Source organism: Rhynchophorus ferrugineus, unplaced genomic scaffold, assembly GCF_030347505.1.
Source record: "Rhynchophorus ferrugineus isolate W39M unplaced genomic scaffold, kcgeb_rfMv2 rfM11, whole genome shotgun sequence".
In the NCBI taxonomy this organism is placed as follows: Eukaryota; Metazoa; Arthropoda; class Insecta; order Coleoptera; family Curculionidae; genus Rhynchophorus; species Rhynchophorus ferrugineus.
This window is the reverse complement of record NW_027472590.1, coordinates 12,735,597-13,312,312: the sequence shown is the minus strand read 5'-3', so window position 1 is coordinate 13,312,312 and position 576,716 is coordinate 12,735,597. Positions and strand designations below refer to the sequence as shown.

General features: G+C 31.1%; 5 protein-coding genes, 3 long non-coding RNA genes and 1 other non-coding gene across 20 annotated transcripts; 4 read left to right on the top strand and 5 right to left on the bottom strand.

Annotated features, from left to right (window-relative positions):
• Positions 1–26,542: 26,542 nt before the first annotated feature.
• Ubr1 (Ubr1 ubiquitin ligase) lies at positions 26,543–34,699 on the top strand. Of its 4 annotated transcripts, none has more exons than XM_076417534.1 (5): positions 26,543–26,751; positions 27,110–27,619; positions 27,673–28,699; positions 28,906–30,324; positions 31,567–34,699. In XM_076417534.1, the coding sequence occupies exons 2-5, from the start codon at positions 27,113–27,115 to the stop codon at positions 33,840–33,842; spliced, it is 5,229 nt and encodes a 1,742-aa protein (XP_076273649.1). In that variant the 5' UTR covers positions 26,543–26,751; positions 27,110–27,112; the 3' UTR covers positions 33,843–34,699. The 4 variants fall into 4 exon arrangements, with proteins under 4 accessions (XP_076273649.1, XP_076273648.1, XP_076273646.1 ...); XM_076417533.1 differs by having other exon boundaries at positions 31,558–34,699; XM_076417531.1 differs by lacking the exon at positions 26,543–26,751 and adding an exon at positions 26,752–26,940 and having other exon boundaries at positions 31,558–34,699.
• A 1,448-nt stretch (positions 34,700–36,147) lies between these two features.
• LOC143204752 (RNA-binding protein 28) lies at positions 36,148–38,391 on the bottom strand. The gene is made up of 4 exons (XM_076417535.1): positions 38,270–38,391; positions 37,437–38,176; positions 37,049–37,226; positions 36,148–36,978 (listed from the first exon to the last, which is right to left on the bottom strand). The coding sequence occupies exons 1-4, from the start codon at positions 38,283–38,285 to the stop codon at positions 36,164–36,166; spliced, it is 1,749 nt and encodes a 582-aa protein (XP_076273650.1). The 5' UTR covers positions 38,286–38,391; the 3' UTR covers positions 36,148–36,163.
• Positions 38,392–40,698: 2,307 nt separating this feature from the next.
• On the bottom strand, positions 40,699–44,516 carry LOC143204428 (uncharacterized). Of its 3 annotated transcripts, XR_013007607.1 has the most exons (9): positions 44,392–44,516; positions 43,587–44,260; positions 43,312–43,527; positions 43,002–43,250; positions 42,573–42,847; positions 42,456–42,484; positions 41,833–42,206; positions 41,153–41,779; positions 40,699–41,093 (listed from the first exon to the last, which is right to left on the bottom strand). It is a non-coding gene; the product is annotated as an uncharacterized LOC143204428 (long non-coding RNA). The 3 variants fall into 3 exon arrangements; XR_013007606.1 differs by having other exon boundaries at positions 42,456–42,847; XR_013007605.1 differs by lacking the exons at positions 42,456–42,484; positions 42,573–42,847; positions 43,002–43,250; ... (1 more) ...; positions 43,587–44,260; positions 44,392–44,516 and adding an exon at positions 42,262–42,422.
• Positions 44,517–46,119: 1,603 nt separating this feature from the next.
• Positions 46,120–52,042, bottom strand: LOC143204429 (uncharacterized). Of its 3 annotated transcripts, none has more exons than XR_013007611.1 (16): positions 51,912–52,042; positions 51,105–51,778; positions 50,830–51,045; positions 50,520–50,768; positions 49,817–50,350; positions 49,400–49,761; positions 48,957–49,346; positions 48,727–48,832; positions 48,494–48,670; positions 48,261–48,437; positions 48,027–48,204; positions 47,794–47,970; positions 47,559–47,735; positions 47,358–47,502; positions 46,660–47,304; positions 46,120–46,600 (listed from the first exon to the last, which is right to left on the bottom strand). It is a non-coding gene; the product is annotated as an uncharacterized LOC143204429 (long non-coding RNA). The 3 variants fall into 3 exon arrangements; XR_013007610.1 differs by having other exon boundaries at positions 48,727–49,346; positions 49,817–49,942; positions 50,002–50,350; XR_013007608.1 differs by having other exon boundaries at positions 48,727–49,346.
• Positions 52,043–58,093: 6,051 nt separating this feature from the next.
• Positions 58,094–104,385, bottom strand: ZnT77C (Zinc transporter 77C). 2 transcript variants are annotated; one of them, XM_076417529.1, is made up of 8 exons: positions 104,146–104,385; positions 64,592–64,799; positions 60,375–60,672; positions 59,706–59,936; positions 59,372–59,497; positions 59,074–59,252; positions 58,828–59,019; positions 58,094–58,770 (listed from the first exon to the last, which is right to left on the bottom strand). In XM_076417529.1, the coding sequence occupies exons 2-8, from the start codon at positions 64,778–64,780 to the stop codon at positions 58,426–58,428; spliced, it is 1,560 nt and encodes a 519-aa protein (XP_076273644.1). In that variant the 5' UTR covers positions 64,781–64,799; positions 104,146–104,385; the 3' UTR covers positions 58,094–58,425. The 2 variants fall into 2 exon arrangements, with proteins under 2 accessions (XP_076273644.1, XP_076273645.1); XM_076417530.1 differs by lacking the exon at positions 104,146–104,385 and adding an exon at positions 78,419–78,561.
• Positions 97,376–98,517, top strand: LOC143204750 (uncharacterized). Its single transcript, XR_013007668.1, has 3 exons — positions 97,376–97,513; positions 97,570–97,678; positions 98,386–98,517. It is a non-coding gene; the product is annotated as an uncharacterized LOC143204750 (long non-coding RNA).
• Positions 104,386–132,248: 27,863 nt separating the features above from the next.
• Positions 132,249–207,120, top strand: v (Tryptophan 2,3-dioxygenase vermilion). Of its 3 annotated transcripts, none has more exons than XM_076417525.1 (9): positions 132,249–132,635; positions 135,843–136,000; positions 146,225–146,355; positions 158,281–158,472; positions 165,072–165,239; positions 196,102–196,246; positions 200,960–201,064; positions 206,666–206,759; positions 206,823–207,120. In XM_076417525.1, the coding sequence occupies exons 1-9, from the start codon at positions 132,613–132,615 to the stop codon at positions 206,983–206,985; spliced, it is 1,179 nt and encodes a 392-aa protein (XP_076273640.1). In that variant the 5' UTR covers positions 132,249–132,612; the 3' UTR covers positions 206,986–207,120. The 3 variants fall into 3 exon arrangements, with proteins under 3 accessions (XP_076273640.1, XP_076273642.1, XP_076273641.1); XM_076417526.1 differs by lacking the exon at positions 132,249–132,635 and adding an exon at positions 134,184–134,252; XM_076417527.1 differs by lacking the exon at positions 165,072–165,239.
• A 29,746-nt stretch (positions 207,121–236,866) lies between these two features.
• On the top strand, positions 236,867–508,599 carry LOC143204746 (cholecystokinin receptor). 2 transcript variants are annotated; one of them, XM_076417523.1, is made up of 6 exons: positions 236,867–236,997; positions 317,457–317,738; positions 338,146–338,311; positions 463,449–463,646; positions 484,428–484,601; positions 507,981–508,599. In XM_076417523.1, the coding sequence occupies exons 2-6, from the start codon at positions 317,547–317,549 to the stop codon at positions 508,523–508,525; spliced, it is 1,275 nt and encodes a 424-aa protein (XP_076273638.1). In that variant the 5' UTR covers positions 236,867–236,997; positions 317,457–317,546; the 3' UTR covers positions 508,526–508,599. The 2 variants fall into 2 exon arrangements, with proteins under 2 accessions (XP_076273638.1, XP_076273639.1); XM_076417524.1 differs by lacking the exons at positions 236,867–236,997; positions 317,457–317,738 and adding an exon at positions 318,075–318,173.
• Positions 384,559–384,674, bottom strand: TRNAL-CAA (transfer RNA leucine (anticodon CAA)). The gene is made up of 2 exons: positions 384,637–384,674; positions 384,559–384,603 (listed from the first exon to the last, which is right to left on the bottom strand). It is a non-coding gene; the product is annotated as a tRNA-Leu (tRNA).
• Positions 508,600–576,716: the final 68,117 nt, after the last annotated feature.

The window sequence follows — 576,716 nt, the reverse complement described above, 5'->3', positions numbered from 1 at the left end:
CAATAACAAAATCGATTCACTCAAAATGCTATAATTCAAAAACTAATGATTCGACAGCTCTCAAATTTACACACGCATCTTTTGACGGTTAGTGCTAACTAAAAACTTTATGCATTTAATTCTAGTAGCGCCATCTATGTCTCAAGTCGTGGACTTTTCAATTGACCTGTTATTTTGGAATTTTTCCCTCAGAAGTTGATATCCAATTTATCCAAAAAGATTGGAGCAACAATCTGAATTTCCTAACAATGTGGGGACATATCAAAATCCTTTTTCCTGTTGAAAAACTAGTCTAGTATGCTGTTTGAACACTTATTTTCATTTGTGTTGGTTTCATTCATAATTTACAAATGTTTTATTACATTCTGTATCCCAAAGCCCTCTAATCAAAATAAAAGTCCGTGTTTTTTTCGGAGCTGTTCGTTGCGTCTTCCGCCCACAAAGTCAATCAGGAGTTTATTCACCTTTCATTCGACAGACAAATCCAAGACATCATAATTAGCATACAGTTTTAGATCTGTTCCTCAACTGTACACCCAGTATCACATCTGAAACAAATGTCTTCATATCTAATGTGATATCGGAGAGAAACATTACATAACAGAATTTACATTAACCAAGATCTCCAAGACAGATTTTAAACCGTAACAGTGTTCAAGTCTCGGAGCCTATAGCAGAATCTAAGCATTCAAAAGAAATGAATATTGATTTTGGTGGAAATATCTACTCTTTTCCACTTGCACCATCTTAGATAAGCAAAAACTCCTGCAGCCCTTGTAATTCAGCTTGTTACTTCAATATTCGGTTCCAATATCCTCCTGCATTATTGATCTTGCATTATTCTACTCGAGGTCCGAAGTTGGTTCTAGAGGTCATCTTTAACCATATCTAAAATTCATTCAAGGATACACTGATAACACAGATACAATATATGTGTTCTTACCGTGGCGTGGTCCGTTAAGTCGATTTATTTAGGCTAAAAACAATGACGCTAAAAGCTGACCTTGAAACCGATGCCGTCCGATAAATGAATGTACCTTCCTTTAGCGATAAACACGGTAACTCGGTAATGAATTTCTTCTTGATAGTTTATTTATACAAATTGATGGCATCCCATAAATACATTCCATTCATTCCATTCTATCCTCGGCAATGCCGAAGCCGAAATGGATCAACTCAAAAAGTATGATCAATAATAAAAAAGAACATTTGCCACTACCCGGCAGGAAAATAAGATAATAGCAGTAACTATTAAACCAAGCATATACAGGGTTGTAATAGCTTCAGTCCATTGTCCCCTAACTTACAATCAAAAAAAGAACCATTATTCGAATGTCCTAAATAGCCTGAAAGAAATATTTATAAGATGGATATGTAGAATGACAACTAAAGGCAATGAACTTCAAAAAGCAGCGGCTGAGCTAATATATAGTTATATATCAAATGGAAATCCAACTTATTGTTTCCATAGGTTCCAGAAAAAAGTGTTGCGAGTCATCGTCGATGCCCCATATTACGTGTCTAACAAACTGATTCAACGCGATATCCCCATAGAATCCGTAACGAGTGTGATTCGAAGTCCTAGTACGAAGTACTCTGAAAGACTATTAGTGCATCCTAATGTACTCGCCAAAGTGCGTAGGCACAAACGCAAACTACCATACGAACTGTTTAATAGACACATAAAGTGAATTTTAATAATTTATAAAATAAGTTAGAATAGTCATTAGAATAAGTTAAAATAGACTTTAAAATAAGTTGGAATAGTATCTAGAATAAGATTTAGATTTTCAATTATACAGCAGATCACTTACTGAAGTGATCTTCTACATGTTAGGATGGTTATATTATATAACAGAAATCAAACAATAATACTTATTGCCCACGGGCAGATTGTTGACGTTCCAAGAGATTAATTTAAAAAAAACTTATTTGTTGACTGGTCGAGAGAAAACCCCAGGCCTGTTAGATATCTTCATAGTTAGAAACATACCATCCAACTATATGGAAATCGAAGAAATTGTGGATATAATTTCAGATCACATAACCATAATTCTGACACTCAGTGAAAATCTAATAGCTGTCAGATCGGCGAACAAAACCCAACATTATCAAACAAGAGAATAGTCTAGGAAGGATTAGCTGAAGAATTGAACAATCGAGTTCAAATAAATGTACTCAGACAACCGAACATAAAATTTTGAAGCAGAAAAATTCCAATAAGTTGGTAGATACAACAAGCTGTTCGGAATAATATTTCAGAAATTAAGGGTACAATTAAAGGAATTAATTATCCAAAAGAAATCAAGGAAACGGTAGCTGAACCAAAGAAGATGGCAACAAATTAGTAGGCCTGAAAATATAAATATTTTTAACAGTATAACAGAAGCTGAAAATGGAAATACTGGAAGCTTAAAGAACCAACCCAAACCAAACCAAAGTGATATTGAGTATAATTTACAGGAAAACGTTTGGAAAATCATCAAGTGAAATAAAAACCTACATATCTCACTGTGATCAGTAATAACTAATCTAAAAGTACTTGAAAAATGCCCGTTCAAAAGTATAAAACTGATTATAGAGAGAAAAAGCTATATACTTAGATGTAGCATAAGCCCTTGATAAGCTACAGTATGACGGCCTTGTTCATAAGCTACAGAAAATATTATCGAAGTAACACACTGAACTATTAAAATATTATATTACAGCCAGAATGTTTAAAGTCAAACAAAAGCAAACCTACTCTACAATAAAAAGCTACAGCAACTGTACCACAAGAAAGTGTATTGGGGCTAATTCTTTACGTACACTATACACATAAAGTAATAAAGAGACAACTCAATAGGGGACTCTGGAGAATAGTTTTACTTTGCCCAGCATCCAGATCTCAACTTACAACAACAAAACACGCTGTAATGATTATAAATTTCTTTGATGGTTAATCCAGTCAGTTTGGGATTTTTAACATTATCAACCATTTTTTAAAGACAGCTAAAGACTTTTTCGAAGTAAATCCTATATTTCTTTATTATTTGTGCATCCGGGTACACTTTTTAGATCGAGAATTCACTTTACTTGTTATACTACCGTCTTATAAATACTAATAAACTAATAACTTAATATCTAAACGTTGTAAAAACCTAAATGCCCTAAACGTTATAAAATACTTAGATTATATACACTGAATTAGAATTGGATCCCGTCGCGGCTCATAGCATAACAATTAAAACATGTAATAAGTTAAAAGTAGCACATCTAATTCCATCAACATTTCCTATAAAGTTAAATCTCTATTTCTCTATAACTATACATGTGATAGTACTGCGATTCTTGCTGTCGGAGACAGCAGTCTAGAAGCCATAAAATGACAACATACAATATATCAAAACATTGAAGCTTGTATAGGGTAGTGTAATGTAGCGAGGTGTATTTAAAAATAGCAGTGTTAATGCAATATTACATATTGACTAAGATAGGGCCGATGGGTCCTCCTAGATATATACCTAGATTTAAGTTATTGTAAAGATAAATTGTAGATTAGTCGGCAACAACTAATAACGATGTAATAAATAAATTTTAAAATATATATTCTAAGGCTCAACGAAGTTCTCAACTAATTAGAATTTTATTTTTAGTGAAATTCGAAAATTCAATCAAAATGGAACAACTTATTATAAGCCCAATACTTACAAAAAAAAGTACTAACAAAGTTGCAAAGTAAAAGCAATTAAGAAACTAAATTAATATCTATTCATAATTTTTAAAGAAATAATGTAAAGCAAAAAGCAAATAGAATTACATCTGTTCCTTAACCGTCTTCGTAGAGTTAAAAAAAAAGATAAAATAAACAATTATAAAACCAACAGCGTTCCTCGACATATTTCAAAATTAAAAAGTCATCGCTCAGATATCTCAATGTTCTTTTCTTTATTTTAATAAATGTTTCAGATTTCGCGAAAGAGAAAAAATCACAAGATATGAAACGGCGCAGCCCTTCCTTATCTGCATGAATAAAACATGCCCAAAAAACACAACGGCAACGGCAACATAAATAATCTGAAGTGTATCTTATGAAAACAGACAAAAAATAAATTAAAAGTAATGTCTCAACATAAATTTTGAAATTAAGCGGAATTCGTAAAAAGATTAAAATATAATTATTACAATAATGTTAACAATTAAAGAGAAGAAAAAGGTCTATTTTTTATGTCCATTATCCATTTAAAAAATCACACTTCACTAAATAATCTATCTATTATAAACACAATCTATGAAATTAAAGTTTCTCTCGTAATAAAGAAAAAGGATTAGTTTAAAAGCGATATGTTACTAAAACTTTAAAAACTTATACCCAGTATTTTCAATATAAGATCAGAAATGTATCAGATATATAACATTAATTAAAATAATAAATGTCCGATTCCGATTCAAAATTGCCTGATAGCATTTTGCGGTACAGCATTGCCAGATTTTGATTTTAAAAATTACGTGTCCGTGACTGATTAAAGTACTACAGAAACGACGAATAATCTACCGTGTAAGAGTTGGAATTAGTTGGCAGTGCATCGGCCAGATACTAAGATTTTTTTTCATTTATTTATTTATAGTTGAAAAAAACATATAGTGACAAAACGCAAACAGCTTGGGCTTAAACTAAACCAAATGTATTGGCTGATAGGGTGTAAATATAAATTATCATTAGATAACAAGGTTTTGCTGTATAAGTCAATAGTTAGGCCCATTTGGACCTATGGTATTGAACTGTTGGGTACAACTAACAAATGTAATATAGCAATCCGTCACAGGTTCCAGAATAAAGTGTTGCGAGTCATCGTGGATGTCCCATATTACGTTTACGGGACTTTTAAAACAAAATAACGTTGATTGTCCGTTATTCCACTGCATCATTCATCAAGAAGCCTTATGTGGAAAATCTTTGGGACAAATGAATACTATGAAAGTTGTTAGGATAACCAATTTGATCAGAAGTGGAAACAGGGTATTGACACCTGAAAAATTTACAGACTTTTTAAATGAAATTGATGTAACTTATGGAGATTTATTATGTTCAGAAATCAGATGGTTAAGAGCTGGACAGAAGAAGAAGTACCTTTATTTCTAAAAAATAAAATAGCATCTAACACTTCCAAACTACAAAATAAAATGCAAGATCCTCAGTTCGTGGCTGATCTTACATTCTTAGCTGATATGACGCAACACTTAACACTGATATGAACGAATTAAATTTAAAGTTGTAAGGCAAAAAACATAATATAGCCAAGTTGTACGATCATGTAAATGGATTAAGAAGCAAACTGAAATTGTTCAAAATGTCTCTAGAACAAAATTATTTTCTTTTTTGCCAAGTTGTAAAGATTTGGAGATGGAAAATGTATGGAATTTGAGCAGCGATTCGCAGATTTAAAAAAACAGATTAAAATAAATAAGGTGATATAGCTCTCTTCACTCATCCATTAACGATCGCAGTTGCATGTATGGAGATTGATTATCAACTAGAACTGTGTGATCTGCAATCCGACCCCTTTTATAAGGGCAGAACAGAATGGGGAATTGAATTTTTAAAGCTCCTTGTTGGACGTTTCCCAAAACTGACGAATATTGGCCTAAAAATGGGTTATACGGATAGGCAGTACCTATCTTTGTGAGAGTGCATATTCAACAATGAAATTAATAAAATCGAAATACATATACATCACTTAAGCATGCACTGCGTCTAGCTATTACCAATATTGACGTTGTTTTTAACAGGATGGTAAAAGATACATTAATGAAAAGGTAATACAATAATAAAATAATGATATTATACCTGCATTTTGTTTTTGCAAATATTTTGCGGCCTCCCAATGAATGTAGTCATTTTTATTAGCCCTATATTCTCTCTAGTTCGGACAGCCCTGCTTTACATTTTCATTCAAACCTTTTTTAAAAAGATAAACAACGATACCATGAATGTCTGTGTTTTAGAAAGAAATATCGGTAAAATATAATCAAACAAAACTCGCCTTTTCATTAATTACACCAGATACTTATAACGAAACTGATACTTGAGAAAATGCGCGTATATTTTATTGTCGCTAAAAAGGTAGGACCATCGAGTGATCAAAAATTCCCATTCCAATTGGAAACCTTACTTGATATTTTAGTTTAACAATGTCGACGATTCGAAACGATGACAATTGCATAACGTCCGCCTGAAAACCGAACCCAAAACATTGAACCGGTTAGTGATTAATTTCCTGCTGAAATCAATTGTTATAAATCCATTGAGGACGAAAGCCAGTCGACAGGAACTGCGATAAAAATCCAACGGGTTAAACGAATCTCGTTGATCTATTTTCTCCGAACCAGTTTCGGCACACAAAACTCCCCCCCCTCCCCCCATACAAGAATAACAGGACACGATTTTATCCGCAGGCATGTTTTAGTAAATCCGATACGTATCATTAGACTTCAATAAATCGTTGAAACAATTCAGGTGAGCACTGCGACTTTAAAATCATAATACATTTTTCTTTTGTCAGGTCCTCAAGAATTTTGGAGGTAATATAACAACTAAATAACGCATCACCCGATTAATTCTGAAAAAGGTGGATTTATTTTCCAAGAAAATATAATTTTAATAAACTCTCAAGAGTTAATCCTAACGATTGTCCTCCTACTTTTTGATACTTTACTGCCAATATAGTTTCAGCTATTACCATATCTACCTCCAGCTTACTAGTAATACTCTAATATAGATATATTATAATATATCGAAGATTAGAAAATGGGCACGTTGTGTTTTATAAAGAAAAATATTAAGAACACTAGAACAATTATTGTTTATTCGAGGGAATGGTGTTTTAAAACAACTTTTAATGACATAATTCGCAAAGCCGATACGATAAATAAGCAGATAGGGCCTAGCCAAACATCGATCCAGTCTCTCCACCCGACGAGCCGTAACCGTGTCGCGTGGACCGCTACGCCATGGTAAATAGAAGGTAATTTCGATTTAGCACACAAGTATTTTCATTTATCTATATTCTCCTCTTATCGCCCTATAAGCGTGTTACTTGTGATCTCTAAACTTTTTGAAAAATCATACATTAAGAGACTCAAAATAATCGCAGAAGAGAGATATATTATTCCAGATCATCAATTTGGTTTCCGTAACAAACACGAAACAACAAAAACTTAAACGATAAAAAATATTGCTGCGCTGTATTTCTCGATATATCCCAAACCTTCGACAAGGTATGGCACATTGCACTGCATGTTAAATTGAAAAAGCTTTTGCCCCATACGCACCTACAACTGGTGAAATATTACCTCATATACAGACATTTTATTGTCAAATAGGGTGACGAATACACTGACTTACACCCAATATATTCCGGTGTGTACTAGTTTACACTAGTACACTAGCATTGCAACATATTCTGACGATACAGCGGTTTTACCATCCCACGAAGATCCAATAAACCACATCAGCCACAATAAACCTCCAACTTCATCTTAACAAAGTCGAATTGTAGTTGAAAACATGGCGTATCAAAGAAAATGAGGCAAAATCTAAACATGTGACATTCACCCTTTGTAGAAGACCATCTCAGTCAAATTGAATAATCATGAACTTCCACAAGCAGACAACGTTAAATATGTGGGAATGTATTTTGATCGACGTTTGACATGGAAAAAACATATAGTGATAAAACGCAAATAGCTTGGGCTTAAACTAAACCAAATGTATTGACTGACACATTGAGTGATAGGGCATAAATCTAAATTATCATTAGATAACAAGGTTCTGTTGTATAAGTCAATTCTTAGGCCCATTCGGACCTATGGTATTGAACTGTGGGGTATAACTAGCAAATCTAACATAGTTCCAGAGGTTCCAGAATAAAGTGTTGCGAGTCATCGTCGATGCCCCATATTAGATCTCCAACAAACTGATTCAAGGCAATATCCCCTTAGAACCCATAACGAGTGTGATTCTAAATATTAGTCTGAAGTATTCTGAAAGACTCTTAGTGCATCCTAATGCACTCGCCAAACAGTTAAATGTGCGCGATGTCAGTATAGTGCATAGGTTCAAACGCAAACTACCATACGAACTGATTAATAGACACATAGAGTGAGATTTAATAATCTCTAGAATAAGTTAGAATGGTCTTTAGAATAAGTTGGAATAGACTTTAAAATAAGTTAGAATAGTATCTAGAATAAGATTTAGATTATAAGTTGTAGATCAGATCACTTCTGAAACGATCTTCTACATGTCAGGATAATAACGAAAATCATATAATAATATTTGTTACTCAAGGGCAGTTTATTGAAGTTCTATAAGATCTTCTATAAGTTCTATATATTAATAGACTTAGCGAAAATGTTGCCTCCCTTTGTTAAGAAAACGAGGGCATCTGGAGACATTAAAGTTGACCACGGTTAAACATTATATGGGGGAAGAATTTTTACAAATACAGTAATTCAAATAAATATATTCCAACAAAACGACAATAAACCCAAATCAAGCAACCTTTAATAGCTGTCAGATCAGTGACACAAAATATATCAGGAAACCAAGCGGGTAACCGTGATGGCTAAGATTTTACCTGGCCGACAACAACGTACTAGGATCGAATCTCGCGGGAGATAAAGATTTTCTTAAAATTTAAGAAGTAAGACAGAGGATAATATTAGGATAGATTAAAACATTATTATACAAAATTATTTAATTTTAAATTGTGATCTGCGTTACTTTCGGTCATTCGGTTCGGTTCCCGTACTGTTGATATTATTAATGGCAAATTTGGATAGAAAACGATTAAGAATAGTATAGTATAATAATAGTAGATCGCTTAACTTTTTTGCAGAGAAAACGAATTAATGTAACCGTTTTATCGGAAGGTATAATTCTAAAGGTTGCTAAGATTTTTCTGTAAATTTTAGTGGTGTTGACTTCTGAATATTTTCAGTTTTCTTGCAATAAATGCATTTTTTCACAAAGCGCTAACCAAATATTGGACGTAATAAGTACGCAAATTTGTGCATTAAGAGTTTTAATGAATGTTGTAAAGAATATCAATAATTATAAAATAGTTTCATACATTATTAATTGGGACACATGGGACATAAGATAATGTAGAAAGCAATCGATAAAAGAAAGCCATAGCAGACAAACTGACTGAAATAAATAAGCAAAAACAATGCAATTTTATTTAAAGGTTTTGGTAAAGACATTATTCGTTTAATTAGCCTGGTGTATTTATTGTTACATGTATTTTAGGTGGGAAATATTGATAAAAGATAAGGACTATATGAATACATAAATGAAGTAATGAAAATATGCAGAATTTAAAATGAAACTAACTACGTAATTTGCATAGATGCAACACATAGGATAAATTTAAAAAAAGTATTTAATGATTAATGTAGTAAGATATGTGACATTTTATTCTTTGGATCTTGTATTAATTATTTTGATTATTTACTTCATAGATCTAAGTTTTGAACAATCAATAGTTAATTTAATGATTCTAAATACATTCCTTTAATATACATTTCTAAATTAATTAATAAGTGAAAAATAAATTAACTAATTATGTTAGTAACTGTTTTAAAATACATGTTAATAAAACCAATTTAGTAAAGATAATATTAAGCACATAATCCAGAATAAAGTGTTGCGAGTCATCGTCGATGCTCCATATTAGATTTCCAACAAACTGATTCAGGGCAATATCCCCTTAGAACCCATAACGAGTATATTCCTTTAATATACATTTCTAAATTAATTAATAAGTGAAAAATAAATTAACTAATTATGTTAGTAACTGTTTTAAAATGCATGTTAATAAAACCATTTTGGTAAAGATAATATTAAGCACTTAATAATAAGTACTTAATATTAAGTAATTAAACAAAGAACTTATTAAGTAGATAACTTTGATATTTAAACTATTCAATTTATCGTTTTAAAACTATTTTATTTAATTCTTTATCAGGAATGAAATAAATTTATGGTATTTATTTTAAAAAACCACCTTATGATAAAGACATTTCAAGATTATTGATTAATATATAGTACCAATAAAAAACACAAAATTAAATTACTTTTTGATAACAAAACAATGGTAATTTTTTTATCGAAAAATATATGATACGTTAAAAGATTATTCGTTAGTATTAGTCAGAGGGTATTAAAAAATAAAATATGTTTAACAAAAATATTACTTCAAAAAGTAAATAGGGAACCCACTAAAAGTCAGTTGGTTAGATGGTCAGTCAGAGTTGCGAGTAGTCAGCAAATTATAAATACTTTATATGATAAAGATTCCCCATTTATAGATCGTAGGATAGATAGTTGGGTTTAACTTGAGTGGGACCTGCGGGAAGACGAAAACATGCTTTGGTCCATTAAAAAGGACTTCCTTGCCCCTGCTATCTCTTTGGGGTGAGAGCTTTGCAAGGAGCAAATGAGACATGGCAAACTGTTTTATTTCCTCAAAGAAATCGGTCTTTATTATAAAATGAAGTTTCAACCTGTATATAGCTTCATTTTAAGATGACTTTTATCTATACACAAATTTATTATATACTTGATTATCGATTTATTTATCTCTAATTTGGTACCCCCTAAAGAATTTTAAATATTTGAAGTGTTTAAACCAATAATATGAATCAAAAGGGATATTTAAGTCAAATTCGACAAACAATTTACGGTTGAGGAAAGAAAATAAGGAAACGTATGGTCTAAACATATTTTAACGAATGGAAAGTGAACGAACCCACATCCACTTGTTTGGTTCACAGATTTGCTGAAGAATATTCGAAGTCCTATAGCACCAACAATATCATACCGGTTGAAAAATAAACATATACATTACCGGTTCTTTGAGATTGAGCGATAATGAAAGCCTAATTTGTCACAAATTAATCTCTGAATTACATTTGCGTATTTGATCATTACCTTATATCTTGCTTATAGCTATGTATATCCTAAAAAATAAAATGTAAAGATGTAAAAATAATGAAAAACCCCATTAATACATAGAATAAAATATATCTTACAAATTCTAGATAATGTGTGATATACTTATCAATAGCATATTGTATTTATATAACATATTGTATTCATACGGCATATTGTATAGTTAGTCGCGTATTTTGAATGGTAAACTCTCCTAGAAAAACTTCTCGTAGACTCAGAAAACCCACGCTTTCCCTTAGGTTTTTATTTCTGTCCATTGAGAATACTCCAACTTACTGAGGAATGTGAAAGAAGAGCATCAAGTAACCGCTAAATGTAACTGTAACCGCCTAATCGGCACCAACCCGGTCAGAACCGAAGTCGTGATGTGAAAACGAAGTTCGTAGTGAGACAACTAGTCAATGGTGAAACCATCAGTCTTCCGTCAGGTTTCTTCGAAGTATTCTTGCCTTGCCACGGTAATATTGGTATTCGTAAGTAGACCATACATTTTTCACCAATCTGTACCATTATATCTACATGTAAGTTAGATTATTTCATTAGTGTGCATTAATAGGCTAGATGATTTTTTTTGAAAATGTACTATGATAGTTCAATGTGCTTACTTTACTCGGAAAAAAAGTTATTTCTGCAAAAAATATGGATTTGGAAGAAAAACGACGTTTGAAATAATGCAAGTTTAAATGTGCGCATTTTGTGTTATCTTTAAATATTCTGATGAGTATCGATGGTGTGAGTGCCCCTAATGTATCATATATCGATAAAAATTATAAACACGTTATGACCAAAGGCAGAAAAATGTCAGGGAAATGCGATTAAATCTTGCAAGGCGTAAACCAGCTGATATAGTTTGAACATCGATATATTATTTATAGCAAGACCATTCCAATGTAAGCATTTACTATTTTACTAATGTAATTAACTTAAAATCGAGATAAATAACACATTGATAACATTCGAGATTATTATATAAACAATATTTCTGCAAAATTCAAATACTAACAAGATAAAAGAAAATAGGCTTCTGACTAAAATCAGTGAACATTCACTACTCTTCACTACTAAAAGACCACATATACTCAAAATAAGGTAATTTGATATAATATCGGATATAACTTTTTGTTTCACAGAGCTGCTGCAGGTACAGGTGCAGGTTTTTGTGCCGTAGGTACTATCAGTTATATAGATAAAATGAACATTTTGTTAACCCTACCTATATACATTTACATTTGTATTTTCAAATAATCATCATTACATTTTTCAATAGGTTTGCCGTCGATACAATTTTGGTTGTCTTAGCAAATAGAGGGAAGTTGATTTCAATAATAATATTATCACAATTCTCAACTGGCAATTCTGCTATTATTGGATATTATTTAGAATTGTTACTTGCAGTTATAAATTTTATTACCAATTCTTATAGTGATTTTACTATTAATATTTTTACTTAATATTCTTCAATATTAACTCACATTTCACGGTATTTTTTTCTGAAATACACACTCACTTCATTTATATAAAGGTTCTACTATACTTTTTAATATTATTATTATGGTAACAAAGTACAGTCACTATCGACGAAATGATTCTAGACAAATATAGCTCATTTACTTCAATTTTTTTTATAACATCTTTATTAGATACGCTTAGTACAATCTTAATTTACAATTAATTTATTACTACTTTTTCTACGTACTTGGATTAATTAACAAGCAAGACGAGTGCGAGAAAATACATCGGTATGTATTCCTCAATTATAAAATTATAATTATCTATTAATTATAAACTTATAGCTATAGTTTACACTAAATGTATACTCTTTATATAAGTTCGTATGGTTTTGTTCGTTTCAATCTCCTAACATCCTGAGCGCTGTCCAGCAGTTATATTGCTTCCACGTTAGTATGATTTAGTAATCTTTTTTCGTGTTTCAAGGCGAAATCCTGGACAACTTCGCAAATCAATTTGATTTCCAGATCATCGTGCAATTCTTCATTGGATACATAGCGATAGGCATTGGAAATCAATCGAAGAACCTTATTTTAACAGCGCTGTATGACTAATTGATTTGAATTTTTAGTGCAACCCCATATTTGCACCCCATAGGTCCAAATTGGCTTTATAATTGTATTATAGATCAACCTCTTTGATTTTAGATCAAGTTGAGAGTATCTTCCGATTAACCAGTATAGTTGTTTTATTTTGGTTCTAATGTGTTTTGCTTTTTGTCTAACGTGATGCTTCCAATTTATTCTACCGTCAAGATGGATTCCAAGGTATTTTGCTGATTCTGCTTGAGGAATCGGGCATCCATTGAGTGATATAATTAAGTTTTTATTATTTCGCCTTAATGCAAAATTAACGTGGACAGACTTGGAATTTGCCTCAATAAAACCAAAAAAATAAAAGGAGACGACTAGTGACGTCAGTGTTACGTAGCCCTTCTTATTAGTGTTTGGTTTAACAAGGTGAATTCTGAAATGCTGTGTTTTTGTTTCTGCTAAAATCTTAGTAATCTTGCCCTTAATTTTAAGATACAGCCTGTAGCCAAATTATTAGGGCCAATATTGAGACTATGACTATTTAAGTGTGTAGAAATGTTCGTCTGGTCGGTCGGTCGGTCGAAATCTGTAGCTGTCAATGCGATTGTTTGTCCGAACACTCACTACCATTTTTGGAAGGAATTTGTATGAGAACTAAAAACACTGGTTGAAGAAATACTTGTTTATTTCGATTTAAATTGATACATGTGGTCGACGGGAGAATGGACAGGATATTAGGTTAGGTAAAGGAAGTACGGTAGCGCTGTGGAAGTGGTACTGTTACAAGGGGGTAGAGAAAAGAAAAGAGAGCGAGACGTCGTCGTGGTGGTCTTTTATAGCCGGGAACCGCATGGTACCAATCCACCGGCGTTTCCAACCTTTGAACTTGGTGTAGGTGAATGCGTGGTGACCTAAAGGGTCGTAGCGGTCACTACAAGTATTTAGTTTAACTGGATTTTTGTAACAAATGATTAGTTGGACTTCTCTTATATATTTCTTACTTGTATCTGTAATCTATTGGGATCATAAAAACTACAAAAAATATACAAAACAGTTTAATAATCTTCGTCATAGTAATTTTTATATTACTAAAAATTAATAAAAATAATTTTAATATATAGTGACGCCACACTTTGCTGCATTAAGCGCTTCTATGCGTCGGGACATGCTGTCAATACATGTTTTCGCATCTTACTGGAATTAGGAGTTGTGATGCCACTCTCTGATGAGTGTTTCAATTAACTGCTTCTTGGTGATCAATCACTTCTTTTGCAATCGCCCGTTTTATGAGTTCCCAATTCTGGTGAATTGGCTGTCCAAAGCAAAATAGTATATTTTACACCAAATATGCAGTAGCACTTCTGGCTTAGTGACACGGTATCGAATGATGCCTAAAATTGTAGTTATCATCGTCAGAGAACCATTCATTGATCTGCGATAGTAACTGGGTTTCTAGTACTCGCTTGTATTGGTCTTGTTTCAGTGTTCCTTCAACAATATATAGGTGGCCCATGCCTTTGGCTGAGACCACACCATGACACTAACCATGTGTTTAACTCTCTCAACAAGGTAATCAGCATGAAGTTGTTCACCACGGCGTCGCTGTACAAAAGAACTTTTGTCAATCAAAATTTGAAAGGTTGATTCGCCGGAAAAGAACCTGTCAATTAATAAAAAATCGTTATTGACCAACTATATTATCCAAAAAATTTATACTTACTCGACTCCAGTCTGCAACACTCATATCTCGATGTTAAGCGTGGTTTTTTGGAGGTCCGCCGTCCTATTAGACTCTCTTCAAACAACCGTCCCCGCATTGTCCTCTCCGAAATCTTTACACCCTCGTTGTACGAAGCGTGGTGATTCTTTTTCTATCACATTTGCCAACAGGATTTGCCTGAAGAGGCTTTTTTTTAATTCAATTGACAACAAACTTTAAATTATGACAATAATTGCTATCTCTCTCTGGGGATGTGTGGAGTGCAGTAACTACGTTTGTATCCCTTTATATTTTCTTGGAGACGTTTCCAAAGCTTTACCCATCCTAAAAATTTGAAAATGTGAGGTAATTCTTCGATAAATCATATCAAAATTATTATTGTACGGAGCATTACTTATCGATTGATTGTTTTAGGCACAAAAGTCGGTTGAAAGTTATGAAATTATAATGTCTAGGCAATACAACAATAATACTACAAAGCGCCATTTTTAACGGACAATGATTGAATGAGAAGAAACGTCACACAATTGGCAAATGACGCTCATATACTGTGTTACCACTTCACAAAAACAATAATAGTAATCCCAATACCCATTTATGATAAAATAACCCTTTAAAAATAACGTCATTTATTCAAATAAATATAATAAACTATAAATTACATAAAAACGAGTACTGTCCACCTACTGTAAAGATATTTTTAATAATCTGTTAATTGCACATTATTATAAATCAATATTTTTGCGATTCTTTATAACAGTTAAGCCTATTTAAGTTGATTGATTAGTAAATACTCTTAACTAAATTAGTAATTTCGGATTAATGTGAGCAAAAAAAAAACTCTTGTATTTTTCAATACAATGTGTGTTTCTCTCAAATGTTAAGTTGATACTTATAATTTTTAATTAAACTGGAAACATTAAACGAGCTATAAAGAGAGTAGTTGTCCTCCCTACTAATAAAAATGTCTTGCAAACGCTCGGTGGCTTTCTCATTATATTATCGAAAACAAAAAGCGGAGAATGTCACAAACATTCGTCTTTGTACGTCTTATTAAAATTACTCAACAACTGAGCTTGATTAAACAACAGTAACGGTAACAGTTCATTCAGCAGAATGTATTTAAACAGATCTAAACTATTTAGCAACATTCAGTTTCCCCTCTTCATTCACTCGGCTGCTCTCACGCTATTTTACACTCCCCTTCTTCTGGAGGCATCTCTTTAACATCCGCCTTGCAACATATAAATTATAGATTCTCTAACGAAATATTACTTTGTAAGCATTCCGAAACGTTAATATTAATTTGGAAACATATTCGATATAGATAATTATTAACAAGAACAGTTTATTACTACGCTATTAGGTTAGTGTATGTATTCTGATAATTTATTCACTTCAAAAAGATAAATATTGCTATAAATTGTTAATTTGTAATTCAAAAAATTTCCATTATTTTCTGCAATTTTATAATAATAGTAGATAAAGTTTAGCATAACGGTTTAAAGCATAAAATTCAAATGCTAATGTATAACTGACCGATACTTCAGACTCAATCAAGACGATGCCTATTCTGACTTATCGAAAATACAAGCAAGTGTACCACAGAGAAATGTACTGGAACCAGCCCTTTATCCTTTATCTTTATCGTATATTCCCATAATTCCATGAAAATGTTGTAAAACAGGTAACACTGCACTCCTAGCCATTGAAAATAACAACACTGAATGAACCGAAAAGTTACAAAAAGCTGTTGCCGAAATACAATGCTGGACAGAAAAATGGCGCATCAAAATTAATCAAAATAAATCAATGCATATTGATTGCACCAACAAAAGAATCAAACACAAACCAGTATATATAAATCAGCAAGTAGTCTCGTATGGAAATACATGTTACGAAAATCTGTGAAGATTTCAAGCTGAAGTACTAAAAATGTACTGGTTATTGAGTAATATATGTATAGATGTGCGAAATGTGCAGGAGAACAAGCGACGAATGATTGCATGCGCAAAACACGTGACGATAAAGTAATGCGTCAACTGTAACGGTGACCATCCTGCAAATTATAGGGAATGCCTAGACCATAAAGCGCTGCAACAAAAAATTTATCCAGCAATGAGGGAAAAAAGAAACTTACAGCCACTAAGACAACCCATACCATTTAACTCGCCTAAAGCACCAATACAAAATCCTCATATATCATACGCACACGCCGTAATCAACAGTCAGACCCAACCTAACATGCAGACAACGCCAATCACCACTGAACCTGTAAGTACTATTAGTAGATTAGAGGAAATTAGGGTAAAGTTATGGAGCAAATGAGTACAATGATGAATTTATTCACCGTCGTCGTTACCAAGTCAGCCTAATGACTAATAGCCATTACAGCAAATACAATATAGCCGTAATGCTAATGGACTCCAGCAATCATGATGATATTCGAAACACATTTCACTGATAGGAATTATTGACGGATTCCGAAACACAAGCTGTATCACACAAAACAAAAACCCAGATGATAAATCACATGGAGGAACATCTATAATTATCCGTAAAAACATAAAACACTGTGAAAGAGAGAAATTCAGCAAGGAATATTTACAAGCCAACAGTGTAACTATTGAAGAAGTGCATGGACCACCAACAATGAGTGCTATCTAGTGCCCACCTAAACACAACAATAAAGCAGAACGATACCACGGGTTCTTTAACACGCTGGGTAATAGATTCATTGCCGGAGGAGACTACAGTGCAAAACATGTTATGCGGGGTTCTAAACTAATAACACCAAAAGGCAGAGAATCGGTCAAAGCAATGAAGAACTTACAGCTTATATCTACTGGTGAGCCAACATATTGGCCGTCGGATAGAAATACAATGCTCGATACCATAGACTTTTGTGTTACATAAAATATTGATACCAAAACGTGCAAGGCTGAATCATGCTTGGATCTGTCATCTGATCACTCACCAGTTATTATAACTCAAGTATTCTCAACAAAACAAAACCACCTTTTTTGCATAATACCAAAACTAACTGGCCATTATTTAGAGAGAAATTAGATATATATATATATATATATATATATATATATATATATATATATATATATATATATATATATATATATATATATATATATATATATATAGTCCACAGTCAGATTGTTGACGTTCTAAGGGATGAATAAAAATATATATACCCTTAGTATCATTTTATCTGTGTTATCATATCATCTGTTTTTCTATAGGGTTCTGGACTGTTGTTATTCATCTGTGTAAAAGCGCCTACCGGCATTTATATTCATATTTTATATTTATTTTATTTTACTTCATATTTTTATATAGTCCCGTTTAGTCTATTTGACATTTTGTTTGTGAGGGTGCTTGATTTCATGTTTGTCTGCAATGGCAATTAGTGATTATCGTGTATATTTCTAGAATTATTCTTACAAATTTAATAATTATATCGTTTTGTTCTAATATAGGTATATATAGAATGTCTTCTCTTACTTAATTAATGCTTTATGCATTTTCTAAATCAACAAATATTAGACATATCAATTTTGACGCATTGAACTTAACCCAAATACTTTGTAAGTCTTTGATGAATCTTTATAACAACTATTCTGAATATTTAACACGAATATGTTTATTATGGGAAACACGCCCGAAAAAATGTTGATATCATTTCACGGGAAACACTTTATTTATAGATACTGTAACTGCCAATTATTGGGTTCATCCGGTTTGAATCCAATTTTTGATAGAATTAATTAAAGCTAAATACCAGTTGCCTACGGCAATGCTTTTAAAACGTTTTTTCGTGCATTTAATTGAGTCATTTATTAAAACGTTCGCACATATCATATTACACACAATTGTCAGTAAATTTTCCATACATACCGAATATTATGCAATAGAGTTTTTGCAAATGTTAGTCAATGGCGAAAAGTATTTTTGTCTCTTTGGTCTACTCTCGCCATTTTCAACCGAATTAAACGTACTAGTTTAACTCATATGAGGATACCTATGTCATGCTCCTCTTTATCTCCCGCATTCGCTGAAATGAAACAATATCGATTAATTTATATTCATCATATTTATTTCGACAATTCTCCAATATATAGATTTTAAATGTAGTAGTTTCAAAGTAAAAACCATCTTATCTGTGTCAACTGTACAACTAACTGGCCACTATTTAGAAGAAAGGTAAACCGAATCATATTTTTAAACTTATCATTAAAAACAGATTGATATAGAAATAGCAGCAAAAAAAACAAAAAATATACAGGAGACAGCATGGCACGCGACTCAACAGTGAAACATCTACAAAACCTATATATAATAATGTACAATCCAGGAGAAAACAGGCGAAAAAGAAAACTGAAAAACAACTGGCAACAACCAAGGACTTCAGAAAATCAAAGAACATTCAAAAAGTAATAACAGAGCTAAAAGAATTGATTCAAAATGGAGAAAACCAATATATTCAGGAATATTTGGAAAATCTGACGCCAATTACGGCTACAGATTATTCATTATGGAAAGCAACAAGAAAGCTTAAAAGACCACAACAGCATAATCCACCTATTAGAAAATTACAATGAATGGGATAGAAGCAATCAAAGCAACAAGCTACCTAAATTTGCAATTTCAAATAAAAAAATTACAGTTAGAGAAGTTAAACAAACAATAATGACTTAAACAAACAATAATGAGAAAGCTCACAGCTATGATTTATAAAACAGAAGAATTTTACGAGAACTATCAGAGAAGGATATAAACTGATTAATAGTTATGATTAACGCAACACTACGTATAAAATATTTCCTAGCATTTGGAGAGTAGCAAAAATATAAATGATTCTCAAACCAAGAAAAACAGCAGAAGATGTCACCTCTTACCGGCCTATAAGTTTACTACCGTAATCTTAACATTTTTTAAGAAATTATATATAAAGAGGCTCAATAATATAATAGAAAAAAAGAAAGATTATTCCAGAACATCACTTTCGGTTTCGTAATAAACACGGGACTATAGAATAAGTTCATAGACAAACATTGTAAACAAAATAAATATGGATTTAAATGTTAAAAAATACAATATCTTTCGGCTACATTCCTGGACTTTTCATAAAGCATGATACACAGGATTGTAGGTTAGATTAAAGAAACCCTCTCATCCACATCTTGTTACTTTTATGAATTTAACTATAATAAATTTATAATTGTTTTTACTGTAAAAATAACAATTTTTATTTTAAAACTTTAACTGTAGTACTTTATTACTTTTTATAGTTACTATTACTATAAAAGCATATATGTTCTTAATAAAATAAATAATATATATAACTCTTTTATAATATAGTTATTATAATATTTTTATATATTTTTCTAATATCATTTCCTTAATATTTTCATGTTAAATTTCGACTTAGGAGCACCAAATATAATGTTATCATGCATGAAAACAAGCAGGAGAATTTTTCTCTACCTACTCTAATGTTACACCAGAAGTTAATCAACTGCAACTAATTATGATGGGAGATTAGATCGTTCATCAATTGAGTAAAGGGAAATGAAATAGGAGAAATCATAACCGATTTGGGTGTGAGTGTGTGAAGTAATGGATCCGCTAGAGTACCAGAGGTATAAAAGCAAAAACGACCGACTGACTGAAATTTATTGCGTTCATCAGGTCATACGTATGGCCGGTATAATCCAGAAAGCCTTTAAACGTCTTTGTAAACCTAACCAAAGGTTATATTAGGTCTATCTAATCTAGATCTTATAGTCTTAGTAAGATGTTCTCACTGAGGAAAGTTCTTGGAGGATAGATGGAGGCAACGAAAGATTCCTGTCTTTATAGTCCGAAAAAAGATGAAGTTCCACAAGATTCCCCGTTGGCTCTGCGCTTATTTAATATTTTTATGGTAGATATTCCAAAAAGAGAATACCTTGAAGCTGCTTTTTTTCGCGGATTCGATATTCAGGAGAGGCTAGGTTGAAAAGAAGGCTCGGTTAATCCAGGTTCCCTTACAAAAAGATTATGGTACAGCCACTCTCCTGCATCCTATAAAAGCTTGTTGTGCAAGATGGTCATTCGATTCGAAACCAGGGTGCTGGATTACTGACTAACCAATAAAAAACAATTTGCTGAAATGTACGTCATCAGGAAAACTCTCTGTATTGCAACATGGAACGTATGAACGGAACATCATGTTGCACACAAGGAGATAATCGCTTTAGAATTGGCAAATTGTAAAATTGCAGTCGCTGCTCTCTTACTATTAAATTAAGAACTGTTGAATTACCTGGCGTAATTCAGTAAATAATTTTCGGAACGCTGGTTCAAGTCGATAAATTATCAAAAAGTATTTCTTGAAGATGTCAGTGATTCACGAAGCTGACATCAAATAGTTCCTGGGTATCTTTCTTTAAATAAAAATAAGCTGTTTCTTAATTACTTATGTTATACTTATGTTTACAGTTACAATACAATGCAGACATTATAAAATACCCGAACTTCGATCATACGGATCAATCTTATTTTACAAACTTGACTTATCGTGAATATTTTCGTGAATGCTTGCGTAACTTTTTTTTCTTATTACAAGATAACCAGCTAGAATCAAATGGCCCAGGTGGAACACTTGGAGTAGTTCAAGTTGTCTCTCAGAGACCTACCTGTACCACACCTGTGCTCCGTAGAGGCAGACCGGACGTACTAGCATTTTATACAGAGTCGCTTTCTGGGGGATTGGGAGTTTACTTTTTCTACAGAGGAGTGGAAAGAGTAGACTATACACGCCATTGCCTTTACAGATAGCGTGCTAAATTTGAACTGACCACTGGAACCTGCGGTCGAACTGGAGACCGTGGTATGATATTTTTCTGGGGATAAAGACTTTATCGATTTGGAGGCAATAGGCGCGGAACTCTTCCTTGCGGTGGAACAGAATAGCCTGAGTTTTGCTCGGGTTTATCTTCAACCGCCAGAATTTGTACTACGCAATTACCTGGTTCAGTTGGACTCGAAGTCTGTCGCGAATAGCGTCGGGACTGTAAGCGGTTGTGAAAAAAGCATCAGGCATCAAGTATCATCTGCATAAAATGCATGTAAATGTTGAACAGGGCAGGGGCTAATAAAGCACCTTGCGGAACTCCTGCGGAAATCTGTTTTCAAGAGGAAACTGCGTCACCGATCCTCACTTGAAAGGACCTACCGTCCAAGTATGAATCTATCAGGGAGATTAGATCATTAGGTAAACCAAGCTGTTTAGCTTTGAATATTAGATCGTGATATCATACTTGATCGAAAGCTTTAGAAACATCTAAAAAGATGGCTCCAGTTTTTCGACCCTTTCTTAATGCCTGGTTGATTGTTGGTGCGACGCGAACAGCTTGATGAAGGCTTGAATGTTTGGCACGGAAACCGAATTGTTCGTTCGGGATTATGTGGTGTGCGTCCGTGTTGTTTAAAGTTGTTTAACGCGTGTAATATCGCCTTTTCGGAAAGTTTGGAAAGTGAACTAATCAGGCTGATGGGCCTGTAGTCAGATGGATTTGCGAACCTCTTGGTATGCCCTATTTAAGGTGGTGAGTATGCCAACACCTACTCTGAAACTATACGGTATCTGACAATCACCTTTTCTTGGAACCAATAGTCCACTTATAAGGCTTTTTTCCTTTTCCAAGTAAACCAGAGACCAGGCAGTGGTAATAAAATGTCCTGCCAGAGAGACACAAAATACCGTCATAAAGTTATAAAAAGGTGGATGTTATAAAGACGGTATTTTGAGAAATAAATATAAGAATTTTATAAACATACTTAACAATGTTTCTAATTTATCTCTCAGACATCCTGAACACCAACCACCGATGAAGTGTACAGCTTGTTTTATTCGGGTGGTCACCAGCGATCAGCAGGTGTCGACTTCATGGTCGCTAGAAGAACGGCTTCTTGTGTAATTGATATTCAGTCTAAATCAGATAAGGTGAGAACATATACTGTATCTTTGTACGCGCCTACTGAATTATGCAGAAGTCTTTAATTCTATTTCTGCAACTGATCCATCTATTCTGGCTAAAGATTTTAACGCACATATAGGCCCTGCCAGAGCTGGGCCTATATATGTGCCTGCAGAGATTGATTGGAAGGTATTGTATTATATGTTTGATTAACTCCCGGTTTCAATCGACGCTCAACTCTATAAGGGAGATAGGAAGACCTCGTTATGGAGTTGACCATTTATCTCCACCGCGCAACTGTGTAGCTGCGACTCCAACTTGCAAAGTGTAAAAAGTCGCATGCAATCAACCGTGACTAGAGCTATTTGCGAAATCCAAAACATAAGAAACATAAACTATACAGTGTGCCACTAAAGTATGTCCACCAGCTCGTTATAAAAACACAACCATATCTACAATATGTACAGAAAGTACAAGATCGAAAAAAGCAAAACTAATCGATCTCGAGAAATACCGAAAATAGGACACATTACTCCTCAATCATCTCCGGTTTTTGGCGCATGCACCTCTCCTGCATAAAATGTCATAGAAAAGAATAAACCATATTGTCATGATATTGTCTTCCTTTTCTAATGGTGGTACATTATTTTCCAGTCGAACGGTAGAGTCAATAATAATTAAATTGTGTTATTCTTGGTGGTTTAACATACATTGATTTTAAAATATGGAAGAACGGGTTATATTTTAAAAATTATAAAATCCAAACAGCATCACTTTCGAACAGGTATCAACATATCCCAAAATTTAATGATAACAAGAGACAACAGAGAAGAAAATTATTCTTGTTGTGTTGGAAGTAGTCAAGTCATTAATGAGGTTTATCCATCAAGAATAGTAGCAAAAATTGTAGTAACTGGTAATAATTAGACATTTATTTTAAACATAATATATTTTAGTAATGAATTAAATTTTATTTTATAAGATATAGCTAGAATTTGTTGAGAGGGGAAGTCGAACAATGTGAAACTTAGAGAATCAGAGAAGAAGAAATTAGACAGCATTTTGCTGAGATATAAGGACAATGTAGAGTGATACTATGAAATAATTAAATTTGCTAACAAAGATAGAACTGGATCAAATAATCAAATTATAAAACTATCAACGACACCCTAATGATCTAATGACAAGGAAAATACAATGCATTATTATATAAGAGTATCAGTAAATAAATTATTGTTTTGTAAAAATAATGATATATTCACTGAGATTTCCTTCAGCTTAAAAGTACGATAATCCATTCATTTTAGGTTAGTAAATGTACAATAGGTTAATCGAAAGCCCGAGGTAGTTAATTCATTAATGGGATTTGTGGATCAAGAATAGTAACGATCACATTTGGTTTATATAGTAACGATCATAGTTGATCACATTTGAAGATTTTTAGGAGAATTTCTCTGCTTTCACATATAGTGGTAGCTTTTTCATTTGGTTTTAACTATATTGGCCGGGTTTGATCTAAACGATTTTAGTCTTTTTTATTGTAATTTTTATTTATATGGTTCTTGGGGATATTGTTAATTGTTCAAATATGTAAATTAATTTAAATACGGTGTTTTTATACAAATAGAAAGGCAAATAAAAAATAATTTTTATTATTTCATTTTATTCAATAATTTTTTAAAATAAAATATGTTATTTAAAAAATGTTTCATCATTAAATCAATTATTTAACAATTCTTTATATATTTATTTATAAAAAATAATGATATGCAATATGATGTTCTTATAAAGATAGAATTTCTAAACATATATTAATTATATTTTTATTATTTAGTTTTATTCAATACTTTTTTAAATAAAATATGTTACTTCAAAATTTTACCATTTTTATTTACCTCATGAACCTATTTACCTGCTGCAAAATGGCATAAGAAAATAAAATTTCTTGTGAATCGCTGTTCGACGGTCCTTTTCTAAAAAGCAATGTTTATTGCTAAAATAATATGTACCGCTTTAGCTTTTTAAGTAACGTATGGCCGGTAACATCATAAACAAAGTTATGATAAGAAAGAAAATACCAATAATATTTAAATCCAATGTCTATCGTTCAATATATCATCGTTCGTCAGTAGTATCGTCGTATCAGTCTATCGTTAAATCCAATGTCCATCGTTTGAAGATTACACTATATAAAAATAAATATTTTTTCTTTAGTTTAAAGAAGGAATCTGTGTTGAGTACAATAATGAAATGTTACTAGTTTCTAGGGACTTTTGAGTTATGTAGGTGTTAAATGTATATAAGTGTCAGTCAAGAGAAAGACCGCGTTCTTGTGGTTGTTGTTGTACATAGATAATTCATTAGTTCGTTTATATAAAGCCTTCAATTGTTTAGATAGGTGTATTAAATAAAAACCTAAAACTAATAAATCCTAAAATCTCAACATACTAAAAATATGTCATGAACCTCCTATGTTTATACACTTTAATATTCTATTTATAGATTCCTGAAGATATTTTAATTATTTTCAATTCTAAAATTATCAGATGATATATTCAACTGAAAGAGGTAAGGTGGTATGTATAAATATATGGAAATTTTACTATCAGGTAGACGTAATAAAACTACTATATACTAACTTATATAATAATAAGTATGAATTCGTATTTACTGCATGTTTACATGCAAGGTCAAATATCTGTTAAATGTGTTGTGGACACAACAGCTAAGTAGTATAAAAAAATAAATACTACTAATGATTTGGATGGAAGAGTTCATAGTCCTTATAAGAAGATATACTAGTATCTTTTAAAGCTATAAACTAAAAAATAAACTTGCTAACCAGCACATTTAAAACATATCTTGGAAAAAATTAAGGAGTAACACCTTGAAACCGCAGTGATATGATAACTTCTATCTAAAGAATTACATCGATAAGTGACTTTTCTAAAAATTACCATAATTTAATGGGTTTTACTTTATATCTTAGGTAGAAAGTGTGGTAGTATTTTTGACTAAATGGCTTTATATGTAAAAAACCCAATTAATGAGTACTGTGCGGTTAAAGAATGATTATTTTCTCATCTAGATATATTTTAAAATGTCTGCATTGTTTTATGAATTAAATACAATTAGTAGTAACATGGCATTATTTAATTTTTTAAAATCTTTTTTCAATTAATATTTCTAGTATCATCACAATTTTTATACCTGCCCAACCAACAATATACTGAAAAATTATGTTCCAACAAGCTTTAGTAAACTTAAATCATATTGTTAATAATTATTATATATGACATTATTTTTAAAAATATTTTCCCTCACAAGTTGTCAAACAGTTTTTATTCAAAGAATAATATTCAGTGACATCTAACGAGCAACTATTAAGGCCAGCTCTTTAGCCGAACACTTACAGTTTTCTATCTGCTTTTATTCATATTTCTTAGCCTACGAAATTGATAAGCTTATATGATTTCATAATATTATTCTCATTAACACTTCATTTAATATAAGTAATACGATTAATCTTAACTATGGAAAAAAAGTATAAAGAATTACTTAAGATCCTAAGATTTACTTTTAATTTTAATTACTTAAGGATCCTATCCTATATCACTAAAGATATTTTTGCCTATAGTACTAAATAAAAGATGTCACCACTTGATACTGTTTAAATTTTATTTATTTAAAAAGGTTTAAGAGTTGTTATTATGTTAATAAATATATTTCAATAATAAAATAACAATAGGAAATAATTTCTTAATCAACTATAAAATTTTCAGGAAATTTAATTTATAAATTGACATTTGGAGAATGACATTTCTGATTTCTACGTCTTTAAGGAAAATATCAGACAATCATCTTTTACAATATTGTAGGAGCACTTCATCTTTCGACAGTTCAGAATCGGATTATAGAGAGTTATATCTTGAAAACAGTTTAAATTAGAGAAAAAATAGTGTACTAACCAATTTTGGCAAATGATCAAGTACATACGTAGGAAGTAAAAAATCAGTAAGTTAATTTCATTTTCATTGTGTTTAGAAAGTGTTTTTACGTCAGACGGTAAAAAGATCAAGAGTATTTATATTTTTTTAATATTTTATATTGTTATAATATCACTTAATAATGAACTATAATCAAAAAAGAATACCCCTGTTACCTTTAAATCTAATTACACAACTTGAAAATAAACTAAGACAGGTAATATTAAAAATAATATTGTCATATATTTTCAAATGTCATCATTCTTTTAATTTTTGAATTCTACGTATTATTTAGTTTTATTAATACACTCTTATTTTTTTATTTTATCTTTTGCTGATATTTATGGCCACTGAAGTAGGTTTATTGAACTGTGTTATTTATTTAGAAAATGGAGGAATCAGCTGATGTGGAAATGCCCCAGGACTTTCCCACAGCAACAGCTATAGCATCTAAATGGATTGAAGAATTTGAAAAGTCAAAGGATATATCAAATGTTTTAAATCTACATTGGAATGAGTGGGTTCCAAAAATCTTCAATCCCCCACTTAATGAGAATAGCCTTCATTGGTTATACAGTGAGGATCAAGCTCGTGAAGTTCTTTTTTTACCATTAGAATATTTTATTTGCAAGGGTGACTCAGAAGAGGCACTGAGCCAACTTATCCATGCTAACAAGCATTCATCAGTCTGTGGAAGGTTTTTCAAACATGCTGAACCAACATATTCTTGTAGAGAGTGTGGTATGGACAAAACATGTGTTCTATGTGTAGATTGTTTTAAAAATTCCCCTCACCGATTTCATAAATACCGCATGGGAATGTCTGGAGGTGGAGGTTGTTGTGATTGTGGAGACTTAGAAGCATGGAAAAAGGATCCATTTTGCAGTCTTCATCAGGTATTAAATATATATTAATGTAAATGATTGACAATAACAAAACGCATTTTCAGGTAAAAGAAGAAGGTGACACTGAAACCTTACCACAGGATTTAATTGATAGAACATTTACAATATTCAATACAATATTGTGGTATGGATTTGATATATTGACTAATGAACAATCAAGTAGTGTAAATAATGAACTTTTTGACTTAGATATGTATTGCACTATTCTATATAATGATGAAGTTCATACCTTTGAGCAAGTGATTAGCACTTTAACAAGAGTACTGAAATGCCATCAAAGAACATCTACTGAATATGTAACTAATATAGATAGAGAAGGAAGGGCTGTTGTAAAGTGTTCTTCTTTTCAAACTTGCTTAGAGACACAATTGGAAATTGAGAAACATACTTCACGCCATGGCACCCGACCACTTAAGGTATTGGTTAATCATGCCTATGTGATTACACATCAGATCTTCGCAATGAAACTCCTGGCATGGCTTGAAAAGTTTTTGAGCAATGGAAAAGGTTTCAGAGCAGTGTTCAGTAATTGTATGGTGAGAATCCCAGAACTTGCCATCACACCACACCGGCGGTGTCTATTAACTGAAGTTATGCTACATGATGCCTCTTTGTGGAAAAGCGCCCGGACGCAATGGCACAAATTACTTATAGCCGGGATGCTTCTTGAATATGAGAACAAGAAAACTTTAGCCAAAGTTTTTACGAAGAACTATTGCCAGATAATGAAGGATTTCATTAGGGATGATCATGACCATTCTTATTCAATTTCATCATTATCTGTGCAGCTTTATACTGTACCAACGTTGGCTCATCATCTTATAGCCACTGATGATGTTCTTTTTATTTTGTTAAATACAGTACTGTCGGAATATCGCCAGAAATGTAACGAGCAAGGAAAACTGGCATTTGAAAGACATGATACATTTCAGGTTTTCAAAAGAACGCTCGTTATGCATTTTGATTTGAAGTATTTATTAAGCTTTATACCGGAAACATGGACGGATGATCTCAGGAGACATTTCTTACATGGGCTGACGGTCATGCTAGATCTCCTGGTTATGATGCAAGGCAAGTATATAGATAATCATTTCAATTACAAATTTTAGGACTTATATAATATTCATTCATTTATTCTTAGAGTACTAATCTTCGATATGTTTTTCCCAACAATATTTCCACTAAGCAATATTTATTCAATTATTTAAGATAAGAAATACAAAAATAATTGACAACTAACATGGCAAAATATTTACAACACATGAATTACTTTTCAGGGATGGATTCAGTAACACGGCAAGTCGGGCAGCACATGGAGTTTGAACCTGAGTGGGAATCCGGATTTAATCTACATATTAAATTAGCAGCTTCAATTTCCCATATTATACAGTGGTGCGCTACAGATAAAATCGTCCTTGTAAAAGCGTACAGGTATATACTTGAAGCTTTAGAAAGTAATCCATGTTATGATAAAAATGCCGCTCTGGAGACTAGGGAGCTAGTCGACCATAGTACAGCCTGCCTGCGCTATGATGTATCATTGAAACCAGTATCCATACATCTACCCTTAACCAGGCTGCTCTCCGCGTTGCATTTGCATTTGGAGAAATACGGATTGCATTTCGATTGTCCTAGTTTCCAAGTACCAAAACCAACCCCAGTTCAAATAATCGAACCAGTTCTCAGGACCCAAGTTATGATCGCGCAGGTGCACGCGGGCATGTGGAGGAGAAACGGCTACGCCTTACTGAATACGCTTTACTTTTACCATAACGTCAAATGTAGAACAGAAATGCTGGATCGCGATATAAACCTACTTCAAATTGGAGCGTCCCTGATTGAGAGCAATGAATTTCTGATTCACGTCTTGAATAAATTTAATTTAATAAATTGGGCATTGGCGGATTTCGAGATCAACACCCTGAAGTCTCCCGAAGAAGACAGCATGAGGCAAACGATCAATTTAGTCGAGGAGTTTTTGCATCTTCTGATCATTATCATCGGCGAGAGGCACATGCCCGGCGTTAGTCATGTGACGAACAAAGACCGTGTCAAGAAGGATATTTTACACGCGCTCTGCATTAAACACTTTCCACATTCGGAACTGGTGAAGACCGTGTCGGATGATTTAGAAACCGACAGCGATATAGTAGACGACGTGATTGATGAGATAGCTAAATTTAATGAACCCTTAAAGTCCAGCAATTCCAAAGGCACCTACGAGCTTCAACCGCAATACTACGATGAGTTTAACGTGTTCTTTTATCATTATACGCGAGAAGAAATGTCTAAAGCCGAAGTACAGCAACGAAAGAGGCGGAAAGACAACGGAGAATTAGAATGTTGCCCGCCCCCTCAACTCCCTAAGTTATGCGAGTCGTTCAGTTTGCTAGTAAACCTTTTACAGTGTGACGTTATGTTGCATATCATCAACACCGTATTCGAAAGGTGTTTGAACTTGCGCGCGAGGAGTTTCTCTGAGAATCAACTCCACAGGGCACTGCATCTTGTTGGTTATGGCTTGCAGGAGGAGCAGTTAGGACACTATCCATTTTTCAAATTTGTTGAGAACGCCACAAAGTTCGGGATCTTTGAATCTATGGAAAAGTTACTGAAATGCCCACGCGTAGATGCACACAAAGGTCTCCTTCAATGGGCTTTGAAAAAATACCATCAATTGACCAATAAAGATACAGGTAAGCGTTTATTACACCTTTTTTCCTTTTAAAAAAGCATTAAGAAAAATTGCTACAATATATATTGATGAAATTATTTGTTCTACAATTTTTTTCCCATCTTTCTGACAGTATAGCGATACAGTTTCGAAAGAATCATTGAGCCGTGTTAAACAAGTGAAAAACAGCAGAACTTCTTGTTCGAATTGCGCCAGTAAATATCCTCCACAACTCCTGCGTGGCGACCGTTGTCATGGTAAAGAGTGACTTTACGGTGGTTACTCGCTATTCTCAGTCATTTTTGCAACAATACATTGTTCTGTTGACGTCGGTGGATATGTGCAGTAACAGTTTCATTAGGTGTGGACAGTTCGTAACACACATTCCGCTCGATGCCGATATGAACGAGCTCACTTGGACCAACCCATGACTTTGTGCGCTTGAGATTATTTTATTCTTTTAATAGCAAGGAATGAATCCGCGATTTCCGGTCAATTGATGTTGTAGCGATTTTCCACGCCGTTCTTTCTCACTGATATCAAAATCACCGCAAGTTGCTAAAAGTGTTTGATGGTCTTCAGCAGCAGTTTTCTCCAAATTAAAAATCAAGTGTTAAAATACAATTTTAAGCGATCCATGATTGAGATCTGTATTCACCGAATAATTAAACAATACAAAATATAAAACTGATTGTTTGAACATAATAGAAAACACAATTCACCTTTATTATGCATATTAAATTCATAAGCCCGAAATGTAGTTCTGCCATAACGCAGCTCGATCGATTAATGATTAACACTATCAATATTTTGGTGTTGTTCTTTAGTTTCTACCTTTATTTTTGTAATAGTTTACATTTTTTCCATGATGCTTAAACTGTACATATAATAGTAGTATCTGATGGTGGTGAAAATCCTGATATAAAACCATATTTGTAGTTATATTTTCTTTTATTGTTAAATGTTTAATTAAGATAAAATACGTGTTCCGTGAAAATGTGAATTCAACGTGGCTTGTTAACTCAGATAAGCGAGCATTAACTGGTGGGTGTGTTTTAATATGGCGGATTTTTAAGTTTTGTATTTTATCTAAAATAAATATAACTCCAGTTGTAATTTAAAAATACGTGATTTCTTCCTATCTCTAGATAGAATATAGATAAGAGATAGAATATCTATCCTATATAATTAATATAAATCAGTTGCAGCATATAGAATTATAACTTATTTTAAAACTAAATATTGTATTTTTAAGTTTCTTTAGATATCCATAAGGATGCCGGTTGCAGCACAGATGACGTCAGTGAAAAACAAAGACGAGCCAAGCTGGCAGCCGAACGACGAGCCAAGATATTAGCCCAGATGGCTGCCCAACAGCGAAATTTTATCAAGGAAAACGCAGACCTTTTCGAAAACACCAGTATGGAGTTGCCGAAAAATATCGAAATTTGTGACATGGAAGTGACTGAGTTGCAAACTGTCGCGCTTGGACCAAACCAATCGGCAAACATGTCCGTTGAACAAACTTATACTTGCATACTGTGTCAGGAGAAGGAACGAATTTCCACGACTGGTACTACAATGGTTATGGCAGCTTTTGTTCAACAGGCAACAGTCTTGTGCAAAACCAAATGTACCAGAATCGAACAGAATAACCCATTATTCCTACAATCGAACAGAGGTCCGGCCCCATACACAAGTACGTGTGGACATGTTATGCATCGAGATTGTTGGAGAAAATTTTTTGACAATGTAATGATAAGAGAGCATCGTAGACCATATAGACTTCGTCACCCGGCTAGCTTTGATGTTGACAAACAGGAGTTTTTATGTCCCTTGTGTGAATGTTTGAGCAACACAGTGTTGCCATTAGTCCCGCCGTTAAATAAACTACAACCTAACATGGCCAAGAACAATTTATCATTTTCAGATTTCCTATTGAACATTCAAAGGATAATCTCAAAGAAAAACAAGGTTTGTCACGGAATATTCAAATGCAATTTGGAGGGATGCGAAAACATCCATTGTCAAGCGTGCGTGAGCGCAACAAACGGAACAAGTATCGAGCAAGACACTATGGAAGAATGTGAAATGAATTGTGTTTTACAGTCGCATCAGATTTTTTATACCACACCTGCCAGCAAAAAGGATGACGATATATCGGAGGAATTTAAAGAGTTGTTTGTCGATAATAGGATCAAAATATCCCCAATACTTAAAGAAATGTTACGAATTTTTGCACAAGTGACTTACACAAGAGGTCTTAATGTAACCCCACATCCATCTGATAAAAGATTGACTCTCATGGCATGGAAATCACTATCATATACTATCGAATCCATCGAAGTGGTTACGAGTTATCAAAGGAAACCTTTGCTAGGATCGTTAACAAGTAGACAAAGAGATTGCTTAGAAAATTTCATAAAAGTAATTGCGATATTGGGAAGTACATGGAGAAAAAATATGATCATAAAAAGCCATGCTTTAAATCTACTTAGTATATTGTTTGACCATCCAAATGATGGTCCATCAGTTCTTGAGTTTGACAGCTTCAGTTTCTTAGTATCATTAACATATTCACTACCGACGTTACTAGTGGAATCCTCTGCACCGATTCCAACAGGAGGTGTACTGGAGTGGCACACGTTTAAGTTAATGTTTGTCGTTAACACTATCAAGATTTTGCTCGATTTGTGCCCATGCGACATGACTTCGCCAGATGGTGTGAGGCATAAGGTAATAGATTCGTTACTGGTATCCACCGGAAAATGGCGACAGAATATTTGCGTTAATAAAGTGTGGGATTTCATAAAAGAACGTTCAAGACCCTTTTTAAGATGCTGTGTATTGTTCTATCATTATTTAACAGATGTGCCAGCACCAAGTTCTCTGTTGGAAGTGGATGGCGACTCGTTTGAAAATATGTGTGCTTATTTAAATCTTTCCACTACTCCGGAACTGATATATAACGACCAATTTGTACAGAAACTCATTTCAAAATGGACACACCACGAAGAAGTTCTGAAATATATGGAACAGGGTCCATCAGGCGAACTATCAGTGATTCCGCAATTGCAAAAGCTTCCGTCCGATTACAGCGATTTGATTAACTCGGTTTCGACATTTTGTTGTCCCAACAGTAACGAAGAGTGCCGGAACCCCACCATGTGCTTAGTCTGTGGAGCTATATTGTGTTCCCAAAGCTACTGCTGCCAGGCGGAATACAACAAAATATCGGTTGGCGCTTGTAATTATCACGCCAGCATATGTGGCGCTGGAGTTGGCGTATTTTTACGTATTAGGGATTGCGAGCTGTTACTATTAGCCACACCTCAACGAGGCTGTACATTATCACCGCCATATCTAGACGAACACGGTGAGACCGATCAAGGTTTAAGACGAGGCAATCCTCTGAAATTAAACGAAGAAAAGTACAAGAAGCTTCACATGATGTGGCTAAATCATAGTATTCACGAAGAAATCGCCAGACAAATAGAGACAAGCAACCATGTCGTCGCCACACCATGGAATATGTACTAATCAGAACATTAAAGCTCTCTTGAAATGTCTGGATTTTTATTTTTAGAATATCTGGAAGCTTTGAGAAACTTACACAAAACATTTTAACAAGAAAAGTACTGTAAACATACTTACTTGCTTTAAAGAAACATCTTTATTTGAAAATGACGAATCTCCCCGATTAATGATTAAAATTCTTTGTAACATAATTATCTTTAAACAGTGTAAATTTAATTAAGAAAATTATTATAATTTATAAGAGAAGCCTTGGGAAATTGAATATAGAATTGACTGAAAATTCATATGTTTCATACTAATTATTAAATTGTTAAAAGCTTTATTACTGATAAATAATAATAGATATAGAAGAACAAATAGTTATCTAGTATCCTGTTAATTATTTTTGTAACCATTTCCCAACCTTAAAGGACCTAACATTTAAGGGAGTAAAAAACTAATTCTTGTGTATTGACTCGTTAAAAGGAATATTTTTATTTGGTATATGTATGTTTGTATAAATAGTTTATGTATATGAATTATATTCTCCACTGTGAACATAATTTATCTAGGAGATTAACTTGTTAATCACACATGCACAATTTTTAAAGGTTGTTTCTCATCTTAAATATTTAATTTATGATAGAATACTCTTATTTTCGGTATAATTAATGTTCAAAAAAACATTAAGTATACTTTTAGTACTTTCCTTGTTGGTTGTGTGATTTTTTAAATACCACTGCGATACTCCGTATCAGTTACATGTACATGATCTTTTGTGTGTAATTTATATATCAAAATATATATTCTACCGTAGTTGTTACATTGAGAGATATAGAAATCCCCTTGTATATATTAATAAAACAGTTTTTGTTCGAAAATTTGTTTAATTTATGTATTTATCAACTCGCCTATGTTAATTCAAAAAAAGTATCAAAATGAGTGTTACGTGTACAATAAGCGAAAAAGTCGGAATGATGGATTTTATTTCAAATTGCTATATCGAAATAATAAGTTTTTTATATAACAATTTCAAAATTTCTCATCATCAAAAAAGATCACACCAAAAAAGAATATTAAAAAGTTGTATAAAATTTTAAGGTGTATATTTTTTATTTACTATTTGTAGAAAGAAATACTGTAGTGTATACATATAAGAAAAAGTATTAGTACTAGTTGTTCGAATACGCAATTTTTGAGATTCAACAAATGACCGAACTAAAAATATAAAAATAATATGCTTTGTGGTCTAAAAATATACACAAAAATTTATCCTTTTAAAGATATAAATATTCTCGCCACGATTAAGTTTAATTATTCAACAATTTTGATTTAGTATAGTAAACAGGGGTATCAACAAACAGCTGTAAAGTTTGGATGCGAGAAGGTCAACTACTCTATCTATCACATATCAATATCATCATATTATAGAGTAGGGCCTACGTCCAATAAATTCAGCTTCTCAGTGCGATACCACCTTCCGTATTGCTTTACACTACGCTGTATGGTACGAAGACCTGAAATACGCCTATATAAAAAATGTTATGCCTCAAGATTCAAAGAAAGAGACCAGAAACCTTGTGGCTGTAGGAATTATACCAACTGTTAATCAAAATCAAGAACAAGCTGAAAAATAAAGATCATGCAAGTTGGCAAATATCAAGGAAAGTGGACACGAGTTGAGAAAGCGGACCAAACACATTTTTAATTCCCATGGTTTGAAATAATTTACTATGATGAAATCAAGCGTACCTTTGAAGAAAAAGAAGAAAGACAAAATAAGGGGAAACTGAGATATACAGTTAGAGTTACCAACCTCTTGTGAAAAAGTACGTTTTAAATTCTTAAAATAGCATATGGGAGAACAAATATTTTTTTATAATGTATGCTCTTAATCTCTTAAATACATACTTTTTACACAAGTTAATATTTTTTGTTTTTGAGAAATTTCAGAACTAGTCATATAGAAAAATTTAGAATGTAGTAAATAAAATATTCTTTTTTATTAGATTTATGATTTGCTATTTCTGATTCATTATCGAAAATATTAATTTAGTGAAAACTAAACAAACATTAATTAGCCATATGAATATTTTGTCTTACGCCAAATACAAATTGATTTTACAAAAATTATTTTAACATTTTATTTTTATGTAGAGTATTTATAAAAATAGAAAATGTTATTAAATATGTCTAGGCAGGAAGACAACAATTCAAAAATTGAAGTAATAATGGTGGTTCAATACTATTTTCGAGAAAAATCAACCAAAAAATATACAACAGCACATGGAATATCTGAACAAATAGTCTAATAAAAAATAAAACACTATTTTAGTTTCGTTTATTTATTCATACCATTTTGATTTCTTAGCTACATCAGATGTTAACATTTTCTTATAATCATTAACTAATTTAGAAAAGTTATCATCCTTAGATTTGTTATTCATCTTTTGTTTTGGTTGTCTGATGAAATCTTTCTTCCTCTCAGCCAAACTCTTCTTGGTCATTTTTTGTTTCCTTTTTTCCTTCTTGATATTTTCATAATGCAACTTGGCCTGTACTCCCAACTTATACCTACTCCTCATTTTTTGGATGGTACCCTCTTTGGCGGTTACGCCAGAAAAAGGTTTAACATCGCATTCCACTTCCGTGCCTGTTGTATTTGTATTTTCCTTCGCCAAATTAGGATCATAATCTTTTGAATTTGGATTTTTGAATTTTGACTTTTGTTGCCTCTTGATTTTAGCATTAAGTGCTGTCTTATTTTCTATGCTAAATGTTACTATTGGTCGTTTATGAGGTGTAAAAATATTGGGATTATTATTTAAAGATCTTAGAGCCGCTAGTGCATGCTCATGAGTGGTGAAAGTCACAAAGCCATATTGCTTCGATTCACCTACACCTTTTGCATCTAAATTTCTCATATTACGCATTATCCTTGCTTCTTTAATAACACAACCTTTACCTCCATGCTTCTGCAACAAGATTTTAAGTTTCCTATCATCCCAAGTTGCTGGCAAATTATAAACTACTAATCGATTTTTGGACACAAATGTATTCAATTTTTTTAACATTTGTGTTTTATATTGTTCAATTTGTAACCTTTTTGCCATATCACTCTGAGATAATCCTTGTGCTGCTTTTGTTCCAGCCAAAATAACTACAATACAAATATTTCAAATAAATTATGCTGATGAAACTTAAAACTAATAGAAAAATTGTATAATTACCTCCTTCTTTAACCAAATACAAATTCCTAGAATCCTTTGGTTTAGATTTATTTTCCTTCTCAGAATGCAGTTTATTTTTCAAATCATTTTGATCTATTGCTGGATGACAATCTAATATATTGCCTAATAATGTTAATTCTGTTCCTGCACTTAAGGCTTTTTCAGCATCTTCTTTATTCTAGAAAAACATATGTAAATTTATTATAAAAAAGACTACTCACTGTACTCTAGAGTTGGGAAATATATACTGATGTATTTATCCCCTACTCATTATATTTGTGTATTAATGAAATAGCATCCAAACAGTAATAAATTAATTTGTAAATTAAGATTGTACTAAACATATGTAATATAACAAGCAATTAAAAAGAAATTATACTCTACTTACCACAAATTTTACAAAAGCTGTTCCTTTAGAATGTTCCGTCATTTTATCAATGCAAATTAAAGCATAATAAACTGAGCCATATTGTAAAAAGCATTTTTTTAAATCATCACCTGTAGCATCATAAGGCACATTCTTAACAAAAATTGTCTTTCCCTCTGACACATCTCTTGACATAAAAGGTTTTTTTTCAACTATGCTTGAGGTATCACAATCTTCATTATTATCAGAATCAACTTCTGAATCTTCACCATTTCCACTATTTTGCACATCTGGTTTTTCATCAGTAATTTCAGGTTTTTCTTCTAAATCCTCATCCTTAATTGATATTATACTTGTATCAATAGATTCTTGTTTTACCTCTACCTCTTCTTTTACAGTATTGCTCTTTTGTTTTTCCTTATTGTAGACATTCTTAGGTTTTGCAAAATCAACCTCTAAGTTTCTTCCTAGGAAAGGTTGTTTGTTTGTATGGTGTTGAGCCATTCTAGCAGACTGCACCAACGCAAACTGAATAAAAGCACAACCAACCAGCTTACCATCTGGTTTTTTCAATAATTCTACATTAGATATTTGTCCATATTCCTCAAAATATTTACGGACACTTTCTTCTGTTGCCTTAAAAGATAAATTTTTTACAACAAGACGTGCACGTTTCTCTTTTAGTATTGCTTTGCTTTTCGCCCTATCTAGAAAAGGTTTGTTTTTAGTTTTCTTTACTTTGTCCATTGTATTTTGACTATCTAAAATAACATGATTATGGTTATGATTAAGTCAATTGTTGAAAGGGTTTATGTTAATGACTGATTTTTGTAATAATTGATAATACCACATACCTTTTTGAGTTTTCATAGTTTCTCTACATACGTACACTGTATATTTAAAAACAACTTACACTTGCACGTTTTTGATTTTTTGACAGATATGCTAGCGCCTTCTATCGATGGTTTTATAAAATAAATTAAGATTCCTATCGAGATTCTAGAATCAACTTCCTTGGGATTTAAAATTTAAAACCAAGTTTTTTTAACTTTCATTATTTTCTCTTTATTTCTACGATTATAGTTAGTGTTATATTTATAATTTATCATTTAATATCGCTAGTATAAAATAATATCTCAAATATTAATAGGAAGTCTCCTACGGCAGATGTCGCTAGAACCAAACTAGAGATGGGCATAATCGATGGCTATCGATAGAAGTTTTTAATTTTTTTAAAATTAATTAAAAATTAAAAATTACAACAATATTCAGAAATCAGAATTTTAATTATTTAGCCATAACAACTTTGTTTTTATAGTGTTTTATTGAAATTAATTTATAATTTTATATATACAAATTAGAACACAAAAGGTGGGAGAGGAGATTTAAATTCAACTTATAAACCATTTAAATTTTCTATCTAAACATTTCGAAATAAATTTGTACTTTTTCATTCCCATAAGGAGAAACGTATTCTATGTATGATTAGGTACCCCTAGTAATTACCTTATCGGAATACCTGAATGTAACTAATGTTCTTAAAAAGTAATTTTATTTACTCTTTATATTACCTAAACATGCAGTTAGATATGAATCACTTTACGAAATTGAATGTCAAGTGTCCAATGTCTACTAATTTATTAGCTCTATTTTATCATGGGAATATATAATATTATTGGCCTAAAGCACAGCTACTAAGAACCATTGGAATTTTTGGGAAGTACCTTACCGAAGTTGAATCTGGCTGTGACGAGGGAAGTTGAATGGTTTTTTGTGTACGAAGTATGTTTTAGAGAGAAAGATTGGGAAGGAATACATTTATTCATGATATAGAGTTATTTATTTAGTACTACCCTGTACTATAGAAATATGGAACTCTTTGGAAAGGAAAATTTATCGACTGGATCTACTACTAACATATATTCTGAATTATAATTTTCGTTAATAAACCTACTGACTGACGAGTGATCAATCCGTCTCTATACATTCTGCTTTTCACGGCTTTGTTACTGGGAGACTAAAATGTTTGTTCCCTGCCAGAATTTACTTCTTAGCCTATGAACCACAACAATTAGAAACAATCACAAACATCAAGCACATCATTGTTCTGACCGTATGCGAACCCGCGAGTATCACAGTAAGGAGATAATGATAAGAAAATGAAGTAGACATAGCAAGAATGAGGAAAAAATCTCCAGTGGCATGGTAAGGAATATAGAAGGGAGTGAGGTATTAACGATATTATGTTTAAGGTATTTATAGTAGAGGAACTTTGATTGTGGTACTACAGAAGAAAATTATAGCTTCTTACAAATATCTAAATAGTAAAAAAATATTGATTCAGCAACAGGATAATAAAAATGATGTATGTGTTAATCTTGCAGTCGATACGATTCGGATATCATAAGGCAGTTCTCTTTTTGAACTCAATCATTTATCCAGTATCGAATTAATTATTAATAAAAAAACAGCTCGGCGAATTTTGCAGTTGCTCTAAGCATTCTTTAGTTTAGCTAAGTGGAGTTCGGGCAAAAGTATCGCAGGTGAAGCTTGTGCTGAAGGCGCACAAGGATCCCTAGTCATAAAATGTTGCAAATAAGAAACACCCATTCCAGAGTGCCGGATTCCTGACACACCTTTCAGGATATAAGGCGACCAAAGACGGATGGAAGTTGCTGTGAGCTAGCATAGTCTACTGGCATTTGGACAGAAGCTTGCGGTTAGAAACTGTGCAATTTAGAAGATTATTTTTCCTTCTGCGAACATTTAAATATTTTTTGGACGCTTTTCAAAAAAGGCTTATCTGTACCGCAATAGAATGGAATTCGAAAAACGTATTATTTAACTTATATATAGCCAAAAAAAATAAAAGGCTTTGTTTAAAACCTACTATTTTACCATTGTTATTATTAAAATAAATCTATTAGATATCCTGTTTGACATGACATTTTTAACGGATGGTTAAGGAGAACTGGAATTATGCCCTTTAAAGGTAAAACTATATATTTTATCAACATATTTATAGAAATCTGTAACGAAGTACAACATTACAGGATTCTCTATCAAAATATCTTTATATTTGTTGCAGAAAACTGTAATATATAAAATACGTTACAAAAAAACTGTTATAAGAGCAGGATAAACATTGTAAAAATTATTTATAAAAAATTAGACAAGATATATTTATTATTACAAGGCAATCTGTACTATTCTTAAAACATTATTCTATACATTTAAAAAACGTAACCAATGCATCTCACAACTGCATATTATTTATTTGTTTATTTACTGCGGTAACTTCTAATAACAAATTCATCTCATATTATTACTAATTAATTTTCTTTGATATATTTGACATTAAGTGTCTTTCAACATATAATTTAATAGAGGATGCTATCTTTCATGATTTTGCGAAGAGTCAAAAATGCAGTTATGACTATAAAAACTGTGAGATAGTAAAAATAATTAAATATTAAAAGGAATCTTTTACAACTAGATTGATATTAACATAAAGAGAATGAAGGTTTGAACAATAATAATAAGTGGTTCCAATTTATAGGTCATTTTAATTTTACATGTGAATGTTTTAAAATAAATTCGAACAACTTATCATTATTCTGCTTCACACCAGAACTGCTTTGAAGGCTTCTGACGAGTTCTATGAAGATATCTCCTAACCTAATAAATAAGTAGAAGTTAAAATATATAATAGCCGTATGTTTTCGCTATGGACTTACTTTGTCAAAAATAAAAGGAACCACGAATTCCAATGTCTTCAGTGCCTTTGGGTTTCAAGACAGAGAGACAGTAAAATAGCAAGACAGAACAATACATCCATAATATTATTGCACAGATGCTGGAACGAGTGAAGACATTGTTATTGTAATACAAACTTGCCATATGTCAGAAACTGCGTTAGAAGATGACCCTAATATAAACGGAATAAAATGATATGAGAGCATTGTCATAACTGATCAACAATCTATAATTTCCCTTCACCCAAAATTAAACAACAGAGAGAGTGAATATAGTAGACGAAAAACAAATGATGACTAATAAATCGCAAGAAAGGTGAGAATTGAATGTTATTGGTAGTTGCACATAAAATAAATCTATTGCCTTAAAATAATTTATTGTTGCAATTGCGGATTGAAATAAGAGTTTGGGCAACAAAGTATATATAATAGCCAAATCGTATTTACTGTAAAATGGGCAGATGCAAGATGTGAATAGATGAAAATGATGGAAACAAGTTACTTGCGCCATAAAAGAAAATTCAGCAAAGAAACACACGAAAGAAATACAAGCCCATCAGTGGTTCCAACGTTGTCTCCCATGCTCCAGCTGTAAATTCCATATTATTTCTGAAATAATGAAAATAAAAAAATATTACTGTCAAACTGAATCAAGTATTTACCTTGTAAAATAGCTTCAAATTATGAGTACTATAAATCGAACAGTGGTTCTTCCAATAACCAGTTTCTATATGTTGCAACATGGGCAGGTGCTTATGTATCAGATGAAAACAAGTTTCTTGCATGAGAGAAAGAGAAAGAGAGAGAGCTAATTATCTTACCATTAGGTAAAAGGAAAAAAATATACTTGGAGTTATGGATATACAAAGAAAGAGAGAGACGACTTCACTGAAGTCTTAAATAAAAAAATAGGGGAACGAAAATTTAGCACACTTGCATCAATCTCCAACTAGATGTAACCTTCACTAAATAAATGTTGTTGGTGGTTGGTTCCAAAGTTCTCCCCTGTGCTGTTACAGTTGAAGCCATATTATTTCTGAAAGATAATAAACATAAATAAAAATTATTATCAAACCGCATCAAGTATTTACCCGGTAGAAATAAATAAAATCAGTAGAAAATGGACTCCACCACCATCACTAATTGGATATTGCTTCATAACAATATTGTAGCTTTTGCTAATACCTAATTGACATAAAAATGCGAAAACAACTAATAAAAATCATTACTAATAAAATACATAGACCTGAACTTAAAATATAAATATTTTATATACATTTTTTACCATATTCTTCAGTTCCATTGTTAAAACATCTGAAAATAGTTGAAAACTAATGATATACAATACACACTACGACTCTAAGATTCGTTAATTAAACTACTGATCAACTATTTATATTACTTAGCCTGAAGACACTCAAAGATAACAATTTTTAGTTTGGAATAAGATTGCATCCTATTATTGTCTTTGAGTTTAACACTTTCCATACGATTTGCCTATTGCTAAAAAAATATCAACAATCAGGATAATATATTATAAACAAAATAAGTAATTATTGTATTTCTCTTACCCGTATTTTTATTCTTCTGTAATCACCAACTTCATTCACATTCAGTCACTTTATTAAATATTCGAAGAAATCGCGTTCAGAATCATTTAATTTACCGCTCACTTACCTGAAACAAAAAATACAAATTATATATATTAATATTATATAACATTGTAAAAAAATCAAATTCAAGAGACAACATGCAGAAACATTTTCAATATTTATTGTATCATATAAATTATATCCTGTAAATAGTATTTTACTTATGTAAGAATAAATACCTGGAGGCATCTGGAAGGAAGTTATATCCTGCTGTGGTCCCCAATATGTTCGTTCCAAACCAGTACCATTTGCGGACTTCTTCAAACACGATTCCAAGAAACAAATGTCCCATAGAAGGCGCTCGAAAATGTCAGCAACGAGGCAGTTTACGCTGGACATAGCAGATGACAATCATTGCTATTAATTCACCGTCAATTGTTATAGTACTGGCCTGGAACCGCGACGCGGCTGGATTTGTACTGCAACATCTGTATCAAATTAAAGTACGTTACAAATCAATAGAAAAATATATACAAAAATGTAATTTACCTGAGGTCCCATATCCTGTCGCCTCATTTGCTTCAGTCCTACCCCAACATAAACGTAACGCGCACATCGGGTGCTCAAGTTTTCTTGGAAATGTCGGACGATTTCTAAATATTAATTTACAACGCGGTATTGGGCTCGGCGGAACCCTAATTTGCCCGGGGGTTGGACCACACTCCACTGACACATTATACACTCACGCTGCGTACGCGAAATGTCCTGAAACAAAGGAGAACAATATTTAAACGTTATTATATGAGACATATGAGAAAACTCACCTCACTTCTCTGAAGAAGGTACTGGGATATGCTGGCTCCGGATAAGAAGCTTCAACGATGACCCATACCCAAACAATGACCAGCTCGAAGCCGATTTGGTGATGGAAACACATTCCACCATCAAATTAACCCCAAGTCGACTAATGTCAGGGCCGAATCGACGCTAAAACTATTAAATTTGAATTGGTGTAATATCTGAACGATCAAGAAGAGAACAAACAAAAACAATGGAGGAGTTTACCGCGCCGACCGTCATGACGCTGGGCACGTAATGCACAATCCGGATGGTCACCACGGGCCTCCCGACATCCTGGGCAAAAATCTTCAACGAATTGCTCGCGTGACTAGTCCTGATGAACGCCGAGTCCCACATTATCACCGGAAAAGGAGGAACGAAGATCTATCGGACCACCACCAATGACAACCCATACTAGCCCACTCATCATCTATCGGTCGAACTCACGGGTCTCCAGCTGTAGCAGACCCGCAAGGCGATCAACTAGAAGTTGCCGAAGCAACGGGCAATATCATACAACGTATCAAAGTCTGTAATGGCCTGCTACCAAGGGAATGATAATGTGCACCAAGACTAGGACGATCCAGGCTGGTCAGCCACATTAGCGCGCCCAGGTCAAGCGCGCAGAACACGTGATGCTATTTCATTTATCCGATACCTGAAATTAGAAAAAAATGAGATATTTTCAGAATTATTCCGACGCACGTCAATTTCGCGTTGATTCGGTTACGTGTATGTCAATTCATAAAAAAATATTCAATTAATGATCATGAAATAAAATCCACTTACCGACTATGGAGCACAGCAAATTACTTTAAAAAAATGTTCGAATTCGGTGAAAATTATTGCATGTTTAATTAAAAAAATAATCGGAATAGTTGCATGGAGCGACGGCGTCGAGCCACAACGAAAGGCACCGCTCGTACAACTATAAGGAACGTGGATGAAGTACGATTCAAATTTGCATATCGAAGTGCCCCGTTGCCAACGATCCGGAAAGATGGTCATTATTAAATTTATAATGATCAAATAAAATTTTCCATTTAAACTTGAGATATTTCCAATTGAACTTATGACAAACTAATAGTTAGTAGTATTTATGTATTAATTTTCGTTTAATATAAATTTATATTAAATTTGTATAAAATAAATTAATAATGTATAATGACAAATATAAAATCTATAACGGCAACATAGTGCGCAAATCGTAGGGTTGGGAAAAAACCATGGCATACTGATATTTCTCACAAGTCATAAATATTTATTTTTTTAATATATAACACTTCCTTAATATACTCATTTTTAACTATAATATTTTGAACAATTTTGAATTTTTATTCAGGGACGTGCAAATAAACAAATAAATAAATAGTAATTTTTTAAAAATCAAATTCCTTCCATTATAGTTGAAATTTTCTTGAAATATTTAAAAATTATATATTATTTAAATAAACGACGAGACCAGACTTTCCTTTTGAGCGATTTCGGGATTTTCAGAGGATTTATTTAAATTACTTTTATATAATTACTATTTATATTATTTTTGAATTCTTCGTTAAATTCCTTTTTATTTATATATTGCCTAATTGTATTTATTGGAGTTTTCTTATCCTTTGTTTCTTTTGTAAATATGCTCCATTAAATTTTAGAGCTGTGAATAAGGTAAATCTTATTATTTTAATATTATTATTATTATTATTATGGTCTTACTTATATGTATTAAATTATTTTATTATTTTCACGGACTTCCGAGGTTTTCTTTCGATATTTTTAAATTTGTTTAATTCCTATAACCGTAGGATACTACAGTTAGTTTTTTATATACTTAATACTGGTAGCATCATATACACTTTTTCCATCACTTTTACAAATGTGAAAATTTGTATATATTGTCTTCGATGGAAATTATATTGTAAATAACAACGTAATTTATGTTATTTTATTGAATAGAGGGGGAGAGGGTTATATCAATGTATAATGAACTTCAGTATTTCCAATTTCTCGAAGAAGGCCTATCTGTGCTACCATAAAATCGAATTCGAAAAATTCATTATTATTCTTATATCGGCTTAAAACCCAAAAAGCTTTTTTAAAACCTACTATTTTAACACATTCAAATAAATATATTAGAAACCCTGTTTAATATTTTTAACCAAATGTTGTTGATCTGAAAGTTGGGGTTTGTACCCTCTCAGTTCAACACCATGTATTTTATTGATATATATGTACAGAAATCTACACCTTACAGTATTTAATAAAGGTCTATTTTACAAGATTTTTTACCATAGGATACCTACTTGTTGCAGATATCTGCAATATTAGGAACGGCTTTTACAGAAACCTGTAATATGCTTCTGTGACCACCAACACATTACAGAAACCTGTAACAATTCTCAATATATTATGGGTATACCTTATAAAAAAAGGAATTATACAAAGTTACATTTATTATTACAGGATTAATTTTTAATTTATAAAAAAATATCATTTTATTTTGTTACATGCTACTTAATTATTACTATTATTACATTACATCCTATATATATATATATATATATATATATATATACGCACATAAATATTAATAATAACAAAATACAAGAAATTATCTATACAATTAAGAATTACAGAGTGTTCTTAAAGAAATTGTTATACATTTGAACCTGAGATAACCATTTGATTCACAACTACGCTTATGCACTGATGTTAATTTTTATAGTTTCTTAAAAAAAAGTTAAAAATGCAGTTATAACTATAAAAAAATATAAGATGGTAAAAATAAGAGTTACCTAATAGATTAAACTTATACAACTAGATACGTAATTAATTTGATTATAAACATAATAGAGTTTGTAATAATAACAAGTGGTTCCAATTTAAATATAATTAAAATTTTACATGTAAATATTTAAAATAAATTGGAACGACTTATCATTATTCTATCACACCACAACTGCTTTGAAGACCTCTAGCGAGTGCTATGAAGATATCTCCCAATCTAATAAATAAGCAGATGTTAAATTATATAATAGCTGAATCTATTCATTATAAACTTACTTTGTCAAAAATAAAAGGAACCACAGACTCCAACGCTCTTGGTATTTCTGGATTTATCAGTTCTTTTTTGTCACATGATAGGGATGTATAACACAGGTACTTTACATCATATGGATATAAAATAACACATCCCTAGTATTAATGGAGAGATGTTGGGATAAGTGAAGACAATATTGCTTGATTCATCCATCAATATTTTATGCAATAACAACTTGCCAAATGTCGAAGAATTTAGAGGTTGGTGTCATACCTGACTATGGTCAATAGTCTATATATTATTGGTCACCCAAAATGAAACAATTGACAGAGTGAGAAGAGTAAAGAAAAAACAGAAGATGACAAATTAATGACAAGAAAGGTGAGAGCTGAGTGCTATCGGTAGTTATATTAATTCAAAATGAATTAATTGCCTTAAATTAATTCATTGTTGAAATTTTGCTCAGTACTTGAACATAGTATATTATCGTTTGAACATCCAAATCGTATTTAATGCAATATGGGCAGATACAAGATGCAAATAGATGAATATGATGGAAACAAATTTCTTGCGTTATAAAATAAAATTTAACAAAGAAATACAAGCTCATCAGTGGTTCCAAAACTATCTCCCATGCAGCCTACCAGGCAGTAAGTTCCATATTATCTCTGAAATAATAAAAAGAAATAAATATTATTATCAAGCTATATCAACTATTTACCTTAGTTAAATAAGAGAATAGAGAAAAAGAAATCTAGCAAGGGTGCGTCAATCTCCAAATAGATGTAGCCTTCACTAAAGAAACGTAAGTCTGTCAATAGTTTCAAAGGTCTCCCTGTCCCGATCCTATCAAGGTCACATTATTCCTGAAACAATAATAAAAATAATTAAAGATTATTGTCAAGCTATATCAAGTATTTACCTTGGAGAAATTGCTTCAAGTTGGTTATTGTTGGGTCTTAAATAAGAGAATAGAGAAAAAGAAATCTTGCAAGGGTGCGTCAATCTCCAAATAGATGTAGCCTTCACTAAAGAAACCTAAGCCTGTCAAAAGTTTCAAAGGTTTCCCTGTCCCGATCCTATCAAGGTCACATTATTCCTGAAACAATAATAAAAATAATTAAAGATTATTTTGTTAAACTATATCAAGTATTTACCTTGGAGAAATTGCTTCAACTTGGTTATTGTTGGGTCTTAAATAAGAGAATAGAGAAAAAGAAATCTAGCAAGGGTGCGTCAATCTCCAACTAGATGTAGCCTTCACTAAAGAAACCTAAGCCTGTCAAAAGTTTCAAAGGTCTCCCTGTCCCGATCCTATCAAGGTCACATTATTCCTGAAACAATAATAAAAATAATTAAAGATTATTGTCAAACTATATCAAGTATTTACCTTGGAGAAATTGCTTCAAGTTGGTTATTGTTGGGTCTTAAATAAGAGAATAGAGAAAAACGAAATCTTGCAAGGGTGCGTCAATCTCCAACTAGATGTAGCCTTCACTAAAGAAACCTAAGCCTGTCAAAAGTTTCAAAGGTCTCCCTGTCCCGATCCTATCAAGGTCACATTATTCCTGAAACAATAATAAAAATAATTAAAGATTATTGTCAAACTATATCAAGTATTTACCTTGGAGAAATTGCTTCAAGTTGGTTATTGTTGGGTCTTAAATAAGAGAATAGAGAAAAAGAAATCTTGCAAGGGTGCGTCAATCTCCAACTAGATGTAGCCTTCACTAAAGAAACCTAAGCCTGTCAAAAGTTTCAAAGGTCTCCCTGTCCCGATCCTATCAAGGTCACATTATTCCTGAAACAATAATAAAAATAATTAAAGATTATTGTCAAACTATATCAAGTATTTACCTTGGCGAAATTGCTTCAAGTTGGTTATTGTTGGGTCTTAAATAAGAGAATAGAGAAAAAGAAATCTTGCAAGGGTGCGTCAATCTCCAACTAGATGTAGCCTTCACTAAAGAAACCTAAGCCTGTCAAAAGTTTCAAAGGTCTCCCTGTCCCGATCCTATCAAGGTCACATTATTCCTGAAACAATAATAAAAATAATTAAAGATTATTGTCAAACTATATCAAGTATTTACCTTGGAGAAATTGCTTCAAGTTGGTTATTGCTGGGTCTTAAATAAGAGAATAGAGAAAAGGAAATCTTGCAAAGGTGCGTCAATCTCTAACTAGATGTAGCCTTCACTAAAGAAACGTAAGCCTATCAATAGTTTCACAATTCTCTCTGTCCTGATCCTCTCAATGCCATATTATTTCGGAAATAATAAAAACCAATAAAGATTATTATCAAACTATATCAAGAATTTACCTTGTAGAAATAGCTTCAAATTAGGAGAAAAGGGACCCCAGCAGTACCATCAATCGAATGGTGCTTCATCAAATAGCCAGATTGTGTATATTGCAACATGGGCAGACGTTTATACATCTAATTTAAGCAAGTTACTTGCATGAGAGAAAGAGAAAGACAGGGAGAGAGAGATATTGGTAAGCGGAAAAATGTTATTATACTTGGAGATATGCATATACATAGAAAGATAAAAGGCTCCACTGAGTAGATCTTAAATAAGAAAATAAAGAAAAGGAAATCTAGCAAAGGCGCGTCAATCTCCAACAAGATGTAGTCTTCACTAAAAAAATGAAAGCCTATCAATAGTTTCAAAGTTCTCTCCGTCCTGATCTTATCAATGCCATATTATTTCTGAAATAATAAAAATAAATAAATATTATTGTCAAATTACATCAAGTATTTACCTTGGAGAAAAGGGACTCCACCAGTACCATCAATTGAATGGTGCCTCACCAAATAACTAGATAGTGTATATGGCAACATGGGCAGATGTTGTATTTATGTATGTATATATTTATATATATAGAGAGAGAGATAATGGCAAAGGAAAAAGTTGGATAAAAAAGCCATTATACTTGAAAATACGCATATACACAGATAGATAGATGCCTTCATTGAGGAGGTATTAAATAAAAAATCAGAGGAAAGAAAATTTAGCACAGGTGCGTTAATCTCCAAATACATGTAGCCTTCACTAAATAAATGTATAGCTGCTGGTGGTTCCAAAATTCTCCCCTGTGTTGCTACAGCAAAAGCCATATTATTTCTGAAAGATAATAAACATAAATAAAAATTATTATCAAACCACATCAAGTATTTACCGGGTAGAAATAATTTAAAAACAGTAAAACATGGACTCCATCACAATCATTAATTGGAGATTGCTTCATAACAATATTGTAGCTTTTGCAATACCTAATTGACATAAAAATGTGAAAAAATCACTACTAACAAAATATACATAACTAAAGTAAAAATTATATAAATGTCGTATATCAATTTTTACCATATTTTTCAGTTCCATTGTTAAAACGTCTGAGTTCTAGCATTAATTAAACTATTGGCCAACTTTTTATATTACCTAATTTGAAAACGCTCAAACAATAATTTTTAGTTATGATTAAGAATGCCTCTTATTTTTGTCTTTGATTTTGCCATTTTCCATACAATTTACCTATTGCTAAAAAATATCAACACTTTAAGTAATATATTATTAATAAAATAGAGTAATCATAGTATCTCCCTTACCTGCATTCTTATTTTTCTGTATTCACCAACTCCATTCACATTCACTCACGTTATTAAATTATTCGAAGAATTCCCGTTCAAATCCAATTAATTTACCGCTCACTTACCTGAAACAAGAAAAGACAAATTATAAGTAATGATTAAAGCATTAATATTGTATAAAATAGTGAAATAAATTCAAATTCAAGAAACAATATGCAGAAATATTTTCAATATTTATTCTATCGGATAAATTATATCCTGTAAATAGTATTTTACTTATGTAAGAATACATACCTGGAGGCATCTGGAAGGAAGTTATATCCTGCTGTGGTCCCCAATATGTTCGTTCCAAACCAGTACCATTTGCGGACTTCTTCAAACACGATTCCAAGAAACAAATGTCCCATAGAAGGCGCTCGAAAATGTCAGCAATGAGACAGTTTACGCTGGACATAGCAGATGACAATCATTGCTATTAATTCACCGTCAATTGTTTTAGTACTGGCCTGGAACCGCGACGCGGCTGGATTTGTACTGCAACATCTGTATCAAATTAAAGTACGTTACAAATCAATAGAAAAATATATACAAAAATGTAATTTACCTGATGTCCCATATCCTGTCGCCTCATTTGCTTCAGTCCTACCCCAACATAAACGTAACGCGCACATCGGGTGCTCAAGTTTTCTTGGAAATGTCGGACGATTTCTAAGAATTAATTAACAACGCGGTATTGGGCTCGGCGGAACCCTAATTTGCCCGGGGGTTGGACCACACTCCACTGACACATTATACACTCACGCTGCGTACGCGAAGTGTCCTGAAACAAAGGAGAACAATATTTAAACGTTATTATATGAGACATATGAGAAAACTCACCTCACTTCTCTGAAGAAGGTACTGGGATATGCTGGCTCCGGATAAGAAGCTTCAACGTTGACCCAGACCCAAACAATGACCCGCTCGAAGCCGATTTGGTGATGGAAACACATTCCACCATCAAATTAACCCCAAGTCGACCATTGTCAGGACCGAATCGACGCTAAAACTGTTTAGTTTTAATTGGTGTAATATCTTAACGATCAAGAAGAGAACAAACAAAAACAATGGAGGAGTTTACCGCGCCGACCGTCATGACGCTGGGCACGTAATGCACAATCCGGATGGTCACCACGGGCCTCCCGACATCCTGGGCAAAAATCTTCAACGAATTGCTCGCGTGACTAGTCCTGATGAACGCCGAGTCCCACATTATCACCGGAAAAGGAGGAACGAAGATCTATCGGACCACCACCAATGACAACCCATACTAGCCCACTCATCATCTATCGGTCGAACTCACGGGTCTCCAGCTGTAGCAGACCCGCAAGGCGATCAACTAGAAGTTGCCGAAGCAACGGGCAATATCATACAACGTATCAAAGTCTGCAATGGCCTGCTACCAAGGGAATGATAATGTGCACCAAGACTAGGACGATCCAGGCTGGTCAGCCACATTAGCGCGCCCAGGTCAAGCGCGCAGAACACGTGATACTATTTGATTTATCCGATACCTGAAAATAGAAAAAAAAATGAGATAGTTTCGGAATTATTCCGACGCATGTCAATTTGGCGTTGATTCAGTTACGGGAATGTTAATTGCATAAAAAATATTCAGTTAATAATCATGAAATAAAATCCACTTACCCGTTATGGAGCACAGCAAATCACTTAATATAAAAATGTTCGAAGTCGGTGAAAATTACTGCATTTTTAATTAAAAAAAGTAATCGAAATAGTTGTACGGAGCGACGGCGTCGAGCCACAACGAAGTGCACCGCTTGTACAACTATAAGGAACGCGGATGAAGTACGATCCAAATTTGCACATCGAAGTGCCCCGTTGCCAACGATCCGGGAAGATGGTAATTATTAAATTTATAATGATCATTTAAATTTTTCTATTTAATTTGAGATATTTCCAATTAAACTAATGTCAAACTTATAGTTAATAGTGTTTATGTATTAATTTTAGTTTAATATAAATTTATATTGAATTTGTTTAAAATAAATTAATAATGTATATTGACAAACATAAAATGTATAACGGCAACATAGTGCGCAAATCGTATGGTTGGGAAAAAAACCATGGCATACTAATATTTCTCACAAGCCATAAATATTTTTTTTTATCGACACTTCCTTAATGTACTCATTTTTAACTTTAATATTTTGAACAATTTTGAATTTTTACTCAGGGGCGTGCAAATAATTTTATTCTGTATATAAATAAATAAATAAATAGTAAATTATTTTTAAACAAATTATTTGCGCTATAGTTTGAATTTTCTTGAAATATTTAAGAATTATGTATTATTTAATGTATGTAATGAACAATTTCTATTGTATATATTATATAACATCTTGTATATCTATTTTTTTCCATTTAACAAGACTTATTTAATAAAATATATAAGACTTTCTTTTTGAGCGATTTGAAAATTTTCAGGGGATTTATTTCAATTACTTATTATTTATGTTATTTTTTGTATTCTTGGCCAAATTCTTTTTTAATGGAATATTGCCTAATTGCATTTATTGTTGTTTTCTTATCCTTTGTTTGTTTTGAAAATATGCACGGTAAACATTCGGAGCTGTCAATAAGGCAAAGCTTATTATTTTATTATTATGGGCATGGTCTTACTTCTTCGTATTCTTCCCTATGTATTAAATTATTTGATTATTCCAGGTTTCTATTAGATTTTTTAAATTTGTTTATTTCATATAACAGTATGAGATTATAATTAGTTTTTTACATACTTAATACTGGTAGTATCATGTATTATATGCTTACTTTTTCCATCACTGTCAGAATTCACAAATGTGAGGATTTGTATATATATTCTTTGATGGAAATTAGATTTTAAATTACAACGTAATTTGTGTTATCCTATTAGTGGGAGGTAGGGTTTTATTAATGTTATAATGAATTCCAATATTTCCAATTTGTTTTCCGAAGAAGTCCTATTTATGCTACCATAAAATCGAATTCGATAAATTAATTATTATTCGTATGTAGGCTTAAAACCCAAAAAGCTTTGTTTAAAACCTACTATTTTATTAATAGATATGTACAGAAATCTATAGCTTACATTAGTCCATAGATAATATAGGTCAATATTACAAAATTATTATACCACAAGATACTTAAATGTATTACAGATATCTATAATATGAAAGGTATGTTACAGAAACCTGTAATATGTTTCTGTGGCCAACAACATTTTACAGAAACCTGTAATAGTTCTAGATTAATTATGGGTATACCTCATAAATGTTAGAAGGATTTATTAAGAAAGAAATTATACAAAGTTACATTTATTATTAGAGGATTAATTTTTAATTTATAAAAAATATCATTTTATTTTCTTACATGCTAAATAATTATTACTATTATTACATTACATGCTATATACATTACATACAAAAAAATATATATATATATATATATATATATATATATATATATATATATATATACACACATTAATATTAATCATAACAAAATACAGGAAAATATTTATACAATTAACAATTACGTAGTGTTCTTAATGAAATTAGTTATACATTTAGACATGAAATAAACAATGTAATTCACAACTGCACTTATGCACTGGTGTTAATTTTTATAATATTATAACAAGAAGTTAAAATTGCAGTTATAATTATAAAAAAATATAAAATGTTAAAAATAAGAGTTACGTAATAGATTAAACTTATACAACTGGATACGTAATTAATTTAATTATAAACATAAACGAGTGTGTAACAATAAGTGGTTCCAATTTATAGATCATTGAAATTTTACATGTGAATGTGTTAAAATAAGTTCGCACAACTTATTTTTATTCTATCACACCAGAACTCCTTTGAAGACTTCTGATGAGTGCTCTGAAGATATCTCCCAACCTAATAAATAAGTAGATGTTAAAATATGTAATAGCGGAATCTATTAATTATGTACTTACTTTGTCAAAAATAAAACAAACCACAGATTCCAATGCTTTTGGTGTCTTTGGATTTATCACTTCTCTTTTATCACATGATGATATAAAATAACACATCCCTAGTATTAATGGAGAGATGTTGGGATAAGTGAAGACAATATTGCTTGATTCATCCATCAATATTTTATGCAATAACAACTTGCCAAATGTCGAAGAATTTAGAGGTTGGTGTCATACCTGACTATGGTCAATAGTCTATATATTATTGGTCGCCCTAAATGAAACAATTGACAGAGTGAATAGAGTAAAGAAAACACAGAAGATGACAAATAAATGGCAAGAAAGGTGAGAGTTGAGTGCTATCGGTAGTTATATTAATACAAAATGAATTAATTGACTAAAATTGATTCATTGTTGAAATTACGGATTGAAATAAGGTTTGGCAGTACTTGAACATGGTATATATAATGGTCAAATTGTATTTAATGCAATATAGGCAGATACAAGATGCAAATAGATGAATATGATGAAAAAAATTTTCTTGCACCATAAAATAAAATTTAACATAGAAACACATGAAAGAAATACAAGCCCATCAGTGATTCCAAAACTATCTACCCTGCAACAGTTGTAAATTCCATATTATCTCTGAAATAATAAAAATAAATAAAGATTATTTTCAAACTACATTAAGTATTTACCTTGTAGAAATAGCTTCAAATTAAGAGAAAAGGGACTTCACCAGTGCCATGAATCGAATGGTGCTTCATCAAATAGCCAGATTGTGTATAATGCAACATAGGCAGATGCTTATATATCCAATGAAAACAAGTTATTGGCACAGGAGAAACAGAAAGAGATAGAGAGAGATAATGGTAAACGGAAAATATTATTACATTTGGAGATGTAATTGACTTCATGCAGGAGGTCATAAATAAGAAAATAGAGAGAAGGAAATCTAGCATAGGTTTCTCACTCTTCAACTTTGTAGATGTAGCCTTTACTAAAAAATGCCAACCTATCAATAGTTCTAAAATCTTCCCCTGTACTGCCCCTATCAATGCCATATAATTTCTGAAATAATAAGAATAAATAGATTATTGTCAAACTACTTCAAGTATTTACCTTGTAGAAATAGCTTCAAATTAGAAGAAAAGGGACTCCACCAGTAATATCAATTGAAGTTGTGATTCATCAAATAGCCAGATTGTATATATGGCAACATGGGCAGATCCTTATATATTATGTTAAAGCAGGTTTCTTGCATGAGAACGAATTGCTCGCGTGACTAGTCCTGATGAACGCCGAGTCCCACATTATCACCGGAAAAGGAGGAACGAAGATCTATCGGACCACCACCAATGACAACCCATACTAGCCCACTCTCTATCGGTCGAACTCGAGGGTCTCCAGCTGTAGCAGACCCGCAAGGTGATCAACTAGATGTTGCCGAAGCAACGGGCAATATCATACAACGTACCAAAGTCTGCAATGGCCTGCTACCAAGGGAATGATAATGTGCACCAAGACTAGGACGATCCAGGCTGGTCAGCCACATTAGCGCACCCAGGTCAAGCGCGCAGAACACGTAATGTAACTTGTTTAATCTGATACATGAAAATAAAATAATATGATGAGATATTTTTCTGGATTAATTATTCCTGCGTATGTCACTTTCCGGTTGGCTCAGTGATGGACGCAAGTTAAGGGTCAATTAGATTTAAAGAATATGAAATAATATTAACTTACCAATCGAGGAGCACAGAAAGTCATTATAGAATAAAAAAGAACGAATTCAGTTAAAACTACTGCATTTTTCGAAAAGAAAAATAGTTGTTTGGAGCGACGGCGTCGAGCCACAACGAAGGGCACCGCTCGTACAACTATAAAGTAACAAAAATCAAGCATGATCCTAATTAGACATCAAAGTGCACTGTTGTCAACAATTCCGGACAGATGATCATTACTAAAATCAATAAAATCAAATACATTTTTGCATCAATATTTCAGATATATGCAATCGCGCTAAGATTAAACCAAAATCTGGTGGTGTAAGCATATTCAATTTTGTTTAATATAAATCTAGATTTAATTTATTGAAAACAATTTAATTACAGACAATGACAAATACAAAATGCATAACGGCAACATAATGCGCTAATCATGGGGTTGAAAAAAATTCATGGCACACTGCTTTTCCTTACAAGTAACAAATATGCATTTTTTATAGTGCCGTTTTAAAGAAACTACAACATTTTGGACAGTTTTTAATTTTATTCAGAGGCGTGCAAAAATTTTTATTAAAATTTTTTTGACAAATTAAAAATTAAATATATAATAAGTGATTTTAAATCAAATTGCTAATGTTATGCTTTGAACTAAAAATGAATACAAGCCAAAATTAATATTTAATTGAATAATAGTCATACATACAAATATTAATATGATTGCAGTGAGGTTAAGGGTGTATCGATGCTTAGTTAAAGCTAATGTGAATAAGAAGACATTTTTAATATATAATATCAAAATATGAATATCAATAGTTAAATAAAACATAGATTCTTCAGAAAAAATCATTTTAAACACAAACTGTCTCTGATTCATTGTTGATTATTAATTTTATGACATAATTTGCCATCATAACGAACATTCCAACTTCTAAGACATCATCAATGTTCTTCAGCATTGTAATTATTAGGTGATGGTCCTCCTATAAGTGAAATTTATTTATGAAACAGTATTACTTTCAATATTGTGGTATAGCTTTGTAGTAAATATAAGAACACATCTTTACAATCACAACAAATATTAAAATTGCATAAATATTTTCCTTTAACTATAAGCTCAGTTCTATTAATTTGTGAGTTCACTGTTTTATTCTGCATAAATGCAGTTTCACAATATCTTTAAGAGCTAAAAATGACGCTAATATAATAAAAACTGTAGCTGTTGTGTAAAACACCTAAAAAGATTAAGATTTTGGTTTCTATTGAATTTATCCAACCATTATTTTTGGCCTTTTATCTGAATTAGTGTGTTACTTGTTATAAAGATCATTTATTGCTTGAATTTTAATTCTCTTATTTTATTTCTAAAATATATAAGCTATTAATCAAAACACTAAGCACAGATTGTGTACTGAACAATCTTACATTTATTTAAACGGACAAATAATTATTTCAATATTTTAGTGCAATCGTTAATAAACTGAAGATACTTATTAGTTTTCTTAACACTTATTTTTAGGTTATGCGGAGAATCACCCAGTTCTGCAAGAGCTTCGAAATAATTTAAGAGTTTAATTTATTGAATCTACACAGTCCTATCCATACATATATATAGACCCATTTATATATACATGTGTAATATTAATAATTGCCCATTACTCTTAATTTAAATTTTTATTTATAATATGTATCATTGTACCCTAATACTCCGTACTAGAAACTATCGATTATATCCAACACCAAATTACTCAGTTACTCTGGGTAGTAAGTACATTTTAGATATTGCAGTTCTTTATCAATTAAACCAATATACATATACTATCTTTTAGTATAATTTATAATTGGTTTTGTACGGATGATTTTGTTTAAAATATGATTGAGTCCTATCCACTTTCGATAACAATTCATTAGGTTTCAGATAAGAAAATCCCTTGTATTTCAGTTAGAGCAGAAAATGATTATTTATGAGAAGAGCCTGGCGCATGCACCTTTTTTTTTTTAAATATTCTCTTTAAAATTTTAACACATTTATAATTAATTTGATCGTAATCATAATATCGTGATAATTACTTTTAATATAATTTTTGTGATCCTTTAACATTATTATATGCGTCAGGTAAATCCCTCCTGTCATATAATTAAATGAAACTAAAATAATCGTTTTGGTTGTTTATTAAAATTAGTTCTTTACAATGATTATTATTATAATATTTACATCACAAATCGTTAGAAACTGACTGACATTGTCAATTATATCTTCAAGGTAAGTTTTAACATATAACAAGTCAGACATTAAATGACTAGATACATGATAATTCTTTTGTCAGTGATATAAAAAATAGTAACTATTATTTTATTTTATTGATTTAGTCAATAAAATGTGATACTCATCTTATAAACATCACTTCATAAAATATATTTGACTATTGAGAAGATGATACAAACAAATCTAGCACAGCCACGTATTTTTCATCAAGTCACATATATTTTATTGTTTTTCTAGTTGAACATCTGATGTGTCCTCAGAGTCTTTCTTTGTACTATCAGCTATGTCTTCTTTGGTTTCTGTACATTCACTGTCTTGAATTACTTCAGTGGATATAGTCGTACTAGTTTTGGAACCTTCTTCAGGTTTCTCTTTATTGATATCTTTCCTAATTGTGTCTATTGCAATTTGTTTATTCACTGTTCCTGTTGTATTTAAACTTGGGGTACTGGTGGAACTGTGAAGAGAGTGAAGCTCTTCATCAATAATTTTCACAGACTTCAGTGTTGCTGTTGAATTCTCTTTATATATAATCTTTTCACCAGATTGTTTAAATTTATTGATTTCCTATAAATAGTATAGATATTTTATATAAAATTACAGTTAGTTTTATATGTTAGTTACTTGATAAATTGGACAGCAATGATTTAGCTTGCAGTCTTCACCTTGGCAAGCTACTAAACACACTGGTGGTAGTTTAGAGCTCAAATTTTCCATACTATCACTGGGTCTATAGAATTCTGGTTGTATTGTCAGTTGTGTAACTCCATTCTCAATAAAGAACTCTTTGATTTCTTCCAATATGTTTCTATATACCTAAAACACATGTTAAATATGACTAAAAAAATTTAGTTTAAAGATTCTAGTTACCTTTGGATTTTCAAATATAATATGTACTGTAGATATAACTTTGGACGCGGTCAATTGCCAAATATGGAAGTCATGTATATTAATTATATCTGGGAAGTGATTTACCAGTTGTTTGCCCATTGTATCAATGTCAATGGTATCAGGCATTGTTTGAAGTAAGATTAGGCAACTTTCTTTAACTGAAATTAAAAATTTTTAAGGCCACTGAATAATATGTATTTTATTTGATAAGAATTAATATTTTCCTAGTGAAGTCAATAGGTATTATATTTATTTAAATAAACAGGTAACTACTTACTGTAAGGATAACTCAACGTCATTATACAGGTAGCTGATATTAGAGATATTATGGGATCTACATATTTTGCTGTCTGTGGATCAGTGAACATTACTATCAGTGAACATATCATAACCAAGACACAACCTAAAATATATGTTATTAATTATAATATCTTTTGAGTGTGTGTCACTAGTTTCATTCATAATTTACGTAATTTTAGTACTAAATTTTTGTTAAAGTTATAATATTAATTAACGGCCATACAACTGTCAAGACAAATATTGAAATCCTAGGCTGTTTTTGACTATTGTATTTTAATATAACGAAAATAGTTTAATAGATAATATAGTACCAATTATGTCCCTGGTAGTTTCCCATAATCCTTGTCGTTTCTTCGGCGGCGAAGAAAATATATTTCTTGTTCTTGATAATCTTCGGCCTCCCTTTCGGACAGAATCATTTACCACTATTTTATTCAAGACAACATCGCCACTTTCAGTAACATAGAGGAAACTTCCTTGGTGGAATGTGTAACCGCCAATAAGAAGAAAACATACTCCATTGAGTAAAAGTCCTGTAGCTCCTGAAATATGAATTAGGTCAGTAATTAATCATAGGCAATTGATAGATGGCGCTGAACGATGATTTTATTCTTAATTAAATATATAATTTCAGTAATATATTAAAAAAGTAAAATCATAAATAGAATAGAATGGGAGTATTTATTTTTTATCGTCATTTTAAAGGATTTATTAATAATGTTTAATGTAATAACTGATTATTAGAAAAGCAAATAAAGGTTTGTTTGCACATATTTAATCAAATATACCTGACGTAAAGAGAAATGTTGGATACCCATATTTAAATAAAACATGTTAACTAATGTAAATTAATAGGTTTATAACTAGTTTGTGTTAGTATACGAGGGTTGCATTTTATATTTCGGGATTGTGCTGAACAAGTTTTGGCATCTGGTATTTGACTTTTCTATTATGAAGTTTGACATTTTCTGGCTACTTACCTATACATAAAACAGACCATGGATGGTGCATCTCGTCTTGATGGTCGATATGGGCCAATGTTTGCAAGGCTTCCACATAAATCGAGAACGAGAACGAAGCCAAGAAGACGCAGCATATGAGCATCGTTATAACGTCGATTCTAGTCCAGCCAAAGGTATTCCTCAGTTTGCTCTCTTGTTTGTTTCGGAGTTGCGAGGTTTTCTTGTCTTGCTTAGTTGCAACGGTCATTTTTTTAAGGTTTGTTTTAGGTTCTTCAGTCTTGTTTTCGTCTTTTGGTGTGTCGATCTGGTTACCGTGCTACAAATAACATATTCGATGAGTTAGTTTAGTATTTATCATTTTAGTCGAACTAACTTTTATCTACATCAAAATAATTCGATGAGATTTGAGGAAGATTTGTTGTAATATTTTCGAGAGAATTTTAGTGTGAATTAAGTCAAAGCAGTGTATCGATTGTGATTTGCCATTAAGAACAACGGTTTGTTAACTCTAATCATTGGTAATAGCTTGTTTAATGGCGAAATTGTTGAAGATAAAGTTAAAATTGGTTCTTGTTGTGGTAAACAGATATTATCAAAGGATTACGTGACTTATTGTGAGAATGAGACATCCTTGGGCGTCAATGAGACTAATTTTTTAAATACCTTGTTATTTTAAATATTTTGGAAACGTTTAACTGAATCACGTCAATAGTTATTCGAACCTTAGACATATGTTTTAATTTGTGTTTGTATATCCGTCTTAGGCAATCCATTATTTCAGAGAATGTGAAGTGTATGACGCAAAAAATATTCTTGATTCTACGCCTGATATTAAAAGGACTATATGAATATTTATATCAAAACGGAAGCCGACAAGCTCTTTATTAGGTGATGATATCATCTGTAGTATAATATATATGATAGAGGACATACTTTGGTACTTTGATGACTTATGAATCGTGAGCTAATGCGTATAAAGTGACCCGTAGATATATGTTTTCAAATTCGTACTAAATAAACTTATTTGTGCTGGTTGTATATGTAGAAACGAGAAAAATTGGTGTTCTGATTAGAGATTTTCTATAATCTCTTTATTTCTTACTTGTTATTTCTGTTATGTCTCTCTGTTTCTTAATTGTTGAATAAAATGAGACGTACTCATGTATGTCATTTTGTTAACCATTTTCATTATCCGGCAATATGGCAGACAATTTTATAAAAATTGATAATTACGACTGTGCTTTATACCGCCCGACTGATCTGGACTGTAAGATAGATATTGAGATTCCTTGAGAAAGATGAAGAAATATAATCCCTGTTGAACACTGGCGGAGTGCCAGCAGCGCCAACTAGAACCCGATAACTAATAGCTGGCAACCCCGAGACGTTTATCTGGGATGTTGCTGAAGGGTATTTCCAATCATTCAGTACTCGACCATCGTTTGGTTTTGACGTGTGACCATCGACTGCCCAAGACTCGTCTCCAGGTAACACCGCTGCCATCCGTTTTATCTTTTTTGTATTTTCCACATTTTTATATTACTTCAATAAATAACGGTCACATAATGTAAATACCACTGTTTCATTTCGTTTTACCTCCATTCACCGAGCCATCTAATTTACCCTAAAATACTAAATGATAAACTGCTATATTATGTAGAGAAACATCAAAGCAATCGGATTTAAAACAGTTAGGTTAGGTTTTTTGACGCTTGTTTACGTGTATACTTCGCATTCTCACCAGCAGATATCGCTGACCAAAATACGGGTTTAATACTTCACAGATTTTTCATCTGGTGATAAATTGAAAATTCTGCCTACAGTTAATTAGGCTTTTCTTAAAAAATACGCAATATTAATCACACATTAGCATACATTTATCGTGTTTATATTTTTCCGATTTCGCATTTTGGACCTGTGATGTAAACAAGTATTCTTGTCTGCTACACATCATGAATATTCATTAGCGAAGAAAGAGTCGGCTATAGTGCGTATTGAATGACGACGTTATCAGGTATATATTTATTACGCTATATGTGACACTTCTTATGACCTTGGCCCTGAAATTTCCCTATAAGAAATAGTCGAATGGACCTGTGACCTATAATCGTTTGAAACTGATGACTCGTTAGTAATTGTTGCCTTGATTTTTGTACTAGAACTTCTTGTGAATTAATTTGATGATACAGAAGTATAATGTTATATTATATAATCTAGAAATGACGTTATATAGGAATTAAATACCATCTTATATTAATGATACTGTTTCAAAAGGACCTGAAGACCTACTTTTTTATGTTGCCGCTTTAGATGAGGCTTACATAATGCGGTTTCACCTCATCCATAAATTATAATATTTATGTGAAATGTTTGACATTGATTCATTATCCGTTTAAAAGACAATTTAAATATAAATTAAATATTGTATTCGTATATGTCGAATATTGAATGACGAACGAAATTGTTTGTATAAAGAATATGACATTTTTCAATTCGAAATATCAAGAACAAGGATCGTTAATTTTGAAGGATTTTTTGTCTATTACGAAAATCATTAATAATTGGTGTTGATCATGATGATAATCATTGATTACTAGGCAGCAGTTCTTTATCAACAGTTAACTGGTTTTATGATAAACTAATTTACTTAGGCTAACGTTAAGAATACTAAATAAGTTTAATAAGCTAAATAAATTTGTGTGGTTTGATTCGCTTCAATTTTCTGATTTCCTGAGTGTTGTCTTGCTGTGATTTAGCAACATTATTTCAAGCTTTTTATTTCATGCTTTAAGGCGAAATCTTGAATTGCTTCGTATATCCTTTTGATTTCGAGTTCATCGTGTAGCTCTTCGTTGGTTATGTAGCGATGAGCATTGTTAATTAAACGTAGAAACTCTGTTTGCTAACTGACTGAAAGTGTGTCGCATTACAGTCTCAAAATCACTGAGCAATTTCATCATTTCGACGATGGTTGACTCGTAAAGGCCGGATTTTTTGTTGCTGGAATTGCTATGTCTTCAGATGTTTTATTTTCAATGGCAACTGGCTTCGCAGAGTTTTGTGCTTTATTGAGTTGTCTTAATCGCTGTAATGCTGTAATTTTATTTGGGTGAAGTTATTGTTTTTTTTTGGTATACTACACACCCTTTGTATTAGCAAGGTGCCCTCTTTAATTGCATAATACACATCTTGCATCGCTATTCCAGCTTTCTGTATTGACTTGAGTGATGTTTACAAGAACACTTCACGGCTATCGTTCCCTACCGCAGACATCTTTAGTATGCCCAAGCTGTTGGCAGTTTGCGAATTGGGAAATACTGTTATTTTTCTTCGCGATACTAGGCAATAAGCAGGAAATCGGCAAATTGAAGTGAACCAAATCACACGAAATATTTAACAGGTTAATAGAAAAGTCCCCGGCCTACCATAGTAAAACATATTTTTTTGGCACAATTAGTTTTTTTATTCAACATAATTTTGGATACCATTTTGGTAGTACGATTTCTCCTTTGCTTCAAAATAGGCCTCAGTTTCGGCGATCCCCTCTTCATTCCACAAAAATTTCTTCCCAGTGAGCATTCTTTTGAGATCTGGGAACAGGAAATGGTCAGATTTGGAGAATACGGTGAATGAGGAAGCAATTCGAAGCCCAATTCATGGATTTTTGCTATCATTTTCATTGACTTGTGACACGGTGTATTGTCTTGGTGAAGCAGCACTTTCTTTTTCTTGAAATGCTGCCGTTTTTCGGCGATTTCGTCCTTCAAACGGTCCAATAACGCTGTGTAATAGTCGCTGTTGATGGTCCTTCCTTTTTCAAGATAGGCAATGAAAATTATTTCATGCGCATTCCAAAATACAGACGCCATAAACTTGCCAGCCGACTGTTGCGTTTTCCCACGCTTTGGATCGGGTTCATCGTGTGCAGACCACTCGGATGACTGTCGACTAGACTTCGGAGTGAAATGATGGAGCCATGTTTCATCCATTGTCATATATCGACGCAAAAACTCGGGTTTATTACGTTTGATCATCTTCAAATACTGCTCCATCTTTGTGTGAGGCCAGGAACTTTTCAATTTACCTGTTATATAAATCTTAAAGAAATTATGTCGATTCAAACATGAAATTAGTTGTGCGTAAATCAAAATTCGAATCAATAAATAGACGTTTGCTAATGAAGGTATCTTCATGACAAATAGCATGTCTAGTCATCGTTTAATCGTCGAACTTACCTTGATTGTTATAATACATCCTGATAGCGCTAGTATATTACAGAGCATGTGGTAAGAATCCATCAGCAATGTCAGTGCGTGCGTGAGGTGACTGACTATTAATTCGGTTATGAAAAATAATATTGTCAATGTCAGCACCACGTACAGTTGCATCGGTTGAAACTTTTGGACCCATTCCTTCACCGGCATTTTCACTTTCTTTGAATATCTGCGAACAAAAATTATGTTAATATAACTCATTATCGATGGAATTGATTTGTTTCTTTTGATAAAATTATCGTTATAGTTGTTTATTAATTTTGTCGTTTAAAAAATATTGTTGCTTGTTGGAAAAACTGTTTCAAGTGTTTGAGGTCTATTTGAGTTCGTGTTTGACAAGCATCAGAACATCATCAAACATCTTCCCTGGCCAGTACAATAGCTAGAGCTCAACAGAATTCAACCATTATGGAGAGTTTTAGAGCAGAGGGTAAGGAGTAGATTGCCATCTCCCACATCGTTGAATCAATTGGCGGATGTTTTGGTACAAAAATGGGAGAACATTTCATTGGAAACTATTCTGACACTCTGCGTACTTATTTCGCGATGAATTGCAGCTATTTATAAAGTATGATGGCTTAACACCTTACTAACAAATACACATTATGTGTATGTCAAATTATTTTGTCTATTCACTGTATACTTGTTATTGCTGCCTTCTATCTTTTATCAATTGACTTCAAAAAAGGACTTCTATGTTCGATTGTATATTTTTTTATGAATGATCACCGATTTCTTCATCAATTGTGGACCGATTTTCAAAATTATTTCAAGACAACGGCTAGGAGTTAAAGGATATTTCTTTAAATATTATGAAGATGTACGGACAACTATACTTTGAAGTTATTTTGGTAAGGCGATGATGAAAGCAGTGACCGCACCGCTATAACTTTCAAGAATTTTTGAAGGGTTTTTAGTAGTGGTCTGCTTACCAAAGCCGTTCAGTGCAAAAGTCGTTCAGTTCGCTTTTCAAGCAGTACAAAATAAACAAAAATAATAATATAATTTAATATAATTGTTAGGGCACCGACTTCAAAGTCATCAATTGGTAGTAGTTAAAATAATATTGCAAATAGATTAATAGGTTTAGGTATGTATTAAACTAAATTGTGTGTAACAGGTCAATTGAAAAGTCCCTGGCCTACCGTAGTAAAACACATCTTTTTGGCAAAATTAGTTTTTTATTCAACATAATTTCTTTCAAGGGTGATACACTGATTATAGCGACCCTCCAACTTTTCGATACCATTTTTGTAGTACGATTTGTCCTTTGCTTCAAAATAGGCCTCAGTTTCGGCGGTCACCTCTTCATTCGATGAACATTTCTTCCTAGCGAGCATTCTTTTGAGATCTGAGAACAGGAAAGAGTCGAGGGGGGCCAGATCTGGGGAATACGGTGGATGAGGAAACAATTCGAAGCCCAATTCATGGATTTTTGCCATCGTTTTAAGTGACATGTGACACGGTGCATTGTCTTAGTGAAGCACCACTTCTTTTTCTTCAAATACGGCCGTTTTTCGGTGATTTCCCCTTTCACTCGGTCCAAAAACACTATGTAATAGTCGCTGTACTAGCTTTTTTCAATGTAGTCAATGAAAATGATTCCATGTGCATCCCAAGCCGACCGTTTTTCCACGCTTTGGAGCGGGCTTATCGTGTGCAGTCCTTTCGGGTGACTGTCGATTGGACTTCAGAGTGAAATGATGGAGCCATGTTTCTCCATTGTCACATATCGACGCAAAAACTCGGGTTTATTACGCTTGATCATCTTCTGCTCACTGCTCCGAATCATCAACACGTCGTTGTTTTTGGTCAAAAGTGAGCCCGCGCGGCATCCACTTTGCACAGAGCTTTCTCATACCCAAATATTCGTGAATAATATGATGTACACGTTCAGCTGATATCTTTAGAGAGTGTGGATTTTTTAAATGTTTTCTTCGGTAACAAGTTCTTTTGGGCGTCCACTGCGTTCGTCGTCTTCGGTGCTCATTTCACCATGTCTAAACTTAGCATACCAATCCTTGTTGATTAAGTTTCCTGTGGCAGTATCCGGAAACTCAGCATCAAGCCAAGTTTTTGCTTAAACTGTATTTTTTCCATTCAAATAGCAATATTTTATCAACACGAGAAATTCCTTCTTGTCGATTTTTTTCACAATAACTAAAGTTGCTTCACTCAAAATTCTAAATTCACAAACTCATGATCCGACAGCTGTCAAATTTATACACGAATCTTTTGAGGGTTAGGCCTGATTAAAATTGTGTCAGGCCGGGGACTTTCACTTCACTTGTTATATAGTAGAATATAAAATATTATAATTGTAATAGATATGTTAAAAAAGCTTTTGGTTTAGTTTTATTTAGTTAAAACAATTATTATATACATGTTTTATTTTAAAATGTTTTTTTTTTGTGGTTGTATTATATTTCTTTGATTATTTTTGACTTTTTAGTCCCTTATTTATTTTTTGAAGTCGGTTCCAATTTATTTCAAAATATTTTATTCTGCATCGTTTGACTAGAGTGACAGAAACATACTTTTTTGAACTCCAAATATATCCAATTATGAATAAACAATATACGAACTTCGTTTGATTCAAAGAAGAATGCTGCTGTTGATGATTGTTGATGCTGGTGAACGCTGGAAAATGGACAAATATTTATTGATAGAACAAGTGTGTATATTTAATTCGATGGTTTATACGTGATAATTCTCGATACAGTATACAAAGATCTCCCTGAACAGGTTTCCTGAAGATATTTGAAGTCGAGGAATATGGTATGTACCATATTCAGTAGGCATTACCAATTACTCTTATAAAAGTAAATAGACTGTCCAAAAAGCCAATCCTGTCCTGATAAATTTAGGAAGAAGTGGTGATTAGCAATGGAGAATAAGTTGAAACCTAATGATGTGCACATATTTTCACTAAAAAACAATTCAAAAATAATTTGCCGTCTCTTCTAAAAGTAAAAAGAAAATATTTCATTGAAAACTCACTTATTTTTACTATTTACAAATTATTTTTTAATTTCTATTCTATTAATAAACGAAACATTTCTTAATTCAAATAATAATTTTTAACCGTTACAATCAATTCGCAATATATGACGAAAAATATACTAAGTGATTACAATTATTACACATATTTGTTTAAATAATAAGCGCTTTGTGTTTATTTTTGTGTGGTCAATTTTGCTAGTTGAAAGTGGTGACGTCGAATTAGCCAATTATGTGTTTCCTCGTTTACTTCAAGTAAATTTGCCATATTTTCTTTAAAAGGACCTTTACTCTTTCCATGTATAGGGAGTCCCAAAATTGCTCAAGATATCAATTAAATAGAAAGCGAAAACAATCTATCAATCCTGTCTTGTTTTAATTACATAGAAAACGGTTAAAAACCTTCATGGTTTTTTCTTTTGTCGAAAACTTTAACAAATTTAGACCGACCATTAAAAAGGTTTATGATCAGACAACACATTAATACTCGCACAAAAATGCTATTATAAAGAACTCGCTTGACTAATACTATCTGGACAATAACAGTTCACAAAGCTTAACAGTTCAATTGAAAAGTCCCCGGCCTACCATAGTAAAACACATTTTTTGGCAAAATTAGTTTTTTTTTCATTCCACATAATTCCCTTCAAGGGTGTTACACTGATTATAGCGAACCTCCAACTTTTCGATACCATTTTTGTAGTACGATTTGTCCTTTTCTTCAAAATAGGCCTCAGTTTCGGCGATTCGACGAACATTTCTTCCCAGCGAGCATTATTTTGAGATCTGAGAACAGGAAATAGTCGCTGGGGACCACATCTGGAGAATACGGAGCCACATCTGGATAAGGAAACAATTCGAAGCCCAATTCATGGATTTTTGCCATCGTTTTCACTGACGTGTGACACGGTGCATTGTTTTAATGAAGCAGCACTTTCTTTTTCTTCAAATGTGTCTGCTTGTCGGCGATTATAACGCTATGTAATAGTCGCTGTTGATGGTCCTTCCTTTTTCAAGGTAGTCAATGAAAATTATTCCATGCGCATCCCAAAATACAGACGCCATAACCTTGCTAGTAGACTGTTGCGGTTTTCCACGCTTTGGAGCGGGTCCATCGTATACAGATCACTCGGATGACTGTCGATTAGACTTCAGAGTGAAATGATGGGGCCATGTTTTATACTATTATTTATTATTGTCCCACTTTGCACAGAGCTTTCTCATACCGAAGTATTCGTGAATGATACGAGGTACACGTTCAGTTGATATCTTTATCATTCAAAATAATCTGTTCTTGCTTGTTGTCCGGTTTTTCGCACTGTCCTTTTTTCGGCTATTTTCTATCTAATTGTGGATGATGTGAAGTTAGCTTTTTAATATGCTACAACTTTTTATAGTTATTACTGCTGTTTCTGTATCTGTTTCAGCTTTGAGAGGCAAATTTAGTGATATTAAACTCTCCAGTTTTTCTCTAAACAATTTCCAGTTAGTTTTCGTATTATGTAGAGAAGGCGGTTTAGTTTTGTCGATAATATTTCAATTAACTTTTAAGATTACTGGCGAGTGATAAGATAAATAGATGTATCGGAGCATAATTGATGATTGGAAGAATGTGCTATACTCTGATGGATCATGATTTACATTGTATCCTACAAACGTCTCAGTTTATGTATGAAAAACCCTAAATAAGCCTACGATCTGGACTGCCTGCTTCCTACAGATAAGCCCCGTAATGATTTGGGCGGCAATACCGTTATGAGGAATTTTAGAGCATACAATAAAGAAAAGTTTTCCATCGCATAATTTCCTAATTACATAATAACATTCTATGGTCTATCCAAAGTTAATGGGAACATACGTTATCAATATGTTTAATATATTGCCTGCCGCAATTTGTAAATTCGTTTTAGAATCAGACAATATTTTCTTTCTCCTTTTATTATTTATTTTTAGTTAAAAAGAGACACAATGTTGTATGATAAGTTCGAACGCGTAAACGAACTAGTTTGCCAAAGGCCTCCCGTTGTCAAACATATTCAAAATTCTTCAAAACAGGTTATAAACCGGCAAAAGTTGTCTTAATGCATTGCTTGTTTTAATAAATTTCAAATAGTGCTGCTTATTATTACTCTGATTAAAAATGCAGATTGTTTCTGTAATCAGTTACCTCGAACAGGAACTAGATAATCGAGGCCCCTTCTTGTCATAAAATTAGCTACAGAGTTAAGCATTTTTACTGTTGAATATTAATTTGCTGCGGTTTTTATTGAAAATATTTTTAGCAGCCTGTTGCACCTACACTGATACTAATAGTATGGACACGGTCACTGAAATATCACAAAAAGTGAAAAATATAAATTTGAATTCACCGAAAAAAAAACCGTTCTCATACGAAGCGGGTGACGAATCAGCTTGATGTTAGCACTACCAGAGATCAAATATATGAAATATATAAAAATAGTGAGGAATTTTTTCAATATAAATATAATTTAATACAACTAATTCAGGGGAAACTGTTAGTCTGAAATGTATCGAAGATGTTTAATCGGACTTCCAGAAATTTTTTCCAGGTTTTCAGGTTTTTAAAAAACACAATTTTTAAAAGCATATAATAAAATAAAAAAAACTTATTACTTCAATTTGTGTACTGAGATGACACATGGATATTTTAGAATGGGGCCAATATACCCAATGGTCACTCATAGCAAGATGATAATAAAAATAGTGTTATGGCAACAAAAGTTGATGGAAAAAATTAAACAGGTTTTATTAAACAGAAAAAAGGTTTTATTAGTCGTCGTTTTCATGGTGGAAACAGAAAAGGTTAATAACGCCTCCTGTCAGGATGACCTTTAGCAGATACAGTGAACATGGAATGGTGAACAAACATTCAATTGATGGGAAATGAACAGCTTAGTTATTAACTTCAGTGAAACCTTTTGAATATGGGATTATGATTCAATGCTGATTGTTTCGACGACAGGGTGATGAGAGTGTGGAAACAACTAAAGGAGTGTATGTAATTAATATACCATAATTGTAGGAAATCGTATTCTAAAGTGTGAAAGATTTACGTCGATTAGTTATGTGTCTGATAGTTCAGAATATATATGATTGTTTGGTAAATATGTCGGAGGAGAGAAAAATATTAGGAAGAATTCAGTGATTAATTTGATCAAGAATTGTGTACACAGATAATAGCAAAAGAAATAAAAAAATGCAGTGATATCAAAACGACTTAACAAGGAAACACACCATCGAAGAAAACAAGAACCAAACGTAAAAAGGTAAATATTCTCTCTAATGAAAGCGAAATACACTACTACACTGCTAGCTATACAATTGTTAATTACGTGGATTAGGCCTCCTGGGGAATACTAATACATTAAAAAACGAGCCTGGAACTCTAACTCATGAGTGGTGTGGAAAAGAGTTCAAAATAACTATAATAAACGGATTCTAACCTATAAGTTATTGTGGTTGTATAATTTACTGTAGCTTAAATTATTCGATAATATATGCATTAGATGTACTATAATATTAAGTCAATTTCGCGAATTGTAGGTTTAATGTCCATGCCCATTATAATCTGGTATATAAGAAATCAGAGAGCATTTCATACTTTGCTAGCTTAATACATATTAAAATAATAAAAAAATCGCAGGTCTGTCACAATGAGTTGCGTAATCAATTGTATTGAATCACATGATGTAATGGTTCCATTGTTAACGTTTTAGCAGCACCTTATCAAACATTTCAAGCTGATTTAATTTAGGCTTTTTGCCTTAACTTGGTTTAATACCTGTGATGTATAATGTATAATAATATATAACATGCAGTGTTACATAATATAGGATGGACCAAAAGTTTTAATGTCTCATAAAGGATTTTGAAAAATATTATCTTAACTAAATGGATTCCAGTTTTCCATAAGTTAATTTTTTTAATATAGCATCAGTTAAGTCTAAGCCTTGCTGATTTTTATAACCCCCTAACACGAAGAGGACACTTTCCTTGTTGAATGACTGATTGGTACACTCAGTATAAATATATAAACTGAATATTTATACCGATTTTTATTGATGTTATTTAATTTATTGTTAAATTATATAAACATTATGATAATGTTGCTGTATTATACAAATATTTTTGGACCTAAAAAACGATTTTCTACAGAAGATTTTGAATAAATGGTTCTAAATAATGATTTGGCTATTGTTTTATTTAATATAAGTTTATTTTCTATTAAGAGTATGGAAAAACGCACGTACTGTAAAGTAATGTTGAGCGATTTTTGTTGGATGTTCAGCCCAGCTTATAAATCGGTAAAAGAAGAATTTCTTTTCATGGACACTATATATTTAAATGTACTATCATACAAATAGCTTCTTGTTGGGGAATGACTAAAAACCTGCTAAAGAAAACAATGTTTGTACAGATCCTGATGATCACAAACTTGTGTTATGTTGTATGAATATATTTTATATTTTCGGATAGCGTTGCAGAATGATTTTGCACTTATCGTTTAGTAAGCCGTAACTCTAACTATATTTTTGATATCTATTGTTGATCATTGTCCCTATTCGCAAAAACAATAAAATCATCATCTTCTTTACTATCACTGTTACTCTCAGGCATTATTTCATGTTTTTTTTTATAATTTTCCTCTAAGGCATGAATTTTTAGATTTTTGGTAACCAACGTATTTGGCAGCAATATGGCAATATGGCTCCATTTACTTCAGGTGACAATTTAATAGACTTATCAAATCTTCATCATAAACTTTATTTTAGTTGTGATACAACAGCAGTAATATGCCTTATATTACAATCCTGTAGCCGATCTAATCTGGTTCTTACAGACGTTAAAGTAGGCAGAAGTTACCATGAGAAGTTATAGCCACAATTGTTGCCCTGAATGTAATCTAAAGCTATAGCAACTATAGTTTCAACAGTTCAATTAATTCCGCAAGTATTCTAGTTCTATTGCCCAGGCTCAACTTGATTTTCTTTTAATAAGCCGCATTATAGAATTGTAAAGAAAGTTTCATTTTGTGGGTCAAATTTATTTTCAAGTCATAATATTCACTATTTATGGTATTTTCGTTCTCAAGCTGGTCGATGAATATTATACCACGCGTATCCCAAAATACTGAGGCCATAACTTTTCCAGTCGCTGGTTGTATATTCGGGCGCTTTGAACGAGGCTGACCGGTTGCTGCCCTCTCAGATGACGATCGTTTTGATTCCGGAGTGAAGTGATGGATCCAAGTTTCATCCGTTGTTACATATCAATGCCAGAATTCTGGTTCATTACCTTTAAAGATAACCAAGCATTTTGTTTTTGATTAAGAGTGAGTTAATGCGACACCCACCTTGAACATACTTATCTCGTAGTAAAATACTCATGCAATATAAAACCAACACGTTTTTTTTTATTTCTTTACGATGTTAGATAACTCATACAACATCACTTTTCGATCTTTCAGAGCGATTTTGTGGATTTTCTTGATGTTTTCTGGTGTTATCACCTCATTTGGACGTCCACTGTATTCCGAATCATCGGTGTCTCTATGATTAGGTTTGAAGTCAGCAAACCAATGTTTTATTATTGTTTCTGATAGAGCGGAGTCCTTAAAATACTTTTCAAGATCAAGTTTTTGATCCGGTATTTTAAAATTAACAAAAGTAGTGTCACTCTTAACACAATAACTCAAAAAGTTATGAGTAGAATATGATGAAATTTTAACAGCTTTCATTTGAAGGTTAATATTAACTGAAAAAGCGGTGAAAATTAACACCATATCTGCTTAACGTTTGGCTATATTGGATTGTCAATGCTTTAAAATTGATTCCCATCGCTATGTATTGGCTATAGAGAGCCTAGCACAGCCAGTTTCTGATTATAAAAAGTCATTTAAAATCCATTACGAATTAACATTTTACCATTTATGGTATTTATCGATTATTTAATACATTTTATTTAATCAAACTAAAACTCATTGGAATTACGAAATAAAATTGGGAGCTAGATTAGAAAATTAATGTCTTCCAAAAAGTAATTGTTCGGTCAATTGTTCAATTGGCAAATATCCGGCCGTATTCTTTTGTAAACCCAATCTGTTGATAGGTATAACAAACAACAATTTGCTTATCCGTCATTATGCACTCGTTGGCCGGTTTAATCTACTCTTTGTTCGGCCTGGTTAAACATGACGAATTATCAAGATTCAGATAATAAAAGTAAAATGATTTTTTTTACTACACAATAATTTGAATCATTTTAATAAAAATGTTATTACTAAATTAAGTATTAATTTATATGTGGCTTGTTCATTAGACCGGAAATTATAAAGTTATCTTTTATTATTATTCATACGTTTTTCGAATCGAATGGATTTTTGTCATTCTTGAATGATTTCTATTCATATTCAAACTTTTTCTCAATTAAATTTTGGATGTTTTTGTAATGTAGATGTAGTTTTTGTAGATGTAATTTATTTAATTACTTTAACAACTTATTTAGAAAATATAGGCCTATGGATTATTTTTAAATGTTCCTTTTATTTTATTTGAAACTTTGTTGTGAAAAATCGGTTAAATATAAAATAGGTTCTATCTTCGGCTATATATATATATATATATATATATATATATATATATATATATATATATACATATATATATATATATATATATATATATATATATATATATATATACATATATATATATATATATATATATATATATATATATATATATATATATACATATATATATATATATATATATATATATATATATATATATACATATATATATATATATATATATATATATATATATATATATATATATATATATATATATATTAATGTATTTTCGCGGTTTTTCTCCGTGAATTATAGACCGAGAGAAACGCATTGGAGTGAGCCAAAACATATAATAACTAAACGGAACAAAGCTGAAAAATATTTATTAGGTGAATTAGTATAAATCTACAATACAAGTCTTGCCATATGATTAAAATTGATAGAAAACTCAATAAAAAAGTTTAACTGAAAATACTGTTCCTCCTGGAGATAGTTTAATTAACCGAAGGTATGATTTAAAACAAGAAAATGATTCTAAACATTCGTCAAGGTTATGTCAGGTTTTCCTAGCAAGAAATTTGGCATATAATGAATTGGTCATCCCAATAGCCAGATCTTTTTCCTGTCCTATTAGTTTCGGATGAACTTGATAGAAAAGTGAATAATTGATATCCATCGACCAGAGATCAGTTGTGGCAGTACCTACAGAGTGAGTGGAAGGTACTGGATTCCGAATACTTAAAGTTAGCGTTAGTTACTAAAAAGTAGTAAACGCAATTAAAAATAAGGGTGGTAATTTTGACGAGGTTAAAATTTAACTAAAAATGTATTCAATTTTTTTAATTTTACTAAATATATTTAACTGACTTTAACTTAATGTTGAATAAAAGTCTAAGGTTTGGTTTAGATTGGATTACACTACAATATAATATCTTATCTCTCTCATTGTGTTTTTAAAATACTTTGTTGTTTCCAATCTTTTTAACGGTAGTTTATCCATTATGATCTTGAGAGGTATTATGTTTCATTCATCTTCTATTGAACTGTTATAATTTGTTAAAATATTTTAACGATATAATTTATGCAGCTACAGTTTGTTAAGCATAAGAACAAAATACTACGTTATTTGGGACCGAATTACCTTCACAGTCAATACGATAAGGAGAATTTTATCAATTTCATTTTCGGCTGGTGCATCGTCTGTAATAACTTCTTTAGAAAATGCAGGATATCTCCACTCATCTGGTGGTTCTCCTAAAGACTGAGAAGGGAAATACTGGAAATTAAAAACAAATTCATACATGACTATCTGAGAAATTTAACAGATGATAAGGAAGCCGGTTATTCAGTCTGGAAAGACCTAACGAAATATCTAAAGCGCCCATGTCTACACAGTGCACTTATAAGAGACCTATGTGGGAATTGGGCACGTGACAATCACCAAAAAGCAGAAGCATTTGTTGAATATCTAGAAACTTTCCAGAAACTTTCTGGAAACCAAATCAAAGGAAACTAATATTGAATATAATTTGCAGGACATAAGAAAGGGAATTATAAAACTCACCAACTTGATCAATACAGCATTTAGATTAATACCAATCCCAGGCATTTGGAAGATGGCGGAAATTACAATGATCCCAACACCTGGAGAGCCATCAAACGAAATAAAAGCCTATAGACCTCTATCACTGCTGCCAGTAATACCTAAAGTTTTTGAAAAACTCCTGTTGAAAACAATATAACCGATCATAGAGAGAAAAAAAACCTAATACCAACACACCAGTTTGGGTTTATTCAAGCATTCACCAATTGACCAGGTCCACATAATAACAGATGTTATTGAAGAAGCTTACGAAAGCAAAAAATTATACTCTTCATCAGTCTTTGATAAGGGTTGGCATGAAGGCCTTGTTCATAAACTACAGAAAATGTCGGACACAACAGCAAAAAAGGTACACGAAAATTACATTAGGAAAGTGACAATATAAATAATTGGATACAAGCTTAGAAAATAAAAATTAACGGAAGTATATCTATGCATGTGCATTTCATCTACAATCAAACCGTACAAGCACCAATAACATTAAATAATACTATCATTCTATATAGCAACAGTGCTAAATATCTTGGAATTAATCTTGATGCAAACCTTCGCTGGAAGGAACATCTAAAGAAGAAAAGATGAGAACTGGAATTGAATTATAGAAAAATATATTAGCGAATTGGAACAAAATCACAATTATCAGTACATAATAAATTGCTATTATATAAGCAAATACTGAAATCTATAAATGCAAATTGGAGGTCATTCCTTTTAGATCAAGGGCAATAGTCTGATTTAATTTTCGATCTTTATAGCGCGATGATGCATTCAAAGCACTCATAATTTGAATTCTATTTTTGACTCATCCTTTTACGATGTCTATGACACTGATTTCATTGTCAAGTAACTAACTAACGGAAAGAAAACTAAAAAAATATGGACACTGGTTGTGAAAAGTTCTTGTTTCATCCTACTAAATTATTATTATTTATCATAATAAATGATTCATTAAATTAAGCGATAAAGTACCTGAATGTAGACCCGGCAGAAAATATTAAGTAGACATAAAGTACTGATATATCGCTAATAAAACAACAACAAACAATGAACTTATAAGTATTTAAAAGTTTTTCAAGATTAATCAATTTATAAGAATACTATAGCTGATATTAATTTATGAACAGAAGATAACCAATCTACTGATAATAAGGAGGAAGATGTGGATAGTGAGGCCGTTTCCATTGAACTTAGAAATAGAGTGACAAGATTTAGACTGGCCTGGAAAAAATGTCAAAGTTAAAGTATTTTTAACAAAAAAATTGAACCGACTTCAAAAAATAAATAAGGAACTCAGTAAAAATTAAACTTAGATTTTTATCACAAGAAAATAACATTTTAAAATGAAATATGTACATAATAATCGTTAATCGTAATAACTAAATAAAAAAATAACTAAAAGGAGGTAGGTAACGCCTAAATTGTGTGTATATAGTAGAACATAAAATACGTGTTTGATTAGTTCGATCGCGCACGCGACTAAGCCTGTCAAAGTTGTCCGGTTGTCAGATGTATGCAAAATTCTTGAAAGCAGTAGTGATAAGAGGTTATAACACTAACCTATAAACTATTGTGGTTATATAATTGACTGTAGTTTTTAGATGTACTATAACGTTAAAACAAATCATATTTGGTAACATTTTTGTTTCATTATTTTCAAAGGCCAAGGACAAAATAAACCAAAACCCAAAGTTGATGTGGCAACATTGCGACGTTTTGACGTTATGAATTTGGGATGACGTATGTACAAAATAACTTTGAATAAACTATATATAGCAATTCTACATAGCAATGAAGAGAAACTAAAATTGCAGATTATTTTTGTTCTAACTGACAAATAATTATCGCTGTTGAAATACAAATATTTGCTTAGTTTTTTTTATAAATATATTAAATTATTTCTTTTTACAAAAGTAAGTATTATTGAAATCGCTTAAATAGCGACCGTTAATGTAAACATTTCGGTAACGTATGTCTCTTTTATTTGAAAATTTTATTCTAAGCAACAAGATATTATTTATTTATTTATAACGCACCTACAACAAGAGCGCGTAATTGGCCAGAAAATTTAAAATGAAAAAAAATCCAAACAAAAGAACATTTATTCAGTAGATGGCCATCAAAATTTAAAACCTGGAACTAAATAATTATATAATGTTAATTTAACTCCGTATTTAAATTATACCTTATTATGTACATAATAAATTGTTGATCAATAAGTTGTTTTTTTTAAATAATTTTTCCACAATTAGCCTTAGATATTTTCCAGGTCACTAAATCTATGTCTTACGTACGGTTTTGATGTCGAAAGAACTTAATGACACAAATAAAAGTAATTTTTGTTTCCACAGCCACTCAGTTTTATAATTCCATTATCTACTTTCTCCACTATGTAATATAATCGGTTTTTTAAATAATATTAACTTCTTTCATTTGTTTTTGGTTGTTAAACCGAAACATTCTTAATAATTCGTTGTGAAATACTTCTTATTAAAAGAAAACTATATAGTATGAGTAAAAATATTGAAATTTGAAATTACAATAAATCTACTCTAAATAAACTATATCTTACATTAAATAGATTTCTACTTACTAGTTTTACACAATTTTACTGTCGACGTCCAGTTAGTCACTAAAATACGTCTATATTCCGACCAAATCACGAATTTGATAACCTGAATAAACAGTTTGTATCTGAGGTTTTCGACTTTGTTATTGAAGCCCCTTTCTTATAAGCTGTGATTGTAATAAGATTAGGAAAAGAACTGAATGTAGTGCTGAGTGAAATACTATAAATATTTTAATTGTCTTACTTGATAAAGCCTTTATAGCGATAGTTGCATTCTCATTAGTCGACTGTTTGAACCTGAATAATGGCAGATAATGTCTAAACAGTAGTAAAATAACTTAATTTGTATTCGTTATTTGCATTATAGAACAATTATATTTTAAGTTTATTTGATTTTAGTTCTAAAGATATATTTTCATGATAATAATATGAAATTAAGTGGAAAATAATTATTTGTTTGTCAGTTATACTTATATTTGAATGGTTACAGTGATTGAAATGAAAAATGGAAATGTTTACAATAATATAAAGTTAGAGAAAAAATAATTTAATTTTCGTCATATTTTTAACCGACTTCAAAAAAGGAAGAGGTTCTTTCTATATTAAGCTGTATATATTTTTATAATATAATTTTGTGACATATACAAAAAATTCAATTACTAACAAAACAAATCTAAATTAATATAATATTTTGGGTTCGGCAGCGATTGAAAAGTAGTCAGTTCGTAATAGTTACAATAATATTGTAAATAGATAAATAGATCTATTAGATAGATTTAGTAGTATATATATATAGTATAATATAAAATAAGTGTATTAGATAGATTAAATAAGGTTTATTACTTTTTAGTTAGTTATTACAACGATTATTATGTACATATTTTTTTTAAAGGGTTTTTATTGTGTTAAAATCTAGGTTTGATTATTTTAAAATTTTTAGTGAGTTCCTTATTTACTTTTTGAAGTCTGTTAAATTTTTTTGTTAAAAATATTTTATGCTTTTTCCCTCTGAAAAAATGTAACGTGCACTAGTTTGAAATGCTGTGGCGTTTATAATGAGGAGTGTTTAAATGAATAAAAGCATCAATATTGGTTTGCTTGTTTTCCTTTTTTGTTTTTGATAAAGATGAACCTGGCTGGTCAATAATTGAAAAGGTCGATGAAATTCTTTAAAATAGTACATGGCTATGGAACTAAATATCAATTATACAATAGAACATTTATATAAAACTAGATATGAATGTTTTAAGTCATTTAACTGTGAAAAATTTAATGGGCCAAGTTTTCATTTGTCAATGTTTACGAGTGATTAAATATGACAATAATATGCGAAATATGTTGTGATAGAAGTTCAAAGAAACTTCCCTAATTAGTTTCGGAATATGTAAACGATCTAACTCTTGGTTTAGAAGGTTGGTGAACATAACTTAGTTCAGTTTTTTGACAAGTAAGCGTCCTTTTGATGATATTATAGTTCTGTTAGAAAAATGTATGAAAAAAGGTGATGACACTGATTAAGGTTTTCTCTAAAATCTAAATACTGTTACCAGTGTAACCATTAACATTTTGTTGAACATCATAGGCGAACAATTTTCAACAACCATTTAGCTGTCCTCTGTTTTATATAACTGTCTTCATTAATATAACACTGTGTTTTCATTGTAGGATTTTCCACCTTCTTAAACGTTCAGATTAGTCTTGCTAGAGGAATGGTAACATTTAAGAAAGTTATGAAAATTTAATTTTAATCCTCTATCACCATTTGCTTCACTATAACATCATCACCAAGGATCAGCATCTCTTCTGTTTACGACTGAGTTGCAATCTTGTCCAAATTTTTTATACCATCTAAAAATTAATGACTAATGTTGCTCAGGTCCTCCTCGAAAAGCATTAAGTTCTAATCGATTTCTGGTTTCATGTTTTAATTTTCTATTTGTGGGAGGGTGAGCTTTCAGTTCTAAAGGAACAAGACAAAATAATAAGCAGTAGATTAAGGTAAGCCATAGAAGACAAATTAAAGATGAGGTATCTGTAATGGTGAGATTCGAGAATATTAGGTAAAATGATAGATTAAAATAAATAAACTCTTTTAAAGATTGGGTAGTGAAATAAATAAGTAACGAACGATCCAATTTTAGTTAGAAATATAGGTAAAACATATTATTCTTTTATCAAATAGGCCTGGATATTCATTAAATTTATTGTTTCTCAATATATATTTTAAGTGAAAAATATGTATAAAAATAAAATATATATTAATACCCTAATGAACCAATGAAAATAAGTAGATAAACTGAATCTAATTAAATAATTTGCCTAAATCTAGCACATATGACAAATTGAAGATATTATGCAAATATGCAATAATATAATAATTTATTCTTTGAACCTTTTAACATTTTTTTTTTCAGTTATCTACTTTATGGAGCTTTTGAATAGTTCATTTAATGACTATAAATATATTACTCTAATATAATTTCTATATTGAAAAGAGTGCAGTGCCTAATTGTATTTGTTATTGTTTAATATACAATTATGTACTACATCTTTTAGTATTCCATGTTTATGATTATAACATAAAAGTAAATAAAAATCTCTGAAGTTGTTGCAGTTCTGAAAATAATTTTACTCATGATACTTTAATAATACTTTGTAGATTATTAAAACTTAACGGAAATTATATTTAATTAAATGTCATTTAAAAAAGGTTAGTGAGTGTGAGTTTTTGAGATAATTTGCTTGTATTTTAATATAAAGACATATACTACTATAATTAATATTAATTATCAAACATATTTCTGATATGATATTGAAAATACAATCAAAATTATCAAGTTTTTGTGATATTGACATGAAATTTTTAAGTTATTGTTTATTCTGTTGTGAGAGAAACATAATTAACTTTATAAATTGAGGTCGAATTTCGATCACTAGTAGTTAGTGGATCTATATATTCTGTATATGTATTATGTATTCCGCTGTAAAATCCTTATTGATGTAATAAATAATACGGTATATATTTGTTCGCACAATAACAAGAAAGCGATGATGTTTAATTTTTTAAGGTTGATAAGACTATGTTGTGTATACGTTTTTCTGTTATCTAACCACCTCTACTATTTGGGATACATTCTACATACATAAGAACAATACGATTTCGTTCTTATCTTCTATATTTGAAATAATTTGGAAGCAAATATTTGAGGATTATTTACAGAGCACATAGGAAAACACGACAATTGTACGCCTATGTTTATTATATGTCGTGATTGTTAATACATTTTCGCATGTTTTGCCTATTGCAATTACGGAAACTCATAATTTAGATAAAAATCAGTACCGAAAAGCTGACAAAATAATGGCTGAAATTAATGTAATTACGCATCAAGTATTGATATAAAATCCTATGTCCTATTATTATACAATAGATGTAATGGGAGAAATTATTAATAAAATATTTTAAAATATTTAGATTGTTTTTTAGAGTATTGTAAAAAATATATTCAATTTTTTTTCCATAAATATTTTTAGATTTCTGTAGATTTTTAAAAATAAATGTTATATACGAGGAAGGTCCGATAAGTACTTAGCCTCACCACCCCACTATTGCAAGAAAAATTTAATGTCGTGCAGTAAATTCTGGAGGACGGCTACACCATGAATGGCCAAAAAAAGATTGAACAAGATGGGTTGTATGGAACAAAAGAAATCGACTTTATTTCCTAGACAACGAACGATTTCTTCATAGAGGGCAATCACGAAGTTCCGTGATACCAACAGCAAGTATCAAGTAGGATTTTGGGAGAGAAGTAAATACTTTCTCTTAGTAATAAATGGAGAAATGTATAGGAATCTGATTACTATTATCTGACAAATATAAGATTAATATATAATACAGATATATTTAAGTAAATGTCAGTAAACAAAGTTGAGTCATGATTTGAAGTTGTTCACTGGATATTTAATTACTTAAATTTAATAAAATTATTAAAGAGTATGTAATCAACTTTTGTCATTGCGTATTAAAGAAACAGGAAAATACACCTGTATACATCTCGATGGTAAATTAACTTGGAAACATTGTGAAACATCATCTATTTTATCCAAAACGAAAAAGATTTGTTTATCAGTCAATTATAAAGCCATTTCTATGGGCTGCTTCTTATATTCGTTAATTATATCATTTTATGGAACAGAATAAATATAGAAACTACTATATATAGCTAATTACTAGAAGATTTCAGTAAAAAATAGATATGAGTTATTTTTTGCTTAGTAATTTACTTTTCCTGAGACCAGACATTAGAATTACGTATGTCCAAATGTTTTGTAACAAAAACTGATATAACCGGGCAAGTTTCACTGAATTATTTAAGTAGATTTGTCACGGTTTTATCTAACCTATTTAGTTTATTCATTTTAATGCATTAGATACAGATAAATACAGTTGTCTTGATTTAAGTTATTTATTTAGTTACAATATTAAAAACATTTGTTCTGTGAAACATTTGAAGATTTAATATTTAAGATAATTATTTGACCTTAATTAATTTATAGATGCTGTTGTTGTTATTTAGTAACAGTTTGTTGAACACAGCTGATATTAAGCTAAAGCATCTGTATCTGCGTGTAATTATCATCACTAATTTTATAAAGAATAAACGCCGGTCAATATATTGAAAATTTATAGTAATATATTAATAATGATGAGGGAAAAGGTTATCCACATTTTTCAAATTTTGCGCGATTGAAAGGACGCTTATTTTACATAGAAGATGATATAAGGATTAAACACATTAAACTTTTTTACATTAAAAACATTAAGAACATTGAACTTTTTTAAAGGACCTTTAGTCCCAGCAACATTCAATCCTAGTACGTTATTATCGACGAAATAAACTCGCAGTTAGCACGCACGGCTACACGCTGGGTAGAAATTATGAATTCTCATTCAATATTTTCTTGGGTATTCATTTCCTTCTTCTTTATTTTTTCTTCTACAAATATTCTCTTATGGCTAACCTTGGACTTTAATTCTTATTTGGTCTTGAATATTTATTTTTAATGAGTTGATATAACAATAAGGGGTAATAATCAAGAATATGAATAATGTGGTTATTTCCCTATAAAGTTTTGCGTTTTTTTTTTTTAAGTTATTGGCTTAACGAACAACGATTAGTTTAATAATACTTGGTGCAAAACGTTAATGAATGGTGAAATTTTATTACTTGGAATAACCTTCTTTGTTGCTGTATACATGTGTTATACAGCGCTAGTGTCATTCAGAAGACCATCCAAGGAAATCTGGCGGAGGAGGATATAACGATACTCACAAATAATTTTATTAAAGCTACAAACTGTCCAGAAGGGACAATAACCATGTAGATATTTTCTGTCCTCTCTGTAGGAGCGTGATTTTTAAAAGCTTTCATTGAAAGTATTTTTGCATAATATAAGTATACAAAAATGAACATAATATACACCAAAAAAAATGTTGCAAACCATAAAATGTTAACTCAAAAAATTGGATCCTTTGTCGTGTTTTTAAGAATGTTCAAACTCTATTTCCAAATAGTGATATCGGAGTTATCACTTTGACTTTATTGACGAATAAATAGGGATAGGATAAAATTCGAAATGTCCCAAGGTCGTTAAATATTTAATAATTCAGGCAAATTTTCTTTATTGAATTTGGCGATACATTCGTAATACAAAGAAACCTATTTTTAGACCTGTTACCTGAAAAAATATATGTAAATTTGAGGGTCTAAATTCGATTATCGGCTGGTATTGTTGATACCATCGAGTGATATAAAGTTTCATTCATTTATAATAACTTATGTTTATTAATTGTGACTACAAAATCGAATGATCTGTGTGTTTATATCATATTTGAAAACAAAAAACCACAGAAATATTTTGTTGTTATTAAGTTGACATTATCGAACTAATGTAATGGTAAAACATAAATATTTGTGCAATACAAATTTAATAACATATATATTTTATTATCTTCCGAAATTTTGAATATTTGTAATGTTAAGGTAAGGGGGTCGATCGCCGAGGAAACTATCGATATTACGGTATATTGATATTTTAAAAAATATCAATATATCGATTTGGATATTATCGGCTAAAATATCGATATTTTTTCGGCATTCCTATATTAAGGTACTGATAGCTTTATAGTGGATTTAGAAAATATATTGTTTACTTGACAAATAAAAAGTGGATACTTTAAATCAAACCGAAGAACAATTTGCTTTTGTTTTAAGTGTCAAGTTTGAAGTGTAAAGAAGGTTTCTGTATTCAACCGCAAACATTTGTAAATTTTAAATCTAAATTCTTACCAACTAGGGTTTAGCTTTAGCTATCGACTAACGAGTGACTAACTCAGATATCTTCCCAGAAGACATCCGGTCTTACCCAGCCTGGTTACTGGCGTGCTAGGTGTTGTTACCAACTTACAATTGGTTTATTTGTTGTATTGGTCCTCACTTTATTTCTATACTAATGTTTTTTACGTATTAACATTGCTGTTTTTTTTGTCAAATACGATTCACTGTACTACTAGATCAAATCATTTGATCATTTTGAGGCTGTGTCCTGCTGACTGGGTTCGACTGGTATCGACTGTTTCAGTCGTGTAGATTTAGTTACTATTTTTGGTTCTATTAGTTTCATTCGACTAATTTTTAACATTCTAGTTCCGTCGTCCTAGCCGCGATCTTAACTTAATAACGGCATTTGAAAAGGTTAAACCAGACGATATATATCAGCCGGTATGTTTAGAGTAAAACGAGATGGAGCCTTATATTATATTCCTATTATATATTCATGTGTTCCTTTTATTCTACAATAAAAGGAGGTAAAGCTAGTATACCATCCTTTACTTACTTACACATGCTATCTTCCACAAATGGAACATACCACCATGGCTACATTTTTTGATGATACTTATAATATTTGCTATTTTAGATAACACTAAATAAGTAACTACATTACAAGAGGCGAGTAACAATATAAATAACTGAATCAAATCTTGAATCTTGAATAAAAGTTAAAATAAAAAAGTGCATACACCACGGTAACAAAAAATTACACTGTCATCTCATATAGCAACAATGCCAAGTACCTTCGAATGAATTGATCTCGTTCATTTCATTGGAAAAAGCATATTAAAAAGAAAAAAAACCTATAAAATACATGGAGTCCAGTTGTGAGAATGTTCGTTGTGTGAAACAGTCGATAGTCGCAAAACAGTCGAAACAGTCGATAGTCAAAAAACTAGCGACTGAAAATAGTAATTACTATTTTCAGTAAAATGGACGGTTTGACTGTTTCTTTCAATTCGTGGTGTCAGACGAAGATGTATGAATCCTTTCCTGTATAGATTGTGAGAGAGGAAAGGACGGAGATAATTGCTTGGAGCGGTTAATTATACAAGTGTTTATGTTTTCCAGCGATTGTATAATCCAGACGGAGATGTACATATTCCTTTACGTACTAACTTTAAAAAAGAAAAAAAATCACTGAATATTATTAACATACAATTAATAATTTAATTTTAAGGAATTACTTTTATATTTGAATGTTCTGTGGATCTGTAAAAAGGAATGGAATTTTTCTATGGAATGGAGTAATACCCTACAAATATTTTATCGTATTTTAATATGTGATTCTATTTCTCAAAAATATAACCATAAATAGTATATGAAAATTAAGATCATAGAAAAAAAATCCATGGTATAATTAAAAGAGTTTTTTTTAAATAAAATATATGCTTTAGTATTGAACGGAAATATTTTTTAACAAAAATCGAGAGTGTTCAAGCGAGAGTCAAATCAAAATGTCAACTAAAAATATATTACCTATTATTACCATAAAAACAGTCGAAATTATTGTAACATTTATATTCTATAATTTATCATTCAAAATTTTAATCATTTTACTCTATATATATATATATATATATATATATATATATATATATATATATATATATATATATATATATATATATATATATATATATATATATATATATATATATGGATATATATATATATATATGGATACATTTTTGTCAAGATCGCGGTCAAGAACAGTCGATAGTAAAAGGTAGTCAATTACTAAATAGTCGATAGTCGTTTTCAGTCAATAGTTCCCAACGCTTGCGAACAGTAATATGTATAAATTATAGGATAACCTACTAATAATAATATACTAAAATTTGTTGATCTTATCATATGTGCATCAAGCTTTATGGCTATGAATAGTTTGGCCCTCCAGGTCATCCAAAAGTAACAATTGGGATATGACGGAGCAGCATCACTATGAATATAATAGTGTTTTTTGGGTGACAGGAGGTTTCTTCAGAATAGCTCACCATTACGATATGGAAAATAAGAATTCTATATATAGAAATATAAGTTAGATTAATTAATAGTTGTTTGCACTAATACTGTTGGTACGGTACTGTTGCTTGTGGTTGATAAAAAACTAATATTAAATATGGTTTATTTAATATAATTTAATATGCACTACAATATTATAATAATTCTACAAGGTACTTTGATAGAAATTAAATTCTAATAACAAAAAAGTAATAATTTCTAATAAAAACAACGGATTTCATTATACTTATGGATATATACATAGATAACGAAATGGATTAGGGAGATTATATTAGATTGAGTGTATCTGTTTGAATATGTTGTGTGTGTGTTAACATTAGGCTAATCGATCTTCCTTCAGATTTCAATAAAATAAAAGTTAGCTTATTTTTTTTTGCTTCATGGCCATCGATGATTTTTTGATTATACGCTATTGTTACGCTATTGTTTATAAGATTGCGTAAAATCTTGCAGTAGGGCTAGTAAAAAATAAATAATAGGAGTGATGATGGTAACATTTAAGTAAAATATATTTGGTTTCATGTAAGTTGATTACTAAAATACAGCGAATTAATTTTAAGGAATTTACTAAAGTTTTAGAAACATATGGTCTATTCAAAGTTTTTTTTGTACATACATGATCAAGATGTTTAATGTATTGCCTGCCCCAATTTGTAAATTCGTTTCGCGTTCAGACAATATTTTCCTTCTCATTTTATTCTAGTTAAAAAGAGACACAATGCTGTCTGATAAACTCGAACATCTAACGGAACCGGCATGTCAAACTTGTCCGGTTGTCAAACGTATGTAAAATTCTTGAAGACAATAGTAATAAAAGGTTTTAACTCTAACCTATAAACTATTGGGGTTGTATAATTAATTGTAGTTTTTAGATATTATATAATGTTATATTAAATTATATTTGATACAATTTTTGTTCAATTATTTTATTAGATTAGAATTTTGTTATATGTCAAAGCCAAACTGAACTAAAACCCGGAGTTGATGTGGCAACAATGCGACGTTTTGACATTACAAATTTAGATGACGTAAGTACAAAAAAACTTTGAATAGACTATACATACTATTTTCGAACGATTCGATGTCCATTTAAATACTAATAACGGAAAGTTATACTATTTCTGGTTAGTTCAGAGAAAATTGATGCTAAACGTCATTGAGTGCATAATTTTGATCGAGTATGTGGATTTGGAAGCCCAAAATGAATGAAATCCCATCACTTGAAATTCCTGTCGATTGTACTAAAGGTGGGAAAAACGCCTTAAGCTTTACCAGTTGGATGGATTCTAATAGTTAATTGCCTTGCTCAAGTCTTACTCCACGTTGTGTGGAGAATTTATTACAAAGACTGTCTTCATGCCCTTTAGCTAATAAAAGGAATTTTAATAATTTAGAATCAGTAATAAAGGAGAATAATGTGGTATATACCGCTGAAGTAATAAGCCGAATGAGCTAAGCTAGAAGAGCTTTTGTTTCTCTAAGACGGTGTGTGTGGAAGAAAGAAAATATTATAAACACGATAAAAATCCATATCTTTCGAACGCTTATCTTGCCAATCCTTTTGTATGGCTCAAAAACTTGGACACTATTAGAGTTTGTTATCTGATATGAGGTCTGAGCAACAACTTCAGAAATGCAGATTATAATAGTTTAGACATGCCTATCAAATGAAAAGCGAACGAAATCGACATATCGGGTGGAAGACGTAGCGACACAACATGTGACGAGACTTAGTGAGGAATGTTTGAAATCCTGCGGCAGCAAATACGTGTCGGTTGGGAAGATTTTTTTATTTGAAGCCTTATTGTGAAGAATCGATACGGTGTATTTTATTCAAAATATTGTCCTTCGATAGTCGTTACTTTTCTGCAGCTTTCAGCTAATCTACGGATTTTATCTATAAACAACGATGTATGTTTTAAGTATATGTACGAGACGACCCAATTTTTTGGTGTCTTTTATAAGAAGTGAAGTGAATAAGCAGCAATCAGAAGGAATAAGGTCTGAAGAACACCGTGAGTGAGGTAGTACTTTCTATTTTAATGTTTCCATCGACTTTACAACATGTGGTTGAGCGTTTTCATGCTGAAGAAATAACATTTTATATATATTTGCTCGTATTTCGGTCGTTTTTCGCGCAGTGTGCGGTTCAAAAGCACCAACTGTAGTCGGTAGTGATCCCCAGTGATGATTTAATCGAGTAATTTGTTCGTATCCTCGTCTTCTTTAGGGAATCTTGAGTGCTCTCTATTTTTGGTACCAAAGCCACTAAAATTAATCATTTAAAATGTCCAAAGCTCTAATTCACATGTTGATGAATCACAATCGATGAAATATTGTTGCCATAAGTTTTATACAGCATTCGAAAACCTCTAGATGCCCTTTTCTTCAAATTGAAATAAGATAGTAAAAGTTCCCATAAATAAGTTACTTGGTACAAATTCTGACATATTTAAGGCAAGGAAAAATGTTTAGCTCGCACTTCACGACGAAATAAGATACACTGAAAGGTGATGCCTGTCTTCAACGAAGTTGGTTAAAAATGTACCCGATTCGATAGTGGAAACAGTCGATAGTCGCAAAACAGTCGAAACAGTCGATAGTCAAATAACTAGCAACTGAAAAGAGTAATTACTATTTTCAGTCAAATGCTCAACTGCTCAGTTCGACTGTTTATATCAATTCGTGATGTCAGACGAATATGTATGAATCTTTTATATCCAAGATAATTGCTTGGGGCAGTTAATTTCATATGTGGTTATATTTTTCAACAGTAGTATAAGCGAAACGGAGATTTACACATTCCTTCACGTATTAACTTTAAAAAAGAAAAGGAAAAAAACAATTACTGAATACTATAATAATAATACATAACATGCAATTTATAATTTAATCTTCAACGAAGTAGAATTACTTTTATATTTGAATGTTCTGTGGACCTGTAAAAAGGCATGGAATTTCTCTATGGAATCGAATACCCTACAAATGTTTTATTGTACTTTAAAGTGTTAATTGATATTTTTAAATAATAGAATATAATAAATATAAACAATAGAATTTAAACAAAACCTAAAAACTATAAATGTACAATAACCATAAGTACTTTATAATATATATATATATATATATATATATATATTTATATATATATATATATATATATATATATATATATAATAAAAATGGAGTAATCCAAATATTACCTATAATTGTCATAAAAACAATCAAAAGTATTTTACTATTTATCAATCCCAATAATATTTTTATCCTACTACATTAACAATCTTGAAAAAGATTGTAACAATATGCTGTAATATTAATATATAATATATTGTTATTTACAAGCAAACTAACAAAAAAACATAAAACTACATATATTACATATAAATCTATGTAAGCATAAATTGGGTACATTTTTGTCAAGGTCACGGCTAGAACGACAGAGCCAGAACGTTAAAAATCAGTCGGATGAAACAAGTAGAACCAAAAATAGTAACTAAAAATACGACTGAAGCAGTCAGTGGTAAAAAGTAGTCTATTACTAAATAGTCGATAGTCAATTTCAGTCGATAGTTCCCAACACCACTTTATACCATCTGTTGTATATTCTTTAAAATGGACCTATTAAATCATTGTAAGTAAATTTTTTTTTTATTATATATATAATATAATATTATATAAGAGGATATTGGGAGAATACTATTAAATACTGATTCAGTCAAAAATATTTAACCATTGAGTAAATTGTTTTAAAAAGTATTTATAAATTTTTTTTATTGTTATGAACATTAATAACAATAAATCCTTCTAAATCCGATAGAGGAATAACACTATTAGGTAGAGAGCATTTCTGATACCAATTAAAAATATAATAACTAGCTTAAGATGGTAAGAATTACATGCAATATTTTCTCTTTTCGTTGACCTACTTCGATATAATTATTAAACACTTTCAAATGTTTCGGCAAGCATTTGTTTTCGAGGGGTTTTGATAATAATTCGATAATTTTTCTTCTAATAAAAAAATTATTAATACAGATCACATCACGTCAACGATTGAATATAAACAGCCAATAATAGGTCACTTAATTTAAAAACTAGTTCCTTATTAGATTAATTTGATTTATCAATTAACATTCACCGATGGTGCCGACGATAATTTCCACTCAGGTAAAACCACACAAAAGGCAGCAGATAAACAGGAGGAAATATTTTTGGCAGTCGTGCAATGTTTCTCAAAATATCTAGATTCGTGGGAGACAATATTTTTATCTGGCGTTACGATATCAGTATCTATACGAGTGAGCCAGCGTCAGATACTCGAGCTATTTTTGTAACCTTGATGTCAGTCTGTTGATTATCAGTAATTAAAGTGATACTGAGGCGGTGTTTTTATATGTTTTTAAGGTCAGACAGTAACGCTGATAAAAGGTATCGACGTAAACTTGACTGTTTAATGATTTTTTTCGATAGCACCATCTCTCTGATGCCGTGATATAAAAATATCGTTACCCGGCTAAAAATACGCGACAGACGTTCGATTTTAAATTGTTTTGATTGTTTTGTTTAATTGTTTTTGTTTTCTATAATTCCTGATTATTATTTTATAAGATGTGAAGTATGTTAGATTTTATTTAAATTTCTATTCAAGATGATAACATAGTTATTATCTCATATATAATACTTAAAAACAATATGGTTGTACTAGTTAGAGTAGGTTAAACAGAACCACAAAATCTACCGCTAGGTATTTTAGTGCCATATTGCTTTTCTTTCCGCAGACTTGTAGAAAGTGTAAAGCGGTATTTTAGACTAGAAATAAAAAAACTGTTTTTATTTTCATATTTTCAAAGCTATACCCTTTAACCATATGTCCTTAAGAGGATTGTCCAAAATCTAAATTATTTTGAGAGATGTAGTTGTTTTAGTGACTCGGCATCTAAACCGCGACATTTTTTTATAAATATTTAAAATCTCCTTTTTACCAACAAGGGGGTTACGAGGGTTACGTTCTTCTATCGTATAAGTAAGTATAATAAAAAATTGAATTTTTACTATTTTGAAAAATCTGAAAATATTATAAATTGGTAGAAAATGTCGTTCTTTTCAACAGTCGTGTTTGGAAATAATTCCTGAGTGAATATTGATCAATGATTAACTATTACTATAGCAAAGTTTCTTTTTTTCTAAAGTGACTTTTTATAAAATAAATAAAGATGTACATAAAATAATTCATTTTCTCTGTTGTTACGAAGAAATAGTGCAGAATTATATCATCAAGTCGTTGATATTGTTAAACAAAGTTGTTTGAAGGAAGGAAGATTGTCTTTTATATTAAAACATATGGAAAAGTTAAGCAGATGCTAATGTGCTTCTAGATTCCAGAGGGAAGAGATTGCTTGGTATTTTATTTAACTATTCGATTATTTTTGTATTTTCAATTATGGAAACTTGTGTGAACGGCATGAGATCGGTCTAGAACGGTCGGTAAATTGGTTCCTGTTCTTTTAGCCGGGAATACTAGCCAAGTGTGTGTGCCAACCAATATTTAAACCATTCTTTCCATAAATTTAGTATCTTTTTTGATTTTTTTTCAGTTTTAAAGTGATTGTAAAAGATAATGAACTGACAACTTCAAATGAAATTTTTGTTTTCTTCTTATGCAGATTTAACTCTCTGGCAGATAGCGTATTGAATAACCCAATTAATATATTATCATTAAATAATGAATATTAGAAACCTAACTGATAATATGAAACTTTTATACGGTTTGATAGTATGCTGAAGTAAGAACTACGAATTTTATTTCATAATTCTTCGTTTGACATTAATCACATGCTAGTAAAAGTCCCATTGTACACATCGAAAGCGCTATTGTTGCGCGCGTTTTCTATGACTACTGAAAATTAGTTCAACTAACAAAGGGTATAACATAACCATCATTATTGTTCCTATTAATTTCTACTGCAACATAACGAAACTATTAAATAATACTTGAAAATGGTTTAAGAATTCGAATTTAATGTTGTAATCTAACACTGCTGCACTCTCGCTAATGAATTTGTGTCACGACTCTATTTAACACCTACTATAAACTATTAATTGACAGAGTTTGTAAATGACTAATTAATTATAATCTAACTGGGACACGTTACACATATTTATTAAATAAATTGATATATTTAATGTGAAAATTGGTAAACATTGTGATAAAAAGTTTTTTCCATATTAGGAGAATATCACTGGGCATTCATCCTTTATATTCGAAATTTCAAACATATAAAACTTATCTTTCAATTATCAATAATCAATTGATTTTAGTTATACAATTTTTTTATGATTATTTATTGTTTTTTGAAATCTACTATTGACTTATTGAATGAAATACGGATGCACTACTATTCATATGAATCAAAAAATGTCCTGAATCACCAGCTGCCAAGCATCGAACGAACTGAGGAGATTATTAACATAAGATTGAGGTAATTAAAAATTTTCTTTAATTTTTTTAATTTAAATATTTAGTAATATTTAACCAGTGGAGCCATACAGCTAAAGTTATTAAGTTTTGAAACTGGATATTCCAAATCCTTTTCATCAAATTTTGTTCTATAAATTTCGTAAAGGGAAAAATACAATGAGCGCTCATTGAAAATTGCCTGGTTCTTATGGCGATAATTGCTTAAGTGAACGCTAGCGTCAGAATTCGGTTTCCATCAGGATATTTTGATCATTGGGTTAGTCATTGAAAGGGTAGATCAAATTCTTAAAATGTAGAAATAAATGACGTACAAATCGACCTTAAAACAGTATTGAAGCATTTCTCTAAGGCCAGATATCAAAAGAAGCTTGAATCATAGGTTCCTTTTTGAGTTTCCAATGACGTGTAAGTTTTTGAAGTAAAAATGATATACTATTGCAACGAATAATGATGGGAGGATGAAAAGTGAATAAGTACGACAAGGATATACAAATATCGGGTCCAAATGTCTGGGAAAACTCCACAAACGGTTACAAAACAACACGACGCTAAAGAAGGAGATGCATACTATATGGTGGTTTGGCGAATTGGTTCATCATGAACTTTCTGTACATGTTTAGACTTTCGTTTTTTATTGTCATCAACCAAATGGATTGAAGTTATTATTGAATGTATTAAAAAGGTTTGTCAAAAAGATTTAGCAAATAGTGAGATATATTAGCTGGGAGATGGAGGTAGCATGGATATTACCACATCTGATTACCATTTCCTCAGTTCTCTTAATTGAATACTGTATATATTATAAAATACTTGTGAAGATCATTTGGTTTTAGTTCCTGTTCATCCTAAGAAACATAACAAATTTTGTTTGGGAGACATTATTTATGTTACTGCAACATAATGAAAACTGAAAAAAAATTTTTTTGGTTCGATCGTAGTTGTATACTGTAGTTTTACTTATATTGGTTGTTGAGTTGTTGCAATATTTTCTTTTATCATTCTTTACATTGTTCGGTCGCTCCTATATAACAGATATTCTAGTTACAGCACAGTGGTTTTAAGATTAATAGTGAGAGTTGGGATCAGGGAAAGGAAAAAAGGTTTATTTGTTTTATTAAAGCCAAACCAAATATAAGAGAGAGTTTGTTTGAACGATGAGTTTGTAATTATTCAAAATATTTTAACCCGCATAAAAATAAAGTATAGAATACATAGAAATATTTGTTAAATTTATTTGGTACATACACGGGATAGACAAAATAATATAAACACAAGTTCTGCCCGGTTCCTATAGTCAAGTATGAAGGAGGTTTCTTTATAGTTTGGGTTAACACATCAAAATTAGTGCTCTCCTCCTCTCGTTCTTACTATCATTAGCATATTATTGCCAGATACTGCCATATTCCAAGATGATAATGCCGGCATTCTAGGTAAATTGATTTTTTGCCATCTCCTCTGGCCAGCACAATCGCCATAACAAGTCAATTGAAAAGTCCTCGGCCTGACACATAGATGACGCTACTAGAATTAAATCCATATAATTTTTAGTTAGTCCTTACCCTCAAAAGATGTGTGTATAATTTTGACAGCTGATAATTAGTCTGTGAATCATAGCATTTTGAGTGAAACAACTTTTGCAATAGTAAAAAATGGATAAAAAGGAATCTCGCGTGTTGATAAAATATTGTTTTTCGAAGGGAAAAAATACAGTTGAAGCAAAAACTTATGTTGATGCCGATTTTCCGGACACTGCCCCAGGAAAATCAACCATCAACGATTGGTATGCTATGTTTAGATGTGGTGAAATGAGCACCGAGGACGATGAACGCAGTGGTCGCCCAAAAGAAGTTGTTACCGACGAAAACATTTAAAAAATCTACAAAATGATTTTGATGATTTTTATGGCGTCTGTATTTTGGGATGCACATGGAATAATTTTCATTGACTACCTTGAAAAAGGAAGGACCATCAACAGCGACTATTACATAGCGTTATTGGACCGTTTGAATTGACGAAATCGCCGAAAAACAGCCGCATTTGAAGAAAAAGAAAGTGCTGTTTTACCAAGACAATGCAACGTGTCACAAGTCAGTGAAAGCGATGGCAAAAATTGATGAATCGGGTTTCGAATTGTTTCCTCATCCACCATATTCTCCAGATCTGGCTCCCAGCGAGTATTTCCTGTTGTCAGATCTCAAAAGAATATTCGTTGTGAGGAAATATTCGTGGAATGAAGAGGTGATCGCCGAAACTGAGGCCTATTTTGAAGCAGAGGACAAATCGTACTACAAAAATGGTATCGAAAAGTTGGAGGGTCGCTATAATCAGTGTGAACAAAAAAACTAATTTTGACAAAAAAAGTGTTTTACTATGTTAGGCCGGCACTTTTTAATTGACCTGTTAGTTATTGATTTCAGACAATTGTTCATGATGAACAACAGTGTATCACCCTTGAAGGGAGTTATGTTGAATAAAAAAAAATAATTTTGGCAAAAAAATGTCTTTTACTATGATAAACCGGGGACTTTTCAATTGACCTGTTACTTCAACATAATTGAACCGTTAAATGGAGTTTTAGAACAGAGACTGATGAGTAGATTTCCATCACCAACATAATTAAAGCAGGTGTAAATTATCTTGCAGGTGTAAATTTCTTATGTAGTGATTGAGATTTTTAATTAGTTTGTGAATGAATATGTCAAATTTTCTCCAAAATCATTCTTCCAATCCATTCAATTTTTTTTAAATTTCAAGCATGAAAGTATAACGGTCAAAAAAAGGAAAATGAAATATTAAAAAATAAAACTACGCTCTTCCAACCTTTATCTGATTTATTAAAACAAAATCAGATATAAGATAAAGTTCGCGTGATCATTGAATTTATAGTTATTCAAAATACTTGCCATCAAGCACTTTTGAAACTGAAAAAAGGATAATCTATAATAAAAAACATATTTGCGATATTTATTTAATAAAACGTATTTAGAAATACATACTTCTTTCGCTTAAAGTTCCTGAAACTATTTTCACAGCACTGTATATAATGTAAACAATCTACAATGTATAACATTGTAATCTCATCGTCTGTAATTATGTATAATATGAATAACACACGAGTAATACACAATAGATAAAACACTCGTTTTGGCAGCCAGAAGTATTTCTTAAAATATCTAGATTCGCATGAGAACATATTTTTATCTGACTCTTGAATTTTAGTATCTATACGTTACGCAGTTCAGCCGTAAAATGTTTTAAGTTATTTCTGTAACGGACCTTGATATCAGATACTTAACACATTATTAATATTTTCGAAAGATATTACGTAGCAACAAAAAATATACTATAATTATTTAAAAAAATTCAAAATACTTAGTTCTGAATAACTTTAAGTGATATTGGTGGGGTTAGAATGGAATGTGATTGTCTAGTGATCGATATTTTTCACAGGTCTTAAAAGATAGTTAATATAGCTTAGATATAAAATCTATATATAGTTTATCCAAAGTTTTTTGTACATTTGTCGTCAAGATCTTTAATGTATTGCTTGCCGCAATTTGTAAATTCGGTTTAGAACTCCCGTTTCTAAATTTATTCTAGTTAAAAAGAGACAAAATGCTGTCTGATAAGCTCGAACGTGTAACCGAACATAGAAAAAATTAGAAATTTCACGGTATAGGCGACCTTGGGGAAATGTTTTGTTTAGTTCAATCAACTGTAGCGCTGCGATCGCAAATTGTGATTGGCTAGTTTAAATTCCTGGTGCAGTCACTAACATGAAATGTGATTGGTCGATCAAATTGTGTGAAGTCAGCATTTTCTATGGGCGTCCATTTTTATGTTTGTTGTTTGTAGGTTATGGTTTTTGTTTAGATCACGAAATTTTCGTTTTACGTTGTGCATATTTTCTGTTTTACATTAATTATTATGGAGTAATAATATAAAAATTAATGACAATGCGTCAGTGTAGTAAAAGATGTAGTGTACCGGGGTAAAATTCTACTACGGAAATTAGACATCGTTTCCCAAAGAATGATCTCGCTCCTTTCCAAAAATGGGTTAATCAAGTAAATAGTAGTAAGTTACCTGGATAAACCAAAATGCAAACATATCAACGTCATGGTGTTTGTTATGGACATTTTGGTGAAAAATTTAGAATTATCCTTCCTTCACGAACAGGTATTTGGGTAAATGCATATCCATCATTGGTTTTATCAGGTACATATAAAATTATCTATCTACTACATGTCTGTTTATATATTGTTTGTTTACAGAAATTCAAAAACTTATGAAGAAGTTAGTAGTAATAAAATTCAATTAATCTACCAAGTTGTTCGTATGCTGTCAGTGTGATGTCTCTACATAAAGAAATCTTACAAGAAGGTAACAATTAATATAACTAGATAATTAGTAGTAATAAATACAACTTTTAATTGTAAAATATCCCTAAAATATTTGCAATACTTTAACTTTTTAGAACAATCAGTGTTCAATCATTTTATAGTAGAGGAATTATATATTTAAATTTGATTGCCTTGTTAAGAAAATATTTGTTATGGTGCCATCAATTAAAAATTTAATTGCTGCTTTTAGGGGATTTATTACCTTAAAGAAATCTATTTTGTCTAAATTTACAAATAACTACATTTGTTTAACAAATCTTAACCAAGATTGCTTAAAGATTTTTGTTGGATCTATTAGAGGTCATGGAGGTAGAAACATCATCCTTCCCCTAGTATGTTCGAGAAATTTTTAAAAGGGCTCATCATTTCAATTTTTTCACATCATTCTCCCGGAGAAAATTGTGAAGAAGATGAACATGTTAGATAACTTATATTCTTTTTTGACGGGAGATCTAGTACCACTTGAGGTTGTTGAATCACCAGTTGAGTCTATATTTTCAGTTCCAGAGAATTTTGCTCTGAGGAAAACAAGAGTCTAATATTGTATTTTAGTCTTATTTCAGGCTATTCAACAAAACTTCTGAAGAAGAGACAATATGCAATATTTGTCTATATTCTATATTAAGTAGTTCCACAGATTAAATACTCTAAAATCTAAATATTTTTAAAAAACACATAAATTTTTAGTGTTTCGACTGTCCAATCCATGATGATTTTCAAGACCAAATTTTAAGTTATTCTGAGGTGTGATTGTATTTTTGGTTTAATGAAGTTAATGCAATATCAACAGGGAAGGATTTAAAGTTTACCTTCAATATATCAAGATAAGTTAGAACTCTAATAGATCCCATAAAATTGATGGCACTAAACATATATGGGAAGGCGTTATTGAAGAATTATAGATATTTTAATTTAATTTTTTTGCTTTTTGTTTATATATATTTATATTATTTACACTTATGTATATTTGTATAGGATTTTATTTTAATAAATTAATTTTAAAATTTAAATTAGATTTTTATTTAAATACTATTGGCCAATAAATGTGACGTCACAAAATAATCAGGGAAATGGCAGACCAATCAAAGCAAAGTATTTTCCTTACAGGTTTCTACATAACTATTTTTCAGCGACGCCAATGATTGGACTAAGCGAAACTTTGCCCCACTACTTACCATTGCAGTTGCACACCCCTGTAACCGAACTATCCGGTCGTAGTCGTCCGGTTGCCAAACGTATGCAAAATTCTTTAAAATAATAGTGGCAAGAGGTTATAAACTGGCAAACGTTATTTTAATGCTTTGCTGGTTTTGATAAATTTCAAATCACTGCTTATTATTACTCTGATTGAAAATACCGAAGCTGGACAGAACAGATTGCGTCTCGGATCAGGTACTTTGAACAGGAACGAGATAATGTCCCCTCTTATCAGTAAACTTCATTAGAGAGGTAAGCATTTTTACTATTAAATATTAATTAACTGCGGGTTTTATTGAAAATATTTTTTAGCGTGTTGCAGCTGCACTGAATATTGATATGGACACGGTCACTGAAATCTCTCAAAAAATTAAAAATATAATCTTGAATTAAAAAAAAACTGTCCTCATGCGAAGCGGTAACAAATCAAGATCAGCTTGATGTTATTTTTACGAGAGATTAAATATACGATATGTATAAAAACAGTGAGTAGTTTTCCAATACAAACATAATTTAACACAATTATTTCAAAGGAAACTGTCTGAAAAGTATCGAAGAGGTCATATGGAACTTCTGGATATTGCTTTTAAAAGAATAAAATGTTTAAAAGCATATACTAAAATGAAGGAAGACTTATTGTTTCATTTTATGAATTTAGATGATATTTAGAGGATATTTCAGAATGGGACTAATATACACAACGGTCACTTATGGCAAGATGATAATAAAAATAGTGTTATGATAACAAAAGTTGATTGGAAATTAACAGCTTATTTGTGCATTTGCATGAAACTTTCTTAATATGATACGATTCATTGCTGTCGATTTCTTATATGGTGTGATGAGAGTAGAAACAAGTAAAGGTGAGTATATAATTAATATATGATAACTGTAGGAAATCCTATTGTAGAATGTAAGATATTTATGTGTTCAGATATGTGTGTAAAATTGTTCAGAATATACATGAGCATTTGGTTAACATGTGTCAGCGGAAAAATAGCGTGAAAAACTGTTTTGCAGATATAACAAATGCATTAAAGAGAATGCAGTGATTAAATCTAGTTTTATCAAGAAATATGTATACAGGTATTAACGGAAGAAACGAAGGAGAAATACAGTGATATCAAAATGTCTTTTCAAGGAAACACTCTACCGAAGGACACAAGAACTAAACGTAAAAGGTAAATATGCTCTTTAATGATAGTATAATAATTACTTGATTAGACATTGGTTAATTAGTTAGCTTAGGCCCTCCAGAGGATACAACTACATAAAAAACGCGCCTAGAACTTTAACTCATAGGTGGTTAAATCATGGAAAAGAATTTATTTTAAATATAATCAAACGTAACTCTAACCTACAAACTATTATTAACTGTGTGCTTAATTGTAGTTTTAAGTCCTTCGCTAATATATGCATTAGATATAATTTTAAAATAAACTATATTTGATAACTGTATTTTTGTTTAATTATTTAATTTAGTTTAGAATCTTGTTGTATGCGACGTTTTGACGTCAGAAATTTAGATGACGTATGTACAAAATAACTTTGGATAGACTGTAGTTTTGTTTTTTAAGCGCTTGCATATATTTTGGTCAGAAATATCTATTGGTGATAATGCGAAGTATAAATGTAAACAATTATTAAACAACCTAACCTAACTGTTAAATTCGATGGTTTTGATTTTCTTACGACTTATTTATTTTATAGACACTAGAGAGAGATAAAAATATCATTATTTTTTTGTTTTATTTGAAGAACAATTGTAGAAACTTATGGTCATAATGCTCCATCAAATCCCAACAATCGATCTTACTTGCAACAATTTAAAATTGGCGATATTGAAGTTAATGACAATGAACGGTCTGAAGTACCAAAAATGCTCGAAGAGAATGCATTGAAAGGCTTATTTGACGAAAACCCAAATTCTCAAACAAACTTCAGACAGCGTATCAGTTGATGAATGAATTGTTTTCAGTCCATTCTATGCGACGAGAAGTCCTAAAACGAGTGAATTGGCTGAAAATTGTATTTCGAGATGGCAAAACAGAACTTGATGGAAAATATTTTGGTTAATTTGTATGGCTATGATAAGTGAAGTAGTGAAGCGAGTTTTTCTTCCTTGAAACAATCTATAGCGATTAATATTACACACCGTTACATCAGGATCTTTTTAATTCAACAACAACTACTTCATCATAATTTCAACCGGATCTTTTTATTATATAACTACTGTATAATTTAAAAAACACTAAGACAAAAACCAAGAAGTCTCTGAACTCTTTCAATGAAAATAAACATCTGCGAAACAGCAACGTTTCTCACAGAAGTAAATAATATTTACGATATTTAATGATATAGAAATATTGAACTTTTAAAAATAGTTGAAGGCCAGAGGATGCATTTTTGAATGTAATTAGTTTGTTTTTGGTTTTTGTTCGGACTATATACGACAATTAATTTATCATTACGAATGATGCTTTAACTAACTTGATTTCATGAGTTTCACATTTCTTTCGGATGGCTTGTAGCTGATCAATTATTTAGGCCCGTGATTACGATTTATTGATTTAGTTAAATATTAATTATTTAATATCATTACGTGCCTATTTTGCAATAGCTGTTTATTTATTTTGTTATTATATTAAAAGTATCTGTTCTGTACTAAATTAATTTAATATATAATAAATTAATTATAGATATTGAATTATGATTTGCTATTATATTAAAGTGTTTATTTTTCAACCAGTACCTAAGCTTTTAACTAGGTCGTTCAATTAGTTTGTGGAAATTATTTATTATTATTCAAGTAACTAGTATATTGTCATACTTTCATAACAATTGTTATATTTTGTGGGAATTGATTATTTTACGATTAATTTTAAAGATCAGTTTTCCATAGAAGTGTCTTGTATGTGTGATTGTTAGTTTTTATTACACAAACGTGTTCAAACGACTAATATATATGTTTGGAAAAACATAATTTCGGTTTTACCCATAAAAGGACTTAAAATTATATATCGCTTCACATACTTCATTCAATGAAGCTAGCAGGTCAATTGAAAAGTTCCCTGCCTACCATAGTAAAACATATTTTTTGGCAAAATTAGTTTTTTTTATTCAACATAATTCCGTTCAAGGGTGATACACTGATTATATCGACTCTCAAATATTCATTTGAGATCTGAGAAGAGGAAATAGTCGCTGGGGATCTGGAAAATACGGTAGATGAGGAAGCAATTCGAAGCACAATTTAAGGATTTTTGCCATCGTTTTTACTGACTTATGACGCGGTGCATTGTCTTGGTGAAGCAGCACTTTCTTTTTCTTCAAATTCGGCGATTTCGTCCTTCAAACGGTCCAATAACGCTATGTAATAGTAGCTGCTGACGGTCCTTCCTTTTTCAAGGTAGTCGATGAAAATTCTTGCATGCGCATTCCAAAATACAGATGCCATAAACTTGCTAGCTGACTGTTGCGCTTTCCCACGCTTTGGAGCGGGTTCATCGTGTGCAGTCCACTCAGATGACTGTCGATTGGACTTCGGAGTGAAATGATGGAGCCATGTTTCAGCCATTGTCACATATCGGTGCAAAAACTCGGGTTTAATACGCTTGAACATCTTCAAACACTGCTCCGAATCATTAACTCGTCGTTGTTTTTAGTCAAAAGTGAGCTCGCGCGGCACTCACTTTGCATATAGGTTTCTCATACCCAAATATTCGTGAATGATATGATATACACATTCAGTTGATATTTTTAGAGTGTTTGCTATTTCATTCAATGGCAATTTACAATCATTCAAAATCATTTTGTGGATATTTTAAATATTGTCGTTGGTAACAACCTCTTTTGGGGCGACCATCGCGTTCATCGTCTACGGTGCTCATTTCACCACGTCTAAACTTATGCTAAGTCCCTTATACCAATACCAATATTTAATAGTTGATTTTCCTGTGACAGTGTCCGGAAACTCGGCATCAAGCCAAGTTTTTGCTTCTATTGCTGCATTTTTTCCCTTCAAAAAGCGATATTTAATCAACACGCGAAATTACTTTTTATCAATTTATTTCACAATAACAAAAGTTGCTTTACTCAGAATGCTATAATTCACAAACTAATTAATGCGAATAATGCATAAAAAATATACCTTAGAGTTCTGGTAGTTTAAGACACGTCGAAAATTATTAGAATAAAACACAAACTAATGTAATAGAATATCTATTATATATCGATTTTTAAAACATATTCGAAACAATACTTGCTCGTATAATTGATTATCGATGATAATTATTATCAAAATTTCACGACTGATTGAAATTATTTATATTATTACCTTCTGTATTATATGTTACTATTTAATATGACATTATTAAAAAAAATATTTCTGCTATTTACTATTATATATATGTAATATATGTATTTAATCTAATAAATAGAGTATGATAAATGATAATAAATGATAAATAAGTGATAATAAATATAATCATGAAAATGAATGTTGAATGAAATGAAATCAAGAAGATGCCTATTCTTCGGGGAAATATATTGCGACTAGCCCAAAATCTTCTGTGTACATTGGGGACCTGCTTACATTCAATGAAATTGTTGCAATCCTAGTTATAGGAGATAACAATACTGAATAAATCGAAAAGCTACAAACAGATATTGCCTAAATACAATGTTCGGCAGTATAATAAAGAAAACTGGAGTATCAAAATTAATCAAAATAAATCAGTGGATATTGATTTCACCAACAAAAAAAATCAAAAACAAGCCAGTATATATGGTATAAACCAACAAGTAGCTTTGTTGTCAAAATCTTAAACTTTAGCAACAGGTCTTGAAACCAATGGAGACTTATGGCGTTCTTCTTGTGGGGATGTACCAGCGAAAGCAATATAAATGTTATATAAAGATTCCAAAATATGGTGCTGCGAGATATTGTTTTTAAGGACCTGAAAGTGGTAACTGTCGACAATGTTATTAAGGATGCTCCATGAGCACATCACTGTTGAGGTTCTCCAGCTCCTAGATAATGATGGCTTAGTCAGAAGATTAAAGAGAGTAAAGCTCAGTGCACATAAGTCCAAAGTATCTATCGTAGAATAAGAACTTCGTAATTTTAAAGCAGTGGTAAATTAGGATAAAACAAATAGTTTATTAGTGTTAATTTACTAAATATATAACTTTATTAATCGATATAGTATTGGGAAAAATTGTAATAATTGAAAACAAAACATGACTTACCAAAAAAATATAGAAAAGCTACCTCGCACTAGTCGCAAGCAAGTTTCGATTAAATATCCAAAAAAAAATCGTAAGAAAAATGTCCTCAATCAAAAATTCAGCATGATATAAAATGAACACAAACGTCCCGATCACATGTATTTATTTTGATGCCTGTCGTCAGTTCACGTCGAGCACATTTTGTTTGATCCGCTAACTAATTCGGCATACCCACTCCAAACCAGTGTTATTTCGGTACTGAATAGTCGGAATTGATATCGCAGGAGCAGGAGCGCGCCGTCGCTTCGGTCCACCCGCTTCGATTTTGTTTTTTCGTTACACATTTTTGGTTGAGTTGTAGAAGAATGTGGGATCCGCGGAACTATTGTTTTGATGAGAGTAAATGAAAATATTTTTTTAACTAAATCCCTCTTAGTTATATAACAGGTCAATTGAAAAGTCCCCGGCCTGACACATAGATGGCGCTACTAGAATTAAATCCATATGTTTTTAGTTAGCCCTAACTCTCATAAAGATGCGTGTATAAATTTGACAGCTATCGGATCATTAGTTTGTGAATTATAGCATTTTGAGTGAAGAAATTTTTGTTATTGTGAAAAAAAATGGACAACAAGGAATTTCGCGTGTTGATAAAATATTGCTTTTTGAAGGGAAAAAATACAGTTGAAGCAAAAACTTGGCTTGATCCCGAGTTTCCAAACACTGCCCCACGAAAATCAACCATCAAGGATTGGTATGCATTTTTCCCACGCTTTGGAGCGTGGAAAACCAAACAGTCGGCTGGCAAGGTTATGACGTCTGCATTTTGGGATGCGCATGGAATAATTTTCAATGACTATGTTACCTTGAAGGACGAAATCATTTGAAGTGCTGCTTCAAGAACACAATGCACCGTGACACAATTCAGTGAGAACGATGGCAAAAATCCATGAATTGGGCTTCGAATTGCTTCCTCATCCACCTTATTCTCCAGATCTTGCCCCCAGCGACTATTTCCTGCTCTCAGATCTCAAAAGAATGCTCGCTGGGAAGAAATTTTCGTTGAATGACGAGGCGATCGCCGAAACTGAGGCCTATTTTGAAGCAAAGGACAAATCGTACCACAAAAAATGGCATCGAAAAGTTGGAAGATCGCTATAATCAGTGTATCTCCCTTGAAGGGAATTATGTTGAATAAAAAAACTAATTTTGCCAAAAGAAAATGTGTTTTACTCTGGTAGGCTGGGGAGTTTTAAACTGATCTGTTATTTGTCGTTTTTTTAAACAGTTTAATAAGTTAGTGGAGTGCCATATTTCTCATTATTTAAGGGGTTATTCCAGTGCAAAAATTTGAAAAAATCAATTATTTTTTATATTTTCACAGCTTAACCTATTAGAATATGCCATCAGCAGAATTTTTAGAAATTCCAGAAATTATTTTCGGAGATATCTACCTGTAATCATATTCCCTTATTAAACTTTTCATATTCTAAATCGGAGATGGTGCTGAGAACGTCATTTCTCTGCATTTCGCTGGTTAAAATCAGGAAAACTTATTACTTCAATTTGTGTATTTTGATGAGATATGGATAATTCAGAACGGGACCGATATACCCAATGGTCTCTCCTGGCAAGTTGATAATAATAATAAGACAACAAAAGGTTAATATTGGAGTAACAATTCATTAGGTTTCATTAGTCATAACATTTATTAATAACTCATTGTAGATATGCTGGAAATAGCACTAGTTAATAACACTTTTGGTTTGGATGAACTCAATCAAGCACACCGAAGAAGATTTTAAAAATGATGGAATTGTGAAAAAATGTTTGATTGGAAATTACCAGCTTAGTTATTCACTAGAATGAAACTTTCTGAATATGGGATTATGAATCAATACTGACAATTTTCAAGACAGAGCGATGACAGTGGAAACAACTAAAATGTATATATGATTAATAGACGATAACTGTAGAAAATTATATTGTAGGGTCCGAAGCTTAATGTGCACATATATATTTCCAATTGTTCAGAATTATACATGAGTATTAGAATAGAATGTATGAGGAGAGAATGAATATTAACTGTTTTGAAAATATGGTAAATTCATTAGGAACAATTCAGTGATTAATTGTATCAAGAATGGTGTACACAGTTAGTAACAGAAGAAACAGATAATACAGCGATATCAAAATGACTTGACAAGGAAACACGCTATAGAAAAAAAAACAAGAACTCAATATAAAAAGGTGAACATGCTCTCTAATGAAAGTAAAATACATTAGTTGGATATACAATTGTTAATTAGATGTATTAGGCCTCCAGGGGATATTATTACATTAAAAAAAGTTCCTAGAACTCTATTAGAACTTTTTCGATAATATATGCATTAGATCTACTAAAATGTTAAAATAAACTATATTTTATAAACTATTTTTGTTTCATTATTTCATTTAATTAACTATTAATAATACCTTTTCTTGTAACTGCACGAAGAATCTATGTAGTCAGGATACGTATTCTTAGTCACGTTTTAGTTATTCTAAATTCACCGACTATCCATATTTAACGGAAGAGACTAGGTCTAGGTCAGATATTACGGGAGGACATATTGTCTGCTTGGTCTACTACTCGTACTAACCTTATTAATTATTCCTAAATGCCACCCTACATTTACGTTTAACTGTGCTTGACATTGATATTACATATGTTACAATTAGTTTCGTTATCACTCCGTAAAACATATTAATTAAATTTGTAAATATATATCTAGTGATTTTCTTCAATGCACACCAAAAGTTCACTAGTAATAAAGAGTAGTGGAAACTTTAATATGTTAGACCTACCAGTACTTTGTTCATATCATTAACAAACAGAAACATTGTATAAATTCGAAACTACATAAATTTACCTTGCCAATTATTATCACATCCACTGTATAATCCAGACAATTATCCTTGTGATTATTGATTAGCCTTGTATTTGATCTACTTTTTGGAGAATATAAGCTAATATCGAAACTAAATTTGATCTTTCAGTAAAAGGTTTGATCAAATCTTCCTCACTGAAAAGTTTTATAATAGTATTTTCAGGGGTGATTTTTACTAAATGGGACTTAGTTGAAACAAAATTATGATCTTTGTATTAATTTAAAAAAATTATAGTCAATATTCTTTCAATGTGGCTTCACTATCCAATAAATATCAGGTGAATATATCAAAAAAAAGTAAAACAAATGAAAGTAATATATTAAATTTTAAAAAGTATAAACGTTAGCTTATTAGATTCAAACAATATAAAAAATCAGAATCTCTCTATCCCATTCAATCTTAAATATCCTTGTCCTCGATGCATATAAAACATATATAACCGAATTATTGTAATAATCCTGGTACGTTTCACAATTTTTCAACTATTTTACACAATTTTATCTGAACTATCTTATAATTCTTTTGTTTGACATGATAGCATGCACGTTTACATTACGTTTTTCATATTCATAATTCAAAAAAAAAATTTAAATATAATTTAAACAAAGAAGATAAAGATATTGTTTGTATCAACTTAATATATTAGTTATAGTTATTAGTCTAAAAATTACTACCGAGAAAATTATTATGGTTTTCAGGTTTTTAGAATAAATGAAGAAAAAACAAAGTATTTTTTATTTATAGCCCACAATACAGTAGTGACTTCAAACACTCGCATTATTTTTAACAAACATAATCCTTTATTTTATATTAGTGTACTTAAATAGTATATATCTTCAATATTCATAAACCGATAGTACAACTGTGCAAGAATATACTCAAAAAATTCTTAAAGTAAATTCCTAACCGTAATTATAAGTGTCTTAGTGAGCGTCCTCCGGTCTAATGGGTGGAGCGCGTGTAGTGGTACGTGGTAATCTCGGAAGGATTCTTTATTTATTTTGGCAATAGCGATTTTGAATATAAATTTTTTTTTTTTTTTTTTTTTTTTTGTTCTGGCCTAAAAACCAGGCGGTGGAATGCATGACGCATACCTGGTCGCGGAGACTTGCCCTGGAGTGACAAGTTGGACCGGGTTATGTGGGACTGCCTCTGGGCTTACCAATACACTAAACCGAAACCGCCTCACAGTTGACCCCTGTGGATCACTACTGCTACTGCATTAAATTTGGGGATATGGCACCCGCTGATCGGGCAGCCGTTATTGGGCACGAGAGCCCGGCGATTCTATTGATTCGCGAACCTGAGCTAACACACAACTGGGTACTGTTGTATGGGGGCAAAAGTTATGACTGTAGCGACGGATGAGGTCGTTTCAGCCTGGAAAAGGGGGAGAGCTTAGCGGTGACGCGGTGCTAAGCTCCCAGCATGTCGACCAGCTCGCGAACAAGCGCGTTTTCAGAAGAACTTGAGCTGAGTTGTTGTTTGTGGAATGATTGAGATATGAAGTGCTTGATTTCTGGAGTGTCAGTTTCCCTATGAATTTGATTATTTCTGACAAACCATGGAGCGTTTAATATTCTCCTGAGGAGCTTATTTTGGAAAACTTGAAGCCGTTTGACCTGGTTGGGTGTAACAAACTTGAAGTAGACATTAGATCCGTAGAGGAGTACGGACCGAATTAACATCTTGTAAAATAAGCATTTGATGGAGATGGGAAGCCTGCTAGAAGGGCAGATCAGAGGAGATAGCAGGTTTGCTATCCCCGAACCTTTTTGGATTGCTTTCTGGATTTGGGAATGCCAACCGAACCGCCGGTCGAAGTGAAGACCTAGGTACGTGACGTTATCCAGCCATGGAATTATTGCGGTGTCGATCTTAAGTTGCGAGACGCGCAGTGCGTAACGCTTCTTGTGGAAAATGATGGCCTGGGTTTTCAGGGGGTTGATTTGCAACCTCCAGAATTTGAACCACTTGACCGCATGATCGAGCTGCTTCTGTAAACGCTCATGAATTGTAACTTCGAACCTGGCGGCCGTGAAGAAAGCAGTGTCGTCAGCGTAAAAGGCGACGTCAATATGCTCTTTTCTCGGCATATCTGAAATAAAGAGATTAAATAAGGCTGGGGCCAGCGGGGAACCTTGAGGTACGCCAGCATCGATTTGTTTACGACTGGAAAGTGACGCCCTGATCTTGACCTGGAAAGATCTGTCCGAGAGATAGGACTTGATGAGAGCGGTTAGGTCTTCTGGGAGGCCTAACCGCACGCACTTTGCGAACAATCCGTCGTGCCAGACCTTGTCGAAGGCTTTGGTTAGGTCCAGAAGAACTGCTCCAAGCTTTTTACGTTGGTCAAGAGCATGATGGATGTGTGCAGCCAGACGGGAAGCTTGATGGACGGATGAGTGGTGAGCGCGAAAGCCGAATTGTTCATCTGGAATGATGTTGTTTTCCTTTGTGAAAGAGTTGAGAGCGTAGAGTATTGCCCTCTCGGCAAGCTTCGAAATGGCGCTGAGAAGGCTGATAGGCCTGTAATCAGATGGAGATGATTTTGCTCCTTTCTTGGGTATAACCGCTATATGTGCGTGTTTCCAAGACGCCGGGAAGTGTTGCAGTCTCATGATGGAGTTAATAATGTTTGCCAGTTCTGCGAGTTGCTTATGCGGGAGCTTTTTTAACTGGGTAATCGATATTCCATCGAAACCTGGAGATTTTTTGGTTTGAAGTTTGCCGATCATAGTCTGTAGAGACTTTGGAGATACAAAATGGTTGAGAAGAAAGGCGGGGGTTACTGGTCTTTTGACGGAGTTGGATTCGTTGATGACAGTGTCAATGTCTTTAGTTTTAGTGTTCTGTGCGGGTGGGAGGCATTTCATTTGAGCTTCGTAGGTCTCTGCAAGGAGCTCGACTTTTTCTTGGTCAGTGACTGCAAAATTTCCTGTAACCGCTGACTTCAGGGGAGGGATGACATTGTGCGTCTTCCCCACGAGGCATTTGGAGACACGCCAGAAGGAAGGGGGGCCATCCAGCCTTTGGTCCGCGAGAAATGAGTTCCATTTCATTGCTCGCCAAGTCGAGACGGCCGCCCTTACCCTCTTGCATGCTCTGTTCGCCTCCCTTTTGTCTGCAGCATCAAGGGTGAATCGGGCTAATCTGCATAAACCGTTTTTGATGCGAATTTCACGTTTAAGAGAAGCGGGAAGATTGTTTTTCCACGGCTGGGGTTGTGATGAAATTTTGACTGTGGAAGATTCGTGAGCAGACTGAATATCACGAGTTAGCTTGAGTACGGCTTCCTCGAGGTGTTCTGGTGTGTTAATTTTCGGAATTGGATCGGATTTCAGGAGAAGAGATTGGTAGTTTTTCCAGTCGGTTTTTTTCCTGAATCTTGTTAGTGGGACTTGAGTGGTGGCGCAGTTTCCGAGTTTGAGAAGGATCGGACGATGATCAGAGTCTAGTTCGTCAAGGACTCGAACTTCGGAATCGCGATTTACGTCTTGAAGAATAAAGAAATCTAGGATTCTTGCTGCGCCTTGAGAGACTGTACTAGGGTGATGGGTGGGTTCATCTGGCAAGGCAAGACCGTAGCCCAGATCTGCACTTAGAGCTACGATGGCGTTACCTGCGGGATTCGCTCTGGAACACCCCCAGGTGGGGTGGTGGGCGTTGAAGTCGCCACCTATTATTTTCGGAAATTTTCCTTCGACGAGTGATCGGTATTCGGCATAGTTGAATGCAGAAGATTTCCTGTACAGGGATGTAATCACGAAGGGACGTTCTTGGATATCGATTTTAATGGAGGTTGTTTCGAAGTTGTTTACTGATAACGATGGAAGGAGCTCGTGTTTGACTCCTTTTCTGACGAGAATGGCGGTTCCACCGCCTCGACCCGGAGTTCTATCGTTTCTGTAGACAAAAAAGTGTTCGAAAGAGAGACGATGCGAAGGTTTCAGGAAAGTTTCCTGGATGAGCACGATGTCGACGTCATAGAATGTTATGACGTCCTCCAATTCCGCTTGCTTTCCGCGTAAGCTATTTGCATTCCATGTCATCAGTATAAGAGATTTCGGAACAGCCATTTCGAAGAGTTAAAGGCTGCTGAAAGTTATAGAGACAGGTAAGTGTTGCCGCTTAGGCGGCGACATTTGGAAAAAGACGAGCAAGTTGGTGAGCCAGGGCGATCACTTGTAGGAAAGCCTGCGGGTCAGTAAACGCCTGCATTGTGGAGTTAAGGTCCGGTGTATTGGTTGGAGCAGGAGTTTGAGTTGGAGCAGGCTGGGTAGCGCTGGCTAATTTTTGGGCTAGCTTTCTGCCACCTTGGTTACTCCATGCAGAACCTTGTGGAGGTCTGGTTTCGGTCGGAATTTTTGGTTTTCTTGGAGCAGGACGGCAGGTGCAACCGCTGAAGTTTGCGGTATGAGTTTCACCGCAGTTGCTGCACTTTGGAGGTGCTTCTGGGATTTTGGTACAGGATCTAGTGTCGTGATGCCCGGCACATTTGACGCACCGTGGAGGGGCTCGGCAATATGAGCTGGAGTGCCCGAAAAGCTGGCAGTTGAAGCACTGCACTGGCTGGCCGTTTCCTCTCTGGACCTCGACCTTCACTGTGATGACGCCGAGTTTGGTCATATATATGATCTGTCGCTCTTCGCGAGGGACAACTACCTGAACAATTGGTAGTTCTATCCCGGATTTTAATTTCCATCTTTGCACAAATTTGGGATGGAAGCCTTGATCAAAGAGAAGTTCACGTACTTCGTCAATGCAGAGTGATTCTGGGATGTTTTTTATTATTACCCGGAATGCTCTCTCCTCCGGATGACAGAAGGAATGGTAAGGGTAATTCCTTTCCTCGAGCAGGGTAGTAAGTTTACGGTAATTGTCGCTTGTGGCGACGAATAAGAAAATGCCGTCCTTTTTATTTCGGGTTATAATGTCTATTGATTGTGCCTTAGTAATTCTAATGAGCTCCATGAACCTCTTCTTATCACGGAGCACTATAGGCGGAATTTTTTCCTTTGGGGGACTTTGAGAAACAGTCGCCGAAACGATTGGCACTGTTTTTGCTGTGGAGGTTAAGACTTGTTTAGTGACCTGGCTACTTACCTGCGTAGGCTGGTCTTGGGTTGGTCTTGTGGTAACTTGTTTCGGTACTGGCTGTGGGGCCGTCTTGGTGGTCGGCTTGTTTTGCACTGGTCTGGTGGCAAATTTTGTAATCGAAGGCTGTACGTTAGCCTTGGCTTTCGATTGGGTAGATTTAGTGGCTGGCTTGGCTACCGGATTGGGTTGTGATTTGGGAGCCTGTTTTCCCTTGTTGCCGGCCTTCGGCAGCTGGCTTTCCTGAGGTGGAGTGACGGGCCCTCTTTTCCTTTTTCCCACCAAGGTGAAACCGTCTTCTGAGTCTTCAGTTTGGTCTAAGTGTTGTGTCGGTTTAGCTGGTGTCTGGGACTGAATTTCTATGACAGCGGGAATCTTTACTTCCATGGCATCTCTTTGATGCTTCATGAATTGTGTTATCGTAGCTGTGAGAGTTTTTATTTCTTCCTTGAGCTCTTCGGAAGCCTTTTCGCTCTTTTCCAGCTTTTCCGTCTGTTTGTTCAGGGCGTCTGTTTGGGCTTTTGCGAACGTTTTAAGGTCAGCTATCTGCTTTCGCAGGTCTTCGTTCTGTTTTCTCAATTCCGTTATAAGCACTTCTCGGCTGTCTTCTGAAGATGGTCCATTTGAATTTGAAACACTGGGATTATGTTCAGGAGGCGACGTCGGCTCTGACGTACATGACGCCATTGCCTTGTCTGTAAAAACGCCTTTTCGGCGCTTACAGACGCTTTTTTTTTTTTACGTAGGCACTGGTGAAACGTGATAACGGGTCGACCGTCTTAGGGAAAGTTTCGGGTAATTCTCGGAAGCGCAGGTAGGTTCGGCGGACCGGACACGACCGTTCTCTTCGAGAGCTAGCACGGAACTTTTTGAATATAAATGTATAAGAAGATAATTATTAAAGACCCAGCAAAGATATTCACATTTTAAAATCAATTTTAACTTAACTTTCATAGCGTGGGTATCATTTATATAACGTATTCCTTCGTAACCGAAAGACGGGCATGGGAGTTTAAACCGTAGTTAAAGACTAGACCTTGTAAAAGATCATTTTTCGGAAATCGCTATATAAATCGGCAGTCAAATAACGGTAGTCAAAATGAAGAAGGAAAAGAAAAAGTGAAGGAAAGAGAAGAAAAGAAAGAAGAAAAAGAAAAGAAATAAAGAAAGAAGAAGAAAGTGAAAATAAAGATTATATATATATATATATATATATATATATATATATATATATATATATATAATCAAATATATGTTGATGGATATTTAGGCAGTCATAATCAAAATGTAAATGAAAGCTTCAATTCAACAGTTTGGAGATTGCATCAGTTTGCTTATTTAATAAAGGAACTTCCAGTATTTTAACCAATCTAAGCTAGCTTAATATTACAGTTGGTAGCAGAAGCTCACAGCTTGAAAAGAACAGCAGCAAGTCGAAAGTGACAGATACAATGTGGTGCAAAAATCCTGCTACAACTTTGATTTTGCTCAAAGAAAAAATAAAGTAAGTAAGTTTGGTTTTCGTAAAAACGTTATATGGTATTTATAGCTTTTTTTCGTTATGATTGAAATATTATATTAGCTATATGGTGATTGCGATTCACTATGCATCTTTCGGCCCTTTTTAAGGCATTTTTCATGGAAGGATGCAAGATCTGAGGCTGAATTTCTTCAACTTCGTGAATATTGTCTTTAAGATGTTGAGTCGTTTGGGGCTAACTTTTCATTTTAAAAAACCCTATAATAAAGGCAAATAGTCATAAATAGCCACTTCACGAAATTTGTTCTCGTGGAAAAAACATCATTCAATAATTGAATTGTTGAACGAGCTGTGTGTGCTGTGGCCCCACCTTGCTGAAACCACATGTCCTCTAGTTCTTTCTCTTCCATTTCAGGCACAAGAAAATTTTGAATCATGTTTTGGTGGAGTTCAGCAGTAACAGTAACCGCAACACTTTGGTCATTTTCAAAAAATAGAGACTAATTATGTTTCCAGCATGAATACCACACCATACAGTTGTTTTTAGTCACCAGGCTATGATTTAATAACAGGAGAATTATTGAAAAACTACCAAGAAAGGGAATTATAAAACTTACCAACTTGATCAATACAGCATTTAGATTAAAACATGTCCCAGACATTTTGCATATATGTATGCTGTATGCCCAGCTATATTTTTATATGCAGCACAAGCTTTTTTTCGATAAGGTTAAAAATGAAGGCCTTATTCATAAACTACAGAAAATATTACCAAAACAACAAACCGAACTATTAAAATCATACATTACAACCAGAATGTTTACAGTCAAACAAGAAGAAGCTTACTCTACAATAAAATAATCTGAATCAGGTGTACCACAAGGACGTGTACTGGGACCAATGCTTTAACTGCTCTACACTTGTGATTTACCACAAACGGAAAATATTACGATGGCTACATTTGCTAATGATAAAGCGATTATAGCTGTCGGCGACAATAGTGAAGAAGCCTCACGAAAATTACAATAGGCAAGTGACAATATAAATAATTGGACACAAGCTTGGAAAATAAGAATTAATGAAAGTAAATCTGTATATGTGCAGTTCACCTATAAACAGACCGTACAAGCACCCATAACATTAAATAATACTATCATTCCATATAGCAACAACGCTAAATATCTCGAAATAAATCTCGATGCAAAACTTCCCTGGAAGGAACATATAAAGAAGAAAAGAAAAGAATTGGAATTGAAATATCGGAAAATGTACTGGCTAATTGGAAGAAAATCACAATTATGAGTACATAATAAATTGCTATTATATAGGCAAATATTGAAACCTATATGGACATACGGAGTTCAATTATGGGGATGTTCTGCAAGGAGTAACATAAATAAAATACAAATTTTTCAGAACAAAGTCCTGAGAGGTATTGTGGGTGCACCCAAATACTATAGGACTGATTATCTACATCGAGACCTTCAGATACCCACAGTCAGTCAAGAAATCAAGAGAATTGCAATATTACAACTATTGGATACCACCAGAACAGAACACAGTTTCAAAAGAATCAAACCATCTGATCTTGTGTAGTGTTGTGTAGTGAGGTGCATATATTAAAAAATTCAGCAGTAATATGTATAAACATTATTTCACCAGAGACTGAGTTGGGGCCGATGGTTCCTCCTAGTTATATACCTAGAATTAAGTTATCATAAAGACAAATTGTAGCTTAGACGGAAACGAGTACTAACAATATATTAATTAAATAATAAAAAAAGTTGTTTTTAATGGATATATGATGTTTCATGAATTATTTGAGTGTTCTGTGATTCCCAAAACCGACTGTTCTGTTTATTGCCGTGGCCACTGAGAAGAAAGTGAGCTTCATCGCTCATTATCAATCTAGATGAAAAATCTTCAATATCACCAAATTGTACTCAACCCGTTGATCAGGATCTCTCGGTAGTAATTTTTGGACTAATTTAATTTTCTACGGGCACATTTTCAAATCAGTTTTCAAAATTCGTCTTAAACTACGTGCAGAAATGTGTAACTGGGAACCAAGTTTCCGAATTATTATTTCTGGAAACTCTGCAACATTATCGCGTATCACAGCTACATTTTCAGCGTTACGGGATGTCCGTTGTCTTCTAGAACGAGGTCTGCCTGCTGTCGTACCGTATTGTCGAAAATTCGCACGTAAACGATACATTTTGGTTTTTTGAGGCCCTGGACGATTAGGATATTTATGAATATCCGCTAAGTAGCAATAATGGAACGATTATTTTCAATAAATATTGTCACTATTTCTGCACATTCTTGTGGGTTATAATCGTATCCATAAAAAAATTTGGACGCCTACACAACACAATGGTTAAAGCGAGACTGAGGTAAACATCACATAACCAAGATGCCACGCAATCAAAATGGTAGCGGAACTTTTGCTCCATCTGTTGTAAAGCTGATGAAGGACTGCAATATGATGCTGGGGTAGTTGAGTAATTAGTAAGTTGTTTAAATTAATTAATTACTGCTTTAAACTTACCAATACAAAAATATGTTTTTGTAATTTGTGTAGTTACATTCTGGCTTTAGTATTTTTAACCAATCGTTATGCAATCTTCTTTATAATTTCTATCTGAACTATAAAGTGAGATGAAATTTCGTTTTTACCATTTTTTTATTGCACGTAAATGTAAAAGAATGGTAAAAATATTACTTGATTTTCATATTCGGAAAAAAATCGTTTTTTCACTTTAACGTTAGTTCACATAAAAGAGACATTAAAAAAATAATTTTTTTCAAAAGCTGCAGCCTATATCTTCATTGTGTGATTAAAAAACGTTTGAAAATTTGGTTATAAACTCTTGAATACATGTACAATGTGTTTTCAAAATATAAATTAAATAAAATTATTTTTAAATGGCCAAAAAATAATTAAATTTAAAATGACCCGAAATACGTCGTCCTACATCTACTTCCCCCCTTAGCTTTTTAAACGATCATTAGAGCTAACGAGATTATATTGATGGTGTGGGATAAAGGAATATACTGTAATATACCAGAACTAAATGATGATGAGGTTGTAGGTCGTGAAGATGTAGAATTTTGTTTCAAATGTGGAAATTTTACTTATTTAATCAGTGAAATGACAATTTTGATTAAGTGTTGTTTTAATGTAAATAAAACTGTAACATTAAACATAAAACATACAATTTTTAAACTACAACTATAGAGTGCTGTAAAACCTTTATGGTTAATTATAATTCAAGGGAGCTAGATCAGATTATTAATTTAATAAATGCATGGGCGCTTTTCAGAGCAACGATGAAATGATTAATGTGTGATATACTGTTAAGGTTAATAGTGTTTCGAAAGGTGGTGTTGTCTGCATAAGAAGTACGAAGGTAACATTTTGCCAATGTTGTACGTGAATTAGTCAGTTATTATGAAATTATTTATGTTTTGTCCTTTTTGATAACTCAAACATTTCACTACGTTTTCAAATATATGTCTAAACAAGAATATAAATAAAAAGCGAAAATTAGTAGAATTAACGGTCCCAGCGTTTTTGTTGTTAGAACTTCCCTATTTAGAACTGCGTTTGTGTCTATTTCTAATTAACGCCCATACATTTTTAAAATTCCTTGTTCTCTGTATAGCCTCGAAATTGAATGAGTTATTTATTTGTTTGAATTATTACTTTTCATGAAATTCGGTGTGTCAATTAGTTTTGATCAACTTGAAAACTAAATAGGATAATTTTATTAAGGCTTTACCTATTCCTGTGTGTTATTCTGCTGAATACTTTAACAAAACATTATTTTCTGAGCTGTGAGGATGTCGATTATCAGCAAACAATATTATTCGAAGTTGAGTTAGAACAAAAATATCGCTTAGGATCTGTGAAAAATTATATCGTTGCAAACATTCTATTTTAATTCATATTGTGTAAATTCTTGTTCACAAAGGAATATTTATTTGGAATTTCCTATAGAAACAAGATTTAATAAGGTGTTTTACTAAAACAATAAATTATATTATGGAAAAAAAAACATACATAAAAAGTATTGGTAGGTAATTAAATTAGTACAATTAAAACGTAAATATTAATTTATATTTTTATGTTTATAAACTTTAATTTAATGAGTGACAAAATGGTGAAGGACCTTTTTGTAATAGGAGATAAATATTTATTTATTATTTATAATACAAATAACATATAATTCAAATTATAAATAATTTGGTTCTCACTATATTCAAAAGTTATATAGGCGGACGATTAAAGTTACAATAACATAAACAATTGTTATGGTTATTTCTTGAATAAAAGCTGGCTGTATTTTTTTTGGAGATTGAAATATTATTAGTTTACTAATTATAGGCTTTATAATGCCCTTTAATAATAAACCAAATTACAAAATCAATTCAAATCAATCAATCAATCAACACACAAATTTATGCTGCCCTTATGCTGCACATTTATAATATTAGTGTTACAATGTATGCATTTGTAGGACATTTTTATCGTATGACCATTATTTGCATATAGTTGACAGGATCATGAAGTTCTTAGGTTTTTTGAATTATTTTTTGTTTCTGATATGTTTCATTCTAAAATATATTGAATTTAGGTTTGCAATTTATAGCCTGTTTCTGTCGAAATGGTGAGTGTATTTTTATTGACACTTTATATTACTGGTTGCCTAATTGAAGTTCTATTATTCTTATGAATGGGCCCCGGTAATTTACCGATTGTTATCAGTTATTATTATATTAACAGTAGGTTATAACTTATGATAATAGGTTAACGTATTAATTCTTCAAGACTTCTTTACGAAAATGATTTGGTTATTGGACTTTCAATTTATATGTTTGATAATAAAATGATGAATACTTTTTTAACTTTGATTTAACATTATTGGTTGATTAAGTTCCAAGAATATTTAATATTTTTACCCCTCAGAATCATTATTTTTATATAGTTGATAAGAAGACGCTAAAAGAACTTCTGAAATTATATGAAACTAACTGAAATTATATTAAAATAATGAATATTAACAAGCTTAAATGATAAAATAAATAACTATTTTTTATTGCCAAAGTGATTTTGGGTTGAATTTCAATGTTATAATTATTATATTATTTAAAATACTTTTGTTGCAACTCTCAAGTTTTTAAATATAATGGGCGTCTATATTTTACTTATATCTTGTTTCTTGGCTATAGTAAGAGAGGCTTTTTTTAACACCTAATATTACGGGTTGACTAACTTAAGTGATATGATAGATGGGTTAAAAATATTAGTTTTTTGCACTAGATAATTATCTTTTGTGTATATATGACAAAATGGCGAAGAGATGTTTATTTATTATAAATGAAGTTTTTGGCTTTTTGGTCACGGCTATGGGTATGATGTACTAGCTAACCGTACAGCTTCAGTTGCGATGTCTTGCCCGAACTCTGCTTAATTGCCCCAAGTAACCCTTTGAATAACTCCGGAATTATTGACAATTCAACGTCAACCTCTCTTCTTTTCTACAATTAACTTGATTCCGGTTAACTGAATGAATTTAAAAGAGAACAGTCTTGTGGTCTTTTCGGAATCCTACTGCTTGTGTTTGTAATGCAATATGAAAGCGTATTAAGCATAAGAAACTTTCATTATTTGACTTAAAAAACTGAGCTATTTTAAGGTAAGAAGAGGCGACTTGTTGAACGGCGAGGTTCGAGCGAGTATAAGGGTTTTTATCTATTATAAAGCAGACAAACCAGTCTCACTGGTTCACCATTCAGATGGTTTTAAAACAGATTTGTCATGGCTGTATTAGATAACATTTACATATGGAGCAAGAATGATGAATGAAGAGAATAGATGTTGTGAAGGGATGATAAATTAAGTGATTCAGGACGCTTAACTTTTGGGGTGGGTGGCGATATGACGTAACATGATGGTATCTGTTTGTCTGCCTGATTTACTAATTGACTATGTGAACTCTTTAGTTTGCAACCAAACTAAATTAAATTAGAGAAAGAGTGACGAACTTGGCAGATAATAAGCAATCCATTAGTAACAAGGTTCGGTAAGGCCTTATTAGTTGATTTTTATATTAACCATTCTCTATTGTTTTCCTACAACTGTTGCTAAGCATCTCAAACTGTAGGTTGGACAAAAATACAATCAGTAAAATTAAATACTACTTATACTACTAAATGCGGGCACTTTGTTGAGCATATGAAACGAATGTAGTCGATAAAAATATTGTATTACGTTATCGAACCCCTGCGTCAGATTAACTAAATATATTATCAAGGATAGTCTTCGTCACTAGATGGAATAAACGCAACATGGCATTGAGTAGAAATACTGTTCAGATACGCATAAAAGATTGAATGAATGAAGAAAAACATTGCCACATAGGTTACTGCGCGTTATTATGGCTTCATTTAAATTACTACGTATTCTGTATGACCCAGAATCATTGGAAAAATTATAATATTTACATTCATAAAATATTTACATGACATAATCGATTTTAATCAATAGTGGATTTTATTGTTGCCTAAATACTATTTATTAAAATCATTCAATAAGGAGAGAGAAAACAATCGTTCAATTTAGATGTCGTCACCGGTTTATTTTTGAACTTTGAATATTTTTAATAAGTTTTACATTGAATTGGTTATCCACGAATGTAAACTAACATGTAATGAGACTTGTAAGGTTTGCAAAATGGATTTACTAGAAATCTTATTTAGTATTATCGAAAATAACTAGCGATTTTTCGAATCTACTGTACAGACAATGCAGCTGTTGTGATACTATCTAATATACACGATACTCTTATAATGTAAATGTATCATCACCAGACAACAAACTGATTTTTTAGAATTATACACCGCCATATGAACCGCACCATCGTAGACCATCTTCCTTAAGAAACCAAAAAGGATATAAGTGGTCGTTATTCTGTTTGGACGCAGCCTCAGGTTTATCTTTAATGATATTCTGTATTTTACTGTTTAGTTTTGCTTATTTCCTAGTCATACACCACGAATTGCGATGCTTGGGAAAATGATCCACGAACTAGGAGTGTCCTTCAAAGTGTTCAAAGCTTCAACGTTAGTTGGTTCTAGTTAACTGAATCAATAAATTGATGAAGGGCGTGATTCATTTGATGTAGTGATTCAGGTGTGATTACAAGTACAAAAATTGAGTACACAAAAGAGTCAGATGTCAGAAGCCTTGAGTTTGCCCATTTAATTGGGTAACAGTTTAACAAAATTATTAAAGCATATTATTTATGTAATTATAAGTTTTATTTGTTCATATATTTTGATATTTTTTACACCCAAATACACGTACCATTCAATGTATTCATAAATCATTCCGAATATCTATGGTACTTATAATTCCATCTGGTAGTTTGATATTTAAGACCTGATGGTTGTAGCCATAATGACACGTAGATTGTGACTGATATTATATTGATCATGATTAATTAACGAATAAGAATTTTTGTTATAGAGGATGGGTTTGATCTTGGTTTCTATTTAATAACACTATTGATACTGTATTATTATTTTTATAGGTAATTATTACAAGTATTATTAGTTCTTAATTACAAAAAACTGCCGGCTTAGTTGGCGCTGTGGTAAAGGCGACAGGACGGTCAACCTACTGTTACAATAGTCGCGGGTTTGAATCCTGCTGGGACATGGTCGTAAATTTATGTTCGTGACTGTTTAATATTTGTGATTGTCCTAGACAAGAGCGTAATGTTCGATAAGGAAAATGATCCCAGTCACGCCAGTAACCAGACTGGGTAACACCGGATGTCTTCTGGTATGATTACTAAGTTGGTCACTCGCTAGTCGGTAGGCTTAGTGCCGAGGACTGTGATTCGGAGCCTACGTTAAATCCAAAAATACGATGGAGCACAATCAGGTGATTATCAAGATAATGATAATCAAAGAAATCTGTGAACGTTACCTTGATTTTCAACTTGCTATGGTATAGTTTATTCGTTTTGGACTCACCTATAGAATGATTATCATTTAATTGGACGGTATAGTTCGGTCTATTTGTATAAGTATCATATTTCGTAGTTATACTCTTGATGAACATTATGCTCTTTACCCAAAATTTGGAGTGCTTTTAACATCAAATAATTGGAAAAAAGCTTAAGGTTTAAGATGCTTAAGATTTTTTTAGTCAGTTGAATCTAGTTTAATAGGACGAGGACGATTATACACCGAATCTTATTTTTTGCTTACTGGTCTTAAAGAACCTAACAAAAGAAATCTGATTTGGAAATGCTTGAGCGATTTACTTTGCATTAAAAGTCTTAGTATTTTTGACCACAGCAGTATAATTTATCAGCAGTATATTTATGATATTATAATAAATTAAAGACCTTATAATATCTAGCTTAGTTCATTACCCTATTCACCTTTAACAATTTATAAAGTTTAATATTATCGTCTAAACATTTTGAAATAGAGATAGTAGTGTTAATATCATGCATTTTGTGTACTAGCAATTTGTTTCCTTATATTAACATTACTGATTACCGTGATATATGGCGACATTAGCGGATGTAATTGATGGCTGATTTTAATAATTTTTAGTTGGACTTTAATGATGGAAAATATACAAGATATTAAATAATATTACAACTAGCCACTCGGTCCTTCCATGATTAATCATAAATATGTTAGGTTAGCAGTCAAAAAAGAATTAACAGCTGCAGTATATATCAATATTTTCTTTCGACTACAAATATTTTTCTAAGAAATATTTTATGAACTGGAAAAATAGTCAATTTTGTTATGCGCTCTATTTAGCACTGTTACTTTGCTAAATTGTTTTTTTTTTGGCATTTGTTGTTGGCAATTTCTAACTAAATTCTGCCTTTTATAGATCTGTCACGTTATTAAAACTTTCTCCCATTCGTGCAATATTAAGATCTGATGGTTTAAGTATGACACATACGATTTACAAAGCCGAGCTAATAATTTTACGACATACTCACAAAATATAAAGAATATAGATGTTCGATGGGTCCATGTGAAACAAATTTTTATTTTTTTAGCGGTAGGCGACTATAAGTATAAAAGCAAAATTAATTACAAATTTAACATAATTATTGCTGAAGTAAACGAATTTACGTTTATACGATTGAAGAAATACTGAGTTTTTGGATCATTTTGGTAATCAAGTATCCTGCCCATAGACTAAAACTTAAAGTACTTAAAGCTTCCAAATGGGGAAGACATTATAGCAATTGCGTATAATTGATTTTTTTTCCATCTATGTTAGTGAAATAAATCTGTAAAATCAACAAGTGAGTACAAACAGATTTTTTAAGGGGACAATTGAAATCGAATTTATTCAAGTTTAGTATGATAGATGTAACCTAACAGATTTTTGGACGTATTTCTATTTATTAGTGAATGAAGCAATATCTTGATTCGACTCGAAACCAAAATAATGTACAAGTCCAACATAAGAAAATAGCTTAGTAATATATTATACTTGCAAATACTTAAATAATACAACGTGGGGCAAAACTCCCGTTACCATTTTGATTGCCTATAACTTTGCTCAAAGAAAATATAAGTAAGTTTGGTTTTAATAAAAAGCTTATTTGGCTTTTACATATTTTTTTCGTCATGATTGAAAATTATATAGACTAAATGGTGACTGCGATTCGCTATGCAGCTTTCGGCTTTTTTTAAGGCATTTTTATGCAACATTTGAGACTGAATTTCTTCAATTTCGTGACGAATATTGTCTTTAAGATGTTGAGTTCTTTGGCGCTTATTCATATAAACTTTTGATTTTAAAAACCCCATAAGAGAAAGTCTGGTATTGTTAAATCCGGAGATCTGTCTGGCGATGCCAAATAGCCACTTCGCGAAATTAATATTCGTGGAAAAACGTCATTCAATAATTGAATTATGTGTGTGCTGTGGCCTCATCTTGCTGAAACCACATGTACTCTAGTCCTTGGTCTTTCATTTCAGGCACAAGAAAATTTCGAATCATGTCTTGGTACCCTTCTGCAATAACAGTAACTGCAATACCTTGGTCATTTTCAAAAAATAGGGACCAGTTATGTTTCCGGCATGAATACCACACCAAATAGTTATTTTTAGTGGTTGCAATGATGTTTCATGAATTAATTGAGAATTCTGTGTTTCACAAAACCGAGTGTTCTGTTTATTGACGCGGCCACTGAGAAGAAAATGAATGGCAATAATGGAACGGTTATTTTCAATAAATATTGTCACTATTTCTGCTCGTTCTTGTGTGGTATATTTATCCATAATAAAATTTGGTCGTCTACACAACACAATGGTTAAAGCGAAACTGAACCAAACGTCACATAACCAAGATGGCATACAATCAAAATGGTAGCTGAACTTGTGCCTATACAGTAAAATTTTGGTGGATTTCAATTTTGCATTATCATAAATACAAGTCCTATATATATATATATATATATATATATATATATATATATATATATATATATATATATATATATATATATATAATATATTTGGTTTAAGGGGACTTGTATTTATGATAACGCAAAATTGTTATGTAAGATTTGATTGTTTTTGTATTATGTATTTGATTGTATTTAGGAAATCTTTAATTGAAATCTTAGTAGTGCTTAAGATGTATTGTGTTATTTTTAAGCCCGCAATGTAACAATTGGAAGTCATTACTAGAATTGTAACATTTATTTTAGTATGAAATTTATTTATTACGGAGAAGCAAAATTTCATTCATGTTCAATGAAAGAGCATTTATTTACATTCCGTTATACTTAATGTTACTAAAAATAGAAATTTTTTTGTACTTTTTGAAAACGTAATGAAAACTATTTCATATTTGTTGTTATTTTTTATTTTTGATGTATTTTCTAAATGTTTACCTACAATTACTTAAATAAAATATATTTTATTAATTTCATTGTGTTTCTATATTGATTATTGTTATACTTTAAATGTTCCAAATAATGTAATCTTTTTCACTATACATATCTAAACGCCGATTATACATTTTTCTCACTCTCATATACGCTCATTTCGTTCATAAAGTCATATAAAGTAAGTTCTCTTATGACAATACCATTTATTTCGATAATATATGCTTATTCATGAGTTTTATTGAGTGTAAGGAACTGTATTATTTACATTATTTTCGCTGATCGTCAAAAGACTTTGAGTTATTTCGAAATAATACAATAAGTTGGCATGATACTCTTCTTTAATCACTTTAGACGATTGCAAAATGCTGTAGCCATGACTCTCTGTACCGATAATTTCGTCTTAATATTCGCTGGCGTAGTTATTCCTGGGGAATTCGATGGATAGACTGTTACTTAGTAGTTATTTGGTGCATTGATTTGTATTCATGTTTCGTCAACTCTGCGTAATGAATATTTTAAAAAGATTTTGTTAGATTATCTAAACGTTTATATTATGCAGTACTCTATGAATTATGAATTATTTTCTACATTATAACCTCATTTGAACAATTTAGGCAATTTTTAATAAAAAAACACCTATAGTCACTTCAAAATAGCAGTGACACGGGAGAACTGTCAAAACGACGCAATGTTGCCGCATCAACTCTGAGTTTTAGTGCATTTTGGCTGTGACATACAGTAACATTTTAATATAAATAAAATAATTGAACAAATATTTGATTAAATATAATTCATTTTAACATCATAGTACATCAAATGCATTTATTATCGAAGAACTTAAAACTACAATTAATTTTATAGCCGCAATAATTTGTAGGTTAGAGTTGTTTTATTATATATACATTGAGCTTTTTTCCGTACTACTATCGGTAAGGTTCTAGGCACGATCTTTTATGTAGTGATATCCCCCGAAGGCCTAATCCACATAATTAACAATAGTATATCTGAGTAATGTATTTCACTTTCATTAGATAGCATATTTATGTTTTACGGTTAGTTCATGTTTCTTTCGATGCAAAGTATCCTTGTTTAGGGTAAATGATGTGGCTCAGTGAATGGGGGTAAAACGAAATGAAACAGTGGTGTTTACATTATGTGACCGTTATTTATTGGCTATATAAAAAATGTGAAAAATACAATTAGATAAAACGGATGGCAGCGGTGTTACCTGGAGGCGAGGCTTGGGCAGTCGATGGTGGCACGTCTAAACCAAACGATGGTTGAGTACTCAATGAATCGAAATACCCTTCAATCACATCCCAGATAAACGTCTCGGGGTTGCCGCCAGCTATTCGTTATCGGGTTCTAGTTGGCGCTGCTGGCACCCCGCCCGTGTTCAACATCTGGGATTATATTTCTGGGTACCTTGTAGACCGTTATTCCACGATGTAAAATTCGATATGCCTAAAGGTCGCACAATACTCCCCTGCCAGAATTTTACATACAATTACTCCAAGCAACAAAAATACAAAAATGTATGAAAAAATATCAGATACAAAAAAAAATTATATACCAAACAAAATGTGCTGCATGAAAAGGGCTTTGAAAGATATGGTAAATCGAAACGGTTGTAGTTGGTACGGTTGCGATCTGATACCGATGCTTCATCGTGGCTTTAGCACTTGAATGTGGTCCATCGACGACGTTGAGAACAAGCTACTTTTGGGACAGGGCTCCCGTAATCGACGCTGTGGGAGGATCGATTGTTCGACGACGTGGTAGCTTATTTTCTTCGACGACGAGACGTTAGCAATTCTGGTACCTCGGCGAAGACATGACGAGTCTACGGTGACTGCAATCGGTACCTAGCTTCTGGAGCTGCTCTGTGACTAATCCGTAGTCACATACGTTACGGTAATTCAGAAAAAAACAAATAACGACGGTATCTGACCGAAGCTGCCCAAAGCCTTTCAAATCAAAATGTCTGCCATTATGACGGAGACGGCGAGCGAAGGAAGACATTATGATTTAAACATAGCGCCGAAAGAAATTTTTAGCCGAGACGCTGATGATTAACTAATGATGTAAAAATATCTATGAGTTCAAAAGATTGTGAAAGAAAATTTTTACAAAAAATTTAAAAAAATGAATTGGAAATAATGAAATGAATAGGAATACTTCGCTACACTTGTAAAGTCATAATGATATTACTATATTTCTCTTTAGTTTGTCCTATTACTATCTGTATACATCTTTCTAGATAAAACTACATTTAATCACTGCATTCTCTTTAATCCATTTGCCATATCTGCAAAACAGTTAGTCTTATTTCTCTCCTCATACATGTTAACCAAATGTTCATGTATATTCTAAACAACAACACACATGCTCATAAAGCTTTCATACTCTATAATACAATTCCCTACAACTAAAGTATATTAATTGTATACTGACATTTAGTGATATCCGTTTTCATCACTCTGTGTTGGTATTGGTCAGCATTAAAGCATAAACCAACATTCATTAAGTTTTATTCAATCACTCTCACTTTCAGAAACACTAATCAAGTTAATAACTAGGTTTTTTATTTCCAGTCTATCAAAAACTTGCTCAAGATTCTACCTTTTGTCAATTTCTTCTTCAGTGTGTTTGATCCAACTCACACAAACCGAAGATGCTAAAATAAATCCATAAATCCAGACAGTTCTGGTTTGAATATCCTCCTGGACCTGAATATATATTGTAATAATTCTTAACAATACCCCGTATCAACTCAATTGGATCAAAAATGCAGTGATAGGGAGGAAGACGTAATACCCTGTGGTCATAACATTCAGTAATCTGATCTACTATATATCTTTTCTCAGAATTAGTTCTAAAAAAAGTAAATTACATAAAATGCAATTAAATATTTCATTTATATTTGCCAAGTAACAGCATGAAGAATTATATGTCTGCAATGAATAAATGTAATGACTAACAAAACCTAATAGATAGTTATTCTAACATTTACCTTTTCCATCAGCTTTCGATGTCTTTAAAATATTTATTATCATCTTGCCATGAGCAACCCAATGTACAATTCTGAAATATTGATGTCTCATTTAAATATATAAATTCATATATTTCTTCCTGGATTTTGTTATATGTTTTTACAAATTGTATTTTTTTTAAACCAATCTCTGGTAGTTCCATTAAACCCCTTCGTGGGTTGTCTTTACACCACTTAAATCCTAGATCATCCAACAGTGTATGAACGGATGTTCTACATCTCTCAAATAGCTGTATATCTTTTGGATTTTTATAGATGCTTTTCAGTAATTGTAATAAATTATGTTTCGATTGAAAAAACTATTTACTGTTTTATACATTTCGTATATTTGATCTCTGAAACACCAAGCTGATCTTGATTCGTCATCTGTTTCGCGTAAACACGGTTTCTTTTTGGCGGATTTAATGTTATATTGTTTTTTTATTTTTTGAGATATGTTAGTGACTGTGTTCGAACTAATATACAGTGCAGCTGCAAGGCAGAAAAAATATTTTCAACCGCGGCGATGTCAAATTTATTAAAACAAAGGGTTAAAACAACGTTTGCCGGTTTATAACCCTTAATTTTAATATTTTGATGAATTTTCAGACGTTTGGAAAACGAACAACTTTTGCAGGCTTATTCCCTTACATGTTCGAACTTCTCTAACAGCATTCTATCTTTTTTTTAAATAGAATAAAATGACAAGGATAATATTGTCTGACTGTAAAACAAATTTACAACTTTAGACAAGCATATATCGATACTCGTATTACTGCTATTTTGAACTGACTATATATAAACTTTTTTAACTTTAGCTTTCTAATATCTTACTTTTGGTTTGGTGTGCAATATTTGAATAATTTTAAAAATCTGTAAAAATTGAAATACACAATAGAATCACAAAAGTTGCTTTATTTGCAGTTACCCTTCATAAGTACATCTTCACTATAAAGTAAAAAGTAAGTCTGTGTAGGGTAATATTACCTAGAAATAGCAAAAAAACTAGCAGCATTTTATTCAAAAAATTAAAATATACCATGTAATCTTTAGTAAACACACTTAATTCATAATGTATCTTTATACTTTCATGTTAATCAGGAATCCCTCAATAAACACAATAGCAAATTGACTTTATATATGAATACATTCTTCATTTTGTTTACGTGACTACTTTGATAAAGGTTTTAAATTTATTTCATATTTTGCCCACCACAAAAATAACTATTGTGGTAACATACGCAGACGACACAGCAATCTTAGCATCCCATGAAGATCCAGTCACAGCATCAATAAACCTACAAACCCACCTGGAGCAAATACAATTATGATTGAAGACATGGCGCATTAAAGCCTGCGTAGAAGAACATGTCCACCAGTGAATATCAATCGTCGTCAACTTGTCCAAGTAGAGCATGTTAAATATCTTGGTATGCACTTAGATCGACGCCTAACCTGGAAGAAGCACATACTCTCTAAACGAAAACAACTTGGACTTTAATTATATCAAATGTATTGGCTCATCGGGCGCAAATCCAAGTTATCAGTAGATAACAAGGTATTGCTGTATGAGTCTAGGCCCAAGCCTATTTGGTCATATGGAATCCAACTATGGAGTACCGCTAGCAAATCTAATATATCCATCATTCAACGGTTTCAAAATAAAGTGTTGTGTGCCATTGTTGATGCTTGATGTTGATGTTGATGAAATATAGTACATATTTCAAATAAAGTGATACAACGCGATATTGCTCTTGAACCTATAACGAGTCTAACTCAACGTGTTTGTGTGAAGTACCTTGAAAGAGTGTCAGTGCATCCCAACATACTCGCTAACCAGCTAAATATGCGACGTGATAGTGAAGTGCGTAGACTAAAACGTTCAACACCACCTGATCTGATTAGAGGACATATACATGCCTATATATACATAGACTTTAGAATAAGCCTTAGAATAAGACTAATTAACTAAGATAATTTTTTATGCAGGAGATCGCTTAATGAAGTGATTTTTTACATGGGCAGATTGTGGAATCACAAAGAGTAAAAAAAAAGAAAAAATCTTACTTTAATTTCCACTGTGTATAATTTGTGTTTGTATCCGTAACAGTTGTGTTGTAAGATTTTGAATTAGCTCTAACTGTGAATATTACAATGTGGTTCTTTACTCCTGCAATGGGCTGCTTTATCTTGGAAATGCAATAGAAATGTTATAGCTTATTTGCCGCTTCTGTGTAAAACAATGTAATCATTATAAGATGATGAAATGGCTGATTCATATATGTCATTCATTATTATAGTCATTGAATGTAATTGTATATAAACCTTGTATTCGGATATATTTTAGCTTTTACTCACAGATTTTCATTACATTTAAACTGAATATAGCTTAGAGCAACCCTAATGATGGTCTGTAGGATCTATGAATTAATGCAAACAACATTTATGTAACTTCTAATATAAATTTATGAAGAAGCCCATTTTAAGAGATTTGAGCTTTTAAATTGTACTTTTTAATTTATAGATATTTAATTTGAATAAAAGAAGAAACTCCAAACATATGTCTGTGGTCAAAAGTCCACTAAAATCATCACTTTTGGCAAATTAGGGTTGTTGATCGTGGCATACTCCTGTTCCATGGCTAGCTTTTATTTATGGGAACTTAAGAACTAAAGAACTGATATAAACTACGAAAAGCTCTAGAGATGCAGCAAAAATGATGATTATGTATTTAGATCTGGGTAGATAAATAAATATATTTTTATACCGGCTTGGTGGGCGCAGTGGTAACGGCGACAGGATAGTTCTCCTACTGTTGTGAGAGTTATGGGTTCGAATGCTGCTACGGAATGGTTGTAGATTTATGTTTGTGATTAGCCAAAAGGTAATGGTGCAAAATCCGACAAAGGTAATGATTTCAGTCACACCAGTATCCAGGCTGGGTAAGGCCAAATGCCTTCTGGGATGATTTCTAAGTTGGTCACACGTTAAGCAGTCCAGTCAGTTGGCGAAGGAAAGATTAAAACATAACAAAAAACACATTTTTATAAATCCCTTAATACTATTTCGTTGTTTTGTAATTCTTGTTATCATCTCCATTTTATTTTTGCTAAGTTATTTTTAAATTCGAATATGAAAGAGATACATATATTATTTATCTACTATTCTTATTTTTAATACATACATATGGTTAAGTATGAGCGACATAGAAGGTTAATATACATTATATCCAAATATAAATTCTTTTTTCGAAACAGTACAATCATTTTTGTTTTGCATTGAATATTACTAAATCCAGTTAGACAGCAATACACAAGTTATGTGCAACATCTGCTTTTGTTTTTTTTTAAATTAGATATCTTGTTTTCCAAATATTTGATTGAAATAACAACATTATATTATGACGTAGTTCAATATTCATTGATATGTTAAATGCTATCAACTATGAAATTTAGTGTTTATAATATATTACAAACAAATAGATCTAAAATCCATTTGTTGTTAATATACAGGGTCCAACTTAAAAAAAATTATATAAAGAGGTATAATAAATATTTCTTAGGTGTTTATTTGGTAATTATATATACAGATTATAAAATGCAATAAATACATATCTAAGGATTTGCCAACAAGACTACATGAAAATATATTGAACAACACTCATTTTGAACAGAACTTTATCATGCCCAAATATTCGTGAATGATACACGTACATGTACACGTTCAGTTGATATCTTTGATCTAGTGTCTGCTATTTCATTCAATTTCAAATTACGGCCATTCAAAATCATTTTGTGGATTTTTAAAATATTTTCGTCGGTAACAACCTCTTTTAGGCGTCCACTGCATCCATCGTCTTCGGTGCTCATTTTTCTACGTCTAAACTTAGCATACCAATCCTTGATGGTTGATTTTCCTGGAGCAGTGTCCTGAATCAAGTGGCATCAAGCCAAGGTTTTGCTTCAAATGTATTTTTCCCTTCAAAAGGCAATGTTTTATCAACGCGTGTAATTCCTTTTTATCCATGTTTTCACAATAACAAAAGTTGCTTCACACAAGATGCTATAATTCACAAACTAATCATCCGACAGCTGTCAAATTTATACACGTATCTTGTGAGGGTTAGGGCTAGCTAAAAAACATATGGATTTAATTCTAGTAGCGCCATCTTTTTAGCGGGACTTTTTAATTGACCTGTCAAGATATGATAGTCGGTATAGTCACTGTGATACCAACTGTAACAAGGGCACGACTAGTGGCAATATATAAAAAAGTGGAGCAAAAGTCCCGTTACCATTTTTATTTGAAACCAATTGTCGGGCAAAAGTCCCGCTACGATATTTAAAGTGCGCCATCTTGGTTATGTGTAGACCTCCAAATTTTGGTTATGAAAAATTTACGACACAAGGATGAACAGAAATAGTGACAATATTTATTGAAAATAATCGTTCCATTATTGCCACTCAGCGGAAATTGCCTCCATGGTAGTGGTAACTTTTGCCCCACCCTATATTAATAAATAAATTAAGAAAATGTACAGCGAGTTCATTCTACGCATTACAGCTAAACTAATAATAATATATTAATAAATACGTAATAAAATTTATAGAATTTCCTATAGACATTATTACTTTACAATGCCACAGTGTAAAATCGCATTAAAATATTGTTATATATGTGTTTATGTGGTCAATTTGCTGTATGATTGATAAAATCCAGTTTGCAATTTGTCCGTTTATTGTGAAATCTGTTTATTTATATAAAGCGGTGAATTTAATATTTGTGTAACGATACTAACGTTTTACACAGTGCTTAAGCCGGTCTGTTATTTCATTCACGACCTCTATTTACTGAACGTAAATCGATACGAACACGTATATAGGAACTATTTCCTTGCGGATTATGTGCTATTGATAATCTGGCTGAAAACTGAGTCAATGTTCTTTCCTTTCTGTTTTATGTCATTATCAGGTAACGGCGTTTTACAATAGTTGGCAATGGCTTGTCCAGTTAGATCGAAGTAAGTTTTATTTAATGTATTAGTCTCTATTTTATGAGTTGTTTATAAATAATATTGATGTATCAAAGTATTACTAAGGTATTTCAATATTATTTTTAGTATTTCGTCTACGAATATTTAACAGAGTTTTTTTTCTTTCTTATCATTCAATATTGCTGTTATACTTTCCTGTATTACATCATTCCATTCATCTTTCTTGTTAAATTGTTACACACTTTAAATACACACACTCTTTGATTATTTGTAATATAAAAACAACAGATACTTTAACAATGGTTCGTACATAATTTGTGAAACATTATAAATATTGTTTTGGAGATATCCTTATATATTATATGTTTTCCTTAAATTGTTCGTTCACCAAATCCTTTTTTATCTTTCTGTTATTCAATACTATTATTTTACTTTCCATTACATTTTAGTTTGTCTACCATTGTATTACATCATTCTATACTATATATTTTACATTCTATACTTTCGGTTCTTACATCATCATTCAGGATCCAGTCTTTCTTGATAAAATTTTAGGCACTTTAAAGATACATAATTATTTGCTTTAAATGTAGAAACCATTTAAACCTAATCATATTTTAATAAGGATTTCTAAATGTAAAAATTTGCTTGCCTTCTTACCATTCAATATTGCTGTTATACTTTTCTGTATTACATCATTCCATTAAGGTTCCAATCTGCCTTGTTAAATTGTTAGACACTTTAAAGATACATACTCTTGTTTTTGAAGATACCAAAAATAACAGATACTTCAACAATTGTTTGTATATAATTTGTCAAACAATCAATGTTGTCAGTGTTGTTTTAGAGATAGCCTTATTTATTATTTTTTTTCCTTAAATAGTTCGTTCACCAAGTCCTATTTTATCTTTCTGTTATTCAATGCTATTATTTTACTTTCCATTCTATTTTAGTTTGTCTACCATTGTATTACATCATTCTATACTATATATTTTACATTCTATACTTTCGGTTCTTACATCATCATTCAGGATCCAGTCTCTCTTGATACATTTTTAGGCACTTTAAAGATACATAATAATTTGTTTTAATTGTAGAAACCATTTAAACCTAATCATATTTTAATAAGGATTTCTAAATGTAAAAATTTGTTTGCCTTCATACCATTCAATATTGCTGTTATACTTTTCTGTATTACATCATTCCATTAAGGTTCCAATCTGCCTTGTTAAATTGTTAGACACTTTAAAGATACATACTCGTTGGTTTTTGAAGATATTAAAAACAACAGATACTTCAACAATGGTTTGTATATATTTTTTATACATCATAGATACATACTTATTTGTTTTAAGTGTAGAAATAATTTAAACCTAATCATATTTTAATAAGGATTTCTAAATGTGAAACTTGTCATTGTTGTTTTTACTATTTTCTTATTTTTTATAAAATATTTGCATTTATTTATTTTATATCTTTTAACTATTTCTAGGTCTAAATGCTTATTCGTATTATACAATTCTATATTTATTTATTCCTATAGTTTATAGGTTTGCTTAATTTTTATTTATTGTTATTTAAGGATAAAGCATTCTTGTTTTGTAGACTTTAATTCATATTTGTAGCTTGTCCAGTTAGATCGAAGTAAATTTTATTTATCGTAGATTTTTTTACCGTCCCTATTTTATGTTTTATTTATAAATAATATTGATTTATCAAAATATTGCTAAGTTATTTAAATATTATTTTTAATATTTCGTTTAAAAAATTTTATCAGAGTTTTCTTTTTTCCTTTTTACAATTCGATGTTGGTGTTATACTTTACTGTATTACATCATTTCATTCAGTTTCCAATCTTTCTTCTTAAATTGTTAGACACTTTTAGATACATACTTAAAGATACATAATTTTTTTTCCTTAAATGCTGTAGTACATCATTCTATACTATATATTCTATATTGTATACTTTCTATCCTTACATGGATACTTTGTTTTAGACGTAATAAAAATTCATATTTCAACAAGGATTTCTACATGTTTGTAAAAAATCACTGTTCTTGATATTTCGTTACTGTTTATAAACTATTAGCGTTGTTCTATTTAATATCTTTTAACTATTACTATGGTTTACAAGTTTGTTTAATTTTTACTTATTGCATTATTTAGTGATAAAAAATATTTTGTAGATTTTTAGTCACATATGTGACATTTTTTTCATCTTCCATGAAGATCATCTTCCATCTTTCAAGAAGATTTCTTTCCATGTAATGTGAATAAACTGAGTTTTTATTGCCCTTTGGCGAGCTATATGGTTTACAAAATTTTAGTTCATGTTTGAAATTATTTTGTTATTTGCTCTTCTTTCTGGTAGTATTTTCCATTGACTATATTCAAGCCAATATATAAGAATTATTTCATTAGAATAAAGAAATAATGAGTCAGGGCCCTTTCATTTTTGTTTTATATCATTATAAGTTAATGATTACATACTGTATTAAGTTCTTTTTACTAAATAATTTATTGTTTTTGTGTAATATTATAATATACTACTGCATTAATGCATTTTTTTGTGGAATCTTAAGGTTAAACTATTATTTTTATTTACTTTTATTCAATATTCTATTTTTTTTATTAGACTCTATGACTATTTTAATATCTGCTCCCATTTATCCAATATTTATTTGGATTAATTTTTTAAAAGTAATTAATTAATTAATCAATTAATATTTTGGAAGTAATTTTCGAAATTTATAATAATTTTTTTGCGATTTCCTTCTATTTTTCCATATTCTGTACATCTACGTTAGTTTAATTTTTATTTGTTAAACTTCCTCAGGTCTCGACTCCATAATCCTGTTGAAGATTCTTTTGTAAATATTTTTATATGTCCTTTGCCTTCGTGAGCATTTTTTACTATCCCGCATATATTAGGAAGTCTTTCTGTTGAGTATAATATTTCATGCCTAATGATATCTTAATTCATTTATATGAAAATTCATTTATAATATCCAGAAATTTTGAAATAATTTAATATATGCAACAATATATTTCAATGTAAAATATAAACATTCAATATAAAATATATTTATATATATATATATATATATATATATATATATATATATTTATATATATATATATATATATATATATATATATATATATATATATATATATATATATATATATATATATATATATATATATGAAAAATATGATGAAAAATCTTTTCAGTTTTGGTCCACAAGATGGAGAACAGTTGGGCGAGGAAGCCGGAATGCTTTATGGTGAATATTTGATGCTGGACAAGATTTTAAGCTCCCAGAGACTGTTAAGTGAGCAGGACAAAAGAAAAGTGCACGATGAACACTTATTTATTATCACACATCAAGGTATGTACCTAAAACAACGACATAGCGATCTAGTAAACCTTAAACAAGGTAATTCGTACTTGTTTATGTTTCTTCGATTAAATATTTTTATTGTAAATATAAAACATACTAATTTTATTCATATTTGTTGAATCGATGCTGATTCTTGTCGACACTGGTTTTGTTTAATACCCAATGTAGTTGTGGTGATTAGTTTTATTTTAAATTGAAAGCGAAAGCAAATAGATAAAAGGTGCGACGCGACAAAACTGTAGAACACTTCTCTTCTGCATGAGTCTCTTCGGCAAATTTTCATATAGGTTTTTAACACAACAATCTTGATCTAATCTTTTCCACTTTTCTTGGATAGCATTTGAAAAATACGTACTAGCGTACCCCAGCTTTGAAATTGGAATATTGTGTTCTCAAATGTAGTTTTTAAAGAGTTTTGCAGTATGAATAGCAGTATTGTCTTGCTAAAAAGTACAATTCTGACCGCTAATTTGTCTTTCATATTTATAACTTATGTAATTGTTGGTATTAATCTTTCCAGACATTAAATGTATATCTGCGCATCAAAGCTCATTGCAGTCCAACACATAAAAGTCCTGTCTGCGATTTAAAATCATCTGATCTTTTCTTAAATAATTATATAGTACTATTATATCAGTAATAGTATTATTACTGGTAAAGTATTATTATTATAATTTAGGAATAATTATCAGTATCAAATCTTCAACAAAATTAGCGACTATATCATGTTCTGGCCTAGAAAAATTATTATTATATGTTAGGTAAGGCAAATCCTGCTTTCATTTTATTTAATTCGTGGTAGGAATTTGAAATATAATTCATAATTCCTCGAATTGTTGGAGTGATATCTTGTTTTATATATAATTAAGCCCTCTATGTTACATTTTATTACAAGTCTGCGTTATATCAAGAAAGATGACATAATATACTTTTCCTTCATCACATAATTCATTATTGTACTTAGGTCTATAGTCCAGTGACTGGCTTCAGTTTTTAAATTAGATATCTATTGTTATAATTGTAAGTTGAAAACAAGCTTTAATTGAAATAATAGGTTTTACTGTTGTTTTACACAAATGCAACTTTGGAATTTTTTTATTTTACTTAAATTCTGGTGCCTTCTTTGACAGAAAAAATATTTCAATTGTTATTTCTATTCAGAGACAATAATAGAATGTTGATAATTTTTTAAAAACAAAATAATATGTTATATACTAAAATAAATAATATGAAATAAAAAAAAATAAAAAAAATTGTTGAGAAATGTGTAAAATTCTTTTATGAACTTATTAAATTATTATATTTTTCTTCAAAATAACTCATTTTTAAATAAAGAAAGATTACGGGTTCCGTGCACGTTATTTTTTCCCTGCAAACTTCTAATACAATCTATCGGAAATGTAGTATCAGGACATGTTAGAAATAAAAAGCAGATCCTGAAAACACACGTCGGATATCTCTGGCAATCTTCTAAAAGACGGAAACACTACTCGCAGAACTTTCATTTTATCCAGGTGGTCGTATTAGTAATGAAACTGTTCGGTTCATTCCGCCGTAGATTTATTTCGATTATTTCTTTTCCGTTCACTGACTCGTGAGACGTAGAAAGACCGGAAAGGAGACAGATTAATTGATGCATTAGGTGTTTTACTGTCTTATTTCTATACATTTTATATAATTTTTATATCGGACCTATAAATTAATTTTACAACATGGATTTTCAACAGTTGCTGTTACTAAAAAGCCTATGAAAGTCAAAAGTATGCTCAGCTATATTTTTAGATGTAGCACAAGCCTTCGATAAGGTTTGGCATGAAGGTCTTGTTCATAAACTACAGAAAATGCTACCAAAACAACACACCGAGCTATTAAAATCATACATTACAACCAGAATGTCTAAAGTCAAACAAGAAGAAGCTTACTCTACAATAAAAGAAGCTAAAGCAGGTGTACCACAAGGAAGTGTACTGGCACCAATGCTTTATGTACTACACTTGTGATATATCACAATTGGAGAATATTACGATGGCTACATTTGCTGATGATACTGCGATTATAGCTGTCGGAGACAATAGTGAAGATGCTTCACGAAAATTACAACAGGCAAGTGACAATATAAATAATTGGACACAAGCTTGGAAAATAAGAATTAATAAAAGTAAATCTGTACATGTACATGCAGGTCACCTATAAACAGGCCGTACAACCAATAATATAAATAACACTATCATTCTAAATAGCAACAACGCTAAATATCTCGTAATGAATCTCGAACTTCGCTGGAAAGAACATATAAAGAAGAAAAGAAAAGTGTACTGGCTAATTGGAAGAAAATCAGAATTATCAGTACATAATAAATTGCAATTATATAAGCACATACTAAAACTTATATGGACATACGGGGTTCAATTATGGGGATGTTCTGCTAAGAGTAACATAAATCAAATACAAATTTTTCAGAACAAAATCCTGAGAGATATTGTGGGAGCACCCAAATACTATAGGACTGATTACCTACATCGAGACCTTCAGATACCCATAGTCAGTCAAGAAATGAAGAGAATTGCAAGGGGGTATGAGGAAAGACTCCATTCTCATACGAAAATTGAAATATTGCAACTATTGCATACCACTAGAACAGGACACAGACTCAAAAGAATCAAACCATCTGATCTTGTTGAGTGTTGTGTAGTGAGGTGCATATATTAAAAAATTCAGCAGTGGCATGTATAAACATTATTTCACCAGAGACTGAGTTAGGGCCGATGGGTCCTCCTAGTTATATACCTAGATTTAAATTATAAAGACAAATTGTAGGTTAGGCGGAAACGACTAGTAACAATATATTAATTTAAAAAAAATTATATTGCATTGGGCAGTATGTTGTGAATAATGTGAATTAGTCCTTTAAAATTAGTTTGTTTTACTATTGTTGTTTGGCATATGTGATTGGTATACAAACAAGAAAGTCTAGAGATATCTTCACATACAAATGAATTAAAATATGTTATTGATACCGTTAAATAATAATTAGATAATATAACATAATAACTATAATAGAATAGTAAAATGATATGAGGAATTCTTCCTTAAATGCTACTATATATACATTTGGGTTTTTTCTGTCTGATTTCTATCTGTATGAACTTGAAGGCACATATTCGTCGGTTTTAAAAGAGTCTGCAGATAAGCACATATTACAATTTTCAGTTTTCGATACAATACGACAAATTATTTCTCAATATGCATATATTATGTTTTTTCAATTCAATTATCTATGTAAGTTTTAACGAAATACTTGTTACATTTGAGTCCAAAGTAATCTAGTCTGAAATGCAAAGAACAAATTATTCAGAAGTCTGATCTGTGCCGAAGCTGAGTGTAGGAGCTCGTAAAAGCTTCCCTTAAATTTACCATCATTTACTTTTTTAATTCAAGAGTTAATTAAGATAGGGGTTATCATAGTAATGCACAGCTTTTATAAGTAGATACACAATTTTTTAATTTAAAGATTTTTATAGATATTAAGATCGATTTAATTACCTTCGATATATTACGATAGGCGAACTGACTTAATAATCCAAATAGCTGACGAGCGCTTAGTCCTTTAGTTTTTCCCTTCAACGTCTCGGAGTAAAATTTGAGTGCATATATGAAGCGAAATCTTTCTAAAGTTCAATTATTGGAAGTTACAAACTACTACTTCGTGGAACTCCAGATGGAGACGTGTAAGAAACTTTCGGGGAAAATTACTTGCTGAAGTTGTGTTGGGTAAGCGTAGTAAAGTGATCGATAACACGTAGAAAATGTTGAAAAATGAAGTGTTTTAGCTTCGGTGAAGAATAATTTTTAATTTAATTTATTATTATTCTAATTGTATTTATTAAAACAATTATGAATTAATTCGTATATATCCGAGGATACAACTTTTTTCAATACTTGTTGCTATATGTTATGTTTTGTTATTATTGCTGCTGAGGTGCAGAACAAACTTCTTTATACTTTGGTTGCTATCTATATTTAGAGCCTAATAAAGAAAATAAAGTAATATGTTAATGAAAATGGCTTTTCTAGCTCTACTTGAGCCAGTCTTCGTAATATTTTTCCACTTCGAGTCAAATTGCGCGAGAGCCAACACCAACATCTTTTTTGAAGCTAAATGTTCATACAAAATTGATACTGGTCATACTGGTCATTGTAATGCCCTCAATATTAATGACTCAAAATCACAGTAAGTCACATGGCAATATCGACTCGCGATCAAATTCAATATTTTCTGGCAGGTGATTATTGTATCGCAATTGTTCTTGAATAATTTCTCGCTTCTTGGCAATGGATGGCTGTAGTTGTATTAAAGTTAAAGATTACATATGATCGATGTGTGGATATATATGTCAAGGGTTATACGGAAGTGTTTGGAAATGAAATAATAGCGAGGAAAGAGAGAGAAGCCTTGTCGTACTGGTTTTTTTGTAACTGGAACCCCCTGGTACCAATTCTCTAGCATTGCCAACTTTAGAATCCAGCGTGGGTATATTTACGGTGGCCTGTTGTAGCGGTTAGAGAAGTCACATAGAGAAGTAAGACTTCTCACTCAATAAGAACCTCACGTATTTGTAAAAGAAGAAGGTAAAAACTTGCAATGCACTAAGCTATAGCTTCTATTGATGAATATCTTATATATTAGTCTTATATAGTCTATTCAAGGCTTTTTTAGTAATGCGTCATAGCCAATTGTGACTTCCAAACATTGCAATGTTGCCGCATCAACACTTAGTTTTAGTTCAGTTTGGCTTTGAGATACAAGAAAATTCTAATCTAAATAAAATAATTGAACAAAATTGAACAATAATTTAGTTTAACATTGTAGTACATCTAATACATATATTATAGAAGGCATTAAAACTACAATTAAGAAAACAGGTAAAATAGCTTGTAGGTTAGATTTGTTTTCTTGACATTGAACTGTTTTCCACATCATCCATGAGGTAGAGTTTCTAATGGCGTTTTTTATGGTATCCCCCTGGAGGCCTAATCCACCTAATTAACAATTGTATATCTGAGAAGCGTATATTACATTCATTCGAGACCATATTTACCTTTTTACGTTTAGTTCGATGGTGCTTTTATTTGGCAAGTCATCTTGGTATCACTGTATATTTTATTTCTTCTGCTACTACTGGATTCTGTCTAATGCATTTGCCATATCTACAAAACAGTTAGTATTCATTATCTCCTCATACGTTCTAACCTAATGCTTATGTTTAATTTTCAACAAATATAATTATATCTGTGCACACAAATCTATCACGCCCGATAATACCATTTTCTACAGTTATATTCAATTAATTATGCGCATACCTTTAGTTGATTCCACTTTCATCGCTCTGTCTCAGGAATTTCCAGCATTGCACAGTATTATCACATATCCTGATGAGTTTCCTTCAGCCACTTTCACTTTCCGACTCACTGTCTAATTCTATCACTAAACCGTTAATTTCTAATATGCCTAACAGATTGCTGTCATGCCAAGAGTGCCACAATGGACCATTTTAAATTATTTATATTTCATCAAGATACACAAATTCAAATAGTATATGTATACTTTCCAGACAGACAATTTTCCCTAAAATAATTTTATTAAATTATGTTTATATCGATAAAATAGTTTGTGTACTTACTATTCTAATACATTTCGTATAGTTGGTTTCGAATAGGGCCAATATCGAGATGGTTTTCTTGGGTGAATCTAACGTATTATTCTTCATTTTGTAAGCGATGTTATGCATAGTACCCACACTAATATTTAGCGCTGTAGCAACCCGCTAAAATATTTTCAATAAAATTGCATGGACTTATATTATTTAATTTTATCAATAATTACCTCCCTAATGGAAATTTTAGGTAAAAGGGCCTCCATTATCTCGTTCCTTTTCGAAATAACCTATTAAGCCGCAATCAATTTGTGGCCCCGAATATCTATTGTTTTCGGTATTTTCAAACAAAGTGATATGATATACGGAGCGATGTAAAATTTATCAAAATAATCAAACCGCTAAAATAACGTTTGTTGACAACCGGCCGCCGTCCGTTTGTCAAACGTATGCAAAATTCTTTAAAGCAATAGTGTTTAGAGGTTTTAACTCTTACTTATAAATTATTGTGTCTATATAATTAACTGTAGCTTTCAGATATACTATAATGTTAAAATAAATTATATTTCATAACGTTTTTGTTCAATTAATTTATTTAGATTAGAATTTTGTTCTATGTCAAAGCCAAACTGAACTAAAACTCAGAGCTGATGCCGCAACATTGCGAGGTTTTGATGTCACAGATTTAAACGACCTATGTACAAAATAATTTTAAACAGACTATATATGTTGGATGACTATATATGGGGTGAACGGTCGAAAGAATTTATTACAACAGTAGCGACCCGCCCCGGCTTCGCACGGGTGCAATGCTGATACTAAATTAAATACACTACAGAAAAAATATGAACGTTGTATATAAAAACATAGCGGCCCGCTCCGACTTTGCACGGGCATAAAATATATATGCCTATGTCACTCAATGAAAACATGATTAAAATCGATCCAGTATTTTTGGTTCATTCATTACTGCCCTTGGCCTGCACGCATTAAATTTGGAGTAAAACAATTCCTCTTCCCCTATACTTACTATGAAGATTTCCTGCTATCTTTGGAATATCTAAATTCATACAATTTTTATTACATTACACATTTTTAAACGCAAATTTTAAATTTGTAATATCTCCGAAAATATTTGTTTAATTTACATGCTGTAAGGAACCATATTGATCTATATTAATTGCACACTGTATTTAAGGTACTTAATTCGATAAGGATTAATGCCGTATTGCTTAAAATAGCTTCGTAAATAAGCCATTTTCTCACGTAAAAAGTAAACAATAAAAATGGTTAATGTGGGTTATCCCTAAAAGATAAACATATACCATCGCGGACTTTTTTGTAGACCTTTTTATGGTGTACAATACTGTAGTACATTAATTTGATCTAACTCGTAGGGTTAGGCAGCGTTTTTGCTAATTGCTAAATAAGCCTAAAAAAATAGGTTAATTTACGACATCACGTTAGAAACCTCTAAAATTAGCAATGTTGCCTTAGTATATTATGCATGTATTATACATATAAACCTTCCTCTTGAATCACTCTATCTATTGAAAAAAACCGCATCAAAATCCGTTGCGTAGTTTTAAAGATTTAAGCGCACATAAGGATATAGGGACAGAAAAGGCGACTTTGTTTTATACTATGTAGTGATAATCAATTCATAGTTGCCGCAACCACCTTCAGCCTGCAGATACTTGAAATTTTGAAAGAATCATATTCGACGGTTCATGGTCACAAAGAAACGATGTTTTAAAAACCTAGTCAGTATATTAACTGAATATGAATATTTACAAGTCGAAGAAACACTCTCTAACTCTAGTTTACTGAAATATGGATGCAGTTCTGGGCCACTAAAAAGAAATATTCCTAGTCCTGATTATTTGAATTTGGGAACTTCGAATTTGGAGGTCCTTAAGTTACGGAAACACCTCTTAAGCTACTTATTTAGTCTTCTTAGCTATTTAGTAGACCTTAGTTTACAAGAGTTTAAGCAAAAGTTTGTTGCTTAAAGTGTTCGGCCAAAAAAAGGCATCTTCTTGATCTTCTTGCTATGTTGCTCAGCGGGAATTATTGGAAATTCAGAATTCAATTCAAATTCAGGAAAGTTTATCAAAGGTGAGCTAGAAGACTAACAATACTCACAAAAAATACATTCTCATAATACTCCAAAGCTAGCTGTGATCACGGTAAACCCTTTTTAGGGTAAACGATGTGGCTCGGTGAATGGAGGTAAAACGAAATGAAACACTGGTGTTTACATTATGTGACCGTTATTTATTGGCTATATAAAAAAATGTGAAAAATACAAATGATAAAAAGTGGTCCATTGACGACGTTGAGAACCAGCTATTTTTCGGACAGGGCTCCCGTAATCGACGCTGTGGGAGGATCGATTGTTCGACGACGTGGTAGCTTATTTTCTTCGACGAGACGTTGGCAATTCTGGTACCTCGGCGAAGACATGACGAGTCTACGGTGACTGCAATCGGTACCTAGCTTCTGGAGCTGCTCTGTGACTAGTAGTCACATACGTTACAATAATTCAGATAGACAAATAACGACGGTATCCGACCGAAGTCGCCCAAAGCCTTTCAAATCAAAATATCTGCCATTATGACGGAGACGGCGAGCGAAGGAAGACATTATGATTTAAACATAGCGCCGAAAGAAATGTTTAGCCGAGACGCTGATGATTAAACAGTGATGTAAAAATATCTCTGAGTTCAAAAGATTGTGAAAGAAAATTTTGATAAAAAATTAATTGGAAATAATGAAATGAATAGGAATAAAATGAAAAGGAATATTGAAGGTAAAATCGAAAACGAATCGAATTAAAAATATTTAAAATTTTGAAACAGAAAATATAACGGCCACTTAAAATACACCATGTTCCACGTTCCTTCCATTCACGAGTCCAAACCCAATTTTGCGAAAGATCACGTCGGGGTTACCACTTTAGGGTAAATGATGTGGCTCGGTGAATGGAGGTTAAACGAAATGAAACAGTGGTGTTTACATTATGTGACCGTTATTTATTGGCTATATAAAAAACTGTGAAAAATACAAATGATAAAAAGGATGGCAGCGGTGTTACCTGGAGACGAGGCTTGGGCAGCCGATGGTAGCACGTCTAAACCAAACGAGGGTTGAGCACTGAATCCGAAATACCCTTCAATCACATCCCAGATAAACGTCTCGGGGTTGCCGCCAGCTATTCGTTGTCGGGTTCTAGTTGGCGCTGCTGGCACCCTGCCCGTGTTCAACATCTGGGATTATATTTCTGGGTATTTTGTAGACCGTTATTCCATGATGTAAAATTCGACATGCCTCAAGGTCGCTACACCTTTTTTCTTCAAGATGAGGCATAATGATGTAGGCTGCTGATTTTCTACTATAATCATAAGGCGAAGGTTCATTTCGATGTAGTGTTTGATTTAAGAGGCGGCAAGTGGTCATGTTTTAAGGTTAGAAAAGAAACAGTATCTGTCACCACCTTCTTATTCTCGAAATAAAATTATTTAAATAAATTAAAAGGGTTTTTCCATCAGAAACCAGTCAGAAATTATTCAAAACCCTAACAGATTGCACTTTAAAATATATGAGAAATATCAAATGATTTTCTACTCTGAAATCGTTATTTCGGTATTAATCCTAAGACGAAAGTTCTTTTGTTTAATTATAACAAAATCGGGGAACAAAACAGGGAATTAGTGCTTTAAATTAAATACAGAATTCAAAGTAGGACTTTAATATACTTTGAAGAGGCCCACCAAGTAAAGAGAATTAATTCCAGCAAAGAACCAGTAACCCTTTTATAATGTGAAGCAATTAAAAGTGAATATTAATATCAAAAATAGATGTAACAAGAGCGAGCTTCATTTTATTGAGTATTAATACAAGATACAGTATAAATAAAAATTATTAAGTATTGATATTAACAGGTATATAACTTTGGTTTCGTCTTTATTTTTTTGAAATTTCTTGTTTGAAGTTTCTAATATTCTTATAGAGCTATATGGATAATATATGGCTTAATATACATCTCATCTTATACATGGACAGTGTAAGATTTAAATAATATTTATAAAAATGACATGCAATTCCAGCATAGAGTAATAGAGAGACACTGCTATAGATTTGCAGAGAAATTTCGAAAGTACTTTGATAGCTAGTCGACATTTTATCGTGAAATAAACTTGAAATTTAAAAAAATTCTCAAACAGTTTTATTAAATAAAATTCAGTAAATGCATAAAAAGTATATGTGGAAATAATATATAATTTAATAAGTAATATAGCAAACAATATATGGTAACCGTAGAAAGATTTTAAAATGAACAAGAATAAGTTAATTTACATCAATGGTACCATAATGGTCTGGTGATATTATTTGATGAAACTCGATGCTTAGTTAGTGACGTGATGATATTACGCTTATAGTGGATGACGCTTCATTATCTGATGTCTAAAATATATTTATTTTCTCTACAATGTGTTATAATGTTTTATCACCTTAAAGAAAAATATAAAATGATGATTCCTTACTTCTGTTTTAGCCTATGAATTGTGGTTTAAACAAATCATCTTCGAATTGGATTCAGTGCGAGACATATTTAGTGAAACATTGGAAGAGTCCCAAACACTGGAAATACTGAAGAGGCTGAACAGGATTGTACTTATTTTGAAGGTACTTCTCAATAATTTATATAAATAAATCAAAGCATGCTACTTGATTTGCAATGTCATCTAATATAATTAAGAGGCGATTAGAATATTTTTATTTAAGGTTAATATTTAATATATATATATATATATATATATATATAATATAGAGAACTGACCACCATTCGCAAGAACTAACATATATTGATTAATATATTATTATATGATTAGAATATACGCAGTCGCCTAATATATAAGTAATTTAGTATTTATAAACAATTCTGTGTTTATAAATTATATTTGGAAGTTTATTTTTCTTTTATATGCTTTGATGGTCCACGTATTTGCCAACACGGTGAATATTACCGCATCAAATTAGACTTAGTTTATTTTGCTTTTGATATATAACAAAATGTTAATGTAAATAAAATAATAAAAACAAAAATAATTTTATCAAGTGTAATTTGATTTAACATTATTGTACATGTCATGCATATATTATCGAAGGACTTAAGCTACAGTTAATTATACAGCCACAATAGTTTGTAGTATATGGCTATTGTATAGAGAGTTTTTTTAATGTACTGGTATCCCCTGGAGGTCCAATTCACCTTACTTTCATCACAAAGAGCATATTTACCTTGTTTCTCTTTATTGCTGTGTTTTTATATTAGCTTATCTTGTCAAGTCATTTTGATAGCACTGCATTCCTCCTAATTCATTGGGTCATAAGCTCAAATCTCGAAAGATTCATTCGGCCACTATCACTTATCACATTATCTGACTCACTATTTAATTCAATAACTAAATCGATAATTTTCAATCTAGCTTTTGTTCCCAATTCCACTATTTGTTAATTTCTTCTTCTGTGTGTTTGGTGGAGTTCATCCAGACCAAATGTGTTATTTCAGACAATGCTTCTTTCCAAAAGACCTCTACCTGAATATCCATTGTAGTAATATATAGGTACTCTGCCATATCCTATATCAATTCGATTGGATTAAATATGTAGTTATAAGGAAGAAGGGGTAGCACTCCATGCTCATGTTGTTCAGGCATTTGATCTATAGCGTATCTTTTTCAGGCCCATTTCTAAAAAAGTTAAAAGAATTAAGGTTTGTGTTTGGAAGCTTATTTTTCTTTTACATGCTTTATATGGTCCACTCTTTGTGATCTTTGTGCTATGACATGGCGAATCATCAATAATAATAAGTTATAGTTCCTCAACAATTGATTTTCAAACCAGGGCAAACAAATGTTCAGTTTCATTTCTCCATGGTCTCGCTCTTGGAAAACACTAACTCATTTCCAGGTCTAGAAGCATTTCTCTTTCAAGAATGATATATTTGAAATGAATTATTTAAAAATCTTGGTACTGTCAAATCCTAACCAAATGATATTTTAACCTTGCTTTTCTTTCATCAACTTTTGCTGTCTTTAGACTTTTTTAATTAGTTGTGTCTTTGTTATTATGCCCTTTGTTTCATCTTGAAATATACATATTTTATATTGATAACACATTTAAATAACAAATCTTGATGGTCCACTCTTTGTGATCTTTTCGACCAATGTGCTATAACATGGCGAATTATCAATAATAATAAGTTATAGTTCCTCAATAATTGATTTTCAAACCAGGGCAAAAATATGTTCAGCTTTATTTCTCCATGGTCTCGCTCTTGGAAAACACTAACTAATTTCCAGGACTAGAAGCATTTCTCTTTCAAGAATGATATATTTGAAATGAATTATTTAAAAATCTTGGTACTGTCAAATCCTAACCAAATGATATTTTAACCTTGCTTTTCTTTCATCAACTTTTGCTGTCTTTAGACTTTTTTAATTAGTTGTGTCTTTGTTATTATGCCCTTTGATTCATCTTGAAATATCCATATTTCATATAGATAACACATTTAAATAACAAATCTTTTATTAGTGCTCTTCGTGGTTTATAATCCAGATTCTTTAAAGAGTTGTATATGTTATATTTCTAAGTTTCCTATACTAAACTCCCAGACTAACAGTTTTCTTCGAAATATTTGTATTAAATTAAGTTTATATTGAGAAAACTACTGTTTTATTACGACTAGAGCTAACATCAAGGTGATTACCCTTTATTGTTTGAGTGATTTTAGCTACAGTGTACATATTAGAATTCAGTGCACCTGTAAAAAACTAAAAATGGTTTCAATAAAAACCATAATACCTTAATATATAAAAGTATCGATATTTTCCTATCTAACTTAGTTTAATGAAATAAAGGGGTTACCATTATCTCGTTCCGGCTTCAATTAACTGACTAAAGACTCCAGTTTATAACCTCTAATTTTATTAATGATGTTTTGAAGAATTTTGTTGTGCGCTAAATTCGACATCATCTATTATTATTTTATCGGGCGGTTTATATTTAATTTAAATAATCTTAAACGTGAAGAGTTAAATACAGGGATTCTTTGGCGTCGGTAAATACTCTCCGGATATTTCTAGGATGAAATTTTCCGTCTAGTAAGCTTCCACTTGCACGGATTGTCACGCTTTCATAAACGTAGTTGGAATAAATTGTCCCGAAACTTCAACAGTTTAGACTTCTCTCTTTTGTCTTTCGTCTTCGCGGAACAAACAGATGTTTACGCGAAGTTTTACCAATAAATTGTATGCAAGCAATGCCGTCTTTCGCGCTCGCAATCCGTGAAAATGTATTCCATCGAAAAATATTTAAAGGCAGATAAAACCGGTGGCATAATATATTGACGTAACAATGAAATGCAACCGGGATTTGATTAGATTGCGGTCGTTTTTTTTTAACTGAAGGCAACTGTGTGAACTATAACGTGAAATTGTTAGCCTAGTGATCTCGAAAGATTAAACGTAAATAACTTTTGGCTCAAAATTCCGATGGGTGTTCGCAGAGAGAATGTTTATTGTACAATATTGCTAGCCCGGCACGATCCTCTAGCACTTAGGTTACCCCTATAATAACAAGGGATGGTTTCTAAATAAGACGTTGTTTGTCCGTAAATTAGTATCTGCTGGCGTAAGATTTATTGGCATCTATTATCTGATGACTAATTTATTCTTAAATTCTTAATAAATACTTAATTTCATATATTTTGGGCGATAACGTTCATAATAATTCATAAAATACGTAAAAGAAAATAGTTTTTTTCAAAATAAACTTAATTTAATACAAATATTTCGAAGAAAACTGTTAGGCTGCGAGTTTAGTATAGGAAATTTAGAAATATACAGCTCTTTGAAGAATATACATCTCTTCATACTCTGTTAGAAAATACGGGGTCTAAACGGTATATATATATATATATATATATATATATATATATATATATATATATATATATATATATATATATATATATAGATACGGTATACAGATAACTGCCGAAAAGCGCTAATGAAATATTTGTTATTTAAATGTGTTATCTATATGAAATATGGAATTTTAAAAATGAAACAAAGAGCTTAATAACAAAGAGACATCTAATAAAAAGTCTAAAGACCGTTAAAGTTGATGAAAGAACAAAAACGTTAAAATATCACTTGGTTCGGTTTTGTTAGATACAAGGTTTTTAAATAATTCTTTTCAAATACACCATTCTTGAAACAGGAATGCTTTTAGTCCTGGAAATGAGATAGTGTTTTCCAAGGGCGACCACCGTGGATAAATGAATCTGAACATATTTTTGCCCTGGTCTGAAAATCAATTGTTGAAACTATAACTTATTATTATTGATAACTCGCCATGTCATAGCACATTGCTCGAAAACATCACAAAGAGTGGACCATCAAAGAATATAAAAGAAAAATAAACTTCCAAACATAATTTATAAACACTGAATTGTTTATAAATACTAAATTACTTATATATTAGGCCACTGCGTATATTCTAATCATATAATAATATATTAATCATTAATATATGTTAGTTCTTGCTAATGGTGGTCAGTTTTCTTCATATATATATATATATATATATATATATATATAGTGTTAATTTACACTTATAATTTAAGGATTGCTTTGTGTGGCCTTAACAGAGAAGACATTGAGAATGCCATTTCGCTGCCTTTAAGTGGTTAATTTAAGATTCCATGAGAGACATCTGTATAGAAAATAATATGTTTGGTCGGTATTTATTAGTTGAGGTTAAAAAATAATAAATCGAGGGAAACTCTCAAATATCACAGGCAGTTACACGGTTTTCACTTATTTGTTTATCTAAAATAATCAGTTGAAGTGATATGACGGAAGGCGTTCAGTGCAGAAGCGGTTCAGTTTTCTTTTTAAACACTAACCATATCGTAAGAGAAGCCGTAGAAATATTGTAGGCAACTGCTTCTATGGTGTGGTGGATAGAGCGTTCAGCTCACACGCGGAGGTCGCAGGTTCGAATCCAAATTAATACCTACCTAAACCTATTTATCTATTTACAATACTATTTCAACTACTGCCAAGTGATCACTTTGAAGTCAGTACGAGCAACAAATTAGATTTGTTTTGATTCATGAAGATGTTGATTTTTTGAAGTCGGTTCAATTTTCTTATTAAAGATATTGTATCTTTCACTGTTTTCTATATTGTTTCTTCCATTTACTAATTTTATAGCTGTTATGTTTAGCTTCACTTTATAATTTGTATGTTTTTATTTATTAATGATTAGTGTTTTCTATCTCTGCTTCCATTGCTATAGGTATTATGAGAATTTTCTGGTGCTGATTTCTCTCCCTAATCCTGGTCTTGGAGTTAGGTGCTTCTACAGATATTCTTTCGGTGTAGATATCCTAGTTTTCTAGTTTCCGTTCTAAGAGTTTCCTTTAGAGAGTATATATTTTCAACTATTTTTGCTTATACTTCTTTTACCCATATCTTTTTATATAAACTCTTCTTTTATCCTTTTCTTTATTATATTCGTGTTTTCTTATTATTTATATTATAGGATGTGCGTAGATTTTCCACCACTAATTTGTGTTACTGGGCTGAAATAGGAGACGAAATTTTAAAACATATTAATATTTTCAATTATATATCAATAGAATTAAAATAGGTTAATGAGACATACAGGAAATATAAAATATATTGAAATATACAAGATAGATGTTTGTAAAACATAACAGGAATCTTAAACTACATATTAGAACCCATATTAAATAATCTCCGACGTTAGATGTGGCGTATAAAAAATGGTTGTTGTGTGCGGCAGAGTGGAATTAACTCCTTTCAATTCAGGGTGAAAGTACAATGGACGTGATGCTTGAAGCAACCATTCTTCCGCCAGACCGAATGTTTTTTGACTTTTCGCGTATGGTTTTATCTGAAAAACACGCGACTGGGAATACAATTACGTCGAGAACATTGAATCGATTCTCCTTGAACAGGGCTTGTTGCTTTCGTACTTTTCAACGTTGTAATAGGATCCGGACATTTTAATATTATCCTCGCGGGCTTATTTTGCGTACATCGAACTCATACTGTTTAATAAAATTGTCTTGGTAAACAATATACATGTTTTTTTATTCACATAACTGTGATTTTATTATTAAACCATTAATATAGGCAGTGAGTCTAGTTGCGGATGACCTCTGTATGGAATATAATACAGACTTATAAGTATGTGTGAGTTTTCAATGGCAATAACCATAGATCGAGCCAAAAAATAAAATAAACTTTAATTGTAACGAAAAATATTAAGACGAAAAAATGTTGGTATGAATTCATTGATTTCAAAAAGTCGTTGTGACAAGATAATTTTAGTTTCTTTCATCATATGAGAATGCATCTTATTACAGAGCATCGGTTTTTCGTGATTTCTTTCCTTAAAAGATCAACTTATCAATATGTAAGTCTTGATTGACCTGATTTAGTTCTGATTAACTTTTTTTTCTAAAATTAAAAATACCGTTTGAGTCATCATCGCATGAGTTAAAAGTATTTTCATTATGGGGTAAGGGCTGAAATAAAATTGAAAATATAAATAACGTCGTTCAACTACTAGTTGTTCAGACCTCTGCCAAACTCTTTTAATAGTTGGTTAAAACCTACACTGTTTAATATATAGCGATAGGATTATAGTTTTTGCAGGAAAATGGCAAGGGCTTATCAAAAAAAGATCAAAACGTCATATATATTAATGATTGAGATACATTAATTTTTAGATACAGGAAAATAATCAAAATTACTTGTCCCCTTATGCACATTGTGGTGGAAAAGATACGACATTATGAAGACAATATATACATAATAGCATCAAATAGAAATAAATTAGTTTAAGACGATTTATTTCTTCAACTTTATCTGTTATATTGGTATTAACTAATAATGGTCCAAAATACTGTTAAAATATTATCATGGTCAATCATTGGGTATTTTCATAACGTTTTAATTTCAAAGTTCCATTTAAAGTTAACAATCATATAAGATAGCAGATATACATAACAAACATTATAACAAATCAAATGAACATAATAATTTAAATATAAATATATTGATATTTGCTTTATTTTATTAAACAATTTAGTTCTTAAGACTAATGATCAATTTTTTTCTGTTTTAGAATAGTAACAAATTACCAAAATAACTACAAAATATTTTCTAACATAATTTTTTTCAATTTGAAGCCTTAATAACATTAGGTACATTTATAATTCTTGGGGCTTTGGGAATTGGGAATTGCCATTGGGAATAAATAAGACGAGTATGGATGGGATAAATAACAGATCAATTTAAAAGTCCCCGGCCTGACACATAGATGACGCTACTAGAATGAAATCCATATGCCTTTTTAGTTAGCCTTAACCTTTAAAAGATGCGTGTATAAATTTGACAGCTGTCGGATCATTAGTTTGTGAATTATAGCATTTTGAGTGAAGCAACTTTTGTTATTTTGAAAAAAATGGATAAAAATGTATCTCGCGTTTTGATTAAATATTGCTTTTTGAAGGGAAAAAATACAGTTGAAGCAAAAACTTGGCTTGATACCGAGTTCCCGGATACTCGCCCAGGAAAATCAACCATCAAGGATAGGTATGTTAAGTTTAGACGTGATGAAATGAGCACTGATGACGGTGAACGCATTGGACGCCCAAAAGAGGTTGTTGCCGACGAACACATTAAAAAAATTCACAAAATAATTTTAAATGACCGTAAATTAAAACTGAATGAAATAGCAGATACTATAAAGATATCAGCTAATCAACGTGTACATCATATCATTCACGAATATTTGGGTATGAGAAAACCCTGTGTAAAGTGGGTGCCGCGCGAGCTCAGTTTTGATCAAAAGCAACGATGAGTTGATGATTCGGAGCAGTGTTTGGAAAATGATTAAGCGTAATAAACCGAGTTTTTGCGACGATATGTGACAATGGATGAAACATGGCTCCATCATTTTCACTCCGAAGTCCAATCGACAGTCATCTGAGTGGACTGCATACGATGAACCCACTCCAAAGCGTGGAAAAATGCAGCAGTCGGCTGGCAAGGTTATGGCGTCTGTATTTTGGGATGCGCATGGTATAATCTTTATTGATTACCTTGAAAAAGGAAGGACCATCAACAGCGACTATTATATGACATTATTGGATCATTTGAAGGACGAAATCGCCGAAAAACGGCCGCATTTGAAGAAAAAGAAAGTGCTGCTTCACCAAGACAATGCACCGTGTCAAAAATCCATGAGTTGGGCTACTAATTGCTTCCTCATCCACCGTATTTTTCAGATCTGGCTCCGAGCAAGTATTTCCAGTTCTTTCCAGGCAGATTTCAAAAGAATGCTCGCTGGGAAGAAATTTTCGAAGAATTTTTCGAAAAAAAAAAGAATGAAGAGGTGATCGCCGAAATTGAAGCCTATTTTGAAGCAAAAGACAAATTGTTCTACAAAACTGGTATCGAGAAGTTTAAGCCTAGTTATAATCAGTGTATCACCCTTGAAGGGAATTATGTTGAATTAAAACAAATTTTGCCAAAAAAATGTCTTTTACTATGGTAGGTCGGGGACTTTTCAATTGACCTGTTACATTAGTATGTGTTTTTTAACTTAAACTGAAATTAGACTGCTTGAACTAAAATTAAGAGTAACATTTATTCACTGCACATGTGTGATTTTGTTCGCTTGAATCTTTTGATTTATTGTGTATTGTTCAGTAGCAATTCAACGTTGCTGTGATTTAGTTACCTTATTTCATGTTTCAAGGCAAAATCTTGGATAACTTCGTAAATAAATTTGATTTCGAGGCCATCGTGCAGTTCTTCGTTGCTTACGAAAACTTTATATTTCCACCTTATAAGTCCAAATAGCCTTTATATTTGACTGAATATGGTATTAGGCCAAGTTGGGAGTATCTTCCGACTAACCGGTATAGTTTATTATTATCCACTCTGATCTGCTCTGCTTTTTATGCAACGTGATATTTATAGTTTAATCTATTGTCGAAATGGATGCCGAGCTATTTAGCAGATTAAGAATTAGGTATCCCTCAAGTGATTAGGTAATTAGGTTTTTGTCATTCTGCTATAACACAGAACTGACACGGATATATTTCCAGTTATTAAGCTGTGTTTTTCACTTTCCAGTAGAGTTTATAGATTTTCTTAACTGCTACCTGTACTTTTTCCATAGCTTTGGTTTTTGGTTTGGTTTTTTAATAATGCCACTCGTATGAAAGTCGGAATTGAAATGGTGCTGTCAATATACTTTTCACCATGTTGTTAATATGTGAAATAATATTTCCAATACATCTAAGAAAAAAGTAATTAATTGGTAGATTTATTAGACGGCAACACAAATAAGGAAAAAGCTTTCCCTCCATGGACTTTCCGATTCGGATGCACAAAAGAGTATGTCGAAATGTGACAGATACTTCACTAAAATCGATACAAACATATAAACATAATAGGTCTATTTTTGTTTTGCGTTTTAAAATACTTCTGACAAAAATACCGCCGTATAAATAAAATTGAAAACGTATGGGATCGATTGAAAACATTTTATATTGCAACAAGTGATGTGTGAAAATAAGAGCACCGTTTCGATCAAACCGATTGACTGAAGTCAATGGTCTATGCGTTTATATTTGTATCCGCAATATAAGCAAAATGTTTTTAAAAATACGTTTTTTTCTCTGAAAAAATTATTAATATAAGCAATATCGCCTGGAACAAATTTTAAATATACTAGTAAATAAATCCATTATTTAATATTACTTTGATTATTCTCGATATATCTCTAAGTAAAAGAAACCACAAGAAAAAAAAGTCCAACAAAATAATGTTATATAGTACTATAAATAAAAACAGCCAAAGAAAACATCTGAAGAAATGATTACTAACACTATATTATTAAAAAACTTGTAGGTGGCATAGCATTTGCAGTCAATACGGATGGTAGTGAAAATGCTGTTATATTAATTTATATATATATATATATATATATATATATATATATATATATATATATATATATATATATTTAAAGTCTCCTTTTACAAACTAGAGGTTTATCTTAAACCTACCGACTGGCGAGTGTCCAACTGAGAAATCATACCAGAAGACATCCGGTCCTACCTAGCCTGGTTACTGGCTTGACTGGGATTTTTTTTTGTCGGATTTTGCACTCTTGCCTAGGATAATCACGAATATTAAACAATCATTTACGTAAATACGAATACGCCCCAGCAATAGGTGGCCCGTCCTGTCTCCATTACCACTACGTCAACTAAGTCGGCTACAATATGTTGTTATATATAATCATACTACAAACAAAACATAAAATTATATATATTAGGCATAAATATATATGTAAGCCTAAATTCGCCACATTACTTTCAAGGGCGCGGCCAGAATGCTAAAGCCAGAAGGTTAAAAATCAGTCGAATGAAACTATTAGGACCGAAAATAATCGTTGATAATAAAAACTAGTAAAATCAGTCGGATCAAAAATAGCAAAGATTTACTACGTAATGTTTTGTTTTTTTGTTATTGTTTGTATTTTTCAAATAAATAATAAAATTATGGGCGACCACTACATTTTCAGTTATTGTTAATGATGTACTAGTTGTGGAAATAAATACATATCAATTATTAACAATTAAAATTTCAGACCAGAATTTTCTATGGAGTTCAAAAATGTGGTGATTGCTTGGACGACTATCCTAGTTAGGATTCCACAATAAGTTGTTTCTATAGAAAAAAACGTTGACGTCAGTGTGCAATTCAGTCAGTTTCCAATTTAACATACCATCGAGATTAATTCCAAGGTGCTTAGCTGATTCTGCTTTAGATATCGGGCATCCGTCAAGTATAATTAGGTTTTTGTTATTTCGTCGGAACGCAAAATTGACATGAACGGATTTGGAGCTGTATTTTCCAGTCTCTATTAGTTTTGTAGGTCTTGTTCTTGTAATGTGGGTGTATGCCCATTAAATCTTACAATTATTTCCCTTTGATTTTTGCTATTGCTGATATCAAAATTACCAATTTTAAATAGTTGAAACCAAAGCTGACAATTGGGATATGGAATGGAGCAGTATCACCATAATTTTGTAATATTATTTGATGTGCTTCGGTAGCAGATTTCTTCAAACACCAAATCTAATAATGTTGTAATTTAAACCTATATACACTGCGCCTATAAACCACGTTGTTTTTTCTGCATTTTTCTGATAAATATTAAAATTATTGCTGATTTTTCGAAAAATAAATCATTCACCACCATATAAAATATTAAATCTTAAACTAGTTTTGTTTAGGAATACCAAAATCTCTTTCTTTCATTTTCTTTTGAAAAGACCTTTTTGCTTTTGTCAACAACCGGTAACAAGAAATTTACTGAATCCGAAAATGTGTTAAAGGTTAAAGTCAACAGCAGATGTTATATGTCCTCCTTTTTAAGTGTGTTTTTTCGATTATTTTCACCTGAACGAATATTCGGACAGTTTTAAATATCAATTTTATTATAAAACATTTGTGGATTTAGTGAATTTTTAAGCCATTTAGAGAAAAATTATAAAATGATTTTAGTTATGAAATGTGTGGCGTGTAATTCATGTTCTTAATTGAACGTACAATATGTATAGTTTTAGATATTGGGAAATGTTGCTTCTTTTTAAAAGAAAATTCTGTTAGACGGATATATTATCCTAATAATATCCTAGAATTTCTCGATATAACTAGTTTTTTTAAACAATTGGTATTTCCAATAGTGCGATGGTAGCAATGCGTGAAACATCATTAGACCGAAGTTAATTTGTTATTATTGCTTATTTAAGTGCCATTAAAATAATTTGGTTTGGTTTGGTTATATGTGTTTAATAACTGTTAATAATTAAATAGTAAAAAGTAGTTTTTTTGATTATTATATGTGTGTTTGGGGTGTTGGCCATCGAAAAAAATATCAATATTTCTATATATTGTTATTTAAAAAATATTGATATATAGTTGTCGATACTTTTATATATAAAAAAAATATAAAAAAATCGATATGTTTTTGCAACATGTATAAAAATATCGATATTTTACAAACAATATATATGGATATTGTGGGTGGACAGTAACTGGTGATAGACCTATTTCGAGGCAAAAGATAAATCGTTCTACTAAAGTGGTATTAAGATGTTAGAGCGACCCTGGAGTTATTGGGTAGCTCTTGATTGAGTATAGGTTGATGAATACAGCCAGTTTTGAACAAAAAGAACGCGTTTTCTTTGTTAAGCCCGGGACTCTTCAGTCTATGTGCTATATTTCAGTTTATTATATGTTTTTTTTCATATAATAAACTAAATTCACATCATAGGCAAATAGTAATAGTGGATGAAACTCAAAGATAACGAAGACCGTATAACAAAGGATCGCAGACAAACAACATAAAAATTTTCGCGTTTCGTTCATAGTAACTGAATAACATAGACGACAAAATGGACAATGTTTAATTATGTTTCAGGTACTCGTCGATCAAGTAATGATTTTAGAAACCATGACCCCATTGGACTTCATGGATTTCCGAAACTACCTGAAGCCAGCTTCAGGTTTTCAAAGTCTGCAGTTCAGGCTACTCGAGAACAAATTGGGAGTTAAAGCTGAAAACAGAGTGAAATATAATAGGAATTACACCAGGGTTTTTGGTAATGATCAGGTACGTTTCTCATGTTTTATTATTACTGAAAAGGTTTTGTTTTAAATAATATCACCGTTGCCTCTGTATTTCGGGATATACAAAGAAATTAAATTGTTTATTTATACAGGAATTATTGTTTGTTATATATAATTTTAATGAAGCATTTTATTTATTTGGTTAAGGCACTAGAACCAGCGTATATATTTTTAAATATTTTTCGTGGCCTTAATGATGAGTTTTTATCACATTTTAGGGATATTATATTTTAGGTATATTATGCCCCTTAGTATGTGTCATATAATGCTCGCTTGATTATAGTTTATTGAATAAAATAAGTTCTTCCTACATCTGTGTTCTGCCTGATCGGTGTTTAGATCTTTTCATTATGTAACATATTGTTGATCTTCGCTTGTATATATTTTAGTCGTTGCTGAAATTATATTCTTGTTCCATATATAACTTTTGTCATTTTTGTTATGCTTCTGCTCACTCTTCTTGCTTGAGCTGAAGTTTCTCCGTATTTCTGAAGTATCTCTCTTAAATTCGTCTATAAATTATTTAGAAAACTATCGGTCTATATCACTTATAGAGCTATTTGTGGACAGAAGGCTGACATCACAATATTGTTAAATCAATCTTTTTGAAAACATTAGTATAGCTTCAGTGTAAAAGAGTTAACTTGCATGAAGTTATAGTGGAAGAAAATCTTTATTTTAAAATGAAACTATATTGTCTTGATAAGTTGGACTGGCTGCATAAGGTATATAAATCAGTATTGGGGCATTTACATATCACATAACTAGTATTAATCGTCTTACCATTTTATAAATCTGTAAAGAAGTTACTTGATCTGTGTGTGAACCACGTTAAGTTTTGTGCCAACACAAAGTAGTTCGGGACAACAGGATTGCCGCGTGAAGCATATGGGAATAATGTTTCATTTACAAAAACGTAAGAATTTTAAAACTGGCGATTTTAACACAGTGACAAAGTGTAAGATGTAAACTCTAGGCTTTAAACTAAGAGCTCTGTTTCCACAATTTTGGGATTGACTTCTTCAACCTGATTATATTCGGATAAATGTTGAAAAAGTGATGGAAACTTTATAACGAAACTATCTCATCTGTTGAATTTGTCAGATATTTCTATTGCTACGAGGAAGCCATATTTTGGGTTTATTCTTCGATCTCAAAGTAACATGTTAAGATATTGTCTGTAAGATTAGGAAAAATCGTAACTAATAATCGATATTGCCTTCCATAAAATACACACATTGTACCAATGTCTCTGTGAACCTTCAATATTAGTAGTCAACAACAAGAAACTAAGAAAACTTACCTATATTATTCTAATAACTTATAAACTTTGTAATAAATTATAAAGCTTAACATATTCCCTAACAAACGTTTTTCTTGGATAAATCGATGATATTCGAAGTGAGGTTGTGATAATCCGAAAGATATTATAAAAATCATAAATGGAACCGAATAATTCTTGGTAATTCGTTGGTGTACAGAAGAATGGATTCGGCGCGAAAATAACGGTTTTCGTCATTATCGATTTTAAGTCAGTTTTCGATTGCATTAATTACCCAGCGCTACGGACGGTTCTCGTAGCGGCTGAAGATAATTCAACTTCTTTGAGCTTCTTATTTTAATAAACAGCAAATTAATCCGGAGCGATTTATTAGCCTCATTCGAGATTGAACTCGGTTGACAGTAACATTCTCATCTATTTTTAATAACGTACTAGTTGTAGAAATAAATATTTATCAATTATTATGAGTTAAAATTGCTTTAAATATATATTTAAGCTCAAGTAGAAAGAGCGTCTTAAAAACTAGCAGAACTTTCTGTGATGCGCAAAAAATGTGCTGATTGCTTGGACGAGAATCGTAATTAAGGCTCTACAATAAATTGCTTTTATACAAATAAATATTGATGTCAGTGTGAATCTACAGTGAGCCAAATCAAATGATCTAAACTTGCCAAAATATAATTCTTCGCAGCACTGTTAACGCCCCATAGAATATTGGAAATGAGTAAATCCACAAAGATCTAAGGCATTTGAGCTGCTACTGTAACAGGTCAATTGAAAAGTCTCCTGTCTGACACAGAGATACTAGAATTAAATCCATATGTTTTTTAGTTAGCCCTAACCCTCAAACTTTATTAATAATGGTTTTTAATTATACGAATTTTGGTGGGCTAGTGATAGGTGAATACTACTGGGCGCATAATTGTTCTTTAGTTCTTCTTTATCCTATGTTTTCACTACCGATAACATCCTTTTTGAACGGACTAGGTGGCAGTGTCAAGTTTAACACATCAAGCAAAATGTTTGTAGAAAAAAAAATGGAAAAAAACTGATGTTATAATTCATAGCATTGTATTTTATTCCATAGTATATGTATGTAGTTTATATAAGAGTTTAAGATTACAAAATAATCAACATAGACAAGAGCTATATACAATTTTTTTTATTCGACTATTTTACTTAGATTTTGGGGAAAACATATAATTAGAATTTATTATGGTTCATTGAATATTACCTCACAGAATACCGAAGCTTCGTATCGTTTGCACAATTACATTTGCAACGGCGGAGGAAAAAATCAGCGTATTGAATGCTATATGAACAAGAAGAAAGCATTCCTTGTTTGCACAGACATAAGACATTGTAATGCCATATTCTATGATACCTTAACTGGTTTAAAAGTTTTCACAGCACTCATCTGACACCAGACAAGGATTTTATCCAAGAAAGCAAGAAAGAAAATAAAGGGAATCCATAAATTGCTCGAACGGTGGAGGGGAAGATGATAGCTTCTGTGAATAAATTGGTTTTTCATTAACTTCTTATTATTAATTTATATATATTTTATATTTATATATATATTATAGAATTAATTGTAATTCTTACAATTAATCTTTTCAACCAGAGTTTTCGTTTGATTATTTTTTTTGCGCGTTCTATATTTTTTTAAAACTTGTGTTAAAAGAATTCATAGGGGGATATTCAGCAGAGAAAACAAAACGGTTTTTTAACTATTTGATTTTTTTTCATAGCGTTGCTTCATTTAGATTTTTATTACAATTGATGTCGATGCTTTTTCTACGCTTAAGTCTTGTAGGTGTTCGAAATACGAGAGCTTATCTACTACATCTACCTCTGGATTGTAGTAGGTTGAAATGCGTTTAATTTTTTATTATTTAGCGAGTCGTTTTCGCTTTTGTCTTTATTAAAGACGAAATTGCATTTCCAGCGTCTTGATAGTAAAATTAGTAATATATTGTACACAGAAAAAAACCTTATGCCAAATTGATTATGTAAAATATGTTATACATTCATAATATTATTATTTATATCTAAAACGATACTAATTATTATAAATATCACCAGTGAGAAATTGTGACTATTCATTCTATCTCATTTTGTTTCTTTTATTTTCCTATATTAAAATATTTTTTTATTTTGGTAATTTTTGATGCATTCTATTTTTTTATACTTCAGCTTGACAATTATTTCGATTTCAGTCATTTTTTTGTGCCTTGGACATATCGTGACAGATCCCTAGGCTTCTTCACTCTCTTTTGTTTTATTTTCTTATTATCTATGTATATGTTATAAAATGTGTTTTAAAACTGTTTTATTCGAAGAAAGAAGGACTGATTTATTGAATGACGATACAAAACGAGACTGAAGCTTTTTATATTAGAATTATTATTTGAAACAGTCTGCTATTAGAAACTTGGGTGATTGCTATTAAAAAACAGACCAAATCCATCTCACTTATTCACCATTTATTCTGTTTGGGTAGATTATAGTTATAAAATTGTTTTTGAGTATCGCCTGTACCTTTGTTCACCGGACTACCTTTGGAGATCTTCAAAATTGAACTGTATCTACCTAAATTTCTATGATGTCCCTCTGTGGAATGGTTTTCCAAGTTTTGGTGACTCCAGATACCAATAGTCTATGGTTAAGAAAGTGACCTACTGCAATTAACTTTGGTGGCTGTTTACCCTGAACTGAAAGTTTTTGGCCAAATTCCAGTAGACTATCTTAACAACGTCAACTTCAGTGCTCCTTTGGTAGCCTTACACTTTGAACTGTGATACATGTGCCGGTAATCCATGGACTAGGAGTGTTTCTCAAAACTTGAATGTTTCTTACTTGGAATAGTTTACGGGTTTTCGGCACGTTTTTCCACCTTCTGTGAACTTATTGCTTCAACTGTGATAATATTACCCGAAGGCCATTTAACTACATCAAAGAATGGTTCCAGTAACAGCGGAACGATTGGCAATCCAACAACACCCTGTCTTTTTTCCTTGATAATTAACTTGATTTCGGTTAATCGAATGCATTCAAAAGAGCAACAGCCTTGTGATCTCCCCAGACTTCTACCAAATGAGCCAGTTATATAATGAGAAAGGGTTTCGAACACAAACACTATTAATTTACTTAAACAAAAAACTGAGAAAGAAGAGGCGACTTGATGAGCGCCTTTCAAACTCTGTTGTCGTTTTCAACTTGTACCCACATATTTTGTATTCCATTTCCTTTGTGTTTACCCTAGTTTCTTTCTGTCTCTATTCTAGCTTAAATAGAATATATCTTTTCTAGGACATTTTGCATTATGGACCGATTTTCAAAATTATTTTTTATTCGAAAGAGTGCATTTCCGAGGTGGTTACATTGGTATTAAATCATGATCTGTTAGGGGGAAGGAGGAAATCGAGGGAAACGCTCAGATTTCAAAGGCAGGTACAAAGTTTTCACATGTTTTTTATCCAAAATAATCATAAATCAATCATTGTTGAGCCGATTTTACGAAAAATTGGAAGCAATTTTGTGTGAAAACCATTCAGTTTATTTTTAAGCACTAACTTTATGATATGAAGCGTCGCAGAAACATAGTACGCAAGTGTTTGTATGGTGTAACCATTACAACCCCCAATCAGAGGTGGCGGCTTCGATTCTCAACGAAGCCAGCAACCTTTTTTTGTTCTAGTTTGGTTGTAAAATTTCTCAGATCACCTAGACTAGACAGTGGACCCTGTGTCCTGAACCGTTCCTTATTTTTAATCATCGTTTCTTCAATGCTATTTTTCCTCATACGGACTGCATTTTTAATTGGGCTCTCCATCGTAATACTTAATAAAATAGCTGCGTAATTTATTGAATAAATAAAATAATTTAACAAAAAAATTGGATCGACTTCAAAAAATAAATAAAGGAACTCACTAAAAATTAAAAAATAATCAAACTTTTTAACACAAAAAAGAAACGTTTTATAATAAAATATTTACATAATAATCGTTGTAGTAACTAAATAAAATTAAACAAAAACTTATTTAACCTATCAATAGTTCTGTAGGAATGTTCGTCGGGTCGGTCAATCGGTCGAAATGTGTGACTGCCGCTGCGATTATTTGTCAGAACACTCACTACTATTTTTGGAAGGAATTTGCACGGGAACTAAAAACACTGGTTGAATCAAAGTTGTTTATTTTAACGTGCGATTGATACATGTGGTCGATGGGAGGATTGACAGGATATTAGGTTAAGGTGAAGGAAGTACGGTAGCGCTGTGGAAGTGGTACTGTTACAGGGGGAAGGTGATAAGAAAAGAGAGCGAGACGTCGTCGTGATGGCCTTCTATACTCCAGAACTGCATGGTACCAATCCACCGGCGTTGCCAACCTTTGTAGTTGTTCATTGTGAATTGGTGGTGGCCTAAAGGGTCGTGGCGGTCGCCACAGTTCATTCAAAAGAACAGTGAACCCACGTCATCAATATCTGCCTGTCGCAAATTGTAAATTCTTTTAGAACCAGACAATATTTTCTTTTTATTTTATTCTATTTAAAAAGAGATAGAATGCTGTTTGATAAGTTTGAACATGTAAACGAATGTGCCTCTAAAAGTCGTGCGTTTGTCAAACGCCTGCAAAATTCTTCAAATAACGATAATTATGGTTTATAAACCGGCAAACTTTTTAATTCTTTCTTTCAGTAAATTTAAAATCTCCGCGGCTTTTATTCTACATATTTTTGAGCGTGTTGCAGCTACACTGAATTTTCGGACAAGGCCACTAAAATATGTTAAAAAATAAAAAAGAATATAACCTTAAATTCACCAAAAAGGAACCGCCTTTATGCGAAACGGGTGATGAATCAAGATCAGCTTGGTAGCTGCATTAGAGAAAAAAAAGTTGTTTTATATTCTGTATATTTGTTGAGAAAATAGACTGAGAGAATATTTTTATATGTTAAGCATACTTGAAATATAAATTAGTCATTTTTGGGATTTTTAAAGTAAACAAGTGTTCAAAGTCATAATAATACAGTTTATAAGGTTGCACAATAAGAGAAAAATATGACCGTGACGATACAGTTATAATTCGTATTACATTCCCATGTTAGAGTACTGTGAATTGTTTCGAACAGGCTTATTTTAATATATTTAACTATAACATTATTTTATAATATAGTCACTAATACCAATTAATAATGAATACAGTTTCGCGCTTCGCACAATTACTTATAACGAAACTTAGAACGTTGATTAAAAAATTAATAGATATTTTCCCATAATAAATCTTCGTTTACAGGAAGCTTTAAAGCAGATCGAGTTATCTGAAGTCGAGCCGTCCTTGGCCTTATTAGTGGAAAGATGGCTGGAACGGACGCCCGGATTGGAAGTGGAAGGTTTTAACTTTTGGGGAAAGTATCAGAAAGCGGTTAATTTGCTGTTAGACGAACAAAGACAAATAGCTATGGTAAGTAGAGCTTCTGCATGAGTGCATTTCAAGTCGTTGCGTCATAAAAAAAATAAAATGAGGACTCCGCGATAATTTATCAAGTAATTTAGGTCAAAAAGTTGAAATAAATAGACGTAATCTCGAAAATTAATAAGGGTTGTCTTTTATTTTATGGGGTTTGAAATCGAAAGTAATCACTTTTCTTAGAATTAGTTTTATTGCTTTGGGCGTGCTTTTGATTGAAATGCATTGAAAATACAGTGTATCCACGTCCTCTAAATTTGTGTTGTCAAAACGATATAAACACTGAGATTTAGTTCAGTTTGGCATTGACATACAACAAAATTCTAATCTAAATAAAATAACTAAACAAAAATAGTGTTATCAAATGTACTTTATTTTACCATTATAGTAAATCTAATATATATATATATATATATATATATATATATATATATATATATATATATATATATATATATACATTATTAAAGGACTTAAAGGCTACAATTAAGTACAAGCTATAATAGTTTGTAGTTTAGAGTTGTGTTTGCTTATATTTACATTGAACTCCTTCTCATATCACCTATGTGCTAGAGTTTTATGCGCGTTGGTATTTGTATTCCCTGGATGCTTAATCCACCTAATTACCAACCGTATATCCAAGTAATGTATTTTACTTCTATCAGAGAGCATAGTTAGCTTTTACGTCTAATTCTTGTATCCTTCGATACAGTGTTTCTTTGGAAAGACAGTTATATTCTGGAAAGTGTATATTCTGAACAATTACACACATATCTATGCACATACATTTTTTACACTCTACAATATCATTTTCTATAGTTATCATATGTTAATTATATACTCATCTTTACTTGTTTCCACTCTCATAAACCTATCTTAGAATTTGGCAGCATTGAATCATATCATATTCAGAAAGTTGAATAACTAAGTTGTTAATTTTCAATCTATATAACATTTGTTAACAATTCCATCATATGTCAATTTCTACCTCAATCTGTCTTATCGAGTTCATCCCAACCAGGTGTTATTAACCATTCCTGTTTATAGCATGAAGTATAATATATCTGCAATGAATTATTAATAAATTTTTTGACTAATTAGACCTAATCAATTGTTATTCCAACATTTATCTTTGTCCAACAGCGTTTGTTGTCATAACACTATTTTTGTTATCATTTTGTCATGAGCGACCATTGGATTTATTGGTCCCATTCTGAAATATCCATGCCTCATGTAAATACATAAATTAAAAGAATAAGTCCTCCATCATTTTCATGTGTGCTTTTATAAATTTTATTCTCTTAAGATCAATATCCGGAATTTCTATTTGACCTCCTCGAAACTTTTCAGACTAACAGTTTCCCTTGAAATAACTGTATTAAATTTGGTTTGTATTGAAAAACTACTCACAGTTTTTATGATCACTATTGTTTTGAAGAATTTTGCATACTTTTGACAAGCGTGCAACTTTGTGTCTCATTTTACATGGAATAAAATGAGAAGGAAAATATTGTCTGATTTTGTAACGAATTTACAAATTGTGGCAGGCAATATATTAAACATTTTGACGATGACGTATGTACAAGAAAACTTTGGATGGACTAGAGATGTTTTCCGTAACAGTCGCTGTCTAGATGTCTAAAAAGTGTTTATGTATTTGGTTTTGTGGTTAAGAAGTTAGTATTGGATTAAAATTAATTTATATGAGCTAATTTTGCATTGTGGTATAGAATAATCTATTTTTGACCTTCCTATAAATATGCAAAAATAAAATATATTTTGTTCCATATGTATATTATAAATAGTGTATTGTTTTGTTTTAAAATTACATGGAAAATATGAAAACATCAAGGTCTTTCCTTTGTTATTTCAACTTGTATATAACATATTATTTGATTTAATTCTTATATAAAGTTTATTTCTTATCACGTGTACATTTATATAAGGTATATATCTATAATATTGTAGCCCATATATATTAATAAATAAATTTCTAGTTTGTTATTTGCTGTAAGCAATTAGTTCTAGTTATTTGTGTGTTTGGTTGGTTATTTTTGTTATGTTATATGGCCATAGCTACAAATACGTGGAAATAGTGTTTTTGGTATTATTTAAAGGAATTTGAAGGTTAAAGGAATTAATTGGTATTTTTTTTATGTAATTCTGTTATTCAATTGTTCTATTTGTAGAACGAATTTTATTATGAGAGCGTAAATAAAAAAAAACATATTTTTAAAGGATATTTGTTTCTTTCAGTTACAAAAATATATACACAATAAAAACAAACATCATATAAAGTACTTGAAAACTACAATAAATCGATTAAACTAAAAGTAAACAAGAAAACTTCGATTGAGAAAATAGTCGGGCGACGGTTCTGAAACAGATAAAACAGTACCTGGGCAACCAATTTTCGAGAATAAGAGTAAGATGTAAAGAACGTTTAATCGGCCGTATAATTATTAAAGGAATTATCGTCCAGGTTGATTAACAACGGTGATGATATTGATAATTAAGGCCAATTGACTGGTAATTGAATTTGTACGTCGGTCTGTTGACTTTTCAATGCCGATAGTGATATCAATACCTAAACGTGTCATTAGGGAATAATGATGAAAGAAAATAGTGATATCTGATAGCAATGATAAACTGTGCTTGGAAGAAGTATGACATGGGCACACTGTACGAAGGGAACACGCACGTACCAGTTTATAACACTAACAATAATGACGTGCAATGTGATCAAGGCATAACGTGCGAGATCTACTGTCACTAAGGCTTGTAGTAACCTTTAAAATAAAAAAATTAAAAATGAACAGTATTGTTACTAGTGCACTTACTTCCTTTACTTGTGCGCTCCAGCTATGCTGGATGTGCAATGCGTACAAGGGAGAAGGCTAAAAGTCACACGCTTGATACGCTGCTATCAAGAGTCAGCAGAAACCACTTTGGTGGCGTTGAAGTATGCTTCAAATTATCAATAAATCATAACTACACATCAGAAACTTTGGCCACTTTGGCATTAGCTTCCGGTTTATATATATAGCTACAATTTATATTTACAGTTGCAACCATAAAACTATTATCTTTGATTTATTGTGATTATGAGTCATAATAATTAAATAAATAAATAGCGGAGAATATTCAGAATAAATAGATAACTGAATAGATAAATGAATATATGACTGAGTAGATAAATGAAGAAATAACTGAATAGGTAAATGAATAGATAACTGAATAGATAAAGAAATAGAAAACTGAATAGATAAATTAATAGAAATAGAGGAATTAAAAAAATAGATTAAAAAATGATAAAAATGATTAAGCACAAGCATCTCAATGATAATTGATAGCAATCTCTAATAATTATTTAATTTTATTATTCAATTATTATTCGTAGTAGGTTTTTGTGATTATGAATTCACTAAATACAAATGTTGGAATCGCAACTGATGTTGATGCTTGACTATGTTAACCCAAACTCTGATAAGCTCGTGGTTATTGTAATATATTTATTTCTCATTCACTTTCTTTTCTGTCGCTGATGCCAATAAGTCAAATAGTTTTCTTAATATTTATCAAGATTTTTGTGCCCTTGGCTACCCTTGATGAGTAAATTCCTAATAATTTATATCAGTTCGAAGTATATAACAAGAACATTTATGGAGCAGTAGCCCCAATTCTTCAATATTATACTGTGATTACTATCTGAATTTTTCCTTAGAACGTACGTCATATTAAAATAGTGAAGTTAAATTTTTAGTAAACCCTGATCTTGATGGCATATAAAGTAAATGTGTTTTCTTTGAAATTTATAATAATCTCATAATTGACATACTTAAAGAACTAACGAATTATATAATTGTAAATAAAATTGAATTATTATACAGGATAATGTAATAACATGTACTAATGAATGTAGGTAATATTTGATAATGTCTTTTAAAAGGAACTTTATGCTGGCTTTTTTTTAATGTGCGTGATTTAAATATGTGTTTCAGGAACATTGAGCTTTAACATTTTCTTTAATAAAAATAAGTATGGTTGAGTTATAATTGGTTTAATAGAATTGAAATAGATATAATGTGATTTAAAAATTATACTACTATGTGTGTTTATATATATTTAAATTAATATATTTTAAATTATCAAATTATTATATATTTTAAAGTATTAATACTAGTTTAGAAGGAACGTATTATTGGAAAAAGCTTGAAATTAGACCCAAGATGGTCATCATGAGATTATGGACCCATGAGATCATCGTCATCATCATCATTAATCCATGGCATAATTTCGAAAATTCTTCATAAAATGTAGCCATGTTTAGCGATCAACTGCAACTGGTTTGATCACTTCTATGAGTTTTTTTAGGATCACTCTCTATGATCGTGATTCATGCCTTATTCGAAGCTGTTCGACAGATATGTCCTAATAATTGTAATCTACGTCTCCGAATTTATTTATTGTTATTGTCTTCATTGTTAACGAGATTTCGGAGAGAAACTTGTATGTATTTTTCTCAAAAGCCCTCAAGATAACAGATGTCAGACTGTAACAGTGTCCAAGGCTCGTGGTTATATAGCAAGATTGGCGAAATAATCTTTCGAAAGGGACGGATTTTGGTTTTGATTGTAATATCCCTTTCTTCTACACGCACCATCTGAGAGAAGCAAACGTTCCTGCAGCTTGACCCTTTCGGATTAGTACTTCAGCAGCAGATGCCACTTCCTTCGTCTAATAATGGCGATGTAGAAATAACATAAAAGAGAAAAAGAAAAAAATTAATTTAAATGATTTATTCAAGTTATGACAATATTAATGTTTGAATACACAGACTGAGTAGTTATTACTTTGATTTAAGGGAAAATTAATTTCATTTGATCAATGTCAATTTGCTGCTTTTATGATACAACCATAATTCCGTCGCTTCTCATAATCTCAGACCTCAAGACTGGAAACTCATCAAAGTGATTTTATGTATATCTTCACGATGTGGATAAAATCTGATACTTACGATTACAAACTTTAAGTTCTTCAAACATTTTTTAATTATCAAAACCTTATAATGTATTCAAATTATATTAAATTTCAACATGTGTAACAAGGTTAATCCGACTTCGTCAACGTTAATCCATTCAGGGAAATGGACGTGTGAATATTAACACAAATATTAAGAATTTTTATTTGCATATATATCGCTCGTTACTGTATATCTGAAAATATATAACCCCGGGGTCTTGCAACCCGAATATTTTGGGTTATTTCGCCAGTTGTAAAATACGATAAGCCTCACAAACACCTACGTATATCCCTTCTCGCCTGATATAAATTTATGGTATTAATATATCTAAACTCTGTAGAAACTACTAATTATCCATATAATATTCATTGACTGTAATTAATTTAATATGTACTAATAGAAATATAGATAAACCAACATAAATTATTTTAAACTAATAACTTTCGCACATAAGAAAAACAGTCCAGTCGACTGAATATGTGTAATACGGCGTCTTTTTTGAACAATATTTTTTGATACACATAAAATCATTTGAAATTTTTTTCTATGCTAATTAATTCTGGTAGGTTATAATAGAAAATAAAGCATTTTAAAAATTAAACAAAAAACAATATTAAAACTGTTCCCTTAGACCGACCATTAATTTAATACTAATATACGCAGGGAATGGACAAAATAATATGAAAAAGTGATATATACACAATATTTATTCAATAATAAGGTTTTTATCCTCCATTTTCTTTTAAAATAGCTGAAATTCTTCGCGGAATATATTTATATAGTATCTGAATAGTTTCCAGTGAAAGGTTGTTCCATTCTTAAGACATCCGCTAATTGCTTCAGTGATGTTGGATATGGAAGTCTGCTCCTCACTGACTCCTGTGTTGAAACTTGTCGTGACGGTTAAATTCTGGTGAGGTCTGGCGATTATGCTAATCAGGAAAGATGTTTGATGGCATTCATTGGCATGGCATTGATGAGTATGCATATATAACCGCATTATCATCTTGGATTGGTAGTGTTTAACAGGAATATACCACTAAATGTTGTTTTAAATAGATTAATAAGCATTATTATAGCTTTTTAAAGAAATTGTTGTAACATTTTTTTACTAATCGAATCCCTTAGCTCTTGGATTGAGATTTATTCTTTCGTTTTGCTTAGTTCATTTGAGGTAACTGATGCGATAGTTCTGAATTTTACGTCAGCATTGATTAATTTTGACGCAATTCGTATACCTTTGTATGCTGGAAGTATGTACTTCTAGATGTTCAGCAAAGAGTTCTGCTTTTTGTTTATTGTTCATATAATGCTTATGGTTTACTTTAGCTTCTTACAGCTGTATAATGGATTCTTAATTTTTTTGCTTGCTGTCCATATTATTATATTCAACCCTAAGTGGTGTTAGCCCTTGCAAATGGAAGTGCGTTGATTCTTTTTTAGGTTTTGGATTTCTGGTATAAGTCTTTAAGTTTTATTGCTACGTTCGTTTGGTTCTCCATTTTTATTGTGGTCTTTTTATTACCTTGGTATTTTTTGTAATAATATGTTTCTAGTGATTTATAGATTAGTAAATGAAAATAATTCCGGGGAATATGCCTTTTCTATTTCTCTAAACTTGAGAAATACTTTTCTTGCAATAAAATAAAGTAAATTAGGTATTTTATCAGACTCTCTGTCCTTCCTGGAAGTGCTTAAGAATGGTTATTTTCTTGTAAGGTTATATTTAGGTGGACAGTAAGTTGGTTTATTGTTTAATTTTTATTACATTGACTCTGTCGCCCCAAGACCAGCTGACATAAATGCAATTAGATATGTCCAATTTTTTGGGTTTTCAAAAAGTTTGATTACACACAGAATATATCATCGGGAAGTCAATAAAGAAAAATACCTAGTACTAATATCTAATCTCTACAGAAAACTTAAAATTTTTCATTTAACATCCTTTAACATGTAGATCATTGTATCAAGATGACCATATTTATTAAAATAAAGTAGTTATTTGTGGTAAGTAAATCATATTATTTTCCAAAATGAGAAATAGTCCTGTTTACCTTGGAAATTCGGGCATCTTGTTTCGAAAGCTTTGAAAAACATATGGGAAATAATCTGGAATTTTTATAAATAACCTAAAAAACCTAAAAAAACATAACATAATAGAAATAATTAAAAAATTCGCATTTTTACTAATATATATCGATGATCAGGACACAGGCAGCACCTGATAATAAGTCCTGGTATTTTTCAAAATGAGAAGATTTCTTTCATTATTTCGGAACGCATTTTGTATAATACTTGATTATAATACAATATTTATGTTATTAATGGTTTAGATAAATAAATTACCATTCGAGCATCTTGTTCCGACCAATTGGAAAAAATATATTGGGAAATGTAAATCCTACCCATCAAGCTTCGCTTTCCCCTTCTCCCTCCCTCCGCCTGGCATCATCTTATCTCGCCATTCGAAACAATTTCAGCCGAAACGCAGATATTCAATTTTAATATGACAAGATTTGGATTTCAGACATGAAATTTTGTTACAGATTACGCTATGAATAAATTTCCATAAATTCTCGTAATGTATTGTTAGCCAAATCTAAATAATGTATTACATTAATACAAAGTATACAAATGAACTCCTCAGTATCTGCTCTCGCGGTTTTATAATAGCGCTTTGAATTAAAATCCTTGCGTCGTATGCCCAATATAAAGGTCGGGGTACGAAACTCGTAGGAGGTCCTCGCGAATTGCTTAATTCTAATTAAATGTTGTTATCGAGGTTTAAGAATGATTTCTTATCAGTCAAGAAACAAGAGAAATTTAGCACTGCCCATCGTTATCGCAATTAATATTATATTCTTCTTCGAATAACAGAAAAACCCTAACTATATTCATCCTCTTGGATAATAGTTTAGGATGTCAGAGAGATAAATAAGTAAAATTGTTAAATATGCTTATAAAATTCTTATATTTGTTTCCCATAATACCGTTTTTATAATATCTGCTTTTGTATAGCTTGATGATAGTATTTTGGATCTCTCTGGCAGATTGTCGGTCAGTTTTTTACACTTTATTGCCGCTGCCTGGCCCCTAGCTTATATGGAAAACGAAAAACACTTATAAGTGGTTATGAGTTTGCAGAAAAGTTAATTCGTATATACAGTTACTTTCAGGTTGTGATATACACGCTACCTTAAATAGACCGAACCAAGAGGTTGGCAACACAGCTTTCTTCACCAGTTCTCGTTCTGTAGATACCGCTCAGAGAAAACATCAAATTCAATTAAATCCTATGGACCGATGGTAAAATTTCCGGAGATTGCAAATCAACCCCCGAAAAATTCTAGCCATAATCTTTCACAATCAGAGAGACATCCGCGCCTACCAGATGAGAGAGGAAAGTCTCAATGCCGTGGAGACGAAAAGCTACAAATCTCGGCCTCATCTTTGACCGTAAATTCCTATGGTCAACACAGATAAATAAAGTAATCTGCAAAGGCTGTGGTGTCGCCACCGTGCTTAATCCTCTTATCTGCAGGAAAAGTAAATTGTCTCCGATGATTTGCCTCCGATTGTCTCCGAAAGTATTGCTTTACAAGTTGCTTATCAGATCCGCCATGTTTGTTGTATGGATCTAACACTTGGTATCGGTTTGTCGAGCCGAAACTAGTGGAAAAGCTTCAGCTAGTGCAAAATAAACTACTCAGTCAAACTCTGAACACGCCATGATGTGTCAGAAAACCCAAATATGACTACTTTCAGTCAAATGCACCTTTCGACAAGTTTGTTCAAATCGTGATGTCAGACAAAGATGTACGAACCCTTGCCTGTATAAATTGTAAGTGAGGAAAGGACGGAGATAATTGCTTGCAGCATATAATTTTATGTGTTTATATTTTCTAATTAGTAAATTAAGACGAGCGAGACGGAGATGTACAGATTACTTCACATACTAACTTTAAAAAAGTATAGGAAAAAATTAATTATTGAATACTATTAACATGCAATGAATAACTTCATTTTAAACGAAGTAGAATTACTTATATATTTGAATGTTCTGTGGATCTGTAAAAAGGAATGGAATTTTTTTATGGAATAGAATAATACCCCACAAATGTTTTACCGTATTTTTATATGTTAATTGCTATTTTCAAGTAATATACTATAATAAATATATACAATACAATAGAACTGAAACAATACCTAAAAACTAATGATGTACAATAACCATAAATACTAAAAAAATTTAAGCATATACCTAATCATAAAAAAACTAATTCATGACATAATTAAAAATGATCGCACAAAAACCACTAGAGCTTTTTTAAACAAAGTAAATGCTTTGTTTATTATTGAACGGAAACATTTTTTAACAAAAATCGAGAGAGTAATCGAAATATTACTTATTATTGCCATAGAAACAGTTAAAATTATTTTACTAATTATTATTGACAATTTTAATCTTTTTACATAAACAATCTTGAAAAATATCGTTCTTAAATGCTGCTATATTAATATACGATATATTGTTATTTATATATATATATATATATATATATATATATATATATATATATATATATATATATATATGTATATATATGTATATAACATATAAATAGGGCATATAAGCATAAGAATGAAACTAGTGGAACCAAAAACAGTAGCTAAAAGTACACGACTGAAACAGTCGATAATAAATAGTAACAAAATCAGTCGGACCGAAAATAGCGACTGAAAACAGTCGACTGAAACGGTTACTGGTAAAAAGTAGTCAATCACTAAACAATCGATAGTCGATTTCAGTCGATAATTCCCAAGACTACTTATTATGATTACCATTCGTTCTAGTCGGTGGAAAAAATATTTCATCGCAACTAATACATCATTTAGTAATATTTTTTTATTAATTACATCTTACATTGGATATGCTTAGTACAATTTTTATTAATGTATTACTACTGTTATGTTGTACTTGAATTAATGTACAAACAAGGCCAGTACGATTTAATACCACCATGTATTTACCAAATTAAAAAAAGAACTAAACTACTTAAGCTATTGAGTAATGTCACTTACTATTTAATTCAATTTTTCAAGAATATGGTTTAATAGAATTCGTCAAAAAACATATTTTAAAAAAGAGAAAAAATAAAATATACTCCATTTAATAAAGAATATATTCAAATGCGGATGTTTATAATACAGAACCCGTAACATTTTCCCAGCCGGCTTGGTGGCGCAGTGGTAAAGGCGATGAGACAGTCCTCCTACTGTTGCGACAGCCGCGGGTTCGAATCCTTAGGGCATGGTCGTAAATTTATGTTTGTTATTGTTTAATATTTGCGATTGTCCCTAGGTAAGAGTATAAAAATCCGACAAGGAAAATTATCCCAGTCACGCCAGTAACCAAGCTGGGTAAGACCGGATATCTTCTGGGATAATTTCTAAAGTCGGTCACTCGCCAGTCGGTAGGAGGACCGTGGTTCGGAGCCCACGTTTAAACTTTAGGCCCAGTCCAGATAAATCCATAGTTGGTAAAAGGAGGCTTTAAAATATATTAAAAAATATATATTTTCCCCCAGTTCCTGGTTAAACATACCGTTATGAATGAACGTATTTTATGTTCTCAACTGAAAAATATTTTTGGAACTCCAAACTTTTTTTTTAGTTAACTTAAAATGTATTTAAATCCGTTTCACATTAAAGTTCAGTTCCTTCAATTAATTTTATGGAAAATTCAACTGTAGATAATTAATTAGGCATCTGGTACTTGAATATTTCAGATTCATCGGCCTACTCCGTTGGAATAATAATTAATTTAATAATTAATAGCAGGTAGACCCGAAGCATTTTCCTTTTTTATTTGGAAGGTGATCGAACTTCCTTAGCTTTCAGAAACTTTTCGTTGGTAATGTAAAAATGCGTTAAACCCAGTTCTACTGATTTTTCATTCTTTATCGTTGCTTTTTATATTTAGGGATTATGTTCTTTTTGTATGGCGTGGAAACAAAAGTTAATAAAAATATGCATCGATAAATTCGTATGGATTTTGGATTATATCGAACTTGTTTTTGCTTTTAAATCGGTTTTATTAAGTTAAGAAGGTGTTCCATTTTCGTTTTTTTTTAAATCTCATTTTTCATTTTTTTTCGTGAATATTAAAATAAATGCAAAACTGTTGTTATTTTCGGGAGAACTGAATTAAATTGTGTTATTTTTGGTATTCTGTTTTTAAAAATATCACAAGATTCATATAAATATATGTACTGAAAAGCATGTGGCTGAATTGTGTTATATATTTGATCAAAGTGATGAATACATCGAAAGTTCCTTAGTCAACTTCATTCTATGTACATTTTGACTTTCTTAGCGATTGGAATTGTTTTATGACTAAATTATACAGTATCGGTTAGGAGTTGCAATTAATTCGTAGCATTTTGCAAGTTCGTATATAATCCAGTAGATAACATATCATGTCAGTCACTTGAGGAATTACATTATTGAAATTTTTCACGTTAAAGAACAGAAATAGGATTATCCTGAGGATCGACATCATGCATTTAATTTTTTATTGTTCTCTATATATAATTTTGGGCCGGATGAGTCCCGGGCCTAACACATAGATGTAACTAGTTTTATTGCATCCACCTCTTTTTCAGTACAAACTCTCAAAAGAAAGCTGTTAAAATATTATTATATTCTACTCATATGTTTGTCAGTTATTGTGCTAAGAATGATACTACTTATGTGATTTCAATGACTTGAAATTCGCTCCATCAGAAACAATACTTAGACGGTGGTTTGCTGATTTCAAACCTAGTTTTAGAGAAAAAGGAGGTAATAACACCAGAAAACATCAAACAATTTCATAAAATCGGTTTGAATGATCGAAATATTAAATTGAATGAGCTAACATCGTAAAGATATCAAAGGAACATATTGGTTTTTAGAGCATTTAACGATGAGAAAGCTGTCTTCAAATTGGGTGCCGCGTTTGCTCACTGCTGACCATAAACAAGAACATGTTGATGATTCCGAGCAGTGTTTGGCCATGTTTAGCGTAACAATACGGAATTTTTGCATCGATATGTGACGATGGATGAAACATAAATCCATCACTTCACTCCGGAAACAAAACGATTGTTATCTGAGTGGACAGCACCTGCTGACAGGCCTATTTTGAGGAAAAAGATAAATTATTCTACAAAAGTAGTATTGAAATGTTAGAGCGACACTGGAATGATTATGTGGCTTTTGATGTAGATCAGTTGTGTTGATGAATAAAGTCAATTTTGAACAAAAAAAACGCGTTTTATTTGTTACGGCCGTGACTTTTCAGCCCATGTGTTATATTTATCGTCATAATGAACCATCGTTTACACTATTTCCTCCAAATGGTATATGGAGAACCTCAAAGGGAACGTATCATCTGGAATGCCGTGGAAGGATAATTTCCACAATGATATGGGCGGAAATATCGCGGTGTTTAGCTGAAGTTAGCATTAAAAGCATTTAATGATGATAATGCCCCCATACATACAGTCAAAAAAGAATTTGTCTTGAGTTTAGTGAGCTTGAGTTAAGGAATATCAGAGTATCATCAATCATCTTTCTCGGTTAGCACAATCGCCAGCCCACATCATATTCAACATTGGTTTCTATTTCTGAAGCAATGGACGGATATTTTGGTACAAAATTGGGGGATTATTCAGATATTCTACAACTCTATTCCTCGAAGAGATGCAGCTGTTTTACACGCTAATGGGGACTCAATACCTTATTAATAAATAAATATTTTATATATCTCAGAAATTTTCATATTGTTTTGTCTTTTCCCTGTATTTATCATATAAAACGTTATTATGGATATCAAAAAACAAATATTTGTATAAATGAAATATATATATATATATATATATATATATATATATATATATCTTTGAAGTTACAGATGATGTTGAGCTTTGCATGATTATAAAGCATACAATATTGTAAACGATACTTTGCAAATGTATTTTAATTTTGATCATTTAGTCACACATTTAGTGCGCGTGATTTATTTACGCGATTTATTTGGTTTTGTTATTAACAATACCAAAGAAAACACGATCTAATTAGTTAGCTACTTCACGTGTTAGCCATACTGATGAAGATATAGTTGGTTCCGTAATCGTATATCATTAAATTGGCCTGCTACGTCATCGAGTGAAAACAAAGAAATGTATTCCATTAACCGTTTTTTCTTGTCATCTTTAGTAAAGTGTGTTTTCTAAGATTATTTTCTTTTTAGAATAACAACAAAATTTACTTAAAGATTTTTTGTTAAAAAATCCCCGTGGAATAATTTGGTTGAATCTTTAACATAATGGATCTTTTAAGTACAGTTTCAGTACTTTTGATATTTACGTCTGATGATTATTGGGAAAGCGAATGTTCTCCTTTATTTTAAACGAAATAAATTAATATTAGTTGCATGAATTTAAGAAACATATATTGAGGTACAATGTAAAATATCTTCTTTAGCAGTTCTAGGTTTTCTCTATGTGTTATGAAATATATTTTTGGTTACCTCAATATTGTTATATATAATTTCATATTTTTGTTTTGAATATGATTGTTTGTTTTACTAGTCTTTTGAAGTTACAGCTGATGTTGAGCTTTGCATAATTATAAAGCATACAAAATTGTGAACGATACTTTGCAAATGTATTTTACATTTAATCATTTAGTCACACATTTAGTGCGCGCGAATTATTTACGCGATTTATTTGGTTTTTTTATTAACAATACCAAAGAAAACACGATCTAATAACTTAGCTCGTCGATATCAATGAAATGTGTGACGAGCTACTTCACGTGTTAGCCATACTGATGATCAAAGAGAGACAAAAAATTATTTCTTACCTCCAGATTCATTACGCTCAATATTTTATAGGATTGGAAATTATTCTAACCAGTTTTTTGCTAACATTCAAAAATATAATAGTTGTTTCCAGGATACATTATTCCCCAACATCTCCGGATTTGGCGTATGCGCACATAAATTATATGAAACTATATTGTCTTCTTTTTCTAACGTTGGTTCATTATTTTCGAGTCGTTCGGTACGGTCGATCAGATCAAAACAACAATAAAATTTAGAATATTTAGATTTTGTGTTACATTAATAATTCTATACTAATAATAATTAAATTGTTGTGTTATTCTTGGTGCTCTAATATACATTGGTTTTAAAATATGAAAGAACAAGGATAAGTGCAGAATGTAAGGTTAAATTTTTAAAAGTTATAAAATCCATACAGCATCGATTTTATTTATAGTGGGAATTTCAGCTACCAAATTAATAACACATCATTTTCAACGATCTGGAATAGGTATCAACATATGCCAAAATTAATGCTAATTAATTAATGATAACAAGAACAGAGAAGAAAATGATTCTTGTTGTGTTGGAAGTAGTCAAGTCATTAATGAGGTTTGTCCATTAATAATAGTGGTAAAAACTGTAGTAACTGGTAATAATTAGACATTTATTTTAATTTTGTTTTATAGCTTAGATGTAGCTAGAATTTGTTGAGAGTAAAAGTCGAAGAATGTGAATTCAGAGAATTAGAGAATAAATTAGACAGCATTTTGCTATGATATAGTATAGTGTACCGTGATACTTTGAAATAATTAAATTTGCTAACAAAAGTAGACCTGGATCAAATAACCAAAATATAAAATTATCACTCTAGTGATCTAGTTACAGGGAAAATACAATGCATTATTATATAAGGGTATAGGTAAATAAATTATTGTTTTGTGAATATAATGATGTGTTGAATGAATATAATGAGTACGACCGTCCATTCGTTTTAGACTAATAAATGTACAATACGTTAATCGAAAGCTCGAGGTAGTCAATGCATTAATAGGATCAAGAAGAGTAGCGATAATATATGGAGATTTTTAGCAAATTTTACTGCTTTTATATGTGGTGGGGACTTTTTCGTTTCATTTTAACTATATTGGTTGTGTTTGATTAAACGACTTTATTTTTTTTATGGTAATGTTGATGTATATGGTTCTTGGAGTTCTTGTTGATTGTTCAAACATGTAAATTTATTTAAATATGGTGTTTTTATAAAAATAGAAAGGCATATAGAAATTATTTTTATTATTTCATTTTATTCAATAATTTTTTAAATAACATGTGTTATTCCAAAAAATGTCCAATGTTTATTTCGCTCCTATATAGTTTCAACATTTAATCAATTATTTATCATATTTGTGTATTTTTATTTATAAAAAATAATGATAATTGTAATATGTTTTTATAAAAATAGAATAGTTGGACATATATTAATTATATTTTTATTATTTCGTTTTATTCAATACTTTTTTAAATAAAATGTGTTATTTTCAAAATTTTACCATTTTTATTTATTTGCTGAACCTATTTACCTGCTTAACATATTCGACATTAAATCTAATAATCACCATAAAAATAAGTAAATAAAGCTGTATATACGTATGCGCCGAACACGGATTATTCTCTGCGCCAAATTCGGAGATGCTGGGGAATAATGTGTCTTGTTGTTTCCAAATGCCATCGTTTGGCATCACGCATATTGCACACTATTGACTCAATTTCATGACCACTTTCAAGCTATTTTTTCATAAAAGTTTTTCGGTAACATAAAGCAACAAAGTTTATATCATAAATCAGCCTACAACATCTCAAACAATTACATTTAGTACTGTTACCGCTACCAACAGAAATACATAGGCGTTGCGTAAATTATTTTCTCTGAAATAGAGGTTTCTTCATGACAATAAAGATTTAGTCAAAAAGTTAAAAATATAATTGGATCGGATGTCATCCGATAGCCATAATATCATCATTATACTTGATAAAACACCCATGGATGAACACCCGAGGATATTTAATTCATTGACAATAGACGAAGTGGCTATAGGCTAGATGACTGTAATAAAGAAGCAGATTCAATTCATTTATAATAATAATATACTATAGAGAGATTATTAAAATACCTTTATCACAAAATAAAAAATGGGATTACTAAGATATTAGCAACAATAAAGACAAAATTTGAAAACCCACCATCTAAGTCAAAAACGTATCAGAAGCGAAGATTCGAAACATTGACTCCCACTTACCTTTTCCTGGCCATCATTTTTCCAATTCAACATTTGAACTTTTAAGCACGATTCGATTTTATTTGGATTATTTAGCTTATATTTCAAAGTTAAAAAATTGGTTTTGTGCAACCAATTTGTCAAGGCAAATAACATAAATTTGCCCACAATTGATTCGTCGATAATTACTACTGACTGTGACATTAACTGAAATAATAATTTTAATTAGAATACTAGAAAATTTGTAGAATTAAATTGAGTGAGTATTCCAGACATAATAATCATGAAATGTGGTATAATATTGAAGAACATAAGTAAAAATACTATCAGTATAACACTTGGCAAGAAAATTAATAAATGCATAAATAACTCTAAACAGTACGAAATCGGCGCAATCGTCACTTCGGAATGTTGAAAATAGTATTCCTGAAATCGATTGGCAATATTCGGCAATATTTGCTAAAGCAAATCAAGATTATTTTGATGGCAAAGCTCAAACAAGACACTCTATCATAAAATCAAATAAAACAAAAGTTACATAAATATTGCTTTTTGAATGGAAAATATACAATTGAAGCAAAAACTTGGCTTGATGCCGAGTATCCGGATGTTGTCCCAGGAAAATCAACCATCAAGGATTGGTATGCTAAGTTTAGAGTGGTGAAATGAGCACGGAAGACGGTAAACGCAGTGGATGCCTAAAAGAGGTTGTTACCGACGAAATTATTTAAAAAATTCACAAAATGATTTTGAATGACGGTAAATTGAAATTGAATGAAATAGCAGATACTCTAAAGATATCAACTGAACGTGTACATCATATCATTCACGAATATTTGGGTATGAAAATGCTCTGTTCACCAAGACAGTGCACCGTACCACAAGTCAGTGAAAACGATCGCAAAAATCCATGAATTGGGCTTCGAATTGTTTCCTCATCCACTGTATTCTCCAAATTTGCCCCCCAGCGACTATTTCCTGTTCTCAGATCTCAAAAGAATGCTCGTTGGGAAGACATTTTCGTCGAATGAAGAGGTGATCGCCGAAACTGAGGCCTATTTTGAGCAAAGGACTATTCGTACTACGACAATGGTATCGAAAAGTTGGGGTGTCGCTATAATCAGTGTATCATCCTTGAAGGAAATTATGTTGCATAAAAATAATTAATTTTGCCAAAAAATGTGTTTTATTATGGTAGGCCAGAGACATTTGAATTGACCTGTTACACTTAACGCTTGATTTGACTGGAAAAATCTTACATAATTTACGTTTTACTCAATTATTAAAAAATTACGACAATTTTAAACAGCTTTGCACAATTATTAATACCATGGACGAAATATCGATTTAATTTCTTTGATATCTTTAGCTTGGAACTAAAACGTACCCGCCGTTCTTAGTTGATTAAATGACAGTGGGTAAAGTTAATCAAAGTTACCCCCGTTCGAAAATACTTTTCTTCTTGCAAAAAGGCCAAAATTAAATTTGTTAACAAATATTTGAAAGAGCCCATTTTCTCGGAGAAGTCAAACTTCGTCGTATCATTTCGTGGACGTGAACTAGACGACATGATCCAGTTTTAGGTTTTAATTATAACACTATATTTGTAGCCCTAGATTTTGGTTTACACTCCCATTTGTTTAAAATGTGTAATTATGTAAACTTTCACAGAAAATTTAAGTGACATTTTTTTAAATAGTTTATATATTAAGTGTTTTCGCCTATTTAGTGAGAAAAACTTAGCCGAATAACAGGTGCGACAAAACTCCCGCTACCATTTTGATTCCTCGCCATCCTGTTTATGTAACGTTTAGCTCAGTTTCGCTTTAACCATTGTGTTGTGTAGACGTCCACATTTTATTATGGATAAATATACGCTACAAGAACGAGCAGAAATAGTGACAATGTTTATTGAAAATAATCGATTCATTATTGCCACTCAGCGGAAATGGCGTCAAAAATATCTTAATCGCCCAGTGCCTTACAAAACCACAATTTATCGTTTACATGTGAATTTTCGAAAATACCGTACGACAGGAGACAGGTCTCGTTCTAGAAGGTAATGGGCATCTAGTAACGTGGAAAATGCGGCTCTGGTGCCCGATATCTTTGAAAAGTGTCCAGAAAAATCAATTCGGAGACGTAGTTCCCAGTTACACATTTCTGCACACAGTTTAAGGCGAATTTTGAAAACTGATTTGAAAATGTTCCCGTACAAAATTCAATTGGTCCAAAAATTACTACCGAGGGATTTTTATCAACGAGTTGAGTACAGCAATGCAATCCCAAGGCTGTCTGGTGTTCAATAAACAGAACAGTAGATTTTGGGAACACAAAGTCCTCAATTAATTCATGAAACAACATTACATATCTTAAAGACAATATTCGTCATGAAACTGAAGCAATTCAGCCTCAGATGTTGCACGATGTTATGAAAAATTCCTTAAAAGGAGTCGAAAGTTGCATAACGAATCGCGGTCTCCATTTAGCCGATATAATTTTTCAATAATAACGGAAAAAAAAATGTAAAGGCCAAATAAACTTAACAAAAACCAAGCCTGATTTTTGCCTCCACTTTGTATATGGTAATCAGGATGTTTTGCACGATTATCTATAACTTTTTTAACTATGCCGTATCAAAATAACAATGCTGAACGAATCATTTTCGTACTTCTTCAGCGTTTCGATACCATGTGCTGTGCTTCAAGACTCTTGAAATGTGTTTGACCTTATACCTTGTTGATCGATATACAAGGTGTACCGGAAAGTTGTTACCGTTTTTTTTTGGAAAATCTACATAATATTCAAGAAAATGTTATTGGTCATTTGATTCTATACATCTTGCCCATCTTTCAGGCAATATTAGGATGCCATCCCAAAAAAAACTATTTGTCCTTTGAGCAAAACCATTCATCGAGCCATTTTAGAACTTCTTTGAAATTGGCGAAGTGCTCGCTCTGTAGGCGCGTGTCCCATTCATGCGTAAAGTTGATAATCGGATGGGATACGATCTAGGGAGTATGGCGGATGTGGTAATATATCTCATTCAAGTACTTTTAACTCTTATTTGGCTAGTTATTTTATGAGATGGTGCGTTATCGTGCTATAAAATCATTTGACCGTGTCTTCTGGCCCCATTCTGGGCGTTATTCGAACTGTGAATGGTTCAAATTGATTATTTGTTGTCGATGGCGATCACTGTTAACTGTTTCACCAGGTTTCGACAGTTCGTAATACATCATGCCTCTCTGGTCCTAACAAACATTGTCTTGTGACCGAAACGATTTGGCCTTGGAGTCGATCGGCCCGCTTCGTTAGGTGATAACCATGGTTATGTCTGAGGGAATAAGCGTTCTTCTGGTAAGCTCTGCGTAAGCTCATAAGTTATGTTTTGTAACTTGTGTTGACAATTTTGATTTATTTTTTTAAACCATATTTTTAATCACTTCGCGGCGGAGATATATTAGGCCCATGAAATTAAAATGCAATATGTGCCACAATAATAGAACATTTCCTTAAGTGCTGTGAACTCATTTAAAGAATATCCAAGGCTTATTATGGAAAGTTACCATTATTTGTTCTTATATGTTCTACTTTAAATTATCTACTATCGTTCAAAAGTCAACTGTATATGAATAAATGTAGTATTTAACTGTTAAATTATATGCACAATTTAATAATTGGAAGTGTTGGGAAATATTTGGAAAATTACATGTTCGTTTAGAAAACGTATTGCAAAAATCTGAAAAAACATCATATTTATGTATGTTAGAGATTTTATTGAAATATATTTACATCAAGTTCGTGCAGCATATTTACATAAAGATATCGTATTTTTACAAAAATTTCACACCTCTACCTTCAGAATGGTAGTTATTAGATCATTAAGGTGTTATCGATGGTTAATATTATATGTTCGATTCAGGTCACTTATTATTAAAAAATTTTATTTTTTCAAGATATCGTTCCCTCCTATTCTTGCATTTTGTAAGAATATTTTCTAATTTTTTCTTTTATTCTAATTTAACTTTCTTCAGCCTTTCCTCGACAAATTGTAGCATCACTATAAGAGAAAAATTACATAGTTACTTAAATATATTGAGTTTAAAGTAAATGTCTAATTTTTTTCAGTTACTGCAACTTTTGTTACTATTTTTGGTGGACAACCCCCATTAATGAATTGACTTCTGAACTGACATCTAGCTCTTGGCTGACGTATTGTATATTTAGTTGTTATATTATTTATCTCATACCTTTTGCAATGGTTTTATTTGAACAAGAAAATAATTTTCTTCTATGTTTTTTGTTATTGTTTTCAAATTGGCAGCTATTTCGGGGTGAAATTTTTACATATGTTGACTTCCATATGTCCTTGAAGATGTTTTGTTACAAATTTGGCAGTTAGTAATCCCACTATAAGCAAAATAGATGCTGTTTGGACATTTTAACTTTTAAAAACTTAACCTTATATTTCGTACTTACTTTTGTCTCATATTTACGTTCCATACTTTAAAATCAATATATGTTAAAACACCAATAATAACACATTTTAATTACTATTGTTATAGACTTACTCAATATATTAAAAAACAAATATTGTTTTCACTCGATTAACACTATATTTTAAAATGTTCGATTAGGAGTACTGTAAGTAGGAAAAGAGAGAGCAAAATAGCCAATTGTGCGCACGCACTAATCCCAAAATTACCTTCTGGATATCGTATTCTAATCACAAAGTCCACAGAAAACTCATTGTCTTTGCCTGGAAAGCAATAAAATCGTGATGTTGAAACAGTTTGAGATGACATTTTCAGTCAATTGATGTGGTTGTCTTATTCCAAGATGACCAGCGAGAACTGGCCTATTGCTGATGTCGCTTCGGGTTCGGAATAGAGTGCTTTGCGGATGACAGATACCTTGAGTTACAACTGGGATTATCGTAGTTGGTTTATTACCGATGTTTGTGGATGGCTAAGGATTTAATCAAGGTGTTGTCGTGTTCTAATGCGCATATGGAGAACCATACACTGAGCATGTTCGTGAAATTCTTCACAAGCGGGATGCATGATTCGAGGTGAGTGTTGGCGTTCCTCATAAACCATGGGGCAGTGAGTAACATGCGGACTTTTTTGGATTGGAACACTTGGAGTAGTTCAAGTTATCTCTCAGAAACATACTTGTACCACACCTGTTCTCCGATGAGGCAGACTGGACGGACTAGCATCTTATACAGAGTCGCTTTCTGGGGGATTGGGGGTTTACCTTTTCTGCAGAGGATCATGTGGTAGCTATATCCTCTCATTTTTAACCGTCTTCAAGAAAGCAGGAGGGTTCTACGTCAATTGTGGGTCGGTTTCCAAATTCTTCTTTTATTCGAAAGAGTGCACTTCCGAGGTGGTCTCATTGAAACCAAATCAGGATCTGTTGAGGGAACGGGGGAATCGAGGGAAGGAACTCAAATTTCATAGGCACGTACAATGTTTTAACATATTTTTTATCTATAATAATCAGTTATTTGTGTATAATGTTATTGCTGAGCTGATGTGACGGAAAGTTGGAAGTCGTTCAGTGTAAAAGCCATTCAGTTTGCTTTTTAAGTACAAACTATAGCACATGGTGTGATCTGATCTGTTTGAAGTCGGTGCCGAGCCCAAATAATACAAAAAAAAACAATATAATTTTTTGACACATACAAAAAATTAAATTAGGAAAAAAACAAATCTAAATTAATATGATGGATCTGACTTCGAAATGATGAGTTGGTAATAGTTAAAATAATATCGTAAATAGATAAATAGGTTTAGGTTGGTATTAAGCTAAATTGTCTGGATATATATTAGAATATAAAATAAGTGTAGTAGATAGGTTAAATAAGGTTTTTGTTTATTTTTCTTCAGTTATTACAGCGACTATTATGTACATATTTTATTTTAAAATGTTTTTTTTTGTATTAAAAATCTAAGTTTTTAATTTTTAGTGAGTTCCTTTTTTTGTAGTCACTTCGATTTTTTTTGTCAAGAATTTTTTAATATATTTCTTATCGCATATAAACGTGTGCAAAAAGTTGATTTACTAACTACTAAGCTGTTTGAGGTTTTTTGAAAGATTATACTGGTTTTTTAATATGTCTTGCAATCTTGTCCTCCAGGCCGTTCTTTGTCATTATCATAATTGTCAGAATGTAATTGGTGGGCTTCGGAAGTGTATTTCATTAAATAAAACATCATAAATAATGCAAAAAAGTTATTTTGAGCTTTCCATTACTAGCATCTGCACACACTGAATAACTACATGAAAATCTGTTACTTTAAGCAACCAAATATTAAAACCATCAAATTTAACAGACCGATTAGCCTGTAAGCAACCATTTACGTTTATATTTCGCATTTTCATATAATACCATATAATAACATATAATAATAGGTTTATTTTATTTTCAGTTTGATAGGGAACATGAACATCATATCATATTTTCATTATAGAAATATATCAGTGAGAGTTCTAGTGGAAAAGTTGGAGTTCAATCCTTTTGCAACTTTTTATATCAAACTTTTTAAGGCCACCCCTTCTTTGACCGAGTTGGAAGTTTGATGTTGGCCAAAGTATTAAAATAAATGGTTCTGTTTTAACGAAAAATAATGATCGCTTTTTAACAGATATAAACGCGCCAGGTCATGTCAAAGGAATAAAATTATGGTAGTTTTGTCATTGAATTTTATGCAGATTATATGCAATTTATTGTTTGTTTGATAAGAAACTGTTTTTCACGATACGTGAAATACTGCTATTATTAAAATAGTTATTATTCTGATCAAAAAAATATTAAGACGTGACGATTATTGTTCGTTAGGAATAAACTACGAAAGTTAGCCCAAACTGTCAGGTACTCAGAGTTATTCATTTGATTGAGAATAAATAAAACTTCGAGAGAACCAATATTAGGTGCTTGCATATATTCTGATCATTTTCCGTTTTAAAATGTTTTTATTTAATAAAATTGGTACAATATACTTAAATACAAATATTTTCCATTATTTTCTACTACTTTTTCTCAGTTTTCAGAACAATGTTTGTTTGGCATCATTATCCATTGATTTTCGTACTCCTTCAGCATTTCCGAAACTGTGTGCCAGCGAATGAAGTTGCTATATATATATATATACTAACTCGCTATAACTCGAGAACGGTTGGACCGATTTGGATAATTTTGGTCTTGAATTATTTGTGGAAATTCAGCAAAGGTTTGAAAAGTGAATACATATGAAAATGCTCGAAATTAATTAAAAACAACAATTTTGTTTCTTCTTGGATATCGAGAATAGTATCCGACAATATACGTGCGCGAGAACTTTCTTAACTTCGGTGATCCTTTGTGATAGTGACATTTCAAATAATGTGCTCTTTTTTTGTTGATTTTTTGTGATATTGTACTTACAATTAATTACAATTTACGATGCCGAGAATATGACCTAACTTAGTCAATTAAATGTGCGAAGAGCTACCTCACGTGCTAACCGCACTGATGACCTAGAGAGAGGACAGATCAAAAAAATAATCGTATTGCTATGTCAGAATTGCGTTTTTTAGAGAGTGACAATGAAGTAGATAGGCTTCGAATGCAACGAGTTCGTGCACATCAAACACAACAATCGCGAGCACGACATAATGACATTGAGGGATTCCGCAGACACAGTGCTCCTGCGATCCTGGAACGAGCTGCATTCCACTCTGCGGGAATAGATAAGTGTGTCGACAAATCGGTAACAATTGGGGAAATGACAATAATTTGTAAATATTGCAAGGCGTTAAAATATGGTGATGAATCTACTGGATTATGTTGTGCTGGAGGCAAAGTAAAATTGCCACAATTGGTCCCACCACCAGATCCTTTATTCTCTTTAGTTTCTGGGATTCGTAATGAGTCAAAGCACTTCTTGGCCAACATTCAGAAATATAACAGCTGTTTCCAGATGACATCATTGGGCGCTACATATATTATACAGGACAATTTCATGCCCACTATCACACAGTTGACCCAAAATTGCATGCAGTAGTTATCAAATACATGATATATGGACCTTGCGGAGTTTTCAACTACAATTCACTCTGTCTGGTTGACGGCAAGTGTTCCAAGCGATACCCAAGGGACCTGTTTGCTGAAACCATAACGGGAAATGATGGATACCCATTGTATCGTGGGTGATCATTTGTGGACAATGGGCGATCGCTAGTTGTGAAGGTAAGAGGACAAAATATTGATGTAGACAATCGTTGGATCCTCCCATACTCGCTAATATTATCCAAAGCTTTTGAGACTCACATTAATGTGGAATATTGTAACTCTGTGAAGTCGATAAAGTACATACGTAAATACATGTTACAAAGGTAGCGATATCTTTTGGTTTCCTTCGAATCAGTCGAGACCATTATGAACTACGACGACGTAGTCAATATCCCACGGAGTTTTTAAATTCACTGGAATTGCCTGGATTACCACCCCACAATTTGAAGTTAAAGGTAGGATCAGTTGCCATCATGCTGCGTAACATTAATTAACCTCTACTGTGCAGTTGGACAAGACTGGCTGTGAAAATGATGATGAGGCAAAAGCGTCATTAAGGCAACAATCATAAAGGAAAATAATCATAAAAAAAATTCATACCGAGCGTTTTTTGTATTAATTAAGGATTATTAGGTCTTTTATTTAATATATTCTAGGTTACTATTCAGGCTCAGTTTTGAGAATCTTCATAGTAAGGCTTCATGAATACAATTCCGTTAATGGACATGTCTTCATGTTAATTTATTATTTACTGTTACATGTTCCGTTTCCTATTCTATTACTTTTTAGTTATACATTTCTAGAACTCTCCCTATTGCTAGTAATTTTTTTAAACAATTAATAATAATAATAGTGTTGGTCAGGCAATGTAGCATTAGTTAGGCAATAAATTAGAATCAGGAATAATATTATGTTCAGCATCTGATGAATAGAGCGTGTAAGTTTATTTACTCCACCTACTTTTTATGACTTAAACAATCTTTTCATTCATGATTTAAAATGGAATTATTACGTTTCTGTTTGTATATCGACCATTACTTACTTCTATCATAATGTTGTTCAAAGTATCCTAAACGGGACGGTGTTCAAGTCCTGATATTCTCTTATAGTTGGAAACCACATGTAGATGAGATAATGATGGTGTTCATATTATATACATCAAAGATTTAAATCACTAGTACGAAGAAACTTTTTTACATTGTCAGACAAAGAACAAAGCATTTTATATAGATTTTGGAGAACAAGAGTGGCTTAGGGCAATTATAGTGAGATATGGTTTCAACCCATTTAAAAGGTTTCACTCGATTTCATTTCTTTTTAAACACAAATCATTTTTTCAGGAAATTAAATTATTTCCTGAAAAACCACTCGCAAAGATGGTATAGATATTGCTAATTGAAAGGGGAGTCTTTTCCTAGATTACACGAGTAATATCGTCTAGACAGAAAGTAATTTAATTTTATGAAGTCGCATTTGTAACAACTGAACAAAACATAAAAACTCTGTTATGAGGCTAAGTTGGCGGCAGGTGGATTAAAACGTTTCAAACAATTAACATTTTAATTTTCATAACCGAACCTTTTTGGCCATATTATTATTTGCGGGACGATACGATAAATTGAACTCGAGTAAATCGAGAGAAAGGGGTCAGTATATCGGTGTTTGGCTTCCAGATACATATAACGACAAATTTTGATACCTTGTGTTTTATATTGCGGGATGATTTTAAATTAGGCTTTTACGTTACAATATGTTTCAATGTTCTAGCGTAAATTATATATTTAGCGTGAACTGTATTTCAGGATTATCAATAATGTTTATTAATACCTTTTCGACTTCAGTCCTAACCTTAATTGATATGCACACGTTTTTAATGTGTTTTAAACAGATTTATTTTACAGATTTTGAATATATATCTAAACGGAGTGGTCCTTCAGGTCGATAAAATTTCGATAAAAATGGTACAACGTGGGGCAAAAGTCTCGCTATCATTTTGATTGCCTCTAACTTTGCTCAAAGGTTTGGTTTTCATAAAAAAAATTATTTGGTATGTACATTTTTTTTTTCGTTATGATTATGAGAAATTATATCGGCTAAATGGTGACAGCGATTTACTATGTATGCTGTGGCCCAATTTTGCTGAAACGACATGTCGTCTAGTCCTTGCTCTTCCAATTCAGGCACAAGAATCATTTCGAATCATGTATTGGTATAGTTCAGCAGTAACAGTAAAAGCAATACATTGGTTATTTTCAAAAAATAGGTACCAATGATGTTTCCACCATGAATACCACACCATACGGTTATTTTTAGTGAACCCAATGATGTATCATGAATTTGTTGAGGATTCTGTATTCCCCAAAACCGACTGTCCTGTTTATTGACGTAGCCACTGAGAAGAAAATGGGCTTCATCGCTCATTATCAATTTAGACGAAAAATCTTCAATTTCCCCGGACAGTGCAATAGCAATTTTGGACTAATTGAATTTTGTATGGGAAGATTTCCAAATCAGTTTTCAAAATTCACCTTAAACTGCTTGGGCGCCCAAAAGATGTTGTTACCGACGAAAACATTTAAAAAATCAACAAAATGGTTTTGAATGACCGTAAATTGAAATTGAATGAAATAACAGACACTCTAAAAATTATCAACTGAATGTGTACATCATATCATTCGCGAATATTTGGGTATGAGAAAAGTCTGTGAAAAGTAGGTGCCGCGCGAACTCACTTTTAACCAATAATAATGACGAGTTGATGATTCGGAGTCGGCTGGTAAGGTTATTTCATTACGATTTTTCATAATTTGATATTTTTGAAGGATAAGACGACATTTGTTGATATAGACATTGAAGATTCGAGATCTTTGGCGATATAGTTTGTAGAGTAATGACCTGAGAATTATTAAATTTCTTTATTAATTACATCTTTCATTCGATATGTTTGGTATAATATTAACTCATAACTTAATTTATTACTACTGTTCTGTTGTACTTGCATTAATATACAAGCAAGGCGAGTACGGGATTAATACATGTATTTCTCAAATTAAAATAAAACTAAACTACCTAAGTTGAAGTTAAGAATACACTTACACACTAAACTACTTCGTGTGTTTTGGTTCGCCTCAATCTTTTGATTCCTTGCGTATTGTCCGGTAGCTGTTTTGCTTCCACTTTGCTGTGATTTAGCAACCTTGTTTCATGGCGAAATCTTTGATCACTTCGTGTATCCATTTGGTTCCAAGATCATGATGCTGCTTTTCGTTGGTTACGTAACGATAAGCATTGGTAATTAATCGTAGGAATTTAGGAGAATACCTTCCACCTAACCAATACAGTTGGTTGACTTTGGGTCTAATTTGGTCTGCTTTTTGTCTCACATGATGTTTCCAGTTTAATCTACCATCGAGACCTGAGAATTAATGAAAACAAGAATGAGCTTAAACATATTGAGATATCATACATATTTATCTGGTGTTATTTTCTACTATTGTCATTGCATATCATTTGTATCGTCATATATCATTGATACAGAGTTTATGAATTTTATCCATATTTTCTCATTTTACCATCTATTACTTATTTTATATAGTATACTACGCCTAATACATCTATTCATTAAAAGATTATTATTATTATTGACCTAGTTTTTGCATCCCTAGACGTTGAAAAAACAACAAAAGAAAATAGGTATGGAATGAAATAAAACACGATGATAATTATAACCACGAGAAACAAAAGTTATTTGAATAAAAACGTTTAATATTTGTTATTTGCTACCAAGTATTTTTCTTATAAATATAAAGATGTATGAATGGGTGAATGTGGATATTATATTATAGGTAATTGATTGTTGTAGTCATAAGTTGAACATGAAAATTGATTATCAACGCCCTATGCCTTTAGGAGGCATTTCAGTCTAGAGATTTGTAAAAGTGATTTATAAATAAATTTCGATTTTAACTATTAAAATGTTTTTTTGAATAAATAGCGTCCGAATTATTCAGCTGTAATTTTGTGGAAAAAAATTACTATTTTACGTTGCGGATTTGATACGATACAAATGTATATACAGGATATATTTGAATAAAAATCCAAATTAGAAAAAGCACGTTATAATACTTAACTCTGTACTCAACCGTCGATATATGGGCGTAAGAATAAACTCCAAAACTTATAAAAACGCGAAGATACGTTACACGACAACATCTCCGGTTTTGGCGCAAGCGGATATTGGCTCCAATTAATTTTAAAACATAGAATAATCCGAATTTTGCGCTTGCGTATTTACAGCTCTATATACAGACTTTTTTTTATGGTGATTATTAGATTTAATGTCGACTATATTTAGCAGCAAAATAAAAATGGTAAAATTCTGGAAATAACACATTTTATTTAAAAGGGTATTGAATAAAACGAAATAATAAAAATTATTTCTATATGCCTTTCTCTTTTTATAAAAACATCATATTTAAATAAATTTATATATTTGAACAGTTAATAAGAACTCCAAGAACCATAAAAATAGACATATAAATAGGCTCAAATAATAAAAAACAATATAACCTTAAATTTGCCAAAGAGAAACTGTGTTTATGCGAAATTGGTGACGAATCAAGATCAGCTTGGTGTTTCAGAGATCAAATATACGAAACGTATAAAAGAGTAAGTAGTTTTTTCAATCGAAACTTAATTTAATACAATTATTTCATAGAAAATTATTAGTCTGGAAAGTATCCATAAAAATCCAAAAGATACAGAGCTATTTGATGCTTGTAGAATATCCTCTCATACATTGTCACAGTGTATACAAAGTTTCAGATAATATAAGATTTAAGTGGTGTAAAGATAATCCGCGAAGGGGTTCAACAACAAAGGCTGCAATTAAGGAATTTCTTAATGTACATAAAATAAGTTTCGAGGATGTTAAAGAATGAAATATTTCAAATTGGTACATATAAATGAAATATTTAATTGCATTTTATGTAATTAACTTTCTTAGAAATAAGCCTAAGAAAAGATACATAGCAGATCAAATTATTGAATGTTATGGCCATAGAGTATTACGTCTTCCTCCCTATCACTGCTTTTTTGATCCAATTGAGTTGATAAGGTGTATTGCAAAGAATTATTACAATAGATATTCAGGTCGAGGAGGATATTCAAACTAGAACTGTCTGGATTTATGGAAAGAGGCACTGTCGAAAATAACACCTTCGGTTTGTAGGAGCTTGATTAGACACATTGAAGAAGAAATTGACAAATGGTAGAATCTTGAGCAATTTTTTGGTACATTGGAAATAAACAGCTTAGTTATTCACTTGATTAGTGTTTCTGAAAGTGAGAGGGACTGAATAAAACTTTATGAATGTTGGTTTATGATTCAATGCTGATGATTACCAAGACAGGGTGAAGAAAGAGGAAACTACTAAAGGTCAGTATAAAATTATTATACTTTAGTTGTAGGGAATTGTATTATAGAGTGTGAAAGCTTTATGAACATGTTTGTTATTGTTCGGAATATACATGAACGTTTGGTTAACATGTATGAGGAGATAAATAATACTAACTGTTTTGCAGATATGGCAAGTGCATTAAGGATAATGCAGTGATTAAATGTAGTTTTATCAAGAAAGATGTTTACAAGTAGTATCTTTACAAGGAAATATTGCATCGAAAGAAACAATAACTAAGCGTAAAACGTAAATATGCTCTCTAATGAAAATAAAATACATTACTCAGATATACAGTTGTTAATTATGTGAATTAGGCCTTCGGGGGATATTTGATGTACTATAATTTTAAAATAAATTATATTTAATAAAATATTTGTTCAACTCTTTTATTTATATTAAAATATTGTTATACGTCAGAGCCAAAATGTACTAAAACTGCTGCGATATTGCGACATTTTGACAGTTCTCCCGTGTCACTGCTATTTTGAATTGACTATAGATATTTTTGTTGTCTTGATCTGATCGACCGTACCGATCGACTCGAAAAGAATGGACCGGCATTCGTAAAGGGAGAAAATATAGTTTATTCTTTTATATGGTTTACTCTATACAGGATAGTGCGCATGCACCAAATTCGGAGATGTTGTGAAGTAATGTATAATAAAAACGCGGCCCACCGCATTCCGTGTCAGGGCCTCCCACTTCATAAACACGGAGCGGAAACCAAATACCGCCAAATACCGAATAATAACGAGTTTGAACACGTCTCACACCTCGGACGAACTCTGACCATCTCGAATACAACCACCTCGAGAAAAGTAGTTCAGAAATGCTTTTATATTTTCGTTTTTAGATGCGCGTCAATAAAACAGCTACCCGAATATAATTTAAAATTCTTCAAACTTTCAAGCTAAAATACCACCTTAAATCATTAAAACTAATCTATATATCTTATTGATTAGCCAAATAAGAACATCGCTTATTTCCAACAAATAGGAAGGAAGGAACAATGACTTTTTTTATATAAAACAGTATATATGTAGCTATAGATTTCTTTGTCAGATCGTCAAATTGTTTACGTTTTTCTTTGAAAATACAGAACAATTTAGATTCTCTTATCCCAGCAGAAATATCGCTATGTCACTCCATCTCATTACTTTTTAGGCCGAACCAATCGAAAATGTAAAGGAATATCGTTTGAGTGATTTAGAAAAACGAAGAGAAGTGTACGAATCAATATTTAGACCCGAAATACACGACGCTTTGTTAAATAGAGGGGAACGACGATTTTCTCACAAGGCTTTGCAAGGTAAGACAGCATATACTGATGTATTAAGCTCTTAACGATTTATTGGGAATTTTTTTATGTTTTACTTTTATGCCCTGACAGGTCGGAGGAAACCTTAAAGTTACTACCCTGTAAGGAAATATATTGAAGATTTTTTTTAGATTGCATTTATTTTTCTATGTCCGTATTTTAAATCATATAATTAGATTAAATCTTTGAATGTTTGCATGTTTGCATGTTATTAAACAAATGTTAATTTGATGGTTTTGATTATCGTTGAGAACTATCGACTGAAAATGGTCGCAAAACAGTCCACTAGTAGGTAGTAAAAAATTAGCGACTGTTTTTTTATTTGTGATAACAGACGGAGATTCCTTCCCATATTAAATTTTGGAGAGGAAAAGACGGATTTTATTGATTCATTGTGCTGTTAATTTTAAATAGTTTTAAATTGGCTAGTGGCACTATGAAAAACAAGGTGTAGAATAAAGATTCCAAATATATTTAATCGCAGTTTAATATTCGGAAAGTAACAATGATATATTATTAGTAAAAATAATTGGTTTATTTCTATTTCATTCAAATATGCGCTTACTAATTCTTGTATCAACCTTGCTGTAAGTCAAGCGGAGATTTTACATATTTATTTTCGAACTTTCTTTGGGAAATAAAAGGAAAGAGATTTTTTTGCCTTAAAAATAACAATTTCATTTTGAATGACATAAAAAATTATTTTTATATTTTATATATTTGACTTGATTGTAAAGAGGAATGGATTGATCACTAAATATCTGTGTCGTATCTCTCAGTCAATCTTTCTCGACCATTTAGCCATTGCACATTTTCAATGCAAAAATAATTTCATTTATTGTTAATAACGAACATTTTATTATTAGGAATATTATTATTCATTGAAAATTCAATGACACAAGTTTTAACTCAACCCAACGTAGATCTAAATTTAATTTCTCAACTGGAAGTTCCCACTGAAATTGATAACCTCAAACCTAAAAAGGCACCTGGTATAGATGACATTTCACCTGGATTATTGAAAGAACTACCACGAAAAGCAATCATCATGTTGACATATATATTTAATGCCTGTTTAAGGCTGAACCATGTCCCGGAATGCTTTTAAGTTGCACAAATAATTATCCTCAAAAAACCTGACAAACCTGCAGAACAAGTTGACTCTTACAGGCCTATTTCGCTACTACCTGCAATATCAAAGCTATTTGAGAAACTGATATTTAAACGTGTTAAACATTTGATAACAATACCAGATTTCCGGTTTGGTTTCCGAAATCACCATTCAACAATCGATCAAATGCACAGAGCAACTGCGGCTATTGAAAGAGCGTTTGAAGAAAAGAAATACTGCTCTGCAATATTCTAGGATGTCTCGCACATCGGGTTTGGCATTTGCGATTAATCTGTAAGATGAGCAAATTGTTACCGCGTAACTATTGTCAATTGCTGGAGTCATATTTATTCGGAAGAAAATTTAGAGTATCGCACGAAATGGCGTTCTCGAAATTTAAAAATATCTCGGCTGGAGTTCCACAGGGTAGCGCCTTAGGACCTCTCCTGTATCTGCTCTACACTGCTCACATTCCAACAACAAAAGAAACACTTCTTGGAACCTTTGCTGACGACACAATTATTATAGCAAAAGATATATCTCTGCCTAGGGCAATAGAAAAAGTGTAAGTGGCAGTTAACAAAATCTACAAATGGACGAAAGATGGGAAAATTCAACTTAATAGCTCCAAATCTGTCCACATTAATTTTGCATTAAGGCGATATAATAAAAACTTAATTATATCACTCAATGGATGCCCGATTCCTCAAGCAGAATCAGCTAAATACCTTGGAATCCATCCTTACGGTAGATTAAATTAGAAGCATCACGTTAGACAAAAAGCAAAACACATTAGAACCAAAATAAAACAACTATACTGGTTAGTCGGAAGATACTCTCTAAAATCAAAGAGGTTGATCTATAATACAATTATAAAGCCAATTTGGACCTATGGGGTGCAAATATGGGGTTGCACTAAAAATTCAAATCAATTAGTCATACAACGCTGTCAAAACAAGGTTCTTCGATTGATTACCAATGCCTATCGCTATGTAACCAATGAAGAACTGCACGAAGACCTGGAAATCAAATGGATTTGCGAAGTTATCCAAGATTTCGCCTTGAAACACGAAAGAAGATTACTAAATCATATTAATGTGGAAGCAATACAATTGCTGGACAGCGCGCAGGATGTCAGGAGATTGAAACGAACAAAACCATACGAACTTATATAAAGTATATACATTTAGTGTAAACTATAGCTATAACTTAATAATTAATAAATAATTATAATTTTATAATTGAGGAATACATACTGATGTATTTTCTCGCACTCGTCTTGCTTGTTAATTAATCCAAGTACATAGGAAAAGTAGTAATAAATTAATTGTAAATTAAGATTGTACTAAGCGTATCTAATAAAGATGTTATAAAAAAATCAATTTTTAACATTAAAGAGGCTTGAACAAAGATCTCGAAAATTATGAAATCGAAAAATTCAATCAAAAAAAGACCCAATAGTTGCCAAGATAACATAAATGCAGGCATTTTCTTTCTATTTATCAATAGAAAAGTTATCCTTTTTACCTGTATACATGATGCGTTGGAAACTATCGACTGAAAATAGTAATTACTTTTATATTTGAGTGTTATGTGGATCTGTAAAAAGGTATGGAATTTTTCTATGGAATGGAATATTACCCCACAAATGTTTTATCGAAAAAAATAACTGCTAGAGCTTCTTTAAATAATGTAAATGCTTTATTCATTATTGAACGGAAATATTTTTTAACGAAAATCGAGAGAGTAATCGAAATATGACCTATTATTGCCATAAAAACAGTCAAAAGTATTTTACTATTTATCATTCACAATTTTAATCCTTTTATCCTATTACATTAACAATATTGAAAAATATCGTCCCAAAATGCTGCTATATTATATAGTAATATATATATATATATACAATATATAGTATATATACAATATATATATATACAATATACATATACAAATCTATATATATATACAATATATATATAATATATATATACGATGCTATATTATATACAATATATAGTAATTTACAAGCAAATTATCAAAAAATCATAAGTCTATATATATTACATATAAGTCTATGTAAGCATAAATTGGGTACATTTTTGTCAAAGTCGCGGATAGGACGACAGAGCCAGAACGCTAAAAATCAGTCGTATGAAACTAGTAGAACCAAAAATAGTAACTAAAAGTACAGGAGTGAAACAGTCGATACTAAATATTAACAAAATCAGTCGGACCGAAAATAGCAACTGAAACAGTCACTGGTAAAAAGTAGTATATTACTAAACAGTCGATAGTCGATTTCAGGCGATAGTTCCCAACACTACATAAAATTATATATATTAGATATAAATATATGTAAGTCTAAATTAGTCACATTATATTTAAGGTCGCGGTTAGGACGGCAAAGCTAGAACATTGAAGATCACTGAAACAGTCGATAGTAAAAAGTAGTCAATTACTAAACAGTACTAAAGGGTAGTAAAACGTTTGATTTGACCATTCATAATATATAGTTCTCAGCGCTAGTTTTGACTGCAGATATCGATAAAACGACAGATGTTTGTCGACCTCAATTTATCAGCCATAATGAGTAACACACTTGGCACACTCACCAAATATTGCCCCTTTTCAGTACGACTTCTTCAGATGAAGCATAGTTTGTTTGACGTACCTCTTTGAAAACTTGAAGAAGGCGATAATAGATCGATGATTGGATTCAGTTTATCGCTGCCAAACCAATATCGTTCTTTCAACACAGTATGACCATGCAGTTGGAAGATGTTAGAAAATGACGGAAAATATTTTCATTAATATAGATTGTGCTAATTTTTGTCAATGAATGAATTTAACAAAAATTATCGGAATACATGGAAGCACCTAATTTTAGTGAAACAATTATTAGAGAAGTAATAGTTCAATGGTCATATTTTGATGTTCTTTTTTATATTTGCAAATTCTGTCGGTTCTATTTTAAATTAGAAAACAAATGAGGATCGTTAATGCTATGACAGTAATATTCTTGTTGCCTGTTTTAAATTGCTTTCCATTTATTTCCCTTTAGCATTATAAAACATTTGAAGCTTCAATTATTAGAACTAGAAGTCAGCTGTAAATAAACTGAGTTAAAAACTGAAGTTATATTGTGAATGTGATTCAATAAATTAAAATAGCAAATAGCAATTGGAGAAAAATTTATTGAACAATTGTTACTAGTCTATGTTATTATAGTCTTTTAGCCTTTTGAACTAGATAAATCTAAAGTAATTGAAACATCATACTTGATTCAATATTCAACCAGTTCAAAAATCTATGGTCAAGATTAGTGAGTAAATTAACAAGTAATAGTGTACCGTAATACACTAGTAAGTGTCAGGGTATAAAATAATAAACTAACTAGTATAAAAAATAAATAAGTGTACGAGTGTTTACCGGAATAATATTTACCAGAATTAGTTTCGTTTGACTTTTTATTTCTTTACTGAACCAATACATATTTAATTCTTCTTACCGTTTCAATAATTTTATAAGTTTTATAAAACTTTACTCTACACTGTATATAATTTTGAACTCAATTATTTCTCTTATCTTAGGAGCAATTCTGATAACATTTTATAGAGATGAGCCAAGATTCAGCCAACCGCATCAAATCCTAAACTTACTAATGGATGTGGATTCCCTCATAACGAAGTGGCGCTGTAAGTATAAACATAATTTCTTCACACTACCTTAGAGCTTTAATTTAAGCCAAACGGCTCGAACATTTTCTAAACGGTTAATGGTTATTAGCGTTATATTTTTCTTTTTTTTTTGTTGAAATCATTCTCCTTCGACAATTGTATTTGTGAGGATAATGAGGTTATTTTTAAAATTAAATATATCTCAAGGTCTGCGAGAAAGGCAAGGGAATCGTTAAAAATTAGGATATTAAGTTAAACCAGTTTCCGTGTCTTAATTTGTAAAGTTCAGCTTTACCAATTAAATTTTTAGCGAAAAATTTATTTTATAAAAGAGTCTTCTACAGAGAGTATAAATACATCGAAATATTTAGCTATTTTTATGTATATATTATATTTATATATCATTATGTAATGTCATAACTTCGTCTTTGTAAAATATCTGAGTTTTTTTTTAAATACTGAACCAAGTGCTTTTCAAGTCTTGTTTGAAGCCAGTTTAATTTTGATCCAAATGAGTCAATTCTGATCTTGACTGAGCGTTTATTGATTTAATCAGTCGAAATATTCCTTTAGGAAGTAAAAACAACATATGACAAAAATGATCTAGAATCTCCATATTCTAAGATCAACAGCTATACCTAGTAAAAAAATGAATGCTACCTTCATCAATAAATTGTTAGATTGTTTTCCTTCAAATGTGCTAAAAAACCATATTATGCCATATTCTTATTATTATTTTATTATATTCGATTAATTACACATGATGTATCATATTTAAAAAACAGAGAACCTGAAACACTGGCTATTTATAAGGTTTCAATTAGACATTTACAGATACACACAGTTATGATACAGTTTGTTAATCAATTTAAAGCTTTCTGATAAATTATATTTTTTGTTTTGCTTTGTGGTGCGTAAATAAAAAAAGATGACGGTTTTCCAACGCGCCAACAGGCGACGTATAATTGTCCATGCGCGAAACAGGGAAACTCCAAGTTGATTCCGCAAACTTCCAACGACTGGCCTTGAGATTTATTTATGGTCATCACAAAGGCCAGACGTACTTGAAATTGTAAGCGTTTAAAATCGAATGGTGAATCCGTTGTAATCATCGATATATGCGACATCAAGACATCCTCTTCTTTGTATTTTCCCTTTATGATTTCCCCCACAGCGAGTCTTGTCGAGGTTGATTAATGTTACGCAGCATGATGACAACTGATTCTACATTTAACTTCAAATTGTTAGGTGGTAATCCAGGAAATTCCAGTGAATTTAAAAACTCCATGGGATAGTTGATTACGTCGTCCTGGTTCATAACGGTGTCGACTGACTTGAATGAAACCAACTGTCGCGGAAGAAAATTCTGAATGGTCGCATGGATCCTAAATGAAAATATACGCCAAATTGCTTCGTTGCTACTTACATCTGGTACTGTGATATTTCGTCATTTGCATTGGTTAAAAGCGAAGACGGTCATACCGCTATCTTTGTTAACATATTTACATATATACTTTATCGGCTTCACTGAGTTATTTTGACCAATATTTCACATTAATGTGAGTCTCAAAAGTTTTGGATAATATTGGCGAGTATGGCACGATCCAACGATTGTTTATATCAACATTTTGTCCTCTTACCTTCACAACTATCGATTGCTCATTGTCCGCAACTGATCGCCGACGATACAATGGGTATCCATCATTTCCCGCTATGGTTTCAGCAATCAGGTCTCTTGGATATCGCTTGGAGCACTTAACGTCAACCATACAGGGTGAATTGTAGTTGATGACTCCGCAAGGTACATGTATCATGTGTTTGGCAACTACCGCATGCAATTTTGGGTCAACTGTGGGAAAGTGGGCATGAAATTGTCCTGTATAATATGTGTAGCCAAATGATGTCATCTGGAAACAGCTGTTATATTTCTGAATGTTGGCCAAGAAGTGCTTAGAATCATTTCCAATCCCAGATACCAAAGAACGTAAAGGATCTGGTGGTGGGACCAATTGTGGCAATTTTACTTTGCCTCCAGCACAACATAATCCAGTAGATTCACCACTGTATTTTAACGCCTTGCAATATTTAAAAATTATTTTCATTTTCCCAATTGTTACCGATTTGTCGACACAATAATCTTTTTCTGCATCATAGTGGAATGCATCTCGTTCCAGTATCATAGGAGAACTGTGTCTGCGGAATCGCTCAATGCCATTGTGTCGTGCTCGCGATTGTTGTGTTTGATGTGCATGAACTCGTTGAATTCTAAGCATATCTATTTCATTGTTACTCACTAAAGAACGCATTTCTGATATAGCAATACTACTATTTTCTTGATCTGTCGTTCTCTGGTCATCAGTGCGGTTAGTACGTGACGTAGCTCTTCGCACATTTGGTTGACTGCGACGACCTAAGTCAAGTCGTCTTCTCCTCGGCATCGCAAGTTGTAATTAATCAAAGTGAGAAAAGTTCTCGCGCACTTAGCAGTAAAGTATCACTATCACAAAAATCAACAACAAATAAAGAGCACATCATTTGAAATTTTCTTTTTTTCTCTAGGTCTTAGGCATATTCGTTATCCTTTTCTATCATAGTATTCTTCAATGTTTCTTCTTTCCTCTTTACTGTTCTAGTATGTCTATCGCCATTTGTTATATAATTCCATCTTTTTTTTCGTAGTGATTCCCTGTTATTCACCTCTTGCTTTCCTTTCCTAAATACTTAAAGTTTTTTTTTATTATTTTTCTCTCGTTTGTTCTTGTATATTTTCTTTTTGTCTTGATTTTACTAGTTTCATCTTATCTATTGCAATATATTGTTTTCTCAGTTGAGATGTTATATTATCAATTTTTTGCCAATGCCTAACAGTTCTTTCATTATCTCTCAACATACCAAACTAAAAATTTTGGAAAAATCAGGAGTTGTGTGTCGAATAGACCATGACATTGGTAATCAAGTATATAATACCTCTGTTGAGCATAAAACCAACAGTAAACTCCTTTATTGATACCACAGTGCTTCGAAAATGATTAAACATCAAATTATCAAATAATAAAATTACGATATGATTCCATTTCGATTGTTGGTTAACTGAATTTGTAAAAGAATAAGAGTAAATAAATAAAAATAAGTCTTATGTTATATTTTCTTTGGTTTTCAAAAGCAATTAATTAAACAAACAGGATCGATCTCCAATGAGCATTGAATAAAGAGAAATTTAGATAATATAGGGTAGAATACTGGAAGAAGTCAATTATGATCAAAATCACGAAAAATGAACGGAAATAAAATTAATTCTAAGTCATCATGTTTTTATTTATTAATTTACCAATAATGCTGTCCAAAAGGCCTACAGGGTTTATGAGTTCTGTTAAAAAGATTCGTTGAAGAGTTAAATAAGTTTTTGGTACATACAATATATATAACATATATTATGCCAAGATATCACATTAAAGTATTTTATTGATTGAATGAATCATATTTTATAAAAATTAATACGTATATTTTAGTAATAAAAAATTATAATAAAAAAATAAAAAAGCGTTTGTTACATACGTTTGCAACCTTTCGTAAACAATTGATTTATGGTTAATATTCAACGAGTTTTGATCTATTATTTGTCGATCAAGGACATCAGATGCATTGTTTGTAAACGTGAGCTACATATCTGAAACGAAAGCAGCACACGACCGACATTTTAAGAGGAATAGCGTCTGAAATATTCAGATAAAGAATCGTAAAACACTCAGATTCAAGGCTATTCACTCTTCAATTACGGTAAATATAACGAATAACTGCTTATATCTTACTAATGGAGAGATGAGTTGCAAAATTGCTTTGATCGATTCAAAAAAAAAGAGTAAAAATTCTTTAAAGAATTCTAAATAGTTTTCCATTAAAACGGAGTTGTATTTGGTAAGTTGTTATTAGTTAAACATTTTTAATATATCGTTAGAAATATATAGGTATGCTTTATACTAAAAATTTAAAATTTGCCATTTCGGTGTAATTACAAATTGCAGATTTAACCGGCCTACCATAGTAAAACACATTTTTTTTGGCAAAATTATTATTTTTTATTTAACATAATTACCTTCAAGGGCGATACACTAATTATAGCGACCCTCCAACTTTTCGATACCATTTTTATAGTACTATTTCTCTTTTGCTTCGAAATAAGTCTCAGTTTCGGCGAACACCTCCTCATTCGACGAAAATTTCTCCCCAGCGAGCTTTCTTTTGAGATCTGAGAACAGGAAATGATCGCTGGGGGCAAGATATGGAGAATACGGTGGATGAGGAAGCAATTCGAAGCCCAATTTATAGATTCACCTTCTTTTTCTTCAAATGCGGCCGTTTTTCGACGATTTCGTCCTTCAAACGGTCCAATAACGCTATGTAATAGTCGCTGTTGATGGCCCTTCCTTTTTCAAGGTAGTCAATGATTACGCATGCGCATCCCAAAATACAGACGCCATAACCTTGCCAGATTTTGAGCGGGTTCATCCTGTGCAGTCCACTTGGATGGCTGTCCATTGGACTTCGGAACGTCAATTCGTCGTTGTTTTTGGTCAAAAGTGAGCTCGCGCGGCACCCACTTTGCACAGAGCTTTCTCATACTCAAATATTCGTGAATGATATCATGTACACGTATCTGATATACATTCAATTTCAATCTACGGTCATTCAAAATCATTTGTGAATTTTTAAAATGTTTTCGTCGGTAACAACCTCTGGGCATTCACTGCGTTCACCGTCTTCGGTGCTCATTTCACCACTTAGCATACCAATCCTTGATAGTTGATTTTTCTGGGGCAGTGTCCGGAAACTCGGCATCAAGCCAAGTTTTTGATTCAACTGTATTTTTTGCTTTTCAAAAAGTAATAAGTTATCAACACGCAAAATTTTTTTTATCCATTTCTTTTCACAATAACAAATGTTGCTTCACTCAAAATGCTATAATTTACAAAGTGATGATTCGACAGCTGTTAAATTTATACACGCATCTTGCGAGTGTTAGGGCTAACTAAAGAACATATGGATTTAATTCTAGTAGCGCCATCTATGTGTCAGACCGGAGACTTTTCAAATGACCTGTTATGAAAAGTTAATATACTACATAATAGATGAATATTAAACAGATCCATAATAGGCAGTAATGCAGATTTTGATCCACTATCAACTCCACTAAGAACTACAGAATTAAGTATTTTTTAGGCTGAAGAACAACCCTATATTATTTTCAATACTCAGGTGGCCTCTAAATTGTTAGTTTACACTGTAATCGATTAGTATATGGTTAACTCTAAGCCTCCCACCACATCTTAAGTAGACAGGAGGAGGTTTTAAAATATGTTCATGAGTCAGCTTACAATGTTCCGATACTTGCAATATGTATTAAGCAACGACAATTTTGTTCTTGTGATCTTTTGCATGTTCACATTATGGCAAATATATTTTCATAACTACCCTGAGAATATTCTCTCCGATTAAAATTCAATTTAATTGAGTTAATTTTTGTTATATATTATATATAAAAATAAGAGAAAGTCGCATTAAGAGAAAATATGCTTTATTTTTGCTACTTATTTCTACTACATAATATAATTTACATTTCAGATAATCACGTTCTAATGGTACAAAGGATGATCGGTTCGTCGCAGTTGGGAACGGGGGGGTCATCAGGTTACCAATATCTGAGGTCCACGTTAAGGTAGTAGCGCCATTGATTTTTATTCGAAAATTGAATTTGAAACGTTCGTTTTTATCGTTTCAGCGACCGTTATAAGGTTTTTGTTGATCTATTTAATCTTTCTACGTTTCTCATTCCACGATCTTATATACCGCCACTAACAACATCGATGAGATCCCAATTGTGCCTGTGGAAAAATGGAATAACCGAGGTGTACGATGGAAATCGGAAAGACGGGTTGGATTAAGTAAATGGGTACGAAGAAGACATCGTATGAACAGTTTTAGACAAAAAATGTTAAATGTTTTGTTTCGTTTGTTTAATTATATGTTACACGAATTGTAATACAGTTTTAATATATTATATACTGTTAGAGAAGTAATATTTATTATTTTTGTTTATATTTTAAAATGGTCATCACTTGACACTATATTACTATTTATTATTTTTTACTGTTTTTCTATAATTGAAACAATTCCCTTATTCTATTCAACTACTTACTTTACTCTGATTTATTTATAGGAAGTTTCTGCCCCACAATTCTGATTTTTTCCATAGCTATACTTTGGACTGATGTTATATCATGAGGTTGATAGTGTTCCAGCTGTGATACTGTGTTTATATTTAACGTAATAGTGTGATGAGAAAGGCGTCTAGGCATAGGGGTTTGGTTTACTTAAAATAGGTTTAAGCAGCAGTATAGTTTTATGTTCATCGTTCAGTAGTCGCCAATTATTTCCGTAAAATAAAATAGTTTTTGAAGTACAGTAAATGTTTTTGTTTTTTTTTAACTTTTAACATCATAATTGGCGCAGTAGGTAGAATTTCAGGAAAATTTTAACTCTGTTCTATTTTAATCCATTCAGTTAGTTGGAATCAAATTAGTTAGTTCATCAACAAAAAGGATATTGGATTGGCACTCATTCTGCAGTTATTCTCAGCATTTCTTGGTGTAGTTAAGTGGAGTTCGGGCAATGGTATTCCATCTGAAGCTGTAAGATTACGAATGGTGCATTGAAGGTATTCTAAAATCGTTAGTCATAAACTACCCGAATTAAGAAATATTTAAGTTTTGAAAAACATTCCTAGTCAATGGACACCCGGCACAAGCATCACAGTTCGGTGTGTAAGGTCACCAAAGGAGAACTGGAGTTTCTGTGAACTAACACTGCCTACTGGAAATCCAGCTATTGGACTCTGGAGTATACTGGAATCCAAAGCCTGATTGTAGTAGCTGAGTCCTCAGCTCTAGTAGATCTCAATTGGAATTTAGAACCATCTAAAACCTGGGAAACAATTCCATAGGGTGGACCATGGAAATGTGGATTTAAACACTACTATTTAAAAAACCATCAAAGATAAAATAGAAGTTCTCCAAGCAGAATAATAGTCACGTATATCTTTGGTCATTTCTATAGGAGAACGTTTACTGATAGGACACTTGGTACGAATACCGTGTCCATTTATGTTTGACTAAATGATGCGATAAGTAACATCTAGAACTTAGGGGCCCGATTAAAGCTTGAAATTGAGATTAAAATACTTTTTTCTATAAAATAAAATAGCTCTTCAAGTAAAAAAGTGTCTGTTATATAACCCTTCGGACAAAATAACTATGATACATATATTGTTAAAAATTTCTCGCTGTAAATTTGTGTATTAGATTTTGCATGAACTTTGGTAGTGTAAAACATCCAGCGCTTTATTTTCGTTTTTTTTTAAACTCTCTACTACTTACCTGCCACTTAAAAATTACCATTTCCAAATCACCAAACTTATTCATGACACGATCTTATGGATTGATTATGTTAATTATTTTAATTATGCTTGAAGAGTTGTTTATTCAATGCATATAGTCTACTAAATAAAACAGTGTAGCTACGTCATCAAAATTTATCATGCCAGAACATGGCATTTGTCGTCGCATCAACTTGGCTTTATTTATTATTACTTTATTTTGGATTTCACATGTAACAATATTTAAATGTAAATAATATCCAAGGACTCAAACTAGAGTTAATTATGCAACCACAATAGTTTATAGGTTAGAATTGCTTTGTTTATATTTCTTACAACTCTATTTCACACAACTCTTCCATGAAGTAGAATTTTTATGTAGTGGTATCCTCTGTAGGCCCAATCCACATAGTTAACGATTGTATATATCTCTATTCATAGAGAGAATATTTATCTTTTGACGTTTAGTTCTTATTTCTTTCGTTGTAGTGCTTTCCTGTCAATTTTGATATAACTCTATATCTCCTTAGTTTCTTATGTATTTTCAAAATTTAATTTATGTTTAGGGAAGGAATTTTTTAATTACATCCTTTGACAATTGACTTTTTACGTAAGGTATGGTGCATTGTACAACAATAACTGATGATTCCTCCAAGTTATTTAACAGCAGATTTTCAGAGAACTAGAGTAAAAACATTTTAAGGATCATTTCTCCAGGAATAAAACCATTCCTGTTTCCAGCATGAAGTACAATACCTGCAATGAATCAAACATTATTATAACATTTACCATTTTCCATTAGCTTTTGCTGACTTTAAGCTCTTTTAATTAGCGTCCTGCCAAGAGTGACCCAATGCTCTATATTGAAATATTTATGTCTTGTAGATACAAGAGCAATGCCTAGAAAGTATGTAGGTTGTATGTTTCCTGAAAGAAGGGATGATTTGCATCCATCAAAGAGCTGCATATTTTTCTATGGATACTTCCCACACTAACTGTTTTTTTTTTTAAGAAATAATTGTATTAAATTATGCATACATCGATAAGTAAATTCACTGTTTTTATACATTTCGTAAATTTGGTCTTGAACAGATTTAATATCGGGGAGATCTTGATTCATATGTCACCCCTTTCATATGTAGATAGTTCCTTTTCAATGAATCTAACAGTACATGGTTCTTCATTTTGTTTGTGTATTTTATATAGTTCAGCTGCAATAAGCTAAAATATTTGTATATATTTATATATTAAAATTTCTAATAAAACCGCAGCAACTTAATATTTAATAGTACCAATACTTACCTCTCTAAGGAATTTTACAGCCTAGAGTTCCCATTATCTCGTTACCGTTCTACGTAACTAATTATCAAATCGGTATTTTCAATCAGAGTAATCACAAATATTAAGCAGATATTTGTATTTCAACAAGCGATGCACCAAAACGCGATTATCAATTTATAACCTTTGATTATTATCAATAATGGTAGTATCAGGATACACTAAAAATCATCGTGGTTCGGTAGATTGAATATACTGCGCCGGCACAGTCGTCCACACTGTTGGACATATTTGAATATTCTCAGTATTTCTTGGGACGTCGTGAGTCGCTTTGCATCTTATTTATAACCAATCTTCTGATATCGATATAGTATTAGTCTTTAAGGCGTATAACATACTCCGTATAATTTTTTAAAATAAAAGGTAATGATCGTAAGTTTTATGTTAACTTATATATACAATACATATATAAATATATAGTAAAAATTATTTAAAAAAGGATAGAAGATGACATATTAAATTATGAAAATTTTTCGAGGAGGTAAAAAGAAAAATACAGCACAATATTAAAATTTTAATTATTAATTAAATTATATAAAACAATGAATTTTATTTATGCAATAAACCATTTACTAAAGTACCATATATTTGGATATACAATACTATAAATATATTATATATAAATAAAATGTTATAACAAATTCATTGTAGATACGTTCCTTTATACTTCTCACACTAATTACTAAATAATTACAATACAATAAAAGTTGCAATAGAACGTATGTGTCAAATAAATGTAAGGTTCATATATTTCATAGCTTACCCTAAAAAATAACACCATAATTAATGAAATCAAGGACTCAAGTACCTAAAAACTCAATGATGTTAATATTTTGTATTTTGTTTTAGTATATATATATATATATATATATATATATATATATATATATATATATATATATATATATATATATATATATATATTCTTAGGTCTGTTTTTCTCTTCTTTGATACTTTAGCAGATTACTCTTCTTTATCAACAAATCGTTCAGCTGTAGCAAGTACAACCCTTTCCTAAAAGCTACCTTTTAAAAGCTACCTATATGTAGACTCCAATTAATTTTTTGACCGTAACTCTTCTTGCCTTATTGTAAGCTACCTTCAAAATTGATAAATGTACCCTAAATTCATTCCTAAGATAGTAGTTACATCGATAGTTTTATGGAAAGTACTACCTTGATGATAACTCCTTATACAGTGGTATATAAGCTTCTTGACTTCTTGAAACTAATATTTAATTATTTAAGCAATAATATTTTTTCCTTTATCGTCGTGTGGCTTTCAACTTTCAAAACCTTACACAGTTTTAAAATATAGATTGGATTTTTTAACATCTATATTATGGATTCGACAAAGATGCTGCCGAAATTCAGTATGTATGTATGTACTACATTAAGTTGAGGACACAGAGAAGGCAGATCAGCCTTGTTGTCATCGGCTTTAGTTGTGCAGCAAGCTCCTGGTGAAATCTGTTTCTTTCTCTTGCTACTAAGTATGTCTTATTACAAACATGATATATTAATTTATTTTCACTGCAACATTTAAGTCATTTAATTAAGTTATCCTATTTGTAACAAGTGATACTAAACCTACCTGTGATTCTACATATTTGTAATCCTGTTAGCACGCTGAAATGTTAAACTAAAAGGCCTTCATTTTAAGTAAAAAGGAACGTCAAAATATAACTTTATGAAAAGCCATATTAAACGCTTTAATAGTGAAACTAATAAATGTCCAACATTATATCAGAACAATGACATTTATCGCCATTTCTTTTGAATGCTTATCTTGTAGTACCTGGTAGTTTTACCAAATTTAAAGGCAAGAATATATCGTACTAAGTAGTAAAAAACATATCTATTCTATTATAATTTTTTGTTTCAAAATAAAATATAAACGTTAATTTCAGAAAATCTTTTTAAATAAATGATTTTTCTAAAATAAACTACATCCATAAAGCAAATAGTCTAACGGTAAATTTGGCAACATCGACTTTTCAGCAATTTGACTCGCGGTGGGAATATTTCGCAGACCAATATATGAATAGTTCCAAAAGTTGCCGAATCTCTCGACCACGATGATTTTTATAGTATAGTTATTTTATCAGTTACATGTTCGGACGCATCATATATCATTGTTTAATTTTTTAACTAAAATGAAATGAGAATGACAATGCTGTTTATGATATATTCGACATGAGTTTATTGTTATTTTGAATAGACTATATATTGTTATCTAGTGTTTTTTAAAAATATACGAGCTCATTTTGCCGCCAAGCAAATATACCATTAAAATAATCAATATTCAAATGTTATCCTGCTTGCACTATTGAGAATAAGAAATTATTTTCGTTAGAAAACTAATATTGATGTTGACTGAGTTGCCCTTTAATTAATCAACGAATTCTATTATTAACTGACTTGAAATGATTAGACGAACAAAGGGACACGTGGCGTTAAAAGCTTCAGTATTTCGGCTAAAATAAACTTTTCTGTTATTTTATATGTTTTATATTCGCAATTACATTTCTACAGCTTCTAATTTCGATGGTGAAAAAAAGTTTTGCGACGATGTTTAATATCTGGACTTTCCAGTACAATATATAAATTAACTTTTTGTTGGAAATATACATTGAGACATAATATGAAATTAGAACATGTTTCATTGTCATTATTATGAAATATTACTTGGTTCAAGGTTATATGCTGTATTTAGCTGTATTCATTGTGGAAGCCATATTGGACAAGACGAGTTTTTTCAATATTATGGTCGAAATTTAAAGCTGTTTACAATACAATAAATTTTCAATCTTTGAAAGAAACTTAAGACGTTTAAGATACCAAAAAATACGAATAACTGAAATGAATTTCGAAAGTGCATTTTTTAAAATTTTTACTTCATTCTAGTGCCATGTAGAGTATCAGGTGTTATAATTAAAATGGCATTTGATATTTTGACTTCAGGTAAATAGGTTGGACCATTTCAGCAGCGGAGCAACAATTTTTATGTGTGTTTATTGTTCCAAAAGTCCCCAAAATGCATTAAAAACAGCCTTAGAATGCAAAATAGTTAGGACTTGTGTTTTAATACAACTAAAAAAAACATAAATAATGACCAAATGTGAATATTCTCTTTATAAGTTCAAACTTATTAACATGATTAAAAAAAAGAAAATAATGTTTTCTTTATTTTAGTTTAAAAAAATTAAACTACTTAGTTATGTATAGATATGTAGAATGTCGGACATATGTTTAAAATATATAATTTATATGATTTTATAAGTTTAATATATATGATTAATCTTTAAAAATTTTCATAAATCAATAAAATAGACAATGAGTGTCATCAAAATTTATAATGCTGCGTTGCCGCATCAAAATGAGTGTTTATTTTGACTCTAGTTAGATCTAACAAATATCTCCGGATTTGGCACATGCGTACTATCCTGTATAGAAAGCTATTAAAAAGAATAAACTATATTGCCTTCCTTTTCTAATGGCGGAATATTTTTTTCGAGTTGACCAGTACAGTCGATATCAAGTCAAAACAACAAACAATTCTATAATATATAGATTTTGTGTTATATTAATAATTCTATTGTAATTATAATTAAATTGTTGTGTTATTCTTGGTACAACATACCTTGATTTTAAAATATGGAAGAACAAGAATAAGTGCAGAATGTAAGGTTGAATTTTCAAATTTTATAAAATACAAACAGTCAACATCAATTTTATTTATAGTCGGAATATTAGCTGCCAAATTTATAACACATCATTTTCAACGACAACGAATAGGTATCAATATATGTCAAAATTTAATGATAATAAGAACAGGGAAGAAAATGATTCTTGTTGTGTTAGTAGTAGTCAAGTAATTAATGAGGTTTGTTCATCAGGAATAGTGGCAAAAATTGAAGTAACTGGTAATAATTAGACATATATTTTAAACAAAATATATTTTAGTAATGATATAATTGTTGAGAGAGAAAGTGGAAGAATGTGAAATTCAGAGCATCAGAGAAGAAGAAATTAGACAGTATTTTGCTAAGATATAAGAACATTGTACAGTGATTCTATGAAGTAATTAAATTTGCTAACAAAAGTAGACCTTGGTCAAATAAACAAAATATAGAACTACCAAAAACCTAAACTAAACTAATCCTAAACTAGTAACGACACCCTGATGATCTAATGACAAGGAAAGTACAATGGATTATTACATAAGAGTATAGGTAAATAAATTATTGTTTTATAAAAATAATGCTTAAAAGTACGGCCATACATTCGTCTTAGTCTAGTGAATGTACAATATCTTAATCGAAAGCTCGAGGTAGTCAATTCATTAATGGGGTTTGTGGATTAAGAATGGTAGCAAAAATTGGAGTAGCGATCATGGTTAATCATATTTTTTATATATAGTGGTGGCTTTTTCGTTTGGTTTTAACTATATTGGCTGGATTTGATCTAAGCACCAATGACGTCTATTAGCAGTTTTATTGGACGGTCTAACATATATATAGTTGTAATTTATAACTAGTTGTAATATGTGTGCTATGTGTTTTTAAATAAAAAATATGTATTTATTGAGTCTAATAATTTTTTTTATTACTCTTCGTGAGTCCACAATCTGCCCTATTGGCAATAAGTATTTCTTCTGTTTATATTATATATACATGGCATGTAGAAAATCACTTCATTAAGCAATCTTCTGTATAAAATATTATATTAATTAATTAGTCTTATTCTAATGCTTATTCTAAACTCTACATATGTCCAGTAATCAGATCAGGTGGTGTTAAACGTTTTAGTCTACGCACTTCACTATCACGTCGCATATTTAGCTGATTAGCGAGTACATTGGGATGCACTGACACTCTTTCGAAGTACTTCACACAAACACGTTGGATTACACTCGTTATAGGTTCTAGAGGAATATCGCGTTGTATCACTTTATTTGAAATATAGTACGGAGCATCAACAATGGCACGCAACACCTTATTTTGGAACCGTTGAATGATGGATATATTAGATTTGCTAGCGGTACCCCATAGTTGAATTCCATATGTCCAAATGGGCTTGAGTATAGACTCATACAGCAATACCTTGTTATCTAATGATAACTTGGATTTGCGCCCAATGAGCCAATACATTTGATATAATTTTAGTCCTAGTTGTTTCCGTTTAGAGAGTATGTGCTTCTTCCAGGTTAGGCGTCGATCTAAATGCATACCAAGATATTTAACATGCTCTGCTTGGGGAGTTGACGATGATTGATATTTACTGGTGGACATGTTCTTCTACGCAAGGTAAACGTTATATGCGTGGATTTTGATTCATTGGCTTTAATGCGCCATGTCTTCAACCATAATTGTATTTGCTCCAGGTGGGTTTGTAGGTTTATTGATGCTGTGACTGGAGAGTCTAATAATAATTAAATATATAAGTATATATCTTATTAATTAGTTTTATTTCAACAATGCTTCACAGACTCTCTCTACTTGCATGTAAAAGCTTGGAACCTTCGGACATACTTATTTTTATGTATATGTTATCGGTTTGTAAATGTAAGATTACTATTAATAAGTCAATTTATATTGATTTAGATAATTCTTGGTGTGTTTAACACGAATATTTATCGATAAACTTACTCAACTTTCCGGGACCGAAGTTTGTTGGGTATTCAGGATTTTTTTACATATAAACTAAAATCACTATTGGTTTACATATTTTAAATTAAGCCACCCAGATACAGAGCGTTATCTTATATATTTTCACTCAAACATTATGAATTTTGACAATACTTTTTTCATATATAAAATGATGAACAAAAGCACTTTTGATAAATTATGAATTATTGTTGTTTACAATTTTACGATATAAGATGCACTGAAATGGATTTAGCTACCCTGTAGGGGCAAACATTTTTCGGGAAGGAACATGATGCTATATTATCTACATTATTTTTTCTAATAGCCTATGAATTAATTCTAATGCCTAATGCACAAAACCAGATTACCTAATTTATGTTTTCGTGGTATAAATTGAAATATATAAGTAGAGTTAAAATATTCCGAACTTTTGTTATTATCTCCGAGTAGCTGCATGTTACCTGAACTTTCTCTTCCATTTAGTCTGCTTTTGATAAACAGTAATTTATTTTTCAAAGTTTATCATAGTCTAATTAAATGTTCCTAACTGATACAGATAACTTCCCTTTTCAGGTGCAACGTAATAGAGTTTCTTTTCGTTTACGCTTCATTGTGTAATACATTTTTAATTTGTTATTAAAATTATACGCTTCTGTGGGCGTGGAGTCGGCCAACGCTTAACCTGGATTCATGTCAAAAGTTGTAGGGCCTGAGGGTACTGTTTATATCGAATGTTTAACTTGAGCTGATTTCTAAACCTGTATGCTTCTAGTATCAATATTTCATTGTTTTGCTTTAACAAATTCATACATATTCATAACACTTTTCCTAATAACACATGAGCTGAAAAGTCCCGAATGTAACAAAGAAAACGCGTTTTTTTTGTTCAAAATTGGCTTTATACATGAACGTAATTTCTATCAAGAACCGCACAATCATTCTAGCTCCGCTATAACATTTCACTACCACTTTTGTAGAACGATTTATGTTTTGCCTCAATATAGAACTTTTACCAATTGCTGTTCACTCAGATGACGATTGTTTTGATTCCGGAGTGAAGTGATGGATTCATGTTTCATCCATTGCCACACATCAATGAAAAATTCTGGTTTGTTACGTTTAAACACGGCCGAACACTGCTCAGAATCATCAACACGTTCTTTACAGAGCTTTCTCATAGACTCATGCACTCATGCGATATAAAGAGAACACGTTCTTTTGACATCTTTACAATGCTCACTTTTTGGACATTCAAATGCTTTTCATTGATTTTTTTTATGTTTTCTTGTGGTACCATCTCATTTGGAAGTTCACTGCGTTCTGCATCATCAGCGTCTCTACGGCCACGTTTGTATTCAGCAAACAAACGTTTTATTGTTGTTTGTGATGCAGAGGAGTCCTTATAATACTTTTCAAGCCATTGCTTCGGTTCAACGATATGTTTTCCCATCAAGAAGCAAAGCAAAATTAAAACACCAAATTGTTGTTGATCCATTGCTTTGAAAATAATAAAAGTAGTATCACTCTTAGCACAATAACTCACAAACTTATGAGTAGAATATCAAGAAATGTTAACATCTTTATTTTGAAGGTTCGTGCTAACCGTAAAAGTAGTGAGTACAATAAAGCTAGCTCCCACTATGTGTTAGACGCGGGACATTTTAGCCCAAGTGTTAAATGACTTAAAGTCGCATATATCTAGTGACACTTGATGAAGAAATATTATAGCTCTTTTGAGAAATTAGAGTAAATAGATCATTTCAAAATATAAAGGTAGCGTTATTTGTATACTCATTCAAAACATGTTGATTATGAAAATGGAGATTCCACGCCAGTTTTCGCTCCAGAAATTTCGATAGAAAAGATGGACTGGGCGATCAATCGTTAGAAAAATCGATGGAATTCTTAAAAATATTGGGCTTGGTAGATGGTTTTTCTGATCATATTTCCTTTTGAAGAGGAATTTATTGATAATTGGTATATTGTGTATTATATTAATCAAAAACTTTTCTTCCATCAGTTTCGCATCTTTTGGCAACATGGCAATACCGTGTCGAAAGAATTATTTTATTTGTATGAGTTGGAATGAAACATGTTTTTGGGGTCATAATACATTGAATGGACTACAGTGTCGTCTGCGTAGGTTGAAGTCATTGTGTTTTCACCAGTTGGAAAACAATGGTCTGCAGCGTGGATCAGGAACCACACCGGTCCGCGTACGCTGTCCTATGGGGTTCCCGAGTGTATTTTGCGCAAAGTACAATATTTATGATTTCACCTAACTGTGAAGCTTCTTTGACTGAGGTAGGATAAGATTATGTAGTAATAGAGAAGTGCGTTTTTTAGTCTAAGTGCTTGTCTATTATGTCATACTGAAGTGCAAGGAAGCAGCAGAGGAGTATAGTCCATTTTCCTGCAGTACCAGTTACTGGTAGGAGGCTTGTAGGTCTATACGAGGTTCTGTCCTACGGTGGTTTGCCTGGTTTGGGTTCCATTACGGTATGAGAAAATTTTATAATTCTGACAAAGCTCATGATTTCCTTATGTGGTAGATTTTTCAAGATAGTTGCGCCAATAAGATCGTAGCCCGATGCTTTTTCTTCCTTGATATCTCTCAGAAACTCTTTAGGTTCATACTCTTTAAAGCTACGTTTGCAGAGCTGATTTAAGGTAGACTTTTGTTTTGATTTTGTGTTTCTAGTCAGACTCTGGTAATCGCCGAAATACATGACTTACATACTCAGCAAAGGTACTTGCTTTGTCCTTATTTGATCTTGTCCGTTCTTCTATGTTGTCTCTAATAGTAGTTATTTCTGGAGGTGGTTGTTTGTTAACATTTCTATGGAGCTCTCTATGAAAATAAGGCTTTATCTATTGGGTCCTTTTTGTCCTTGATATTTTTAGGATATACAGTTTTTGTCGGGGGATGTTTTAAATTGTAGGTCTATACGAGGTTCTGCCTACGGTAGTTTACCTGGTTTAGGTACCATTACGGTATGAGAAAACTTTATAATTTTGACAAAGCTCATGATTTCCTTGTGTGGTAGAATTTTCATTGTTTCTGTTATTTGTAGTTGCCTTCCTCTTGGCCCAATATGTATGTTTAGAGTTCTAGCAGCCACCATAATTTTGTAGCACAAATTTTGCAGTAGCAAACGCTAATTTTAAAAATGGCAAATTATTTAGACTTGCTGTTTAATTGTATAACGCAAGGTGGTTTTAAATTTAGTGACGTAATAATACACAACATGTCAAGCAGGTACCAACATCGACCCTCCCTTATTGAAAAACTTATTACAGTCTGATCAAAATTATTTTGGAATCAAGATAAATTCTCCGTTTTTAAATGAAATTAAAGAGTCTCTTTATTTGAAATATTCTTTATCCTCAGATCAATGGACGACAGCTTAGATTGAATATTTTAATCAATGTCTCCCTTTGCCACACCTTAACATCGCGTAAAAAGTTGGGAAAATAATTTTCGGGACCTTCTTTTTCGGGGATGGTCTTGTTTCAAATAGCCTCATATAATATTTAGTCGAGCCAACAATATAACTTTATAATAAGGTTGTTCAACCTCGACATATTAAGTCAACTTTGAAACTACGGCCGTCAAATATATTTTTTTCGTTCTCGGCACATTTTTTAAAGGTAAATTGCCTCAGCGAAATCAAATATAGCGGTAATAGACAGAAGCAATTTAGAGAAATGAAAGACAATTTTACTTTACGGAATGGAAAAAAGTCTTTTATTACGAATTTCCGGTGGGATTTCGTAAATATTGAGCATGTGATCCGTGTTTTATTTAAAAATCCTGCCTACGTAATAACAGCCATTGCAATTTTAATCGTACTTAAACTAAAATTGTGTGTTATTAAAGCAGTAAAAGTGTTTTTACTATTGTAATTTACTTACTACTGTTTTAGTATAAAAGTATTTTTTAAGGGAAATAGAAAAAAGGAATAATTTGTATTATAATGGAAATGTAATTAAGCTATGGTATGTATAATTCTTTATCTGTGTGCATGTAATAAAATTAATTTTGTGTGGTTGGATCGATTTTAGCGAAATTTTTTGAGTATATTACATGCATTAAAACAGCCAAGTCACGTCCTCTAAACTGATGAAAACTCTGAGTTTTAGCCCATTGTGACTCTGACATAACAAAATTCTAATCTATATAAAATAAAGAAACAAATTTTTTATCAAACGTACTTTATTGTAATGTTATAATATAATTGATATATTATCGAAGGATTTAAAACTACAATTAATTATAGAGTTATCATAGTTTGTAGGTTTGGATTGTGTTTTAATTATATTAAATTGAATTATTTTCCCCAACATCTAAGAGACAAAGTTCTAGGTGCGTTTTTTTATATAATGATATCATCAGAAGTTCTAGTAAACCTATTTAACAATTGTATATTTAGTTCTTTTTGCCTTTAGTATAGTGTTCGCTTGATGAATAATTTTGATATCACTTTATTTATCCTTAACTTGTTCGGTTACTACCAGTATACATATTTCTTCATAAAACTATATTTAATCACTGCATTCTTCCTAATGCATTTTCCATATATGGAAAACAGTTAAGATTCTTTCACTCCTCACATATTTTAACCAAATGTTCATGTATATATATGAAGAATTACACACATATCTATGCACTTAAATCTTTCATATACGATTTTCTAGAGTTATGGTATATTAATTATAATCATCCTCAATTCTTTTCACTATCATCACCCTGTCTTAGGAATTGGCAACATTGAATAACTAATATCTAACATTTGTTCAAGATTTCGCCATTTGTGAATTTCTGACTGATAAATTTCATCCAAACTGAAGGTGTTATTAACATTCCTCTTTCCATAATGAACAACAACATATCGGCGCTGAATTATTCATACATGTTATGATTAATAAAACCAAATCAATTATTATTAAAATTTTGACCTTTTTCTATCAACTTTTGTTGTATTAATACTATTTTTGTTGTGGCTGTGACTGACTCTTCCTTCATTTTATTGAATGCTTTTAAAATTTGTTTTAAAATAAATGTATGGAAGCTCCATTAGACCTCTTCATGGGTTATCTTTTCACTAATTAAATCCTGTATTACTCCTCAATACTGAAACACACAACGACTGAAATAATTGTATTAAATTATGTTTTAAGCTGATGAATTAATTAAGCTGATCTTGAATCGTCATCCACTTCATATGAGGTATATTTTAACGACCGTGCCCATAGTAATATTCAGCACAGCTGTAACACGCTAAAATATCCTCAATAACAACTTCAGCAACTTAATATTAAACAGCAAAAATACACACAAAGCTTATATCCCTAACTATTTTACTCGCAATCCATTATTTCGTTCCTGTTCGAAGTACACAGAGTAACTGATTAAAGACGCAATCTGTTCTGTCTAACTTCGGCATTTTCAACCAGAGTAATAATAAGCAGCGATTTTAAATTAGTCAAAACAAGCAAAGCATTGAAACGTCTGCAGTTTATAACCTGTAGTTATTATTACTGTTATTTTGAAGAATTATGCAGACGTTTGAAAACCGATCGACTTTTGTAAGCTGATTCGGTTACATGCCCGACCTTTTCAGAAAGAAAATATTGTCTGATATACATAAAACATCTTGATGACGTGTGTTCGCTGTTAGTTTGAATAAAATAATTGAATAATAGTATAATTTTAAAATATTTATGTGCATCCAGAGTGGCTTATAATGAAAATTAGGCCAGGTGGGTGATTGTGATTAAATTCCAGAAATGTTTCTAAATATTTTTGATTTCAACTAGCGTTCAACTATCAGAGTGGGATTTTATGGTAACCGCCGCAATAAAAGTGCTTGCTATAAGTATGATAGATTTTGTCTACAATAAAATCAATCTTGTTCCTTTTTATATTTATTCTATTTCTATATTACATTATATAACTCAATCGCCAGATCTTAACACAATTAAAGGATTTTATGGGGAATTTTAGAGGAGATAGTGAGGAGCAGATTGTCATCTTCAATATCACTAAAGAAATTGGCTGATGTTCTGATACACTAGATTGGGAGAACATTTAGTTGAAAACTGTTCAGGCACTCTACGAATCTATTTAGGGGAAATTGCAGTTGTTTTAGCAACTTATCAATAAATATGTATTGTATATGTTATGAATTAATAGATAGTTTAGCTAATTAAAATGCGCTTTTTATAATTCAATTACGTCTTACTAAAATTACACATTCTATGTTTATGTTATGCCATTTATAGTACAATTTGTTATACGATAGACAACGCGGAGCAAAAGTTCCGCTACCAATTTGATTCCTATAAATTTGTGCAAATAAAAGGTAAGTAAGTTTGGTTTTAATAGATAATTTCGGCTCTTTTTAAGGCATTTTTCATGACATCCTGCAACATCTGAATTTCTTCAATTTCGTGACGAACATTGGCTTTAAAATGTTGAATCGTTTAGGGCTTATTCACATCAAAAGAACTCTGGAGCTGTTGAATCCGGAGATCTGGCTGGTCTTCGTGGAAAAACGTCATTCAACAATTGAATTGTTGAACAAGCTCTGTGTGCTGTGGCCTCATCTTGCTGAAACCACATGTCCTCTAGTCCTTGTTCTTCCGTTTCAGGCGGAAGAAAATTTCGAATCATATCATGGTACCATTCAGCAGTAACAGTAACTGCAACACCTTGGCGATATTCAAAAAAATAGGGATCAATGATGCTTGTAGAATGAACCCCACACCATAGAGTTGTGATCCCCAAAACCGACTGTTCTGTTTACTGATGTGGCCACTGAGAAGAAAGGCTTCATCGCTCATTATCAATTTAGACAAGAAATCTTAAATTTTACCAGACAGTCTTAGGATTGCATTACTGTACTCAACTCGTTAATCAGGATCTCGCGGTAGCAGTTTCAGGACTAATTAAATTTTGTACGAGAACATTTTGAAATCAGTTTTCGTGTCCGAATTGATGTTTCTGGAGACTCTGCAACACCATCGCGCACCAGAGCTTCATTTTCAGCGTTACGAGACTTCCGTTGTCTTCCAGAACGAGACCTGTCTGGTGTCAGTCATACTTTACTGTCAAAAATTCGCATGAAAACGATAAAATTTTATTGCGATTAAGTTTTGTGAGGCACGATTAGTATAATTTTGACGCAATTTCCGCTGAGTGGTAATAGTGGAACGATTATTTTCTATAAATATTGTCACTATTTCTGTTCGCTCTTGTGACGTATATTTATCCATAATAAAATTAGGACGTCTACACTACACAATGGTTAAAGCGATACTGAGGTAAACCTCATATAACCAAGATGGTGCGCTATAAGAATGATAGCAGGACTTGTGCCCTACCTGTTATTGTTATTTCTGTATTCAAATAATATATCTTACATCTATACTGTTTTAAAATACTTCAGGTATTTCCTTCAGACATCCTCTACCATTCGTTATTCTTCTCAAGTATTTGTAATATCAGAAAATATATTCCTATACAAATATGACCACTTTCAATCCCACCTTTGCTACAATCTTCGAGCAACTTCTATTTAATTTCTTTATTCTATTATATTTTTAATCTAATTCATATTTAATATTATTTGACATAAATATCCCATTGTACCATCGCAATCTATATTAAGTGTATGGTGTAAGTGTTAAGTGTATTAATGGTATTCTTCAGAAATCAGCTAAGGAAGTGTTAGAGTCCGTTTTCGGGGGTATAAAGGGATGAAAAAATATTATCTAAGCAAACAAATTGAAAATTTCGCACTTTTTCATCTAGTTTAGGTTCTTCAATATAAATGTATGTGGCAGGCCTTGGTGGTCTTACCTATCTTTATTTGGATAGAAGTTGTATAGAAATATAAGATAATTTTTAGAAATATAAATGGTTTTTTTTCAATCCTCGCTTAATTTCCTGGAATTATTGAACAACCCAATGATAATAGGAAAATATATCATTCCAAAAAGGGAGGCAAAGTAAAGCCCCAGTAGGACTATAAGGGTAAACAATAATAAATCATAGTATAAGAAAGGCAGGATCAATTGTTTCCTTTATGTAAATTTTGAACAGATTTTATCAAAACAGTGCCCCAACCTGTAAGCCATTTGACCGATATTGTTGATATTGTTTTAGTGTGGACAAGATTTATAGTTTTTATCGGAATTTCGATATTTTATCTATACGCTACAATAATATCACCCAAAAATATGTCGTTTTCATAATTAAATCCATTATATTTTATAATGAAACGAAGTTGACGTTGTAATTAAAAATTAATTTTATAAAATGCCGGTCTTATTAACTCAATAAATTTACAGGGAGTATAAAATTTTAATAATATCGAAACACAAAATTTAATCGAATGTACCCAAGAATTAAAAACAAATGAAAAATTGTTAAGCCAATTTGAGTAAGGTGAAGAATGGTAATTTTATTCCATGGGGCCGGCCAGAAGTGTAACGTTTCAAATAATAAATGTTGTTTGTCTTAATTTCGAAATATGTGACCTCGAATTTAGATTTTTTTTGCTATTTTTGTTAGTATTTTGTTGATTTGTGTTAAGGAATTTGTGTTAATATGACAAAAATGATTGTTGGGCAAAAATAACTTCGCATTTTCTTAAGAGATGGCGAATAATTAACATTGTTTGGCATTTCGATACCGAGTGCCAACGAGCCAATCTGAGCAAGTGGACAGTAAGGGCTATGTCTGGTGAGTGATGGTGAACTACCATACATTAAAGTTCAGCATAACCGGTACTATTTTGCGCTTTGAGTGTGTTCGAATATTTCCGTGCTCTTGCTAGGCCCTGCCAACTTTGGATGACGTGTTATTGTGTTATCGACATGATGTCCATTGTTTCCGAGACTAATAGCTATGAAGCAGTTTTTAGGTTAATTTTGTGTTTACGTTATTCTAAAATTAGTTTATAAAATTATTTGTTACTTAAAAGGAATTAGGAGCAGACAATACATAGTTAAGTACGTATGTGAGGTGAGAATTATTAGTAAAATATTATAATTAAATCATCCCAATTTTGTAGATAGCTATGGAACGAAGGTTGTTTTTATGTCAAATAACATTTAAAATTGTTTGAAAGCTATAGTAAAGGTAAGAATGAAAAATGGTCATGTTCGTATACGTTTACAGGATACAGCGAATTTCAACTTATGCTATTATTTTATTTATATCCAAAATAGGAGCGATCTTACGCCATCACAGTTTAAGACATCAAAACGGTGTAATGTTGCCGCGTTTAATGTTGAAATTTTATGTATTTTAGATTAATTTAACTTCGATATATAACTACATTCTAATCTAAATAAAATAATGAAACGAAAATATATTATATTTTTATAATAAAATATATATTATATAGTAATATTATATAATATTTATTATATTATATAATATATAATATATATATAATATAAAATATATTATATAATAAAATATATTTTTTTAACATTGTAGTACATCTAAGTCATACATTATCAAAGGACTTAAACAATAGTTAGTTAAACCGCCACAATAGTTTATATATTAGATTTTTTATCACCTATTTTATCTCCTGAAGGATTAGTCAAGCTAATTAATAATTGTACATCTAAGTAATATATTTTATTTTCATTAAAGAACATATTTACCTTTTTATATTTACTTTTTTGGTAACTCCGTTGCTCTGTTTTCTTGTCAAACCATTCTGCTATCATTATAATTCTCCCCAGTTTCTTCTGTTACTAACAGTGTATTTTATAGAATCAGATTTAGTCACCGCATTCTCACTAGTAAATTTACCATATCTGAAAAACAGTTAGTATTCATTTTATCCTCGTAAATTTTATCCAAATGCTCTAAATAATTAGACACATGTCTATGCATATAACTACTTCACACTCTGCAATAAGATTTTCTATTAATGATATTCATAATATTAATTATAAATCCACCTTTTGTTGCTTCCACCCTCATCACCCTATCTTGGCATTGTCATTGTTGTCATCATACTCTCACATCTAGAAAGTTTCATTCACTCACTGTCACATTCTGAGTCACTATTCAACTCAATAATTCTGCTGCTAATTTCCAATCTAACACTAGTTCACATTTCCACTAATTGTCAATTTTATTTTCTGGGTGTCTGACGGAGTTCATCTAAACCGAAGGGCGCTGTTGTGGAAATTCCTTTCTACATATCCAACCAGTTCTTGCCTGTATCCTTCTCAACTAGCACATTTACGTAGTAATTCTTTGTCATTTTCCATAACAATTCGGTTTTAATGATTATGCAGTGATAGGGAGGAAGATATTACACTTTGTAGCGATATTATTCAGCCATCTAATCTACTGTGTTTCATTTAAGGCCTATTTTTAAAAATCTAAATTACTTAAAATATAATTAAACGTTTCATTTGAAGTGATAATTTGAAATACTTCACTCTCTAACATGGTATTTTCAAATCGTATTATATGTTTTGCAAGCTATTCCATAATTACAGTCTTTGCAGACCACTTGTTGGGATTTATCTGTTGGATTCTTGTTTCTAGCGTGAATAACAATATATCTGCAATTAATTATTGAAAAATATTTTGATGATGACAAAACCTAATCAAATGCTATTCTTACTTAAACAATTTTCCATCAACGTTTGTTATCTATACACTTTTTTTATTTATTAATCGTCTTGTCAAGGGTTATTTACATAATGCTCAATTTCGAAAATCCTGTATTTCTGTACACAAATTGATATAACACCCTTCATTCCTTTAATTGTATTCTTAAAAGCAATGTAAAAGCAAGTTGCATTGGACCTAACAGTTTCGTTAAACTATGTTTCCTAACGGTGTTCAATGTGATGAGTTATATCCATCAAAAAGCTGAATATCACTTCGTTTTTTTTTGGATACTCTAAAATAATTATATTAAATTGTGTTTATATTTAAAAAACTACTCCGTTTTTATAACGTTTCATAAATTTAATCTTGTATAGAAGTAACCTTAAGGTATGTGTATACTTACTTTTTGGTGAATATACCAGTTTTATTTTCGATCTTTTTTACATTTTAAAGCGAAATCCAGGTAGCAGAGCAAAGGATCGTACACTATTGTTCTCTGAATCCAGAAACATCGTCAAAAGTTTTATGATAATTTGAGTCTGAAGATAATTAACACAGAAGTGTTCTCGTCTTACTCACCTTAGAATCGATTTGGTGCGTTTTCTAGGACACTGTTTCGGTACTTCTTTCATCTCGGCGGATTATTACGTTTTATTTTTCATTTGTTATTACGGGATTTACAAGTTCATTCCGACCGAAATTAATTCTACAATTTCATTGCGCTTGGTTTAAATGAAACGTCTGAATATTGTTAAGCGCCGACAAAAAATATAATACTAAGTTGAGAGGGTTAAACCTAATGTCTCGTAGTAGTATTTTCTATCGTTAATTAGTAAGTCTGGGATGGTTTTTATTAGATTATTTTAATTAAATCCCGATAGAATGCTCGTTCTGTTATTCAGCGTGCATTACGTCGACCTTAGCTTTTAAGCTGCAGATTAATATCGTAAATTGTTTTAGAAAAGACATCTAAAGGAATTAAATAAGAGAAATAATACATATATAGCATTATCTCATATATTCAGGTTTATATTTTTCAGCAAGGTAATGCTGCTGTTCTTATTATGATACACGTAAAGACAATTTATCAGAAGATAGTGTTCAAGATGTTCTTTGGTTTAAGTGTTATTGAAAATTGTTGAAATAAGTTAGCACGTGCTTTGTGTTCAAATGGTAAACCAGTTAACAATGCTGAAAATCTAAAAAAGTGTATCCAAGGTGAATGGAAAAAAAATAGCTCAAGATCATATCAAAAATCTATATGAAGTAGCATGAAGAGACAGACTGAAGTTATATAAGATTGTCCCAATTTCTTAACAGAAAATCGTTCTACAAAAAAAAACAACAATAAAAATGTATTACTCTTAATGAAAATTAAATTTACTGAAAAAAAATATGGTTTAGTATGAACATTAATAGATAAAATTTTTATTTTTAGGTATACATCAATGTATGTTTTTAGCATTTTCGATAAATATTGTTTAGATTCAAATGTCTAATATTTTAGAGAATACAACCACTGGACTAACAACGCAAGGATCATCACAAAAAAAGGTATCATAGATCAACGGACGCTGAAAAGAATGATATTGATACATATACCTAATCTGTTTGGCTCCATTATGTATCGTTATAAAGCATTAGAAGTCTGACATATTTACTACAACAATAATGTTTCAGACTGGAGTCTAATAGTAACTAGGCGTCGTTGCTACGTTAAAGTTACATCGTTAAAATCACTTATTGTCTAAAGTTCGTCGGTATAACATATAATCCAATATGTTACTTTGCTCTAACCGAAGGTCTGTCTGATAATGCACTACTCAATGTCACATTTATGTATATTTCACGTAAAACTAATTATTTACTCTAATTAAAAGTTAAGTTACTAATTATTTTTCCTTTAGTTTTACCGATTACAGGAGACTGTAAAAATATTTCTAAGAACTATTTAGGTGTTATAATTTTGGTAAATAAGTCATATGAGTATATATAGTAAAATAAAAGAGAATAACTTGATACTTGCAAAAAAAATCACAAATTATTAACAGTTATTTTCTTTAATCTAATATATATTGACTAGCATAACTTTTATTATTTAACCGGCTTTAAAAACGGAGAAGGTTCTATGTTCGGCCGTATATTTTATTTTATTAACGTATATTGATCGATTTCTCGGTCAATTACGGATCGATTTTCAAAATACTTTATATTATTCGAAGGAGCGCGCTTCCGAGGTGATCCCATTGACACCAAGTCAGGATCTGTTGTGGGGAAGGGGGGTAAATCGAGAGACAGCCTCAAATTTCAAAGGTACGTACAATGTTTTCACCTATTTTTTATCTAAAATAATCAGATATTTGGGTATAATGTTATTGCTGAACTGATGGACTAAAAATCGCAATTAGTTCAGTGTAAAAGCCATTCAGTTTGCTTGTTAATGACTAACCATATCATACGAAAATTCGTAGAAACACTGCGGGCAACTGTTTCTATGGTGTAATGATTAGAATGTTTAACTAACACGCGGAGATCGCGGGTTCGATTCCCAACAGGGCTGCAGCTTTTTTTGTTCTAGTTTGATTGGAACGTTTGTCAAATCACCTATATTATTATCAATCATTGTTTCTTTATTCCTACTTTTCTGTACTTTACTTGGTCTATCCACTAATACTTAATAAAATAACTACGCAATTTATTGAGTAAATATATTACACTAAAAATAGAAAAATTAAATATTTTAATATACAAATTAGATTTGTTTGGTTAGCAGTTTAATTTTGTGCATATATCACAACTTTAAACTTCAATCAATCGGTAATAGCTAAAATAATATTGTAAATAGCTAAATAGTATATAGTAGAATAAATGAGTATATAGTAGAATATAATATACGTGTAGTAGATAGGCTAAATAAAGTTTTTGTTTAGTTATTACAACAATTATTATGTTCATATTTTATTAACTTTGATTATTTTTTACTATTTAGTGAGTTCCTTATTTATTTTTTGCAGTTCGTTCAATTCTTTATACATCTTCGTTGGTAGGAATAATCTGAAAGGCCTCTCTGAAGGGTCCAACAGTTCTCTAAGAACATTGGGCTTAATTTTCTATAGTATCTTTCATCCATTTAGTTATTGTCCTGATTAAATAATTTAACTTCACTCACATTTCCTAAATTTTCCGAAAGGTAGTCAAGGTGAGAATGAAAAAAAAAATATTTAGTAAAGCTTGAAATCTTTTTAGTATTATTTGCTTATATTTTGATTTGTCTTTCTGTCATTGTATCTTTTATAGTTGATCTTTATGATTGCCTAATAAGTGCTCTGTCACCACCTTAAAAGCAATTTACCCCTCTTTTTAGATTGATATATATTTGTTATGCATTTGCAGGTTACCCAAAAGCCGTCTATTATCTGGTAGAACCAGAACATCTTTCTTCATCTTCCCTTTTTGTGCCGTAAATGCATAGAACTTGTTTAAAATACAACAGTCCAATGAGTTTAAACAATGGGTCTAAATTAAGGCATTTACCTCCTTTTGGACTGGGAGCATGACTCATGATTGGCATCCTTCCAGGTTTCCAACACCTCTAATTCCTACCCAATCTTCTTAATTTTTTCCAAACTTTCCACCGTTTGCCTATCGATATAAACAACCCAATATTTACAGATAGCTCCAAATTTACAAATAGTGTTGCTCTCTAATTATTCTTTATTCTCTTCCCTCTCTGGGCTTCAAAGTCGCCTTGCCTCTCATCCCTAGATCACTCTACCACATAGGTCTCATTTCCACCATTAACATATGTATTCACACTGTTACTGATCAAACCTTACTGGCAACAAGCTCAAAAACAAAAAAACAACAATAAAAATGTATTACTTTTAATGAAAATTAAATTTATTGAAAAAAATATGGTTTAGTCTGAACATTAATAGATAAGATTTTAATTTTTCGGTATACATCAATTACGGTATACAATCAATTCAACAAGCTCCTTCGGATTAAGCCAGAGTTCCTTACTAACCTACCAACAACGTCACTCCTTTAAGGTCAATCGACTGAGACTTGGTCATTGGTGATTAACTTTCAATAATCTAATGAATACAAATAATCTACTTTGCTGTGAGTTTTGTTCACGTTCGCTGACTACTAATCTACTCTTACTATAGACAATACGAGCATATACATACACTTTTAAGACACCTATTGATCTACAGTGCTTATTACCAAATTTAGGTTAGAGTTCGCTGTGTTGATTCCAGTACCGAGTCTCACATACTTCATCCTGACTATTTACGCTGCAGTCTCTAGGACATTAAATTGATTGTGGGACTTAGGATGTGAAAGTAGTTTACCCCAAGAATCCCATTTATCGCATCTATTCCATTTATATTTGTTAGGTTTTTATATTGAAACCTAGTGTTGTATTTTCGTTATATTTTATGTCTTCTTATTTTTTTCAGCCATTAAGTTTATTTTATTGTGCTAATTTATTTTATGTTTTATAACTTATACACATTATTACTCTCTAAATAACACAAGTGACAAATATTGACGAGGTGACAAATATTTAATGAATAAATGCATAAATACGTTAAGCTTTCCATTAAACATTCAGTATTAGTACTATATACCAATAAACCAATTCGCCTTCTTGAGCAAGGTGCCAAGTAAAGTATTTCTTGCGATATCTAAACTAGAGGAAGACACACCTGCAAGAACTAAGTTCTAGCTATTGAACTTTGACTTTAAGTCCTAGAACTTTCCGACGTACTGAAGTCCGAGAAAGTCCTCGAATTTTTTTCATGTAAGTTTCGTCTTCAGTTTATTAAATACATAAAAATCATCTGAAAATCCTTTCTTGCTGTCACTCTGTGTTATTGCCTCTAGAGTCACTGTACACGTTAAAAAACAGATTATTTATACGTATAGTCTTTATAAGTTCTATTAAGAGGGACATAGGGACAGCAAGCAAGAAACTATCACTGAGCCTATATTTTCTAGTTTTCCGGGTAAGAGATAATTGACCCCATTTATCTCAAGTGAAAACCTATTGAAAAGCACCCCGGGAAATTGCAGATGTTTACACGGCCCCTCTTGAATTAGAAAAAGCTTCAAACAATATTTTAAACGTCGTTTTTGGGTTCATGTTAACAAGCTTGTTTATAATCTTGTACCTATAAATGCAACAAATTTTGTGGTTTAAAACTTTTAGAATCATTTAATAAGCTGATTTATTTTTCATTAAGATATTTTATAAATATTTGTCTTTAAAGTTATTGACTACAAACTCAAATTAGACAAATTAGACAAATTAGACATATTAGAATTATCTTACTTTAAACACAAATATAGATTGTCTTTTTAATTAAACATTGTTATTTAAAACAAATTAAAATTATCTTATCATGCCTGCTATAGCATTTTGCATTCTAACATATTAATTGTTATATGTAATTTAAATAATGTATTAATAATTGTATAGGACTGACGAATTTGATTAAGTTTGCAGATTAAATATTATAATATTTTTATTTATAGCTATCTACATTTATTTTAGGCCGTTTTGTGGCCAATTATTGTGGATCACTATATAACCAAATAATTAAACAAATATACCATATAATTAATAGGTACAGAGTAGATAGGTCTTCAAATAGGTACTAAGTTCAATAATATTGGCAATATTTTTTGGTCTCTATCCTTTTTGGATTTTAAAGGTATCAGAGTATCAAATATTATGATAATTAAAATTAAAAGTTGAAAATTAATAGATATATACATATATCCTGAAATTTATGGAATTATATAGAACATTACAAGTGTATAGGCTATCAAAAACTACTTACATTATGCCAAAACCATTTTTATTGTGGCACTATAAATGATGTTTATTTGTCTACTTATTTACCGTTACTACATTTTTTGGATACTTTCTAAACTAACAGTTATCTCTTAAATAATTATATTAAGTTGTGTTTGTTAAGTTTAAACATGATAAACATATCTCCCCTGGTATGTTCCTAACAGATTCTGTTAATGGATAAGTAATTTTAAATAAATAGAAATCCAAAAAGTTATCAAAATTATTTATTTAAAAATAACTAGCAAAGCATATAGCATATAATTCATAGGTACAGAGTAGATAGGACTTCAAATAGGTACTAAGTAGAAAAATATTGGCAATATTTTTTGGTCTCTATCCTTTTTGGATTGGAAATATCGAAATCATTTTGAAGGTATCAAAGCATCAAATATTATGATAATTAAAATTAAAAGTTGAAAATTAATAGATATATACATATATCCTGAAATTTATGGAATTATATAGAACATTACAAGGGCATAGACTATCAAAAACTACTTACATTATGTCAAAACTGTTTTTATTGTGGCACTATAAATTATGTTTATTTGTCTACTTATTTATCGTTACTACGTTTTTTTTGGATACTTTCTAAACTAACAGTTATCTCTCAAATAATAATATTAAGTTTTGTTTATATTTAAAAGAACTACTAACCGTTTTTATAACGCTTCATAAATTTAATCTTGTTTAGAAGTAACATTAAGGTATGTGTATACTTTCTTTTTGGTGAATATACCAGCTTTATTTTCGATTTTTTTCCTTTTAAATTTAAATCCAGGTAACAGATGCAAAGGATCGTACACCATTGTTCTCTGAATCCAGAAATTAACACAAAAGTGTTCTCGTCTTACTCACCTTAGAATGGATTTGGTGCGCTCTCTAGGATATTTTTTCGGTACTTCTTTCATCTCAGCGGATTATTACGTTTTATTTTTCATTTGTTGTTACGGGATTTACAAGTTCATAATTCATTCCGACCGAAATTAATTCTACAATTTCATTGTGCTTGGTCTAAATGAAACGTCTGAATATTTGGTCTGAATATTGGCGCCGACAAAAAATATAATGCTAAGTTGAGAGGGTTAATCCTAATGTCTCGAAGTAGTATTTTCTATCGTTAGTTATCGAATTACATAGAACATTACAAGCGTATAGACTATTAAAAACTACTTACATTATGTAAAAACTATTTTTATTGAAGCACTATATATTATGTTTATTTGTCTACTTATTTACCCAATAAAAGAAACTAATAAACGAACCAGAATAACATTACAATAAAAGTTAAAATACATTGTTTTCCCAAAATGGATTTAGGACCACTGAATGGTTTTAATTCTATATATCATTCTATATTGTCTATACATCATATTAAAACTATGAAAGATACTCGAAGAAGTTATTAAGAAGATATATAATGGTTAGTTAAACATATATGTCTACGTTATTTTTTTGTATTAATTATTGTTATCTGTTTTTGATATTAATTTTTTTTGATATTTTTTTTGATATTTGAAGTTATTAGTTAACCAAATTGTTTTTTGCGCTTCTCTATTCAAGGTGGAATTTTGATCAAGAAAAAAAACCTTTCCTTTTCATATTTTTGTATGTCTGTCTGTTTTTTTTAACTGATGAAATATAAGGTAGATACTCCATATAAAATCCAAGTCCGCTAAAAAGTTTGAATGTTGGATTACGAAATTGATGGTTAGGAAACGGTAAATGACGTCATTGTTTTGTAGCGCTTCTGATAGGTGTTTGACTTGAATATGTGAATCCTAGTTGTAATTTAAAAAAAAAACTGTATACTTAATAACCTGTCTATTGTATAATATTATTATAAATCAATAATTTTGTGATTCTTTTTTAGAGCCAACTAGCCTATCGTAAGGGATTATTATAAGATTATAATAAATATAAAAATATAGATATCATAAAAATGGTATAATGGAAAATAAATATTAGAATATTATAAACATATTTGACCATTTTGGTAACGTATTTTTCAGGCATCCTGAATAGGAGCCTCAATACCTTATTAATAAATAAATATTGTGAATATGTATCATGTATTCATCTTGGTTTCTCCATCCTCTGTATATTTAATAATTATTTTGGCCATACGACACGCTGTTAGAAAGATATGTTAGTTTGTTCGTCTCCAATATTTGTGAGGTCTGAAATATTTCTTTAACACACTCGTAGAACAAACCATTAAAATATTACGTCGATATATCTTTTATAAATACTTGACCTTGATTGTTCCATTCACAACAAACATTATTTACATCTCAGTTCCCCTTTTTGCCATTTCTCTTAAGCCTCTGCGGTTTTCACTCTAGCCTGTAATTCTGCTTGTTCAAACTTTGAGAAATTGGGAGTAATTTAAAACATTCCGCTATGGAACGGAAAATTGCCTTTAATCCCTATTGTAAGTTTGCATTAAGATATCAACTCTTTAAAGTCGGCAGGATAATATTAAGATATCATTAATGCAGTTTTGTGGCTGTTATTATAAAAGTATCTATAGAGTCTGTGGATTCATTTCGAGTTATTTTTAGAAAATTCAAGGCACTGTTGCGAAATATATAAATTACTAGTGTTTAATGAATTTTCGTTATTCTGAAGATATTTTAAATCATGTAGGAGAATCAACACTTATCATCAAAGTTCACCATAAAAAACATAATTTATTTTTTTCTTATTTCCATCCATCTTATTTATGGTCATTTAATTTTTTTGCTTAAATTCACTTAATTGGATATTATTTTATCTTAAACATGATAAACATATCTCCCCTGGTATGTTCCTAACAGATTCTGTTAAGGTATAAGTAATTTTAAATAAATAGAAGTCCAATAAGTTATCAAGATTATTTATTTAAAAAAACCAGCAAAGATAACTCTTTGTAAATAAACAAATAATTGTTACTATTCCTGGCAATATTAATATTAACTATTGATGCACAAGTTAACGTATATATTTAATGCAATATTCGGTTAGTGCTTTATTAAGAAATTCATTTATTAAACAAACCTAAAATTAATTAAAAGATAGTTCTACTAAAATTTACAGAAAGATCTTTAAAATTACATTTTATGTCTCTAGAGACATGTCTATTACTATCACTTTTCAATTACTATTACATTACTATATTTAACACACTCACTTTTAGTCTTTGGATTCAAAATTGCCTGCCAGCATTTTGTGGATCAATGTTGCCAGATTTTGATTGTAAAAATTAAGGGTCCGTTATTGATTTACGTACGATAGAAATGACGAATCTACCGTATAAAAGTTGGAGCTCACAGCCCGTCGACTAAAGACTAAAATATTTATTTATATATTTTGTGTCACCGATTTGACGGCTATTCATGGGTACTTGGTTTGGGCTTATTTATTCATCTCATTGGCCGCCTAAAAGTAAAGATAGATCATGCATACTTATATTTGATGCTCTGAAGTTGTTACAATTCTGAAAATAGTATTACTTGTGGTACTTTGTTATACGAGGGTAACTATTTATACTTTGGAAATTGGCAACACTGCGGTCATGTGAGTCCATCTGACGGTTCCATCGTAAAGTTTGAAATTTTTTACGATATGCGTACTCAGAAAATTTTGTCGCAATGACGCCATTTGTTTATTTTGTATTTAGTTGAAAGTTTCGTCTCGGTAAAAAATGGAATTGAATCGTGAACATTTTCGTGCGATGATTTTTTACGATTTTCGAGGTGGATTATCACGACAAGAGTGCATTAATCAACTTAATTTGACTTTTGGCGATGAAACTCCATCAAAAACAACCGTTTATCGCTGGTTTAGTAAATTCTATCGTGTTTGTAGTTCGTTGTCCGATGAGTTTCGTGAAGGTCGTGCAAAATCGGCTGTTGTGCCAGAAAACAAGCAAGATCATCATGTCACCTATTATAAGATTGAGGCATCCTTTAGGATTAGTTCCACTAGCATATATGCGATTTTACATGAACACTTAGCTGTCCGAAAGTTATGTTCGCGTTGGATCCCACACAATTTAACAATCGCTCAAAAAATCTCTTGTTGATTGTTGTAAAGAAATGCTTAATAAATTCAATTACGGTGCTTCGAAAGGCGTTTGTAAAATCGTGACAGGTGGCGAATCATGGATATATTCGTATGAGCCTGAAAGTAAGCAGTAGTCGACTGTATGGGTGTTCCAAGATGAACCAAATCCAACAAAAGTTGTTTGCGCACCTCGTGACCCTCGTAATGTTCAGTGAAGTATTAATTTACACTTATTAATGCTTTGCTCATCGTTATTGTAAGTTAATGGAAATTAAATTTAATTAAACTCAATTTCAGAAAATTAGTGTTAGTTTGCATATATTTTAATATGTTTCAATACCTTTATTTTCTTACCTTTTATTTCATTACATTTATTTCATACCTTTATTTTATAAATTAATCTTATGTATCAAATATATAAATATATATATATATATATATATATATATATATATATATATATATATATATATATATACATATATACATATATATATATATATATATATATATATATATATATGTATATATGTATATATATATATATATATATATATATATATATATATATATATATATATATATATATATATATGTGAGGCCCTTATACCCCACTCCAAGTAGACGGGCGTAGAAAAGGTTCAAGTGAGATGCGTGGACGATCCCTCGGAGTGAAATTCGCTGGAAACGTTCAGTGTGAAATCGCACTTCCTCCGCTCCGAAAGCGGTGGACTATCCCATCATCGAAATCCGTATTTTCGCGACGATATTCAGGAACTTTGGGAAACTTTTCGGCGTCGAGGTTACGTGCGATTTTATCCATTGATAAATTACTAAAACTATTATCCATTTTTTTTTAATTATCGGGTTTTGTTAATGATATAAGTGTTGTTGAAAAGTTCTTGCGGTTATGATGAAGCTGGAATTTTAACAGAGGTTTTTTAGGGATACAACAATAGAGCAAGTATGTCGAATATACTTTTTGTTCATAATTTTTTGTTTTAAATGAATATATCCTAAGAAAACTTAAAATTTTCATAGTATTAGAAGCTATAGTAATACTGCTGAGTATTAAAATTCAAATATGTTAATCAATGTGAGTAATAATATATCAAATTATTTTTATTATTACATATATATATATATATATATATATATATATAAATATATATATAATGCTTAAAGAACTAATATATTTTAATATAGTATTTAAACAATATACACAATAGTATGAACAAGTACTTCATAAATTTGAACAATTAAGTTTGCTTTAGAATCCGTAAAAATATAAATCAATGGCATGTTGAATTAAAAGCTATTCTGAAAAAATGCACCCATATTCATTGTGCCATATAGTATTTTTTAATTATTTAAGGTACATTTATTTCAATTGATTAGTTCGAGTAAAATATTATCACTATATTTTTCGAAAAAAAAAACTATTATCTCTTAAACACAAACTATTTTAGGATAGTGGTCAAAAGTTTTTTAATCAAAACTTTTCTATCCCTTGTTGATATGGGGCAATTCAAGTAATTTAAACCTGCCTTTTTGTCATTCCGGAAAACTACTTGAACTGAATATTTTGACACGAATTTTCCATGTGATTTGAAACATTTCAGAATAAATAAAAAACATATATTTTTTAACTAATTAACTGTTTTTTTAATAGTTTTTATAATAATTCGAAGCTCTTATTATATTTTCAATTAATAATTTTACTACGATAGGAAATTGTACTTTGTAAAACCCAATATTGATCAATACGGAGGAAAAGGTGTTGATTGGTAGCGTTCATATTATCGAGTTTGTCAAGTAGTAATAACTATATAATTTTTTTACTAAAATCATATTTTTACTAAAAAAGGGGCAGTACTATTAATTTAGGCTCAATGTTGCAATTGGTGTAAAATTAAGTGTTTTTTGACTATACTAATCAACTGTTTTATTCCTTAAAGATCTCTAAGCAGCACTAAAGTTCGACCTAAATGCTTTGAATTCATTGTAGAAAAATAGCTGCAGCTCTGGCAGGCAGGACTGCAGAATTAAAGTTCTTGCTGTTCTACAGTTAGACTATAATCCATATTACTTCAAGACTTGATAGTTGATAAATGTATATTGGTTATTATATTTGCCAATACAAACACTACTATTTAGTATACGCTTATTGACAGTTTTCTTAAGTTAGAGAAGACAACTAACTGAACAAATAAAATATCCAAATAAACAAATAAAAATTACTTTAGAATGATATAAAATATATGATCTAAAGTAAAACTTACAGTGGAATTAAGGCTATTCTTAATAGATCCTTGTATATTTTATGTTATACTGTACTCTTAAGTAGTTTAGTGTATATTTGTACATAATTCTACCACATACTCAATAAAACAATTTTTCTACAAATACCACACTGTCCTCTTGAATACAGGATATTTCGTGATATTGATCAAAAGTTTTTTAATCGTAACTTTTCTATACCTAATTCATATGGGGACATTCATGCAATTCGAAATCATATTTTTGCTGCTGTGCTAAACCATTTCGGTCTGTATGTTGGTATACAATTTGTCATACTACTTGAAACTTTTTTGAATAGAAAACGAACAATAAAGAAAATCAAAATCCGTAGAAGTCAGTCAAATCATTTAGATATGTTTTTTTGTTTGTGTCGGAACTCAATATATTTTCACTTAATAAATTGTTCCTTATGTACTTTACAGCTACTTCTTTCAGATAACTTTTAAAACCCACAGTAATAATTAATCTGAAGAAAATTGTGATTATTGGAGATGTAACTGAAACATTTTGCTTAGAATGCTCAATATATTTTCACTTAATAACTTATTCCTAAGTTACCACATTACAATTATTTCTTTCAGATAAATCTGAAAAATCACAGTAATAATTAATCTGAAGGAAAGTGTATTTATTGGAAGCGTAACTGAAACATTTTGCTTAGAAAGCTCAATATATTTTTACTTAATTAGTTATTCCTAAGTTACCACTTCACAATTATTTCTTTCAGATAAATCTGAAAAATCACAGTAATAATTAATCTGAAGGAAAGTGTATTTATTGGAAACGTAACTGAAACATTTTGCTTAGAAAGCTCAATATATTTTCACTTAATAACTTATAAGTTACTACTTTACAGTTATATCTTTCAGATAGCTCTAAAAATCACAGAAATAATTAACTGATAAAAATTGTTTTTATTAGAAGCATAACGGAAACATTTTGCATAATTTGCAAACATAAAAATATATGTCAATTTCTTAGAGACAATATTAAGACTTTGTTAACATTAACAAGATCAGTGTAAACTATTTTATATTATTAGTTAAATAACTGACTAACTATTACTTTTTCGAAAATCTACACTTCTGTTTTGAATATAAAGAATTACAGATTTCTTGTTAATATTTTATCCCGAAAACCTTTGTATCCTTTTGTCATATGGGGAAATATATAGTCTATTAATTTCGTATTTTTAACAATAAATACATTTAATGTCAAATTTCTCATTAAGTTTATCAGAATACAGTATATAGATATACAATATATATGAGATGATGTAAATATTTACGAAATACTTACAAATTATTGAAGCCATAAAACAAACTGACTGAAGAAACTGGAGTATATATATATATATATATATATATATATATATATATATATATATATATATATATATATATATATATATATATAGTTATATATGTTAGTCGTTTTTGACTTCAAATTTAAGTTTCTTATTGAATTAAAATACAAATTTGTTAGTACATCATGACAAACGATTATTGTTATTGATTATTTTTGTTATGTGCTATCTAGAAAAATGGTAAAATTATATCAATCATCAACTCTACAATAGCTAAGAAAGATTAGCTATATTTTAGCAATACAGTTTTTTAAAAAGCGTAAAATTCTAAAATACAAATTCACCTCCTTCAGCACTGATATTTTAAAATGTTTAATATTAAATTCGTTAGGCAATAAATAATTTCTATATTCGTCAGTAGCTTGGTCAGAATAAAATAATATTAAATTAATTCAACTATCTCCCTGTGGAAAACCTCAAAAATATCATATAATGGATAAAACCTAAAAAACCTAGATCGCATAACTCATTCCAGTCTACACTACTTTTTTTTCACGCCTGCCAACTAATCTGAATAAAATATTAAAGGTTATCCGTGTTTGGTAGCATTTTAAGTTTTTTGTAGCTAGTTTTTTCGCACTCATAGAAGATAATCTATTTTACGATTGCTTGTTTTATATTTATTGGTTTATTTTTTTTAAAAGATATTTTCACAGCCAAAAAAGGAAATTTAATCTCAAATAAGTATTCTAGCTGATATTTTCTATATAATTTCAGCTTAATTATTATAAGGCGTTAAAAATAAGAAAATTATATATATATATATATATATATATATATATATATATATGCTTCAAGAAAGAATTATTTTAATATAATATCTAAACAATTTACAGTATTATGAACAAGTACTTCATAAATTTGAACAATTAAGATTGCTTTAGAATCCGTAAAAATATATATCAAAGGCATATTGAATTAAAAGCTATTCTGAATAAATGCTCCCATATTCATTCTGCTAGACATATATATATATATATATATATATATATATATATATATATATATATATATATATATATATATATATATATATATATATATTTATATATATAGCATTAGGAAAAGGAAAGTAATACTTTTCTAATAATTTTTATTTGCAAATATTACATAACACTATCACGTAAATATTATAACACTATTTGTTCTGAAGAATTAGTCGTTTTCTTTAGTAATAAAATATTTTAGTATTTTAGTTTATATTTATTTTATGTGTTATTATCCTTAGAGACAATTTTCCGTATATATACAAATACTATTTATATAATACACAAACTATTTTACATCATTAGTTACATTTTTCTTATCAAATTTATTTGTAGATCATTATTAATACCACTTTTTTGAATAATTAACTTTCTCTTTTGGATATAAAATATTTTAGGATTATTGTTGAAGCTTCTGTCATTAAAAGGTTTTGAACGAAATTTTTTTTACGTATTTTGCAAAATTATTAATATTTCTTTTTATAAAAAAAATTATTTTGATACCAAAGTATTTGTGTTGTATTTGACATAAACAAAATAAATTGAATTTATCTTGAACTATAGGAGATAGATACAGATATATTATGTGTTAATATGAATGACATATATAAAATATTTATTTAATATAATTATAACATCAAAAAATAAATAAGGAACTCATTATACCAACACATCCAAATTTCATCGATGATGGAAAAGGAAATCTACTGTACATGCCTGGAAACTGAGGTATGGTCATCCTACCGACCGGTGAAGGTGTTTGTAGATATTCTGATGATCTTCAAATGTAATATTGTATGGAATATGATACAAAAACATAGATTTTTATTTTACACCAGTTCAGTTTAATTTTTAGACTTCTGTTATGACTTATTGAATTATGCAAGTATAGATTTTTTAAATATTAATATGTTAACATAGAGTAAACTTTCTAAATAAAATTATAATAGAGACTTGAAATTTATATCTACTAATTTCTTCAAAAAATGAAGAGGCATTAACGAATGACATTTATTACAAACATAGATATTTTTAGCGTTTCAATAGATCATTTTGCATCCAAAGTTTTGATTGAATTGAACACAATTACAGTTCTAATGTTTGTGTTAATGTTTTTAATGTAATGCAGATAACTTCATGTTAATAATTTATATCACTAATTAAATAGACCCCTCAAGGCACTTAAATATAAAGTGATCCACAATCAAATATTAATGTGTTTGCAAAAACACCATTAAAAGTTTTTGATGGGGGACTTTAAATACTTAAAATTCTGAAACGATTTTAGACAGGTAAGTTAATTCATTAGAAATGGTGTTCAATAAGCTTATTTTACAATAAAATTTATTCGTAAAAATTATTATGTCATTTAGTGTCAAATTAAAACAACTATTTGATGAAATTCAGTTTATATGAAATAATATTTAGTATCAGATATAAAAGTGATAGAATTCTGCAAGATGTTTGTGTGACATTTAAAAAGCATATCCTATATTTTTTTCGATCTGTAAATCAGTGTTCTTGAAAAGTCATTTAAAATTTCTTCATGAATATTCATACTTTCTAAATATTATTGAAAAATAATTTAATTTTGCTAGTGTCATGCTAAATTATAAGCAAATAAACAATTGACAAATAAATACGGAAATTTGATTATGTTTATCTGAAAGATATAACATATGTATATATATATATATATATATATATATATATATATATATATATATATATATATATATATTTATATATTATACGCCGCGAATCATCTACTCGTCGGTGTTTTTGGTCAAAAGTGAGCTCGCGCGGCACCCACTTTGCACAGAGCTTTCTCATACAAATATTTGTGAATGATGTGATGTACACGTTCAGTTGATATCTTTAGAGTGTCTGCTATGTCATTCAGTTTAAATTTAGGGTCAGCCAAAATTATTTTGTGGATTTTCTTTATGATTTCGTCGGTAACAACCAGTTTTGGGCGTCCACTGCGTTCACCGTCTTCGGTGCTCATTTCACCACGTTTAAACTCACCAATCCTTTATGGTTGATTCTCCTGGGACAGTGTCCAGAAACTCGTCATCAAGCTAAGTTTTGCTTCAACTGTACTTTTTCCCTTCAAAAATCAATAATTTATCAACATGCGAAATTCTTTTTTATGCGTTTTTTTTTTCACAATAACAAAAGTAGCTTCCCTCAAAATGCTTTAATTCACGAACTAATGATCTGAAAGCTGTCAAATTTACACACGCATCTTTTGAGGGATAGTGCTAACTAAAATGATATGGATTTAATTCTAATAGCGCCGTCTATATGTCAGGCCGGGGACATTTCAATTCACCTGTTATATAGAGATTAAAGGTCATGTAATATTATAAGTGTAAATGCAGAATCGCTTAATTACTTAGTTAACATTTATTGAATTTTGTAAAAAAAATGATTGATTGATTCTTTAAAATATCTGAACATTTTTTTATCATCGTTATGTTTACTATTTCGTTTTACTATTATGTGACGGAGATATAGATAACAATCTTAATCATTTATATTTCACCTTTATATTCAAATACACACAGTTTTTACTAAATTATAATATCAATGTTTCATAGAAATTCTGTTCAGGAGTTGCACATTTATAGAAAAATATATTGTGCTTTTTTGTTTAGAAACTTTTAATATTTCGTAACTCTGAAAGTTTTCTCGTTTCAACATCGTCATTTAATTGCTCACCAAAAGACAAAGAGTTGACAATGGCGTATTTTAACGATGGCGATAAAATTGGACCTAAAATGAAAATACCAACTGCAAAAAGTCTTGGGTTAGTCCAGAAGAATCATATACATTGACACTGAATAGGAATATCCATTGCTATAAAATCTTGCTGTGCATATAGTTGGATCTGCAACATCTAGTGTAGTTCCTTTTTTCTCACTACTGTTTAACATTTACTGGTCCTAATTTTCTATCTTTTTATCAAAAGATCTGAATCTGACTAATAATAGTGTATCGTTCTGAAAGGCACTTGATTTATTTAAAATAGGTGTATATGACATGTCAAATGTTAAAAGTCGAGGGTAAACTCATTCCTATCGACCCAGTTATATTTACAAATTCGAAAAATTTTAGCATTGATGAGTTTCTGCAACCTTTTCCAATTCAACGCTTCTCCAATTTACTTTCTCAGTCATGATCTCTCTAAGTTGGAACTGCTTTAATTGGCTATAACAATTGATGCTGCGCTTGGAGTAGAAAATATCAGACCTATGGGCAACATAAATTATAAGAGATGATTAAATAGTTTATCTAATCTATAAATCCATTGCAAGTATCTTAGGATTCTCTCAACTATGTCAGCTGTTGTTTATCTAGGAGCCTATTCGTCTTTACTTTATTCGGAAGTCTTTACGGGGAAGAAGCAATCCATGATTTTATTATGATATAGTTTTCTAAGTGGGAAAATGATTAAGTCTAAATATTCATAAATATCGAACGGAATATGCTTTGATAGGTATTTTTCAAGTTTACAATATTCTTGTACTGTTTCTATAGATATATTTTCTATATATTAATATATCATCTACAAATTTTCTCCAATAAAAGCTTTTTTAAGCGAAAAACATTATTAGATCATAGTTATCTAATTCTAAATTTTGGAGCCCCTTTTTACTCAGTAGTGTTTAATATTTATTGGTCCTAATGCTTAATATTGGTAATTTAAAGACCATAATGTAATCCGTCATTCCTCTTAAACAAAACAATTGTTTTGATATCTCGATTTTATATAAATATCTAATGCTAAAAATATTGCTGTAAAACACAAAACAAGAGGTAAAAGCTTCAAAAACTAATTTAATGGACCACAACACAAAGGGACATTATTATGAAAATAAACCCAATGCAAATTAATTTCGGTTTTTATTACGTTTTTATTTATCTGTTTCCTTTCTCCCATTAACGCTAATGTACACAAAATACGACCGAAGTTCATTTAATTAAAGTTCACTTGAACTTTTTCTAATTTGCATCAAAACAATTTATAGAAATTTAAGTTAAAGTTTCAGGGAGCTTTACCATTAAGACTAAATCGCTTAAACAATCAAAGAGAAATTAAATAATTTAGAATTAAATACATTTTGAGAATTATAATATCATTAGCAACTGTATATTTCATATGCCCCCTTTGGAATACCATAGAATCTTTTGTTAGTTTCAGAAAATAGATTTAAATTTAATACATCTATTTTTTCAGTAGCAAAAAAAGCAAATGAAATAAATATTTTTATATTATATATTATATATTATATATTATATATTATATATTATATATTATATATTATATATTATATATTATATATTATATATTATATATTATATATTATATATTATATATTATATATTATATATTATATATTATATATTATATATTATATATTATATATTATATATTATATATTATATATTATATATTATATATTATATATTATATATTATATATTATATATTATATATTATATATTATATATTATATATTATATATTATATATTATATATTATATATTATATATTACATATTATATATTATATATTATATATAAGTTCGGATAGTGGTAAAGAACTATTTCTATTGTTAGAAGCTTGCATGTATTTTGATCAGGGAATTTTGTTCGTGAAAATGAGTCACCTAGCATGCCTAACTGTCAAATTCGATGATTTTAACACTGCTCTACAAGATAACAGTTTTATATTTAATGTTGTTGGATTGTTTAAGACTAATCATGGTCGCTAATAAGCGATATCTATCATTTCTTTAAGTTTGCTGTTTAATTTGAAGATATTTGCTACCGAAGCCCATCAAACACTTCTTTTAACTTCTTGTGATTCCGCTGTGTCCTATTTCAATTGTCAGTTTTGGTTTCAACGATTTAAACGTAATAATTTTGTTGTCAGCTACAAATAATGACCTGGAGGACGAGAAAAGTTAGAAGACAATGAATTGCAAGACTTATTGTTGTAAGAGTTGTTAAGGACATTATGTTGAGATGCAGAACAAGTGTGAAAATTAATGGACGATTGGACAGAAGCCAAACCGACATCGTTTTTTCTATATGAAATTGTGATTTTACCAGGAAGATGGAGAAAGTTCTAGAATATAATGGAACATATTTTGAAGAATGATTATTGTAGCAATTTTTTCAGCAAATGATTTTTAATATTAAAAAATGGTCAGAATAGGTCAGACAAGCTAATGTATATTAATTTCTTCACTTAAATTGCTTTCATATCTTCTGCTATTTCTTCTCCTCACAGTTTCTTTTTTTTTTATGAAAATACAACCAACAATTACATTTGAATCTGGGAAGAAAACGCGTAATCATCTGAAAGAAGTATGATTTAATTAAAATAGATAAATATAACATGTTATATGTTAAAAGTGGAAGATAAATTCATCACTATCGACATAATTTCTAATTCGAGAAAATATAGCTTTGATGAGTTTCTGCACATTTTTCCAGTTCAAGGTATCTCCTCTCATATTTTCCCTAATTTGCATTGATTTTTGGTCATAACAATTACTGCTCCGCCTAGAGCGAGAACTGCTAGGACCTAGGACTAAGAATTTTAAGATACTCTGATCTATGTTGCGCTATTTAACTCTCTACTGTTCATCTAAGATCTTATTCGTCTTTATTCAAAAGGGAAGATGAGCTCGTGGACTATCGACGGCGCCAGCAGTATAGTATGTGAAAGGGTTTGGAAAACACAAACTATTAACTACTAATTTACATTAAAAAACTATTTAGTTTAACGGAAAGAAGAGACGACTAATATAACGGTGATACAAAGAGTGATGCCGAGGGTTAAAGCAACAGTATAGACATCATACCGATATCTATTCTTAGATGTCTCACACGGACCTCCATTCAAAACACATGGAAAATCCTCAGATCACAGCGCCGTCTATAGCCAGTACAATACTAGTCATATGATGTAATATACATCCATTACTGCAACCATTTATTTTAACTTTATTTCGTGTTTCAAGGCGAAATCTTGTATAATATTTTGTATCTATTTGATTTCGTGGTCATCGTGCAGCTCTTTGTTGGTTACGTAGCGATAAGCATCGGTAATTAATCGTACAACTTTATTATGGGTATCTTAGATTATTAGTTGGTTTGATATGTTAGTGTAACCCCATATTTGCGATAAGGATTTGTAATTAATCGTTGAACATTATTTTGGGTACGTTGGATTGCTAGTTGCTTAGATTTCTTAGTGTAACCCCATATTTGCAACCCATAGGGCCAAATTGGCTTTATGATTTACTTATAAACCATCCTTGATTTTGATTTGAAGTTGAGGGTATCTTCCCTCTAACAAGTATAGTTCCTTGACTTTGAATCTATCTTCTCTGCTCTTTATCTAATATGATGTTTCCAGTGAAGCCTACGATATAATTACGTTTTTGTCATTTCTTTTTTTGATTTCAATCTATTAAGCTGTATTTTCCAGTCTCTAGTCCATCTGTAGATCTAGTTGTACTTTTTCTACAGCGTTAGACATAGATACATCTTTTGCTATAATAACTGTGTCGTCGACAAATGTTCTAAGCTCTTTTTTATTGTTGGAATATCAGTAATATAAAGCAGAATAGGAGTGGCCCCAAGAAATTACTGTATGGAACTCCAGCGGAAATAGGTTTAAGTGTTATGACTGTCCCTCTCACGATAATATCAAGAGCATCAAAAATGTTATTATGTTGTCATACATTATTTTAATGATTGCTATTGTTTTAATGATCATTTGTTGTATTAAAATTAAACCCATATTAAAGATTAAACAAAAATTTAAACAGGAGTTAAATAAAGCAAAGTTTTCCAGTAAGTAATGTAGCTGTAGAAAAGGACAGGCAATTATTTAGATACTTATACATTCAGATAGCTAACAAGCTTAACAATCGAATAAATTCTGGGATAATTATCTGCGTTGACGTTAGAAATTTAATTTTGAATCTTATAAAGGTTCGTTCGACTCTTTGCAAGCAACATTTTATAATTATTTTAATAAATATACACTTTATTTGAATTAGAGTTTATTTATGTTTTTATTTAAAATAGCAGTGACACGGGAAACATCGCAATGTTGCCGCAGCTACTCTGAGTTTTAGTACATTTAGGATCTGACATAAAAATTTTAATTGATAATTAAAATTGAACAAATATTCTATTAAATATCATTTATTTTAACATTATAGTACATCAAATGCATTTATTACCGAAGAACTTAAAACAACAATTAATTTTACAGCCACAATAATTTATAGGTTAGAGTTGTCTTATTATATATAAATTGAGATTTTTTCCACACTAGCATCGGTAGGGTTCTAGGCGCGTTTTTCTATGTAGTGCTAGCCTTGTTTGTATATCTGTGTAATGTATTATACTTTTATTAGAGGGCATATTTATGTTTTACGCTTAGTTCTTGTTTCTTTCGATGCAATGTATCCTTGTAAAGTCATTACGATATTACTATATTTCTCTCTAGTTTGTCCTGTTACTATCTGTATACATATTTCTTGATAAAACTACATCTAATCACTACATTATCCTTAATTCATTTGCCATATCTGCAAAACAGTTAGTGTTATTTCTCTACTCATACATGTTAACCAAATATTCATATATATTCTGAACAATAACACAGGTGCTCAAAAAGCTCTTTAATTAAAATATATTAATAGTACACTGACCTTTAGTAGTTTTCTCTTTCATCACCCTGTCTTGGTAATAATCAGCATTGAATCATAAACCAACATTCATAAAGTTTTATTCAATCACAGTCATTTTCAGAAATACTAGTCAAGTTAATAAAAAAGCTTCTACCACTTCAGCAATCTGATCTACTATGTATCTTTTCTCAGGATTAATTCTAAAAAAGTAAATTACATAAAATGCAATTAAATATTTCATTTGTATTTATCGAGTAATAATTTTAAATAGTTCATTCACTAACATGATGTCCTCGAAACTTATTTTATGTACTTTAAGCGAATCCCTAATTGCAGCCTTAGTTGATGAACTTGTTAGGATTTTCTCCATCAGTGTAATATATATATATATATATATATATATATATATATATATATATATATATATATATATATATATATAAGGTAGATAACATTGTACCTAACAATAACTGATGGTTCCTCCAAGTGCTTTAAAAGCTGATTTTCAAACTACTGCAAAGACAGGTTATGGTTCATGGTAGTCATCCTTGGACTTAGAGAAACATTAATTCTGCACCACGAATAAAACCCGTCCTATTTTCAACATGAAGAACTATATGTCTTCAATGAATAAATGTTATAACTAACAAAACCTAATCGATAGTTATTCCAACGTTTACCTTATTCCATGAACCTTAGTTGTCTTTATACTATATTTACTATCATCTTGCCATGAGCTACCCAATGTAATATTCTGAAATATTGATAGCTCTTTTAAATATGTAAATTGATATAATTGTTCCTTGATTTTCTTATAAGTTTTTAAAAATTGTATTGTTTTAAAAGCAATCTCTGGAAGTTCCATTAAACCCCTTCGTGGGTTATATTCACACCACTTAAATCCTATATTATCGAACAATGTATGAACGGATGTTCTACATCTCTCAATTATCTTTTGGGTCTTTGCGCATACTTTCCAAACTATCAATTTTCTCTGGAATAATTGTATTAAATTATGTTTCGATTGAAAAAACTACTTACTGTTTTATACATTTCGTATATTTGATCTCTGAAATACCAAGATTGATCTCGATTCGTCACCTGTTTCGTATAAACACGGTTTCTTTTTGGCGAATTTAAGGTTATATTTTTTTTACTTTTTTCGATATTTTAGTGACGGTATCCGTACTAATATATAGTGCAGATGCAAGGCGCAAAAAGTATTTTCAATAAAAACCGCGGCGATTTCAAAGCTGTTAAAACAAAGCGTTAAAACAACGTTTAATTTTTATAATATTTTGAAGAATTTTCAGAAGTTTGGCAAACGGATAACTTTTGCAGGCTCATTCCCTTACATGTTCGAACTTCTCTAACACCATTCTATCTCTTTTTAAATAGAATAAAATGACAAGGGTAATATTGTCTGACTGTAAAATGGATTTACAGCTTTAGACAGGCATATATTGACACTCCCGTCAAGTTATTTTGAATTGACTATATATGAGTATGTTAGTTTTATGACATTTAAATGTCTTCATTCGAATAATTCGACATTGTCTGGACTGCAGTTACTTTTTATATAAAATGTTTGACTAGGACTCAGAAGAGCTGTATTTTAAACTTCAATTCAATATTTTCTCTCCTCTTCCAATACAACATATCAGAAAGTATCCCTGCAGCTTCAGTACTTATTCCAACTGGATCCGTTTGAAATTTAAAATAACATGCCAATCGTCAGTTTCTAATAATTTGATATTGTCTTCTTCAATTGTGTGATACACAATCTATCATTAGGAGTGCTAGAAGCCTCAACATATCCATCTGTGGAAATACTCTTTGATAATGACTATATCCAGATCGGTCAAGACATTTATAGCATCATATTGAAGCATTATATACATATATATTTGTGTTTTTTTATTTTGTAAGTTCTGTTTGAGTTAAATTGTTTTGACTTTAAAATATCTTTATGGGGGATGGGTCCTAGGTTGCCAATGCAAATTTGTCAAATTTTAGTGATTGAAAATGTACTGATGCCCCAAAAATTCCCCTCACATTTCTTTTAAGAAATAAAACAAGATTCAACCGTTTAAATAATGTTTATTTTTAATCTTTTTATTTATATTTTATTCTGTATTTTTCGTGAAAGCAGTTTTCTTGGTGGTTTAAAATTGGCAGTGCCGCTGAATTTCTCAATTATTTCTCCATTGGCCATTAAAGACACACAATTATTTGTATTCAGTCGATTGCTGTTCACTTCATTTTCAGGAACACTAAATTTTCAATCGACCGATGCCTTCACCAACGGAAGCATCCGCAGAAAAGATACTACAAATTTTACTATTTAATTTAGTGTTTATAATAATAAAAAGTATTTGCAAGCATTCTCCCAGACCGTCTTTAAAGAGAAATATTTTGCCCTAATAGCACTCGCCAGCCATATCATCAAGTACAAGCTTTCCATTCCTTATCTAATTTCTGCGCTTTCAGAGATCGAATTTCACAGTTTAAGTACTGAAAATCGCTTCAGCATTGTCACTAGTGATTTTAGTTGTAGGTTTTGAGTTTCTGAATGAATTTAAACGGATTTAAAAGAATATAAAAAATCGCTTAAATCAAATCACTTGATAATCTAATCTTGGGTCTGAGTCATTAATGTAATATAAAGTTTTTTGCATATTCTATGGAAATCTCCTATGTCAGCATGATGTATAGCATAGTATAGCATATTATTTAATTTTATTCAATGTATTTTCGTCTAATGTTTAAATTTTTAAAAGTATTGAAGATACCAGGCAACCGTCTCAAATATTATCTATCAGTGGCTTCAGTTTAGAAAGAAGAGATCTTTCTGATTGCAACGTGGTATTAAAACTAATAAGCGGCGAAACTATATAAGATACGAATTCTAAATATACTACAGTGAAATGCTTCTTCATTGTAATCAGTATTTAGTCGGTACACTTGGACGGATATGGAGCTATTTCTGTCAAATAGGTGTAAAACTTAAGGAATTCTTGAAACCCATATTTTTAGTTTATTGGCTGTGTTTTAGTGAACTGAGATTCAAGAGAGAACAGTTTTCGATATTTCGTGTCATGTGACAGGTAACGAATTTTTTAATTAGTTACTTCTTACATTAGACATGCTTAGTACAATCTTAACTTATAAATTAATTTATTACTACTGTTCTGTTGTACTGAATGAAAGTTACACAATTAAGGCGAGTACGGGATTATTACATCTGTCTGTATATCCCAAATTAAAATAAAATTAAACAACTTAAGCTAAATTTAAAGACACACTTATATACTAAACAAGTTCATGTGGTTTGATTCGCTTTAATCTTTTGATATCCTGTGTCTTGTCCAGTAGCTCTATTACGTCCAGATTGCTGTAATTTATCAATCCTATTTCATGTTTTAATACGGAATCTTGGGTCACTTTGTATATCCATTTGATTGAGGTCATCGTACTACTCTTCGTTAGTTACGTAGCGATACGCACTGGATTACTAATTGGTTTTTGTCTTAGTGCAACCCCATATATGCACCCCGTAGGTCTTAAGCGGCTTTATGATTGACTGACAAACCAATCTCTTTGATTTTAGGTCAAGTTGAGAGTATCTTTCCACTAACCAGTGCAATTGCATGACTTTAAGTCCAATATGCTCTGCTTCTTGCCTAATATAATATTTCCGGTTTAACCTACCATCGAGATATATTCCGATATATTTAGTTAAGTAACCAAGTGACAGGTAGTGGCATAAAAAATAGCAATTATATTTTATAGAATTTGAATATGGTATTCACGTTTCGAGAGTATTAAAATATGGAAAGTCGTTCGATATCTATATGTAATCTAAACAATGTTTTGAAATAATTATGTAGGTATTAGGAGTACTTATAGAAGAATTTCGATCCAGATTTTAATTTTCACCACATAATGCCAATCCCCAATAAATCTTTCACCAATATGTGATTCCCTGCAGATTGACTTGCAGATTGTTTGTGACACATTTCAATAGAGTTAGCTTTTGTCAAAGATAGTAAAATGCACATGCACACACGTAAAGGAGTTCGCGAAATGATTTAATATTAATAATTGCAATCTAAAACATTGCATTTCTGTCTAAATATGTGTATAATTGGTTAATTTGGAATTAAATTCCACCAATTTTCTATCCCATTTGCGAGTTCTGAATTAGAGAAACGCATTTCGCTCGAATACGAACATTTACGTATATTTGAACTATTACGTTTATTGGGGCAGCAACATGGAATTCCATAAATATTTTTGAAACATTTCAATTACTGAATCACATAATATATAAGTAACATTAAATATCATGTATATAATGTATATTGGGTAGCTATATAGGGGATAAGAATTGTATAACCAACATTTATTGTTATATATAGATATATATTTTTTTAACCTAATTTCGAGTTGGTAATTTATATGTTGAGGATAAAGAGTGCTTGTCATTAAATTAGCTATGGGATTCAGTACTATCAAACAACTTCTAATATTGCTATAGATATACACTATGTCATGTAACAGGGCCTGAAAAGTCCCGGGCGTAACAAATAAAACGTCGTTTCATTTTCGTAAGCATCGTCGACGTAATTTCCATCAAGAACCACACATTCCACTTTGTAGTTACCAATCGAAGTCCACTCAAATGAAGATACTTTCGATTCCAGAGTGAAGTGAGGGATCCCTGTCTCATCCATTGCCACATATCATCGCGAAAAATCCGGTTTGTTGCATTTAAACATGGCCAAACACTATCCAGAATCAGAATCAGACTTTGAACAGGGCGTTCTCATAGTCAAATGCTCATGTAATGTAAAACCAAAACATTCTTTGGATATCGTTATAAAATATTTTTTATAGGATTTTAGTATATACAGGATTTTTGTAAATTTTCTAGCCAACCAATGTTTAATTGTTGTTTCTGACGGAGTGGAGTCCTTATGACACTTTTCAATCCCTTGCTTCACTAACATTATTTTTTCTTGTCAAGATGCATTGTAAAATTAAAATAAGGTATTGATTTTGATCCATTGTTTTGAAAATGACAAAAGTAGTATCACTATTAGCACAATAACTGTCTTACTTTTGAGTAGAATATCATTTCTCATCTCTGAATATCATCATCATAGAAATTTTAACCGCTTTCTTTTGAAGTTTACTACTAATTGAAAATGCGGTGAATGCTATAAACCTAGCGCCATCTATGAGTTAGACCCGAGACTTTTCAGGCTACATGTTATCTATCAATTCTATGATATATTATTTCTTTAGTACTTTTGCACCTAGGTACTCTACACTTTTCACTATCAGGATATGTTGTAATCACCTTTTATATTAATTATTTAGTAATAATTAATGTAACAGAGACAATATGCACAACATAAAACAATTTCCTTTTATTTCATGGCGTTCACAAGGGCTTTAAATACTTAAAACAACAAACTTCAAAAATCATTGCGCTAGTTCAATTTGACCGAAGCAATCACATGTTTATGTGTTAGCGGTAATTTCAACTAGTCAGTCACAGGTTGCAATCAGGTTGGTTTGGTAGCTGTATAAAAATACATATAAATACTTACTAAAACTTTTTCAATTAAAATGAGTATTCAGTAGTATCACAGCATTAACCCACCCTTGCAGAAAAAGATATATTGATGACTGCATTTTAATTCAAATACAGTTCTCTTATAATAAATAGTGATTGGTTATAGTTGTAAAGAAAACATGTAACCTATCTTTAGTTCATAAAAAAATGCGAGTTAAAAATAGAACACCAATATATTTCATTTTATCTAGGTTTAATCTTAATAGGTTAATATTTGCCTTATGATATCCTACATTCCATTAGGATGTTTTGAAATTACTTAAATAATTGAATTTTCCGTATATAATTTTGTGGTGATTTAATACTATCCTCTGTGGTTCTGTTTAAATCTCTTACTATTATGAAACCGAAAATATTGTTGCTAATTGACGCTGGTATAATATAGGCAAATAATATTGGTACCTAGAGGTATAATTGAATAAACACTATTTATTCGGATATGATAATATTGTTTGCTTAGAATGCATACAATTTAATTATATCCGACTATTCCATCTTTCGTTATTTTCCTAGAGATGACAAAATGAACTAAACCTACCTACCATAGAAATACTAAAATACCACCCTAAATCACATATTTATATAATTGAAAACTCCGAGCATTATTGAAATTTTCGAAAGGAAATTTCTAAATCTAGCAAACATAAGTAGGATAAATAATAAACTACCGTTATAGAATATTTAATATTGTAATAACATTCATAGCATAACAGGGATTTCTGTTGGCTAGAAACAGAACAGTTTTACTGCAATTTCTAATTTTTTTTTGTAGTTTTTTTATCGAATAACTTAATCACTACTCTTGTCTTGGAAAATTGCTGATGTTTATTATATTAATACGTGCATTATGATAATATTTTTAATTTATTGAAAAAAATCGATGCTATATATAATTCAATATGTGTTTTATAATAATTTTTAATTATTCGATTAATAACATTTCGAAACCGTATGTCAATCCAGATAAGCTACATCGATCTGAAAAAGTGGAACTCTTTGTTGATTACGTTCAAAACTCTTGTAACATGTGGCCAAATATTATCACACAAGAAAATGGTTTTTCAATATACTTTTTTGCGCCATTACGCCATTCAATTTGTTCGCCACTTTTAAGGAAAAAAATCGACAATTAGATGATCTATCATTACCAATAGTTTTTGGAAGTTTTTAATGGCTTTCGGCAGCAGATGCGTTCAAGCCGACTTGGTTGGCATGGCTCCTGAGGGAGTTGTGGGTTCGAATCCCACTGGGGCACGTTCGTAAATGTATGTTTGATATTGTTTAACATTTGTGATTGTTCTTAGGCGAGAGTGCAAAATCTGACAAGAAAATTAATGTCATCAGTAGGCTTAATGGACCATGGTTCAGAGCCCACGTTAAACAGTACGTCCAGTTCAAATAAACTCTAGTTGGTAAAAAGGAGGCTCTAAAATATACTAACCTATTTTTGAAAATAATAAAAAGGTAGTGAATGTCATCAAAAATATGTATTGAGCGTTTTCTGATAAGCACCTGTATATACTGATTCACTTTGAAAATAGATAATTGCAGTAATTAATTACCTTCAAAACAACGGTTTCCTTATGAATTATGTAAAATTATTTTATATTTTATATATTTGACTTGACTGTAGAGAGGAAAGAAGTAATAACATATTTGTATAGTATTTTCTAAATCAATATTTATCAAATATTTAACCATCGCACCATTTTTAAATACAATAATAATTTTATTTGTCGTTAATAAAAAACATATTTAATTATTAGGAATATGATTATTCGTTGAAATTTGAATTAAAGAAGATTTAACATTTTAAAGGACTGAACAAATATCGAGAGATTTAGAAAATCGAAAAAGTCAACCTAAAAAAGACCGAATAGTCACCAAGATAACATAAATGCGCCAAATATTATTTTGTTGTTTCGCAATTTAAATGTAGTTCTTTTTAAGTTAATTCTATAAGAAAAATGTTGAATAATAGAGTTCCAAAAAGCTGATAGTGTGCAATATATTGTTATTTACAATCATACTACAATCAAAACATAAAACCAAATATGTTACATTATAAACCTATGTAAGCATAAATTCGGCATGTTAAAAATCAGTCGAATGAAACTGGTGGGTTCGAAAATAGTAACTGAAAGTACGCCACTGAAACAAGCGATAGCAAAAGGAGTTAATTACTACTGGTCGATAGTCGTTTTCAGTCGATTGTTCGCTATGCTAATAAATATATTATTTTTTAATGCGCTTATAATTTAGAAAGTTATCAATATAATGTTCTTGGTGGTCTCATTTAGAGATGCTGAAAATTTCGCCCATATTTTTTTGTTCAATATGTCGATATTCTTTCAATGGAGTATCGATTTTTGTAAATGAGAGTATTGGGCTTTTAGTTGTAAAGTAATATATCGATGTTAAAAACGAGTATCGAACTTTTGTTTTGGGATTTCTCCGCGGTGGTCATCAAGTGAATTTTGCTTGGTTTAACATCGACATTTTTTGCGCCTATATATCGATATTTTCCTAAAATATCTAAATCGATATATCGATATTTTTTAAAATATCCATATATTGAAATACTTAGGCAATATTTAGTTTCCTTTGGCATAAGTACTTCAATTTGTTGATTCTTATAGGGATACAATTCCATATCGAAGTACAAAAAATGTATTTACGTGCATAATTCCTAGATTATTGTGTTAGTGAGCATTTATATTTATTGTATAATGTTCCTTTTCTTTATATTATTACATGAAAAGATCCTCTGATTGATTATGAGTTTTATTGGGACCATTTTTACATCCATTGATGGGACAAGGTTCTTGGAATATATAATAATCTCTCAGATTGGGGTTGTATGCCTTCCACATTAAGACACATCAAGGCAATTGCATAAATCATTCGCATTTTGCTAGTCGAAGATGTGGTTAAGTAGTTTAAATATCTCCTGGTTCACTTCACTGAGTATAGTTAGTTAAAAAGGTATTTATGGAAAAATAATTTAAGTGCTATGACCTCTCATTGTATCAAAATTTAAATGAAATTTAATCATGAGTCATTGTTAGTCACAGCGTTTAGAAGAGGATGATAGTAATGCCAGTTTGTGAATTATTGATGTGACTAAATCGATACAAAAGTGCAGTAATAGCACCTCTATTCATAAGATGGTCTATATAATATAGCTTTTTCGTATCTTAATATAGCTTCCATTTATAGCAATTCGTAGAACATTCATATGAGATAATTTTCCATGTAATTCATTGATAATACCCCCAGCCTCTTTCCACTATAACGCTTAGAAATTAGCATTGTTTCGTCGATACATCTTTTTTCTTAGTAGTCGACGTTTGACTTTCACAGAGTAAAGACCAGTTCGGAGAGACGGTCAGTGAAACGATACAAAAGTGCAACATTTGTGTCACAAATGCGGCGTTAAAGAAAAATCTAACAATAACATTTTAACAAACACCTATAAAAAACCGTACAAGCAACAATAACATTAAATAATACTATCATTCCCTATAGTAACAATGCTAAATATCTCGGAATGAATCTAGATGCAAAACTTCGCTGGAAGGAACATATAAAGAAGAAAAGAACGGAACTGGAATTGAAATATAGGAAAATGTACTGACTAATTGGAAGAAAATCGCAATTAAAAGTACATGATAAATTGCTATTACATAAGCAAATACTGAAACCTATATGGACATACGGAGTTCAATTATGGGGATGTTCTGCAAGGAGTAACATAATTAAAAAACAAATTTTTTAGAACAATGTCCTGAGAGGTATTGTGAGCACACCCAAATACTATAAGACTAATTACCTACATCGAGACCTTCAGATACCCACAGTCAGTCAAGAAATCAAGAGAATTGCAAGGAGCATGAGGAAAGACTCCATTCTCATTAGAATATTGAAATATTATAGCTTTTGGATATCACCAGAATAAGACACAGACTCAAAAGAATCAAACCATCTCATCATGTGTAGTGTTGTGTAGTGAGGTGCATATCATCAAAAATATAGCAGTGACATATATAAACATTATTCCACCAGATACTGAGATAGGGCCGACGGGTCCTCCTAGTTATATACCTAGATTTAAGTTATCATAAAGGCGGAAACGCCTAATAACAATATAATAATTAAATAATTTTAAAAAAATCCTTTTTAAATAATAAATATTTTAATAAAATATATATTTAATAATATGATTGGTTCTTATATATTCTTTCCTTATATCTGGTAGACGTGCATTTAGTTTTATACCGTCATTCTTATTATTCCAATTTTAGTTTCACGTAAGTCAGGAATGAGAAAATACGCATAGCTGGGAAACATAGTACGCTCAACTTTACACTAAGATTTGTGATTCGATAAGACGACGTTGATTGATGACAAATATAATTGAATTTTCAGTCCGTGTTTCGGTTCATATGTATAGCAAGACTTAATTAAATAGTGGCATGTAAAGTGCTATAATTTCAGCTGTAGCTCGGTTTTAAAACACATTTTTTCTAAACAATCCATTAATACTAAGAATATTCTTATGCAGATAATAAAACTTGTTGTTTCGTAATGAGTTTAAGCAGCAGTAATTTATTATGTAGTTAGAGCCAATGAAGGTTTGTGTGGTCTAGCGTTGTGCTGTTTGAGTACAAGGCTTGCTCTATTGATTAATTCTAATTATGTTTTAATCGTTTGTCTCAGTAATATTAGGTTCGTCCATCGATCGATGGACGAACCTGTAATATTAGTGGTTTGGTCAGATTTGAGAAGCTTATGATGAACCATTTCTTTCTAAAATCATTTAACTTAAACATTCTAGGCGTCTACCAAGGATATTGAACTGCTTGTGAAATTTTTCAGGGCTTCAAGGCCTTAACTATTCGTTTCAAGAATGACTCGATTTGTATTCGTTTCAACAACATTGAAACTAATTCATTTTCACTTTATACAAGTATTCACTTTCTTTTGGTACCCGATTTTATATAAATGGCTTAAAACTATTTTATGATGGTTATGTTTAGTGCCATAACGATGTCGCGAAATAAAATATGTTGGTCGACCTTGATATTTTAATTAATTTAATTAAGTTCTTTAACGATTAGTCGATTAGGATGAGGTTAATATGTAACTGGGATACTTTAGAAACAAAAACGAGCCAGCTTATAACGCCATTCACTTATCATCAAAAACATTATACGGGCTGAGCTGCATTACATCTTTGTTAGAGGTAAAAAAAAACAGAATATCAAGAAGATTACTTTCTGGGATCTATATCTGTCAATGACAGTACCTTAACCTTTGACTGAGTAAACCAATGACACAACCTTCATATTTTGAATATAGTGTGGATTGTTACCATTCGCGTAAGTCGCTATAGTATGACACATAAAACAGCAAAATTGCTTGCAATCTAAAATTATATATTCATTTGGGTACCTAGCAGTTTGTCCTGATGTTGTGTTTCAAGACTAGGAAAATGTAAGATGTAAATAAAGTGATATCGAGAGAAATTAAATTCAACAAGGTGAAATAAACATGGAAAAATAAATCAAATTGTATTAATAGAATCGGAATATTATCAATATTCACAACTATAAGATATTTTAATAAGAAGAATTGATGGCATATTTTCTCTGGTAGGAATTGGTAAAATATAAACAATTGATACATTTTGTTCATCGAGGACAGAGAAAATATAATTAATCTTGCTATAAGTGGGAGATAAATTACTAGTTTATTAAATAAATATGTTTACGGCCATATTTTAAATAGTCTGTCTCCTGACCTTGCATTATACTTAAGTCGTCGGCCGTATCATTATTCATTAACAATCATTTTCTTATACTCCTGCATGGGCAAACTCTTTTGTTAATCTCTTGAGGTCCTGTGTTGTTTGACCTTCGTAGAATAAAGGATTCCAGGTAGGTTGATCAGCGATGTTATTTCGTGAAAGATTCGAAGTCTAAAAATAGACACCAAGTAAATTTGATAGTTTTGGCATTTCTTTAGGAAAACAACGGTTTATTATTTGGTTTTATAGAGTTATTGGTGTATACTGACGATAATTATAGAACGCTCAGAATAGCATTTTCGACATTCATTATATTTGTTGTTTGATTTCAAGAAATCTGCTGCCTAAGAACATCAAACACTTTTAGAAATCCATTATTATGCTGTCTCGTTATATCTTCATTGTCCATTTTGATTTCTAGGATTTAAGTATGACGATTTTGATGTCAACTACCAAGAACTGTTTGGAGTAATGAATGCTCGAAGATATTGAATTCCAATTTCAAACAGCTTCGCAGTTCAGTCAACTATTTCTAGACATTCACATGCGACGAGAAATATGCTAAACGAGGGAGAATGGAAACCACACGAATTTTGGCCTCACTGCTTGCCAGGCAAAAAAACAAGAGCTCTCTTTGGCATATTGCGATAGGTAATGAAATGCGGGTCTACTAAGATAATAAATGAGAGTTATCCATATCGACACAGAAGCAAAATATTCATGACTGTGAAGTTATTTCTCTGTTTATGGGGGATCAGCAAGGTATATTGTATTAGGAGCTACTAATAGTAGTACTAGCTACTGCCGTATGAAACTATCTATACAGAAGCCTATTGAAGTCAATTGGGCAAATTAAACCACATATTGTTAAAAAGAACAGCAGAGACCAGCAACAGAAAATATTTTTATTAATAGATGTTGTATCAATTGTCCCCAGAATTGTACCATCTTAAAATGCAAACATGATCATAATACATGCAAATGCCTAATATATTGTGAATGAATAGTTCCTGTTATAACCTATAGATGGTAATTGATTACTTTAAATATAATTAAAAGGAATGCATATATTGTTAAATTCTGGCTGTGAGTTTACATTTAAATGTAAACTAGTTAGTTAGTTAGTGAGCAAGCATTTAAAAGGTGACAAATTATTTAAAAACAATAACACTGGATATTCAAGAACTGAATCGCTTAAAATTGTTCTAAAATACCTACTCCATATTCACATAATCCATGTTTTTAATGAGAATTTTACTCTAGCTTTTTATATTTTAAGAAAATCTCAATTGGAATCTTAATTTGAACTTAACTAAAGCTGTTAGTGTTTGTTTGAAAATAGTGGTGGATGCTAGTAGTGGGTTAACGGTAATTGGTTATCGAATACTATAAAGCAGATCCTTTGTATTCCAATCCTAGACGTCATAATACTAATTGAGAATCCTTCGGGCTCGATTTTAGATTTCTATTGTAGGTATACTGCAATTATAATTGAATTTACGTTAATTTACTTAATAATCGGATCAATATCTATTGTTTTCTTGGTATCAAAAGAAAACAAGAAAATTTAAAAAGCATCAAGGATACGAAAAGATACATCGAACGAAATTTTCCTTATCATTTCAAAGTTCCCAATTTTATTCAAGAAATCGCTTTATGTAGAACGTGTTTCTTAAAAAGCCTTTTGTGGTACCTGTCTTTTCTGTAGATAATATTACTGGAAGTTATTTCTTCCCTGGCCGCATTACAAATTATGTAAAGATAAATTAGAATTTTTTCCAATACTTCTTATTCACTGTTCCTTATTTTATTCCTTTATTCAGGACCTATGTAAATGTTTAAAATAAAAAAATGGTTTATTAAATATCTATTAAAATAATTATAAATTCGTTTTGGTTGTATTTTATTATGTAATCTTATGCGACCAGCTTTCAATACAATGATTTTATTGAATCTTGTAATAAATATTTTATTTTAAAATTTTAATAGGATCAAGAGAATTATTCAATATTAAAAGTCTTAAAGCAACCTCTAATCTTCTCTATATACTATAGTAATTCATCCAACTTCTTTTTCTATTCTATGTTATTTCTATATATATATATATATATATATATATATATATATATATATATATATATATATATATATATATTATTTATTTTTCGAAAGCCTGGAGACTTGTATAGCTCATATTTTGACTAAGTAGCTTGTTTTTCTTGTGACGCTGATGACCAACTGGCCTTCCACCTCTTTGGGGTTCATCCGGCTAATGGATTGCGATCTCTCGCTATTTTCGTCTCCGCGTTGCCTTCCATTCTGAAGGTGTATTTGTTTCCATCTTAACACGTTTGCTATGTTGAATTTTTGACTAATATCTCTGTTCCTTCTTAGGCCTCTTAATATACTTCCCTTAATTATTCTTAAACAAGTCATATCGTTGGAGCTTGGCTTCCTTTTTGTTTCGACTGTATCAGTTAATGCTTCAGCTGTGTATGTCGCGACTGACACTATGCAGGCTTCTGATATTCTTACTTTGGTTGTTGTTAACATGTATTTATTTATCCTTAAAACATTGGGTTTGGAGAGAATAACCAACATAAAGAATTAGACACGCGCATTAAGAATTAATCTAGCTGACTCATTGATTTTGTTTCTCATGTTATTTTTGAGATATCCCATAAGGTCATATTGTTGTTCCTAGGTAAATAGAAAATAACCATGCATTTTGTTTTAAAGATTGATATTTCAATATTGACACTTTCAGTCTCTTTCTCTTTTTCTATCTTTTTGGTATTATTATTTTTTTATGTATCTGATTGTATAGCGTAGCAAGTTGCTAGCTTGCTCCCCGACACTTTAGAAATTAATTGATGATGTTGCACAGTCCTGGGGATTGTTTTATTTACCTATCGCTTTACAGCTCTGAACATTTGCCAGTTCCCTGATACGATTGTTCGCAATGTTCCCTTTTTATTTCTCTTATTCCGTTAGTTACTAATTGTGCTGTTATTTTTTGTTTACATGTATTTAATGTAGTTTATTGAGGTCTTAAAGGCTTCGAACTCTAGGCGAGGTTTCTTTTTATCCTGGGCTAAGAATATTATATCTGTTTTAAACCAACAATTTATGTATCTGTAACGCGCATTGGAATTGATTGTTACCAGTGCCTCCACAGCAGCTCTGATATGTTGTTCTATAGGATATCCCATAAGCTATCTAATGTGCCACCTAAAGAGATTGAATAGTTTTATGTTTTTTGGACAAGCTCTCGCTTATAGAGATCAAGTGTTCTCTCTATTCTTAATCATTGTTTATCGAACTTTGTTACTGACTCCCTTTTAGCTAGTGCAAATTAAGTTGTTATTATTTATTAAGTTAAGCTTGAGTTGCGTTTTCATTTAATAACCCTTGCGCATCCTCAACTTTTTTAGATCCACCGGAACGTTCTTTATTTTACACATCGAAATTACCATTTTCAAACCACGCCTCACATGTCTGGTAATTATATGATTATTAAATAATAAGAGTCAATGATGATTAAAATACTCAAGTGAATCCAAACTCGGAATCCTATCTCGAGTGTAATTGTATGAATTTTCTCTATGCCACAATTTTCTGTACTATTTTACTTAGTATTCAGTTATAGTATTATTTGTGATATGATTTTTATTTCCTCTGGCACATGCTACCCGTCATTTCTACATATCGCCAAAGGTTCTAGGTCCGGTTTAAGGGGTCAAGTCGAATAATAGTGGGACGTTAATATAATTTGCTTAATAAACATATCGAAATATATTTAAACGCAAGTAGTGAAAACCTGCTTCAACTATACGATAAAAAATTACAGTCGATCAGATTTATTTATACAAAAAGAAACCCATAGTCCGAACTTTTAGCGCTAAAACATGTGTAAAATATTCAGGAAATGTCTACTTCGAAATTATTCCCATTTGGTACGTCCTTAAACTTGCTCAATTCAACAGAAATTAGAAGACGTGCTTCTAATCTCATTTGGCTTAATCGCTATAGTTTACAAAAGAAACTATTTGGATGCGGGTGGTAATATCTCATCATACGTAAGACCATTGTATTCGTAGTTTAATTATCCTTTTTTATTTGTTCGAAAATGACTCGACCGGCTTGCTGGTAATTGTAAGAGACATACATATAACAGGTCTAATGTTTAATGACTAAAATTAAACTAATTTAGTCACGAATACATTGCATGTTATTAAGAAATATTGAATTATTTTAAACAAGTAATGTTTAGATAAATATATTGTTATTAATAACACAATTTGTCTTAGTTCTATAATATTAAATAAAAGGGCATTTTTTAAATATCATAATTTAAATATAGTTTGTATTAAGATAAATATGTATTTTTTATGTTTTCATATTTGGAGGTAAACAAAAATGTCTTCTCCTAATTTAGAATCACTTAATTTAGAGGAAAGTGATTTTAAATACAAAAATCCTTACCATTTCTATCCATGACGTTAAACAACATTTTTCATTAAACTAAGTTTTATATGTTACGTAAAGATGAAAGAACCATATTTTCTTGTGGAATAAGAGGTTCATGGTTAATGTTTGATATACCATAAAGAAATCGGTATTTTTGACCAATATTTAACACTATTATGGTTTTTGGTGTCAGGTAGTGAAAACGACAATATTTCGTGAAACTTCGCTATAGTCAAAACAATGTAGTCCAAACAACCTTTAAATCATCACATACATCTAAAATTGGTATGTACGCATAATTGGTCACGAGGACTTAATTCATTAAGAATATCCGCTGTTTACCCCAATATGCTATTTACAATGAAAATGACAACATTGTCATTGACTGTTTCTAGAAATTGTTTGATGTGTTTTATTCTACGTATTATTTCGAAGCCACAAATCCATCATCATAACTTAAAATCACCATTTATTTAAACGGATTTCATTCTGAACAATCTTGTTTACACAATGCAAACACAGCCATCTGATGTGATGTTATTCTTTCAAAATTAATTCACAAAACTGCCGTAATAACATTTTCCTCGAAATATGGATACTAAAATATAACGTTAATAATATCGAAATCGACACAAACACTCGGTATAACGGAATTACTCGGTTAATATACGTAACAAAAATCAAACGACGTCGATAACAAGGCAAGCGAGGGAATTGTTAGGCGCTTTCATGTTAAAAAAAGTCCGTTCGGACTGAAATAACAAATGATTGATCTAATAATCGTAATAGTTGTGTTGTTCTTGTCAAAAATCTGACAGTGTACGGACTGGGAACGGACCAAAGAGAAAAATAGGTTTTATCTTCGCAACATATGGGTATAAATTGTTAGTTGGACCAGAATTGAAAAAAATACAGTCTACCAACTTGGTATTAACTTTAGTGGTAAAATATATGGTAGAAAGTTTAATTCTACCTTCTTCCATGAACTATTGTTGTCCTTTTATTGCTGTCTTGTAATGGGTGGCCCAATGTCCCGTATTCGAATTTCTTTGTTACATCTATGTACACAATTAAATAAGAAATGTTTAAAGGAAATTTTGATGGCAAAGCAACATCTTATCTTAATTAGTAGTATTAAATGTTGATGAATTGAATACTCCTTTGCCAATAACGGTGCAATATACTTTATCGTTAGGCTTTACATTATAAAACTAAACAAATCTTTATGTCGAGAAGATAGCAAAACGCTCAGGGAATATTTCCCTAGTTTTGGCCACAGACAATGTTAAAACTACCAAAACTAAACAAAGTGAAAAAATAGTATAAGTGAGTATAATAACTATAAAATTGAATTATGAAAACTATAATTTTTGGTATTTTTTTTACAGGGTTACTAACTCTTACATTTTCCTATCGTACTGGTAACATTCGAATTTAGAGGCGGAAAAATAGAGCCTCTATGGAAGAGTGTTTCATAACTGACCACGTGTTCTGTTCTATGAGAACTGTTCAGTCAAACCATGTGATATGAATTGATATAGTTGTTATTCCGAAAGTGCTATATATGGTGAATATGGCTACTGAAGCACCAATTCTAATATAGAACCCAAACGTATCAATTATAATCTCAGGTAATCATTAGGATTATTTAGGGGCTCGTAGAATTTTTTCAAGATTAACAGCAAAATGCCCGATAGATCCACATGCAATTTCTGAAAACCGCATTGCCGATACGCCGGAATTTATGGATCGAAATTTATCGATCGAAATTTTAAAATAACTATCAGAAAAGGGTATAAAACCATTAACATTTATATTTAACGCTATGCTACGAATTAATTACTTCCCTAGTGTCTGGAAAGTAGCTTAAATATTAATGATTCTTAAACCAGGAAAAATACCAGAAGATGTGACCTCCTACCGGCCTATAAGTTTTTTTACCGATAATCTCGAAAGTTTTGAGAAATTATACATAAATAAGCTAAACTATATAATAGAAAAAGGCGATAAACATACTGAATTCAATCCCATATATTCAGGAGTTCCATAAGGTAGTGTACTGGGTCCAGTACTGTATCTTCTGTATACGGCCGATCTGCCCACTACAAAAATAACTACTCTGGCAACATACGCAGACGACACAGCAATCTTAGTATCCCATGAAGATCGAGTCACATCATCAATAAACCTACAATCCCACCTGGAGCAAATACAATTATGGTTCAAGACATGGCGCATTAAAGCCAATAAAACAAAATCCACCCATGTAATGTTTACCCTGTGTAGAAGAACATGTCCGCCAGTGAATATCAATCATCGTCAACTCCCCTAGCAGAGCATGTTAAATATATTAGTATGCATCTAGATCCACTCCTAACCTGGAAGAAGCACATACTCTCTAAACGAAAACAACTTGGACTTCAAATTATATCAAATGTATTGGCCCATATGGCGCAAATCCATGTCATTATCATTAGATAACAAGGTATTGCTGTTTCCCTGTTTTAATATACAAACAAGTATTACTTACTTAATTATTCCAAATTTATGGTCGTAACATAAAAGTAAAGAGAGATCACGTCTACCTAACATATATTTGATGCTCTGAAGTTGTTACAGTTCTAAAAATAATCTAATTTATAATACTTTGTTATAATGTTCAGTGTTGTACTAATTTGAGCTTATGATTTCTTTGTTCATTATTCAAGCATAATGGATATTAGATTTAGTTAAATGCCTTTTAAAAAAGGTTAGTGAGTTTATTTGTGATATGCTTGTTTTAATATGTTTTAATATACATACATTTATTATTTTAATTAATTATAGTTAATAGATAGTAATATTATTGATAATATTATTAATTATGTTGATTCACTGTTTTATATTTTGCAAACAAGTTTTATTGAAATCGTTTTTAAATTATTCCCTTTACTCTGTTATGATTAACATTATTAACTTAATATATTGTCGTCGAATTTTAACTACAGGGCGATAATTAATTTAAAAATTTGGCGTAATTTTAAATACCAAATGTCATCAATTTTGGGAGTTTAGTTATCAGACCAACTCCAATATTTCATACGTTAAACACGCAAGACACGGAATAAGTTTACTTTTGTTGCGAACCCTTATTTGGGTTCCATATTTTTACTCAGAATTAGTCGTCAATTTCTGTTTATAATTTCTATATTTTTTTGATATTATTGTCTTAACACTGTACCAAACTGATCGAAATAAATGACTTGGATTATCAAAATGAAGTAGACTTGTTTTCCGTAATTCTAAAAAAATGTAATATAAAGTTTCTTCATTAATTAGTGTTAAATTGTATAACAATTTTTTTATTATCATCTAAATACATAAGAACGAAAGGTCCTCATTACAGCCAAGGTCTTTAAGTATCAAGAATAAACTTTAAAACAACGTTCAAACTCGAGTTTTTCTTACCTCATCTCTCGCCATTGTTATCGGGGGCTTCGAGACGTCAAAACTTCAAGTAAATGACCTGAAAAAGGGGGTGAATGAAACCAAACCGTTTCATTCCTGATTTTTGATATCAAGTATTTCTAGCTTTCCATTCAATAAAAGAGATAACGACCAGCTTGATTGTGAAAGTAAATCGATTGAAACCAGGTTTTATTATACTGTGTGATGTTATTTTACGTATCAATTTATTTTATTTAATTTGCAAGAGAATGTCGGACGATAATTCCTTGGTCTTATGTGTTAAAAAATGTGTTGCTTTCAATTTGATACTATTTTTCCAACTCTTTCATATAATTGTTCAAAGTATGTGAAGTGCTAGTTTAATTGTTTTGTTTATTAAAAAATTTAAAAATCTACAACGTAATAATATATTTTGACTGAATAAACGGTGTATACCACTTTAACATGTTTTACATTATAATAAATGTATGTAGTAAATAATTATCTAGTAAAGAATGTGGAAGTGTATGTAAAAAGAAGGGACGACTGGTTGATCGACGATACAAAGTGAATCTGTGTAATTTTTACTTGTTTTTTTAAAATTATTTACCGATGGTTCTGAGAAATAGCTTTCATACAAATATTATAAAAAAGAACATGTTGTCAAAATTGTTCGATTAATTTCTTGGTGTAGTTAAGTGAAGTTTATGCAAAGGTATCAAAGTTCAAGCCGTAAAGACATCGAAGGTGGATTGAAGGTGTTCAATGATCTCTAGCTTTAAACTATTCCAATCAAGAAACATTTTAGTTTATCGATTTCTGTCATCCTGAAGAAAGAAATGACTGAAATTGTTGTGGACTAACGTAATTTAATGGAATTTGTATAGAATCTTTCAATTCAGAGACTGGCTTGAGAAACCAAGGCGGATTGCAGTAACTTGCCTTCATCAAACTTGGAAAACGACCAGCTTGATCGTGAAAGTAAATCGATTGGAACCAGGTTTTATTATACTGTGTGATGTTATTTTAAGTATCAATTTATTTTATTTAATTTGCAAGAGAACGTCGGATGATAATTCCTTGGTCTTATGTGTTAAAAAATGTGTTGCTTCCAATTTGATACTATTCTTCCAACTCTTTCATTAATTTTTCAAAATATGTGAAGTGCTAGTTCAATTGTTTCGTTTATTAAAAAATTTAAAAATCTACAACACAATAATATATTTTGACTGAATAAACGGTTTATACCACTTTAACATCTTTTACATTATAATAAATGTATGTAGTAAATAATATATGTAGTAAAGAATGTGGACGTGTATGTAAAAAGAAGGAGCGACTGGTTGATTGACGATACAAAGTGAATCTGTGTAATTTTTACTTGTTTTTTTAAAATTATTTACCGATGGTTCTGAAAAATAGCTTTCATACAAATATTATAAAAAAGAACAAGTTTTCAAAATTGTTCGATTAATTTCTTGGTGTAGTTAAGTGAAGTTTATGCAAAGGTATCAAAGTTCAAGCCGTAAAGACATCGAAGGTGGATTGAAGGTGTTTAGTGATCTCTAGCTTTAAACTATTCCAATCAAGAAACATTTTTGTTTATCGATTTCTGTCATCCTGAAGAAAGAAATGACTGAAATTATTGTGGACTAACGTAATTTACTGGAATTTGAATAGAACCTTTCAATTCAGAGACTGGCTTGAGAAACCAAGGCGGATTGCAGTAACTTGCCTTCATCAAACTTGGAAAACGACCTCCTTGATTGTGAAATTCAATCGATTGGAACCAGGTTTTATTATACGGGGTGATGTTATTTTACGTATCAATTTATTTTATTTTATTTGCAAGAGAACGTCGGATGATAATTCCTTGGTCTTATGTGTTAAAAAATGTGTTGCTTTCAATTTGATACTATTTTTCCAACTCTTTCATATAATTTTTTAAAATATGTGAAGTGCTAGTTCAATTGTTTCATTTATTAAAAAATTTAAGAATCAACAACACGATAATATATTTTGACTGAATAAACAGTTTATACCACTTTAACATCTTTTACGTTATAATAAATGTATGTAGTAAATAATATATGTAGTAAAGAATGTGGAAGTGTATGTAAAAAGAAGAGGCGACTGGTTGATCGGCGATACAAAATGAATCTGAGGGCTCTTATCTATTAGAAAACAGACCTCTTTGTCTAACCTGTTTACCATTTATGTAGTTTTTGGTGGCCGAATAGTTTTTTTCGGTCAGGTATTTTTCAGGCTTTAAAATGTAAAATCATTACTATTGTCGTATGTGGTGGATACGAAAGCATTTGTAACTTAATTACTAAAATTCTGCTAGTGGAATGATACGCCATAAATGTCAGAAACCTTCAAATGCCATATATTAAAATAGAAGGACACCATCGATTAGCATTTAAAAACAATATGAATATAGGCTTTTTGAAAAATCCGAATAAAGATATTTTCTCAAACCCAATATATTTTGTTTAATAGCTATGTAAGTTATAGGGTTTACAAATGTTTCGGAATTATGTTTTTATTTTTTTTTATTTCAGTAACAAGTATTTTAGCATTGTGTTTACAAAAATATTATTTTTAAAAATGTGCCATACAGTTTTCGTATCCAAAGAAAAATAAACACATGGCTTTCCAGGTTTTATTGAATTATTTAAATGCTTACCTTATAACAACATTCTTCAGTTTATATAAAAGAAAATTGGTATTGATTGTGTTTGGGATATTGATTGAAGTCTCCGTTCATCCACCCATCCCATCCTATTTTATTATTAGGAATGCCTTACATTTTACGGTCATATTAATTAAAGGGAAATAAGCACACAAGTATTTAAGATATCATTTTAATTGAAATCAGAAACATTCTCGGTATTTTCAACGTTTATTTTTATTTAGTATTAGGTTATATTATAATAATATACATAGATTTAGTCAGTTATTAGCTATTGTACTTACTTGGGATTCCATTTAGAACCGCCCTTGAGGCTACGTGTATATCCGGCAGCCCTTCTGTTAACCGATACTATGCAAATAATGATTATTAGATCACCAAGAATATTTTATTAGTATTTTTCAGAATTGATCAACATGTATTATTTTATATGAAGCTTTGTTAGAACAAAAAAGAAGTATTGAAAATGAAATTTAAAAAAATTGAACTATGGTTTATACGTAATCTTAATTTGTGACTTCAGGACATCGCAATGTTGCCATATCAACTCGTGAGTTTTAATTTGGTTTGGCTTTGACATACAGCAAAATTCTAATCTAAATAAAATAATTTAGCAGAAATATTATTATCAAATATAATTTATTTTAACATTGCAGTAAGTTGGTGAAAGAGAAGCGTGTGGAAACTCTTTGTACTTCTGATATTCTATTTTGATTTGGTATACAAGACATACCGAATAATAGAAACACTATGTAATATAATATATCTGGTTGTATGTTGACAACACTCCTTGTGTGCAAAAATTTCAACGCGTATGTATTGCTCAATTTACTCACTAAGAATTTTAGGTTATGTTTCAGTGAATTATGGGCTTAGTTTGTGAATACGAATACAATCTGAAATGCTTCCTTCCTACGTTATGATGTCTTATTCCCACTCACCTCACTAGACGTGTTACTGCCGAATATCTCCATATACTCAATGATGAAGTTCTTACTATGATAAGCATATTGCTGCCAAAGATTGCCCATATTCCAAGATGACAATGCACCCATATACACAGCACAGGAGGTTCAGTCTTTCAGTCTCTGTATGAGGAGTTTCAGAATATCATTAAAGATCTGCCCCAGCACAATCGACAGTTCTCAACATATTTCAACTGTCTTGTAGAGTTTTGTAGAGATCGAGGAGTAATTTCCATCTTAACATTATTTGATGCATTTGGCGGAGGTTTTGAGACAATAATGGAGCAACGTTCTTCATTAAATACATTGTGTTAAAGCTCCACAGATTTCAACATATTTTAACTGTCTTGTAGAGTTTTGTACCAGAGATTGAGGAGTAATTTCCATCTTAATATTATTTGGTACAATTGGCAGATGTTGAGGCAAGAATGGAGCAACGTTCTCTCGGAAATTATTCATAAACTCTACGAACATTTTACGTAAAATATTGCAGTTCTGTTAAAAAAATTGTGGCTCCACAACTTATTAATGCATAAATATTGAGAAAATGCTAGATGTTTATATAATTATATTTGTATTTAATATATTTCTTTATTAAATACATACTGCAACAGTTAACAATTAATTGTTAAAAAATGACAATAAACAAATATAAAAATCTCCAACATCCTAATGTTAGACACCTATATTTGTATATAATTTAAAATTTCTTGTCACGTGACGAGAATGTTTTAACGATAATAGATATCAACCCACAGCAAATTTGCCGCAATATCAAATAACCACGAGTTGCTAATTAAACGACATGTATAGTTGTGAGAAGCTGTTAGATTATACGGATATGGAATTTAATTTACATGTTATTCAAGCGGTTATATAAATGATCCTTTTTGGGAAAACCTACACTTACAGTTTAGCCAACTAACAGTGCATATCTTAGCATAAAATGGTAATTACTTAGGTAATATTCATATATTTTGTTGAGCTATCATAACAAATTATAATATTATAAAAACACGCCTACGTCATCTCATTGCAGCAAAATAGGGAAAGTTAATTATTTTACCACATGAATGAAATTATCTTTGGAAAAATTAATTTGAATTTATCATTTCAACAATATTATCATGATTTTTTCTGTAGGCATTTTCACAAAGCGTTTTGCGGCATATGATGATTGATTAAAATATATTTTGAGTGTTCTGCAATTCTTACAGTGAGGGTTTGTCCTTGTTCAAATGCTGTGTTTAAAAAGAGAAATTGATGCTCAATATTGATCATTTTGTGTTATTATATCATTATTATGTAACTTTATATTCTCAACATTATCTGTATCAGCTCTATACTGCTGATATCTCAACAACAAAAGAAACAGTACTTTATAGAAACATATACAGTTAACAGGGTAAAATATATAAATCTGCTTAAGGCTGTAGAAAAGTACAAGTAGCAGTCAACAAGGTCTGCAAATGGAATCTACAACAGTCTCTAGGATTGAAAAATAAAGCTTAAAAGCAACTGTGCCTGTCAGTGTAAGATACTATCTACGAGCTAATATCAAAGATATTGGTTTATCAATCAATCGTAAAGTCAATTTGAACCTATGAAGTATAAATATGGGGTTGCACTGCAACATGAAACCAACTAGAAAATCAAAGCACCCAAAATAAAGCTCTACGAGTAATTATAAATGCTTGTCACTACGTAACCAACGAAGAGCTGGAAGGACAACAAACACGTTCTTTCCTTTGGATGTTTCTCTAGAAGAGTTAAATTACTGAAGCATAAAGCCGTAGGGATATAGTGTATTGTAGAATTAAATCTTTCAAATTCTTAGTAATATTTTGTCGTTGTTATTCTGCAGTTACCACTTATTTCTGCAAATAAATTATATTCTAAATGAAACGAACATTTATTATAATTTAAATAATTCTAACAGCTAAATTATTCAACAGTTGAAGTATTCTATTGTTTATATTTTATATTTTGAATATTATCCAATTATGATTACAAATGAACAAAAACAAAAACATATATAGGACAAAACATAGATATAACAAAATCGTAATTTTATTTAAAAAGCTCGCCCATTCCACAGAAAGCTCAGCATAATTGAATTATACATAATTTATGAACTCAATATTTTCTTTGCTGTGTTCTCTCTGGTCATTAGAAACAGATGTGACCAATTGAGAATCTGGATGGTAGCAAGGAATCTGAATTGAAAGAATGTCTCCACTTGAAGTTAATAATGTTGAACGGTATTTATTCCAATTTTTCTTATCGATATATAATAAACTGTAATATTTATGACCAATTTTGGTATTATAATTTTCATTTATTGGTAATCCTCTTTTAACATGCTGTTTCTATAATATACTAGTTCGAGATTCTAGGTTATGGTTTATCTAGTTAAGGCTTATGATTTATATGCATCTAGGCTTTATCAACATTTAAATGGGTCCCAGTTATCTCTGTTTGTTGTACTGTACATATCTGATTGTCAACTTTATGTCTCAATCAGAGAATATGCGATTTATATCAGAAATGTTGGATGGTATGTAAATGTGTGCTATTTAAATGGTTTTTGAAAACTATGTACGCTGATTAGATCACTGATAGTGTTGAACGATATTGTTATGGATTATCGATTAGAATATTTAAAATTTTGTTGCAGACATCTGTATTTGTAATATGCATAGCACATAACTGAAATATTATTTTGTCTAGAGTGTATAGCAAAGGATAATATTAACCATATTATTATTTACGAGCGTACCAAGGCGTTATTAAAAACAATATACTTTAGTGAATTTAGTTTTCTCTTAAACGTAAAGGGTTAAAACTATCGGCTTGGACCTCAGCTGCACTCAAGTACATTTGTTCCTGCCCTTGCTTACAATAATGTCGTACATGCTCTCTAAAATGGTGCTCCAATGTGGATAATATGTGGTGAAATTTTATTGTTTCTAGAGTAATTCTGTTCTATCTGAACAAAGTACTCTAGCTGGTCTGCCTATAAAAGAGGAGATTTGATTTCTCCGACAAGGTCTTCCTGAGGACTGATTTTGGTCGCTTGTCTTTTTTTATTCATTGTAGGACTAACTCTTGTTGAACACGTTTATCTTATCTAAAAGACACTTTAATAATTTATACGAATGTGTATGAGATAAAGGACTCTGTCCTTTCTTAAGGATTGTTGTTGTGGTCATAAAAAACGTGCGACAATTCCGATAGAACTGGTAATTTTGTTTATTATTGTTATAAACATAGTCTTAAAAATAATAAATTATATATACATGTCAACTAAAACTGGGTATTTCGAAATTTTCAAACGATGAAATTGATTATATTGACGATACAAAAATAGACTCATTTATTAAATAATCCGTAAAGACGACATATTAACTAAAATCTTTATCCCCGAGAAATGTTTCTTTCTCTCCTGCAAAATTCGAAAGTTTCTAATTTAAATTTATTCACATCTTGAAGATAAACTTGAAACAAGAAGAGTTATCAGCTAAACTTTCTAAGAACAGCTCGCCGTTTGATTCTAATATACTTAATACTTGTATTAATTTAAACTTTCACATAAGGACTAATAAGTACTTTCCGAGTATAATCGCATTTTCGAGATTATATATATTCTTGATCAATCTAATTATTAAATTTCATGTCTTAAGTTAGGTTTAACAATTTTTTAAAGTAATATATCAGATGCCTTACGATGTAAATTGGAGTGTTGTAGTAACGAATCGTTTTTTTTAAATCATTTGGAATTTTTATATTTCGTGACAGTCGTATATATATATATATATATATATATATATATATATATATATATATATACTGATATACCTTGTAATTATAAAATAAATATAATTGAAAAACCTAAGATTTGGAGCCTCCTGGTTTGTTCCCAACCTACAAAATGCAATGAAGTGTTCAATACTCCTAATTGCAAATAATATCATTAAATATCATAAATAATATGTTCTTTAACCATGATAATAGTTTTTATTTTTAATTCTCTATAAGATAAATTGGATTTTCCAGAATAATATCTGAAATATTTGATAAACATGTAGCTTAGTTTAATCACAAACATGTGTTGATTTTATCTTAATAAAAAATACGTCAAAATACAATGTAAAGCATTTGTTAAAGAATGGTTTTTTGAATGATTGCATGTCAAATCCTTTGTAGCGTTTTGTTTGTGTCATTCCTATATTTTATTAAAGTCTGGCGAAATAAATAAAAAAAATACATGTAACAATATAGTTATCTATTCGAATTCTTGAAATACGTCAACAGTGACAATAACATGTAATATTTTGCGTTTAATATTACATTTTTAAGGATTTTACATTATTGGCATGGAACATTTCGATATTTATCTAACTGTAATTATAATTAAATATAACATATTATACTGTAAAGCTTAATGTTTGTACTATTGTGTGTTTATTATTATATTATTATTTAGACCTATCTTTTTGGTACATATTGTTCATCTTACAATAAAATATATTTGAAGACTCAATATATTGTCGTGATATGTTCATGGCTCTTTACTACTTTGGTAGTTTCTTCTTTTTAGTACGTACTAGTACGTAAAGCACCCAGTAGCAGTTGAAAAATCATTGGTACGTATACTATAAGTCCAAACAGGCTTAGAAATTAATGTAATAATCAACAGTTTGTTGAGAGTTGCTTTTTTATTAGATATTTAGCCTTTTATTTTTAAAATATTACCAGCCGACTTGATAATTTACTCTAACTAGTTTTTTACTCTAACATGTTAAATTGGCTGGACAGATTTAGTTTCGCTTAGTTTGATTATGCAGTATTTTGCCTTAATATGTTTCAACTGCTAATGTTGTAGCGTTGTCCGTGATTATAGCTAAAATACAATTTTTAAAATTCTAATTTTTTTGAAAGTTTCGCTGTGATAAGGAGATAATAATACGTCAAACTTAAATATATCAAATTGGACATTTATTTTTAGGATCAAGAAGGAAAAAAATTGAAGCGAATAAAAAATTTAGTACTATAGTATATAAAAATAATGGGTGACGAAGCTATAACTTAAAAAAAACGGCTTTTGAGGCCGTAAAAACAGAAAAAAACAGCAGCTTGGAAACACAGAAATACTTTTTTAAATTACGTTTTATACTTCTTAATGTTGATACTAAATCATCGCACAATTTGAGAACATTTTGTTCTTATTCGAAAGTCGTTTATTAATCTTATAAAGCAATAAACATTCTTAATACAACTAACGGTATGCTTGAGTACAATATTTAGTTATTGATTGTATATTACAACTTAATTAAACAATAAAAAAACTAAATATTTACTGGTCAGTAGTAACTCATAAATTTGAAGTCATAATATTGTTAATTATAAATGAGGAAAACATGACATATTTTTTATTTACATTGGTTCAGTAATACTAATAGTAGTATTGGTATAATTAAATTTTACTCTATTCAGATGTATGAATATTTTTGGTTACAAATTTTGGGAGATTAAAAATGAATTTTATAAAATATTGGATGCTTGGATATATTTTAATTGGCGAAAGTTCGAAGTATTAATGTAACTAGAGATATAGGTATTAAACAACCTAAACTAGGTGTAAAATTAAATGGTTTCGACATTCTCCCACAATAAATAGTCTGTAGTATCGTATGATTGAGTTATTTAGTAGACACTACTCATGGAAGGCTTAGAATGAAATACTCTTTTCGATTAATTTGCTATATAATTTCGATATCTGCTATGGAAGCCCGTTAGAGTCTTTTAGAAACCGATGGTTTTGCTGCTTTATCACATTCCAATTGATTTCAGCGTTTTAAAACTGGTGATATTTATGTCGGTGATAAAAAACTGTCTGAATGACAAAAATGTTGGAAGACAATGAGATGTGTGGACGATATGGAAGATGTATTGGACGAAACACCAACTCAAAAGCTCAACGAGTTTTGAACTTAATGCCTTAATGTTTTCAGGTATTTCCATAAAATGAGAAAGGAGAAAGGAGATCTACTACAAAAGTTGACCGAAAATGTAATTTCGAAACTTTCCAACATTGCGAACTCATTGGTTGGTGTTTAAAGTTGGCCTACTAGAAAAATATCAAGCGCCAAAGAGCAGGAGAAATACGTAAATCGATACCAAAGCGGAATCATGATTGTGAGACAGTGAGATTAGCAAGAGGTAGTGTATTATGAGCTACTAAAATCGAATGAATGTGTCACTGTAGGTTACATATTGCAAGGCTTGTAGAGCCTACAAAGTTGCATTTGGAATGGTTGTTCTTCATCTATTATACTCACCAGACATGATGTCTTTTCATTACTTGTTAATCAGATCGACATAGCATGGCTTGTCTGGTAAAGCTTTCGAAATGATGAACAAGTACCAAAATAGATCGATAATTGGATCACTGGCAAACCAATATCGTTCTTGCTATGGTATGATCATTTTTTCATAAATATGTGAATATAGAACTATGCGATAACAAGAATAAAACGAATGAAAAAAAAAATGATTAATTTTTTGATAGAGCGGGTTTTTGTTCGAAGCCCACATAAAACAGTAGACCTAGTCCGAACAAATCTTAGTGATAACAAAACGGATTAAAACATACAAAGATCCACGATAATAGTTTAAAAAATAACAATTAATAGAACAGCACCATATCAGTATATGTAATATATTTAAATTTTTGTAAGTACGTGTTACTTTGAATTAAAATCTTACAGAGCTATAATTATTTAATATGCACAGTATTTTAGGTTCTTTTTAAGGATATGGATTTATCTACATAACTAGATAGAAAATTTATTGCAAGAATTAAACTAGACGTTACCCGATCTACGAAAAACGCAGAATATTTCTTAATGGTTTGGAATCCATAAAATCCATCTCCTTTGAAAATTCCGAAAACTGATTTGAAATGCAGTTTTGTGTATTTGGAATTTTATTATATATATCCGAACCAATCTCCGTAAAAACTTTTATCGTAATGGCATTATCTTTAAATTTTAAAGATGAATAAAAATTGCGGATCTTTATATTGTTAATTGCTCTAATAACTTGGTAATTGATTTAATTAATTTGCGACATATTCAGTAAATCATTTAAATATATTTTGCGTTCACAATGGTTAAGTTGTTACTATATTGACAGCACAAAATGGAAAGAAAAGAAGATTGTTAAACCAAACCTGGCCAATAGGTGCTGGTCATGATAATATAAATACATTTCATACGTTTCAAACAAAGTCCTAAGAGGTGTCACAAATGCACCCAAAGGCTATAGGATTGATTAACCACCGATAACTTTAAACACAGGCTATTACTCAGGAGATGAGAAGCATCTGAATCTAAAACTGAAATATTGTAACTCTTGGATAACACTCGAGCATGACAAAGGCTTAAAAGAATTAAACTATTTGATTTTGTAGAGCAATGAAGTGTATTTAACTGAAAATAAACAGCAGTGTTAAACAATTCATGAAAATTATCACTAGAAAGGTAAAATAGGGACTGGTTGTTCATAGATATATACTTTGCTTTCAACTTATCCTAAAAACAAATTGTAAGTTAAGCAGTAACGGCTAGTAACAAAACATTGACAAAATTTCTATGTTTATGTTGTAAAAGAAAATATATACATAGTTATTTTCCTATACTCAGTCAGCAGCAAACTACCAGCTAATGCTGATAATACTATCAGGCGAATGAGAAAATGGCTTTAAAATTACATGAAGGAAAATTAATTTATGTTACCTTAAACTGCTAGCTTTTTTTTGACTGAAGAAGCGTTTTCACTTGGATTACTTTTGGATTTTGGTGGTAACATACTTTTTCTTGTCTCAACGTTTGGATTAAACTCGAATATTTGGGGACATAATCACTCTGACTGGCGACTAATTTTCTTTATTTACATATCTTGTACTTCCATAAGATACATTAAAAATCATCGTGGCCTGGCAGATTTAATATACTGCCCAAGCGCATGCATCCCCACTGTTAGAAATATTTTAATATTCTCAGTGTTGCTTGGGACGTTGTGAGTGATTATTTGTCTTAATTATAACCAAACTTATAAAAAACGTGATATCGGCATAGTATTAGTATTAAATACATAAAATATCTTCTTGTTCCCTGAAAAATTCTTTAGCCAGTATATTTTTTTCATTATCGTCTTGTGCCTTCCAACTTCCAAAGCCTTACAAATTCTTAAAATAAAGATTAGATTGTTTAACATCTGTATTATGGACCTGACAAAGATGCTGCCGAAGTTCAGTATGTATGGATACTAAAATCATTAAGTTGAGGAGACAGAAAAGGATCCTCAACTTATTGATGATAATACCGATCTTTTTGTCATCGGCTTTTGTTGTGCAGCAAACTTATGGTGAAATGCATATGTTTGTTTCTTTCTCTTGCTACAAAGTATGTCTTATTACAAACTTGACATATTAATTTACTTATACTACAAAATTTAAGTCATCTAATTAATTTATCCTATTTGTAACAACTGAAACTAAACTTACCTTTGACTCTCCATATTTGTAATACTATTAAAATGTTAAAATCTCAAAGTGAAAGGCCTTCTATTAAGTAAAGAGAATATCAAAATATAAGTTTATGTACTTTCTATGTACGTTAATCAAATTATTAAGCAAAACTTGCCAAATATATCAAAATTTAATCGCATTAACGTAATGCTTAAATGTGTTTTCATTCCAATTGATTACTTCCCAATCATTAATTTATTTAATTTTATCAGATCAGTTTTAAGATATCAATGGAAATCTGTGTAGATATTGTAGTTCAGAAAGAGGTTTGGTAAAATCGCTGGTATCAAAACGAAAACTAAAATCCTGTCTCGTTTCCATAATCGTTTTCCATAACCGCTGATGCATATAGCAAAGAGTAATGTTGATTTATCTTTATCAACGTATATTTGGATATCTTCGGTGCGAAAAACCGTCAGTTTTGCGTGTTAGGTGAACTGCAAATTTAGTTTAAACAGAAAGGCATAATCGAGCTGCCTTTTACTATATGAAATGAAATAATGTTAAAAATTTATATGTGAATAAAAAATGACATAGAGATAAAGGTACGTATGCGATATTAACATCAGTTTTCTCGTTATTTTTAGCTTATGTGGTTGAAGAAAAAGTAATTTTTTCGGTTTCTCTTAATGAGTTTCGTTTCTCAATAATGTCAAACGTTCTACAGTGACGCAATATCGATCTCATCAGAATAATGTCAAAATATTTTCCGCCAAAACGACATGTGTTTCACGGTTTTGTTTTGTTTTTGAAACATTAATTACATATTGCATTAGATAGCTTAGTATAGTCTTAATTTATAAATTAATTTATTATTACTCTTGTCTTGTATTTCCATCAGTACTTAGGCAAGACAACGACTGTATTAATAGAATATTACGTATTTCCAAATAAAATAAAAATAAACTATTTTTTACTAAGTTCGTGTGTTTTTTACATTTTAGTTAGTTCCTTATTTATTTTTTTGAAGTCGGTGCTATTTTTTCTTTAAAATATTTTATTATTCTCTTTTCAGTGTTAGATATTTACTCAATAAATTACGCAGTTAGTTTATTTAACATTACAATGGGTAGATCAAGTAGAGGCGTAGCCCGCATGAGGAAAAACTGGAATAAAAAACGATTGAAAATAAGGAATGCTTCAAGCCCCGGTGTCCCCTACCTAGTCTAAGTATTTTGAAAAATGCTCTAATTAAACTAGAACAATAAAAAGTTGTTTCCCCCGTTGGGAAGCGAATCCGCGACCTTCACATATGAATTGAACGTTCTACCCATTACACCATAGACGCAGTTGCCTGTGAAATTTCTAGGTATTTTCACACGATATGGTTAGCATTTTAAAAGAAAACTGCATGGTTTTACACTGAACTACTTCCATTTTTCTGCCATATCATATCAGCACTAACTACCCGGTTGTTTTAGATTTAAAAAAATATGCGAAAACTTTGTAGACGTCTTTGAAATTTGAGGCTTTCCGTTGATTATATCCTGACTTGGTTCTAATGTGACCACCTCGAAAGTGCACCCTTTCAAATAAAAGAAGAATTTTGAAAATCGGTTCATAATTGGGAGAGAAATCGGGGAATATACATTAAAAAAATATATACAACCAAATCACCTTCTTTTTTTAAGTCGCTCAAAGAATGAACCTGAACCCAAAAAAGTCACCGGAAATGTTTTAAAACAAAATATGTACATAATAATCGTTGTAATAACTAAATAAAAATAAACGAATATATTATTTCACCTATCTACTACACGTATTTTATATTTTACTATATACACACAACTAAGCTTAATACCAACCCAAATATGTTTATCTATTTACAATATTATTTTAACTGCTACCAACTGATTGAACTTTGAAGTCGGTGCTTAAACTTTTAGAGAAAATATTACCCAAAAGATTAAGTCCAATAATAAAATAAAGCAAACTAATTTCGAAGTACCAGTGATGATTCCAACTAAAACACTCAACAATCAACCAGTTCCATACTACTAGTATCCTAAGGTTTTCATCAACAAACAAAAACTACTAAGTATGCGGATCGGGACATGATGATTAATAAGGAAATCATGCATAGGTAAATAAACGCAACAATATTTAATCAGACCATTGTTACCTAAAAGGCATGATGATGCATATGAAATAGTCAATTACAGTAACCGCGTTATTTCCATGTATATTTTCTATTGGTCTTTACGCATAAACAAACAAGAGAAGAGGTTGCTCCGAATTTTGTAATTAATTTTAAAAAATACTCGGTATGAATGAACTTTTATTATTATTTTCGATTATTTACTCAAGATGTTTCACAGTTAAAAAAACAGAGTTTTCCTGAAATAGTGGCTATTTATAAGGTCTCAATTACATATTTACAGCCACACACAGTTATGATACAGTTTATTAATCAATTAAAGTTTTCTAATAAACTATATCTTTTGTTTTGTGGTGAGTAAATAAACAAAGCTGACGGTTTTCCGACGCGCTAACACGCGACCTATAATTGTTCATGCGCGAAACTTGGAAACTCCAAGTTGATTCCGTAAAGTTCCAACGGCTGGCCTTGAGATTTATTTATGGTCATCGCAAAGGCCAGACTTACTGGAAATTGTAAACGTTTAAAATCGAATGGTAAATCCGTTGGAATCATCGATATATGCGGGATCAAGACATACTCTCCTTTGTATTTTCCCTTTATGATTGTTGCCTCAATGATGTTATTCATCACCTTTTTCACAGCCAGTCTTGTTTCATTGCATAGTCGAGATTGATTAATGTTACGTAGCATGATGACAACTCATCCTACTTCAAATTAGCTTCAAATTGTGAGGTGGTAATCCAGGCATTACCAGTGAATTTAAAAACTTCATGGGATATTTGACTACGTCATTCTGGTTCAAAACAGTGTCGACTGATTTGAAGGAAACCAACTGTCCCGGAAGAACATTCTGAATGGTTGCATTGAGATCCTCGACATTTTTATTTTTCGCCACCAATATTGCTCGTTCACCCAGCCAATTATGGTTATTGAACTGTTGCGCTATATCTGGGAAAACACACTGAATAAGCTCCTCTTTTGAGTTTGTGATGTAACAGAAATTTGTAGGTAATGTGATGAATCCGGTCGAGGTGTCCACTGCGAATTAATTATTTCCAATGTCTAACAACTGCTTCGCAAACTCATTTGCAGTTTCAACTTGCTGCAAAAATACTCGCATGTTAGTTGTTAGTTGGAGTGTCGATGATTCTAGGCATGCGTTTAGTTTATCAACAGCAGTTGTTCGGGGAATAATTGGAAGAGTCGAAATGAACACAAGGCTACATGACGTAGCTAGAATTATAAAGATATGGTTGATTTCATGAAAAAAATATATTAATTAACGTTTTAATGAGTTTCTCGTCAATTCTTCTCCCCTAATCTGATTATTAGTAATAATTATTTATTAACTGTTGACAAAAGAGGACTACTGGCAAAAAGATCTAATTATTCAAGCATTATTTATGCTTGGAAAATGCTGTATTAATAAAATCGGGAATTTTTTCGTTATAAATATTAGGCCTATAAATTAGTTTTAAAGTGTTCTTTAATGTAATTTATTCAAAATGTTATCCATGAATAGGCACTGGTTTTTATTCTAATAGATTTCTGGCAATTTGCGGATACTATATTGACAAAATACTATATTATATATATATATATATATATATATATATATATATATATATATAATACATATATATATATATATATATATATATATATATATATATATATATAATACATATAGATATATATATATATATATATATATATATATATATATATATATATATATATATATATATATATATATATATATATATATGTATTAATAACGTCAAAAATAATATTTTTCTTCGTTTAAATTTTGTACTTTGTGTTAATATTATTTTGTTTTACTGTGTTAGTAAACTTTATTTATTAGCATATTACTATTAGTATATTTTAATATGATTATAGAGTATACAAATAGATCAGGGGAGTTTTGGAACTTTTGGTAACTATTATGCTTTATTTAGAGTATTAATCAAAATAGACTAAAAAAGTTAGTAATGGGAATGTTAGGTGAATTGTATATATGAAATGTATATCATATATGCCTGGCCGTTTTTTTTTGTTTAAAAAGTCATTTGTTTAGAAAAATGTGTACAATATATATTATTTAAAACATTTATCATTATTTTCTACAATTTTTCTGTTCTTTGAGACGGCCAAGCTATCTTGAATGAATGAACAATTAGTGAAAAGATTGAATTTTCACCGCCAGTCATAATACGTCATGGAGAATTATGCATTTTTCATTAATTAACGACCAGACAAGTCTCCCGGGTTTCTTAAGGTCGCAGTTCACATATTTTATTTATATAAATGTTTTACAATATCGGTAAAGTACAATAATTGTAGATCATAATAGTATACAGTGTATATAGGACAAATGTATAAATAAAAATTACTAGTAAGTTTAGGTAGACAAACATAGAGCACAATTATATATATAAAACGAGTGAGTGTATATATATATTGTGTATTTCCTGCATTCGGTTAAAATAACAGTTCAATTGAAAAGTCTCCGGCCTACCATAGTACAACACATTTTTTGGCAATTCTTTTCCTTCCAATTCCCTTCAAGGGTGATACACTGACTATAGTGACCCTCCAAATTTTCGATACCATTTTTATAGTACGATTTGTCCTTTGCTTCAAAAGAGCCACATACTCCTCCTTCCTTCCTAGATCGTTGATTTTCTTGGGAGAGTGTCCGGCAACTCGACATCCAGCCAAGTTTTTGCTTCAACTGTATTTTTCCCTTCAAAAAGCAATATTTTATCAATACGCGAAATTTTTATCAATTTTTTCACAATAACAAAAGTTGTTTCACTCAAAATGCTATAATTCACAAGCTAATGACACTACACGCATCTTTCGAAGGTTAGGGCTAACTAAAAGAAATATGGATTTAATTCTAGTAGCGCCATCTATATGTCCGGCCGGGAACTTTTCAATTGACCTATTATGTTTAACTGTGTTACACTCCGTGTAGATCATAGAAGGTTCAAAAAAGGCTTGATATATTCTATAATGATCTATTTTTAGTACCACTTTTCTTTGGTATATGTATGGTCTCAAGTAGTGAGTTCTTTTGATCATGTTAGTTTATTTTCACGCAACACTACAACAACATGTAATATCCAACGTATCAGGCCGAACCTTCTGTACAGTTCCAAAGCATGAGCATTTAGGTGTTTATACCAAAATAAAGTATTTACTATAATGATTCATGTATCGTACGGCCCCCTACGGCCGTATGATATTATAGGCACCTACACGAACGATATCTGTGTTTTAGTTATATAATTTTGCTAATAACGACCTCGGCTAGAAAGTGCATATTTAACATGTGGAGTACTTCACGATTTGGTGTGTCATCCTTGTGTCATTCATCCATAGCCCCTATGCTATCTCGTAGTAAATATCTTCATGTGTACTAGTGGCATTTTCAGTCATTTCTATCGGGTGCAAATGAAACAGCTAATTCATCAAGCTATCTAAATTGAGTTTTTTTGTCTTGGAATTTATTATCTCAAAGTTCTTTCTTGATATTGAATTCTTAGTTCGTAGAAGCCAAAATTGACAACTTATCCTATCTTCTATCTTTTAATGAACAAGAAATATGTATAGAAATTAAATTATTTTAAGTAATATATTATATCACACTAGAAGTAATTCTAAAATTACAATTTAGAATTTATATTTGCAAGAGCGTTACGTGTAAAGAGATTTTGGACATCTAAGGGTGAATAAGCAGATTACGTGTGAGAGGGATGTCTTTTAGCTAAACTGCCGACAGGTTTAACACGAGGACATCCAATATATTCTCGCATTATCGTCTAAAACCCTGATTTACTGTAAAGAGATACATGCGTCGATACGTCGAATTTGTGGCTACGGTCTAGAAAACATTTTTCTCTAAGCGTTGATTAAAGCATTTTCCTTTAACATACAGAGTGTTTTATATGATATAGGTAATATATTAAATTTAAATATTAACCAATATATAGTCGGATCAGTGAAACACTGAGCTCACGTCATCTAAATTTATGTTATCAAAACGTCGCAATGTTTGCCACCTTAATTTGAATTTTAGTTAATTTTGACTTTGATATATAACAAAATTATAATATACATAAAATAATCAAACAAAAATAATGTTATCACATACAATTTTTTAACAATACTTTACATCTAATTCATATATTTTAGAAGTGCTTAAACAACGGTTAGTTATACAAATACATTAGTGGGTTAGAGTTACTTTATTACGTTAACATTAAATTTCTTTCACCGATTCAATATTAAAAACTTTCCTTTCTGCTGCTCTAACTTCTCTAAAGTATTTCATTGCTTTTGCTTTTATCTTATTTTTATTTCTCTTTAATATCTGATTAGACTTTTCTGGCTTATCAGTCGTTCTTGTTACATCATCTGCAATATAGCGTATCGGTATTTTTGTTTTCTACACTGTATGCAATATCGGCATTGGTATTATCCCGTTAATTTCTCGTATTACTTTTACAATTTTATTATCTACATCTCTTTATACCAATATAAGTATAGTATAGTATTTATTTTCTTACTGTGTTAAATGCCTTTTCAATCAGTTAGAATGAATGCTAGGTATATCTCTCTATTTAGGCATTGAACTTGAACTGCTCCATATTCATCTTATTCTTTTAGCTATTACTGATTTTAGACGGTTTTCTACAATTTTCTCATATACTTTCATGACTCCGGATAACAGAGTAATCCCTGTATAATTATTACTCCAAAAATTTCGATATTAAAATTATGTCTCGCTCTAGTCCTCCAATCGTTGAAAAAATCTATTAAAATCATTACATTTTCGAGGCAGGTCGACTAATTTCATCTGACCACATCACTATGAACCTAAGAATTAACCGTAAAACAGTGCTGAGTTATTGAGATAAGAATGGACAGAAAAATAAACTCGATATTTGAGTTAACATGAATCAAGAATTAGTTATTTTACTTATATAAATATATAAACTTATTGACCACGTGATAGAGCTAATTTTGAAACGAAAATTTATGTATGATAAAAAAAATCTTGATCAGAGCTAGATAAAAGTCCCACAAGTGGTTGAAGATGATGCTGAATTCTTTTGTGTGAAGATCTATTGCAATTGAAGAGGATTAATAATTATAGTTCAAGATTTTTCACAAGAAAGGGCTCTATCTTTCATCATGATAGCGCTAGATCTGAAATATCTTAAAATGGCGAATAGAAGTCTTTAGAATGTCTACAAAAAACATCCTTAATAGGATTAATAGGCTGGCACCAAAAATGGTTTATGATATCGCAGATGTTCTACAATGGCTGAATCATAGAATAAAGAAATTTAGAAGTGAAAGTTATATGGAAAAATCGGGTCCCACGTTTAAGCTTTTCGGAATCCCCGTTAGGCGGCCAAATGTAAATGAAAAATGCATCTGTATGTGTGTTTCTCTCTCGTTCGGCTTCGGTATTAATAATTCTAACCTAAGTAGTTAACGGCCATTTTTAGGTGATATAATTTGTGTTGTTTATTTACAAGTTTTTCGGTATGTGTTTTTATATATATTTAACAATTCTTTAGATTATTCAGTGTGTTTTAATTTATTAGTTTAATAAAAAGAAAACCTTTAGGGATCTCTTATGATCTTCTATGCAGGTCCAGGAAAGTTTGTAATCATATAAAGATGAAGACTATAGCCAAAATATGGAAAGCCATGGGTGAAACAAGATGTAATTCCTACTTGTAATTTAAATAGTAAGTATTTTGTTAAATAGTAATGACTTATTGCATTTAAATAATTAAGCAATATTTATTGAGATTCTTTGCCTTTACTACAAGACAAGTAAAATATTCCCCCAATGACAATATTACAATTACATAAGTTTTTTGAGGCTGATAGTTATATAGGAGATTTTTCTACCCCAACAAGACCCAGAAGAAAGTATATGATAAGAAACTTATGTTTATTATTAGAGAATGGAAGTTCTAATTTGAAATTTATATGTTCATTTACAGACAACTCAGTCTGTCCCATCAGCTTTGTTTCAAGTTGGATGAAAAAATAATGGCTGTATCCTTATTGAAATGCAATGGCAGATGATATAAATTGTTATCGAAGATATTCTGCTTGCCTTTTAGAAGAACATTAATGCAGATACTGAATAAGGTTCCTTTTTGCTGCTGGAGTAGTAACTTCTAATTTTGGTCGTTAGTTCAGAGACTAGACTGTAAAGACCGAACTGCAGTTGTCCTATTTGATGAAATGTACCTCAATTTCGGTAGGTTGTCAATTTAGTTGATTTAAAAAAATAAAACAACAGAACCATTAATAGTTATATTATCTTATTTTAATGTTTGTTTTAAATATTAGAGACAAGATAATACCAGTGGATTACGTGTTTTGGGTAGTGGAGATATCTCTGGGATTACATCAATGTCTTTATGGTCAAGGTGAATTAATGTAATTGTAATATATCAATAAAATATATATAAATATATTTATTTTTTTATTTTCCCAGTAAAATTAAGAGAATTTTTATATAATTCCCGCTAAAATTTTTTACTATACATTTTTGAACATCCCTCTCAAAGTTTTAAAATTTCCGCTAAACATTTTTAAATTTCCCGCCGTAACTAACTGTCACACGGCGCATGCGTAAGCGTCCTCATACGGGGATTCCGATCGTAACTTAAAACCAATTTTAACATAAGAGATGCGTTTCTAAGTTTCTTTATTTTATGGGCTGAATAACGATTTTAACAGAAAAAGGACAGACGTAATTGATCAATATATTTTTGATCAGTAGATGAAAGAAAACTGATATTACTTCTTGCTCAACGCAGCATAATTTCATGAAGTATTTAACAATAACAATAAACTAGGTTTTTCAAATTTAATTTTCCTGGTTAATAATTTATAATACCATTCTATTTAATGTCTGTATATACGACATACGACAACATTATAATACTATACTATAATTTGAGTTTAGTTTGTTGAATATCAAAATAAAGAGACTAAATAATGAATACAAATGATAATACAGAAGTTCAGAGGGTAAATATTTAATGGGAAACTTGGACATACAAACAATTAGCGAAATTGTTGTTGTTGGTGGAATTGTTGAAAGCAGAGTACATGTTTTGTTATTAATTGTACCAATTACAATTGAAGTTCCTTTAAATATTGTTACTCTGCTGCAAATTATATATAATACAAGTATTATTTTGTTGGCATGCAATGCTGTCATTTTATGGCAATAGCTATTTCAATTTTGTTTTCTGAAACTGTACTCTGCCTATTTAAATATTATTGTAATTAAATATTGTTTGTTAAATGTGTTTGATAAATATGTCGAAAATGGTCTGGACGCGACTTTGAAACAGTTCTGGAATCTTATTTGTTGAAAATTCATTAAAAACCTGTTCTATATTGCTTTAATGTCCTGGATTAAATTATGACGATATTTTCGAAGTGAATTTCACACTTTTTGAGGAATATGTAAAAGTCGAATGGACCTAAATCAGGAAGAGGACAGTTTCAAAATAATATTTAAATTATTTTTGAACATTTTGCTTAGAAGCTATGCCGTTTGAGAAGACATTATTTATTGTGATTATAATAACACATTTGGAGAACCGTCCTGCGACCTTGACCACTGCGCCAACCAAGTCGTCTTACAGTAAACTTTAGGTTTATTGAATGAAACCGATACTAGTGTGTTAATTAAATAGATTAAAATTGACAGAAAAAAATCAACAGCTTACTTTCTTTGTTGGATTCTTTCGATGGTTAGTTTGAAATATCAGTTATAATGTAACTAAAAATATAACTCACTATATTAATTGGTTTAACGCAAACTTATTTCTTTCTACCTCGTTTTTTATGAAAATCGATACATCAAGCGTTTTGAAATTTGGAACGGATAAAGCTTATAAAGAGGAAGAAATTATAGTCATCTATTTTTTATGTAATACGTCTAGAAATAAATAAATTCCGATAAAATGAAATGCTCTTAAACCAAGCAGCGAGGAATAGCTGGCAGATGAGTGAAACAAAATAAATATTAAACTATTTTATTTGAAACTGAACAGTGTTGTTTACGATTTTGTATTATTCTTGGTTATTTCGATATTGGTGGAACTGTTAAGGAGTTATGGTAAATTTGAATTAAAAATCCATTAAGAATAATTAATTTGATTGATTAGTCATATAAACAATTTAACATTTTTTGTAGGGACAACAAAATGTCTCCGTTTTATAAGAAGGTTACTGATTAACAATATTCGAGGATAACAAGAAATGTCTGCCCCCTTTGTTTATAACGTATTTAGATTTTCGCAAACGAAGCAAAAGTTTTTTTTTCATATTCATAATGTAAATGTTTATCAATCTACTTGGAATTTTAAAAATTGCAATCGGTTTCATTTAATTTAAAAATTGAAAAATTGGTCTTGCTGAATAACTAATGGTAATTAATATCATTCTGGAGGCATGTAATAACATTTTATAAAAGGTAGTTGTAAATTCTATTAAGGTTTTCCTGTAAATTTTGTTGCTGTTAATTCTTGACCCATTTCAATTTTGATTCGTAAATGTATTTCGTAACAAAGCCCCGACAAACTATTGCAGGTAATAAATACAGTAATTTGTGCATGAATAGTTTTAATGAATGTTGTAAAGAATATCAACAATTATAAAATAGCCCAATTGAATTGAGTTCGCATTCTTAGTTTCTAGATGAGACATGAGGTAATGCAGAATATTATTTATTATTATAAAAATAATTAGATTATATAAAATTACTAGCGACCCGCCCCGGCTTCGCACGGGTGCAATGCTGATACTAAATTAAATACACTACAGAAAAAATATGAACGTTGTATATAAAAATATAGCGGCCCGCTCCGACTTTGCACGGGCATAAAATATATATGCCTATGTCACTCAATGAAAACATGATTAAAATCGATCCAGTATTTTTGCACGCATTAAATTTGGAGTAAAACAATTCCTCTTCCCCTATACTTACTATGAAGATTTCCTGCTATCTTTGGAATATCTAAATTCATACAATTTTTATTACATTACACATTTTCAAACGCAAATTTTAAATTTGTAATATCTCCGAAAATATTTGTTTAATTTACGTGCTGTAAGGAACCATATTGATCTATATTAATTGCACACTGTATTTAAGGTACTTAATTCGATAAGGATTAATGCCGTATTGCTTAAAATAGCTTCGTAAATAAGCCATTTTCTCACGTAAAAAGTAAACAATAAAAATGGTTAATGTGGGTTATCCCTAAAAGATAAACATATACCATCGCGGACTTTTTTGTAGACCTTTTTATGGTGTACAATACTGTAGTACATTAATTTGATCTAACTCGTAAGGTTAGGCAGCGTTTTTGCTAATTGCTAAATAAGCCTAAAAAATAGGTTAATTTACGACATCACGTTAGAAACCTCTAAAATTAGCAATGTTGCCTTAGTATATTATGCATGTATTATACATATAAACCTTCCTCTTGAATCACTCTATCTATTGAAAAAAACCGCATCAAAATCTGTTGCGTAGTTTTAAAGATTAAAGCGCACATAGGGATATAGGGACAGAAAAGGCGACTTTGTTTTATACTATGTAGTGATATATATATATATATATATATATATATATATATATATATATATATATATATATATATATATATATATATATATATATATATAAAGAACAGTCCAATGTATGTCTATGTTTTCGTTATTTTGTCATAATATTAATGTTATATGTCATATATATTTATGTTCTTGTATTAAAAATATTGTGAAAAGGATTTTTAGCAACATAACAAAATTTTAAAATTATTCCTTTTATTATGACAGAAACAGCATTAAATAGCACTGGTATATTTAGAAGTTAAGTAAATATAACATAATATAGAAATCAAAAATTCTATCTGTTTCACAGCCAAGTCAGTTTTCTTGTTACACTTTTCTATATAAAAGTGCTTTATTATCACATATATATAGTAATCTCATATTACGGTTGCTACGTCCTTTTGATATAGCCTCATCGTTCAACGTGACGTATACTATGTCAAATAAATGTAAGACCTATTGGCGAAAATGGATTCAATAGATGAAAAAAAAAACCGTCCCCAGCTGGATATAAAACCTTTGAACATAATTTCAAAAGACCTCCGGCTTTTTTATTATAGTTTTATTCGGACGTTACAAGTGTTTTTGCAGGTTTCCTTTGGTTTCCTTGCTCTAAACTTTATTGCTTAATACAGTGTGATATTATTTTCGTTTATTATTAAGAATATTTGCAATTATTTCATTGCTTGTTTAACAGGTCACTTGAAAAGTATCCGGCCTAACACATAGATGGCGCTACTAGAATTAAATCCATATGTTTTTTAGCCCTAAGCCTCAAAAGATACATGTATAAATTTGGCAGCTGTCGAATCATTAGTTTGTGAATTATAGCATTTTGAGTGAAGCAACGTTTGCTGTTGTTAAAAAATGGATAGAATTTCGCGTGTTGACAAAATATTGCTTTTTGACACTGCTCCAGGAAAATCAACCATCAAAAATTGGTATGCTACGTTTAGGCGTGGCGAAATGAGCATCGAAGACGGTGAACGCAGTGAACGCCCAAAAGAGATTGTTACCGACGAAAACATTAAAAAAATCCATAAAACTATTTTGAAAGATCGTAAATTGAAACTGAATGAAATGGCAGACACTCTAAAGATATCAACTGAACGTATACATCATACCATTCACGAATTTTTGGGTATGAGAAAGCTGTGTGCAAAGTGGGTACCGCGCGAGCTCACTTTCGTATTTTGAACAAGAACAACGACGAGTTGATGATTCGAAGCAGTGTTTGGAGATGATCAGGCGTAATAAACCCAAGTTTTTGCATTGATATGTGACAATGGATGAAATATGGCTCCATTATTTCACTCCGAAGTCCAATCGACAATCATCCGAGTGGACTGCACATGATGAACTCGCTCCAAAGCGTGGGAAAACGCAACAGTCGGCTGGCAAGATTGTGGCGTCTGTATTTTGGGATGCGCATGGAATAATTTTCATTGGCTACCTTGAAAGCGGAACGACCATCAACAGCGACTGTTACATAGCGTTATTGGACCGCTGGAAGGATGAAATCGCAGAAAAACGCCCGCATTTGAAGAAAAAGAAAGTGCTTCTTCACCAAGACAATGCACCGTGTCACAAATCAGTGAAAACGACGGCAAAATGCATGAGTTGGGCTTCGAATTTCTTCCTCATTTACCGAATTCTTCAGATCTGGCTCCCATCGAATATTTCCTGTTCTCACAACTCAAAAGAATGCTCGCTGGGAAGAAATTTTCGTCGAATGAAGAGGTGATCGCCGAAACCGAGGCCTATTTTGAGGCAAAAGACAAATCGTACTACAAAAATGGTATCTAAAAGTTGGAGGGTCGCTATAATAAGTGTATCACCCTTGAATTATGTTGAATTAAAAAACTAATTTTGCCAAAAAAAAAATGTTTTACTATGGTAGGCAGGGGACTTTTCAACTGACCTGTTACATATAATATGGTCATTTTTGTTTTCACTTAAAAATACATTTATTGCGAAAAATTGGTGCAAAATCAATAAAAACTCGTTTTTCGCATCTAATAATATGTTACTCCATTAAATAGCGGACTTCAAAAAGCTATTCTACACCACAGCTATTCAAGAGGACTCTCGTGAACCCTTTAAACCTTTATTTGATTGATCTTCATAAACACCTTCTCAACAATTTTTGAGTTTATTAGCTTGATATCTAAATATATATAAACTTAATGAAATTTTTGAAAGTCAATACTTATTATTAATAAAAATAATGTTAAAATACAGGATGATCGGACATATTTTTTTTTACTTTAAATAACATCAACAAAAGGGCTCGTTCCAAATATGGTAAAACCGATTACGTACAGGGATGAAACAATAACGTACAGGTATTAGGTTTATCCCGCTACGCCCATTCAAATTTAATTAAAACATCAAATAAAAAGAATTGTAAAGCATTTTACAGGGCCTAACACAATTTGTTGCTTATTAAATCATGTTTAGCTTTGACGTAACAAGATTAAATAATATTTCAAGTTTACGAATGTTAAATATTTCAGTATTTAACGTTGAAATATTTTTTGGTTAGGATCAAGGGATGAACGTTGTTTTTTACTAGCGAGTGAATGAAGTTTTGTGAGTAAATAAGAACAAAACAAACAATAAATTAAAAAGAACTTTTATTAGCGAAAACAATTTCATAAAACCGTGACTGATGTTTTGTACTCTCATTTTACTTGCGTTCCCATCGATAAACAGGGTTAGCAATACGAATTTAGCAAATCCCCCAAAAACTAGAGTCAAATTTTCCAAATTGTGTAGTAAAATTTGTTGATGCCGCAGAAATTTCCTTGAAAATTATTTCAAGAAGTAGTCTCAACTCTTTATGTTAATAATCTTCAAATATCATACGATGCTTCCATTAGCTGAGTGCAACTGTTAAATTGTCACCGCCTTTCTAATGCCTTTCCATGGCTTCAAGTATTCTTCATGTAATAGTTTACAATTCAGATTCCTATGGTTTGAAAATTAATAAACGATAGACCAAAGTGATGATAAAATATTTGTTGACCGTAAGGACAACAGTAGCGAGATTTCAAGAAAATTATTTAGAATTTGTTGGTTAAAAAGTAAAACAGGTTAGTAGAAGCAAATAAGAGCTCGAGGGAATTAAAATATCCACAATTCGGTCAAATCCAGATGCCAGAAAGCTAGTTAATTTATTCATTTGTGTGCTTTAACAAATCAATTTATCCTTAATTTGTGTTTTTACGGAATAGTTATTCTAAAGTCTACTAACTATTATAGGATTCTAGAATTTGCTGATGGGAATTTGCCATAAACGTTTTTTTTAGTGTAAATCTTTTTGATCACGATTCATCAATAACTTGTATATTTGTGAATTTTATAAAAGCAGTCCCACCATTATTATTTAATTATTACATTGTTACTAGTCGTTTCCGTCTAATCTATAATTTGTCTTTATGATAACTTAAATCTAGGTATATAACTCTAGAAGGACAAATCGGCCCTAACTCAGTCTTTGACAAAATAATGTTTATGCACGTATATTACCAATACTATACGCGAGAAGTATCTTGTCACATATTATTTTCATATCAACTTTACAAGAATTTTGATGCCTCAACCAAAGATATCATCAATATACTTATTTGTGTAGCTACGTGAATCTTGGAGAGAAATATTCTCTATAATTTTAAAGCTATATTATGTTTAAGATACAATAAAACGCTTACTTAATTGTGTTCACTGTTCAACACATTTTAAGTTTAATCCGTCCATATAGGATTTTGATCCAATCCCTTAGAGATTACTCTCCTGAAATTTCATACTTCAACTGATGACATATCTTATATATAAAATTCTCATGTCACAATGTTCTCCTCCGAAACGGTTTGACCTATTCTTATGAAATTTTTTATGTATATTCAGTAGATCTGAGGTACGGCTTCTATCTATTGTTCAAACCCCTATGTGATAAGGGGTGTCTACCCCAACATTTTTAAAATTTTTTGGATAATTTTTTTAAATTTATTTATTATGTAGCATTAAAAATGCATACAACTCTAAATTTTCACTTTTCTATCACCCACTCGTGCTTTTTTATACTCATTAAACTCACGCGATTAGTCATTAAAAAAGTAATGAAAAAAGTTATCGAAGCCATCATTTTAAAAGTCAAGTTTCGAGGTGAAAATATATTAATACCACGAATACCTATTATATCCATTCTTTAATTTAAGCGTATTCAATTTCCGATTAGATTGGCATTTGCAATGACTATTAATAAGTCCCAGTGCCAAACAATGTCTGTTTGTGGTTTAGATTTGAGCACACCATGTTTTTCACATGGTCATTTATACGTTGCATGCTCTCGAGTATCTAAACCATCAAGTTTATTTGTATTAGCCAAAGACGGGCTAAAAAAAAAATATTGTTCACGCTGTAGCATTAAGAGATTAATATTATGTAATGAATTAATATATAAGTAATTATTACTTAAAATAAATTATAATAAATTTAAAAAATTAATGTTTGGTATTTTATTATTTTTATATTCCTTCATTGTTCACAGCGCTCCATGCTTTTTTCACTCATATAGCACATCCTTACACACTTCCAATGAGTTAGTTTTTTTTCTACACTAGAAATTCTCTAGAAATGATTTACAAGGCAAAACAACGTTTGCCGGGTCAGCTAGAATTGATGTACTCAGAGGTAACTCTGTATAAACCTATTTTCAAATACGTGTAATAACATCTAATGAATTAAAAAATATCCCAAATGGCCGGATTTACTTATTTTTAGATTATTCTGTTTTTATTCACATTGGTGCTTAAATTTTGGTATTATTTTAAACAAAATCTCGAAACGGAATAGTAAGGCACAACTCCGCCATACTTTGTCGAAATGGTAAGCTCTTTAGCTTTCTAATCCGCTTTTGTAGCCACTTCCTCTCCGAGAGAACCTCATTATCGTTTATAGTTTATAGTTTTGTTCCATATAAAAAGATTTATGAAACTATAATAAAAGAAATATTTCATTTTTCCTCTGAGAGATTTTATTTATTAATAAAATGGAGTAATTAAACTAAAATTGCATTGTGCTTTCGGTTTAGAGAACATTCACAATTTTTGAATGAGGCTAAAAACACATTTTGTCGTAAAAATTGAACTAAAACTATATATAACTACTGCTACGTTCATAATTCTTTAGTCATCTAGTAGTTGTCGGAGGCAATAGTGAAGAAGACAATATAAATAATTGGACACAAGCTTGAAAAATAAGAATTAATGAAAGTAAATCTGTACATGTGCAGTTCACCTACAAACAGACCGTACAATCACTAATAACATTAAATAATTCTATCAGTCCATTAACAACAACGCTAAATATCTCATAATGAATCTTGATGCAAAACTTCGCTGGAAGGAACATATAAGGAAGAAAAGAAAATAATTAGTATGGAAATATAGGAAAATATACAGGCTATTATATAGACAAATACTGAAACCTATATGGATATATGGAGCTTAATTATGAGGATGTTCGGCAAAGAGTAACGTAAATAAAATAAAAAATTTTCAGAACAAAGTCCTGAGAGGTATTGTGGGCGCATCCAAATACTATAGGACCGATTTCCTACATAGAGACCTACAGATACCCACGGTCAGTCAAGAAATCAAAAGAATTGCAAGGGAGAATGAGAAAAAACTCCATTTTCAAGAGAATATTGAAATATTGCAGCATTTGGATACCACCAGAATAGAACACAGACTCAAAAGAATCAAACCATCTGATCTTGTGTAGTGTTATATAGTGTGGTGCACAAAATAAAAAATACAGCAGTGACATGTATAAACATTATTTTACCAAATACTGAGTTAGGGCCGATTTGTCCTCCTAGTTATATACCTAGGTTTCAGATATCATAAAGACAAATTGTAGATTAGACGAAAACGACTAGTAATAATTAAATAATAATAAAAAATAATTATTTTAGTGAAATTTTAGCTTGACCACTCTAAAATATATTACCTGTATAATGACTTCGTATTTTCTGTACATTGTTGGAACATTTCCAAATTAGTCGTACATTGATACCACTCTATATCCACAATTTCAATCGTAATGTTATTATTGGTCGAAAAAGATCTTTTTAAAGTATTATAATATATATATTTACTAGTATTATAACTTTAAAATACCAATTTTTTGATCTCATTGATATCATAGGTTGTATTTGGTGAATGTACGAATAAACTATCATTTTCCCGGCCCGCAATTCCCCTTTATTTTGATGATATTTTTCCATGTTGTTTTAATTAGTCCCGATTATTTTTATGCCACATAGAGACCCTCATTTAAACAAACCGGAAACTGGACAAACGCGTTCCCATAAATAGAAGATCAAGTTAAAGCCGAAATAGCATTCCCGTTATTAATTTAAAATTCAATCATTTAGTATCAATTTACTTAATTATTATTACTTACTTAAGTATTTTAAAAAATAAATAATTTGCTGGGCGTCCAACATATAAAGTTACTTAAATAACGAGTATATTTGATGGTATTTTGATTCTGAACTGTAATCGCAGAAATATAAATTAGCTGTAACAGTCTATTTCCGCTTTTATCAAATTGTGGCATATTTCCGTTAGGATATTCATCGAGTTTCTCGAAATTGAAATTTCATGTAACATCATTACATCAGTATTTACATGCAAAATGGATTGAAACTAGACTATTCAAAGTTTTTTAGTAATGCATCGTGGATATTTGTGACGTGGAAACATCACGATGTTGCCGCATCAATTCTGAGTTTTAGTTAAGTTTGGCTTTGAAATACAAGAAAATTCTAATACAAATAAAATAACTGAACAAAAGTGTTTTCAAATATAATTTATTTTAACATTATAGTACAACTAATATATATATTATCGAGGGACATAAAACTGCAATTAAGAACACAGGCCTAATAGTCTGTACATTTGTTTTGTTTACATTGAAATCATTTCAATGTTGTCTTTTTCTCTGTTTCTAGTCGCGTTTTTTTATGTAGTGTTATTCCTCTAGAGGCCTAATACATCTAATCAACAATTGTATATCTGAGAAACGTATTTTATTTTCATTGGGGAGCATATTTACGTTTTACGTTTAGTTCTTGTTTCTTTGATAGTATATTTCCTTGGCAAGTCATCTTGGTATCACCATATTTTTATATCTTCTGCTACTACCTGTGTTCACCATTCTTGATAATATTAATCACTGAATTCTGTCTAATGCCTTTACCATATCTACAAATCAGTTAGTATTCATTCTCTCCTCATACGTTCTAACCTAAAGCTTATGTTTAATTTTGAACAATTACAATCATATATGTTCACACAAACCTCTCACTCCCTACAATACCATTTTCTACAGTTATATTCAATTATTTATTTGCATACCTTGTTTCCACTCTCTGTCTCAGGAATTTCCAGCATTGCACAGCATTATCACATATCCTGAAAGTTTCCTTCAGTTACTTTCACTTTAGGGCTCACTGTCCAATTCAATCACTAAACTGTTAATTTTTAATATGTCCAAAACACGAATTCACAAGGAATCCACCATTTATCAATTACTTCCTTTGTATGTCTTATCGAGTTCATCCAAGCCGAAATTGTTATGGTTAACAATGCTTCCTTCCACATATCCAAACAGTTTTTGATGAAATATCTTTCTCAACCAGCAATATATCTGCAATTAGCTATTAATAAATATAATTACCAACTAACCCCAATTGAATGCTATTGTAGCTTTTACATTTTATCATCAATTATTATTGTCTTTATGCTTTTTTTGTTACTGTCTTGCCAAGAGTGCTACAATGTCATTATTTTATGACTTTAATTGAATTGTTTTTAAGATAATGTTTGGAATTTGCATTAAACCTCTCTGAAGTTTACCTTTACACCATTTAAACCCTATACCCTGTCAGAGTGTATGAAAGGATGTCTTGCATCCGTCAAAAAGCTGCATTTTCCTAATTATTTTATGTATACTTTTTAGAGAGACAATGTTTTCTAAAAGAATTTTATTAAATTATGTTTATATCGATAAAATAGTTTGTGTACTTTCTGTTCTTATACATTTCGTATATTTGGTCTCGAATAGAGCCAATATCAAGATGGTTAAGATTCTTCACCCACTTTGTTTGTAGACGGGTTTTCTTCGGTGAATCTAACGTATTATTCTTCATTTTATACAATAATATTTTTACATAGTAATATATAGCACGGCAGCAAATCGCTAAAAAAACATTTTCAATAAAATTGTAGGGACTTATATTATTTAATATCATCAATAAATATCTCTCTAACGGAATTTACCGGCAAAAGGGGACCTCCGTTATCTCGTTCCTTTTCGAAATAACCTGTTAGAGCAGCACTCAATTAACCCCGAATATATATTGTTTTCAGTATTTTCAAACAAAATAATATGATATATTACGCAGAGGCTTAAATTTTTTCAAAATAAAGGGCTAAAATAATGTTTGGTGGTTTGTAACCTGTAATAATTATAACCAAATGCCAAATGTCATATGTGAAAGCCAAATTGAATTAAAACTCAGAGTTGATACAGCATCATTGTAATGTTTCGAAGTCACAAATATCCACGACGCATTACTAAATAAGTTTTGAATAGACTATACAAATGTAAGATACCATAATACTATATATGAATAGAATTAATATACGAATAATAAATGTCCCTATGATTATTTCCCTAATTCATGGGGTAATATTAATATTATTAAGATAATTATATAAAATAACTGTAGAATTACTGAGAATCTCTACAAAATAAAAAGAGAAAATATTGGAATTCTTAATAGTCTATTGATTTCATTAATATAATACTCTATATTATGTTTTTTACCAATTAGGGTTTATCTTGATTTGACTTACCACCAAAATGTATGCACGAATGCCTGCTTTTTGGTATTAAGTTTGAGGATTGATGAGAAATTAACTTAGAGATTATTCTAGAAAAATTTTGGTCTGATACGTGCGCATTGACACTTGCATTAAAATTTGACATAGAGTCGGCTGGTTGGGAGCAGTGGCAAGGGCGATGGAATGGCTCTCCTGTTGCGGTAGTCGCAGATCTGAGTTTTTCTGGAACATGTTCTTAAATGTAGGTTTGTGATTTAATTGATTTAACATTTGTGAATGTCTATAGGCAAAAGCGTAAAATCTGACGAGGACAATAATCCTAGTCGCGGCAGTAACCAGGCTGGGTAAGCCCGAATGTCTTCTGGAATGACGTTCGAATGTTCGGAGCCTACGCTAAACAATACATTCATTTCAGATAAACCCAAGTTGGTAAAAAGGAAACTCTAATTTTAACTAATATTTAAGAATTGACACATAATTAAAGTCAACATAACAACATTATTGTTATTTTATGTAATTAAAAAATTAAACATAATTTATTCAGGTTAGATTTATTTTTAGAAGGGAAAAGTGTATCATACAGCTCCGAATTATGAGTTCAAACCGAACAAATTAAAACATGTATACCGGCGCTCATAGGCTGCCCCTGCGGAAGAAGAGTTATACCACATAGCAGAAATAACCGGGAATAGCTCCCTGAAGTAATTTAATTAGCCTTAATTAAGCCATTATTGAGGGTAGGAATTATATTTAGCGTTATTAAACTTAAATAACTCAATTTACAACTTGCTAATAAAATAATAGCTGGATTACTATAATTATTTATGTAGCCAATTAAGTCCCACACGGATTTTTTTAATTTTTAATTCGCAAGTTATTATCGCGAGAATATTTGCTGTAAAGTAGCATTGGCGTGGGTTTAACTTCAATTTTATGATCTTCTTCGAGAGACATCCGGTGAAAAGTGATTTTTCAATTATATATATTACAAACATTTTTAATGTAAAAGTAATTTAAATTAAATTTGAGCGTTTTATCTTCAAATTCGTACATTATCAGTTATAAATATTTCACTCTGTTCTAGTACCGCTTCTTCAGATTTGTTTAATCCATGGTAACGTTTGAAATATCCGCAACAGAAGAAAGTAACATAGTTGACTTTCCTAGCACTCCGTTTCAAATGGATTTGCCACATGAGAAATTTACTGTTAAACAAGTAAAACAAACAATACATAAAGAAATCAGTTCTAAAAAAGCTCCTGGTTTTGACCTAATAACTGGAAGAATATTAAAAGAACTGTCAAGAAGGTGCATCAAATTAATAACATTCATATTTAATGCCATGCTAAGACTTAATTATTTTCCTAGCACTTGGAAATTGGCTCAAATCATTATGATTCTTAAACCTCGGAAAAAATCAGAAAACGTCTCCTCTTATCGTCGTATAAGCCTGTTACCTGTGATCTTTAAACTATCCGAAAAATTATGCATTAAGAGACTTAAAATAATCGCAGAGGAAAGAAATATTATTCCAGACCATCAATTTGGCTTCCGTAATAAACACGGAGCAATACAATAAATACATAGATTAGTTAACCAAATCAATAAAAACGTGAACGATAAAAAATATTGGTCCGCATAATTTCTCGATATTTCTCAGGCATTCGCCAAGATGTGGCACAGTAGACTTGGGTGTTGTGATGTTAAATTGAAAAAGCTTTTGCCTCATATGCACTTTCAACTGCTGAAATCGTACCTAACAGACAGACATTTTATTGTCAAACAGGTTAACGAATATACTATCCTGCAGTCAATATATTCGGGTATTCCGCAGGGTCAGTGTTCTTGGCCCATTATTATATCTTATGTATACAGCTGACCTACCGACCTCAAGAAACACTACTATTGCAAAATATGCTGACGATACAGCGATTTAATCATCACCCGAGGAACGAATATCAGCAACAAGAAACCCCTAACTTCATCTTAACAAAGTCGAATTGTGGTTGGAAACGTTGCGTATCAAAGCAAATTAGACAAAATCTACACATGTCACTACTTTTGTAGAAGAACATGTCCCTCAATAAAATGAATAATCATGAACTTCTGCAAGCAGATAACATTGAATATATGGGAATGCAATTCGATGGACGTTTGACATGGAAAAACATATAGTTACAAAATGCAAGGAGCTTGAACTTAAATTAAACCAAATGTATTGACTGATAGGGTGTAAATCTAAATTATATTTAGATAATAAGGTTTTGCTGTATAGGTCAATACTTAAGACAATTTGGACCTATGGTATTGAACTGTGGGATTCTACTAGCAAAGAGATTACTCCAGATGTTCCAGGGCAAAGTGTTGCGAGTCATCGTCAATGTCTCATATTACGTGTCCAAAAAAATTGATTCAACATGATATACCCATATTACCCATAATGAGGGTGATTCGGAGTGTTAGTGCGAAGTATTCTGAAAGACTATTAGTGTATCCCAATGCACTCGCCGAACAGTTAAATGTGCGCGATGATAGTGAAATGCGTGGGATCAAACGCAAACTGCTTTACGAACTGATTAATAGACACATAGAGTGAGATTTAATAATCTCTAGAATAAGCTAGAATAGTTTTTAGAATAAGTATATACTTATACTTTAAAATAAGTTAGAATAATATATAGAATAAGATTTAGATTATAAGTAGTACAGTAGATCACTTACTGAAGTGAACTACTATATTTCAAGATAGTTATATTATATAACTTAAATCATATAATCATATACCCATGGGCAGATTGTTGACGTTCTAGGAGCTTAATAAAAAAATGGTAACGTTTCACTGAGCAGCCCTTTCGCTCTCACCGTTATATATTAGTTAGACTATAATATTGTCCATATAGAAGAAGTTATGGGGGAGGTTCACATGAAATTACAATAAAAATGATTCAGTAGAACATAAAAAATTATGTCAATCGTCTCGAAGATTATAGTTTCGAAAGAAACGCTTTTAAGGTTTTTCTGTTTCTGTTTTTAGGCACCACATCACAAAAATAACTATATCTATGAAAATAATTTAAATTTTGGAACATTTTCTTAGGACATTGCTTAAAGGGCTTTTGATCTTCAATTGTTCTATTTTCTATAAATTAGTCAGTTTAGCGAAAATTTTGCCTCCTTTCTTGAGGGAAACAGGAAAACCTGGAAACCTAATACTTGGCACCGTTAAAGATTATATTGAGTAATAAGTTTTAGACTTCAAATTTTTGTGTAATATGCGCTACAAATAAAAAAATTCCAATAAAACATAATATGCCTAAATCCCGTAACAAGGAATAGCCGTCATTTCGGCAACACAAAATATATAAACAAGTGTTTTAAACTTTTCAACGATTCTACTTTAAATTATTCGTCGTATTTATTGTACGTAAGTCAACGACGGGCGCTTAGTATTTAAAATCAAAATCTGGCAACGTTGTATCGCAAAAGACTAGCTGGCAATTTTGAATCGGACGACCAATCCCTAAATTTTAGAAAGGAAACGATATAAAAACGGAAAGTGAGTGGGTTTAAGACACTATTAAACGAGGTTATTTAATTTGTTATTTAAGATGTTGTGTTATTTTGGGTTATTCGCGTATTACTAGAACTATTAAAGAATAACGTAAAATTTAGATAAAATACTATTAAGAAATGTATGATCACTTAAAAATGTATTTTAAATATTTTGTAGGGAGAACAGATTAATATATCCGCTTTATTGAAGAGAAAAACCCGGCATATGCGAATATTTAGTCTGAACATCACAGGTCAATTGAAAAGTCCCCAGCCTGACACATAGATGGCGCTTCTAGAGTTCAAACCATACGTTTTTTAGTCAACCTTCATCCCCAAGAGATACGTATATAAATTTTGACAGCTGCCGGATCATTAGTTTGTGAATTATAACATTTTGAGTGAAGCAACTTTTGTTATTGCGAAAAAAATTGATAAAAAGGAATTTCGCGTGTTGATGAAATATTGCTTTTTGAAGGAAAAAAAATTCCGGACACTGCTTCAGGAAAGTCAACCATCAAGGAATGGTATGCTAAGTTTAGACATGGTGAAATAAGTACCCAAGACGGTGAACGCAGTGGGCGCCCAAAAGAGGTTGTTACCGACCAAAATATTTAAAACGTTCCAAAAATGGTTTTAAATGACCGTAAATTGAAATTTAATTAAATAGCAGAAGCTCTAAAAATATCAACTGAACGTGTACATCATATCTTCACGAATATTTGGATATGAGAAAGCTCTGTGTAAAGTGGGTGCCGCGCAAGCCCACATTTGACCAAAAACAACAACGAATTGATGATTCGGAGCAGTATTTGAAGATGATCAACAGCCACTATTACATAGAGTTATTCGATCGCATGAAGGACGAAATCGACGAAAAACGGCCGTATTTGGAGAAAAAGAAAGTGCTGCTTTACCCAGACAATGCACACAACAGTGTCACAAGTCAATGAAAACGATGGCAAAAATCTATGAATTGGGCTTCGAATTGCTTCCTTATCCACCGTATCAAAAGAAAGCTCGCTGGAAAGAACTATTCGTCGAATGAGGTGATGAGTCGATGAGGTGAGAGGTGATCGCCGAAACTGAGGCCTATTTTAAAGCAAAGGACAAATCGTACTACAAAAATGGTATCGAAAAGTTGGAAGGTCGCTATAATCAGTGTATCACCCTTGAAGGGATTTATGTTGAATAAAAAAAACTAATTTTGCCAAAAAAATATGTTTTACTATGGTAGGTCGGAGACTTTTCAATTGATCTCTTTTAATATAAGAAATTGGGTAAAGAAATCGTTCTTTTAATTAGCCCGGTATATTTATTGTCTGAGAATTATATTATATATTTTAGATGAGAAATATGAATAAATGATAAAGACTGTTTAAATATATAAATTAAATACAAAAAATACAGTTAAAATAGAAATAAATACATAATTTGCATATACGGAACACAAGACGAACAGAAGAAATTATTAATTATTAACCATAAATTTGTAAAAATTTTAAAGAATTTATAAGTATTAAGATTTTTAACTAAACTTAAACTTAAATATAATCAATTATTATATTTATTTAATTTATAGAACTAAGTTAATTTAGGTGTTTCTTAATTAGACATTTTTAAGCATCAAAGACTCTTTATTGTTTGTAAATTAGATTTAGATTGTCAGTATTTCTGCCCTTCGTGTTTTAAGTTTTGATTTATACATCGAAAAGTTATGTTAGTGCTAAGAAGCGTGGTAAGAAAGAAGTAACATGTACAAAATTAATTCTTCATCTAACATAATGTGTATATTCATTAAATTGGTAATAACGCTCATAAAGTCTTAAGAAAATTGTTTAATATATAATCACCAGACCAATAAATATTTAGAGCTGAGCATATAAACCATATATAATATTATATATATAATATGTTTTATTTCTTTGTTTTTCACTCTATGATATTAATCTTAGTTTCTGTACCCATAAAAGTATTTTAACTATTATATGTTATCTGACATTTTAACTTTTAAATAAGAAGTTTTTTATTTATTTCCGTATATATCTCACAAATATTTAGTTTTTGATACCTGCATTTTTATACTTGTATACGTAAGATAATATGTATGTATGACATAAGATGATTTTCGTCTGGATCTGCTCTAGAACTAGACTAAAGAAACTCTAGTTCAGATATGGACTGAAAAGTCACTCTAAAGTCCCTCAGCATTAAGTTACAACTCTTCTAATTATTTAAATAAAGAACGATTTTCTTTAATTGAATAAATATTTAATCAAAATAAATTGTACGTAAAACAACAATAAAACAAACATTATATCCAGCAAAATAGGTTTTTTTTCAGGTTTCGTCTGCAACTAAACATTTTTTCTAAAATTAGTTTGTCTTTTTGACAATGAAACACATTTTCTCTAATAGCAGGAGTAAAGCAACAAATGGAATGGCAAATGGAATTATCAAATCTTTTCGGAAAATAAAATATCCGTAAAAACATTTCCAGTATTTTAGCATGAAAAGCCCCATAAAATAGATAAGCAATTGTACTGTTAGAGCTGACCTAGCAAATGGTGCGATTAAAGATAATGTTGTATTAGCAGCGCGGTAAAGATTACTAACAGAAACTGCAAGTGGCTATCTAAAGTGTTTTTCGTAGAAGGTGTTATTAAAATTAATATAATTTTTGCAAAATGATAATAGCAAGAAAGAGCACTTTTTTAATAGTTGTTTTTGAGAAAGTTTACCATTAATCTTTATTATTATTAGTGGTATTTTATCAGTGACCTAATTGAATTGCAGATATTGCTGTGAAAAAATTCGAATGTTCGGACTATATTAGGTGGTTCCCACCTAGCAATGTTTTTTCTGCCTTGGAACAGTATTTCAGAACTTGTTGAGGGCTTTTAGCGAAGTTCAATTGTATTAGGGACTCTAACAACATTATCTATTGTCTAATTATAACGCAGAATTATTAAATAATGCACAAATAAGACATGCGCCCATATAGACCGTGCAGTGTAACCAAAACAACTAAGACATTTTTAAATTCAGTTTTTTTTGCAGACATAACTTTTATTCCGGCTAAATTTAACAAGTAGAAATACCATAAAGTGGTTTTTTAAAAATATTCGTCTAGCTTATTATGGAAAGTGACAGTGTTAATAAATACGTACAAACTACTAGGAAACGATACCCAGTATGTGCATTGAGTGCGCATGTGTAGCATTGCTGATATTGATTAATTTAGTAATTTGCACTGGTTAGCATAAGTCTTCCTCCATTAGGTAGTAATATTAGTGGTGTGATTAGACTCTTTATGTAAATGCAAGGTTTGCAATATGTCATATTGAATTTGTTTGTTTGGCCCTAAAGTGTGTTAGTTCTAGGTCCTTGCATGTACTTTTATCAGCGATATCTATTGACAATTGTTAAATTCATGGATTAATGATTGATAAAACAATTTATCCCACTGTTAAATTTGATAGTTTTGGCATTTACCGTTGCCATAAAATAACAATTTTTTTACATTTAGTATTATTGAGATATTAAATATATACAGACCCTAATTATGGGACCGAGCTTCCCACGTTATACCTCAATTGTTAATTTTAATTTCAACAAAACGAAAATAACGATTTTTATATTAAAGAGAAAATGACAGTCTGGAGCAACATAAATGCTCGAAGATACTGAAGAGTAAGGGCCTATTAGACGTAGACCGAGCTCAAGCTCTCAGAGAAACTTCAGACTGTTTAACCGTTGATACATTAACAGTTTCTAGAGGCTTACACGCAACAGGAAAGGTTCGAAAGGACACTACAGTATCATTTCTAACCAGTCAACAATAAAATAATGAGAGTTTTCGGTGACGCATTTTGATCGAGGATTAAAATAGCATCTACTGAGGAAATATCAATAAAAAAAATCATGTCCCAGTCCTTGAAAGCCATCTACATCGACACAAATGGGGAATATTTATTCATATTAAGTCTTGCCGTGTATGTTTCATCAGCACTACTGATTGTTGTTGCTGCATATGCCTATTAGCGTCAGCAGAACAAATTGAAGGACGTATTGTTACAGAAAGAGCTACCATAGCGAGTAGGATAAGTTGGCCAATTCGGCTACATGTTGCTCTGAAGAATACACTGTTGTAAATCAATCAGTATCAATGTACTGTGTACAGTGTATTCATTAGTATTATCAAGTATCAGGTATTCATTGCTGTTAAATTAACATCCTCTTTGAGCATAGTACTGCTAGAAAAATTAATAAACTATTAATTTTGCTGTACCAATTTCTCTCAAACATATTAGAATAATGCAAGGAACTAAACATTTTTAATAAAAAACTAGAACCGACTTGAAATCATTAAAGGTAAAAAAAATACTCAAACTTACATTTTTAATACAAAAAAAAATTAAAATAAAATATTTACAGATTAATCGTTGTAATAACTAAATTAAAATAAACGAAACTTTAACCTATCTACTACACGAATTTTATATTCTACAATATATACACAATTTAGCTTAATACCAACCTAAACCTATTTGTCTATTTACAATATTATTTTAACTACTACCAACTAATCACTTTGAAGTCGGCCACGAGCAACAAATTAGACAAATTTCTATTTTTCGTGATTTATATTTGTTTATGCGTCACATAATTATTATATTATTATTTTTGTGTTATCTGGACTCGGCACCGTCTTCAAACCGACAGCTACCGCTACGTAGTCTAGGTGATCGGACAAATAAACCAATCAAACTAGAACAAAAAAAGCATCTGCCTTATTGGGAATTGAATCAACAATCTACGCGTGTGAGCTCAACGTTCTAACTATTACAGCGTAGAAACAGTTGCCTACAACGTTTCTACGACGTTTCATATGACATGGTTATTGCTTAAAAGGCAAACTGACTGATTTTTACTAGCACTAACATTATACAGCAATATCAGATTATTTTAGTTAAAAAACGTGAGATTTTCCCTTGGGTTCCCTCCTGACTCCATCAGATCCTTATTTGATTCTAAGGGAACCACCTTGGAAGTGTACTCTTATTAATATATATTTTAAAGTTTCCTTTTACCAATTATGGGTCTATCTGGACTGCGCTTAAAATTTAACGTCGGTTCCGAACCACTATCCTAAGCATTAAGCCTACCGACTGGCGAGTGACCAACTTTAGAAATCATACCAGAAGACATCCGGTCTTACCTTGCCTGGTTACTAGCGTGACTGGGATCATTTTCCTTGTCGGATTTTACACTCTTGCCTAGAACAATCACAAATTTTAAACAAACACAAACATAAATTTACGACCATGCCTCAGCAGGATTCGAACCCGCGGTTATCGCAACAGTAGGAGGACCGTCCTATCGCCTTTACTACTCTGCCACCAGGTTGGTCCATCATTGACGGATTAATCAGCGAACATACATAAAATATATATACAGCCGAACACAGAACCTCCTCCTTTTTTTAAGCCGGTTAAAAATAGTGAGTGCTGGTCAATTGACATTTTAAATATTTAAATCATCTTATATATCATTCTATGTTTTCTTTATTATGTTTTCAGTCCATTAGAATCTACATTAAAAGCAGATATATAAGTCTTATATGAATTGTAGGGCTGTATTATATTTTTCACTATTTAAATAGAAATACTAAAATTTAAAGACATATGCTGCTTGACAGGTTTTCTCGAGGTTCGAACTCTTTTAACTAAAAACTTTGACAACAATGGTTTCTTTAAATATTTTTTTTAGTTAACCTTTATTTTTATATTATCGTTAAGCTATCAGCATAAATTATGGATATAGGTTTGTAGGTATCCCTAAAAACCTACTTTAATCCTTAACATTTTTATGCACATTTTTTATCACTACAGATGGTGTAAAATATTATAGAGCAAAAAATATATATGTTTCAAGTTTGCCACTAATTTTACTGAAAGTTTTTATTATTTTTCCAATATTATCGGATCATTTTACAACAATTCTATTATACGTGACTGTATAGACAACATTCTTTGCGTTATTGATAAATTAACATTAAAAAATATTATAATTTCGTTCAGATACTTTCAATCGACTTTTGTGCGGCAGATTGTTTTTTGTTTTAAGGATCGGCCAGACGTTAAAAAAGCGGTGGATCCGTGATAATTCAAATAAGCTTATGATTGTATGGAAAACCTAGCACAAACTGATCTCGAACTTATTTAGAAAACATTAAGCGATACATATATTTTTTAACTCAAATCCTGGGAAAGAATCTCCTGAGAATATATGTGAGAGAAATGATATGGCCTTTTTAATGCCCTAAACTACATTATTTGGTTTTATTCTAGTCAAAGTAAGCGTTTTTCTTATGAGAAAAATGGTTTGGTAACATTTAAAGCTCTGTTTATGTCTTTATATATATATATATATATATATATATATATATATATATATATATATATATATATATATATATATATTTATATATATATATATATATATACTTTCTAATACGTGAGATATCCAATAATAGCAGGTTATTTTCTGGTATTCCTGACGTAAATTGTGAAGGAAAGGTATTATGGAATGTTTTTGGATATTAAAGGATTTTTTATTTAAATTTTGTATTATTTTGTGTGTAGCTATCGACTATTTGTCTCACTCTATTAGACAGTCAATGAAGAGACAGGTGCCTCTTGAGACTATCTATCAAAATCTATTGAGACCGGCGATGTGGTAGTGCAAAGGTGCAATGAGTGGTGAATACAACGAAAGAACGTTGCCAACGTTATCTTGTTTCAAGATCATTAAATCGTGTTTCTTCTTGTATTAATTAAGAATTTTTTACTGTATTAATAATAACCATTTCTAGATCAAAGCTCATTATTTTTAGCGAGCTCTGCTCTAGTTTCCAGGCGGAACTGGATGATTCTCGCCAACATCTTTGAATATCTTCTTGTTTTAATATAATTAAGTCATAAAAAGCCTTGAAATAGAGGTAGGCTGTATAGTTACAGACGCAGAAGTTTTTTTTACTTTAGATGATAATTAGTTTCGTTATAACCTCAGCACAAAATTATATTGACTGATAAACTCACTATTAATATTATATTAACGAATGAATCTTTTAAATTATATTCTACTTAAACAATAAGAAGAAGATAGAGAAAGTTAATGCCAATGAGTTTATTTTAGATTTAAAATTAGTGCCATTTAGCTGTGGTTCGATTTTAAGAACTAAATTGTTGTAGGAATTACAATTAAATATTTTGTAATCATTGGCATCAGAACTGATTTTTCGAAATGATCGTTTACCGAATATAAATTATTTTGATATTAGTGAACTGTTAGGAATATGTTAAAATGAGCTAACATCACTATGACAGTCAATACTCATAGAAACGAAGGGTTATAATTACTATGAGAATTTATAAAGTAAATGAATAAATTCGACTTTTTTAAATACAAAATCAAGGACTCTTATAAAATTTTTCATATAAATCCTGTATACCATACATTCCTTGAGAATATATCTAAAGGGAAAATATATATACATTTCGCCATAATTGGATAATAATTCAAAATTTATATTGTTCAATATTACTTCGATATGAATGCTAATTTATGGCTATATTTGAATTAATTAAATTACTTCGAGCAAAATTAGGTAAGCTTTCTTGACATTAGAACAAGTTAAGCAATATTTAAAGTATTGTTTTTTTTTAAATTATTGATTACTAGAACATAATCAATATATCATTTTTCAAAACTATTTTTAATATTACCAACACATGTTAGGTTTTCTTATACTTCCACATAACCTTGTTCAACATTTGGGCGCTTAATTTAATTAAAAATTATTATTTTTAATTATTATTATTTCTACAACTAGGTTCATTTCTGATATTTTCACTTCTCTACATTATGCAATAGCAACCAGTAACAGTCGAAGACGTAATGACATATATTCATCTTATATTTCTTAACTTATTTCATCACATAAATAAAATTTGGTTTTGTGGCCAAGACTGAATATAATGAAAATATTCGATGTTGGAGGTGATAAATAGAAGAAAATTTGGACAAGATTATTTTTACTATCAATTTTTTTTAGACAGAGGTTTTTAGACATCAGGTCTTGAAGGAAATATGGGAGGAATACGGAAAATATAAGGAATATGTGGATAAGATCAGGGAGGAATATGAGGAGGGAGTCTCCTTCCAGGAGGAGACTGTGCAGATAAAATGAGGCAAATTAAGAATGTAATTGATTATATAGATGAAGAGAAAAGCAGACGCACTGTAATAATTCATGGATTAGTTGTGAAGCTGGAGATTGAGGTCCAATTGAAAATGATATGTAGATAAGTATCTACTACATACTGTGTTACCAGTGTAACACAGTATAAAATAGTGTAACCAGTTAAACCTTCGTTGGTAAAAAGGAGACTTTGTAATTAAAAAAAAATAGTAAATATTAATCGGCTTAGCGAAAATATTGTCCCTCTTCTCGAGGAAAACTGTGGCACCTGGAGACGTCAAATTTAGCACGGACAAAGCTTATACGGAGAAAGAATTTTTATATACCAAATATATTTATGAATATGATGTTATATGGAAAAGATTGCCAAAACAAGTTTTAGTAATATTAACTCATAATGTTTAACTAATTCTCATTAGTCTATTAGGAAGGAAACTTAATTAGCTTTAAAAATTGACTAGTCTGATTCCAATGAATATTGGAGTTTTATTGAAGGCTACTTATTTAATTTTCTTAGGACTTGTTATATGAAAAAACAGACAGGCTATACAGTATACTTTTTGTTCTATTTGTTTTTGAAATTCTGTTACAGATTGAGTTACCTTTCTATATCTGTTTGAATGGGTCAATATTCCAACAATATATTTGATCAAAGCTACTAATATTACAGAGGAACCGAACTTATATCGAGGAAGGGTATAAAAAAATTATACTAGATATTTCATTGAAAGATTGGCAGTATTTGACCTGTACCTCGTAATATACTTTCTTCCGTTTCCTTTTATAAAACATACATATTTTATATAACACAATTTCGGTATATAAATATCAGCTCCGCGAGTAAAATAAAAAAGTTTTATGGCGTATAAACCGTCCAATATACCAGCAGAAATAAGTCAAGCCGATTTAGGTAATATAATAAATATTTTGGTAATGAGACCTATAATAAGTCGTGGTAAATAATAAAAATATGTTTTTTTTTGAATAATACGTTTTTGTTTTCTTATTGGTTATTTTAAGTTTTATTACTTTACGTGCGCCCTAAAAGTTATTTTTCCATTTTCTGTTGGTTAGTTCTCCTTAGATGTTTTGACACTGCGACAGCGTGAATTTAGGTTGGGAGGATAGTGCAACTCTTTTTTTCTGTGTTAATTCTATGTCCTCTGAGAATTATTCTAACCTTACCTGTGGTGTCTTCTATGTATGACATACCAGCTTTCCCTAATGGCTTTTCGCTCGGCCTGTTTTTCTTTTCGGGCGTGGTCCTTGAGCAATTTTTATTTGTTTCGTTTGGTAATAATTTTGAAGTAGTGATTCCTCTAGTTTTTATTTTACTGTCAATTTATTTTGTGATACTGATAACCATCTCCAAAGTTTACATAAACAGGTTCCCTATAACAGCGGATAACGATAAACACATTGGTGCTCCTTCCGCTAGTTTATGGCAATTATCTTTTAATGTGCAATATGAAACATGAAATAAGTATTTTCTAGGTAGATAATCTCCACAACTACACAAGATTTCACTCATTGATTCTCTTGAATCTATGTCCTAATTCAGTGTTATCCAAGAGTAGTGGCACCTCTGTGATTACATGGTACTAGAGTCTTTACTTGTGTCTTGCTGCGAGTCTATTAATTTCCTCTATGACAGTTGAAATCCGAAACATCTCGGTGTAAGTAACTATTCCTATACTATCCAGGTGCATCCACATTACTTCTCAGGACTATATTCCGAAATTGTTTTATTATCAAGTTAGCTTCTTTAATGTGTCTGATCGTGCTCATTCAAACTGAAGGTATTATAATCGACATTGCTTCTTTCTATATATCCAGACAGTTCTGATTTGAATATACTTCTCGACCTGAAAGTATATTGTAATAATTCTTTGCAATACCGCATGTCAACTTAAATAAATTAAATAAGCAGTGGTAGGGAGAAAGATGTAATACTTTATGGCCACAATTTTCAGCAAACTGATATACCATATATCTTGTCTTAGGCTTATTTCTAAAAAAGGAAAATACATTAAATGCAAATATTTGATTTATATTTACCAGGTAACAATTTGAAATAGTTAATTCTTTGACAGGGTTTACTCAAAACTTATTTTACTTCTTAATTGCAGTCTTTGTTGATGACTTGTTGAGGCCTCACAATAATAACTGACGATTGCTCCAAGTTCTTTAATAGCAGATTTCCAAACAACTACTAAAACAAGTAGATTAGTCACCCTTGGACTTTTGTGAGGAATACACTATTCCTGCACCAGGAATAAAAGCATTCATGTTTCCAGCATGAGGAACTATATGTCGTCAATGAATTATTAATAAATATTATGACTAACAAAACCTAATCGATAGTTATTCCAACGAATACCTTTTGCCATCAACTTTTGTTGTCTTTACACTGTATTTATTACCATCTTGTCAAGAGTGATCTAATGTACCGTTCTGAAATATCCATATCTCATCTAAATATACCAATTGATATAAGAATTCTTCCTTCATTTTGTTAAATGATTTTATAATTTATAATCTTTTAAAAGCAATGTCTGGAAGTTCTATTAATCCAACCGTCTTGGGTTATCTTGACATCACTAAATCCTATATTACCCAACACTGTATGAAGGGATGTTCTACATCCTTCAAATAGCTGCATACCTTTTGGCTTTTTATGGGTACTTTCCAGATACAGTTAACATCAAGATCTTGATTCGTCACCCGTTTCGCATTAGCACGGTTTCTTTTTGGTTAATTTAGGGTTATATTTTTTGAGATATTTTAGTAACTGTATTAATATTCAGTGCAGCTGTAATGCACTAATTATATTTTCTATAAAAACCGCGGCAATTAATACTTAACAACAAAAATGCTTACCTTTCTAACACAGTGTACTAACAAGAAGGGGCCTGCATTATCTCGTTTCTGTTTGAAATAATTGATTACGGAGGCAATTAGTTTTTTACTCCGATTATGTAACGTCTTCAGCATTTTAAACCAGAGTAATAATAAGCGGCGTTGAGTTTAGGTTATAACCCGTAATTACAATATTTTGAAGTATTTTGCACACGTTTGACAAACTAGCGAATTTTCAGGCTCATTCGGTTACATGCTCGAACTTGTCAAACAGCATTCTATCTCTTTTTAAATAGTGTAAAATGAGAATGATTATATTGTCTGACTGTAAAACGAATTTACAAGTTTCGATAGACATATATTGATGACGTGCGTCACTACTGTTTTGACTAGACTATATATTAATAATAATAAATAATATCGATAATTAGACTATTCTGATTTTTATATATTTATATATAGTAAAATCATACATCTAATAACATATGCAGGAATCTGTATAAAAATATAAGATACCAATATACATTATATATTTTAAAGAAAAATGAGATTTATTTTACACGTAAGTGTATTTTTAAATTCAAAACTCAATATTCAACTATCTAATAGTATCTATTCAACTATCTATAGCACGAAAATACCGCGAAAATCGAAAGAAAACATAAAATGATTTTACTCTTATATATATCACAATATAAAATTGAGATATCAAGGCGTCGAAGTTTCCGAAGTCCATCCGAAAGATTTTATAATATATCTTAGTTTAATATAAGAACTAAAATGATTCAGTTTTCTTTATTTCTGTAATTTATACTGAGCTAAGTTATCAAAAAATATCTGGTTGTTTTCTTTATCAATATGTAGTGTATATATATATGATATACGATGATATATGTTTGAGGGTGTGTTATTTAAATCGTCATATACTAGACAGCGCAATAAGTTCGTGGAGAATCATCAGTTTTTTATTAACGGAGCCAAAACTACGGTTTGTTTTAACATTTTATATTTCACAATATTGAAGAAATAAGCATGTGAATAAAACAACTAGAAGAGAACGTAGAGAAACTATCTGCATAAAAAGTTAACTGGGAGCTACGAGTGAACAAAAATAATTTAGAGTAAGAGTAAAACGAATGATACAAGGGCCAAAAGAAATGTATTCTGTAAATAGAATTTTATGATATTGTGGAGAATGGATGGAGAATAACTTGGATTATAGAAAATGCATATAATTATAGACATTAAATTTTGAAAAAGGAAAGTTTATAACTAAATAAGAAAAAATAATGGAAAGATGTACATAATGTGTTTAGAAATTTCTTTGTCTTTAGGGAGCAACACACCACAAACATGTATATATCAACAAGAAAAGAAAGGAAGAGTGTAAAGGAGGTAAACATTTTGTATGTGAGAGAGAACACTGAAGAACGAAGTGCAAGGTAAGACAGCGAAAATGGCGAAAAGATGGATCAGAAGGCAATGTTATTAGGGAAAAATTAAAATACAGTATAAAAAGGATAACAAATCCCAAAATATTACTGTAATAATCATAGAGGTATTATTCTATTGTGCACAGCCAGGATGATATACAAACAAATTATAGAAAACTCTCTAATACACTATTATGATCCAAGCATTTCACTGATTTGGGAAATGCGAAATAGGATGCTTTGTCTGGGTTAATGATATATGATAATATAATCTATTGGAAACGGTGTTAAACAGTTGGTTATGATTTTGCAACAACGATTTCCAATCGTCGTCATCCATGAAATAGATTTGTATCAGGCATTGAAAATAAAGATGGAAGAATAACGTTATTACTATCCTCATAATGAACAATTTTTGTTGCTAAACATAATGTGATTTGCAAGCTTTTAATATTACAAATAATATATCAATATAATGTAATGTATATTTTAATTACATGCTATACCTTGGTTTCACTATTATATTGAAAATCTGTGAAATATATATTAGACGTTTAGAGTTTTATTTAAAAAATAATGTATATATATCACGTGAAACTTATATATATTTACAGATATTTTTTCTCTCGTTACAGGAATGCAACTTCAACGAACGAAAATGGACGATCATTACGGAAAATTGCCAATTAATTGCAAATAGCTACGACTGAACCACAACAACGAACATGTCGGCAAACTTCGACCTCCAGTTTCTAAATGCCAGTTGGTCATCTGATCTAGTAAATTGGACAACGACAGCCGTTCCACCGAGGAACAAAATGCTCCCCTGGTACGAGACTGGAAAATTTCAAATACCATTTTACGGAATAATCTTCCTGTTAGCTGTAATCGGGAATACGCTGATAATATTAACGTTGGTAAGTTATTTATTTGTCAAATATATTAATTTGGAATATTAACTGAATACTTGGTTATGATAGTTTTTGAACTCAATATCGGAATATTTCGAGAAACATAATCTATAATAAATATGGGACACACTCTTTGCCCTATGTACCGGCAATATTGGGATCACCTTTCGGGCTGGGGACGTTAGTAAAACAAAAAAATCCTGAAGCAACGCACTGTATCATATATCGCCAAACATTATCTTCTGAAACCCTTTCTTGATGCATTAATCATACATTACAAATAGCCATAAAAGTTGTAAACATGATCAAATATAGCGTCTTAAATACACGTCTTTTGCATACATGCTCCCCTGGTACGAGACTGGAAAATTTCAAATACCATTTTACGGAATAATCTTCCTGTTAGCTGTAATTGGGAATACGCTGATAATATTAACGTTGGTAAGTTATTTATTTGTCAAATATATTAATTTGGAATATTAACTGAATACTTGGTTATGATAGTTTTTGAACTCAATATCGGAATATTTCGAGAAACATAATCTATAATAAATATGGGACACACTCTTTGCCCTATGTACCGGCAATATTGGGATCACCTTTCGGGTATGGGGACGTTAGTAAAACAAAAAAATCCTGAAGCAACGCACTGTATCATATATCGCCAAACATTATCTTCTGAAACCCTTTCTTGATGCATTAATCATACATTACAAATAGCCATAAAAGTTGTAAACATGATCAAATATAGCGTCTTAAATAAACCCCCTTTGCATACCTTGGTATGAGACTGGAAAATTTCAAATGTCATTTTACGGACTAATCCTCTATTTTAACTCCTGTTAACTGTAATCGGGAATATTCTGTTAGTATTAACGTTGGTGAGTTATTTTTTGTCAAACATGTTAATTTAAGGTATCAATTATAAGTTTAAGGAAAACGATTGTTATTTTTCTGTTGGACATATCATTTTCGTATTATCTACAATACCCTTATTTGTTTTATTATTTTCGCTCTGCTTTCTGATTGTATAAACTGGTCGTCACTTTGGGCAGCAGTGAAAACTGACGGAGCTGATCAAAATACACGATTTTCTTTAATTAAAATACAATCTCGCATGTATTTAAGATACGAAATACAAACTATATTTAAATCGTGTATTTAAAGTATATAATATAAAATACTGTCTCTTAACTGCTATTATTTAAAATAGGAAATAGGTATTACAAAATACATTCAGATGTTAGGTTATATAAGGAGAATAGAACCAATTCACCCTTGCCTATTAAGAGTAAAAAATGATTTTCCCCTTAGCGAACACTAGATTTTTAAATGTACAGTACTGTATCAGTGAAACAGTCTTCTTGTTGGGATACGTGCTAAAGGAAACACTCTTTCTATATATTCTGATGATCACAAATTTGTATTGTTTTATTGCATGACATCTTTTTGTTCGAAAATATTTTGAATCCATAAGTATTAGGAATAAACAACTATAAAATATATCAGAGTCAGGCATTTCAAATACAAATTACATTTATAAGAAACAATTATTTTATAAAAAGGAAATACGTTCCTGCGTTTCAGTTGAGTTATAAGTAATTCAAATACCTTACTGCCCAACCTTGGAATGTTGCCTCAAAAATTTATTAAACCTTGCCTTATTCTCCAAGGAAATGCCATTTCTCCATTGTTTCTCAACATACCAGTGAATACGGTTATGCGAAAACTTGTAGAAAGAGATATATTGTTCAATATTATGGTATACATTTTTTGGCCAATCTGATGTTAGCTGATTATAGTATTGTATTTACTGATATCGATTCACTTCTTCGATCTAAGATGCTACTAGATGGCATTTCAGACACATATAATTAGTGGCGGTTTCTCAATAAGTGTACATGTGCACGTGCACTACCAAATGTAATGCCTCCTCTTGAAAAGAAGACTAATTCTGTCCTGTTATTATTTTAATAATTCTTATAATTTAAGGAACGATTCAACAGACTTGAATTTAATACACAAAAACTTTGACGGTAAACGGATTTATTATTCTGACGGTAAACGGATAGCTTAATTATTTCATAAACAAAACTCCATACAGATCAGAGTATTAGATCTGATAGGTCACTCCTCCCCTGCCCGCATTCCAAGTTCACCGCGTCAGTAAAAGGTTTATGCTAGCCCGTGTGCATATGAGATCAGTGCACTTATAGCTTGAGAAAGTAATAATATGTGTCAAAACGGGAATTTCGATAAAATGACGGCCGTTTTTTTTACCTAACGTTGTGCACCCCCAAAGAATTGAACCACGCGCCGCCGCTGTACATGATTGAGAATTAATGAAGAAAAAACCAAACCATTGACCACTGATAGATCACCTGTTTTCATTCGGATCGTTTTAGTCGAATATTTCTTTCATTCATTTATTCATATGCATATATATATATATATATATATATATATATATATATATATATATATATATATATATATATATATATATAGTATTATATAAATAAACATTATTTATGTTTATATTGGTACGAAATTGCTTTATTGTTCAATATACTTTTAATTACATTAGTATTTTATAATTAGATATTAGGTACCATAAACTTATTAAAATATAATAAATTAATTATGGTAATAACACTACATGTCCAGACAAATCTCCATATTCCATAATTTCAAATTAATATTGGAATGTATCGAACTAATACACTAATGAGTAATAATCTAGGCTAATGTTAATTAGATTATTAATGGATTCCCTGTTTGTTTATAATATTTGAAAAGGTCTGAAATTGATAGAATGCAACACCAACATTAAATATATATGGCATGAAATGTAGTAGGCTCAGAGTTTTCTATTTTAACTAAAATTGTAATAATTTTAGTATTTTAGAAATATTTAAAGGATCTATGAAGTAAATTAATGGAATCAATTAATATAACTAATAAAACTGTAATAAAATAAAATGCAGGAATAATTATAGAGGCGAACGTTGCAAAAAGGAAGAAATTAGTCGATATAGAGATTTCAGATTGAGAAACAATTTAACATATTAATATTCTTTTAAAACCACCAGACGAAGATATTAATTTTTAATTAATTTATAATAACCGAATTCAAGATATTCGTTATAATTACTACAGGCCAAAAACCGGCAAAAATTGTTTTAGCCCTCCATTGATTATTATATATATATATATATATATATATATATATATATATATATATATATATATATATATATATGTATATATATATATATATATATATATATATATATATATATATATATATATATATATAATATGGTAAAATCGGACTTCAAGAATGTTTAGTTTTCAAAGCTAAATAACTATTGACTGTACTGTATAAACTAATGACTCTATCTTTATACCCAGAATGTTCACTGCCCTATTACCTTTCAAGCATTCTTAAAACAAACGAACCAAGAACAGTACGGCATCATTGAATAAATATATAACTTTAAAGCCATCTATTACCAAAAATGGAATTCTGCTTCCCACCAACCTTACATGTAATATTTAATGTTGTTTACTGAAATCAACGTCAAATCGAAATTACTTATTTACATTTATTCAATTTCCACATTAGCTTAACACTACAACATACCTCACTAATCTTGGTTTACGGTTCCCATAATCCCTTTCAAACAGAACCTCAGTAACAATGTGTAATCTGACGATTTTATTTACCTCGGAGGGAATCATTCAACCCTTCAAGCGTAGCGATACGGGAAGAGCCCCATACGTCAAGAGCATGCCTGTTATTTAAGCATATTTAATTTATATAAAAGGACCTTTTAAGTAGACGCGGTTTCAGCAAACATATAAACATCAGATTCAATATACCAAGGTCACGAAATCACAAATATTAGGCTTTTCTTAATATTAACGCGTATTAATTTTTTATTCATGTTTTATTTAGTTATACAGTGAGCCAAAAACAAATCAGAGATAAATTAAAATTTAATATATACATATATTTTAACCTTTTCGAAACCCAACGGGGTATTTTAGGGACTTCAGGTACGGTTTCTTTTTAATAACTTTCTAAATGTTTTTGTTGTTCTCTTTTCCTTCCAAATAATCCTAGAAAATAAATATGTAAGCCCATTTTATAACAAATAATTGAATTTAGTAGGAATTTGTGACAAAAAACCAAATTTATTTATCTGTGGTACTTTGGTTTCCCGACACGGCCTGCGGCATATCGAAATCCTACGCGTACAACGCATATCCCATCGTGAGACATGGAAAAGATTCATATGTTCGTTCTTTTAGTTAGAAGATGACCATTTTGGATTTTTATGGAAATTATTGATATGGCTTCACTCAATGTCTATAAAATTTTTCCCAATGAGAAATGAAAGGACCGAAATAGACGAAGAAGTTTTTTACAAGACTTGGCGCCAGAACTTGCACTACTTTGTACTACCAAACGTTTTAAACAGCATATAATAAACTACTACTAAAGTCTCTAAACTCTCAAACTCTAATATAAATCTTACACGGTCTTCTTTAACTCTCTGAAATTCTCCCGCTTAGTTAATAATTGACATCTGCGGACCAACACATCCACGTCTACGGTCTGCAAATTGGTTGGGAACCACTGATCGGGAGAAATTAAAACCATCGAATTATTTAGTTGTTTATATTGATACTTTTATGTAATTTCATCACTAGATAAACACCGTGGTAAAAATAAATGCAATCATCTAATATTTATTATACTTTTTCTCAATTTTTGTAAACTTACAATAAATATTTTCATTTTGACATTCTACGCCCTACCATAGTAAAATAATTTTTTTTGGCAAAATTAGTTTTTTTTATTCCACATAATTCCCTTCAAGAATTAAACACTGATTATAGCCACCCTCAAACTTTTCAATACCAGTTTTGTAGTACTATTTAGCCTTTGCTTCTAAATAGGCCTCAGTTTCGGCGAACACCTCTTCATTCGACGAAAATTTCTTCCCAGCGAGGATTCTTTTGAGATATAAGAACAGGAAGTAGTCGTTGGGGACCAAATTTGGAGAATACGGTGGTTGAGGAAGTTATTCGAAGCCCAATTTATGGATTTTTACCATCGGTTTCACTGACTTGTGACTCGGTGCATTGTCTTAGTGAAGCAGCACTTTCTTTTTCTTCAAACGGTCCAATAACGCTATGTAATAGTCGCTGTTGATGGTCCTTCCTTATTCAAGGTAGTCAATGAAAATTATTGCATGCGCTTCCCAAAATTCAGACGCCTTAACCTTGTCAGCCGACTGTTGGTTTTTTCCACGCTTTGGAGCGGGTTCATCGTGTGCAGTCTACTCGAATGACTGTCGATTGGACTTCGAAGTGAAATAATGGAGCCATGTTTCATCCATTGTCACATATCGACGCCAAAACTCGGGTTTATTACGCTTGATCATCTTCAAACACTGCTCTCAATCATAAACTCGTCGTTTTTGGTCAAAAGTGAGACCCACTTTGCTCAAAGCTTTCTCATACCCAAATATTCGTGAATGATGAGAATGAAACGTGAATATATTTAGAGTGTCTGCTATTTCATTCAATTGCAATATACGGTCTTTCAAAATTATTTTTTGAATTTTTTAAATGTTTTCGTCGGTAACAACCGCTTTTGGACGTCCACTGCGTTTGCCGTCTTCGGTGCTCATTTCACCGCCTCTAAACTTGATGGTTGATGGCAGTGTCCAGAAATTCGACATCATGCTAAGTTTTTGCTTTAATCCAATTTTTTCTATTCAGAAATTCCTTCACTCAAAATGCTTTAATTCACAAACTAATGATCCGACAGCTGTCAAATTTATACACGCATCTTTTGAGTGTTGTGTTTAACTAAAATACATATGTATTTAATACTAGTAGCGCTATCTATGTGTTAGACTGGGGACTTTCCAATTGACCTGTTTTCGTATTGCTTGCAGGCATACTTTGCATAAGTATGTGTATAAAGTATGAATTGTTAGTGAAATTGTATAATCAATCATTTTTATTCATCGGATTCTAGCTGTCGATGATTTGTAACCTGTTGATTTCGAAAAGTCTGGGAAGATGAATCTCTAAACATTAACAGCCGAAATAAGAATATCACCATTGGATAGGTATTTCCCTCTCTAGCCGTTATAAAAAGTAGGTGCTTCATACAATTTTCTGTACGAGCAATACCAGAGAAAACCAGGAGGGACAGCACACAACAACAGAATAACATCAAGTACAGACTCTTATTACCATAAGCAGACTCTCCGTTTCAATCAGTCAAGTGAAATAACGCAAACAATATAATTGTAAGGGTAGTTTCCTGTCATTTCAGTAAGCAATATCAAGCTCAGAGTGATAGATTCTTAGTTGGTATCTCGTCTGAAGTTATATTTATAAATATCATTCATTCCTCTGTACATCAATTTGCGCAAATAAGGGAGAAATAATCTCCGGAAAGGAAATTGTCATGTACCTACAATTAATTTATTTTCTAAGAATCTAAAGATACCAAAGTTCAGTCCCAACTTTCAATTTTTCTAATGCTCACTAGTCAAAATCCTACACAAACGTAACAATATTCTGGTGGGTTTAAGATTGTGTGTAGCCTCAAGAAAAGTTTTAATAACCTTTATCGCAAGACAATTTTCCTGCAATAACGTTATCGTTTTCTTCCGAAGTAAGTTTCGGAAAAGTCTACCAGAAGCAGTTTACTAATCTTATAGCTTCTTTTATTCAATCTCGAACTCGAGCGTCGATTCGTTTTTTTTATCGTTTCGAAAAGAACAGCGCTCTTAAAACTACATAATCATCGGTTTAGAGCCGGCGCAGATACAGAGTTTTATGAACTTCTTGTAGTAGCTGCTTGACCTGAAATAATGTAATAATGCAAAGAAGGAAACGTGCTTTCATTTTATTAAATTTATTATCTATTAATAATTTATTATGGAAATCTACGGCAGCGCCACCTACCGGGTCCATTAGTAAATTTAAACAATTCTGGAAGCCACACGAACATACATATAAAATTTCATCGAAGTTAGACATAACAATGTTATTTTTCCACGCTTTGGAGCGGGTTCATCGTGCGCAGTCTACTACTATATACTACTATCTCATATATATATATATATATATATATATATATATATATATATATATATATATATATATATATATATATATATATATATATATATATATATATATATATATATATATATATATATATATATGAGATATTACACTAATTTTATGGGAATTAAGTTCAGTTTAGCTGTTAGGGACAGCGCGTTTTATTTTTAAATAGTAGTTATAAGAAATATTTACATTATAACCCATGTATCATGAGAAGTTATTTTCGGAACAGCTTCAGATGATTTATACTTTTATACTTTTATGTTATAATCATAAACATGGAATATTAAATAAAGTGATTTATATTTGTATATTAATTAAAACAACAACGAACAAAATTAGGCAGTTTATATTTTCCAATAGAGTAATTATATTAAAGTAATGTATTTATAATCATTAAATGAACTATTGACTTTTCAAAATTTACGTCTCTAAAGTAAATAATTAAAATAATTGGTAGCAGGCTGTAAGAATAATTTATCATATAGTTACTTATTTTATTGTATTAAGCGTTACACATCTTTAGTTTTTCTAAATTTCATATATTGAATGATATCTCCCATCTAAAGAAATTTTGTAATTGGTTTCACATTATCTATATGTTTTCATTACTTCATTTATTGTATTAATACAGTTTTTACATAAAATATCTACATATTTTTCACCTAAAATATATATTGAAGAACAATAAATTTGATAAAAAGGTAGACATTATTTGATGTAATAATAATTACTTTACCCACATTTTCAAATAATATTGCATAGCTCTATAAATATTTATTCCGCTATTCGACCTTTAAAGGAGTAGTTATCATATATTTTCCTGCCAGTAAGCTTGTTTAATTCAACCTATTATATTATGTAATATTCTGCTTCTATTAATAATTGTCTGCTATGGCTTTCGTTAATCTACCGCTTTCTACTTTGCTTTGTGTCCTACATGAGAACAAACACTGGCCAACAAATGAGAAACATTCATTTTAACTCTTAATGGACAAATAAATGTATTTATTAGCTGCAATACTTAGTTACCACTTTGTAACAAATTGCATTTGATAATGGAACCTGAGATGGATTAGAAGTCTGTAAACATTTTAAAGTTACCTCTAATACAATGATATACTTGTACCATATTTGTCTCCAGAACCTTATCAATTAGTACCAGTTATCGAGCAAGAACAATATTTCTTAGTTGTTATGTATTCACCAGATATAATATTAATTGAAATTGTTAAAACTGAAATGATTATGAATCGGAAAAAGTTGCTTGCGAAAATGTAATTACTTTGTAAACAGAAGACAGGCGTATTATGGAATTTCGTTCATCTATATTTGGATGAAATTTTCTACGTACAAAAGTCTCTACGTACAAAATCAAATGTAACTTTATATAATCACTAGCGACCCGCCCCGGCTTCGCACGGGTGCAATGCTGATACTAAATCAAATACACTACAGAAAAAATATGAACGTTGTATATAAAAACATAGCGGCCCGCTCCGACTTTGTACTGGCATAAAATATATATGCCTATGTTACTCAATGAAAACATGATTAAAATCGATCCAGTATTTTGGTTCATTCATTACTGCCCTTGGCCTGCACGCATTAAATTTGGAGTAAAACAATTCCTCTTCCCCTATACTTACTATGAAGATTTCCTGCTATCTTTGGAATATCTAAATTCATACAATGTTTATTACATTACACATTTTTAAACGCAAATTTTAAATTTGTAATATCTCCGAAAATATTTGTTTAATTTACATGCTGTAAGGAACCATATTGATCTATATTAATTGCACACTGTATTTAAGGTACTTAATTCGATAAGGATTAATGCCGTATTGCTTAAAATAGTTTCGTAAATAAGCCATTTTCTTAGGTAAAAAGTAAACAATAAAAATGGTTAATGTGGGTTATCCCTAAAAGATAAACATATACCATCGCGGACTTTTTTGTAGACCTTTTTATGATGTACAATACTGTAGTACATTAATTTGATCTAACTCGTAGGGTTAGGCAGCGTTTTTACTAATTGCTAAATAAGCCTAAAAAAATAGGTTAATTTACGACATCCCATTAGAAATCTCTAAAATTAGCAATGTTGCCTTAGTATATTATGCATGTATTATACATATAAACCTTCCTCTTGAATCACTCTATCTACTGAAAAAAACCGCATCAAAATCCGTTGCGTTGTTTTAAAGATTTAAGCGCACATAGGGATATAGGGACAGAAAAGGCGACTTTGTTTTATACTATGTAGTGATACTTTCCTTAAACAAGCAGTCCTCGTTAAATCATAACTAGCATAACTCTATAATAGTCCCTACAACACGGGAATAACCGCAAGTAATACAAAACTTTAAACAAAACTGCCTCAAGTTAAGTAAAATAATTTAATAATATCCTAACTCTTTCATAAAGGTGGTCGATCAGGTCCACAAAATATTAAAAATTTAGAAGAGTATCTTAAATGGGCGTATTCGAAACAGTGTTTTAGTTTGTTCATTTGCGGCTAGGTGGCTCGAGGTTTAAATTTATACAAAACAAGCTTAAAAAACTTGAGAAAATATCGTATTTTTTTGTCCCAGGTTGTAGTACTGTTTCAAATCTTGCCGTTTCAAATTCAAGTGATCCTGCTCTGATGTCAGAAATAGCTTTTAGCAATAAATAATGAAAAAATGATGAGAATCTCTTGTGAGGCCTCAAATAAGAGCAAAAGGGTTTGTAATGTAAATTTTTCATAGGCTACAAACGGAAATGTGGAAGAGTATCGTTTAACAGGGATACGATTTGTAGTTGTTATTTAAATTGTAAGTCTTCTGTAATGTTAATTATATGTAACTGATTTGAAAAATATAATATGGCTCTATTTTAGCTGCGGCATAGAAAAATTAAAACATTGATCGAAATATGTCAGGAAATGTTGTTGTTATACCCTGCAGTATGATGCAATTTGACAAAATCAGGGACTTTTTTACTTTGTTGGTAAATGATGTCTCGACTGTTCTATTCCCATATTATGCACAAAACTTAACTGTATTGAGCATTCTCACGCGGTGTGATCAGAAGAATAATAGTTACGTGTTGTTTGTTTCGGGTGGAAGAGAAAAGTGGACAGAATATCAAAAGGCAAAAATGAAACATTTTTTATTGCAACATTTAAATATAACACAGCTTATCTGGATGACGTACAATTATATACTTACAATAAATATTTCCCTAAAAAAATGATTTAAAAAGAGATTATACAAAATAAATAATCTTCAACATATATATTGTACTGTACTCTATATTTGGCCGGGTTATATTTAAGATAATAGAAAACATTCCATATTCAATAGTTTGTGTTAAATTAGTTATATTACGATTTAATGTATTGGTAGTATAATACTTTGTCATTAAATATAGAAAATTCTAAAAATCCTCATTCGAAATAATATTCGCAATGAAAATTTTACATATATTTAAATAAAATGTATTTTGAAACTGTTATTGCATTTTTATTTTTACTATTTTTATTACTATTATAATTAACAATATATTTATAATTTCCCGCTACACATATGTCACTCCCGCCCTCTAGTGGCAAATGAACGCTAAACTTTTTGACAGATTTTTCAGATCCTTACAATCTTTTGTGACCAGGTCCAATGAAATATTTATTTGTATATTATGTGTCACTGCTCTGACGGCTATTCTTGGTTGATTAATTGGGGGGTATTATGTTTTATTGGAACCTACTTATTTGTACAGCATTTTTAAAAAATAAAAGAAAAAGTTCCCATATACCTTTAGCCGAGCCTAAGCCTCACAAAGGCAGGCAACATTTGTGCTAAGTCAATTAGTACGGTATATAGAGAGAGCTCTATCTGATTTATTACTGTTCAAAATACTCTAGATATATAATCTATTTTTAATTGTAGAGATATACTGTTAATAAAAATCTGTACTGAAACATATGACTGAACACTGCTGACACGTGTTTATTACGTATGCAGATGTAATTCATTACACCTTGATGAGATTAAGTCGATTAAGAAAAGTAAATAATGAAAATCCCTTCGACCCATTTAAGGGATAACGAGCATCAGTAATATAGCTTGTAATTAAAAATTAAGTGATTCTACTCCAGCTGACCTACTTTCTATTGTTTTGAAACTTCTTTGTTTTTATTCTCTATCGCTCAATGTCAGGACACCCAATAAATCGATTTGAATATAGAGAATCATTAATTAGACTTCGCACTTTTCTTTCGTATTTATTATGAAAACATATTTGTGTTAAACACTGAGTACGATTTAAGCAGATTCACATGTATGTTTTTTATGTATTTCCTACTGTTTAACGTGGGCTCTGACCCACGGTCCTCGGTTTTCAGGTTATCGACTGGCCAGTGATCAACTCAGAGATCATCTCAGAAGACATCTGGTCTTAGCCAGCCTGGTTATGCCCCAGCGGTATTCAAACCCGAGACTATTGCAAAAGTAGGAGGACCATTCTCTCGCCTTCACCACTAATTGTCCCTGTCTAAACACCGTAACAGTAACTCTTTTATTTTTATTTATACATAAAACAGTACTAATACAATCATCTAAAACTATTAATTAACAATAATATTTGATTCAATCAAATCTATAATAAATCAACGGTTTTCTGACATATCGTTTCCTTGAAAGAAGGTGTTCCAATTTTTATCATTCACTAAAGGTGTACCGTTGTCATGATGGAGGACCACAGTGTCTTATTTTTTATCCCCTGCTTGAACTGGGTTACTTTTTCATATTTATGGTTGATAGTTTGGCCATGTTGGAGCAGATCATGATGAAAAATTCCTTTTCAATAACACCAAAAACTTAGCAACAGAGGTCAATCAGGTTTATCCATTCACTTATGTAATTCCTGCGGGTTGCAATAACGAGCTCTTTCACCCATTATTGTTTTATATAATTCACATTACATTGTGTCTAATCTTTCGTTCAAAGTATGTTCTATTTCACTTGATTTCAGCAGCCATTTTAAAAAGAAACTCAGTTTATCTTTTATATCGATATTTCAACCTCAATTACAGAGTCCGTATAATCAAGGGATAGAAGGACACTACATTTAAATTTAGAATATTAGATCGGATTCAGATTGTACAGCTTCTCTTTTTTAGTAATGTAAATTTATACATGTTGGTATGTATTTTGTAAAGTAAGAAAAATATATTAATTAACTGATATAATGAAGCTATATTTCCTTCTATGTAGTATTGCATAAACGATAAAATAGAAAGAAACAACAGAGAAACTGACAAAAACAAACTCGTAGAGAGATTGGCTGACTATCCATCAGTTGATCAAATATCTGTAAAACTACTGTAAAATTTGAAAACTGGCTTCGAAAGACGAGCCTACCCAATAGATATGACGAATAATGATATGATTCTGTTTGGTCTACACAACGTTTTCTTACACAACAATATATATAATACATATATATATATATATATATATATATATATATATATATATATATATATATATATATATATAATACATGGTTAGTTAACATTTATTCTGTATATATATCAGAATATCTTCTCCTTAAGTCCCAATTCTGTTTATAGGTTATTGATTTTAAACAGCATGGGTTCTTCGAATAAATATAACTACATATATACATTTAAAGCTTTTCCTTGTAAAAAAGACTGATAACTGGATTATATTATATAAAGTAAATAGTCTATCTTTTTTGTATTATAAGTTATATAATAATAATAAGTTATATCATAAAACTAATAAATAACGGTATATTTTATCAAGCTTAATAGAATTCCTAGAACGTAGGTATCTAAACCACAACATTAAGGTTAAATATCAAGGAATGGCTAATTATCTCGCTGCTATAGTAAATTGGTTCGATATCTTTGAGATAGTTATGATAAAATATGTAACAGGTTTGAGGATAGAGACTGAAGTTGGTAACACGATTATTAGGTTTCTCCGGCTGATCAATTAAGATTTTCCTGAAGTAATATAATCGATATAATATGTGGTAGTATACGATGTGGGACAACAAAATAAATATTTCAATTATTACCACATTACCATATATTCAATAAGATAAACAATATCTCTTTCAATTTTTGTACTAAGCCATATCTTTACAGCCCTATGATAGTTTAAATTACATTTCCTTATTAAACATTCTTAAGAAAATAACTTAAAAATAGCCATATAACCTTAGATTTACTCTTAGCTTTGTCTATTTCCATTTGTTTTATAATTTCCAATAGTTTATTTCACAATGATACAATATTGTCTACCTCTTATTTCTTGGTTTTTTTTCATATGTTTCTTTTTAGATCATAATCTACATATCTCCTTGTACAATAAAATAGAATAGTAAAACTATATATATTATGAATAATAAAATAAGGAACTGTTTAAAATGTAACATGTAAAACTGTATGTCTGTAAGTGGGATTTAATAATTTTTTTAAATTCAATAAATAAATTTCTTCCTGGCAATTTACGAATTCCATATTGAATTAACTTGAAGAATTTATCTTTTGACTAATCCACGAAACAATAAATTTTTTGCTATCATCATAAAAATTGAATTGCTACTCAGACAGGTCACGACTGATATGTCGCAACTTTTAATGTTTTCAACTATACCACCGATTTTGGAGCATGTGGTCGAACGTTGTCATGCTGAAAATTAACACTGTTGGGCCTTTGCTCGTATTCTGGCCATTTTTTGCCCAGTGTTCGGCTCAGACGCATCGATTGTAGTCGATAGCATCCACAATGTTGACTCCAACGGCTAGTGCCTTTATATTCTCATCATTAATTGTTTTGCCTGTACTGAGAGCTTCTTGCCTACAGTATCAAAATCACTACGTTTAAAGCCAGAATACCAATATTCACATATTGTAATCGACGACCTAAACGTAAAAAGTAAACACTTCCGCTAATACGATTTACTCGGTACAACTTCAGATGTTTTCAACGACACTAAAAGCAAATATTGATCGTGATTCGACGAAATGGTACCTACTGAAAAGTTAAGCCTGTCAATGAGGCTTCAACATGAAGTTCGTTAAAAATGTACCTAATTGGTGATTTAGTTCACAGAGCATTATATAAAATATAAAGTATAAAATATAGGTACATCACAGTGGGATGGAATATTTATATCCAATTGATGACTGTGAGACAATGGCCAAGTCCCAGTCGATTGACCACAACAGCGTGATTTATGAGAATACTCTAAATATACAGTACATATAGCATATATTGGTCTTATATTATAATTAAACAGAAATACAAACGTGCTAAGTTAATTTTCCAGTGCTAATTGTATGTTATGTTAATATATTACGTAATTATAATAATTATTTAACACTAAAAATACAATAGATATTTTCAGTATTAGGGAACCCACCTGCCATTTATTAAAACATTTTAACAAAAAAAATTAACCTACTTCAAAAAATATATAAGGAACACACTGAAAGGTAAAATATAATCAAATTTGGATTAATAAAAGAATTATAATGTAAATATTTTATTTTAAAACGTTTTTTTTTTCGGGGTTTACAACCTAGCCTAAGAGTTTTGAGAAATATTTTAATCAAACTATAACAACAAAACCTTGTTGCATATGCCGGGCTAAACGCTTTAACCATTACAGTGTAAAAGCTTTTGCCTACGGTGCTTCGACGCCATCTCATACTATATGGTTAGTGCTTAAAAAGCAAACAATGGCATTTGCATTGAACAACTTCGGTTAGCTCAGAAGTAACATTTATACGCAAATACCTGATTATTTCAGATAAAAATATGCGAAAAATATGTGCGTGCCTTTGATATTTGAAAGTTTCCTTCGATTTCCCCCCTTTCCCCTATCATATCTTGACTTTGTTCCAATGAGAACACCTTTCGAACTGCCCTCTTTCGAACAAAAAAAAATTTGAAAATCGGTCCATAATTGGCGGACAAATCGACATACATTAAAAAAGATATATAGTATATTCAAAGCTTTTTTAGTAATGCGTCTTGGATATTTGTGACGTCGAAACATTACAATGTTGCCGCATCAACTATGACTTTTAATACAGTGCGGTTTTGACATACAATAAAATTCTAATCAAAATAAAATTATTGAACAAAAATGTTATCAAATATAATTTATTTTAACATTATAGTAAATCTAATACATATATTATCGAATTATTAAAACTAAAATTAAGAACACAGGTATTATAGTTTGTAGGTTGGATTTGTTTTGTTTACTTTGAAGTCTATTCCACATCACCCATGAGGTAGAGTTTCTAGACGTGTTTTTTTATGTAGTGTTATCCTCCTGAATGCCTAATCTACCTAATCAAGAATTGTACATCTGAGAAACGTATTTTACTTTCATTCGAGAAATCCTTTTTATGTCTAGTTCTTGTTTCCTTCAATGGTGTGTTTACTTGGGAAGCCATCTTGGTATCATTGTATTTTTATTTGTTCTGCTACTACCTGTGTACACCATTCTTGATAAAATTAATTACTGAATTCTGTCTCATGCATTTACCATATATAAAAAAGTTAGTATTCATTCTTTCCTCATAGGTTCTACCCTAATGCTTATATTTAATTTTAAACAATTACAATCATATCTATACACACAAATCTTTCACGCCCTACAATACCATTTTTTACAGTTAATCATGTACATAACTTTATTTGTTTCCAGTCTCATCACTCTATCTCAAGAATTTCCAGCATTGCACAGCATGATCACATACCCAGTTTTCTTCTGTCATTTTCACTTAAAACATGTTCACGATTCCACCATTTATCAATTACTTTCTTTGTATATCTTATCGAGTTCATTCAAACCGAAGGTGTTATGATTGTCAACGCTTCCTTCCACATTTCCAAACAGTTTTTGACGGAATATCCTGACTGATGGAATCTATGACCAGCAATATATCTGCAATTAACTACTAATAAATTTAATGACCAACAAAACACAATTGAATGCTATTGTAATGTTTACCTATATCCATCAATTTTTATTGTCTTTACACTTTTTTGTTACTGTCTTGCGAAGAATGCCAAAGTGAACCATTTTGAAATATACAAGTTTCTTATATTATTCATACCTTTAATTGAATTTTTTTAAGTTTAAAGCCAAATTGAATTAAAACTCGGTGTTGATGCGGCAACATTGTAATGTTTCGACGTCACAAATATCCAAGACGCATTACTAAAAAAGCTTTGAATATACTATATACAGTCGAACTTGGAACCTCCCGCTTTTTGAAGTCGGTTAAAAATAAAGCAATATATAGACAAAATAAACGTTGGCGCCTATATTGTACTAAAGGTTTATGACCGGATTAACCAACTTAGCAAACAGGTGAGGGATGTTGTTTACAATATGGAATTTCGTGTCAATTTAATTATATCATACCGTATTACCGAACAACTACAAATTAATTTATACTGTCTGAAAGTCAAGGGAATAGCATGTAACCTAGTACGCAATTGAAATATAAGGAGTCTGCAAATTTTAATAATATTAAATCTACTTTAGAAATAAATTGCTTTGTACTTCTAGGAATAATTTATCTATATTGTCATTTTGTTAATAAAAATTTTTTTTCAGGTGATTGAAAAATTATTTTTATGATTTTTATTAAATATTACTTACCAGAGATTTATAAATGCCTAAATACTACATAAAAAAAAGTGAACAAATGATGTGGCAATATAATGACAGCAACTTTTATCAACTCCTTTTATCAACAAGGGTTTATCTGGACTGAACTTACAGTTTAACGAGGGCTCCGAACCACGGTTCTCGGCATTAAGTCTACCAATTGGCGAGTAGTCAACTTAAAAATCATCTCAGAAGACATCCGGTCTTACCCAGCCTGGTTATTGGCGTGACTGGGATCATTTTTCTTGTCGCATTTTACACCCTTGCGTAGGACAATTACAAATATTAAACAATCACAAACATAAATTTACGACTATGCCCCAGCAGGATTTCAATCCGAGACTAAAGCAACTATAGGTGGACCGCCCTGTCGCCTTTACCACTGCGCCAACGATGCTGGCTCTTAATATTTAATAGTATCAGTATTAACCTCTCTGACGCGTTTTACCGACAAAAGGTGGTCCCCATTATGTCATTCCTGTTCAAAGTAACTGATTAGCGATGCTAGAGATGATAGATTTTCAGATGCACATTCTGTCTCTTTTCGACTGGGATAGTGCTAAATAGTAACTAGTAAAATGAAAACGAATTTTACGTTTTTACACAAGGACAAAGGACGTATTATAGGCTAAGGACAGATTCATTCAGGGTTAAGCTTTGGATAAATGTAATATGAACATATCCTTAAAATCATCACGTAACAACATAATATCGCCAATAAAAGGAGGATTGATTGAACAAATGTTTTTCTGGTCAAAACGCATAGGAGATGAACAAAAATCGATTATTGGTATTATAAGATTATTGTAGAAACAGTTACAAAATATTTTCAAAATCTAATTAGAAACACATAGTGTTGAGGGTTATTGGAAGTCAATGGTCTATTATTAATGGCTGTAATCGGGATAAAATACTGCTTAAAACCTTTATTGTTAACAGCTTATAGGATTGAAGCTATAAGACGATCAGAAGTAACTATTGAAAGAGAGCTGGACCGACCTTCTGATATCTAACACTGCCTGATTTCGGTTTGCTATAATTATATTGATTTGTTAGACCTAATGATTTTCAGATATTTTACAGATAATAGTTGTATATTACTGGTAGATTCTTGCGTAGCTTTATTAGTGAATTAGATGAAAATATTAGTATTTATAATGTCTGTACCAGTATTTAATAAAAGCAAGTTTGAATGTGAGAAGTCCTATAAATTTTGAAATATAATTGAGATAAAGTACCTAATTTTTTAATGCATCTTACATTAGATACGCAATGTATAATCTTAATTTACAAATTAGTTTATTACTATTGATCTATTATACTTGTTTAAATACTCAAGAAAAAAGAATGCAGGGCAAAAAAACAACCGTTTATATCTCCCAAATTAAAACTGAATTTAGATTACTTAAACTAAAGTTAGTTCACACTTAGACACCATAACATACAAGTTCGCGTAAATTGGTTAGCTTCAAATATCTGGTTTTTGACTGGCTTTGGTGCATGTTTGAACTTCATAGGTCCAGATAGGTTTTATTATAAATCTTAAATCAAGTCGGGAATATACTTCGACTAACCAGTACAGCTTCGACTCTGAACCTGATCTGCTGTGCCTTTTATTGAACATGATGTTACCTAAAAATGATATACAATATTTTCAAAGGATTGAAAGTGTTTTATTACCAGAGAACCATTAATTACTACTTGAGAAATACTTGTAGTTATTGTACATAGATATAATTATGTATATAATGTATATAAATATATAAACAATAAATATAAATATAAAATGGTAACTCACATATTTCAACATATACGTTGCTTCAAATATGATGGAGGCAAACGCTGCAGATGGCTCTAATGTATGTTTTAGATTAGATTTATTTATTAAAGGCCCATCAGCCTCAACGACTAAGACTCTATTTCGGACCTATGCGCTATATACATTTTAATATTACAGATCAGACAATATTAAGAACAAAATTAAAAGAGCCTATAGTTAATTTAACATAAGTATGACAATAATGTGGAGTGAACTCATTGTAGAACAAATAGTTCATCAGTTGTTTAAGGTTCTTCAATTGTAGAAGTTGTTTCATGGATCGCTTCATGCCAGAGACTCGTATTTAGTGAGCGCGCATTTGGTATTCAACTAGGATGTATTTGATCTACATTTATCACAAATGGGCGGTCTTTCTACTTTGAGTAGAAATTCGTGGGTCAGCCGACAGTGGCCTATTCTGAGTATGGAAAAGATTCCCAATTTACGCTTACTAAAGTTAGAAAAGTTGATAATTTGGTAAAACTCCTCTTTTACCTCGCACAATTTGTTATTGGTCATTAAGTCCCAATTTAGTTGATCCAGTTTTTTATAAAGTGTGGTATGATATGTATTCACATCCCTTCTCCAGTACAGATAGTCTTCCAAAAGTGATCCTTCCCTTTTCCCTGAAAGATGGTCGGCTCTTTCATTATCTTCGATTCCCATGTGGGATGGTACCCACATGTAGGTAATATTCTCGTCGCTGTTACGAGAGACAGTGTTTATTTCTTGAATGTGCATTGTGAGTGGATGATGAGCCTGTACCGATTTTAAGCTCTTAAAAGAGCTCATAGAGTCAGTGATGATTACCGCCGAGATCAGATTTGGACTCTCTTGAACGCTTTTAAGAGCCTTATATATAGTCAGCTATTCTGCAGTAAAAACACACGTCAAAGCGCGTAATTTGTAATATTCTTCCTTCAATGTTGATTTATATGCAGCACCTATATATTCATCGTTTTTCGGATCCGTAGGTATTTTTCATAGATCAATTGTTTGAAAAAGAAGAGTGCGCTATAAGAGTTAAGAACATTCTTAGGGAGAAATCTCATTGAAATATCAATGGCAATAGCTGCGTTCTTCCCGGGAGGTATATATTTTGGTTAATAGGGCAGAAACTCGGTATGGTAAAATTTATAAGGGTATAATATATTGAGTAATTAGACAACTATATACCCAGGTATGCTTGAGAACGAAATGATTTGGCAAGAACATAAAGAGATATTACCAATTGAAGGCTAAACAGATAAATAAAAATATTGGTGAAGAGGAAAATGAAAAAAAAACGGAAAATTATCGGAAAGGGAAACGATAACGATAAAGTTACTAATAGAATATTTTAAGTAACACATTTTTTATTAAATTGATTTATATTTTAATAAAGGCAAATTTAAAATAACAATTCATTAACCCTAAATAATATACGTACACGGTAAAAGTATAAGTTAATTTTTGATTTATCTGTATGTGGTGTTTGCAGCTGGGCTTCAGTGCTTTAAAAGTTACGAACAGTAACACGAAACAAATAAAAGTTCGTTAAAAACTTCAAGAGCTCGACGAATACGAGAACGTTACCCCGTAATTGTACGTTTTTTAGGTCGTAATTTTCAAAATTGTCTAAGTTGTTTACTTAGAAACTTCTCCCGGCCATCGATTAAATAATTTGTTTTATTATACGTCGGTACGATGACCTGTATCGGTTCGTTTTACTTGTTTCAGGCGCAAAATCGTCGCATGCGAACCGTAACCAATTTATTTCTGCTCAATTTGGCCGTATCTGATCTTCTGTTGGGCGTTTTTTGTATGCCGTTCACGCTCATTGGAGCTCTTTTGCGAGACTTTGTATTTGGAGAGGCAATGTGCAAGCTGATACCGTTCCTGCAGGGTAAGTAATAAAATAGTTGATTTTATTTCTCTTTAATTTAATATATACCGTCTATAGAGTGTGATCCGTATTTTAAACAAGTTCTATTTACTATTTCACAATTTTTATATCTTTAATGCCAGATTATAAATATCAGCGCGTGTGTGTTTTTGTTCTGCATCAAAATAGTTACAGCAGCCATATTTAACTTAATAAAAATAATAATAAAATTAATATATCATTGAATATATCTCTAAGTATTTTGTTTTATTTATATAAAAGTATTCATATGTATAAAATATTTTCTATATACAGCAAACAAATCTATCCAATCTGATAGCTGATAACTTATTTTCTAATTGTCGTTGTTTATATCTTACATCTTGTAACACAATATAATATATTGTATTAATAATAAGTACTAACAATGTCTTCAAGATATATTGAAACATTCAAAATTTTTATTTATGGCCATCGTAAAGGCCAGACGTACTGGAAATTGTAAATGTTTAAAATCGAATGGTAAATCCGTTGGAATCATCGGTATACGCGGGATCAAGACATCCTCTCCTTTGTATTTTCCCTTTATGATTGTTGCCTCAATGACGCTGTTGCCTCATCATCTTTTTCACAGCCAGTCTTATCCCATTGCACAGTCAAGGTTGATTAATGTTACGCAGCATGATGCCCAGTAATCCTACTTTTAACTTCAGATTGTGAGGTTATAATCCAGCCAATTCCAGTGAATTTAAAAACTCCGTGGGATAGTTGACTACGTCGTCATGGTTCATGAAGGTGTCGACTGATTTGAAGGAAACCAACTGTCACGGAAGAAAATTCTGAATATTCGAATTGAGATCCTTGACTTCTTTATTTTTCGCCGCCAATATTGCTCGTTCACCCAGCCAATTGTGGTTATTGAACTGTTGGGCTATATATGGGAAAACACACTAAATAAGCTCCTCTTTTGAGTTTGTGATGTGACAGAAATTTGTGGGTAATGTGATGAATTCGCTCTAGGTGTCCACTGCGACTATATTTCTATGTCTAACAACTGTTTCGCAAACACATTTGCAGTTTTGCATCAACAGCTGTTGATGAACTAAACGCATTTTCAAACAATTGATCTATGAAACATGCCTACGGATCTATAAACGATGAATATACAGGTGCTGAATATACATCAACATTGAAGGAAGAATTTTACAAATTACCCGCTTTGACGAGTTTTTTTATTGCATGTTAGTTGTTTATTGGAGTGTCTTTACGTACCGCTACAAATTCGATGATTTTAGGCATGCGTTTACTTCATCAACAGCTGTTGGTCGGGGAATAACTGGAAGACGAAAATCACCTGACAGCAGAACCATGACGCCATCAAAAATATTTTGGTTATCACGAAGATCTTTCAACGTTCTGTCCAGTACCTCCAGTGACCTTCTCTGGGCCATTGTGCATTCATCTCAAACAATCAATTTGCATACCCGTAGAATCTTGGCCATTGCGCTATTTTTGGCGATGTTGTAAATTGGTGTTTCGTTGATTTGCATGTTTAATGGCCATTTCAATGCAGAATATGCAATTCGCCCGCCCTCTAGCAGAGTCGTAGCTATTCCAGATGAAGCCAATGCTAGAATTACATCTCGCCATCTGATCCTCGCCAAAAGCAATAATATTAAGAACGTTTTTCCGGTTGCCCCGGGAGCATCAAGGAAATAAATTCTAGTAGTTAACAACTGTAGTTAGCTAAAATTAAGTTTATTTTTTACCTCCTATAAATAAATATATAAAAATTCTATTAGTTATTCATTTTAACCTATTATATCTATTTAATTTATGAAAGCCGTGAGATAGAAAAAACAAAATTGTTGTTTTTATTTAATTTCGAACATTTTTATATTTATTCACCTTTTAAACCTTCCCTGAACTTCCACAAATAATTCGAGATTCATTTATATATATATATATATATATATATATATATATATATATATATAGGTATAACAAAATAAATATACAGAATAAAAGCGAATGTTGTCATTGTAGATAATATAAAATCTAAATCTGGTACCAATGGACGTCCTTAAGAAGGAAATTTAAGCCCAAGCCTGTTTATTTTATTAAAAGAGGAAATAATATAGAAAAGTTAAATAGACGAAACAGGACAAGGGTTTAAACTACACAAATATGAATATAGACTAAAACAGATATGTCGGTAGGGGATCTTAAAAATTATGTAATAATAATAACTGATCGTCCAGAAAATCTATAGAAAATCTCAAAAAGAAGGAATATAGCAATGAGAGGATATAGAATGATAATGAATAAGACAAAACAAATGTCATGATGATGGGAGAGCCAAAACAGAACAAGTAAATGCTTTTAAGTATCTGGGCATAGAAAATGAAACTAATTCAAGAAATTTAAAAAAATAGAAGGATTGAGAAAGAAGAGAGAATAAACTATAAAAGTAACGCACATATAAGTAGTACAAAATGTATTTTCTTGATTTTAGACGATTTCTATATAAGTATATGTAAAATATGTATGGTAAATCTGTAGGCATATCACGTGAAAATATTTCAAGACCTAAAATTGGGGTAAAAATTAAATATTGAGGACACATTTACACCATTTACTAGTCACTAGTCTTAATTAATTACAATAACCTTACTCATTTTCTTAATAATTAGGATTATTTATATTGATATATATAGATTATTTGTTATCCTGTGAAGAACAGTGGCTTGTTCTTTTATTTCTGAATGAATAGGATCTTACTCTTTCATGTAACAATATTTAAATATTTACGTTTTCTGATTCAAGAATTCTTTATAAGGTAGTACATTTATATACCATGTTATTTAACCAGGATTTTCGTTGAAAAAAAAAGCTGATTCCTCGTACAATCATTAGAGGTCGTTCTATTCAACAGTTATTTCATCCAAATCCTGAATTTCTACGACTGGATGCTGTATGTATATTGATCAACGAAAATCTTTTATAATGTTAGTTATACATCTAATATTTAAGAGTACATATTTCCATAATAGCTTTATTTAATTAAAATTTCCTGAATTTTTCCAGGAATCTAATTAATTATTTCTGTTTTTAGTTGAAAAACTGTATTAACTTCCGTTTAAGATTGGTTTGTAATAGGCAAATAATTATATATTTCAATTGTTTTGCAGTCCAGCTATTAGTTTGTACGACTAACCCACCTTTCAAGTATTTTTCTGAATTTCTCATTGTAAAAACTGATGTAATCAAGTCAACTTGAGCAGTCTAGAGTTCTTACAAAACCTTTTTCGGTTAATCGACTATTCGATAAGCAAATCAATCCAAAACTTTTTCAACAAACTATTATATCCGTAGGTTTAAGTGTCTGTCATGTAGACTGTATATTTTCTTGAACTCTAGATAAAACTAGACCTTCTCTTTTTCTGCTAAACGACCTACTATCGAGTGTATTATTAGGAAAAAATCCGTTATTTTATCAATGACATGAAAACACCTACACATTTCTGCACTGATTTTAATTAGAATCTTTAATAGTCACGGTTCAACTACCATTATCAGTTTCCCATCATAGAGGCCCATAAAATAAAATTTCTTTTGTTTTTTTTTGGTAGTTGATCGGTCGACGGTCGTGTCTAATATCTTTTAGCACTTTGCGATCGATGACCTAACAGCTTCGAGGATAAACGCGTCGAAAATGAATATTATAGACCAATATTTTTTCCATGTGAGATAATGGGTTATAAATAACCACCGTGATTGAAGCGAAATTTATTGGAAGTATAGTTTTTGTGAAAATTACTTTTGTTTCTTAAATATATTGAATGCAGAAAATGTTGTAACCTACCGTTGAAAGGTTTCTATTTGAGGTTAAGGATCATACTAAGAAAATTCTAATTTCTATTTGACACCAGATATTGACAGTGATTTCCTCTTAAACCTTGGTTTGTTTTAAGTTATATGTCTTTATAGATAACACAAACGCTATAAGCGCAATATAATACAAAATATTATAAATCTGTCATGTATAGAGTTCTAGCCAAGTTTTCCAGGTCGCTTAAGGGTGATGCGCCAAGCAGGAGAATTTACTATAAAATATTTTATTTAAGTACTAGTTACTATTTGTAAAAAGCACTTCAAAGATACGTAAAAATTATTATCTAATATGATAACTGATAAGTTATTTCCTGATTGTATATTGTATTAAGTATTATGATACGAAACAATATAAAGTAACATTAAAAAACATCTTCAAAATAATTTTAAGAATACAATTTAATATTTTAATAGAAGTAAAATTTTTAACATTTTTTCTTTTTTAACTATTTCTTATTTTTATATAATTGAACATTGTTCGTATAATCTGTAAACATATAACATTTATCATGTTTACCCTTGAATTTTTGTAAATTTATTTTATTCCCCAGAGCAAGCCATACCTAGCTATCAAATATTATTATTTATTTATGACATTGCTTTGCTCAGGCTATTGTACGTAACTAGTCGCTTAAAAAAATAGCTCCATTTGCTAAAATAATTCTGATCTCATCAATAATCATTAAATTTGGTTCTATACATACTTTTGACAATATGTAACTCAGTCAGAGATCTTCCTCCAGAGTCTAGAGAACTTCACACACTAACGAATTAATCTTGGGTCCTGACAGTGCAGGAATATTTGGTTCCTAGGTTTTTGAAGACACATATTTTTTGGTTGCATAAGAATTTGTGGAGAAATATATATTGAAATTTTCAATTTTCAGACCTATCAATTTACTCTGTCTAATAGGTGCTTTAATCAACTTTTTGGAATTTTTAGGGACTGGCTAATGATAATAAATATTACAATTTAAAATTTAAAACGAAACTCAGTTACATTATTATTACCATATTACGATCTCTCTAATAACTTCGACGTAAGTAATATACAAATTTAAAATTAATTCCAATTATTTTTAGTAGATACCATTCCAGAGAGTATTTATATTTCTATCTACATGTCTGTCTGGAAGATATAACTTCATAGCTGGAAATCTCTTTGCCTCAATCGATAAATAAAAGACCTAATAAAATAATATTATATTCGGTCTCAATTTTGACATACATGTCAACTGCAAACTGAAAAATTCGTCGGCACATCAAAATATGATTTACTTCACCTTTACGGATCAAGAGTCAATATGATAAATTTATTATGATAAATCAAATATGATAAATTTTATTTGTTACTTAGATGAAATACATTTAAAAATATTATTTAATCTTGTTCAATCTATTTACCTGTTATTTGATTTACCATTTTTATATTAAAATGGTATCCATCTTCCCCCTGCCAGAAGATCAAAGGATATTGTAACGCATCATCAAGTCCTGTATGTTTCAGATACATGTCTTAAATCATTACTCTCACGATAAAGCACAATATCTCTAGATTGTGAACTTTCTCCCACAACGACAACAGTCGCTTCGTCAATGGGGGTGAATTAAACCTCCTTGTGTGTTCACCGGCAGGTGCTCGATCAGCTCGAATGACAATATTATGGCTGTCAGATGGCATCCGATCCAATGCTATTTTGAGCTTTCTATTTACAGTTTACTAAATTGTTGTTCTGATGAAGAAGCATTCGTAATTCTTGGACAACGGTTCTCTTCACTGTTAGATTATGAGCACAACGCTTATCAACATCCGCATCTGAATCGTCCATATAATAAATTTGTAAAAACTGATGATCTGCATCTGGTAGTGGTAACAGATAAATTTGTCCTTGTATCTGTAATTTTTAAAAATTTGTCCAATAATTATTTGTGATATATACTTTAATACAAACTTGAATATTATAAAAAATGTTTGTAATGTTGTGTATGTAATTTGTATGTACATCAATAAGTGACAAAGATATGAAGATACATAGTAAATAAGATAAAATGCTATAGTATACCTTGAAAGTGAGCATGAAATTATCCTGTATACTATGTGTAGCGCCAAATGATGTCATCTGGAAACAGCTGTTATATTTCTGAATGTTGGCCAAGAAGTGCTTAGAATCATTTCCAATCCCGGAAACTAAAGAACGTAAAGGATCTGGTGGTGGGAGCAAATGTGGCAATTTTACTTTGCCTCCATCACAACATACTCCTACAACATAATCATAATAAAGTATTTTAACGCCTTGCAATGTTTACAAATTATTGTCATTTCCCCAATTGTTACCGATTTGTCGGCACAATAATCTATTGCCGCATCATAGTGGAATGCAGTTCGTTCCAGGATCACAAGAGCAGTGTGTCTGAGGAATCGCTCAATTTCATTATGTCGTGCCTGCTGTTGTTGTGTTTCATGTGTACGAACTCGTTGCATTCTAAGCCTATCTACTTCATTGTCAATCTTTAAATAACTCAATTCCGAAATAGCAATACGACTATTTTCTTCATCTGTCTCTCTCTGGTCATCAGTGCGGTTAGCACGTGAGGTAGCTTCACACATTTGATTAACTGCGACGACCTAAGACGAGTCTTCTCCGCGGCATCGTAAATTGTAACTAATCAAAGTGAGAAAAGTTCTCGCGCACTTAGCAATAAAGTGTCACTATCACAAAAAGTCAACAAAAGAAAGAACGCATAATTTGAAATGCCACTATCACAAAGGATCGCCGAAGCTAAAAAAGTTCTTGCGCACGTAGCGGTAATCGTCACTCAAAAAGGTAGAAGGATGCACTCTTTGTCCGAGGTATCGATCGACATAGAAGATGGATCGACATATTAGTTGGTTTTCAAATATCAAATATTATGGTAGCGGTTAAAAATTAAATTTCTGTCCAAAAGACATATTAGTTGGTTGTCAAATGTCAAATATTATGGTTGCGTTCAGAAATTTAATATGTGACAAAACTTAAGATTTATCACTCTATATAAAAATAATATGATTTATAGCTAACAACTGTAGTTAACCAAAAATTATAACCAACAAAATTATGTTTATTTTTACCTCCTGAGAATAAAGATATAAAAATTTATTTTAAACTATGCTTTCTATTTGATTTCGAGCATTTTCATATTTATTTTCACCCTTTAAACCTTCCCTGCACACCCACAAATAATTCAAGACCAAAATTATCCAAATCCGTCCAGCTGTTCTCGAGTTTTAGTGAGACTAACGAACAACGATTGATTTATATATATATATATATATATATATTTATATCTATTGTATTACTATAATATGTAATTATAGCATTACATCAAGCAGATGTCAAAATACTTCGGCATCCATATCGATGGTAAATGATATTTGCAATACTACGTTAAACAAAAAGCAGTATCAGACTTACATTCAAAAACTTTGCTATATGAAGAATTATTCTACTAATAAATACCATTACTTAATTAATTACCAACAGATAACCACAAAACGACTTTTATTTTAATTTGATTTAGGAAGTTATCGTGTTAAAAATTTCGTCTTAAAACATGGAAAACCGCTACCGCTAGCAATATGGACGCAATATAGTGATTTAACAACGTTGGGGAAATTAGAAATCTGAGGTGAATCAAACAACACAAATATATAGAGTGTATAGTTGGTGCAAGGATTATTTTTAACTTTAGCCTAATAAGTCTAAGCTAATATTAATTTAATAAATACTAGCGACCCGCCCCGCCTTCGCGCGGGTGCAATGCTGATACTAAATTAAATACACTACAGAAAAAATATGAACGTTGTATATAAAAACATAGCGGCCCGCTCCGACTTTGCACGGGCATAAAATATATATGCCTATGTCACTCAATGAAAACATGATTAAAATCGATCCAGTATTTTTGGTTCATTCATTACTGCCCTTGGCCTGCACGCATTAAATTTGGAGTAAAACAATTCCTCTTCCCCTATACTTACTATGAAGATTTCCTGCTATTTTTGGAATATCTAAATTCATACAATTTTTATTACATTACATATTTTTAAACGCAAATTTTAAATTTGTAATATCTCCGAAAATATTTGTTTAATTTACATGCTGTAAGGAACCATATTGATCTATATTAATTGCACACTGTATTTAAGGTACTTAATTCGATAATGATTAATGCCGTATTGCTTAAAATAGCTTGGTAAATAAGCCATTTTCTCACGTGGGTTATCCCTAAAAGATAAACATATACCATCGCGGACTTTTTTGTAGACCTTTTTATGGTGTACAATACTGTAGTACATTAATTTGATCTAACTCGTAGGGTTAGGCAGCGTTTTTGCTAATTGCTAAATAAGCCTAAAAAAATAGGTTAATTTATGACATCACGTTAGAAACCTCTAAAATTAGCAATGTTGCCTTAGTATATTATGCATGTATTATACATATGAACCTTCCTCTTGAATCACTCTATCTATTGAAAAAAACCGCATCAAAATCCGTTGCGTAGTTTTAAAGATTTAAGCGTTCATAGGGATATAGGGACAGAAAAGGCGACTTTGTTTTATACTATGTAGTGATATATGGATGCTTTTATTCTATACTTTTCTTGCTTGTGTATTGGTGTAAGTAGAACAGAACAATAGTAATACATTAATTTCTAAATGAAGATTGTAGTAACCTATCTACTAGTCATATATAAAAAACGTTATTGAATCTTTAGTGGGTTCCAAGAAGTTGAACTTGATGATATCTTGAATCAAAATTATCACAACTCTACGGGATATGTCGCATATTTTAATTGGGCTTTTTAACCAGGGCAAATATATCACCCTAATAAGTCTAAACTAATATTAATTTAATGAATATATATGGATGATTTTATTCTATATTATTCTTGCTTGTGAATTGGTGTAAGTAGAACAGAACAATAGTAATACATTAATTTCTCAATGAAGATTGTACTAATCTATCTCCTAATCATATATAAAAACATTATTGAATCTTTACTGGGTTCCAAGAAGATTAATTTGATGATATCTCCAATAAAAATTATCACAACTCTACAGGATATGTCGCATATTTTAATTGGGATTTTTAACCAGGGCAAATATATCACCTTGTATTACAGTGAAACAAACATCAATTAAAAAAATGAGTATTAATTAAAATTTAAATCGGCTTTCAAGTTCGGATAAACCGGGCGGTTTATACGTGAGATGCTTTTTTTCCTTGGCAAAAAAGATGAAACGGGTAAAATTATTAATTTAAGATTAACGATAAACGATCTGGAAGACAGAAAAAAATAAGTCTGTCGGTAAACATATTTATCAGGATCTGTATAAAGTAATTTGGACACGACAAAATACGGCGAAAAACAAATTCAAGGCGTATAATCTGAATAATTTTTTAAACGAAAATTCAGGACCAAATCAGAAATATTATATCGAGAGTTTTTAATAGCCTGAAGCAGTCTCAATAAATAGTTGTAGTTAAATGCTGAAAATTAAAGTGAAATAAAACGTTAAATGACACCACTTGTCTGAAACTCTGGAAGGGACGACTTGCGAAAAACTAAATTGACTTCTACACTCTAAATAGTTCATCAATATGTCTTTTCACTAGGCAGATCTACAGTTGACTCTGTAACCGAATTGAAAACTGTCATTACCGTAGACTTCTTTAAAGGAAAGCTCACGATCATAACTTTGGTTGGCCCTTTGACATTGTCTAGAGACCACTAGTTATGACACAGCAACATTTTAGAGACATCGGGGGCAATTTATTGTTCTATATTTCCAATTTCTTACACGATCGAATATTTCGTTTACGAATATGGGATTATCTGGACTGGATTTAACGTGGGCTACGAACCAGTGTGTGTCCTCGGCATTAAGCCACCGACTGTCGACTGACCAACTTAGAAATCATCTCAGAAGACATCCGAGTCTTACCCAGCCTGATTATTGACGTGACTGGGATCATTTTCCTTGTCGGATTTTGTAATTCTTGCCTGGGACAATTACAAATATTAAACAATCACAAACATAAATTTACGAGTATGCCACAACGGGATACGAACCGGCGGCCATCGCAACAGTAGCAGCAACGTCCCGTTGCCTTTACCTCTGCGCCACCAAGCCGGCTCTTAAATTTGTTAATATTCTCCTGCTATATTTTCAACATTACGGTATACAAACATAGTCTTTGCAAGAATTCAAAAATATGATCCCTCTCTGTGGCTTTTTAAAACTGACTCTAGCTTGTTATATTATATATTAGTTACATTGTAAAAATCGCACATTATTTTAATTTACATTAAGATCATGAATTAATTTCCTCTTTTCTTTACGCGTAAACTTAACTTTGAAACCGAAATATTTCTTCGGTCTCTTGTGGCTTTCAAAAAATTGAACGCAATGTTTCAAAAAGCCGGTAAAAAGTTCATATGAGTTACATAACTTTTGCAAAATATTTTACATGCTTTCCCTCAGACATAGCATAAAATCATAGGAAACAATTTGAATCTGATCTGTCTCTATACAACGTGTGTCAAAAGTACCCCTACAATTTTGATTGCTTATAAATTTGCTCATAGAAAAGTTAAGTAAATTTGGGTTTTATAAGAAGCTTATTTGGTTTTTACGTTTTTTATTAACTATGATTTTTTCGCTACTTTGAGAAATTAGTATTCGTGGAAAAACGTCAATCAGTAATTGAATTGCTGAAAGAGCTCTATGTGCTATGGCCACCTCTTGCTGAAACTACATGTCCTCTACTCCTTGCTTTTCCATTTCAGGTACAAGAATATTTCGAATCATGTCTTGGTACTGTTCAACAGTAACAGTAACTGCGAAACCTTGGATATTTTTAAAACAATAGGGAGCAATAATGTTTACAGCAAGGATATTTAACCATACATTTGTTTTTAGTAGATTGAATGGTGTTTCATGAATTAATTGAGGATTCTGTGGTCCCCAAGACTGACTGCTGTGCTTATTGACGTGGCCACTGAGGAAAAATGGGCTTCATCGCGCATTATCAATTTAGACAAAAAATCTTTAATTTCACCAGACAGCCTTAGGATTGCATTACTGCACTCAACTCGTTGATCAGGATCTTTCGGTAGAAATTGTTGGACTAATTGAATTTTGTACGGGAACATTTTCAAGTCAATTTTCAAAATTCGCCTTAAACAGCCTGCGGAAATATTTATCTGGGAACCACCTCTCCAAATTGATGTTTCTGGAGACTATGCAACATTCTCGCGTACCAGAACCACATTTTCAGCGTTACGAGACGTCCGTTGTCTTCCAGAGCAAAACCTGTCTGCTATCGTACCGTACTGTCAAAACTTTACATGTCAACGATAAATTCTGATTCTGTGAGCTACTGGACGGTAAGGATATTTTTGGCGCAATTTCCTTTGAGTGGCAATAATCAATAAATATTATCACAATTTCTGCTGGTCCTTCTGGCGCATATTTATCCAAAATAAAGTTTGGACGTCTACAGAAAATATCTAAATGGTAGCGGGACTTTTGCCACACCTGTTATTAAATAAATCTTCTGAAAAATTAAGTTACCCATTGAAGAACATAATTGACAAAAAATAAAAATGTCAACACAGTGAGTGATACATTCCAAATACATTTCGCAGAGTATATGTATGTATACGTACCTAATATAAATGCAAATAGATACATACACAGTCGGTTAATACTGGAATACGGAGTTTATAACAATATATTGTCTACTCTTTAAACGAATGCTCTATAGAGATTTATAATGCTTCGCGAACCAACTGCGACCAAATGCTCTGTGTAATGTCACAGAGCACAATTGGCCTTCATTCTTGATAAACGATTCTCTTCAAGTTTAATTTTCTATGAAACCTAATGCGGAATTATTCCATTTTCGGGGATTTTCATGTTAATTTCTTCTCGAATTTATTCCCTCCGGTATATTACTGCTTTTGATGTCAGATTTTTCGAATTTTCATAAATAATTTTTAGGTCATATATAATGCAATGTAATAAAAGGAGGATAAAAACTATATTAAATTGTCACCCTAACCTTTTGATCTAAGTATGCAGTAACAATAATTTTTTTTTTCGATAATCTAAATTTTTCTGATATAGGAACATAATTAATCAGTATTTTTTCGGCAACATAGAAGGCTGAATTTCTCCAATTTCGTGACGAATATTGTCTTTAGGATGTTGAATAGTTTGGGGCTTATTCACATAAACTTTTAATTTTAAAAGCCCATAAGAAAAGTCTGGTGCTGTTAAGTCCGGAAATCTCGCTGGCCATGCTAAATCGCCACTTCGCGAAATTGGTTTTCGTGGAAAAACGTCATTTAGTAATTTTTGAAAGAGCTGTACGTTGTGTGGCCCCATCTCACTGAAACCACATGTCCTATAGTCCTTGCTCTTCCATTTCAGGCACAAGAAAATTTCAAACTATGCCTAGGGACCGTTCACCAGTAATAGTGACAGTGACGGTCGCGGGACCAATGATGTTTCCAGCATGAATACCACACCATACAGTTGTTTTTAATCGAAGCAAGTATGTTTCGTGAATTAATTGAGGATTCTGTGTTCTCCAAAATCAACTGGTCTGTTTATTGATGTGGCCACTGAGAAAAAAATTCTATATTCTACTCAATACATTGATCAGAATCTCTCGGTAGCAATTCTTGGAGAAATCGAATTTTGTTTGGGAACATTTTCAAATCAATTTCCAAAATTCGCCTTAAACTACGCGCAGAAATGTGTAATTGGGAACCACATCTCTGAATTGATGTTTCGCATTTTCAGCGTTACGAGACGTCCGTTGTCTTCCAGAACGAGGCCTGCTGACGTACCGTACTGTCGAAAATTCGCATGCAATAAATTGTGGTTTTGTGAGGCACTGGACGGTTAGGATATTTTTGACGCGACTTCCGCTGCGTGGCAAAAATAGAACGATTATTTTCAATAAATATTGTCACGATTTTTGTTCGTTCTTGTGGCGTGTATTTATCCATAATAACATTCAGACGTTTATATAATATAATGGATAAAGCGAAAATTAGCTAAACGTCACATAACTAAAATGGCGCTCAATTAAAATGGTAGCGAGTCTTTTGCCCCACCTGTTTGTTATACGATAGGAATTAAAAATATGTTTTTGCGTTTATTACAATTACGAAATTGCATTCAGAGCAATGTCGCAATGATAGAATAGATGGTTTATTGTTATCTTTTTTATTTATTTTTTTCGGTTAGTTTGTTGTTAACAGGGTCTCAGATACCAGACGGACTTTGCGGTTAAAGAACCCTTGGGTTTTGCGGCAACCCAAGTTATTCACCAAATCTCGGTCAGGTTATGAGTTATGAACACCTTAAAATAAGTGGTACTTATAATTAGGAATGCTTTGTAAGAATTTTTGCGGATTTTACAAGATACTACCGAACATTCTCATGTTCGCTAATATTTGGTATTCATCGAAAAAACATCTTGACATAACTGTATCGGATTAGAGTTATATAATTTTTTATTATTATTAGATTATTATCTGGTATTGTTATTTAAATTAATTCGTTTTGTTCTTTCAATTTGGCAATTAATGGGAAGGAGTCTTCTTTTGAGTAAAAAATTGCTAAGAAATGGTATTTACTACAATCAAAATTGTTAGAACAAATTGTTAGAATTGAATAGAACAAAATTTGTGATACTGAAAAACAATTTCTAATACTTGAACATTTTCTCGTTAATAGGTGGTTAATATTGTTATATATCAATAATAAAAATGTTTTTTTTTGTTGAAAGTATGAGACTGGTTTGTGAAATGAATGCGTACATAGCGAAATACTGGGGAGATAATATTAATAAAATGTGAGATATAATATGACTCAAATATTATTCTTTTGGAGTGAATTTAATGCGACGAAGTGTTGTTTATTGATAACGTGAGTTATTCAGAACATTCGTCGATGTAATGTAAGAGTTTTCTAGAGCAATATGACCATCTCCAGACCTTCTTCCTATTGAATTAATATGGAATGAAAATTATAGGAAAGTACAGAGTCCATACCCATCAAGCTCGGTACAGTTGTGACAATATTTGCAAAGTTAATGGAAAATACTAAATTCTCAGTAATGAAATAAGATTGTTAATAATTAAATAGGCTTGGTTGGCGTAGTGGTTAAGTCGACAAGACGGTCCTTTTACTGTTCTGATAGTCGCGGGATCGAATCCTGCTGGGGCATTGTTGTAAATTTATGTTTGTGATTGTATAATATTTATGACTCTCCTAGGCAAGAGTGCAAAACCCGACAAGGAAAATGATTCCAATCATGTTAGTAAGCCCGCTGCGTGAGACCGGATGTCTTCTGGGATGGTTTCTAATTTCTAGTTCCTTCTAATACGTTCTTGATCACTCGCCAGTTGGTAGGCCTAAAGCCGAAGACCGTTGTTCGGAGCCCACGTTAAACCGTAGGTCTAGTCCAGATAAACCCCTAGTTGGTAAAAGGAGACTTCGAAAAATATATATATATATATATATATATATATATGGAGAAAAATAAATTAAATAAGCTAATAAAAAATCGAGTAACCTTTGTTAGCGAGTAATTAGAATTTAGGTGACCATTTTGACGACGCCAAAATTTAACGAAAAATGTATCGATAGTTTTCTGACTGGTCATCAAGTTATTTATTTTTTCTCAAAATAAAACATGTGATAGATATATAGTTTCAAAATGTATTATATTTCAACTATTTACGAATCAAGCGTCTTCGCAGTATAGCAGAGCCATGGATACCCAAAGTCTTATCATACAAATCGGGTATATGACATTGAATTATCCTAAAAATCCCGTTAATATTAAATGAGAATTCGTATTATTCCGTGTACAGAAAATATCTCTTCTATTGTGATACCCATATCAAAAGTTATTAAAGTTGAATATAATAGAATTGTTTCGTTGAACTACATACTAGACAGCAGCGGTTCGTTTTGAAGCCACCTTTCATACAATAGAGTTGGTTATAATATATTACTACTACTTCAACTCTAGCCCAGAGAAACAGTATCGTATGTTTTTTTACATTAGATATAAAACATTTTTAAAATATTATTTTTATTTAAGGTACAATATGATTTTTATTGGTATTATGTAAAATTTATGGAATAAAAAGAACAAAGCATTCGTCCTTATATATTAGGTCTTCTACAGGTCTTATATATTATATCTTTTTATTTAGATACCGTTCAATAAAAAAGTTGGGTAGATATTTAATTAGATTCATGCTCACGAATTTTTATTTTTCGTTTTAAAAAATCATTATATTTGTCATATAATCTTATTTAAATACTTTGTCACGACACCATAGAGTCGTCCATGGCTCTAATCTGGCTAAATTTATCGATGGCCAGATTTTGCATTGCTCTGAAGGGTCTAATTTGAGTATAGCTCATTGGCGACTTCACAAAACAATACGAGAAATGTCTAGTGGGGCCAAATCATAGTATCCATCAGGGGCATTGCCAATTGATTAATCCTATATGGATAGGAATGATTTTATATATGGCAATATATATTAAAAGTTTAGAAGAGGTTACCAAAGCAATATAGCTCACGCAGGTAGAACAAATAGAAGTAAACTTTTTGAAAGATCTTTTTTTTTAGTATAATTTTTCTAGAAAATTCGATATTTTTTTTTATTATTTAATTAATACATTGTTACTAGTCGTTTACGTCTAACCTACAACTTGTCTTTATGCTAACCTAAATCTAGGTATATATAACTAGGAGGACCCATCGGCCCTAATTCAGTCTCTGGTGAAATAATGTTTATACATGTCACTGCTGAATTTTTTAATATATATGCACAATACACAAGATCAGATGGTTTGATTCTTTTGAGTCTGTGTCTTGTTCTGGTGATATCCAAAAGTTGCAATATTTGACTGTGGGTATCTGAAGGTCTCGATGTAGGTAATCGGTCCTATAGTATTTGTGTGCACCCACAATACCTCTCAGGACTTTGTTCTGAAAAGTTTGTATTTTATTTATGTTACTCTTTGCAGAACATCCCCACAAGTGAACTCCGTATGTCCAGATAGGTTTCAATATGTTCTTATTTAATAGCAATTTATTATGTACTGATAATTGTGATTTTCCTCCAATTAGCCAGTACATTTTCCTATATTTCAATTCCAGTTCTTTTCTTTTCTTCTTTATATGTTTGTTAATTGGACACATGCTTGGAAAATAAGAATTAATGAAAGTAAATCTGTATATTTGCAGTTCACCTATAAACAGACTGTACAAGCACCAATAACATTAAATAACATTATGATTCCAAATAGCAATAAGTACTAATACAAGTCTAAATATCTCGGAATGAATCTCGATGCAAAACATATAAAGATGTATTTTTTCTAAAAATACAGCGCTAGCGATTAAAAGTCAGCCTCCTGTATAACAATTCTCGGTCACATGTTTCAAGAGTAGTGAAAGATATACTGTTGTAGACCGAATACAAAGTTCTGCTACACCAGCATATTCGCCATACATAGCTCTTCTTATCATATGTTCAGATCAATATAGTATGGCTTGGCTATCACACGGTCTCAAAATGCTGAAGAAGTGAGAAAGAAGGGAAAATTGCTAAACCAATCGACTTATAGGGAATGATAGAAATTATTTCGATTGATGTATGTTGTTCCAATTTTTTATCAATAAATATCTCCTTAAAGTGAAAAAATATTCACTGAAATTGTCCATCTTTACTTGAAGAACTGGTGTTTGGTGGATTTGAGTTCATGGAACGAAATGTAATCATTGTCTCGTATAATATATTTTAAAAAAATTGTCCTTTTATTTGGCCCTTTTATTCAAATTAACTTACATTTAATAACTAGTTGAATCTATTTTGGGGCAATACTATTGTAGGGAAATCTAAAATTATTATTCAAAATAGTCCATTCAAAACAGTAGTGACACGTGTGATAATATGTGTCTATCTAAAGTTGTAAATTCGTTTCACAATCAGACAATATTATCCATCTCATTTTTTCATCATCTATTTAAAAAGGATAGAATGCTGTTAGAGAAATTCGATCATGTAACCGAAAGAGCCTGCTAAAGTTGTCCGTTTGTCAAACGGAAAAATAATTACGGGTTATAAACCGACAAATGTTGTTTTAATGCCTTCTTTTAATTAACTGCAAATCTCTTGGGTTTCTATTGAAAATTTTTTTTTGCGCGTTGCAGCTGCACTGAATGTTAATGAGGGCACGGCTACTAAGATATCTCAAAACATAAAAAAACTATATAACTTTAAATTCACCAAAAAGAAACCGTGTTTATGCGAATCAGCTGACGAAGATCAATCTTGGTGTTTCAGGTATCAAATATACGAAACGTATAAAAGAGTAAGTAGTTTTTTCAATCGAAACATAATTTAATACAATTATTTCAGAGAAAATTGTTAGTCTGGAAAGTATCCATAAAAAGCCAAAACAGATACAGTTTTTTGAGGGATGTAGAACATCTCTTCATATACTGTTGGATAACATAGGATTTAAGTGGTGCAAAGATAATCCACGAAAAAGTTTAATTGAGATTGATTTCAAAAGAATACAATTTTTAAAGTTATATAACAAAATCAAGTAACAATTATATCAATTTATAAATATATAAATTGAGACATAAATATTTCAGAATGGTTCAATGGGTCGCTCATGACAAGATGAGAATAAATGTAGTGTACGACAACAAAATAGAAAGGTAAACGTTGGAATAACTATCGATTAGGTTTTGTTAGTTATAACATTTATTAATAAATCAATACAGACATATAGCTCTTCATGCTAGAAACAGGAATTATTTTATTCCTGGTGAAAAATCTCCTCTAAGTCCAAGGGTGACTACCATGAAGAAATGAGCCATAATTTGTTTTTGCAGTAGTTTGAAAATCAGCTTTTAGAGAACTTGGAGGAACCATCAGTTATTGTTATATACAATGCACAATATTTGCCATATATACAGTACACTGGTGGGGAAAATCCCAAATGTATCAACAAAGGCTGCAATTTAGGAACGATTTAAAGTATATAAAATAAGTTGCGAGGAAATCATGTTAAAGAATGAACTATTTCAAGTTGTTACTCGGTAAATATATATCTAATATTTAATTGCATTTTATGTAATTTAATTTTTTAGAAATCAGCCTTAGAAGAGATACATGCTACATCAGATTACTGAACATTATGCCCACAGAGTATTATATCTTTCTCTCTATCACTGCATATTTAATCCAATCGAGTTCATATGGGGTATTGCAATAAACATTCAGGTCGAGAAGGATATTCAAACCAGATCTGTCTGGATTTATGGAAAGAGGCAAAGAAAGTAACACCTTCGGTTTGTGTGAGCTCGATCAGAACACATTGAAAAAGAAATTGATATATGGTAGAATCTTGACCAAGTTTTTGATATATTGGTAATAAACAGCTTAGTTATTAACTTGATTAGTGTTTCTGAAAGTGACAGTGACTGAAAAAACTTAATGAATGTTGATTTATGACTCAATGCTGTCAATTATCAAGACGGGATGAGGAAAGAGGAAACAATTAAAGATCAGTATACAATTAATATATTATAATTATAGGAAATTGTATTATAGAGTGTGAAAGCTTAATAACTTTATAATATATTTTGAGAATATACATGAAAATTTTGTTAACATATATGAGGAGAGAAATAATACTATCTGTTTTCCAGATATGACAAATGCATTAATGAGAACAGGACAAATAAAGAGGAATATAGTAATATCATTACGAGTTTACAAGGATACATTGCATTGAAAAAACAAGAACTAAGCGTGAAACATTAATATGCTCTCTAATGAAAGTAAAATACATTACTCACATATACAATTGTTAATTATGTGAATTAGGCTTTCGGTGGTTACCACTACATAAAAAAACGCGCCTAAAACCCTACCTATACTAATGTAGAGAAAAGGTCAATGTATATATATTAAAACAACTCAAACCTATAAATTATTATTGCTGTGTAATTAATTGTAGTTTTAAATTCTTCGATAATAGATATACTATAATGTTAAAATAAACTGTAATACATAACGTTTTTGCTTGATTATTTTATTTATATTAAAATTTTGTTAGAGAGCCAACATGTAATAAAACTCAGAGTTGCTCCGGCAATATTGCGACGTTTTGACAGGTCTCCAATGTCATTACTGTTTTGAATAGACTATAGTATTTTCGTATAAAAATCGGTCGAACTTTGATCAGTTTAATTAGACCAGAAGAATTGACAAATACTCTATTTGGAAGAGATTTTTGAGGCATAATGTTTAATTAGATATAAAATAATTAACTTTAAACAAATTATAACAAATCTATATATATATATATATATATATATATATATATATATATATATATATAAGATTTTTATTGGTTCGTATTTTCATATATCCAAAGTTGAAATATATCACAAAAATACCCAATATCATGTAATACCTTAAAATTAATTCACATTCGTTTAAGGGAAAACTAAAATTGAAAAATCACTATTACTGTCATTATGAATGAGGATAAACACCAAAAAGCAAATATGTAGTTAAAAAACACGATGTTTTTGGCAACTATATAATTAGATTCGTTAATAAGCCTCCGTACTCAAAATTTCACGACACATCATAATGGGTCGATGTACGTTTTGTCTTATTATCACGTTTTCAGGTATTCAAATTTCGCTGTGTAAATATGCTTTTGTTAACATAAGTTGAATATGGACCCTTTCCAACTTATAACAAACTTGTTTGCCACAATTATTTTGGCATAATTTTCTTTTGTATAATACAAGTATTATTAATGTTTTTTGTAATGGGCTATATGTTAACTTATAACACAAACACTAGTATAATTTTAGGGAGAAACAGATTTTTTTAGTACTGACGTAATAACTTTATGACAAATTTGTTTGATGTGATGAGAAGACCTATAACTAAATAAATGGAATATACAGTTTATATTTGTTATGAAGATATCTGTTAAAACAGGAATATTAATTGATCATTTAAGAAAGATTTGTTGACTGTACGTGTATGTTTCTACGTTCGCTAAAGCCTTATTTCTGAAATTGTTCTAAAATTAACCACCATAGTGTAAAAACAACTATTGTACTATAACAAGAGAACGTACCTTGCTTTCCTAACAATGCTTAAGAGTTTTGAAAATATGTTTCAGTATTTAGAAAGCTATTTTAAAGATCGATAAATATCCGAATATTTTAAAAACGTTGTTGTGCTCTATTTTATAAACGCACATTAACTATGTTAAAATCCGAGTGAATAAAACATACCTGAAATCAAGCTTGTAAAAGTTATCAGTAGTCCCCGAGATTTATTAGTTAATAGCGGTTTACAAAGTACCCTGTAGGTATGGACAAGTGTGTATATGGTAAAATATGAGGATAATAAAAGATAAAAGAAGATACACAGTCCAGCTAGTTTCGGGAATCTTGAATTGGTCATATCTATAAAGTTCAGTTCAATATAGCTTAGGTTTTAATCACTTCATAAGGTTGCTTTACTTTGAGAGAAAACTTCCAGAGAGTTTTAAGATCTATATACTAATTAGATTCGTTAATAAGCCTCCTTACTCAAAATTTCACGACACATCATAATGGGTCGATGTACGTTTGTCTTATTGTCATGCTTTCAGGTATTCAAATTTCGCTGTGTAAATATGCTTTTGTTAACATGATTTGAATATGGACCCTTTCCAACTTATAACAAACTTGTTTGCCACAATTATTTTGGCATAATTTTCTTTTGTATGATACACGCATTATTAATGGTTTTTTGTAGTGGGCTATATGTTAATTTATAACATAAACGTTAGTATAATTTTAGGTACTAACATATTATTTTTGTACTGACGTAATAATTTTATGACAACTTTGTTTGATGTGGAACCGAGAACATAAACATGAATAACAAAATCTTTTTGATGTACCTGAATGGGTTATTATAATATATCATTCTCTGTCTTTTCGTCATTAATATTTATTCGTAATATCTGTGAGCACACATTTTTTAGTGAATTAGAGAAATTGAGGGACATTGGCTGGGAATATCTAGCGTATATCCCAGTCGTCGCCACACTACCATGTCTTCAGGTAAATATAGTATTGCTGATGTATTTGAAACTAGCTTCTGAAACAGGTTTCAAAAGAACAATGAATTTATATTAAAATAGAAGGAATTTAAATGAAATCTAAAGTTAATACAAAACTAAATTATTATTATAGATAAATACATTGGAATTGATGTGGTTAAGTCAAGTTATAGATAATGATATGATAAAATGGTTGAATATTTGTGAAAATTCTCAGGAAATCTTAAGTATCTAGTTTTACTCAATAGATTGTTCCTTTAGACTACCATATGTTCCTACCGATATATCATGGACTGAGTTAATAGCATTTCACTTATATGAAGCCAAATTCAAGATTCGTTCTTTTTGTCAGACAATATTCTGAATGTATCACTAAATTTAAAAAAAATAAAACTTATTTACATGCTATATACATAAAACCATGAAATCGTTTCTCTTATTCTTCGTAGAACTGCATTAATAAAGTCATAACCATTTTATATTATTTATACCTTCAAAAATGTATTCAACATTTTATGTAATACTTTTTAAACGATTCTAACATATGAGCATTTATTAATTTAATAAAAATTTACTAATTTACACGTAATGTTTATCTATATAACCTTCCTTCGATCATTTTAATTAATAATAAATAGGTTTTTATACTATACGTTAATTAAAATACACATCTGATGGTAGGACTGTTTATGAACAGGTTCGTGAGTATTAGATATATTTATCTAATAAATAAGCGGTTGATCTGATTGACGCATAACGTGTATATTTATAATTTGCAAGGCAAATTTATTGTATACATGAAGTGATTTACTTTTGTTTGAACGCCTTGAACACGGCATCAGTTTAAAAGGTTATTTACCTTTTGCTCCTTTAGACAGCTTCAAAAATCAGGAGAGATTTAGGCTGAATATTCAAACAATTTTTACAGACAGTGTTTTGTTTACAATATGAGTTACAAGTTACTATTATTGAACACAGAACAATATAATTAACATTACAAAATAAGCAGTTTTTTTATTGTGTCGCTAACACAACAGTATACTCATCTCAGCTCAAATGGTAAGACTATGTTAAAAAGAACGATCATTTTGCATGAGTGTAAAACACTATGGTATGAATTATTACTCCGCGAGAATTTTCTATTATTATGAGCTTCTTAAATGCCCATATAGATTAACAATGTGCAACAATGGGGTTGCTTAAAAAAATCCAATACCCGTATGTAAGGATGCCGAAAATATATCGATATAATGATGTATCGATATTTTCTGAAACAAATATCGATACTTTTGTCGGATATATCGATATATTTTATTAATATATATAATTTATTTAGTCAATATTTTTCGATATTGGTGTGGAGGTAAAGTATCGATATATCGAAATATCGATATTTTTTTCGGTGGCTAACACCCCTACCCGTATGATCCAAACTGATCAAAAGAAAGTTCTTCACAGCATTTTTAATGCTGTGGTATATTAGAAATGAGGACATCCATAAAGACCTAAGAGTACTGATAACTAGCGCAGAAATGAAACAGTTTACGGAAAAAATAAGCGAGATTACATGAATATAGAAACGTCTAATAAAGAAACGTCTGAAAGCCAATAGTGTACTCACCTGGAGGTAAAACAGTTAAAAACACTTTGAACAAATCTTGTTAAATGATGAAAACTCTGTCTGTAATCTTGCAGGACTGGCTCCTGGAACTGGACTTTAAAAACAATGTTAACGAAAATTCACCACAGAGCTAATAACTAGTTGCAACATATATGTCATGTACTTTTTAAATAAAACCAAAGTTTGCATCATTTTCTGACGCATTTATAAAAAGCACAAAATCTTAGAATTTTCCAACAAAGTATTATATAGTTTAAATATTAAAGGTAATTTAATTATTACTTCTCTTTTCTCTACAACATCTCTTCTCCTAGCTCCGACTATGATGAACGTGCAATGTACCCAAGAAGCCGACAAAAACCTCCTCGAGTGGGGATTATGTATGCTTGCAATTAACAATAATTAATAACTGTATATCATTATTGATATTCATCTTGCTTCGTACATTGTTACTACAGCTGAGTTATAATTTTTCTTTTATAGTTACAACCATAAAAATATTATCTTGAATTCAAAATAACGTAGGAATTATAGGAAAGATAAAAGTTAATATTAAAACAGAAGAAAATAACATAGATAAATATAAAGTATAATATAATAAATAGAATGAGAATAAAGAGTATAACCTGGAATATTCAGTGATCTAAATGTATCATTGGATGAAACTGTTGTTAAACTGGACCAAACATAGTAAAATCTGTAGAATAAAAAGAAAGTAGTGACTCTGAGCATCGCGTCTTCACAAGTGAATTCTTATGAAGCTTTAACGTCCTTTGGACATATTGAGATATATCATCGTAATAACGGTAAGAAAAAATGTATTAACATTGCTGCTATTCGTGGTTACTGTGTCTATGGCTGGATATCAGCAAAGACGGTAAATCCCACAAAAGAGAAACTCCACCTAGTTCACTTCGCATTGTCATTTAAACATTTTGACTAAATATAAATGCCTCAAAATAAAAAAGGTCTAAAGTATCGAATTACTAGATGGCATTTTAAGTACCGTAAATATTCAAAACGGTCTATAACTTTCTGGGTGTTAGGTGTCTTTGTGTTTTAAGAAAAAAATATTTAAAAAAAAACTGGAAACAAATCGTTATTACAGTAACTAGATTAGAATTAGGATATGTTGCAAAATTAAACTTATTCGTGAGATTTATCTCTACTTGACTCTTTTTCTAACGTCTTAAAAACGTATGGTTAAACGTAAGATAATAAGTAAATTTTTAGAACGAATAATCATCAACAACTACTTAATAAATGTGACACGAAACATTTCAAATAAGCTGAACATGAATCGTGTTTCAAACCGAAATATACGAAACTTTTCATATTACAACCGACACGGCGATATATTAAATAAATTTCACATCCACGCATTCCCAATACGCGGGAATCAAGCAAAAAAAATATTTCGGGATATAAAATCACGTTTTATCGCCTAGTTATTGATTTATAGAGATAACACAAGGCGCACAGGCATTTATTAAATTTAACGATACGTGTTGGGTTTTGGGTGTGAAGAAAAACTTTTCGAGATACTACAAACACCGAAGAGTTAGAGTATATTAATTTATACAACAATCGTTTGAAAGAGAATAAAAATTACTTCCTTGCCAGCTGATGCCGATTATTATATCCTTTCAGTTTTCCGGCGAAATTTTCGAGCCCGAGAAGTAACACGACCGTAAATTTAATAATTGGCCGCAAGCTTTGTGTTATCTCTACAGATCAATAACTAAGCGATAGGACGTGATTTTATATCCTGACATATTTTTGCCTGGCTCTCACATATTCGGAATTTCTGCTAAAATTTATTTAATATATCGCTGTATAGGAACGAATATGAAAAGTTTGATGTTTGACTTGTTCCATCAATAAGATTTTTTCCATTAATCCACAAAATTGTTCAGATATTGGCGAAATTAATATTATAATCACTAAAGGGAGTTTAAAATTGTTTCTGTAATTGGTAATATGTGGTATTTTTAACTTAAACTACTAACTTAAATTATATACTTACTTATATTTATACATAATAATTTATATACTCTGCTTTGCACTATCTCCCCATACTTTTTATTGCCTAGGAGTTGGTAACCTCAATATTTTGCATTTTGAGTAACCTTTGTCTATAGTGGCTCGCAAATTTAACAATACTTTGTACACTATGAGACTTGACAATATACTACTAAATAATATGCATTTGACGGTCCTGATGGATGTCTATGTCTCGGAAGAATCAAGATGTAATAACAATTTTCTTTAGTGAATTACTCTGGAAACCCTGAAACACTTGGATATTGCTCCTGCTAGCACAATTCCGTAGTAAAATGCCATTAGACCAGGGGTTTGACGATTTGCTTATTATTTGCTTGTGGGACAGTTCGTTGGAATTATTTCCATGTAGCCAATACGTCTTCTTCAGTTTGAAGTAAAGTTTAGCTTGTTTTATTTTTGACATGAACTTCCAGCAGACTCCAGCGTTTAATGTCCGCTTAAGTTCCCAGATAATTAGCTGAGTCTGCAAAAGGATCTGAGTACCTGTTATTCTAATAGGCAATTACTGTTGCTTTTTGTTGGTAAAATTTATTTATGTATACTATATGCGCCAAATGTTGTCCAAATGTTAATGTTATCAATTTATAGCATTAACTTTTGGTTAAGAGTTTCTTAGCTGCCTTGTAATGGTACTTTCCTACGGTAATAACCATTTCCTATAACCATTCCCGTTTCCAGTATGAAGAACAATATATCTGCAATGATTTATTAAAAAACATATTATGATTAACAAAACCTAATCAAGAAATAATGAAGATACATAAAGAAAATAGAAAACCCATAGAAGAAATATTGCTTAATATTATTATGAGCTTCAATTCCTGCACACATTTTCGGGGGTTATCTTTACACTATCTAAATCTTATGTTTTCTAACAGCGTATGATGTGATGACTTACATCCCTCAAAGAGCTGCATAAGTTTCCTATGGATACCCTATAATAGATATTTTTATACATTTCATAAAATTAATCTCCGATAAAATTAACATGAAGGTATGTAGTCGCTCTCTGTGAATCAAACATTATATTGTTTATCTTTTTTTGCCATATGTTAACACTATTATTCAGTGTAGATTTACCAGGCATAAACCAAGACCTTTTTCGTGTTGATAATTGCATTATTTTCATATAAAATATCCTTTGGCGAAGTAGGTCTGCCGAAAACATCTGTTTAGATGGTTCAGTCCAGTTTTATGTGGTAGTGTATACAAGAATTAGAGAAAATCAACAATCAAGTGCTAATTTTTTAAACAAAATTATCCGAACTTAACCATTTTGATCTTGGGAGCTTCGTTAATCGCTAACATTACTTTAATTGTTGTTTAGAGAATACACCTAATTTAGTGGATGGTGTTAGGAAGGATAATAATTTGACGAATATAGTAAGCAGGTACAGTAAAAAAGAAGAAAAAACCAGTCAAAAGTGGGAATGTTGGGCAGAAGTAATAAAAGACTGTTGGATAAAGTTTGATGTCTCTTGAGTGTTCTCATGATTTTGGTATTAAATACATGGATATAAATAAATTTCAAATAAAAGATTGATCTGGTAAGTTAAAAAAAAACTGGTAATACGCTTCTTTTATAATAAGGATTTATTTAATTCCCTAAAGTCATTATTATTCCGCCTGGTTTTACTGTTTATTCTTTTACTTGTCTTACTTATGAACACCGAAGGGATAGCAATATTTGGCGACCTAGAAGTAAGAAATATTGAAGAACACATTGTGGTATAGAATGATATGACAATTCAATATATTAAGGAAGGATCCGATCACATAAAAGATATGCATTGACTTACCTGTATAACCAATGTACGAGCTAATAAATTTTTATACTGTCCGTCTATAGGAGACAAAATAAGTCATACTACGCCATTTTAAAAGATTATTCTTCATCACTTAAAGATACCTTGAAAACTTTCTATATTTTTTGCCGCATATATTACTTAGCTGCAAACTTTATACCAAAGTTTCTCTTTTGTTCTTTTCTGTTAAATATGAAAGATAGGCGACGCAAGATAAAAAGTGTCATATTTTCGAGGCAGCTATAATGTATCGATTTAGCAAATTCAGTTTTGTGGAAATGTCTAGAGATTTAGTTAGTTTTGCTGATAGGACAAATAGGATACCACTGCTTATAGGAATTGTATTTGATCCTTGTTTGGGATTGTTGGAAATATTCTTAGTGTTTAACATAGTTGATGTGTCTCGATTTATTTATTATTTTGATATTACTCTATAGAATAAATGTATGTTAATACTGTCTTTATAAGCAACGATATTGATAATAAACGTCGGGGTCAAAGATATTGGATTCTCGGTCAATTATAAAAATTATACTTATGGTAATTCAAGTACAGTAGGACTGTAGCTATATATTAGTTTATAGATCAAGATCATATTTGACACCGTTGATCTAAGGAGTAATAAAAAATATGTTAGATGTTTTGATTGATACTGGATATCATTATCTACTATTGACATTTTGTGGAAAAAAACAAAAATATGACAAATCGGCAGTGATAGTCAATAAACGAAATCATACTTTTGGTTTCAGAATTATTTGGCAATATTATCTGGGATTATAAATAGTACTAGTGATCACGCAGGTGCTGTTAAACTCTCCTATTGATACATAATCACACAAAATTGGGAATCAAACAAAACACATATATTTTAGGTTGGTGCTTTGTGTGTTTTCATAGGAAAGTTAAGATTAATTGAAATTAATCGGAACATTTTTTCTCTGTCTTAACACAGCAACACATAATTACAACTGAGATATTTTCCACCGTATCACTTAGTGTTCAGGAAATGGTAATATCAGTTATATTTTCTGTTTGACACTGACTAACGACAAAAAATTATGCACATTTAGAAGTTTGTATGCTGTGTTGACGTGGTTTTGGAGTTTATTTATTAGTTTTGACGGGGAATTATTTCGATGGACGTCACAAATACGTTTATACCAAAGCGCATTCACAATATGCCTCAGCGCTTTATATTGACATTTTTTAATCTCTTGGGTATTGTGGGGGTCTTGGTCACTGAAAAAATATCGATATTTCGATATATCGATATTTAAAAAAATATCGATATATCGTATCGTTAAAAATGGATAAAAAGGAATTTTGTATGTTGATAAAATATTGCTTTTTGAAGGGAAAAAGTACAGTTGAAGCAAAAACTTGACTTGATGTCGAGTTTCTGGGATACTGCCCCGGAAAAATCAACCATCAAGGATTGGTATGCTGAGTTCAGACGTGGTGAAATGAGCACCGAATACGGAGAACGCAGTGGAGGCCCAAAAGTGGTTGTTACCGACAAAAACATAAAAAAGTCAACAATATGATTTTGAATGTCCGTAAATTGAAATTAAATGTATCGCAGACACTCTAAAGATATCAACTGAACGTGTACATCATATCATTCACGAAAATGTGGGTATGAGCAAACTTTGTGCAAATGGGGTGCTGCGCGAGCTCACTTTTGACCAAAAACAATGACAAGTTGATGATTCGGAGCAGTGTTTGAAGATGATTAAGCATAAAAAATCCAAGTTTTTGTCGATACGTGACAATGGATGAAACACAGCTACATCCATTCCGAGTGGACTGCACTAGATGAACCCGCTCCAAAGCGTGGGAAAATGCTACAGTCGGCTGCCAAGTTTATGGCGTCTCTATTGTGGAATGCCCATGGAATAATTTTTATAGACTACCTTGAAAAAGGAAGCACCATCAACAGCGACTATTACATGACTTTATTGGACCGTTACAAAGACGAAATCGCCACCTTTGAAGTAAAAGAAAGTGCTGTTTCACCAAGACAATACGCCTTGTCAAAAATCCATGAATTGGGCTTCGAATTGCTTCCTTATCAACCATATTTTCCAGATCTGACTATTTCCTGTTCCTAGATCTCAAAAGAGTGCTCACTGGGAAGAAATTTTCGTCGAATGAAGAGGTGATCCCCGAAACTGAGGCCTATTTCGAAGCAAGGGACATATCGCACTACAGAAATGGTATCGAGAAGTTGGAGGGTCGTTATAATCAGTGTATCTATCATCTTTCAAGGAAAATGTGTTGAATAAAAAACTAATTTTGCAAAAAAAATGTGTTTTATTATGGTAGGCCGGAGACTTTTCAATTCACCTGTTAAGTTGGTTAATGCAGCTAAACCCTTTTACGAGATATTCGAAGAGAAATACGGAAATACCTGCAAATAATAAATACACAAAAGGTAGAAATTGGAGCTAATGGAATATTATTAAATATTAAAACGGAAACATAAAGGGAGTAGAGTATTACGAAAATTGCATGATTGTAATATAAGGGGGATTAATTAAAAGTGTCTTTGCCTTTGGTAATTCTTCGTATTTCAATTTCGGGGGAATTAATATTAATTCTTCGGATATTTGAAAGTTACTGAGTGGGGAGAGTCGTTGACTTCTCCAGTGTAACTTACAGTCGATACAACATCGATGAAAAGGTATTGCATGTATTTTTATCGGTGATATTTATAGAGGAAAATACAATGCAATCAACTAATAAATACCTACACATTATATTTAAGGGATTCATTCCCTCTGTTGTTTGATTTGGAGAAATCTGCTGTTGAATTTGGTTTCAAGGTCTTAAAAGTAGTCATTTAGATGTCACTAGCGTCGGTACGTGAACCCCCGCTATCAGAAACACTCGACAACGAGCCGATGGAAATCCTCTTTGTTGAACACATATATTCTCTTTACTCGGTACCTTTTTTGGTTGTCTTTCACCAGACATTCAATAAAATGCATTGTTATGTTTTGTATCAGGCCATAATTCTTTTCCCATGTCATAAATATTAGGAACATCAGTTAAAGGTCTAATAAATTAAACCGGTAACTATAGAACCGAAAGAATTCTACAATTAACGTAAACTTAATTTTACACGAGTGTTCCAACTATTAATAATTAAAAATGCATCGCAACAGCTACCATACGAAGTGACTTAAAATGAAGAAGAAGCGTTTTCTGTAGCGTGTAGCAGCTGCAGTTTAATGGTAGATCTACTATGGAAATATCAAGTAAAAAAGTAGCGGGTTAGTCTAGGAGAGCCGTTTACGTGGACACAAAAGCCGAACATTCATGGTCATAAAATCTTGTTGTGCGTACGGTGGGATACGTAGTGGATAACTGCTGTTATATACCTAACGATGTCAGTTGAAGAATTGGAGCAATTTTTGCTGCAAAAAGGCTAGAAATAACGCGTAACAAACACATAGTTAGTGGGCAATTCTTTTCTCAATCAATGTCATTTTAAAGCGAATAAACGATCTCAGATCAGCTTCTATCCACTTTACGAGCAAAAGACAAACAGCGCCGTAGCTGTGAACTTAAACGGCACTCCTGTACCAATTAGTACAGCGCCTAATATTTAAGCATGACATTGGATGTCAAGTTGAAATAGAAGGAAATGCTAATGAGAATTTAGAGCAAAGTACTAAGATTAATGTGAGGACTGTGGGTTTATACCGTGGATAATAAATATAAGACCAATTTTAAAATGGCAGTGAATTTTTAAGAAATATTATAATTAAAAAATATGTACCCTAAGTTAAATCATAATATACAATATTTGTTTTGAAAAATGTATTAATAAAGGTAGCAAACCGTGTACAATGACTTGACCTCAACCATTAATTTCTATGTTTCACGGAGTTAATAATTCAAAATGACTTATGTGCTTTCAATAATTAATACATCCGTCAGGTATAATTATGGTTGTTAGAGTAAATTATCTTGAGGAATGCAATTTCATATTCAGCGCTAAATAAATAATACGTAATGTAGAAAATTTATGAAAATCATACCATTTAGAATGTATTATAAATATGTATTATTTTTTCTTTTATTTTTTTAGGTTCGAACACTTTTTCCATAATTATTTTGATAATGACTTTATGTCGGTCTTTACAGTCCTTAAGTAATGAGAGAAAAACTATGATATACAAAGTCATCATTAAACCAATCCGGATATATGGTATTCAAGTGTGGAGTACATCAAACAATAACAACATCAAAATTTTAGAAGCATTGAGGAGCAATATACCCCAAAACGTGATAAACAAATACCCAGACAGTATACGAAACATAGAGGAAGAAATAAGTCGTCATGGCATAAGATACCAGAGAAGATTAGAGATAGAGATATATATAGATAGAGAGGAAGCTACGTCCAACAGTGGAAGCTGTTCCATAATTATAAATAAGGCGAAACTGACAAGAAATTGAACAATACAGTGATTTATTGTAATAGTACAGATTGTGATTTATGTTGGTAGCATAGCCTTCTTGTTCAGTTCGTATTGCCATCTAGCTATCCTCAAATTCATTTTAATATGTTTTTTTTCAATATAAAGTAAACAAAAGCTATAAATAAAACTAGACTATTCGCTATTTAAAATTGGAGACAGAAATGCAATGTTATATATAAAATAATAATCTTGATTATGGTAGACAAAAATCTGGGCACCAACTAATATGTCAGCATCACATAAACACATGTGCTGAATCAGCTATACTACTCTATAGTATGAGTTATGGAATGTATGAGGTTTAAACCAACAAAAAGTTTCTTTTATATCAAAGGTTATTTTATTTCACTGAAAGAAGTAACAGCCTTTTGATCGGCCATATTAAACGACACTGAGGGTTTAAATCTATTTTAATATGAACAAAACCTCTGTATTACATCTCACATCTTCATACTATTCAGCCTTAATATGAACACATGCTTTAGTTTCTAATGTAGTTTTACTGAGCTATCATAGACGCAAGAGAAATAATTTATGTGTTAAAGTTTGTTATTAAATTAAATTAGATTTATAACTGATAACTTATTTAATAGAGAGAGTCAAGGGCTTTGTCAGTCTTGAGTAAAACCCCTTAATTAAATGTATTTTATAAATGAGAGATATAATTAGACCCGTTTTACCAACAATGAAGAATGAAGATTTTCATAAAAATATAAAAGGGTCAATCGAACCAAAAACATGAAGAAGGGAAACGTATGTCACTATTTTAAAAAAACAAAACAAACCACTAATTCTATGAGACAAAGAAATATTTGTATTTACCTTACCTTATTTACTGTTTAACTATATTTATTAATTATTTTGTAAATATTTAATGTTCTGTATTTCCTAGTATTTTAATATATATATAATATTTTTATTTACCTTACCTTATTTACTGTTTAATTATATGTATTAATTATTTTGTTAATATTTAATGTTCTGTGTATTAATGTATTTCCTAGTATTTTAATATACATATTTAATATTTGATATACATACTTGAAATGATGTAACTAATATGATATAATTTTCGATTCTATTTATTTTATCATATTCTGTGAAAATTGCCTTTTTAATTACATTATAACACATTGCTATTTTTCTATAAAGTATCCTACTGGCCAAATAAGGTTATTTTATGTTTAGCCAAGAGTTACTTTATCCAGTTTTTCGGTCATACAATAATCATTAATCTCTTGACATATTTTCTAATAATACACTATGTTAAGCTTATTTGAGAGCTATACATAATATAATTTTATGCACTTAGTGTTCTGGTCTTTAGTTATTCCTGTCTTGGTCCTATCTATAGTTCTTCCAATAAAACTGCCAATGCATGATGACGTCGAATATATTGCCAAATCTATTTAATAGAAATGTAAAATTTGTTTTAAACACGATGCGCGTTGGCCTTCTCATTTTACTCCAGTTAAAAACAGACAGAATTCTGTCTGATGGGTTGGAATATGTAACCGAATCGATCTATAAAATTCAATTTGTGTAGGTATTGGCTGTTGTCAAATATCTACAAAATTCTTCGAAATGTTTGTCATTATAATTATAGATTATAAACCGGCAAACGTCAACTGTAGCTCGGCAGTTTTCAGTCGATAGTCCCCAACGCTATTAAACACTTACCAACAACCCGAAATACATTTTAGTAATAAAAGCATGTAGTAACGTGTTCATAAACTATTAATGATTTCTTGTTAAATTACCCGGAAATATATAGGCGCCAAGTTTCATGTAATTCTCGATACAGAAAAAAATTGTCTTGGAGCAATATATCACCTTCTGCGAACAGCACGTATATAAATTCTTGTCCTTTATTTCGGAGACAACTTTATTAGCCGATGCCGTGTAATTGAACTTAAAGGGCATATACTTACAATATAGATAGATTTATTAGGTTTATCGATTTTCCATTGGTCTCTCTGTATTTGTCTATAATATTATATATTTTTTATAAATTAATTTAAATTATTTTAATGTAATAATTCTATGTACACCCAACATTCAAATTTATTCTACATTGATTTAAATAGTACTGATTGGTGGTGTTATCCTTTTAAATAATGAGCATAGTTTCGTATATTTGCTTCTTCAGGCGAATAATTAAATATATATAACAGGTCAATTGTAAAGTCCCCGGCCTACCATAGTAAAACATATTTTTTGCCAAATTTAGATTTTTTATTCAACATAATTCCCTTCAAGGGTGATACACTGATTATAGCGACCCTCCAACTTTTCGATACATTTTTGAAGTACGATTTCTCCTTTGCTTCAAAATAGCCCTCAGTTTCGGCGATCATCTCTTCGTTCGACGAAAATGTTTTCCTAGCCAGCATTCTTTTAAGATCTGAGAATAGGAAATAGTCGCTGGGGTCCAGATCTGGAGAATACGGAGAATGAGCAGGATGCAGTGATTAAAGGTAGTTTTATCAAGAAAGATTTATACAGCTAGTAACAGGACAAACTAAAGAGAAATGTAGTAATATCATAATGACTTTACAAGAATACATTGCATCGAAAGAAACAAGAACTAAGCGTAAAACAATAGGCTCTCTAATGAAAGTAAAATTAAGATTACTTAGTTATAAAATTGTTAATTAAGTGGATTAGGCCTTCGGGGGATACCACTACATACAAAAACGCGTCTAGAACCCTACCGTTACTAATATGGAAAAAAGCCCAATGTATATATAATAAAACAACTCTAACCTATAAATTACTGAGGCTGTAAAATTTCTAGTTTTGAGATCTTAAAATAAAATATATTTAATAGAATATTAGTTCAACTATCTTATTTATGTTAAAATTTTGTTGTATGTCAGGGCTTAAATGTACTAAAACTCAAAGTAGTTGCGGCAACATTGCGACGTTTCCCGTATCCCTGCTATTTTGAATAGACTATAGATGTTTTTTTTTACATAAAATACAGTGTCATACAGAATTTTCATTAAATTGTAAATTGCGTAATTTATATCCTAAAGTTTCGTATAGCAATAAAATATATTTTACCAGATATTAATTTAATATTAATGGTTTTGCGCATATGTTTCTGGGTACATTTGAATATTATTTTATATTACATTTTACGATTTTTAAGTTAAGTATATGTCATTATGGGACCTGGCTTTCATTTGCTTTATTTAATAATTGATTTATTTAAATATATTTAATCCGGATATTGAATATGTATAAAAACATGCTGTTAAGTTAAATAATTGTTTTAATGAAAATATAAATATAAAAACTTATAGGTTTTCAGGTGTTTTATCAACAAATGGTGGTCAAGTGACCACGTACGGAAGAAATTTTCTCATAAGTTGAAAAGCTTCTTATGAGAAAAAATTTTACTTTTCGTATTATCTCCAAAAATTGCAATAAGTGTTTCTCGTTGTCTTTTATTTGTTTATAAATATGACGTGTATTATTGTATCATAAAATGTGATGAAATTACAATCTTCAGACTAGCCAATGTTTTATATTATTAATCTTACTACCAAAGCAAAATGGCTCTCTTGAGAAATTATCAAATTTCACACCTCTGGTATTTTAGATGAAATAATTTATCTACATAAAACTTTCGTTCTAGTAGGTCTTCTACTAATCTATATAATAATACAGTAAAATGATTTATATCAAATAATTTACACAGCAATGTTATTTTAACTTGTTATATGTAGATGATGTAATGTCGATAAATATTAAATATTACTTCCATATATTAAGCTGGTATGAGAGCAGTTGAATGATTGAAAGTATAAAGCTTTATCTGTATAATTCATTTAGGTCCTTAACTAACAGAAATCGATGCAATATGTCTAAGGAATTAATTACAAAAATATCAAAAACTGCATTTGATATATTGTAACACACTCTAGAACAGCAGTTTTAGGGATAATGCTTTTGATTTCTACAAAATAATATTAACAGCTGATATCTACAGAATAATCAATTATTAATAAGGCTTTTGAGCAGCTATTTAGTTTGAAACCTGTTGGAATTCTTTGTGGAATATATTCTTAGAGTCATTAAATAGTTTCTAGTGGAACGTTGTCCCATTCTAGTACCCAAACATCCACCAACTCGTTCAATTCAAGGTTCAATTATGTTGAGGTGTGACAATTGTACTGGCCAGAAAAAACGTTTGATAATATACTGGTGGTAATCAAACTAGGACTGAATCTTTTCGTGTGGCCCGCTGTAGAATATCCATATTCCAATCATCAAGTGTCCAGGATTTATGATCATTACATCTATTATTTCACAGCTTAGAGTTCGTAATACCGTAGAACTCTAGTTCTGCGGTATTACAGGTCAGTTGAAAAGTCCCCGGTCTAACACATAGTGGGCGCTACTAGAATTAAATCCATATGTTTTTTAGTTAACCCTAACCTTCAAAAGATGCGTGTATTTGACAGCTGTCGGATCATTGCTTGTGAATTATAGCATTTTGAATGAAGCACCTTTTCTTAATAATTATTTTAATGACCGTAAATTAAAGGTATCAACTGAACGTGTACATCATATCAGTCACGAATATTTGGGTATGAGAAATCTCTGTGCAAAGCGGTTGCCGCGCGAGCTCACTTTTGACCAAAAACAACGACGAGTGATGATTCGGAGCAGTGTTTGAAGATGATCAAGCGTTATAAACCCGAGTTTTTGCATCGATATGTGAGACTTGTTGAAGCATGGCTCCATCATTTCACTCCGAAGTCCAATGGAGAGTCATCCGAGTGGACTGCACACGATGAACCCGCTTCAGAACGTGGGAAACCGCATCAGTCGGCTGGCAAGTTTATGGCGTCTGTGTTTTGGGATGCGCATAGGATAATTTTCATTGATTAGCTTGAAGAAGGAAAGCCTAATAACAGCGATTACTACCTAGCCCGTTATTGAACCGTTTGAGGGATGAAATCGCCGAAAAACGGCCCAATTTGAGGAAAAAGAATGTGCTGCTTCACCAAAGCACTGTGTCAAGTCAGTGAAAACGATGGCAAAATTCATGAATTGGTCTTCGAATTACTTCCTCATCCGCCGTATTCTCCAGATCTGGCCCCGGGCGACTATTTCCTATTCTCAGATCTCAAAAAAATGCTCGCTAGAAAGAAATTTTCGTCGAATGAAGAGGTGATCGCCGAAGCTGAGACTTATTTTGAAGCAAAGGAAAAATCGTACTACAAAAATGGTATCGAAAAGTTGGAGGGTCATTGTAATCAATGTATCACCCTTGAAGGGAATTTTGAAGGGAATGTTGATTAAAAAAAATTGTCAAATAAAATGAATTTTACGATGGTAGGCCGGCAATTTTTCAATTGACCTGTTATATCGGGTTTGTGGAGCTGCCTTTGTACAGTTTTTGTCGAAATAGTATTACTCAAGTGAGTGTTTATTTAAGCTGTCATTTTGCCGCGATAGTTTTATGTTGTCTGGTCATAATCTTGACATGTTACTTGAATAACACCTGATGTGCCAAAAAGTCATTACTGGCTTTTTTTTCGAAAAAAATATCTACATGATTTTCTAGATAATAGAAAAATTAATTTATCCAAAGTATTACTCATTTGATTCTAAACATCCTCTCCATTTTACAGGCAATTTATGGATGCCTTCCCATCGTCTAACTTCTTCGAAATTGGTGAAGAGCTGCTCTGCAAGCGCGTGTCTTATTTATGCGGGAACCTGATAATCAGATTAGGAAAGATCTGGAGAGTACGGTGGATGCAGTTATATGTCCCATCCAAGTGCTTTCAACGCCTTCTTGTCCCTTTTCTATTCATGCTGGACACTTTTCTATCAGCACATGATCCAAATTTATCATACGTCATCGGTAGCAATCACTATTAACTATTTCGTCAGATTTCAACAGTTCGTAATATACCAAAACGGTTTGGCTTTGGAGTTCGTCGGCCGGCTTCGCCAGGTGTTAAACATGATTATTGTTGGACTTAGTACTTGATGTAGAAGTGACTCTCAACCATACCTTTGAAGCAGAACTTCACAGACGATTTTTCGATTTTCCATTTGCCTTATTCAGTTGGTGACAGTTGTTAATGACACTTATTTTTCCATGTCCTGGATTTTCCCCATTGCTCCTAATTGGTCTCTAATCGTTTCTTGGGCTACATTTAACGCTTCTACCAATTTTTTTTCAAGTTTGGGTTGGATCTTATCTCAAGATCTTATTTCAAGATCTTAGTTTGGTTTGGATATCGAATAAATATTACAGTTTCACATATTCACTGTTTCAATCTACCAGACAGTTCTTTATATTGCACATCTAAGTCACCACTTTTAAATTTTCGAAGCCTTATCTCACATGTTTTTAGTATGGTTAGAGTATGCTCACCCGAAGTTTCAAGCTGTAAACTATGTCTTTCAGCGGCTCTTTTCTTTTGATTAAAAAAAAAGTAATGCGTGCCACAAATACAAGTTTCGAGATATGATATTAGACATGTTCAAAAAGGTATAAATATATGACGGTGTTACTTTCGCAAATATAACATATAAAGTTCGCCACGCAGGAGCGGCACATGACATCCTTCGCGTCACATTTAATTAACCAATAAAATTAGAAAATAAAAAACAATTTAATTTCTGAAATAAATTTATTAAATAAAAGTCGATGAATGAAATGAAAGTAAATATATCTATATATTATATATATTAAATATATAAAATCATAAACAAAGAACTTTGGAACAGATCAAAATTATTTCTTCAGTCCTTTCCCTTTTCCATATTTGTTTAGTGCCATCAATTTATGCTATCAGAGATCTATCAGGGTCCTGTCTTTTTGTTTTCTTATACAGAAAATATACTGCCTGTTGAAATTATGTTTTCCTAAAAGTATATAGTGCATCTTATTATTTGTAATATTCTGTCTGGAAAATCATTATGTAGGTACAATTAATCTTAAATATGAATATGATACAATGGAATCTTGAATTGTTAATATTTTGAAAGTTATAGAGTCACCCCCCGTTAGTATAGAATCTATATTGCCTAAAGAGGTCTCATGTTCATCCACTTCACAATTTCCTAAAGGTGAATGAGATTAAAAAAAGCCAATATTAACCAATATTTATTCGGATAATTACAATTTTTTTCTTTAAAGAAATAAAGCCCTCAAGGTAATTATTAAATTGATGACACATTAACAAATTAGTTCTTAGTTGGCCAATAAATTTTACACTAAAATTCCTCGTGTATTGAATTTCGGTTAATCCTCTCAATAGATTTGCATTCAGGAGCTATTATTTTATTTGAGTTGCAACTATTTATCCAAGAAGAATAGTATATAGCCGTTTGAATAGCTCCTTTCGGAAGGGGGTTAATTTCTAGAATTTAAAAAAAAGTTGATATTTATATATGCTGTAACGATTGTTAACATTATCGGCCATTTTTAATGACAGCCAAATATTTCTTCGAACGAAAACGATTCTGCATTTCTTTACTATATGTGCATCCGCGTATAACACTTCCTAGATCGAGAATTCATTTTAATTGTTGTACTACCGACTTATATATACTAATGAACTAATAATTTAATATCTAAACAGAGAATAAAGAAACTTAGAAGCGCATCTCCCATGTTAGAATATGTTACGCTCGGCATCTCCGTGTGAGGGCGCTTTCGCATGCGCCATATGACAGTTAGTTACGACGGTAAATTTTTGAAATGTATAGTAAATATTTTAGCGGGAAACTAAAAAAGTTCTTTTAATTTTACTGGGAAAATAAAAAATAAATATATTTAGATATATTTTATTGATATATTACAATTACATTAATTTTCCTTGACCATAAAGGCATTGATATAATCACAGATATATCTCCACTATCCAAAACACATAATCCACTGATATTATCTTCTCTCTAATATTTAAAAAAAAACATTAAAATAAGATAATATAACTATTAATGGTCCCGTTGTATTATTTTTTAGAATCGACTAAATTAACAACTTACTTAAATTGAGGTACATTTTATGAAATATGGAAACTGCAGTTAGGCCTCTACAGTCAAGTTTCTGAACTAACGACCAAAATTAGAGGTTGGGCTCCGGCGGCGCAAAGGAACCCTATTCAGTATCTACATTAATGTTCTTCTAGAAGGCAAGCAGAATATCTTCGATAACAGTTTATATCCGCTGCCACTGCATTTCAATAAGTATAAAGCCATTAGTTTTTCATCCAAACTGAAACGAAACTGATGGGACAGGCTGAGTTAGCTGTAAATGAACATATACATTTCAAGTTAGAACCTCCATTCTCTAATGATAAACATAAGTTTCTTATTATATACTTACTTCTGGGTCTTGTTGGGGTAGAAGAATCTCCTATATATCTATCAGCCTCAAAAAACCTATGTGATTTAATATTGACATTGGGGGCATATGTTCTTGGTCTTATAGTAAAGGTAAAGAATCTCAATTAATATTGCTTAATTATTTAAATGCAATAAATCATTACTATTTAACAAAATACTTACTATTTAAATTACTACTAGGAATTACATCTTGTTTCAGCCATGACTTTCCACATTTTTGTTAATAGTGTTCCCCTTAAGGTTTTCTTTTTATTACACTAATAAATTAAAATACACAGAATAATCTAAAGTAATTGTCAAATATATATAAAACACATACAAAAACCTTGACGTAAATAAACAATACAAATTATAGCAATTAAAAATAACCGTTAACTGCTTAGGTTAGAATTATTAATACCGAGGCCGAACAAGAGAGAAATCCATATATAGCTGTTGCTTTTTTCATTTTCATTTGGCCGCGTAACGGAGATTCCGAAAAGCTTAAACGTGGGACCCCATTTTTCCATATAACTTTCACTTCTAAATTACTTTATTCTATGTCTCTAAACTCACTCTTTCTTACGTCAAGCGTACTGAGAATGGCGCTCAAAATAAATAAACAACAAACGTACCATAGAAACGAAGTGAACCAGTCAGATCCTGTCGCGACTCTTGGCATAGCTATTAAAAGAAGTAATAAGTTAAAAGTAGTGACATCGAGATGTTAGACGTCGCGAAACATTTCCCCAAAATATCCTATAAAGTCAAATCTCTCTTCCTCTGCGAATATTTGTAAGAAAACCCGGTTATAATTTTACGGTACACCTGCTATTTACACGGAAGCAATAAGTGTAGAATGAAGGAAGATGTACCTATTGCAAAGTGTTCATATTTATTTATCTACTTGAAAATAACGAATCATAGTTAGGATAATTCCTTTAAACGTCTCACTCTATAAAACATATAACAGCAATTTTTCTACGTTATGAGATATTGCTTCTAAAATATTCAATCTAATTTTTCCTTTTGTCTTAACGCCTGCAGAAAACGGTTCCCTGGAGATTTAAAAAAAGTTTTGTACGCAAAATGGTCCCGGAAAAGCGAAACACCATTTCAATTTATTATTTTTATTATTGCCTCTAGTAACATTAACTTTGGTAGCGTTAGAAAGACGGTAAAGAATTAAATTTATTATACTTATTCGTAATTCGTACATCAGATTATTGTAGTATAACGTAAATAGAAATACGTTATATAAGGGAAATAAAAATTTGCTTTTAGAATTTTAGAATTTATATAAAATTTTCATTTAAATATATAGAAATCTATCTGTCAAAGTGAAGATGATTTGGTATATATAATTGATTTCCTATATTGCCTAACTCAATCGCGTTTGCTGTAAATATTATTAGAGTTATTTATACAATGTTAAGAACACGTTTAATCAACAAGTAAAACTCTATTCCCAATAGTCCGATACTATTACGAACAGGACACTGCTGCAACTGGATTCGGTTAAATGGATTTTAGATAATTAAATGTTACCCATTGTGATGGAATTCAATTCCCAGGATCTCTTGTTTTAAAATTTAATTTCACAGCACGAATTTTAACGATAAAGGGTTTGTGCATTTGGTTGTGGAATATCTAAAGTTTAAATTCAGCTCCTTCCTTTTTTATTTAATAAACCGATTAATTCATCTTTTGAATTACTTTACACAAGCAAAGTTTCCTGTTCTAAATCTTGCAAAAACTTTATCTATCATATGTAGTCACAAATCACTGCGAAATGAACATGATCCAATAAATTATAGTAATACCATATTTCCGATAAAACAGCCAGTGCACGTCATCGATATATAGAACTCAACGTTGCCATATCAAATTTAAGTTTTGGTTTAATCCTCCTAATTAACAGTTAACAGGTCAATTCAATTCCCCGTCTTGGCGAACGCAGTTGACGCCCAAAAGAGGCTGTTACCGACGAAAACATTAAACAAATGCGCAAAGCTATTTTGAATGACCGTAAATTGAAATTGAATGAAATAGCCAGACACTCTAAAGGTATCGACTGAACGTGTACATTATATCATTCACGAATATTTAGGTATGAGAAAGTTCTGTTCAAAGTGGGTGCCGCTCGAACTCACATTTGACCAAAAACAACGACAATTCGGAGCAGTATTTCAAGATGAAACATGGCTCCATTATTTCTGAACACGATAAACCCGCTCCAAAGCGTGAGAAAACAGAACAATCGACTAGCAAGGTTATAGCGTCTATATTTTGGGTTGGGCATCGAATAATTTTCAGTTTCAAGTTTTTTTTTAACAGTTTGAAAGAGGAAATCGCCAAAAAACGGCCGCATTTAAAAAAAAAGAAAGTGCTGCTTCACTAAGACAATGCGCCGTGTCACAAGTCAGTGAAAACGATGGCAAACATCCATGAATTTAGCTTTGAATTGCTTCCTCATCCACCGCATTCTCCAGATCTGGCCTCCAGGGGCTATTTTCTGTTCTCATATCTTAAAAGAATGTTCACTGGGAAGACATGTTCGTCGAATGAAGAGGTAATAGCCGGAACTGAGACCTATTTTGAAGTAAAGGACAAATCGTACTACAAAAATGCTATCGGAAAGTTAGATGGTCGCTATAATCAGTGCATCACCCTTAAAGGGAATTATTTTGAATATAAAAAAACCAATTTTGCCAAAAATATATCTTTACTATGATAGGCCGGGGACTTTTAAATTGACCTGTTATATATCCAAGAAATTTCTACAGTTACCCTATATCAGTTATATACTTATCTTTAGTTGCTTCCCTCTTTGTGTTGGTAATTGACAATACTGGGCCACAACAAAAATAATCATTCACTGCCACTTTCACTATCAGAATCATTTTTCAAATCAAGTACCAAGTTGTTAATCTATCGAATCCTTGTTCACATATCTATTATCCAAACCAAAGGTATTATTGTATTTTTTTCAGGATTGTTTCCAATAAAAGTAAATTACATAAAACACAAATATTTAATATATGCTTACCGAGGTCCAAATACTAACTTAGCTACAAAAATAAAGCCATACCTGTTTCTATCGTGAACAATAATATATCTGCAATGAATAATTATATAATATTATGATTAACAAAACCTACTAAAACGTTATTCTAACTTTTACCATTGTCCATCAGCTTTTGTTATCTTTACACACTTTATTAGCGTTTTGCCAATATTGGTCCAAGGTTCCATTTTAAGGTTATCCATGTTTTTAAAAATTTAAAATGGTATAATTTTACAAGTAATATGTTAAAGTGCCATTAGACCTCTTCGTGGTTTATCTTCGACACCATTTAAATCATATGTTTCCTAAGAGTATATGAAGGAATTACTTTCATCCCACAAAGAGCCGGCCCTAAGTTTTCTATGGATGCTGTGCAGGCTAGCAGCTGTTTCTAAAATAATTGTAGTAAATTATGTTTATGTCGAAAAGACGATTCATTATTTTAAAACATTTCATATATTTTGTTTTTTTATAAATTTGGTTTGGAATAGCTCTAAGATCAAGATGATTTTGATTCTTCGGCCGCTGCATATGTATGTTTTTCATTTGTTGAAAACATTTAGTCACAGTACTAGTATCGAATTTTATAGACTAATTGGGTTACAGGCTCCGACTCATCAGGCAGCATTCTGCATCTTCTTAACTAGAGTAATGCCAATTAGTAAAATGGAAAGAAAACATCAACTCGGAGTTTACAACGAATTTTAAGTTATTGCACACTGAGTTTGGCTGTATATTCGATGTCATCTATGATGTGCATTGGCTCTTTTATTACAAAGGCTATATATACTATTTAATATTAGAACAATTTCATGAAAGCCATGAATTTGTATCAAAACAACAAACTAGAAAAAAACTGAACCAATATCAAATAGCAGAATTGCCAATTTTGTAGTAAATCAATTAGATATCAGTTTAGCACACAAAAGCCCTTTATGCATTATCTGAATAACAGTAATGTTATTTGAGCCATTCTACCTTCTCAATTAGTTATATCCGGGCTCGATGCATAGATTTATAGACAAAACTATTATATTATCTAGATATGATGTGAACTGGAGGCAAATTTGTTATATGTATTGTAAATTTGACATCCCCAGACCATTATCTCAGTCCCACATTACTTAATATTATTACAATTTATATATTATATGCCCATTTATATATTTATGTATTATATGTCCAAATATTAAAGTTTCTTTCCTAACTCGTCCTCGAAAATTAACGCTGGATGCTATCTTCATTTTGATACCTTTACCCAATGGTCACTTCCGTCGGGACTTTAGAAATTTACATCTATTAAGACTCTGGGCCTACGAGCGGACCAGTATGTTGCTTCCAAAAATACATAGAAGAGCTTATATCGAAGATAGTTAAGGATCCTAATTAATTATTAGGTCCCGATGTAACAGGAAACTAATAATTCATTGATCAATGATGTTAAAGATTTACAAATCTATAATCAGGTCTAAAGGAGATTACTACTGTTCTCTATATAAACCAGCATTCATCTGATTTATGATTCAGCATCTCTTACTTACCTAACTTAGTACAGAAACAACTATACCTTAGTATGATACGGAGTAGGGAATATCTAGGAGATGTTAGTACCGTGAAGAAGCTCTCAACCACAATATTAACCAAAAAATCCATTAAAATTGAATGTGAACGTGAATTCCTTAACTTTTGTGATATTTCTTGTTTTCAAATAATTGATAGCTCAAGTTAATAATAAATTATAAAACGTGATTTATAATATGTTAAAATAATTAGAAAATAGAAAGAAATAGTAATAAATCTTCAGAGACGTATTTTTAAACTTATATTACATTCAGTTTAATTTATATCATTGTTTAAAATTGTTACGATACTGCATTGATAGAAATATGAAAACATTGCTTATTATACTTCAATTATTTTAATTGTAACGGTGACAAAAGAAAATAATGTTTAATCCAATATCGCTGTCAAATCCATTTCTCAAGGATTTTGGTAAGATTCATAGTGCAAAATTTGTAAAAATCTCTTGAAACTGAATAGTCGAACCCAATGTTCTATGGTTCCACGCGTTGTGTAAACTCCAAGAGTTCTATAGTTATATCAGTCATTTACATCATTCGGTATCCAAAAACGAAAGTCCAAGTTTCTTAATTGATAAATCTCATCTATCGTTCGTATTTACTCGAGATTGTCTCATCAAGGATACCCCAAGATGTTTCAGAAAAAATAATTTACACGTATAACGCAGGCAATACGTTAAACATGTTGATGATGCATATACAAATAAACTTGAATGGTCTATAAATACCCTATATAATAGCAAAATAATATACTCGTGTAATAACCGTTACATTTTGAGCAAATGGAATCCAATAACTCGGGAGGAAATAAGGTTTAAATTTAGTTAATTTTTTTATTATACACCCAACATTTACCAGATTATTAAAACTTCTTGACACCCGGTATTGGGTAAACCAATCGAAATAAAATATTAGTACCACTAACCTATAAAGTAACTTTCTAATGGTGACAGATACATAGTCTTTTTTCTTCGACCTGACTGTCCATTAATTATTTTAATTGAAAAAGTTGTTAATCATAAAATAAAGTAACAACTTTTTTATCAAACAAAATCCGAACTTAATTTAACCGAATTTTTTTATGTCAATATTTCAACAGGGGATTGGAGAATTAGAAAGTATACTCCGTTGGCGGAATTGCTAATATTCTGCATAGCTTTTTCTCAAAATATTCGGAAATCCGAAGTGCTATAATTATAACATGTTTTCTTTTTCTTAGATGTACTCATAGTCATAATACGAGAAAATAATAGAAAATCGTCTAAAATTAGAAGTAAACTAGTCGCTAACAAAATCGCAGAGTAGATTTCGAAGGGAGTGAAGTATACAATATATTTAATATAAGACAAATAGCGAAAAAGGTTTTACCCCAAAAACAGATATATCGACCTTTCATTGAGTTGGAATAGAGAAATACTGTCGTTTATATTAGAATGAAAAAATGTCAGTAATAAATTTCTAAGAATAATTGAAATAATGTGGAGGAAAATACCACGTTATTGCCGACAAAATGAAATCAAAAACCTTCGAAACCCAAGTAGGATTAGATAAGGCTGAGAATACCCCACCCTGATTGCAATATTAATGGAAATAATAAAGAGATGTTAAATAGATAAAACAGGATTACATATAGAGTATAAAAGGATGAAGAAAACTAAGAAAGAACTGTCAAAACATATATCTACCTTCTATCTATAAAACATAAACTACATTTCAAACAGGTATGATATAAAGTATTACATAGAAGAGTACACTAATAACGAATAAAAGCAAATCGAAAGCCATGGAGATGCGAGAACCAGAAGTATTAAATATTCAAAATGAGGATGTAAATATATAACATGTAAATGGATTTACGTATCTGGCTATAGAAATTGAAAGTGAAAAGTGAATAAAAGAAGTGATAACAGGATATATCAAGCAAAACTAAGATGAATTAGTACAAATGTCTAATTACAATTAAAATTCCAAATATAAAACTACAAAACAAAAACAAATACATATTGAGGTTAAAAGCACCACGCTATTCTTGAACTTTTGATTGACTGAATCTACTTTACATTAGGATACATTATTCAACAAATATCTCCAGATTAGGCGCGCGTAAAACTATTAAAAAAAATTTAAAAATTTTTTGTCAGGAGTGGGATTCGAACCCACGCCCTCAGAGAGGACCAGAACGCTCATTCAGCCTACAGTACAGGCAAGGAAACCTTGAGTCTGGCGCCTTAGACCGCTCGGCCATCCTGACGTTTAAAACAGTTTTTCAAATTGGCATCAGTCAGAAACTTTAATTACTGTGTTTAATAACTGTTATATATTCTTCATGGTGACAGTCACTCTTTGAGAACGATTTTGCTGAATTTACCATTTTTACATTTTTATAATAAAATATTCTTACGGTAAAAAAATTGAGGGTATTGCATAAAAATTAAAAAAAAAACTCAACGAGTATTGAAACCTTCCGCGTTTTATAGTGACAGTTTGGGACATGTTTAATAGCTATATCGATTTAAATTGTATTATTTAATTTGTTATTGCAGAGTCCATTCAATTTGAACTTTTATCCAGTATTGAATTTGTTGAGTGAATTCTTTGTTCAATACAGTTACACATATTCGAACTTTAATTTAATATCGATGTTTAGTAAGTCAAACTGACATAATAAGAATTGTAGGACCGTCCTCTAACAACGTAGCTGCAATACGTGATGAAGCAAGAGCAACTTCAATTCCATTTTGCTACCCAATCGTTGCCAAAACCACTGTTATCAAAAACGTTTTTCCAGTTACTCCAGAAGAATCTAAGGAAAACATTCTGCCAATTCCATCATTCACTACTCTCATAAGGATATCGTTTGCAGATCGAAATATTGACATATCATATAGGACTGCGCTCCTTCAGAAACAATAAACAATTGGTTTGCTGACGTCGAACGTGGTCGTAGATAGACCGATGATGCAGAATGCAGTGGATGTCCAAATAAGGTGGTGAAACCACAAAATAACACAAAAAATCCACAAAATCGTTTAAAATGACCAAAAAGTGAAGTTGCGTGAGTTAGCTAACATCGTAAAGAATCGTAAAAATATTACGTGTTGATTTTATATTGTTTGACCATTTCACTATGAGAAAGCTCTGCTCAAAGTGAATGTTGCGTTTGATCACCATTGACCAAAAACAAGAACGAGTTGATGATTCGGAGCAATGTTTGGTCATGTTTAAACGTAACAAACTGGAATTTTGAGTGGATATGTGACAATGGGTTAAACATGGATCCATAAACTTCACTCCAGAATAAAAACGATCGTCTTCTGAGTGGACAGCAACTAGTGATAGGCCTATTTTAAGGCAAAATATAAATTGTTTTATAAAAGTGGTATTGTAATGTTAGAGCGACGCTGGAATGATTGTGTGGCTCTTGATAACGATTACGTTGAAATTAAAGTCAATTTTGAACAAAAACAAACGCGTTTTCTTCCACGTGTTTGGTACTTATGAATCAATTTGTGTTTCATATAGTCTATACTTTTTCCAACTTTAATATCCAGTTCTGTTGTCTTATATATGTTAGATTTTTTATTTATTTTATTCATGATATTGGCGTTGACAAATTCATTGTGACGCGCCATTCCTTGATATAACTGTTAATTTTGTTTATTAGAGCTTTAAAATTTATTATTTCTTCATGATGATTTTTATTTACGGCTATAATGGCGTTGTTGCCATTATAGTAATTTAGGTATAAAATAATTCAAAACAATATATCATAATTAGTGTCACAGAAATATGCTTAGCATAAATTACTTAAGCATTATCAATAGTTGACAAAAAAACAATAAAGGACTATTCTAATTTGATTTTAAATTATTAAAGCACTGTATTAGTAAATAAGTTTTAAATGATAATTAATATTCTGAAAAATACGAAGCCTGAGAACGTACGCTTTTCTTTTTCTTGATCGGTAGTTTACCGCAAATGCTATTTTTGTTAAAAACTTTACAAAATCCTGGGTTGTTTTCCTAAAACAGAAGAAATATTAAAATGCCGGAAAGTTTGAGATTACAGAAGCTCTTAAGTGCTTTTAAATTGTACGGTTAATACACGAATACCATCTGCAAATATGCAAAATAGAAACGTTGCGTTTTAATACTATATACATAAGCTTATTTCATGATGTTTATTATAGCATATGTTAACTTTGTCTGCATAATAATTTGCTTTTTTGAGTTCCCAAATTTTTAAGGAAAACGTAATCTAGCTGATATATTATTATTTTCGTTGTTATTTATAGCTAACACTTTTTCCAAAACGCTAATTAGAATGATGAATTAACTATGTAGACTGAGAACACACCGTACGTAAAATTGTATGTATAAAATAATTATAAAACAACCTTATATAGACTTATAATCTAGCATAGATGAAATTCTTCATATACAGTATGCAAAAGACACAAAAGTATTGAAATAAGATGTTAAAATAATCATAGTGAGCTTGTTGGATTAGATCCAAGCTTTGGTCTATTAAACTAATAAAGTTTCTAATACATTATTGGACACTATTGGACACTATAGTGGGAATACTATATTCATTGCAAAAAAATTAATGCTACTGATTTTTATAGATTACATTTGCTTTGGTAAATTGTTCGAATCGTTTAAGAATCGAATTGTTATTAAGGAGAATGGCCAAATGTTTATAACATATTAGAAGGAAGTAGTCCAAGTAATGTCCAAGAATTGTCTATCTTAAGATAAGTTACACGAAGGTTTTGAGCTGTCTACCATCATGACTGAAATGAGTAAGCCATACAGATTATTTGTTGATGACATAATTTCAACAAAAGTTGAAGCAAGTTCATAGAGCCACTGATAACGAAACCACCATTTCAGGTGATAATTAATTATGGTATAATATGCTAAGAAAAAATAATATGATATAAAACTTTTAAAATAATTACCCTGGTTGCTGAATCAGTCGGTCCTGTAAATCTGACAAAGATAACAGTTATAGGTAAATCAGATTTAATCGTAATTTAATCTGTAACCAAAAACAGTTTTAAAATAAAATTTAAAAAATTATTTTGTATTATGTGGTACAAAGCAATCACTGCAAGGTGGTTTTGTATTTGACACCAAAATTTAGAGGTTTTGTTCCCAAACTTGCTTTGGCAATGCCTCTGTCATTCTTCATGAGATGAAGAGACCAAAATTATTGGAAAAAGCTGAAGTAGCTTTACTTACCCTGCCCTCCGAGTATTTTTATTCAAGAAAAACAAAATTTAGGAGAGGAATGGTCTCAATATTATTTACCTCATTGTATATAAGCCATGTATTCACTGGTAGCATACCTATATATTGTGTTTTTTGAGTTTTCATTGATTCACAGCTAATTTGACCATTGCTGACTGTTAGTGCCTATTAACTTTTACATTAGATTCACTAATATGAACATTAGTCAAAAGGTCATACTAAATTGTAGAAAAGTTAATATTTTATATATATTTTGTATTGAATTTGATTATAATATATTCAGAAATAACTGCAAATGGAGGCAGCGAAACTCCTCCAGAAACACTTATTGAGTCTTCTTTTATTGACTTTTCTCTCTATTATTCTATGTCGCCAGCACCATCTGAGATTTGAACGTCCGTTATAATGGTCTTTTGATGGAACAAAAGCGATCGATAGAAAAAAATGACGTAAAAAATCACATTATAAAAAGTAATTGTTGTAATGTATAATATTACAAAAAGAGTGTATAAATAAAAATATCATTAGAAACAATGAAATAATTTTTTAAAAATTATTAACTTAGAAGAAAAAATTGATAATAGTGTCTTGCAAAAAGGATCAGGATAGGGATTGGATTAAGATTATTTCGCTACATATATTATTATGTTCAAAAGTTTTACTATTTTTGTGTTACTAAAAGTGGAAAATGTCATATATCACCACTGTTCAACACGACATCGTAAAAGCGCCCGTATCAGATTAAATCGCACATGATTATAATGCGAATTACCGTCTATTGAATGATTTATAAGCGGGTGGATCTTTAATACCAATAACTATGAATAATGCATGACGCAAAAAACAATTAAATAAAAGTGGGAAATTGAACTCGACAGAAGAGAACTAATTTGCCGTCGAAGGAACCTATTCTTATTCGTACTTTTCCTTCTCTTAACGTATCGAAACTCGGTATCGATAAAATTTTATTTCAGCCTTTTTTTTCCTTAAGCAAGCAAACCTTTTCAAGGGCCTAATTGGAAATAAATTCAGATGTCTCAATTAGTGTTGGAAGTGCATTCGGTATCTCAAAAGAGCTTTCGCAAACAAGATTTTATAGTGGGTGTTGGAATTAAATTACAGCAACCCGTTAAAATATTTTTAACGTTAGTTTTAACTATTTCCTTAAGTAACAGTTGAATACTATTTATGCTTAAATTTATATTACTCCACAATGGAAGACGATATATTTCCATACATATAGCATATTCAGTTATTTAAAAAGCACCTATGAAAACATGCAACTCATTTTAGACTTAATCCAATACGAAGATTACAACTGGAAAGCTTGTGCTGATTTAAAAGTTGTTAACATATTGCTTGTACTACAGGGAGGTTTCACGAAATATTATTGTTTTTCTGTTTGTGAGGCAGTAGGGACACCAAAAACTACTACGAAGTTAAAGATTGGCCAAAATGAATTGACGTCGTTTGTGGTAAATCAAACCATTAATATGAACCCCTTATCCCACATGAAAATATGATTCTTCCACCCAATGAAAAATGTTGTCAATGTTGCCCCTTAATCTCTTGGAATGGTAAGTGACGAATAAGGTGAACGCTTTCACCAGGATATAAAACAGATAGAAGAGCGTTATCCAGGAAGATGGAATACCAAACTGTTAGCAGATTACTGCTGGTTTATACTGAAAGGGGCTTCTACTATTTATAAGAGGAAAAGTTGATATTTCGTCACTTTCTTTCAGACTATGTGACTCATTTCTTCTATTGGCCACTTAAACCTGAGCTATATTGATTAATTCTCTATCTGTAAATATACATTATTATTTATTAATAAAATTAATAATATAAATATATAAATAAGATTTCAAATATTCACTATATCTTCATTTATTTATAGTATTTAATTCATCATAACTTTAAAATGATAAAATGCATTAAAATGATGTCGATGCAAGCTGATGTCCAGCATGCAAGTTTCACTCTATATTCAATAACTTTCAACCGTACTTTTCTTCAAATTGTAGTAAAAATGTGAATAGAATAAATGAGTTGAATGAGGTTTTTATTCACACTTCGTGGAAATGACACATAATGAAAAGTGGAACCTCTCCGTGAGGATTCAACATGAAATTGGTTGCAAATGTACCATCTGTTTTACGCGCCATCTGTTGTAAATCCTTTAAAACTAATATATAGGTCTAATATGTACAGCACATAGAGAAAATAACATTAATACCATGCAATATAGTGCATCTTTTGTTATGTTATATTGTGCGTATGTATTGTTCACTCTACAAGTTTTGATATCATGCCAAGGTATCATCAAACATCTGCACGTATCACTACAATCGCTAGACCTGCATATAAGGATTGCGTATATATCAGGTTTTCATATTATTTTGTCCCTCTCCTGTATTTAATACGTTTTTTGCTATACTAATTTATAGTTTTAAAATACATCCATTTTTAATAATAAAAATGGTATTTTTAGCACTAAGCAGCATTTTACTTTAAAATATTTTATGAACAGGACTCCTACATATTATTCCTTCGTGACGCGAATTCAGTTGTAGCAAGGAACATTACATGACATATATACAGTCCTTAAAATTATATTCACGTACATACATTTTTGTTTCGAATTCAATTGTGATATAGTATTGTATTTCGTAAATGCAATAATATATGTATATCTTGTTTACTTTTATATGGTCCATTGCATTTCTATTTTGTTTTCTTAAATTTAATACTTTTTTCTCTTAAATTTAAAATTTGACGTGGTAGGTTAAATGATCACTTTAAAAGAAAGAGTGAATAAGGGGAGAAAAATTAATACAATAATAAACAAATTATTTATAATAACCATTTAGTAAATTAACGCTAACAATCTATTTGTTTTTTATTCTAATTTTCTACGGTTTTAAATATATAATATACTTATACTATGATAGATATTTTGGGCTTAACTATTTGACTGAGTAATGTGCACAGAGTTTAACTTTTTATGTCTTCGCTCAACGAGAAGGTACCTCGCAGTACCTTTTTTTATAATTTTTGTAAACTATTTCTATTGCTTTGGCTGATACAACTCCAAAGTTGAACATCATAAGTCCACATTAGTTTCCAGACTTGTTGGTAAAGTATAAGCATGATATACCGGTAGGGCTTATTATCTACCTATTAACCAGAATGTTTTTTTGAACTTCAGCGAGAGTTCTTCACATATTTTCTTAATATATAGATTCCACCTTCCAAACTTTTAAACGTTAGGGTATATGGCGCGGTGAATGGAGGTGAAACGAAATGAAACAGTGGTGTTTACGTTTTGTGGCCGTTATTTATTAACGATATAAAATATTAAGAAAAACCAAATAGTAAAAGGTATCGGCGGTGAGTTTACCTGTAGACGAGGCTTGGGTAGTCGATGGTGGCACGTCTAAATCAAACAATGGTCGGTTACTGAATGATCGAAAGTACCCTTCAATAACATCCCAGATAAAACTCTCGGGGTTGACAGATAATCGTTACCATTTCATAGTTGATGCTGCTAGAACCTCGCCCGTGTTTAACATCTAGGATTATATTTCTGGGTATTTTGTAGACAGTTATTCCAGGATGTTCAATTCGACATGCGTCACTACTAAACCATTTAACAGTTTAATAATGTTGTTGCAGCACTGACAAAAGACTAATCGTTTCACCACCAAGTTTGACGAATGGTTATTGGTTATGGTTGTTGGTGCTAATGGTAATTTAGTTGTAATACTTAGTTGATGGCTGAGTTTACGGTGATGATTAGGAGGAAACCGTTGGAGGGAGTGCTTACCTTGTTATACCAGTTACAAGATGTTGCCCAAGAGTTATTTACTTGATCAAGTTAGTGATTGTGATGTTCTCTTCACCATGTTGGTGGAAGGATCGTGTTCGTGTAGTGATACTGTTGTGATGGTAAAATAAATTTTTATTCTTGTTGTTGTTTCCTCAACAGACTGGACCAAAAACCACTCGCGTCTACCAATGTGTAACTTCAATGAATAATATGGGATTTGTTACTTATTACTACTAATTAAGAATTACCACCGTGTTTTATGAGTAGTTACATAGTTATACATTATAAGTTAGTCCCTAACCATCCAAGTTACGGTGACAAACTCTATAATGTACTATATGAATGTAGCATGTTATTGAAGATCAGGGTTTCTGTATAACTCACAAAATTCTTTTTTGCTATGTTTTATTTGGATATTTTCCATAATTTTTTTTATCTATTTTTATGTTTACATAATAGGTGTATTTCTTACAAATTAAACTACTACTATGTATCTATAATTATAATTTTAAAATATTGCAGCTGTATTTTATCAACGAGGCTATTGAAACTTCTTAGTATATTTAAGATTAATTGTTTTTTTTCTTTACTAGTTTCCATATTGTCGTAATTCGCCATAAGTAATTAGTCAATATTTTATACAATTTTTATTTAAAAAGTAGTGGACTCGACAAACGATGATTTGCCCGAATACTAGCTTTTTGTTCAGACGGAATTATTTATTTCGCTTAGTATCTACGTACTGTATTATTTCCATTATTGAAAATAATAATTTATGGAATAATACGTACTATTTTTGGCATTTCGCCCACAACTGCACAAACACCATCATGAAAAATACACCGAAGCTTGTTTTTATTTTATGGACGTATGTACCTTCATATAGAATAAATGTCAGTTTTTTGTTTATTTTTAATTTTCTTATGGTTGCAATTTACTCAAAAACAATCTAAAAAGTTTCATTTGAGATTAATTTGACGCGATTTTATGAACAATACTTTCAATCCATATCAGAGGGGTATAAATAAACAAACTTGATGGTTTTCCAATGCGAGGACATTGCAACATATAATTGGCGGTGTAAAAAGCAAGGATGCTCTCGATAGATATTGTTTGTCGTTGTCTTATTAACTGACGAGCCTGAAGAAATCCGTAAGGTCAGTAGGAGGCGAATCATTTTTCTTAGTGTGTAACTCACTGATTAGATATCATTGTTAATTTGCTTTTGTCATTATTTTATAATAAATGTTCCAATGACAAATTATATTATTATTTCTAAGATATATCCGATGTAGGTAATAAAGTTAAAAACTTCGTTGAAAGGAGTATATTGAGAAGAACAAAAAATAACCCAATTTAAATTGCATGAAATATATTGGTTATAAGGAAGTTGCTCCTTGTGTCCATTCCCATAGAGGAAAATGAGAGATTCACAAGACATGAGAAAAGTCTCCACTCCTATGTCAATATCGAAGTATTACAACTCTTGAATAACACCGAATATGGACGTTACTTTGTTAGTTTTGTAACGAAATGTAGAAAGAAAGAAAATTACAATAAATTTAATTTTATATTATCAAACAGGTTAATAAATTGATGATATACAATAAAATAATTGAGTAATAGAGTGACAACTCAATAATGAGCTCTGGAGAATAGTTTTGCCTTGCCGAATATCCAGATGAGGTTATATCGGCCAGTCAAGTAATTTGATTAGTCAAATTAAATCTCCATTCTAGGCACCTCTAAGGAAAATATTTTGCTGTGAAGACATTTGATTGGCTCTCAAATAAAATTTGGCACGTGACTGACCTGACGTCATGTTTAATTGACCAATAAAATTTAAATAAAAACAATTTTATTTCTGAAATAAATTCATTAAATAAAATTCAATGAATAAAATAAATATATTCTATAAAACTGCAAATTATGTATAAAATATAAATATAACATAAAAATAAATATATCTATATAACTTTGGAACATATAAAAATTATCTCCTCTATTATTTCCCTTTTTCATATTTGTTCAGGGCCCTCAATTTAATAGGATCTAGTAGAGATCTGGATTTTTGTCTTCTTATACTGAAAGCAAATTTTGAGTTGCTCTCTGTTAAAATTCTGCATATCTCTTTTATCTAAGAGTATATAGTGCATATTATTTTTAACATTTTATCTGGAAGATCATTAATTAGTGTACAATTAAAAGGTTTTAAATTTATATTTTTTTAAAGATGCCATATTGTGAGATAAAATGAAAATATAGCTCAAAGAATTATTGACACTATAATAAAAAAAAATTCTGGGGCATGTGATATTGATTTGCTTCGTCTGTTCATATAGGAACATATGAAATTGACGGTATAAAGTGAAATTGCAATTTTTCAACTCCTGGTACTACATAACCTGTTGGAATTAATCCTCCTGACAACTTCCTAAAGGCAAACGAGATGAAAAAAATTAACTTATAAGCGCTTTAAAGATTTTTCAAACATTCTAGCCGAAGGATGCAAAATAAATTCCTTGATTTTACTTTATTAAGTAGCCTTAAGCCAATAAATTTATTCTGATAATTATATATATTTTTTTCTTTAATGAAGTTAACCCCCTCAAGGTGATTTAACAAATTTGTTCTTACTTGGGTAACAAATTTAAGCACTATTTAATTCCTGGATCGCTTTGCACCAACATTCCTAGTGTATTGAACTTTGTCCTTTTGGTTAATAATCTCTTAAAAGGTTTGCATTCGGGAGCTATTATTTTAGTGAAGTTTCAACTATCAAATAATTGATCCAAGAAAAAAAGTATATGGAAGTATGGGTAGCTTCTTTCTTAAAGAGATCAATTACTCGAATTAAAAAATAAATATTTGATATTTTAAATGATTAGTAATTTGAATAAACGTACCTCAACTTAGAAAAACAAAACACCCTCCAATTATAATTAATTTTTATGGTTAATCCACATTAATCCCTATATATATATATATATATATATATATATTTATATATATATATATATATATTTATATATATATATATATATATATATATATATATATATATCAATTATAATTCATTATTATAATTAACTTTTATGGTTAATCCACATTAATCCATATATATATATATATATATATATATATATATATATATATATATATATATATATCAATTATAATTCATTATTATAATTAACTTTTATGGTTAATCCATATTAATCCATATATATATATATATATATATATATATATATATATATATATATATATATATATATATATATATATATATATATATATTATTCAAAGTTTTATGATGATATTTATGATGTCGAAACGTTGCAATGTTGCCGCAGCAACTCTGAGGTTTAGTTCAGTTTGGCTTTGACATGCAATAAAATTCTAATCTAAATAAAATAATTGAAAACTATTATCAAATATAATTTATTTTAATATTATAGTACATCCAATACATATATTATCGAAGGAATTAAAACTACAATTAAGAACATAGGTATAATATTTTGTAGATTAGATTTGCTTTGTTTATATTGATCTCTTTTGCACACCACCCATGAGGTTAAGTTTCTAGGCTCATATTTTTATGTAGTGGTATTCCCCTAGAGGGCTAATCTATCTAATTAACAATTGTATACCTGAGAAACGTATTTTCCTTTCATTCGAGACCGTAATTAATTTTACTTTTAGTTCTTGTTTCCTTTCATGGTGTGTTCACTTGTCAAGTCTTTGTATCACTGTGTATTTTATTTCTTCTGCTACTTTCTGTGTACACCCTTCTTGATAAAATTACTCACTGAATTCTATCTAATTCATTTACCATATCTATAAAACCGTTAGTAATCATTCTCTCCTCATACTTTCTAATCTAATGCTCAATTTGTACAATTACAATCATATCTGTGCACACAAATCTTTCACGCCCTACAATGCCATTTTCTACAGTTATATTCAATTAATTAGACGAATACTTTTAGCTGTTTCCACTCTCTCCACTCTATCCCAGGAATTCCCTATATTGCACAACATTATCATATATCCTGAAAGTTTCCTTCAGTCACTTTCACTTTCCGACTCACTGTCCAATTCAATCACTAAACTGTTAATTGCTAATCTGTCTAAAACATGTTCACGATTCCACCATTTATCAATTACTTCCTCTGTATATCTTATCGAGTTTATCTAAACCGAAAGTGTCATGATTAACAATGCTTCCTTCTACATATCCAAACTGTTTTTATTGGAATATCCTTTTCTATCAGCAATATATCTGCAATTAATTATTAATAAATATAATGAGCAACAAAACCTAATCGAATGCCATTGTAACTTTCATCTTTTCCATCAACTTTTGTTGTCTTTACACTTTTTTTGTTACTGTCTTGCCAAGAGTGTCACATTGAACCATTTTGAAATGTTCAAGTATCGTCAAGAAACACACATTCAGATAGTTTAACTTCCTTGCTCTTATTTTATGCCTTTAAATTCTTTTTAAGGCAATGTCTGTAAGTTCCATTAAACCTCTCGGAGTGTTATTTTACACCATTTAAACCCTATGCCCTGTAAGAGTGCATCAAAGGATGTGTAACATCCCTCAAAAAGCTGAATGTTCTAACTCTTTATATATACTTTCCAGACAGATAATATTCTCTAAAATTATTTCATAAAATTCTGTTTATATCAATAAAATAGTTTGTGTACTTACTGTTCTTATATTTGGTCTTATATATTATTGGTATTTGGTTCTTATATTTCGTATATTTGGTCTCTAATAGAGCCAATATCAAGATGGTCAAGATTCGTCACACACTTTGTATGTAGACGGGTTGTCTTGGGTGAATCTAACGTATTGTTCTTCATTTTGTAAGTTCATTTTCATTTTGTTTATTCACATTAATGTTTAGGGCGGCAGCAACCCCCTGAAAAGCATTTTCAATATAATCGAAGGAACTTATATTATTTATTATCATCAATTACCTCTATAACGGAACTTATAACCAAAAGGGGGACTTCATTATCTCGTTTCTATTCGATATATTTTATTAAAACCGCAGTCAATTTGTGACCCTGACTATGTATTGTTTTCGGCATTTTCAAACGAAATTATATCATATATTATGGAGTGATTTATCAAAATAATCAAAGCGCTAAAATAACGTTTGCAGTAATAATAACTAATATTTTGAATAATTTAACGTACATTTGACAAGCGGACGGCGACCAGCTGTCAGACGTATGTAAAAATTTTTAATGCAGGACTGTTAAGAGGTTTTAAATCTTACCGATAAATTTTTGTGGCTGTACTATTAACTGTAGTTTTAGATATACTATAATGTTAAAATAAACTATATTTGATAACATTTTTGTTCAATTATTTTATTTAGATTAGAATTTTCTTTTATGTCAAAGCCAAACTGAACTAAAGCTCAGAGTTAATGCGGCAACACTTCAATGTTTCGACGTCACAAATATCCATGACGCATTACTCAAAAACTTTGAATAGATATGTACGTCATAACTAGCGTTGGGAACTATCGACTGAAAACAATCGAAACCGCCGATAGTCGCAAAATAGTCGAAAGAGTCGATAGTCAAAAAACTAGCGACAGAAAATAGTAATTGAAGATGTACGAATCCTTTTCTTTATAAATTGTGAGAGAGGAAAGGACGGTGATAATATTGAATACTATTATAATAATAATACATAACATGCATAATATAATTTAATTTTAAACGAAGTAGAATTACTTTTATATTTGAATGTTTTGTAGTTCTGTGAATAGGAATGGAATTTTTCTATGGAATGGGATAATACACCACAAATGTTTTATTGTTTTTAATGTGTTAATTGTCGTTTTTAAATAATATAATATAATAATTATAGACAATGTGACTTAAACAAAACCTAAAATCTAAAAATGTACAATAACCATAAATACTATATAAAAATTGAACATATACCTAATCATAGAAAAAATAACTAATCCATGACATAATTAAAAATGATCTGAATGAATTGATATAAATAAATGTTTTATTTATTATTGAACGGAAATATTTTTTAACAAAAATTGAGAGAGTAACTTTTCAGCCTATTACATTAACAATCTTGAAAAATATTGCACCAAAATGTTATTATATTAATATACAATATATTGTTATTTACAAGCAAACTAGCAAAAAATCATAAAACTACATATATTACATATAAATTTATGTATGCATAAATTAGGTACATTTTTGTTAAGGTCGCGGCTAGAACGACACAGTCAGAACGTTAAAAATTAATCGAATGGAACAAGTAGAACCAAAACTAGTAACTAAAAGTACGACTGAAACAATCGATAGTAAATAGTAACAAAATCAGTCGGACCGAAAATACCGACTGAAACAGTCACTGGTAGAAAGTAGTAAAATCAGTCGAACTAAAAATAGCGACTGAAACAGTAGTCAATACTAAACAGTCGATAGTCGATTTCAGTCGATAGTTCCCAACACTAGTCATAATATAACAGTCCATGAATTGTACACTGTTATGGTTTAATGTACCATTATTTACAGCAAGCAATAAATAAATTTGCTTCAACGTATCGGTTACGAGTTCATCGATTTTAAATTTAAAGCAATTTAATAAGGCATAAATAATAAAACTGTCGGTAGGCCCGAGATACAATTTAAATAGATTGTCGGTAATTTATGATAATATTGTTTCGATAAAATTAAAACGTGATCCATGTGTTCTGCCGCGACTTTATTCATTTAGTCGTAATAAAATTTATTCAATAAACTTTTTATGACTTAACTCATATAGAGTTTACTACCTTGAGTTACAAATTATTCCTGATTATCATATATTTAAATTATTTCTGGAGTTTATTTCAGTTTTTTTATGATATTTTTTATTATACTTATTTTTTCTTTATCTGTTATTCTTATTCTAAATATTATACAGGGTAATTGTGTAAGGGAAATCGAGTAGAGTTACTGTTGCGAATTAGTTTACTAAATCATATACAGCACTAAACGGAAGTCGTACTGAACACTTTTGATAGTTTAATGATGCATATTTAGTAATGTTGTACTTACAAATTATTTCTCATTATCATATTTTTAAATTATTTCTGGTGTTGATTTAAATTTTTTATGATATTTTTTATTATACCTGTTTTTTCCTTATCTCTGATTCTTATTCAAAATATTATACAGGGTGATTGTTTAAGGGAGATTGAGTACAGTTACTCTTGCGAATTAGTTTACTAAATCATATACAGCACTGAACGGAAGTCATACTGAACAGTTTTGATAGTTTAATGCATATTTAGTAATGTTGTAGTTACAAATTATTTCTGATTATCATGTATTTAAATTATTTCTGGAGTTTATTTCAGTTTTTTAATGATATTTTTTATTATACTTATTTTTTCTTTATCTGTTATTCTTATTCTAAATATTGTACACGGTAATTGTGTAAAGGAAATCTAGTAAGTTACTGTTGCGAATTAGTTTAGTAAATCATATACAGCACTAAACGGAAGTCGTACTGAACTCTTTTGATGGTTTAATGATTTATATTTAGTACTGTTGATAATTTCTAAATGTTGCTTATTGAATCTAGCTTAAACGAGCTATTACGTTAAAATAAAATATAGTTCAAAAAATAAATAAGGAACTCGCTAAAAATTAAAACATAATCAAACTTAAATTTTTAACACAAAAAACATTTTAAAATAAGATATGTACATAATAATCGTTGTAATAACTAAATAAATATAAACAATGCCGGTTTGGTGGCGCAGTGGTAAAGGTGATAGGACCTCCTCCTACTGTTGCGATAGGCGCGGGTTCGAATCCTGCTGGGGCATGGTCGTAAATTTATGTTTGTGATTGTTTAAAATTTGTGAATTTTCTAGGCAAAAGTGTAAAATTCGACAAGGGAAATGATCCGACTCACCCCAGTAACCAGGCTGGGTAAGACCGGATATCTTCTGGGATGATTTCTAGAGTTGGTGACTCGCCAGTCGGTAGGCTTAATGCTGAGGACCGTGGTTCGGAGCCCACGTTAAACTTTAGGCCCAGTCCAGATAAACCCATAGTTGGTAAAAGGAGATTTTTAAATATTTATATAAAAAATAAACAAAAATCTTAGTTAACCTCTCTACTACACGTATCTTATATTTTAGTATATACACTCAATTTAGCTTAATACCTACCTAAACCTATTTATCTATCTAAATTATTATTTTAACAACTTTTTGTTTTGTTTGTAATTTAATTTTTCTATATGTCACAAATTTATAATATCATTTTTGTGTTATTTCGGCTATATTTTGGGTTATTCTAAAATGGTTTTACTTTTGTTGAATATCTAAGTTTGATTATTTTCTAATTTTTGGTGAGTTCCTTATTTATTTTTTGAAGTCATTTTTTTAAAATATTTTATTTGTCTCTTTTTAGTATTGGATATTTAATCTATAAATTACGCAGTTATTTTATTTAAAACTATAGCGGGTAGACTAAATAAAGGTGCAGCTCGTATGACGAAAAATTGGGATAAAGAACTATAATTGAAAATAAAGAGCGCTTCAGTCCTCGGTGTAACCTAGGCTAGGTGATTTAACAAATGTTCTGTTAAACAACAACAAAAAGTTATTGATAAGACTCCGACAGATATCGAATCCGCAAACTCCGTTTGGGAGCTAAATGCTTTAACAATTACACCGTAGAAGCAGTTACCTACTATGTATCTACGTGGTCCTATATACTATAGTTACTGCTTACACATCAGCTCAGCTATAATATTATACATAAATATCTGATGATTTTAGATAAAAATTATGTGAAAACTTTATACGGGCCTTTGAAATTTCAGTGTGTCCCTCGATTTCCCCCCTTCCACCCAACAGATCCTGATCTGGTTGCAATGAGACTACTTCGGATGTGCACTCTTTCGAGAAAAAGACAAGAATCTGAAAAATCGACGCAAAATTTACGGAGAAATCGGCAAACATACATTAAAAAAAAACATAACTATAATTCACTAAAAACATCTGTAACTATCTTTTCTTCATATCTTTAATATCCCAGTTAAAATATTTTTTTCTCGTACATGTCCGGAACATATTTCCGGATTTTCCGGAAAGTAGCCCACTTAGGAATGATGACACTGTATTTTGAACTCATTAGGAATTCTAAAGCTTGAAATGCTTTCAGCATTCTTTTGACGATTTTTTTTTTGGTTGAGGTATTTATAATTTCCTAAAAAATTCTCTAAAGTCTCTTTAATAATATTCCACCCTTCTTTTTGAGGATCCCTTATGATCTTGAAGAATTGTACGCCAGTCATAAGCTAATGTTCTAATGACTGGTCCGTAGGAAACATCTTCGTTCACTTCTGCTTCTGAAAGGCCTGAAAACTTTTAAATTGTATATTTGAAGCAATCCTCATATTTGGGAAGTGATTTTATAAATTGCTTCATAAATCTCAACTTTATATGCCGCGGTGTCAAATTAATTTATTAAACTTATTTTTACTCTGGCAATATAGTTAGGAAATATAGAATTAATTTCTATATATAATAAAATAGAACTTTTTAAAGCTTTTAGGGAACAATAACTGTGGGTGTAATGATGTGTACTGTGTCTCTAAAATTAGTTCGGTTGTCACTTCTTAAGGAAGAATACTTTTTACGTTTTGAATTTTCCCCTTTTCGAATTCATTAAAATCCTTAAAATTCGATTTGTTTTATACACCATAGTATTTATAGTACGAATTTGGAAGCCTGAGCTTCTTTTATCGACATTAAAGTCCGATAATTCTTCTTGTTTTTGAATTTTGTTAATCTATTTAAGATATATTTTTCTATTCACAGCTGAATAATCCGCTGTCATAAAATAATGCTAAATATTTTCTCTTTCCTATGCCTTATGTAATGTATATTCTCTATTTAATAATATTGCTTATTACTTAAAATTATATCTGCCTGATTTACTCTCGTTTAATATTGTATTTCGAGTTAATATATATATATATATATATATATATATATATATATATATATATATATATATATATATATATTTTAAAGTACACGTAATAATCATATAATAATAAAAATTATATCGTCCCATGTCACAATAACCTCTCCCAACATTAACAACTGTGTCTTATATATGTTTTCCTGTAAGTGTTGCCAATATTGTCGAAAATAATTGTTTTCAATTAAAGCAGTTACCGAACTGGCTCTGTTTAATGATCTGGAAGCTAATATATGGTGGCATTTTTCATATCGCATTAGGTTTTGGAGTGTATTTATATAGAATAATTGATGTTATGCTTTCTGTCATGTTATGATCCGAGGTATCAGTATAAGGTATGAGTGGAAAAATATATATTGAAGAGAAAATCGTAGTTCACTTTAATTTCAAGACAACAGTACAAAACAGTAATATTTCGTACATGAAATCTACTACAAAATGTTCTCCAAGCTATTGCAGCGTTCTTTATCTGAAGCCATGTGTATGTAGAATGTGGAATGAAATAGGTAATGTCGCATGTTGAAAATGTTGTTGCAGCCCTGTTCTATGACTTTTGGCAACGAAAAGTAGATACATTGGAATATTTATTTTCGAGAGTATATCTATCTAATATTCTAATATTCTATATAATCTATGTAATATAAGACAATGGTTTGGACGAGGTCAGAATGGACTATTTTAAACTATTAACTGTCGAACTCTGTCGACAACTCATGTAATCAAGCATGCCGTTGAACATTCATATTCCAAATACCTACCATTTGTAAATTCACGAATAAAACACCTGCCTGGCAGAACGTACCTATTGCCATTGATCTTTTAATGAGATTTGTTCCTAAGGATGCCCTTAATCAGATTTACATTGACGGTTCTAAAAACGATGAATATACAGGAGCTGCATATACATCAACATTGAAGGAAGAACATTACAAATTGCCCTCTTTGACGAGTGTCTTTATTGTTGAATTGCTGGCCATATACGAGGCCCTTAAATGCGTTCAAGACAGTTCAGATATGATCTCGGTACTAATCATCACTGACTCTATGAGCTCTCTTGAGAGAGAGCTTAAAATCGGCCCAGGCTCATCATTCATTAACAATGCACATTCAAGAATTAAACACTACCGCTCGTAATAGCGGCAAGAATATTAACTACATGTGGGTACCATCTCACATGGGAATCGAAGGTAACGAAAGAGCTGATCATCTTGCTGGGAAAAGGGAGGGATTACTTTTGGAAAACCATCTGTACTGAAGAAGGGATCTGAATACAAATCATACCGCCCTTTATAAAAAACTGGATGAACTAAACTGGGACTTAATGATCAATAACGTGCGAGGTGAAAGAGGAGTTTTACCAAGATATCAACTTTTGTAACTTTAGCAGGCGTAAACTGGGAATTTTTTCCAGTCTTAAAATAGGCTGACTCACGAGTTTCTAGTCAAAGGATAAAGTCCTCCCTTATATGATAGATGTAGAGAATGTTGAGTCTCAAACACATTATTCTCACACTTATGTTAAATTAACTATAAGTTCTTTTAGTTTTGTTCTTTATATTAGTTGTTCTGTAATATTAAAATGTATATAGTGCATAGGTCGTAAATAGCTCTCGAGGCTGATGGACCTTTAATAAATAAATCTAATCTAATCCATCAAAATACACCATCTCTTGTAGATGCAAGATAAAGTAACCTTCACCGCTTGTTTTGTTAGGTGTGAAATGGCCTTAGCTAAAAATGTATTACTTGATTTGAACCGATATTGAAAAGTACATTAAATAATGATTATATTGACGCCGTTGTGTAGCTTTAACAGATATTAAACATTAAGGCACATTAAATTGATACATGTTCGAACATATCATAATTAACTTGTACTTTAGGTTCTCATTCGTTTTAAGAAGGGCTTGGTTATATGTTTCAGTAATAATTCAAGTAGAGTCGATCTATTAATCTTCTCTTAGTATTCAGTTTTATATAAAAGTAATTTATGATCAATGTTATGCGAAATGAAATATGTCGATTGGTGAGATATTTTTAGTTAGGATGAAGTTATTTTCAATATTGAAATATGTGTTCACTTAAGCACTATTTTCGGTGACTCGGCGTTGAACTTTCCCATTTTAGAGGTGGAGAAGTGACATGATAAACCAATCTTTATATACAGAATGTTCTATGGCCTGTTACATCTCAAACGCACTATAGTAGTACCGCTTCATCAATTAAATATTACTACTGCTATCACACTTATTGGAAGTCGTTTCATTTGTCCATTGTGTTTCTTGTTTGATATGAATAAATCTGTTTGGACACCGAGGCATTTAACACTGTATGGTGCTACTGTTTCATTATCGCCTTTCGTTTCAGAAATGTAAAAATTAGTGATTTTGATGTTCTTAAAAAATAGAGATCTCAAGGACCAAATATTCAAGAAGACAATGTATTTTAAGATTTGGAGGAAAATTTGGCTTAAACTATGAAAGAACTTTTAAACAGATTTTCATTTGATGAATGAGTTGTTTTCAGATGATTACATACTACTAGGGATATTAAAAATAGTGGAAAATGTCTACTATACGAATTGATTGAAAATAGCGTTTCAGTCCATTTGATATTGCGGCCTAATTGTTTATCAGGCAAAAAGAATAGCTTTATGCAATTCATTGTGACTGGCGATGAAAAAATTGAACTATCATGACAAAATGTCGCGAGTTAGCTCCTATAAAAGCCAGCTATATCGACATTGAAGCGCAATATTCATGCTCATAAAGCCCTACTGTGAATGTAGTAGCCTTACCAAGATGTAGAGTGTTACTAGTTAATAAAACCGAAGAAAATATTACTACAAATGTATGCAGATGTCAGTTGAATCAAATAAATTATATATTGTTGCAAAATAGGTCTAAAGAGTAAGAGTTCCGATGCACCCAGTGTACTAACCAGGCACAGTGTGTTCTAAATCCTGAGGAAGTGCAGAAATGTATCAATGATTGTATCCTGCTTCCAAAGCAACATACTTCTTTGGATACGGTACAGCCATGTCTCTATGAAGTTGGAGAAAAGTGATAGAAAATGACGGAAAATATTTTGGTTAATATATCTTGTACCCTTTGTTCTCTATAAATACTTTCCTTTTGTTTCAAGTAGCTATACAAAAAACTCTAACCAGAAAATTCGATATAAACCTCTAGTAACTGGTAAACAAATATTCAAATTTAGTTAATTCGTTTAATTTTAGACTACAACAAACCTTTCTAACTTATCTCGTAAGATTTCGGCCTAAGACCTACTCTTGACATTATGTCAAAAAAATTTAATGAAAATCTTAAATTAATAAATGGAGGCTTCTACCCTTAGGTTTCTTATATATTTACAGTAAACAACCCACAGGCGAGCTATCTTATCATTCATGCACATCCTACATCGTTTTTCAACGAGATGCTCGCATCGAGTCCTTTTTTACATTAATCTTCATACTGAAAAACATGATAAATTTCGAGCCCCAAAGTATTTCTATAGGAAAATCAGATTCATACTAAATTAAACTTTTTAAATAATTTTTTATACCTACGAGGGTTTCCTCATAAGTTCCAGGTCTTGATAAGGAAAATATTGCTTTGGTTTAAAACATATTTCAACATAATTTACTTTTACTTCAACATACTTGGCTGCACTTTTTTTAAAGTCTTGCTATATTGATTTTTCAATCACGGAAGACCAGTGATATTTAAAAGAACATTAGGCAATTTATTCTATAGTGTATTATTCCTAACTATCTCCTTATGTCTTAAACAAAATAAATACTATTAAAATAATTTATTTAACATTTTACTGAATTATTTGAAAAATATATAAACTATTGTTATATATAACAAATATAAAAAAAGTCAATAATACAATTTTAAATTGGAATGAACTGAAGCATTTTTTATCTGAAATTTTAAATACAGCCTTTGCAGATCGTAACTCTATTATTCAACATAAATTAAATATGAAAATACATGTCAAATTGTTGTTTGAATTTCCATTCATTTTATCATCCATAATTACAAAAACACTAAAATATTTCTCTTATTACAATGTCTTGTTCATGATGCTTCAAATAATTAATTCTATTAAAAAAGAATATGTTTTGCTAAATAAAATAATGTATTGTAATTATACAATTATTGTATTAAATAGAAACCTTGGATATAATATTATTCAATGATGAGTTAAACTTGTTTCATGGCACCGTTAAATAATATTTATATAAGACAACATAATAACAATAACATAAGAGTCAAGAACTATTCAATCCTTGCTTGCAATTTTACATATGGACCTTCTAACTTAATTCTTGGTATTTTTATCATTGTACGGTCTTTTGGTTCCCGTCTATCTGAAGGTACTGATTCGGTTATTTTAAAATAATCTGGGGGAAGATACTGGTTATGATTCTCGGATTTCAAGTATCTCAAAGCCTTTTCATTAAATTTCAAATATTATATTTGTTTATTATATTTATATATATTTGGGATTCACATATTCCCTATTTTCCTTTTCGATAGGTTAATGTAAGCGAACTTTGTATAAAGACATGATATGTATTTTATTTCATTTATATATATATATATATATATATATATATATATATATATATATATATATATCGACTGTGATTTAAAACATAGTATTTAAATTCCAATTAGCAATTGTCCTTTCACAGCTCGGTGTATAGTTATTCGATTCGAAATGAGAGGTAAAAACTTTGCCACAATATAGGATCTCATAACATATTCCGTATTAAGTTTATCATTATATCTTGGTTAGAGCAGGATTTTTAGGAAAGAAATGAAACCTAGTTGAATATTCACGTTCTGAAAGATAACATTTTTGGTTCATTTTATGTGCAAACAAATCAATTTTGACTTGAAAGCTATCAAAACGACGTTATAGATTGTTCATTAAAGTAATACGAAAACAGAATAAAGACTAATAAAAACAAATAAAGAAATCTATGAATCCTGTAGAATTTGAGATCAAAAGTGCTCTAGGTATTCTTGCTTTTATAATTCCAGCCTTCTGGTTAAAAAAGCTTAAAAGAATTTTATAACTTATTAAGATTTATAAGTTAAGTATAAAGTTGTTTAGACTAGGAACGATTATATCATTGCGCCTTTTACTTGTAAGTTCCCCGAAATAATATCTGACTATATTTCTTAAGCCGCCATACGAGAATAGTTTCACAATACATGAAATAAGTATTAATAAATAACAAGTCAATTGAAAAGTCCCCGGCCTACCACAGTAAAACATATTTTTTTGACAAAATTAGTTTTTTTTATTCAACATAATTCCCTTCAAGGGTTATACACTGATTATAGCGGCCCTCCAACTTTTCTATACAATTTTGTAGTACGGTTTGTTCTTTGCTTCAAAATAGGCCTCAGACTCGGTGATCACCTCTTCATTCGACGAAAATTTCTTCTCAGCGAGAATTTTTTTGATATCTGCGAGGAAAGAGTCGCTGGGTGCTAAATCTGGACAATACGGTGGATGAGGAAGCAATTCGAATCCCAATTTATGGAATTCTGGCATTGTTTTCACTGGCTTGTGATACGGTGCATTGTCTTGGCGCAGCTGTACTTCTTTTTTTCAAATTCGGCGGTTTTTTGCCCATTTCATCCTTCAAATAGTCCAATCACGCTATATAATACCCGCTGTTGATGATCCTTCCTTTTTCAAGGTAGTCAATGAAACTTATTCTATGCACATCCCAAAAACGCACCCGACTGTTGCGTTTCCCACGCTTTGGAGCGGGTTCATTGTGTGCAGTCCACTCGGATGACTGTCGATAGGACTTCGGAGTGAAATGATGGAGCCATGCTTCATCCATTGTCACATATCGATTCTAAAAACTCGGTTTTATTACGCTTGATCATCTTGAAACACTGCTCCGAATTATCAATTCGTCGTTGTTTTTGGTCAAAAGTGAGCTCGCGCGGCACCCATTTTGCGCAAAGCTTTCTCATATCCAAATATTCATAAATGATATTATGTTCACGTTTAGTTGATATATTTAGATTGCCTGCTATTTCATTGAGTTTCAATTTGCGGTCATTCTAAATCAATTTGTGGATTTCTTTAATGCTTTTGTAGGTAACAATCTCTTCTGGGCGTGCTCTGCGTTCACCGTCTTCGGTGCTCATTTCACCACGTGTAAACTTAGCCTACTAATCCTTGATGGTTGATTTTCTTGTGGCAGTGTACGAAAACTCGGCATCAAGTCAAGTTTTTGCTTCAACTGTATTTTTTTGCTTCAAAAAGAAATATTTTATAAACACGCGAAATTCTTTTTTATCAATTTTTTTCACCATAAAAAAAGTTGCTTCACTCAAAATTCTATAATTCACAAACTAATGATCCTACAGCTGCTAAATTTATACACGCTTCTTTTGACGGATAGGGCTAACTGAAAAACATGCGGATTTTATTCTAGTAGCGCCATCTCTGTGTTAGGCCGGGAACTTTTGAATTGATCTATAAACATTAATGTGGCAAATAAAATGATTATGTTGGCCAAATTCATTGATTTTATAGCTTCAATAGGATGACATACAATTCACTATTATATATTTTGTCCATTAATAAATAATTCAAAAAGCTTTATTATTTATAAATAACTAATCTGTTCTTCATTCTTAAGTTATACTAACCTTCTTCTTCACCACCTTTCATATGTCACCGTATTAAAAGTTAATGATAATTTTATCATATTCAAAAAATACTCTAAACTTGCTCATGTTATTTATAGCTCATTCCATCTTAAAGGCACTAGACACTTGATTGTTAATTTTAAAGTTGTTTGTTATAACATACATAAATAATAGACGAAACAATGACAATCAACTAATTAATGGAACAGTAATTAATTAGTAACACGTGGGCATTCAAAGTTTGTTAAAAGGGTTTAAAAAGCCGGATACAAAGTGAATGGGTCTCTCGAACACCCACGTGCGAGCGTACTCATTCTCTTTCCAGTGTAATTTTATCAAATCGATATAGGCGATGTAAATAGATAGGCCACGTTCTGTTTCGGGCTATTAAGGGTAATTTTGATCTGTAATTGTTTCGAGTGTGACGGGCTGTGTGTTTTGTGTCTCCTAAAGGGTTTTTAAGTAACAAATAAACATAATATTAACGGAATACCGATATATTTAGTCCTTCATTTCCATAACTTTTTTATGTGGCAATAGCTAACTATAGATACGTGTCGCTGATATTATATGCCTTTTGAAAATTTCATAATTGTTGCTGGTTTCGTGCTAATCTACAAAAGAAAAGGGTAAAGTATTTTTGGAGTGGATCTTTTCGCTAGATTTTACCTCGTAACATATATTTTCTATAAAGAAACTTATTTGCTTTAAATAATATATAAAGGGCAATAAATCTGACAGCAAAAACGAATGATACTACCTCTATATCTAAACTATTGTATGGTCTGTCGGGTTTCATTAAATAAGTAATATTTTCTAATATTTATAAATTTTTCTATTTAAATTAGGAGATTTTAGATAATTTTTTTCATCCTTTCTGTTTTTCCAAAATAATTTTGTCATATTTGAATCAATCAATGATAACTTCATGATACTGTTAGTTATTCAATACTCTGATATTAATAAGATTTCTCTTGGATTGCCATCCAATGTTAATCGAAATTTCAACTAGTGTTAAGAGTTTGAAGTAATAAGTAATCAGCCACATTCTATACAGAATTACCATTTATCAAATTTTATAAATGTTAATTGTTTATAATAACAGCAACAATAGTTCATAGGTGTTCATTTCATAATATTTACATTGAACTTTTCTAAAACACCTATGGTATCCTCTGGAGGCCTAATCTACTTAATTAACAATTTTATATCCAAGTAATGTATATTATTTCATTAGCACATGTAGCAATCTTGAGGCATGTCGAATTATACATCGTGGAATAACTGTCAACAAAGTACCCAGAAATATAATCCCAGATGTTGAACACGGGCGATGTGCCACCAGCGCCAACTAGAACACGATAAGGAATAGCTGATAAACCCGAGACTTTTATCTGGGATGTTATTGAAGGGTATTTCATTATTCAGAAACCCTAAAACATATTTACTTATTATTATTTTTATGTTTTGTTCTTGTTTGCTTTGTTGGTGTGTTTTTCTTTTCATGTCATTCTATCAATTTCTTCGATTAAATTAGAATGAATCATTCTCCCTAATATATTTGCCTCTTCCGCAAAATAGTTAGTATTCATTTTTTATATGTATGATTTAACCAAATGCTTATGTATATTCTGAACAATTACTTACATATCTATGTACGCATATTTTGCACATTTTATAACACAAATTATATTAACTTTATACTCACTTGTTTCAAGTGTTATCATCTCCTCTTGATATTGTCAGCAGTGAATCATAATCCCACAACTAGAAAGTTTTATTCACCCACTGTAATATTATGAGCCAAAATCCAAGTCAATAACTAAGCTGTTAATTTCCAATATAGTACTAGTTTACAATTCCACCGTTTTTCGATTTCTTCTTCTGTGTGTCTAATGGAGTTCATCGAAGGTGTCATTGTAGACAATTCTTTCCACATATTCAAAGCGTTCTTGGTTGTATATTTTTATCGAACTAGCGCTCGAGTCTCATTCTATAACAATTCGATTTGATTGAATATAGGAAGGCAGACGTTATAATCTGTAGTCGTACTGTTCAGCTATCTGAACTATTGTGTATCATCTTTCAAGCCATTTTCTAACAAAGTATATTATATAAAATGGATATATATATATATATATATATATATATATATATATATATATTCCTTTGCTTTTCTGTTGGATTCATGTTTCTAGCATGAAGAACAATATATCTGCAATGAATTATTAAAAATATTTTGATTTACAAAATATAATAAAATACTATTTTAATTCTTACCATTTTCCATGAACTTTCGTCTTACCAAGGGTGACAAAATGTTCCATTCTGAATTATAACTCTCTGTACATAAATTGAAATAACAAAACTTCCTTAGTTTTATTATCTGCTTTTAAAAAATGCATTTCCTTAAAGGCCACGCCTGGAAGCTTCATTAGACCCCTTCATGGGTTATCTTCAGACTATTTAATTTATATTTCAACAGTGTTTGAAGGGATGACTTATGTGCCTCAGAAAGCTGCATATATCTAAGTTTTCTAAGAATACTTTCCATTCTCACAGTTATCTCTGAAACAATTGTATCAAATAATGTTTATACTGAAAAAACTATGCCCAGTTTCTATACATTTCATGAATTTAATCTCGAATATAACTAACATCAAGGTATGTAAACACATTCCCTTCGGTGAATCCAAAATTATATAGATTTTTTTAGCCACTGTGCTAATGTTCAGTGTGGATGCAACAAAATATAAATATTTCCAAAAATACTGCAGCAATTTAATATTTAATAGTATCAAGACTTACCTCTTTAATGCATTTTATTGGTAAGAACGGACCTCCATTACCTCGTTTTTGTTCGAAGTTATTGATTACAGACTAAGTCTGTTTCTGTTCTTAATAATTATCGGCATTTTCAATCAGAGTATCGCAAATATTAAACAACGATCTCAAATTATAAAAACAATCAAAGCGCCAAAACTACATTTGAAGAGTTATGATATCTTATCATTAATGATTTGAGGACATTTGTTATATATTTAACAACCGCACGACTTTTGTGAGTTGATTCGGTTACATGTAAAAAAAATATTGTCTGTAATATTGTATTAAAAGTAATTTACAAACTGTAATAGGCAATAACAGGTCATTTGAAAAGTCCTCGCACTACCATTGTAACATACATCTTTTTGGCAAAATTAGTTTTTTTGTTCAACATAATTTGCTTCAAGGGTGATACACTGATTGTAGCGACCCTCCAAATTTTTGATACAATTTTTGTAGTACGTTTTGTCGTTTGCTTCCAAATAGACCTCAGTTTCGGCGATAACCTCTTCATTCGATGAACATTTCTTCCGAGCGAGCATTCTTTTGAGATCTGAGAACAGAAAATAGTCGCTGGGGGCCAGATCTGGAAAATCCGGGAGGAAGCAATTCGAAGCCCAATTCATGGGTTTTTGCCATCGTTTCCACTGACTTGTGACACGGTGCGTTGTCTTGGTGAAGCAGCACTTTCTTTTTCTTCAAAGGCGGCCATTTTTCGGAAATTTCATTCTTCAAACGATCCAATAACTCTATGCAATTGTCGCTGTTGATGGTCCTTCTTTTTTCAAGATAGTCAATGAAAATTATTCCATGCCCATCCCAAAATACAGACGCCATAACCTTGCCAACCGATTGTTGCGCTTCCCACGTTTTGGAGCGGGTTTATTTTGTACGGACAATTGTCGGAACTCAGTTTTATTACGCTTTATCATCTTCAAACACTGCTCCGACTCATCAACCCGTCGTCGTTGTTTTTGGTCAAAAGTGAGCTTGCGCGGCACCCACTTTGCAGAGAGCTTACTCATACCCAAATATACGTAAATGATATGATGTACACATTCAGTTGATATTGTGGCGACCGCTACGACCCTTTAGGCCACCACCAATTCACCATCAACAACTACAAAGGTTGGCAACGCCGGTGGATTGGTACCATGCAGTTCTGGAGTATAAAAGGCCATCACGACGACGTCTCGCTCTCTTTTCTTATCACCGTCCCCCTGTAACAGTACCACTTCCACAGCGCTACCGTACTTCCTTCACCTTAACCTAATATCCTGTCAATTCTCCCATCGACCACATGTATCAATCGTAAGTTAGAATAAACAACTTTGATTCAACCAGTGTTTTTAGTTCCCGTGCAAATTCCTTCCAAAAATAGTAGTGAGTGTTCTGATAAATAATCGCCGCGGCAGCCACACATTTCGACCGATCGACCGACCCACGACGAACATTCCTACAATATCTTCAGAGTGTTTGCTATTGCATTCAATTTCAATCGACGGTCATGCAAAATCATTTTGTTTATGTTCTTAATGCTTTCGTCGGAAACAGCCACTTTTGGGCGTCTACTGCGTTCACCGTCTTCGGCGCTCATTTGACCACGTCTAAATTTAGCATACCAATCCTTGATGGTTGATTTTCCTGGGACAGTGTCCGGAAACTTGGCAAGCCAAGTTTTTGCTTTAACTGTATTTTTCCCTTCAAAAAGCAATATTTTATCAACACGCTAAATTCTTTTTTATCCATTTTTTTTCACAATAACAAAAGTTGCTTCACTCAAAATGTTATAACTCACAAACTAATGATCCGACAGCTGTCAAATTTAGACACGCGTCTTTTGAAGGTTAGGGCTAACTAAAAAATATATGGATTTAATTCTAGTAGCGCCATCTATGTGTCAGACCGCGGACTTTACAGTTGATATGTTACATTAAGCATCCTAATAACGTGAGGACACTGCTATAACAATAATAAATAAATAATCCTCTATACACTGTAACTATTACTTAAAACGTAATACAATACAATAGGAGTATATTCACACGTACAACCAGTTTTGATATTTGACCGAATATAATTTCAAACGAACTAGAACCGAAAATATAAAAATGGGAATGACTAATAAGTCATCTGTATGCCGCTCAAGGAAACTATCATCTAAAAATATCTGGATTATACTTATAAAACTTTATAGTATAAAAATGTGGATAAATATATAGGATTTTATAATGTGATAGGTTCTGCACGAAAACTCGGATGTGAATTATTAAACAAAAATCGAATTTACAAATATTAGGCCTACGTAGCCGTGATATATTGATTTTCCATAATACGCAATTGAGTGTTATTTATCAACAAAGTTTTAAATATTTAGTTGATTGACTTCATCGTTTTTTCAGGTCAGCCTCGTGTTTCAGACTTTTTTCGTTGTACAAATATTTGTGTGTTTACTCATTTTTTAAGCGCATTAATATAATAATGGATTGGAGAAGTATTTTAGGGTTTAAAACAAAAAGTGCTATTATACTTGAAAAACTATTTTATTTTAACGGAGAGAAGCGGCGACTTGTTAAAAAGTCAATTGAGGTCCCCGGTCTACCATAGTAAAACATATTTTTTTGTCAAAATTAGTTTGTTTTATTCAAATTAATTCCCTTTAAGGGTGATTTACTGATTATAGCGACCCTCCAACTTCTCGATACCATTTATGTAGTACGATTTGCCCTTTGCTTCAAAATAGGCCTCAGTTTCGGCGATCACTTTTTCATTCGACGAAAATTTCTTCCCAGCGAGCATTATTTTGAGATGTGAGAACAGGAAATAGTCGCTGTGGGTCTAATCTGGAGAATACGGTGGATAAGGAAGCAATTCGACGCCAAATTCATGGATTTTTGCCACCGTATTCACTGATTTGTGGCACGGTAAATTGTACTGGTGAAGCAGCACTTTCTTTTTCTTCAAATGCAGCAGTTTTTCGGCGACTTTGTCCTTCAAACGGTCCAATAGCGCTATGTAATAGTCGCTGTTGATGGTACTTCTTTTTTCAAGGTAGTCAATGAAAATTATTCTATGCGCATCCCGAAATACAGATGCCATAACCTTGCCAGCCGACTGTTGCGTTTTCCCATAGTTTGGAACGGGTTCATCGTGTGTAGCCACTCGGATGGCTGTCGATTCGACTTTGGAGTGAAACGATGAAGCTATGTTTCATTTATTGTCACATCACGTTCCGAATCATTAACTCGTCATTATTTTTGATCAAAAGTGAACACCCACTTTGCACAAAACATTTTCATACCCAAGTATTCGTGAATAATATGATGTACACCTTCAGTTGATATCTTTAAAGTTCCTGCTATTTCAATCAATTTCAATTTACGGTCATTCAAAATCATTTTGTAGATTTATTAAAAGTTTTCGTCGGTAACAATCTCTTTTGGGCTTCCACTGCGTCTTCGGTGCTCATTTCACCACGTTTAAACTTAGAATACCAATCCTTGATGGTTGATTTTCCTGGGGCAGTGTCCGGAAACTCGGCATCAAGCCAAGTTTTTGCTCCAACTGTATTTTTCCCCTTCAAAAAGCAATATTTTATCTACACACGAAATTCCTTTTTATCTATTTTTTTCACAATATCAAAAGTTGCTATATTTAGAAGCTATAATTCACAAACTAATTATGCGACAGCTGTCAAATTTATACAGGCATATTTTGAGGGTTAGGTCCAACTAAAGAACATATGGATTTAATTGTAGTAGCGCCATTTATGTGTCAGGCCGGGGACTTTTTAACTGACGTGTTAAATCGACTTTTTTAACAACTATGGCCATATTAGTCTTCATATTTATTTATTCAAATAAATTTCAAACACTAAATGATCGAATTTAAGATGCCATATCATTCAATTCATATGGATTCCGAATGTTCATTTTGATGTCCTATCTTTTGTAAATAGTTTAAAACAATTTGATTTAAAAAAAATTTGAACTCATTTCGGGAATATACAATAGTAATTTTGGGCATAACACAGAACTTTCCGTGTAAGGAACGTGGGCAAATACAAATGTTTGTGTATACGTAGAATTATGACATATATGACAAAATGCGTATAAATAATCTCGGTATAATAACTCGGTATATATTATTTCCTTGTATGTTGTAAGTCCTCTTTTTGTCAACTAGGGTTTATTTGCAGTTAAACTACTGCTTGAATACGGTCGTCGACATTAATCCTATCGACTGGCCCGGTCTTACCCAGCTTGTTTACTCGCGTGACTATGATAGCTATTCCTTGTAATATTGTTAAATGTTACCAATAAAATTATTTACTTACGTTCACATGATATTATACACACATGATATAATACCGTCCTGTAAAATATGCAATTTTTATACATTGTTCCTTATTATATAGCTGATTGAAATTGAACTTGATATATTAAAGAGCATTTAGATGTGACATTTAATATTAGTTTCTCTATTAATCTTCCATTGCTTTATCTTCTCTATAGTAAATAATAACTTTGATGTATTTTATCAAGGTTGAAAATGATTACACATTATTGTTATTTACCACGTCTCGCTTTAATGGATAAAAAGAAAATTAAGTCCCATAAAATGTATATCAAACTTTTTACAGATTTTTTCCTACCTCTTAATTCAAGAACTGTATTAAGCTTTATGCACCACAATATTCTACGTCTATTAAATAATAAAATTAGTAATCATATAAGCCGGTAGTTCATGATAGCTAAAAGAAGTTCCTTTAAATTTTTTCCACAACTTGTAATATTGTGGACATAAAAAGAAGGAAAGACATGAATGAAGGTATAAGAGGGAACAAAAAGAAAATATATAAGAGGAAAGAAACAAGGAAGACTAGAAGGGAAAACGAAAGAAAAAATATTGATGATATTATGCTCATACGAAAAATAAATATAAAATACAGCATGTGGTATAAAGAATCCACGAAACAGTAATAGTAAATACAGAAATTGATAAAAATGGGACACTAAGAGTAATTACAAAATTTAATAAAAAAACAACTAAAACCAAAGAACAAACGAATTGTTATTACAAATCTAACGCAAAAATAATAAGAGTGTTAAAATAAACAAAAAAGATAATGGAAAAAAGTTAAATTAGGCAATTAGGCAATTAGGCTTTGATATTTTAACCAGCAATTATAATACATTCTCTCTTTGTTCGGCTTGTTGAATAATACAAGGTTTACGAATCGAAAGACAATACAATGATTTATCCTTATGCTTTTTTTGTTTTTAATAATTAAAAGCCTTATTATCATGCAATCTTTGGTTGTTAAAATATTAACGAAAAATTGTTCTTTAAAATATTTATTACATTATCAAATAAAGGCTATATTTAACACACTTCGTGATTCCAAAATAGTGGATTAAATTTTCGCAAACTAACGTTATTAATTAAAACATTTTTCGAGATGTTAAAAAATAGAAGAGAAACTGAATTTCGTAATCGAAATTAACGAGTGTCCTGGGGTTTCATAAATTATTTCTAGAGCGAAGCGAGCATGACGGAGTCGTATTTTAGAGACGCGAAACAAGAAATTGGAGTTCATGTCCTATTTATTTTCGACAGTCATCTAGTATTTTATATTAAATTATTTATTAAGACTATTTCGGTTTCCAAAAATAGTTGGGATGATGAGGATAGGAATTACAGGGGACACGAGATTGTCGAATTATTTTGGCGTTTATTACTGCAGGAATATCAAGAAAAAACTTGGCGTTATCTACCTTGACAGATATGAACATACTTGGGTATAAAAAATAAAGTTGTGAAAATTAAATCATATCTCTAATAATAGTTATTCAATCAAGCCATATTTACCACCCTATATTTATAAGGTGGGATCCAACGTGTGTGTAATAATTTTTTCTGACACTCTATCAACAATGGATAGCTTTATGCTTGGAAGGGGCAATGATTTATATATATATATATATATATATATATATATATATATATATATATAATTATTTTATTATATTTTAATAACCTTTATTCTACATATAATGTAATAATTTCAAATTTCTTTCCGTAATAGTTAACCTAAATATGTTAATTTTGCGGCAAACTATACCTAATATTTTATAATTGTTATATTTAAACATACGCAATGTTCTTAGTTTTAAAAGCATTCTTGGTTCGAAGAAATTGTATTGTAGAATCTTATTATAGAATTACATTTACAATTTTACCTTTATAATCTGTTATAGGGTTTCCACTGACATTTTTATTAAATAATTTTCAATTAATAAGTTTTACATTATATGTATAAAGTTCAAGGTGTCACTAAATTATACGACATTTTTATTTTCTTCATGTCCAGGAAAAAACCCATAACCCATAATAAGCACTTAATTCTTGTTTTAAAAAATATGATTGAAATGCGGTGTAAGAATTAATTAATTAAATAAAAGCAATTTAACGGAGATTCAGCAGAATTAATTCTTAGAACATTTATATATTATAAAATATTGATATATTTAGTAACGAAATATTAGGGTATAGTTAGTAGATTATGACTCATAAGTTAACATATAATACTAACTATAAAGAATATTTTTGAGTTGTCGAAATTATATAATGAACTGATAGTGTAAATAATATATTTTGTGTATTACATACGCCTAATATATTAAGGCAATAGAGAATTATAATTTGTATATAATTATGCAGGCTTAATAAATAATGAAATCTATTGATTTGCAGTAATGGAAATTAATCGGCGGTCACCAATTAGTTGTAAATATATCCAGTAGAAGAAAACAAAACAAATTAAGAAATATATCTAATTCGCACTTAGAGTGCATTTAGTGATATTACCGTAGTGAAAATAGAATTCTGGGGTTAAAGAAGGAAAACACTATGGGTCATATTAGAACAATCATAATTATAATATTAACAAATATACATAACAGGGATATATATAGATTAAAGATATATGAAAAAAAGTAGAAATGTTGGTGGAGCTTTTGCAGATAATATAATCATAACTAATCTCATCAACTTTGACTTTGTCTTTATTTTAGCTTTGATTGAACAAAATTCTAATGCAAATAAAATAATTAAACATGTCTAGAACATGAATATAATGAAAGACTTAAACTACAGTTAAGTATACAGCCACAATAGATTATAGGTTAGAGCTTAACTATATTTACGTTGAACTATCTTCTATACCACCTATGAAATAGAGTTCCATGTGCGCTTTTTTATGCAGTGGTATCCCATGGAGGCCAGATCTACTTGATTTAATAACTCTATATCCAAGTAATATATTGTAGCTTTCTTCGTTACTGAGTTACCAATTTACGTTTCCAGTCATTTTGGTTTGAATATATTTATCCTTGTTTTCTTCTGTTAATACTTTGATTATTAATGTATTTTTCTTGTGAATTTTACTGATTTCCTCTATATCTTTGGATTCGTAATTTGATGTTTCGAATTGTGAATTTCTAATTTGTCAATCACTTGTTCACGTAAGCAAGTACTCGAATCACAATTTGAAATAGTTCTCCCTCAAAGAACGGTATATTTTGGAATTTTCTGAAATTATTACCCAGATCAACAATTTCCTGTGAAATAACAGTATTAAATTATGATGTATGACGCAGCAACTTAATGATTAATTAATTTAATGGTATCAATATATGATTCTCCAACGCCTTTTTCTGGCAAAAGACGACTTCTATTCTCTCTTTCATTTTTCAAGTAATTGACTTGAGATGCCTAACATTTTCAATCAGAGTAATCATAAATAATAAGGATCGATTTCAAATTTATCAAAACAAGCAAACCTTTTATAACCTATAATAATTATTATTATTAATGTTTTGAAGAACTTTGCAAACATTTGACAACCCGGCGAGTTAACGACGAATATAGACGAATTCGGTTATATGTTCGGATGCATGAAGCAAAATTGTTTTTCTTTTCAATTAAAATGAAATAACATGGAAAAACAAGGCATGATTTTAAAACTAATTTAGAATGTGCAATAAGTAATGAGTTTTCTGTTATTTTGGAAGGACTACACATACATCACTAATAGTACCAGACACTAGAAAAATACTGAAAGATAATGAATAAAGGAAAAAAGAAAGGTGGTGATGGGAAAGCCAGAATAGATATTCAAATTTAAGACTGTCCATCTGGGTATGGAAGTAGAGGCTAATGGAATCTACAAAAATGAAATAAATTCGAGAATTGGAATTACCTTGACCTTAAATACATATGCTCACTTTAGACCAATTACAGTACATATATGTTCTAACATTCTGTAGAACAATATACCAGTTTAGAATATTTTCACGTTAATATGTTTTTTAGCATTTATATAGTATAGAGCCGCCTATCTATTTTTCTCTGGCAACTTGACTTCTTCTGCACTTAATAAATACAAAATAAGATTTTTTTATTTATAAATTACAATAACACTCAATGAATTAATATATAGAAAACAGAATTGAGAAAATTATGTTTTTAGGGTAGTGGGCTAAATTTGACTATCAAATCGGATTTATTCAAACAGTGGACGTTAAATTTGTAGACCCATGTCTGTGGATTCTAAAAAAAGACAATAGCCTGACATAGCGGTATTTTAAACGATAAAAATACATAGGGCAATATTTATTCTATGTTATTTTGCGTGAGTAACCAGGTTTTATTCTCTCTGAACGTAAACTTACATTGTACGATGCCAAATTAGGGAACGCGGAAAGCTTCCTTGCTACAGGGAAGTTAAATGTTTTTTTACTGCTTTTGTATCGATATACCTGAAACATTGCAAGGCAAATGGTCAAAATGAAACTGTAAAATCGCCAAAGGTCACCATCATTAACTTTTAAACTTTGTATTGTTCTGATGTAACTGTTTATTACAATCATGAAGTTTTATTGTTTTTGTTCGTAAGAAATTATGATATTGATTTAAGAAATTTACCATTAAAATAGTTCACATAGTTATCTTTTTTTTTATTAGAATTTTAGTTTTTCTAGAAGCAATAACAAAAGATGGCAGATTAGTTTTATATTATAAACATTATTGATATTGACCATGAAACATAATCCAAGTAAGGCGGTATAGTTAAAATAAAATCTATATCTAGTTGCAAACTATGCTAAGTAGCCGCATACTACATTTTAAAATAACTAACCATTAACTACGTTAAACTTTTTACTGCGGCTTTCAAGATTTAAGTTGGTGTTAATGAGAAATTAATTTTAAATTACATTTTTAATTAATTGTAACTTACAGAAATACCATTTCCCAGTTTCAATAGTTGTTGATATAGTAAGCAACAATGTCGAGGCAAGACTAAGGTTGGGAAAACATTAATTAATTCTTGTAGATTAAATAAGTTTTCCATCATCGTCAATTAATTGCGTTTATCTAGTTCTTGCAGATAGCAGAACGCATCACTAGGAAGTTAATAATCGGATGTTACTGTGATAATTCCAAGCAATTAGCTATCCGATTATCAAACATTTGGTACGCCTCTATTATATAAGAATTGGCAATAATAGGTGTTTGAATCTAGTGGTAATCACTTCAAAAAGGCATCTATTGAAAAATGGTATAACATAATTAATCAAGATATTCTTCCTTATTTATACAAATTTCTTGTCGCTTTGGCTAAAGCAACAACTTTGATAAAGGCAACAGGATCAAATGGCTCGGAAAACAAGAGCTAATCAGAAGGTATTATGTCTGGTAAGGGAGATGGATATGACAGAACCTCCCATTCAGGTTTTCCCATTGCCATTATAATTCAGGTGGAAGATATCATGTATCATTTCTGTCGTTGCTGGTTTCGATTTAATTCGGTTTTAGCACAAGGTTTAGTGCACAAAAACTTCGCAAGACATTGCCAATTACCAGGAATACTGCTCTTCACATTGGTTTCGAATTCTGATTCAAAGAAGTTCATGCAGTAGTCTGCGTGCTATATCTTGCAGAATAGGGTAAATATGCCGCAGTAGCGTTCCTTTGATATTTTAAAACTTTAAAAATTAATTGTTATCGTTTATTAAAATTATATAACTTCAAGATCTATGGAACTTCTCTAAGAGAATCTATACAGCCCTGAATATATTAAATCTATATATATATATATATATATACCCTATGTTAGATGAATTTTATATGCTCTATGGGAATTAAAAAAATAAACTGCAGAGAAGTAACAACAAAAAATAATCGATTATTTTTTCACCACTATTTTATATTCAATATGAACCACAGGCTTCTGTCTAAAATGATATTTCAGGAGACATATCGTAACAGTTGCACGGACAATTTTATGCATGAAAAGTTGACGGGAGTCTAGGGAAAAATTTCGTTTTATGTTTTGAGATAAAAGAATTAAGCAGTTGATATTATATTGTTTTTGCGTCGAGTTATTTTTTTTTGTTATATGTCTGAAAATTGTAAATAATACGAAAATGGTATACAATATTGCAGATAGTAAAAAAACAAGTGTTGATTATTTGTTTATGATAGTTTATTTGCTTATAGTTAAGGCACTTTAATGCCTCCGTCATCAGTTTTTATTGTTACCATTTTATAGCTTTAATAAATAATTCTCAGTAGAGATTAGCGACCCCAAATTTAAATGCAATTTTAATAAACGATAACAATGTGTTTCTAAAGTAAAATATGTTTTAAAATATCGAAGTCACGCTTCTGTGACATATTTACTCCGCAAAAAATAGCACGCAGACTACTGCATGAACTTTCCTGAATCAGAAATAGGAAATACATTAATTATATGCATTAACTAGTTTATTATTTATAATTATGAAAAGGCTGTTTCGTTACCCACTTTCTTTGAATATGTTCATGTTGATAACAAGTCCCAGTTTATATTATATAGAAACTATAATACGTACAACATATAAATCATTATATACACTAGATGCTAGATCTGAACGACATAGTTATTATTAGGTAACTAGCCGTTACATGGCCGTTGAATTCGAAATATTTGACATTTATCTACATAGAGTAAGAGTTTTTCATATAATATTATTAAGTTATTCAGTGTATATAGTACACTTTTAAAGACTCGCGATGATGCTAATTGGCAATATTCCAATTAGTTCCAGTTTCCATTATATGAAAGTAGTGATCTTGATGACAGTGACTGCCTATATTTTCATATAAAGAAATTTCTAAATATATATAATAACTTGAGATGCCTTCGTGTCTAAAAATGTTAAATTTATTCAAAATCGTATAAAATATTGTGTTTAGAAGTATAAAGTAAATACTATAAATATCTACAAAAACGAGTATTACCAAGTACTTTATTTCAACAAATTGATGCTCTCTTCTCGCTTACCATCCTGCTGGTCCGTACATGTTCAACTAATGTCTTCACATTTCCAAGTATTTTTTATTATCTTTTGTTACCTTTCGTACAACATCAGAACATTTATCTTAGTAGGCACCTGTAGCATTGTTTTCCGTCAACCTACCTAATCTTGTATTTTCTTCCTGTTTATTTAGTATAAATAGAACAGCGAGTTACGGGACGCAAATAAACGAGGTGACCTACATGTTGCTAATCTGCATAGACGACAAAGATATATTGCCAATTACTGCCATCAATCTTTAGTTATTTGTATGTAGGTAAGCATCAAAAGCAATGGGGTCACGACCAAATGGATTTTTTTCAATAATATTCGACAGTAATATATATCATTTAATCGAAAAAATAGTTCGAGATTGATGAATATTTTAGTAAATTTAAGATAAATTACTTCAATATATACCGAGTTAAAACTGTAATTTTTTACTGGATAATTAACTTTTTTGTTGTAAGTTATGTAATCAATTTTAAATGAAAATCATGTTCAGTACATGGCAACTTAATTACAAAAAAATAACGAGACTTACCTGAAACGAACTCGAACTACAAAATTTATTGAAATATAAATGGAGTTTTCTTATAATGAATGCAGAAATATACGAGATTTCAATATATGTACAATGTTGTTTCCGTCTTGTTTGTATTTTTAAACATACGAGATATTAAAGTTGTAAAAACTCTTTATATATTTAGCATTAAGGCTTTCACAGCTAGATTCCTTTTAATTCCTTTAATTCTTTTTAATTTTCGGGCAACTTGTGGATCTTGGATAGAATAAATTGGTTATTTTTGAAGCTTTTCTCTTTATAGGTTTGACGATGTAGGCGAGAATTACAAACAAGATAATTTGAATAGCTGACTGTATATCTATATATTTAAATAAAATCGTTTATAGTATTAAATGGTGTAGGTTTATTATATTGGTTTCTATAAATCAATAGGGGCCCAATAAATCTCTCTTTTGTGCACTCAACCTTCAATCCAGATTGGATTTGGTCACTCCAGAGCCTCTTAACCGTCTTTTTCATGCTTTTTGAGTGGTCCCACGAACAAAGTTGTATCACTTCTGTGGTTCTCTATCCGTCCCCTCTCATACTCTTTTCATCCTTCTGAGATATTAACAAAATGACTGTTCACGAGGAAGCACCATAACCAGATTTTATAATTTCTGCCCAAAATATTATCTCATTGTGTGATAAGATTAACTTTTAGGCACATATTCGTAAAAAGGTCAAAGCTGAAAAATGAGGTAATTGCTACTTCGCATCTCCAAATTTAAATATAGTGGGTACTTTCGACAGGTTTAGATATTCATATCGGTTATATTAATATGTTAAAATGAAGTACTTGCTTGAGGAACAAACTCCATATCACACTTTATTAATCACAAAAGTAAAAGGTTTGTAAAACTATGGAATGTGATGACGATATGTATTACGATCTGACTCTATCACCTCAATCACCTGAAAGGACCTCTAATTGTGAGAACACTTTTCGTGTAATGATTATTTCAAAATCTTCGGATGTTTAACTCAACTTAATTTATTTATATTATATGTTATATATTTTCTTTTTTAAATTAGATACTTAGTTGTTCTGGATCATCCATCGTCATAACTTTAGTTTTGCTTTTTTAGAGTACCATTACCGTTGTAGTGTCTTCTACAGATTGTCTTCAAAATCCGTTGTTACTAGTGATTCCGATTATACTAATATTTTATACCATTTGTCATTTATTAAACAACTATTAATTATTAGAAACTATTAATTTATTTAATGCGGTTTTTCTTATAAAATAATTTGAATTTTTTTTTCATTTACTAGGTTGACCAGCTAGTACCAAATGGTCTTCGGCTAATGTCGCTGTCGTTTCGGTCCGGGGTATAGTTGTTTTGCTGACTACAGAGACTCTGGGTTACGACTGGGACTGTCATATTTTGTTTACTACCGGGGTTTGTGGACGGGTAGGGATTTTATCAAGATGTTGTCGTATTCTACGGTTCCTATGGAGAACCTCACACTGAGCATGTAACCGGTTGTGAAGAAAGCGGTATCGTCTGCATAAAATGCTGTGTGGCAGAGTTTGTAGAGCCGGAAATCAGCCATATAAAGGTTGAATAGTGCTGGGGCTAGTGAAGCACCTTGTGGGACTCTTGCCGAATTTTGTTTACGAGAGGAGATTGCGTCACCGATCCTCACCTGAAAGGACCTACCGCCCAAGTATGAATCTATCAGGGATATTAGGTCAGTCGGTAGACCTAGCTGTTAATAGTAGCAGACCTAGCTTTAAATATTAGCCCATGGTGCCATACTTGATCGAAAACTTTGGAGACATCTAAGAAGATGAGCGTTTGTGTCGCTTTTTCGGCAAGTTTGGAGAGTGAACCAATCAGGCTGATAGGTCTGTAGTCAGATAGACTGGACTTGGCATTTTTTTTTAGGAATGACAGGGACAAGCGCATGTTTCCAGTTCCTTGGAAAATGCTTTAACCTCAGGATGGAGTTGATAATGTTACCAAGTTCATAAATAATTTGTAATACTAACATTTGAACAGCTTGAGCTTTGTTTTGAACTTAGGCAGGAAAATATTAATTAAAATGAGACAAAAAATACAAAATTGATGTCGAACATATTTCTACATCGAACTAAGAGCATCGTATTATATATATTATTATGTTTCTGTTAAGCATCACTTCTATGGTTCAATTCTACAATGTAGGTCTGAATCCTGATTCTATAATCTACAATGGTATATTGTCCTCCGTATTTACCGCCGAATGTAGGACTTTATTTCTATTATCTTATAGCTAAACTATTTTTTGTTGGATCAGCTTGGATTAGATTGTATTAAAAACATATCAGGATTGTTATGTCATTAATGTTATGTCAGGAATTTCCTATGTAGAAGATCATTAAATAAAGAAATACATTTGATATGACTAATATTTCTGTTAGTATAAATTTAACATAATTTTAGATTTGTGCTATAATACTAAATGTAAATTAGCTTAAGTACGTTTCTAGCAGTCTTAATATAACTACCAGGTGTACCGGAAAATCAATACCGGTTTTCATTTTCTGCTACTGATATCAGGCTTCAAAGTTATACATGTTATATTTTGAAAGTCCTGGTGTATTACAAACTGTTGAAACCTGATGAACCCCGTCCGGCCATCAACTTTTCATGTCTATGCGATGTATTTTATATTTCAAAGGAATTTAGTGGTGAGAACACTGTTTTTTTTTGTATTCAATGTTTTAAATATATAACCTAAAAATGTTTTGTATTTTCTATATGAAATATGAATTTATTTCATATAGAAATTAATTTATTAATATATTTCTATATGAAATATAAGAGTTGTAATTTGTATTTTACTTAAGGCAAAACATCTATTTTGTCCAGCTCTGTCGATACATGTAGTTTGCATATAACTGAATATTAATAAATTAACAGTTAGGAAACCTCAAAAATATACTGATACTCTTAGATTTTCTCCACATAAGATGCAACGTCCATTAAAAAGTTCTCCAAGAAACGGCACTTCTCTGGATCTATATGTACTCCAAGTAGAAGAATGCCCTGATCATCTGTTCATGTACTCTAATTTCTTCAAGACACATATATTTCTATATAGGTCGCTTCGCAGCTTTCAGGTTTTACTATCTCTTCACTCTGTCTCTCTATAAAAGCTTAATATCCTGATGAAGTTTATGTTATGATTATGGTCATTCTCACAAGGAAAAAATACAATATACAGTCCATGTCCTAGAACTAATACAAGGCTGTACATGGAAATAAAATCGATATAACAACATCATTTAAAATGCAATATTGTGAGTGTTCGGCTTTATGTTATTTAAAGATTTTTAAATTACTGTTCAGCTAACAAGTTTTTTTCATCTTAATCCCCATTCATTTCAAACGAATAGACCTTTGTATTTTTTGTGCAGAGTTGTTATTCAATGGCGGAACTTCTGGGTTTTAGAGCGTGGGTTTGGATCCAATTTTCTTACTCCCCTTTTAACGTCAGTTTTAATTCATACGGGAATTTTCCAAAGACTGAAACAAACGCCTGTTCGATGGTATTTCGTCCGTACATGATAGATGCATCAAAACTTTTCTCGGTCAAGCTGCTTTAGTTTTTGCCGGTCTGTGGTTTATCAGTGTCATGATGTAACACAAAGTTCTGTTTTTTTTAAATTTTATTTGAATTAGTAGTTTATCGAATCTTTTTATAACTTATAGTTTCGGTTCTCAGCGCTGTTACATGTAGATATATTTCCACTATGCCCAATTCTCCTGATATTAAGTTATTCTGAAACGGATTAAATTTATTCTATTATAGACTGATTGCTTTGACAGCTAATCAATGGCAGCATATAATTTGCATTTAAACAGGTGAATCACTTTAATAAATATCAGGCGTTTTTCTTTATATTCTTTTGTATGTTCTTAATGGTAAGAATCCTTATCAGAAAATTGTTACATCATCTAGCCTAGGAATTTCTATATCTTATAGATGATTAATGTTTTAATCGCCGAAATATATTTTCAGAAAAAATCCTAGTAGGCTTGTACTTTATGTTTGTGATTGTAATTGCCAAATATCTTTATAGGCGACAGTGGAAAATCCGTTAAGAAAAAACTATTCCAGTCACGCCCAGTAATATGATCTAATTATTTATTCAATTTTCAGTACTCTGAATATTACTAAAGGGTTCTTTTTATATAATAGTGGCTATATCTGTTGAAATAAATAATGATCTGATCGTAAGGTATATGTAACTTCAGCTGATTAAGTACTACTTCTTATTTCTACTCACGCAAATTTTTTTGCTGTTGTTACCCTATCATTTTTACTATTTCTGAGCTCTGTACGCTTCAAATGGTTTAGGCATATAATATATAGTAACCCGTAAGGAACATTTACAGAACATCTAAAACAGATGTAAATGATACTAACAAAGTTTAGAAAATTGTAAGAGAAAAAGTAGTTTAAAAGAAAGTCTAGGTGATGCGAAAGTCAAAATTAAAAAACATTCAATTTGAGAGTGTATAAATAGAACAAATAAAATGTAAGTACCTGGAAAACCATAATTTTTTATTTCGCCATAAATAGAAAATTCATTAATAAAAACCTACTATCTAATTTAAAAATCTACGATCAAAGAAAATAATAATGTGTGCAAATTATCAGTGTACAAAATAATTTGAAGACCAATTGTAACTGTTGCCTGTGATATTTGAGTATTGTCATAGAGAGTTAAAAGTAACCGATAAGCAGCAGAAAGTAAATATGTCAGATGAGTCAAGGGTGTAGCAAATATGAACAGGATGTAAGAAAATAGGAAGACCTCAATATTTAGTCAGTGAAAGAATATATAGAAAGGATAGACATCAGGATATTCGGACATCCTACATACTACATCCTACAAGTAGTTCTCCTACAAAGAGGAGAAAAATAACCGGGTGACCTAGGAGAACCTAGGATAAGTGTATTAAATAAACACTGATAATACTGAAATACTGCAATGAATCAATGAATTAATGAATAATGAATAATATAAATAATGAAATACTGCAATGAAAGCAATTAATCTAAGGGACAAGATAACGTAGACAGAGACAATAAACAGACCACACCTACACCACATGTGTAAAAGGTATTTTTAGTTGGGTAATTTGAGTTACGAATCAAACTTTTGGCGAAAACGTTGTTGAATGGATATAATTTCCCCAAATTTCTATTTTATAAAAGATCCTACAATCTTAAAATAGAACAAATATTAATTTGAATACATGTAACTTTTGTTTGGCTCTGAAATAGTTTAGTGGTCCCTACATGAGCAACTTTGAAAACTGAATACGTGCATTATTCATTGACTAAATATTTTTAGAAATCGTATTAAAAATAATGTCCTTCTATTAAGCTGCAGTTGGGGAACAGATCCTGAGGTGACTAACACCTACATCAGTTTGTCTTTATAAACAAATACCCAATAAATTATTGAACGCGTCATTAAAAAAGTTATAAAAGCCCAATAACTTGACTATATAAACCCTTCTGGAAGGTTCAGCATTGGAGAATTACAAGCAGCAGAAACTATCAACGAAGGCATGTAATTGGTGGCAATAATAAAATATTTAATATAAATAGGAATAACAATAATAAGAAAATAAAAATAATATACACTCATATAAAAGAAATTAAACCAGGTGTTGAGCATTTATAGGGGCCAGTTATTTCTTCCACTCGAACAGTGATATTGAAGATAGAGGATTGGTGACGAATTCGAGATCATTTGAATCGAGAATATATTATTTAATGTAGTTAGGTGGAGATCGGGCAAAAGTAGCGCAGATGAATCTGTGAGATCAAAAAAGATGGATTGGAGGTCTCTAGAGATCCCTAGCAATAAACCATTCAAATTAGGAAATATTCAAGCTTTGTAACCCATCTCCAATCCATGGATTCCGGGCACAAGCATCACAGTTGTAATGCCATCAAAGATGGACTGTCGAGCATTTATTGGGGCTAGTTATTTACACATTTAGAGAGTATACTCTCTAAACGAAAACAACTTCGAGTGAAATTATATCAAATGTATTGGCTCATCGGACGCAAATCCAAGTTATCATTAAATAACAAGGTGTTTTTGTATGAGTTTATACTCAAGTCTAGATGGTCATATGGAATCCAACTATGGGGTACCGCTAGCAAATGTAATATATCCATCATTCAACGGTTCCAAAATAAAGTGTTGAGTGGCATTGTTAATGCTCCGTACTATATTCCAAATAAAGTGATACAACCTGATATTCCTCTAGATCTTATAACGAGTGTAATTCAACGAGTTTGTATGAAGTACTTCGAAAGAGTGTCAGTGCATCCCAATGTACTCGCTAATCAGCTAAATATGCGACGTGATACTGAAGTGCGTAGACTTAAACGTTTAACACCACCTGATCTGATTACTGGACGTATGTAGACCTTAGAATAAGACTAATTATTAAGATAATATTTTATACAGAAGATCGCTTAATAAAGTGATTTTCTGCATGCCATTTAAATATAATATAGACATAAAAAATACTTATTGCCTATAGGGCAGATTGGGGAGTAACAAAGAGTAAAAAAAAATTACACATTCTACACATGTGAAATAAATTCCGTGGAACTTCTTATCATCGCTACATTTCTGTAAACTAACCATAAAATTCGAATAGTGATATTGAAGATAGAGGATTAGTTGATATTACTTTTGTATCACCGATGAAGCAGTTGACTGTACTTTCCATAAAATAAAATAGTACTTAAAAGTAAATTAATAGTCTTTGTGTTTAAACCCTTTCACGTATATAACTGGAGTAGTCCGTAGAATTCTGAGGGGATTATAAGACAGTCCTCTTTTGAATTCATTCAATTAACCGAATCACATTACTTATCAAGAAAAGAAGGCAGGTTGACGTTGGATTGTCGATCATTCTGCAGTTACTCGAATCATAATTTGATATAATTAGGTGGAGATCGGACAAAAGTAGCGCAGGTGAATCTGTGAGATCAAAAAAGACGGATTGAAGGTGCCTAAAGATCCCTAGCAACAAACCATTCAAATTAGGAAATATTCAAGTTTTGTAACTTATCTCAAATCCATCGATTCCCAGCACAAGCATCACAGATGTGCCACCAAAGCGGGAGTGAAGTCGTTGTAAACAGGATACATTCTTCCCCAACATCTCCAGATTTGGCGTATGTATTCTCCTGAATATAATATACCATAGAAAAGAATAAACTATATGAAACTATATTGTCTTCCTTTCCTAATGGCGGTCTCTTCAATGATGGCTACGGTCGATCAAATCAAAACAACAACAAAATCTATAATATTTAGATTTTATGATACATTAATAATTCTATAATAATAATAATTAAACTGTTGTATTATTCTTGATTGTCTAGCATACATTGGTTTTAAATTATGGTTTTAAAATATGAAAAAATAACAAGGATAAATGCAGGGATTAAACTTTTAAAAGTTATAAAATCTATACAGCATCAATTTTATTTACAGTGGGAATTTTAGCTGCCAAATTTATAACACATCACTTTCAACGACCGTACACATCACCTTCAACGACTGTACGTATCAACATATGCCTAAATTTAATGAAAACAAAAACAGAGAAGAAAATGATTCTTGTTGTGTTGGGAGTAGTCAAGTTATTTATGAGGTTTGTCAATCAAGAATAGTAGCAAAAACTGTAGTAACTGGTAATAATTAGTCATTTGTTTTAAACATAATATATTTTAGTAATGATTTAAATTTTGTTTTATAGCTAACTAAGATGTAGATAGAATTTGTAGAAAGCAAAAGTCGAAGAAGGTGAAATTCAGAGAATCAGAGAATAAATTAGACAGCATTTATGTACTTTGAAATAATTAAATTTGCTGACAATAGTAGATCTGGATCAAATAACCAAAATATAAAACGATCGACGACACCCTAGTGATCTAATGACAAAGAACATACAATGCATTATTATATAGAAGTATATGTAAATAAATTATTGTTTTGTGATTATAATGGAGTATTGACAGATGTATTTGAGCTATAAAGTACGATAATCCATTCGATTTAGGCTAATAAATGTACAATATGTTAATCGAAAACTCGAGGTAGTCAATTTATTAATGGGGTTTGTGGATCAAGAATAGTAGCAATAATATTTGGGTATTTTTAGGAAAATTTTACTGCTTTCATAACTGTGTTTAATCTAAACGATTTTGGTCTTTTTTATGGTAAGGTTTATTTATATGGTGTTTTTATAAAAATAGAAAGGCATATAATATTAATTTTATTACTTCATTTTATTCGATAATTTTTTAAATAAATTGTGTTATTTCGAAAATTTGTTAATGTTTATCTCTCCTTATATATAGTTTCAACACTCAATCATATTATTTATCATATTTATGTATTTTTAAAATATAATAGCTGGATATATATTAATTGTATTTCTATCATTTTGTTTTATTCAATACTTTTTTAAATAAGATGTGTTATTTCCAAAGTTTTGCTATTTTTATTTACCTCCTGAACGTATTTACCGGCTTAACATATTCGACATTAAATCCAATAATTACGATAAAAAATAAGTAAATAAAGCTGAATATACCCATTCGCCAAACTCGGATTATTCTCTGTATTCTAATTAAATGGAGATAATATGGGCATGCGCCAAATTCGGAGATGTTGGGGAATAATGTATCCTGCCGTAAACTAACGTACATCCACGTGGTCGTTTCTTTAGGAAGGAGATACCGCCACTCAACTGTACTCAAGGAAACAGGGCTATGAAGGCTTAGTCAAAAAATAGACGAGGAGAGAAGTTTGGATTATTTTCTGATAGATAATAACCCTCAGTGTAGTTTTGTTTCGCCGTTTAACAAGTTGCCTATTTTTTCCATGAAATCAAATAGTATTTGAAAGTAAATTAATAGATTTTAAGTTACATACCTTTTCACGTTTCTAAGCTTATATGATATGTTCGCCTTTATTATTAATTAATTAATTTATTAATATTTAATAATAAAACATAAATATTAATAATTATAATAAATTAATAATTAAAAAAATAATAATTGATTTATACATATATAATTGATAAACGGTAATAATAAAAATAAATTGCATAGTAACCCTGCTACCATTGAAAACAACTAGATTATGTAAATTAATCCTACATGTGCTGCCACACGCTCATAAAACATTTCCTTCTATTTTCATAAGCCGTTAAATGCTATTACTCTCGCTTAAAATAGGTAGGGAATGTGGGGATTTCTGTTCCCAGAAGATCTCTAATCCCAACAATGTATGTTCCCTCTAAAACAGTTTATATTTTGGAACAGTAATATCTGCTCTATTTTTGAGGTTGTTATTGTAAATATTCGTTTAAGTATTATCAACATTATTTGCGTGCACTATTGTTGTTTCGTTACTTAAAAGGTTAGTTGATTTTAACATTGATATTATCTTGAGAATTTTATTGAGCTTTAAATATAGAAAATACTCATTAATATTTTGAAATAATGTTTGATTATTACTTGTTTGATTCTTTACAACATTATTCGAATGAAAAATTAGTTTATATTAATTAGATTATGTTGTTCTAATTTTGTAACCTTAGGGGTACCCAAAATAATGAGTCAAATTTATGCCTAAGTAGACTAATATGTAAATATATGGTTTTATGTTTTGTTTGTTAATAAAAATGAGCATTAAAATATCCGCATTTTTAACCGACTTCAAAAAAGGAGGAGGCTCTATGTTCGGGTATATATATTTTTTAATGAATGTTCACCGATTACTCCATCGATTATTGACCGATTTTAAAAATTCTTTTTTTATTCGAAATAGTGAATTTCCGACGTGGTACAATTGGAATCAAGTCAGGATCTGAATAGGGAAGAGTGGGAAAACCTCATTTCAAAGGCAGTAACAATGTTTTCGCATAATGGGTATATGTTTTTGCTTTTAAAGCACTAATCATATCATATGGGAAGTAGTAGAAATGTTGTAGACAACTGCTTCTATGGTGTAATAGTAATGTTAATGTTAATCTCACACGAACGGTATATAATAATCCTTGTGATAACTAGTAAGTTGTAATCCTTGTAAATATAGCCCAAACAATACAAAAATAATAATACAATTTTGTGACATATACACAAAATAAAATTACGAACAAGACAAGTCGAATTTGTTGCAGTAAATAGTAGGTTTATATAGATAAATAGGTTGAGGTAGGTATTAAGCTAAATTGTGTATAGAGTAGAATATAAACTACGTATATTAGATTGGTTAAATAAGCTTTTTGTTTATTTTTATACACTTATTACAACGACTATTATGTACATGTTTATTTTAAGACTTTTGTTTTTGTGTTAAAATTCTAAATTTGATTATTTTTTACTTTTTAGTGAGTTCTTGTATATTTTTTGTTAAAAAATTTTGAAGCTCTACTTCTCAAGATTATTCCTAATTGTAATAGAGTAAAAATAATATAGTTTTGATCGATAAATAAACAGTTTTGATTAAGTTCTTGTTACCTTGGATACGGTTAGATTGACTTTATAAGACTTTACTGGCTCATTCGATTTTTTGTTGAAGCTTTAACCAATGGTAAATTAAAAAGTTTCCCGTTAATATTGTATTAATATATCCCGTTATTTAATAAATAAATCTATTATTTTACTTAAAAATTGTGAGATAATTAAATAGTTGATAAAGATTGATATATATATATATATATATATATATATATATATATATATATATATATATATATATATATATCTTCAGTTCAGATCTTCAGTTTTTTTTTTGATATATTATATATAAATTATAATTGTTTATTTTATTATTAATCTTTGTAAATTTAATAATAATATATGATAAATCATATCATGATAATCAGTAATATATGATAATCCAAAGTAACACTAAAATATTGAGTAGACTTGATGCAAGGGCTCGATTTTTTACGATTATCAACTATTTTCATTCCATGGTGTCCAATGCTATTACTAAATTAGCAAGAATTGACAATGATGTGCTTAGTACGTTGAATAAAATACATTTTATTTATTTCATGGTAAAAAGCTTCAAACTTACAAAAAACTCATTATTTCTCCAATATTTCTCTCCAAATAACACCTACTAAATAGCCAGATGTTTTATTCCCTTTTTATATAATTTTTTTTCGCGAATATCGCTGAATGGCTTTTATATTATTACAGTTTTATTATAGACTCGCTCGTATTTTTAGAATTGCTCCGGCATGGCTCCAAATAGACAAAAATAATCCCGCGTTGTTTTTTTAGTCGGTGTTATTTATAGCCTCGTTTTTCTAATAGATTCTCTGATCTTAAGTGTCTTGAGTCGCGCTGAAAAACTTTCAAAAGGTTATCTGGAAGAAAAATATCTCCTTTGATGGCGCGTTCTCTCCCTGTTAAAGCACCTCTTACGGGACATAAATTCAGGAAATAGGTGCTCTATTTAATATTAATATGCAAATGGGGAAAATAAAACATTTTACAGGAACTGCAAATAATCGTTTCTTTTTTGCTTGTTCAAAAATGAGTAAATATATTGTACAATATAAAACTAGTACAGTAAAATAAGACTTTGATTTAAACAATCGGTTTAACGAGTTGATTAAGAATATAATTTAACAGATAATTTATTATGAAATGGTCTTGTAAATTGCACTTAAAAAATGTTAGGATATTGGGTTTGAGATTTTGAGGACCTTGATTTTGTTACAGATGAAATATCCATCTTGAAGTTGTCTTTATTAATTAAATTATTTACTACATTGTTGTCAATGTTTCCCATCGGTCTTAACTATTACGTATTAACTATTTATGTATTAACACTGCTGTTTCTTCTTTATACCACAATGATCCAATGGTTAATTATTATATTTCGATGTTAACGTGAGAATGGAGTATCTCCTTAATTTTCTTGATTTCCTGACTGAAAGATATTTGAAGGCATCGATATAAGTAGCAAGTCCTTATTACCGTTATTATATTAGGACATTTTCCTGGAAAACTTACTATATTTACATGGTTCTTCGTATAATATTCCCATAATTCAATCCCGTGAGTCCTCAGAGGTTTTAATACCGGCTTGTCTAATATTATTTTATTATGTTGTAACATCTTCTTTCAGGGAAGTTTTACATGAGAAGGCATTCCGAGGTACGTACTCTATGTTGTTGCTGTATGGAATGATAAAATTATTAACTGCTATTGGTATTTTTGTATCAAGGTGATTGAAAAACTATTTATATTCCATGTTTGAGTTTTGAGAGCAAGAGTTACAGTATCATTAGGTATATCGTATGTGTAAAGTAGGTCAATAATTAGCCTCAAAACACCTTGCTTAGACCTTGTGACTGCGACGTAATATTTTAATGATTTTTTCAATGAAATCTAATATTTCAGGCACCTGATACATTGTTGAATGTTCTTGATATTAGGTTTTATCTCGCTGTAACCGTGACACTATTTAAGATATAACTTGACATAAATGAGAAGCTGAAAAAAAAGTTAAGAGTAGGCAGTTGAAGTACGAGAAAATTGTTTGGCGATATTACAGTGCCCCGTGACATCTTACAACATTTTAAAACCATTTTATGAATAACTATAAGTTACTTCAAGCCCATTCAACATTATTCTTTCTAAATAGTATTTATTCCAGTCAATAGCACATAGTTAAAAATGAATCAATATTGGAACAGTTTCAAAAGACGGGATATATTCAACATGGACTTTAAACAGTATCAGATGGATTTTAATCAAACGAACTGGAAATAATATAGCTTGTTATTGTGCGAAACAACTTTTACGTAATTAGGTATTAAATTATCAAAAAAATCAAAGATCTTTATAGTTGCTACAAATTGAAGTCACGTCGTCATAATCAATATAAAAATGTAACAAAATCAAAAAAGGTGTTGTTAATTAGAATCAAGTAATTGAGTTGGAAAATTAAAATTTCAGGTCACAGAATGGTTATACTGGAAACAAGATGATTAAAGATTTCCAGTTAATTTCATGTTGTCCCAAATTCTGTTCGAATAGATACATTGATCCGATATTATGATTTCGATCGAATATTTTAAACTGAAATATTAAGTTCTTGAAACAATAGTTTCGTGTTTTTTTCGCAATAAGTTGTAATTTGATAAGTCATGCTATAGTGCATTTGAAAGGCAATAGGCCATAGAACATTATAAGATAGCGGGTATTTATTTACTCAATCTACAAAGCTTTTGCTTTCGAAAATGGAACAAATGTAAAACAAACTCGCTGTTGATGAAGAGTTGTGTGAGTGCCAGTAACAAAATATTGATTTATAATAGTAATACTCATAATAGGAAGATTATTAGAAACATATACTTTGAAATATTAAATTCTAGTAACGTAGCCATGCTGAGAATTGATTGATATTTGTTGTTGGCTTAGATTTAATTAATATTTTTCTTTGCATTCTGAGAATATATGATCGTTTCGTAATGAACAGTAGTAAATTTATATTCGGTGGGTTCAGTTAGAAGCCTATTTTCTTCTATCATATTGGTATTCGAAACTTATAGAAACATATGCTGTGTTCATACAGACCTACTAAACCCAGTCATATATATCAAATATAGTTTTCTATGGTATGGGAGACTCATATACATAATTAGCAAAACAAATAAGGCCTAACCTCAAATAATATCAACATTTGCCTTGATATTATACTTTAGACATAATTAAAGGTACTTAAAACAGTAAATATTTAAATCGAAATAATCGTATTACGATGAATAAATAAATTCCTGCCTTCCAAGATTTAATCTTCTATGATTTTTCTGCCTTGGAATGAAAATAAACAGCTTATTTAGAGTTTTTATCGATGTACAGTTACGGTAGAAGTACTTACACCATCGATATACATTAGAATGTCTAACTATAATGCAAATTTATTAAAATAATGTATATCTGGCTTGGTGGAGCAGTGGTAAAGTCCAGTCACGCCGGTAACCAGGCTGGATAAGACCGGATGTCTTCTGGGATTATTTTTAAAGTTGGTTACTCGCCAATCGGTAGGGTTAATGCTGAGGACAGTCATTCGGAGCCCACGTTAAACTTTTGGTAAAAGGAGTCTTCAAAATATATTTAAAAAAAAATGTATGAATAAGATCTGTACCCATGAAAACCATCCAGTCTGACCGAAATAACTACATCATTAGCAGATTTGGAGCGTTATAGAGTACATTTAAAATTCCTATTTCAAACGTCAATTTTTCTTAAATTTTTTTTTGTAGAAATAATTGTCATTCCGGGAATATTAAATACATATAATTGTTTTAAAGTAGTGTTTAAAAGAAATTCTAGCTATAGTAATCCTACTATCTAGCATGTTAAGATTGTTATATTTTTCGTCAGAAATTTTTAATTTCGCTTGTATCCGTTTCGTAGTGAATTCATAGATTTAATTAAATGCCCTGTAATCAGTAGCTTAAAATGACATGTTCCATCGCTGATAGCTATCCACGGATGTACAATCTGACAATCTAACACAGTAATTTATCGAAATTTCTCACTAAATCCGGGGTCCGGAAAAAGGTCCATTCTATTATGCTTTGACCTTTACCCTTGAGCCAAATGGCTGTGCATCCGGCCGAAACCACATTGATGTTACTTTGAAATTTGATCAACTACCCTAAAGTATACAACTCCCGCTGCGGTAAGTCGAATATTGTTTGCTCTAACGTTTTTCTGGCGAGCTTACTTTCGATATTTCGTAAACATATTGGAATGTACTGAACGATATTCTTTTTCTCTGTTTATTTACGTTCTATAGCTACAGCACACCATATAAATTATAAAATAGGAAAGCGTGTAGAATATAAAAGCTATTAATTTACTTTAACACTGTTTTTATAGAAAGAAATAAAAGGCAACTTGCTGACAAAAACCGACACTGTCGACTCTTATCTATTCGAGAACAAATCAAAATCCATCTCTCTCGTTCACTATGGTTGCAATAGTCAGGTCCGCCATCCTTTATAAAGTAGTGGCTGAAGGAATACTGGTAGTGGACTTTTATATTTCGAAAGCTATCTCATTAACCAACACTAGGCGCGACAAGTCTGAAAACAAACAAAGAAACCTAATCTTACTAACAAATTTACAAACCGTGACATATTTAGACTTATAATGCAAAAACAAATCAGTTTAGAAGTAAGATTCAAAAGTATAGACGATCTGGAGCACCAAACCCGAAATATGATTGAAGAAATTCTGTCAACTGCAAATTTAGCTACCTTTTAAATTAGGGAACTGATAAGAAAGATGAAAATCTAGAAGAGTATGATATAGATCGAGAAAGGCTGTAGACAAAACAATAATTAATAGAATTAGTAATCAGAAAAATAAAAATATTAAATAATATAGACAGTTATTTCGAAATATATGTAAGTGAATTAAGCTTGTAGAAGACAACTATTCGCTAACCAACGCAACGTGGAGATTTAGAAGCCCAATTATTAGAGTACCGACTAATAAAAATGATCTAAATTAGCGTTGGGAACTATCGACTGAAAACAATCAAAACAGTCGATAGTCGCAAAATAGTCGAGAGTCAAAAAACTAACGACTAAAATAGCAATTACTATTTTCAGTCAAATGCATGATTCGGCTGTTTTTTTTCCAATTCGTTATGTCAGACGTGTATACTACTGTATAGATTGTGAGAGAGGAAAGGACGGAGATAACTGCTTGGGGCAGTTAATTTTATATGTGCTATATATTTTCCAATGGTAATATAAGCCAGACGGAGATGTATAAATTCCTTCACGATCTAACTTTAAAAAAGAAAGGGAAAAAATTACTGAATACAAATATAATAATACATAACATGCAATTTATAATTTAATTTTAAACGAAGTAGAATTACTTTTATGTTTGAATGTCCTGTGGATATATAGTAAGGAATGGAATTTTTTTATGCAATGGGGTAATAGCCCACAAATATTTTATTGTATTTTAATGTATGCTATTTTAAATTAATATATTATAATAAATATATACAATACCATATAAATATACTATATAAATAGCCAAATATACTATACAAACATTAAACATATACCATATACCATAGAAAAAAAACCTAATCCATGACATAATTAAAAATGATCTGAATGAAATTATATAAATGCATTATTTATATAAATGGAGAGAGTAATCGAAATATTACCTATTGTTACTATAATCAAAATATTTTAATAATAAGTATTCCCAATTTCAATCTCTAAAACCTATTACATTAACAATCTTGAAAAATATCGTTCCTAAACGCTATAATATTAATATACAATATATTGTTATTTACAAAAAAACTACCAAAAAATCATAAAACTCTATATGTTACATATAAATCTATATAAGCATAAATTGGGTAGATTTTTGTCAAGATCGCGGCTAGGACGACAGAGCCAGAACGTTAAAAATCAGTCGAATGAAATAAGTAAAAAAAGATAGTAACTAAAAGTACGACTGAAACAGTCGATAGTAAATAGTAGCAAAATCAGTCCAACCGAAAATAGCGACTGAATACAATCGACTGAAACAGTATTTGGTAAAAAGTAATAAAATCAATCGAACCAAAAATAGCCACTGAAACAGTCGATAGTAAAATGATTGCTCGAATAATTATGCTTAAAAAAATGACAAACTCTCAGAACAAGTATCGGATCTTACAGGCCTATTTCGCAAACCTGCGATTTCAAAATTATTTGAGAAACTGCTATTAAAACGTATTAAACCATTTATAAAAATACAAGATTTTCAGTTTGGATTTCGAAATTACCAGTCGACAATCGACCAAGTGCACAGAGTGTTGTTGAAATGCCACTCGAACAAGAGAAATATTGCCCATCTCACATGGTTTTGACCGGTTATGGCATTTGGGATTAATCTACAAAATGAGAATATTGCTACTGTCTAATTAGTATCGAGTGCTGGAAACACAGCCACTTAAATATTTTTCGGCGGAAGTGTCTTGGGATCACTCCTATATCTGCTCTCTACTGGTAATATCCAAACATCAATAGAAACAGTACTTACAATATTTGCCGACGCCACAACTATCATGGCAAAAGATATTTATCTGTCTGAAGCTGTAGAAAAAGTAGAAAGAGCGGTCAATAAGACCTAAAAATGGATTAGAGACTGAAAAATGCAGCTTCATATCTGCAAATATGTCCATCTTGATTTTGCGTTGCCGAGAAATAACAAAAAACTAATTATATCATTTGACCGGGTGCCCGATTCCTCAAGCAGAGCAAATACCTCGGAATATAGGTTTATGGTACGTTAATCTGGAAACATGATGTCAGTTAAAAAGCGGAGCAGATTAGAATCAAAAAGGAACTGTACTGGTTAGTCGGAAAATACTCTCAACTTGGCCTAAAATCAAAAAGATTAGTTTATCAGTCATAAAGTCAATTTGTACCTATGGTGTGAAAATATGGGGTCGCACTAAAAGTTCAAACCAATCAGTAATCCAACGCACCCAAAACAAAGTTTTACGATTAATTACCAATGCTTATCGGTAGATAACCAACGAAGAGCTACACGATGACCTCAAAATCATATGGATATACGGCTAAACCACAGCAACGTGGAAGCAATACAACTACTGAACAACACGCGCGAAATCAGAAGCTTGAAGCGAACCAAATCATACGAACTTCTCTGGTTTATAAGCGTATTCTCAAGAATACTTTAGCTTAAGTAGTTTAGTTTTATTTCAAGTTGGGATATACATACTGACGTATTAGTTCCTTACTCGCCTTGGTTTTGTTTTATTGCAAGTACAACAGAACATAAGTATATCCCAATGTAAGATGTATTTATAAAAATAAAACCGTCTCTTCGTCGGCCAGTTTGCCTTTGATTTTCTAAATGGTGCTGATTTTACCCAAATTTCCGTGGCATCCTTTTATAGAGAGGTTTCTCAAGTTTTGGTGACTTTGTTTTGATTATCTGCTGGGAATCCTATCCTGCTACACCAGTTATAAAATGAGAAAGGGTTTTTAGCATAAAACCTGTTAATTTACTTAAAAAGCCATTTAATACAAAAAAGAATAAATAGGTAAAAATCATCCCGAGATCCGTCAGATTACAATATAGTCTCCAGCTAGTACAGTATTAATCGTATAACATAAATTTTGTTAAACTTGTTTTAGCATCTATCTATATCAAAAGCAAACCGATTGAATAAAACTTACATTACTTTTTCTCCAGCCTACTAAAGAACCCTACAAATATATTAAGGGATATTAAAATATATTTATCAAAAGATTTAATGGCCTATTCAAGCAATAAACTCATCTAACTTCCATCCCACCGAAACACATAAACTGTCTTATATCCTGACCTACACCGAAAAAAAAACAAGAGAAAATTGGGGTTGTCTTGGAATGAAACTTCTATTTACAGAAAAAGTAATTAGAGAACTATTTACAGAACAACAGATGGGAGTGTTATAAACAAGATACGTAAACACAAAATAAGAAAAGGGTCTAACTGGAGTTCGCAAATAATCAAGCCGCATTTTATGTCCAGGTTCTAACGATTATAAAATGATATAATAACTAATATATAATAATTCATATTAGAAATTTATTACGAAATGAAATTACAGATATTAATAATTATAGTTACTCCCAATCATTTTAAAGTTGCATATCCTTATTTTTCTTATTGCCCTTTGAAAGGTTCAGTTCAGTTTCAAAGCTTCACATTGGTTTTTTGAAGGCGGTTCAATTTTTTTGTTAAAAATATTTTATTTTTCTTTTTTTAATGTTAGAGACTTACTCAATAAATTACATAGTTATTTTATTAATTATTACAATGGGTAGGCCATGCAAAGGTGTAGCGCGTATGAGGAAAAATAGAAATAAAAAAATACGTAGAAGCAGTTGCCTACGGAATTTCTAATACTTCTCATATGATGTGGTCAATGCTTAAGAAGAAAACAATGACTTTTGCACTGAAAGTTTTAAGGATTTCCGATTATCGGTCACATTAGCTCAGCAATAACATTATGTACAAATATCTGATTATTTTAGAATGTGTGAAAACTTTGTACATGCCTTTGATATTTGAGACTTTCCCCCGATCCCCCCTCACTCCAACAGATCCCGACTTGTTTCCAATGGGATTACCTCGGATGTGCACTCTTTCGAATAAAAACATAATTTTGAAAATAAAAAATATATATTTATGTGGGTTACACACGTTATGTGGGTTAAAAATGAAAATTGATTGACTGGTGATAAAATATTTTAATTTCCGCATTATTTGGTGTTTTGCTAATGATTAATTTGAATAAGTTTCTAAGATCGTACACTCCTCTGGGTATACTAAATTAACTTCAATTAATTAGTATAAATGATTTAATATATTGGCCAATGTATTGATGGTGTCTTAGTTGGAAGCTTAAAATTCGAATATCGAACAAAAAACTGATAAACTATGTTTCAAATTAGGCCATAAAATCTCGTGAAATATACTATGTACATTTTCCAAATTTTTATAGGTTTTTTAGAGATGTGTAGAATGACCCACAGAAATGGAAACATTAAAACAGCCATTGCGGCTTTAAGAATTCTTTTTGCTAAATATAGGAGAAAAATCCTGAGAAAAAAGTTCTCCTTGATCCTAATATTGTGGATCTTTTCCATATTATTTAATATACAAAATATATAAATATCAGTTGAACGTAATTAAACAGCTTTTTTGTTGCAAACCAATGTTTTTATAGTTTCTAGGAAAACTTCTCCTTTTACCAACTAGGGGTTTATCTGGACTGGACCTACTGTTTAACCACTGTCCTCGGCATTAAGCCCACCGACTGGCGAGTGACCAGCATAGAAATCATCCCAGAAGACATCCGGTAACACCCAGCCTGCTTACTGGCGTGACTGGGATCATTTTCCTTGTCAGATTTTACACTTTTGCCCAGGATAATTACAAATATTAAATCATTACAAAAATAAATTTACGACCATGCCTCAGCAGGATTCGAATCCGCGGCTATCGCAACAGTAGGGGTTGACCTGTTGCCTTTGCCACTGCACCACCAAGTCGGCTGATATGCTTTATATTTATTGATAGATTAGCAATGAGGTTATAATTAGGCACCTCGAAAATCATTAAAATAAAGAATGTGGATATACATTTTGGAAGCTGTAGTTATTGCTATATTATTTTGTTTTATAGAAACATAAAATAAATGGAATAGCAATCAATTATAAAATGCAATCTTTTATAAAACTTTTCTACGGCCACCTTTTCTAAATGTGGATGAATTTCATTGATACAACATTGAACTCGCCCGGATGCTATTCCCAGGTGAATATAAGATTATTGACATTTAAATCATTCCGTAAAAAGAAATTATATGATGTGGACTAGTAACAGATGGTGTGCATTTTAGTCTGGAATCATCATTGCACCTTACTTCTTATAAACGAAGACTTTTTTGGAATAGACTATTTGGCCACCAACTACACTTTAAATTAAATTAAAAAAGAAACTATCTAATATTTCAACGGCGTATCTAATTGTAAAATATCAGATAACCAAGTTAATATCCAAAATGTATAAGAACTTCAACAACTTCGAAGATATATTCGAAAATAAACGTCTCGATTTCAGAGTGTCAAGTTTAAAAAAAGTACGTGAGTTAATTTAATTATATTGTTTGAAGGATATTTTTAGAGCAGTGTTTTATAAGTTGTGAAAGTGCTCAATTATGGAAAAAAATAATGAACAAAAAAATCAACAAAACAAGTGGAAATGTGCGGGCGAAACCCCAACCCCACATCCAAGTAACTTTATAACGAATAAATAATCATATTGTCTTCTAGCAAAAAACGTTTTATCCTCGATTTATTGTGTGTCCCTAAATATTGAAAAGTTTGTTTCGGCCTAAATAATAATACCATTTGTAGAGTTATTAATTATGATACATTGGCGGGAAGTATTTGTCAATATAATTTTCTCCAAAGTTTTTTTTAAACAAATATTAATAAATTTTTAAAGATTTTTTTGTAAATGCAAGACTTTTTCCATTGTAAATAATATTGTTATTAGTAAACTAGAATCCCATCTTAATCGAAATTGTTTTTGCCTAAAATTCTTAAATTCTATGCCTGCTTTCAAATGACCTTATCTGGAATAAATACACTGTGTTCGGAATGAGGATGGTCGTCATTAACCCACATCGAAAAAGGCGAAGGTTCTATGTCCGGTTGTATTTATCTTTAATGAATGTATCATTTATGGATTGATTTTCAAAATAATTTTTTTATTCGAAAGAGTGCATTTCCGAAGCGGGCTCAATGGAACCAATGAACCAATCAAAAACGAAGGAAACTCTCAAATTTCAAAGGCTCGTACAAAGATTTCACATATTTTTTATCTAAAATAATTCGATATTTGGGTATGATGTCGTTGCTGAGCTGATGTCAGGGAAAATCGGAAGTCGTTCAGTGAAAAAGCTATTCAGTTTGCTTTTTAAGCACTACTTATAGCATATAAGATCTCGTGGAAACACTATAAACAACTGCTTCTATGGTGTAATGCTTAAAGCGTTTAGCTCCCAAATGGAGGTCGCAAGTTCGATTCCCTGCTGCGGACAACACCATTTTGTTGTTCCAGTCTAGTGAGAACCTTGTTAAATCACCTAGCCCTTTATTTTCAATCATTGTTACTTTATTTCTATTTTTCCTCAAACGGGCTGCACCTTTACTTGACCTAAGCATTGTAATATTAAATAAAATAACTGCGTAATTGATAGAGTAAATATCTAACTGCAAAAAAAGAAAAATAATATATATTAGTTTTTTTTTTGTTAAAAATGTAAGATTGATTATTTTAAAATTTTTGGTGAGCTTATTTGTTTTTTGAAGTCGGTTCATTTTTTTGTTACAAATATTTTTAAATGCAGCACAAGCCTTCGATAAAGATAAGCTAAGGAGAATGTTGCCGTAACACTAAATTATTAAGATCTTACATTACTGCCAGAATGTTTAGAGTCAAACATAATGAAGGTAGGCTACCATAAAAGAAGCTAAATCTAAGAAAGGGTAGTGGTGTCAATTCTTTTCTTACTCTATACATATGCTACCACAACGGAATAATATGACGATGGTCACATTTGCCATTGCCACTGCGGTTCTTGCTGTCGGAGATAATAACCAAAAAGTTACATGAAACAGACAAGTGATAATATAAATAATTGTACTGTAAGATGGAAAATAAGAAAAACGATGTAAATTGCAACATGATGGTTCAGCGCACATATAGTCAAACCGCATAAGCACCAATAACAATAAATAATATTATCATTCCCTAAAGTAAGAATTGTAAGAATCTTGATGCAAAACTACACTGAAAGTCACATGTAAAAAGAATGTTTGTGATTATCTAAGGCAAGAATGTAAAATCCGATAAGGAAAACGATCCCAGTTACGCTAGTAACCAGGCTGGGTAAGATCGAATGTCTTCTGGAACGATGTCTAAATTGGTCACTCGTTAGTCGGTAGGCTTAATATCAAGAACCGTGGTTCGGAGCCCATGTTAAACTGTAGGCCCAATCCAGACAAACCTTCGTTTGCAAGAAGTATAAGCATCCTAGATATATACCAGCGATTAATATATAATAATTAATATAAATTTATAATAAAATATATGATTTCCATAGGAAATGTAATTACAGATATTAATAATTATAGTTACCACCAATCATTTTAAAGTTACATGTCCCTATTTTTCTTATTGCACTTTGAAAGATTCGGTTCGGTTTCAAAGTTTCATTTATTTGTTTTTTGAAATCGGTTCAATTTTTTTGTTAACATTTTTTTTCTTTTTTATTTGTTAGATATTTACTCAATAAATCACGCAATTATTTTATTAAGTATTTCAAAGGCCATGTAAAGATGTAGCCCGTATGGGAAAAAGTAGAAATCAAGAAACAATAATTGAAAATAAGAAATGCTTCAGACCTCGGCCTAAGATATTTGAGAAATATTCCAACCAAACTAGAACAACAACAAACACAACGCTCTAACACCGTAGAAGCAGTTGCCTACGGTATTTCTAATACTTCTCATATCATATGGTCAACGCCTAAGAAGCAAATGGATTTTGCACCATTGTGGATGGACCGTAGTTCGGAGCCCACGTTAAAGTGTAGGCCCAGTCCAAATAAACATTCGTGGGTAAAAAGGAGACTCTAAATTATATAATAAAAAGTAGTGATAAGTTAGATACCAGCGAGTAGTAACAATTTAATAAATAAATGCAAGAAAAAAAATGTAAGAAAGTGCGTACAAGCCTAGAGACGAAACAAAAACTATTTGTTGCCTAAAACAACAAAATAGACAGCAGCAAAATTACTGGTTAAATTAATGTTACGTAAAGAGTATGATTAATTTGTCGGACGAACTAAATCTGAAATTGTAGATTGAAACAATCTCGGTCATGTGCCGGCGCGCATTAAACTAGCGAGACGAAAAAAGGTCAATCCATTCACCACGGCGTTCCAAAATATACGAAAAAACCGAAACCCCCTTCCATTTTCGAGGGACTCGAAGGCAATTTTTTAGAGCAGCGAGAGGATCAGTCCGCAGGATAATTCGGTTAAACGTCATAAAAAATAAACCAACTAGAGTGGACACAAAAAGTCACATGATGTTTTATAAGAAATGGAGAATATTTTATTAAAAGAGAAAATTGCATCTGTAAAATTGTTTCCAAAAAAAAAGTATCCAGCTCTACACTGACGTCAGGTGAAAACGGGGAGAGTTAATCAGTTGACCTTGTCGATGTTTTTTCGTAATCGTTGTACTGATTTGATGTAACTATTGAGAAAAATTTCTTTTTCTTTTCAATACAGTATTATTTTTTTGCTGAAAAAGTGCAATCTTGTATCATGACTTTCGTATAGAAAACGTTCGTGATGTTAAACGAACATTTCTTACAATTCTTACCTGTATAAATTGAGAGGGATGAAAGCACGGAGATAAATGCTTGGAGCAGTTTATTATAAATGTGTTAAGTTTTCCCAAATGGTATTCCTTCAAGTACTAACTTTAAAAAATAAAAGGAAATAGATAATTACTGATTATTACTACCAAGAAATGAATAAATTCATATTAAACAAACTAGAATTATTTTACATTTGAACCATAGAATGCAGAAATCAGTATATGTATTCTATATATTTGAATGTTCTGTAGATATGTAAAAAGGAATAGGATAATAACCCCGCAAATGTTTTATCGTATTTTAATAACATGTTAATTGCTATTTTCAAATAACATACCATAATAAATATAAATAATACAAGCATATACCTGATCTTAGAAAAAAACTAATCCATGACATAACTAAAAATGATCGCACCATAATTACCAAATACTTCTTAAATAAAATAAATAAATCCTTCATTTATTATTGGACGGAAGTGTTTTTATTCACTATTCAAAAATATCATCATATTCAGCTTTTCTCCCATGTTGCAATTCCTCAATTGTTAATAAATGTAAATATAAATGTGTATAATTCAAGTAATATAATTTTATGCCCTTACCAAAAATCTAATGGGTGTTCTAAATGTCCAATAAGTAGCATTTCCAAATACTGCTAAATTTTTAAAGTTGTTGTAGTACTTGGTGTAATTATTTTATTCATTTTAGCTACTTTTTTTTATCAAAATGTCTTCGGATGTAATACATTCTTCGTCAGTATTTGATGTGAAGATATCACTTTTGTAATAATTTCTTGTATTGCCTCAGTATTATTTGTAATACCAATACTGTTTTATTAAACCGATCAAAAAGGATTGTTTTTTAGTCATGAAATATAATTTCAGATAGCAGAAATTGAGAAGTTCTCTTTTAAATTATGCTCAAATCATAGAAAGTTTCATTTAATGCATCATTCACTGATAAGTTATAAAATAATAAAAGTAGATTGTAAAAAATATTTCTCTGTTTTACCTGCTGATAAAATAAATCTTAACCAAACAGTGTCGCGACCATCATTATTTTCTTGAATTTTTTAATAGTTAAGAAAATTATAGAATATAATAGAAGAGTTTTCCTTTAATAAAGTGTTGTTATTAGAGATATTTAGTATTTAGTGGATTTTTCTTTCGAATCTAACTCTAATTTTCAAGATGTCAGGAAGGAAATTTGGACAATCAAAAGGCTTTAGCAAAAATCCAGGGAGTTAGATGTAAACGAACAAGTCATTCCAAAATATATTACCTATTATTGTAACAAAAACAGACAAAAGTGTTTTACAATTTATCATTCACAATAGTAATCTTTTAGCCCTATTATATTAATAATCTTGAAAAATAGCGTTCAAAAATGCTGCTATATTAATATACAATATATTGTTATTTACAAACAAACTACCAAAAAAATCATAAAACTATGTATAAAACATGTAATGTGTACAATGTAAACCTAAATTCGGCCCGTTTTTATCAAGGTCAGTCGAATGAAACTACTGAAAAAGTACGCGACTGAAACAATCGACAGTAAATAGCAATTTTGTTTCATTCTATTCATATTTTAAGTTATTTCTGCAAGAGACTGGATTTAACAAAAAAGACTTTTGAAATAATATCCAAATCTGCACGTGACGTAATTGTTTTGGTCTGATTGGACGGTTGGTATGGGTACAGCTCTTATTTATAACTTTTCAAAATAACTTTGCGTTGTTATTATACGTTCTAACGTGTATCGAGGGTATGAGGGTCGCTGTTATACATAGTTAACAACTACATATCTATATTTTCGTTCAAATGTAGAATAATGTTAGAATTATATAGTTAAATCTAGTAAGACGCGAACCAGCTGGTGTAGATTGTACATCGGTATATACCTAAGTAAAAATGCCATACTAACGTAAGTGTTTTTTATTGTATATAAAGTGTTATTAACATAACATCGAGATATACCATGCTATTGATAACATTTGGGATTAGGCCCAATTTCTTTTATTTCTTATTTATATGTGTCCCTAATAATTTTGTTGTTTTGCAGTTATCATAATATGAATAATCATATTTAATATAACGTGGGTTTAGTCGTACAAGTGAGCATATAATTTTGTATAAGCAAGTCAATATATAATTTTGCAAGGTTTTAATATCAATTAGATACAAGAAAATGGACTTCTAACCTCGTAGCTCACTCAACATTCACTGCTGTGTTCAATGACTAAGCATTCTCAAAAATTCTGTGAATTATACCACACCAGCCGAAGGGTAACAAATACATATTTGATGGAACAATATGTATGGAGAGGCAACACATATAGTCTATTCAAAGTTTTTTTAGTAGTGCGTCGTGGATATTTGTGACGTCCAAACATTACAATGTTGCCGCAGCAACTCTGCGGTTTAGTTCAGTTTGGCTTTGACAAAGATACAAGAAAATTCTAATCAAAATAAAATAATTGAACAAAAGTTTCATCAAATACAATTTATTTTAACATTATAGTACACATAATACATATATTATCGAAGGACTTAAAACTACAATTAAGAACACAGGTATAATAGTTTGTAGGTTAGATTTGTTTTGTTTACATTGAACACTTTTCCACACCATCCATGAGGTAGAATTTCTAGGCGCCTTTTTTTAAGTAGTGTTATCCACCTGGATGTCTAATCCACCTGATTAACCATTGTATATCTGAGAAACTTATTTTACTTTCATTCGAGAGCATATTTACTTTTTACGTGTAGTTCTTGTTTCCTTCGATGGTGTCTCTACTTGGCAAGCCATCTTGGTGTCACTGTAGTTTTTATTTCTTCTGCGACTACTTGTGTATACTATTCTTGATTAATTACTGAATTCTGTCTAAAGCATTTATCATACCTACAATACAGTTAGTATTTATTTTCTCCTCATACGTTTTAACCTGATGCTTATATTTAATTTTGAACAATTACAATCATATCTGTGCATATAAATCTTTCACGCCCTATAATACCATTTCCTACAGTTATACTTAATTAGTTATGTGCATAACTTTAGTTGTTTCCACTCTTATCACTCTGTCTCAGGAATTGCATTGCACAGTATTATCACATGTCCTGAAAGTTTCCTTCAGTCAATTTCACTTTACCTCTCACTGTCTAATTTAATCACTAAACTATTTATTTCTAATCTGTCCAAAATATGTTCACGATTCCACCATTTATCAATTACTTCTTTTGTACGACTTATCGAGTTCATCCAAACTGAAGGTGTCATGGTTGACAAAGCTTCCTTCCACATATCCAAACAGTTTTTGGTGGAATATCATTTTCAACCAGCAACATATCTGTAATTAACGATTGATAAATATAATGACCAACAAAACCCGGTGCTTTGTTTGTTGTACCCAAGTGCTATTGTAACATTTACCTTTTTCCATCATATTGTCTTTATACTTTTTTAATTACTGTCTTGCCAAGAGTGGAACAATGAACCATTTTGAAATATTCACGTTTCTTATATTGTTTTATGCCTTTAATTGAATTCTTTTTAAGTTAATGTTTTGAAGTTCCATTAAAACTCTCCGAGTATTATCTTTACACCAATTACACCATTTAAACCCTGTGCTCTGTGAGAGTGTATGAGAGGATGGCTTACTTCCCTCAAAGGGCTGCATGTCCCTAATTCTTTTATATATACTTTCCAGAGAGGCAATTTTCTCTGAAATATTTTTATTAAATTATGTTTATATGGATACAGTAGTTTGTGTACTTACTGCTTTTATACATTTTTTATATTTGATCTCGAATAGAGGCAATATCAAGATTCGTCATCCACTTTGTATGTAGACGGGTTTCTTGGGAATCTAATGTATTATTTTTCAATTTGTAAGCGATGTTATTTATAGTACCCACAGTAATATTTTGCACGGCAGCAACAAAACATTTTCACTAAAACTGTAGAGACTTATATTATTTAAAATCATCAATAATTACCTCACTAACGGAATTTACCGGCAAAAGGGAGACTCCGTTATCTCCGTTACTTTTCGAAATAACCTATTAAAGCCTCAATCAATTTGTGACCCTGAATATCTATTGTTTTCGGCATTTTCAAACAAAGTAATATGATATATTACGGAGCGACTTATAATATATCAAAATTAAGGGCTAAAAAATTATATTTACTGGTTTATAACCTATAATAATTATAACTAATATTTTGTCAGTTGACAGACCAGTTGTCAGACGTATGCAAAATTCTTGAAAGCAATAGTGATATATTGTAATTTTTGTGGCTGTATAATTAACTGTAGTTTTTAGATATAGTATAATGTTAAAATGAATTATTTTTGGTAACGTTTTTGTTCAATCATTTTATTTAGATCAGAATTATTTTGTATGTCAAAGCCAAACTTAATTAAAACTCAGAGTTAATCCGTCAAAATTTTAATATTTGGACGTCACAAATATCCACGACGCATTACTAAAAAAACTTTGATTAGACTATAAACCCAAGTGTCAGCGAAGTCAACTAATGTAAAAGACTGGACAGAGTTCTAGTTTATAAATTAGTAGATGATTTGACATGTTGAAACATGTCAGATTCATGTGAAAATATTAAAACATGTAAAACACAGATTTTGTAAAGTACTTGGTCTTCAAATTATCGTAAAATTTTTCACACTTGATTTTTTTTGGCACTTGATTTAAGTAATACTATTATTACAGTTCTCAAGTGGCAATTATGATATTAGAGGGGTATTTTTTAAAGTAGTTAGCTGCACTTATTAATTTTCTTGCCTAGTCTATTGAAATACTAATAGAAATTTTACTTAATTTTCGTCAATATTCAATTCAATTTCAGAATGTTTTAGTGTTTTTAAATTTTAAAATTGATATTTCAGTTGCAGTCACAGAGTACACTCAAATCGATTCTGAGATAATTTAGGTTATATTTGCTTTTATAAACAACAGTGCAATTTTTTTTATTTATCATTCCTTTCCGTCGATAGCGCAAAACCAATTTAACTGCAAAATATAAGATAAATATTCCAAAAAGTTTAGACGCCGTGGAACGCGGAAGTGAAGATAGTTAACGTAATAGAAAAAATAGAAATTTCAAATTCAAAATGTGTGAAATTAGCATTTTCTATGGGCGTCCATTTTTTAGTTTGTTGTTTAAAGGTTTTGGTTTTTATGTTTTTGTTTAGATCAAGAATGCGTCACTGTAGTAAAAGATGTAGTGTACCGGGGTAAAAATCTACTACGGAAATTAGACATCGTTTCCCAAAGAATGATCTCGCTCCTTTCCAAAAATGGGTTGATCAAGTAAATAGTAGTAAGTTACCTGGATAAACCAAAATGTAAATATACCAACGTCATGATGTCTGTCACGGACATTTTAGTGAAAAATTTAGAATTACCCTTTCTTCACGAACAAGTATTAGGGTAAATGTAAATCCAACATTGTTTTTATCAGGTACATATACAATTATATATCTACTACATGTCTGTTTATATATTGTTTGTTTACAGAAAATCAGAACCTATTTATGAAGATGTTAGTAGTAATAAAATTCAATTAATCTACTAAGTTGTTCGTATGCTATCAGTGTCAGTCAGTGTGGTAATAATTAAGATAACTGGATACTTAGTAGTAATAAAAACTACTTTTAATTGTAAAATATCCCTAAAATATTTGTAATACTTTAACTTTTTAGAACAATCGGTGTTCAATAATTTTATAGTAGAGCTATTGTATATTTAAATTTGATTGCCTTGTTAAGAAAATATTTGTTACGGTGCCATCAATTAAAAATATAATTGCTACTTTTAGTGGATTTATTACCTTAAAGAAATCTATTTTGTCTAAATTTAAAAATAACTACATTTGTTTAACAAATCTTAGCCAAGATTGCTTAAATAATTTTGTTGGATCTATTAGAGGTCATGGAGGTAGAAATACCTTCACCTAGTATGTTTGAGAAATCTTTAAAAAGGCACATCATCACAATTTTTTCACATCATTCTCCCGGAGAAAATTGTGAAAAAGCTGAATGTTAGATAACTTATAATCTTTTTTAACGGGATATCTAGTACCACTTGAGATTATTAAATCACCAGTTCAGTCTATATTTTCAGTTCCAGAAAATTTTGCTCTTAGATAAACAAGAGTCTAATATTATATTTTAGTCTTATTTCAGGCTATTTAACAAAACTTCTGAAAAGGAGACGACAAATTATTTGTTTACATTCTATATTAAGTAGTTCCACATATTAAATATTCTAAAATCTAAATATCTTTAAAAAGCACATAAATTTTTAGTTTTTCAACTGTCCAATCCATAATATTTTCAAGACCAAATTTTAAAAGTGATAATGAGGTGTGATTGTATTTTTGGTTTAATGAAGTTAATGCAACATCAACAGGGAAGGATTTAAAGTTTACCTTCAATATATCAGGATAAGTTAGAACTCTAATAGATCCCATAAAATTGATGGCACTAAACAAATATGTGAAGGGGTTATAGAAGTATTATAGATATTTTAATTTTGCCTAGAATAGAGATTCATAATTGTTTTTTCTTGCTTTTTGTTTTTATATATTTATATTATTTACACTTATGTATATTTGTATAGGAGTTTATTTTAATAAATTAGTATTTTCCTTACAGGTTTCTACATAACTACTTTAAACTAAGCAATCAAATTCACGTTGTCAGCGCCGCCAATGATTGAACTAAGCAACACTTTGCCCCACTACTTACCATTGGAGTTGCACACCCCTGGTCAACGTTTCGTAAGGCATTGACATAACATGGCGTATTTTCAAATCTTGTTTTTTTTATTTCCGGCAAAATATTAGCAATCCCACTGACGGTTATTGTTTATGTATTTTATTTTGTTATGTATATTTTTATTTAGTTTTTTCTGTATTTTAGTCTCCTAGTCTAGTAAAAGTCCCGTTTTACCAACTTGGAGTTTATCTGTACTGGACCTACAGTTTAACGTGGTCTCCGAAGCACGGTCCTCGGTATTAAGCCTACCGACTGGCAAGTAGCCAACTTAGAAATCATCCCAGAAGACATCCGGTCTTAACCAGCCTGGCCACTGGCGTGACTGGGATTATTTGCCTTGTTGAATATTGCGCTCTTGCCCAGGACAATCACAAATATTAAACAATCACGAACATAAATTTATGAACGCTAATTTACTATCGCAACGGTAGGTGAACAGTCCTATCACCTTTACCACTGCGCCAACCAAGCCGGCATATATTTTTTTGTTTATATTCTGCGTCAAAATAATTAAAATCTATCCAAGGCCTCCATATATTCAGCTAAGCGCTTCGACTATGAAAACAATGCTTTTATACAAGTACAATACCGAAGGTTATAAATTAGGCACCCGAAATACTAAAAATTGAAAAAATCGTAAGAATTGAACATGAAAGAGACTTCATAAATCATACCGAATAGTCGGTTTTCAATCCTATGCTAAAGCAAAGTATTTTTTCCACCGCCAATGATCATTTACAATGTTATAAACCACCTAGTTCTTATTAATAGTATTTTAAATCGATAGGGCCAGACGTCATTTATCATTTCAAATATCACGAGCTGTATGACTAATATAATTTTGATATAGTGTGGTGAAATAGATTTAAAAAACATGTTACTTATTCAGAAATAAGCAAAATTTTTTTGTTATTACGGGGGCCGTTCCTTATATTTCATAATTGTATTATCAAACTGATTCGTGTATCTTTTAGTAGGCGTAGTGACTATAATAAAGTGTCATTACTTGAATTTCAGGAGAAATAAAAGCAGAAAATAGGTATTACGAAACATTAAAGTCACTTAAATTAGTTTATTATAAAGTTTCCTAACCCCAATTTCGGTGATCCAAGGTCTGAACATCTGAAAAATGTTATAAAACCACTATTAACTAAAATTATATTGTTGGATAAAATATGTATCTGGTTTAACAAGAAATAAAACAACTAAGGTCTGATCTCAAATTGTATCAAGAGTATTATTTAATGTTACGTTTATGAAACACTTTATAAATAATTGAAGATAATTGAAATAGCAAATTCTTATTTCAAAATGGCCTTCTTATTATTCTTATTGTTATCAACAAGTTACAAATATCTCAAGCTATACCGGGTGATTTGATCCTTACAAGATTTAACCATAGTTCTTTAATTTTTTCCGACATTGGATCGATAATTCACTACTTGTTTTGAGATTTTACCAATATATAATTATATTAGAGAACCTCACATTATCGATTCACATTAGAATGTCTATTTATAATAAAAATTGTTTAAAAAAAGGGTATGAGTAAATATGTTTTGACCTCTTTTGGATTTATCCCAAACTAGGGTTTATCTCAACTGAACCTACTGCTGAACAGGTGCTAGACAGCACAGTCCTTCGCATTAAACCTACCGGCTGGCGAGTGACCAGCTTCGAAATCATTTCAGAAAACATCCGGTCTTACCCAGCCCTGTTACTGGTGTTATCGGGATAATTTTCCTTGTCGACTTTTGTATTTTTAACTGTGTAAGGATGTGGCATATGAGTGAAAAAGGCATGGAGCGCTGTGAACGATGAGGAAATATAAAAATAACAAAACACCAATCATTAATTTCTTTAATTTAGTATAATTTATATTAAATAATAATTATTTATATCATCTCTTAATGCTACAGCGTGAACAATATTTTTTGTTAGCCCGTCTTTAGCTAATACAAACAAACTTGCTGGTTTATTCACTCGAGAGCATGCATCGTATGTTAGACGCTAGAATTCTAGCTGGAATGCTAAACGCTAATTATTTAATGATAAAAATTATTAATTATTAATAATTTATTTTATCTTTGATTACATTAAATATACATGAAAATATTAGACATATGATTTTCTTAATCATAGCGAAAATACATATTGTTAGAAATAGTTTTAAAAAAATTCTGTAGAAGTTAGAGCTCTCATAAGTAAACGCAAAAAATATTTCACAAATATGACAAAAAAAATTTAACTTTTACCGAATTCGTTTTTCACCATTCCCAACAATATTTTCGTTTAAAATAAGAAATAATATAGTTTTTAATTTTATAATAAACGTATAATACATCCCGTGAACACCACTTATCACTTACGGTTTGGAAAATAGATAGTAGCCGATTCTCTGACCTACTGAGTATGCATAAAAAATTTTAAAAATCGGTCAAGCCGTTTCGGAGGAGTATGTGAACGAACATTGTAATATGAGAATTTTATATATAAGATATAATTCGCTTTCGTTTGATTTTAAGGTTTTTGTTGATTATATTTTCTTGGTAATCTTCAAAGTCTAGCTTAGCTGTACATATTCAGTAGAACCTTTAATGCATTATGTGTTTTTTTTTCGCTAAAAATATTTTCTCTCTCAGTATTCCGTAATGGTATGAAGGAGGACTTTGATGACTATGGCGAAAAAGCGAGTGCATGTTTTTTTATTTATCATTGACTAAAAAGGCCCGATCGAAAAGGCCGAGAACACTTAACCGTAAGCGTTTTTGATAAAACTCGAACCTTTAAAGAAATATAGAGACCCCTAAACGCTGCTACAATAGATACAGTTAAAAGATTTTCCACGAATGGGGAGCGAAGCAACGCAGTTTTTTGTTGGTATTGATAAACTGTACTATTTCTTATGCTGGTCCTAAACCAGTATGAGAAAATATCGTTATTTTCTATACGACAGATGCTTTTTATGGCCTATCAGTTATTCTAGCTTTATTGGGAGCTAGTTTTATTGGATATATATTAGGATATCGGAATTGATGGTTATATTTGGTGATCAGAGAACCAGGTCAAATAGAAATAATTAAATATCTTAATTAATTTAATAATTGGTCGTTTCTTTTAAAAATATAATTACTTGCGAAGGATGTATTTTTTATATATACAATGACTTCGATAATTTTAATTGCACTTTATATATATTTATAAGTCTCCTTTTACCAACTATGGGTTTATCTGGATTGGGTCTAAAGTTTAACGTGGTCTACGAACCACGGTCCTCAGCTTTAAGCCTACCGACTGGCGAGAGACCAACTTTAGAAATCACCCTAGAGGACATCCGGTCTTACCTAGCCTGGTTACTGGCGTGACTGGGATCATTTTCCTTGTCGGATTTTATACTTTTGCCTAGAATATTCACAAATTTTAAACAATCACAAGCATAAATTTACGACCATGCCCCAACTATCCCAGCGCAGCTATACCCGCAGCTATCCCAACAGTAGGAGGACCGTCCCATCGCCTTTACCACTGTACCACCAAGCCGGCTATTGCACTTTTATTTTCTATTGGGAAACTAATTTGTTTCCTTTATATCTTACCAGGTACCTTCAAAATAGTTTTGTTGGAAAATAACATATAATTAGGAATATTAAGATATTTAGATTATTTTTTTTAAAACATAAATTGATACAAATATTTTCAATAAACATTAAGATACATTTTCTAATCTGACAATAATTATATTTCACAAATATGAAAATATTTCACTTCCCCAATAATATAATGTTGAAGGGAATGTACTGATATTTTATTATATTGTAGCGACAGCTACGACCCTTTAAGCCCCACGGATTCACCTATATACGTCACCTAAAGAGGTCAACGAGGCATCCAGCCTAGTCCGTGAGAAAATCAAGGTCTGGAGAGAGAAGAAATGCGACTCACTTCTCTTCAATCAAAGACTTGACGCGCTCACAGATATCTGGAGAAACTCGAAAAGTCTAACGGGGAAATTTAAAAAGACATCCCCCCTGAAATGTGAAGGGTCTGGTAACTTCGCAGTCTCTTCGCAATGTCCAAGATTGCTGAGAGAGCGATCCTGTTGTTACTCAACTGGCTCACTGAACAGAACCGTACCATATCAGACGAACAACACGGGTTCAGAGCCAAAAATTCATGTGCACATCAAACCACTAGATTGGCCGCAGAAATTCACTTCGCCATGAAGAAAAAGCACAAGCTCTGCGCGGTCTTTTTAGACCTAACAAGAGCGTTTAACAAAGTTAGGCCCGACGGCCTAATACACAAAGCCATTGAAGCAGGTTTACCCGAATACCTGATAATTTTATACTAACAATAAGATCGGTAACACACTCTCCAGTCCTAAATCAAAAGCAGGAGCATCCTTTTCGGAATGTTGCAATACATACATTTAATTATATCGAATAATACTGGAATTTGCTGGTATAAATTATGATTTATTAGTGAACACAGTGTCTAGCATATTCCGTTTAATTGCCGTTATGTACGAATTTTGCAAAATGTAACCTACATGAGTTTTATGGTGTTGCAACATCAATCCCATAAAAACAATATATACTTAGTCATGTATACTTAGTTCAGTTTTTATATTATATATATATATATATATATATATATATATATATATATATATATATATATGTGTGTGTGTGTGTGTGAGTGTGTATGGATAATTGCTTAAGCCTATTTGGTTATATGAAATCTTGTTTGTGTACTCCAATGTACTCGTTAATCATCGAAATGTGCGACGTGACAGCGACGTGCGAAGAATAAAACGATTAATACCACCTTTAGAATAAGATTTGATGTAAGAACCACTTAACCATTTAAGATAATATTTAAAACAGGAAATCACTTAATGAAGTGAGTTTCTGTATGTCTACTAAATGCTTATTGTCCACTGATTGGCAGATTGTTGAACATCTAGTAATAATAATATTGAGCAATAATTTAATAAAATTGGTATTTAAAACTAGAACATTTTAACTGAATATTAATTCTATTGTAGTAAGAAAAATTGAAACCAACACTCAGTAATTACTGTTGGTAAGCGTTACATCATAAGCTACCTACATCACTAAATCATTATCCTCATCAATTAATTAAACTAAAGCAGAAAACGAAACAGCAAAACCTGCAATAAAAAACAGTTAAATATCAGATAGAAAGCGACGTTAATTGATGAAATATATCTTTAATGATTATTGAAAAGGACTTAATGTGCCTACTGCCTACAAATGTCTACACAATGGAGATCCCCTTTGAAGGGAATATCAACCTTGTAAAACTTGAGGGAACTAAAATATTAGAGGATAGTTGAGAATACAGTTATTAATTGGCTATTAGATACAAGAATCTACTTGTATGTATATGCCAAATATCTAATAAAATATATATTTCATTAGTTAACATTTTCACTAGTTTATTGGCATATATGTCATCTATGATATACAAAATAGAATAGTTTTTATAAAACTGATACATTTTGAAGTAATGTTTACGAAGAAAAGAGTAAATCAATATCTTGGATAACAAATATAACATATTTGTCAATAGATAAACATTACAATAACTAACCAAAATTATTGTTTAAATAGACAAGTATGTAAGTCTAATATAAATTTCAATGTCTCCTGTTCACACTTCCACTTTTATCTCAGAACCTTTATTTTCAGAGAATTAGATTTGCTTAAATTATAATGAATTTACTATACGAATGATTTCAAATTTTCAAATCTAAATTTAATAATCAAAAACTAATAATAAAATAATTGAACAAAAATGTTATCAAACATATTTAGTTAATTTTAACATTATAGTACATCTAATGCATATATAATCGAAGAACTTAAAACCACACCACACCACCCATGAGGTAAAGTTTCTAGGCACGTTTATTTATGTAGTGGTATCCCACTGGAGGCGTAATCTAATTTATTAACAATTATATATCAAACTAATGTATTTTACTGTCATTCGAGGGCATATTTACCTTTTATGTTTAGTTCTAATTTCCTTCGATGGTGTGTTTAGTTGTCAAGTCATCTTGATATCACTGCAATTTTATCACTAATACCTGTGTACACCTTTCTTAATAATATTAATCATTGAATTCTGATTAATGCATTTACCATATCTACAGAACAGTTAGTATTCAGTCTCTCCTCGTACATTCTAACCTAATGCTCATGTTTAATTCTGAACAATTACAATCATATCTGTGTACGTAAATATTTCACGCCCTGCAATGTCATTTTCTGCAGTTATATTTTATCAATTGTGTGCATTTAGTTGCTTAGTTAGATTTAGTTGTTTCCACTTTCATCACTCTGTCCCAGAAATTTCCAGGAATTACATATACTTGTGTTATTTTAATAGAATTTTCTAATTAATCTGTGAAATATAGGATAAATAATACTAATAAAATCGAAGCCTGCTTGAATGTTTCAAGGTTGGAATTCAGAAATGATAGTTAGGAAAAAGTAAATGGCGTCAACACTTAGTAGCGTTCCTGTTATATTTTTATTTCTGGTAAATTCTTAGTTATCCCACATTTAGTTAAAATATATACGCATTATTAATAATCGCTCTGCAGTATATTATTAGAACTCAATATTTTTGTAATTCTTTGTTACAGCCATCCATAGAGAAATAGATATTTAACATCATAGGAAATTTTGGTAAAACGTTTCGCGACGTCCAACATGTGGATGTCGCTACGTTTGACATATTACTTGTTTTATTCGCTATGCTAAGAGCCGCAACGGAATTTGATTGGTTCATTTCATTCTATGGTTTGTTTATTTGGCACACCATTTTCACTGTGCCCTATATTGAAAACAGTGTGGTTAGCTTTTTATAACGTTTATACAATAAATTATTATTTTATTTTATTACTATATACAAGTCGGTAGTTGAAATGCATTCCCGTTCTAGGAAGTGTTGTGTGCCCGGATGTACAGATAGTGAGGAAATTCATCATCGTTTTTCGTTAAAAAAGTGATCTTTAATAAATGAGTAGAAAACATTAAAAATCCTAAACTAGTTGGGTTAAACATGAAACAGATTTATGATCGTTATCATGTGAGACATTTTTGTAATACATTTAAACTTTCCTTTAAGTACTTATGAACAATTTAGTGATGGTGAAAATAATGTCACAAGCCCAGAATATGTACAAATGGAAGTGCAATAAAATCATATATAGAAAGTAAATTGAAGGAGTCAGTCACATTTCTGTTCATAATTGTAACCATTAATTTCTAAACTGTCTTGCTATATTTGTAGTAACTATTTTCATCGTTCCATACCGACAAACAGGGTGTTCGAAGCAAATATCATCGACATTTGAATAAACTCCAAAAGGTAATGGTAAAGTTTGTATTCGTTCAGCCAGTATCTCCCTTTCTGCTCATTCTTACTGTTAATTAATTGACTCTATAACTTCAGTCCAGATGTTCCTATAAGAGCAAACAAAGTTTTACGTTGTACCGTAGTGCACATCCCAGGTCATTTAGTAAAACTTTTTAAAAAAGAATTTAAGTGTGATTTTTGTTTACATACAATTATGAATAAATCAGTAGACCCAGAAATTGAGACTCATTTTATAGAAGCAAGACAATATCTTGTGTCCTCTAGACTGTAACAAAATTATTTTATTATACTGTCAGTAGGTCTTTGAGCTATGTCTTATTTTATCAGCGATTTTGCCACGTCGATAATATAACAATATTTTTGTCAAATGTTAAAAAAAAGTAAATTTAAAATCCTTCATTGTACATTCCATAATGATCTTTCGGATACAATATTAAACTACTAACGGAGAGATGGAAAAGAAAATTTTGATTTGCAATGCACCAAAATTGTTTGCTTATGGTATTATATATATGTATATAATATTTATATTTTATAGATATATTTATTTTTATATTATATTCATATTTTGTAGATAAATTTACATTATAAATTTATATATATTGTTATAGTTTATATTGATACTAGCGACCCGCCCCGGCTTCGCACGGGTGCAATGCTCATACTAAATTAAATACACTACAGAAAAAATATGAACGTTTTATATAAAAACATAGCGGCCCGCTCCGACTTTGCACGGGCATAAAATATATATGCCTATGTCACTCAATGAAAACATGATTAAAATCGATCCAGTATTTTTGGTTCATTCATTACTGCCCTTGGCCTGCACGCATTAAATTTGGAGTAAAACAATTCCTCTTCCCCTATACTTACTATGAAGATTTCCTGCTATCTTTGGAATATCTAAATTCATACAATTTTTATTACATTACACATTTTTAAACGCAAATTTTAAATTTGTAATATCTCCGAAAATATTTGTTTAATTTACATGCTGTAAGGAACCATATTGATCTATATTAATTGCACACTGTATTTAAGGTACTTAATTCGATAAGGATTAATACCGTATTGCTTAAAATAGCTTCGTAAATAAGCCATTTTCTCACGTAAAAAGTAAACAATAAAAATGGTTAATGTGGGTTATCCCTAAAAGATAAACATATACCATCGCGGACTTTTTTGTAGACCTTTTTATGGTGTACAATACTGTAGTACATTAATTTGATCTAACTCGTAGGGTTAGGCAGCGTTTTTGCTAATTGCTAAATAAGCCTAAAAAAATAGGTTAATTTACGACATCACGTTAGAAACCTCTAAAATTAGCAATGTTGCCTTAGTATATTATGCATGTATTATACATATAAACCTTCCTCTTGAATCACTCTATCTATTGAAAAAAACCGCATCAAAATCCGTTGCGTAGTTTTAAAGATTTAAGCGCACATAGGGATATAGGGACAGAAAAGGCGACTTTGTTTTATACTATGTAGTGATGTATATTTAATTGAATTTAATTTAATACATTTATTTCGGAAAAAAAAAGTTTTTTATTTAAATTTCATTGGTCAATTAAACATGACGTCGGCTGTCACGTGCCAAACATTACTAATGAGCCAATCAAATGTCTTTAGAGCAAAACATTTTTTTACAGGTGTCTGTAATGGAGATTTAAATTGACCAATAAAATTACTTGAATGGCCCATTATGGCTCCCTGTGGATGTTGGGCAAAGCGATACTTAGCGCCAAAGTCCCCTATTAAGTTGCATCTGTATTACTCTATGCAGTCATCTAGACAATTAATGTAATTCTTGATTTCACTTCATCACAACTTCATCACTGGTTTTAGTTATAATAAAAACTGACAATTAAATAAAAAGTCCTTATCTATCTTGATTGTAGTGAAGTTAATGTTGAACGTTAACAACGAGATTTTCTCTATCTAATTAATCACCATTAATCATCTAATTTTCGGTTTCAATCGGCGAAAGGCTGACGTTGCGACCGAAACAATTCCTTTTTTTGTTTACCGTTAAAAATTTGACGGCTGCCTAATTCCCATCCGTAATTCATTAATTTCTTTTCCAGCTTGTTCGGTATCAGTCGGGGCCTGGACCTTGGTTGCGATTTCAGTCGAGCGATATTACGCCATTTGTCATCCGCTGCGGTCGCTGGCCTGGCAAACAATCAGTCACGCTTACAAAACGATCCTGGCAATATGGGTGGGCAGTTTTCTGTGCATGATGCCCATAGCCCTTTTGAGCCGGCTGAAACCGACGAAACTAGGTAAGGGTGGCGTTAATTAACATCGAATATCACTTTTCAGGTCGGGCGATAACGATTTTTATCCAAACAGAAAGGCAATTTATTATTAATTAAACTCTAAACATATAAATTGCTGACCTTTATTTAATATTATTAATTAGTAGAATAAGATAAAAGGGAACTGATGAGAAAATCAGAGGGATTAATCAAATTTGGAGGATATTGAAATAATTACATCCTAATTAAATTGTCTGGCGATTTTATTTTCAAATATTGAAAATATATACTTCAGAAAGAAGGCTCTTTAGTATATCAAAATGTTTATTATATATCACACACAATTTACGTTTTTAAGTATTTTCCTACCAGTAAATGAATCAACGTTGCAAGGTTTTCACATTAAATTTAAGTTTTGGTTTATTTGGACTCTGAAATAAACAAAACACAAATGGAAATTAAACGATTAAATAATTTAATTTAACATTATAACACACCTAATGCATATATTATCGCAGGACGCTATAGTTTATTAAGCAGCCATGATAGCTGGTAAATTACTGTTGTATTATTATAACATATTTACCTATTTTCTACATCACCTATGAGATGTATTAGTGACTTATCCTGGAGTCCTAATCTACCTAATTAACAATTATGTATCCAAATAATGTATTTTGTTTTCATTGGAGAGCATATTTATCGTTTAACGTCTACTTCTTATTTCCTTCGTTCCTGTGCTTCCTTGTCAAGTCACTTTATTTCTCTTAAGGTTATAATTTTATTGTCTATGTACGGTTTCCTTCCAAAAATAATTTTTAATCACTGCACTCTACCTAATGCATTTACCATATCTGCAAAAGAGTTAGAATTAATACCCTTCTTATAAATTTCTTCCTAAAATTCTTCCGCTCCTATCATTCTGTGGGGTTTCTCTCAATCACTTTTACTGTCACTATCAGAATCACTGTTCGAGTCAATTACAAAATTGAAAAATAATTCCAAATGAACCAAAACGAAGGTATTATTTTAGACAATGCTTCTTTATAGATTTTCACCGATTAACCAAACACTAACTCAGTTTCAGGAATTAAGACATGTCTGTTTCCATCATAAACAATAATATATCTGCAATGACTTATTAAAAGATATTATGGCTAACAAGACTATGCTAATAAAATGTTATTCCAATATTTGGATACCTTTGGATATCCACTTTTGTTATCTTTACATTCTTTATTAGCGTTTGGGCAACTTGTTCCATTTTGAAATATCCTTTAGGCACAAAAATTGAAATAATACATCTTCGGTATTTTATAATCTGCTTTCAAAAATGGTTTATTTTAAAAACAATGTCTTAAAATTTCATTAAACTTCTTCGTGGATTACATTTAGGTTAGTTAAATCCTTTAACAGTGTATCAAAGGATGATTTACATCCCTCAAAAAGTCATCTATATCCATAGGTCTTCTATGAATATTTCTGAAACTAACAGTTTTCTGTGATTGTGTTAAATTATGTTTAAAACGAAAAAAAAAACTACTCACTGTTTTTATACTGTACATAAATTGAATTCTTCGTTTCTGCATTATGTTGTGTCGTTCCTTATATTCGCCCGCTCTTAGTGCTTATATTAATATTAAGTACAGCTGTAACATTCTAGAATAATTGCAGCAAAACTGCAGCAATTTTTATTTTAGTTTTAACTCTTACTCTAACTTAATAATTTTACTGGCTTAATGCATTTTACTGGCAAGAAGGAGCCTCTATTACATCGTTCATGTTTGAAGTAACTGATTAAAGACGCAGTTAGTTTCTGACTCCAACTCTAAATAATCTCTCTGAAATAATTGTCAAAACAACATTTACCTATTTATAGCATATAATTATTATCATTGATGTTTAGAATAATTCTGTAGACATATGACAATAATGTCGATCAGTATCAACACAAATTGAATTTTATGGACTGATTCGGTTATATATTTCGACGCATCAGACAAAATTTTTTCTCTCTCTACATACAGAAATGATAATTAGTAAAATGAGAAGGAATAATTGTAATTTAAAACGAATTGTACGTTTTTACGAACTGAATTTGGCAGTACGTTCGACGTCAGCTATAAGGTGCATTGGTTACATTTTTGGAAGGACTATAGAAGTAGGAGAGCATAAAATTGGCAATTTATAATTAAATTCACTGAATAGCTAGACATAAATACAAATCCTTCACATTTCTTAGATGCCTTCATGTAGTTTAATGTATTCACTTCAAAAACAAATTTATTAACCAAAATAGGTACAATATGAAATAATCATTTTCGACAACGCCTTCCAATTTTTCTGACAATCTTGGAGATTCATTTCGTCGACATCAACGTTTTTGGAGTCATTATAACATGTTCACTCAACTTGATTTTTGTAATTTTGAGCAATATTTGGGAACACCATGTTAATGAGTTGCACATCCAACTGGCAGTACTTTGAAGAAACAAATTCAAATGAAAATTTAAAAAATTACTTCCTTGAAGTACCTCAAAACTTACCAAAGGTCGATAATATATTAAGCATTTAATATAGGGCGTGATTTCGGTGAACCAAATGCGATGAACAAATACTTGTTAATAAAACACAAAACTGTATAAACTGGAGAATCAGTGAATTCTTCTATTGATAGATGCTGACCGATGCAGCTGTTAAACATCCCGATAAGTTTTTAAAATTATATAATTTTCTATGCAATTTTCTTAATACTTTTTTGTAAAATCGTATTATATAGAATAAGTGTTTTGTTTTAATTTACAAGAAATATTAACGCTTTCGCCACTATTTGATAATTATAAGACAAATGCTGCAAACATAAATTTTGCGTATCTTTGGAGATGATGAAGGGATTAATTTAATCTAATTTATCCAAAAATAATGATATAACAATTACGCTTTTCGGAAATTTAATTCCAAATGCTAAGACAGGAAAATAAATATATACTTTTATAGTATTCTCTTAATACGTTTTTCGAATCTTACACGAGCTTTGCATTATTACGAAAGTATAATAGGGGAGCAGTAACGGCTGAACCTGAGAATCTGTCAAGAAATTAATTGAGCTGGCAGTCCAAAATAAGATGAACGCAAAGAACAGATGCTTCGGAATTTAGAATAATTGGATTAGATTTTTCATATAATATAAGGATAATTTGTTTTCTGAAACATATCTAAATTAATTGATCAGTAAGTTCAAATATTATTCATTATATTTATTTAGTTATATGATACAAAAATACACTTCAGGTCTCAAAAATTTGGAAACAAAAAAACAACAAAAAATAAATAAGTTAAATTTTATTATTGCACTCAAAACTTAATCACTTAAAATTTTAAATATATTTATAGCTAGTTCAATATATTAAGTATAAATAAAAAAATGTAATAGCTTTTTCGTTAAATTTTGGGTACCTCAAACTAGCCAACATTATTTTTAATAACTTGTCACCAAGATTTACCAATTCTTTTATTCATTCACTAACAATTTCGACTCCATTTCTATATGCATTGTAAGTATTCTCATACATTCCGATTAAATTTAATTAATACTAATTCGATAGGAGAGAAGTCTGACGACTGTCATGAAGGCATTTCATTACCTGCAATACTGCATGGTTTGGTTTTTGTTCTAGGATTCCCTAATATAATTTTGGGTAATATTTTGCTTTCATTGCTTTATTGATACAGAGTCCTTTCACCGATTAGAATCGATCAAGAAGGATTACATGTTATTGAAGTATCTTCAGATAACTATTTTTATTCAGTGTTCCATTAAGTTATTCCATGCTTAACACTTTTCTGCACAGTACATCCAGTGCTGAAGCTTATTCACCTTTTGATTAATACACAGAAACATCTCTCTTAGTTTAATAAATATGATATTTGGAAGCATCCGTCTATAGAATATGCTTCCGGTTTCTTTTATTGCATTTCTTACATATTTCCATACCAGAATGATGTTGGCCGATGACCGAACACAATAAAAAAAAGGAAAGGAAAGAAACTTATTTATTTCTCGAAAGGAAGCTACAGTTTTTAAGATCTACGACTACTTGTTCTACGGATTAAGGTTGAAGCAATAGCAAATATAGCGATATCAATTAGCTCGCCATTTAATATTCTTGTGCTTTGTGCATGTGAGCTGTATTTATAATATCTAGTTGACTTTACTAACGTGTACCCTGACCAGCCGGTTTTTTTGGCTGCTACTTATCTTGTCGATTCCGATTCACCAAAATCATAATTGATATTTTTTAAACTATTTTTTTATTAATCTTTTAGAACTTCAATAATCTGCCCATGGGCAGTAAGTATTATTGTATGTTTTCCGTTATACAATATAACTCTACTAACATGTAGAAGATCGCTTCAGTAAGTGATCTGCTACAAAAGGTGAATGTCACATGGGTAGATTTTTTCAATAACAATTCGACTTCTTCTTAAGATGAAGTTGGAGTTTTCTTGTGGTTGATATTGGATCCTTGTGTAATGATAGAACCGCTGTATCGTCAGCATATGTTGCAACAGTAGTGCTTCTTGAGGTCGGTAAGTCAGCTGTTCAGCACTAGATATAACAGTGGACCATGAACACTGCCCTGCGTAACATCTGAATTTATGGGATGGAGGGCAGTATACCCACCACCCTGTTTCACAGTAAAATGTTAGTCTGTGAGGTATTAATTGAGTAGTTGAAAGTACGTATGGGGTAAAATCTTTTTCAATATAACTGTTGTAAAGTATGCCCCACCTTGTAGAAGGCTTTTTGCAATATTGAACATATATACGAGTTTAATTAAAGTTTCTTTATGTCAACTAAAAATAGAATGTTTCCAAACTTTTGAACAGTTATGTCAAACCAATATATTAGCGGTTATTTAGTAACTGTAATAGATACATCAGAAGAAGAATTAGAGGAAGTTATTATAAAGTAATTAAGATATTAAAATTATTTGAAAATGCTGATGCAAAAATGAAATCTATTAGGAAACAAATATTTTAATATATTTTATCTATTTAATCTTGAAGAGGCTTTGCATTATTGCTAAAATACAAGGGCGTAGAAGTAATAGATGAACCCGGAAAATTATCAAATATTAATTCAGCGGGATGTCAAAAACAAGAAGGATGTAAACACAGACGCTTTGATGCTCTTAAAACTGGTATAATAGGATCAGCTTCTCGAAAGAATATTAAAATAATTTGTTTTTCCGAAACGTATCTAAGTTAATTGATAAAAAAATATTTAAGGTAAATATTAGTAACCTTACATCGGTCCATTACCTATTACTTGTAATAATTACTACGTTATAAGTCATCTTAGAAGCTTAGTAACTACTTGGCGACTGGCAGAAGTGTTAGTGGTGCTCAATTTTTTAATATTTTGCAGATCTTATTTTATTTATCAGTATCAATTAGATTTTCATCCATGTATCTAATGTTTTATTTATTTAAATTAATATTTTCTTAAGAAGGAAACATTGGAATACTTGCGATATTGAAAAATAAATTAATTTTTATGAATATTCGATAACAATTTGAAAATACATGAAGTACATATTTTCAATTTCACAGTAATTTTCTTCGTTTCTAGGTATTTTCGTGTTAATGTCCATATTATATATTATAAAGATTTTTGTGAAAAAGCTTTAAGGTCAAAAATAAATTCTATTCTTTAACAGTCAATTGCTGTTGAAGCATAATGTATCATATACTGATCAAATAAAATATTTATTGATTAGGAACTTAATGCATATATTTATTATATTAAATTTGTGAAAATATTTCAGTATTTCTGAATTCATTGTTGTTGAGTTCAATTAGTTCAAAAATGAAATATTTTGTATATTTTATAATTATTTTTACCAGCATTATTTATATAAGATCTGGTATAGCATTCTGTAAAATTTCTATAGTATTTTGTGAGGGTAAAGCGGAGGAACGCCCGGAGGAACTACTGTCTGTAAAATCTAATGTCTGTGTAATCCGTAAAAATGTAACTGGTGATGATATTATTTTGAGATAATAAAATTTACATCATAAAAAGTATTATATTGTTGGCCAAATGTATATATAGAACTGGACTTGTATAATAAAAAAGCTTTCTTGCAGAGGTCTCTGCGATAGGTGCGGAGACTTAAATATAAATATTACGACACTCGTTCAACTTAATAAAGCTACCTTTTTGTCAATTTCCCGCATCAACCGTTGGTCCATCCACCGTATAATATTATATTCTATTCAACTGGTTTAATCTTATCCGCCCCATCTTTTACTATTTCCGTATCTGTGTGCCTTCCGTATTATATATTGTTTGTTATATATCATCGGGTTCCTTCGACTTTATTACCTTAATGTCGATGTCATCCCTTTGTAACTTTTCTTTTTTTATTTTATGTTTTACGGCATCAATCGCAATAATGCAAGAAATTTATATACTCTTCAAAGTAGGTCAAATTAATTAAGGTTACTTGAAAAACAGAGGGTTTATTTTTAATAAAATCGAAACATATTGTTAAAAAAGTTACTGTATTTTATTTAAATTTTTCTAAATTTAGTATGACACATGTCCTGAAAAGTCCAGGGTGTAACAAAGGAAACGCGTTTTTTTTTGTTTCAAATTGGCTTAATTCATCAACGTAATCACCATCAAGAGCCACGCAGTCATTCCAGCGTTGCTCTAATATTGCAATACCACTTTTGTAGAGCGATTTATCTATTGCCTCAAAATACGCCTCAATTTCAGTGATAACCTCTACATTCGAGCGAAAATTTTTGCCGGTGAGCATTTATTTGAGGTCTGCGAACAGCCGGTAGTCGCTGGGAGTCAAATCTAGGGAATACGGTGGATGTGGCAGCAATTCGAAGTTCAATTCATGTAGTTTTGTGATTGTTTTAGTGACATGGGTCGTTGTTTTGTTGAAATACAATTTTTCTCTGCTACATGCGGTCATTCCTTTACAATTTCGAACTTCAAACGCTCCAATAACGTTATATAATGTTTACTGTTGATGGTATTTCACTTCCCAAGGGAGTCGGTGAATATTACTCCACGCATATCCCAAAACATCGAGGCCATAACCTTGCTTAATAACCATACCAACCCACCGTTGTGCTTTCGAGCGCTTTAAACGAGATTCACGTGTTGATATCCACTCAGATGACGTTTTGATACCGGAGTATATATTGTCCCATATCGACGCAAATATTTCAGTTTGTTACGTCTAAACATGGCCAAGCACTACTTAGAATCACCAACACGTTTTTGCTTTTGTTCACTTTGAACAGAGATTTCTCATAGTCAAATGTTCACGCAATAGAAAACCAATACGTTATTTTCATATCTTACACGATGTTGGCTAACTCACCAAATTTCACTTTTCGATCATTCTAAACAATTTCGTGGATTTTTTTGATATCTATTTGGTACTACCACCTCATATGGATCATGCCTGTAACCAGCAAACAAACTCTTTATTGTTGTTTCTGATGGAGAGGACTTATTATAATACTTTTCAAGCAATTTCTTCGCTAGAACGGTATTTATTCCCATCAAGAAGCAGTGTAAAATTAAAACAGGAATTTTCCATCCATTCCATGGATCCATTGTTTTGAAAATAATAAGAGTAGTGTGACTCTTACTACAATAACTCATAAACTCAGGAGTAGAATATTATGAAATTTTAACAGCTTTCCTTTGAAGATTAGTACTCACTGAAAAATAGTGAATGCATTAAAAGTAACGCACTCTATGTGTTCGGCCCGTGACTTTTCAGCCCATGTGTTAATTATTACAACAATACCCCTTGACTTGGAATGTCTGAATAATATCTTATTAAAATCTATTTATTCTGCTTTTTTTAAATTTTAATGGCACACATATCACAATTACTCATTAGCTACAACTATCTAATAATTTTTCTTCAGCATTGCTCTTAAAATCCAGATATGGTCAGATATAAACATTCCTATTTTATTTCTAATGTGTCATGGGGCGTTAACGATGCTGCAAAAAACGTTGTTTTGGTTAGTTTGGATCACCTTAAAATTAGATTTCCGTAGGTCCATAATGCTTCAAAACTTGTATGTATAATGAGTTTATTACGGAGTGAGTGTTAATTTGGATTATCGTCCAAGCAATCAAAACATTTTTTTGAGCAAACCTCTGTTTGTTTCGTTTTAATATACACGTTCCACTTGATCTTGGTGTCTTTATTTCATGAGAGTTAATTCCGAAAATAATTAATTAAATTAGGCTAGATTTACAAGTTTTAACTCTTATATTTGGATCCGTGTATATGAAGAGGTGCATTTTTTTAACAGATTTTTTTATAATTAAATATTATAACTATGCTCTTGATAATATGCAACTTTAATGTATATATGTTTATAGTTCCTAATAATGAATTAGTTGTTGTGTGTTAGGGAAACGGCAACAGATGCTATTCTATTTCACTTTGCATTCAAATAACGTTGATTACAATGAAAATTGGCTTATTTGAATCCTTGTTTCCAGACCCTAGGAGATGGTTGAAGTGAGGCTGCTTGGGCTCCCCGTTTATATCCGGTATATTCTATATATAGAGTTAAGGGGTTAACTAATAATATCTAGTGTTGTTGTTTAAGTATAACCAAGCGATATGTAAACTACATATCATATATAAAAATCCTGCTCAACGACAGTCTTTTGACAGTTTTCTGGTAAAAGTAGCACAGTCTGAATAGTACTGGCAGCTATTTTAGTTCCGTTATATAGAAAATTGCACAAAGATATAATCACATATAGCCTTTTCTGAAGTCAACTTTGCCCCTTTAGAAAAATGTGTGTATTCAGGCGTTATACTGGGGGAATTTAATAGCTTTCATATTGGTCAATCCAGATCATTCCATTTTAATGACTTAGTTCAATGCAATCATTAATTGATAGTAGACATTCGAATCAATGCTTTGACCAAGTTCGAACGACTCACGATGGGCATTTCCTTTCCACTCCCATCAAACCGTCCGTGAAGTCTCATTCGAAGTCTTTTCAGCTTATTATTGTCCTATATGATACAGTTCTGATCGACTATGATCATATGTTAATAAAAATATTCTCGCCACCTCAATATCGATATCTGAGCAAAAGGCAGCAAAAAAAATTTTGACGTATATATAGCCTTTTCTGAAGTCAACTTTGCCCTTTTAGAAAAATGTGTATATTCAGGCGTTATACTGGGGGAATTTAATAGCTTTCATATTGGTCAATCCAGATCATTCCATTTTAATGACTTAGTTCAATGCAATCATTAATTGACAGTAGAGATTCGAATAAATGCTTTGACCAAGTTCGAACGGCTCACGACGGGCATTTCCTTTCCACTCCCATCAAACCGTCCGTGAAGTCTTATTCCAAGTCTTTTCAGCTTATTATTGTCCTATATGATACAGTTCTGATCGACTATGATCATATATTAATAAAAATATTCTCTAACCAAAAGGCAGCAAACAAAAATTCTGGTGTTGATTTAATTGTCATAAACACAACACAGTTCTAAGTAATTAAGCAAAATTAGTCAAAAATTACCTTCTGGAATCTCTATTTTTAACGGGTAATAACTTTCTACTGTGTAACCTTTATATCTGGAATGTTCTGTAGACTGTTCTGTGATTCCATTAGGTAAATATTATTTAAAGATATAAGGCTTCTTAGGAAAAATCAAAATTACTTTTCCCCAAACTAATATGAAGATAGTTTTTGTTATAGAGTTATTTATAGATCGTTTTCACAACACTGAACATAACAATAATTTAAAACGGTTATATATAACGGACAATATATGCAAAAATTGGTAATTAAGAGGGAGTTTAAAAAATGTGTTGATGTTTCTCAAACCATTTTTCATTAAAATTGGTAAAAAGATAAACTTATTATAATATTATTGGCAGGTAAAACTAATGTAGAAAGATTATAAATACATATGGGCACTAAAAAATAACAAATAGCTCCACTATAACTGTTTTTTTTTTGAAAACTTCACTTAACCATTAATATACTTTTATTCAAGGCTAGCTACAATTAGTATTAGTTCCAAAGCTTCTCGAAATTTTCAAGGCCTTCAAAGACTTTTTTTAACGACTTTAGGTGGATTTAACTAGCTGTTAACCTCCCAAATGACGATTTAATTTTTTTTAACCATATGTGCTGTAAAGTGAATGATCCATATTTCATTTATTAATTACATATACATATAGATAATAATATTTTTTATTTTCTTTTTGGCAGCTTCAAAAATTACTCTGAACGGTCAAGGTTTTGTAGCTTTTTTACACACTTTAGTTGAAGCACTTGGAATCTGTTATACGGGAGAAATTATTGATGTAGACGTGTTACGTTTAGTGGTTAATTTCACCGTCATTTATAAAGTTCTTCTAGTCTTCGGTCGGGTTTTTTTCTCTCTTTGGAAGTATTTCTATGTTATGATATGATCAATTTCGGTAAGCTTAAATCGCCCTGTTGTGCCTTTCATGCGCTATAAGTATCCAACTAACTAAATTGTCTCCTTTTTACTTTTTTTGTGATCTATCTGTTGTTATTGTTATAGCATCTGCAAAATCTTCTACTGACATTTATGACTTATATGTAGTCGCGGTAGTTTTGTGTATTTAATATTTCTTTATTGTTTCATCAATTAATATTATAAAGCAGGTTCGCCTTAACTTCCATTTATTTTAGTATTTTATTTAATGTTGTTTGCATTGGCGCGACTGTTTTTTTTGTTCCGGTATACTTCTTGAATTATTCTTTATTTTAGTATTTTATAATTATATTAATGAATACATCTGTTTTTTTTTGAATGATGTGTTATAAGATTTAAATATAGAAACATAACTGATGTGCCATTTCATGCTTCTTTTGATCTCCTTTTATGGGTTCAGCTAATTGCTGTTGCAGTTTATCGATTATTACGTAAACATATTTAAAATTTTCTTCTGACGTTCGGTCAAAATTTCATTCAAAAGAGTGCCCTTCCGAGGTGGTCTCATTGGAATCAAGTTAGGATCAGTTAGGGAGAAGGGTAAGAAATGGAGGCAAAATGCCAAATTTCAAAAGGACGTACAATTTTTTCACATATTTTTTATCTAAAATAATCAAATATCGGTGTATAATATTATTGCTGAACTGATGTGACGGAATATCGGAAATAGTTCAGTGTAAAAGCCAGGGCCTGAAACAATTCTTGTTTTCAAACAATGTTTTCTTATTCCTATTTTTCCTCGTACGGGTTATACTTTTACTTGGGATCTCCAGTGTAAAACTTTTAACAAAAAAAAAATTTTAAATTAAAATATGTACGTAATAATCCTTGTAATAACTAAATAAAAATCAGATTGAATTCGGTGCCGAGCACTCAAACAATATAAAAATAATAATATAATTTTATGTCATAAACTCGAAATTAAAAAGGAACAAAACAAATCTAATTTAATAAAACGGTTTGGGCACAGGACCGACTTCAAACTAATTTTTATTTAGTTATTACACCGATTATCACGTACATATTTTATTTTAAAACCTCTTTTTGTGTTAAAAATCTAATTTTGATTATCTTTTATATTTTAGTGAGTTCCTCATTAGTTTTTGAAGTCGGTTCAAATTTTTTTGTGCCAGCTTGGTGGCGCAGTGTTAAAGGCGATAGCCGCGGGTTCGAATCTTGCCGGGGCGTGGTCGTAAATTTATGTTTGTGATTGTTTAAAATTTGTGAATGTTCTAGGCAAGAGTGTAAAATCCGACAAAAAAAATGATCTCAGTCACGCCAGTAACCATGCTGAGTAAGACCGGATATCTTCTGGGATGATTTCTAAAGTTGGTCACTCGTCAGTCGGTAGGATTAATGCTGAGGAGTCCAGTCCAGATAAACCCATAGTTGGTAAAAGGAGACTTTAAAATATATATATAAAAAAAATTGCAAAAATATTTTTCTATATTTTTCATGGCAGACAAAATATATTTTACCAGCTCGTATATAAACCTAGAGGGTCTTTACTAAGATTATTCGTTTTTACTATCGACATTTGATATTAATTTTACATGTTTGTCTTAGTCTAAACAACAACAGGAAATTATATTACTATTGTTTTCTCTTTTTTTCAGGTATAGGGATTTATATTAAATTGTTGAAATATTTATGGCTTTTTTTTAATTCTAAACGAAAGAGATTTATTACCAGGCCGATTTGTACCATTTATGTTCATGTTCTCATTCGCCTTAGAAAAATATGAAACGTAATTTTGGTGGAAAATCACAGAAATATTTACGACATTTGTATTGCTTTAATAAATATTATCAGATTATAATAAATTAAATTGCATGTATGAAATTATTTAGCTGGAGATGTAATATTGAAGACGGCGAATTAATTTTCTTCTTTTGTGGATCCAAGGTTTTATTATGGACAATTAGTTTAGGAGATGTTTTTCCACTAATTTATTTTTTCTTCACGTACGTATCTACATTGCTGAACTAATTTATGTGATTATATTAAGGGGATCAAGTAATTACCAGGAAGCAACCTGTGGTGAATATGAGTTTTGTTGTAGTTGTTGTAAAATGTGATCGATTGTCATTCTGCCGCTATTATGGATATAAGAATATTCCAGAGCTTGATAAAGTTTTCAATTTGTGTTGCCAGAGCTTGTTTACAATTTTCAAAAGAGAAACAGTTTGAAATTTTACGTTTTAAGCTTAGCTAAACTGGGGCACTGCACAAGAGGTGAATAAGTTATTGATCATCACCGAATGAGTGTCGATTTTATAACAGAAACATCATAAACGTCTCTAACCTTGATTAAGAGAAATACGTTATTAGTTAACATTAGTATGAGACCTTTATTGGTAGCATGGTTTTAATTACCTCCCTAATCATGTGATTTAGAATCGCTAGGTTTTATGAGGTTATCTGAATACTGATTAATATTAACAAAGTTTGCATGACAAGGGGTTGTAAGAATATAATCTATATTTTAATTCGTATTGTTTTCTCTTTAAGGTCCGTCAGGAAATGTTCAAAGGATAACAAGAGATACAAATATTTGTTTTATTTTTATATTCAATAATAAATAAAATAAGAAGTTAAGATTAGAAATATTACTATTATTAATTTTTTTACTTATATTATATTTTAAATTATTTTAAAGTCTCCTTTTACCAACTAAAGTTTATCTGTACTGGACCTACCATATACTACTAGGATCTGAACTGTTGAGATTTTCGGTTATTAATTGATATGCTGAGATTACTTTTAACAAAGAGCTTTATTTAATACGCCTATCTAAACGGTTGAAGACTCTATATAAACGGACTAATGAATTAATCTATATACAACAACAAACAACAACAACGTGGTTTCTCTATTGACTGACACTTATATATATCTGACAACTACATAACCCGAAAGTCCCTAGAAACTAGTAACATCTCATTACTGTACTTAACACAGATCCCTTCTATTAACTAAAGTAGAAATATTCACTTTAATATAAACCATGGCACTCGACATTAAGCCTACCGACTTACGAGTGTACAACTTAGAAAATTATCCCAGAAGACATCCAGTCTTACACAGGCTAGTTATTGGCGTGACTAGGATCATTTTCCTTGTCGGATATTGCGCCTTTATCTAGAACAATCACAAACGTAAATTTACGAACATGCCCCAGCAGGATTCGATCCCGCGACTATTGCAACAGTAGGTGGATCGACCTATCGCCTTTACCACTGCGCCAACTAAGCTGGCAATATTGACTATGAATTGCTGTTTGTAATTCTTTACTTTTAATAAAAATTTGAGAAATGCTGAATAAGCAAATTTTGATTTTGAAATCTTATATCAATTCTAATATTATATAATTCTACCGTAAATAGATTATGGTGTCAGCAAATCAGTTACAATTAGGGAAATGACAATATTTTGTTAATATTCTATGATATTAAAAGACAGCGGTGAATCATCTGTGTTATATTGTATTGATGGAAAAGTAAAATTACGACAATTGTTCTTACCACTAGATCCATTACGTTCATTTCTTATTACAATGATTCTAACTACTTTTTGGCAACGCGTTTTACATTGCAAAGGAAAATTTGATGCTCATGTTAATGGTTTTATACCACAAAAGTGTTTTGGTGATATACAAATACAAATTTTATATCTGAACTAAGTTAACACAATCTTAATCAATTGCACATACAAGGACACATTTTTCACTTACTAGGATCTATTCTTACAACTGGACAATACTTGTAGACAAGCTGGATGCGGAAATTGATAGATATTGTGTTCACAATCTAAACAGTGACGCAAATTGTTACCCAAGGAAATATTGAAACTACCACTGGAACTCTTCATTCTAGCACACACAATATCGGCATCATATCTTATAAAACACCTGATAGCTACACAATAAATGGCCATTGTGATGAAGAAAAGGTACAAGAGAGATGTAGCTGATACGAAGTTTCCCAGGTTATCTAGTTTATTTTTGCGCAATTTCAATGCAGTTATAACGTAATTTATTAACATGATTAAATACATCGGTATAAAAACAATAGTAAGCACCTCTGTTAGAATTATTCCTTCTTCGTTTGATGCACATAAAAGAAATAATTATTTATTTAACAGTTTTTCTGATTGATGTATAGGATCATTCTTGTCAGAGAGTATTTATATCATCCTTTTTGTATACGGGTTAAGTCCCCGGCCTACCATAGTAAAATACATTGTTTTGGCAAAATTAGTTCTTTCTATTCAACATAATTCCCTGCAAAGGCAATACAATGATTATAGCGACCCTCCAACTTTTCGATACCATTCTCGTAGTACGATTTACCCTTTGCTTCAAAATAGGTTCGACGAAAATTTCTTCCCAAGGAACATTTTTTAAGATTTAAGAATACGGTGGATGATAAAGCAATTCGAAGTCCAACTCATGGATTTTTGCCATCGTTTGCACTGACTTGTGACACGGTGCATTATCTTGTTGAAGCACCACTTCTTTTATCTTCAAATGCGGCCATTTTTCGGCGATATTGTTCTTCAAACGGTCCAATAACACGATACAATAGTCGCTGTTGATGGTCCTTCCTTTTTCAGGGCAGCCAATAGAAATTATTCCATGCGCATCCATAATACAGACGCCACAACCTTACCAGCCGACTGTTGCATATTCCCACGCTTTGGAGCGGGTTCATCGTGTGCAGTCAACTCGGAAGGCTGTCGATTGGATCCATTGTCACATATCGACGCAAAAACTCGGATTTATTACGCTTGATCATCTTCAAGCACTGCTCCGAATCATCAACTCGTCGTTGTTTTTGGTCAAAAGTGAGCTCGTGCAACATCCACTTTGCAAGGAGCTTTCTCATAATAAAATATTCGTGCAAGATATAATATACACGTTCAGTTGATATCTTTAGAGTGTCTGGTATTTCATTCAGTTTCTATTTACGGTCATTGAAAATCATTTTGTACATTTTTAAATATTTTTGTCGGTAACAACTTCTTTTAGTCCACTGCCTTCACCATCCCCAGTGCTCATTTCACCACGTCTAAACTTAGCATACCAATCCTTGATGGTTGATTTTCCTGGTATAGTGTACGGAGACTCGGCATTAAGCCAAATTTGTTTCAACTCTATTTTTTCCCTTCAAAATGCAATACTTTATCAATAGGCGAAATTCCATTTTATCCATTTTCTACACAATAGCAAAAGTTGCTTCACTCAATAAGCTATAATTCACAAACTAATGATCCGACAATTGTCAAATTTATACACGCGTCTTTTGAGGGTTTCGGCTAACTAAAACATATAGATATAATTCTAGTAGCGCCATCTATGTGTCAGGCCGGGGAATTTTTAATTCATCTGTTCTAAACACACAATAACTTTCACCATTACTTTTTATCTAAAACTATCTATAAATAGACTTTTCTTGGATGACAACTCACCAAATCAGAAAGCAACACATTTTTTGCTCATGCTGTAACGTTCATGGAATCCCGATAATTGCAACAGTATTTTAGGAGTGGTATAAAACCCTTACTCAACTAATTTAGTCGAAAAAAATTATGTCCAATATCTTACTTTTTATTGCCTTTAAATAAAAAAAAACTTTCCTTTTGTCCCTTAATGAATTCGTTGAAAACAGAAGATGGCTCGTTTTTCAGTTTATTTGTTTCAAACTAGGACAATAGAGCCTTTATATTTTCTGCGGTTAAGATAAGCACCGCCATCTCTCATTATATGTTATTTCGTATTCTATTTTAGACCTGGTTTAATTTACTAAATTCAGACGGCAGAGACGGCAGAAAAACAATAAATCCATTATCGTCGTTTGACGTACACATCTCTCAGAAATCAAGTTACGTTTAATTAATATATTATGTAACGCTAGTTTATGTCGTATTTTATCATCTCCTGGACCCATGCAAGTGGTATTACTTATTCATAGGTAATATATATGCAGTTTATTTTGAGATATGTGTATCCCAGCAGAAAATAGTATATCAAAAATATGATAAAGTGCGCGTATTACTTTAAAAATGTGAAACATAATTTGATATAGTTGACAGTAAGAGTTCAGAACTATATTTCTATTCAATTATTAAGTACAAGATACATGTAACGGTACCTATATTTATTTTTCGTGGGTTTAGTTATTGCCTTAAATAGAATATTCATAAGTAACAAGTTCAAAGACTTATTATCTGGTTTTTATTTTATTTTATTGCAAGCGAAAAATTTAAATCTTGAATACTTACACTTCGTGTACTTTTTTTCACATAAATTGATAACAGAATGATAATAAAATATTTTTAACAAAAAAATTCGACCAACTTAAAAAAAATTATTTTAAATTAAAAGATGTTCATAATCCATGTAATAACTAAATAAAATTAAAAGAAACTAATTTAACATATCTATTACACTTATTTTATATTCTACTATATATACAAAATTAAGCTTAATACCTACATAAACTGGTTTATCTATTTACAATATAATTTAAACTTCTTGTTTTATTAACTTCCAATTACTTGAAATTGAAAGATAATCCTTGAAATGTTTGATACTAATTATTATAAAACAATTTTTGGAATTCTCCATCATCTGCGACCCTTGTTAGTCATATGGATCGTTTTTTATCAGTCACATCAAAATCAAAATAGATGAACTTCATAAGCACAAATTAGAAAATTGAAACTATTCAAAAAAACCCAAAATAACTTAAATTTGTATATGTTGTATTTGTATGTAAGTGTAATTTGTGTATCTAATATATATATATATATATATATATATATATATATAATTTACTATTTAGGAATGTTCGTCTTGTCGGTCGGAATGTGCAGCTGCCGACACGATTATTTATCGGAACACTCATTACTATTTTTGTGGAAGAAATTCGCACGGGAACAGAAAACACCGGTTGAATAAAAACTTGTTTATTTCGGTCTTAAACACTACATGTGTTCGGCAGGAGGATGAACAGGATATTATATTAGGTTAAGGAAGTACGGGAACCATATGGTATCAATCCACCAGCGTTGCCAACCTTTGAATGTACTAATTTTATCGGGAACATTAGTAATAAAGTTCATATTAATAAGTCATAATATTAATATATTAATAAGTTCATAAGTCTCACTAACAGGCTTCACTTTTCAGCATGTGTTATTTCATATTTAAGTAAGAACAATATAATTTTTCATTGCATTGAAAATATCCGAATTGGTACTCACTAATTCGCAGTTGCGGGAAGTTTTACTTCATTACTTCAACTAGAAGAAGAAGACGGCTGAAGATCATCGAATGTTGTCTGATGTGAATACAGATTTCTCCATTTTAAATGTAGAGATCTTGAAGACATTACTGGGTGAAATCATTCATAGGGATTGCTGTCAATTACAGTGGATGCTTTTGAGACGAAGACCGAAAACTCTGCGAGCAACAGTCCTAATACGTCTAATACATACACCATGACAATGCAACATAATCGACCAAATGTTGCAAAATCGATGAAAACATACTTGGAAACATTTCCAAGTATGTTTTCACATGGGAAGTGCTACTCCACTTGCCGTATTCTCCAGACATTGCTCCTTCTTATTACTACTTGTTCCCACATATGAGTCCTGACCTGTATGAGCTTCACATTCTATGAAGACACAAGAATATTGGTCGATTCGTGGATAGCCTGAAATGTATATATTATTCCTTCGAGATGGAATCTGTTGATTGCCTGAAAGACAGAAAAAAATAGCGGTCGTCGAAGAGCGGTTGAATAAAATGTATCGATTTTTCATGATAAAGTTTTAAATTAAAAAGAAAATTAAACCCAAGTTATAGCCCCAATAATTTATCTGTATTTCCAGCACCGTCTTGTGTGAAACGTTACTAAATAATTACAGTATTCAGATAAATTTTTGTGGAATAATACCTTGAAAGCACGAAAGCTTTCCCCAAAATTAGTTGATAGGTCTTATATAGAAGCTTCGTGCTATTACAGCTTTTTTGTTAAATATTATCAATATAACTTTAACAACTCATCCAGACAGTAAACTACAATGGACCACCAAAATCCCGTATTAATTGTTTACTGTTTTCTTGGTTAACAGGCCGAGATCGATTAAATTAACGGCTAAAGCTACGTGATTTTCCCAGATATTGGCCGAACGAAACATATACTATTGTCTGCGAGAGCACATATAGTTTTTTAGCCAGATCTCTAGGCAGGTCTAAGGCACTTCTGCATAATTAATATATTTTTGTCTCGAAAACAGCTGGAGGCTTATCAAACTTTAATACTACGTTGGGCTCCTTATGGCGGAGTATTCCCTTAGATATCAAGCTCGTTACGAGACACTAACTTAGGTAAATTAGTTGAGAAAAAAAGGTAACAGATAATAGGCGAATGAACTGACTGATATATTGAATTTTAAAAATGTTCTTGCTTATATATACTTTTAATTGAACTGGTTACATTTAGATAAATTTCTCCTGAGCTCAAGCAACAGCCTGAATCATAGTGACGCATTACCAAATCTGGAGAATAGGATGGATATATCAAGTTTTTCTAATTCATTTATTAAAACTTTTTTTATATCCTAATTCGAGATTTAGCCGACTTGGTGGCGCACTGGCTAAGGAGACAGGACAGTCCTCCTAATGTTGCGATAGTCGCGGGTTCGAATCATGTCGGGGCATGTACGCAACGAACTACTTTATGTTTGTGATTGTAAATTTAAATGTCTTTTTAGCTAACAGTGGTGTAATCCGACAAGGAATAATAAACACGTAAACACAATAGGTCACGTTAGTAATCAGGCTGGGTAAGACCAGATGCCTTCTGGGATGATCTCTAAGTTGGACACAGGCCAGTAGGTAGAGCTCATATTAACCAGTAGGCCCAATCCACATAACTATATAACTATATTTACCTAAACTATATTTAAAAAAATCGAATTACTTTTTATCTTTTTGATATTCTCTTTCCAAGTCTCTTCCCATATGACTACTCTGGTTGTAGGTGAATTCAATATGTTCTAAGTTGCTCTTGTCGATGTTTATTCTTCATATTTGGATTCACTTATTTATATTATTACTTGGGTATTGCAATTTTCTAGTTGCCTTTTCGTGAGGAAATGTAGCCATTGTAAATTTTGGCCAATTGTCGAATGTTTGCTCAACAAACTGTACTGATGTGTAGGAATTCGATTTTTCTATGACTTTTTTGCTTTTTCAACAAGAGTTTCAGAGTTTGGACATTAAATAATTTTGTGGTTTTCCTGGTATCGGAACTGTAATAATTTCAGCCACATCCGATATGTTTTTAGATAACGTGATCAATTTTATAACCGCGTTTCTTGGTAGGTTTTTCAACACTTGTCCGGTTATTAAGTCACAGCCTGGTGCTTTCCTTGGATCAATGGACACTTAAATGAGCACCGTGTACAAACTATCTTCCAGTTCATTTATCAGTAACAATACTCACAGTTTCCCTACCGCTATTCTTGCTTATTTTATTATTGTTATTATTGTTATTCTGGTGAATTACGACTTGAGAAATAAAACACGAAAACAAACGTGCACAGGAGAAACAACATGAGTACTTTGTTGTGTTTTTTGGTCATATTTAATGTGGGCTCCGAACCATTATTCACGATATTATGCCTGCGGAATGACGAGTGACGAACTTACAGATTATCTCAGAAAGCATCCAGTCTTACCCAGCCTGATTACTGGAGTGATGATTTTCCTTGTCGCATTTTACTACTTTGCTTCATGGATAATTGCAATTCTAAATTATCACAGTCATGAATTTATAACCATGCCCCAGCAGGATTCGAACCCGTGACTATTGCAACATTAAGAGGACTGTCCTGTCGCTTTTCATTATAGTTCCAACCAAGCCGTGATCATTGGGTTTATTATCGAACAATAGAATAAATAATTGGCTTAAATTAAATGATATATGTTTATAGAATATTATTTGTACAAAGAAAAGATAAAACACAACTAATACTTTTGTTGACTTCAGGTATATTCTAGGACAATATACCCACCATTTTTGGTAGATTTAAAATTCGAAATGCCTTAATATGGCTATAGTATGTTTTAATAAAAGTTAATCAAATTTTGATAACATCGTTTTACCCTGGTAATAAATACTGATACACTAAGACTAATTAAATAAAATTTAATAAATGTTTATTTTTGCAGGAAACCATAAATGCAGGGAGGACTGGATATCCCTGGAATACGAGAAAGCCTACAATTTGTTCTTGGATTTGATATTAATGGTCTTTCCTTTGGCCGTACTGGCAGTAACATATTCTTTAATTATACGTACGCTGTGGAAAGGAATTAAAACTGAAAGAGCACAACGAGCTCAAGGTAAGAATAATCGTTAAGTTGTAATTAAATTCTATATTAAAAAATGTCGTATATAGTATATTTGTTTAATAATTAGTTTCTTGTTCTATGTGTTTTCATATATTTAGATCACCTCTTGTTAGTGGTGAAGATATAAAGTATTAATATAAATAGCTTAATAATACTCCGTATTTCTAGCAATAGATTAAAATACATTTGAATTGCAGGTAACTTATTACATACATTTTAACATTCAATGACCGCATAACTTTAATTTATGTTTCAAAACAATAGTTATTTTAAATAACAATGCTCTCAAATCAACTTTAAGAATCTAATTTAAATATTTGACGGATTCGGTAAAATTAATGTTTATTAAAATATTTAAAATGGTTTAATATAGATGTCTTCAAAATGAGCAAAAAATTTGGAAAGAAATATTTTTATTAAAAGATACTGTCATATATTTAGCAACGTTGTATTTAGATGGCTTTAGAAATATTTAACGTATTGTTGACGAAGAATATTTTAAATAGGCTGTAACCCCTGTGGATAGTAATTGGACAGGTGCCTGACACTTGTTAAACGTGAACGTTTACTATGATGTTCAATAAGTTCGTGGATATGAAAAGTAATTATGATGGTTAGTGCTGTAGGAATGTTCGTCGGGTCGGTCGGTCAGTCGAAACGTGTGGCTGCCGCTGCGGTTATCTATCAGAACACTCACTACTATTTTTGGAAGGAATTTGCACGGGAACTAAAAACACTGGTTGAATCAAAGTTGTTTATTTTAACTTGCGATTGATACATGTAGTCGATGGGAGGATTGACAGGATATTAGGTTAAGGTGAAGGAAGTACGGTAGCGCTGTGGAAGTGGTACTGTTACAGGGGGACGGTGATAAGAAAAGAGAGCGAGACGTCGTCCTGATGGTCTTTTATACCCTGGAACTGCATGGTACCAATCCACCGGCGTTGCCAACCTTTGTAGTTGTTGATGGTGAATTGGTGGTGGCCTAAAGGGTCGTGGCGGTCACCACATAACTCCCCTCCTAGTGGAACAGCCGTGGAACGTACCTATATGTGGTGCAAGTTCCGGAATGCACCCGCAATCACGCAAACAAACGCCCGGGGACTGTTGATGAGATGGGGATCCCAACCTGAGCGAGGAGTTTTACGGGATCAGCTGCCATCGAAGCTGTAGCAGGACGTCGTTCGTCTTGAGGCGTTTAGCTTTATTTGAGGGTACCTGTAAATGTGTTACGTGTCCCGTTTCGTGATGCGAGGGTGCTCATGTGTTGCTGGTATACATGATGGGCTTCTGTGGTTTTCGTCCATCAGGCTAGTCTCGTGGGATGTCATCGACCACGTGATGTTGATGAGTTCCGTTCCTCGTGCTATCCTTCCATGCACGTGTCAAGCACCTGTCGAGTGGCTTATGTTGAGTTGATTTACCTATTAGGCACTTTGATCACGTCGGGGTCACCAATTGTAAGAATGTTCGTCGGGTCGGTCGGTCGGTCGAAATGTGTGGCTGCCGCTGCGATCATTTATCAGAACACTCACTACTATCTTTGGAAGGAATTTGCACGGGAACTAAAAACACTGATTGAATCAAAGTTGTTTATTTTAACTTGCGATTGATACATGTGGTCGATGGGAGGATTGACAGGATATTAGGTTAAGGTGAAGGAAGTACGGTAGCGCTGTGGAAGTGGTACTGTTACAGGGGGACGGTGATAAGAAAAGAGAGCGAGACGTCGTCCTGATGGTCTTTTATACCCTGGAACTGCATGGTACCAATCCACCGGCGTTGCCAACCTTTGTAGTTGTTGATGGTGAATTGGTGGTGGCCTAAAGGGTCGTGGCGGTCGCCACAGTGCTGTATAGTGTTTGTGAGAAAAAATTGTTAACGTATTTATTATATCCATTAATTGGACGATTAGCTAACAGATAGCTTTAAATATTATGGATATTATATTATAAACGGTATCATAATTTAGCACTTGTTTATTAGAGAGTAAATAGATAATTTTTACGCTCATTTATGCGACTATATAATTCTCCTTTTTTTGTTACTTTGTATCGTATTATATATGAAGTTTACAGCAATTTTACAGAAGCTTTAGCTCCATCTCACATCAACTTTAACATCTACGAAATATATTTCATAATAACATTCTAAATAAATTCCAAAACAGTCTTGTCATTTTATTTCCATCGGAACGATAATGCTACACAAACATGGAAAAATACTATTTTATTTGCTGTTCTCATACATCGGATATTTTCGTTTTCGGACGTTCTGATCGCAATCAAATTTTGTTTTGTTTCTTGTAAACATGTCTGGTTGATCTATATGCATATTTATGCAACTGCTGAAATTGATTTTTGGTGAATTTTATTGCTATTTATACTTACAATTCGTAACAAAGCACTAACCAAAAATTGCAGGTAATAGATATATTAATTTTTACATCAAAAGTTAAAATGAGTGTAACAATCAGACTAAAATATAAAGGTTTTTAATGCCCCTTTTGTAGGGAAGCTTGTTCAAGTACAAAACAAAGTTGGAAGCAAAGGTGTAACCTGTGAATACCTTCCTGAAATAAACAAATTTGCTTACAGGAAGGTATGTGAGAAACTGGTGAAAAAATAATATGGACAAGGAGTGAATATGTTAGCTACAGTTTTGAAGAATATAAGAATATAATATAGTAAGAATATAATATAGAGATTTATAGTAGGTTACTCGAATACGTTAATGAAAATATACAGAAAACTAACCATATAGTTTACATTGATGATGCATGATTGATGTTACAAGTTAGTTAGTGTTTTGCATTTTGTGGAACCTTCAAGATTATACATTTGTTTATTACAATATGTTTTATGTTAATTTTTTTAACATGATAAATATAATTTTTTAAAAGCCACTAGTCATTTCATATTTGTGTTAAAGCTCATTTTATATACAATCTGTACATATAGAACTGTGACTATCGTTTCAATCATCATGAATATATATATATATATATATATATATATATATATATATATATATATATATAGGCATAGTAGGCATAGAAGTTTAAAAGTAATTTTAATTATAGTAGTTTTGTTAAAATTTCTATTGTATGAACTAGTTGATATTATATTATTAGATTATATTTACAAGATAAAGTACTTATAAAAACATTTAGTATACCTATGTTGTGGAATTTTAATATTAAAAAACAGTTTATATAAAATAATAATTAATTTAAAACCATTACTGCGAGTGTTTAGGAACGAAAATATTTCAAATTTGTACTATTATTTTAGTCAATACTCAACAGAATTAATAATAACATAAATAATTTAATAAAGTCTGGTTTCGACTAGTAAATTGTACTAATAGATTAGTAGTAGTACTAGTAGACTAGTACTAAACAACACTATACTAAACTATACATAGGAAACTATACATTTACTCATTTCTTGCCCATATGATGGACTTGTGTATAGCATGTTACTTACATTGAGAAGAAAGTTATTTTGATTTTCAATGATATATGTTTAATAAACCCCGGCTATGATGTGCAATGCTCACAAGGAAAAAAGTCAAAGGCAAACTAGCTAGATACTCTGCGACCAAGAGCCAGCAAGAACCACTTTCGGCGTTTATGTATGCTTCAGATTTTCAATAAATTATGGTTAACAGGTGACATACTAGCTTCTACTCTATATTATAATGAACGTGCAATGAGATAAAGACGCACGAGATTCCCCCACTAGTATGCCACGAATATGCTACGCTATTGAAGTCAATATACTAACTTCTCATCCTCCAACTATTATAAACTAACAATGCACACAAGGAACAAATTCACAAAATTCATACATCTGCCTCTATTCTCACGAAAAGAAAACCAGTCGAAGTCTACATTTGACCTACATAGTAATTACTATTTTCAGTCCCTAGTTTTTTGACTGTTTTTGGTTAATAGTTCCCAACGCTGATAATATTCTACATGTTAGTTTGTCTAATTTAGTAGTACGATACTTTTTACCAGCTAGAATATGTTTGGACTATATTGCTTACCGTAGGCTTCAAAGTGAATACGTCATAATATTGATGATTCACAGATGACCAATAAAATGATAGAAAAAGGAAAAACAATACAATGTTGTCAGTTTTAAAGTTCCCTGATCACCATGTATTGGGTCTATTGGACGGGTTATCCGATCGAGCCTTCATAAATGTACAACTTTAAAGAAATCTATTCGGAAAAGTGTTTTTGACCTTGAAGTTGAAAATTATTTACTTTCTTTTGAAGAATCTATCCCTAATTTAATGTGTTATATTATTATGTATATAACGTCATTTTTATCACTTTTTAACTATTTTGTTGCACTGTTCGTTATGGCCGGTTTGGTTGGCGCAGTGGTTAAAGCGACAAGATGGCACTGCTGAGGCATGGATGTACTTTATGCTTGTGATTGTAATTTTAAATGTCTTTATAGGCAACAGTGAAAAACCCGACAAGGAATAACCATCCCAGTCATCCCATTAACCAGACTGGGTAAGATCGGATGTCTTCAGGGATCGTGTCTAAGTTAGGCTTAATGCCGAGCACCGTGGTTCTGAGCCCACGTTGAGGCCACGCGCAAATATAAAAATAAAATGTATATATATAAATATATATATATATATATATATATATATATAAAATTTAACAAACCTTTTATATTGGTACTTATTTTAAAGGTTGTTAAAAATATCTATATATTTTACAAAAAAAAACAGTTTAGTATAACGTGAACCTGGGAACCTGGGTCTTCTTGTCGCAGTTTTTCATCTAAAGTGAATATTTAAAAATGGAAGAAGAATTAATCGAATGTATGTTGAGTCGACAAGTTTTGTACGACGCAAGTCATGACATGGGGATTAAATTCTTCAATTAAAATTCTTCACTAAATTCATTAATTTAAATAAATTCTCCGCGAGTCATTATCCTTTTTAGATACAACTTCTTCAGTTCCATTCTACCAACCAAATGGGAGATCAGCATTAATATTTCAGATTTGAATTCGTCTTCCGAATAAGATTCAGAACCATATTCCAGTTCAGTCGTTATTAGTGCAATATCAATTGCCATTGTATCAAGCCTACTACTGTGTACAGCTGTTTCGGCCTCTGGCAGTAATATCTCGCGTACACTTCCTGTGACCTCAATGCCTCACCTCACCAAGCTGCCTCCCATTTTGCACCTGGTCTAAACAGTAGGCTCAGTCCAGATAATCTCTCGCTGGTAAAAAGGAGACTTTAAAATATATTTTTAAAAAAATAGTTCTTTTTGTGATCTGGGGCGTCAGTTTTACCTCTTTATCACATATAAGCTATATCTTCTTATATTGAGTACTAGTTTTACTTTAGCTTTTACTAAATCTTTTAAATAAATAGGAGCTGAAAAGCTAAAAATGTTAACCAGTGAGAGAGTTTAATCCGCAATTGTCGTAATATGGCGGCTGTCCAGGAAATCGATTTGTTATATGAAAAAATACAATGCGTATTAATTTTTGCATTCAATCAATTCCATCGTTGTTTGTATATTAAAAACAAACAATGTTTTATCGGTTTTTATGACAGGGTTGGCAGCATATACAATTCTGTAAATATTAAACGATTGGTATTATTTGTTTCGTTTCTTCAAACAAATACAAATTTGTGTACTTTTACGCTACACAATATTTGCCGAATAATATAATTTATGAATTTTTTTATAAGCACTGTTATCAGTATTTTTTAATGAGGAAACAACAAAATTTTATTTTAGGTTTATACATAATCATAGAAACATTTTTTATATCACAAGTGATATAGGTGTGTTATATTTAGTCTCCTTCTGTACAAATTGCGTCAATCCCTTTGGTCCCTGTTAAGTTTTCTTATTTCGTTAGCAGTTTTTGCTCTTCTTTAGTATCCTCCTGATTTATTTGTTACATCTATTTCTTTGAATTTTCTCATTTTAAATTCTGCTCGTCTATAGCATCCATCAAATTATTCAAATTATTTGAATATCTCTCTCGTGTCCTATGTATGTCCCCTCGTTATTAGCTTCTGATATCCTATATGTTTTTGCCTTTGTTTTTTCCCTCCTTTATTTATAATTTTTACCTGTATTTTTATCTATTTTTAGACCTGTCCTAATTATTTCTATATTTTTATTTATTAGTGGCCACCCTGTAGTCAACATGTATTAAGTATATATATATATATATATATATATATATATATATATATATATATATATATATATATATATATTTTATTAACTACATTTCATATAAATCTGTATTACTTTATTTTATTATTATTTCTGTATTATCAAGCTTTAAATTGATTTTTTTATTAAATAAATAATTATTATTAAATATTATTATTATTATTATTATTAATATATTAAATAAATATTTATTTAATAATAATATAATAATTACATTATATTTTAAAGGAAGTATATATAAATTTTAATGTTTATTACGATTATTAGTTTACCTACCGATGGTTTAGTATTACTATAACACTAGATATGTTGCTATAAGAGAAACAATTGTTTTTACTGAAAAAATAAGGTAAATTAATTAGAAACAAAACACCTTAGAAAAATCGCGGATAAAAAGACAGTACGTTTAAGATAAAATAATGAAGACTGAATGAGAGTGAATAAAAGTTATTACAAAAAAGTTATTACTGTTAAAATAACTTCCAATGACATACTCACCAAAATTAATTTAATTTTAAAAAAAACAAGCTTATTATGCTATTATAACGCGTGCATTACAGGGACGATGGTATTTATCACTTCTCCTTCATGTTAACCAATTCTCGTAACAGCTTTTAAGATTGATGTCGACAAGATAAGACTTTTTTTGATCGTGACCGATTTTTCTTAATAAATTTTAAAACTTTTTAGAGAAATTATGGGGCGTTGTATTGTTTGCAACAAATACGAGAAGCAAAAGTTCTTGGGTGGAAGTAAAAGTTCGTTCTTTTTAATATTTTAAAGGAAAAAAATCGTTAAACAACCTCTGGGTTGTCGATACTGCTTAAAAATAAAAGTTCTTTTTGTTAATTAATTTTGTTGGCGTTTTTTTTTATCAATATCGGTCCGATTTTAACAGTTTTTTCATTGGTATTTAATAATTTGTAGTCTTCATTATAAAACAAAGGTGCTGGCTATGTAGTTGGACTAAAAAGCTGGTTAACTTAATATTTTTAATATATTAACTGGGCGTGTCGATTTATCTGGAGGAGAAGTGGAAGAAAAGAGAGAAAATTCTGATATTTTCAAAAACAAGATCTTAATATTTGATGATAACCTTGGAACACACAAATATTCGAGTAGTTTGAAGAATCATTGGTAATTATGCAACAAGCAATTAGCAGAGTTGGTGGCAATGTTACACAAATAAGGGAACTGGATGCTTTATGAATCGAAACATTGAAAAGGTACTATTATTCACTTAAAAGTTTTGATTTTTAAACAAATCAAAACTTATATTTTGACTGCAGGTGGTAAATAACGTCGTATTTTTATGTTTTCTGTAGCTAAGGTCGCTTAGTTCAGTTAGTTAGTTTCAATTATTTAAGGGAATTTAATCTCATTCTTTTTAGCCGACTTCGAAAACGGAGGAGGTTCTATGTTAGGTTGTATATCTGTATATTCAATTTTCAATTTTTTTTATTCGAAAAGTGCACTTCCGAGGTGGTCCCGTTGGAACCAAATCAACCGTTCAATGCAGAAGCTACTCGTTTGCATTTTAAGCAGAAACTATAGCATATACGACGTCGTAGTAACGGTTAAAGTGTTTGACTCACTAACGGAGGTCGCGGGTTCGATTGCCGGTGAGGATAATAATATTTAATTGTTTAGTTAGACCATTTGTTGATCACCTCTTCATTCGACAAAATTTTTTTCCCAGCAAGCATTCTTTTGAGATCTGAGAACAGGAAATAGTCGCTGGGAGCCAGATCTGGAGAATACGTATCGTTTTCCTTGGTGAAGCAGCACTTTCTTTTTCTTCAAATGCGGCCGTTTTTCGGCGATTTCGTCCTTCAAACGGTCCAATAACGCCATGTAATAGTCCCTCTGGATGGTCCTTCCTTTTTTAAGGGAGCAAATGAAAATTATTCCATTCGCATCCCAAAATACAGACGTCATAAACTTGCCAGCCGACTGTTGCGTTTTCCAAAGCCTTGAAGCGGGTTCATCGTGTGCAGTCCACTCGGATGATTGTCGATTGGAATTCGGAGTAAAATGATGAAGCCATGTTTCATCCATTGTCACATATCGATGCAAAAACTCAGATTTATTACGCTTGATCGTCTTCAAACACTGCTCCGAATCAACAACTCGTCGTTGTTTTTGGTCAATAGTGAGCTCGCGCGACACCCACTTTACATGGACCTTTCTCATACCCAAATATTTGTGAATGATATGATGTACACATTTAGTTGATATCTATAGAGTGTCTGCTATTTCATTCAATTTCAATTTACGGTCATTCAAAATCATTTTGTAATTTTTTAAAATGTTTTCGTACATAACAACCTCTTTTGGGCGCCCACTGCGTTCACCGTCTTCGGTGCTCATTTCACCACGTCTAAACTTAGCATACCAATCCTTGATGGTTGATTTTTTTAGGGCAGTGTCCGGAAACTCGCTTTTCTGCTAATCGGAAAACTGTTCAACTAAAGCTTTCATTCGTATTTTGAGTATAATCGCCTAAACATTTATTGAGTAAATCGTCCCTCAGTAAATCTCCATTTTCTTCATTTTCGCTCTCTTCTTCTTTCTTTTTTTTTCCTTTTTCTTCTCTTCTTTCTTTTCTTCTTCTGTCACTTTTTCTTCTTCCTCACTTTCACTATAGTTATTTGATTGCTAATTTGTATACGGCTTGAACCTCTATGCTCGTTTTTCGGATACGAGGACATTATTGTATAAATAAAACACACGCTATGAAAGCTAATGTTAAACTGATTTTAAAATGCAAATATCCTTGCTAGGTCATTAATAATTCTATACATTTATATCTAAAATATCTATTAGTAATAGAAACGAAGAGAAGAATCCTTCTAAAGCTCCTACACCTATTTCCTTCCCTTATTGACGTCGATCTGCAGTGACGGTTTCGTTTGGTTTTAGCAGCTCGTTACTCAATATACCTTACAGAATTCTTCAAATGCACAGTAAAATCTTATGATCCTTTATAATTAGGTAGCAAGCTAAATATTAATTTAATATAATTATTAGTGTTTTTTTGGCATCTTAGCGTTGTAACAGCCGATATTAAGGTTGACATAATTTTTTCCCATCAATAAATTCAAACCGCCTTCAAAAAACATGTTCGAATTCTCACGAACTTTAATTACTTCCCAACTTCGCAACTAAGATCAACAATAATTCATTGTTAGTTGTTATACTAATTTGAATAATAATATTGTTAAAAAAGTATATATCGGGACTTGGGTTTCGTATATTCGAAGTTTTCTTAAGGACTGTGAACTATTTCGTATTGCGAAACAAATTCGAAACTTTATAAAATATTGAATAAGTGAAATCAAGCAAATAGTTTCCGAAAGTTCTGTCGAAGTTATTGGTACCTTATTCTCATAAATGAGGCAACTTTGGTGTTAATAAAGGCCTTGCTATTAAATTAAATTAATAAAAATTAAATTAAATTAGCATAATTTTTTCTAATAATAAATGTTTGAATATGTTGTAAAAAAATAAATGGGATGCTGTGGCTTCTTGATTTTAATCATATATTTTTAACAAAAAGCTCCATAGTCGTAAGCTCCATAGAGATATAATTTCATAATTGTTGTTCCTAATATTAGCAGGAAGGTCATTTCATTTCACTTCAATGGTTAGTTTAAAACACTATATATAGGTACCTGTAAATAAGATATTATTAGGAAAGCATTTTTTTGGTTGAGGATGTCATACGCATCACGTGAATAATCCCTTTTGTCACATTTTACTATTACTACTACTAAAATGTTAATACAAGATTGATAAAATATACGATTTTGTTTACTTTTACAGGACAAAAATATATTGATTCAATTTATAATAATTATTATTATTATAATTATAATTACAGTGGTTAAATAAAACTGTTAAATTGTATTATACATGTCAGCATGGAGAAGACATACCAAAAAATGATATTTTAACAGCCATAAAAAATTAAAATGTAGGATAAATATTGAAGAGCTTTACACTGAATCTTTTCATGTAGTATAATAATATTTGCCTTCAATGTAATTTTGCAATTCCCCATTTGAGCACATTTTTCGGTTTAAACTGTGGGTAATATTTTCATAACTCCTTCTGTTGTGTTTTTCTAAATAACAATATACATATATATGAACGTAACGGTATATAAATAATTGCATACGTACCAGGTGAAAACAACAATGTTATTCATTAATAACATTATGTAACATTTTATTGACGAATTAAATAACAATTAGAATAACACAAAGCAAGGTTTAAATATAAAGAATGAAACAGGAAAATAAGAAGCTACTAAATTTTAATATTCCATACTATTTAATAATTTATTGTTTATACATTGAAAGAGCTAGTGAAATGGAACAGTATATTTTTAGCTACACTAGAAAAGACATAAACATAAATATTCATACAAAATCAGAAGTTATAATTTTTTTTAAAGTTGCATGATTTTCTGATAGTGGAAATGATGAAAACTGCATGGTTAATCATAGTAGTTATTAGTTACTTCACTTAAAGAGAAATAATATTCTCCAATGTAAAGAAGATATGTAATTATAAACTGTGAGTTATTTAAAATATTAAATAACTATTAATTATTTTATAAATTAAATAACTGCTAAAGACATTGACACATAATAAAGAATTTGTTTTATAAAAGTGCAAATGTTGGAGCATCTGAAAAATTATAGAGATATTTTAAACAAATATACATACAATATAATTTCATTAGCTTTTTTATCATCTACTACTTCCACTTCATATTATTTATTACAACTATCCGTTTGTACGATGGAAATCTACCAGCTAGTATTCACGAAGTATAATATTTTAATGTAATAAGTACCTTACACATTTTTAAATTCATAAAGGTGTCTTTATATAATACACTCTTAATATTCTTCAATTTTTGTAAATTCTGATTTTTCAGGATAATGTAAACATAGATTAACTTAAAACGTATGTACTTATGTGGCTAAGTAGTTCTATGTGGTTCAGATTAGTGTTCGAAAGATGGTTGTTATGAATATTTCATTATTACAGCCCTTTTTGATTATTAATCTTCACTGGAGATTGCTGTACAGGCCAGTAATTTGAAGAATATCTGGTAATTATTCAACGAACTGAAAAGGCTATATAGTCACACGCCTCTGATCGAAAATTAAAAAAAAACTTTATATATTAACTGTAGATGAAAATTAACGTGTTTTTTTTATAAAAAAATTAAGGTGATATGAAAGTGATTTGTCCCGTTGTTAAATATAAATCGACCGGGTGTATTCTAAACGCCCCTATATCATTATGTGGATTTCTCAATATTCAAATCAGGATCACCTTTTTCATGGGAGACGGAAAAGAAGGAAAATTGATATGCGATAAGTAGAACAACCTACATTATCTTAAATTCAATAACACATTTAGTTATACAGTAAAGTTAATGAATATGACGATGATGACTTGTTAATTTTTAATACTAATACACAATATTAAATTAACTATCTAACTATCGTTAAACACATATACCACGCGAATGAAAATATTCTAAGCAAATAGTTAATTAATTATCTATAATGATATAAACAGTAAACAAGGACACCCCTTAAAAATCCAATTACCTGGCTATTACAAAACATGACCATCCATGAAATGTTCCTATTATATTTAGAAAAAAATTGTTTATTTTGGACGTTCAATCATTTTTGGTGTATGAAAAACAAACAATTTTTGTCGCTTTTCCTTATGACAAGGTAAATACTACAAAAAAAATTAATTTCTAACGATGGATTTATAGTATGGCAGTTATTTTCCCAAGAATAATGTTTGTTTGTCAACTTGATAAGCGATATAATGTTACAGTCACTAGAGAAGTCTATACTATTAGAATTTTTAAAACATAAATAGTAATTAGTATATCGGTGTAGTTAGAGATTATCCAGAAATGTATCCTTCATATTATTCGTAGGTCCACATATAAGGTTTCAGATCTATTTTTTTTATTATTCTCTTCCCATTCTATAATATGCCCAATGGGAAATCTAATGGGAATTATGCTACACAATGACATGCAGAAGATTACTTAAATAAGTGATCTCCTGCACCATTTTTTTAATAAACGCTTGGAGCTTCACAAATTTGCCCGTGGACAATAAGTATTATTGTATGATTTCTGTTATATAATATAACTATCCTGACATGTACAAAGTCGCTTCAGTAAGTGATGTGCTGTACAACTTATAATCTAAATCTTATTCTAGATACTATTCTAGCTTATTTTAAAGTATTCTTTTTTTGTTCTGGCCTAAAAACCAGGCGGTGGAATGCATGACGCATACCTGGTCGTGGAGAGTTGCCCTGGATTGACAAGTTGGACCGGGTTATATGGGAGTGCCTCTGGGCTTATCAATACACTAAACCGAAACCGCCTCACAGTTGACCCCTGTGGATTACTACCGCTACTGCATTAAATTTGGGGATATGGCACCCGCTGATCTGGCAGCCGTTATTGGGCACGAGGGCCCGGCGATTCTATTGATTCGCGAACCTGAATTAACACACAACTGGATTCTGTTGAATGGGTTCAAAAGTTATAACTGTAGCGACAGATGAGGTCGTTTCAGCCTGGAAAAGGGAGGAGCTTGGCGGTGACGCGATGCTAAGCTCCCAGCATGTCGACCAGCTCGCGAACAAGCGTGTTTTCAGAAGAACTTGAGCTGAGTTGTTGTTTGTGGAATGATTGAGATATGAAGTGCTTGATTTCTGCAGTGTCAATTTCCCTATAAATTTGATTATTTCTGACAAACCATGGAGCGTTTAATATTCTTCTGAGGAGCTTATTTTGGAAATCTTGAATCCGTTTGACCTGGTTGGGTGTAACAAACTTGAAGTAGACATTAGATCCGTAGAGGAGTATGGAACGAATTAACATATTGTAAAATAAGCATTTGATGGAGATCGGAAGTCTGCTAGAAGGGCAGATCAGAGGAGATAGCAGGTTTGCTATCCCCGAACCTTTTTGGATTGCTTTCTAGATTTGAGAATGCCAACCGAACCGCCGGTCGAAGTGAAGACCTAGGTACGTGACGTTATCCAGCAATGGAATGAATTATTGCGGTGTCGATCTTAAGTTGCGAGCCACGCAGTGCGTAACGCTTCTTATGGAAAATGATGGCCTGGGTTTTCAGGGGGTTGATTTGCAAACTCCAGAATTTGAACAACTTGACCGCATGATCGAGCTGCTTCTGTAAATGTTCATGAATTGTAACTTCGAACCTGGCGGCCGTGAAGAAATCAGTGTCTTCAGCGTAAAACGCGACATCAATGTGCTCTTTTCTCGGAAGATCTGAAATAAAGAGGTTAAATAAGGCTGGGGCCAGCGGAGAACCTTGAGGTACGCCAGCATCGATTTGTTTACGACTGGAAAGTGATTCCCTGATCTTGACCTGGAAAGATCTGTCCGAGAGATAGGACTTGATGAGAGCGGTTAGGTCTTCTGGGAGGCCTAACCGCAGGCACTTTGCGATCAATCCGTCGTGCCAGACCTTGTCAAAGGCTTTGGTTAAGTCCAGAAGAACTGCTCCAACCTTTTTACGTTGGTCAAGAGCGTGATGGATGTGTGCATGATCTAGAATGATGTTGTTTTCCTTTGTGAAAGAGTTGAGAGCGTAGAGTATTGCCTTCTCGGCAAGTTTCGAAATGGCGCTGAGAAGGCTGATAGGCCTGTAATCAGATGGAGATGATTTTGCTCCTTTCTTGGGTATAATTTTAAAGTCTATTCTCGCTTATTCTAAAGACTATTCTAATTGATTCCAGAGATTATTAAATTTCACTCTATGTGTCTATCAGTCAGTTCCCATTGTAGTTTGCGTTTAAGCCTATGAACTAGACTATCATCGCGTATTGTACCAACTTAAAAACAAATATTTCACTTAATTTCATTACTGTGTTATTCCAGAAAATATTCTTTGTATATTAATCAAGATACGGTTTGTTAACAGTCATTGTAAATGTAATGTAAATTCTCATTATTTGAATAGAATGGATGATTATTTTCGAAAACTACTTTATGACATTTCGAAATATCGAGGTTACTGTTGATAATACTTGAGGTTAGGTTTTGTTTTTTTATTATGTTTATAATTCCTTAATAACTTTGTTATTTTTTCAGTTACCAAATAATATTGAAAACTATATTTCCTTGTCGTGCTATACTGATAGTATTTTTACTTAATGTTCTTCAATATCCTACAACATTTTATAGTTAATGTGTCTGGAGTACTATCTCACTTCAATTCTAGAAAAGTTTTTGTAATCTTTTTGTATACACCATCACCGAATCGATTGTGGACAAATTTAGCTCATTTGCTTTGATATATTCTTGTTCAATTTTTTCGTTTATCTCTTCCTAATCTTCTTCTTCAAACCAGACCAAACCAAACCAAGCTAATTTTTTAGTTGTGAAATATAAGATAAAAAATCACAATAAAATCGAAGCAAGCTAAAAAGGTTCGAACGTTGGAATGCGGGAAATTATGGCTAGGAAACGGTAAGTGACGTCAATGTTTCTGATTAAGATCTTGCAGAATCTTAGTAATCTCACTTTTACTTTTAAAATAAATGCATTTTTAATAATATCTCTACAGTATATTATTATTTCAAATTAACATTTTTGTAATTTATTATCGGAGTCTTCTAGCCTATTACATATAAAGATAGCTATAATTATAATTTATGATATTCTGAAGGTAATACTTTGTGAAAGTTCTGCTATACTGCGGTGATTTGTAGTATATGAATTACCATACCATCTGAAACAAAATATATCAGAAACTCACGCCTTCTTCTGTAATATCTTATTTTAGACCAGCATTATTGTGATTATAAATTATTTATTATGTTACTAAACCTAATAAGTACTCCGTTTTCTTTGTTTAAAGACTCTTCAAATAGTGTATATTATTACGTAGAAAAAAAACGTCACGCTCAGGAACCGTTATCGGATCTATATTAGAAAGGAAGTTTGTTATCTGAGCGTTTCGTATTCGTTTTCAGTTGAGTCGAGTAGAGGCGAGCCTCGTTAGCAAAAAATGTTTACCCAATTTGCTTTGGTTCCACAAATTACCAGATTCTTTATTTGCTCAATTTTAATTTCGGTTTCCGTAAAAATATTGATTTTTATCTTGAAATGTTATTTGGATGGCGGATATTCATGCTATTTTCTGTATATAAGTACTTAAACTGAATATCTAGAATAATACTGATTTGTAGAATCAAATAAAAATATTATGGAAGAAAATAAAATTAATGTTTCGGTATTTACTTTGAAATGAAATTTTGACTAACCCATGTTAGAGGAACGTGCAAGATTTTTAATGTGTTTATTACAAATATAAATATATATCATATTATTTACCTATAACATATTAAAAAATTCCTGGTCACATACTTAATTCTTATATCATCAACTAGAAAGCTTCAATATTCAATGAACAAACAATAATAATTATATCTAGTGTTTTAATAAATTCTAAATAAAGTTGTCCCACTACACCATCTTTAAAACTATTATTTAAATATTTTATATCTAGAATCTCGCACTTCCAGATCATTTATCTTTAATTTGTCTTCTATCGCATACCTTAATCTATTACTTCCTACTTTATCCCATATGGGAACTTCCAACTTTTCTTCTCTTTTGTAACTATTTTAGAATGTTTAGTATTCTTCGGAACATTCATTTTGATTTTTGATACACAAATTAATATATTTATTACCTGCAATATTCGGTAGGTTCTTTGTAAGAAATTCATTTACTAATGGAACCTGAAATGACTCAGAACTTGTTACCACTAAAATTTAGAGAAAGATCTATAGATAACCTGCAGAATTACTTCTAGTAAAATTATATAACATGTCCCCAGAACCATATTAATTACTCCGTCCTTGAGCAAGAAGAATTTTTCTTAGCTATTCTTTGTTCACCAGATATAAGCATAATTCAAAAGCTGACTTTGAAAATCTTAATATCATGTATGCACGAAGGACCTGACTTTTGATGTTCTCTAATCTTATTAATCTATTTTGGCATGAAATTTACGCATATGTCAAGGTTTTTTTTAACAACTGTATATACCTTCCAATAAACCAGACACTTTAATTTGTTCTCTCTACAAAAATATAAAATATACGATGGCCACTATTTATGGAAAAGGGGAATAGGAAAAAAAACAAATAATTAAGCTTCCAATATATTTTTATTGTTTTCCAAAGTACTCGCCTCGATGATCAATACACTTTTGTATACGCTTAAATCAATTTTCAAAGCATTTAATCCATTCCGAATGAGGTATCTTCAAAACATGATTTTGAACGTTTCAATAGCTTATTCTGGCGATGAAAATCGTTGACCACGCAGTTTATTCTTCACGGATGGGAACCAAAAGAAGTCATTGGGTGATAAGTCAGAGTTGTACCGTGGATGACCCATCAATTCGATATACTGAGTGCTCAAATAGTTGTTTGAGAGCTCGCACTGTCATGATGAAGAACAATCCGGCGTCTCTGGTTTGTTTTCCTTATTTCACCGAAGACTTCTGGCGAACAAATGGTTATGTACCAATAAATTTATTGTTATACGATCCTCTAGAGGCATTCTTGCAATATGGCCAGTTTTCCCGAAGAAACAGGCCATCATTTTCATTGAAGTGTCTCGTGCGCGAACAAATTTGTTGGGTTTGGTTCATCTTGGAACACCCATACAGACTGCTGCTTAGTATCCGGCTCATATGAATATACTTATGATTCGTTACCTGTCGCGATTTTACAAACGTCTTTCAAAGCACCGCGTTTAAATTTCTTGAGCATTTTTTTGTACCGACACGAGTCTTTTTTGAACGATTGCCAAATTGTATTAGATCCAACGCGAACATAACTTTCGCACAGCTAAATGTTCATGTAAAATTGTATATACGATGGTGAAACTAATGCTTAGGGATGCCTTAATCTCACAATAGGTGGCAGCTGATTTTGGCCGACCTTCACTAAACTCGACGAACAGCGAACTACGACCACGATCGAATTCACTAAACCAGCTATACACGATGGTTTTTGATAGAGCTTCATCGCCAAAAGTTAAATTTAGTTAATTGATGCACTCATGTTGTGATAATCCATGTCGTAAATCGTAAAAAATCATCGCATGAAAATGTTCACGATTTTGTTCCATTTTTTGCCGAGACGAGACTTTCAATTAAATATAAATTAAACAAATAGCGTCAAAAAAATATAAATAGTGACCCGCGTAATATAACGTGATAATACCGATTCGGTTTTTAGACAAACTTGCCGTAACTCTTTAATAGTTGCCGTTTAATAATAACCGTATAAAGTAACAAAAGATCTTAAATAACTATGCTTGAAATTAATTTATTCGTTCAATATTGTTTTAATACATCCATATCCCGTCTTACCTTAGTCTCAAATGTAACATTTGCGAATTTGTATTCCTATTCAGAATTGTATGCTGGCATTTTGCGGTAGATTGCTGCCAGATTTGCTTTTAAAAATTACGTCTCCGTAGTTGGTTTACGTACAACACAAAAGAGGAATAATCTATCGAATAAGAGTTGGGGCTGGCAACGCATCCACCAGAGCCTAAAATATTTGTTTATATATTTTTCCATCGATCTGACGACTATTCCGAATGCATTTATTTGTGGTTCATATAACCCAAAAATTTTAGGCCTAAAGTGAATTCCTCGACGTATGCCTTAATCCTGTCAAATGTCACGCCTCCAGGGCACCGTTTTCCTCAAAATCGGAGGTAAAATTTTTGCTAAGCCTATAATTTTGAATACAATCTGATGTGAGAAGAAAAAGGAAAAAATATCAACAACAAGAAAAGGACAAACGGACAGAAAATTGTTGAGACATAAGATATGTTAAACCTTTAGCTACATTTTATTAAACAACTGAAGATGGAAGTCCCTGGTAATTCACCTCAAGTTTAATTTAAAATTTTACTTGGTTGAGGCGTATATACTAACGTTCGGAACGATCGACCGAAAACAGTCGAAACAGTCGATAGTCGCAAAACAGTGGATAGTCAAACAACTAGTAAAATAATTGAGAGAGAGGAAAAGATGGAGATAATTTCTTGGAGCAGTTAATTTTATATGTACTACTATTTTTAAATAATATACTATAATAAATATAGACAATACAAAAGGACTTAAACAAAACCTAAAAACTAAAGATGTACAATAACCACAAATATTAATAAAAATTATACAAACACCTAATTATAGAAAAAAAACCAATTCATGACATAATTAAAAATGATCGCACAATAACTACTAGAGCTTTTTATATTAGGTAAATGCTTTGTTTATTATTGAACAAAAATATTTTTAACAAAAATAAGAGAGTAACCGAAATATTACCTATTATTGCCATAAAAATAGTCAAAAGTCTTTAACTTTTTATCATTCACAATTATAAATCTTTTTACCTTATTACATTAACAATCTTGAAAAATAAGGTTCCAAATGCTGCTATATTAATATACAATATATTGTTATTTACAAATAATCTACTAAAAAAATCATAAACCTTATATTACATATAAATATATGTAAGCATAAATTGTCGCTGGGCTAGAGCGACAGAGCCAGAACGTTAAAAATCAGTCGAATGAAACTAGTAGGAATAAAAATAGTAACTTAATGTACCTGATTGAAACTGTTGAGAGTAAATAGTAATAAAATAAGTCGGACCGAAAATAGCGACTGAAATCAGTCGACTGAAACAGTCACTGGTAAAAAGTTATAAAATCAGTCGGACAAAAAATAGCTATTGAAATAGTCGATAGTGAAAGGTAGTCAATTACTAAACAGCCGATAGTCAATTTCAGTCGATATTTCCTAACACTAGTATACACCAACTATAGTGGATGGTTCTTACACATTTAAACAATTGTACCGCTTATATTTCTGAATAATATTCTACATGCTGGAATTTATCGACTATAAGAAAAGAAAGTTGAAAAACCTATCCCCTTGATTTTATATCAGGTTGCGGTATTAAGTGTAACGTAATTGTCGACAAAAAGAATTTTAGTCTCGAACGTATCACAGATTGCGTTCAGCTTTAAGCAGAAATAACAGAAGTAAAAAAGCGGTCCCAAAATAAAATCGAAAGGGATTAACCCTAGACAATCTGCGGTACGACAGGAATAATCAAATATATAGAGAAACTGGAATCCCCAAAGTTTCTCGGTTGTTCAGAAAAGTTTAGCCCCTGATATCGGGTCTCTTGCCGCATTGACTGTGAACCGCAAAAGGTTTAATATTCCGAATTGTAAATAAACCGGATGTTATATGTTTGATTTCAATATAGGGTCAGTAAAATTTGTGATACACGCATTGAAATCTAATTTTTTTATTATTAGTTTGTTCTATAAATAATGTTACAAAATTTTCCCATGCTTTGGAGTGGGTTCATCGTGTGTAGTCCATTCGGATGACTATATGAATGATATGATGTACACGTTCAGTTGATATCTTTAGAGTGTCCGCTATTTCATTCAATTTCAATTTAGTGTCATTCAAAATTATTTTGTGGATTTTTTAAATGTTTTCGTCGGTTACAACCTCTTTTGGGCGTCCACTGCGTTCACCGTTTTCGGTGCTCATTTTACCGCGTCTAAACTTAGCATAACAATCGATACCTTGATGGTTGATTTTCCTGGAGCAGTGTCCGGAAACTCGGTATATAGTCAAATTGTTGCTTCAACTGTATTTTCTTCCTTTGAAAAACAATATTTTAACAACACGCGAAATTTCCTTTTACCCATTTTGTTCACAATAACAAAAGTTGCTTCACTCAAAATGCTATAATTCACAAATTAATGATCCGATTGCTGTCAAATATATATACGCATCTTTTGATGGTTAGGGTTAACTAAAAAACATAGGGAATTATATGAATAGAAAATTTCATTCAGTCACATTCACCTTCACTGAGCCACTATTTAAGTCAATAACTGTGCTGTTGATTTCCAATCTTACACTACTTCTCAATTCCACCATTTCAAGTCAACCGAACGGTGATACTGTAGAAAACCCTTCTTTCCACAAATCCAAGCAGTTAATTCTTGTATATCTTTATCAGCCTGCATGTGTATTGTATTTTTTTACAACATCATATTCGATTTGGCTAAAGATGCAATATACAGAGGATGTTACAATCTGTGGACATATTGTACGGTCGTCTGATCGAGCTTGTATCTTTTTTAGGTCTTTTTATATAAAATAAAAATTATACAATAATATATAAAATGTAAATTACATAAAATCAATTAGAAACTTCATTTATATTTACCAATTAAGTTTCAATTTGAAACACTTCATTCCTTAACCACACCCGTTGTCGGTCCACTTGTTAGAAGCTTTTCCACCAGTGTGCTATGGTTTGGTGTATTGTCCATAACAGTAATCATAGTTTCTCCTAGTTCTTTAACAGTTGATTTAAAAACCAGAGAAGAATATATGATTCATTTCTCCATAGTACTCTACAAAAAAAGAAGCTAAAGCAGGTTTACCACAAGGAAGTGTACTGGGACCAATGCTACTCTACAGTTGTGATATACCACAAATGGAAAATATCACAATGGCTACATTTGCTGATGATACTGCGATTATATCTGTCGGAGACAATAGTGAAGAAACCTTACGAAAATTACAATAGGCAAGTGACAATATAAATAATTGGACACAAGCTTGGAAAATAAAAATTAATTAAAGTAAATCTGTACATGTGCAATTCACCTATAAACAGACCGCACAAGCACCAATAACATTAAATAATACTAGCATTCCATATATAAAATAATAAATATCTCGGAATGAATCTCAATGCAAAATTTCGCTGGAAGGAACATATAAAGAAAAAAAGAAAAGAACTGGAATTGAGATATAGAAAAATGTACTGGCTAAGTGGAAGAAAATCACAATTGTCAGTACATAATAAATTGTTATTATATCAGTAAATATTGAAACCTATACGGAGTTCAATTATGGGGATGTTCCGCAAACAGTAACATAAATAAAATACAAAACTTTCAGAACAAAGTCCTGAGAGGTATTGTGGGTGCACTCAAATACTATAGGACTGAGTACCTACATTGAGACCTTAAGATACCCACAGTGAGTCAAGAAATCAAGAGAATTGCAAGGGGACATGAGGAAAGACTCCATCCTCACGGGAATATTGAAATATTGCAGCCTTTGGATACCACCAGAATAGGACACAGACTCAAAAGTATCAATCCATCTGAACTTATGGAGTGTTGTGTAGAGAGCTGCATATAATAAAAAATACAGCAGTGACATGTATAAACATTATTTCATCAGAGTCTGAGATAGGGACAATCCTCCTAATTATATACCTAGTTTTAAGTTATCATAAAGACAAATTGTAGGTTAGACGGACACGATTAGTAACAATGTATTAATTAAATAAAAAAATTCTCCATAGTAGTCGCTCATGGACTTAAGAATAAGGAAGAATACAGTAACTTTTCCCGAGGAATAAAACATTTCATGTTAGTATCACGAAGCATAATCTATCTGCAATGAATTGTAAAACAAATATTATGATTAACAAATCATAATCAAATGTTATTATAGGTTTTACTGTTTTCCATCAACTATTGTTGTATATAATCAACATAATGTATATAAATTAAATATAATTATAAATAGGAAACAATATAAATAAATAGGAAACAACTTAAGTTTCCATAAGTCTATGTCTGTTAATATTCTATTTACTTGCTCAACACTTATTGATTGAAAATTTATTGTGGCAAGTTATTATTCTTTCAATAATAAATTTGCGAAAATTTTGGAACCGATAATTAAGTCGGATAAATTATATGATATATATTGTAAGTATCTTTATCAGTGGTCTTAACCCCATTTGTTCAAGTAAATGAACACCTTCAAAATAATTCAGTTTATAATTGATGGCACTTTTCACACAACTTTTTAAAGGGTAACACAATTTGGCCATAAGTAAATTCAACGGTTTTGCACTAAAACTTTTCTTGTAGTAATTATAATTAAATCGCAAAAATACTGAACGTGTTTTATATCAGGCACACAGAAATGGCGTCATAAACAAACCGAAACAAACCATAGAGACAAACCATCGCATTTTACAAATGAGCCAATCAAATACCTACGTTTATGAAACATATTTTCTATGTTTCTTCTATTTAAGTTAAAGCTCTATATAATAGTGAATGGCAACAATGCCGATCCTTTGTGGCAATGAAAGTATTGATGACAAGGGTATTTTGTATGGAACAATTTATTTATTATGTACCTTGTAGTTATTTATTATATTTTCACATTAGTTAATATATCAAAATTAGCCCAATTGATTGTTTAGTTTCAAAGAACTCCTATATATATATATTATATACATATATATATATATATATATATATATATATATATATATATATATATATATAAAGGTCGTTGAATATGAATGAGGTGGTCTTGAGGTATGTAGTATATACAGTTCTGCCAATAAAACAATGAATAAACGATAACTGACACTGCTAAAAAAAATAGAGGAACGCAGTTTATAAAAATATAAAATTCTTTGTAAACTTGGAGAGTATTTTTCTTTCCATTTTAGCCTAGTTAAAAAGAGACAGAATGGTGGAACCTATAACTGAATAGACAATGTTTATAAAACTCTTCATAACGTTTATAATTCCAATTAGTGGTTATAAACCGGCAAACATTGTAAACCAAAATCTCAACTTGTTGCAGCTACATTACGACGTGCAGACGTTATGCATTTTGAATTCAATTTTAACTTAATATTTTTGACAACTATTTTCCAAGAAAGTTATAGTTTTAGGAATAGAGTGAAGCCTAGTACAATGCCATGAACTATATTCTGTGATTCTACTCGACCGCTTCTTTCGGAATAAAGTATGATCATATCCTCAAAGTTGACCGTTGCAATTGGCATCTTATTAATTTCGCAACTATTTTATAAATAATAAATAACCAAAATATTAAAAAATTGTCTTGTTTCAGCGACGTCATCAGTTGACGTCTACGTGCACCTTCAAGGAACCTCCACAACGACCTGGAGCACAAGGAACAGAGCTACAGTCCGCCAGCCACAATGGAAGACAGTCAGGAACTGGTCCGACGACTCGAACTCGCTGGTCAGCTCCAATGGTTCCCGCAAACTCATCACGGGTCTACGAAGAACCAACGCCGAGCGCAGCCTGTGTAACAAAAAGCGAGTAATCAAAATGCTCTGTGTCGTCGTCCTCGAGTTCTTCATATGCTGGACGCCCCTATACATCATCAACACCGTGGTCCTGTTCGATAAGGATTTCGTTTACAACAACATCGGCTACACGGGTATCAGTTTTCTTCAGCTGTTAGCGTACACGTCGAGCTGCTGCAATCCGATCACCTACTGTTTCATGAACTGTGGATTTCGGAAAAGCTTCTTAAAACTGTTCAAGTGTTTCAGGCCGCCGCCCGACAACAGGAGCTTCCAGATGGAGGGCAGCGACTGTCAGATGGATTTAAAATTCGTTAATAATAGATGTGCAGATTTCACCTAAATATTCCTTTCAGTGTAACTCGAATAATTATAGGGTTGTCGGTGTTTAAAATAAATTGATGTTTCTATCGCGTCCTCTGTTATTTCTCGTACCTTTTCACGTCCCGAAAACCGAAATCAAATCCATCAGATATGAATTATTCAGTTTTTTATCTTAAAATATATTGTATGTAAAAGTCTTCGCGGCCGCATTCTATAAATAATTCATGAAATATTTTATTGTGTGGCTGGAGTACCATCCGAGAGAAAAACAGTGCTTTTCACTGCTGGCTATGCTGGCTTCGGACGTAATTGCGTGAAATATTTAAATAATATGCGATAAAATATGACAGACTTGTGTTTTTTACTGACCATGTTATACAGAGAATGTTTCACTATGATAATCGTTCCGATAAAGCTAACTGACAATTCATACGTTGTGCCAATTTATCGTGGGATTCTAGACACCATCTACAAATTCCGGAAACATATTCATTTTCTGTATCAGTGTACCTCCTCAAATTTATAGAGATTTGATTTATAGTGTTATGTAGCTTTGGAACATAATCAGCTGAAAATAGTAATTACTATATAACTCTTCGACTATTTATCTGTTCTTAATAACCTTTCCCGCAATAATTTTGAGAGAGGAAGGAACGGCGTTGATTGTTTTATCCTCTGTACTATATCGATCAATGAATTTTATATTGTCAAGTGTCAGTGTAAAAAGGAATGGAATTATGATCCCGAAGATATGAAATCGTATTTTAGTATTCATAATGTAACAATGACATTTATATTATATTATGTTATTGGTTTATTTCTATTTAATTCCAACATGTGCTTACATATTGCTTTTCGAACTCTCTTTGGGAAAGAAAAGGAAAGCGATAACTGCTGTATTTATTAGCCTCAAAATAACAGTTTTATTTTGAATAATGAACTTGATTATAAATAGGACTGGAGTAATGACCATTAAATAACTCTTTCGCATATTTTCTATTACCTGGCGTTGGGAACTCTCGACTGAAAACTGTCGAAACAGTCGATAGTCAAAAAACTAGCGACTGAAAATAGTAATTAATATTTTCAGTCAAATGCATGGTTTGGCTGTTTTTTCAATTCGTGATGTCAGACGAAGATGTACGAACCTCTCCTGTATAAAATGTAAGAAATGAAAGGACACATTCACATCATTCACAATTTTAATATTTTTACCCTATTACATTAAAAATCTTGAAAAATATCGTACCAAAATGCTGCTATAGTAATTCGACACTCCAGTCCAGATAAACCCATAGTTGGTAAAAGGAGACTTTAAAATATGCAAAAAAATTTGAACTACTACCAAACCGATATCTGATACCTGAACTGAATCTTTGAATTCTTTTGTGATCGGCACCTTTATATTAAGTTAAATTTCTATCTACTAAAGGACCATAAATAATAAAACTTATGTAAAATTCTGCTTTTAGTGGAATTTTAAAGATTGGTTAAAAAATCTTATAGACCTATATCACTGCTGCCAGTACTATTTAAAATAATAAAACCGATCATAGGGAGAAGAAACCTAATACCAACACACCAGCTTGAGTTTATTAACAAGCACTCAACAATTGACCAGGTCTACAGAATAACAGATGTTATTGAAAAAGCCTACGAAGGTAAAAAAGTATGTTCAGCTATATTTTTAGATGTAGCACAAGTTTTCGATAAGGTTTGGCATGTAGGCCTTATTCATAAACTACAGAAAATACTACCAAAACAAAACACCGAACTATTAAAATCATACATTACAACCATAATGTTTATAGTTAAACAAGAAGAAGGTTACTCTACAATAAAAGAATCTAAATCAGGTGTACCACAAGGAAGTGTACTGGGACCAATGCTTTATCTACTCTACAGTAGTGATATACCATAAACTGAAAATATTACGATGGCTACATTTGCTGGTGATACTGTGATTATAGCTGTCGGAGACAATAGTGAAGAAGCCTCACGAAAATTACAACAGGCAAGTGATAATATAAATAACTGGACACAGGCTTGGAAAATAAAAATTAATGAAAGTAAATCTGTACATGTGCAGTTCACATATAAACAGACCGTACAAGGACCCATAACATTAAATAATACAGTCATTCTATACAGCAACAACGCTAAATATCTGGGAATGAATCTCCATGCAAAACTTAGCTGGAAGGAACATATGAAAAGAAAAAGAAAAGAACTGGAATTGAAATATAGGAAAATGTACTGGCTAATTGGAAGAAAATCACAATTATCAGTACATAATAAATTGATATTACATAAGCGAATATTGAAACCTATATGGAGATACGGAGTTCAATTATGGGGATGTTCTGCAAAGAGTAACATAAATAAAATACAAGTTTTTCAGAACAAAGTCTTGACAGGTATTGTTGGTGCATCCAAATACTACATTGAAACCTTGAGATACCCACAGTCAGTCAAGAAATCAAGAGAATTGCAAGGAGGCATAAGGAAATACTCCATTCTCACACGAATATTGAAATATTACAACTATTGGATTTAGCCAGAACAGGACACAAACTCAAACCTATCAAACCATCTGATCTTGTGTAGTGTTGTGTAGTGAGGTGCATATATTAAAAAAATTCAGCAGTGACATGTATAAACATTATTTCGCTAGAGACAGAAATAGCGCCGATAGGTCCTTCTGGTTATATACTTCATTCATTCTCATGAGAATGGCAACACTAATACAGGTATAAACCAACTGAAAAGTGATCTGCAGAGATTTGTTAACTAATTCTTCGTAACATGTGTGGCTTACTTAAAATGTAAAGCCTTAGGATGAATTAATTGAATAGATAATTTTTAATAATAGTCGATCACAGAGTTATCGGTAGTTTTAGCAGGATAGATTATTCCCAACATCTCCGGATTTGGCGTATTTGCACTCTCCTGTATAGAATTAATCATAGAAAGGAATAAACTATTTGAAACTATATTGTTTTCCTTTTCTAACAGCGGTCCATTCTTTTCGAGTCGATCGATACGGTCGATTAGATCAGAACAACAACAAAATGTAGAATATTTAAATTTTGTATTATATTAATAATTCTATAGTAATAATAATCAAATTCTTGTTTTATTCTTGGTGATCTAGCATGCATTGAAAGAACAAGGGTAAGTGCAGAATGTAAGGTTAAATTTTTAAAAGTTATAAAATCCACACAACATCAATTTTATTTATAGAGGGAATTTTAGCTGCCAAAGTTATAACACACCATTTTCAACGACCTGGAATATGTATCAACGTACGTCAAAATTTAATGATAACAAGAACAGAGAAGATAATGATTCTTGTTGTGTTGGAAGTAGTCATGTCATTAATGAGGTTTGTCCATCAAGAATAGTTGCAAAAACTGTAGTAACTGGTAATAATTAGACATTTATTTTAAAAATAATATAACTTAGTAACGATTTTAATTTTGTTTTATAGCTAAGATGTAGCTAGAATTTGTTGAGAGTAAAAGTCGAAAAATGCGAAATTCAGAGAATAATTAAATTTGTTAACAAAAGTAGACGTGGATCTAATAACCAAAATATAAAACTATCAACGACACCCTAGTGATCGAATGACAAGGAAAATACAATGCATTATTATATAAGAGTATAGGTAAATAAATTATTATTTTGTGAATATAATGATGTATTGACTGAGATGTATTTTTGCTTAAAAGTATGATCATACATTCGTTTTCGGCTAGGAAATGTACAATATGTTAAACGAAAGCTCGAGGTACTCAATTTATTAATGGGGTTTGTAGATCAAGAACAATAGCGATAATATTTGGAGATATTTAGGAAAATTTTACTGCTTTCATATATAGTGGTGGCATTTTAAATATATTGGCTGTGTTTGATCTAAAGGATTTTGGTCTTTTTTTTATGGCAATGTTTATTTATATGGTTCTTGGAGTTCTTGTTAATTGTTCAAATATGGTGTTTTTATAAAAATAGGAAGGCATATAAAATTATTTTATTCGAATGTAATATGATGTTTTTATAAGAATAAAATAATAGGTAATATATTGATTGTATTTTTATTAGTTCATTTTATTCAATACTTTTTTTGAATAAAATTCCAAAATTTTACCATTTTTATTTACCTCATGATCATATATACCTGCTTTAATATATTCGATATTAAATCCAATAATAACGATAAGAAATAAGTAAATAAAGCTGTATATACGCATGCGCCAAACTCGGATTATTACCTGTTTTCAAATTAAATGGAGCCAAGATGGGCATGCGCCAAATCCGGAGATGTTGAGGAATAATGTATCCTAGTTTTAGCGATATATACTGCCTAGAATGCAGTTATTTTTTCATGTCGTTGTGTACCTCTCTCTTTACCAATCTCTCTTCATCTCTCTCTTTCTCATTTCCTTGATATTTTCTTTCTGTTTTGATGCATTTGCTGTTTATAACGAAGTACAAATTTATGAATTTTACTACTCTGGCATTCAATTTCTTCTTCTGATTTCGCAAGTAATATAATAATATTTAATTATAGCAAATAATTGCGAATGAAACGGTAATACGACTTTTTTTGGTGCGCAAATCCAGTTTGTGCGATGGCGAATTATTGCCAGAATAGTAAAATAACGAACGCGTATTATTAAACATACATAAGACGTGACAGTTTGTGGTAAAGAATTGATAAAAAAATAATTTAATATGGAGCTTGTTCTCATGTTTGACAAAATTTCCCCCACTAGATTTATATTGTAATTAATGTAAATATATGATATTCTATACATTATTCACATTTTACACAAAAAGTGAACAGTACATTTAAACAAAGTAAAAATAATAGTCAATAAAGCAATTATGTTTTCTTGAACTTCTACAGTACCATAGTAGTAATTTTATTTGTTCTCTTTGTTAATTTCATTTCAATATTGAATTAGTCCACTTGAAAATGCGAACATTTAAAATACTTAGGTTCAATCTATTGGGTGATATTTAACAGTGCCTCTTAATTTTTTTCTAATCATTAAACATAGTCAATTTCAAAACCTGATCTTTAAATCTTTTCCAGCTCATTTAGCCATTCTCCAATTTCTGGTTCTCCTCACATCAGAAAATATTCTTTCCTAGTTTAACGAAGAAAACTGTGACTTGAGTAAAATGAAATTGAAGACGTTTTTATTTCGATTTTCAAAAATTTCTCTTTTGATTACGTGATTTTTACGTGAACATTTTAATATATGTTAGTTATAGAGTTTGTTCTTTATACAGTTTGGACTTTTGGAAATAAAAAATACACCAACACATTTAATTTTTTCCAATTTTATTTATATATAGGTGTAACCGACATTCATTTTTCCATCACCTAATAATGTAACTAGCAAAAAAAAACTTATAACAGATATTATTTTCGTATATATAATAATTTTTTGCTACAATATTTTATTCACTTTCATTTATTTTTGGATAAAATACCACAATAAAAAGTCGAATTACAACATGCTATAAATACTATAGCAATAAATATTTGAAAGTAGTAATTTGATATTTTTAATATTCTTATTTTATATCATATATAACGGCACCGTAAAAATCTAATTTTGTTCACTAACCATAAAATTAGGAAAGTAAAATATTTTTCTTATTAGCGCTAAGTTTTTTTGGGTACAAATTCAGATTTTGTATGTTTGTTATGCCACTATTTTTCGATATATTGTATTTTAATAGAAAATTGTTGCTAAAATAGTTTTAATCTCAAAAATCAACCAAAATGGAATTTTTTAATAAATTTACAGAACCATAACATTGATTTATCGTTTTCTAAGATATCCCATAATTATTTGGTAGTTTAATTGGATTTTCTAATAGGTCTAATAGGTCTTGCGATTATAGTATATCCATTAAAACAGAACGTCCAAAGTTGCTATATTATTTCAGAATTTTATTTTATAATGTTTCTCTGTTTGGAGCCTGTAAATATTATCACTAATGTTTTAAAGAATTTTTTAGGCATTTAACAACATTGTTGGCCAGTATCACTACAAATCTAATTGACTGATTGATGCATGTTCCGATGAATCAGTCTTTATCTTTTTAACTAAAATAATAATAATTGGGAACCAATTGCGTTTTTACAAACATAATTTGGGAGTACATTCGACGTCATCTACGACATGCCATTTTATTGGGACTATAGAAGTTGGAGAGCATAAATTAGGGAAATTATCATTCAATTAACTGAGCTGCTTGATACAAATAGCAGATTGTTTCACATTTATTCGGATAGAACTCTGATTTGTTCATTTTAAAACGGATTTTATTAAGAAAAATACGTAAAATATGACATAATCAAATAATTCTCCATGCTTTTTTACAAGGTTTATTATTCTGGAAATACATAACGAATATTGATTGTTTTATTGGGAGGACTATAATTATCTTCAAGTATGTTCAGCAGCATCAACATACGTTTTTAAAGATGCTTGACGGGATTAAAAAAAATTTTTTTTTTTAATTTTCAGCGTTCCATGATTAACATCTGTACGTTCAAAGAAGATACTTATGCACAATAACAGTCTCTCATTCAGACAAATATTCACAGTACTATTAGATTCTTATATACATAATTTTTCTGGAGATAAAAATATACTTTCCTACAGATACTATCAAGATTTTAAACGTACGTAATAAAAACGTAAGAATAAAGAGTGTATATTTTTTCCTGAAATCTATAAAAAAGTATCTTTTTCAGCGGAAATTTATAGAGTAGGAAAGGGCAGATTTTTACTGAATAATAGCAGGTCCTGACATAAAATCCATTTTATACAATAAAATTTTTATTAGCTCTGATAAAAATCGAACATTATTGTATCGAACATATCGAATATATATATATATATATATATATATATATATATATATATATATATATATATATATATAGGTCAATATTATTACATATTTACCCTCATTAGATACAACATTTTTTTAAGAAGATACTAAATTTAACAATAAAATTGCAATATTTTTCCTGTTGCAATAAAGGTAATAAACATCTAGGTCATCCTGCTTTTACGATATATCCCTGTTAGGGTTAAGACTTAACCCGATTTAGATACCAGATGGCAGGACATACAAAAAGTTATTGCATTGATCCACATAGCTTGAATAAATTCATTTTAGTTCTATTTTTCTTTTACGCCCTGTTTTTAGAGAAAAAGGAATAAAGCGAAGGAGAAACCATAGTCGCATATACTCTGCCATTCATATATTTGTTTTATTGTAAATACGTAAGTGTTTCAACTGGAATAAAGGAAAAAGCCAATTAAGAACCAGAATATTCTTCAAATGTTTTTTTTTCTAATTGTATTGTCCTACTGATTGCATATGCACATTCTTTTGTGTTTTATAATTTACCGTTATATATTTCTAGGTTAGTGATTATTTGCAGTTATTGACCATATGCACAGCAAGCTCGTAGAAATTGGCTAGTACACAGAAAATTTATTTCATAACTTGATATCGTTACTTAAATCGCGATGTTGAGGCTGTTTAAAATGGTATTTTGTGTCAATTTGTGTGGTAACTACTTTCCCTTCTTTTAGGACCTTTCCAGATGGGAACACAGTTGGTTAATCAATCTGTAAGAATGCTGAATATTGTTTAAGCATTTAAGCTAGATTTTCATCTAATAAGTCTTGTAATTTTTGTATTTGAACGTTTTTGTATCTCCAGACCGTATCATCTAATAAAACTATATATTGACATACAACTATATATATTTTATATATTGTCATTTGGAGGTTTAGTGATGTTATATATTGGCTATTGGATATTATGATATTGAATCAGCCGAAAAATTTCAATAAATTATTGCAGAAAATTGGCGTATCAAAATGAACCAAAATTAGTCAATGCATATTTATTTTTACCAACAAAACAATCAAGCCAAAATACAGCCAAATAACTGTTCATGACTCTTGATGATATACTGTGGTGGAAACCACATGATAAAACAAAAGATGTGGAACTCAAGTTGAAATATAAAATTATTAGCTGGATGTCGGATAGGTAATCAGCACTGTGAGTATGTAATAAGTTTTTGGTTTTCGAACAAGTCTTGAAAACAGTGTGGATTTATGGTGTTCAACTCTGGGGTTGTACCAGCCAAAGCAATAAAACTATCATACAAAGATACGAAAACAAGGTACTGCTATATATTGTAGATGCCCCATGTACATTCGTACAGACAATCTGCATAAGAACCTCTGCTCAAAGACATAAACAGATACTTCAGCACATTGTGGTACTTCAAATACTAGAAAACGATGGCTTAGGTTGATATATTAAATACAGCAAAACCATTTGATCTAGTTCAATACTAAAACATTTACATAGATAGTAATCTCAAGGTATATATTGTAGAAGTAATATGTAATTTTAAAACCCTAGAAAATTAGAATAAAAGCAAATAGTTTATTAGTATTAGTTAACTGGATTGGTACAATAAATAATAATAATATTTTCTCTCAAAATTTATTGATTTTACCAATTCCTATTAAAACTATTCTTATATTAAACATAACGCACAATTAATCTGTTGACAATAATCTATAGGTGCAAAAATATGTTAGAACCTTTCTGTTTTATTGACTTTGAATATCACCACATAAAAGAAACTCGGGAAAATCTATTTCGCTTATATTACACCACACCGAAGAAGTATAAAATTAGACCGAAGATGGCAGCAGATTTTTTTCGTATTCGGAAACTGTCTTTTTTACATCAAAGACAATAATAATCGAGAATTATGGCAATCGGTGGTATCGTAAAATGGTGCAGTCGTTTTTAGAGAAATATAAAACGTGTCTATATCTATAAACTAGTTTTCAGTGACTTAATTTTCTATTTCCGCCGGATTTCTTATCTTTTTCTATTTATAGCCAAAAACGATTTCTTCGTCTTAGAGTTTTATTGTATTCTAAGTTTCCTGCATTTTGTTTCAGTTAATTCTTCAGCACATGCGAGTGCTAATGTATGTTACATAAGTAGACATAGTAGAATAAAAGTGAACCAGATTATATCAGTGTAAATTAAATTCACCTACATCCAAACATTAACAGTTGCGACGTAATCACATTATTTATGTTTCTTCTTTTGTATAGTTTAATGGTGGTCTCTATATGACCATTTAACTGTCTCTTGTAATATTTGTGACATGGCAAGATAATTATTACATAAGACAATATAAAATATTACATTATACCGTATGTCTGGTGAAGTCAGACCAAGATAACAAAGGCACGGAGCAAACAGAAAATACATAGCTAGCAAAAAAGATGTCTCAACGGCTCGTTGTTAAGTGTTCCGTATAATAGAGATTCAGGAGGAAACTGTAAATTAAAGATAATTTCAGTTTAGTACATGCACATTTTCATTTATTTGAATTAATAGTCTGACTGAAGAAGCGCTCTCGTGGCAAACTCTACGCAAGCATTTACCTTGTTTGTAACGTATTTGAAATTTTACTCTAATATATTTTTCTTTATGTATCGTTCCGTAACGAAGGAATTTGGCCCTATGAAATTAAAAAATTATCAAACATATTACAATAGTATATCAAAATCCTGGGAACTCCTTTAATGGCCAGTAAATATAGTAATATGAAAATTATATTAATTTTTTTATGGCGTTCTCGATACTTAAAACTATTTCGGAAGGAGTTCCACAAGGTAGCATCTACAGTAAGGACCTATCCTATATCTGCTCTACACTGCTTACATACCAACAACAAAAGAAACACAACTTGGAACCTTTGCTGATGATACAATTATTATGGCAAACGACATATCTCTAGGGCAGTAGGAAATGTACAGTCACAAGTAAAATCGCAGTCAACAAAATCTACAAATATACTAAAGATTGGAAAATTCAAGTTAATAGGTCCAGATCTGTCCACGTTAATTTTGCATTGCGGCGAAATTATAAAAACCTAACTATATTACCCAATGGATGCTCGATTCCTCAAGCAGAATCAGCTAAATACCTTGGAATCCATGTTTACGGTAGATTAAATTGGAAATATCATGTTAGACAAAAAGCAAAACACATTAGAACCAAAATAAAACTACTACTGATTAGTCGGAAGATACTATCAACTTGATGTAAAATCAAAGAGGTTGATTTATAAGACAATCATAAAGCCAATTTGGACTAAAAACTTTGGACACTTTGGACCAAACATAAACAATTTGTCATTAAATGCTGTCAAAACAAGGTTCTTCGATTGATTACCAATGCCTATCGCTACGTAACCAAAGAAGAACTGCACGATAACCTGGAAATCAAATGGATTTGCGAAGTTGTCCAATATTTCACCTTGAAACACGAAAGAAGATTACTAAATCATCCCAACGTGGAAGCAATACAACTGCTCGACAGCGCGCAGGGTGTCAGGAAATTGAAGCGAACCAAACCATACGAACTTATATAAAGTGTTTATCTTTAGTGTAAACTATAGCTATAAGTTATTATAATTTTTTAATTTAGGAGTACATATTGATGTATTTTCTCGCACTCGTCTTGCTTGTGAATTAATCCAAGTACAATTAAAATATTGTAATAAATTAATATAATAATTAAGATTGTACTAAGATGATATAAAAAAATCAGAGACTATATAGGGTAGGGTGGAAAAACGGAAAAAAAATTTTGCAGCAAATTTCAAGTACATGATACAAGACATCGCAAGAAGTAATTTCAAGAGCCAGCGCTTTTTGAGAAACCGAATAACTAATATCTCCGAAAACAATTTGAATTTTTCAATATCCGTTTAAAGGTTCGAGGGCTAAAGGGTTGAGCTTTGAAAAAATGGAAAAACAATTCCATATTTTTACTTTAGAATACTACCTTACGAATTCTTAAAAATTAGACACTTTTTTAATATTAAATATTTCAATACAACGACTTTTTATAAAAATGTACAGAGTGTATATATCTTTTATCATATTACGTTATTAATTGGTAGGAATCGAGTAGAGTAGTGTTTGAAAATAAATTACTTATGATAAGCAAAACTGCAATAAACGTTCCAATTTAGTGCCAATGAAAGCTGTAATATTTTATATTTGTGAATGGAAGCTTACGCCGTTATACTACAGTCTCACGATATATTCAATATTCAAAATTAAACAGCTACGATAGCTGGCTTAAAGCTATATTTTACGATCTATCTATTGTTATACATGCGATAGGCACAGGTTTGAATTATGCTAAAAAATTTCTTTAACTAATATTTTTTATTGCCTAACGACATAGTATTGATTTGATAGACAAGAAAAGAATCCGTCACAATACAATCATTCTGGTTATACACATAGGCGCCATACGATTTGATGTTTTTTTACTGACTTTTAGGGTTTTAATTATCAGTCATTTATCGGTCTATATGTTTTATGAAGAAGACGATGGTTCGAGATCTGTGTTGAGTACTAATCCCGTGGTGGGATACGATAAGTAAGCCATTTAACACGTTAAATAATCACTTTCCTGGTCAGTTTTACGACTAAACAGAGTAATTGAAAAGTCCCTGGCTTGACACATAGATGGCGCTAGTAGAATTAAATCCATATGTTTTTGAGTTAGCCATAACCTTCAAAAGCTGCGTATATAAATTTGACAGCTCTCGGATCATTAGTTTGTGAATTATAGCATTTTGAGTGAAGCAACTTTGTTATTGTGAAAAAAATGGTTAAAAAGTAATTTCGCGTGTTGATTAAATATTGCTTTTTGAAGGGAAAAAATACAGTTGAAACAAAAACTTGGCGTGATGCAGGGTTTGCGGACAATAGCCTAGGAAAATCAGCCATCAAGGATAGGTATGCTAAGTTTAGACGTGGTGAAATGACCACCGAAGACGGTGAACGCAATGGATGCCCAAAAGATATTGTTATGGAGGAAAACATAAAAAAATCCACAAATTGATTTTGAATGACTGTAAATTGAAATTGAATGAAATAGCACACACTCTAAAGATATCAACTAAATGTGTACATCATATCGTTAACGAATATTTGGGTATGAGAAAGCTCTGTGCAAAGTGGGTGCCGCGCGAGCTCACTTTTGACCAAAAACAACGACGAGTTGATGATTCGAAGCGGTGTTTGAAAATGATCAAGCGTAATAAACCTGAGTTTTTGCGTCTATATGTAACAATGGATGAAAAATAGCTCCATCATTTAATTCCGAAGTCCAATAGACAGTCATCCGAGTGGACTGCACACGATGAACCCTCTACAAAGCGTGGGAAAACGCAACAATCGGCTGGCAAGTTTATAGCGTCTGTATTTTGGGATGGTCATCGAATAATTTTCATTGACTACCTTGAAAAAGGAAGGATCATCAACAGCGACCGTTACTTAATGTTATCGAGCCGTTTGAAGGACGAAATCGCTGAAAAACGGCCGCATTTGAAGAAAAAGAAAGTGTTTAAAAAAATTTCGTCGAATGAAGAGGTGACGCCGAAATTGAGGCCTATTTTGAAGCAAAGGACAAATCCTATTTCAAAAATGGTATCGAAAAATTGGAGAGTCTCTATGATCAGTGTATTATGCTTGAAGGAAATTATGTTCATTAAAAAAAATTGCCATAAAATGCGTTTTACTATAGTAGGCTGGGGACTTTTCAATTTACCTGTTATAGGCCAAAATTTTTGTGAATTCATATAATAAACTCGTTGGAAGCGTAATAAATAATTTGTAGCATAGCCTAGAAGAGGATTTTGTAAATGTTGAAGATAAATATATTATCGCTTCACAGTAATGACTTAAATCGTTGAAATACTTCGAATATAAAAAATAGGTGCAGAAAATATGTTCCGAAAGGTGCTGCATTGATTTGTTTTCGTCTTGTCAAAGATGTGTCCTTAATTTTTATATATTACTCCGTTATTTTGTTTGAGAAGGTTTGAGTACTAGATTTTTGTTGGAAGTGACCATTAGGAATCAACATAATGCGTTGGGAATGTATTATTTTTTCATCATTTTCTCAAAGCGAGTTTATTTTAAAAAATTCAAACACAAACTTAATGATGGAGCGTACATTTGACTGTATTCATACCTTTTAACACTTTATGAGGATACTGCCAATCTGTTAGGAAGCTTCTGGAATTTGTAGGCATGAAACTAAACTAAGTGACTGTCACAGTTAAGGCTAGATTAAGATTTATACCATTAAGGATACATTGCAGAGAACAAAAAATAGCGATCAGGTAGAACAAAGTGCGGTCTATACGGCAAATGCCTCAAAACGCAAGCAATTAAAATTTTTCCGAACCACTATTTATTTATTTGTATATTATAGACCCATTGGCCTCCGGGACTATTTTGAGTCTGTTTACAGATATACAATATATAACACATTTACAGTATCAGTTAAAGTATATAATGTTATTACAAGTATGTCGCAAGATGATTAGCAAAACATGTAAAAGCATATAGATTTATGGATATATGAATGCTACAGTATAATGGTCGCATAACCCATGACAGTGATACAAAAAATTCAAACAAACATGCACAATATTACATAGATGGACACTATTATATTTCTAGTAATTGTCCTGTTAATCAGCTTGTCCAGGTTCACCAGCCTCAGGCACTGGTCCATCGTCTCTCCCAGGTTGACCAACCGTCGTTGCGAATTATATCTTCGGCATTCGATTAGTATGTGTTTGTGGTGGACTTCCTCCTTTAATGAGAAACTCATGGGTCAGTTTGCAGTAACCAATTCTGAGACGCGAGAATAAGCTTAAGTTGCGCCTGCTGTGTTAGTGGTGTTAAGGCCCTGATAGTACTCTTATTTCACCTCCCAAAGCTTGTTGCTTTCTGTTCGATCCCATCTGAGTTGGTCTAGAAGTCTAAAGGTTCTAGTAGAGTGATGCTTCATATCTCTACTTCAGAAGAGGAAATTTTCAGCAAGTGATCCCTCCCTCTTCTTGGCTAAGTAATCCGCTTTTTTATTTTCATTGATCCCAGAGTGAGAGGGGAGCCACATAAAGGTGATAGTTTTGTCGTTCCTTTTCAATATAAAGGTTAGTTCACGGATAAGAACTCCTAAGCAGGTGTAGAGGTAAATGTGGTTGGTGGCACGTTAAGGAGCTCATTGAATTGGAGGCGATAACTAATCGTTTGTCTTGTACATCTTGTACTGCCGTCAATTTACTCTATGAAACAGGAAGCCCGAAGTGTCCTTCCAACATCACCGACATCTTCTTGCAATCATTATCCCACCAAGGAACGGGGGACTTATGGGAAGTTAGGGGATAACAGCTCAACTGTTCTAGTAATGGCTTCCGTGAAGTTTGCTACCAATGAGTCTATATTAAATGTGAAAGAAGGCAATGTGATGTAATTTCTGTATATGTCCCAGTCAATATTTTTTGTGTTGGTAATAGATATTATATGTGGTGTGTAAGTAGGATATTCTAGTTCGATAATTGTTGTGTAGTGGTCGCTGTCATTCAAGTCATCAAGGACTGACCACTGTAATTGGTTCAGTAGAGTAGCGCAGCATAATCCCAAGTCGAGATATGAGTAATTTCCGGTTGAAGATGATATGAACGTTAGAGAGCTCTTATTGAGGGTGTGAAGGCTATTCCCGTAAACCATTTAAACCATAAGGTGACCTCTTTGATTGTATGTTGGTGAACCCCACTCGTGTGCATGAGCGTTTCAATCTCCCATTATTATTATTGGGTCAGGTAGTTGCGATATTAGAATATCTATGTCAGTTTGGGTAATGGTTATTGAAGCAGATATGTATAAGTTGCAGAGAGTAATAGATTTGTCGGACAAGTTTATTTTAATGGCCACTGCTTCGAGGTTTGTATTTAGTGTGATTTCGTCGTATATCATATCGTTACTGACCATGATAACTACTCCTTCAGAGGTCTTAGATGGTCAGTTCTATTCTTTCTCACGTACTGGAAGTCTTTGATGTCTGATTTCTTGAGACTTGTTTCCTGAAGAATCAAGATGGAAGGTTTACTACTGGTACTCTACAGTATCATGTTCAATTCGCTGAATCTAAGTCCATTCATATTACACTGCAGATTTTTATAGATATTATTTTGATTTGGTGCGTATAGTGAGAGAATCCGTATTTTTGAATTTCAATATCCATGTCGTCGCTGACTGAAGATTTGGAGCCGCTTCTGTACCTGCTTCGACCGAGCCACTAAAGATGTATTTGGTCTAATTGGTTTCCCTTCTCTATTCTGCGCCATATCAATGTGCTTCAAAACAATAAGGCACTAGGTTTCTTCCTACATTTTTATGCGACAGCTTCAATCTATGAACGCAGCTCCCATTCCTCTATATTAATCAGTTGCTGAGACTCGAGATGTCGCATATTTTCAGCCTAACGTGCACATGAATGTAAAAGCGTCTGTTTTAGTATGTATGCCAGTTTATCATGCTAGACTTTGTCAAAGGCTTGACTTTTGTAACAAATACACTTTCTAAACAGTTGATGGTGTCTACAACACTTACTCGATTATTATATGATCATTTCGGAATCCAAATTGGATATCCAGTTTTTTGCAGCACATGGAGAACAATTCATTTTCATTCCCATTAAATACTTATTAAATACCCTGGCATTAGCACAAACTTTGCGCCGTTTGTAAAGTTTCTACGTACTTCAAACGCGATTTTTTTTCGTATAATATTGTTTATTATTATCATAGTCTGCACTCATTCGTCTTCAGAATATTTCGATTTCTTTTAGTCCAGTCCAACAATCGACAAACTCAGACTTGATGGATTACATTTTTTTACTGTTACTATTTCATTTTTTTGTTTGTTTAGAAAACACTTGGTATCGTCTCTGCTGGTAAAAAGCTCACAAAAAAGAAGTAATTGTATTCCGCAAAAACTCTTCATAACCTCATTATCTGTATAATCTTCACTCTCTGCTACAGTCGTTGTCTATGACACCAAAATTTGATATATAATTATCATATCTAACTTCACAGTGTAGAATTACCGATTAGGAGAAGTGAAAACAGATTGTAGAATTATTTAAATATCCTCCTTTATACCATTAATTTAGAACCAAAAAATCTATAATAATCCGAATTATTTAGATAAATTATTATTTTTCAAGGTAATTTTTAGTAGAATTAAATATTAAGAGTTTTATTTTTATATAATTGGGTACTTGGAAGTATTTTGATCATTTTCTCACCTTGTAATCGCATTTGTTGAAAAAAATTAGTACAATATATTTGTCAATTAAGCCATACGGCAAGGATTTAAAATATAGTAATTAGAAGGCGTTATTTACTTAGTACGCTGTGCGTTGGTTAGTATGCTGTGTTCCACAGGCCGTGGTATTATATCATTCATAACTTCTGTAACCTGTCGCTGACGGTTGCCATGCAAAATGATAAGTTTGCGTTTGTTAATCGCCACTTATGGTATTTTCTACAACAATAAGTTTACTAGATTAACGCCTGTAGATATCTGTAGCAACAGTTTTATTCGGTTTAGATCGTAATAAAATACACCTTGCTGTTCACACCATAAGCTGTACGTAGATTCACTTTATCATCAGTCACATACGCCTCAGAAAACTGTTCCATTTTACTTTTCATTTAGTCAATACACTTTTTCAGTGTAGTTTTGATTTTCCCTACCTCTAGCTATTTGGAAATCACCGAAACCAGCATTACCTTAAATTTATGTCTAAACGAATGTCTAAGATGTCTAAGCGTTCTATAACTAGCGCTTATTTACTATATTGAATAACAATAAGAGTAAATAGAATACTGTTATTGTATTGAGAAACTTATTGAAATAGCAGAATTTAAAACTGTATGACGTTTTTAAATGTTTGTTAGTTTTATTTTAACAGTTAAATATTTAATTTTACTTTCATTTTAAAAGTAATTTATATTAAAACGATGCTAGTTCATATTCTTTATAGCGTTATTTCTTACCTAAGAATGAGTTATTGTTTCAATACTAACTACAACAGAAAACAATCAATAACAAAAAACGTAGTGAAAACTTTTTACTCTTTCGCAGCTCTAGTGGTGACAAATAGCTTCGCTAGAAATATATCTATCATATTATACGTATTGAAAGGAAATAAAATTGAATTGAAGATGCCAGCTTGGCAGGCAATTTCTTTTAGCGGTCTGAAAAACTGTCCCTTTTTCAATCCAAAGACAATCAGTATTGAACATTATCGAATCGAATGCTGTCAAGGACAGCCATTGTAGCCGCTTTATAAAAACCGTTATAAGTGCGTTATATGTTCCAGCCGAATATATATGGCGACACTCTAAGATAAAATTACTGTTGTCGAATATGAATGAATTATTTTCTATGTTGGACATTTATCTATCTATCTATATATATATATATATATATATATATATATATATATATATATATATACATAAATGAATCGTTGTTCGTTAGTCTCGCTAAAGTTGAGAACGGCTGGACCGATTTACGATACCGAGGAGAGGACGACCTGACTTAGGTCGTCACAGTTAATCAAATGTGCGAAGAGCTCCCTCTCGTGCTAACCGCACTGATGACCAGAGAGAGATAGATCAAGAAAATAGTCTTCGCTATCGCTATATCAGAATTGCGTTCTTTAGAGAGTGACAATGAAGTAGATAGGCTTAGAATGCAACGAGTTCGTGCACATCAAACACAACAACAGCGAGCACGACTAGAATCTGTTGAGAGTGAAATTCGAAGAATGTGAAATTCAGAGAATGGGAGAAGAAGATATTAGACAGCATATTGCTAAGACGTAAAAATAGTGTTAAGTGATACCAAATAATTAAATTTACTAACAAAAATAGAGCTGGATCAAATAAACAAAATATAAAACTACCAAAAACCTAAACTAAACTAATACTAAACTAGCAACGACACCCTAATGATCTAATGACAAGGAAAATACAATATATCATTATGTAAGAGTATAGGTAAATAAATTATTGGTTTTTTTAAAATAACAACTAAAATGTATTGATTCAGATTTTTTTCAGCTTAAAAGTACGATAATCCATTCATTTTAGGCTCCTAAATATACAATATGTTAATCGAAAGCTTGAGGTAGTCAATTTATTAATGGAGCTTATCGATTAAGTACAATCATATTTGAAGATTTTTAAGAGAATTTCATTTCTTTCATATATGGTGGTGGCTTTTTCTTTTGGCTTTAACTATAATGGCTGGGTTTGATCTAAACGATTTTGGTCTTTTTTATGGTAATGTTTATTTACACGCTTCTTGGAGTTCTTGTTAATTGTATATTAAGTTAAATATGGCGTTTTTATGAAAATAGAAAGCCATATAGAAATTATACTTATTGCTTAATTGATTTTTTCTAAATAAAGGTTGTTATTTCTAAGATTTACCATTTTTATTTACCTCCTGCACCTATTTACCTGCTTATATAAATTATCGACCTTTTATCTAATATTCATGGTAAAAATAATGTAAGAAAATAAAGCTGTATGTACGCAAGCGCCAAACTGCTATTATTCTTTCTTTTAAAATCAAATGGGTCTCAATATGTGCATGTGCCAAATCCGGAGATATTTGTGGAATAATGTATCTTAAATTAAATGAAGGATATATGTAGTTATTTAATTACTATACAGTTTGTGTATTAATTTTGAAGCACAATTTAGTAAAAGCCAATTTCAATACATTTTCAATTTCACTAGATGTATATTTTTTAGGAAAAATATATATATGACTTACTTTTTTTAATAGTTCTAATAGTTCAGGAGATAATTCGTTGATTTTTATAGAATATATTAAAAATAATATTATAAAAGTGAAACTGCTGTCTGTCGAGACTATCTAATATCGATTGAAACAACTGATATCCAGAAGGGATATGGCGAGATATATTTAAATCAATAATCTTGCTTTATATCGAATAAAAATATTTATACGAAATTTTCCTATCAAAAATATCACATAACTTTTGGTAGCATACTACTTGATCTTTCGGCCAATGATGTGATTGTGTGTGTTTCGGCCATTTTCTGGTGAATCTATATTTTATAACTGAGAAAAAATATACCACCCTTTCAAAAAAAAAGATAAATAATAAAATTCATGTTAAACACAGGGCTTCAAAAATAACTGTAACTCCACCACGCCCAGTTTGGTATAATATATATTACGCCATTACTCAAATAATATAAGTTTTAAGATTTTCCGCTGCAAAAATAAAATTTCAGTTCCAGGTGGTGTAAAGAATTTTCTGCAGTATACGTCGATATTTAGTTAAGGTTGTCACGTAATTTTAAACATAAATTTTCTACACGCATATTATATGTAGAAATATTTTTATATATCTCTTAACACCCATGTTAAGATCTCATAGTTTAATTTCGTAGTAGGAAAAAATATATTTTACTATCGCCGAAGCTTTCTCTTATATATTTTTTTATTAATCTCATAGGACGTCAACAATCTGCCCGTAGACAGTAAGTATTATTATATGATTTCAGTTATAACTAATCCGACATGTAGTAGATCACTTCAGAAAGTGATCTGCAGTACAACTCATAATCTAAATCTTATTCTAGATATTATTCTAACTTATTTTAAAGTATCCTAACTTATTATAAAATCTATTCTAGAGATTATTAAATCTCACTCTATATCTATACGCACTTCACTGTCATCGCCCACATTTAACTGTTTGGCGAGTGCATTGAGATGCACTAATAGTCTTTCAGAGTACTTCGCACTAACACTCCGAATCACGCTCGTTAATGGGTTTAATATAGTTCAACTTTTTTAAATTTTACCGATATAAAATTTTACATATTTTCAACATTCTAAGAGGTGTCTTTCTATGTAGAGTTAGGTAACAAAATTGTTGCATATCGGTACGACTATTTATTTAATAGCACTATAATATACTGTAACTATAATGAAACAACTAGGGGACTTTTAGGAATTGATCTCACTTAATAGCCATACTAAAGTTTGTCTTATGCGTTTTAACTCGCTAAACTATCTGCAAATTTTCGAAAATATAATTCCTGCCATCCATAAATGGTGAACTGTATAATCTGGCCATGCCTCCTAGGCCGAGGTTTCCCAACCCTAGAGATATATCAAACAATGAATTCACTCATCCAAGATGCTATTATAAATAACTGTGCATAACTTCTTTGTCGGGAAATGTTGAGATATCGATAGCAACTTCCGGCCATATATTTTTTAGCTTGCATTTACAGTTGATAGCCTTAAATCTGCATCTTTAGTAATGAGCAATATTAAACTGTTTCCAATTTTCAGTAACAGTCAACGGAGGACCTGCTTCCATGTATTGTAAGAAATGATTGAGTCGATTAAATTTGAAGTCTCGGAATGTCCGATCGCAATATTAATATACTACTATAAGCAGAAATACCTCAAATGTTAGTGACTTTCTGGCGAAATAATGTTTAACACTAGGCACAAAATAGTTAGTAAACCAATCTGTAAATAGCGTCATCGTAACATAAGGATTAGGACACCTCCAAAGCCTAGGCAGACAATCCTTATTTTCACTTTTCAACGGACGTGAATTTAATGGTTAATAAACAAACATTGGCTTCATCACAAAATTAGCGTACTACGTTATCGTTCTCTGTTATATTAAATTTTGTTAAAGTATATTTGAAAGCTTTTCTACTAGAAAAAGAGTTATTGGTTGCACTTTTCTTTATTTTGTTACTATTTAATTTTGTTTTACTTATCCAGTTATTTTATTTTAAATTTAAATTCATTTTATATTATTGCGAAGCGTAAGTTTAGATATTAATAGGAGCTGTGTAAGAGGAAATTGTATAAACTAATCAATACATATGTAATATTACCACTATTGTTTCATCAACCTATAATGAATCAGGTTGTAGATAGTGCAGGAAGGATAGCATGGTGAGGATGGTTATAAAGACAGTCAGAACTATTCCGTATTAGATGCTAGAAGATTGTGAGAAACTTCTTGTCATAATAGAGTATGGGTTAATGCTGGATAGAATCTTTTTTTTCTAAGTAAAGCGACAGTATTTTAGACTAATATGGTCGAATATTATGTACAGAGTGACTTATTTTAAACATTCTTCCATTGAATTAATCAGAAATATATGCAAGAAATACACCTTCCAACAATATGTAATTTCAAACCAAAACATTCAGAACATTCATAATGGAAATAGTCGTATATGGAATAAAATCGATGGAACAATCTATCATATAGTTCGAAAAACACTGAAAGACTGAAAAATCGTTTTGAAACGAAATATCGTGCTATCAAAAGAACCATTTTTAATAAAACGAAACTTCCGTATAGCTACAGATAAAAAAATGCTATACTGGGTGTTTTATGTATTTATAAATTGGCTATCAGAGTTAGTCTATAAATGGTACAATATATTCCAATTAAATCAATGATTTTGCTTGATAGGTCTTGATAATATTTAACCCTAATTATCTTTGGTCCTAGTTATGTTAGTAATGGCTTGCTGTGGGTAGTAATGGCGAATCTCGTTTATTACTAGTCTATTTATTTGACGAATTATGGATACATACATTCTTCGTATATTCGTCATTAACAAAAACTGACAAGGCATAATAACATCCGCAAGGTTGACGTAACGTTGATAATATTGCTAAATAATAACCACTAATCTAAATGGTTCCTTATAGATAATGAGCTGAGCTTTTTGTAAATTAGAAACATTATCGTGAAATATAATTAATTATAGTTCAGTGCTGTCTACCATTATTTTACTGTTGAATTTTATAAGCTTCTTTTGAGTTCCGTGCCTAAGATGCTGTTAACAGGTTTTAAGTATATTACGAATCATTTTTTCAAACATCTATTGTTAAAGTTTGGAGCTGGCAGTTCAGTTGAAATATTTGCTTTTGATGGATATGTGCTTGTTTTTTTCCATAAATCTGGTCAAGAAAAAGTACTAAAGTGAAGTTCTAGTAATATTTTTTAACTAATATAGTAATAATTTTTAACTAAAAGCAAAGACACATGATCTGTTGTTGGTTCAACACTCGACATTTTCCGAACTAAGAACAAATATCTTTTTTATATCACAGTTAAAAATAAAATTAATTTTAAGTTATTAAGCCTTAATAAAAAAGTTTTGACAATGCAAATACTAGGCGCCTACATGTATTCTGATCAATTTATCGTTTAATAATTTATTTTAAATTGATGTAATATAAGCAATATTTTCATTTTCTAAATGGTAGTGAAAAGGCAGTATGCTGTGATAAGTACACTGAGTATGGCAGAACTACATCTTCTATCTACCAACACCATAACCTTCACAACTTTTGGACATGGTGGACGTTGTTTATCGTGGAAGGAAATGACATTGCATTTGTTACTCTCTATTGCTGGTCTTTTGGCAACAATACGTTCTATACCAGTCAAATTACCGCTTATAACCCGTTGACACCAAAACTGACAAATAATGGTGACGATATTTGGCAAGAGACTTCTTCAGCTCGAAGATTCAAATTAATGAAAATCGAAAATGTAGTTTTGAACGCTCCATGAGTAGCTTCTCCATACATTGAATAACTGAAATATTCAAAAAATTCTTATTTTATCAAAAAGCTGTCTGCAGTTATTTACACTGATTACAGTCGTATTTTCATATATTCCTAACTGATAGAGAATTATTCAATGATTCCATGTGTTTAAAGCACATAATTCTAAATAAATTCTAATATGCATTATTTGAGCTCAGGTACTGGGTAGAGAGAAAGTTGAATTATTATTCAATAATTTCTACCAAGCATTTGGTGTAGTTAAAAAATAATAAATACAGATATAATTTCGAAAACATACTGTTCGCTAGATTTATTGAAATTATTTTAAGATGATTTTAATGATTTTGATCCATTGATTTTAAGAGACTATAGCCTCAAATATTTCAAGACACTTCCTTAGAATGAAAAGTTAGCTGAGAAGATGAGTTTTCATGGTACGATAACGTGACAAATCCACTGAGCAATATCGAATATCATATCAGTAATGCGTAAGGTTGCTATCCTTCCTGCACTATCTACCCCCTGATTCATTATCGGTCGATGAAATAATAGTCGTAATATTACATATGCATTGATTAGTTAATACAATTTCCTTTAACGGCTCGGATTAATATCTAAAATTACGCTTAGCAATAATATAAAATGAATTTAAATTTAAAATAATATAACTGGATAAATAAAACAAAATTAATTAGTAACAAAATAAAGAAACCTGCAACCAATAACTATTTTTCTAGTAGAAAAGCTTTCAAATATACTTTAACATAATTTAATATAACAGAGAACGTTTTGTATTAAATCCCTTAAATTGAAACTTCTACGATATTGTTCATTATAAACATTACAAACAGAAACTTACTAAATAACTAAATCAATTTTCTTGCCTATGTTGTATTTATCATAGTTATTAATACAATTTTTATATATGTTAACAATGGATATTTGATCGCTACCATACTGTACTCACAAATAAATGATAAACAGAGGACGAACTCAATAATCTGAATACCTTGTGCCATCATTTGCTTTTAAAACAGCTGAAATTCTTCACTGAATAGATTCGCACACGAATGTCGTGTATTGACTCATTCTTTCAACAAGCTTCAGAGAAAACTACTAATATGGGAAGTATCCATACAAACCTTAAGCATATGTAGCTTTTTGAAGGATGTATGTCACCCCTGCATATACTGTAAGAAAGCAAACGATTTGAATAATGTAAAGATAATCCACGAAGGGGTTTAGTGAAACATTAAAACAATGCTTTTAAAATAATGCAATTCCTATTGCAATAACACAAAATAAATTATGTTTTATAACATTATTTTTGTTTCATTATTTTACTAGCATTAATTTTTTGCTCTTAGAGTGAAAATAAACCTAAATTTAAATTTAATGCGGCAACATTGCGGCGTTAATTTTGATGACTGTTTGTCGTTTTGTTATAAGGACTATATATGAGTGTTTTAATATTTCAATATTTAGTCGACCAAATAATTGTTTCATGAAAATAATTTCACTAAAGTAACAGCTGTACACCTGTAATAATAAACGATTTTTTTTTAAATTTTTACTAAATTGTTATCATAAACCTAGAAAAGGTTTTTGTGATTCTTTGTTATTGTCATCATGTTTATTTCATATTGCATTGATATTCGATCTAGTCTTTATTATTTTTGTGTAACGAAAACCGTATATGTAAAAGTAGATTTTCATCATTCAAATATTAGAATTTATATACGTGAATGTCGCCCTATTATTAATAAAATAAGAGTAGATATCGTCTAGTCGTGAAGTTCAATGAACTTTCGAATTTTCATGTATTCCATTTCAAAGTTTTTTATCCATTATCTCGGACATCGCTCCTTAATTTCGACTAACGGTCTGTCTCCTAAACACAGTGTTTTCTGTTTCATTACATCCAATTGCTATTTTGTAATAAGATTTACGTTTTGGTCGGCTACAGGCTGCTTGATAAATATGTATTACTCTTATCCATTCGGGTTGTTTCAGACGTTTTTTCTATTCTCTAAAAAGTTGCATGTTTCTGCGCGTAACTATAATGATGAAGAATAATAGACTTATATTTAAAATTAAATATCCTTGTAAAAACTTTGCTGTCATTTTTCGTTCGCGTCTTTTCTTGAATCTATTTCTTCAAAAATCAACGCATTTCAAATTTCCTTATTCTCCTGATTTAGCTCCATCGGACTGACTATTCTATAAACTTAGAAAACCACTTCGTGACCATCATTTTGAACTAATTGGAGACATTAAAGCTGAATTAATGAAAGCTTTAAATGTTTCTCCGGAAATGAATACTTAATGTCTCTGGAAGATCTAACTTACTTGAATTAGATCATTAGGTTTTGAGGTTGAATTGTTTGATGCTGCTGGTTTTTGGTAATTGCTTGGAAAAGTGTTAGCTTCAGCGTCTTCGAGTTGATTTTCCAGCTTGTTTAACAATCTTTAGAAGCAGTATTTTTAGTTTTTCCAAGTATCGATGAATATATTTTGTGGTCATTTTTATTTCTATTTATTAGGCTCGTTCAGGGCTGCGCAGTATTTAAAATGCTTGTATTTAAAATGTATAATGGCAATACATATACATATTTGGCATTAGTATATGAAATACTTGACGCTATTTCTCGTGTAGTGAGTATTCCCTTATGGATTATATATTACATATAATATTATGGAAATACATTTGAACATAAATACATTTAGATATGTGATTAATGGGTTTGTTTCGCAAATATGACACTGGGTAGCATTCGTAAGCAAAATGGCAACCGCTAAATATGTCAATCTTTAAAGTTTGTTCAATACTACACCTGCACTTTGTGTCAAATTTTCCATTCTTATTTTCATTCTTAAACAGTTATTTTAATGGGAATTAAGAATATAACTAGTACGTCCACTAGTATTATTAAACTAGTCACAAATGCATTGGTTGTCAGATCACAATCAATAAGAGGTGAATAATGAGGTGACAGTGATCAAACATAGGCTTCAATAATAGATTTGTAGTATGTAGTCTATCTGTTCATACGAGTATAATGTAATAGAAATTTGTGGTCATCAATGCCTGTACCAACCTGTACCAAGTAAGTACCTTTAATGGCTAAACAATCTGTCCAGTGGTCAAGAAATTTATCTTGTGATATCTATTGTGTACATAACATGTAGGAAATGAGTAATATGTGTACATTATTCTAATGTTACTTCTTTAACTAGCCTTGAGGGTTTAAGTTTACGCACTTCAAAATCACTTAGTAGATTTATTAGTCTTTTGAAGGACTTAACACAAACACTTTGAGTTGCATTCCTTACGGATACTAAATGTACATCACTTTTTATAGACATAGTATTGTGTCACTACAATAGCACACAACTCTTCATTTGGAACCAGTAAATGGTTTGTATATTAGGATCGCCAGCAGTACTCCATAACTGCATTATTAGGTTTTTGTAGAATACGAAAAAAATATAATTTTTAACTAATTAATCATTTCTCTAATCAAGTGTATGTTCGCCGATTTAGTTTAGTTCAGTCGGTAGTAGTTAAAATAATATTGTTAATAGATAAATAGGTTTAGTTAGATATTAAATAAAATTGTGTTTAAATAGTAGAATATAAAATACGTAGTTTAGATATGTGAAATAAGATTTTGTTTGTATTTATTTAGTTATTACAACGATTATTGGGTACATATTTTCTTTTTTGAAACGTATTTTGGAAAAGTTTGATTATTTTTGACCTTTTAGTGATTTAATTATTTTTTTTTTAGATTTGTGTTAGATATTTACTCAATAAATTACGCGGTTATTTTATTAAGTATTACAATGGGTAAGCCAAGTAAATGTGTAGCCGGTACGAGGAAAAATAGGAATAAAAAACATTGATTCAAAACAAGGAACGCTTCAGGCCCCCTAGTCTAGGTGATATAACAAGTGTTCTAATCAAACCAGAATAACAAAAAGTCGTTGGCCCCGTCGGGAATCGAACACGCGACCTCCGCATATGAGCTGAACGCCCTACCAATTACAGCATAGAAGCAGTTGCCTGCGGTATTCTACTCCTATATAATATAGTACTGCAAACTGAATGGCTTTTACACCGAATTACTTCCGAATTTCCATCACATCAGTTATATCATCCGCAACACCATTATACACAAATATCTGATTATCTGATTATCTGAATATCTGATTATATTATATGATATTATAGATAAAAAATAAATGAAAACATTGTAGGTGCCTTTAAAGTTTGAGAGTTTCCGTCGATTTCCCCCCTCCTTTTACCACCAATTCCTGACTTGGTTCCAAGAGGACCACCTCGGAAATTTACTCTTTCGCAAAAAGAAATAATTTTGAAAATCGGTCCATAATTAACGGAGATATCAAAAAAAAATTCAACCGAACATAGAACATTCTCCTTTTTTGTAATCGGTTAAAAATGGATGGAGTCCCACACTAAATATGTTTAACCTCGATTATATGGGATTTTTACATGACCTATCTATTTTCGAAATAAGAGTCGGAAACTTCTGAAAAGTAAAATGATGCCTCATTATTTTGTTTTCCGCAGGCCCGGTTGTATTCTTAAAACTAATATGCACTATTATGTATTGCACTATTTTATAACGAACTAATTTTGATTATAAATTAATCGCTTAAATATAGGAACTTGTTAAAAGTACTCTTTTTTATTTCCGCACTCAGAAAATTGTGCTGAAAATAAAAACAAATACACCATAAAAACGAAATAAACCAATGAAATACCTTCGTGACTAGTTAAATATTTATTTTCTCTGTGCGTACGCTTCATGATCCTCTCCACGCTATTTACTTTTAAGTCCCTCAAAACTAATTCCCAATCCTAATATATATTTTTTGTTAAACATTTGGAAATTGAAACATGTAGAGATTAATTACTCGAAATACTTTAACAATGAGTGTTCCATCAATGAATTAAATGGAGTTGTTTGAGTTATATTTTCAAATATTCTCCTCAGTGACAAATGTTCCATAATATATCACGGCAAAACACCTGCTCGGTGATTTGTACCCCGACTAGGATTGTACTTTCATAAAACTTTCTCGTTATCGAAAAGCTTATTACCGAGTGGATTGATTCACCAAATATAATTATTTACAGGTATTGTCGAGCAAATTTCCAACTAAACACCGCTGAATTTTTCTCTTGTCGCCCACACGAGGCGGCAGGATTGATCAGTTTTATTAAAAAAATCGATTTTAAAAAACACATTGCAAGAACACGGAATGCAAACATTTTAAATATTAATTGAAAGAGGATACTAAATGTTGGACGTTACAACGTTCGGAACGAAATTGATTTTAATTAAACGTAACGAAATTGAAGAGTTTGTCAAATGTAAACGATTTGATATTTCATGCTATAGGAACTTTATACGTAGGAATATTTATAAAATACAATAGCAAATTTAATATTGTATAAATATTCGGTCTAGAAAGTATTGAAAATTATTAAACAATACAGGGAAAAACAATTCGCTTCAATAAAATTTACTTTATTGGTTAAAAATATAATTATTTCCATCCATTTGAAGCAATTCGGTTTGGATTTAGTGCATTTTATTTAAGCATTTTTCTCAGTTTTTCCGTTAATGAACATGCTTTCTAATGTTTCCTGAAACTATTTGCTTTGAAACGAGATTTATTGAGAGGAATTATGGCGATATCACGTCGAAATAGTCGCGTTGTTTTCTCATTGATATTTCCCGAGCTGTAACCATGTCAACTCTTCACTCATTCTTCACAACTTTTGTAATCTGTGATCGAGCATTGCCATGCAAGTGGATGACTATGTGTCTGCTGCATTTTATAGACAGTATATAGGTAGTTTTATAGGTTTTATCGGTAGATATCGGTAATAACGGTTTGATTCTATTTTGGCATCTTATAATACACACTGGTGATTCCACCATATATATAGCAAGACTATATACAGTAATGTCAATAAAACAGCGAATACACGTCATGAAAAAATGACATCACAACGTCACCATGTTGCCGCATCAAATTTAAGCTTTGATTTATCTTGAAAATGACATAACAAAATGCTAATTTATATAAAATATTAATAAACAAAAATAACGTTATAACTGTTGCAACGCAGTTCATTAACCACGAAAACAAAATCATCAAAATCAGTATTCAAGTCATCATCGGTCAACTTCTTCTTTTATCAGTTTGAAGGAGATTATTCAAAGCTAAGGTGTTATTGTAGAAAATGCTTTTTTCTACAGTCTTGTTACAAATAACTCAAATACATAAAAGATTTAATTTATATTTACCGACTGACAAAATACTAACTCAGTTTCAATCAAATATGAATGGTAGTTGATGGCATTTTAATAACCAGAGATCACTATCTCACATGAATCAATTGATATTTTTTATAGAAAAATATAAATTTTTTGATACCAAATAAGAAAACATGCGACTTAAACAAAATTATCCCCTTAAATCTAACGAGTTCATCCAATGGAATGCTGGTACTATCAAAAGGTTTTCCAACTGTCATTTCTGAGAATCAAAATTTGGATTTGGTTGACGTATTTCTAATCAGTAGGTGTTGAAGCATATCCAGGACATCCATTTTCGTTATTTGTCTTTAAATAATGTATATCAATTGAAAACACTTATTGTGGGTTAGAAAATCATTATCAAATGAACCTATTATCATTTTGAATACTTAGGAATCTACAAATAGAGCTAAAATAAATTTCATCAAAAAGCACATTTTAAAAACTTTTGTTGTTCTATTAATGCAAGAAAGTCTTGTTAACTTTTTATGTTATCGTTTTAAAATTTGGTACAGATCACCCTTAAGGTAGATTTAAATGTATCCACTATTTTTGCTAACAGTAGTTATTAAGACAGTATTTCGTATCATTTTCCATTTATTTGTTCAAAGATTTTCGTTTAATGATTATTTGTAAATCGATTCAATCGAATCACAAACCTTACTCTTAGTAAATAGGTTGAGTAAAAAATACTTTCAAGGTATTAAAGCAAGTTCTGCTCATCAGCTTTGGCTATTCTCCTGGTATAATAATAATTTTCACAAACCTCTTTTGAAGTAATATAATACATATATAAATAAATATTTACTGAATTTTGCAATTCTTTAGTTCCTTTTGGCTTAATGATGTAAACAAATTCCTCGTAGTTCCTGGGACTCATTTTCGAATGCCGGCTAATCTGAAAGCATTACATCAACGAACTTAAAACTCGCTGTTCCAGAGACATGCTAATCCTGCGTTGGCTATCTAACCAGCACACCGGTGCAGACCAGGGAAGTATACTCAGAATATATTCCTCTATAATCCTTCCTAAGCTAGACTATGGCTTCCCATTCCTCGCCGCTGCTGCTCCAACTTACCTCAAATCCTTAGATGCCATTCAAACTGCTGCACACAGAATATCGCTGGGTACCTTTTAATTCTCTCCTGCAATTAACTCGTGCAGTCTTACATCCACCCTACCTCTTTCTTATCGTAGAGATTTACTTTCACTTAAGTTCGCTGTGAGATTGTTTGATCAATCATCTTCCTTAAATCTGACCTGCACTTGGAGTCATCCACACGGCCTGGACTTCTTTTCAGAGCTGGAATTGACTTGTTGCATTACCTCCATCTCCACTACCCCACTTTTCCCCCTTGGACCTTCACTATCCCGTTCATAAATATATATGTATTTTTATAAAAGAGAACTTACCTTATTATTCTTGCATTTCCTTATTCGGTCCAAGTTCTGTGAACTTCTCCACTCTTACCCTAGCCGCAAGCACATATATATCGATGGCTCTCAGCGGGCTTAGCAGTGCATTTGTGATGAACAACCGGCCATTCCGTTCCAAGCACCCTGAACAGGATTCAGCATTGACCGCTGGACTTTTCGCGATACTCAAAGCTTTATCCTACATCACAACACAATCCTTCAAAGAATGGCTAATCCTGACCGACTCCCGAAATGCTCTCGAATGTCACCGACTCACTGTCATTCGTCCTTACTTTCTATCTGAATGGGATCAGGACAAGTTTACTGTGTATCCCTTCTCAGGTTGGTATACCGGGAAATGAGCGCGCGGCCGGTGCGGTTAAATCGGCAGCCTCCTCCTCCTCCCCATCACTGACGTATGTGTCCATACCGACCTTATCCCATTCGTTTCCTGTTTTATAAATAGATACAAGGTCGTTGCGCGCAGTTAGCCAACCACAACAAGCTCTTTGAGGTTAAAGCTGATTTTTTCTCCTCTCTTTGCGTCCCTCCCCTTCGTTACCATGCCGTAACTTTGAATCGACTGAGATCGGGCTACTGTCGTTTCTCAGACGGTTATTTGATGACTTGGAGCCCGCCTGCTCACTGTGAGATTTGTCACCGGGTCCCTCTTTCAGTTTACCACATACTGAACGACTGTCCACGGCTCATCCAATTTAGAGCTAAGTATTGGCTGCAAAATTTTAGGAATGCTTTAACAGGAAATAATACAGACGGACTGCTCAGATTTCTATAAGAAATCGATTTTCTCCGTAGAATTTAGCCTATGCTAAGTTTAGTGTTACTGACCAAATAACCATTACCACTTCGGTATGGGTGCTGATGTGTGCTGTCTGGATAGAACCTCTACTTCGTTATGTTTGTCTTTGTAGCCCTGTATTTGTGCTAATTTTTAAATTGTATATACAGTATTTATACTTTTAGCCCTCCTGTTTGTATTATTAATTTCATTTATTTATTAATTTATAATTTTATATATATTCAGATAATTTCTTTCCCCATCACCTGTATATCATCACCGTACTGTTGTATAGTCGCAAAATGACGACACCCATATTTCTATTACCGTTTTAATTGTATTGTAGTGTAATCTACCATTTATATTGGACGTAGCGAAAATATTTTTAAAGTTGGTTATAAATCATTATTTACTTTATGAACTTACTTATCCTAGCAAGAGGTGTAATACATCAGTTACGTTGTATGTTAGATTTTACACTTTATCACAAATTTACAAATATGCGCATATTTGAGAGATGCGCTTTGAGATAGATTTTGATATTAAAATTGTATCCGAGACTAATATAGTATCAAGTAACAATAGATCATTGAACTGGAGACAACTCCAGTTGTTATTCAATGCTAGTAAAAGGTAATCGTTATAGCTCACTCTTGGACGTTAAGACCACGCCGAAGTTATTTTATAATCTAATCATTTTCGTCTACAAAATTGTATGTCTAAACAGCTATTTTTATTATGGAAATTCGCTTCTAAACTGGCGGTTTCAAGCAGATCCAATTTGCGAAATGCAAAAAGCGATTTAAAGCTCCATAAGTAATGAAGTAAATTAGATTTACCTACCCAATATAATATGAAAATTTATATTTTTATTGCCTTTACGGTTTGGTATGTTTTCTTCGCGGCGTTATCTCGCAATTTCGGCAACGAAATTATGTTACCTTTGAGACATTAAGCGATTTACTACAGTACACCTTATTTTATGACCCATAAAAATAATGAATGCCAGAAATTACGGAGCTTTGAGCGAGGAATGGTAAATAAAATTTAGTCATAGTTTCACAACCTCTATTATATGTATATATTTTAAAGAACTATAGACATCATACCATTACCGATTCGAATTTTTTTCATCGAGATTATTCATATAATTTATATTTTAATTTTAATAATTTTATTGAAATATTTATGTTCGTTGAGTGGAACTATAATCTATTCAAAATTTTTTAGTAATGCGTCGTGGATATTTGTGACGTCGAAACATTACAATGTTGCCGAAATCAACTCTGAGATTTAGTTCAGTTTGATTTTGACATACACGAAAATTCTAATATAAATAAAATAACTGAACAAAAATGTTATTATATGTAATTAATTTTAACATTATAGTACATCTAATACATATATTATCGAAAGACTTAAAACTAAAATTAAGAACACAGGTATAATAGTTTGTAGATTAGATTTGTTTTGTTTACATTTAACTCTTTTCCACACTATCCATGAGGTAGAGTTTCTAGGCGCGTTTTTTATGTAGTGGAATCCCCTGGAGGCCTAATCCACCTAATTAACAATTGTATATCTGAGAAACGTATTTTACTTTCATTCGAGAGCATATTTATTATTTACGTTTAGTTCTTATTTTCTTCGATGGTGTGTTAACTTGGCAAGTCATCTTGGTACCGCTGTATTTTTATTTCTTCTGCTACTGCCTTATTTTTAAGTTTAAACAATTACAATGATATCTGCGCACACAAATCTTTCAAGCCCTACAATACTGTTTTCTATAGCTATATTCAATTAATTATACATTGAAGAAGTAACCAAAACTAAACCAACATTCTTTAGGAAAAGTATAAAAAGTTGGTATAAAAAATTAAATTTTTTCGAAAGTGTTATCTATTAAATATCTACTATATCTGAAAGAGTAATGTTTGGTTGATACGACTATTGAAGTTGAAAGTGTTTCCATTCTCATATTTAGTGGCATATAGTCATAATATGTAATATTCCAAAGTTATCTTGAAAATATTTATGTTTCTGCTTATATGAAGGTGCTTTTTTCTTTGAATTATCAACAAAATTCATTATCAGCAACTGACAATAATATTTCATCATCATGAATTGTTCAATTCAAGTTTAATTCTCTTCATTATCGAAACATTTGAATCGCCGATTGCATTATGTTCATCAATTTTAAAAGATCTACGATGAGTAAATAAAAAAAGGGCTGGAATTGTATATCCAACATGAATATAGCGATTTAAGTGATTCGTTCTTTCGAATTTGTTATTATTCAACAGATTACAAATAGCTTTACTATACATTAGGAATAAAATTTACTCGAATTTTTTCACATATTAAATCCACAACCCGCTAGGCCGGGTGAGAAAATTTAAGGTCAATAAGATTTTCCTCATTAATCTCCCTTCCCAACATTTCTTTTCGTCTCAAGATCGAAAAAATCTTCTGTCTCGTATCATTCGAGTCTGCTTCAGTACACACATTAGTTCTATACCCGAAATCGCCCAGAGAGGTCCGAAAAACCGAGTACTATTTCACTTAAGATTGAATGGCGATTATCGGTCACCATTTCCCTTAATATTTTATGTTTTCGTCAGGCGCAGAGGTCGATTAGAACCAGACTGTCCGACGATATCCCGATCACTCTTTAAATGCCCGTTTATATATGCTCATGCAACTTGCAGAAGTCGATTTGCATGCAAATTTATACATATAACCCAAAACTAGTGTTCGGTAGCAAAATGTCAAAGTTGTTCGTAAAACAACAAACTTCGACGACGAATTAACTGTTGTCCCGCTTATCGAGTTTGCTTACTTAAGAAAATTTAAGGTTTATACTAAAAGCTTTGATTAAGCCATACCAAAAAGAAGAGAATGCTCTCCTTATTTAGACCACAGCATATATTGGTTTTTATAGACTTCAAAAAATGTTAGTGGGAATGAAACTTTGAAGTTATTCCAGAAACTAAAGCTTATTTTGGTGTTACGGAGAAGTCATTAGAGAAAAAGAGAATTGAGAGTTCAAAATTCCAAACTCCTGATATTTGTATCATTAATTAGGGTATTATTTATTAAAATATTATTTAAACAGTTCAATAGTCATGATCAAAAGATACATGTTCATCAATAAACACAGACGTCTCACTCATCATATCAATCAGTCTTGTCAAAAACATGTATACGTAGTTCCTTTGAATATGCCTTCTAAAGAAACGATCAAAGACTTGTCGTTGTTCCGTCTAGACAGTTCATAATTGTATCAAAAGTATTTATGGTTATCGCCTGTACTTTAATCGATCGATAATAATCTTCTGAATAACACTGTCATTACCCAATTTTCCTTAGTATATTATCTACTGAATGGTTTCGCATGTTTTGGTGACACCAAATACCAATCCTCCTGGTGGTGACTGTACGTCCTAAATTGTAAGCTGGTGTGCAATTGTTAGCAGGCTAGGCTTGTTGATTGAAGCTTCAGTCCAACTTTAGAGGCCTTAAACTATGAACTGTGGTGCTTGCCTCCGGAATACATGGATTAGAAGTGTTTTTCAAAGCATAGATGTGTCCCAATCGTAACAATTCATGGCTGGAGGTCTTGGCGCACCTTCATTGTATCTTTTGTGACATTAAAGCTTCCCATAATCAGTGTGATTTTCATGGTTGTCCTTTGCCAAGTTTTGCACTCTTGCCTTTAGACAATCTCAAATTTAAATGAAAGCATTTATATCCTGAGTTAAATTCGAATCTACAACTAACGCACTAATGGGAATACTGTTCTATCACCTTAACTACCACGCTCTCAAGTCAGCTATAGATAGAATTAACAAAAATGTTTTTAAAAAAACGGTGTATTTTAAATTTTAGATTATGAAAGACGCAAAAAAACAGACAACAAGGTATATAAGCAATAAAAAGTGTTCATTTTCATTTTAGATTGCTTAGGAAAATCTAATTTGGTTCGTTATCTTTTACGGCTATGCCGTTTATTTTTTACAAATTAAACATACTGCCTATAGTTTTTACCAAAATATATACGTAGAGACAGTGCGGTATTTACAAGAGAATATACGTTATAATTTCTAGTTTGTTATATTTTTTATGTTCTTTGAATTAAAATACACAGACCTATATATTGCTTTTAAAGGATTTATAACAGATTATCTTACTGTGTTTTAATTCGTATCGGTTAATTGGTAAACTTCATGTTGAAGCCTCACTGGAATGCTTCGCTTTTCAGTATGTCCCATTCCGTTGAAGAGTGGACCAAAACCGTGTTTAATGCCTTAAGAATATCTGAAATTATATGATGTAAAACGCGGAAATTTGCAGGAAATTTTACTTTTTAACTTCAGTTTGAGGAAAAGAAGAAGCTGAGGGTCTTCGAATCCCGTTGAAGCTCCATACTCCATCGATTTCGATGCGTGAATGCGCAGAGACAATGCGTCACAGAAGTTAAGGTGCTTTCCGGGCAGGCAAAACAATTGAAGATAAATATGTGAAGGTATTACTCCATGGAGCTGTAGCGACCGCTACGACCCTTTAGGCCACCACGCATTCACCTACACTAAGTTCAAAAGTTGGCAACGCCGTTGGATTGGTACCATGCTGTTCCCGGCTATAAAAGACCACCACGACGACGTCTTGCTCTCTTTCCTTTTCCCCACCCCCTTTTAAAAGTACCACTTCCACAGCGCTGCCGTACTTCCTTTACCTAACGTAATATCCGGTCCATTCTCCAGTCGAACACATGTATCAATTCATATCGAAATAAGCAAGTATTTCCTCAGTCAGTGTTTTCAGTTCTCGTGCAAATTCCTTCCCCAAAAATAGTAGTGAGTGTTCGGACAATCGCATAGACAGCCAAGCATTCCAACCGACCGCCCAGACGAACATTCCTACTATTGGTGACCCCGACCTGATCGAAGTGCCTAGCAGCCCATCTCGATCTGGCGAGCGATGAAATGGAACTCATTTGTCACGGACCAAAGACTGGATGGCTCCCCAACTTTCTGGCGTGTCTCAAATGCCTCGTGGGGAAGATACACAATGTCATCCCCCGCTTTTAGTCAGCAGTTACAGGAAGTTTCACAGTCACTGACCAAGAAAAAGCCAAGCTCCTCGCAGAGACCTACGAGGCTCAGATGGAATACCTCCCAACCGCAGAGAACACTAAAGTTAAAGACAACGACACTGTCATAAACGAATCAAGCTCTATCAAAAGACCAGTAAGCCCAGCTTTTCTTCTCAACCATTTCGTGTCTCCAAAGTCTCAACAGACTATGATCGACAAACTTCAAACCAAAAAATATCCAGGTCTCGACGAAATACCGATTACCCTGTTAAAAGAGCTCCCGCATATGCTGCTCGCGTAACCGGCAGACATCATTAACTCCATCATGAGGCTGCAACACTTCCCGGCGTCTTGGAAACACGCACATATAGCGGTTATACCCAAGAAAGGAGCAAAATAATCTCCATCTGATACAGGCCTATCAGCCTTCTCAGCGCCATTTCAAAGCTTACCTAGAGGGCAATACTCTACGCTCTCAACTCTTTCACAAAGGACAACAACATCAATCCTGATAAACAATTCGGCTTTCGCCCTCACCACTTATTCGTCCATCAGGCTACCCGTCTGACCGCACATATCCATCACGCTCTTGGTCAACGTAAAAAACTTGGAGCAGTCCTTCTGGACCTAACCAAAGCCTTCGACAAGGTCTGGCACGACGGTTTGATCATAATATGCGTGCGGTTAGGCCTCCCAGAAGACCTAACTGCTCTCATAAAGTCCATCTATCGGACAGATCTTTCAAGATCAAGATTAGAAAAACACTTTCCAGCCGAAAACAAATCACTGCTGGCATACCTCAAGGTACGTCAGCATTATATTATGTTAAATATTATGTTAAATTATACATGTGGTCGATGGGAGAATTGACAGGATAGGTTAGGTAGAGGAAGTACGGTAGCGCTGTGGAAGTGGTACAATTACAAGGGGATGGAGAAAAGAAAAGAGAGCGAAACGTCGTCGTGATGGTCTTTTATAGCCTGGAACTGTATGGTACCAATCTACCGGCGTTGCCAACCTTTGTAGTTATTGTTGATGAATTCGTGGTGGCCTAAAGGGTCGTGGCGATCGCCACATAACTCCCCTCCTAGTGGAACTGCCGTCTAACGTACCTCTATGTGGTGCAGGTTCCGGAGTGCACCCGCAATCACGCAAACAAACGCCCGGGGACCGCTGATGAGATATACCAACCTGAGCGAGGAGTTTTACGGGATCAGCTGCCATCGGAGTTATAGCAGGACGTCATTCGTCCTGGGGCGTTTAGCTTTGTTTGAGGGTACCGATAAGTGTGTTACGTGTCCAGTTTCGTGATGCGAGGGTCTTCATGTGCTAATGGTATACATGATGGGCTTCTGTGGTTTTCGTTCATCAGGTTAGTCTACTGGGATGTTGTCGACCATGTGATGTTGATGGGTTCCGTTCCTCGTGCAATCCTTCCATGCACGTGTTAAGCACCTGTCCAGTGGCTTATGTTTAGTTGATTTACCTATTAGGCACTTTGATCACGTCGGGGTCACCAATTGTAGGAATGTTCGTTGGGTCGGTCAGTCGGTCGAAATGTGTGGCTACCGCTGCGATTATTTGTCAGAACACCCACTACTATTTTTGGAAAGAATTTGCACGAAAACAGAAAACACTGGTTGAAGAAATACTTAATATTAAATTATACATGTGGTCGATGGGAGAATTGACAGGATATTAGGTTAGGTAGAGGAAGTACGGTAGCGCCGTGGAAGTGGTACTATTAAAAGAGGATCGAGAAAAGAAAAGAGAGCGAGACGTCGTCGTGATGGTCTTTTATAGCCTGGAACTGCATGGTACGAATCCAATATTAGGATGATAGAACAAATGGTAAACAGTTGAAGAGTTTATTCACAGATATAACATGTAAATTGAAAATTCCCCAGCCTGACACCTACATGGCGCTACTAGAATTAATCCATATGTATTCTAATTAGCTCTAACCCTTAAAATATGCGCGTATTGACAGCTGTCGGATCATTTGTTTGTGAATTACAGCATTTTGAGTGAAGCAACTTTTGTTACTGTGAAAACAATAGATAAAAGGGAATTTCGCGTGTTGATAAAATATTGCTTTTTGAAGTAAAAAGATACAGTTGAAGCAAAAACTTGGTTTGATGCCGAGTTTCCGGACACTGCCCCAGGAAAATCAACCATTAAGGATTGATATGTTAAGTTTAGACGTGGTGAAATGAGCACGATGAACAAGGCGGTGAACACAGTGGACGGCCTAAAGAGGTTGTTAACGACGAAAACATTAAAATAATCCACAAAATCATTTTGAATGACCGTAAATTGAATGACTATTTTCTGTTCTCAGATCTCAAAAGAATGCTCGCTGGGAAGAAATTTTCATTGAATGAATGAAGATCGTACTACCTAATGGTATCGAAAAGTTGGAGGGTTGCCATAATCAGTGTATCACCCTTGAAGGGAATTATGTTGAATAAATAAAACTAATTTTGCGAAAAAAATGTGTTTTACTATGGTAGGTCAGTGACTTTTAAATTGACCTCTTATGCATATGTATTAAGAGTTTCTTTTAATAAAACGGTTATTATTTAAATCACTTAAATCTCGTTCGTTAATGTAAACGTTTCAAATAGGTGAACAACACTTGGTTCGAATTTTAAGCGACAAATCGTATATATATAAAATCGATTTTGTTGAACAAAAGTGAAATAAAGTTGAATACTTCATAACCCTGGTCCTAAACAAGTCATTATTAGAAATATAATATTTCTCGTGTTGACACGTATTTTTAGAAACTTTATTTTCAAAGTACGCAGTATAAATTTCCCTTGGTATTAGTTTCTCAAGGTAAGAAATATATTTTGCTATAAAACTTTGCGATAGATTTGAAAGCTTTGCTTAAAAATTAATATTTCATAAAAATTAATGGTGTTATGTGTTCAATATAATCAAAAATTGTTCCTTATAGATTGAGTAACTCATAGGAATAGAGAGGATATCGGATTGCCTTTTGCAATCTATAGTTGAGGTTAAAGCAGAAAAGCAGAAAATACGCTACTTTTGCTTTTGATATTGACTTATAGTTTAGTTATAGGTGAAAAAACTCTATTTTGGTAGTAAATAGAATATCAAACAATTCAGATATACGGAATAAGAATCATCACAATCTTTTTATTAAATCGGAATAAAATTCATTTGCCCCATTATAGAAACTGGTTTTTAAAATCCTTCAATCTTAAGTACCTTATCTAATATTTACGCTTGGATCTTTGTCAGAAATCTAATTCTATTTATTTATCTAAACGTATTCTATTTATGTATCTATCTATTCTTGACATTATGTATTTAGCTAAAATCCTTAGAACAATGTGATTTGGTTTCACGGATCGAATACTTCCAATTTATATAACGAGCGACTACTGTATGTTATATATAGTTCCCTACATATAAAATAACACTGACAGAAAGATAGAATTACAATCACAGACATTTATAGAAATGCGTCTATGAATAAGGATTTAAAATACATCCTTAATAAAATATAAAAACAGTACAATTTAGTTGATATTTTCTATACTACATATCAGGTTGACGAACAATTTAACCTGTTTCTGAAAAATCAAGTTTGAACATGAAATACTATGAATACAAAGGATAAAGTCAACAGAAACAAGTTATCGGTTCAAAGTTAAAGGCAACAGTATTCAAATTAATGGAGTACGAGGGTAATAAAGACAATGGATGGAAACTTAGTTAACTGGAGATGCAAAGTAATATATATCTCTTAGCATCAGCACTAATTAACACCAATAAAGCACCGTTATCGTTTATTAAAGTCATCTACAAATAATCAAGGTCTTTCAATAAAATATGGATATGCCGTACTGTGAAATAATTTTGCAGGTTTAACAATTTATGATCCAACTTCTTAAATACCCATTAATAACTTTGTGTAGGTATGTTCGCCTATTTCTCCGTCAATATAACATTTAAAAATCTGCTTCAGGTAGAGAGCCGTAGAGATAACTGGACAAATATACAAACTTATTTAAGAATTCGATGGCAAATCGCAAATGTTCTATTCATAATTCATAATATAATAATATATATGTATATAATTTTTAGGCAAAATATTTTCCAATAGAACTGAATATTGCAACAAAAGCGTTGTTGTTGTTAAATAATACTTCTGGCAGTCCTTCAGAACAGCAACCAAATATCGATAAAGTCTATCTTAAATAGCAGTGAACTCACGCCATTCAGATGTACAACGTACTGCCTATTACATTTTGTAAATTTGTTTTAATAACAGACAAAATATTCCTTGTCATTTTGTTCCACTTAAAAAGAGACACAATTCTATCTGATGTCTTCGAACATGTAACTAAATCAGCTTACAAAAGTTTAGTGATAATAATTACATTCGTGTAACAAAACATTAGTGATAATAATTACAGATTATACATCGGCTTTACTTGTTTCTATACATTTCAAATTGGTGATTATTATCACTCTGATAATACCGAAGCCAATAAATAGCCAGTCCGAAATACATTACCTCTCTACAATAACTTCGAACAGGAACTAAGTAATGAGGGCCCGTGCTTACCGGTAAAATTCGATAGAGAGGTAAGTATTGATATTATTAAATATTATGTTACTAAATTTGTTATTTGAAATATTTGTATTGTATTGTGTAAATGCGCTGTATTTTGGTTCTAAAATCTTTCAAATAGAGAAAAATAGTATAATGTTGGGATCACCGAAAAGAAATCATAGACATACCTTAATATTAGTTCTATTCCAGATTAAATTTATGAAATGTATTAAAATAGTAAATAGTTTTTTTCAGTTGTTTTCAACATAAACATTATTTAATACAGTTATTTCACAGATATATGTTACTCAAGAATATGCTGCTCTTTGAGGGATGTAAGTCATCCCTTCATATACTATTAGGAAACATAAGGCTTAAATAATGAAAACATGAAAAACCCATGAACCGGTCTAACAGGATTTCCAGATTCTATTGAAAATGTCTCATATCAATTTGTATGTAGAGAGATAGTAGCGATCGTTAACGTAAACATTTCAATAAAGTGAACAAAACTAATTTAACTTTTTTTTCAATTTGGTTTGAATTATATATCAAAATATCGAATATATACTCAAAATCGATTTTGTAACACTTCATATCTCTGGTCCTAAACAAGTTGTTATTAGAAATATAATATTTTCCGTGTTGACACGTATTTTTAGAAACTTCATTTTTAAAGTACACACTATAAATCTCGCTTCGTAATAGTTTTTCAAGGTATGAAATATATTTTGCGATAAAATTTTGGGACGGATTTGCAAGCTTTGCTTAAAAATGACAATTTCATCAAAATAAATAGTGTTATGTGTTCAATATAATCAAAAATTTTTCCTTATAGATTGAGTAACTCATACAAATAGGTAGGATGTTAGATTGCCTTTTATAATCTATAGTTGAGGTTAAAACATACTAAATTTTTGATCAGTTGTCTTATATTTTATTTTATAACTTGTAGTACAAAACTTTGTATGTAAAAATTTTACGAGTTTTACTTCTGCAAACTGGTATAGCTATCGAACCCTCAATTTCCATTGACCTTAATGTGTTAAACATCATAACATACATAGCATAGAATATATATATACATATATATATATATATATATATATATATATATATAGCACAGAATATATATATAATAGAATATCAAACACCTTGTAGAAATATTTTAAACAATTGCTTCTATGGTGTGTTGGTTAAAGGGTTTAGCTTCCAAACGGAGGTCGTGGATTCGATTCCCAGCAGGTACAATAGTTTCTTGTTGTTGTTTAAAATGGAACATTTGTCAATGCTCTCACTGCAGTGAGGCTCGTTTTGGGACCCCGGGGCCTGAAGAACTCCTTATTTTTAATCATTATTTCTTTATTCCTAATTTTCTTTATACGGGCTACACCATTGTAATATTAAATAAATTAAAATTATTGCGAAATTTATTGAGTAAATAACTAAGACTAAAATGTTATATATATATATATATATATATATATATATATATATATATATATATATATATATATAACCATATATAGTCGTCTCTCCATTGAGTCAATGTAGTAGTGGATGCAGTTTTATCGAATGAAAAGTGAACGTGTTCCTCACAAATACTAGAAGAGTTAAAAAAAACATGGCCTAGAATTATAGAAAGCAATCTGAAAAAGCCTGTCTGATGCCAGAACAGCTGGGGCAAACTAAATGTGGCCACATTTAGTGAAAAATATTCGAAGGCCTGCGATTCTAGCAGCAAAGTGTTGGTTGACAAGTAGATGTTCTCTCCAAAACACGGACTATGTATTGACAACGAATAAAAATAGTTATATGGCACCTTGCAAGAATAGTAGATACTCCTTATCACGGAAATAAATGACAATGGCAACCTCCATTCATTATGTTCCAAAATAAAAAAGATTACCCATGTTCCTTGAATAGTTTTCCTAAAAAGCTTTCTATAAAAAAAGAATTAAATAATTTTGGTATATTTAAAAATACATTTGTGCATTTAGAGTTAAAATGAATGTTGTAAAGAACATTACAATTATAAAATGGTTTGTAGGACTTTAATTCCTTATCACACAAAGCATATTGGAAAGCAGTAGATTAACGAAAGTCATAGAAGGCAAATCAACAATGAACTATCTGCTATGGTGTGTTTTTTCAGAAAATTACATAAGTTGATAGCTGGAAATAAATAAATCAAATTATTGAGAGGAATATATATGACAGCTACTGTTTTATAGATTGAATAGTATAAGTGAAAATGTAGGTAAAAAAGTTATTCTTATATGAAATATGCCTGGGTTTTTAATAAATTTATTGTTCTTCATTATATATATTAAGTGAACAATAAATGTAAAAGTAAAAAATTATTTTCATACTTAAATATAAAATATGTGAGTTCTGAGAAAACAATAGTTCATTTGATCATAGAAAATTCTAATCTAAATAAAATAATTGAAAGTAGTAGTAGTAAAGTAGTTTGTATGTTAGATTTCTTTTGTTTACTTTGAACTCTTTTGCACGCCATCCATGAGCTAGAGTTTCTAGGCGCGTTTTTTGATGTAGCGTTATCCCCCTGGGTCGCATTTTTATTTCTTCTGCTGCTACCTGTGTACATCATTCTTGATAAAATCAATCACTGATTTCTTTCTAATGCATTTACCATATCTACAAAATAAATAGTATTCATTCTCTCCTGATACGTTCTAACCTAATGCTTATGTTTAATCTTGAACAGTTAGCCAAATTAAAAAAAAAACTAATTTTAACAACAAAAAACTAAAAAGGTAATTGGTTGGTATAGTTTTAAACCAGAAGTATATTTATATTTATAGCAATATAACATATTAATAAAAAGATGTGTTGCAGAATATTTTTAAAATTACATACATACAACATGCTCGTTTAATTAATTTGAAAACAAGATAGAGGCGTACTCAGAATAAAGATAACATTTTCATGACGATATCATTAATTTCTAGCAACGTTATCGGGTCCTATACAATAAAGATATGATGGAGGACTATATTTGCGACTTAGTGAGCGAATATAGTTGAAAATTATGAACGAAGTAGTATTCACTTTTAAGAGTTTTTACATTATTTTGTAAATTGATATGATAGTAAAAGTTCAAGGTCAAAATAAACTCAAATGACAACTAACTCACAATTCCACATTTTACATTTTTTATTGAGAAATTAAAGGCTTAGTACTTAGTGTACATAAGATAGACTAAACCCGCTGGTAGCTCAAAATTAATAGTTATTCCGAAGAACAAACTAATTTAAGAAAAGCGTGAAATAAAGTTTTATGGAATCAGATAATAGAGTGTTTACAAGTATGCAAGAATATTTCGGCAAGCTAGAAGAACTTCTTAAAGAGCAAATTGAGTCGTGCTAAGTAGATTGTGGACATATTTAGTGATATGTAACGATTGCAGTAATTAAGTGATTTTCGCTAATATCTGCTATATTAATATTTTTTTAATTACATCTTAGATTAGATATGCCTGGCACAATAATTCATTACTATTTTGTTTTACTTACGAGATAACTACATTCGTGTGTACTTCCTAAATTACAATTAAATTAGGGTGCTCCCTCCAATCTTTTGATCTCCTGCTTGTTGTCCAGTAGTGCTATATCTTCCACGTTGTTGTGATTAGTGTTATCTGTTAATTGTTGAAAATTTTTATAACTTTGTAATTATATTTTATTTCAGGATCACCATGCAGTGGTTCGCGTAGTTGCTTTGGTAGCATCGGCATTTAGCTTCATGTAGTGCAATACTATATATGCACCTCAAAAGTCCGAATAGTATTTATAATTGACTGACAAACAAATCTCTTTGATTTTGAGACAAGCCGAGAGTACCTTTCAATTGACCAGTACAGTTCTTCGATTTTAAGTCTGATTCTCTCTGTGTTTATCTACAGTGATGTTTTCAAATGAACCTAGAAGAAAGAGGTATTTTGCTGACTTTGCTTGATGAATTGAATATCCGCTAAGAGATATAATTAGGTTTTCGTCATTTCGTCCTAACAAAATTAATACTCACATATTTATAAACTGTATCTTCTAGTTTTTAGTCACTTTGTGGATCTCGTTAGTCTCGTTGTCACTTGTACTTTTTCTGCAGCCCTATAATTTTTATAGATATAAGTTAATAATGATATTGTATTAGGTTAAAATATACCTTTTCATATTATTTTCAATAAGAAAACTAGTAAAATATTTACTGAAACCACACCATATATTTTCTCATAATAGTTCGAAAAAAATTGCAAGCACGTTTTTATGATATTTCTTTTTATATAAACTTTTGATATATGTCTTTGGTCACTGTATTGGGTCAGGGAACTAATAGAATAAAATCATAGGTGAAATACGGCTGACATATATTGTTGATTTGGGTCCGGGATCTGTGGAAAATTAGCATCGACTCGGTAAAATACGGAAAATATATCGAGAAAAAAAACCGGAGCAATGCAGCATATAAATCAACGGGTTTAAGGAGACTATAAAGTCATGATCGGATATAAGAAAGCTTAACCTTTCCAGACAGGGCAGTAAAATTGAAAGAAATATTTCCGTTTTCTCTTAAATGGTGTTTTAGAGCAATATGAATATTGTATTAGACTAACGTTTAATTTTTATTAGCCATACGAAATTTTAGGTTATTACATTCGATTATTTCTTATTAGACTGCATATCCCTCCATGCATCAGATAGAATGGTAATAAACGTTTTTAACCGACTTCGGAAAGGGTGGAGGTTCTATGATCGTCTGTATAATTTCTTCTAATGTATGTTTGCCGATTTTCCCGTCAATTATGGACCGATTTTCAAAATTTTTTTGTATTTGAAAGAGTGCCCTTCCGAGGGGGTCCCATTGGAACCAGGTCAGTATCTGTTAGAGAAAAACGGAGAAAACCGAGATAAACGCTCAAATTTAAAAGACAGCTACACAGTTTCATATACTTTTTATCTAAAATAATCAGAGATTTGGGTATAATTTTATTGCTGATGGAAAATCGGAAGTCGTTCAGTGCAAAAGCTATTCAGATTGTTTTTAATCACTAACTATACCACATAAGACCTTGTAGAAATTTGGCAGACATTTATTTCTATAGTGTAATTGTTAGAGCGTTTTGCTCCAATCGGAAGTCTCGAGTTTGATTCCCGGCTTGGAAAATAATTTTTTTGTTGTTCTAGTTTAGTTAGAACATTGGTCAAATCACCTAGGATGGGAAGCAGACCCCGAGGCCTGAAGCGCTCCTTATATTCAATCATTGTTACTTTATCCTTATTTTTCCTTATAAGGGCGGCACCTTTTCTTGGCCTGCTTATTGCAATATTAAATAAAACAACTGCATAATTTATTGAATAAATACCTAACACGGAAAGAGAAAAATAAATAAAAAACTCACTAAAAGAGTAAAAAAATAATCAAACCTAGATTTTTAACACAAAAAAAAAATTTTAAATAAAATTTTCACAAATTAACAAGTTTTACATAATTTGAATTTAATATATCATTATAATTACAAAATTCTTCAAGCTTTTAATAATAAAATATTTATTCCATCCAAAAATTAAATTTTGTTTACTGAGATATTGTGATCGAATATACTAAATTAGGTATGGTTTGTGTTGATATTATAAGAGTCGAGAAAATTTGGCAACTGTAGCTTTTCTTTTTGTTCTATGTTCCATGTTTTCCGTATGTTCCATTATGTATAATGGCACTCATATTACAGCATAGTGTGCTGACTTCCTTCAAGCCAACTTCTTAAATTTCAATTTTTCGAATTTGTTTGGTCAATTTTAATTAACTAAATAGATTAAAAACTCGGAATAAAGTTAATAAGCTATTTTTCACTAGAGAAGTTATGGTGTTTTGTTTTGAGTTTTCATTTTGTTTCATGTCCCTTTTAAAAAGTGTCTAAGAACAAATGTTTATTATATAACTATGTAAATCATATAAATATTGTGGTAATTATCGGAAATAAAACATAAACAATCACCTAACTCTAGTTTTATGTTTGTAATCATTAGGTAAAAATATTACACTGGTTGAAATACAACAATGAAACAGAATATATTCTAAACTTTAAATATAAACGATTACAAGTTGAACTCTGGATACGATACTTCCATATTTCCATAAACCATGGAAAGCAGAAAATCTGTGCAATAACATATATACATTTTTACATATTATTTAATTACAAATCGGTGTAACTGACAAAGAAAACATTTAACGAATTAATCATTAGTGTAAGACTTATTTAAGTAATTTATTACTGTCTATTTTAAGTGTCGTGTCTATTAAGGTAAGCTCTGATGTATTTCTCCAATATCTGCGAATGTTATGTAAGAATACATGTAAAATAATTTTGTGGACTGTCTGTCCATATCTCGACCGTTTTCTTTCTGTTTTCTACCCAGGTTCTCTTATTAAGTGAATGTATTAAGTGAAAAAAAGCTGCCAGTTATGGACATTCAACTTTGTTAACATTGTTGGTGCATGGTCACGCTAAAACTGTCATTTTTAAGCTTAAAATTAAGTTGCGAAAATTTCGAGTTACTATATGATACACTATGAAAGGCACTTTGGTTTGTTCTAACATTCTTGCTTTTGAGTTATTATTAGTGCTATTTTTTGATGTTATATAGTGCCAAATATATATTCATCGTTAAAATATTTGTATTGACTTAACTAACAATAAAAAATTAATTATCGGTCTATTCTTCTTACAGTTTATGGTTATGGTTAACAGTTAAAGCTGTGTCATTATTTGGTTCAATTAATAATATTTTCGGTTTGTTTTAAAAAGTCTGTTATCTATAAAAAATAGTATAATATTTTATTATGAATATAACTTCAAGGTCCATGACGGATTTTTAAACATATGTGTTGATGATAGGGATAATTTGTCAAATAGTTTAACAATTCTCGAGAAATACACAAAAATGCAATATAAAGATGATAAAGAAATATAATAAAATATACATTAAATACATATAAAGATGAGTAAGATGATTTGCTATCTTCACAACGTTACTTATTGGTTGTAATAAAATAGAAAACATCTGTCTTATATCTTAAAACTTATTTGCACTTGACATCCAACATTTTGGTATTAAATTACTATAAAAAAAGGAACTAGTGCTCTAGTTTATATTGATTTTATGAGAAATTAACGAGGCTCAAAATGGTTCGCTCATATTTCACAACAGGTAAAAGTTCTGTTAAATCGTTACGTTAAGTGTCCATGTAGAGCTCCTAAATGCTTTTAACGCAGATATTTACCTTTATTGTTATCTAAATATAGTTATATTCAAGACTCCTTTAATATACTAAGGAGAATAATGGGAGGATAAATATAATAATAAGCAGGTATTATTTCAAATTTAAGCTTGCCTTAAAAAGTTTATATTAGTTAATTGAAATGAAATCTACTAATCTTTTTTCTCTCTTGATTTTAAGAGTATTCACAAATATAAGTCTACATGAATGCCTGTGTTAAACGTCTAGATTTTTCAAACTCCATAGATAATTAAATCAAAACTATGTAGTGTGTAGTATAAGCTTAAAGTATACAGTATAAATATAAATAGAAATTATAATAGAAAAATGTAGTGAGGCGTTACGGTTATCACTTGTGATGAAAATAAACAAAGTGTGTGTTTATAAATGAAGTAATACATGTTCATATATGTATCACTTCAACTTACTATTCTTATGAAAACCGTGAATATATGAATGGAACTCTTTTGAAATTGTTGTTTGACTTTAGCATGTATTTTAAAACAATAACAAACACAATTAAGTAATTTATTTTTTACAATTCGGAAACGTATATCGAAGATATGTATTTTCACTTATTAATTTTTTTAATATGAATCAATTAACTATTGATTTAAATAATATTTGTCGATATTATGGAGAACTTGGTAAATAGTTTAACATTTCTCGAAAAATACACAAAAATGCAACGTAAACTAAATTAGGTGAGGGTATGTAGACTAAGATAATCTGCTATTTCGACAACGTTACTTAATGATATCTGTAATAAAATAATAAAACACCTGTCTTATATCTTAAAAGTTATTTGCAGTTGCCACATTTTGGTATTAAATTACCATAAAAAAGGCACTAGTCGCTCGAAACTACTATTAACTCAAATATTTGTCATAAATTCCGCTAGTTTATATTGATTTTCATGTGAAATTAATGAGGCTCAAACATAGTTCGGCCATATTTCAGAACATGAGAAAGATTTGTTATATCATATCTAATGGTCTGTTCAAACAGGTAACTGTCTATTGGACAGAAATTGTACAAATTATTGACTTATAAATAAATATATATATATATATATATATATATATATATACTATATATATACACATATATATATATATATATATATATATATATATATATATATATATATATATAATATAATTTATTTATATTATTATTAATTTATATCTAATATATAAAGAATATAATAATATTTCAATGCAATTTCACAAAGTGTCCATGTAGAGCCTCTAAGTACTTTTAACTCAGATATTTACCTGTATTGTTATGTAAATATAGTTATATTCAAGAATCCTTAATATACTGACGAGATTAGTGGGAAATAAATCTAACAAGAAGCAGGTATTATTTCAGATTTAAGCTTGCATTAGAAAGTTTATGGAGTTAATTGAAATGAAATCAACTAATCCTTTTCCTTCCTCGATTTTAAGAGTATTCCCAAATATAAGTCTACATGAATGCTTGTGTTAAATGTCTAGAGTTTTCAAAACCCATACAACGAAATAAAAAGCCTGCAGTGTGTAGTTTATATATAAATAGATATTTTAAGAGAAAAATCTGGTGAGGTGTTATATCAGCTATGGTTATCACTTCTGATAAAAATAAACAGAGTTGTTGTGATCTGGTTTAACGAAGTCCTTCCATTTTCCAATTTTAACAGCCTAGCAGATTCATTATGATTGTGTGTCAGCATTAAAAACTGAGTGATCGCACTGTGGTCGAAATTCGACCACAATTTATTTTTAAGTATTTATTTACTGTAGAAAAGTTAATCATGTTTCTCTCATAACAGAGTAAAGCGTATAATTTGAAAATGTGCAAATAATACTTGCTTTTACAGTTTTCTAATATAACATCACAAATATATTTGATATATAGCCCTAATAAAATAATAAATGTCTGTTTATTAAAACATATTAATATAACTATCTCAAGAAATAACACTCACTAGCCTTTTTTAAAAGACATTTAATTAAATGTAATTTTCCTGAACATTATAACAAAATCTCATAAGTATATTCAGAACTCTAACAATATCAGGGCATGGAAGCTGAACTTTTTTACTTTTATGTTATAAACACGAATATGGAATAATAGATGAAGTAATACATGTTCATATGTATATATATATATATATATATATATATATATATATATATATATATATATATATATATTACTTTAACATATTATTCTTATGAAAACCGAGAATATATGAATAAGACTATTTTGAAATTGTTATTTGGCTTTAGCATGTATTCTAAAACAATAACAAACACAATTAAGTAATTTATTTTTTTATAATTTAGAAAAATGTATGGAAGGAATTTATTTTCAACTATTAATTTTTTTGCTGTGAATCAATTAACTATTGATTCATGTCTTATAATGTTTTAATCGTTAAACACCAAAATCTTTTCAATGCTTTAAAATGTTTACTAATTAACTGTTAATAGTTCATAAATTCTTCAATTTATCCTGTATGTTCCATTTATGCAAATTAGGTAATTAGTTTCATTTTAACTGCTGCATTTTTATATTGCTTACCCCCGTTTTCCTCAAAAAGGGAGGCAAACATTTCTCTAAACAGATTAATATATAGAAGAAGAAGAAGAAGAATACTTTCAACATTTTGTATTTTTCAAGTACTAATTTGTGCTGTTTAGATATCACTTTATATAAAACCCTAATAATGTAATTCAAATTTCAGTTACCAAATAATATGGAAAATTTTATTTGATGCCTTGTAATGATTTTAGTTTTATAATTGTGTATAAAATTCAGCATGTATTCCTACAATGTTTGAAATTCAAGTTGTTTGAACAATTCAAGTATTGTTTGGTTGATACTCAAACTTTAAATATCAATCAAACATAAGAAAAGTGGATTATAACACGACTGGACAATTTCGGGTATTTAAATAATGCTGAATAATTAAGAAAGTCCTAGCATGCTCAGATTACAAAAAGGTAATAATATTAAATATCTGGTTTATAGTAGATCAAATAGTTTTATAAACTATTTTGTAAAAGTTCTCGATGAACTATTATTAAATTTATATAAAAAAAGGTATCCTGGTACAATACATTATACTCTTCCTGCTACAAGTTTTTCATATTAAATTTACCACCATAAAATTATTTTCTAGCTATAGGCACACTACCTATTTTAAATAAATTTGAAAAATTCCTTTGGTTGATTAACAAAAATGACTTTTGTCTATAAAATAAACATCAATGGCATGTGAAACATCTTGTCTTCTGCATAACACAATGCCATAATTTGACAGAAAAGGTATTATTCCTCTTTGTATAGTCGTTAAGTTGGAAATTGTTTTCCCGCTACCTTAAACCGCGAGTTGATTAAACTAATGGGCCTTGACATCTGCGTTTATTTACCCCAGATCTGCCTTTTTTCACGGTCTCCACGCTTCCTCCGCTGTTTGCTTTATTACGGAAGTATCCGCCAAGAGTTCCCTTCCTCGCTCATCAAGGAAATGTGTATGCCGCAAAAAACTTTATATGGGTTTGTAGTTGGGGAAACATTTTTCTTATTCCAAAAATATGTATATAATACAAAGCGTCCCCGCAAAAGCAAATAAAAATGTTGGGAAAATATTTGTTTAAACTTGATTTATATTTAATAAGCTTTCCATTTAAAATAATATATCTCCTAGTTTGTTAAATATGTTATTAGGTAATAGTTTTTATTTGAATGAATATAACTGAATCCTATTACCAATTAGTAACACTTGTCCTCGAATTAAATACTAACTTGAAAATAAGTGGTAAAAAAGTCGCATATATGTGGCTTCTCTCTCTCTCTCTCTCTCATCAGAGGAAATGAGAGAGCGAATTACTTGGCGAGGAAAAACGAAGGGTCCCTACTGGAGGAACTTTCTTATCTAGAGCACAGATTTGAAATCATGCACTACATTGCTCTTTAAACAATTATACCAACTCCAATGGGACCTGATGGCGAATAAAAAGCTGTGGGAAGTGAAGAAAAAGCTCTACCAGTGCCTAAACTGTGTCGATATTATCAAACGCAAACTGCATATAACTGAGTGTATATCCCAGATAGTAAGCCACCGAAAAAATATTCGATATTTTGATATATAGGAGGAAAAAACTATCGATATTTTTTGCAATAAGTATAAAAGATATCGATACTGTACAAGAAAAAAATCGATACTTTAAAAAATATTAAAATAGTGAAATATTAGCCTAAAAAAATATATCTACTAAAGAGTAACGGTATTTTTGATAAACTTTCAAAATTAAATAGGGACCTTAAAGTTTTTTTTTTTTTAATTATATTTAATCTCTTCTGAAAAAATATCGAAAAATATCGGCTAGAAAAATATCGATATATCGGCCAAAAATATCGATATTTTTTTCAGAAAATAACGATATATCGATATTTTTCTGTATCATTACCACAGAGGCAAATATTCAACTTGGGAACTAGGATGGAACAATGCCTTCAATGAAAGAACTTGAATTGACACATTTTCATGATTTTAATAGTTATATTTTTAGATTTTTGTACTCCTTTATTTTATAATTTATACTTATATAATGTTATATTTAATTTTTTATACTTTTGTACATTTATGGTCTTATATTGTTGATGTTTTTACAAATTTATTATTAATATTCTTTTATTTTTATATTTTGATATTTCTCTATTTTATATTTTATCTAATATTATATATCGCATATATTTAATATATAACGATATATTTAATCTTAATATTCTTATTAAGTTCACAATAATCAGTGACAGATTTCACTTTTAAGTAAATCATTTGTGCATTTTCAAGTTTTACTTATTTACTTCAATTTCACCAAGAATGTGGCTTATAACTTCAGCCACCAGATGACCAGCTGCTGCGTGAAGCTAAGGGCAATTATACTTCTTTGATTTCAATACTGATTTTGAAGTTTTAAAAGTGCTACCTTTGATATCGAACACAAAGAATCTTCAGAACATTCAAAAAATGAAAACTAGTATTTGAAGTCTTAACTCAAATTAAACAATTAAACCATTAATGTGATGTATTTGAACCGAACACTGCTAATGTTATTCTTCTCCAGTTTAAATCAATCACCGGAACCGCTACGAAACAGTGACGTCTTCTATCGTTTCCTAATCATTACCTCATCAGTTCAACATTTGAGCTTTTTAATGCGCTTAGATTTTATTTGCATTATTTGTCTTATAGTTCACAGTTGAAAAAGTAAAAATACTTGGTAAGAATACTAATAAATGCAGGCAATAACCCTAAATAGTAAGAAATAATAATTCAATTGCCACATGAGAACTGTGAGAATAGTTTTATACAAATCAAGTGCTCTATATTCGCTAGTACAAATTAAAATTGTTACGATGGCAAACCTTCTGAAATATTTTATGATGATAATTTGGAGATACAGATGCAAATGTATTTGAGAGGGCCACCAAAATATTCACTTTATGCAGCTGAACAAAATTATTACGAACTCATATACACACCAAACAAGACAAATGAGTCCCAACCTCAAATATTAGCAACAGTGTTATTTACTCCAACAAAAAAACACAAATTTTTTAAAAATTATTTACATTTGATGATACGGCTCTGTATTGTATCAAATTAACCTGTAGTATATGAGTATATAAAATGCATAAAGTGTAATTTTAAAGTTCATTTTAATAATAGTCCAATAAACGTATAAGCATGTACAACTGTAATACTTCAAGTACTATCCAAAATCTATTATTTATCAATTTAACATATCAAGTTTTCCTATGAATTCTTCGATTAGATATCTGATTAGTTTCTTTTGCTGCATTATGAGACGTATACAACAACAAATCAAAAACGTTAATTTAGTTTAAAACTATTTTATGTTACGAAAAGACGTGGCCACTTATTGTCTATATAAACGACTGTGTTGCTTTAACTTTCTTCTGATGTAGACGAGGCGCTTATAACCATATGTTACACATGAAGGTATAATTCCTTTTTATAAGAAATATTTTAATATAAGCATAGACATATTATTTTTTACAATTGATAGTTACCTAATAATTAAATATATGTTCATAATTAAAATATTGCTATAGATAGTAAAATTACGATGGCAAACCTTCTGAAATATTTTATGATGATTATTTCAAGATACAGATGCAAATGTATTTGACAGGTATACTAAAATATTCACTTTATATATTTGAAAAAAATTGTTACGACCTCATGTACATACCAAACAAGATAAATGAGTCCCAACCTCAAATATTAGCAACAGTGTTATTTACTCCAACAAAAAAAACACATTTTTTTTTAAATTATTTACATTTGATGATACGGCTCTGTATTGTATCAAATTAACCTGTAGTATGTGAGTATATAAAATGCATAAAGTGTAATTTTAAAGTTCATTTTAATAATAGTCCAATAAACGTATAAGCATGTACAACTGTAATACTTCAAGTACTATACAAAATCTATTATTTATCAATTTAACATATCAAGTTTTCCTATGAATTCTTCGATTAGATATCTGATTAGTTTCTTTTGCTGTATTATGAGACGTATACAACACAACAAATAAAAAACGTTAATTTAGTTTAAAACTATTTTATGTTACGAAAAGAAGTGGCCACTTATTGTCTATATAAACGACTGTGTTGCTTTAACTTTCTTCTGATGTAGACAAGGCGCTTATAACCATATGTTACACATGAAGGTATAATTCCTTTTTATAAGAAATATTTTAATATAAGCATAGACATATTATTTTTGTACAATTGATAGTTACCTAACAATTAAATATATGTTCATAATTAAAATATTGCTATAGATAGTAAAATTACGATGGCAAACCTTCTGAAATATTTTATGATGAATATTTCAAGATACAGATGCAAATGTGTTTGACAGGGCTACTAAAATATTCACTTTATATATTTGAAAAGAATTGTTACGACCTCATATACACACCAAACAAGACAAATGAGTCCCAACCTCAAATATTAGCAACAGTGTTATTTACTCCAACAAAAAAACACAATTTTTTAAAAAAATTATTTACATTTGATGATACGGCTCTGTATTGTATCAAATTAGCCTGTAATATATGAGTATATAAAAAGTGTAATTTCAAAGTTCATTTTAGCTATAGCCCAATAAAGGTATAAGCATGTACAACTATAATACTTCATCAAGTACTATACAAAATCTATTATTTATCAATTTAACATATCAAATTTTCCTATGAATTTCTCAATTAGATATCTGATTAGTTTCTTCTACTGTACTGTGAGACGTATACAACAACCAATAAAAAAAGTTAATTTGGTTTAAAACTATTTTATGTTACGAAAAGAAGTGGCCACTTATTGTACCCACATCAATTTTGATGATATTACGGTGTTTCGGTCGATTTTTCAAACCTCATGTGGCCTTTACAAGCATTCCTCTTTAAAGTTAAATGATAAAACCGCGTGGTTTGTTTACCATTTCCTATATATTTCCCGTAGTTTCATTTACTGGATGCTAATTTTAAAGGATATTTGAGGGCAAATCCGCAATATACGTCCGAAGGCAATCAAACATGACGATATTCCATTAGCTTCCGGGTTTTATATAGTAACCGCTATCGATAAATCACAAATTTAGGGAATTTCTGATATATAGCCCGATGGAATTTAAGTCTCGTTACAGATCCAATACGACAGGGAAAAAGAACGAGTGGAGGCTCCAGAATATTCGTAAAAATAGTGGTGGAAATATGAAATTATTCATTTATTGGTGTGATTAAACCGTTATGATAAATGTCAGTTCAAGGCATTATTTAGTAACAATTGCAATTTCTTTTTATATAATTAGAATTTCTAGTGAGAATAATATAATATAGTAAGAAAGTTGCCTTTTATATTTCGGAATAGTGCTAAACAACTAGTAAGTTTCGAAACTAACTGAAACTCCATTAGTCAAATTTGCCAATAATCTAGTTCTAATTAGACAATATAAGGTAATAGTGGGGTTACCTTTCATATTTCGGGATAGTGCTAAACTAGTAAGTTTTCCTTTGTAATAACAAGTTAATTGCAAAGTTTCCGGCCTGACACATAGAGGGCGCTACTAGAACTAAATCCATATGTTTTCTACTTAGCCCTAACCGTCAAAAAATACGTGTATAATTTGACAGCGGATCTGACTGTCGGATCATTAGTTAATTATAGCATTTTGAGTGAAGCAACTCTTGTTATTGTGAAAAAATGGATAAAAAGGAATTTCGTGTGTTGATAAAACACTGCTTTTTGAAGGGAAAAAATACAGTTGAAGCAAAAACTTGATGCCGAGTTTCTGGACACTGCCCCAGGAAAATCAGCCATCAAGGATTGGTATGCTGCCGACATTCTTTTCATATGCTATCGGATGTCTTTGTATTGTTGTAAGCCTGAAGCATTATTGCTAAATGTAAAAAAAATTCAATTACTTATATTAACTATAAAATTTGAAGTATATAATAAAGTAATTAATTTAAAATATCACAGACCAATATTTTTTATACTAGTAGTATTTCCGTCCTAAACACTTATAAAATATATACACGCATAAAATCAATATGCAGTAATACATAATTTATATATGCAAAAAGTACCGAAAAGTTAACGATCAAAAAGAAACCTGACAGCATTCGGGGAATTTTTAAATTTAAGCTGATAAAAATTCATCCGATTCCGATTTATTTGCCATATTATAGCGAGGAGCCAGACTAAGTGGTGTCAAAAAACGACTAAAATTAATTGGAGTCCTCGACAGAACAAAAACTGCGTATACTTTGGACCTGAATTAACGTCAATTACCTTTAAAAGAATTAATGCTAAATTATATGTCAGAAAACAATAAAATTCATACAGAAAACATCATATGTGGAATGAATTTGAACAAATAATTTAGGCTCTCTAATGAATGATATTTTTTTTCTTGTTATTGTTTAAGTCTTAAAATATACCTTTATGATTACATATATTTATTTACTATCCTGTATTTCTATAATAGAATACAATAGAGGCAATAGAGAAAGTAAACCTAACATTTTGAGACAAAGCTTATCTTATTCACGATATTTTTTATAATTAAAAAAGGACAAAAGTCTCGAAAACCAACCAAAAACAGTGCTATTATTACCGATACTTGACATATTCACGTTTTGGGGAATATAACATCATAGAAATATAGATCATATTAATGAAAGGATCTTGGATTTACAATCGTTCTGCAGTTACTCGAAGCATCCCTTGCTCTAGCTAAGTGATCTTCGGGCTATAGTATCGCAGCTGAAGCCGTAAGGTCAGAAGTGGCTTAAAGATTCCTAGCCATAAACTGTTTCGAGCAAGAAACATTCAAGCTTTGAAAACCCCTAAGTTCACAGTGTAATCCGTTGTATATAACAATCATATAATATAACAATTATAATATAACATAATACATAGTATAACCAAAGTTTTTTAGTAATGCCTCATTGATATTTGCGACAATTTTGCCTATGAGTTTTAGTTCAGTTTGGCTTTGGTATACAAGAAAATTCTAATAATTATCTTTATTCAAATGATTATCAATTACTTCCTATGTATGTCTTATCACGTTCATCCAAACCGAAGGTCTTGGGGTTGACAATGCTTCCTTCCACATATCCAAACAGTTTTTAATGGAATATCCTTCTCGACCAGCAATATATCTGCAATTAATTATTAATAAATACAATGACCAACAAAACCTAATCGAATACTATTGTAACTTTTACCTTTTTCCATCAATTTTTGTTGTCTTTACATTTTTTTTGTTACTGTCTTGCCAAGAGTGTCACATTGAACCATTTTGAAATGTTCAAGTATCGTCAAGAAACACACATTCAGATAGTTTAACTTCCTTGGTCTTATTTCATGCTTTTCAACATTAAACTCTTTTTGTCTTCTTAAAGTTCCATTAAACCTCTCCGAAGGTTATCTTTAAACCATTTAAACCCTATGCCCTGTAATAGTGTATGAAAAATGTCTTATATCCTTCAAAAAGTTGCATGTCCCTAACTCTTTTATGTATACTTTCTGGACAATTTTCTCTAAAATAATTTTATTAAATTATGTTTATATCGATAAAATAGTTTGTGTACTTTCTCTTCTTATACATTTGGTATATTTGGTCCCGAATAGAACCAATATCACGATGGTCAAAATTCATGACCCACTTTGTATGTAGACGGGTTTTCTTGGTTAAATATAACGTATTCTGCTTCATTTTGTAAGCGATGTTATTCACAGTATCCACACTAATATTTAGCGCGACAGCAACCCGCTAAAACATTTTCAATAAAATTGTAGGGACCTATATTATTTAATATCAATAATCACCTCATCATCATAATCATCACATCTCTAACCTCTCTAACGGAAATTATAGGCAAAAAGGCGCCTCCAATATCTCGTTCCTTTTTGAAATATTTTATTAAAGCCGCAGTCAATTTGTAACCCTCACTATCTATTGTTTTCGGCATTTTCAAACGAAATGATGTCATATATTAGGGAGCGGTTTAAAGTTTATCAAAATAATCAAAGGTCTAAAATAACGTTTGTCGGTTTCTAATCTGCAGCCGCCATATGTTTGTCAGACGTATGCAAAATTATTTAATGCAATAGTGTTAAGAGGGTTTAACCCTTACCTATAAATTATTGTGACTGTATAATTACCTATAGTTTTCAGATAAACTATAATGTTAAAATAAATTATATTTGATAACATTTTTGTTCAATTATTTTATTTAGATTAGAATATTCTTGTATGTCAAAGCCTAACTGAAAGAAAACTCAGAGTTGATGCGGCAACATTGCAATGTTTCGACGTCAAAAATATCCATGACGCATTACCAAAGAAATTTGAATAGACTACACGTGAACTGCATATATATTCACACTTCCGCGAATTTTTAATTTCCATATTTGGGTTCAATTATTTATGTTGTTACTTGCCAGTTGTAATTTTTATGTGGCTTTTTATGTTTTTTCCGAGAGTAGGAAACGCAATATCATCAACCTATATAGACATTGTGATATTTTCCATTTGTGGTATATCATATGTGTAGAGTAGGTAAAGAATTGTTCCCAATACACTTCCTTGTGGTATACCCGCTTTAGTTTCTTTTATTGTAGAGTCCTCTGTTTGACTATAAACATTCTGACTGTAATGTAAGATTTCAACAGTTCAAGCCGTAATACCATATCTTATTAAGGACCTGTGCTACATCTAAGAACATAGCTGAACTTACATTTAAACGTTCAAAGGTTCTTCAATTACATCTTTTATTCTATGCACCTTGTCAATTGTCTACTATTTGTTAATAAACACACACAAAGTGATGTATGGGTATTAGGTTTTTTATCGTTTTAATCGATTTTATTATTTTCAATAGAAGTTTTTAAAATACCTTAGCAATTACTAGTAGCATTGAAATAGGTCTATAGTCTTTTATTTCACTCGTAGTTTTTCAGGCTTTAGAATCATGAGGATTTCAGCCATCTTACAAACGTCTAGGACATGTTTTAATCGAAATTAGAAACTGAACAAGTTGGTGAGTTTTATAGTTCGCTTTATTTGTAGCATATGCAGCAATTGTCCTGATATAAAGTCATAGCTTTGTGATTTGTATAGCTTAATATTAACCTTCTTTTTTCGGCGTCACTATAGCAACCATTCAACACTTCGGGAACATCAGCAGTATAACTTTAAACTATATAATGTTATAATAAATTATTTTATTCAGGTGAGCAGTTGATTTGTCTTTTTATTTTCGGTTATAACTTTACTCCAGTAAGACCATGCTGCTAATTTCGACTAAAACCAGTAGCACAAAAACATACAAAATCCATTCTCCAGACTAATAGTATTGTAGATTTTAGCAGGGAATAAAATAACTTTCTTGCAAAATTATCAAGAAAATCTGCTATTACTCAGGAATTTTCAGTAGGTTTTACCATCGCTCTATATAAAGTTTTTAATGACTGTAATAAATATTTTTACAATCAAAATAAACCTATCAAAGGAAATCAGAAGTTATGAAGTTTGGAATGAAAAGTTTGGTCAGTTTAAGATAGAGATTTTTTTTGTAAATAAACTGAAACTATTATTTTAGAACATTTATATTGGTTGAATTAATCCTAATATCCTTATTAAATCCTCTATGAATATATATAGCTGCCGTTTTATTTTTGGCTTTTAATCTTTTGAAAGTAATTTTAGAAATAATTTAGATGTTCCGCGTTATTTTACAATTTGAATTTTATATAGTGCTTTTAAGTGCAGGCTTGATACAAATTTTAGAATTTCTCGACATTATAGGTATTACTGCTGCCATCAACTCCCATCAACCATAAATTGCCAATTTGTTGTATAAAATATTGCATCAAATTAACTTCAACCGCGCTTTTCTCAAAGCGTTTTTACAATAGGATTATTTTATGTTTTATTAAAATGAAAGAATTACGAGATATTTAAAAGATGTCGAAATATTCTGCCATTCACTTTTCTTTTGTTTTCCTGACAAAGTATATTAATAAATTTTGGTTAATTTTGGAATAATTGGGGCGGTGGATGAGGACCACTTTGGGCTCTTGGATGCCTTTTTGATGGTTCGATAGTTTGAATTTTACATATGGAACATATTAGGTGCTTACATATATTTTGTTAATGTTTTCATTTTCCAAAAGAAATTATTAATAAATTTTGGCCCAGTTATAGTATTAAAAATTATTTTATCGCTTTCTAATTTTTTTTTTGTCATCCTTCTGACAATACTGTGAAACCATGTCAAAAGGCGATGGTCGACCATCGATCCATTTTCGTATTTCTTCAGGATTTTAAAATTGTGTGCCAACCAAGTCCCGGTACATCAACCTGAACGAATGATAATCAGAAGATGCTATCTATGTCTGCAGGATACGCTGGAGCAGATAGAACTTCTTATTCTAGATACAATAATATATCTTTTTTAATCGCAATATAACCAAGATTTTTCATTTTCTTTTTTGCCTTTATTTGCTTACACTTTGCTGAAATCTATCTTACAGGGACAAGATTTTGTAGCGAGTACTTCGCTTCAGTATTAATGCTGATGGTGATTAATTCTCTCCTGAACTAAGTGATGATATTTTGTGCATGATAGTAAAGTAGATTCACCTTTGATCGTTGGTCAAAATAAGATAATAAAAGAGGTTATAATCCTGCAAAAGTTGTTTTGTTGCTTTGCTTGTATTGATAAATTTGAAATCGCTGCTTATTATTGGCGATTACTTTGATTGAAAATGCCGAGACCAATCAAAAACAGATCAATAACTTCAAAAAGGAATGAGGTAATGGTGGCCCTAATTACCAGTAAAATGCGTTAGAGTAGTAGAGTGGTAGAGGAGTAGAGGAGATTGATACTATTAGATATTAAGCTGCTGGGGTTTTTGTTGGAAATATTTTATTGTGTTGCAGCTGAACTCTCTAACAAAGAACAATAATATAATATTAGATATATGGAAGAGAATGTGTCTTGATTTACATACCTTGATGCAGTCCTAGTCGAGATTAGTTTTATGAAATGTATATTTATATTATATTTATGAAATATTTAATTTTGTTGTATGTCTTCCTTCCTCTCACCGCATATACAATCAAATTGAATTGCTATGGGATGTAACAAAAATTTACTACAATAGACATGCAGGTCAAGAAAGATATACAAGCAAGAATTATTTGGCTATGTGGAAAGGATTGTCTACAATAATAATCTTCGGTTTGCATGAACTCCATCAGATACACAGAAATTGGATACAAAAAATTGGAAAACATGAGCTTAATTATTGACTTGAATGGTGCCTATACAATTATTAATTGGGTCTATTAAGCGATTAGGTCTCCAAGATATTATAGATGGTTTAGAAAAGGGTTCAATGTAATATAACTCTAACCTACATATTATTGTGGATCTTTAATTAAATATATTTTAAGACTTTCGATAATATATGCTTTTTATATAGTATAATGTTAAATTACATTTTATAACATCTTTGTGGTGTTATTTTATTTACGCTAGAAAGTTGTTATATATCAGAGCTAAAATAAACTAAAGCCCAACGTGATAAGCGGCAACATTGCGACGTCATACATTGGGATAACGCGAGTTCTCTGCTATTTTGAATAGACTATATAAACATTTTATTTCTCCAACATTTGTCTTACTTTCCTAGTAATCACGATATCAAGTGGTGACATAAATTTATAAATACACTAATGTACAGACTTTGATTGAAAACCTTAGTTATTAACAACCTACTTAATAAATAATTTAGAAAAGGAAGCATCCATTTGACGTCTATTTTAGTGCAAATTCTTTAACATACTTTATTAATTCTAAATTTGCAGGTTTATAAATAAATTTTTAAATTAAATATATAATATATATTAATATTTTACAAAAATTAATGGTGTTTTTTTGTCTTGGGGTATGTTTTTTTGTCTGAAGCGTTTTCAGAATCCTATACTGAATTAATTAATGAAGAATTCGCACATGAGTCAAAAACATTATTAGAACGGGCTTTACATAATCGACTAGCAATATCGCTATTAAAACCCTAAGGCTTTTACCGCATTTGTTTACAGTGCCTTTACTCGACAGGCTACGAATATAAGATCGTCGTCTTTTCTCGAAGATAACCTTTGTTCAAGCAAATCCAGACTAATACCAGTTCGTGTTTTTATCGATGTTTTTTTTGCGAATGCCTAAACACATGACATTCTTTTACTTTAGATATCAGTTTGTGGGAGTCACGGATTTATATAATATTTTTTTCTACTGCTTTTATCGTGTTTTTGTTGTTGAACTTTCTACTGCCAGCTGAAGTCATAATACCAGAAAATTATATTATAAATAGAAATGATAAAAAAGTACAAATTCTAAAGCTGCTAGTAAAGATATATTAAATAGGGTACAGATAAAATAAAGAGGAAACATAACAATAACTAATATTCAACAACTAACGACGATATTCAAGAAGGTCCATAAAATACGGGGAATACATAAAAACATATTAAAGTTTGTATAAACCTTGTATTTAAACAGAAATAAGATTTATTCCAAGACTAATATATTAATATATATTGTTATTGGTGCTATTGTTCTCCAACACAATATCTAAGTTGGTTTATTTAATATTAAATTTTACGATTATTGAAACGGCGTCTGAAGAATAAAAATCTGTCCTGGATACCTCACAAGCTTTTGACCAGGTATGCACACAGTTATTGTGAAAAGAGACATACCTCTGCCCAGAGGTGTAGAAAATATGCAAATGGTGGTCAACAATAATATTTACAATGAATTACAGTGGATTAAAGACTGGAAAGGGTAGTTTCATAACCCTAAATATCTCCATATTAATTTTGCGTTGCGATGAAATATCAGTGAAATAAAAGTGAAACACTTTGACATCTATCTTACTGGTATCTGATATGAAATCAGATAAGATGAAACGTCAAAGCACTGTACTGGTTAGTAGGAAGATACTCCCAGAATGACAGAAAATGGAAGAGAATTATTTATCATACAATTTTAAAGCCTGTTTGGACTATGGTGTTCAAATATGGGGTTTCACTTAGACGTCAAACCAACTAGTGATCCAACGTAGTTTATAAATTTGTATTACTTATCTATAAGTAACCGATGAAGAATGTACACCATGTGTAAAAAAATAACCTCAGTAGAAATGTTAACGTTCAGGTTGACAGGAAGGGGTAAAAGAGTTGAAGCATACAAAGACAGGCGATAATTATTAAGAGTTAAGGGAACGAGTTAAGGATGAAGGGTATATGAGTTAAATTTTATGATAATAAGCAATCTCTCGTAAAAATCTCATCAACTGATCGTTGTTGTCGCCAACAAGAGTATTGATATAATTATTTAGCCCGAATATTATTCCAATAGAATAAATGCGATGGCAGTCGTTCAAAGCAAGGAGTACGGAGACTGGGGATTAATCACAGAATTCAAAGCTTGCCGCAGCGCTTAGGGGTATCAAGTGATTATGTGAGAAATAGCAGTGTCCCATTTGCAGCCGAGTGAGTTTCACTTCATGGGAACGGGTAGGGAAAATAAGAAGGAGACTGAAAAAGTCGCCTTTGATTTCAAAGTGTTTGATCCAACTTCTAATTCCCAGTGTATTTGCCAAGAAAGGGCCTAAAAGTTCAGATAATAGGATGTCAGTGTGGATGTGCATGTTCTTAATAGGGATTTAAGAGTGGATACCAGACTTCGCCGCAGCATTTGCATGTTGATTCCAAATTATCCCAACGCGGGATGCACCACACTAGCATCTGCAAATTGTATCAGCAAAAGATATCCCAGTAGACTTAGGGATTTGGAGTCTAGGGGATGACTATACTTCCGTTCAATTAAACAATCCAGCGAACTCTAGGAGTCTGAAAGGGTTCGTCATTTCCCGTTTGGTTGGGTAGATATTTTAGGTCCGGGTGTAGGGCGTATGAATCAACGGTGAGGCCTGAACAGCAAACCTGAAAAGGCAGGTTTGCCCATTTCCGACCAAGGCACAACCAAGTCCTGTACTGGATTTGGAGCCGTCAGTATAAAAGTGCCTATGTTCCGGGTAAAAGGAGATTAGCTCAAAAATTGTGCTCTCGTAAAGGAGGGAGGATACTCCCTGTTGGTATATAGTTCGAGGGAAGTATCAATAAAAGACCCAGGGGACAAATTTGGGAAATTGAAAAAGGGGTACATCGAGAAATCTAAATCCAGTTCCAGATCAAGTGCTCGGTACAGTAGTCATAGATTTTTTAGTTAACCCTAACCCTCAAAAGATGCGTGCATAAATTTGACAGCTATCGAATCATTAGTTTGTGAATTATAGCTTTTTGAGTGAAACAACTTCTATTATTGTGAAAAAAATGGATAAAAAGGAATTTCGCGTGTTGATAAAATATTGTTTTTGAAAGGCAAAAATACAGTTGAAGCAAAAACTTGGTTTGATGCCGAATTTCCGGACACTGCCCCAGAAAAATCAACCATCCAGGATTGGTATGCTACATATAGAGGTGTTGAAATGAGCACCGAAGACGGTGAACGCAGTGGACGCTCAAAAGAGATTGTTACCGACGAAAACATTTAAAAAATCCACAAAATGATTTTGAATGACCGTAAATTGATTAAATCATATAATTTTCAAATATTTGGGTATGAGAAAGCTGTGTGCAAAGTGGTGCCGCGAGAGCAAAACAACGACAATTTGATGATTCGGAGCAGTATTTGAATACGTAATAAATCCGAGTTTTTGCGTTGATATGTGATAATAGATGAAACATGGCTCCATCATTTAACTTCGAAGTCCAACCGACTGTCAACCGAGTGGACTGCATACAATGAACACATTCGAAAGCATGGGAAAACGCAACAGTCGGCTGGCAAGATTATGGCGTCTGTATTTGGGGATGCGCATGCAATAATTCTCATTATCTACCTTGAAAAAGTAAAGACCATCAACAGCGACTATTACGTAACGTTATTGGACCAATTGAAGGACCAAATCGCCGAAAAACAGCTGCATTTGAGGAAAAAGAAAGTGCTGCTTCACCATGACACCATTCATGGATGTTTGACAATGCACCGTATCAAACATCCATGAATTGGGTTTCGAATTACTTTCTCATCCACCGTATTCTCAATATCTGCCCCCAGCCACCATTTCCTCTTCTCAGATGTCAAAAGAATACTCGCTGATAAGAAATTTTCGTCGCATGAAGAGGTTATCAATGAAACTAAGGCATATTTTAAAGCAAAGGACAAATCGTACTACAAAAATGGTATCGAAAAGTTGGAGGGTCGTTCTAATCGGTGTATCACCCTTGAAGGGAATTATGTTTAATAAAAAATTAACTAATTTTGCCAAAAAAATGCGTTTTACTATGGTAGGCCGGAGACTTTCCAACTGACCTGTTATTCATTATGATCTCCTGGTTAGAAATATAGTTACTAAATCACAACAACGTAGAAGCGATATACAGAGTTACTGAATAAAGCGCAGGGAATCACAAAATTGACGCAAACCAAACAACATGAATTTTTATAGCCTGTGTAATTTTACCTTAAAAATTAAATTATTAATTATTCTAATTAATTTTTAATATGGAAATTAAATAGCCGTGTATATATTCTGCAGTCGTCTTGGTGCAAGTAGAACAAAACGTTAGTAATAAATCAATTTTATAATTTAAGATTATACTAAGCATATCTAATGGAGATGTACGAGTATGAGAGACAACGAGAAAGAGCGAGAGAGCAGAGAGAGAATCTGAACCTATTCTTTACTAAAATTTAGGTACAAGGTGATTTAAAATTTAAAATTTCGCGCATATTAATGCAATTGTTAATCATACTCCTAAATATTTTTTACATAAATTTTAATTAAAAGCGGGCGAAACTTGAAAGATAAGCCAAACAATTTCGCTTCTATATTCCGTTTTCGTGGCCTGAGTTTTTTCCTCTCCAGACAGTTTTTAAGGGTTCCTTTCTTATTACTGAAAATTGAATTTTACACGTGAATAATAAAACGAAATACCATATCGAAATTTGATGTTATTCTCAAATTAGTTTGGGGAAACACAAAAAAATATTATTTTACTCAAAAAACTGTTTTATTTTACGAAAAGAAGGAGCGACTGATTGAACGCTGAAAGCTAAACTAAGGGTTCTTATCTATTAGAAAACAGACCCATTCGTTTCACTCGTTCACTATTCATATGGTTTTAAATCACATCATCTTTTTGGCCTTGTTCTGTCTGGTAGCTCTCTGCAAGAATTTGAAGGCACAGATTCGTATGTTTCAGAATAATCTGCAGAGAAGCTCTCAATTTTTTTTTGAGAATCTATTAGATTTGCACCGAGTTCTAATTATATTCGAAAAAACAAATTCCGACTCGCATATTAAACGTGTTGAATGTTGAACTATATTTTTCTTTTCGATAAGTAAAGGCTATTGAGGATTGATTATTAAAGACTTACTATTTGACTTACTATAAGAACTACATCTTCATTAGATAATCACCTTTTACATTTCAATCTTCGATAATCTTATTTGAAATGCAATTAGTCGTCCTAATCGGAAGCTCGATGTAGAAGCTCATAAGAGGTTTCCTTGAGTTTATCATTATTTACTAAAATCGTGTCACCTCTAGAATATAATCCTTCATACCCTGAAAAATAACATTTTTGTTTTATTTTCTGAATTAAAAGAACATTATTGCCGTAAATGTAACAAGATATTTTCTTTTACACTACAAAATATAAATATACACAATTATAAAAAATATGGTATTATATTCATACAGAGGATGGAGTCGTTAATTCCCTTTAAAATTCCGATAGCTATCCTGTCATGTTGCAAAAATACTCCCATGTATTGCATGATTATTTCCTTCTATTTAAGCTACCACTTCTTAAATTCCTCTTTTTAAAATTTTTAAACTTCTTTCGATAACCATCCTACTTAGGGTAATCTTGTCATATTTCTACGTTGCTTATACACGACAACGATGATCAATTTTTTCAAATGAAAATATTATTTTATTCGAATTTAGCGGCAATATTAACTATACAGTCGATATAACAAGTCGTCATTTTTTTTATTTAATATAAAATAAGCTTTCAAGTAAATTAATACTGCTTATATGAATCCTCAGATGTTTCATAACTTTTGTACTAATCTGACAATTAACACTAAAACTTATTTGACATTTATATCAATAAATGCTCATAAAATAGGGAGACATAGAATGCGAACTCACATTTATTATATAACTAACGACTCGCCCCGGCTTCGCACGGGTGCAATGCTGATACTAAATTAAGTACACTACAGAAAAAATATGAACGTTGTATATAAAAACATAGC

Bases quoted from the DNA above. Each gene is read 5' to 3' on its own strand.
- v (XM_076417525.1), top strand. From the start codon at position 132,613: ATGGCTTGTCCAGTTAGATCGAA. The intron at 165,240-196,101 runs GTAAGTAGAGCT...ATTACTTTTTAG, and splicing joins AACAAAGACAAATAGCTATG to GCCGAACCAATCGAAAATGT. The intron at 206,760-206,822 runs GTAGTAGCGCCA...TTATCGTTTCAG, and splicing joins TATCTGAGGTCCACGTTAAG to CGACCGTTATAAGGTTTTTG.
- LOC143204752 (XM_076417535.1), bottom strand. The intron at 37,227-37,436 runs GTAAGTAGAGTA...ATGTTTTTCTAG, and splicing joins CAGCTTTTGTAAAATTTGTG to AATAAAGAAGATGCTGAAAA. The intron at 36,979-37,048 runs GTAATTATACAA...TTTGTATTGTAG, and splicing joins GTATTTGGTTAAAGAAGGAG to TTATTTTGGCTGGAACAAAA.
- Ubr1 (XM_076417531.1), top strand. From the start codon at position 26,866: ATGAACTATAATCAAAAAAGAATACCCCTGTTACCTTTAAATCTAATT. The intron at 28,700-28,905 runs GCAAGTATATAG...ATTACTTTTCAG, and splicing joins TCTCCTGGTTATGATGCAAG to GGATGGATTCAGTAACACGG. The intron at 30,325-31,557 runs GTAAGCGTTTAT...TGTATTTTTAAG, and splicing joins ATTGACCAATAAAGATACAG to TTTCTTTAGATATCCATAAG.
- LOC143204746 (XM_076417523.1), top strand. From the start codon at position 317,547: ATGTCGGCAAACTTCGACCTCCAGTTTCTAAATGCCAGTTGGTCATCT. The intron at 317,739-338,145 runs GTAAGTTATTTA...TACTTGTTTCAG, and splicing joins CGCTGATAATATTAACGTTG to GCGCAAAATCGTCGCATGCG. The intron at 338,312-463,448 runs GTAAGTAATAAA...TTTCTTTTCCAG, and splicing joins GCTGATACCGTTCCTGCAGG to CTTGTTCGGTATCAGTCGGG.
- ZnT77C (XM_076417529.1), bottom strand. From the start codon at position 64,780: ATGCCGGTGAAGGAATGGGTCCAAAAGTTTCAACCGATGCAACTGTAC. The intron at 59,937-60,374 runs GTAAGTAGCCAG...TTCATATTTCAG, and splicing joins ATGGTCTGTTTTATGTATAG to GAGCTACAGGACTTTTACTC. The intron at 59,498-59,705 runs GTACTATATTAT...CATATATTTTAG, and splicing joins AACTACCAGGGACATAATTG to GTTGTGTCTTGGTTATGATA.